The 576716-nt window shown below is 41.9% G+C and overlaps 1 protein-coding gene across 1 annotated transcript; it reads right to left on the bottom strand.

Annotated features, from left to right (window-relative positions):
• Positions 1–279949: 279949 nt before the first annotated feature.
• Bmper (BMP binding endothelial regulator) lies at positions 279950–516438 on the bottom strand. The gene is made up of 15 exons (XM_060371035.1): positions 516133–516438; positions 515049–515134; positions 486034–486133; positions 457194–457276; positions 455159–455249; positions 451409–451491; positions 388430–388529; positions 380385–380494; positions 378628–378768; positions 376610–376714; positions 372805–372850; positions 355666–355995; positions 349409–349745; positions 289230–289360; positions 279950–281327 (listed from the first exon to the last, which is right to left on the bottom strand). Exons 1-15 carry the CDS (start codon positions 516266–516268, stop codon positions 281146–281148), a joined length of 2061 nt encoding a protein of 686 aa, XP_060227018.1. The 5' UTR covers positions 516269–516438; the 3' UTR covers positions 279950–281145.
• Positions 516439–576716: the final 60278 nt, after the last annotated feature.

The raw sequence follows: 576716 nt of genomic DNA, 5'->3' as shown, positions 1-576716 counted from the left end.
CAAGTCACAGCAGTCAAGTGCATCTTATCCCACTGAGGCCAGACAAGGCAGACCAACCAGTGGGAAGAGAGTCAAAGGGAGGCAACAGAGTTAGAGCCCCCAACACTACTCCCATTGTTGCGGACCCACATGAAGACCAAGCTGCACATCGCTACATGTCTAGGGGGTCTAGGTCCAGCCCATGCATGTTCTTTGGTTTGGTGGTTCAGTTTCTGTGAGTCCCCATGGGCTCAGGTTAGTTTACTCTGTAGGTCTTCTTGTGATGTCCTTAACCCCTCCAGCTCCCTCAATCCTTCCTCCCACGCTTCCACAGAATTCCCCTAGCTCTATTGTTTGGCTGTGGTCTCTGCATCTATTTCCATCAGCTTATGATGAAGCCTTTCAGAAGACAGTTATGGTATTCTCTGCAAGCAAAGCAGAGAATCATTAATAGTGTCAGGGGTTGGCGCTCTCCCATGGGGTGGGTCTCAAGTTGGGCCACTCATTGGCTTGCTGTTTCCTCAGTCTCTGCTCCATCTTTATTGCTACACTTCTTGTATGCAAGACTAATTTTGGGTCAAAGTTTTTATGGAACCTTCCTCCACTGGAAATCTCACCTAGCTACAGGAGGTGGCAAATTCAGGCTCTGAGTTCCCTGCTGTTAGGGATCTCAGCTAGGGTCAACCCCCATAGACTCCCAGGGGCCTCCCCTGTCCCAGAAAGACTCTTCCCCTCCACCACTGATTTCTGTTCCCTCTCCATGTTCTCCCTCTCCCACTCCCTCACTGCTCTGTCCACTGCTCTGATCCAAACCCTTGTTTCCCATCCCACCCTCTCTCCCGACAGCTCCCTCCCTCCATCTACCTCAGATCACTGTTTTATTTCCTCTTCCAGGTGATATTCAAGCATGCTCCTGTGGGCCTTCCTCTGCTTCTTTGGGTCTGTGGGTTGTAACACTGTTATCCCATACATTATGACTAAAATCTGCTTATAATTGAGTATATACCATGTGTGTCTTTCTGGGTCTCTGTTACCTCACTCAGGATGATCTTTTCTAGTTCCATCCATTTTTTTGCATGTTGCATGATGTCACTGTTTTTAATAACTAAGTAGTATTCCATTGTATAAATCTACCACATTTTCTCTACCCATTTTTTGGTTGAGGGTAATTTAAGATGTTTCCAGTTTCTGGCTATTACGAATAAGCTGTTATCAACATAATTGAACAAGTGTTCTTGTGGTATGGGGGAGCATGTTTTGGGTGTGCCCAGGAGTGCTATAGCTTGGTCTTTATGTAGCACTATTCTGAATTTTTGGAGAAACCACCAAATTGATTTCCAGGGTGGTTGTATAAATTTGCACTCCCCCCAGCAACGGAGGAGTTTCCTCCTTGCTCCACATCCCTGAAAGAATGTGCTGTCACTTGTTTTTTTTTTTTTTTTTTTTTTTTTATCTTGGCCATTCTGATGGATGTAAGATGGAATCTCAGAATCTTTTTGATTTTGCATTTCCCTGATGACTAAGGGCGATGAATATGAATGATTTTTTAAAGTGCTTCTCAGCCATTAGAGACTCCTATATTGAGAATTCTTTGTTTAGCTCTGTACCCCTTTTTTTCATTTGGGTTATTTGGTTTGTTAGTGTTCAATTTCTTGAGTTCTTCATACATTTTGGATATTAGCCTTCTGTAGAGTGTAATATTGGTGAAGATCTTTCCCATTCGTTAGGCTGCCGTTTTGTCCTATTGACAGTGTCTTTTGCCTTATAGAAGTTTTTCAATTTCATGAGGTCCCATTCATTAATTTTTGATCTTTGAGCCTGAGTTGTTGGTGTTCTGTTCAGGAAGTTGTCTCTTGTGCCAATGAGTTCAAGGCTATTCTCCACTTTCTCTCTTCTATTAGATTTAAGTTTCTGGTTTTATGTTGAGGTCTTTGATCCACTTGGAATTTAGTTTTGGGCAGGGCAATAAATATGGATCTACTTGCATGCAGACATCCAGTTAGACCAACACCGTTTGTTGAGGTTGCCTTTCTTTTTCCATTGTATGGTTTTGGCTTCTTTGTAGAAAATCAGGTGTCTGTATTTGTGTGGGCTTATTTCTCAGTCTTTAATTCAATGCCATTGATCAATCTATCTGTTTTTATGCCAATACCATGCAGTTTTTATGACTATTTCTCTTAACACAGCTTGAAATCTGGGATGGTGATATCGCCAGAAGTTCTTTTATTGTAGGGAATAGTTTTACTTATCCTGGGTCTTTTAGTTTTCCAGATGAAGCTCAGAATTGCTGTTTCAAGGTGTGTAAGGCATTATGTTAGAATTTTGATGGGAATTGCATTGAATCTATAGATTGCTTTTCCTATGAGGGCCATCTTTACTGTTAATCCTACCAATCCATGAGCATGGGGAGATCTTTCTATCTTCTAATATCTTCTTTAATATCTTTCCTCAAAAACTTGAAGTTCTTGTCACAGAAGCATTTCGCTTGCTTGGTTAGAGTTACACCAAGATATTTTATATTATTTGTGGCTATTGTGAAGGGTGTTTTTCCCTATTTCTCTCTCAGGCCTTTAATCACTTGCATCAAGGAGGGTTACTTTTTTTTAAGTAATTTTGTATCCATCCACTTTGCTGAAGGTGTATAATTAACTGAAGGAGTTCTCTTGTAGAATTTTGGGGTTCACTTCTGTATACTGTCCTATCATCTATGAATAGCGATATTTTGACTTCTTCCTTTCCAGTTTGTATCCCATTGATCTTCTTTCATTGTCTTATTGCTCTAGCTAGAAATTCAAGTACAATATTGAACAGATACTGGGGTGGTGGGCAGCACTGTCTTATCCCTGAGTTTAATGGAATTGCTTTAAGTTTCTTTCCATTTAATTTGATGTTGGCTATTGGCTTGCTCAATGTTTTCTTTATTGTGTTTAGGTATGTCCCTTGTATCCCTGAACTTTCCACGCCTTTTTAACATGAAGAGGTGTTGGATTTTCTCAAAGGCTTTGTCAAAATCTAATAATATGATCATGTGGTTTTTTATTTTTAATTTTTAAAAATTTATGTATTTCTTTTTTATAAATTACAGTTAATACACTTTGTATCCCAGCTGTAGCCAGCTCCCTCATCCCCTCCCAATCTCACCCTCCCTTCCTCATCTCCTCCCATGGCTCTCCCCAAGTCCACTGATAGGGAAGGTCCTCCTCCCCTTCCCTCTGACCTTTGCCTATCATGTCTCATCAGGACTGGCTGTATTGCCTTCCTCTGTGGCCTGTTATGGCTACTTTCCCATTAGGGGGAGTTGATCAAAGAGCTAGCCACTGAGTTCATGTCAGAGACAGTCTCTGTTCCCATTACTAGGGAACTCACTTGGACACTGAGCTGCTATGGGCTGCATCTGTGCAGGGGTTCTAGGTTATCTCCATGCATGGTCCTTGGTTGGAGTATCAGTCTCAGAAAAGAGCCCTGGGCCCAGATATTTTGGTTCTGTTGCTCTGTTTCTGGAGCTCCTGTCCCTTCCAGGTCTTTCTCCCCCTTCTTTAATAAGATCCCCCGCACTCTGCCCAAAGTTTGGTTATGAGTCTCAGCATCTACTTTGATACCCTGCTGGACAGAGACTTTCGGAGGCCCTCTGTGGTAGGCTCCTGTCCCGTTGCCTGTTTTCTCCTTCTTCTGATGTCTGTCCCTTTGGCCTTTCTGAGTGAGGATATGATCATCTTACCCAGGGTCCTCCTTCTTGCTTAGCTTCTTTAGGTGTACAGATTTTAGTATGATTATCCTATATTATATGTCTAATATCCACTTATAAGTGAGTATATATCATATATGTCTTTCTGCTTCTGGGATACCTCACTCAGGATGATTTTTTCTATTTCCCACCATTTGCCTGCAAATTTCCTGATTTCCTTGTTTTTAATTGCTAGTAGTATTCCACTGTATAAATGTACCACATTTTCTGTATCCACTCCTCAGTTGAGGGACATCTGGGCTGTTTCCAGATTCTGGTTATTTCCTTTCAGTTTGTTTATATGGTGGATTATATTGATGGGTTTTCATATATTGAACCATCCCTGCTCCCTGGGATGAAGCCTATTTGATCATAGTGGATATTTTTTTGATATGTTCTTTGATTTTATTTGTGAATATTTTATTGAATGTTTTTCCATCAATGTTCATGAGAAAAATTGGCTTGTAATTTTCTTTGTTGTGCATTTGTGTGGTTTGGGTGTCAGGGTGACTGTGGCCTCATAGAATGAGTTTGATACTGTTCCTTCTGTTTCTATTTTGTGAAATTGTTTGAAGATTATTGGTATTAGCTCTTCTTAAAAGTCTGGTAGAATTCTCTGCTAAAACCAGCTGGCCCAGGGGTGTTTCGTTTTGTTTTGTTTTACTTTGTTTGTTTGTTTTGTCTGGGGACTTTTAATGAGTGCTTCTATTTCCTTAGCAGTTGTAGTTTATTTAAATTGTTGTCATGATCTTGATTTAAAGTTGGTAAGTGATATTTATAAAGTAAGTCATCCATTTCATTTAGGTTTTTTAAGTTTGTGGAGTAAAGCTTTTGAAGTAGGAACTAGTGATTTTTTGAATTTTGTCAGTGTCTGTTGTTATGTCCCCCTTTTCATTTCTGATTTGCTAATTTGTATACTGTCTCTCTGACTTTTGGTTAGTTTGGATACAGGTTTGTCTATCTAGTTGATTTTTTCTTAAGAACCAGCTCTTGGGTTTGATGATTCTTCGTATTGTTCTCTTTGTTTCTAATTCATTGATTTCAGCCCTAAGTTTGATTATGTCCTGCTGTGTATTCCTCTTAGATGTGTTGATTTATTTTTTTGTTCTAGAGCTTTCAGGTATTCTTTTAAATTGCTAGCATAAGATCTCTTCAATTTCTTTATGAAGGTACTTAGTGCTACAAACTTTCCTCTTAGCACTGCTTTCATGTGTCCTATAAGTTTGGGTATGTTGTACTTTCATTTTCATTGAATTCTAGAAAGTCTTTAATTTCTTTTTTTATTACCTCCCTGACCCAGTGGTCATTGAGTAGAGAGTTGCTTAGTTTCCGTTAGTTTGTAGGCTTTCTGTTGTTTCTGTTCTTGTTGAAGTCCAGTTTTAATCCATAATGTTTTGATAAAATACAATGTGTTATTTCAATTTTTTATTTTTTTTTTTATTTTTTATCTTTTGAGGGTTACTTTGGTCACCTATGTGGAAACTATGTGGTCAGTTTTGGGTAAGGTTCTGTGAGGTGCTGAGAAGAAGGTATAGTCTTTGTGTATGGCTTGAATTTACATTCTGTAAATGTGTGTTCAGTCCATTTGATTCATAATGTCCTTTTGTCTCAATAATTCTTTGTTTATTTTCTGTCTCAATGATCTATCCACTGGTGTGAAGGGGGTGTTTAAGTATCCTACTATGATTGTGTGGGGTTGGATGTGTGATTTAAGCTTTAATAATGTTTCCTTTATGAATGTGGGTCCCCTTGCATTTGTGGCACATATGTTCAGAATTGAGAAGTCATCTTGGTGGATTGTTTTTGGATTAGTAGAAAGTGTTCTTCCCCACCTCTTTTGATTAATTTTGATTGAAAGTCTATTTTATTAGATATTATAATAGCTACCCCAGCTTGTTTTCTGGGTCCATTTGCTTAAAAAAACATTTTTCCAGCCCTTTAGTCTGAGGTAATGTCTATATTTGTTGCTGAGGTATGTTTCTTGTATGCAGCAGAACGCTGAATCCTGTTTTACCAACCATTCTATTAGCTTGTGTCTTTTCATTGCTAACTTGACGCTTTTGATACTGAAAGATACTAATGACCACAGATTGCTACTTCCTGTTATTCTGATGTTGGTGGTATTAGTGTGCGTGTGTATGTGTGTTCATGTGTGCTTCTCTTCTTCTGTTTTTGATGGTGTAGAATTATTTATTTCCCATGTTTTTCTTGGATGTAGTTAACTTCCTTGGATTGGAGTTTTCCTTCTGATATTTTCTGTAGGGCAGGATTTGTGGACAGATATTGTTTAAATTTGGTTTCATCTTGGAATAGCTTATTTTTTCTCATCTATGGTGATGAATAGTTTTGCTATGTATAGTAGTATGGGTTGGTATCTGCAGTCTCTTTGCGGCTACAAGACATCTGTTCAGGCCCTTCTAGCTTTTAGAGTCTCTGTTGAGAAGTCAGGTGTAATTCTGATAGGTCTGCCTTTGTAAGTTACTTGGACTTTTACCCTTGCGGCTTTTAATATTCTTTCTTTGTTCTGTAGGCTTAGCGTTTTGATTATGTGACATGAGGATTTTCTTTTCTGGTCTAATCAAAATGGTGTTCTGTATGCTTCTTGAATGTTTATAGGCATCTATTTTTTTAGGTTGGGGAAATTTTCTTCTATTATTTTGTTGAAGTCTTTTTTTTTTCTGGTTCTTGGAGCTGGGACTCTTTTACATTCTTCTATTCCTATTATTCTTAGGCTACGTCTTTTCATGGTATCCCAGGTTTCCTGGATGTTTTGTGTCAGGAACGTTTTAGATTTAACACATTCTTTGACTTCATTTCTTCTATTGTATCTTCTACACCTGAGATTCTCTCTTCCATCTGTTGAATTCTGTTGGTGATGGTTGCATCTATTGTTCGTGTTCTCTTTCCTAGGTTCTCCATCTCCAAGATTTCCTCAGTTTGTTTTTTATTTATTGCTTCTACTTCAATTTTCAGGTCTTAGATAGTTTTATTCATTTCTTTCACCTATTTAATAGTGTTTTATTGTATTTCTTTAAAGGATTTATTTGTTTCCTTTTTTAATAAACTTTATAAGGTTGGAGTTAAGGTCATCCTCTTGTGTCTGTGTTACAATATTCAGGGCTTGTTTTAAGATAGCTGGGCTCTGGCGGTGCCATATTGCCTCGGCGGTTGTTGACTGTGTTCTTACACTGGACTTTACCATTTGGTTGTCCTTGGGGTTGGCTCTAGTCTATGTGTCTCAGGTAAACTGGAATGTTCCTGGGGTCCCACAGGACTCTACTGTCTCTGCTTGCTTTGCTCCAGATGAATCAGGCAGAAAAGGTTCTACGCTGAATGTATCTGGGACCTCCCACAGGTCTTCTTAGGATCAAAACCCATGATACAGATATGTCCATTTATTCAGTACGTGGTCAACAAACTTTCTGTAAAAGGCTAGATAATTCATGCCTCAAGTTTAGTGGGTCAAATTTAACCACTACACTCTGTTAACTGACCAAGGAGGCAAATGTGGGTATATGTGAAGGAAGCAACATAGTTTCTACACTTTTCTCCACATGATTCAAAAGGTATGGTAGAATGCCCATACCACAAAAGATGTGACCCCGCCCTTTCCTTTCCAGCCTTCTGTATGCAGATACATCAGTGTTTCTGCTGCTAGGGATACAGTGACAACTGTGTCCGGAAATGCAGAGGCAAACATTAAATCATCGATTTCATTTCTCTTTAATAAATTTCACTTCCATATACGATTCAAAAGAGAGAGACCAGAGCCATTAAACAGTGCCACAGTCCAAGCAGCAGTAAGAAAGGCTTTCTACCAGCAGTACTTACACAAAGAGAGCATTATACTGCGAACCTTGAGTCCATCTGTTCGGCCCCTCTAATTACAATACTCGCAGCTCATTGTACTTCTATACCACTTTTCATTTTACTCAGAATTGAATGAGACTGCCAGAGGGATTTGAACAAGGTAAAGACATTTATGCACACATAATTATAATTCCATAATGTGAATAGAATTGTTCTTGATATTAATTAAAACAATTTCAAACCTCATCAAGCTTTCAGAAATAAACTGTCTTTAGGAGAAATATAGTAATGTCTGGGATGCCTTGAAAATAATTACAAGCCATAATGATAACTCTAACTTAATAAAGGTATCTCTGAGGCCACAGCCCATTGATTCTAAACATTGCACTCTTATTTATCTTTTATTCACGGTAATGACCATTCTAGCTGTAAAGACAAATACACACAACAAACGTTTAGTATTTGATTACCTCAAAATGTGAACTGTACATAGGAGAAAAGTCAAGTCATTTATGATAAACAAGTAGAAAAGATATAAGTGATATATTCATAAAAATGAAATAATGTGAATCTTTACCGTAAATGAGCTAATATATAGCAATAGATGGAGTGGAGTGCCCCAATAAATCATGTGGATGACTACTGTATCTGACACATATTTTCTGCTCTGTAAATATTTTCGGTGAATAAGAGAAAAAATGCAGCTGACTAAAGAATAAATAAGAATGATTAGTAAATCAACCAAAGACCAGGCATGGAGAGGATCTAGATACCCTGCTCATATGTAGCCTATGGGCAGCTCAGTTTCCATGGGGATTCCCTAGGAACGGAGGCAGAGGCAGTCTCTGACATGGACTCAGTGGTGTGCCCCTTGATCACCGCATCCCCACCCCCACCCTAACTAGGCCACAGAGAAAGAAGATCCACATAGTCCTAATGAGACCTGATAAGCCAGGGTTGGATAGTAGGGGAGGAGGACCTCCCCTATCAGTGGACTAGGGGAAGGACATAGGGTGGGAAAGGAAGGGAGGGTGGGACCAGGAAGAGATTAGGGAGGGGGCTACAGTTGTGATACAAAGTGAATAAATTGTAATAAAAAATAATGGTAAATAAAATTTTTAAAAGAAAATAAAAAGAACAAAGGAATAAAATAAAAAAATAAATAAAGCTTCTGAAAAAAAATTAATCAGTAGAATTAACCACAAAATCAAGGCCAGACATTTAAGAAATGCAAAGCAACAAAATGGTATTTTTACTTTGTTGATAAAATCAGAGGCAGTGATAATATCTAACTATAACAAAATACAAAAATGTGAAAGCCACTAAGAAGGATTTTAACTGTGTATCAGCAATTCTAAAACAATGAAAATAATTACTTTTACCCCCCCCCCATTTTACCTTGTATGGATAAGGAGCTCATTTAAAGAGAAAAAAAGATAGATATTTTAAAATATTTTATTTTTTTAAGTGCTTGTAGGTGTATGTGTTTACCCAGGACAGAGAGAATGCCAGATTCCTTAGAACTGGGGTTGCAGGCAATTGTAAGTCACATAATATGAGGGTCGGGAACCAACCCAGGTCCCCTGGAAGAGCAAGAAAGCTTCTGAACCACTGAGCCATCTCTCCAGCCCCCTAAAATGGCATCTTTAAAGTATATTTGTCCTTACTTTTTCATACAGTGTTATTTATAAGTATAAAAAAATTGAAACAGCTTATTTTTATCCAATAAGTTACTGATTAAATAATTCATGGTTCATCTGTACAATTAAATACTATGGACTACCTTGCAATCCATGGGTCATTTATTTTTCAAGGTAGCTATGGAAGCTTCAGTGTATTTGTGGATCATAACACAGCATCAAAAACCAAAATACCATTATACTAAGGAATCATTAGCTCTGAATATGTTTGATAGTTTACTGAATGAAGAAGTTGTTTACAAAGTATTCTGTAGTATGTTCCATACACATTCATTCATTATTATTTTAATTGACACTGTAATTTGACATTATTTGGAGTCACAATGTAACGAATATAAACACACACATACATACAAACATACATTTTATGATGAGAGCCTTTAAAAATCTTTCTTTTGGCTAGTTTGGAATGTATAATAAACTTGTTAAACTATATCTGTTATTCTCAATTGCATCAGCAGCCTCCCAGGCAGGAGGAACACAGGCACTATTTTCTTGCCTCTTAGTAACTAGCATACACTGGCCTTACCCTCTCCCTAATCTCTTGCAACCACTGTACACTCTCTGCTTCTATGCGCTGAGTCCTTGGAGTTGCGCAGACTGAGAACACGTTGCAAATCTCTATGTGTCCACTGTGGCTGAGGAGTATTTACTTATCATTTGTATCACAAAAGGATAGCCTGCAATCAGGCAGCAAAGGGTTTGTGATGAAGCTTGTGCTAAAGCTCTTTGAAAGCAAATCTGATCACAGTGGGAATGGAAATGGGCACACAGCATGTGACCGAGGCGACGCTGAAATGTATCCACCGCAATTTCTCTCACTCCTTTAGGGACCACAAAATACATTGCGCTGAGCAGAAAGAGTCAACAAAGCAACGTGGGATGCTTGAGCAGCTTCCCAGTGGGACACCTCAAGTGTGAGCATAAGAAGCAAGGAAGAAGCCAGACTTTCCAGTAGGATGGGAGGCTTACTATTTTACAGCCGCAGAGGGGTGGAAATGACCACAACGATTTTTTTCTTTAAAAATAATGTTTATTGAGCTTTCACCACAGGTAGGAAGCCAGAGACAGTGACACCAACAGAAACAAGTAGCAGAAACATTTGTAAATGGGTAGCCTCATGCCCCTGATAAAGAGGATTAAAAACAAACATAAGAAAATGTATCAAAGATTTCCAAAATACCTGATGAGGATAATCTTTAAATAAAAGGCAGTGGCAGCTAGAATGATTAAGACTATCATTTTGATGATATTCTTAGGGAACTGAAGCTCATATGGATGCTATATATATCCTCTATCCAGGGTGTACAATGCCATGGAGATCATCCTTGGCACAATTAGTTAATTAATTAACAAGAAGTTATGGATACATGTATTATTTAACCTCAGGCTGATGAAGCAGGACACACTGAATTTATAATTGAGAAATTAAAGGTCCCCAATTTATATTCCTAATTGATATTTACATTTCTCCATCAAATCTCAGTTTTTGTGGTTAAAAGTTACCTCTAGACCATAACTTCAATATTTCCTTCATGTTACAACCAGAAACACACTGGAATAGAGAGTGAATATTTAAAAATAGAGTAAGTGCGATTTGGTTATGATGAAGAAGAGCGGCCAAGAATTAAAGCTCAGCCTAGGTGCATCTTCCTGAAAGTGGGGGTCTCTGTTGTAACTTATTACGTAGGGATGACACGTGGTTCAGCTCAGCATTGTGCAGCTATCTGATGCTACCAAAGCATGAGCTTCGCTCGTTCAGAGCAAGGGCTCTTCCTCGTGTTTAGAGAGAAGGAGCAGCCATGTAAGAACTTTATCTATGCTACAGGAGATACAAAGGGTCTGAAACGACCCAGATAAGGAGAAGGAATTACTAGCTGTCACTCAAGCATGGATTATGTAAGTGAAGTCTTGATATCATCTAAGGTTCTTGGGCCTTTGCCAATCAAAAAAGAAAATTAAAAGGAAGCAAATTGCACTCGCAGAAAACAAACAAATTCTGTTAAAAGCAAATGTGCACACACATACCCACAGCCACAAAGAGACATTTCACACAGGCGAAGGGGATTCAGAAGCCAAAATTCAAGTGCCCTAGGAAAGCTTGTTTTTTTTTTTTTTTTTTTTTTTTTTTTTTTTTTTTGAGGCATGTCTCTGTCCCCTTTGGGGCAGGGGGGGTGGTTGGTCAACATAAACACAGAAAAGGGAGATGACAGCCCACGACATAATGAAAACTGAAAAGTGTCCAGGACCCATTCTATATATACCCTGGCAAGTCAGCTGGAAGTGGGGCCATGTAGGTGAGAAAAGATTTTTTCATTCTGCCAAGCCATTGTCCTGGGTAAAGCCAGAAGTTTGTCATTTCATTGTATCCTTATAGGTCTATTCATCAGCATGCTTATTTGCCTTCAATCTCATGATCCTTCCAAACCAGACCAGCTTTGTAGTTGTAGATGGGAGAGTAGATCATTTTAGATTGAATTGTGACTTTCTAATTGTTTTAATATGGAAATTAAGAATGACACAAACAAACAAACAAAAAAACCAAAACCTTAGAGTAGAAATTATGCATTGAAAGTAATGATCAAAGGGCTACATATAGCCACTGACATTCTTTTTTGTTTTTTTTACACATAAGCCATTTATTAAATATCTTTTGTAAATTTGTATGTTTTTCTCTTTTCCTATATTGACAATGTTTATAAATCTTAGTTCCTTCATCAGGCAAATTCCCAGAGATTAAAACTATTCATTTATGTTTCCCCACAGACCTTCAGCAAATGCAACCTCATAGCAAAAGCCTAATATATATATATATGAAAACAACAGAGCTATAAATATAAATGCTTCATATGATTACATTTGGCATGTTTGATGCATACAGTTAAACAGAACTTCAAGAAATGGGTTATTTCATGATAATCTGATTCAGTTTCCAATTCATCCAAATCCACTAAATTATTGTTGTGACATTTAGTAGATCACATTAAATATTAAAACTTATAAATTAAATTCACTTTTTTTCTTAGTAGTTACAATAGACTTGGTTATATAACTAAATTGCAGCCTGCAAATCTGACCTCAAATCCGATCAAGAAAGCAGTTAGTGACCCCCGTAAACAGTCTTGCCACTATTACACCAGTGGGCATATGTTGTCTGCTAGGTAGGCGTTGTAGCATGCACAATAAAACCACATGACACCTGCTTAGGACCCTGCAGAACTACCTTCATGAACCCCTTTGCCTGAGTCCTAAACTATACAGGAATGAGAAATTATTCTAGTCAATAAAACTTTTTTTTTTTTTTTTTTTTTTTTTTTTTTTTAACGCCACTGACATTCTAGCTCAAGGTACAGGAGCATGTCTGGTAGTGTCAGGAATCCCAACAACTGTAAATACCGTTTGCAATGGCTGCTGTCACTCCTTTCAGCTCATGCCTAGCCCACCTCACAGGTGTTCTTTCTGAAGTCTAAGTTTGCAAACATTGTTTCAACTTGGAGAAATTTTTACTGTTTCTTTAAATCTTCATGGCTGAGATTTAAGTGTTCACTAGTTTCCAGATCCTGGAATTTCTTGTCAGAATTTAGTTCCTGTTTCTGAAGCTGTGCTTTGCTCTAGGTAGGGGAACATAGAACAGAGCAGCCTAAGGCTCTATGCACGTGCTGTAGAAATTCCCAGAGTCCTGACTCTTGCCTTGGGGCTCAGTCATGTCAGGTACTGTATTTACTGTAACTTGAAATAAAGAAATATCACTCTTAAAGAGAACACATGTAAATACTTCTTTTGTATTATGTAAATGTTGTATTATCATTTAAAGTAAATAGAAAAACACTGATAAAACCAGAAGATATCTCCCACAGAGATGTTTCTATTGTAATATTACATCCATCAAGTTGACAATCAAGACAGACAGTTTCAATACTATCCTTATCAACTTGGCACTCAAACACATCACAATTTTCTTTTTAACTTTTAATTAAAATACAATTATATCATTGTCCCATCCCATTTTCTCCCTCCAATCTCTCCTGTGATCCTCCCCTCTACTACTTTGCAAATTCTTGGCATCTTTGGATCATAACAGAATCGTCTAGGTTCCAAAGAGCATGTGTAGTCCCTCCCCTCCAACTTTGTCACTTGAAACCCATATAGACTCTATTCTCCACAACTTTCTTCAATAGACATTGCATGATCCTGGCATCAGCCACCCCCTGAGTTTTCCACAGCCACTTGAGTTTCACCTTTGCATATTTCTACAGTGGCCTTTCAGAGCCTGTAGGAATTCTCTTCTGATTTTGACTCTATTGCTGTGATAAAAATCAAGTGCAAAAGCAACTTGGGGAGGGAAGTGTTTATTTCACCTTACACTTTACAATACAATGTAACCAGAAATCAGGGCAGGGACCTGCAGGTAGAAACTTAACCAGAAGCCACACAGGAGCTCTGCTTTCTGGCTTGCTTCCAGGTGTTGGTGAATTTGTGTCTTCCATGACCATCATGCCTCTACAGACTTACCTACAGGGAATCTAATAGAAGCAATTTTTTTTTCAATTGAGGTTCCTCTTTCAAGATAAGTCAAGTTAACAAGCATAACAATATAAACCTAACCAGGGCATATTGCAACCCTGGCACATACATTGAATGAGCTCACTGGATCACTGGTACCATGACATCAGACTCCATTACCTCTGTCTATCCTGCATCTTTCATAATAAAAAAAAATCAATACCATAAGAACAACAATGCCAAGTTTTCCTGCCATCTGAGGATAGATCTCACTAGTTTTGGGCCATAGTTGCAACAGCATCTATTTCCTGACCCCAGGGAAATACTTTCACAGACAGTTGTTCTTGAGGAGTGGAGAACCCCTTTAACTGTATTCTGGGTTCAGGCTCTCCCCTTTCAAATGAATTTTCACTTCCACAATATAAAACCATTGATAAGAGGGTCTTGCCCTCAAAACAGCTTTTCAGTTGTCTCAGGGCGAAGTGCAAAGTTTCTCTTTAATAACACTAATTTCATTGACAATTACATCAGCTTCTAAACTTGCTTTGTCTATAACGTTAAATTCACACATTCACACAGCTGAATAAGCCAACCAATGAGAAGTGTATAGCAAACAACTGATCCTAGGAAATTCCCTATCCCTGAATCCTGATTGGTGGAAAAATGTTACTATAACTTGTCACAGATGTCCATGGTTTGTGGGCTTAAAAGCTCTATACATTCTGGCTGTATGTGTGGTGGGGGGTTGGGTGCACAGATCAGCTCCCAAGCCTTTTCTGTGTCCCTGGTCAGTCTGTAGTGGCTTGATTACAATAAATCTTTGATTTCTGTATTGACCTGGTGTTTGAGTTATGTTGGATCTAAGTAGACCCCACAACACAGGTACAATGTAGCCAGATTGTTAATCAGCGTATAACCTATATGACATCTAGCCTATTTGCCAATGGAGTACTTGGTCCTTTCTGAAACAAAATAGTAAGTCAGTCCTCCACTGTCCACATTTCTTTTGGCCTTCTGATCTTCCAAACTCTCACCAGCACAGCTCATTAACCTCTGCTTATTCTAGGGCCTTTCTAGCCAAAAGTTACAAAATTCCACAGTCCTCTTGAAATTTGTTTCAAGGGCCTCAAATCAAATTATTAAATCGATGGCCCTGCTACTTGGCATCAACTTTTTGTATTAGTTGTTTTCCTCATTGTTGTGACCAAATCTCCGACAAAAGCAACTCAAGGAAAGAATTTTTTCCTTAATTTTGTTCACTGCTCAGAGTCTAGCCCACCATCTTGAGAAGGTCACTATGGGAGGTGAAGAGAGGATAGTTAAGAAACAGAGAGAGATGAAGCCAGCTGTTCAGATCCTTGTCTCTCTCTCTCTCATTCTGTCTAGTTACCTCAGCCCTCGGAATGCTGCTGCTCACATTTAGGATTAGTCTTCCCACATCAATTAACTTATTCTAGAATATCTCCCATAGGTTTGCTAAGAGATTGGTTTCCATGATTACTTATAAAATTGGTAATTAAGATTACCCATGTTGCCAGATGTGATGGGGTGTCCCTTTAATCCCAGCACAACGGGGGCAGAGGCAGGTGAATCTCAGTGAGTTTCAGGCCAGCCTGGTCTACAAAATGAGTCCAGGAGAGCCAATGCTACACAGAGAAACCCTTCTTTTTTTCTTAAAAAAGAAAAGAAAAACAGATTAAGCATGTCTCACAGCAATAGATAACTATAGGAAGATTACAGATTCTCTGTCAATAGAACTCTTGCTGTAATCCTCATCTCATCTGTTCATTCAACCTACTCAGATTATTTGTACAGTGTCTACCTTGGAGAATATTGGAGTTATTTTCTGGAGAATGCCATAAATTTGTCACTAAGAGGCCCAAGACTATCTCTATCTCAGTCCAAGATTTCTTGGTTCCATGTTTCTGGACCTCTAGTAAAGAAGTAGATGGTGGAGGATAGGAAGCTGAAGAAAAGGGATCACAGAACAAGAGCAATGTTTTAAGTGAACTACTTTCTGCCTCCAAACTTTCTACCACAGCTGGAGACAGGGATGAAAAGCTGAGGCTACAGAGCATACTTCATAATTAAGCTCTAGCAAGCTCCATCAGGAGCAGCAAATGAAGTGTCCTTAACAGGGCTGCTTCGACCACTGATTGCTGGAGAAAATCTCCTGACATCTGTCTTACCCTTCACTCAGCGTTATCATGTGTGTGGTCCTGTCTTGCTTTCTCATCGAGACTCTCCTAGTCTATGTCTCAAATTATTTTCTTGGCTTGTTAAAGAATATGATTCTCTTCAATAAGACTGAACCAAAGATTCCAATGAGCTCCTCACTTCCTCATCATTATTTTGCCTATTCTGCAATTTTTGTTACCTGAAAATAGTCACTATCCATATATATTGCTTGCTTAGCTGTAAAATGTAAAATGAACCTCAGCATCATTGTGAGGCTCAAATGGGACAATGTGGGTGGAAACTCTTTGTAAACTTTAAAATGTTATACACTTACAATCTGTTGCCATTGTCATCACTATTAAGGAATTAGTAAATTGTAGATAGTCCTGAATTATATGCCTAATATCAGGCTGTTTATACCATTAGGTCGTTTCCAGAAGAATCTTGGATTGCCTGTTTCATTAAATATCAGCAGTTTTTTAATACCTAAAACAATATTTTTCTTACTAGATAAAACTTTTATTCTCCCCCATTCTTTAACAACTGACTGTTTTTTAAGAGACTATACTGAAATAGTAAGATAATGAAGGCTCTGGTTCCATTACTGCTGAGTAGAGTTTATAATAGAGCCGTTATTAAAAGGACAAATATTGACTCTAGTCAATATTTTTCTACACACCCGCTGAGATCCGCATCTACCTCAAAGAAAATCTTTGGATATTAGAGATGGGTGTTCCCTATTTGATCAACATGCCCTCACAGTCTTCTCTCTGCCCTAGCAATATTTCCTATTTGAACTTCACCAATGAGCATCTTATTGGAGTCTGCCAGTCCTAGAAAACAATGATGGTAGAGAGAGAGAGAAGGCATGGGGGGAGGAGGGAGAGACAGACACACCAGGGCACAGATACCCTCAGTTCTCTCAGTCAAGTTTCATCTTGCAATGACTTGTTCCTTGACTCATAGACACATTGCCCTTGACAAAACGCTCTCTTCATTTATCCTTCTTGGCCCAATAATAAAAACGGTTCATCTGTAATATATTGTAGAAGAGTTTGTAACTCCCTTTGTGCTAGGGAGCACAAAGTAAATGGACTGAATGCTCACATTCCTCCAATTAATACGTTGTAATCCTAACCTCAATATGATTCTAATAGGATATGGGGCCTTTACATGCTATGGGGTCATGAAAGCAGAGGGCACATGACAGTGATGCCCCCATAAAAACATATCAGAGAATATCTCACTGTTTCTTTCATGTGGGGACACAGCAACCCATAGTCAACAAGCTGATGCTCACAAGATATTAAATCTAACAGTCTTGGATTTCAAACTCTCCCATTTTTAGAACAGTGAGAAATAAGTGTTAGTTGTTAAAGCTGTGCAGGATGTGATGGTCCATCACAGCTATCTAAAATGACTAGAACAGCCTGCAGAATGGCTATGCTCTCATATTCTAGTACCTACACCCTGGGTCTTGTGCTTCTCTGGAATATAGGTTAGATCTCGTAAAGAGCAGCAACAGTTAGTCCTTGTCCTGAGCTGCTCCATTTCTGTTCAGAATATCAGCTTTCTCTCGGTTACTCAACTTTTGGTATTAACATTAAGGTACAATGTCATGATACTTTATTTGTATAAATAATAAAATACCACATACCCAAGACAACAATAAGGAACAACTGATAAGCAATCTGTTTGTGCAGATAAAAATAGAAAAACCAACCATCTGTGGAATTATCAGAGAATATGGTAAAAATATATCATTCAAAACACAAAACAAGAGATAACCCGTAGCGCAACATAACTCATGTGTCACTCAGAGTTCAGCATGGCACAGAGGCATGCCACTATTGAAAACAACATTGTGGAAGCTGTCCAGGGAATAACCAGAAAACTCCCTGCTGTTCCTGGGCTCAGCTTGGCAGGTTTCTGCCTGCTGTAGAGATGCAATCTGCTTCAGTGCCATTTGGTCTCCTTGTGTACACAGATCACAATCAATTGCTTAACCCCATTGCTGAATCCCCTATCCCCACTGTGATGCTTTCCTTTTGATTTGAATCATTGAGTTGGCTCATGGTTCCTTTTTTTTTTTTTTTTTGTCCCTATAGCTTTCTTATCCCTTTTAAAGTTTTTCTGTAACCAATTGTTTCATAGCAATTATGTAAAGAGACGAGTATGTGGTCTGAGTTCTTAGATACTGGTAATTAAAATGGAACAGAATGGGGAACTTGCAATTGTCATGGTAGTGACTTTGAGTGAAACCAGGCTAATGGTGAAGTGAAGCCAACGTAACCGATCTATCTTTGGAGCTTATTGATGTTCGGTATGTTCTTACCTTGTGGAAATATGCAACAAGTCATGCAGTATGACTGGCAAAGCTCACCACGAGATCTGTTGTCTTTCATACAACAGAGAGAATGCAGCATAAAAGATACTCTAATTTTTTACTTAAGGTTATAAAGAGCATAAATTTGGTCTGTTCACTTCTCCTTGGATAATCTGGAAGACTCCTTTTGATAAATTCTCATGGCATGGGTCCAAAATCTCTCTGTCACTAAACAAGTGAATCTGGAGACAGCTTTTCTATCTCTACTAGGTCCTCCCAATGACATCATAGCTCCAGATGCCAGCTCAGCTGCAGGCTCATCAGAGCCTTTGAAAACATAATTAATTCTGTTTTTACCTGAATTCTTAACCCTAAGAAACCACAAGGTAGTAACTGTTTTAAGATGCCAAGCTTTGGGAAATAATGTGATTATTCTGTGAGTGTTTGGAAACAATCATATTGTCTTTTACAAGTTACAATAATTTGAATACACCAGGTTATTCCTGAAAATATCATCAATAAGATGTCCCCCTAAATATCACTAAGCTGAAAGCTTTTTGAAGTTTATTTTCTCAACAAACAAACAAAAATAGATAGTACTTGAATATCAAAATTCCCCTGACTTGTTGAATACCTGAAGTTCTGTAAATAAGCTTAGAGTTATTGTCTTAGTGGCAATAGGAAGATTCATGTTTGTAAGGACTTAAAAGAAACGTAGTCTCTTAGCTTCAAGAGGTGATATAAAGGTTACAGTTTCTTTTCTAAGAAAACCCAAAGGACTTCATTACATCCAGGGTGACAGACATTCAAGTACCCAAGGCCATGAGATGGATGAGCGTGATGGTTGGTGCTTGACAGGATCTAAATCATCTAGAACAGCCTTCAGACATACTTATGATGGATTATCTACACTAGAATAATTGAAAAGGGAAACCCCACATTTTTGGAGACCAGCTTTTCATGGGCTGGGATCCTAAAGTAAATGCAAAGGAAGACCTGAGCTGAGAACCGGTATTCCTTTCTCTCTGATCTCTAACTGTGGATGCAAAGTGAAGCAGTTGTGTCAAAGTGATTCCACTATGACTTTTTCACCATGGTGGTCTATATCCAAACCCCATGCCAAAGTAATCTGATTATTTCTTCAGTTTATTTCCTGTCATATGTTTTGTTACAGCAACAGTACAAGAAACTAATACAATGACTGTGAGGTTGTAAGATGTATTTGATCTACATGATGGTTAATACTAATTGTCAACTTGACAGACTCTGGAATTATCTGGGAGGTGGAGCTCTGGGCACATCTATAGGGGGTTATCTTGATTATACTGATTGATGTTGAAAGACCCATCTTGACTGTGGGTAGAGATGAACTGTTTCATAGCAGGAGATCCTGATCTGCATAAAAAGGAGATGCAGGCTGACCATGAGGAAACACTCATTTCTGTTTGTTCACTGTGAAAGCAATATGGCCAGCTACTTCAAGCTCATGCTCCCTTGGCTTCCCTACCAAGATGGGCTAAAAAAAGAAACTCTCCCTTAAGTAGTTTTTGTCAGGGTGGTTTATCACAGGACCAGGGAAAGATCCTAAGACATTACAAATAACTATTTGCTTTTATACAACTCCTGAGTCAATGGAATCATCAAAGTGGTACTTTTTGTATGTTAATGAGTTGAGTGATACCCAGTAGTTCTTATGTAGATTCAAGATGGATTCTGTCACCAGGAGGTGGGTCTATTTAGAGAAATATATATTTATTTTCATTTCACAGGTGTGAGTGTTGTATGTATGTACACCAAAAGTATGTCTGTTGCCTGCTGACACCAGACAAGGGTGTTGGATCCCCTAGGACTGGAGACAAAGGCAGTTGTAAGCCATATTGTGGGTGCTGTAAACAGAACCCAAGTCCTCTGCAAGTGCAGGAAGCACTCTGAATCGCTGAGCTTTTAATAACCTCTCAGCCTCCAGGGAGAAAAGAAGGGCTGAACATAGGTTAATCACCGATGACAAATGGCTTAGTCAATCATGTATAAACCATGATTGTACCTCCTGTGAAAACACAAAGGAAATTGGGCATGATTACATATACTTGTAACCTCAGGCTCAGGAGTCACAAAAAGGAGGATGGCACTTCAAAGTCTCCATATATATCTCTCCTTCTGCATCCTCTGTCATAGCCTCTGTGGGAAGTTAATAAGCATCAGGGTTTTTTCTCTCTCTCTTTTTATACTAAGTTCTATAGTGTTCTTTTGTGGGATTCAAGAAGTGGTTCTGGAATCCAGATTTATAGGTGGTCAGTTGGGATTACAGGCAAACCACCACATTGGGCCTCATGATTAGCACCAGAGGTTGTGGATAGGTTGAGATAGCAACCCATGTGTGGAATCTGATGGTTTTTCCAGATGGATGACCAGAGGATGAGATTAGAGGACACTCTGCATTTGGTGTAAGGGGTAATACTGCATACACATTGGGTGTCAGAAGCATGTTGTGAAAGTTGGTGGGGAAAAACACTGGGTTTGAGATACTTTTATGTAGTAGGTCTGGGGATGTGTCAAGGATTGGAAATTGTGTCCCTAACTTGGGATCCTAGAAAGGAAAGAGGATCCCACCCCACCAACTTTTTTGAGCCTTGCTATCTGTGTAAATCTGACTACTAACTCCAAGCCCTGCACACGCGCTTGGGACTACAGGCAGACTTTTGTTTCCTTGACAATCCAAGGGAGGGAATGGTGGGGACCAAGTCAGTTCTAAGGCTTTTTTTTTTTACACTTTAAACTGTGGAGCCCTTAATATAATTAAAAGGTGACCTGCTAGTATAGAAAGTTAATGTACACATTAAATATTTACCCCTCACATCGTGTATCCTAAATGTTGCGAGAAGCCTAGAACTCTGGTGGGTGGATGACCTCCGAGAGCAACCACACCTGTTACACCAGCAGGTCACTGAGTGTTCCAAGGCTTCCCAAGAAGAGACTTGGAGCATCCACTCAGTTGAGGAGTGGAATGTCTTACAAAACCAATACACCATATGTTAAATATATAAGGTACACTTCTAATATATATGTTATTCCTGAGATACACACAAATATGCATATATACATTCATGTGATGTGTATATACATTCTACACATGCATAGCTTATATATCACAGGAATGATCATGTATACGTATGAATGATTCACAGAAACAAAATTGAATAGTTATTGAAAGATCGTTCTCTTCTACAGGTATCTGCCAGACGGCAACATTAATAACCGAGTTGTCTCGGAGAACATGGAACACGAATGAACACACTCACTCGAGTTAACTGCCTAAGGCTGCAGGTGGATTACCTCCGGTGGAAGATGGACTAACACTTCTTTTGCTCTTACTTTTTCTTTATTTTTTATTTTTTTGAAGATCCAGTGGCACCTTTAATGGATCCAGACTGCAGGACTGTTTTCACTAAAGCTGATGAGGGCTTTGGCACATGCTGCTCACACATTCCACACTTCACCATTTTCTGTGTTCACCGTTGACTCGTTCCATTACCCGCTGAGGATTCGTACATCTGATTCAGAAATACTCAGAGGCTGGAGCTGGAGCTCCATGAGAGAGCAGCCGCAGATGTGAAGCCTGGATTCAGTCTCCGGTAGAGAGGGAAGAAGGAAGAAAGACGATAGCTATTTATGTTTAAAGATGTTTTTCATAATTCTGAAATCTTTAAAGCTCTAAATAATATAAATTGTGGAAGGGGAATCTGGAATAAAATAACAAGGAGATTTTCATAATCTTTATTTTTACCTTTGGGGATGCCAATCATACCCTCTTTGCACAACTGTTGTTTTTAATTGTGCATTATGATGAGGATAAGAGCAAACATAAAGTATTTCTGTGCATGTGAATTCCAGAAAAAAAAAAAAAAACAACAAACATACAGAACTCCTGTTTTCAGAAGTTTTACCATCCAAGATCAACCCTGAAAATTAATCTGTATCTTTGAGATGATTTTCCTCTTCCTGGATCCATTAACTGTTAGTGATCAAGTTTAAAGAATTGCTTTTACTTTCCCTTCTTTGCAAGGTTAATTCAACTTCTCACTGTAGACCTCAATTATGGATGAGTATAAAAGGGATGGCAGGATGATAATAGAGAAGGAAAAATATGGAAGTGAAGCAAGCAAGCACAGGGGAAATTAGTAACCTGGGAACAGACACACAGAGATAGACAAACACATACACACACACACACACACACACACACACACACACACACACATCTTTCCTAGCTGTGCATTTGCTAACCTGGGACCATCACACGTAATGAGTTTGATATACATCAACGTCAAACAAGGGAATGGATTGCACCTGCTTGAAAACCCTTTGGTAACATCCTTCCATTCAAACATATTCTAGGATGTCTCTGGACATGGGAGGCAAAGGGTCAGTCTGGCCTTAGCTAGGTTGGGTATGTGCAGCCTAAAGCAGATGTGTTTTATGAGTGAACTCTAGGGGAAAATCCTTACTTAACCATCTTATACCTATGCATAACTAGGTGTGCATATGATTAAAATCAGATGTAGTACAGGAAAAGGCAAGCATAGTGAGCACAGGTTTGCATAGTTCAGTTTTGTCAACCAAAACAGATAATAATAACATGCCATGCTTTGCCCCTTAATAACAAACCCCTCCATTTCCTTGACCTCATGTAAGAAAGCCCCAAACAATTACTGATGCCCTTGGGACCCTGCTCTCCTGCTCCTTGTAGTGTGCTCTGTCCTGTCTCTTTATAACGTGCTGCTGTTGTTTGTCTGTGCTCTTTCAATTCCTGTGAAGCCGCCAAGATTTTGAAAACATCAGGTCCAGAAGAGGAGCCCTAGCAATAAAAGAAAGCCTTCGCATGTAGCTAAGCTTCAAGGACAAAGCAAGTTCCTTCTGGCACTAGGGGACAAGAATATTCTAAGAAAAGTCAACTGCAGAGGTATGAAAGACACTGCAGATATTGAAAGGAACTGACTTCTTGTGAGGTTTGTGATCAGGGCCCACAAAAAAACTTTGATCCCGGTAGGTCCAAGAGAATGATTTAAGGGCTTCTCACATTTAGAAAGCCATATACAAATATAAAAGCAAATAAACAAGGAAGAAATGAGATAGAGACAGAAGGCCTGGAAAACCTGGCCTGGTGGTAGTCTCAACAAAGGCAGCAGAGTGGAGAATGAGAACAGAAGTCAAGAAGGCTTCGAGTAGAGAATTAAAGGAGATTACCTGTGGTGAAAGAGGGAGACGCAGTCTAAGGAGCAGACTCAAGATCATTCAACAGGTCAAGTATGAACAAGACAAAAGTTCTCTGGCTTGAAGGTCAACTTTGAACAGTCCTGTTCCCATGCTGCTGTTTGGGTTTTTGTTTAGAGACAGAGGGTTTGTACTTAGTCAGGGTTAGCATGTGCCTTACACTATTCTGAGTGCTGAGGCTGCCAGCACCTGACACCACAGAAAGCTGTGTTTGCTCCCTAGCTGGAGAGCAGAAATGCCTAAAGCTACCCGAGTATGAGAGTCACAATCAGCACTTCATGGTTGTTAGCCATAGGCTCAGAGCGCATCAGCCGGCCTCAGTTCTTTACTGGAAACTTTTACAGAAGAGTGTCCTCCAAACTTCTCCTTCTTCCTCTGAGGACAAGGGACATAAGTGTGGCAGAACTTGTGATGGGTGCAGTCAGTAAGGAGACGAGGCTGTGAGAAAACTTCTGCCGCTTAACAATACATTCGAAATGAATATCAATTTCAACCAAATGCAAAGTTTGCAGAGTGAAAAGACCAGCTCCCCACAGTGGGAGAGTAGCGGCAGGGTCTCTGATAAGGGATCTCTACCACATCTGAGACATCTCCAGAAAGAATGAGGTGTAGAGCCCTAGCCTGAGGCGGCACAGCGAGGACAGGGACAACTTAGAGTCTTGTTCACGAGGCTCTGTTTGCCCTGGATTCACTTGCTGCACAGGGAACAGTGTTCCTGCATTTCCTGGTGTTTAGTGTTGACATGAATTGTAAGTACACAATACATCATCAGCCTGGGAATGTCAAGGATGTTAGAAGGAAAGAAACACTGCAATTAGACGTCTAATTGGCAGGGTAAACAGACACGGCTCTCTGGAGGGTGCTCTCTCTCGTTTGCCTTAGGTAGCTAACTTGTTAGAGGCGCTAAGAGGCAATTATTTGATTCAATAAATTATTCCCACTCCAACTTGTAGATGACTATGCATAAAATTTGTTTATTTTTAAGTTGGCCAGAAAATTCTACCTTATGTTTCTAATTGGGAGCAGCTGTTAGAATTGCCCTGTCAGCCTGCTGGTTCTGAAATAACAAGAACATTTTCCATCGCTACCAGGGCTCAAAGCTCAACAGACTCTGAGTCACTGCAGATGACCACGCACTGAAACTGGCCCTCAAGGTCTGATAGATCGACTGTATAGATGGCTTTTTGATGCTCTCAGGAAAAGGTGGTCAGATGCATCAGTACTGGCTAGTTAATCCCTTAATTACCTTTTGAAAGTTACTACATGTTTTATGAATGCTAGTGTTTTGCTTTAAAAGTAGAAAGTATGGCCTTCGGAGGAAGTTTGCAAATGTCCCAGAATACGGACAACATAGGTACATAATTAAGGTAGTATTTCCTTTCTCACACAGAGAGTGTGTGAAAGCGAACGAATGAACTTGCATCATTTGTCATTCTCTTTCTCATTTCCCAAAGGTATTTGTCTAATCCAACTTCATTCTCAAAGACCAGGGCAGAACTGTTGCTTTTTCTCTGTAGACGAAGAACTTGGTCTGGCCTTGGCTTGCAAATAGTCCTTCTCACCTAGCAACAAGCTGAGAACAGGACATGTCTATCCCTAACTCATGAGACCTGAATGGCTTTACCAAGGTCACCTCTCACACGGAATCACCAAACTCTGATATAAGCGGTACTGGTCCTAAAACCTGCCTTTCGTAACTTTTATAGCTTATGCAATAAATGAACAAAAAATACCCAAATGTAGCCAAGAGAGTAAATATTAAGAACTTTAATAAGGAACTAGAGAAATGGCTTATAGGTTAACATCACTGGTTGCTCTTCCAGAGGTCCTAAGTTCAATTCCCAGCAACTACATGGTGTCTCACAACTATCTATTATGAGATCTGGTTCCCTCTTCAAAGGGGCAGGAGTACATGAAGATAGAACAATTGTATACACAATCAATCAATCAATCTTTTTCAAAAAAAGAACGTCAATAAGGATTGAATGGCTGTTAGCATTCTCTGTTACTCTGCTCACAGTACCCATAGCAAAGTAAACTGCATTCATCATTTCAGACTGTAGTTGTATGGCCACCAAGGCTGGGGAGTCTGGACTCAGACACTCATTATGATTACACTGTCATCTTAAAGAGCATGTGGTAATTGTTCTCTAACCTCGTGACATTCTCTTCTTTGTCATTTGTCAGTATCTACAACTAAGGGAAGTGCTTACTCTTTGTACCCTGGTCGCTAGGCTTCTTTGACCAAGTGACTACCACAGAAGTGGCCTTATCTCATCCTGTGAACTCAGGACAAAGGAGGATTGGCAGCAGCTTTCTGTGTAGGGTGCTCATTCTGGTCTCACTCGCGCTCGGAATCTAGTTCTCCTGGGATGAGTTCCAAATGCATGGATAGGCCAGAATGAGGTGATAAGGTCAACACTACCCACTCTCTCAGACAGGGTCAAGAGTCAGCCACATGAATGATTCATCTCATGTGTTTCAACTCTGTCCATCCTCTCTCTCTCTCTCTCTCTCTGCAGCCAAAAACAATTGCACAGTGAGCAGAAAAGACTCTCCGCTGAAGCTCTCTTGACTAGGCACTTTGAAAGTAAAATGTTGTTTATGAACACTGGCTAAGTTTTAGAGTGGCTTATTACAGAAATGGGTAATTGAAGCACTGATTATACTACCCTGGAGAGCCTCACTCTTATGTTCCTTTGGAACTAAATTTACTGAAAGAGAAATGTGTGATTGCAGCTTTGGTTGAATTTTGTAAGATCTAATTCTAAGCTCCCATAAAAATCATCCTTTAATCATATTCTTTATGCCAAGTTATCCATTTGATTCAATTTTCACTGAGACCGCTTGGACAAAGCTTCTCTTGGCTTGTTTGTTTTGTTTTAAACCTAAAATAGATTTAGACATCTGTTATAGACACTGGGTTTGCATGTTTTGTAGAAAGACAAAGTAAGCAGAGCTTTCGGGCTCTGAGACCCTGAATTAGAGAATCTCAGCCTACCTTTCTTAATTTATATTTTAATTCGCTGTTTTGCTGTATGTGGAGGGATAGGAGTGAGTGGTATATGTGCAGTTCAGAGGACGGTCTGTGAGAGTTGGTTCTGTCCTTTGACCATGGGGTCCCTGGGTTCTGAACATGGTTCTTTAGGCTCGACAGCAGCAGCCTTTAACCCAGTGAACCATCTTGCTTGTTTTCTTCATGACTGTCCTTAGCACAGAGACCAGTGTATGCTTAGTGTACAAAGAAAGACCTTCATTTGACTTACATCGGGTTCTCCTTCAAAGGGAATGAGTTGTCCCTGTGGTCAAGTGTATCCACCCATTGTACCCACCAACAGTCACTTACATGCAGATGGTAGCGTTTTTTTGTTTGTTTGTTTGTTTTGTTTTGTTTTTTCTTCTGCTTAATGGCTCAAGTCCATTTTATAGTATCCCATTTTGACTAAGTAATTCTTAAATTAAATGCTAAAACTGCCTAAATAATTCACATGTTTATCTTAAAATAAAACATATGCTAAGCAAAGTGCTTTAAAATAAACAACAACAAGATAGAAACAAGTGTTTTCTCACCTTAAAAATACACTGGAGATTATTTAATGGTAGGAAATGACTCGAGAAAAAAATAACGCAAGTATTTATGGCCTTTCTTCCCCCAACTTCTCTTCATACACTTTTGGCATGTATGTATACAAATAATAGCAGCCTCCCTTTTCTAAGCAAGCTGTTAGAGCCCGGTACTGTGATTTTCATACTGAGCCTTAAGAGGTGGATGCCAGGATTGTTTCTGTTTGGCTGGTAAAGAAATCAGAACAAGAAAAGTTTAAATAACTTGCAGAGGCTGATTAAAGCTAGTGAGCTGTGGAAACAGGATTTAAACAGAAGTATCTATGTCATCAGTTCCAGCAGCTAAAAGAGACAACAGTGAACTTCTAATCCAAAGAAAACTAGAACCTGCCAATCACCGGAAGGCACTGTGTTCCCCTGAGAAAAGGTGAGGTCTTATACTTCAGTGTCAAATGTTAATTCCATTCAAGTAATGCAAAAAGGAGCACAGCCACTCTTCTTCTACAGTGATAAATTATAAGAGGTGAAAAATTCTATCATCATATCACGTACCATGAATAACACGCTTGTAAGAATTTTTTTCAAATTATACACTTGCAAATTACGTGCATGAATGTGTATGTACGATACATATATGTAAGTGCAAGTTGATAATAAGGAGTTACATATGAGTGTATACCAAATGTGTCAGACATATATATATTCATTATGTGTACTGTGTATGTAAGGGTAATGCACTGGTTTGCTTTTTTGGTGACTTGATACAACATAGAATTATCTGGGAAGAAGAAACTTAACTGAAGGATTATCTTCAGATGGCTTGTAAGTAAGTCTGTGGAGTTTGTTGTTGTTGTTTTGTTTGTTTGTTTATGTCAGAGAACTCAGCCTACAATGGCTAGATCTGTGCCAGAGCAGAAGGTCCTGGGTGGTCTAAGAAAACAGCCGAGCAAGCATAGGAAGCAATACAGCAAGAAGCATTCCTCCATGGCCTTTGCTTCGGTTCCTGTCTCCTGATTCCTGCCCCAAGTTCTACACTCACTTCCCTTTTGTTACGGTCTTTGTAAACCCATTCCTCCCAACGCTGCTCTCAGTCATGCTGTCTGTAACAGCAATAGGAAGCAAACCAGGACGGGTAATATAACTAAGCTTAATCTAAAGGTGTCATTAAAGGATTTTGTTTCAAGTACCCTCTTGCTCACCTCTTCAAGACTACCACAGAGGGCACACATGGCAACCTTCTCCAGAAGCCCTTTCAAGTCTGATCCAGGTGCAACCTAACTTTCTGATTTTGATCCTTATTGCTTCCTATGCTTGGAATCTCTGAGGCCATCGACATCCACAATTAAATTAGGGACACACTTGCTCTGCGCAACAGCCTGACCAGTGAGGGGCTGGCAAATATGAGACACTGAGGATCCAAAGACGTATATCCTGTGGTTTCTCAGAGGATTATGGTTTCTCATATTATGAGGCCAGTCATCCTCTGAGAAAAATAAAGAAACAAAAAAGTCTCATAGTCTTTGTTTCCATTCTGTATCCCTAGTCTGGACTCCTCTCTGCAATCACGTTCTCAAATTAGCTACTGGTAAATATTCACCCCAGGTTCTTGAGAAGCCACTACACTAAATCAGGTAATATTTAACTTATATTTTTATCCAATTATTTGCTTTAGTGATATAGTAAAAAAATGAAAACTTTCACATGTAATGGTACAGGTTTTATTGCTTGTCAGGGGTCATTGTTTAGGTTTATAGCTCTGAAAATAAAAGAACTGTCTGTAGTAAAAACAGGTTTTTAGGCCAGAAAACATTTATTCCTGGCCAGGAATGGTCTACTGATTCAAGTCAATAAAACAGTGATTTATGTTCATATGTCTGGAAAACAAATTGAAATCATTCCAAGACATATCCCATTTTCAAGAAAGAAATCACGTGGTATCATACACAAGTCCTGGTGGAGATATGATGACTTTTAAATGGCATATGCCTTTATTAAATGTCTAGCATATCTCTGAAATATGGATGGAGTAGAATTGACTCACATCAGATAAAAAAAAGTGGTGGATGACTGTGCAGATGATGTGTGCGATCACACTGTCGCCTGGCAGCATCTCTTGCGGATTCAAGTTAAAACTCCCTCTCTCTGCTTAGCAAGCAAGACGTATCATTTCTTAATAGCTGTTTATAACTTGGGGTGAGAGAAGGAAGAGAGAGGTTCAAATGGCCTCATGAGCCACCTTGATCCTAACTGTCATCTTCTACAGCAGTGGTTCTCAACCTTCCACATGCTGCGACCCTTCAGTACAGTTCCTCATCTTCCATAAAATTAAACTATTGCTACTTCATGACATTGCATTACATGTAATTTTCTGCTGTTATGAATCCTAATGTAAATATATGATATGTAGGTTATATGATGTGTGACTCCCAACGGGGTTATAACCCATTGAGAACTGCCACTCTAGTGTAAGGTTGAGATTCACCAGGGTAGCACTGCTATAGATTTCAGGTGGATTACAGTTTGTTGTGAGGAGCCATCACCAGCTTCGACCTTGACCCAGCAGGGTCAGAGGCTGTAGGTTTCAGTCTCCCTCAAGTTATGACAACCAAAAGTGTTCTGGCACAACTGGTAAAAATGATTTCTTTGGATCAAAATTCCCTGAACTTTGAGAACTTCTACCTTCAGAAAATGCAAATGCTTGATGGCATGGTGAGATGAATATACCCAGCCCATAAGGTAGAGAGACATAGAACTCAATTCTAGACAACTCTCTTAAAACTCTAAATTTCTATTTTAAATGGAATAAGATGAATATCTAGAAAATATACTTCAATTAAAACATTTATTGATGGATTGTTAAATGAATGATAAAAGGAAGAGAGGGGCATAATAGAACTATGTAAAGAGGCACAGGTACAGTGGGAAAGGGGAAAAAATGTCTCTATGGTGATGCTATGTGGACCCTTCCTCTTGATCTGGATCTATGTACGGTAGATAAAAAGGGCCACCATACACTCATGTTTAATACTTGGTTCCCAGTTTTTGGAACTGTTTGGGAAACATTTGAAATGTCTCTCTATTAGAGGATGCATATTGTTGGAGCAGCCTTTGAGCTTTCAGATTTTTTATGCCATTCCCACTGTGCTCTCTGCCTCCGGCTTGTGCTTAAAGATGTAAGCTCTAAGATGGCCACGCCCTCAGCCTTTGTTCTAACCATCATGGACTCTAGCCCCCTTGCCACAAGCCAAATTATCTTTCTTTTATTAATTGCCTTGATCAAGTAGTTTTATTACAATAGCAGAAAAGTAATTAAGACACATGACACATTCATCTCCAACACAGCATTTGGCTAAGTAGTTAATTAATTCCAGATGCTCCAGTCAGGAACATAAGAGTACTTTCATATAAAATGGCCACCCAAGGTCCCCTCTGAATAACAGCCCACTCTGAACCTCAGATTCTCTCCACAGCTGTCATAGCTGACTGGACAAAAGGTGGTCCACTTGATAGTAGTTAAGCCAAGCCACGGATGGCCAGCACTGGGGAGAGCAGGTAAGCTGGGGAAAGCAGGCTCTTCCCTTTAAGAGGATGAGTGTAAAACTATGACTGCAGCAAGAGCCATTAGTGCTGGGGCCAAATACAAACATTAACAAAAACTGGGAGTCTACACTTTTACAGAAAAGATATCAGAAAGTAGAAAGTAAGGAGACAGATGTTTATATACATATATACTCACTTTCAGAAACAGAGGTATAAAATCAGTAGTGGGGTCCCATATTTTACATAGGAAGAGCTGACTGCTCTATATAGTCTCTTAAATCTTACCTTAGAGAGGGGAGAGTAACAGCTCATTCTCATTAACTGTGCTTCACTATACTCTATTCTATTGTTTGCAGGGAACTTAACACATCAAGACCATCTTTGACCTTTATGTGTTTGTCCATTCTTTTTCCTCTCTCTTCTTGCTTCACTACAAGAAAAGTCAATGAAAGCACAATCATTTGCATGTTGTTCTTAACCTCACTATATAGAGAGCCAATAATATCTGCCATATAATCACATGTGAAATATGTTCTTTAGATGAATTAACAACATATACTCTGAGAAAAAAAGTATTAATCACAAACATTCTTTGGAAATTGCAACCATTTTTAATTCTTGTGGATCATTGATATGAGCTATGAGTATTGTAACTTATACTGTGAATGTATGCTGTTTATCTTTTATACTCATCAATCCTTCACTCAAAAGCCAAGATAACAGGAAAATAAATTGTAGTTGTGTTGCCATTACAAATTGAAAAAGCAAGCAATCCCATGGGTAGAAGGGAGTTATAAACTAGTACCTGCCAATGGCCTCATTGCCTGGTAGATATTATCACATGCCACACAAAAGGGCTAGTTCAAATCTTTCTCCTTTTACAACCACTAAAGACATTATGCAGATACCCACCCTGTGGCTTCATCTAATCCTATGTCCAAAGGTCCCACTTCTAAATGCCATTAACCCATGAATTGTGGCAACTTCAGGACACATATTTAACACACAGCATCATTAATATGCCGAAGAGGTGTCTTAAAGGGTTTATCTTTATTGATCTCATTTCTGTTAATGGAGTCCATACTTGTGGTTATATATAGAAAAATTGCTGACTTATTGGCAATAGAACCCGATTTCCTGTGGCCTCATTTACTGAAATGTAAATGGACCTGTTTGGTCAGTTGGACAAGTGGGGTTCTGGTTATTAAATCAAATGCTAATCTAGATGGTGCTCTGAAGATCTTTTGTAGATATGATTAATATCACATCTTGTGCCATTTTCAAAAAGCTTATTAAGTTGGTGGTAGGTAAGCCTATTTCAAAGTTCTTTTTCTGGGTAATCCTCTTGAGACCACTTAGTAGGAGTGTCTTATTTCCTAAGGAGAAAAACAACAGGGGTTCATACAAGCAGATTTCAAACCTGAATAAATGCCAATGAGAAGTTTGTGCTTCAATTATTCTTTGTTGCAATACAGCCTTGGCCTCTGTCCTCGTAGTCTTATGGTACATGATCTCTAGCACTATCAGAGATGAGCAAACACAGGGAACATTTCACCCAAGTCACAGCAGACAGTAGCTGTCACCTGACAAGTCCTTTGTAAGAAATGCTTCAGAGAGGAGATCTCAGAGATTGAGGCCCCTTCTTATGAATTAGAGTTTGGGCATTTTTGATTTTGAGGTAGAAATAGAGATAGATAGGAAATCCAACACATAATGTTGACCTGACAGTTCAACAAGTCAAGTGACTTTGTATAAAAGGAAGAACAGATGGAAGAAGAACAAGGGGCCAATTAATAGAAAATCATGAAGAAGCTATACCTTCATGAAGTGCAATGCTACTGAGCTCATGACAAATACAATAGAAAGTCTCTCAGTGCTCATTGAAGCAGAGGAGATGGAAAGAGCATAAGATCCAGAGGAACAGAAGTTTCATATGAAATTGGGTCTCTGAGAAATGTCAGAGAAGCTACACCCATGAAGTCTCATCAACATGGCTGCCTAAACAAGACCTGAATAAGTATGACATGAATGGATGTGCCAACATGGGAGGCGGGGAATCTGACAGGGCCTCAACTCTAGACAAAGAACTACAGGCAACTAAGGAATGCTGAGGGTAGAAAAAGCTAGTCTTAGAAATGGGACACCAGGTTTTCCAATTGCAAGTGGTCAGACCTGAAATCATAGAGATACAGGTAATATTCTATTGGCTGAGCAGGTTATACTTATATATTTAGGATATATATGATATATATAGAAAGTTAGGTAACTTTACTATAATATTGCATATGTATGTAAATATTTATATACAAATATAGCTTTAATATAATATTTTTATTTGTAATTTATTATATAATATATAATATTGTTGTATGTATATTATAAAATGCTAATATATCCTATATGTTGTATATATAAAAGAAATAGAGTCCATAAATTTTAGAGAGAATTGGAGTGCCGAAGAAAAGTTAGAGAACGGCAAGAGAAGGGGAAAACGATGTGATTAGATCTTATTTACAGAAGCAAAATAAAATCAACTTAAACTTTCTTTCACCTGAGTTCCTCCATGATTACCTAGCCTATTTCCCTTACAACAAGTTGCCTAGAACACGCTTGGAACATCTGACAGCACGTAAGGGGACTACATCCCAGAGTGTACATTCTAACTGCCAACCGGCAAGGTTGCCATTGTGCTTGTTCTTACTGAAGTGGAGTCTGGCCTTCAGCTGCTGGGATCAGTCTAAGTAGCTCAGAATATGATACGCAACACCCATCCCAGTAGGTAACGCTTTCGAAGTAGCAAATATGTAGTAAGAATCATGAAGTTGCAAATGTATTTTTAGATCATTTATTAATTCTTATTAGAGACCCCATTTCTTAAATAACTTTTCTCTGTGAGTTCAGAACTGATATTTTAAATAAGCCTAACATCTACATATTATTGTTTAGCCTATATATCTTATCTTTGTCTTTTAGATATATGTGTGTTCTTATGTATTTGTTCATGTTTGCATGTGAGCGGGCATATACATGTGTGCTCATACAAGCTGGGGCCAGCTGTCTTTAGTCACATTCCATATCGCTTTTCTTTTTAATAAGTAAAACTTCTTTTAAATAACATGCAAACGGAAGAACATTATGCTGTTTTATAGACCCAAGGTCTGTACAAGTCAAAGAACTACACAGGTAGAACGGCCAATGTGATGCTGTGGAGATTCATGGTAGATTTTAACTGTTTACTACCTATGTTTTTATACTTATGAACAACTATGTTTCTATATTTATATACAAAAATATAAAAATTCAATGACTGAGTTAAAACTAGACAGCTAGTCTTTTATAATTTGTATTAATTATGCCCATTACCTGGATTTCACCCAGCCTTATGGCCTAACATTTAGCCTTTCTTGTTTTCTTTCTCCATGTTATACTGTACCTACATATACATTTTATACACACACACACACACACATTTACATATACTAAACCAAGAATACTATCTTTCAACATTGATGGAGAAATAAAGACAAACACACAGTAAGGTAATTTATGACAATCAACCCAACCATGAAGAAAGTCCTTAATGGAGTACTTTATAAGGAGGAAGGGGAAAAGATAGCCTCCTTGGCCTAAGTACATGAAAGTGTATACTCCATGAGAAAAAATGGATAAACAAACTAGACATAGGAAATAAATAACCATTTTTTCAAATAGAAATAATTGATTTCTTTCTTTCCTCCCTTATATATCTTTTTTCTCATCTAGTTTCCATAGCCAAAACTTTTAGTACTGTCTCAATGAGAAAGTGATGGGTGGGCATATTTTTCTCAATCCTGATTTAGAGATGTATCAGCTTGCTTGAAGTAGATGGAATCTTGGCTGAAAGTGTGTTGTATATCAACTCTATTATTCTGAGATATGCACAGTCTGGTCTAAACATCTCGAACTTTTATCATGAAGACATGTTTAGAGGGTTTGCTGAATTTCTATCTTGGGCATGGTTATGTATTTCCTGTGTCAAGTTTGTTTATCCATTTTTCGCATAGAATTAGGTCATGTACTTTCATGTACTTAGGCCAAGGAAGCTATCTTTTCCCCTTCCTCCTTATAAAGTACTCCATTAAGGACGTTCTTCAAGGTTGGGTTGATTGTCATAAATTACCTTAATTTGTGTTTGTCTTTATTTCTCCATCAATGTTGAAAGATAGTATTCTTGGTTCACTGTCATTTACTTTCAAAGCTTGAGATATTTCACTCCATGTACTTCTGGCTTTTATGGATGCCAACATAAAGTTTAGGGGTAATTTTGATATTCCTGCCTTTGAACTGAATAGATGTTTTTCTTCTGTGGCTTTTTAGTATTATTTCTTTGCTTTTACTCTTGATATCCTTACTACAAATGTCATGAAGAGTTTCTGCTCTGGTCATGTCTATTCAGATACTTCTTGCGGTTGGATGCCTACTACTTTGTATAAATTTGAGAATTTTCTGCAATAATTTCATTAGACAGTCTGTCTATTCCATTCAGTTTACCTCTTCCTTCTTCTATACTACCACTAATTCTCAGGTTTTAATAATGAATCCTTATCTTTTAATGTATTTCCTTTTGACTGTGGTCCAGACTTCTTGGAAATACCACCTGTGTTCCAATTTTCCCCCACACATGTTTGTATTGTTGTCCCAACTTTGTCCTATATCTTTGAAATTCCTTCTTCTACATCAGCGATTCCTAACCTGAGGGCTACAACCTGTCTTGGGTCACACATCAGATATTTACATGAAGATTAATAACAGTAGCAAAGTTACAGTTATGAAGTAGTAACAATGGTATAGTTAAGAGTCACTGCAACATGAGGTAAATGGTCAGAGCATTAGGAAGATTGAGAACTACTCTTCTACATTATCTTGCCTGCTAATGATCCTGTTGAAGATTTAATTTGATTGGTCATCTCTATTTTATATGTTTCTGCTTTATTGCTATTCAGGGTTTCAATATCCTAGATAAATTCTCAATATTTTGGATATGGGGCTCGAATTTACTGACTGTTGCATTGGCTTTGGAGATTGTTTTGGGTAGATTTCCTTCATTAATACATCTTTTCATTTAAATCTTCTGTATGGTTATTAATTCCCTTTAAAAGTAAAGCCCTAAATTCTTTCTCAGTCATTTAAGCTTTGTTTCTCACTTTGGATTCCTTAGTGAGTTAGCTGGAGCTGGGTGACGCATATGTAGTACTTTTGTGTTTCTTTCTCATTTTTTTATGCATCCTGGAGTGGGTTTTCCTTTCAGTTTTGATATCCCATTTTTTCCTCCATACTGGAATATTTTGTTTTCTGTGATTCTTCTTAGAGGGATATCTGAATGAAGTTCAACTGTAGGTACTAGAGAAAGTCCATCTCCATTGTCAAATGCCTTGCCTCGTCTGTATAAGAGAACCAAAGGTAGGTCTGCACACTAATCACCAAGGAAACCAGATGAAGTCAAGTATCTGGCCACCCCCTTGGAGTCTATGAACCTGCTGAAGGCAGGTTACCAAACAGACTTACTGAAATCATATACTGTCTAGGGACGTTTGATTAGAGTCACAGGTTCAACGTAACCTCTGGGACCACATTATTATATATTCGGGGATGGGCTGCCTCAGAATTTAGAACTTAATGCCACCGCTGACCTTAGAAACCACTGAAACTAAAGCTCCATTTTTTTTTCTGGGGAACCCTGGGAACACTGATGCACAATCTCAGGCCCTATATTGACCTCTGAGGTCACTGGGCTGGAGTTTTTGTCACATGGTGCTCTGTGGTTTTGCAGAAGCCATAGGCTGTATTGCCCATTGGTCTCTGGTCATATTGGAGCTGGAGGCCTCTATTCCTCACACTCTACTGGCAGGCTGGAGCTGAAGAACTGCTTTCTTGTTCCTCTCTGCTCCTTCAGAAGCCAGAGGCCTGAGCATCTCATGCTCTCTTGTCACCCACTTTATTTTTTGTTTTATTGAAAATAGAATTTTTCCATACAATAAATTTTGATTACCCCTCCAGATCCTTCCCCCACCTCCCCATCCATCTAAAAGCATGTCCTTTCGTGCACTTTCTCTTTCATTAGGACAAAAAGACATCTAAAAAGGAATATATATATATATATATATATATATATATATATATATGATAAAACAAACAAACCTGAATAGAGAAACAATAAGAGGGAAAAATAGCCACAGGGAAAATACACACATTCACATACACAGAAATTTCATAAAAGACAAAACCAGAAACCATGATAGATAAAACACTTATATGGAGTGGGGGTGCACAGCCAAAGCCATAGGAGACAAAAATCCTCCAAAATACCACTGAGTCTGTTTTGTGTTGCCATCTAGCATTGGCCATAGGGCCTGCCTGTAAGTGTGGTTTGTGTACCCAGTGAAATTCCATTGGGAAAAAAAAAAACAAAACTTTTCTTTGGTAGTGATTGTCAACTAGAGATATCTTCTGTTATCTAGTGTTAGGGATGGGGGCTCTCAGCACTGGGACCTCATCTGGCTATGAACTATGCGGGCTCTGTGCATGCTGGCATGGTCTCTGTGAGTTCATATGTGCATAAGTTCTATTGTGTCCACAAGGCCTTGTTTCCTTGGTATCTTCCATTCCCACTGGCTCTCACCATCTCTCTGTCTCCTTTCCCTGGGAGTCCCCTGTGCTCCAAGGGGAGGGATTTGATGGAGACATCCTATTTAGGGCTGGGTGTTCCAAAGTCTCTCACTTTCTACACATTGTCCAACTGTGATTCTCTCTTTTTGTTCCCATCTACTGCAGAAAGAAGCTTCTCTGATAATGGTTGAGCAAGACTCTAATCCTTGAGTTTAACAGAATTTTATTAGGAGTCACCATTGCCACATTCCTTTAGCAGAACAGTAGTATTTGGTATTCCCCTAGGCTCCCATGGCCTAACTACTCTGAGGTTCTAGGCCACCTGAGCAGTTTGGGGCATGGGTGTCCATCTCACGGAGTAAGCCTTAAACTCAATTAGATATTGGTTGGTTATTCTACAACTTTTGTGGCACCATTACACCAGTGTATCTTGCAGACAGATCACCACTCTGCATATCAAAGAGTTTATAGCTGGCTTGGTGTTTACGTTTCTCCTTTGATAGCAAGCAGAGTATCTTCCAGTACAATGGACACTATTCAGCAGGGGTGGAGGCTCTAGGCAGCCACCTTGAGCAGATTTGGATGATATTCGGGTTCGGTGAGAGCTCTTGTCTCAAAACAGAAGGTGAATGGTGAACGACATCTTGACGCATTGAGCATGGAAAAGTCAAGCTGGTACCTAACATCCATCTTTTTTTTCTTTTATTTTGAGACAAGTTCTCTCCCTAAATCTGAATCTCATCAATTCTGGTGCGATTTCATTTATAAATTGGCTAGCCAGGGATCTTCTTGGCTTAGGTTACAGAGGTGCATTACCCTGCATGGCTTTCCACTCGTATGCTGAGGGTCAAAACACAGATCCCAACCTTGACAACCAAGCAGTTTGTCGACATAACCATTTCCTGGTGATCTTATAAATATTTTTAAGAAAGATAAAACTCCACAAGGTGTAACTACATTTTTTTGAAAAGACAATAATTAATGTAAGAAAGTAAAAGACAAAGGAAAGTATAACGGAGTCGTACAATAAAGTTTAAAACTGTTGAGACCTACTGGGTTAAAATATGCAAATGCTATAATGGGGTGTCTGGTAATTAGTCCTCTAAATGGAGAACACAAATTATAATGTCATCCCAGAGATGCCATCTGGGAGTAATCAGAGGCCAGCACTAACCTGCACAGCTTGGGAATGGCTTTCTCAACAGGCACTTAATGTCTGACTGTTCGTTTGTGTGAGATGGATGAATGCAGGTGCCATAATAAGGCCCAGTTATTTGGTAATGATAACAGCCCATGACAACAGAAGTGATCCATAAATTATAATTGAGTGCAGTCAGCATGTGACAGAAGTTCAAGCCTGCAGTCCAGAAGGGAAGAGCCAGAGGTCCCAGAGAAGGTTCTGTAAGCAGTCCCAGTCTTCTTTTCAACCCCCTTTGTGATTTTTTTTTGTATCAGATTTGTACAAAATCACCACCATATAATGCTCATTCCTGTAGAAAAATGTCTCTAGAATTTTAATGGTAAGGGTCAAAGGTGGCCATCAAGAGAAGTGACTGAATCACTCGTTCTTATATATCATAAATATTCTTATTTATTATGTGTGTATTGGAGGTTGCTGCATAGAGAGCAGTCTATGCAGGATCCTTCCTTCTCTGCCTTCAGTTTTGCCTCGTCCCCAAGAGATTGTCTAAAACTCCTTCACTCTGAAAGGAACACTTTATTGAGTCCACTGTTTGAAATGCTAATCTTATCCCAAACTACCCTCACACACATAAAACACAGTGTCTATACTAGCAACCAGGCAGCAACATCAAATTTTCCACCACAATCTATTTCAGTAGCCCGTGGGGTCCACTAGTGGGAAGGATGGGTACAGAGTAGCTAGTGGGTTGAAAAGACTAAAATAATTTGTACTAGCTCTTTGTGGTTGTATAACAAATGATTCTATAACTTCACCTTAAAACAACACGAATTTGGCACCTTATTGTTTATGTATACCCAGGAACATCCTGGCACAGGAATTCTGGCTGAATCACTTTCACCTACAATCATCTAAGCTTTGATTTGAACTAGACAGCTGAGCTCCTCCCAAACGTCCTCCTCTCATGTCTAGCAAGGTGTTAGTGGATGCTGATGAGAAAACTTAATTTCTTCTTGTGGCCTCTTCACAGATTCCTCATCCCCTTCATATGGTTACTGACTTCTCTTACAGTGTAATCCATAAGACCAAAGTGAAGAGACAATGTCTGATCTCTGACGAGGCTTGTCAGTAAGCCACCAGTTCTCCTACAGTATTCTATGGGTCACATAAGCTAACCTTGCCTCCCTTTTTAAACATTATTTCATGAACATCACTGAAGATCACCAAGGGCCATAGTAGATGTGCTGGATGCCACAGTTTGAGTGTCTTTCTGGGTTCTATCCCGTATACATTCACAGCTTTGCACACTTTCCTTACTTGGAAACTTTCTCCAACTTTGGTTCCTTTTCAAGAGGCTTCCTGGAAAAGCATGCCCACTGCTTGCTTCTTGAGAGCTTCTGTGCTGTGTATGTATTTCTCAGCAAAGTCAGGACAGCCACACCGGAATAGATTAGGAGCTCATCAATGCTGGGCAAGTGATAAAGGCAGGAATGAATGCTTGTCACATCAAAGGGCACTGGTGGCATATGGCTTTCAGCTGCCTTCCGCAACACCAAGATAACCCTCAGAAGTATGAACACCTTAACTCTCTCATATAAATAGTTGAGAGGATGTAGTGTTTCTTGACACCAGATGAACCTTGCTGGAACTAATATTCTTTGAATTGTAAGTCTTTGAATTGTAATTTCCCACAGAGACAAATTATTAAGAACTTCAAAAGTTACTTGCATACTATTTTTAGGATTTTATTGTTACAATTATCTTAGGTGTGCTGTAATTTCGTCAGATTTTACTTACTCAGACAAATAAATATAGGAGACACAAAAGGAATAAAAAGAAATGGGTAACAGTTTGATATGTTTTATAACTACTGAATTGTAAGCTTATTATTTTGAGTTTCTTATTTTCCTAAATATATGCTTTTACTAATTTATAAGGTGATTATGTTCTATTGTTATATCTGTGACTCATTAAGGCTAGTTTTAGTTTGAATTTCTTAATTCAAAATAAGTGAGAATTTTGGCAGAACCTTGGTTACCATTCCCCCTTTAATTCTCAGTGGAAACTCCTTGCTCCACAAATATTTGATGAAAATTCTTAACCTCTCAAGGGGCTGAGAAATACTGGGAGCACTGGGGAAATGTTTTAAATCAGAGAGAGAAAGAACAGGCATTGAGTTGGGTAGCTAGGGAAGTGAGGAGGGTCTGGGGAGAATCATGAAAAAGCATGATCAGAATATATTATGTGAAAATGTTTTTATAAGAAAAAGCAAAAAGAGAACAAAATCAAGATGTCTAAGTATCAATAAAATAAAGATAGCTTGAGATGCCAACTCAGCTCAGTCTGCATAGTTACCATCAAGAAATCTGAGCCAGGCATGGTGGTACACGCCCTATAATCCCAGCACTTGAGGAGGCAGAGGCAGGCAGATCTCTGTGAGTTGAAGGCCAGCCTGGTCTAAAAGCTAGTCCAGGGCAGCCAAGTCTACAAAGAGCAACCCTGACTCAAAAAAAAAAAAAAAAAAAAAAGAAAGAAAAAGAAAAAAAGAAAAGAAAAGATAGAAAGAAATCTGAAAGTAAATGTTGGAGCAGATGTAAAGAAAGAGGAATCCTTCCTTACTGATGATTTTGGGTGCAAATTAATACCAATAGATATCAGTTTGGAGATGGATACTAATAGCCATCAAATTTTCCTCAAAATATTGAAACTAGAACTACCACCGAGTTATTTCACTCCTGAACATATACCCAAAGAATTCCATATCTTTGTGATATGTCACAAAGATATTTGGACCCCATGTTTCTTGCTGCTTTATTCACTACAGCAAAGAAACAGTATAAACTCCAATGGCCGTGAAAAGATGAATAAATATTGAAAATACTGCATGTATATAAAATGGAATACTATTGGAATTATTATTCAGTTCTTTAAAATATTAAATCATAGAATTTGAAGGAAAATGGATGAATCTAGACTCTGAGATTCCATCTTATACCTGTTATATATAGGTAAGATCGAAAACTCAAGTGACAGCATATGCTGGCAAAGATGAGGAGAAAGAAGAACCCTCCTCCATTGCTGGTGGGAGTGCAAACTTGTACAAGCACTTTGGAAATCAATCTAGAGGTTTCTCAGAAAATTGGGACTAGCTCTACCTTATGTCCCAGCTATAGCACTCCTGGGCATATACCCAAAAGATGCTCCATCATACAACAAGGACATTTGCTCAACTATATTCATAGCAGCTTTATTTGTAATAGCCAGAAACTGGAAACAGAGATCCCTACTAGCAGGGAACATGGAGACTGAAGAGGCCACACTCTACCCAGACTCCAAGTGGAGGGAAAAGAACACCAACCCACCTACAAAAACTTCAACCTAAAATTTACCCTGCATATAAGATGTACAGGAATAAAGATAGAACAGAGACTGGGGGCATGTCCAACCTATGCCTGGCTGCACCGTGGGCGACAGCCCAACCCTACCACTATTAATGACACTCTGCCATTCCTGCAGACAGCCTAGCACAGCTGTCCTCTGAGATGCTTCACCCAGCAAGGGATCAAAACATATGCTGAGACTCATAGTCAAACACTGGGCAGAGTGCAGGGAGCCTTGTGGAAGAGTGGGAGAAAGGATAGAAAGACTTGGAGGGAACAGGCCAACAGCCAACTAACCTGGACCCAGGGAGGCTTTCAGAGACTGAAACACCAACCTAGGACCATGTATGGACTGGACGTAGGCCCCCTACACATATGTACACAGTGGACAGTTTGTCCTTCATGTGGGTCCCCTAGCAAGGGGAGTGGGGACTGTTTATGACAAGGAATCTCTTGCATGCTTTTTGATCACTTCTGGTGGAGCTGCCTGGCCAGGTCACTGTGATAAAGAATGTGCTAAGTCCTGATAAAACTTGGTAGGTGTGTGTAGGGACTCACCTTTTCTGAGGGAGAGAGGGGTGATACAGGGAAGAGGGAAAAGGGTGGGACTGGGAAGAGAGGAGGGAGAGGACTATGATTTGGATGTAAACTGAATAAAAAAAAATTAAAAAAAAAGAACCCCATTTTCTCTTCTTCACTGAGTCACTCTACTTGGGCTACTATTTCTCCTGTACCCTTTACTTTCCCTCTAAACCTCGTACTCTCCATGATTTTTTATAAAGAAAACACCATCACTGTGGTCTATGGCTTTCACTTTTTGTCCTCCCATTATGTAAGGAAGCACAGATCAAAAAGACTGTACAAATTGGCAAAGGGAAAGAAAACCGGATTCAATAACACCAAACACATAGGCAGATCCCTCAAAGGTATTTTTGTTATATGAAGTCCTTGAAGAGCAAAGCTCACAGATCACCACTCTATGGAGATATAGATGGGAAAGAACCCAGATTCCCAATTATTTGACAAACAATCTTCATTAGTCTCAAAAAATGGATTCTAACTTCTGGGTCCTCTGTACAGACACCGTGTATAGCGGGCTGTCTGTTGGAAGTCCTAACTTGTATCCCAAGACTGGACCTATCCAGGGCTCCAGGTAGACTGCAGGAAGCTACATTAACCCAGTGACTAACAGGCACTTTTCTGAAAGGAGCTCCTTGGTGGGAAAATCCATCTCTTATTGCCAGCTGCATCCCTATATTTATGAGTGAGCGATCCTTCCAGCACTTTGAAGATGTACTGTATTTTCAATTTTAGAAATATAGCTATTTGGCATCTACTCTTTACCCAGAACTGATTGAAAGCTTCATTTTCTTTTTACATCAATGTTCTCCATTGCTCTTGATGGGGAAAAAAAAAAGACAGATGTTAATACCATTGCTGTCAGTGTGTGAGCATGTGTGTTAAGCTGGGAAACTGCTAGAAGAACAGGTGCATGATGTATGCATGCACAAACATATTCAAACATGCATCAGCATTTACAGCTTCACAGATAATACAGGCTTGTGATTAACTTTCTTACAAAGTGTTGTTTAAGTGTCTAAAATGCTTTTATGAATTTGTCCTCTGCAAAATGAGTTGCTGTTTTCCGGGACTATTATTTTTCTTTGCTTTATGATGTTCAATTAAAAAAAAAAAAAAAAGAAGTCCAAGATTGAATATTGTATTCCTACCGTGACTGATTGCTCTCATCTGTTTCAAACACATGTATTTCTTTAACCTCAACATCAGCCTCGGAGATAGGCATGGTAGGTGTGTGCTGCCTGACTGTGAGGAAATGTAAACAAATGTCTTATTTGTTATAGAGAAGGGATTGATGGCATTCTAATGAAATAATTACACCAAAGTTCAACTTGGCAAGCCTATGACTTCGCTGGGGTTATAGGAATATGGGTGAGGAATTACTTGCAGGAGCACTGGTGACTCAAAAGCAATGTTCGGAAGATTTGAGTGTCTCCTCTCCTCATCAGTCCTTACAGCTTCTATAGCCGTCAGGAGTGCATGTAGGGCGGCTATGGTAGAAGTAGGCTACTGAATCTTTGCAAGCATCAGGAACTTCATGAGACTTGTAAGCTTTTTATTTCTTGAGCTTATTAAGTTTCATTTATTTCCTAATTCTTTTTTTTTAATGCATGTGTGTGCCATGTCTTGAGTACATGCCACATGTCTGGATGATGGCACAGGCCAGAAAAGGGAGTCAGATGCCCCTAGAGGTGTGCTTATAGGCAGTTGTGAGCTATCTGACATGGAACTCAGTTCCCCTGAAGAACTACAGGTGTTTTTAACCACTGAAACATCTTTGCAGCTCTACTTTTTGTCTTAATGAGCCGCCCTCCAGCACGCAATGTCTTGATTCTGAAACAATACTGCACAACCATACATACACTTACAAGCATTATTACTGGCAGTAGAATTTCCAATCCTACAGACTCCAGTACTGATGTAGTCTCATTTGTTAAACTCGTGTTACTGTGTTTCTTTTTCCTAGAATCTTTGCCCATCCCCCTCTGTCTTGTTTACTTTCATATTGCTTCGTATAGACTCCACGAGCAAGGCAGGTTACAAAAGAAAACATTTGACTTGAGGCTCTGGCTTCAGATGGTTGTAGCTTCTATTTCTGTCACAGCAGGGAACATGGCAGCAGGCAAGCTGACATAGGTCTGAAAGAGGAGCTGAGAGTTTACATGTTTAGACAAAAACCACAAGGAAATGAGAAAGAGGTGGGAGCACTAACTGAGAACACGAATGCTGGGGGCTTTTCAAACCTGACTGCACACCCCATGACACACTTATAACAAGGCAACTGTTCCTAATCCGCTCCCAAACAGCTCCACCAATAGTGGAGCAACCATTTAAATAGAGGCGTCTACGGCAATCACTTTCATTCAAACCGCCGCAGCCTCCATTTCTCCACAGGAAGTTACACAGGAAGCTGCTCTTTCTTGGGGAACTTAAGTGACTTGTTAAAGGACCCCACTGGTGAGCAGAACTCCTGGTATTCTTGTGAAGATTTCCTTCATTCCAGAGGTGAAAAACCACCTAACACCACCACAAAAGTGAATTAGTGGATTTGGGACGAAGGCTAGGAGGATCTACCTTGTTCAGCCTTTCAGTAAAGAAGCCCTTGCCTGTAGGCTTAGATTTTTTTTTCACCAAACGTTACTTTATTTAGGGTTCTTAAACATCTTTACCTCCCTGGGAGCCCCCCCCCCACACACACAGGGACATCTTAGGTAGATTAGTAGAGAAAAGAGATGTAGAACTCTTTTATCTACTTCCTGCTGATTAGAGTATGTGGGTCTTTAGGGGATTAACAAACTCAGTCCTCAGTACACCAGCAGTCCAGTCCAAAGGCAAATACCAAGCAGAAAAACAAATCAGCACAAGTCTGGGAAAGCCACAAGAGTTAGCGGGATACTACCAAGAAGTTCCCTGAAACATTTCTCTCTGCAAAGTCAAGTGGCAAAGCACGAAGATCAGCACAGCGATGTCGATCCTAAAAAGGAAGCCTCACTGTGTGTGGGCCTCTATATATCTCCTCTCCTCAAAGTCCACCCACAGATGTTCTCAACCGGGCAATGTCACGCCCCGCATGTGAGAGGGCTCACAGCAAAACATCACATGACATTGTGAAGTGTACTGCAATTTCTATATCCATTCCTTAAATGAGGGACATCTGGGTTGTTTCCAGATTCTGGCTATTACAAATAAAGCTGCTATGATCAGCAATTAAAGACAAGGAAATCATGAAATTTTCAGGCAAATGGTGGAACTGGAAAAGAACATCTTGAGTGAGGTATCCTAGAAACAGAAAGACACAAATGGCGAATACTCATTTATAAGTAGATATTAGACATATAATATAAGATAATCATACTAAAATCTGTACACCTAAAGAGGTTAAGCAAGAAGGAGGACCTTGGGTAAGATGATTCAGTCTTCATTCAGATAGGTAAACAGCATAGATGGGAAAAAGGTGAAAACAAGGGACAAGACAGGAGCTTACCATGGAGGGACTTCAAAAGACTCTGCTCAGCAGGGTATTAAAGTGGATACTGAGACTCATAGCCAAACTTTGGGCAGAGTTCAGAGAATCTTATGAAAGAAGGAGGAGACAGAAAGACCTGGAAGTGTCTGGAGCTCCACAAGGGGAACAACAAAACCAAAATATCTGGACCCAGGAGTTTTTTCTGAGACTGATACTCCAACCAAGGACCACCCATGGAGATAACCTAGAGTCCTTGCACAGAGGTAGCCTGTGGCAGCTCAGTCTCCAAATGGGCCCCTCAGTAAGGGGAACAGAGGCTGTCTCTGAGATGACCTCAGTGGCTGGCTCTTTGATCAGCTCCCCCTGAGTGGGGCCAGCCTTATCAGGCCACAGAGAAAAACTATGAAAGACAGTCCTGATATGACTTGATAGGCTAGGGTCAGATGGAAGGGGAGGAGGTCCTCCCCTATCCATAGACTGGGAAAGGGGCATGGGAGGAGATGAGGAAGGGAGGAGAGTGGGGTTGGGAAGGGATGAGGGTGGGGGCTACAGCTGGGATACAAAATGAATAAACTGCAATAAATAATAAAATTATATTAAAAAAATCACGTGCCCTCTCTTAAGCCAGCCTCCAGCAAAACATCACATGCCTAGCTAGCAGTAAGACATCACATGACAAAACTGAGTCTTCAACGAAACCAGAAACTTTCATTTCAGATGCCCCAGTCATCAAAGCACTTAATCCTGGGGGTGCCACAAATGTTTATAGGCAAAGCCTGAGTACTGCTAGAATATCTATATGACAGTGGATTCCTCAGTCCAGTTCTTGACTTGCCTTTCCTCTAAGAATGAAGTAAGCAGACAGCAATGCAAACAAAGAGAACTGTTTTGTTTTGTTTTGTTTTGTTTTGTTTTTGTTCCATGCAGAACAATTCTAACAGGAAAAACGCAAAAAAAACAAAAAAAACAAACAAACAAAAAAAAAGGAGACAAAAAGTCACTACTTAGGCATGACAAACCAAACTTGGAACAGAAGATCTGAATTCTGGGTGGTACTGATATGCCAACCGATAGAGGTTGCAAGTGCTATCTCTCTGAACTAGCAAAGCCTTGAGATGCCAAGCCAGGGGCTCTAAGCAAGGTTAGCTTAAGTTACACTCCAACTTCTTCACAGGCATTCAGGATGCCTACTGAGAGCCTTTCTTTGAAACAGGTCACCAAAAGAGAAACTGGGGCAGTGGATCTCAAAGGCAGGGGTTGGAGGGACCAATCTAGTGTGTCATGAAGGTCTAACTCTGGCCAATTTCAAAGCTAAGTCTCTGCAGGTGCTTTCCTCAGGAGTCTTGAAACAAGAGCCACAACCTTTCCTCTCCCACGGTCCGGTCCCATGAGTCTGACTTTGGAATCTTTCATCATGCTGGGGCCCTGAGGGAAGGCAGGAGTTTACTAAGAACAGACTGGTGAAATCTGGGTCTTCAAAAGCTCAGGAGGTATTCTGCTCAGGAAGTTGTCTCCTGTGCCAATGAGTTCAAGGCTCTTCCCCACTTTTTCTTCTAAAAGGCTTAATGTGTCAGTTTTTGTATTGAGGTCTTTGATCCACTTGGATTTTAGTTTTGTGCTGGGTGATAAGTATAGATCTATTTGCATTTTTCTACATGTAGACATCCAGTTAGACCAGCACCATTTATTGAAGATGATATCTTTTTTCTATTGTATGGTTTCTATTGTATGCCATTGTATGGCATCTTTGTCAAAAATCAGGTGTCCATAAGAGTGTGGGTTTATTTCTGAGTCCTCTATTCAATTCCATTGATCTACCATTCTGTTTCTTTGCCAGTACAAAGAAGTTTTTATTAGTGATGCTCTATAGTACAGCTTGAGGTCAGGAATGGAGATGCCTCCAGAAGATCTTTTATTGTAGAGGATTGTTTTAGCAATTCTGGGTTTCTTGTTATTCCATATGAAGTTGAGAATTTTTCTTTCAAGGTCTGTAAAGAATTGTGTTGGTAATTTAATGGGAATTGCATGGAATCTATAGATTGTTTTTGGTAAGATGGCCATTTTTACTATGTTAATCCTCCCATGTTTACTAGCATAGGAGATCTATCTTCTGATATCTTCTTCTATTTCTTTCTTCAGAGACTGAAAGTTTTTTCATACAAGTCTTTGACTTGCTTGGTTAGAATTACACCAAGGTACTTTATGTCCTTTGTGGCTATTGTGAAGGGTGTTGTTTCCCTAATTTCTTTCTCAGCCCATTTGTCTAAGATCAACAATCAATAAATGGGACCTCATGAAACTGAAAAGCTTCTGTAAAGCAAAGGACACTGTCATCTGAACAAAACGACACCCTGCAGATTGGAAAAAGGATCTTTACCAACCCTATAACTGACAGAGGGATAATATCCAGAACATATAAAGAACTTAAGAAGTTAAACAGCAACAAATCAAGTGATCCAATTTAAAAAAAAAAATGGGGTACAGAGCTAAACAGAGAATTCTCAATAGAGGAATATCGAATAGCAGAGAAACACTTAAAGAAATGCTTAACTTCCTTAGTCATTAAGGAAATGCAAATCAAAACAACCTTGAGATTTCACCTTACACCCATCAGAATGGCCAAGATCAAAAACTCAAGTGACAACACATGCTGGAGAGGATTTGGAGAAAGAGGAACCCCACTCCATTGCTGGTGGGAATGTAAACTTGTACAATTACTTTGGAAATCAATCTGGCACTTCTCAGACAATTAGGAACAGTGCTACCTCAAGATCCAGCTATACCACTCCTAGGCATATATCCAAAAGATGCTCAAGTGTACAACAAGGAAATTTCCTCAACCATGTTCATAGCAGCTTTTTTTGTAATAAATAGCCAGAAGCTATAAACAACCCAGGTGTCCCTCAGTTGAGGAATGGATACAGAAACTGTGGTACATTTACACAATGGAATACTACTCAGCAATTAAAAACAAGGAAATCATGAAATTTGCAGACAAATTGTGGGATCTAGAAAAGATCATCCTGAGTGAGGTATCCAAGAAGCAGAAAGACACACATGGTATATACTCACTTATAAGTGGATATTAGACATATAATATAGGATAAACATACTAAAATCTGTACACCTAAGGAAGCTAATAAAGAAGGAGGACCCTGGGTAAAATGCTCAATCTTCATTCAGAAAGGCAAATGGGACAAAGATCAGAAGAGGGAGAAAATAGGGAACAGAACAGGAGCCTACCACAGAGGGCCTCTAAAAGACTCTACCCAGCAGGATATCAAAACATATGCTGAGACTCATAGCCAAACTTTGGGCAGAGTGCAGAGAATCTTTTGAAAGTAGGGTGAGATAGAAAGACCTGGAGGGAACAGGAGCTCCAAAAGGGGGAACAACAGAACTAAAAAATCTGGTCACAGGGGTCTTTTGTGAGACTGATACTCCAAACAAGGACCATGCATGGAGATAACCTAGAACCCTTGCTCAGATGTAGCCATCTCAGTATCCAAGAGAGTTCCCCAGTAATAGGAATAGGGACTGTCTCTGACATGAACTCTGACATGGGCTGGGTCTTTGATCACCTCCACCTGAGAGGGGAACGGCCTTACCAGTCCTTCCTTCATTGAGGAAGTCAATGAAGCCAGTCCTGTTGAGACCTGATAGACTAAGGTCAGAGGGAATGGGAGGAGGATCTCCCCTATTATTGGACAGGGGGAGGGGCATAGGAGAAGAAGAGGGAGGGAAGGTGGGATTGGGAATGGATCGGGGAGGAGGCTACAGCTAGGATACAAAGTGAATAAGCTGTAATTAATAAAAATAAAAAAAAATTAGAAAAATAAAAGCTCAGGAGGGCCCCGACTGGCTGGGTGTGTGTATGCAAATTAAGTGAATAATAAAAGCCAATCAGAAGACAGATTCTCAGACCCAGATGGCCCAAAACTAGAAAAGATTTTCAATCTGGCCTGCTGTTCTGTCTGCTCTCCCCATCTTCCGTTAATGTTGAAGCAGCAGCAAGAAAGGTAAGGGCGGAGGGTAGAGGAAATCCTCCAGTATTCAGTTTTTCTTGTTCTTTCGCAGCCACACAGCAGTCTGGAAATTTTCACGTGAGTCGTGGCTGCTAGGGGTTTCAAGTCTCTGGCTGCAGGTGCAGTCTCTATTAGAGAGTGCTGAATCTGTCAACAACAAATGGGTCCTGCTTCTCTGAGAGAGGGAGGCTCTGCCAAGGTCATGTTACATGTAACGTGTATGGGGTAGAGCGTTAAGTCAAACCTGCGGGAAAAGTTAAAAGCACGGGCAGTTGTAGAGCGCTGTCCTCTTCAGTCAGAATTCCACAGAAGCGGAAGGGAGAGACAACAGGGAAGGCTTCCTGGCAGGTCTGCATATTCAGCTAGATCTAACCAGGGGAGATGCAGCATAATGAGGATTTTGCCTCCACCATAATTCAGAAGTCACTGCTACTTTTTTTTCAGGGTTGAGTCTCACCTAATGACTTTCTTTGTTATTAAGGCCCTGTTAGAAAATCTCTGTCGACCTTGGTCTGGAGTAAAAGCGGAGATCTCTAAGGATTCTTCTGATAATGAGCTTCTTATCCATCCCTCCTACCGGGGAAACAAACAGACAGATCGCGGGCCTGCACACTAGATAGATGCCTTTGAAGTTCCCTCCTGAAAGAAGGTAGCTTCGTTTGATCACATCTCATCTGGAAGAAACCCAAGAAAGAAGGTTTTACAAAATTAACTCTCATTTTTTTGTTGCTATAAATAGCAACATATATGATATTTTTACTTAAACCACAAATGAAGGTCCGGCACGCATCATGACTGCTCGTTTGCTCAAATGGTACCCCGTTCTGCTTTCTTACACGGATGGACATAGTCCAGATGGAAAATGTTGGGTCACCGTGCTGTTGATGCCCTCCCAGGCTTCCTACAGCCCTCTGAATCATGGTAAAATCCCTTGGAAAGACTTGACTCTGGGATGAGCACCCAAGTCCCCGATTCTCCGCTCTGCGAGGTCTGACAGATGTTCTGTACAAATATGGAACCACCAATCAAGAAGGGAGCGTTGGAGGGAGATCTCAAAGCATAGCTCTGCTCTAAGTAAACACATCAAACTGTACACACGAAGCACCTTTTCCTATTTAAGGGGAGTCCTCTGACTCCAGAGCACCTCTGTGTTGCTAAAGAAGATCCGGATGTCACTGTATTTAAAATATTAGTTTTGATAAACAAATGAAAAACCCTGGGCTTGTTCTGTTCAGTATCAGACACTGGCAATGTTGCCAACCCCACGTTCCTGTTCTGTGCAGGGTCCTGAGACCGGCTGGTGTTCACTAATCCAGCTTACTCCATCGGCATGGGGAGTACTACCTTCCCCCTGACCCTCTTACAATTCACTTGTGAGACCCTAGCTGGGTCTCACCAATGCAGCCCAGGTCATCAGGCTTTTTTGTGTAGCCATCTCTTCTCCCTCACCCCATCTAACTGTAACTCTGTAAGACTGAAGGGGCCTAAATACTTAAGTTGCTGCGGATAACTTCCCAACTCTCAAAAACAAAGTGACAAGCAGAGAAAAAGGCATCTTTATCATCCTCGAGATTTGCAAAGCTTTGTTGGCACAGCATAACGCCACATTCCTCTGTTAAAATGATGTCCTGTCTCGCCTGAGCTGACCTGATATACCAACGCTGGACTATGGTTCAAAGAACTGAGGCCACATTGTCCAGTCTGCATCCCTTTCTGAGGAATGGAGTACCCATTCTCTCAGTTTTAAGAGTACTGCCTGGTAAGTAAGTCCTCCGTCCAAAAGCGCCTCCACCACAGGCAGGGTCTTTTCCAAGGTCATCTCCCCTCCAGGGGAATCCTTAGCCTGTGCTTGACTCATCAGCTCCAGAGCTTACAATGGGTGTCTGCTAGAAGGAAGCCCTCTGATCTCGTTTTACTTTGGGTGCTGTGTTCCCTCACAAGAACAATCCTCTCATTGAATGACTCCCCAACAAGCTTCCTGCTTAAACATTTTCCCCATAATCTCTCCCATGTAACACAGACAGTGGTCTCTCCCATTTTCTAATCTAATCTAATCTAGTCTAATCTAATCTGCTTTCCTTTTTCAGACAGGCTCTCACTGTATGGCCTAGACCGGCCTCAACCTTAGGGTGCATCTATCTGAATATCCCTGGGGCTCAGATCACAGGTGTGTGCTAGCATGGCAGCGAGTCTTTTCCGCTTTGACCAGCGGTGCCCTGCCATACCAGCTCTGTTTCACTGCATTGACCACAAACATCATACATATCCACACGTTCTGTCTTCCATCTCTGCAGCTTCCATGACAGATAGTTCTAGGCAGTTCTCTCACTTTGGGAGTCCTCCACTGTCACTTACCTAGGTATTGTCATTGATGGTATGACTGTGTCTTTAACAGAAACAGCCGCACCTTCTTGGGCATATATGAGCAATCATGGGCCAGGAACAAAGGTTCAGGTCTCCTCAAATATATAACTTTCATGAAGTTCTATAGTTTACAGAACAATAAAAGTCACAAATCAGGGTAAATTTAAAATATTTATGAAACACGAGAAAAGTGGTTACAGGATGGTAAAGCTTTCCTATACTCATGAGATGCCACTTGATGATATTAGTTTTTGGATTTAGTAGAAGCTAGTAGTCTACTAAGTTAATAGATTTCAAAAGTTTTGCTTGTTCGTTTGTTTAATCAATTAGTCATGGGATGTTAGTTCTGATACAGACATGGGTAAGGACTAGTTGTTGGTAGAGGGGACTAAAAATAGCCTAAGATAGGGTAATTAGCCTCTGACTTGCAACATTCCAATCTTTCTACAGTACCTCAATACTAGTCAATCAGTCTTTTCAGACACTGCTCTTTTCCAGGATTCTCCTTCGTATCTGCCACCCCTTAGCCAATAGTTCACTGGAGCCCCAGTAGTTAGCAAGATTTCTTTGGGTCTGTATTCCTCAGGTCTTGGAACATTCCCATTCTTTAAGACTTACTTCAACCACAGCAGGAAAGCCTTTAGGAAGCCTGGTATAATGCAGTAATTCTTATTGAAAGTATTGGAGTTTGTCTGTTGAGTATTGAAAGAGATTTTTGCCCTATTTTTCACATTATTTTTGTACCTTAGAGTATATATTTTATTCTTTAGTATTTTTATACATACTTCTATACTGTTTCTGAAGTTACTTCACCACTCTGGCTCATTTAGCAAAACGCTGTCTTTTGTATTTTCTTTTTTATTCTTTTTATTATTAGTATTGTTTTTATTATTATTACTTACAATTTATTCACTTTGTATCCCAGTTGTAGGACCCTCCCTCATATCCTCCAAGTCATACCCTTCCTTTCTCTTCCTCCTTTATTTCTCTTCCCAGTCCACTGATAGGTAAACTGTTCCTGTCCCCTTCAGATCCTTTCATATCCCCCTTCTTCCATAAGACTCCCTGGACTCTGAGCAAAGTTTGGCTGTGAGTCTCTGCATCTACTTTGATCTCCTGCTGGTTGGAGTCTCTTAGAGGACATCTGCAGTAGGCTCCAGTCCTGTTTTCTCTTTTCTACCACTTCCAGTGTCTATCCTGTTTTCCATTCTGAATGAAAATTAAGCATCTTCCTAGGAGCCTTCTTGTTGTTTAGCTTCTTTAGGTCTGTAAGTTTTAGTATGAGTATCCTATATAATATAGCTAGTATCCACTTATAAGTGATTCTATAGCATGTGTGTCTTTCTGCTTCTGTAATACCTCACTCAGCATGATCTTTTCTACTTCCATCCTTTTGCTTGCAATTTCATGTTTTCCTTGTTTTTAATAGCTAAGTAGTATTCCATTGTGTAAATGAAGCACAATTTCTGTATCCATTCTTCAATTGAGGGACACCTAGGTTATTTCCAGATTCTGCCTATTATGATTAAAGCTGCTGTGAACATAGTTGAGCAAATGTCCTTGTAGTATGTTTGAGCATCTTTCAGATTTATGCCCAGGAGTGGTATACCTGGATCTTTAGGTAGCACTATTCCCACTTTTCTGAGAAAGCACCAGCATGATTTCCAAAGTGGCTGTCCATTACATTCTCACCATCAATTGACAGCATGTGCTGTCACTTGACTTTTTGATCTTAGCCACTTTAATGGGTGTGAAATGGAATCTCAGAGTCGTTTTGATTTGCATTTCCCTGATGACTAAGGATATAGAGCATTTCTTTAAGTGTTTCTCTGCCATTTGATATTACTCTGTTGAGAATTCTCTGTTTAGCTCTGTATCCCATTTTTTAAATTGGATTATTTGTTTTTTTGGTGTTTCTTGAGTTCTTTATATATTCTGGAAATTAGCTTTCTGTCAGATATAGGGTTAGTGAAGATCTTTCGCCAATTTTTAGGCTGTTGTTTTGTTTTGTTCACCATGTCTTTTCCTTCACAGAAGTTTTCAGTTTCATGAGGTCCCATTTACTGATGGTTGATCTTTGATCCTGAGCTGTTGGTGTTCTCTCCAGGAAGTTGTCTCCTGTGCCAATGAGTTTGAGGCTCTTCCTTACCTTTTTCTTCTAACAGATTTAGTATATCTGGTTTTATGTTGAGGGTTTCAGGCCACTTGGACTTTACTTTTGTTCAGGGAACTAAATGTGGATTTACTTGCATTTTTCTACATGTAGACATCCAGTTAGATCAACACCATTTGTTGAAGATACTATCTTTTTTCCATTTTATCCTCCTGCTGGATTTTTCCTTTGATGAGAATGAAGTGTCCCTCCCAATATTTGGTTAATTTTGGTTGAACCATTTTATTAGATATTAGGATTTCTACTCCAGTTTGCTTCTTCTGTCCATTTACTTGGAAAACCTTGTTCCAAAACTTTACTCTGAAAGAGTGTCTGTCTTTGTTGCTGAGGTGTGTTTCTTGAATGCAGCAGAATATTAGGTCCTGTTTCCACAACCATTCTGTTAGCCTCTGTCTTTCTATTGGAGAATTGAGTCCATTGATATTGATAGATATTAGTGACCAAAGATTTTTAGTATTTTAAACTGTGGAATTGGTGGTGACAGTGTGTTTGTGTGCTTTATTTATTTTTATTGTTTGTTTGTTTGTTTGTTTGTTTAGTTGGTTGGTTGATTGGTTGTTTTTTGGTTTGGGTTTTGCTGTTTTGAAGTTTTTTATATCCCGTATTTTCTTGGGTATAGTTGACCTCATTGGGTTGGAGTTTTCCTTCTAGTATCTTCTGTAGGGAGTTGGGGCATAAATGTTAAATTTAGGTGTTTTTTTTTTTCATGGAATATCTTGTTTTCTCCATCTGTAGGGATAGAAATATTTGCTGTGGGTTGAAAACTGTGGTCTCTTAGTGTCTGCATGACATCTGTCCAGGCCCTCTGGCTTTCATAGTCTCTTTTGAGAAGTAAGGTGTGATTCTGATAGGCCTACATTTATATGTTATTTGTCCTTTTTTTTCCTGTCACTCATAATATTTTTCTTTGTTCTATAAATTTAGTGTTTTGATTATTATCAGGTGGGAGAAATTTATTTTCTGGTCTAGTCTATTTGGTTTTTTTGTAAGCCTCTTTTATGTTTAAAAGCATTCTTTTCTTAAGATTGGGGAAATTTTCTTCTATAATTTTCTCAAAAATATTTTCTGGGCCTTTCTTCTTCTTTGTCTATTCCTATTATTCTTAGGTTTCCTATTATTCTTTTCATAGTGTCTTTGATTTTGTAGATATTGTTTTTTAAATTTTATTTTATTTTATTAATTACACTTTATTCACTTTGTATCCCCCCATAAGCCCCTCCCTCCTCCCCTCCCAGTCCCACCCTTTCTTCCCTTCTTCACAAATGCTCCTCCCCAAGTCCACTGATAAGGGAGGTCCTCCTCTCCTTCCTTCTGATCTTAGTCTATCAGATCACATCAGGAGTGGCTGCATTGTCATCTTCTGTGGCCTGGTAAGGCTGCTCTCCCATCAGGGGAAGGTGATCAAAGAGCAGGCCAATCAGATTATGTCAGAGGCAGTCCCTCTTCCCATTACTATGGAACCCACTTGGACACTAAAGTACCATAGGGTACATCTGTGCAGGGGTTCTAGGTTATCTCCATGCCTGGTACTTGGTTGGAGTATGAGTCTCAGGGAAGACCTCTGTCTTCAAATTTTCTGGTTCTGTTGCTCTCCTTGTGGGGTTCCTGTCGTCTCCAGATATTACTATTTCCCACTTCTTACATAAGATTCCATGCACTCTGCCCAAAAGTTGGCCATAAGTCTCAGCGTCTGCTTTGATAGTATCCAGGGCAAAGCCTTTCAGAGGCCCTCTGTGGCAGGTTTCTAGGTTGTTTCCTGTTTTCTTCTTCTTCTGATGTGCATCCTCTTTACCTTTCAGGATGGGGATTGAACATTTTAGTAAGGGTCTTCACTCTTAATTAGTTTCCTTAGACGTACAGATTTTAGTAGGTTTATCTTATGTTATATGTCTATATGAGTGATATATACTGTGTGTGTCTTTCTGCTTCTAGGACAGCTCACTTGGGATGATCCTTTCCAGGTCCCACCATTTACCTGCAAATTTCATAATTTTCTTATTTTTTATTGCAGAGAAACACTCCATTATGTAGATGTACCACAATTTCTGCATCCATTCTTCAGTTGAGGGGCATCTGGTCTGTTTCCAGATACTGGCTATTACAAATAAAGCTGCTACAAACATGATTGAGCAAATGTCCTTATTGTGTACTTGAGCCCCTTTTGGATATATGCCTAGGAGCGGTATGGCTGGATCTTGAGGCAGCGCTATTCCTAGTTGTCTGAGAAAGCACCAGATTTGATTTCTAGAGTGGTTGTACAAGTTTACATTCCCACCAGCAGTGGAGGAGGGTTCCTCTTTCTCCAAATCCTCTCCAGCTTGTGTTGTCACTTGAGTTTTTCATCTTGGCCATTCTGATGGGTATAAGGTGAAATCTCAGGGTCATTTTGATTTGCATTTCCCTAATGGCTAATGATGTTGAGCATTTCTTTAAATGTTTCTCTGCCATTCAACATTCCTCTACAGAGAGTTCTCTGTTTAGCTCTGTTCCCCATTTTTTAATTGGATTACTTGGTTTGCTGCTTTTCAGCTTCTTTAGTTCTTTATATATACTGGATATTAGCCCTTTGTCAGAAAAAGGGTTGGTAAAGATTCTTTCCCAATCTTTAAGCAGTCGTTTGATTTTGTAGATGTTTTATGTCAGCAACTTTTCCATCTTAATGTTTTCTTTGAGAGATTTATCAAATTCTTCAATGTTATCTTCAAAACCTGAGATTCTCTCCTCCATCTCTTGTATTCTGTTGGTGATACTTACCTTTGTGGTTCCTGATCTTTTCTCTAAGTTCTCCAACTCCAGGGTTTTCTGCTTGTGTTTTCTTTATTGGTTTAATTCAGTTTTCATGTCTTGAAAGATTTTATTCATTTCCTTCACTTGTTTGATTGTGGATTCCTATCTGTCCATGATGGCCTCTATTTTTTGCTTTTCTCTTGATGTGCCTCGAATAGCTGCATAATCATAGTTTTAAGATCATTTTCCCATGTTTCAGCTGCATTAGAATGTCCATTGATTTTTGGAGATTCTGATGAAGCCATGATGTTCTGATTTTTGTTGTTGTTGTTGATTGCATTCTTATGCTGGTCTCTAGACATCTGGTTGTCTGTAGTCTTGACTGTTTGTTCCTGGAGCCTGTACTGCAGCCTGGATCCACCTGTCTCTGGAGTCTGGAGTAGGCTGCAAGAAGATGAGAGAAGTCCAGGGGTTCAAGAATGGGTGCTGGAGATTCAGACACAGTTAAGGAAGGGAGGGCACCCTGCTGAGTTCACTGTCTCTGAGGGCTCCCTGTTTATGATCCAGGAAGGCCAGGCAGATGGGGTGTAGATGGACAGATCTCCAAGCATAGAGCTGCTCCTGTGCCCAACAGGCTTCCTTGAGATGGCAGACAATGACAGTTGTGTTCTGCATCTAGCTCAGCTCCACTGAGTTCACTGTCACTGCTGGGCTCAGTGTTTCTGACCCAGGGGAGCCAGGCTGCTGGAGAGCAGGCAGAAACATCTCCAAGCCTAGATCTGCTCCAGCACCTCACAGGCCTCCTGGGCATGGCGGACAATGGGCCTTTGGTCCCTCATCCAACTCATCTCTGCTGAATTCACTGTTTCTGGTATCTCACTGTTTTTGACTTAGGTATGCCAGGTAGCTGGGGCACAGGAAGAAAAAGCTCTGGGCCTAGAGCTGCTCCACTGCCCCACAGGCTTCCTTGAGTTGACAGACAATGGAATTTGGGTCTGGTGCCTAGAGCTGCTCCACTGCCCCACAGGCTTCCTGGAGATGGCAGACAGTGGGACTTGGGTCCCGCGCCTAGCTCAGTTCTGCTATGTTCTCTGTCCAGGATGTCCTCACTGATTCTGACCCAGGTGATCCAGGCAGAATGGAGTCCAGCATTCCTCACATTTTGGGAACGTATTCCTTCCACAGGACTATGAAAGCAGCACTATCTGCGGCAACCAGGAAGGTGTCCACAGGACGGTGAGAGAGGGCACCCTGGTTTGGAGCCTCACCCTCAGTAGCGAAAGGTATTCACTCCAAGAATCATGAGAGTGAGCGCCCAAAGAGCCGCCAGTACCGGGAAGGTGTCCACAGAGAGTGGGCATGGGCAGTTGGCCCAAGGCTGTGGCATTACCCAGCAGGAGCCTGGAAATTTTTCCCAGTATTAGCTGAGTAGCCTGAAGATAGGCCCTCAGGTATCCCTGTGGATTCTCCTCTCACCTGAGAAACACAGACATCAGGGTTTTAGGGTCCATAGTACCACCTGTCATCACTCTGCTCTAACTGCTGAGCTGTAGTTCTGATACTCTGAATGGTTGGCGCCACCATCTTGGATTCCTCTGGCTTTTTTAAAGTGCAGCTTCCCCTTACACTTAAGAAAATTGAAACTGAAAGCATTGCAAGACCATTGTCTCTTTCATTCAAAACACATTTATACTCAAAGCTCTCTGTATTCTCTTGTTCCATAGCCCACATGGGCAGGGTACTAACTGTAGGGCCTGACCAGGACTCCGGAAGTAGAACGAATATAAATTCTATTCACCTGGCCTAGGACACAGGAAATTTTATTTATTTCAAATATAATTGTATTGAAAAGATGATGAATCTGTCACTAGTACCATCATCTTAAGCCAGTCACCCATTGGCTGGTGCCTGAGCACCATTTAAGGGCAAGCCAAAGGCATAGATGTGGTTTTTTTTTTTTCTTTTTCCTTTCTTTTTCTTTTTCCGATTCCTTCTGCACTCCAACTGCGAAACCCATGACTCTGAAACCTGCCATTAAGAAGCCAGCCTGCTGCTCTTCCCTCCTGTGTGAGCTTAGATGGCTCATCTGATTTTGGTTTCCATCTTGTGATGTTCTCACCCACATTGCTTATGGTTTTTTAACTTAAAACCTGCTCACCTAGAAGAATCAGGGGTGCAGCATGGACTCCCAAGTCTGTGCTGTGTTCCTATCCTGTCAATTTGCTGTTCAAATCAATACAGCTGCCCTTGTTAAGAAAACTTTGTGTGTCCTAGGTGTCAGATTTTTCTGTGGGCCCCATTTCTCAAACAAGAAAGTCTATTATTGAGAAGTCATCCTTAATTCATTGATATTTAATCCTGACTTGTCTTTCTCTGAGGTGAGGGTTTTTTGTTTGTTTGTTTGTTTGTTTGTTTAGTTTTAAAACTGTCTAATTCTTTTGTTGGGTCCTAGCTAAAAGCTTTGGAGATGAGAGACAGTTTCCAAAAGGCTTAGCAACCCTCTCCCATCCCCTTTGTTCTCCTAGAAAAACACTTCTGTAGTATAAAATAACCTGACTTGTATCCGGCTGATTCCATGCAATCAAAAACAGGCAACTGAACACATTTCTTTTGCAGGTGGTTGATTTACAGCTTGTCTTGTAATTAAAGATGGGCGAGCCTTACTCCCAGCAGCTTGCAGCATGGGGTTTTTGAAGGTTTTGACATGTAAATCCCATATTTAATATTTGAGTGAAAGGAGCAAGTAGATTTACAAAGTTTTAACAAGAATCACCTGAAGACTTACTGCTGGCTTCTAGTCCTTTACACTAACCCTTCTTCTGTGTGGATACCTGGGCCCAAACTTAGCAAACCATGGCATTCATAGGATAGGATCGCTTGCGATGAAGGAGCTCACTCTACTGATATCCTAAATTCACCTCACTAAGGCATGTTCACCAAAGGTGAACATAGTGGACCTCCTAAGACCCCATGAGCTGATTAAGTCTGGACCATTTTTGACCTGTTCTCCTTTACAAAGTCATTCTCCATTATTCTCTGCTTGCTCTGGACACCAAAAGACTGAGCTATGAGGACTACAGGAGAAAGTTCCTGCCCTGCTAAAAAAGGCATTTGCATGGTGAGTGATTGCCAAAAAAAGGGATAGGCAGACCGAGGGCTTGGGGCATGTTTTTAGTGGCTTTAATCCCAGGCTACAGGTTGACTCTAGGCATTCCTCCATGATAGCCACAGTGCCCTTCTGGTCTTCTCCCCCAGCTCTAGCCACAGCTTTCCAGCTCTTGGCAATTGTCAGAACTGTTCTGAGGGCCTTCCATGCCCTGTACACCTTCTTTAATCCTAATCATTCAAGTTTATTACTTCTTCAGGAAAGCCTCTTCAATTACCCCGAAGGTGATATGTCATAGTGTCCTTAGGCACTTTGGGAGCTGTGCCTACAAAAGATAGGGGACACTGGAAATATAGAACCTGGGGGATCTTGGCTTCATAACAAATCTCATCGCAGTGTATAATATCACAGTATTACATTGATATCATTATAATGACCAACTTTAATCATTTTATTATATTAAAATCATTTAATTTTAAAGTATGTGCATCTGTGTTTGTCTGTGTGGTGGCATGTGCACAGCACAAGGGTGTCCACAGAGTCCAGAAGAGGTAGCTAGATTACACATGGGAGTGAGACTCTTGATCTGGGTGCTGGGACTAGAACCTGAGTCCTCTGCAACAGCAGTAAGAACTCTTGCGACTGAGACATTGCTCTGGCACCTGAACTTCACTCTTACACAAGTTTTATATATATTTATTTTCCAACGGTCTATAGATAGATGTTCTTTAGCTCATTTTTAAACTATCAAATCACAAGTATATTTTTTTAACAACAAGCTATGAGTTTGGGCAGTGTTCCAGGCTATTTATTATTCGTCACCCAGGCCCAGCCACCTCCATTACTCAGCATGCCTCTGTGACTCCTTACCTCCCGTACCCTCTCTATCCATTTCTGCTCTGTCACCTCCAGCCTTTCCTTCTGGGGTCATTACCTCTCCTATTAATTCATCTCATCTGACTATCTGCTGAATTCTCTAAATATATGCAAATGCTAGAGCTCTCAATAAAAATGACTTTTAAAGGAAACCTCTCCTAAAATTACAGTGTGCTCAGTGTGTGCCTGAGGCCCTGTGCTTATTCTTCAGGGACCACATTCTACTTCGTGCCGCCCGTCCCCTTGGGTCTGTGCTTATCTTTGTCACCTGAGCTTCATCGAGTCAGAAATACATCTGGGTCTCGACCTCATCTTCCTTAATGATCACATGCCTCCAACATAGATAGAATGAATTTAATAACTAAGCAATCAAAAGAGATCACCATGACAGTCCTCTCTCGGGCATCCAGTGTCCTGAGCACTTTATCTAAAGAGAAAGACTGCTGGGACCTCCTAAGATCTTTGTCAGAAGTTAGCAGGAGGCAGGCAGACGCTGACGAAGCTGAGTAGTTTTGCTTATGCCTCACCTTAAATACACTCCTCAGGGGAGCTAAAATAGAGACGCTGGCCACTCAGAGTTCCCCAGTCACAAACAAGTTCCGTGAGTCCACGTTCTCAGACCCACTCCTATCCGGGTCATAAATAACTAGCCAGGACAGCTGTCACACTGAGAGTCTACCTAACCTACAGAAGAGCCTGGATACCCAGCTTGCACTGTGCTGAGTCAGATGACCAAAGCATGTCTGGCCAGTGAGAAAGTGAGAAAGAAATAGATGATATTTACTGGCTCTGCTTCCTTTTGTCCTAGGGGCAGATTCTAATTTGCTACAGGGGAAAAAAAAATATATATCTATATATATCTATATATATATATATATATATAGTGACTGAAAGGAAAAATGCATGTAATTATCTAATTATCTTACAGGTATATATAAATATATCTTTAAATTGTCACTTTCCATCCTCACCTCATTACTGTGGAATTGCATTGTTAAGTTGGCATTTCCTATACTAGCAGAAATGTGATTAAATGTCACTATGAGAATGAGAGAGAGAATTTATTATTATTATTATTATTATTATTTGAGATATTCTTGCTTTTTCTCTATTAGAAACAAGTGTGAATTGAAACACACCTGATTTTAGAAATAAAATAAAATCTATGTTAGGAATAAAGAAAAATGTGTAACTGACCCCGTTTCTCTTCTGGACTGGACTTGGGAGAGGTTGCAGGCAAAGATCTTTCAGCCTGTTTGCTAGGGCAACACAGATCTGTTTGACTGTCATTTCTGGTTTCTATTCATGTTCATATCCTTTTGTTGGTTTTCTTTATTTCTGTTTTGGCACTTTTTCCTGTGTCTCTTAAGGCTCTTGAAATATTTCATGGGAAAAGCGTGACAGCCAAAATTGAACAATTGTTTAATGTGAGTCCTATGTGTCCATTTCCTTGCAAAGAAGTCATATCATTAAAGTTAGCACATCAGTTTGAGAGTTGGAGCGCATGGAGAGGGTTGAAAGGAGGGCAGCTGAGAGGGGCTGGATAGAGGAAAAGGAGGTAGAAGGTGATGTTGAAGGTCCCATCCAGCTGCTCTGCAGCAGCTGTGCTGCCAAGACAGGCTTCATAAGACAGTATAGGCCTGAGTTTCTGTTTCCTGGTAATGTCCCCTTGCTTAGATCATGTTTCTATTTCTCAGAACATGAAACAGGATACAATGACTCAACACCCTCCCTGGAAATCGGAAACAATAATCTAGTAACCACCTTGAAAAGTCCTCAAGCACTTGACCAATCGAATTAAAGGTTAGTTAAAAAAACTTTGCTTAGCTAGTCAAAATGGTATTGCTACCTGGGCACTTCTTGTTAGCACTCTTTGCTACCTTGTCATTTGGACACTGCATGAAGTTCCTCTGTCCCCTAGGTCAGCACCAACCAATCAGTTTACGGCAAGCTGCCTTCTGTTGAATGCAAACCAGTCATGTAGCTGAAAGTCCCGTTCCCTGTTCAAACAGTAATGAAAGCCCAGCTTGGCAGCTACTCGGTGCTCCCTCCCTAAGCCACTGCGTTGGATGGTGGGAGCCCAAGCTTACGCCCAAAATAAAGGCTCTTCTTTCATACACCAGCCTCCTGGCGGTCTTTGGGGTCTTTTGCGATCTGGGCATAACAATATGACTCTATTTCAGTTAAAGGCATATTCAAATATAATAAAAATGAAAGACTTTTTTTAAAAGTAAAACACCGTGAACTGAGCAGTGCCTACCCTCAAATCTAGGTCAGAGAAGCAGGAGAAACAGATTTTACATCTTCCTGTGCGAAGGCTGGGTAGACAAGGGTGGTAGCCATCCACGGTTCCCTCACAAAGCGAAGCCCGCTTCTGCTCGCTGGAATGACATCGCCTCTATTTCCTCCCAGGCATAACTCAAAACCAGACGTTCTTTCTAGGAAGACCATAGGTGCTCACATCAATGCCTATACCAAAGGACGCTTGAATAGGCCCCTAGGAACACCGGCACCGATTCATGTTTTGTATATTAATTCCCAATTTAAACAAGGAATCTGATGGCTCTGACTTGGCCCTGCATTGATTGGAGCTGAGCTGCTCTGTGCTATCCTCCACAAGCAAAGCGAATAGCAACGCAAAGCCTCTTGGGCGAGAACTTTATGAGCGTGTCCTTAAAACGGACATAATAAGACTACAAGTGTCAACACTAGGCAAATTTTGTTAGTCCCTGAAGCACCGTAAGGAGACATGTTTCCTCTCTAAGTGCAAGGAAAAAAAAATCAATTAGTTGTTGTTGTTATTTTAATGAGAAAGTTGCACTTTTGGAAGCCAAGAAGCTTCTGTGCTGCACACGGAGACAGAACCTGGCGGGCGTGTTGGCGCTCTGCAGTGAGTAGAGCCACTGTATATAAATGTACACAAATATTTTGTAATATTTACCCTCACGGCTGGTTTCCAATGTGTTAAAGTATGTTAATAGTCATAAAAATTAATAAGCCTGGATTAGCACACTCAGCCATGGTCCGTGCCTCGAGTTCATAGAGCGTCCAAATGAGGTGAAAGACATCAGAAAGGCCCTGAGGTTATGACACAGTCACCTGGCTGCATCCCTACAACAGCCTACACTTAGATCCGAGGCATCACTAAGACCTGCAGAGATTTTTATAGCGTCTTTAGGTTAAAATAACGAAGCACTCACAAGTTTCTAAAAGTAGTATTGGCAGTTCCCATGTCCCCTTCGTCCAGTTTCCCCCATGATCATCCTGTCATGACCAGAGCTCATGTCAAAACCAGAACCTTAGCCCTGGTACAACACATTGGTTTAACACATAGTATTTGGGCATACTCATGAGGTAGAGTGTCACATTTTAGTACCTATGTAAAATGTGTAATGATCACATCAGGTCACATGCTCATCTGTCCCACTGAGCACAAAGGTCATTTATTTAAGCGTAGAACATTCAAAATTGATTCCACTAGCTATTTTGAAACCTTCAACCAAATAATTACATCATTCCCAGTTAGCCTACAGTCACATGGAACATGAAAGGTAATTAATTATTCCTTTCAAACTGTACCTCTCTATCCATGAGTGTTTTTTCTCTCCATACCTTCCCCAGCAACCACCCGAAGCTCTGATGACCTACTGTTCCGTTTTCTACTGCTGGAAGATGAACTTTACTTTCCACTCATAGAAAAGTAACACATGGCATTTTGGCTTTCTGTACCTGAAATTTTACCCATAATTGGATGCTTTCTTCAGAAACTTTTATTTATGTATATTTGAGGATGGACAGTAGGAAGAAGTTGAATTTCATGTAAGAACCAGAGATGATAGTCCAGCTCTTTGCCTCATTCAGATACTCTTCCTATGTAACTTGAAGAGATAAAAAGTGGATACGGTGGCCTGTTAATCCAGTTCATTATTTCTTTAAACACTTGTAAGTTTCAAGCATTTGTGTCTTTAAAATTTTTCTTTGTAAAGATAAAGAATGTTCTCACTTTCATAAAGAGATATTCTGTGCTAATCCTAAATGGTATTTTAAAACAAAAACAAAACTGTATGTTCCACAGAGACCAGCTGCATTGGATACCTGTGGAGCTGGAGTTATAGGTGGCTGCCTGCCATGGTTGCTGGGAACCAAAGATCCTCTGCAAGAGTAGCTTATTCTGTAAAACTGTGAGCCATCTAACTAGTCCCATGTAAGCTATATTTTTTATTATGGCAAAAATTAAAAAAAAAGTTTTGGTTTTTTAATGAACCAAACCTAGACATGAAAATTATCTCTATTTGTGCTTCTAACTTAACTTTCAATTTGCTAAACTCTCTAAAATTACTTAATATAGTATTTGCAAGCTTTTAGTAAACCATCAGTATATGTTTACCCATTTTATTAATTCCCTTGAATGTTTAGGCCTTGACTTAAAATGCAATTAACACCTTTTCTAAGATATTCCAATAAAATCAAGTGTCTGGTGTGTTAGCTGGGCATTGTGGAGCCAGCTTTAATCCCAGCATGGAGAAGACAGAGACAGGTGGATCTATGCATTTGAGGCCAAATTGAATCTCTGCCCTGGGTAAGTTCCAGGACAGCCAAGACTATACAGAGAAATCCTGTCTCAAAAACAAACAAACAAACAAAAAACCTCATTGTCAAAGTCTTTGATTTGGTTCAGTTATCTCAAAAGCAGAAGACTCACTTTATTAGCATGATTTCAAAATTAATTTTTATTTCTATTTACTCAATATAAAAATGATATTTTATTTATTTACATGTTTTATATTATTTCATTAACTCCTTGAGTTATCTTGACTGTTACAAAATACAGTGTCACTATAATCAACTAAGGTTATGGGTTTAAATTATTAGTTAACTGATCTTTGATCACTTCATAGTATCTGGTTGTTGGTATTATCCAGGATCTTTCAAAGTCAGACAAGTGCTTACAAAGGCCTCTTTTAACAATACTTTCATTTCAAATGAATTTTTAAAAGAATACCCTTTAAATACAACAAAGAGGAAGGAAAACATTGCTTTTCTTTCCATAACTTATGTGCCCAAACTCATTACTATGTCCATTTTATTCAAAATTTGACAATTTGACTCATAGCCAAACTTTGGGCAGAGTGGAGGGAATCTTATGAAAGAAGGAGGAGATAGAAAGACTTGGAGGGGGCAGGAGCTCTACAAGGAGAGCAACAGAACCAAAAAATCTGAGCACAGGAGTCTTTTGTGAAACTGATACTCCAAACAAGAACCTTGCATGGAGAAAATCTAGAACCCCTGCACAGATGTAGCCCATGGCAACTTAGTGTCCAAGAGGGTTCCCCAGTAATAGGAACAGACACTGTCTCTGACATGAACTCTGATGTAGCTCTTTGAGCACCTCCACCTGAGTGGGGAGCAGCCTTAACCAGTCCACCGAGGAAGACAATGAAGCCACTCCTGATGAGACCTGATGGTCTAGTATCAGATGGAAGGGGTGGAGGACTTCCCCTATCTTTGAACTGGGGGAGGGGCAGAGGAGAAGAAGAGGGAGGGAGGGTGGGATTGAGAGGGGTTGGGGGAGGGGGCTACAGCTGGGATACAAAGTGAATAAACTATAATTAATAAAAATAAAATTAAAGTTAACAAAACAAAAGTTGAAAAATTCTATTAGCGCTATGTTTGAAAATGTTGACATTATTTATTTATATCTTATTAGGAGAGAACTAACTGAAGATTTTGTAACCAAAAGATGGGTCTATGAGGTGTTCTTTTTCTCAACACATTGATTCATCCTCCAGAAGTCTCTTTTTAAATGGTTGTTCCCTCTTCCTTCCTGTTCTTAGTAAGTGCTTTTCCTCCCAGAGACTTTATTTCTTTACATCCCCCTGAATCTGTGGAGCCCTTCCAACACCAAAGGAAAATTCAATATATACGTCATAGGAATAATACTGCCTCACCTGCACCAATTATTCCACAAAGATCATACTAAATAAAATAAGTATGTACTATTACAATTCAATATCTTTATCTTGTTTTTTTCCTGAGAATTCCATACATGACAACTGTATCTCTACCCCTCTCCTTTCCTTTCCCCTCTAACTCTTCTTGTACCCCAAGTTCTTCTCATATATATGAGTGTGAGTGTGTGTGAGCCATTTAGTGTTGCACATGTGTTTAGGACTGACAGCTTGGAATCAGATAACCTGAGACCTGTCAATAGAGAAAACTTATTCTTCCTTTGTAGGCAGCCATTGGCTGCCAGTAGCTATGTAGAGTCAGAGCCTTATGAGAGCTCTCCCATCCACTTTGGCTTGTTAACTAGAGTTTTCATTATGCCGGCACTGTTTAGGTATCTATATTGTTGAGGTTTCATGGGTGGAGCTTACTTGTGTGTGGTTCTCAGAATCTTTCTGCCCCCTCTTCCTCAACTGTACCCTGAGCTAATGCTCAAGTCTATGATATACACTGTAGATGTATCAACTGGAGTTGGACATACCATGGTCATATTTTCTATGCATTTTGACTAGTTGTAGCTTTCTATAACACTCATCATCTTCTGCAAAAAGAACATTGTTTGGTGGGGAATGAGAGCTACATGTATCCAGAATACACTTAGAAATACAATTATATTAGATTAGGGAAATGACACTAATGAGTTATCCCCTAGGATATATGACCTTACCAGCCATGGATATTTGGTTAGGTTTGTGGTCACTCACATGAATGAATGAATGAATGAATGAATGAATGAATGAATAGGGGAGAAAAAGAGTGGTGCATGTATGCAATGAAATTCTCTTCATCTATAATAAAACATGAAATCATGACATTTTCAGGTACATGAATACAATTTGGAAGTAGTATGTCATGCAAGGTAATACAAACCCAGAAAGATAAATGCCAGGTGTTCTTTCATAGTTCTAGATCCTAGTATTAAACTTTTAAATATGACCTGTATTTGCTATTTTTAATATTTTATTTGTATTGTGTGTGCATATATGTAAACAAGTATGTATTATCCATGCATGTGGGTGCATAGCAAACATTTATAGAGATCCAAGGATGAGTGTACGGAGTTGGTTTCATCCTTCTATGTGGGTTCTGGAAATTGAATCAAAGTTACCAGGCTTGTCAGCAGGCTCCTGTACCTGCTGAGACAACTTAATGAATTCCCATAATTTCCTTTGCTGACAAATAACGTTAACTATCAAATCTGAGTTCCAGACCACTCCCCCTGTGCAACAAGAATGGCATGACATCTGTGTATAGGATTTTCAGCAACAGAAGTGAAGAGACATCTCCTCCTGCGGAGAGGGTATTTTCATTGGCACAGCTGCACTGTCTTTCTGTGTAAACAGCACTCTTGGATGTGGGGATAAACAGGAGAGCAATTCTGTACAATAGTTTACTTTGAGAGCTAATACTTTTAATTAAAATCTAAAAATCACTATGTTTTATGTTTCCCAGTGAAAATATTTCTTATTTCTTATCAGCACATATAATACCTCCCCTTATTTGAATTGATGTTATAAAACTTCCTATCCTTGCTTTGTTGGTTATTTAGACTCAGGCCTGCTCTGCTAAAAATTTATCATAAGGCGTATACCCGACTCCACACACCTATGCAAATTCAGTTGTTTTTTGTAATAGAATTCTACTACATTAATTATTGCTTTTATTTTGAAGTATGGTATGGGGTTTATATAGTATCAGACATAGAAGATTTAAAATCTTAAAATTTAAAATAATGGCTACTTTTAATTAACTATGATGATTTTAAAGAATTTTCAAACATAGGAAAACTCATTTCCCCTATATTTTAATTATTTAGAAGAAAAATAGCAGCCAACATGTTCTCTATATGCAAACAGTGGCATAAATTAATCTTGAATGGGATATCAAGGAAAAACAACTGACTCAAATTAAGAACAAAGTCTGTTCACGGACATGAGTGTAAATCTGAAAACTCAGCTACTGGCTAAACCAGAGCAGGATTGCAGTTTTTCATGGCAATGAGCATAGAAACTTATATGACCTAGAGTTGTGGCCTGATTTTACTTCATTTTAATTAGCTGTCATGAAGAGTGTGGTTGCAGGAGAGGGAGACCATTCCAGCGTTTACACCCTTTGCTGGTACATTCTAGCAGCCATCAGGACAGCTGTTTTGTTTTAATTTTCCAGATTTGTCTACACAAGCCTGTGGTTTGTCAAGGATTTGGGGATGAAGAAGAATTAGTAAACTATCAGGGTACATCAAAATAAGAAAAAGTGTCTGTTGCAATCCAATTACTCAATATCAAATTCTATTTTCACCTGAATTTTATAGAATGGGGAATGAGCAAACCAGAATTAATAGATGGGCTTCCCATCAGTGTTCCCTCATAAACTTCTAGAAGTGTGTTCTAGAAGTTTCCTCCTTAGGCTGAAAAAGAAAAATCAGTGATACAAAATGCATAAAAGATAGAAAATCAAAATTTCTCTACTTGTATTTATTTAAGATAATGTTGATTGTTTTCCTGCAACAAACATTCTCATATTTCTCCCACAGCATTCCTACCCTCTGGTGGCTATCTGTTACATCATCACTCCGCATAACTCAGCCAAGTCAATAGGCAAACAGCTTAAATTCCTCCTGCCACTACTTTTTCATAATTTCTAAGTTTCTGTGTTATTATTATCACTATTGTTGAGGGAAAGGATGGCATTGTGGCCTCAGACCTTGCTGGTGGAAGCTTTTCTCATTGCCACAGCTCCTGCCTCCTTTCTTGGCACACTCATCCTCGGCTTGATGAACTTGGCTGCAACCTTGTCTTTGGAGACCCTGAGCAGCTCCACGGCACATGGCCAGGATAATAAGGCTTGAAGCTGCAACTCCCCATTTATATCCTGCAGAACTTGGATGGTTTGGGGAAGAAGGACTTCAGCACTGGCTCTTGCTTGCTTGCCTACTCACCTTCTTTTTTTTTTTTTTTTAAGTTCTAACTTGTTTTTTTTTTTTTTTTTCAATGCAGTTTATTCAGGAACTTTGAACAATCCTCGGACCCTGGGGAAAGCCAGCCCACAAACCTTATGGCCATCATTGATGCCCGTAGCTATGGGGTAGCAGAGAGCTGCGGCTACTGTTCTTTAATGGAAGCCACCTAATATCTGAATTAATTATATCTATAAATCCAGTAATAAAATAAAATGTCTAATCATTTTGAATAAGACATATAAGATAATTTTTGCTTCTGTGTTGTTTACAAAGTGTCATAAAATATGGAGTGTAGGAAGCCATGGATGAGTAAAATCCCGCCTAAGGGATTGTTCATTGTTGACAGGGGCACTGCCATGCTGAGCATTCCAAGGCCTCAGAAGCACGAGAAATTTGTAAAGCCACTACCAATATGGCCCAGGCTCAAGAGAAATACAAAGCTTTCCTCAGGAGTCTGAGTGTGAGAGTTTGTGACAATTAACCTTTGTGTGTGAAGGCTAGCAACTACAACTTTCTCCTTTCTGATGTTCATAGCCTGAGGCTGCTTCTACAGACACCTACTGTGGAGACTAGCCAACGCCCCCCTCCAAGGGACCTAGCAGATAAACCCTTGGAGGTTACAGATCTTGACAGGTTAGAAAATTCACAGCTGTGGCCAACTTTACTATACATGTCTTTAGGTCTGTCCTTTCTCCATTACCTTGATGCTACAAGTCAGGGTTATAGGACCCAAACCATACAGGTCCCAGCAAGACATATTTAATCCTATTACCTAAGACCAATCATAAGTTAGAGCAGTGGTTCTCAACAGGTGGATCTAGACCCCTTTGGTAGTCATCACATATTAGATATTCTGCCTATCAGATATTTTTATTACATGTCATAACAATAGCAAAATTATAGTTATGAAGTAGCAATGAAAGGATTTTGTGGTTGGGGTCACCACATGTGGAACTGTGTTTAATGGTCACAGCATTAAGAAAGTTGAGCTTGATCTTGAACCACAACAGCCAAATAAAACTTTCTAAACATACCTAACTGGAAGAACTTTATGCAATCATGGAAAGATTCTCTATCTATTGCTCTTGAACCCTTAAGGACTTGGCTGGTATGAACATGAAATTTATAAATAGGTATATTTATTTATAAATATATAATATGTTTATTGTATATATTTATTAAATATATATTTGTATATATATATTTTTTTCTCCTGTAAACTGAAAAGAAAGCATAAACTACACAAAATGGGCCAAGTACCTGAGCAAACTCTTGTCTGTGAAAGTTATTCAGCTGTCAAATCATCATATGACAAGATAACAAGGTTCCTTAGGTATCAAGAAAATGGAAACTAAAGACAGCACATTCAAGGGTGTCTAAAGCTAAAAGAAAGGACATGCTAAAGGTTGGTCATGTTGCCAAAGAGCTTGAACCCTGTCACTGTGCTGGGGAAAGTGTAAACTGGTTGAGCACTTGCATATGAGGAGTAAGGCCCTGGGTTCGATCCCCAGCATCCAAGAAGTGTAAGCTGGTCCAAGAACTTCTGCAGGCAGTCCCACCATCTACTAAGGTGGAACAAACATTGTCTACGAGGTCTCATTTCCAGTGCTGGGTGTGAATGGGCAGAGACACTTCCACATATAAACAGAAAGACACAAGCATTTCCACAGTATCACTGTGTGTAACGTCCAACTCTAAAAGTACACTGGATGTTGATGAGTTAGTAAATTGTATTTATGCATTCAGTGAAATTTTCTTCACCAATATATATGATGGAATCATATTTGTATATGATAACAAAGATAGAGATCACAAAACAATATTGACTAACATGAACTCTGTTCTGTGAACCAAAATAAGCCCTTTCTCCCTGAGCTGTCAGGGTGTTCTATCACAACACCAGAGATGTAACTAATAAAACTTCTTCCAGGCTGGGGAAGGACCCAGCTGCCTGCACCATTTCCTCGTGGCAGGTTATGGACTCTCTTCGTGTCCCTGCAGCTTGTGGTTCTCAAGCAAGTCTCACCCATGAGTCTAACAGGCATGTTGAGGCCACATGTGAACTCTAACGCTGGCTCAGACTAGAGCCCTTCTATATATGTTTTACTTTTAATGTACATGCTCTTCAGAGTTTTAGGTTCCGAAAGCAAAAAGGGAAAAACATCTGTAGAACTCTATCATCAACATGAAATGAGCATAAAATAAGAAGCCTGACCATCTTCAACCCCTCCAGGCAGGCCTCCATGTACAATGCAGGAACTTGGCACATTCTGACAGATCTGCATGATAGATTAAATTATCCCATCTGGAAGTTTTGGAGCAAGACCCATACCTTTATCTTAAAACTTTTTTTTTAATCATTTAGAATACTGTGGCAAATCTGTACGAAGAAACCAAACCAAAACAGCAGCAAAAGCAATAGTGAAACATTTCAAATGATCTAAGGGGTCAGCCTTCTGTGCAAGAAGAATGCAATGAAGTCCGTGACAAGTTCAGCAAAAGCTTCAAGCCATTTGCCTTTAAATGTTTTAAAATAGAAAAAATATATATATTTTTTGGTACTTTAAAATACCCAAAGAGAGCTTTGAGACTAGATTCCTTTGAGACAGCATTAGAATTAGAACAATTTAGAAAATAATTACTTGGCAAAGAAATTCTGTAGACAGGTTGAATTATGAACTCAGGATGATTCACAAAGAGTTTGAGAGGATAGTATAAAGAAATGAAGCAATACTTTAAGAACTGTGACACTGGTCTCCCCTGCCCAAATTAATAATAATAGTTCCTTGGAAACCATATGCAGATAAAACAGTACAATTAATACATGATAAAGCTGGCTTCTCCACAGAATATTCTACATGAGGACAAAGCACTAGTTAATATATAATTTTAGAACAACTCAGTGACACTTTTGCCAAAAAAAGAGAAATATTCACACCTTTTTCTAATGTGCAAAAATAAGCCCCGGGGATACACTAGTCCTTCTGTCTGCCACCCACACCCCATGGATGGCCTGGTCCTGATGTCTGCCACCCACACCCCATGGATGGCCTGGTCCTGATGTCTGCTGCCCACACCCCATGGATGGCCTCGTTCTGGGTCTTCCACTCACACCCTCACACCCTGAAGCTCCTTGTTTTCTTCAGCCCCAAGCACTGAACCCAGATCAGTGCTAGACAAATGCGTTGCCAGAGAACTTCATCCCTGCCCCCAGCACATTCTTTAGTTCCTTCCCAACTTCCCTTATCAAACTTAAATGCATGGTTTTATTTTCTTCCTCTAGCACAAGTGGGCAACAGTTGTGTGGCAAATACAGTATTTTACTGTTACTATTTATCCTAAATAGGTAAATGGTTGACTCTTCGATCTTTTTCAACCCCAGTACTTAAACCAGGATTGGCTACAAAGTTAGTATTCAGAAGGGCTTTGATGAATAAAAGGCATGTCAACACATAGGATAACATCTACACATAAGAATTCTAGGCATAATTTACAAAATGATTGTGGGGACCAACTTGACAAAAATAGATTACAAAAGTATATGTATTATTCATTTATAGCTATAAAAGAAGTAAGACTGTACAGACTCAGAAATAAAGCCATAAAAATACATTTTCATGTCAGGGCAACTAAGACATTTTCCACTTTTGTGATTTTTTTCCAATGCACATGGCTCTACTATAACCGAAGAGGATAATAGGATATGCCTCCCTCTGTGGCGAGTTCCAGCTGAAGCACCCTGAAATACATGAGCACCCCAAGTATATTAGCACTCTGCAGTTCCTTAACAAAGGAGGGAGAGAATGGTTTTCCCAGTACTTCTAAATTCAGGGTCACAAAGTAATAGAAGTCATTCAGTTTCTAGATATTTGAGAGAGGTTAAGGAGTCTTAAACTATCACAGAGAAGCTTAGAAAAGGAGGGAAGTGAGGCTACATACAGAGTCTTAATTAAAGATTTTGGCTTTGCCTCACAACGGTAGAAAAGTAAGGTTTTGCACTCAGTAAAACCACTCTATGAACACTGAATTTGGGTGTGTGTGTGTGTGTGTGTGTTTTTTTTCAGGTTAGTGGCATGAAATATAAACCTAGATACATCTCTTTGGGTCAGTCTCTCTCTCTCTTTTTATCTCTGTCTCTCTGTCTCTCCACCTCTGTGTGTGTGTGTGTGTGTGTGTGTGTGTGTGTGTTTTCTCTGTCTGTATCTTCCTCCCTCCACCCTTCTCCCTGTTTTGGAGTCTTGCCATGTAGCTAAAATTGGCCTCAAACACATAGCAATCTTCCTTAAACAACATTTCATGTGCAGGTCTGTGCTATCATATCTGGCAACCCTATTTTCATGTTGAGCATTGATTGATTAATAAAGATATTCAGTAAATTACATATCACATGAGATATTCCGTACTTTAACTTTAAATAGACATTAAGTGAGCTTATTTTGTCCAACTCTGGGCCAATATGTCTTGGCCATGCTAAACTCTGATATTTGGTATGCTGACTATTTTTTATTTAAAATTTTTATCTTTAAGTTAATATGTTAATAGTATGCATACATCATTCCACCCCTCCCTTTTCCCCTCCAACTCTTCCCATTACCCTCTACTCTCAAACTGCTGACTTCTTCTTATTGGTATATACACTCAAACACAATTTATTGAATCCATATAGTACATATTTTTTCTGTGTGTACGTGTGTGTCTGTGCACAAACTACTGAGTTCATTTAGCACTCCCTGTATTTTATGCACACTTAGCACTGACCGCTGACACTGGACAGCCCATCACGGATCTCACCTCTGGAGAAAACTGATTCTCCCTCTCTTGGCAGGCATTAATTGCCTGTAGCTCTTCATCTACGTCTGAGGCTTTGTGAGAGTCCCCTCACCGTGCCAGCTGAGTGTGGTGTTAGCTGTATTCTAAGCATTGGTGTTATTCTTGTCTTTGGATTTATTGCGCTATTGCCATGTCTGAGGGAAGACTTTGTGGGACACAAGGCAAACATGGTGCCCGCATGAAGGTCTGCAGGGCGGTAGGTAGACGCTACGTTGCCCATTCATACAGTGCTGAAATTCTGTTTCCTGATGCCCAGATGCACAGAGACTCATGTTTGACTTACAGTTTAGGAAGGTAAAGACAGCTATGGCTGCCTGACATAACTGTTCAGACGATGCTGTTCCTCCCAGAGGCAAAGGGACATATGGCTTTTCCTGGGATAAGGAGGATTTGGGTACAAAGCTGGAGTAAGGTTACCTAAAATTCTCCACTAGATGCAGATGGAGGGATCTGGAAACCCACTGGGGGACACATAATGTCAGGTTCCTGAGGGCAGAGAATAGGTCTCATTTGACCATTCCATCAAGGAAACTTCAGAGAGAGGGAGTTCCATTAGGGGACCATTCCCAGGGTCCTGTAGGGCATTGTGTGAGAAAAGCAATCAGCTTTTCCCTGCTATAGAACTCACAGAGCCTCAGAGAATTACTCTCAGCTTCTTTGGCCTGCTTTCCCCATGGTATCTGCACACAGAAAAACAAAATGCAAGAGGCAAAATGGGGAAGTCAGCAAGACTTCCTGCTGGGGGAACCAAGTCCCAAATGGAAGATGCAGTAAGGAATTACAGTAAACTAATTGTGTCTTTCCAAAGCTCATGAGGAACTGAGCTGTCATGACTCCTGTTGAGTGTTTGCCTCCTCAAGCCAACGTTGCACCATTTCCTGAGACCAAGGAGAAAGTCATCAGTCTGTAGAAAAAGATCAGCACGAACAAAGGGTACCATCAGAACTATAGTTTTTTTAAAGTGTCTGTTTGGACTATAATTCACACATTCAGATTGTTCCGTATGTCAGCTCTATAAGGAGAGTTTGCCTTAGCACCCCTATAAGTCTAAGGGAAGTAACACAGGTATACTTGTTCAGTTTTACCTTTGTGGTCCAGTATGATTCAAACCGTACTGAACCCTTGATAATCCCGTATTTTTTTTCTTTCTCTTTGGATAAGAAAACTCATATTACTACACATAAATTAAAGAAGGAAATTTGCAAGGACGGTCTCGCCCCCTCTTTTTACAAGTAGGAAAACTGATGACACAGAATTTTAAAAAGTTACCCTCAACACCACTGCTGACTAATAGCAACTCAACTTCTGACACTCTGCATTTCCTTTTTGGATAAGCTCCAACGTTTGCATCCCTGCTAAAACACACCCCCAGTCTGAAAGAAGTCTGAAAATAGCAAAGAAGTGGGCAGGATTTATTTTAACAATGCTAATCAGAAGTTACAGTTTTCTCTACATGAATGTCAGAGAGGTTCTCACAAAGCAGGCTCAAAGGGAGTGTAGGAAGTTAATCACCTCCTCAAGAATTCCTTAGTCATCACCCTTGTAACCTGAGGCACTTTGAAATGCAACTGTATTTAGTAACATGGATTTAGAAGACTATGGATGCATGTGGGAAGGAACCTCATCAGCTCATTTAGGGTCTTTGCTTCTGAAAAGGTTCAACAGTGTTTACAGCCTGTCTTTGTGTTCACTTAAATGGAGCTAAAACTATAGAGAATACTTCAATTGAATTAATAATTAGCATTGTCTGCTTAAAATTAACAATGGATATATAAACTTATGGGTTAAAGTAGATTTCCAAGGTGAAACTAATTAGACTTTCAAAAAATGAAAGGCTCAAATGCCTCCATATACATCCTCCAATAACCCTTGGCAACACACTTAGATGGTCTCTTTGGGTAATGCATGTGTCAACAAAAACTTCTGGGAAAATGCAAGTCTATTAACTTCACAGTGTGATGTCACCTTTTCACAGTATCTTTTATAGAGATGGCTTTTACACACACAAAACTGACTGTATAAAACTTTGACTGGAAATGGGCTGGGGAGAGTAGAGTGCCTCACTTAGGCATTCTAGTAAGACACACTCCGGAGGAGAAAGTGAAGAAGGTGGAAGGCTGATAGAGAAAGGAGGTTCACTTTGCCTCAAAGCCTTGTAAGCCACAGCATCATGCTTGGTTCTTTGGTTCTTCCATTGTAACTGAGAATTGTCATCTTGCCAGAAAGACAGATGTGGGGGCACCGCAACCAGTCACTGCACTCTGAGCATGAACAACCAAAGAGCATTTCTAGCAAGAAGTACCAGTCAGCAAATAGCAACCTGTACCTGTTGTATACCAGGCAGATAGCACAACAAAGCATACTCCGAGGGCCCTCACCCTACCCTCTGACGCCCACTAAAGCAGCTTATTTCCCATACTAGTTACGTAAGGTTGCTGTAATAAAACACTATCATAGACTAGGTAGTTGAAGCAATAAGTATCTCTCTGTGCCTTGTTCAGAAGATGGAAACCTGAAATCAGGATTTTGATGAGACCTTATCCTTTCTTGCAAATGGCATCCCTCTAGCCATGCATTTCTTGGCCTTCTCTCTGTGCATGTTCGTAGGGAGATTGCTGATAGCTTTTACACACGTAGAGCCACCTGTCCGCTTTCTCTTGACTAAACCTGGTTGCTTCCCAGATCTTCCACCTCAGAATGACTTTGCATTGTGGCTTAGGGCTAAATGTGTGAATTTTACAAATACACAAAGGTTCAGCCTATAGTGGTTTGAAGGAGAATGCACCTTATAGGCTCATAGTCCCCAGCCATTGGAAGGAGTAAGAGGTGTGGCATTGTTGGAAAAGATGTGTAACTGGGAATGAGTTTTGAGGTCTTAAAAGCCCATGCAATTCCAGTTGTATCTCTCTGCTTTCTGCTTGTGGATTAGATGTAAGTTTTGAGGGCTGTTCCAGGGCCATGCCAGCCTGCCTGCTGCCATTTTCCCTATCATGATGGTCACGGACTCACACTATGAAACTATAAGCCCTTATAAACCCTTTCTTCTTTGGTTATAGTGTTTCTTTGGAGCAAGAGGAAAGTACCAAAAGAAGTTGGTACCAGGAAGTTGGCTATTGTTGTGACAGGCTTTGGAGGAATGTGGAAATCTCTGGGGCTTTGGCTAGAAAAGTGGCTGAATGCTGTAAGTAGGGCTTAACAAGCCATCCTAGTAAGAACTTGGAAGAAAATAGGGCTGAGAACAGTGTGGACTATGGAGGCTTAGCTCAAGAGGTTTCAGTGGAGAGCAATATGTGTAACTGGGCTAAAAACCATTGTTTTGATATTTTGGCAAAGATTATGGATGTTTTTTGCTCTTGCCCTGAGGATCTCTCTGCAGTTAAATTGAAGAGTTTGGGGCAAATTTCATTGGCAGAGGATATTTCAAGACAGCCTAATATTAACTCTTTTATGTGGTTATTAGTGATCATTATTATGCAGATCTACAATGAGAAAGAGCTAATGGAATAAAAAGAAATATAAAATGTACAGATTTGGGGAAAAAGGAAATTTAATAATAAAGCCAATATTTGTACTGAAAGAGATAAGGAGAAATGGAATCTTTCCCTGTGGCCTCAGGCAAAGATATTATCCAGTTAATCCTACAACTTGTCAAAAGCAAAGGTCTAAGGAATTAGCTGTTCCTAGGGAGCAAGGAAAATCAAAACCTATGTAAATGTAATTAAAGGAAGGGGCCATATTCCATCCCAAAGAGGCAGTAGAACTTGGCAGCATTGGCTGGTGAGTCTGGCTTTCCAGTCAAGGAGGATGCCAAAGTAAAGGGGTCATGGAATCTTCTTCCACAGTTAAGGAAACGCTTCTTGAGGCAATGCATGTGGCTGTGGAGTTCTGTACGGAGAGGTCACTGTATAAAGCTGTGAAAATGACACCTGATCTGTCTAGGAGATTTCAAGATTTTGAAGATATCAGAGTCCTATGATATATGCTAAAGAGAACTACAGACAAGGACTGGAGCCAGCAAAAGAGAGAAGTGTGCTGTAATCAGCAAAGCTGTAAGGAGTGGGAGATCTGAAGAGCTATCTAAGCCCTTGACATTATCAAACGTAGAGCTACAGGATGTGCAGTCTGTTCCTCCATGTTTCTGTCTTGCCTTGGTCCTGTATTTCCTTACTATGCTCTTATTTCTACCTTTTAGAATGGTAATGTATAGTCTGTGCCATTGTATATTAGAAGTATGTAATATTTTTTAATTTTACGTGGAGTTTTTATTAAGGGATGGCACTTCAGACTTCAGACTTTTAAATGTTTTGTGTTCTTTATATATTTTGGACATTAGCCCTCTGTCAGATGTGGAGTTGGTGAAGATCTTTTTCGGTTGTCTGGTCTGACATTTTGTCCTATTGAAGGTGTCCTTTTCGTTACAGAAGCTTTTCAGTTTCATGAGGTCCCATTTATTAATTGTCAATCCTAGTACCTGGTCTATTGGTGTTCTGTGCAGGACTTTGTAACCTCTGACAACTAATTCAAGGTTATTCCTCACTTTCTCCTCTGTCAGGTTTAGTGTTTCTGGTTTCATGTTGAAGTCTTTGATCCACTTGGGCTTGAGTTTTCTGCAGGGTGATAGTTTCAAATCTAGTTGCATTCGTCTACATATTGACATCCAGTTGGACAAGCACCATATTTTAAACATGCTTTCTTTTTTTCATAATATGTTTCTATCTTCTTTATCAAAAAGTGTTCACGGTGTGTGGATTTACGTCTGCCTCTTCAATTTGATTCTGTTGCTCAATGTGTCTGTTTTTATGCCAATACCATGCAGTTTTTATTACAATTGCTCTATTACAGCTTGAAATCAGGGATGGTGATACATCTGGATTTCCCTTATTATATAGGATGTTTGAGCTATCCTGGATTTTTTTGTTCTTCCTGTGAAATTCAATGTTATGAAGATGACACTAGTGAAGACTCCTAGTAATGGGGACCACAGACCCTGAACTGGCCATCCTCTGTAACCAGGCAAGGCTTCAAGTGGACGGGTTGGAATACAAACTCAGCCACAAAACTACCCACCTACAGATAGTCATGGTTTCAGGATGTCCTGGGACTGGAGCCTAGCATAATAGTCATCAGAGAAACCAGAAAGACTTCATGCAGAAACTGATGGGAGCAGAATCAGAGTCCCACAGCCAAATGTTAGGTGGAGCTTCTGGAGCACTGCCAAGAAAGAGCAGGAAGGATTGGAGGAGCAATAAAGGGCAAGGGGCTTGGGGAAGAATGCTATGCTCGCATGTTTAGAGAAGTGCTTATAGTCAGACGCATACCTAACCATCCTCAGCTAAGGTGCAGGTTAGAAGGAAAGAGAACGTACTCATCCAGGGGCCCGCTTAACTCAAGGTCAGGAAGCTTACGCTGGAAAGTTAAAAGGGCAAACAGAAGCAGTTCAGGGTGTGCCTAGATTGTATCATAGAGATTGATGGGCAGGAACAACATTGGGCATTCTCAGACTTTTCTAGAATACTTGGGCTTACAAGAAGATGAATTTGGAAAGACTATAGGGGTTTGCACCCAAAAGTGCCTGCCTCATTTAGCATTTAGTGGATGCTAACAAAAGGACATGGGTACCAAGTGTTACTGCCAATAGCTAGGGCCAACCTGAGGTTTTATTTTTTTTTATTATTATTGCTTTTAACCTTCTTAAAGCCATGGAATCTTTAGGCTCAGAACTGCTTGAAGTTTAAAAGAAGGTTTAAAGAAGCACTTGGCCAGAAAAAAGGAAGAGGGAGAAAGGTTAACATAGCAGCTTTTCAGTCTCAACTGAGGTTAAGGGTTTATTGTAACAGTAAAAAAGAAAGGGGAGGACTTGGGATAATGAATAGGAGGCTTGGTATGAAATTTCCTGTCTCATTGAAAGGAAATAACCTTTCTTTAGCTCTCATAGGGACTGTTTCCAGTTTGTGTCTGAAACAGGCCAAACCAATATGACCCTGATCAGTGTATACTCTACTAAGATGATATACCACAGTGGAGAAGTAGAGTCTAGGGTGAATATTAGGCCAACATGGCATCCTTTGTGGCAGAAACTGGATTTGTCTGGCTTTATCCTAACATATTTTCAGAGTGCTGAAAAAGCTTTCTTATTCATATAGTGCTAGTTGACACAGTTAGGCTCCAAGAATAACCAGAGCCTTTACTCAAGTTTCACCACAGAGTTGATGAGCACAGAAAACTCTTTCAAATGGTTTTGTTGTTAAAAATGTGTGTGAGAGAGAGAAAGAGAGAAAGAGAAACAACAATTTAAGAAAAAGAGGCCATGAAGTTAAAAAAGAGAAGGGGACTGATACATGGGAGAGTTTGAAGAGAAGAAGGGGAAGGGGCAAATTATGTAATTATAATCTCAAAAACTAGTTAAAAAATACTGTTAAAATTGTAGAATGAGGAAAACTCAATTTCTGTTTCTCCTTGGAAATAATAAGAAAATAAGAATGAAGAAAGAAAGAAAGAAAGAAAGAAAGAAAGAAAGAAAGAAAGAAAGAAAGAAAGAAAGAAAGAAAGACCCTATCGAAATCAGCTTTCTCGGTATTCTAGAACTCCTTGCAAATAAAACTAAATACTATTCTAAAAAACAAATAGGTCAGTAAAAATCAGGATCTTTGATATTTCAACTTGTCTTATTCTAATTCTCCTTTCCACTGGTCCATTAAAAGCCATAAAAAATAGAAGCCTAGCAGTTGGTGGGAGAGAACAAGCCAGGAGTCCCTGAAAATGTCTCATTGTCAAATAGTTGTCACAATTTTCACTGTGAGACCGTAGACTTGGAAAACCTCAGTTCACAGCCCTGGTCCACAATCTCAGTCAAAGCTTATTTGATGCTACCAACATTTGCCCTGGGGCATATTTGAGCTCAGTGATAGTAATTTGATACCATAGTTGCCTTGGGTGTCAATGCCAGTAGTGACAAATAAGTCAATCAAATAACTAAAAGGAAGTTTAGCGATATGATCTCAATAGGGAAATTGAGTTTGCCGCATTCTTGATTAAAAGAGTGTGAGCGTTGGTGGAACGTTGGGGTGAAACCTGCTACGTAGGGAATGCTGAGGGGCCTGTAGCTGGGCATGAGGCTCTGAAAAAGACAACAGAGTCAGTCAGTCTTGGCTGCAGCTGCTCCTAGGAAGCCACCTGTGGAAGCATCTTCCAGGGGCTGTTACACTTCACATGTTCTCACATCGAATGACAATTGACAATAGACAAAATTGTCGGGGGCCCTCTGGCACCTTGCTGCCCCCTGAATTTTGGCATCTGGCTTGACCGGACTACTGCCCGGATACAATAGTGCATTCCTGGCTGACCTGGGGCTTTTGATAAGATCATCTTCCTGAGATACCTTAAATCCTCCTCTCCCTCGGGGCTTCCTAAGTAACTCTTCTGAGGGACTTTCCAAATGACCATTATTAGCACATCTTGGTGGGCCATCCTGTGATTTCTAGTCACTTAATAATCCTGCCAAAGGCAATTACATTCCTTCTGCTTCTGCCTATATAGTTGTATGGAAAACTCGAATAAACAGAGACTTTGATCAAAAATACTGTCTTGGTCTTCATCTCTCCCGCCCTTGTCCCCCCTTTTCATTACCACTCCCCCATTCAGGATCTCCATTGACAGACCTGCGGGACAGGTCACAAAATTGTGAAGATGGCTTCTGAAAGTCACCCATATATTGCAAACAGGAGACCACCACCCAGACTGCATCACAGAAAAGGGGCTATATGCTGGATAGTTTTGTTTCTACTTGACATGAACTGGAGTCATTTTGGAAAAGAGAACTACAGCTGAGAAAATGCTCTCTCACTGTATTGGCCTGTACTTCATTTTTTTGATGGAGGACTGTGTAGAAGAGCCCAGTTCACTGTCAGTGCACTATTGGAACCACCCCTGGGATGGAGGCCCCGGGTGCTATAAGAAAGCGGGCTGAGAAAGCCATGAGGAGCAAGCCAGTAAGCAACACTTTTTCATGGACTCTGCAGCAGCTCCTGCCTCCAAGTTCCTCCTTTGGCTTTCCTCAATGGACTGTGACCCAGGATGCTCAAGGGAAATAAACTCTTTCCTCCCTAAAATGCTTTTTGGTCATTTTACTGTTTTATTAAAACAATGGAAATGCTAAACTAAGACCAAATATAAAGATCTGTGCTACATCCTGGTAGCTATGGTAACAACTGGTTCCAAATACACAGTAAAGAAAAGGAACCCTGGTGACATATCCCAGACAAAAACCCAGAGGCTCTCAAGAGAGACTGAAAGACTCACTAGCTTAAAGCCAGTTTTGTTTTGTTTTTTTTTTTTTAATCTGTCTAATCATTACCTAACCATTAAGCTAATGCAACAAAAACTTCAGTGGCATGCCTAACAAAAATACAAATATTTTTAATTTCAAATAATTTTATTTTTTTATTTTCTCTCAATTAGTTTTTAAAGTTATCATATGAAAGTGAAAAGTTTCTTGAGGGCATCCCCATTTGTGTCATTGTAAAAAATTTTAATGAGCTATTTCCAGAGTCACTAAGGGAAAACAACACCATCACAGCAAAGCATACCCTGAGGATAAGATATATAGTTTTACAAAATAACAGATTGTGCTTTTTTTCTTTTTTGAGTGCCCTGTTTCCAAAAAGAAAAGCTATGACAATGTATTCAAAGACATAGAAATATACAAAGAAAATGTCAATAAAAAGCATTCCTGAAAAAATATCCAGGGCTGTGCTCATTGCCTGGACAAGGCAAACCAGAAGAAGGAAGAGAGTCCAAGAAAAGCCACAGCTATAATATATACACAGAGGACCTGGTACAGACCTGTGTAGGTCCTGTGCTTGTTGCTTCAGTCTCTGTTGAGCCTTGCTTACTTGATTTAGAAGACCTCTTTGTCCTGTTCTCCTCCATTCCCTTGACTCTTAACATATTTCTGCCTCAGCTTCTGCAGGGTTCCCTGAACTCAGGGTGAGGTGAGGGGATATTTAATGGAGACATCCCATTTAGAGCTTTGTGTTCCAACTTCTCTGTGTGTGTGTGTAATGTCTGCATATGGTTCTCTGTACTTGTTCCCATCTGCTACAGGAGGAAGCTTCTCTGAGGATGGCTGAACAAGGCACTGATCTATTAGTATAACAGAATAGTGTTCGGAGTCATTTTATCACTACCTTTATTTCAGACCAGAAGCACTTGTCTCTACCCTAGGTCTCTTGGCTGTCTAATCTCTGATTCTTGGTCATGCAAGCCATGTCCGGTATGCTTCCCGCCTTGTGAAGTCCGTCTTACGTCAAATCAGACATTGGTTGGTTACTTCAACGAGTTTTGTGCCATGGCTCTAGCCTGTTCTGACAGGCAGGATAGATTGTAGGTGGAAGGAGTTTGTGCTTGGTTGATTTTTACATATCTCCTTTGTTAGCATACAGAGTGCCTTCCCATATCAAACTACTAGAATGTAGGGGTGGAGGTTCTGTGTAAACACCAGCTCAATATCTCCACGTTTAATGAGTGGTGTGGGTGTTACCTTCAGGAATGGGGTCTTGCTGTACGTTTGTGGAGAGAAAACTATTATCTTGGAAACAGCTTGGGTTGTTTGAGGACTTCCATGGGAACCCTTTGGCCAACAACTCAGTTGATTGTAACTCACTCCTGGTACTGGAATTCTCATTTGGTGACAAGAGATAGCCAGTTCCAAATCTATCTCTTTCATTATTTGGAGACCTCACTAGGTTTCCATACGACCCCTTAATTGTTCTTAAATTCTAGCCATTTCTCCCCAACATTTCCTCTCTCAGCCCCCAACTTGATCCTCCTATTTCCATCTCCGTGTCCCCAGTTCAATCATAAAATCTGTTCTATTTCCTCATCCTACGGAGATTCATGTGCCCCCCCCCTTAGTCTCTTTCTTTATATATAACCTCTCCAGGTCTACAGATTGTAGCTTAGTTAGCTGTTATTTATTTAACAGCTAATACCTGCATATTAGCATATTTATCTATCTGGATCTGTTACCTCATTCAATATTTTTTTTCAGTTCTGCCCATTTGCCTGGAAGTATCTTGGTGTCATATCTATCTATCTATCTATTTATTTATTCACTTTACATTCAATCATAGTCCTCTCTCTTCTCTCCTCCTGAATCCACCTTGCCATCCTCTTTCCCCATTCCCTCCTCCCCTATCCCTCAGATAAGGAGAGCCTCACTCAACCCAGCTCATTAAGTCAAATCAGGACTGAATGCATCTTCTACCCTTGTGACCTGGATAGGCAGCCCTGCCAGGGGCCATTTTTTAACACCTGAGTAATACTCCATTGTGTAAAAGTACCACGTTTTCTTTATTTTTCTGTTAAGGAACATCTAGGTTGTTTTTTAATTTCTGGCTATTATTAATACAGCAGCAATGAACATGGTTAAACAAGTGTTGATGTAATGATTTGGTGTTCTGTATTATTATGTTTTCTTTAGTTATGTTTTGTTACTCTATTACAAACCTGTGTTTTGTTTTGTTTTGTTTTGTTTTCTAATGAAAGACAAAAAGGGAATGGATCTGGATGGAAGGGGAGGTGGGGAGAAACAGAGACGAATAGAGGTAAAGGAATCTATAATCAGGTTATATTGTTGAGAAGTGTTTATCAATTCTAGGAGTTTACTCGTGGTGTCTTTAGGGTATTTTATGTATAGAATTATATCACCTACAATATATTTTGCAAATATATTTTGGTTTCTTTTCTATTTGGATCCCAGTTGTGTCTCTTGTCAAATTTCTCTACGACTCTTTCACTGCTTTGAGTATGACTGGTGCAAGAAGACATTCTTCTCTTGTTCCTGATATTAGTAAAAATGCTTTGCATTTTTTAGCATGATGTTTATTACATGTTTGTCATATGTAGACTTTATAATTAAAACATGTTTACTCAATCACCAGCCCTTTTAGGATTTCTATCATGAAGAAAAACTTGGTTGTTTAAAAGGCTTTTTCTATGCCTACTGAAATGATCATATGGTTTCTGCTCTTAAGCCTATGTGATGACTTGAATTCACTGATTTACATATGATGGACAATCCCTTAGTCTCCAGAGTGAAGACTAATTGATGATGATGCAAATGACCTCTTTATGTATCCTTGAATTTTTCTTGCAAGAATGTTTGCATCTATATTCATCATGGAAATGATTGGTCTATAATATACTTGTATCCTTTTCTGGTTTTGGCATCAGGATAACATTGGCTTTGTAAAGCGTCTGGAAGAGTTGATATTAGCTATTCTGATCGTATTCTTCTATGAATCCTTCTGAACCTTGGCATTTTTCAATTGAGAAATATGTTGTTACTACTTATATTTTATTGTTATAAATTTGTTACATTATTTCTTTCATCCGCATTTAACTTTGATAGGTCGCATTCATCTAGAAATTTGTCCATTTGTTTCATATTGTTCCAGTTTGGCAGAGTATATGAATTTTGTTTCTATTTCATTCATGTATGTTTTGTATCACTTGTGTGTTTAATTGGCCTATTAAAGGTAGATGACACAGTCTTGTTGGAGCTGCAGGGCCTATGCTATGACCCTAAAAACTGATAACATGAAGTTTAAAAGTTTCAGAGTAGAAGACTGATCATCATTATGCAGCATTTCAAGAAAAACTGGAGCAGGATGATTAAGGACGGCCATACCAGCTGTAGCAGTCTAGGAATTACCACAAGAACCTGGCATTCTGGGATCTAACACATTCCAAGGTCATAGGGACACAGCACGGCAGGTGCCCTCCATTGTCTCCTATCAGGCCAAAGCGGTCAAAATAGTCTGGGTGCTCTATGCTCTCAGATGTGGCTTGATCCTTTGAAAATGGTGGCAAGGTCTCTGCCAGTGATTCTTGGGCACCATGGGAAGCAGGAAAATATGTCCAAAGATGGATATTGCTGAGCCAGTAAGGGGTTCAATCAAAAGGCATGTGTAACTTCCCAGTGTCTGCTATATGATTCAACCTTCAGTTACCAATCTGGAGGAGTTTGGAGCTCAGTCATGGACTAGGTGTAGAGTTCAGAGGTATGAGGAGCCCATTAAAATCACTGCATTAAATGTGAAGGATCCTATTGTTCCCGTGAGACTTTATACACTTAAGAACTGGAAACTGAACTGTCAAGAAGTATGATCTGGTCCTTGATGTAAGTTTAGATTGCCCCTGTTGACTGGATGAGGCTTTCCCTGCTTGGTCTGACATATTTTCTTGTGATGGGAGTGGTAGACATTCAGGGAGCCAGTGCCCAAAAGACTCAAATGTAAACAACTGAGTGATTTAGAAGGAGGAACTTTTAAGCTACATTCACTTGAAGTCTGTTTTTAACTTCTCAAAATGACATTTAGGCTGTTAGAAGTCCTGCCCCTATAACATTATAGGTAATCATTACATAGTTTTGTAAGGAAAGCACAAGACAAAACCAAAAAGTTTAGAAATTTACAAACCAGTGCTAAGAATTTTAGTTTGGATAACATTAAGTTGGCAAAAGCTCTACAGAGCTTACATTTATAGAAGATGTGTCCCCACAAGATAACACACATGTGAAGGAGCCAGTGTTAATTAGTATCACTCTTGAAGGAAAGTTTAAATCCTTAAAGTTTATCAGCTGAGAAAACACAATGTCATCAAGCATGAATAGACTTACGGCTTCTGCAAAAATGCCTCTCAGCCATAATTCTTCTTAACCAGAGCCTTAAAGTGGCCATCAAAAGACTCCAATCAGATAAATACTTACACGAGAACTTAATTGTGAAAGCCTGGCAAAATTAACAGAAAACACAGGCAATTACTTTAACATGGAGTCTTTTATTATAGTTGTATCTTTTATAATTTCTCACAAATGTGAAAAACTTTTGTAATTTGTCTAGTTTCTGTGAAATTTCCATTAGATAAAACCACCCTGGAAATCAGAAAGCATATATATATGCTATCAATACTCTATCATGTGTTTCAACTGTGAATTATTTTCTGTCATGCAATGAACTGCACATATATGTATGCAAATATCTAAAACAGAGCATAAAAATAAGGAAACATCTCATCAAATCAGGCTTGAAGTGAGAGCTTAGTCAGTAAAGTGCTTGCACTGCAAGGCTGACAACCTGATTGCAAGCCCAGAATCCCATGTGAAAAAAGAAAAGAAAAGAAAAACAAAAGCAAAAACAAAAACTGGGCAAGGTGGTTGCTGCATGTCACAGTGCTAGACAAGCTGAGGCAGGTGGATCTCTAAGGCTCCCTGGCAGCGAGCTTAGCCTGGCTGGTAATCTCTAGGCCAATTAGAGAAGCCGTCTCTGAAAAACAAAGGGGGCAGCCCTTAAGAAACGATGCCAAAGATTTACCTCTAGCCTTCACAGTCATGAGCACACACATTTAGCACACGTGAACACACAAGTGCGTTGACATGAACACTAACCCATTATGCACCAGACACACACACAAAGAGAGAGAGAGAGAAAGAGAGAGAGAGAGGGAAGAGTCACAAATCTGAAAACCTCAAGCAGTATAAATTAAAACAATAAAGTACCTCATTCTTTGTCAAAAGAGTAAGAGAATTTTGAAAGAAGATAAAAGTGAGTTAACACATACGTAAGATTCTTAACACTAACAGCTATTTCCCATCAGAAACCATAAAAACTAGAAGAGAGTGAAACAATATATTGAATTTGATATACAAGAAGAAGCCAGTGATATTTACTATAATAAAGAAGAAGCAAGAAAAGCTATGTCAATAAAGGCAGAAAAATATTTGACAAAAAGTCATCACACTTACATCATAAAATTCCCAGCAAATCTGTAATAAAAGAGGACATTCTTAGCCTCAGGGTATTCATTAAAAACCCACATATATTACACTTAATGGAGCATTATTGAAATCTGACTTCATAAATTTCAGTCATAAACAAGAATAAAGTGTTATGATAAACCACTTCTCACTCAAGGGCTTTGCTAAAGCAATTATGGAGGAAATTCAACTGTATAGTAAAGAAGAAAGTAAAATGATTTCTAATCACAAACGACATGATCTAGTACGTAGAAGATATTTGTCTATTTCCTGTTACTATGGCAAAAAACCTGAAGCTAGGTACTGTATATATATATATATATATATATATATATATATATATATATATATATATAAAATAGGTTTTTCTCATACTCCTAAAAGAACTTATTATTATTTTTGGTGTATGTCTGCTGAAAGACTCCTTGGCAGCATTATATGGTGTTTAACATTTTTTTGTTTGTTTTTTGTGGGAGGAATTGCAATACGAAGAGAGCATGTGCTGAGACAGAAAGCCAGGGAGGAGCACCGGGGAGGAGCAAAGCAGTTCCTTAACAGTTCTTTCTGAAGGCAGCATCTTCTGTGACCTATTCCTTCCATCAGGTGCTCCTCCTAAAGGTTTTACAACCTCCCAACACGTCTCTAATGAGCTCTGGCTTTCAACACATGAGCACATAGGAGACATAGTGAAACTACATCTGAAACAGAGCACAAGGGACATCAGGGAACACAGAAACACACACACGTGCAAACACACACAGAGTGTATGTGTAATTTGCATATCTAAGTATTTCAGAGACAAGAAACATGATTAGAAAGGCTGAAAGATAAAATGAAATACAAATTGATTGCCTTTGTATTCACAGGCAGCAAACAAGCTAAAAACGAAATAAAACAATTCCAATCATATTAGTATAAAATAATTAGAAACAAAAGTACAGTGAAAAACATGAAGCATTTTTGATGAACAAAGGCCTAAAACTAGAAAGACAATGATTTAAATTTTAATATCATTAAGATAGCAACACTATCCAAACTTACCTGCAGATTTAACAAGCCCCATTAAGACACGTGTCTCCTTCTTCTGTAATTGTAAACCTCATTCATACTCCTTGGCCTTTCCTTTTGAATGGTTATTATGGCTGATTTGATTTCATCCTATCGGACTGCTGAATTATTTCCTATCTCCCTGTGTCACTGTAAACTATTTGTTGTTTTGGAAGTTCCTCAAAAAGTTGAAAACATATTTAGAGCTCACAATCTCGTGACAATATTTAAAACCAAGAAAACTGAGAGCATACATCTACACAAAAATCTATATTTGAGCGTTATGTTGCACTTCATGGGAAGACATCAGCCAAAGTCTATTTCCTCCAGACAGGGCATTGGTTACAGACCAAACCTCCTTCCTCACTCCAGGAGGGAGATAGCTGCGTGAACACGTCACCCTTTTCTTCAGCTATTATATAGTCTTTCAGCCTTCTCTTCTGTAACAGTTCCTCAACCCTTTAGGGGCCAGTGTAGGTATCTAGTTTCTTCCATTGATAGTTGAGCACTGAGCCACCATGCCACAGTAAGGATCATTTACTTGGAGAAGCTTTGAGCAGTATGGTTGTCAACTTGATAGGATTTGAAATCACCATAAAATTTACTTTCTGGTCATGCACAGAAGTTGTTTTCTAGATAAGGTTGGTTGAGGTGGAAAGAAGGGTCTTACACGTAGGCAGTGCCCATTCATGACTTGTGCTCCAAGACTGAATGCAAAAGGAGAGGTTAGTTCAGTGCAAGGTCTGATTAGTCTCTGCCCTCTGGCTGTGGATTTGGTGTGTCAGACCAGCCATCTCCTGTTCTTACCACCATACTTTTGTTTCATTGATGAAATGGATCCCCTTGAATGGTAAGAGAAAATAAACCTTCTCTTCCTTTGGCTGCTTTTGTCATGGATTGCATTACATGTGTTCATTAACACATCAAAGACACCTCAGGGCTGCATGGAAATGTGCTGAAGTCATATTAGGAAGGAGAGATGTTTCCTCTGAAATTAGTTTGACCAAGATTGAACCCAATTTTGAGATCTCCACCTCTCTCTGTCCTCCATCTTTCTGTATTTTGTGACTAGTGGCCAGGCTGTTGTTTGTCTATTGTGTATGTCTGATCTGCCCATCCTTGCTGTCTGTGTCTTGTGACTATGTCTGCCCTGGGTCTGTGCCTGTATATGCCCGATTCTATGCATATTTCTAATAAAAAGCTTTGTTCTGTATTTATTAATGGTAGAAATGGTATGAAAAAGAAATGAGGGATTCCTTACAGAAATCTTGTCTGTTTTCTAGGGAAGAAGTTGGTTAGGTAACACAGGATATCACTCAAAACCATAAACAGGTATTAGCAGCCTACATCCACATAGGGCTTCTAAACTTTACTGGGCAATTATTTTGTTTAAGGGTACTTTCAACTTGTTGGCTGTTTCTAGCAAATGATTATCACAGTACACATGAACATATATATTATTCTAGCTCAGAGGCAAACCTGCAAAGCAAGGTTAAAGCTGTTCATTTAGCTTAGTTGTAAAACAGGTTGCATGGGAAACCAAAACATAACATGGTTGACTACATTGTCCTCCTAAAGGCAGGTTAAAGTTGAATAGGCTGAAAATACAGCAGGACAGCTGGATTAAGTATGTAGTCTTGAATGACCTCAAGTTACATTATTAACATGGCTGTGAGGTCCAATAAAAGTTCAGTCTCTTTGGTGCCAATATTTATTTTCAGAAAAATGTATCACCACAATGCAAAATCAAGACAAATTATCCTCAATAATGACTCTCTTCAGTAAACATCCCCACCACAAAACAGAAGTCTCCATCTTCTAACAAGACTAATAGCAGCAACCATGAGAATAAACACAAATGCGAATGAAGGCAATTTGACAGGCATATGAATTCTATTTATCAAAAATACCGTGGCCCCCCTACTGGTACCTATCATTTCCTTGGATACAGGTGTTTATATTGGCTTTTATTTCCAGCGAAGAGTTTATTACTATGGAGTGAGAAACCAGAAACCGGTTATTTGTCCGCATAACCGTCATGCTGTTACTGAACGGCTAAGTATATCTTGCTTGGCATCTTGGCAATAGAACATGCAGTGAACACATCTCAGCAGCACTGCTGGTGACAATGCTCTCCCAGATGCCATTTTAGTGGGCGCCTGGCCAGCACTGTTTCCATGGAGTTTCCACTCACCATTCCTGACTGCTGAAAATTCATAGAGCTGGATGAATCACCTTAACCCCAGCGCACTCTATTGTAAGAAAGGAGGACACACTTAATGGTTTTGCCCGCACTATTTTGTCAGCACGTCTTCTGTGAACTGCTGCTATTCTAAGCCTTCTAGCAGCTCACTAGGACAGCACTTAGCTTTCATTTGCCTTTAAGTAACCCAGCCCCCTTTCTGTCAAGTCTTCCTGATTGCTTTTGCATGTTACAAACCAATGCATAATCTAGCTAAAGGATTCACTTGCCCCCTGCTGTTAGTTACATTCCTTCTCCTTGTGACAAAACACCTGACAAAGAAAACCTGAGGAAGAGTTTATTTTGGCTCGCAGTTTGAAGGCACACGGCACAGTGGTTCTCTGTGGGTAAGGCACCGTGTAAAAAAGATGAGGCCACTAGTCACATCGCCTCCATAGTCAAGAAACAGAGAAAGGGTTAGTGTGCCAATCTCGTGTTCTAGTTTTTGTTTGGTCCAGAGCCCCAGTCCATGAAGCAGTGCTGTCCAGATTTAGGGTAGGTCTTCCCATTTGAATTAACCCAATATAGAAAGTTCCTCACAGATAGGTTCAGGGGAATTTGGGTTTTCACAAGATGGAGTCTTCGATGGGTGGGGTCTTACCTTCTGGGCCCTTCCCTATTGTCCCAGAACAGCATACAATGTGTCTCTTCAAGGAGCACACTAAATATCGCTAGCAATTGCCTTTGCTTTCCTTATAATGGAAAAATCAATATTTCCATTTATTTTTGGTCTTTTTGTGTGTGTAGGTGTGCTCTATATCACTGTAGATTTTGGTAAAAGCAGTGGCACTGTATGATGATTCTGCCAAATAAGTGAGTCCGTTACTTTTTAATTCTCACTCTAATTCTCAGAATATGGGCAGAGTGGGGCCAGAATCTTTGCCAGAAGGTTGTATAAGTGACCTCTAGCCCAGCCCTTGTCAGAGCCCTTCTTCCTGTATGAAATCTCATGAAATGAGACTATTTTCTGTTTGTCTAGGGCATTTTGGTTTTCCAAGCTTCTAGCAGAATGGCCAGGTAGACCCCACCTTCAGAACTGGAGTAACAAGGTGATACCATCTTTTTCTCACTCCATTTGTGTTTGCTTAGACAGTTCTTAAGCCCTCTGAACCCAGGACAGTCAAATCTTCCTTGGTAACACATATGAGATTTCCATGGCCTTGGTCCAGATACATTAAACAAACTGAATAATGTTTACAGAAACTTAAACTAAAATAACTGAGGAAGAGTCAAAAATAACTGTCATGTCTGGCCCAGTTAACTGGGCATCAAGCACTGCCTTTCCTATGTTCCATTTCCCCAGTAGTACTTGTTCCTCCTCTACTGCCTTGTAGCCTGTGATATTCACAGGCCCTGCCCCCACTGCACTCCCGACAACTGTGTTCCTGATGATCACGTCCATACAGAACTCATTTCCCTCAGATTGCTTCTGCTCACGCAGCCTCTCTCTCAAGGAGGCACAGGTAGTAACATTGCTAATTTTCTCTACTTTCACAGAATAGAAACTGATCCTTTAACGGATTCCCCATGTCAGGCAGCTGGGTTCATGAGGGTTTGAGAGGCCCTTTCTTTTTTGAAATATATGTTTTTAATTTAAATAGATTTACATCAATAGTTCTCCTTCACTTTTATCCTTCCAGTTCCTCCCAGCTACATATAAAGAAAGATAATATAGATGTAGATATATGATATAGATATAGATGTAGATAGATATAGATGATACAGATATAGATGATAGAGATATACATGACCCAGAGAGAGATGATATAGATAGGTAGAGATAGATAGATAGATAGATAGATAGATAGATAGATAGATAGATAGATAGATAGATAGATGATATCGATACAAACACAGACACAGATACAGACACAGACACAGATAGATAAATCTTGCTGAGTCTATTTTGTTGGTGGTGTGTTTATGGTTTCAAGGTTGACCATTATGCTTTAGATAACCAACAAGAGGCCTCATCCTGGGGAGTAGCTAATTCTCCATTCCCTAGCAGTCATCCATTCCCTATAGTTTTTGTACAGGGTTGGGACCTTCTGGAAATTTCTCCTTTCACTTGAACATGTCCATTTTCCCTGCCATTGTTTAGCTCTTGCTTATGCAGCCATTTCTAGTAGAGATTGTTTCACAGCAGACGTCCTGATATTCTGATTCTCAATTTTTTTCTTCCCCTCTTTCATAATGTTCCCTGAGACATGAATGCAGGAGCAATGATTTAGATGTATCCATTAGGCCTGGGATCTCCAGGCTATGCTGAACTTTGCATTGTGTCCAGCTGTGGTTTTCTGTGTTGGTCTTCACTCACTGTGAAGAGAGGTATCTCTGTGAATGGGTGGTAGCTACACATAGCTGTGAGTATAAGGATAAGAGTTACAATATAGTAAGACATTATACTGGTCTACCAAAGTGATAGTAATAGATTATTTTTCTAAGGTCGATGACCTCATTAGCCTGAGAAGCTGGCTAGTTTTTCAGTACCAGGCATAATTTCTCTCCTGTTGAGTAGGCATTAAGTACAACTAGACAGCTGTTGGTTGCCCATGATATGTGTGTGCCACTTACTGTACCTTTATACATATATTACCATGCTTGTAACTGTCATAGGTAGGTGGTGCAGCTGGGTAGGAATGTTTCATTCCCGCCCTTCCTTGGCAGCTTCCATAGTGTTTTTGAAACCATGGAACCTAGACCACAGAAAGGAAACTTTCAAGGCAGATCAAGCTTGAATCATCTATGTCCTATGTTCTAAGTGCAGTATATCTTCAGCAACAGAAGGCTACCTTTGACTCATGATAGGCAACTAAGTGCTACATTATTAATCTATACAGTCTTGGAGGTCACTTGGACTACCCTGACTAACCATCTGAAAAGGAATTCCCCATGCAGAGCAATGCATTGTTTTGTTTTGTCAGTGGTTCTTATGGAGAGCAGAGTTAACCCAATTGGCTTAATTCCCTTTTACACCATACACACACACACACACACACACACACACACACACACACACACACGTACACACAAACACAGGCACATACACACAGTGATGTGTTTAATACACACAGTGTATAATTGTATAATTTTAGATAGATATAAAAGAGTGTAGTTTCTTAAGACTTTATCAAACAATCTTTGGGTAATATGTCCCTCTTTCTGTATCGACTTCCCTTCCCTCTCCCCATTTGGAGTGTTTTCCCTGTTCAGATTCCCACTTCATATCACCTGTGTCCAGCTGTTCCCCTCTTAGCTTTCCCCCACAGTACGGTTGTTTTTTTCCTGCTTTCCTACCCCATGTTGTGTGCTGTCTGTTAGATCAGGATAGACGGATGTGGCAAAAAGAGCAGATGGGCATCTCTAGCAGCAGATTGTCCTTTAGTTAGAGCAATGAATGGCACCAGTCTACGAGAGTGAAGACCATCTACACACAACACTAGAGCAGATACTTTTTCTGGGTACAGTAGTCTAGATTTGCATTCATGGTCTTTTAAAACATGGAGTGCCGTGCTCTGGGTTCTTCTGACTTTCAAAGTTCTCATTTGAGAAATCATGTGTTATTCTGATGAGTTTTCCACTATATGTGACTTCTGTTTTCTCTCTTACAGCTTTCAGTGTTTTTATCTGTGCTTTGTATTTAGTGATTTGAGTGTGATATACCATGGAGGGCTTTTTTTTTTGTCTTGTTTAGTTGAGTTTATTGTGTAATTCTTGCATCTGTATGGTATGTTTGAGGAAGTTTTCTATGATATTGTTAAATATCTGGCTATGCCATTGTTTGGGATTGTTCTCCTTCTTTTATGCCTATAATTCAAGGATTTGATCTTCTGATGGTGTCTCACATTTTCTATGTGTATCTAGCCTATACATTTAACTTTTAAATTGCTTAATTTTTTAGGTCTTTTGCTTTATCTTTGACCCTTGTATTCCATATCCTCATTGACTCATTCTACTTATAGGCATTTTTCCATGGGTTTTCTGACTGGTATACTGAGGTTTTCAATTCTATATTTTAGTTGTGTTCCCTTCAGTGTTTCTATCTCTTTATTAAACTCAGTTTTAGAACCCAAAATTATCTTCATTAATTCAGTTGTATATCTGTAGTTTCGGGGGCATCATTCAAGCATTTATTGTTTTCATCTTGGAGTTCATTGAGGTATTTGTACATGACTTTTAAAAATTATTTGATAAAGTTTGTGATTGCTCTTTTAAATTCTGCCTCCTGGGCTTCATCTAGATATTGATCTTGTCCCATGGATGCGCCACTGTCATATGTATCAGCCTTTGTTGTATGCCTCAGTAGACATTTTAGGGGACATGCAATTAGCTTTCTACAACTCAGTTTGATGCTGTTAGTCCAAGTTCAGGTACCAATTGTGTTGAATGATATTATCTGGTGAAACAAGATAGTGCAGTAACAACAGACCTCGGAGAGAGTCCACTGTGTATACGGTTTAGTGGCCACTGAGTTTGTTGGAGTTAGTTTTAGGAGTATGATTAAGAGATTGCTTACACTTGAGCATGGGTGAGTGAAAGGCAATTGCATCTCTTAAAAGCCCACCACAGCCCGGGTGAGAGGCTACATGCCTGACTTGTTGAGCTCACAGGCTGTTTAGCTGATGGCAGACTTGAGACTATTTTGTTTTTCAGAAATTGCTTATTACCTTGGTGAAGATCTTTGTGGATCTTGTAAGTTTAGGAGTTTCCTGAGCCTCATATTTTTGTTTATTTACTGTATCTTGTAAGTCTCCAACCAGAAGCTAATAACAATACAAGACTGAAGATTCATTTAAGTTATATTTATAATGAAAAGAAAGTAACTGTTGTTCATACTTCCATTAAGTGATAGATGGATAAATAAATATGATTTAACCATATAGTAGAATTCACCGATGAAAAGGGAATAAAATACTAATTCATGCTATAGTATGGATAATGCTTTGCAGCATTTTACTATATCATATATATCAAATCTCAAAAGAGCATGTATTATTTCATCTATATGTAATATAGAAAGTAAAAGTAATTCATAGATACTGAAAAGAGATTAGCATTATCTTAGGGGTTGGAGTGGTAAAGAGAAAAAATGTTGGGTGTTAAAGGCATTCTATGGTGGCAATACTTACAGTTTTATGAAATGGCAAAACAGTTGACTTGTGTACATTGTATGCTTGATGAAATGTGAGTTATCTATTATATGAACAATAACAGAGATAAGCAGAGAGTGGATACCTGCAGAAGCAACTTCCATGTGGGTTGAGAGACAATAAACTCCAGAAAAAAAAAAAAAAACTCCCTTAGAGTCCAGCTACCACACAAGTAATGTGACAACCTTGACATATGAGACTCCTTTTCTGAATTACTCTATTTTCTCTAAAGAATAAAATCCAAGTTATCATCCAGGAGAGGAGCAAAAGGAGAAAGTTAAAGAGTATCCGGAAGAGAAGAGGTAAATAGCACTCTTGAGAAAATGAGTGAAATTTGGCAAGAATCTACTTAAAGTTTCTGGCCATAAATTTAAAGTGAGATGAAGCGTATTGATTTCATGTTTTTTCTTAGTCACATCTGACCAATTGAGTCAAGTGCAGAGTGGGTGGATATTTAACCATGGTTGACAGTTTCAGAGTGAGTGGAATAGACCCTTGAGAGAGCATAAGAAGGCAGTTATTATGATGAAACATGGGATCTTGGTGATATAACTGTAGGAGCAAGGATGTGAGAAGGTTAATGGACAGAAAATGTGGTGAAGTTAATGGGTTGTTGCTGGAAGACTGAAAAATCCCTGGAGTGGGAAGGAAGACTGAGCTGCAAAGGTAGGAGGTGAGAATGGTCTGAAATCTGGATGATGAGTGTGCAACTATTATTAATGACAATGTTTAAGGTTTGTCTCTGAAGATGAATAGCCAATATATGATGGGGAATAAAACCTTATATCCAAGTAACTTCAAAAATTCTTTAAAGTATGGCAGGACTGTTGAGTGATTCTGGTTAACAGCAATGTGTGCTTGAAGCAAAAATGACCACACAGGTGCTATTCCTTCACCAGAATGAGGAGATGTTTGCTAGAAAAATGCAGTAAGTGGCTGAAGGTCCAAAATCAAGGTGTTCAAGGAATGAGAGCAGTTAGACAGGTGAAGTCCATGGAATCCAGATCAGAGCGGCCTTCACATGTAAGATGAAATAGTAACCGTTGAATAAGGGCCCAAGAATCACAGGCAAACCCGGGAATCACTACTCCCTCTAGGAAGAGTATTCCCAGAATTCTCTGGTAATTCCTGCCACTGGGCACCATGGGAAAACTAGACTCAGCAGACAATTCAGGCCAGTGTATGTTGCACTGGAGCACATGTCTTTAGCAACATTTTAGTTTAATAATGAATTTTCAGAGTCAGTGTACTGGTGTCACTGAATGGCTTGATCTCAAAGATTCAGTCAATGGACTTGGAGAACAAAAACAATATTCAGATTAAGAGAATTGCAGACCTAGTGGGACCTGAACATTTCATAGCTAGTTCAACTGCAAAGATACTGGCTACTACCTCAAAAGCTGCAAGGGAAGCTAAGAAATTAATTTATTTCTGCAATGTTGAAATTTTAATGGATTAAAACCAATAACTAGTGAGAAAGGACAGTAAATGAAAATAAATTTTGAAGAATTCTTATGACCAGTAATCCCAGAGTCACAAGTAGGTTTCTCCAGGCTTGCACTCACCTGGTCACGTGAACCTACACCATAATTAATTTTTGTTTTACCAGTCTGCCCCTAAACGCACATTTTCTTATGTCAATAACACTGTTATTGTGTTCAGGAGACAGTACATTGCTAGCCATATGTTCAAAAGTTTAAAATACACTATTGCGTTTTAAATGCTAGGTAGAAAAAGAAGAGTGTTCCATTATTTTGGGTTGTAAATGAGGCATATTATGGCTTTCCTTGCAAACTGAATGTTCTGCTTCTGAAGTGAAGTGCAATTACACTTCCCCTAGCAAAACACTGACTCATCAGATCTTTATTTCTTTAGCCATCTGTCATCTTCTACAGTGGCTAGTTAGGGGCAAGACAGTCTCAGAAGAAAATGGGACGACCTTTGTACTTTAATATACTTCTTGTCTGGACATTTGAGGTAAACACTGGCAAGACTGTGGTAGCCTCACTCTATGGAAGCAAGAAATTCAGTTAGATAGTCATCCAAGTTCTTGACTTTGATCTTTGTGTAATTAGAAGAAACTTCTATTATCATATACTCATTTTGTGAGATGCTGTTTTTAATGGTGCCTGGCATCCCTAGAAAGATTTTATGCTGATAAATTGAACACATTCCACCCTGACACTCCGCTTGGCATTGGTCTGCATGTACAAGGCCAATGTTTAAATGAAGTCTTTATTGTTGCTTTTTCAAGCTTAAGAATGAGGTGGGGAATGGAACTTTTTGCTCAGCAAAATGAACCACTATCTAGTCAAATAGGACTCCCTCTAACAATTATCCAAAGTGATGTCTATTTTCCAAGGTCTGCTCAATAAAGCAAGCAAACCTTTGCTAGAAATTGGCTTCACTGTTTTCCAGTCATTCTTGGAAAGGGTTGGCTTCTAAATATGCATTTGTGTTCAGTTAATAAGGTATTGATCCCCTAAATGAAACCATGTTCCCTAGTCCTCTGCCAAAGAAAGAGGAGACGGTGCCTGCATTAGCAAATGGGGCTGTGCCAATATCTCCCATCCAATAATTGGTCTTTGAAAATGGTCTTCTTTTAAAGAACTGACATTTATACATATATCTCATTTGTTGTCAAGGCCAGTATTTTACCAAGTCCTTGAGTTAACAATAACTTTATGAGGCAATTGATTTAAGACCACCATGCAAAATAATAAAAACAAGCAGTATATGACATAATTTAAGACAGCTTTAGTTAGTCTTTTCTTTCTCTATTTACCTTCCACCCACTTCTTTTTAACCACTTCTCATCCAATTCTTCTATATGGAAGAATCCTTAGGGTTTCCTTGACTGAGAGCTAAAAGCAAAATAAGTCTCCTAAGAAGATAACATCGCATTCCAGAATCCTAGCACAGAAATCTAAAAGTGTGGGTGAAAAAAACAGAAGGGAGAATGTTGATGGCTAAGGAAGAGCAAAGGGCTCTTAACACTTTGGAGATCTATTCCCATGCTGGCCCCACTGAAAATATGCCTGGGTCTCACCCTAGTATTCTCATACATGATGTTGGATCTCAAGGAGTTAAGTGGTTTTTCCAAGATAACCGAGGAACCTGATACCATTCTACACTTACTGTTTGAGTGGAAGAAACGGCAGTTGAACAGTGTCTACAGCTAAATGTAGTAGAAGTTTTGGTTATGTTACATAAATACCTTTTTTTTTGTAAACCAAAGCGTGGGGTGTGGGAAACCACATCTGATAACAGCCTTGTGAGAGGGCATGTGATCTTGGTCAACTGGAAACTGCCTCAGGATGGGGGCGGGGGATGCCAGCTGGAAAACATCCTTGTACGGACTCTGAGAAGGTATAAACAGGAGCCCAGGGAGAAAGCATGCTTTGCTTTGAGACATTCCTAGAGAATTCTTTGGAGAAGGTTTCAAGGAGGTTGTTGATGTTGAGTTTTTCAATCTGTGAAGATATTAGTAGATCCTCTAAGACAGAATTAAGATAAAGCAAAGGTAAATAATGAAACACGTGTTTCTTATGTACCTACATTTGTAGAATACGATTCTTTCCTAGGCCAGAGCACATTGCACAGGGCTTTGTAACTTGCAAAAGTATTTATCTTAATGCATTCCTTATGATAAACATTATATATAAGTAAGCATCAACAGTCTTGTTTCGTAGTTTAGAGAATCAAAATTCAAAGAAGTTAACTAGCATTCCTAAGAAAACACAGCTAAATGCAGGCCAAGGTAAGACAAGAAGTCTGATGCTGCTCCTTACTTTAAATTTCATGCTCATTTCAGTATTCCACTCTGCCTGACAGGCAAGCTAGCTGCATTCTCTAAGAGCTACTGAAAAGGCAGCTAGAATTATAGGACTAATTTTATAATATAACTAATGGTGAGCAATTAGAAATTTAGAACCTGATCACAGTACTCAGGGTCCATGTGGGAGATGATTTCCTGGGGCTTTCCCCAGCTGCCCACGATCTCAGCTCTCCCTGAGGCTCTGAACATTCATTCATTTTTTTTTTCGGATAAGTTGCATGATTCGAGCTGCTGAGGTTCACTACTATGCTGTGGGGCACTGTCCTTGCGTTTCAGCTTCTTTAGGCCTCAAATAAAAATATAGAGTTCCGATTCTTCACCAAATACAGGGCTAATCTACAAGGAATTTATCTGCGGAAGCTTCAAATGGGCATTTATTGTACTATCTTTCAGCTTGGGAACACGTCCTGTTAGCCTAATGTTGCCAGCTTTAATTTTTCTCCAGCACGATGGCAGTCTCAGGAAGACTATTCAAGTGCCATTACCTACAGTCCACTTTCTTTCCATCATCACCCCCTTAGCTTTCCTTCCAACATTGTTCAACCTTGGATCATTTTAACAACCTCACCTATTCCACAGCCCTACTTTTTCTTTTATAATGAACAGTAACCTTGAGGGAACGTCTTATCCCCCTTCCTTTTGTCTACACAAAGACAAATGAAAACAGTTGCTCAAAATCTCACAGCTCAAGACCCAAGCTCCAAGTATGCCTTGCAAACCTTCTCCAAGATGTCATATTTTTAGTCCATTTTTATCCATTAAAAAAGCATTATTTTCACATACAGTTATACTTAAACATCCTCCATCTTGATAAAACTCTCAACCCTTTCTTCCCAAAGGGAACTGCCAAATTCTCATAGCAACAGGAAATCTTTGAAAGCAGCAGTCTGCACACTAGTCCTTCCATTCTCTCTGAATCTACCCTGTTCCCACTGCCCATCATAAGCAAAACCTATTGCTAAGCTATTGCTAACCTTATTGCTAACCTTTTTCTCTATATCAGACCTTGTCAGATCCATAATCATTACAGAGAAGCTCATTTCACCCAAAGCAACACACAGTTGATTCTTTCTAGATTTAGCCCCTTTGGCTCATTCTTCAAGCTCTACACTCCACCACTGTCTCCTGGGTTTCCTGTCAGGTTACTGGCTTCAGTATTCTTTACAGCACCTTTCTTCAAACTATGTAGCAGTCCCATTGCTCCTCTGATAGTTTGACTGAGGTAATGTCTTCAATTCTCAAACTTTTAATTAATTGTTATCACATGTTTGACTCCCACAACCAGCTCTGTTGAACTGAAACAGTCAATCCTGTTGAATTCTGTATCAAAATACTCATCACATATTCAAGCCAGAAACCTGCAAATCATCCTAAACATAACGCCTCTCATTTCCTCTAGATATGGTTTCCACAGAGGGGACCCTCTGTTCTATTTCCAAAGTCTTGATTCTACTTTTGCATCTCTATTTTCACTGTCATCTTTCATCTGGATTTTGTGACCCTATTACTAGTTCTCACTTAGCCTTCTCTACTATTGCCCTGTCTCATGCTATTCCAAAGCAACAAAAATAACCTTACAGCATACATAAAATAATCCAATCCCTATCTTACAAATCTTCCCAAAGATTCCTCTTTCTAAAATAAGTAAAAGATCCTTTCATGTCCCACAAGCTGGTAGTAGTCAAACCCTGGGCTTTGATCCTGTTCTACAACCCTCTCACACTTTTCAAGCCTCTTCCAGTTGCACTGACCTTTGAAATTCTCAGATAAAGTACGTCTTTTTCCCATCATGCCCTCTATACATTCCCTTTCTTCTGCTAGAAACTTTTTCCTTCCAAATTTATCTTTGGTACTCATTTCTCAAAATTCTCAGAAATAATATTTATACCACCTATCACACATTGTCTAAGTCTTAACATTTTTCCATGTCTTAAGGGCTTGGTCTCCAACCTTTGATGCTGGTGGGAAATAGTGTAACCTTTAGGAGGTGGGGTTCAGCAGAAAAACATTAGGCCATTGGGCCATGCCCTTAACAGACCCCTTTCTCTTTCTCATTTTGTTTCCTGGTCTTCAGAAAACATGAGTAACTTCTTTGACAATATGCTCCTGCTGTGATATACCATGTAACCAAAATAAAAGTGACAGGGCAAGGTAAATGTGGCCTAAATACCCTTAAAAGAAGTCTTTCCTCTAGGTAAGCTGATTTTCTCAGGTATTTTGTCACTCTAATGAAAATATGACCAGCACATCATATGAAATTTTCAGAGCACCACCATATTTACTCTTCTTTGAACTTATTAAGGTCTATGACTGCTTCAGTTATTTGTTTAATAACAGTAGGTTGTCTATTTTCTCACAAAAACAGGGACCATAGAATATCTCCAGTACTTAGCACCATGAAGGACACATTGAAATGCTTTGACTAATATGAGTCGACTGAGAGATCACGGCCACCACCCAACACTCGGCACACCAGCTGTCTCTAGTTCGCTTTCTATTGCTGTGATAAAGACCATGACCAGAAACAATTTGAGGAGAAAAGGGTTTGTTTAGTTTACACATCCTGATCTCAGTTCATTACTGAGGAAAGCTAAAGAAAGGAACCCAAACAGGACAGGGACGTAGAGGCAGGAACTGAAACAGAGGCCCTGGAGAAATGGTCCACCTTTTAGATTTTGACCTGCCAGTTCACGCAATCATGTGACCTAGTTACTTGGAATAAATCTGCTTCCAATAATAAACATTCTAGTGTAAATAATAATGAATAATAAATATTATAGTGGTTAAGTTACTTCAAAGAACCTAATTGATAAAATGTATATACTTAATATTCCTGAAAATACACTTCTAAGGCATGTGAGATAGCTCAGTGGGTAAAAGACACTTACTCACAAGCCTGGAATGTGAGTTTAATCTCAGGATTCATCTTCAAGTTGTCCTCTGACCTCTACAATTGGACCCTGGGACGTGGATACCCTTCCCACAAGTAAATTTTTAAAATGTAAAAATGACAGGGCTGGAGAGATAGTTCAGTGTCTACTTGTACACACTGTTCTTTAGACTGGAGTTATAGTCTCAGAACCCATATTAGGCAACTTACACATGCCTGTACAAGTGTCTCTAGAACATCTAATGTCTCTGACCTCTGGCCTATGTGGTCACCTTCATTCATATGCATATAGCCACATGCACACACAAAATGTAATTAAAAAAAAAAGAATGAATGTACTAGTTAGGGTTATTATTGTTGTGATGAAATGCCATGACCAAAAGCAAGCTGAGAAGGAAACGGTTTATTTTGATTACACTTCTACATCACTGTTCATCATCAATGAAAATCAAGAACTCAAGGCAGGAACCTTGATGCAGGAGCTGATGCAGAGGCCATGGAACAATGCTACTTTCTGGCTTGCTCATCAGTGTTTGCTCAGCCTACTTTCTTATAGAACCCCAGACTACCACCTGAGGGCTGACACCACCCACAGTGAATTGGCCCCTCCCACATCAATTGGTAATTAAGAAAATACCCTAAAAGCTTGACTATTGGCCAATCTTATGGAGGCATTTTCTTTAATTAATTAATTAATGTATTTATTCACTTTACATCCTGATTGTAACCTCCTCCCTCCTCTCCTTATAGCCCCTCCCTCCCTCTTTTCCCCTCCCCGCTCTTCTATTCCTCAGAAAAATGGAGCCCTCCACCAACTAACCTACCCCAGCTCACTGAGTCTCATCAGGACTGAGGGCATCCTCTTCCCCTGTGGCATGGTGAGGCAGCCCCAACAGGATGGGGTGATTAAAAGCAGGCAACAGATCCCGTGTCAGAGACAGTCCTCACACCCCTTACTGAGGAACCCACATGAAGCCTGAGCTGCCCTTTGGTTACATCTGTGTGTAGGGAGTCTAGGTCCAGTCCATGCATGGTATTCAGAAAATAAAAATTAAAAAAAAAAAGTTCAGTTTTCCTACCCAAGGTCACTATTATTTTTGTTGAATACTTCTTAGACTCAAAACGTTGTCTCCAATGGTTCAAGAAAATAACAGTGAATGGTCAGGGCCTTAAATATGACCACAAAGTGGTTGGTTACTCCCATGATATTACTGTTGCCTCCCAGGGCATATCCGCTTAGATTGGTTGCTAATCTGTGAGCTACACATTGTTGCTCACAGAGTTACAATGGGTAAGATTGACAATTACTTCTCCCCTCGAATAGCATGCATAGCACCTTCAGGTATCATGAAAAATAGCAATCATGGATGAAACTTCCAGTAAACAGCAGCTTGATCTACAGTCTATGAATCAGTGAAAGGGTCTTATGCTCAACTAGTGAAGAGTAATTTAAAAAACACTAACAGTCTATCATACTTGGGGGCCTTTGCGAACCTCTGGACAATCACTCCAATAATGGTAGCTATTTCTGGTACTGGATTGTTGATTTGTTACTGTGGTGTCTAGTGGTGGTGGTTAATGTGTTGTCTATTGTACCTCTTGTATAATAGCTACATTTAAATGCTTTTTATATGTGTATGCTCATATTTTAGGATACTTATGCAGTATACAGGATTTTTTATTGGTTATTTGAAAAATTCATGCCATGTTTTTTGATCATATTCACCCCTTCTCCCAATTCTTCCTAGATCTACAACCCCTTCCTTATCCACCATATTCCTTGTCTCCTTTGTTGTTTAATGTATCAAGTCTTATTTGTATTGCACATATATTCCTGGATGTGTGCTCTTCTACTGAGTGTGGTCAACTAACCAGGTCTTACACTCTGAAAGAACATCGACTCTTCCTCTCTTGGAAGCTATCCATTTCCAATAGGACCTTAGCTGGGGTTGGGACTTCTTGCTTGCCTACCCTCTCTATGCTGTCATTTTGCCTGGCTTGAGCTCTCACAGGCCTTGTACATGCTGTCATGACCACCTGAGTTCACGTGTTCATCTTCCCTGCTGTACCCAGAAGACACTGTTTATTTGTTCACTACCTCTAGCTCTTACTCTTTCTTCTCCCCCCTTGGCAAAGATCCCTCAGCCTTGGGAAAAAGGGCTATGATATAGGCATTTCATTTAGGGATGAGCATTTTGTATTTTTTTTATAGTCTGGAACTTGGGCAGTTGTGCATCTCCATATTAGTTGATATCTACAACACATAAAAGGTCATCGTTGAGAGTTGAGAGATCCATTAACTTACAGGTATAATGGTAAGTCATTAGAGTGGGTTTAATCCTATGTTCATTCAGCAAAATAATAATTGTAGGTTATCCCAGAGGCATTATTACCTGTCTATCCACAGGTTCTTGACCCAATAATACTACCAAGAGTTCCATTTTGTAGAATGGGTCTTAAATACAATCAGAAAGTGATTGTTTACTCCTGCCATTTTTCCACCACTGGGTATATCTTTCCAGGCCTCTTGTTGTAGCTTATAGAGTTCACATTCTCTAAACGTGAATACACATTAGAAAACAAAACAAGTCTCAACAAATTCAGGAAAATTGAAATAACATCCTAACTTGAATATATGACAGTAAAAAAAAAAAAAAAAAAAAAAAACCTATGAAAAGTACACAGACTCATAAAAGCAAAATAACACACTATTGAATAGTAATTGAGTCAAAGAAGAAATTAAGAAAAAAAAATTAAGTGCTACAATTGGATGAAACTGAAAACACCAAGAGGGGAAAACCAAGATGGCAACCACAAGTACGTACTGTATCTAAGAAGCAGAAGATCACAGGGGGCAAAGCAGGTGAGTAAGCAGGCAGCTGGATCCAAAACACCAACGTTGGTACTTCCAGGACAGAAGGAGACAGCCCGGGAGTTGGGGACAATCAGATCCAGTTCCCCATGACAGTCTTCAAGCTGCCACATTTTTATCATTCATTCCTCAGCTGATTCTGTTTGCTTCTTATGGTGAACAGGGCAACAAGGAACACAGATGAACAGGTCTCTATAGCAGGATTCAAAGCCCTTCGAATACATGCCCAAGAGAGGTTTATCTGGATTATATGGTAGGTCTATTCCTAGCTTTCTGAGGAACCTCCACATTAATTTCCATAGTCACCGCACCAGTTTGCACTCCCACTACCAGTGAATAAATGTTCCCCTTTCTACACACCCTCCTTAGAATTTGCCTTTGTTTTTGTTTTTTTAATTTTGGCTATTTTGACTTAGGTAAGATGAAATATCAAAGTAGTTCTAATTTACATGTCCATGATTTTAAGGGTATTGAACAATTTAAAAAATGTTTGTCCTCCCAACACTCTCCTCTTCTAGTCCCTAGCCCTCTTCCCTGTGGCACACACATTTATGATTGCCTCCCTGAAGTCTCCTCCTCTCTAGCCCCCAGCAGCTGCCTTCCTCACGCATTGATTGATGTCCCCTGCACACATGGCCCTCTGGCTACCTTACCTCCTGCTTATTCAGAGGGAGCAGGGGATGGGTTTAATTTCTCCACTGATACTAATTATACGTCTCCTCAAAGACAAAATACCTACAATTTGTTTTGGCTTAAGCTGCATCTTTATAACTGATTGCTTTAAATGGGTGTTAAATTTAGGACCGTGTTCTCAGTTACAGAGAAAAGTGACATGTGGGCAGAGCTCTCCCCGTATGAATCAAATCTTACATTCCAAAAGAAAATGGAAACACACAGCTCAACTACCTAAGGCTGTCTTCTTAAGGACATAAGCTCCAAGGAAAAAGAGTTGTTTTAAGTGTGTGTGTGTGTGTGTGTGTGTGTGTGTGTATCTGTGTGTGCCTGTGTGCCTCTGTTTCTCTCTCTCTCTCTCTCTCTCTCTCTCTCTCTCTCTCCTCTCTCTCTCTCTCTCTCTGTGTGTGTGTGTGTGTGTGTGTGTGTGTGTGTTTCAGCTCTTAAATGCAAACACTGCAATTCTGGCCAGAATCTGAAGGCACCTCGCTTTTAGGAATCATGGGAGTCACCTTCGGACAAGGTCAGAGTTCTGAGCGTTGCTGGACAGGCCGGCCACTGCTTCAGTGACTGGGTGCCCCACTTGCAGATGCTGGTAGAGAGAGATAACACACACTAGAAGAGAGAACAGGAACAAGCGTGGCCAGCAGCTTTCTGAGTGCTTGGCGGAATCAGATGGCTAGAATTCTTCAGCTCCCAGAGGCTCTGCGGTGAGCTGGGGCGCATCTCTGCAGGGAGGCTGCCTCCCACCCTCACCTGCCCTCTAGGCTCCTGCCGCTCACCTCAGAAGCACTGAAAGCCAGCCTGGTAAGCGGCCAGTTTATTAGCCTAACTGTTATACACCGTCCCCATTGCTTCTTTAAGTGAGAGCTGACGTTTTAAGCAGGGAATTTTGTTAATCAAACCAAACTCCTTGCCTGAGGAAGGAAACCAGATCAAGAGTTGCACCGCAGTCAAGTCACAATTCTTATCTAAGGAGGATCCTGTGAGCCAGTCTCCCCCTGGTGGACGGAGAGCAGCTCCTTTCACTCCCAAGGCTTCATCTTATGCAGAGATGAAGGGGAACAGGAGGAGGGAGCTAAGGAAGCTACGCAGAGAACTGCTTGCGCCCTGCTTTCGCAAAGAACTCAACTGAGTTGCTGCTTTAACATTCACTTGACAGCAACCTTAAAGTGGTTCTTCTTTTTCTCTTTTTGTTTTCTTTTTTCTTTCCTTTCTTTTCATGTTTCTCTTTTTAGGGAATAGACCCTGCTAGGAATTGAACTCACAATCCCAAACCCATGTTAAGAAATCCTTCTTCTATCACCAGCTTAGATACCGTTATATAACAAGCTAGCTAAAGTCCAGCCCAATCACCCGTCCCTGAGTCTAGGACTATGTCTAATGTCTCTTTACTGTGGAGAGTGCCAGGTATTATGTGATTTTATAGGGCTGGTTTTGAAAGTCCGAATCTCTTTTGAGGAGGGAGAGAAGCAGGAGGGACAAATGAGTGATTAGAGAGAGATGACCTTTTCATAGACAAACTACATCCTGAAGTCAACGACCAATGCGTGCACAGTGGCACACCGGGAACCCAGCCAGCAGCCTCAGAACACACGGGATTTTGTGGGATTTTGTATCAGTGTTTCTCTACTGCAAATACTCCTGTCAAGTGTCAGCCATGCCGTCCACCCTCTGAAGTCTGAGCAAGCATCCAAAGGTCCAGGTTACACCAGTCTCCTCCCCAGCATTCCTGGCTTTCAGTAAAATTCAGGTCTGTGGAATAAAGCTCACAAAAAGGATTCGGGGTTGTATGGAAATCGTCAGTACACACGGGCACACAGGTTCACGCCTTTGTGCAAACCTGGAAGCTTGAAAACCGGAATTCATCCAATTGTCAAAGCAACTGTATCTCAAGAAACATAGTATACCCCTGATGAAGGCTTTTACTCCCCTAGTAAAACAGGTGACAACTGGCTGAGCTGTGCAGTTAAAACGCCTAAGCTCAAACATCCTGCATCTTCCAACTTTAGCTTCCTCATCAACAAAATGAGAATAATAACTCAAAATAATAACAGTAGAACTTTACAAATTGAATTAAGTATTAATGCGGTATACAATGTGCTTAGCAACTTGTGTTAACTGCTCAATAAAGTTTGTACATCATTCTAATGAAACACAAAGAAGCTATGGAATGTCTCATCTCCAAAATGTCAGTTTGAGCAGCATGTATATCTTAAGAATGTCTTAATCTTTTTTTTTTACAATGAGATACAGGCTTACTTACATCTTTCCAGTAAGATATGTGATCTCTCTGGAATTTTTTTAGTTGGCTCTGCATGGAGTAAATTAATTATGTTACAGCATTGCATAATTTTAAAATAAATAAAGATTTGAATTATTACACAACTGATTTCACTTCATAGGTAAAATAATGCAAGTAAATTATGAAAACATGGCTCTCTATGTCAGACACACAATCTGTCTGCAATCTAGAACCTTTTGATTCTATGCTGACTTTAACCAAATTTCTTTTTTAGCTTTCTTATTCTTCTCTTTTCTTCATCTTCCTTATTGGTTTTTTCATCTTCTCCCTCCTCCTCTGCTTCATCTGTCCTTATCGTCCTCCATTTCATCAGATTCTCAAAAGTCTATTAAAGAAAAGGCAAAGGGGCTGTCTTTATGAAGAGTATCCTGAATCAGGGTTGCTTGGGGGATTCTTTTCCAGAGCCAGTGTTGTCTGAGACTCAGTGTGGAGGGGTGCTTCATGTTCTATTTCTGTCTGTACTGCTGGATAAAAACTCCTTGAAGACAAGAACACGGCCGTACATCTGACAGACTATGACAAAATAATGTTTTATGAGGAAAGTAAAGAAGACAAAAAGGGAGTGAAGTGTGGTATATTTTATCAGTAAGACCAGGCTTTAAAATCTCCAGAGGTCCTAGAAAGGCCACTGTGTATTCTTAATGCTTCTTGCTCTCCTGGAGTCAGCTACGCAGAGTATGTTTAGGATCAGGGATGGTAGACACGAGTTGTGAGAAAAAAAAACAATTCAGAGTCCTTTCACATCTTGGAGACAGGACTCCAAAACTCCACAGGGGCATAAAACATAATGACACAATCCTAGAAATAGTGTGTGCCAGGAGTTTGTTCATAGAGAAGGACGAAGGCTTGGCTCCTACGTAAGTTCCGAGACCTCCACCTGGACCACAAGTGAAAGCAAAGCAAGAAGTAGCCAGGGTCCATATTCCCGGGAGATGAGGGATGGTGACAGCATGGTTTTAAGACTGGAAAATTGAGAGCAGAAGCCAGGGATGGCGCAATATGCTCTCTTCTCCACATGCCCCCGGTACCCCAGTTCTGGCTTCTAAAGTTATTTTCAACCTTCCCTCCTCGCTGAACCTTCACTGAGCCCATGACAGGTGGGAACATTTTCACCAGTGCAGTAACTGCCCTAACAAGTATTATGATCCTGGCTTCAACAATGCTGCAAGAATAATCAAAAGGGGTCCCTGGGGCATTCCTATGTCTAGACAGAGGATTCATAGATGTGGGGAGATATTTTTAAAGAGTCTCTGACACATAAGAGGTGAATGATGGGTGCTTTAGGGCCTCTAAATTGTACCCCCCTCCCAGATGAATCCGTCCAGGATTCGCTCTTAAAAGAAAGAGTCTTTTGAATGTACTCCTGGACTTGGGGTGTTCACAAAAGAGATCACCCTTCTTTCATAGATATGCAGCCATACACTCCAGTCTCCTAGAGAGTGCTCTCTGAAGTGACTGCAAACTTAAAGCTGTCACCAGATGATGCTGGGTTTCTGAAGAGAGAGAGAGATGCCTGCGAACTCTAAACAGCCTAAATAATTCACTAGGCAGAGAGAGTCCCTGAGGTGCACAGACTCAGCAGAGTTCCCTTCCCATTCCAACCACAGGAGCTTGAGGGGAGAGAGGTGATACAGTGAGGATCATTAGGAACAGGGGCTACTTACTCTCTTCGGATCAGATTTTGATCTTGATAAAGGGCAGAAACAACCTACCTCATTTTTATCTTTTAGCCATCTGGAGACCAGCTTTGCAGTCAGTGCTGAGAATAGGCAAGGAGTTTATCCTTTTAACCAAAGGAACTCACATCCCAGAACAAAGGACTACCACCACCACAATTCTGCCATTCAGCAACAGAGAATTTAGAGAGTGTTGTTCAAGGTTGAGGGGTTAATTAAACACTAAGAGTTCTCTGTGAGCAGCAGTGATTTATTTTCTGTGGAGCTTCGATCTATTCTGGGTTTTTAGTAAATTGCACGTGTTGCAGAAACACACCAGAGCCCAAGAGAAGCAAAAGCAAAGGCAGACTAGATGCTATGGGGACTTTTCTTACTCGCCAAGCAGCCTTTGAAACATGTCAGTACCACCTTTCCATCCCCCCAGTCCCTGCCCAAATAACCATGGAATAACCAAGTTATAACCATGGAATGCTGTGGCCTAATGGAGAGAGAGTAAATGTTGAGACAGAGAGTGTTGGCTGTTGACTAAAGAGAAACCATCCCAGGAGATGCCAGGCAAGCCCCTGGGATAGGCAGTGCTGGTGGTCTGCCTGGCAACCATCCTCTCCTCTCTTTTATCAGAAGACCATGAGATTTGGAAATATTAAGGAAAAAAAAGAAAATTTCCAGCTGTTTTCAGAAGAATAATCACAAGCGCTTGCACACACACACACACACACACACACACACACATCCCTAAAGATGCCAACTCTACAAATCTGTGACCTTGTTTGCTTTTTCCAGTTCTTCCTTCATTCCTTCTGAAGCTGAAATAGGATGCTGCAGGACCAGAACCAGAACACATGTGTGGGAACAAAATCCCATACTAGTACAGGATCAGCAGAATTATAGGAGCTGCTTGAGTGTTAATGGTGTCCTGTGCCCAAAGCCAGAACTTCTCCCCAAGTCTTTTCTCCCCCAAAACATCCCCAAGACTGTGATCCTTTCTCTTACTTTTTTTGATTATAGGGGGCTCCTGAGTCAGGCATAGATTCACATCTACTCTGTGCTGGAGATACTTTAATGTCTCTGTCTTCTCATCAGAGTTCCTTTCCCTGCTAAAGAAGCCAGTCACCACAGACCTCCTGCAGCTTTGTTGAATCCCTGCATTACCTCCCTCTTCCTTCTGCTAGAGGGCATGACAAGACCTCGGCCATAACTGTTGCAGTATTGAAAATTAGTTAAACCATGTGTTTATGGGTTCAAGAAGTTGAGGGCACACCCCAACTTGATACTTTTAGGCCAAGGGATGGAGCCAATTTCTTATCATTTCTGAACCTTAGTTACCTCATACTTAAAAGAAGGTTGATGGTTATCCATACGTAATTTGTAATGGTTGAAAAGTAAATACTAGGGCTGCAATTAAATTCCCTGACAAAAGTAACCTAAAGCAGAAAAGGACTTATTTTGGCTTACAGTTCCAGGGGACACAGTCCATCGTGGTGGGAATGCCATAGTGGGGCCAAGCACGGGGCCAGCTGACTGCATTATATTGCATCAACAGTCCCAAAACAGAAAAAGAGCAGGCAGTGGGGCCAAGCTCTAAAATCTCAAGGCCCACCCCCAGTGAGCCTCAGTTGCAAAATATAAGGTAAAATAAACTATGAATCCACAGGCAAACGGAAGGTTATATTAAGTTTTATAAAAGGTGCACAAAAGAGTATAGAATTCAGATCAGCAAAGGCAACCGCAAAGAACTATGCCTTGAAATGGACTTCGGAAGGCAGGTAAAACTTGAATGCATGAGAAGTGGATGGGGAGGCAGTCCAGCCAGGAGGAGATATGTCAAGAATGTCAGAGGTGGAAACTGCATATCAGTTTTGTGGGATCAAGAGCTAAAATTTATCTAATCTAAATGGAGGTCAGTCTCTGTGTTCAGAGAAGGCTGGGCTTCCATCCTTTCTGTGTCTCATTCTCGATAACTGAAGGTCAGTAAATGGCCAGCCCTTCTGGGAAAATGGAAGGCAGCTGGAGAGAGAAAATAATCCGTGTAGCCTAGAACCTTAAGAATTTGCTGGATTTTCTATGAAAACCATTGATCCATTGTAAATCGCTCCATTGGTAAATGGATCGTGTGTGTGTGTGTGTGTGTGTGTGTGTGTGTGTGTATGTGTGTGTGTATAGGTATGTACATGTATAGTCTATATAATATAGATTTTTAACATATATATTCTGCACATATATAAACACAACTTTATACATGCAATATGAAAACATACACATAGGTACAAACATTTTAAATATATATTTGTATTTCATTAGCAAGGTTAGAGGAAATTTTAAATTTCATTATTTCACTACCATTTTAAATATGTTTTTATAATCAGAAAATAAATAAAATTTTCAGTAAGTAGAAAAGAGAGCTAAAAATTCATAAACTCTGACTTTTCCCCGGTTTTTCTTAATTTTTTAGTATTCAATTGCACAGTCTTTTTACAAGAAGCCCAATCTTAGAATAAGCAGAGCACTGAAAACAAAACTAAAGTGACACTTCGTTCTTGTTGATGTTTAGTTCAGGGAAAATACAGAAATGGAAGTAATGTTAGCTACATAAGAGTTTACCAATCTGAGCCCAGGGGTCTTTTCTGGGACTGATACTCTAACCAAGGACCCTTCCTGGAGATAACCTAGAACCCCTGGTCAGATGTAGCCCAGGGCAGCTCAGTCTTTAAATGGACTCCCTAATAAGGGGAACAGGGGCTGTCTCTGACATGAACTCAGTGGCTGGATCTTTGACCACCTCCCCCTGATGGGGTGGGGAGCAGCCTTATCAGGCCACAGAGGAAAACAATGCAGCTAGTCCTGATGAGACCTGATAAGCTAGAGTCAGTTGGAAGGAGAGAGGGCCCTCGGTGGACAGGGGAAGGGGCATGGGAGGAGAAGAGGGAGAGTGGGCAGGAGGGCGGGTGGCTACAGCTGGAATACAAGGTGAACAAATTGTAATAAATAATTTTTAAAAGTGAAAAAAAAGAAACATACAGAAAAAAAAATTTAAAAGATCATATAATACTAAGAACTCTTTAACTGTATTTTCCAAGCGGATCCACGGAATCTTTTAAATCCCAGTTTAGCAATTCTCAAAGATCCCTGCCACCTCCAGAGTAACAACTCAAGGAGAGACATGGTCAAGTTTTATTTATGCTACTATTTCTTCACCCTCACCCTTACCCCTGTCCACAGTCGGGTCATTTCTGTCTCCTTGGTGATGGAGCGGAGGCGCATGAGCTGACTTCCTCGTTGCCTAGCATCCTTGCCCACCTCTGGCAACACACCTGCACATTGCTTTACCTGCCGCTTGAAACATCGCTGTTTATCAGGGTCATTTTCCAGGGTGTTATTCATTGCTTGTCTTGAAAGAATATCAGTGCATTAGAGACAAACCAGATAAGGAGCCACACCACAAATACTTCCTGAGGAAGAATTTAGCATTATGATAAACGAAGAATGAAGCCCCCGGAGGTCTTCAGCAAGGCAGTAACACCATCTGCTTAAGTAGGACATCGTTTCCGTTCGGTACAGAACTAACTGGAGTGAAACACAGAAAAAGCAGCAGAGCAGCCTGGACACAGTGGTCTAAAGTAAAGCTACAAATGTCACGTGGACACATGAACCATAATTTACATTGAATTCGTTTCTTTCTGGGTCACTGTGACAAAACAACTCACTAAAACAATTTAAAGGAGAGAGACTGGCTTTGATTCATGGTTTCAGAGAAAGGTCAGTCCAGCCTCATGGGGAAGATGGCAGATCTATTCATTGTACTAGGAGGTGGCGGCTTGTCTGCATGACACAGTGAAGGAAGCAGAAAATACAGACGGAATGAAGGGAAGTTATGAAGTACTAAGTCCCTAGTCACAGTAACCAACTTCTATGCTTTAAGACCCTATCTCTCAAGTTCTCAGTAGCCTTCAAAAACATCAAGGCAGTCTGGGGAACCAAACACATCAAACATGAGAACTTGGGAACTTCCAGATTCAATTCATAACACGTGTGAAAAAACTTGATGCTGCTTCTATTTTTAAAGCCCAAAGCAGACCCAGTTCCTCTCTCTCTCTCTCTCTCTCTCTCTCTCTCCCTGCTTCCTGTGGAACATGATGGAAAACTCTCAGCTGCTCCTCCAGCACCATGCCTGTCTGCTTCACACCAAGATGACAATGGACTAACCCTAGCAATTCCCCCCCCCCCATTTATAAGAAGAGTTGCCTTTTCTTCACAGCAATAGACAGTAACCAAGAGAGAAGTCGCATCCTGCTTGGGAAAATAAGGCAACAATGGTCTTACCAATATATGACTCCTGTAAACTACAATACTATCTGGTTAGGCATCATGTTCCTAGTAATGCAACTATTATTAGAGTAACCAACCACTATCAAATTAAATCTGATGCCTAGTCCATGAAAAAGAGTGTGTTCCTGATACTAAATTCACTAAAAAAAACCAAACAAACAAACAAATAAAAAAACATACCTAAGAATTTTATAGACCATAGGTGTAGCCTCAACTACTGTTTTTTTTTAAGCTAAATTGACATTGCACCAAGTTGCAACCTAAATGTTTATGTTTATACCCATATACAAATCCTATTCTCCTTCTCAGTCAAAGAAGCTTCTCTTTGCAATGAACTTTGGTTTGTATAAAAAGTCATGGCTCTTCAAGATGTGTAGAATAAATAATATTTTATTCTTTAACCCTAAATAAGACTCTTCTATGAATCAGGATACATTACAGAAAGAACACAAAAGCAGAAGACATAGCAATGTGAAATGTTACATTCAGCATAATGTTAACATTAAAAATATAATCCCTAAACAGCTGTGGTTGCTGCATTAGGCCTGTCCAAGACGGAGCCTGCCAACAGTGAGTCATGGATGGGAGAAGGGGTCTTAAGATCCCTATCCTTCCCACTGAATAATTCGCAGTTGATAGATCCTAGGGGGAAAGGATAGTCATTGCATTCAATTGTGCCTTCAGCGAGCCCACGAGGCTTTAACAGGTCGTTCCAAACTTGTGGCCACACAGATAGTTCTTGCAGAAATCAGAGGCTCATAAAAGCCAAAGCCAAAAATGCATCAATGTGCAAAAGGTACCTGAAGGGAAGATATGGGGTCACAGGGATAGGAGGGGAATGAAACAAGTGAAGGTTAGAGGGCACAGAATGAAATATATACATGTACTAAATTATCAAACAACAAATACAATAAAACTATACATATGATGGATATACACACTTATACACACTTGTAATTACATAGCAAGTTTCCGCTTACTGTCATCAAATGACCTTTGAACTTTGTTTTATATATTTTTTCCTGTAAAATTATTTTTCTCATATATTCTAAAAGTTGCTTTTGATAGACACATTCTGCTGAATGGATGTACATTACTTCATTTAAGTAACTTCATATTATAGCAATTTCTATATTTTATTGTTGAAGGTAATAGTTTCAAAAATATCTAGCCATGAGATTATTGAGCATGGCTCTAAGTTTTCTTTGAGTTTTTTTTTTTTCTTTAAGTTTGTTTGTTTGTTTGTTTGTTTGAAGAAGTAGAAACCCTACAAAGTTGCAAATCCTTTTGTATATTGTGATTTAAAACATGAACCTGTTTCTAAAACACTTGTCTTAACTTGTACCTACAAAAGTAAGAGGTTTTACTACACTGCTGTTACAGAATACATTTCTCAAGGTAATAACCAAGATATTGTAGACATTTTAGTTAAAACTTATTTGATAATTAGCAAAGATAAATCAGCTGGCTATTCATGTTTGTGGGTTGTGAATCAAGTAGGTCAACTAATAGTGGACACAAAATAATTGGAAAATATGTATTAAACATTTTTTAATTACCTAAATGATGAAGCAACTGCTTCCATAGACTTTTATTGTATTGAGTATTATGAGTAATCGAATGATTATGTAAAACATATAGAAAGAAAAAACACACAAAAAAAAGAGTTTGTTTTGTATTGGTCAACTACTCCTGGGCATGGTGCTTGTCCTGGAGTGTGACCACATGAGACTTCATTGGATAAAAGTTTTTGGCTTTTTGTTTGTTTATTTGTTTGTTTGCCCTTCCCAGAAGCTATCAGTTGAAGATAGTTTCTTGGATAGGGGTGGGATCCTATGTCCATTTCCTCCTCCAATGCTAGGACCTTTCTGGCTTGAACCTGTTCAGGTCTTGTGCACACTGCCATAGTCTCTGTGAGTCCATCTGCACATCCATCCTAGTGTGTCTGGAAGAGTTTCCTTGGAGTCATTCATTGTCTCTGGCTCTTACAATCATTCCATCTCTTCTTCAGCACAGAAAATCTGATCCTTGTTTCAGTTTGCCTTTTTCTTTTATTCGCCTTATTGGTTTTTTTGTTTGTTTTTGTAAGTTCTCTTTTAAATGAGAAAGAGACTATAAAAGTGAGAAGGTGAGGAGGTATGAAGGATCTCAGAGGAAATAGAGGAAAACATGATCAAAATCTATTAAAATTTAATTGTAACATAAAAGCAAAACATAAGGAAGCCTTGTATTTGATAATTAACCAGGCTAACTCAGCTGGCTTTCCATATCTGTGGGTTCTGCATTGATGGGGTCAATTCATACTGTATCAACTATATAATGCTACATCCACTGTGTGAGGCTGTTGGGCGTCTGAGGATCTTGGCATGTAGCCAAGAAGTCTACTTTACATCTACACTAGGACAGAGTGGTAAGGTTGTAATGGTTTCTTACTCCAGGCTTCCCAAGACCATAGATCTGTTGTTTGAGTCATTTCTTAGATCTGTGTGTGAGCTCATCTGCTGCTCTCTAACACACGAGACAACACTTTAAGGGCTGCAAATAAAAGTGAGAGCTCTGAAAGTTGGTCCGTCGTGCCATCTGCTTATGAAACATAGTGTTTAGCAAATGGTTCTGGAACACTGGCCGAGCTCACGCTGCTCCCTCTTTAAAGCTCTTAGCAATCAGAGTTTGTGGTTCTCTAGTGAAAGAAGGAGGCATACACTGCCAGGCAAGCTGTTTTCATGAGAGTGCTACATCTCGAAGAGTCATGCTACAGAAACCACATGCTTTGGGGCATTACCATGAGTCAGGGAAGTCGCCCCAGCTTCGTGTACAGACTCTCTGGGATAAAAACACGCCTTGTTAGCTGAAGGAAGAAAGGCATCATGCTCACCTTTTGTTTGTGGCATCAAAATGCAAGAATTTAGAAAGAGCCTTCTAGGTTACTGGGTGTAAAAGTTGAAAAGCTGTTGCAAAGTAAGTGAACAAATCTTTGATTCTCTTCTCCAAAGTTTAGTCTTCAGCTCTCATTAATTCTACCGGTGAGTGTGGCTTTTAGTTTTATGCTGCACAGCACAGATGAAGGCAGAAATGGGGCTGGTAGCCTGTCTTTTTCTTTTAATGAATAGAAAAAAAGGTGAACCCATCCTTCACAACCATTTTTGCTCATTAGAGTCTATGATCTCACTAAACATGAAGCATCTGAAGCAGTGTAATTGAATTCCTTCATGCAATAAGGAATCGTGAGTCTCGGATCCTAGCTACAGCAGTAAGTTAGAAGTGATGCCAGGCCCCTGGTGTTTATTCCTTATGCCCTTAGCGCTCATTCAACCTCTCCAGAAAGGCAAAATTTAAGCAACATTGCACATCAAGTCACATTATGAGAAACTCACTGTGCTGGAATTATGTGAACCGTTCATTCTCAGGGGGGAATACAATAAAGTCTCGAATGGATGAAGCCTTAAGCAAGGATAAAAAAGAAGAAAGATCCTATTCACAGGGATCCTTCTATGTCTTGCATTCTCTATTTATACACCACACATTTCATAGAGATTAATTCTCATAACAATCGTTCGGCTGGCTTTTCTTTTGTCTTTTTAAAAATTAAGTCTCCACCTTGTACCACAGAGCATCCTAGAACTCTCTGTGTAGCTCAGCCTGGCTTCAGACTCATGGCAATCCTTCTGCCTCAGCTTCTCAAGCACTGAAATTGCAAGCATGAGTCACCACACCCAGCTACATATAAGCTTTTCTTTTTTTCAACCATGCTATCTGTTTTATTTTTTATAAATAAATGCATACATGGAAAGATAAGGATTATTATTACTAAGTTATTTATTTTACTTTTCTTTTCTCTTTATGTTCTTTTCTCCTATATTGCAATATATATTTTCTCCTAGATGCAGTTCCCCCTTGCTTCCCTTCCTCAACTTTCCCCCCTCCCCTCAGAAAAGAGCAGGTCTCCCTAGGATATCGACCAAATATGGTATAACAAGCGACAATGAGACCAGGCACATACATTGAGGCTGGACAAGGTAACCCACAAGTAGGCAAAAGAGTCAGGAATAGCCCCTGCTTCCACTGTTAGGATTTCCACAAGAACACCAAGCTCTTCAGCCATGACATATATGCAGAGGACCTAGGGCAGACCCCTATGGGTTCCCTGATCTCGAAAGTTCCCATGAGTCCTGGTCAAGTGATTCTGTGGGCCATCCTCTCATGTTATGTCCATCACTCCTCTGATTCCTCCAATCCTCCTCCTCTCCCTCCTCCACAGGACTCTCTGAGCTCCCTCCGTTTGTCTGTGGGACTCTGCATCTGCTTCCATCTGTTACTGGATGAAGTCTCTCTGGTCACTCTAATGATGATTCTGCTAGGAACCCACTCCAGCACATTCTGCAGGCAAGACAAACTATAAGGTCAATGGTTTTGTGACTGGTTTAGTATCCCCGTCCCTCTACTTGAAGCCTTGCCTGGTTACTGACGATGGCTAGTTAAGGCCCTGTGTTCCCCATTACTAGGAGTCTTCGCTAGGTTTACTCTCATAGATCCCATGGAGTTTCTATTGCAGTCATTTCTCCCAGTATTTTCTCTACCCTCCCCTGATTCCTCCTGTTTCCAACCCCACAGACCCCCAGTCCACCTGCAAAATCTATTCTATTTTCCCTTCCCTGGGAGATCCTTGTATTCCCTTAAGCTTATCTTGTTATTTATTCTCTCTAGGTCTGTGGGTTGTAACATTATTATTCTTTACCTTACAGTTAGTATCCACTTTTAAGTGAGTGCATACCATGTTTTTGTTTTTTTGTTTGTTTGTTTGTTTGTTTTTTCTAGATCTGTGTAACCTCACTTGTAGGTGATAGCTTTTTAAACTGTACTTTATTGGGGGTTTCTTTTTTAAGTTATTATTTATTTATTGCAATTTACTCACTTTGTATCCCAGCTGTAACCCCCTCCCTTGTCCCCTTCCAACCCTGCCCTCCCTGCCTCTTCTCCTTCCGTTCCCCTCCCCCAGTCCACTGATAGGGGAGGTCCTCCTCTCCTTCTGTCTGACCCTAGCCTATAAGGTCTCATCAAGACTATCTTGTCTTCCTCTGTGGCCTGGTAAGGCTGTGCCCCGCCACCCAGGGGGAAGTGATCAGAGATCCAGCCACTGAGTTCATGTCAGACACAGTCCCTATTCCCCTTACTAGGACACCTTCTTGGAGACTGAGCTGCCATGGGCTACATCTGTGCAGGGGTTCTAGGTTATCTTTATGTATGGTCCTTGGTTGGAGTATCAGTCTCACAAAAGTCCCCTGTTCCCAGATTTTTTGGTTATGTTGCTCTCCTTTGAAGTTCCTGTCCCCTCCAGATCTTTCTATCTCCCCCCCCCTTCTTTCATGAGATTCCCTGCACTCTGCCCAAAGTTTGGCTATGATTCTCAGCATCTCCTTCGATACACCACTGGGAAGAGTTGTTCAGAGACCCTCTGTGGTAGGCTCCTGTCCTGTTGCCTGTCTTCTCCATCTTCCGATGTCTATCCCATTTGCCTTTGTCAATGGGGATTGATCATCTTACTCAGGGTCCTCCTTCTTGCTTAGCTTCTTTAGGTATACAGATTTCAGAATGATTATCCTATATTATATGTCTAATATCCACTTATAAGTGAGTATATACCATGTATGTCTTTCTGCTTCTGGGTCACCTCACTCAGGATGATCTTTTCTAATTCCCACCATTTTTTTGCAAATTTCATGATATCCTTGCTTTTAATTGCTGAGTATTATTCCATTGTGTAAATGTACAATTTCTGTAGCTGTTCCTCAGTTGGGGTTATTTCCAGATTCTGGCTAGTGCTAATAAAGCTGCTACCAACATAGTTGGTCACTGTCATCAAAACAAAATGACAGTCTACTGACTGGAAAAGGGTCTTCACCAACCCTATATCTGACAGAGGGCTAATATCCAGAATATATAAAGAACTCAAGAAGTTAAACAACAACAAATCAAGTATTCCACTTAAAAACTGTTGTACAGAGCTACACAGAGAATTCTCAATAAAGGAATATCGAATGGCAGAGAAACACTTAAAGAAATGTTAGACATTTTTACTCATCAGGGAAATGCAAATTGAAACAACCCTGAGATTTCACCTTACACCCATCAGAATGGCTAAGATCAAAAACTCAAGTGACATCACATGCTGGAGAGGATGTGGAAAAAGGGGAACCCTCCTCAATTACTGGTGGGAATGTAAACTTGTACAACCACTTTGGAAATCAATCTGGTGCTTTCTCAGAAAATTAGGAATAGTGTTACCTCAAGATCCAGCTATACCACTCCTAGGCATATATCCAAAATATGCTCATGTACACAACAAGGACATTTGCTCAACCATGTTTGTAGCAGTTTTATTTGTGGGTTTCTTAAAGCCTCTACCTCCCTTTTAAACTTCCAACCCTAGGTAGGAGAGAAAGAAAGTTAGAAGAAAAGGGGAATGTAGACCTTTTTACTTCTTCCCTCTGGGTAAGGTCATCGGGTTCTTTTGGGGGCAACACCAATCTCAGCCACCAGGATACCAGCAGTCCAAGTAATCAGCATATCAGAAAACAAGCAAATGCAGCAAGCAGTCCTCCATCTGCCTCTTTCAAGCCACCACACATTCTCCCTTGGATCTCGTATTTATATCTGTCAGAGTCCTCAGAATTCAACTAACTCCAGCTGGCAAAGATCATGACCCTGCTTGAGACAGTTATTAGCTGTGGACAAACTAACAGACAAACTAAAATCCCACTCTTGGGATTAAAACAAAGACATCTTTACATAACACAACTGAGTTTTTAAAGAAACCAAAACTTCCATTACTTTTCCCCATTTTATTTAAAAAAAATGTTTTTTTCTCTGACATTAAGAAACTATGTACAAGATGAATAAATATGAGAATCATCAGGTAAGAATTGCAATTCCAGGATCCAGTCCATTTGTATTTGGCAATCTTGGAGAAAATATGCCACTATCTATCCTACCTTGGTGAGGTCTAAGTTCTGTACTTAAACCACTTTCTTATCATATCTGGTATTTATCAACCTAAAAACATCTGTCTAGACCTAGAACATCTTTTTAGGCATAAATAATTGTCTTAAGCTTAATTGTATTAAGACTATGACTATCTAGTCTTTAACCCCATCAGAGACTTGAGAAGGAAATAATATTACCTAAGCGTATAGGAAGGATAAAGTACTAGAGAAATGACTGAGACAGTTGACTGCCTGAACAGTCACCAGAGGTTTCTCTGTGTCATCAGGGCATCCAGTCTTCAGCCTACTGGCCCAGAATATCTGAAAGACTCTTTTATAGAGCAGAAATTTTGAATTTCTGGCCTATCTAGTCTCTGCAAAATTAGACAGTCAATTTCCCACTCCCCTGCTTGTCAACAGTCATGCAGGATGATTTTTTTTCTAGTTCAATCCATTTGCCTGCAGATTTCATGATGCAATTGTCTTTAACAGCTGAGTAATGCTTCACTGTGTAAATGTATCACATTTTTAAAATCCATTCTTCAGTTGAGGGGCATATAGGTTGTTTCTAATTTCTGGATTATGAATGAAGCTGCTATGAACATAGTTGAGCAAGCAGCCTTGTAATCTGCTTGAGTTTCCTTTGGGAATATGCCTAGGAGTAGTATAGCTGGGTCTTGGGGTACATTGGTTTTTAGTTTTCTGAGAAACTGCCATATTGACTTCCAAAGGGGCTATACAAGTTTATACTCCCACCAGCAGTGAAGAAGTGTTCCCTTTGCTTCACATGCATGAAGCAGCATGAGCTGTCATAAACTTTTCTTGATGGAAAAAGTGTTTCCAAGAAATTGTGTTTGTTCTGTTGGAGGTGGTGGTGGTGTTTTGTTTTTTGTTTGGTTGGTTTTGGTTTTGTTGTTGTTGTTGTTGTTTGTGAGACAATGTTTCTCTGTGTAGGCTTTGCTGTCCTTTACTCACTTTATAGACCAGGCTGGCCTTGAACTGGCCTTGAACTGCCTCTGCCTCCCTCAGTGCTGGGATTTTGTTCCACGCAGCTAAACTGGCTCCAAGAAATTTAAAAGCAGCCCTAAGAACCCATAGTCAGAAGTGAGAATAACTTGAAAGGAAGTTAAGACTTAAAAGTTTGTGCTGTTTTATCATCTATTCATATTTTGGGTTTCGGAGTCCTGCAGAAAATTATTTTTTACTTGAAGAAGAAGAGAGAAAAGCTTGAAGAAAAAAAAAAACTCACCTTGAGCCAGCCTCATCTCAAAGTGGGGTGGAGGATGCTTAAAATATTTATTTCAACTCCTCTAAAGACAACAACAGGCACAAAAGCCAAGGGTCTCAACTCAGTCTTTCTTAAATGTGTCTGAGATAAGGCTATGTCTAAGAGAGTGAAGAAGCAGGATAGGGCCGGAAAAGCTAAACATAGATGTGGAATATGATTCCCTGGCTGACACATAACTTCAGCTTCCACACGTGTCTGGAGTCATTTTTGGATGCTTAAGGACTCCCATGAGCCTCTGCAGCAGAGACCATCTGAAGCATGGGTAGGCCATCTTCACTGAGTCACATTAAAATTTATGTCTCAAAGAATCATGAGTTTTTTTTTTCTTCCCTTAGCTTTACAGCCATACTTCTTTAGGCATAAGTTTAAGTGTGGTTGTTCCCTCATTCTCCTTTCCTAAAATTCTAAGGAGACACATTTGATAAGACTTAGCCTACCTTATACCCTGGGATTGTTTCCTCAAATCAGACTTGGAAATGGGATGCTGTCCTTCAAGTTTCATGGCCCAGGAGCTGCTTGTGTCCTGATGGAAACAAAAAGATGAAAGCTTTTTGAAAAAAAAAAAATTAAGAGCCATCACATCTGGTTCCCCCAACCTACAACTTCCCAAGTCCTCTCTTTCTGAAGTTGGATTAGGGAAGGTCTTACATTCCAATCCTGTTTTTCAATATATTCCTCTAGTGCTTAATACCTAGAAAAGCTTTTCACTAACTCCTGAAAGAAAGCATAGAGTTCCAATTCATCACATGAGGAAACTGTGGGCTCAAAAAATTTAATGTAGCTGCTCAGGGCACATAGGCAGACTCTAAGCCAGGACTTCTAACTCTCACTCCAAATGCCTTCCCTCTATCCCCAAGGGAATGTGGGCCCTGGAACTGATTTTTTTTTTCTAGATGGGGATAATAAAGTCAAAAGTCAAAGAAAGACAATGATACGTATCATCCAGAGTCCAGACATCAAGGGCAGGCAGAATGTGCCTCTGTAGTGATGTTTCATCTCTGACTATAGATCTAAACTATTGACTGGGTAAACTGTGGCCTTATAGTTTAAAAACAACAACAAAAATGTATTTGTCCTTTTGTCTTAGTTAGGGTTTTTATTACAATGATAAAGCACCATGACCCAAAGCAACTTAGGGAAGAAAGCATTTATTTCAGCTCACAGTTCCAAAGCACAATGCATGACTGAGGGATTTCAGGGCAGTAATTCAAAACAAGACAGGAACCTGGAGGCAGGGGCTGATGCAGAGGCCATAGAGGAGTGCTATGATCAAGCTTACTGGCTTGATCAGCCTGCTCTCTCATACATCTTCAGAACCTACTGTCCTGGAGTAGTATCACCCACAATGGGTTGGGCTCTCTCACATCATTAATTTTAAAAACGTCCTACAGTCTTTTCTACATCCTGATCTTAGTAAGGCATTTTACCCATCCAAGTTTCCATCTCTCAGATGAAGTTAGCTTGTGTCAAGTTGACATAAAACTAACCAACCCGCACATCCTCTCACTAACTCCATCTCAGTAATGAGTAAGAATCTATTTTAAAAGAAAGTTGTTAAAATGGACATTTATCTGTCCTTTTTAGTAAAAGGTCTCAACAGTAAGACAAAAGCCTTGTGGTACATCCAAGAAACTACAGAATAGAACAATTGGCAATTTTTACATAGCATTATCACTTTAATATTCACGTTGATTTCAGCTTTCATTCTGTCTTAGTTTCAAGGTTACAGAACGTACTTTTTTTACTGAAAGATTGTGTGTTTGTGTGTGTGTGTGTGAGAGAGAGAGAGAGATGTCTGTGGTTTGTCAGGAATGTATGCTATAAACTTAAAGACCCTGTCCTTCACAACATGTTACCATGTTTATCCAGAGTCTCTTTTATTTTTGTAGGTACTTGTTAGGCTACTTTTTAATTTCTGAACTTAGAGCACTTTCCTTTTGGCAGTTAAATAGCGTTTTGTAAATAACCGTTTCCTAACTGTGCTTTCAGATTCAAAACAGCATTGTTGTCGGTAGTTCTAAAGCTCTCTGCTTTGTCTACTCACCTCACAGTTCACAACAGAGGAGCAAAGCAAGTTCTCCCTTTTCCCACTTATTTGTTCCACAAATGATAGTAAAGAAATTCTACAAACTAGGAATTGTGCTAAGTTCCTGCCATTAAGAAAGTATCAAGGAAGACCCCTCTCACCCTCTCAAGTGTCCTGTCCAAACCAACTTGGACATCACAGAGACCCATCATTCATCCTAACCACATACCTTAAGGGGAAAATTCACAGAACGGAGACAATAACAATGGTAATTCTCTGTCCTTGAACAGCATAGAGGACACGGGGTTTGGGCTGGTATCTGGAGGTGTGCACTGGCTATTTTTTGGTTCAACTTGAAATAAGCTAGAGTCATCTGGGAAGAGGAAACTATTGAGAAAATGCTTCTATCAAATTGGCTATAGGGAAGTCTGCAGGGCACTTTCTTCATCAATGATTGATAAGGGATGTTGGGAGATGGTCCTGGGAAGCATAAAACAGCAGGCTGAGAAGCTGTGGAAAACAAGCCATTAAGAATAGTTCCTCCGAGCTCCCTGTTCCAGTCCCTCCCTGTATGCTCCTGCCTTAGCGTCTCATGACGGTGTGCTGTAATATGTGCAGCAAATAAGGTCGCTTTTGTGTGAGTGTTTATCACACAGTAGAAAGAAGACCAGAACATGACCCGAGCTTTAGGTCTGGTTTTGCCAGTTCAGTTTTGTGAAAATTAACTAACTAAGCCACTGGGATCTCTGGTGTGTTGGGGTGGTTCAAGGCATTCAAGCTGGTGTCAGAAGCAAGAGAGCATGTAGGCAAACCTTTAAAGAGAGAAAAGTCCATAGGGACCCTTTATTGATTTGACCAAAAGCGAATCTGAATTTGCCACTTCTCTTCCTGTTTCTTCCATCTGTCCTGAATGAAGGGTTTTGCACAGCACAGAAAGCATCAGATTGGAAAGGAATGAGGAATACTTAAAGAAACTTTTAACAGAGTTTTACAAGGAATTAAGTTACTGCCACCAACTTGCCTGAATCACTTGGAAAAGCAAACATTACTGTAAATATCAAGTTATATTCACACTGTTTTCAACATCCACAGCAGATATTTATTGTACAATATTGCTCGACTGTTTCCAGTAAATTATTACAATAACACACACATACGTGCATAAACACATACAAGCATATATACACACATACATACAGGTATGCATGCATTTATCTGAGTCAGGGGCAAGGACAAATACAAAATTTAAGATTAAAGTTAAGTATTAGCTAAGGTTGTAAGAGTTGATTACATGAGAAATCCAAGGCAAGTAAAGTTGGTTGTTACATTGTTCTCTTAAAAGCAGGATAAACAAGGAGGCCAAGTATACAGTAGAATCTGAGATTTAAATGACCTCTTGGTACATTATTAATCTGGTTAGGAAATCAAGCAATAGTCCAGTCTCTCAGAATGTAAGAGATATTTTCATAACATGTTTCACCACTACGTTTGAAAATGTGGGGAGGTAAATGAGCCAATCTCTACATTTTTCTCCAGGTCTTAAATTCTACAACAAAAAGCAAGGTAGCACTTCCTTCAGTTTCTGACAAGAAAGAAAGGATGAAATTAAAAAAATAAAATTACAGGGAGCTGTAAGATGTAGTTCAATTTGCTGAGAGCGTAATGGAATGTGGAATTGTTCTGAAAGACTAAGGCCAGCCTGCTTTAAGATGTCTCAAAACACACCCTGCCAACACAATGACAATGTCTTGGAAAACAATTAAGAAGGTAAAGGAAGGGAGCAGAGAGATGAAAGAAACTTTTCTTTCTGTATCATGGCCTAGAACTTGAGTAGTGCCCAGAAAATAAACCTCCCCTTTTGCTCCTTAAGCAGAATCATAAAAAAATAAAATAAAATAAAATCCTTGCAGAATAGATTTGCATACTGTTCGGGGTAATAAATTTACAAATAAGCTCACTCCCATGACTACAGCCTTAAGAAATCAAACATGTTTGCTCTTTCTACAGCTCACCTGCATGCTAAGGAGACTCAGGAGTGAGTCATATGTCAACATAAGGAGCAGGCTGAGTGACAAAGCAATCGAATAGAAAGAAAACATTTTTGGAGCAAAGTGGTAACAGCTGCAATAAGGCATGAGATAAATTGTGCAGGATCATTCTGCTCAGGAGACCCATGTGAGGAAGAGAAATGTGCAGCAGGAGTAACATAAGCTTCCACGGTGCTCAAGTCCTTGGACTGAGGGAAAGTCCCTGAGCCATGGAGGAGAGGATGGGAGAAGCTAGGTGGGACCAGGATACCCAAGTGCCTTTGCAGGCACGTGGGGATTTTGATCATCCAGGCAGCACACAAAGAGAACCAGGGAGTCACAGAAGAGTTATAACATAAGATTTCCACGTCATTTTTACTCTTCCCAAACTTCAGTGTTCTTCCTAAAAAAGCTGCACTGTGGACCCCGACTCAGCTGCCGAATAGGTTCACAGGAGACTCGTGAACTGGCTCCAAGAAGCAGAGAGCAGAAATATTAAAGGTAGATGTCCAAAAATATATCCTCAAGTGAAGACAGCTGTGAAATAAAGCAGAGGTCTGGGGGCTCTGACTCTAAGTAAATCTATTCTCCAGTGTGTGAAACGCAGTTAACCTGGAGCACAGCAGCATGACGCTGCGCCTTAATGGGATTGAATTCAAGTTTAAACAAACATCAGGGTGGTTAGAGTTTTAAAGTACACTCAGAGAATTCAGACCTATGACTCCCCTGCTTACAATATCTCAGACACCTTACCCATAAGCTATATTTCATATCTGCTATGTCAACTTCTGGACTTTTCTATTTGCGAAACGGCCAGCACTGAATAGGGATGAAACTCCACTAAACCTTAACAGAGATGTATGAAGCACACTGGGATTTGTGGGTAAAATGAAACCATGTTTAAAAAAAAAAAAAAACACAAACTAGTTTTCAGGAAGCTAGGGTTTTCTTCCTGTCCTCTGCTCAGCCAGGGTATTTTAAAGTAGCATGCATTGAAACAGCATGGAAAGGTGTTGTGGGACCACAAACGGACGACTCAGCCAAGCTTCCATCCTGTCCACAAGCTCCATGGGACTGAATGAAGGGGCCTGCATTAAAGACACCTGGAAACACAGCAAACTGGCAGCTAATGGGAAAATGAGAGCTTGGAAGCCCGTTGCACTGCTATTTACATGTGCTAGGTTTTCCATTTTACAAAGTGTTCTGTGGAAACTTGACGTTTTCCATACAAGGAAAGTTTACAAGGAAAGAGTGTCATTTGACTTAATACCTCACCAGCTACAAAGTGGCTGGATACCCAGGTTTTATGAGCTCAAAGGACACAATCAATTCTGATTCCTTCTTTCTTAACACAGAGGGATCGCTGGCATATGGGGATTGCGTATCACTCAAGAGAGTATGCAAATGTAGCCATGGAACTCTCTATAGACTTGTAATCATAATTGAGCAAGTCCTAGTCTATACATGCTGGACTCTCCTGCAGCAAAGAGAGCACAAAAAAAGAATGATGTGTTCCCCTCAGAGCACATTGTGTGGGGAGGAAAAGAAAAGGAAGTAAATATATTTATTATGTACTGACTGAATGGTAGACACTGGGCCAGTTAGTTCACATATTTTTCATTACACCCCGAGGAGTGAGTTTTATAGTTTCCATTTAATAGATCCCATTTTATAGCAGAGGAAACCAAGGATCAGAGTTGAGAGACATTTCCGTCAGAAGGTAGAAAGCCAAGATTTAAAACAAGTGGGATTAATGTCAAAACCTCTGATTTTCCTCTACATCATGCTGCCTTATCACGTGTGTGTCTGAGTGTAACAGATTAAAAATGTTTTCTCACTTCCAGCATCACCTATCCTGAAGCCCAGGGTCAGTGGCTGGATGTGGGCCTTGACCTAAGGGTTGGAAGCTGTAACTAGCGATAAGAGGAAATCCTGGGTAGAGAAGGAGACAGATATGATCTCCCCCCCACCCATGAGGCCAGAAGTTGGGCCCCTCTGTGAATAAGAAAACCAAACTGCAGTGAGTAGCCCATCTCTCTATCACGCTTCTAGCCGCTAACACTCCTAATTTAAACAGTAACTGCCCACCACAGTTGAGCGTTTATAGTGGAGTACACGTCAAAGAGGAGGGAATCCCTTCCTTTACAGAGCTAAGCATTTTTCTTCAGGCAATGGTGACCGCTTGGTAGACCAACGACGACTCTGGCTACTGGCTGGTAGGAGACTGTTTTCTTCCGAGAAGCAGGAGGGAAAATAATTATATGAAGCTTCAGAACTCAGCGTACAATCACTAGCTGTGCCTGAATAAGTACAAAGGACTGATGTGCTCTCGGTGAGTATTTCCCTATCCAATCCTGTCACTTGTTTTGCCCACACGATATTATATTGATCAATAATGCAAAACGGAAAAGTGAGCCAGTAATCTCCATGGAGTAAATGATTGTTTTTCTGAAAGCCGTCAGCCAGTTAATACTACCTTCTGTTATGCTCTCGAAACATCAAAGGCCCAACCCAAGAGGAAGTTTGTCTCAGGCACAGTCAAATGAAGATGAGATAAGGCTTTCTCCACTTGGGACTCCAGGTTCATTCTACTTTGTGGTTCCTGATTGTGGATTTCTCTGGACCAAATCCATTGAGTTCAGGTGGAGGAAGGAGGCAGAGTATGAGGAGATACACGGGGTGACTAAGCATCTAGTAGCTAAAATGTCCCTTTAGTTTCACATGCCCAATCTACCTGCAAAGCGTGCTAGTTTGGATGTGAAGGAGGGAATTGATATCATACAGTTGTCTTATTCTTGATGTAGGATATATGCACACTCCCTGCCTGGCCAAGGGATTCATCAGGATCTTGCACGCTCATGAAGCCTGGAGTGTCTCACGATGCCCTTTCTGCAGGCCCAGACATCATTCCTCTTGTTCTGGCAAACTATGAGCTAAAATGACAATCTACCCTTATCTCACCTGATGCCTAATGTTGAAGCAGGAAAACGATAAAAAAGAGTCACAGGCTTCATCAAAATACTGAAGGCATGGCAGCAGCTTCCATCACAGCTATGGCAACTCTGGGAAGGTGCTGGGAGAATCCTATTGCAAGCAGGGGAGTAGCTGTTATCATGCCCCGACTCTGCGTTCTGTAGGAAGCCCACTGTCCATCAACCTAAGGGTCCTTCCGGGACAAGCCTTCTTGTCCATTTTCTTCTTTTCAGGTTCTGAAACGGTCTTACGGAGACTCCCTTTGAGGCTGTATAGTTTGAAGACTGCCTAGCTAATAGAAGTTTGGAAGACCGCTATAGATGTAAGACTTTCACTGGCAGGAGCTTTTGTAGCCACTGGCACAGGGAGCCCTCTGTATCTATTTCTGTAAGTTCTACCTTGCTGGGTTCAATCACTGAACCCTATCCCTAAACAACTACTTACATAGAAGTGTCTTTGTGTTAGATGTTGTGAGCAGTCTAGACATGACTCAACTAGACGGGGAGGTGTGTACAGGTTATATGCAACTGCTGCCCTTCTTCCACAAGAGGTATGCGCTTGATTGAAGTTGGATGTTGCCTTCACTGAGATGGTTGAAGACTCTCAAGCAGCACGGTGGTTTCCTCAGTAACTTAGAAACAGTCCCCATCTTCATTTCTGTGCCCATAGACTTCTTTCTTTTAAGCTTTTAGAAGGTAATTGCTTTTTCCAATTTGAGCAGAAATGAGTTCCCTGGAACTCAGGGCTGCCACTGGTAAAACCTCACCCAGAGAAGCTGGAGGAGGCGGCTTCTGGAAAAGGGTGACTTCATACGTCTCTGGGATTCCCTCCCTCAATGCACGGGCACTGCCTCAAGGCCTTCTGTGGGACACCCCTACCCTGAGCAATTGTTGTCTGTATCATTCTTGCTCTTCGGCTTTCTTATTCCAGCACTTTCAGTGTTCCTGGTGTTTTTTCATTATGGCTTTATAGAAAGTTCTTTTTTTTATAGAAAGTTCTTTCCAGAACTCCTATTCCAACCTTGATCATGGCTGCCACTGACAATCAATACTGTCAATCTACATCACCCTGAAGCTTTCTAACCACTTTCTAGAGCCAGCACATGTGGTCCACCCTCTCGCTTCTCACAGGGAGCCCCCCATCACTTCTCACAAGTGGCAACTTTGTACTAATTTGTTGCTGTGTATGACAAGAATCATGGTCTTCCCTGCCTCTGAGTCAATGTTTGTGCCCTTAGCCATCTAATCACTTCTTACGACAAAATTCGTCTTCATCAATTTCCTATTTGTCGGTCACGACAGAGGCAGTAATGAGTTTCTTTCTCAACTCACAGGAGGCTTATCCTAGTCTAACTACTCACTCCCAGTCGCTGGCTGAGAGAGGGCGTTCTGCCATTACATGTCTCCATGATTCTATGTCCTCATGATTGTACTGCCTTCTCACAGTCAGTGTTCAGAAGGAGCTCGTGTGCAAGAGAAACAGTGGGTGCTTTAAAAAGCAATCCTTCCTGCTCTTATCCCATTGATGACAGACATCTCAACAATAGGATGGAGCCCTGAGGATACATGTATATCAGAGCAGCTGGACTCTCTCCTCCTGTAGAAATTCGAGAAGGGCTTGGTTTGTAGCAGGACTGTGTCGAGTCATTTCTATTCCTAGTGTCCAGTCTACCACTCTCTTCCCATGTTCTATGATAAAGAGTACCTTTCCCCTCATCCCACGATTGCCGTCACCATCTCCATCTCTCAGGGAGCATCTTAACCAATTATACGTGGGGAGTAAGTGCATGGGCTTCCTACGTCTCCCCTCAGAGATTAGCTTATAGATCCCTCTTACCTTGGAAGGTTGTTAGCATCATAGGGTCAGGGCAGATAAAAGCAGCATCATGGAGGCAAAGCTCTGGGAACATAAAACATGTTTTATGTTTGACCCTAGTTTGTGGCTCTTAACATTGATTGGAAGCCTCCAGCCTTCTGCCCTGAACTACTTCCTACCAGTACAGAAAAATATTGTCTCCCTACAATAGTGTGTAGCCCAAATGCTGCTTTAACAAATGAAACCAACCTGTCCCTCGTTCAGAACGGAACTCTGACTACCCAGGAAGCATCGTTTTACAAGGTTCACATGAAAAACAAAAATCCTACATAATATTCCCAAAACTCAGCATGTTAGAAGGTATTGTTTCATTTCATAGTTTGCCAGAAAGCAACTTGCCTAATAGCTAGGGATTTGGTGAGGCTGCACATGACTCCTACAGGTCCTAAGCCATTGCCATACAGTAAGTTGCTATGGATGTGAGCTTTAAAATGGGAAGAGTAGCATCCTTTCATTCTTGTTTCTTTGGCCAGGTTTGAAGAAAAGCTGATTATCCAGTATGCCAAGGTGTACTGCTTTGCTCAAATAAATGGCCATGCCCTTTTGCTTGCTTCTATGCTGTCAAAACACGTGTACTTCCCTTGGGTCTTTTAAAAAGAGCATTATGCTTTTGTGTGCTTTTGATTCTAGGCTTGCACCATAGATCACTGCCTCCATTTTGTGTATCCTATAACCATGTGCAAAAGACTCATCAGGGATGCTTTGTAAATTGTGAATTCCTGTCCTCAACTAACTAGATCAGAATCTTTACTATATGAGCTATTGAAATTGCTGTTTAAACAATGTCATAGATGACTGCTAAGTACACTTAAGTCTGGTTGCCATTTCCTTTGAGTAGGGTCCACAAGCCAGCAGAAAAAAAGTAGCAGTTGGAAACTTGTTAGAAACATAAATTCTTAGATCCTGTGCAGCTCTCCCGAACAAGGAACTTAAAGGACAGATCCAGGATTCTGCTTCACCCAGGCTTCAGGTGATGTTGATATATTCAACAAGTGGTGCCCTGAATCACGATGATCCCATGTCGTTTGTTTTGCCTCCATATCACCTGCTCCTCCTGGCTGACTCATCCATCAATAAACAGTAAATATCTGATACATGGAAGATGTGAGCATGCCAGCTGTTTTCTTCACTACAGCACTGAAGTGTGCTTCCAAAGCCTGTTACATGACCCCTCCAGCTTGTTCATGTTGAGGGTGTTCTGGCTGCTTTGAATCCTCTGAGGGCCGTGAAAATTCCAGTATTCTATTTTCATGAAGAATGTTTTTGGTTCTGAGACAAGAAGTGTATTTGAATCTGTAGATTGGGAGGAGGGGTGGTCTTGACATTTCAAGTAGGTTAATTCTTCTAATCCATGAACATAGGACATCTTCCTATTTGCATGTGTCCTCTCCAGTTTTCTTCCTCAACAGTTTGTGGTTTCGCTTTCACTTCCTTGGTTACATTTATTCCCAAGTACTTTACTTTTTGTTTCATTTATTTTTAGAGAGTTTGTTTCTACTGTATAGAAATGCTACTTATGTATATGTGCTTTTTGAATCTGCCACTTTCCAGAATGTTTTCATTCCAGTAATTTTGAGTGAGTCTTTAAAGCTTTACAAATGCTATTATGTTGATTTCAAGCAGAAATAAATTCACTTGTCCAAATCAGTTGCTACTTTTTTTTCTTAATTTCTCTGGTCTTGGTGAGGGTATAAATGAGTCACTACGATAAACAGTATATCAGTTTCTCAAAATTCTAAAACAGAAGCTATATACAGGTGTGCCTATACCTGTAATCCCAGCACTGTGGAGACTGACAGGTAAGAGAATCAATTAATCTTTACAAGGAGTTCCAGGGCAGCAGAAGCTATAATGTGAGGCGCTGTCTCAAATAGAACAGAATTGCAAGTTAAATGATGCAGTAATCCTATTGCTTTGTATACATGAGAGCAACAAATAAGGAGACACTTGAACTCCCATGTTTATTGAAGCATTGTTCACAATATCCATGGTCACAATCAATATATGAGTGGATTAAAAAGAACACAGGGTACAAAAACATAATAGAATAAAGTTCAACCGTAACAGAGAATGAAATCCTGTCATTTGTGACAACACAGATAAACACAACGAAAGGCATTATGTTAAGTGAAACAACCTAGACAGGTGAAGACAAATGTCACATAATGTCAGTCATTTGTGGAATATTAAAACACTGACACAGAAATAGAAAATAGCACAGTATTAGAGAGTAAGGGTGGATGGAGGAGAGAAGAAAATGCAGAGAAAATAGTCAATTCATACAAAGATATCTTTGTATAAGAGAAAGGTTCTTGTGTTTTGTACAGTAGGTTGTAATTACATTGTTTTTACATACTTCAAAATAACGATAAAATGTATCTTATGGTTCTACATACAAACAGAACCATTAAGACTGATATATTTATGAAGTTTTTGGATTTGTAATTGTCATCTGAGGTGACTAGCTCTACAATGGCTATCTGCAGGCTAAAGAGTGGGGACACTGGTAGCTGTTTACTCCAAGAAGCTGTAAGCATCAGAAGAGAGGCCAATTACACAGACCAAGTTTAAAGCCCCAAACTCTAACCTCCTAAAGTGTCACCAGAGCAGCCTGTCTTCAAAGGATGAAGAGTCTGAAGTTTGATGTTTCAGGCAGGAGCAAGAAAATGATCCTCCCCAAGAAGGATCAGGGTTGTGCCCAAATTTCCTCTTCCTTCCGCTTCCATGCCCAGCCTGGGCCTGTTAGGTGTTGCTGCCTGCATTCCGCTCAGTTTGCCAACACAAAGTCCAGTCAGTGTTCCGGGGACCCATCCAGAAGTGTGCTGTACCATCTGTCAACTGTCCCTCAGTCCAATCAAACCAACAATCAAAATTAAGCCTCTCAGAGGAAGTCTGAGCGTTACAACCAAAGAGACAAATATTTGGGATGACAGCTCTGGTAACTCTCTGACTTGATCATCTTACAGTGTATACCTGTCACAAAACATCACATTCATTAATGTGTCAATTAAAATTTCAAAAATTAAAAATATGTGAGTGGGTACGTAAAGTTGGGTACAAGGGAATCAATACCAGTAAGAAAATCTTAAAGACTCTTTGATTCTCTCTCTCTCTCTCTTCTACTTTTGTTAGGAGGTTAATTGGAAGTTAATGGGTTTGTTCAAACCATTAGCCTTAAGTATTAATAAGCTATCGTTTCTGTAATTTAGATCATAAAACACTCAGGTTCCTTTTTTAAATTTTGGTACAGTGAAAGGAAAATGGAAGCTCAGTAGGAAATGCATTTTGGAAGTCATTTGTAATTTAAAGAGCCTGGGGTAGGTCACTGCATGGACAGAAATTCATGTATCACAGTACGACATATAATTTGAGACAGATTATATCTTCACAAGGGGTTAGGTATTAATGAAAAAAAATGAATTTAAAATATAACCTCAGTCCAGAAAGGAATCTTTTAAGATTTTGGTGTATTTCCTCATGTTGAAATACATATACATGCATAAATTTGCATTTCTAAATGTATGTATGTAATTGGACATAAAGATGCAAGAAATGTTTATGAAATCTTGGTTTTATTTTGTTTTTTCTTTTTAGAAAAATAGCAGCCTATTTGAAAGTAAGAACATCTTTCGACTTCAATGGGTGATTATTTTGCTTTTTATAAGAAGAATAAATTTTAAATTTCTCATTGGCTATGTGTGCTTCTTCTGTTAATTAATTATGAATATTTTTACATATTTTAGCTGATATACTTTACATATTTGAATAGGCATTTTGAGATATTTTCTAGTAATTATATTTCCGCTATTAACCCTATGCTAGCAGCCAGTAAACAAAAACATTTGCTATGCTATAGACTAGATTGCTACTTCCTTTTATTTAAGTCTCATTCCACAAAATGCCTTTTTTCCTTTCCCAGTTAGTTCAAGTCTGCCTCAGTCTGTCGTGCTGAAACCTGTACACTTTTTCACCTTCACTTACATAAGCTTCGCCTCTTCCTGATTGTCTCTGACATGTGAGAACTGCCATACACAGGCATACACAGTTAACAAAGCTTACCTGAAGACAGTCTGTAAACAGTATTCAAAGTCTAGATTCCAAGACCTCACAGCTTCATCTATCAACATAGTTCTAACCAAGTAGATCAAGAATTCTCAAAATGGGCCCATGGATCATTTGCAAGGTGGGTCGATTAAGGGAGAATGGCACAGAAGCCTGTAGATTTTCACCTTAGCTGTGTAAGATTGTCTTAAAATGAATTGTTAAAGGTTACTAAACGTGATGTGACTGCTGTAATTGAATGTGCATCATTCATGATAGGTTCGTGTCTGAACACTGAGTCCCCAGCTAGTGGTATTATTTGGGAAGGTTGTTGAGCCTTTAGATGATGGTGGGACAGACCTGGAGACAGTGGGTCACTTTGCTTTGAGCTCAGCTTATACAGTCTGTGTGTGTGTGTGTGTGTGTGTGTGTGTGTGTGTCTTTGTCTTTCTCCCCCTCCCTCTCTCTTACTCTCTTTCTCCTCTCTCTTTTTCTCTTTCTCACTCCCCTCCCCCCACACACGGAGTTCTAGCTGCCATGCTCTCTCCACCTTGATACACAGAATCTCCTAAACCACTCTAAACTCATGGAAACTCTAAACTCTAAACTCATTTTCCCATTATTTGGAAAATACTTTTGACCTGTCAGTCAAACTATGATGTTAGGAAAATGTATATCAGGGCTCACGTTTGAATATTAATTGAATTTTTTCTATTATGCAACAAAGTCAAAATAAACATTGCCTCTGTGGAAACCTTCTGAATGAAAGATTTTTTAAAAATCACAAATAAATGTCATATGAAAAATGTTAACAAGATCATCTGCTTACTATTCTGTTTTAAAAACACAAGTGACATTGTTTTCCCAATGACATTCATTAATGAAATCATGTGTATGCTAAAAAAACAAAACAAAACAAAAAAACCCAAATGTTTGGTTTCACTAGTTTTCAATAGGGATTGGCTCTAACAATTTGGTTAAATATCTTATGAGTTCAATGAAGCCATGTATGAAAGTTTAAAAAGAACACACTTAAAATATGCTTTAAAAAAACTCCATGATGAAAAATGATTTCTTTATATTTTCCCAAGCCATTCCAAAGGTAGTTGGACTTGAAAAGCTTGTCTAAGTGAAAAAAATACAACAGTGATTACTAATATTTGTTAAGCCTTTATAAAAATCTCAAAGTAAATGAGTATAACGATTGGATTTCTTTTGTTATGGTCAAACTATTTTCACTCTTTACAACTTGAGAAAATTTTAATCATGTTTTCATTTAAAGTAATGTTTTATAATAATTCAAAAGGGGAATATAACAGAATTTGGAAATGTTCGAATAAATACGAGGGAGGAAACACATAAACCAGCCATGGCTGCAACCCAGAGTGACACAAAGTTGACCCCAGAGTCCCCGCTGCTTCAGCAGCAATCAGGTGGATACAAACCAAGCACGTACTCAGCAAGCAAAACTAATTTGACTGACTCCCATGCTGGTTACTAAGCAGGCACCGCTCTGCCCCCAGCTTGCTACCAGCTCTCCCCTCCTGGTACAGAATCACTGCTAGTGGATCCTGCCACAGTTAAGAGATTTTAGTATCGTCTGGGCTATGTTTTTCCAAGATTTGAGGGAGGAGTTAGGCACATCTATTTCATTAAAAAGCATATTTTATATGAAACATCAGCAATCTCGAGTTTATAAACCATGATGCAGCAGTTTCTTACTCAGAAAATGGATATGAAAGCAGCACTACCATAATGCTGTTATTTACTACAGAAATGGAAGGTGTAATGTAACCAAAATGGAGGGACCAGGCTAGTATCACTTTTATTCTGTGATCAGCTGAGCTGTCTCAGCTGGGTGAGCCAGAGGCCATGCACTTTCCACTATGATTCACAATAAGTTTTATATCATGCATGATGTGCACCCTATCCAAAAGTTCAAGAAAAGCCACGAAACTTGAAGTTCACAAAGCCGCATGGCATCATCAGGGATCAATCAGAAAAACTCACCCTATGAGCTATCCTAGAGAAAAATTAGCCTGGCTTCTTCACTAAGTTCGTGTTTTCACGCGAGGAATTTGTAGTTTGGTAAAGAAGATTAAGGAAACATAGCCATGAAACTACCTCTGTGGGTGATCATGGTTTCGACAACGCATGGTCCGTGTACGCTTCAGAACACGCTGCACAGACTGGGTTGTTCACAATAGAGAGAACTCTGTCTACATTACTGATGGTGGAGAATGGGTGTTGAAACCTTGCCCACTGGCGTCTGGTGAGGGCTGCTGTGCTGCTGCAGCACATGATGCTAAACGGAAGGGCTGGTGAGCGTGAGAGAAGGGAACAAGGAGAGGCCACCTCTTCAGAGACCCCTCTCTCAGTAACCGCCTCATTCCCACAGTGACAATGTCAATTAATTCACAAAGCCAGAGTCCTCACAACATAATCACCTCTTGTTAAGCCATGTTCCAACACTGTTACATTGAGGGTTACATTTACAGCATATGAATTTGAGGAACAAATTTAAACTGTGGCAAGAATTGACTCAATGAATGTATTACATGGGTATTAAAGGAGTTAAACATTTCCCATAATTAAAAGGTGGAAGTAATTGTCTAGATAAATATTGAAACAATATCCTTACAGTATAAACACATTTGCACACATAATGGTATATATTTAAATTTAATTAATGTTGCCTTAGCCTCCATTTAGACTAAAGACTATGTTCCAAGACCACAATGGGTTCTTGAAATGGTGACTAGTATCTGACCCTACATATACTCTCTTTACTTTTACAGATACATGATGAAACTTATTTAATAAAATAGAGTACAAGATTGCCAATAACCAATAACAAAATAAAATAATTACAGTAAAGTTATGGGGATATGGTTACATCTCAAATTCTTCTTGTGACAATGAGATGACGCAGCTTATGTGATGAAATGTGGAGAGTAGCAGACACACCATGACATATGGGATGACATGTGGAGAGCAGCAGGCTCACCGTGACAAAATGTTAGCTTCTAGATACCGTGATTCCACGAGAGTCGGTATGATCTTTGAGATCTCTACCATGTGACTAACGGGCAGGTAGCATATGTTGCATGGATGTAACAGACAAAAGAATGGTTCATGTCCAGGTAGGGTAGAACAGACAACACGGGGTTTTATTAGACTCTTGTTTAAAAGCACATAATTTAAAATTTATTTGGGGTTTTTTTTTGATATTTCATTTCATTTTTCAGTTCATGGTTGACAACTGGTAACTGAAACCACACACACACACACACAGGCACACACACACAAACACACAAATAAAATAAAATAAAAAACCCACACGCAAGTAAAAACAAACTGTTAACACAAAAATGTGAAAACATGAAGGTTAAATATTTTTCTTATTAAGGTTTTTTTTTTCCAATTCACATTTGAAAACTTAACTGGAAATTTAATGCTCATTCCCTCTTTGGTGTTCTGTTTAGATAAAATAACAGTCTTTACTGGTGGTTAAGCACTCACGTGGTTTACAAAGCAGTTGCTTGTCTCTGCTGGTTTTCACTCTTGATTTGCCTGAGAAAAGGACTATGTTAAACATATTAAGGAGAATGGTGATATATAAATATATTTTGTTGAAAAAGGAAAAAAACTGAAAAATTCCAAGCAATCCATTTACTTTCAGAAATCATTAACTGAGGAACACTCTTCATTGTCATTTAAAAACCCATTAAATCTATTTTAACTTTTCAATTCAGATGAAGTATGTTCTGGATACTTGCACGTTAGTAAACTCTTGTCTGGGTGATTTTATTAATTTTTCTGTTTCTAAAATAGCAGGTGCTTATTGAGGAAACTTAATAGGAGATGCAGAAAAACATAGACCTTAATATCCGTATTACCAAAGCCAAGATGTAAATATTTGTTTATCAAAATTGCAAAATATGTTTTAATGATTCCACTAATAGTATACTTTAAATAACCACAATTGATAACCTATCTGGAAGGATATTTTTAATATTTATTGACCCTTTATAGGAAACTTAGTTTAAATAGTACTTTTGTGGCTACTGCACAGAAATACAACAAAGTGATCAATTAAATAATTTTGAAGCTCATGAAATATATCATGCTAAGTTATAGATACCATAACAATATTAATCTGAAGAAAAAAACTAGATGAAGAAGCAGAAAGACACACATGATATATACTCACTTATAAGTGAATATTAGACATATAATATAGGATAAACATACTAAAATCTGTACATCTAAAGAAGCTAAGCAAGAAGGAGGACCCTGGGTAAGATGCTCACTCATCATTTAGAAAGGCAAACAGGATAGACACCGGAAGTGGGAGAAAACAGGGAATAGGTCAGGAGCCCATCAGAGAGGGATTCTGAAAAATTCTACCCAGCAGGATATCAAAGCAGATGCTGAGACTCATAGCTAAACTTTGAGTAGAGTGCAGGAAATCTTATGAAAGAAGGGAGAGATAGAAAGACCAGAGGGTACAGGAGCTCCACAAGGAGAGCAACAGAACCAAAAACTCTGGGCACAAGGGTCTTTTCTGAGACTGATATTCCAACCAAGGACCATTCATGGAGATAACGTAGAACCCTTGCACAAATGGAGCCCATTGCAGCTCAGTCTCCAAGTGGGTTTCCTAGTAAGGGGAACAGGAGCTGTCTGGGACATGAACTCAGTGGCTGGTTCATTGATCACCTCCCCCTGAGGGGTGGGGGGAGCAGCCTTACCAGGCCACAGAGGAAGACAATGCATCCAGTCTTGATACAACCTGATAGACTAGGGTCAGATGGAAGGAAAGGGGGACTTCCCCTATTAGTGGACTAGGGGAGGGGCATGGGAGGAAAAGATCGAGGGAGGGTAGGGTTGGGAGCAGTTGAGGAAAGGGGCTACAGCTGGGATAGAAGGTGAATAAATTTTAATAAACAAAATAAATAAATATAAAAAATTTGGTGAAATTCCCATTGACATTTTGTTTGCTTTCTTTTTGTTCAGTTATTTATCTGAGACAGAGTTTCTCCGTGTAGCCCTGATTGTCCTGGAACTTGCTCTGTTGATCAGGCTGGCCTCCAACTCAAAGCTCTACCTGCCTCTCCCTTCCCAGTGCTGAGATTAAAGGCATGTGCCACTACACCTGGCTTATTTTATTAGTACGGGTATTTTGCAGCATGTATGTTTATGCACCACTTGCATGCAGTGCTCTGGAACTGGAGTTGCAGACAGCTGTAAGCTTGCCATGTGTGTGCTGGGATTTGAACCCAAGCCCTCTGGAAGAGCAGCTGCTCCTGCTGACGCTGAGCCATCTCTCCAGCCCCTTTTAATATTCTTAAATGAATGATTAAAAAATCAAAGTACTATGATGATTTTATTTGTCTGAGTCTATCAAAATAGTAACACAATAATTGTAGCGGAAAATGTCAATATTCAGAAAATACTAGAGATTATGAAATTGTATGCACTTTTAAATTTTATATTAAAAATGTAGGCTCTTGAGTTAGATTTATGTGAGATGCAGCTCAAGATCTGTAAAGCTTTTTTAGCAAAATTGGAAAACAAAACTGATACATAAAAGCATACAAACCCACAGAGAGAATGAGGAAAGCACACTCTGCAAGACCACATATAACAGTTCTGGATTTCTAGATCCAAGGCATGGATTGAAATACAACTGTGCCTTCATCTTGTTAAAAGTGCTGTCACCTGTTTTTTTTAGTTATGTGACCATGTGGCTAAAAATCCATCTGAGTTTGTTAGATGTTGTACATAGATGAACTAGAACAACATTTGGATATACAATCTCTACAAATCTGCTTGTGGAAATCAGGTCAAGATCATAAAAGAATGGAAGGATATCTGACAACTTGGAGAAAGGGGGAGTTCTTGATAACAGAGCTAAAGCTCCCTTGAATGCTTAAGCCAACTAGCCTGTCTTCTTACTGCGTCCCCATCATAACCAAAGCTAGCGTTCAGCACGGCCCTGGAGATCATCACAAAATCAAATTCAAGCACATAAAAACACAGTTAAGGAGAACTCATTTTCCACATCAGAATGTTGGGTTAGGCTATGCAAGGAACACATATTTGTCAAAACCCGCTAATTAACTGTGCAATCTAGTTTTGTGCATGTTAATATATATAAATATTACTTTAAGGGATCATTAGCAAATATTTAATACTATTCACTGATATGCATGCTAAATTATTTAAAGTATGCGAGGTCTGCAATGCACTTTGAAAAACATTTAAAAATATGTTATCAAAGAGAAAAAAGCTTGAGGAAATAAATGTGTAATGAAACACAATAAATATTAATGATAAACTTAAGGAATTACATTCACCATAAAATTGTTTCATTGTTTCCTTGCAAGTGAAGTACTCCATATTTTAAGATTTTAATAAATGCTAATTTATAGATAAGAATATGAAGTATTTATCTTTTCTAGTAGTGCTTATATAAAGAGGAAGGAAATCAATTTCATACACCAAATTAAAGATGATTTTCATCTACACAATTAAGAACATGAGGCTCAGATTTCAGGAAGGCAATCTGGCAGATCAGAATCTGTCTCTGAATGAGCAATGGCAAGAGTTGGGATGAAACGCAAAAGATGGTATTCATACAAAGATGAAAAGAGAACAGAACTAAGGCCAGGAGAGATTTTCCCTGAGAAGCTGGGCCAGTGCTGACACTCAGCATGACGTGCCGCTCCATAGGGCAGCAGGTACAGCCTGGTCAGCAATGGCCTCCAGCTAAGTGTTCTCGCAGGTTATTAAAGACGTCCGAGGGCAGGGTCGACGCTGGAGAGAGAAACTGCAGAGTGGCTGTGGAGCGTGGTAAAATCACCAGAGAAAAAGGCCTCACTCCCGTGTCTGGAGACCTGCAGAGGGTGGTAGGAAGCATGCCTGGGAATGTAGCTGGAGCGCAGATAAACGTGGGTGGGTGGGCCCTCACACCCTAGGGCACAGAGACCTGCACTAGAAAGCCCCATCCCCTAAACACAGAGACATGTGGCTGCCTAGGACATAGACGGAAGGGCGCGGTCAGGAAAGTGACTTCAGACGGATAGATTCCTTTCATTTGAAAGGCACGCTGACTTAACTAGTTTGAACTACTGACACTGGTAACTCCCCTCCCTCCCAAGAAACCTGAACAAGAAGGCCATACAAGGTGAGGCAAAAACCTCACCGTCACAACAAAAAGAGACAGAAATACTTACTGAGGGCACAATACCTTCAATGCCATGTTATTACTTAGTTTAGTTTATTGTTTTTAAATTTTGCAGTTTACTTTTTTTTTTTTTTTTAGTTAAAAATAGAGCTTTTTTTTTTCATACAGTATATTCTGATTAGGGTTTTTCCTCCCCAAGATCTTTCCACTTCCATCACCTAACCAAATTTACACTCTTTCCTTTTATCATTAGAATACACACAGGCATCTAAAATAATAATAATAAACAAAGAAAGCTGAATAGGACAAAACAAACAAACAGGAAAAACACAGCCAAAAGGGGGAAAAATCCTAAGAAACACATATAGACACTAATACACACACACACAGAAAACCCAACAAAAGTAAAATTAGAAACCATAATTAATTTATATGCAAAAATGTTTAAGGTAAAATAAATTAATTAATTAAAATGCCAGACAAAGCATCATGAGGCAAATAAATAAATAAACAAATACAAACGTCCCCAAACCCCATCGAATTTGTTTTGAACTGCCATCTATTTCTGGACGTGGGACCTGCCCTTAGGTGAGGTTTGTGGACCCAGTGAGACTCCATTGGATGAACCTAATTTTTCTTTTGTGAGTGCTCATCATTTGGAAATAGCCCCGAGCTCCCAGAGGAGGACGGAAGCATCCCACTCAGGACCGAGTGTTCCAAGGTCTCTCACTGTCTGCATCCTCTCCAGCTGCCGGTCCCTGTATTTGTTCTGATTACTGCAGTTGTGTAGATGATGACTGAGCAAGACGTTGATCTGTAAGGACAGCAAAATGTACTTAAAGGTTTAAGCTACCATGTTTTAAGTTGTGTGTAGATGGAAAAGATGTTTATGGCTACCCTTTATTTTTCCGTACCTACTGTGGTGGTTTGAATAAGAATGAACCCCACAGACTCATATTTGGATGCTTATGGAGTAGGATTAGGAGGTACGGCCTTGTTGAAATAGAAAGGATGTCACTGGGGGTAGTGACATTGGGGCTTTGGGGTTTCAAATGCTCAAACCAGGCCCAATGACTCTCTTTCTTCCTGTTGCCAGCCAATCCGGATGTAGAACTCTCACTTCCTTCTCCAGTACCATGTCTGCCTGAGTGCTATGACAATGGACTAGATCTCTGAACTTTAAGTTCATGAACTTTAACTAAATGTTTTCCTTTATAAGAGTTGCCATGGTCATGGTGCCTCTTCACAGCAAAGAAGCCTTAACTAAGACAACTACAAACTTTTTTTCTACACCTACTGTAATTTCTCTACTATCTCTGGTTGACTTTTATAACTCAGATCGCTGTTCTCATCATCACCATTTTGTCCCCCCACTTCTCCAATTCTTTCTTGTTTTATTACTTAGATATTGATACTCTTAGCTGTGGGTGTGGGCTTTGAGATCTTCTAGGCTGGAGCTATGTCCAGTGTGTCACACAGTCTCCTTCAGCTGCCTTCAGATCAAGATGTAGGACTCTCAGTTCCTTCTCCAGCACTGTGTCTGCCTGAATGCTGCCCTGCTTCCCACCATGAAGATAATGGCCTAAACCACCGAAACTGTGAGCCAGCCCGATTAAATGCTTTCCTCTATAAGATTTGCCTTGGTCATGGTGTCTCTTGACAACAATAAAACCCTAAGCAAGATAAGCATATATCCAAAGAACATTGCATCCTACCACTAAGACACTTGCTCAACCATGTTCACGGCAGCTTTATTCATAATAGCTAGAAACTGGAAACAACCTATATGCTCCTCAACTAAAAAACGGGAAAGTAAAATGTAGTGCAGTTACACAATGGAGTATTTCTCAGGTGTTTAAAAAATGACGTTGTAAAACTTGCAGTCAACCCGCCTCTGAGAAAAAGGTATCGGACGGGTCTGATGCTCTTTGGGTGGATGACACCTAAATGAACATCGGTACAAAGTCCCAATTTATTTCTAATATCAGAGATCAGACCTCTACTCTTGCCTGATGTGTCTAAAACAAGAAGAGAAAACTGTAGAGAGCTGCGGAATGCTATGCCTTAAAGATGGAGCTGGTTTCCGCCTTCCACCTTCCCGATGGTGAGTGCTCTCTGTCACGAACAATTCCACATTTGGCTAAGGCTGAGGATCTGGCTTGCTTCCATGTATGTGGACCTATCTGCATTGCCCTCGTGGCACGCCTGGGTTGGCTACCCAGAGGCTATTTAAGCTGTGGGCTGGCTTTCCCCAGGGTCCGAGGATTGTTCAAGGTTCCTGAATAAACTGCATTGAAAAAAAAAAAAAAAAAAACAACTTGCAGTCAAATGGATCATATTAGAAAAGATCATCCTGAGTGAGCTCAGGGAATCTTCTGGAAGAAGAGGCAGGAAGATTGTAAGAGCCAGAGGGAATGGAGCACACCGTGAGAAAAAGACCCTCTGAATCCACAGAGCAAGGACCACATGAGCTCACAGAGACTGAAACAGCAAACAAAGGGCCAACATAGATCTACACCAGGTCCTCTATATACATATACTAAAATAATTCCTTGTATCTTCTTATATCATATGGCAAAAAATTAGAGGTCAACAGCCAATACTCTCTCTCTCTCTCTCTCTCTCTCTCTCTCTCTCTCTCTCTTTCACACACACACAAACACACACACACACACACAGGCACAGAGAGAAAGACCAAAATTAAAAAAAAAAAAAACTCAAACTACACAAATATTGGAATCTGAACAACAGGTTGCAAGCAACAAATGACTGAAGAAATAAGGAAGAAAATAAAGAGATTCTTCAGTCGAATGAAAGAACAATATACTCTATGGCATCTCTAGAATACAGCCAACTCAGATCTAAGATGACATCTGCAGAGAATTATAGCTCCTCACAAGAAAAAGAAGAAATCAGTGGTATTTCAAATAAAGAATCTAGTGGTGCGCCACAATTTTCTGAAACCCAAGTAAGTAAATGTCAGATAAACAAATGATCAGAAATAAACAGATACTAAGAGAGCAATATGTAGAATCAACCAAACAAGGAGTTGGATCTTTGAAATAACCCACTCACCAAACTAAGCAGAAGAGAAAAGACACAAATTAATAAAATCAGAGATGAAGATGAATCGTCCCAACAGACCTCAGGGAAATCAAGAAAAGCATCAGGGAACACTTCTCAAACCTACATTCCATAACAAGAAAATTTAGAAAAAAAAAAGTTAAGTTTCTACCACATATAACTTATAAAAATTAAATGAAGAAGAGGTGAAAGCTTAAGCAGGGGTGTGCAAGGACACTGTAATAGAAATTATAAATTTCTCAGAGGAAAGAAAAAAGTAAGACCAGATGGATTGGCTACTGGATTCTACCAAACCTTTATGTAAGACTTAATGCCAATACTTGTCAAATTGTTCCACAATACAAAAATGAGAGAATTGCTACCAAACTCACTATATGAAGATAGCAACCCACAACCCCCAACCCCCAACCCAGGCAAAACTATGCTTTAGTTTCCATGACATAAACAGATTTAAAAATTCTCAAAACAAAATTCCTGTAAACCAAATTCAAACACACTATGATCATATAGACGGTTAAGCTAATTTCATCCCTGGTGTGAAAGATTTATTCAACATACCCAAATTAGTAAATAAAACACAACCTAAAGACTGAGATCATAAGATCATCTCAGTGGGTGCAAGAAAGGCATCTGACAGCATTCAATTGACTATCATGATAAGGCCATAGGGGAATAGAACTAGAACATATGACAAACATAAGGTTTACCTTAAAATCTGGCCTAACACACGGTGCATGTTCTCTTTCCTCTTATTCAGTATGGTGCTTGAAGCCTTACCTAGAGTAACAAGACAGGAAAAAGAAACATTAGGGGCTACAAATGGGAAAGAAGTAAAATTAACCCTAATTGCGGGTGGCATGATTTCACACTTAAAAGACTTCATTTACTCCACCAGAGAGACTTTCACCTGAGAATTCTCTCAGCAATGTTGCAGAATAATAAAAAAAATATAATTCATTTAAATTTTTTAATAACAACTTGTTGAGAAAAAAAAAAAAAAACAGGACAAATATCCTATTCACAATAGCTTCAAAAGTACCTAGGAATAACCAAGGTTTAAAACCTATAAAATAAAAACAGTAGAACCCTTAAAATCAATTGAAGAAGATAACAGACAGTAGAAAGTATTCCATGCTCATGCATTAGAAATGTCAATATTGGGGGGAAAACTGACTATATTAACAAAAGTGGTCTACAAGGGCAATGCAATCCTCATCAAAATTGTAATGACATAATTCACAAAACCATAAAAACAACCCTATAATTCATCTAGTAATACAAATTATCTTAATTGTCCAAAACAACCACAAGGAGAAAAAAAAATATTGCTCTAGGTGTCATAATACTTGATCTGCAGAGCCATAGTAACAAAGAAAGCACACTACTGGCATAAAAATAAACCGATGGGAGAGAACGGAGAACATGGATATAAATCTAGATATCTACATCCACTTAATTTTTTTATAAAAATGTCAAAAACATCAACTGGAAAAAGATAGCCTCTTCAGCAAATAATGGAACTCTTTAAATGGAGCAAAGCCTTTACACTTAAAAAGGATATTGCAGTAATATCTCTCCTTTCTTTCCCTTTCCCTCTCTCTCTCTCTGTAACCCCCCCACACACACACACGTACTTGCCTGCACATGCATGCTCAATACCAGCAACTTACCTTCTAGCCTTAGACCATTTCCTACTAGATTCATGTATGTATAATTAGGGAGACAACCTTAAAAAGCAAGCAAAATTCCCACATTTAATCAAACCCAGGCATGAAGCTATTATGTAAGAAGGGCACAGCAGTAACCCCAGAGCTGAGCTGTCTTTCATGTCAGAGAAATACATTAAAATAATATTGTGTCTCTGTAAATATTAGCTTTCTGCTACTTTCAGTCTAAAAGCTTGCAAAACTGGTAGTTCTCTTGCCCAGTTTTCCAACTGAATGTACAGAAGTTGAGAAGTTTTTTTTTTTTTTTTTCTACAATAAAGTTCATCTTGCAGAAAGAATTCAATCACAGCTGGGAATTAAAGCAATGCGTATAGTCATGCTTTGTGGTATGCAATTAATAAACTGTCAAATGTTTTAATCACTCCCCACTAAGTAGAAGGAATGAAGACTGGTATGCATTTGCCTGATAGGGACACCAGTATATTTTGCCTCAGGGTTACATCTCTGCAAATGTGCATACAATTTATTCATGAGAGATTTTACTATTCCACCAACTTACAAGTGAATAATTGCATTGATCTCTTCTGGGAATAAAACTAACATTAGAGATGATTTCTGTGAGGATAGTAAGCAATAATTCTGTTAAATGGGTAAATTAGAATTCTCGGTGCTATTGGAGCAAAGAATCATAAAAGGGTTAGAGTGTTAACGGCAATAATTGATTAGAAACACCGAGAAAACATAGGGATGATTTTGATTGCTATGGATGTAGAATATTATGGGTAAGGGCTGAGTCCTCACATTACTCAGTCTAATAGTAAAACCTAGCAGCAGAACTATTGCAGTGTTATAGATACAGAGGCCTAGTATTTACGGTATGTAGTGACAGAAGTTCGCATCACTTTTCAAGGGGCCAAAGGAGATAGCTGTGTGGGTAGAACTCTTTATTGCCCAGTATCCATGATCCCTTGCAATCCATCACCAGCACACATTTAAAAGAAGACGTTTTACCTCTTGATGCTAAGCAATTTTCTCCTTTCCCTGTCTCCTCCGCAGCCAGAGAGATTAATCTGAATAGCACAGCCCATGTAAAGAATCTGGAATATGTGAGAATGATTCACAGTAGAGCTGTTGTTGAAAGTTCAGTTGTCAGTGTTTGGGACAGTGTCCGGGAGCCTATTATTATTATTATTATTATTATTATTATTATTATTATTATTCATGTTGCTCCCTTGTAGCTCTATCGCTCCTCCTCTCCTAGTCCCACCCTCTCTCCCTGCCCCTTCCCCTTTTCCTCAGAAAAGAAAATCTCCCTTTCCCATTTACCCCAGCATTAGGGCTGAGCTTTGTCCTCTTCCCCTGTGGCCTGGCAAGGCAGCAAGTGGCCTTTCTTATGGTGTCTCTTTAGCCTTTGTTTATTTGTGTGTGGTTTTTAAATTTATTTTTATTTTTTATTTATTTTTTATTTTTAGCTTAGCTTCTCTTGCCTCCTGTCTGCCTTCTAATAAGACTTCAGATTTTGAGCAATATGAATCATTCTAACACATATGTTTTCCAAAATTATTCATCTTCGGTGCCACAAACTTAAAACAAGAAATCATTACTTTAGAGGGAAGAGGAGTTCATCGAATATATTCTATTCAAAAGGATAATTCTAGAAAATGTGGGAATATGTAAGGAATCAGGATATTGCCTTTCCAACTCACTTAACAGAACAACATCTCATCTTTTAATGAGATGTTTATAAAGTTCAAGAGGAAAAAAGCAGAATTTGTAATTTCAATTCATATTTACTTACTTGCGAATCAATATTTTCATGTATTTATTAACCCAGTGTATTTTTTTCTATAGCATATTTCTTCATAATTACCTCAGTTTGAGCATCTACATATTAAAAAATCCAAAATCACAAATGTTACAAAATTCAAACCTTTTCAGATAGCAACATGATGTAAAATGCAAAATGCCACCTTGAGTTTATGGGTGGGTCATGGTAGGAACACAGGTGTACTAAATATGTTACATAAAGTTCCTTCACGCTATGTTTTATAGCATACAAGGAAATAAATAAATTCATCTTCACACTTGAGTTCCATTCCCAAGGAACTTCATGTATGTGTAGAGATTACAAAATCAGAAATACAAAATATCTCTGGAACCAAGTATTTCAGATGAAACATACTCAGCTTGCAGGCCTTGGGTTAGATTTTTACATTTTCTTACCAGCCTGTGTGGCAGTCAGGCATACACACATAATTGGTTCCAGCCTATGAAATGCACGCAGGCATGATATAAGTTACCTTCAAGCATGACACTTCTGCCTGTTTGACAGGTTTTTAAAGGTAGCGCTCTGAAGTTTGAAGCAACAAGAATAAAGCCTGGTTGCTGGTTACAAATTACAAGCACTTATTTTTGAACCCCATGTGAATAAGAATCATTTTCTTCCATTGAGGAGGCACACTTCCAGAGCAGTTTTGTGTTGTGTGATTTATTTATTACCACAGTTGGACTTATTATTTTTCACTAAGAAATCTTTTTCATATAAAGTTAAAAAGCTAAAAGATTATCAGTATATGGATAACAGGGAGATTTAGCTCTCATCAATATCTCTGCATAAGCAAGATGCTAGATTCAGGCAGATTTTATTTTCAACTTCATATTCACTATATTGGAGATACATATCACGCATATCACACACACATGAAGGGGAGAAAAAGAGGGAGGACCACTGATCTCAGTACTCGGTGGAGCATTTGCCTCAGATATCACCCTATGTGATGTGAGTTTACACTCATGGAGACAGATGTACAGAGAACAGTCACTAGCATGATGACTCAGAAGAGACAGCAGAGCCAACATTCATCACCATGTTTCCTCCTGAAAGTACCTCTGGATGGTAGGTCCCACATACTGCTCTAGCCTAGTTGTTCTCAACCTCATGCTGGTTCCTCATGCTGTGTTGACCCCCAGCCATAAAATTATTCTCATTTCGACTTCATAACTGCAATTTTACTATCATTATGAATCATAACGGAAATATTTTTGGAGACAGAGCTTTGCTGAAGAGGTCATGACACACAAGTTGAGAACCACTCCTCTATCAGAAAAGACAGTTTAGTCTTTCCTAACACAGTGGAAATCTAGAGGCATTTTTTTTCTCCCCATAATACAAGGCCTCTCTACCTCCATCAGAAAGGGAAGTGCTCTTTCCCAACCAGGTTCGTACTTGTAAGGAGAGCAGAGCCACAGCACAAAACCACATTGAGTCCAAGACACTTTGTGAGCCCTGACTAGAATATTGGAACGTTGGAACTTGCAAGTGAATTGAGTCTTGCTTTTCTCCAGGGACTATGTGATCCATTGAACCAAAATGCCCCACAGGGATCTAAGGATTCAAGCTTCACCTACAAGATATTTGAGTCTAGGCAAGATAGCTGAGTCTTGTTTCTGCTTTAATGAGACACTGATCAAAAGCAGTCCTGTTGCGCCAGGGTCGCCACTAATGGCTTTTTGTCCTCTCTTCTTCCTTCATACCACTCTAGAGCCAACTGAATCATGTACTATTCTGATTCCTTGGGGACAATATTTCAGTTTTTAATTTTGTGTGCCCGCATGCATATATATGAGCATATCTATGCCACATGTGAGGGGCAAAGGACAGCTTGTGGGGATCTCCTTCTACCATGTGGCCCCAGGGATTAAACTCACGTCATCAGTTCTGGAGTTAGTAGACTTCACCCCTGAGCACCCTCAGCAGCCTAAACTTACTTTTTCCCATGTTCCCCTAAGACTGCAGCTTCCTTGGAGCAGTGAGTTCTCTGTAGCCCATCTTTACATGTTTGATGCTTACCTCAGTGCATAGAGGTACTGAGGACTCATATGCCATAAGTACTTTATTAGGTACTCAAATAATTTATAGTGAACAACTAAAGGTGTGATTAGTTATATTGCATGTTTCTATATGGGAAATGGACATATCTAAGACAGTCACCAATGACACAGAACTCAGACATTTTGAACGTGGACCATATCTCATCATCTCCCCTAGGGCTCAAAAAGTGTCATTCAACATAAATGTACAGAAAACACAAACTTTTGACAGTAGAACATGGAAAAAGAGTCAAATAAGGGAATGTGGAGCATGTCTTGGAGTTTCACCGTTGTAAGAGACATCATGACCATGGCAACTGTTATGAAGGAAAACTTAGTTGGGGCTGGCTTACAGCTTTCACAGGTTTAGTCCATTTTCATCATGGCGGGAAGCATGGCAGCATCCAAGCAGATATGGTGCTAGGTAAGGAGTTGAGAGTTCAATGTCTTGATCCACAGGCTGCTCAAAGGGACTCAAGAATTGATGTATTTCACACTGGGAGTAGCTTGAGCATTTAAGACCTCAAAGCCCCACCTCCACAGTAAGACACACTTCCTCTGGCAAGACCACACCTCTCCAACAAGGCCACACCTCCTAATAGTGCCACTCCCTATGGGCCAAACACTCAAACCCATGAGTCTAGGAGTCCTTACCCATTCAAACCACCACAGAACTGTTCATAAGCACGGGGACATTTCGTCATCTTGAAAGCTGCTTAGAGGTGACTCGAGGTAAAACGAAGACAGTGGCTGTCACACTGTCCGAAGCTCTTAAGATCTTTATGAACTGTAAGAACCACACAAAGCTAAAACCTAAATGTGAATAAGACAGTACAGACAAGGCCTTAGGGCAGTGGTTCTCGGACCTTCCTCCTGGTTAAAGGATCTCAACCCTTTAAGTGACTCAAGGGTTAAATGGTTAAAGGGTCTCAACACTTTAATGCAGTTCCTTATTCAGTGGTGACCTCAACTATAAAATTATTCTGTTTATACTTCATGACTGTAACTTTGCTACTATTATGAATTGTAATATAAATATATGATATTCAAAGATGTCTGATATGCAACCTCCAAAAGGGTTGTGACCCACACATTGAGAACCACTGCCTTAGAAATTGATGTTACATCTGAGCCCCAAAGATCTGACCCATTTCTGCACTTCTGTTAAGCCTCTTGCTTAGATATTCATTTGTTCCTCCAAACTCAGAGTCTGGAGTCAATAGGATCAAAAAACATAAATGACAAATTCATAACTTAGTTCACACTAATATTAATTCAAGTTACATAAGAAGGAAAAAGAAAAGGTCTTGTAAGAAAGACAGCATCACTTATCCCCGGAGAAATTAAATAGAATGAAGATGAAAGACCCATAAAGAGCCAATTGTTTCTGCCTCTTCACTGTGGCCTGAGCTGTCAGTCATGTGGGTAAGAGGCATGAGATTCCTAATTGAGTCAATAGTGGCACTCTGAATACAAACCTAGATTTGAAATATATTCTTTCTAAAAGAACTGGCAAGAAGTGTCAATCGTGTGCTAAGGGTCACAAGTGTAAATTAACTTAGACACCTCTCACAAAAAGTAAATGTGTAGAAAGCCAGATGCAGCAAGGTCAGGGCCTGTGAAGAGTAGGATTTGCTTCTGGTTTAAAGACTGCAAATTCAATTTATTATGCTCTATTCTGCTAGTTAAATGCATGTGTGGGTCATTTTCAGCCTGAGGCTGGTAGTATGTGGCCACTGAAACTTACACTCAGTCCAGTTGACCAAAGCTTCCCAGATCAGGTTGGGCTCAGTTCCAGCTCTTATTTCAGGAGCAAGATATGCTTTGCTGGAAATAACATTGAAATTATGTTCAATGATTTTATACATACAAAACAAAGGGAAATGTGTGAGTCTATTGAAAAGAGTCTCTCTCAGGGGAAGTCTCCTATCCCACGACCTCAGTCTAAGCCAACCCTTCTTCATCCCTTACCAACCCACAGACAGAGGCCCTACTATCCTCACGTCTCTTTCATCAATTAGCTAATTACATCAGACTGTGACGTTGAGTTTTAACCAATGGAATAAAATGCCCTTACCACCTCTGTCGGGGATAGAAACCATGAACCACTTCGACAAAAGTCTTCCTTAACCCTTTTGGGGTTCTGCTGCATTCTTTTTTTTTTTTTTTTTTTTTTTTTTTTTGGTATAAAGAGAAATCACCTTGCCAAATTATTTCCACTTTGGTCATGTGTTTCTTTGTGTCACACCGAGATCATTCATTTCCAGCCATGCATGCTAGCTGTGTACCCTGGGACTAGTGTCACATCCTGCCTCACACTCCTAAGTAGCTGACATCGCAGTGCTGCGCTGCCAAACCTGACTTACTTTGCTTTTAGCCTCCTTTCTATGTATTCATAAGAATTATATATAATGTTGATTTTCATAGTTCTGTTAATACAATAAAGAAAACATTTCCAATGGAGTATTTTTTTTCCTTTGAGTGTTACATAAAATAATATCACATTTGACTGCCAATGGTATTTTCAAGATTTGATTGAAGTGACATACTCTATTTCAACTCCTCATTTTCTCCATATCAATTTGTATTGACTACCTCACTATTCTATGCAGTTACCTGCCTTTCTGCCTCTGTTCATTGCATTTACTGAAGTTTTAGCATAGCCCATCTAACTTACGCCTTCCGCAATCCTATGTAAGCACTCTTCAAAATTTCAACTGAACTGTAGATCATTCAATGAAGTCTTCCCATACCATTTACTATTATCTCTATCCTCTTTAATTCTGCATTGCCTAAAAACTGTGGTGGCTTGAATGAAAATGACCCCCTTAGGATGATATAGTTGAATACTTGGTCCCAGCTAATAGAACTGTTTGTGAAGGATTAGGAGGTGTGACCTTGTTGGAGGAGATGAGAGCTGAGTTGAGGTTTCAAAATCCCATGCCCTCCTCCCACATATACCTGTGACCTGTAACTTGCTGATCAGATATAAGCTCTCAGCTACTGCTCCAGCACCATGCTATCTGCTGCTGGCATGATCCCCTCCATGACGGCCATGGGCTCATTCTCTGAAACTTATAAGCAAACCTCCAGTTAAATGTTTTCTTCTACCAGTTGCCTTGGTCATGCTATCTCTTCACAGCAGAAGCCAGTAAATAAGACAAACACCCACTGCACAGGAAGCAATGGACTCTCCCAAAATACCCTCACACCATGAGCACAAATGATCGGCACGTAGATATTTTGGTAGTTGTTGCTGCTATAGGAGCTGATCTCAGCAGCCCTTGGAGAAGGAAATAATTCTCATTCTGCAGATAAGTTGAACCAAAATTTGCAGAGAACAGCTGGCTAGTGTCCTTTCGTGCACTTAGTAGGTTAGAAACATAATCTTTTAACTAAAATTTCATTTTATTATCTAGTACAACCTTTCTTTTCTCCACAGCCTGCCCTTCCCATGTGCATGCCAACTATACCGCATCTGATTAAAATAAATAGAAAATGCATAAAGCATTCCAAGCTAAATATCCTTGAAAATTAAGTTCCCAAGTTTATGACAAAAACAATCTAAAGTATTTCACATTATGCTTTTTCATTATCAAACTGATATTCTGTGTTAAGTCCCATTTGTTTAAGAAAAATTACAATTATAGTTCATTGTATGAAACAAACTACAGAAGCTGAGCTCAGAAATGCCATGATTATTTTCCTTGTTCCTTCTGTTATTTTCCTGAATAATAATTCAGAACAGCTAAAGATTCAACCATGGCAACCAGTTCATATGCAAAGTTATTAAAATAAGAGGAGGAAAATTCTCACTGACCTTGGAGGGGAAAGTCGTGATAAAAATCACATAGGGATTTTATTTTATTTTATTTTAAGAAAATTAAATTGCAGAAAGATTTCCTTCTTCCAACACGTAAAGAGAAAGAAGAGCTAGGGCATGGTTAAAAGTGAACAACCTGAGTCATGGTATAGATGTTCCTTAACTTTTTGACTTTGTGAAACTTATTTAACCTTGATGAATATCAATAGCATCATTTATGAAAACAGAATCAATAAAAATTAGATCATAGTATTATTTTAGGACCAACTGATACTGGTACATAAATTCATGAATATGAGCAACATAGCAGATAATGTATCATTTACCATATCCAGGAAGAGGGCTATGGTATAATTTGACTTATATTTGAAACAAACAAACTGCTGTGCCTGAATCACGATACTCCAAAAGACCACCACCAGGAGTCAAGTCCATTGCAAAACACATGAGGATCTTTTTATTACAAATTATTACAAGCTGCAGCTTGGGCTCATATCCCCCACTGCCGAAGAGGTGAGAGCAGAGAGCTTCATGCTCAGGTTAGCTGGGTGATTTAAAGATTCTGGTCCCTCCCAGCATGCCCAAAGCAGGGCAATTCCTGCCTGGCAAGCATCTACTGGTCAAAACGCAAAAGAGATGTTGCACTTTGAATTGATTGGCTATAGGAAAGTCCCCAAACCATTAATGATCTGGTGTCCCTCCCTAGGGGGATGGGCCAGTTTCCTAGCAACTGTATCTCTAGTGGGTGGGGAAAGAGTGCAGTAAGGTGAGTTCTTCCCCTCAGGGCATTACTGGACTTGTCTCCACCTAGCCAGCCTCGTTCAGGCCTATGTTTTAAACTTTAAAATAATAGCCACTGATTTTTAATCTTTTGGTGTACCAGAACAAAAAACACGTCCAACTGCTGTACAGAGATTACATGATGAAGGATAAAAAAAAATTAAGCTGTGGGTTTCCAGATATGGCATTATGATGGCCTGTGCCTGAATTTTATGTGTTTACAGTTGAAGTGATTTTAGACGCAATCCATATGTGCTGGAAAGGGACTGACTGTGAAAGAATGTGAAAAAATAAGAAATGAGAATCACCTGCAGGTCTGTGGACTGAGTAATTGCAAAAATGTAATCATCATTCCTGAATCTAAGAAGTCTAAGTAGAAAGTGTAAGCAAGGGCACAGTGAGACCAACAAACTTGGGTTGCTCCATAGGTGTTAAGAACGCTTTATTGGGATAAAACTGCGAAGGCCATTTCCTTGGGGAGAGAGAAAAGCAAAATCAAGGAAAAGCAAGCAGATTTGATGGTCAGCAGGGTGATACATATTGTTTGCAATGACTGGGAGCTAACAGCTCCTGCTGGAGGCCTTGGCCTCTGGTTGGATTAAAGGAGGTTCCTGGTAAATAGAAACCTACATTTAGGCCTGTTTATCCAATAACAATTATTCTGTCTACCTGGTCAAACTCCTTCTGTTTAGGACAATGTCACCAACACTGCCATTTGTGGGGGTGGAACAGCTTTAGACCTAACAGAAATGAGGCAATGGTCTCTTGAATAATGTGTGTGAGAGAGAAAGACAAAAATTGCAGTTGGGCTGGTGCTTCTAATAAGAGGAGCAGGCCCTGCAGGTATGTGTGCTGTAGAAAGGATGTGAATCCTAACTAGATACGTGTAGAATGCATAATTGGAGCCACAATGAATTCACATTCACGCAAAATTAATAGTACAGCTTTCAAAACAGAATTTAATTTCACTTGATTTTCAAGGATTTCTTTATATCCAAACTTGCTAAGCCAAGTAAAAGGTGTCTTCTCTTTTCTTCTCCCACCATAGAGAAAACAAGCAACACCCGGGAGATCCTCTTATCAGATGATCCCATCCCAAAAAAACTTGATTGCTCCTTCTCCCCTGTGGTCTTCATTAACAATAAGAGTAGAGCCAAACAATGTGAGGACATCTTGAAGACTTCCTCTCAATTTTTCCTGCAGTAACAATCCTTATCTGGAACTTGGGTCCTGATAGTGGTCTGGCTCCTTTGTCCTTGGAGGCAGTGACTCCAGGGTATAAATTTTCATCTAAGCCAAAAACCACATCTCAGGTTCCTCTCACACTTTTAGAATCACAGTTTCCACAGTTCATCTGTCCTGCTTGGCAAACTCCTTTCAGATTGATTTCGGAACATAGGCTCAACTGTTACCTGTGGAAACCGTAATTACAATTGCAACTCCTCTTATACCTTTGCATTTACAGTATCTCCATTCCAACCTGAATCTGAGGACCCTAAGATTCACCCCCCAGGAACTGCCCAAGCACTTAGTACAGATGGCCATGAGTCAGTGGGAGGTGAGGTAGGGACTAACTCCATGCTAGGGTACAAAAGACGCTGAAAGAACGACCCCAGACTCGAACAGCCTACAAGCAAGAAAGGTCATTTATTTTGCAGAAGTCCAGCATGCTGATGTCACCACCTTCACAACATGGCTTCGGCCCTGAGGACAGTTGAAGGCCACTTTTAAAGCCAGAGAGGGAAATTCCTCCTGTGGCTAAGGAACCTCAATTGGCATTGGCTGTTGCCCATGGAGGCTAGGTGACATAGATCAGGGATTGACCTGTGCCAGTGAGGACTACGTGATTCTGATCAGGGATTAGAATTAGGATTAGGGGCATATCTCAGACCAGTAGCTAGCAACCTTATCTCTCTAGGCCAATTGTCTTGGCCAATACAGTTTCTGTGGTTTTTCCTGCGACTGGTTTCTTTTTTGAGGAATAGAAAACTCAGGCCTGTTCTATCTAGCAAGAAAATGAAGTCCACCATGGAGTTGGTTAGGCTTATTTAGCTAGGCTCTCTCCTCTAAGAAGAGACTTCCTTCTCTCAAATTCTGCATTTAATGTTGTTCAGAAAAACAAGTATTTGGTGCTCACCTGATTGTTTTGATTCCCTAAGTTTTAGAATTCTACCCAGATTGTGTTTGATCTGATTCAACAGAAAAGCTGAATACACAGAAACAGTCTCAGATCTGCTGTGAAAAAAAGCTATTGCTGCCAACTCTTAATTACAAAGAGTTCCCTCTGTGAGGGCACCTGGCATATCCGCGGAATGGCACTTCTGTAGAGGAGGTAAGATGCCACAGTAGAACAGTGCATATACTGGATATTGCTTTGATCCTGACAGTAACTAGCTGTCTAAATTTGAACAGAACATCTCACATCTCTGAGCCTCAAAGTCCTCAGCGATCAGCACTTGTTCTCAGCCTTAGCATTTTGTCATTTTCGGCCAAATAATTCTTTATTCTGAAGGCTGCCTGTATATTACAGGGTGGTGACTGGATTTTTAAAACAAAATAAAAAGGGAAAGAAAGGATATGACCGCTCTTAGGTATGGTGAAGGAGAATGTTTATTATAGATATGTGGGAGAGCATAGCCAGAGGCAGACACATCTGGGAGAGTCCAGAATGGCCATGACCCTGAACCATGTGGGGAGAGCAGGAGGAGAATGGAGACAGGGGAGCCAAGGACAGCAGCCAGGAGGACAAAAGAAGGAACAGAAAGAACAGTTAACCAACATGTCTGGGTCTCTTGGGGAAGGGCGGCCCAGCCCCTGGGCTGGAAACTTCAGAGTAGAAGTTGGGATATGCCAGCCATCCCTGTAACAGGCAGGGCCTGAGGGATGCTGGGAGAACCTGCAGGCCAGGTCTGCTTTGATGTGTTAAATAGGCACCTCAGCCTCTTATCCTGCCTCTGAAATTGAATGGTGACAACCTTAATATGAGATGCCATTAGCACCCTTTCAGATTTTGAAAAGTAAGAATATTTCCAGACATTGTCAAAAAAATCTCTGCTCCAGATGACTTAGAAAAATATTTTTTAAAATTAGCATTTATAAACCAGATAGGGCCCAACTTCTACTGGTGTGTACTCTAAAATTTTGTTTGTTTGTTTGTTTGTTTGTTTAATTTTAAATGTAAAGATAACCACTGTTAGATCAGGACTGATCAAGGAGATGTGAAAATAAAATAAAAAGGAGACAGACCTCCACAAAAGCAGACACTCTTTAATCAGAAAAGCAAAGATCAGAGATCTCTCCCACGAGTACAGACTGTGTGCCCAGGAGCAGGGGCTTGAGGTTGTACAGAGCAGAAAAGGAAGCTTTTGGGGAGCAGAATTCCATCTGCAGATCTGTTTGTCCATGCCCTCCCAGCCCCAAACAGTTTCAAAGTTGTATATACAAATGGGGGTTGGCATATTGATCCTATCAGCGGCTTCTGGGAAACTAACACTTGTAAGGGCTGTTATCAGTGTAGCAACTTTCCTGTTCAGAATTTCTCAGTTCACCTGATGTGATATTCATCCCTGGATGTCAACTTGACTACAATCTGGAATTAGCTAAACCCCAAGAACCTCAGCACACCTGTGAGGCATTTTTCCTGAATGGATCATTTGAGGTGGGAAGACCTATCTTAAATCTGGGTCAGACTTTCTGGTGGCAGACTATTTAAAATTCCTGGAAGAAGGAAGCATTTGCTTTTTGCCTGCTTGCCCTAGATAGTGCTGACAAGCTCATTCCTTTCACTACTGTTAGAGCCTACTTATCCGGAATTCTGAAGTATACCAAAGATCAGCTGAGACAGCATCATGGACTAAACAACGATTACTTTCTTGGACTTTCCAACATGAGACAGCTATTGTTGGAGTAGGTGGACCACAGCCTGTAAGCTATTCTAATAAATCTTCTTTATATATGTAAATATTCATTATATCAGTTCTATTCCTCTACAGATCACTAATACACCCAAAGTTTTGGTATGATTAGACTATTAAAATCATCCATGACCCACTTGGATCTGCTGCCCCTGAGACCAGCAAGGATCAGAGAACAGCAGGTAAAAGCCTCCCACACCCAACCCCATTTACTGGCCTGCCATAGCCTGGCAGCAACAGTGGCCAGGTCTGCCCAGAGCCCTCTGTGCTCCACTTCCCCTGCATTCTCCACATCCCAGTCCCTTGGCCTGTGCCATTCCCTGAGACCCCAGTCTGAGGCACCAGAGATTAGCACAGATCAGGGAACATCAGAAAACCAGAGGACTGTGGCTATCGGGGACCACAAGCTTTACCAACAACCCCAGAGACCTATTACTATCAAAGACTACCAGGCCTACTAATAACAGAGTCAACCAAATGGCTAGAGATCAGTGCAAAAACACCAGTAACAAAAACCCAGGGCCATATGACACCACCAAAACCCAGCATTCCTACCACAGCAAGTCCTTAGAACACTGTCACGCTGGAAGCACAAGAAAATGACCGTAAATCTGAGGTTACGAAAATGATAGAGGCCTTAAAAGAGGACAATAAATCCCTTAAAAAACTGCAGGAAAATACAACCAAACAGGTGAAGGAATTGAATAAATCCCTTTTTTAAAAAAACATGCAGAAAAATACAATCAAACAGATGCTGGAACTGAGTAAATCCCTTAAAGAAATACAAGAAAATAAAACCAAACGGGAGAAGGAAATAAATAAAACTGTCCAGGATTTAAAAAAAAAAATGGAAATAGGAGCAATAAAGAAAACACAATCTGAGGCAATCTTAAAGATGGAAAACCTAGGGAAAAGAACAGGAATTACAGACACAAGCATTAATAACAGAATACAAGAGATAGAAGAGAGAATCTCAGGTGTAGAAGATACGATTGAAGAAATCAATACATCAGTAAAAGAAAATGTTAAATCTAAAAAGTTCCTGTCACAAAACACCCAAGAAATCTGGGACAATATGAAAAAACCAAACCTAAGAATAACAGGAATAGAAGAAGACTCCAAACTCCAAGGCCCAGAAAATATTTTAAACAAAATCATAGGGAAAAAAAAAAAAAAACTTCTCCAACCTAAATAAAGAAATGCCTATGAACATACAAGAAGCCTAGAGAATACCAAATAGATTGGACCAGAAAAGAAAATCCTCCAGTCACATAATAATCAAAACACTAAATGTACAGAACAAAGGAAGAGTATTGAAAGCTGCAAGGAAAAAGAACAAGTTACACATAAAGGCAGACCTATCAGACTTACATCTGACTTCTCAACAGAGACTATGAAAGCCAGAAGAGCCTGGAGAGATGCCATGCAGACACTAAGAGAGCACAGATGTCAATCCAGACTACTATACCCAGCAAAACTTTCAATCATCATAGATGGAGAAAACAAAATATTCCATGACAAAACCAAATTTAAACAGTACCTAACCACAAACCCAGCCCTACAAAAGATACTAGAATGGAAACTCCAACCCAAGGAAGAAAACTATACCCAGAAAAACAGAGGAAACAACCCCACAGCTGCAAAATCAAAAGAAAGGCAGCACACACACACACAAATACTCTACCATCACCAACATCAAAATAACAGGAAGTAACAATTGGTCACTAATAATCTGTCAACATCAGTGGCATCAACTTCCTAATAAGAAGACACAGGCTAACAGAATGGATGTGTAAACAGAACTCATCATTCTGTTGCATACAAGAAACATACCTCAGCAATAATGATAAACATTACCACAGAATAAAGGGTTAGAAAAATGTTTTCCAAGCAAATGGACACAATATCTAATAAATTAGGCTTTCAACTGAAATTAATCAAAAAAAGATAGGAAAGGCACTTTATACTCATCAAAGAAAAAATTGACCAAGATGATGTCTCAGTTCTGAACATATATGCCCCAAGTGCAAGGGCACCCACGTTCATAAAAGAAACATTACTAAAGCTTAAATCACACATCAAACCCCACACCTTAATAGTTGGAGACTTCAACACACCACTCTCACCAATGGAGGATCACTAAGACAGAAACTAAAGAGCAAAACAATGAAAGTAATCAATGTTATGAGTCAATTGAACCTAACAAATATCTAACATTCCATCCAAACACAAAAGAATATACCTTCTTCTCAGCACCTCATGGAACCTTCTCCAAAGAGCATGGGAAATATTTCCATCTTCTAAAATCTTCTTTAATTTTTTTCTTCAAGTACCACATACTCAGACACAAAGCCAGCCTCAACAAAAACAAGAAACTTGAAATAACACCTTGTAGTCTATCAGACTAGCATGGATTAAAGGTAGACTTTAACAACAACAGAATGCCTGAATACAAAATTAACTCAAAAAAGCAAAAAAGTCAGTAGCCCTCCTTTATACAAGTGACAAAAGGGCTGAGAAAGAAATTGGGGAAACAACACCTTTCATAATAGCAACAAAGAATATAAAATATCTTGGTGTAACTCTAACCAAGCAAATGATAGACCTGTATGACAAGAACTTCAAGTCCTTGAAGAAAGAAATTAAAAAAGATTTTAGAAGATGGAAAGATTTTCCATGCTCTTGGATTGGTAGGATTAACATAGTAAAAATAGCCATCCTGCTAAAAGCCATCAACAGATGCAACGCAATTCCCATCAAAAGTCCAACACAATTCTTTTCAGACCTGGAAAGAGCAACCGTTAACTTCATATGAAGAAAACAAAAGACCCAGGATAGCAAAAACACTGCTGTACAATAAAAGAACTTTTGGTGGTATCAACAGCCCTGATTTCAAGCTGTCCTATACAGCAATAGTAATAAAAACCACATGGTATTGGCATAGAAACAGAATGGTGGATCAACGGAACTAAATTGAACACTCAGAAATAAACCCACACTCCAAGAGCACTTGATTTTTGACAAAGAAGCCAAAAACCATACAATGGGGAGAAAGAAAAAGAAAACATCTTCAACAAATGGTGCTAGTCTAATTCGATGTCTGCATCTAGAAAAATGCAGAGACCCATATTTATCACCCTGCACAAAACTCAAGTTCAGGTAGATCTTAACCCTAACCTTGACCTAAAATCAGAGACTCTGAAGTTATCAGAAGGCAAAGTGGGGAAAAGTTTGGAACTCATTGGCACAAGAGACAACTTCCTAAACAGAACACCAACAGAACAGGCTCTGAGGCCAACAATTAATAAACAGGATCTCATGAAACTAAGAAGCTTCTGTAAGTCAAAGGACACTGTCAGTAAAATAGTGTCCTATTCATCAACCTTACATCAGACAGGGGGCTGAAACCTAAAATATATAAAAACCTAAGAAATTAAACATCAACAAATCAAATAATCCAATTTAAAAATGGGGTACAGAGCTAAACTGAGAATTCAAAATAGAGAAATCTCGGATGGCTGAGAATCACTTAAAGAAATGCTCAATGACTTTAGCCATCAGAGAAATGCAAATCAAAATAACTCGAAGATTACATCTTACAGCAGTCACAATGGCTAAAATAAAAAACTCAAGTGACAACACATGCTGGCGAGGATGTAGAGAAAGAGGAACCCTACTCCAATGCTGGTGGAAATGCAAACCTCAGTCTGGCACTTTCTCAGAAAATTGGAAATAGTTCTACCTAAAGACCCAGCTATACTACTTCTGGACATGTACCCAAAAGATGCTCCATCAAACAAGGACATTTCCGCCACTATGTTCATAGTGGCTTTACTTGTAATAGCCCGAAACTGGAAACAACTTAGATATCCCTCAACAGAAGAAATTGGATGCAGAAATTGTGGATAGTTTACACAACAGAATCTTCCTCAGATATTAAAAACAATGAAATCATAAAATTTGTAGACAAATGGATGGAACTAGAAAAGATCATCCTAAGTGAAGTTACCCAGACCTAGATAGGCACTAATGGTATATACTCGCTTATAAGCGGATATTAGACTATAGTACAGGATAACCATACTGCAATCCACAGGCCCAAAGAAGCTAAGTAACAAAGAGGGCCCAAGGGAGGGTGCCAGAATGTCGCTCAGAAGGAGAAATAAAATAGACAGCAGAAGGGGATGAAGAGACCTAAATGGAGGAGGAGATGGAATGAAGAGGGAACAAGGGTAGAAATCAGATATGGGGAGAAAAAGGGTAGGAGGTGCGAGGGATGGGAACAAGAAGAAAACTGATGGGGGCCTGCAACAGGGTAAGCTACTTGGAGGATACAGGTGTGACTCTAGCTCAGACTCCTAATGGGGGAAGGGAGTGCCGAAGACTGAAGGGACCACCTCCTAGCCAGGCAGGACTAGTGGAGGGAGGGGAACAACAACCACAGACAAAACCTTTGATCCAAAAATTACCCTGCCTACAAGAAGTGCATAGATAAAGAGGAAACAAATATTGAAAGTCCAACAATGACTGGCCCAACCTGAGTCACACCCATGATAGAGAGCCAGCCCCTGCCACTAATAACGATACTCTACTTCGCTTTCAGACAGGGGGTTAACTTGACTGTGTTCTGGAAGGCTCGGGCCAGCAGCAGATTGAGACAGATGCTGGGTCTTGCAGCAAAACATGGGGGAAAGGGAGTAACTCCAGGGTCCTGTGGAAATGTTGGGGGAAAGATGGAAGGAGCTGAAGGGGACAGGAACCCGTAAGAAGACCAATAGAGACAACTAACCCAGTCCCCTGGGGGTTTTCAAAGACTGAGACATCAGCTAAGGAGCATGCATGGTCTGGACCTAGGCACCCTGCACACATATAGCCCATGGGTCTTCATATGGGGCACCTCGGGGGAGGGCTGTTTCTAACATGGACTCTACTGCCTGCTTTTGGATCACTTCCCTCTGGCAGGCTGCCTTGCCTGGCCTCAGAGGATGAAGATATGCTCAGTCTTGGTGTGACTTGACACGCTGGAGAAGGTTGATATGGGGGAGGGAGGCTCTCTTTTTCTGGGAGGGAAAGGGGGAATTGGGAGGAGAGGAGGGAGGGGACACCCTTGGGATGTAAAGTAAATAAACTGAAATTTTAAAAAATAATAAAATCATCCATGACATAAAAGTATACACAAACCATTGCTTTTTGAATATAGATAGTGTCAAAAACAAAAATAAGCTACGCAGCATCATGTTGCTTTAAAGAAGAATACCTATCTTAAGAAAACATAAGGACAAACACCAGAAATTACAGAAATCTGTGGTTACATTTAGCCTTTTAAAAAAATGGTGCTCATATTGTTTTCTGCAATAAAACTGAGCTATATTGGAACTGTAATATGTATGAAAAATGGTATAATGCTTTAAATAAAGTAAAGATATGATTTATCTGACAAAATTATTCTAAAATGGGAAACTATCAAAGTAAATTTTAACCAATCTATAAAGCAAAAGTTATTACTCTGAATGAACAGACTTCCTTTTAATAAGAAGGTATAATTTAGAATGTAAATATAAAATAATAGGAAAGTATAAACTCTTTTGGCAGGTAACAGAACTTCAAATTACGTAAAACCAAACTTTAAACACAAAATTCTGTGAATGTCACAATAATAATGAGAAACTCTAAACAACATAGTTTTAGCTTTATCTGACTGATCAATGAGACAAATTCAAGAAAGAATATGGAAAATTTGCATAATATAATTGAAATGTGTTAAATGAATTGACTTTGACTATTTTAAGGATTGTTTAATTACTTCATAGAATGGTGAAGTAATTGTTTTCTTTAAAAAAATAAAAAAGGTCTATTAAGCCAAAAATGTGCCTTGATACATTCCAAAAGTCGAAAGTGTAAAATCAATGGTATTTTATGGTAAAATATATGAGTGTAATACACACAGAAAGAATGCAGAAAAGTCTAACAAGCAGTTTGTTTAAAAGGCGTTAAGAAGGAATCCACACTCCTTGGATGATGGCTTTGGGTGATTTTTGTTGACACAAACCTAGACCTATCTGGGGAAAGGAAATCTTAACTGAGAAAGTGCCTCCTCAAGATTGTGTTGTAGGCAAGCCTGTGGAACATTTTCTTGATTAATTACTGATGCGGGAGGGCCTAACCCTAACCTACTGTGAGTCCCGGCATAACTAGGCATGTAGCCCTACTGTTCATGAGAAGAGAAGCCACAGGGACCATGTCAGGAATCAGCATTCCTCCATGTTTTCTGCTTTAGTTCCTGCCTTCTTGTCCCTACCCTGCTTGAGCTCCTGCCCTGGCTTCCCTCAGTGATGGACTGTTACCAGGAAGTCTAAGAGGAAATAAGCTTTCTTTCTCAAGTTCTTTTTTTGGTCATTGCTTTTTATCACAGCTGCAGAAAACAGATAACCACAGTGATGGAAATAAGAATGGCACATTAAAAATGTGGGGCTCAGGGTTCAACATAAGTATCCATGCCAGAAATGGCAAACATCTATGAAGCTGGGGAAGGATCTGCCATAAGTCCTAAGCATAAGCCTCGTATTTCTCACCAGAATAGCACAGGTTAGCCCCATGTCCTCCACCAGACTCCTTCTGGAGCTTTTCCATGAAGGTAAAGACTCAGCACAAAGCTAGGTCTGGCTAGGAGAAGCCAACAAACATAGGAGTGCCTGGAATGGGCAGTCAGGACACCTGAGGAAAGGGAACCTCTGAGGAAGAGTCCAGATGTAGAAAGATTTCTCCTCTAGGCAGGATTCTAAATTCTGAGCATTATGTTAGAACACAGAGGACATTAGGAATGCTTTATCAAAACTCTTGGAATACACAATAGAATATGCAACAGGCTTCTAAAGGCCACAAGTTAAAATCAGAGCTTGATCTTATGCAAATTTCCTCGGGTGGCAGTAAGGCATGCAAGATCTGACTAGAACCTAACACACAGTGATGCTATGGCAACCAGAAAACCAATTATTAGGAGCCCGTGATTTAAGAATCAGACTTCGAAATTCAGGCTAATTTTTTAAATCTGTTTTCTAGTTATTATTTTTTTAATTATGTGTACATGCATGTGAGCACAAGCACATGAGTGCAGGCGCCCGTGGAAGGCAGAAGAGGGTGGGATCCTGTGGAGCTGGAGTAATGAGTAGTTGTGAAGGATGCTCTGGACGGAGCATGGCTCATCTACACGAGCAGTACATGCTGCTAACCACTGAGCTGACTCCGAGGGCCCCAGAAAAGTTCTTCTTAAGGACAGATTTTGTTCCTTTTTTCCCTTGTATTTTCTAGAATGAAAATGGCTTGATTAACATTTTAGGTAAGCAAACATTCTTCTTTAAAATTTCTTCTGCTCTGAAGTTAGCAAAGAAAGAATTAAATTTCTCTACAAATAATTAATGAGGATGATGATGATGATGATGGTGATGATGATGATGACAGCTGTTTTAGAGCTGTTCACTGCTGAACTAAGATGCGAATGGAGACTCTCTAGTGAGGGACAGAGGAGCAAATTAGGAGCCCAAATAGGTTTTACCTGTTATTTGTTACCTCATAGTTTCTGTATTGCAGACTTGGTCCCAGTATCGCATCATGAAAGGTGGTGGGAACTTTCAGAGAAGGACCCATGGGACGTCCTAAGGCCACTGGGGACACTGTTCTTGGTGGACCATCAGGTCATCCTTATATCTTCAGATCTCATGAAAATTTCGTTCAAAGAGAGCATTCGCTACAAGAGTGAGCACAAACTCTGGGTTCTACTCTGGCTTCCTGTATTGTGTGATTTTTCACTCCCATGCACACCCAGTGCCATTCACTGTGGCCACCTGCCTCCTCCAGAGTTTCACCAACGGTACCGCCTTATTTAAGGCTTTCTACCGCCAAAACTGAACTAAATACAGCTTATAAAGCCCCCTTGTTACAGTTACTTTGTTATAGTAATCAAAATGGACAAATACACATATCAAGTAAACACACACACACAAGTACGCACATGCGCGCACACACACATACACCACACTCACACACGCACACATAATACACACAAGCATGCACAAGCACACACAAACGCACACATGCTCATGTCCACACATGCATTTACAGGTCAGCTTTTGGAAATCCTATGTCCCAGTGAGTTTTTCTGTCACCTGCAATCGGTCCTGTAAAGACGCAGGGAGGTGTCTGTATATTGATTTACTGGGTCTGCCAGAACAAATACTACAGACTGTGTAGCTTACACAGTAGAAACTGAAGGGCAGCCAGCCAAGGCCCAGGAAACAGCTGTGTGGACCCTTCTTGTCTCTCTCCTCAGCCTGTAGGTGGCACCTGTTTGCTGTTCTTCATAGAACCTTCTAGGCACACACACATCCTCCACTATTCTGCAATGTTTAAGTTTCCTTTTGTCTTTTACTTAAAACAAAACAATAATAACATCAATCTTAGTGGCTCAGGGCACACATGATAAACTTTTTAACCTTAATTACCCACTTTGAAGACCTTATATCCAAACATAATCCCATCGTGAGGCAAAGAGAGCAGCTGGGTCTTCAGCGTGCGGATTGTGGGGTTTTATTTTTATTTTTATTAATTACAGTTTATTCACTTTGTATGTCCCCTGTAGCTCCCTCTCTTCTCCGCTCCCAATCCCACCCTCCCTCCCCCTTCTCCACCCATACCCCTTCCCCAGTCCACTGATAGGGGAGGTCCTCCTCCACTTCCATCTGACCCTAGTCTATCAGGTCTCATCAGGAATGGCTGCACTGTCTTCCTGTGTGGACTGGTAAGGCTGCTCCCCCCTCAGGGGGAGGTTATCAAAGAGCAGGCCAATCAGTTCCTGTCAGAGACAATCCCCGTTCCCATTACTATGGAACGCACTTGGACACTGAACTGCCCTGGGCTGCATCTGTGTAGATGTATGATCCTTGGTTGGAGTATCAGTCTCAGAAAAGACCCCTGTGCCCAGATTTCTTGGTTCTGTTGCTCTTCTTATGGAGATCCTGTCCTCTCCATGTCTTACTATCTCCCACTTTTTTCATAAGGTTCCCTGCACTCTGCCCAACAGTTGGCCATAAGTCTCAGCATCTGCTTTGATACCCTGCAGGGTAGAGCCTTTCAGAGGCCCTCTGTGGCAGGCTCCTGTCTTGTTCCCTATTTTCTCCCTCTTCTGATGTCCATGCTCTTTGCCTTTCTGAATGGTATGAGTTATCCAGGGTCCTCCTTCCTGATTAGTTTCTTTAGCTGTTCAGATTTTAGCAACAAATCAAGTAATCCAATTAAAAAATGGGGTAAAAAGAGAATTCTCAATAGAAGACTATCGAATGGCCAAAAAACACTTAAAGAAATGCTCAACATCCTTAACCATCAGAGGGATGCAAATCAAAATGACCCTGAGATTTCACCTTACACCCATCAGAATGGCTAAGATCAAAAACTAAAGTGACAACACATGCTGGAGAGGTTGTGGAGAAAGGGAAACCCTACTCCACTGCTGGTAGGAATGTAAACTGGTACAACCACTCTGGAAAGCTATCTGGTACTTTCTCAGACTATTAGAAATAGTGCTTCCTCAAGATCCAGCCATACCACTCCTAGGCATATATCCAAAAGATGCTCAAGTACACAACAAGGACATTTGCTCAACTATGTTTGTAGCAGCTTTATTTGTAATAGCCAGAAGCCAGAAACACCTAGATGTCCCTCAGTTGAGGAATGAATACAGAAATTGTGGCACATATATACAATGGAATATTACTCAGCAATAAAAAACAAGGAAATCATGAAATTTGCAGGTAAATGGTGGGGACTGAAAAATATCATCCTGAGTGAGGTATCCCAGAGGCAGAAAGATGCACAGGGTATATACTCACTCAAAAGTGGATATTAGACATATAATATAGGATAAACATCCTAAAATCTGTACATCGTGGGGATTGTAGAGAACACAAATTAGTCACAAACACCCTCCTGGGATAGACTTTGATGAAGGAGCTTGTGTGGGGTTAGGAGGGAGTTATTAGAACCGTTATTATTAGGAGTTTTAACCCTGAAGTTGTGGGGTTTCTCAGATTTCTCCACAACCTTCTTCCCCAGGGTCAGGCCAGGTTATTAAAAACAGCAGTTTCTCAGAATTCTCTGCCTACCTCTGTGCTTCAGGCTGAAGCCTTAGTGTATATGTCTGGCTTTCTACCTGTGCTTTTTCATACTTCCAGCATAATGGAACCTCTATTAAGCACTCTTAAAGGCATTAGGAGAGGTTCTAAGTTGGTGTATACATCAATGTGCTGGGAGGGTCTCATCCTCATGCTCAGAGATGACATGACCAGAAGGTTTAACCCAATCCCACCTGGCACCTCAGTGAGAATCTTCCCCATTTGGCCCTTCCTGGTTTATAACCTTACATGTTTTTTTTTTTTATTTACTTTACTTTTAATTGTCAGTATGTATGGAAGTCTGTGTGGGAGTCTGTGTGTGGCTCTGTGCACATGCGTGCAGGTGTCTGCGGAGACCAGAGGCACTGCAACTAGAATTATAGGTAATTGTGGTCATCCTACATGGATTCTGGGAAACAAGGTCAGGTTCCCTGGGAGCCACTGAGCCCTGTCCCCCACCCCTCACCTTTATGCTGGTAATCAAGAGATGCTTTGTTTTCTTTCTACTTTGAATCACATCTACCTCTCCCTTCCTCTCTACAGTTCTCTCCAGTACTCCCAATTACATCTGCCTCTCAATTCCCTGCGCTTCTTTTGGAATCAGTTATTTTTGCAGCCTATTGAGTCCTATTAGCCTTGCCCCTATGCCCCTGGGCCTGGTGTCATCCACTGGGGCACAGGGAACATACCTATGGCTAGCTCTCCCACCCAAAGAAAAGTGACTCTCCCCCTGCCAGCAGCCATCAAGTGGGAGCAGCTCCTCAGCGGGGAGTGGGACCTCAGGAGCCCCTTCATGCTGCAATCTTTAACTCGCTTGATCTTATGTGGGTCTTGTGGAGATAAGCACAGCTGATGTGCATTCCTGTGTATAAGTGAGCACAGTAAAACCACCAAACTAGACCACTTCATAGAGGAAAAGTGTTTATTGGGGAATAAACTGCCAGCCTCTCTCACAGGAATAGCAAACAGCAGCCTGGTGGTAAGGCAAGTGGCTCTTATATGACACTCAGCAGGGTGGGGGAGGGGGTTGAGCTGATGTGAGCTATTCAGGATAATCATGAACTAGATGGATTTTACTTATAGTTGACTGGTAGGGGTGGAAAAGAGAAGTAGTGGCTTTCTTGACAAACAGAAACCTAGGATGGTTAGACTTTATTATTATTATTATTATTATTATTATTATTATTATTATTATTATTTAGGAATGCTGAGTTTAGGCTTCTGTTTATCCAGCAAGAATTTAGCCTGGGTTGAGCCAGGGCCATTATCTTAAGACATGGTCAGCAGCCCTGTCAATTTGGGGCCTGTTTTCTGACCTAACAAAGTATTCAAAAATATGTGTCCTCATATGCAGGGCACAGTGTGTCCCTACAGTCTCCTCATCTTCTCATTCTTCTGAAATGTTCCCTGAGTCCTGGGAGGGAAGCCATATAAATATCTCCTCCATGGCTAAGCATTCACAGTCATGTATTCTTAGCACTTTGAATAGTTAATGTATGTATACATTGGCTACTATCCACTACAAAAAGAAGCTTCTTTGGGAAAGGTTAAGAGCAGTATAAAGATGTGGGTATGAACGTAAACATTTAAGAGGCAGTTTGACAATTAGAAAACTTGAGTAAACCTTACCAGGCCATAGTAGAAGACAATGCAGCCACTTTTGATGTGAACTGATGGACTAAGATCAGAAAGGAGAGGAGAACCTCCCCTCTCAGTGGACTGAGATTGGATTGGGAGGGGAGGAGGGAGGGGCTTATGGGGGGATGCAGAATGAATAAAATGTAATTGATGAAAAATTAAAAAAAAGAAAAAAAAGAAAAGATAATTTAAGAACCTTAAATGACTTTCAAAAGTGGAGGAAAACATGGAATTAGTCAATTTACATGGAGCACGTCTCGCCCCTGGGGGCAATGGTCTCCTGAACCTACTCAGACCTCGGACACCACCACTGCTAGTTCTAGAACTGATGCAGGATGTTCCAACGAGGGTGTTAAGGCTTCTCATAATATTTCCTATAAGCCCACACCTGTTTGTTTATATCGCCCATTTAGAGCCAAGTAATTGTGGTAATGATACTTACTTTTTTGCCCAATGCTGGAATGCTAGTGAATTTAGGTATGCCCTGGTTACTCGCATGCCTCGCTGGGTGCCTGTGCCCGTTGATGCCCCTCACGCTATGACTCTCTTCAGACAGAAAAGGGATCTTGGAATTACAGCCGCCATTGTTACTGCCATCTCATTGGCGGCTGTTGGAGCTACCACCAGGGCATTAGCCATGAGTCATACTGTGCAGACTGCTCAGACCCTGAATAATCTTTTAGCCAATGTAGCTCATGCCTTAGATGTACAAAAAGAAATTAATGATCAACTAAAAGGAGGCTTGATGGTGTTCAATCAGAGGATTGACCTCGTGCAGGAGCAAATTGATACCCTATGGCAAATCGCTCAACTTGGCTGTCAATGGAAGTATGCTGGACTTTGTGTCACTAGCATACAATATGAGAATTTTTCCCATGCTTCAAATCTGTCTAAACAATTGTCTAGCTATATTTTAGGTAATTGGACTGGAGAATTCGATACTACGATGGAGCAACTGAGAGTGGCTATTGTTATGGCAAATTCTACCAGAGTGGACGCAGGACTAGCCACAGGATTATCATCATGGATTGCTGCAGCCATGAATCATCTGAAGGAATGGGCAGGCATGGGAGCGTTAGCAGGCCTTCTGGTGTTGGTCTCCTTGGTTTGCCTGTGGTGTATATGCAAGATTAGAGTCTCACAACAGCATAATGCAGCCATGATCATTCAGGCCTTTACAGCCATTGAAGCAGGACAGTCTCCCCAAGCATGGTTGGCTACCATAAAAAGCTAAAATGTTACGCTCAGGATCGAGGCTAAGCACTGCACTCAGGGCCAGCTGCTTTTGACCCCAGAGAAGAGCATGTCTGATTGCATGCGGGTTGATGCCCCAGGTCCTGCCTCTGAGAAAAAGGTATCAGACAGGTCTGATGTTCTTTGGGTGGATGACACCTAAATGAACATCACTACAAAGTCCCAATTTATTTCTAATATCAGAGATCAGACCTCTACTCTTGCCTGATGCGTCTAAAACAAAAAGGGGGAACTGTAGAGAGCTGCATAATGCCGCGCCTTAAAGATGGAGCTGGTTTCTGCCTTCCACCTTCCCGATGGTGAGTGCTCTCAGTCACAAACAACTCCAATTTGGCTAAGGCTGAGGATCTGGCTTGCTTCCATGTATGTGGACCTATCTGCATTGCCCACGTGGCACGCTGGGGTTGGCTACCCAGAGGCTATTTAAGCTGTGGGCTGGCTTTCCCCAGGGTCAGATGATTGTTCAAGGTTCCTGAATAAACTGCATTGAGAAGAAAGAAAAAAAGAAAGAAAGAAAGAAAACTTGAGTCAATTTAGAAAACACCAATTTGTCCTGCCCTTGGGAGTATCACTTGGCTGTGTATGAGGTACCATCTATGAAATCCCTCTTGTGGAGTAGTCATAAAAACAACTAAAAGAGTGGATAATGCCCCACAAACAATCTTGCTGCTATTGCACAAATGTGCACATCTTGCCTAGCAGGCCAATACTGCAGGGTCCAGTGCCGGGTCTATTGATTTCACTCTGTAGCCTGCATAGTGCCTTCAAGATTATGAAAGACCGCCAAAGACAGGGAGAGTTTCCTGGTCAGTTCAGAGACAGCCAAGAGTGTTGAATCTTCAGCAACAGGATCTAGTTATGGTAGGAAACCAAGAGCGATGGCAATAGTTTGCAGTGTTCTGATGCCTCTGCGTCTTCTGTGCCCAGTCACACACAGGGAGGAAACTTAGGCCTGGCACCGAGGTTTTAATTGAATGTATCATGTCTTAGGAAATGGCATTGCTCACTAATGTATTCTGTCCTAGCTCCTTTGTTAACTAATTACAAACTAGTGGGATTTCATAAGCTTTCCTCATTTATTCTTAAATGAGTTAATCATCTTTCTCTTTCTCATCATCTGGCCCCTTCCCCTCTTTTCTTTCAGATCACATATGCACCACTGTGTCCTCTCACTCTAGTTTTTTACTTGTGTTACAAAATCATGGGTTCCCCAGGAACTTCTGCACACACGGTCATTTTGGTTACATCTTCCTCTGTCCCTTATTTCCCCGTCCCTATCACTTCACTTGACCTCCTTGAACACTTCTTTACTAAGTAACCCCTTTCTCTACTCATTACACTTGAGTTCCACTTCCCCACTCTTTAAATGAAGCTCCCGCTATTTCCAGTTTCCTAACCTTCACATGTACCTCATGTTAAACGCATAAAACAAAAGATTTGAAAGCATGACCCTTACACGAGAGAGAACACCTCTTCGGGGGAAATTGTGAGTTCACTCAGTATAATTTTTCCAGTTCCACTATTTACCTGCACATTTCCACTCTATTTACAGCTGGGCAATGTTCCATTGCGTGTATGTACCACATTTTTATCACTGCCTTCCATGTAGGTTGATTCCATTTGCTGGATAACATGAATAGAAATGCAATGAATATGGATCTGAGAAGATCTCTGTGGTAATGCATAGAGTCATATACCCGACTTGTCTGTTAGATTTGTCTCTAGTTGTTTGAGAACCCTACAGGCTGATTTCCAGAGGGGCTGCTCTATTTCCCATGCTCACTAACAGTGTGTAAGTGGTCAGCTCTCCCCAAGTTCATCCAATCAAATCTTATGATTTGTATTCCCATTCTATCTGTGGTGACATAGTCTTAAAGTACCTTTAATCTGAATCTCCCTGATATTTAAGGACATTGAATACTTTTTAAAAGTAGCTACTAGCCTTTTGTATTTCTTTGGAGAATGTTCTGTTTCCATTCATAGCCAAGTTTTAATTGGCCTGTGTGTTTTCCTGGTGTTAAGGTTTTTGTTTTGTTTTTATGTATTCAAGATACTAATCTTCTCTGTCAAATGCATTGCTAGTAAAGACGTTCATTCTGTGAGCAGCCTAGAAAAGACCACAAAATCAACAAAATAACTACAACTTTTTGAATCATAACTTTTAATATTAACACTACCTGTTCCCCAGTAAAAAGACAGAAATTGGCAGATAGGGTCAGAAAACAGGATCAACCTTTCTGCTGTCTCTGAAAAACATATAGCACCATCAAAGTTAGGCCCTACCTCAGGATAAAAGGCTGTAAGGGGGTATTTCAAACAAACGGTACTAAGACAAAAGCAGCTGTAGCTTTTGATACTTGACAAAATAGGTTGCAACCAAAACTAGTCAGAAGAGGTAAAAGTCATTGAAGAAACAGTACATCAAGAGGATATTACAATTCTCAGCATATATGCACAAGTGCACTCAGTTTCATTAAAGAGGTACTAGCAGATGTAATTCCTCAGATTAACTTCAACAGCGTTCACCAACAGGGCCTCCAGACAAAAACTAAACAGAGAAACGATAGACTTAAAAGATACAATCAATCACATAAAGGACATCACATATCAAATGGACCTAACGTACATTTACAAAACATTCCATGCAAACGCTAAAGAATGCAGGTTTTTTTTTCGTATTGCATGAAATTTTCTCCAAATTGATCGTATCAAGACACTAAGTAGGTCTCCGCAAATACATCCGAGTAGAAATAAGATGATGCAGTCTCTCTGATCACCGTGGGTTGAAGCTGGGTATCAACATCAACAGAAACTATAGAAAGACACAATTCGTGGAAACTAAACAACACACTACTGGATTATAACTGGATCAAGAGAGAATTTAGGAAGAAAGAAATTTCCAGATTTAAATTAAAATAAAAACACAACATACAAAAATCTATAAGAAAAAAATAAAGCAGTCCTAGCAGTAAAGTTTATACCACAGAGTGAACTGCAAACTGAAAATTTAAACATCGAAAATGCGAGATATCTCAAATTAGTAAATCAGTGATGTCCTTCAAGCCTTGGAAAGACTTAACAACCCAAAAACAGTAGGGAGGAAAAGATCATCAAAATGAGGCTGACATTAATGAAACAAAAACAAACAAAAATAATCATTAAAACACAGAGCAGATTTTTTTGAAAATCTAAAAAAAAAAAAACAACTATTGAGAAGATCTTGTCTAAATTAACCAAAAAAAAAAAAAAAAAACCAACCAGAATTAAAAAGGGAAACATTGCATCAGATACCAATGAAGTTTTGAAAATTATAGAGACATGTTTATTTTTTAAAATCATTTTAATTAAAAATATTTTAACTATGTGTTCTTCAAATATGTATTGAACCCTTTATAACAAGCTAATAATTGCAAGTAAAACATTATCTGAGGTTTTTAAGCCATTATGCCAAATTATGAAGCATAAATATTGGGAATTCTTAACATACCAGTTGTTTAGACATACAGATGACTTGTACTATGATTTACAAACTGATCTTTAAGTAGGAGCCATATTGAGTGAGTTAGCCCTTACCAAGCTTAATCTGCACTGACACTGAATGCCAGAATTTATATAAACTAGAAGTATCCAGTTCCTATCCAGAGAGTTGAAGAAATGCTTGTTCACATAGAGGAAAAACACACATTTTCTGTAAACAGTCTTGTGAATACAATGCCCCAGTGACCTTAGCTAGCCCTAGTGTGAGGAAAAAAATGCAGTTATTTTGAAAGCAGCTATTTCATTTTTTAAAAGACACAATCATTTCTATCTTGCTGGAGTTTACCCTCTACATGAATTGTGTCCCAATGAAATTGGATAGTTTGAAGGGAAGTTTGTTTCTTATATATATATAAAAAATATTTTGACAAAAATAAAGAATGGTAGCATATCATCATTTGCTAATTTCTAATCAATTAATTAATTAGGGGAAATGTCAATAGTTTTTTACATCTCAAAAACAAAGGGAGTCTGGCATTATCTTTTATCAGACACAAAAAATGCTGCTAGTCAAAGGTTTTGCACCTATCCAATAGTCAGAAAATTTAGAAAATATATTTCAAATGCTATCACAAGGATTCAATAAACAAAATCAGTATTAAGAAAATGTAATAATATATATTAATGACATTTTAAAAGAAAAGTCAGGAGAGTCAAAGAATCTAAAAGTGTTAGTGTCACAGAAGTGAGATGGGCTGTGGAGATTGGGTCTTAAGAAGAGCTTAGTTAGTGGGTTCTAGGGTACAGTCACAGAAGAAAAATGAATTCTGCTCTTCCGGTGCACAATAGGGTAACAAATGCACAGCAGGGTGACGACAGTTTATTACAGTTCACTGTATGTGTCAAAGAGCTAATAAAAGATTTTGAATGTGCTTACCTGGAGGATGAGGATATACTATATACGGGTGGTGATAAGTATGCTAATTATCTGATTTGCTCATAACACAATTTATTCATGTATTAAGATACCACGCCATGTCTCATACGTAATATAGTTACTGCATGACAACTAAGTTTAAGTTTTGGAACAAGTAGTTCTTCTTACTATTTATGTATGGATTGCATGTAGAATCCAATTAAAATAAACAAAATTTAATCAAGAAAACATTTTCTATGACAAGTGGATGATTAGATAATTTGAAGATATTAAAATTATTTCAAGCATGGTAATGGTCTTATAGCTCTAAATCATTGCCATCTCGACTAATACACTAAAATATTTGCAAATTAGTTAACGTGATTTTAGGATTTGGGTCAATATTAAAATGAGGCTGCTCTGAGATGCTAATTATTACAGCTGGGCAATGGGCACATGTAAAGGATTGAACTCCTTTCTCCAGTTTTACATATTTTTTAATTTTTTACAAGCCTTTTTATGACTGAAATGAGTTTTGTCATCTCCATGCATGGTACCTGGTTGGAGTATGAGTCTCTGGAAAGACCCCTGCGTTCAAATTCTCTGGTTCTGTTGCTCTCCCTGTGGGGTTCCTGTCCTCTCCAGATCTTACTTTTTCCCACTTCTTACATAAGATTCCATGCACTCTGCCCAACAGTTGGCCATAAGTCTCAGCTTCTGCTTTGATAGTCTGCAGGGCAGTATAGTGTCCAAGTGGGTTCCATAGTAATGGGAAGAGGGACTGCCTCTGACATAATCTGATTGGCCTGCTCTTTGATCACCTCCCCCTGAGGGGGGAACAGCCTTACCAGGCCACAGAAGATGACAATGCAGCCACTCCTGATGAGATCTGATAGACTAAGATCAGAAGGAAGGAGAGGAGGACCTCCCCAATCAGTGGACTTGGGGAGGGGCATGCATGAAGAAGAGGAAGGGAGAGTGGGATCAGGAGGGGAGGAGGGAGGGGCTTATGGGGGGATACAAAGTGAATAAAGTGTAATTAATAAAAGTTAAAAAAAATGTAGGACATCTCACACAAGTTGCCAGAGTTCCTGGCATCACTACCTAAAGGCCCTGTATTCTCAGATAAATGCTCTCTATGTGTCAGCAACCATCTCACTTTTTTTTTCCTCTCTTCAAGTTAGCAACTCTGCTTTGAATCTTTCTCATTCTTCAAATCTTTGATTTCCATTTTAGAGACAAGGATAGAGAAAAATATTTTCTTCTTTTAATTTTTAATTAACTTTGAAGTAAAGGTTTTAATTAACTTTAAAAATCATTATTATGCAGTGATCAGCCAGACTGAGAGTCTTTACACCTCAGTGAACTTACATACAGTGAGAAAAGCCATTCTGAGGCTCTGAAACTTCACACTGTATTTTATTTCTCGGTACATTTTTTTTTCACACTTCTTCATTGCAAAATAAAAAGAAAGAAAAATAAAAAAGAAAGAAAATTAAAAGACAGGGCAAGAACTAGAAAAATGGTTAGCTTTAGATGGCCTTTCCTGACTCATGTGTCCATGTATTCAGTCCTTCCTCATCGCCTGATTTTTACCCTTTCTTCTGCTCCTGTTCACATGTTACAGTTTGTCAGCATTTACATTTACACACACACATCACTTATATATCATGTCCACATAATATATATGTATGTACATATTACAGGTTCTTTCTGATATTCTGTGACCTTGTTTAACATTATATACATTCTAAGGCCTTCTCTTTTCCTACACATTTTGTGATTTCAGTTCTCTTCAGGACTAGATAATATTACATTTTATACATGTACCATATTTTCACTATCCATTCATCTCTTGATAAACAGCCAGGTTGGTTCTGTTTCCTTGCTGTAGCGACTAGTGCAGCAATAGACACTGACTGCAAATACCTCTGGGGGGTTGTGGAACTGTCTGGATGTATGCCCAGAACTAAAATAGCTGGATCATGTGGTAGTTCTACTTTTATTTTTGAGGGATATTCAAATTGATTTCCATAAGAGTTATATTAATTTGAATCCCCACACAGTGAATAAGAGAACTGCTTTCTCTATATTTTTCTGTTATATTTTTGATGACAGCCATTCCGACTGGGATGAGGTGATATCTGAAAGTAGTTTTAATTTGCATTTTCCTGCCTGCTAAAGGTATTGAACATATTTAAAATAGCTATTCACAGGATCAAAGACCTCAGCATAAAACCAAATACACTGAACCTGATAGAAGGGAACTCGGGAAATAGCTTTAAACGCATCGGCACAGGAGACTCTCAACAGAACTCCAGCAGCTCAGGCACTAAGACAATTAATAAATACAGTACAACCTCACAAAACCAAGAGCTTCTGTAAGGCAAAGGACACCATATGAAGAAAAAGCAGCAACATACAGAATGGAAAAATATTTTACCAATGCCACATCCAATAAACGACGTTAATATAAGTAACTCGAGAAACTAGGTATCAAAAAATATTCCAGTTAAAAAATGGGGCACATATCTAAACAGAGAATTTCAGTACAGGGATCTCTAAATGGCTGAGAAACAGTTAAATAAATGTTCAATATCCCTAGCCATCAGAAAATGCAAATCAAAACTACTTTGAGATTCCATCTTGCATCTGTCAGGATGGCTGAGATCAATAACTCACATGACAGCTCAGGCTGGTGAGGATGTGGAGCAAAAGGCCACTCCCCATTGCTTGTGAAAGTGCAAACTTGTACAGCCACTATAGAAATCAACATGGCGGTTTCTCAGAAAGTTGGGGATCGATATACCTCAAGACCCAGCTATAACACTCTTGGGCATATGCCCACAAGATAGTTCATCCTACCACAAAAACAGATGCTCAGTCATGCTCATTTCAGCTTTACTCATAATAGTCAGACACTGGAAACAGCATAGATGTCCCTCAACAGAAGAATGGTTAAACAAATGTGGCACCAGGTCCTCTGTGTATATATCACAGCTATTAGTTTAGTATATTGAGGGGAGGTAGACTCCTGAGTGTGAAAATGAGTGTGTTTCTGACTCTTTTCTCTGATCTTGGGACTCTTTTCCTCCTGTTGGGTTGCTATGTCCAACTTTGATATGAAAGTTTTTGCTTTTTCTTACATTTTATTTTGTCATGTTGGTTGTTATCTCTTAGAAGCCTGACCTTTTCTAATGAGAGACATAAAGGCAGTGGATCCAGGAGAGAGGAGAGGAGGGGTGGTGGACTTGGAGGAACAGCAGGAGGGAAAACTCTAATCAAGATATATTGTATGCAGAAGGAATCTATTTACAATAAAAAAATTAGTTATTGACCCCTTTGTTTTTTTTTCTTCTTTCTTTTTTGAAAACCATTGATTCAACTCATTGTCCCAGTTGTTGATGTAAATTGTTATTTCAATTTCAGCAATTCTTTGTAAGTTTTGGGTATCAGCCACCTGTCTGAAGCTGGTTAAGATTTTCTGCTGGTGTTTTCCTTTGCTGTGCACAATGTTTCATTTCATGCAGTCCCATCTGTTGACACTTAGGGCTGGTTGTTGGTCTATTGGTGTTCCATTCAGAAAGCTCTGGCCCACCCCAGTATCTTCAGGAACATTCTCTGTGTTTTCCTCTAACAGTTTCAGCATTTCCGTTTTTAATTTAAGGTCTTTGATGTATTTTGAATTGATTTTAGTACAAGTTGAGAGATAGGAATATAATTTTACCCTTCGACGGGTGGATATCCAGTTCTGACAGCACTGTTTCTTCAATAGTCAATCTTTTTTCCAGCGTATGTTTTTGCTCCTTTGTCAAAAATTAAGAGGATATAGCTTTGTTGCTTTGTTTCTGGGTTCTCTATTTTACTCCATTTGCTCTTTCTGTCTATTTTTTTGCAACAGTACCAGGCTGTCTTTATCATGGAGAGCCTGGGAATTTGGCTCCAGTGGTCTCTAATGTCAATGTGGCATGGGGTTCTGATTCTCATGTTCCACTGGTCACAACAAAGCCTATACTACAGTGATTATTGCAGGTCTGTGGCTCGAACTGCAGTTCCCAGGTAGTTCCCACAGTCCTCAGTGGGTCTGATATTGGGCATCCTACTCTGAACAGGTTCACAGAATCCATAGGGTGACTAAGGTTTTAGCTCCATCTGGTTGCCTTGGTGCTTAGTGTACAGTTTCCTGTTCCCACACAAGCAAGATAGGATCACTCAGTGACAATCAACAGCACATTTCACCAGCCCCCCCTCCCCCCGAGTTCAGCTTCATGCAGATAACCAGAAAAGTCATAGAAAAGTAAAATCTCAATAGTTTCAGAACAAAAGAGGTACTCAGAATGGAGAGGCAAACCCACTTCAGCAGATGTGCAAAACATCACATACACACACACAAAACCCACTAAGAATATAACACGATACTATCCATGACTGGTCCCCAACCAAGTAACTCTTCTATAAGTTTTGGCTTCACCAGAATAATAGAGATAGTTGAAATGTCTCAGTCTAATTTCTTCCTTTTTTTTTTTTCTTAATTGATGATCATGTAGAAAAATCAAACAAACAGATGTGTAAATTAAGGAAACCCAAGACCATGGCAAAACACTTACCAAAGTCAATGTAAGAGCTAATAAATTGGAGCCATGAATCCAAAGCACAGAGAGCTGTTGCTAGTCGAGGGAAGGAAGAACCACACGTAGATGGGTATCGAAATCTACAGATGCTTCATTAGGCACAGGCTCATCATACTTCATGCAGACAACCCAATACCTCTCCTAGTCTGCTGAGGACAGCTGTAGCCTGGTCGATGGCTCGAGATCTCTTCTGGTGCGCTGCGTGGTCCACGATGGGTTTTCTTCTCTAGGTCTGGGCCCTGGTCTGGTCTGGTTTCCTGCAGGTCTTTGCGCTTGGAGTCTCTTGTCCAACTTGATCAGCACAGCAGTATGGTCTTAGCTGGTAAACATCAGAGCCAACCTGAGAGCACTGTTGTATTAAATGATCTATCCCAAAGACTTCACTGATTTGATTGCTTTCCCAAGGATTGTATTTCTAAATAAGGAATCATGTTAATGGAATTTGTCCTACAACATGAAGAGAGGAAGAGGAAGAGGAAGAAGAAGGAGAAGAGAGAATCTTTGTCTGTTTAGCCATCTCTATAGCCCTGACATAAATGTCTTGAAGATAAAGTTCACCTGAAATAAAAGGTAACCTAAAATTAAAGGGAAAATAGAGATGTGGATAAGTGAAAATGTTCCAGGTTGATGGGACAGGATGCTACTAATGGCGTGATAGGTATAATGGTGTCACATCATTATCAAAATTTATAAAGAACTTGGAAGAGGCAGTAAAGATAGCATATGTCATTAAATCATCCTACCTAGTGTTTGCAGAAAATGAATATTCAGTCAACCCTACATGATTGTCTATGTCAGAGGTTCTTATACTTGACTTTATAACCAGATCTTTTGCTTTTTTAAAAACTTAGTTAAACGATTAACATATCATAATCATTAACATATCAATTGTACAAATTAATGTGACTAACTATGGTGTTTAAATACATGTGTGAGCATGCATCAATTATGTCCACTCACCTTTTTCTGTATATTCTTCCTCTCCCTGAGCTCTGTACCCTTTCTAACTCTTTTCAGTCCCATTTATACTTTCAGGTCATGTTAAAGTTTCTTTATTTTTTTTCTTCGTGTTTCTGGATTTGATATAAAAAAAAATTAACATTTGTCTTTCTTCTGCCTTTGGCTTATTTGCTTAATATAATAGCTTATGATTCCATCCATTTGGCCACAAATAACGGAATATTATTTTCTATGATGAATAATGTCCATGTGTGCACATGTTTGTTTTCCTCAGTTTATTCATACATTGATAAGCACCTAGGCTGAGGCTGTTGTGAATAGTATGCCACAGTAAACATGCAGGGACAGGTCTCTCTCTTGTATATTGACTTTATTGCTTTGAAGTATAACCTAGGAGTGTTATAGCAAAATCACACAAAAGTACTACTTTAGCTTTGTGAGCACCTTCCATAGGGAAATAGTTAAAAAAAAATCAGGAGTTAAGTAAAATCCCAGAAATATGAGCAGTGTGCGGAAGCAGGCAGTTGAGAATATGGTAGAATTTTGCTTACGTTTGGTATGTTTGTTTTGCTTTGTTTGTTTTGTTTTTCCCTTTTTTATTTATTTTCCAGTTTTTATTAATCCATTGAGGATCTATCTACTTCATGTCATAGGGCACAAGCAACACACAAAAATAACTCCCCTAACTCCCCTAACAAAAATAACTCACTCTTTGGGTTGCAAGGAACAAGAAAGTTACAGGAATGTCAATGTGAGAACAACTTCAGGGGCCATGACCTTAGAAAATAAAAGACACACACACACAAAAATGAGCTCCAAATGTTTCCTATGACTTTCTCAGGCAGAGCAGGAGTCTGGGGCAGAGTAGGGACAAAAGGGCTTCAAATAATGCCACCAAATGAGTACCAGGTGTTAAAATACCTGAGCCTATAGGAGACATTTCTCACTTCAATTACCACAATGTGTACAATTGTTATCAAAGAAATTAAAGAGATTGCAGGGGGTGAGACACATGGGGAAAATGTTAGAATATTGTCAAATTTACAAAAACCATAAGTCTAGATTCAGGAATGATTTTAAATCCAAGCAGTTATAAATAACACTGCCAAAATCAAGGGTGAAAGTCAAAAAGCAGCCAGAAACAAGCCCACCTGCTGAGGGTAATAGAAAGACTGATGCTCAAGCTATTTTAAATATTTTTCTAAATTCTCTGATAATTTCATGTAATGTATTTTGATCATATTCACACCACACTCCACCTCCTCATTCCTCCTGGTTTTATCCCCATCTTTCCACCCCCTCCCAACCTCATGCCCCTCTTTTTTTGTTTTTACAACCTATCAAACCTAGTTTGGGATTCCGGTGTGCTCCTAGGTGTGAAGACATCCACAGGACCTACTCCAGGCTGCACTGTTAAAGAAAACCAATTCTCCCTCTCCTAGAGACTACCAACTGTTCACAGCTCCTCAGTTAGGAATGGGCTCATGACCCCTACCCTCTCTGTATTATAGTGTAGACTGGGGTTACCGAACATTCAGTCTGATGGTGAATGCCAAGATTGTGTTGTTTACTGGAAAAACCTGTTTCTAGTTCCTGTGTGGCTCAGCCCTAACACACACCTTTAATCCAAGACAGGATTAATGAAGCCAATCATAGGTCAGAGGCAGAGCAAGCAACCAGTTGCCAGGGAGTGAAATATACAGGAAACAACAACAACAGCAACAAAAAACAGAGACAGTAAGAGGAAGTCATAAGGATGGATATAAAGACAAACAGGAAGTAGAAGAGAGATACACTTAATGGGAATGAATTTGGGCATCATGGAGAAGGAGAACTGCCTTTTCCTCCTTTGGGGAAGAAGGTCAGCTGGGTGCTTTCTTTGCCTCTCTGAGCTAGCAGGCTTTCACCCTAGCATCTGGCTCCTGAGTCTTCATTGGTAAAACCAAACTGTTGAGATTTTGTTAAAACCAACAAGCTGGCTTGACCTTATGCAGGCAACCACAGCTGCTATGAAATACTCAGTATTTTTAATAAGAACAATAGATACCGAAGACAACAGAAGAGCAGGTTTACATATGGAAAGAAGATTTTTTAAGATGACAGAATTTCCTTTTTTAAAATTTTTTATTTATTACAATTTATTCACTTTTTATCCCAGCTGTAGTCCCCTCTCTAGTCCCCTCCCAATCCCATCCTCCCTCCCTCCTCTCCTCCCATGCCCCTTCCCCAGTCCACTGATAGAGGAGGTCCTCTTTCCCTTCCATCTGACCCTAGCCTATTAGGTCTCATCTGGACTCTCTGCATTGTCTTCCTCTGTGGTCTGGTAAGGCTGGTCCCCCCGCAGGGGGAGGTGATCAAAGAGCCAGCCACTGAGTTAATGTCAGAGACAGCCCCTGTTCCCCTTACTAGGAAACCCACTTGGAGACTGAGCTGCCATGGGCTACATCTGTGCAGGGGTTCTAGGTTATCTCCATGAATGATCCTTGGTTGGAGTTTCAGTCTCAGAAATGATTCCTGGGCCCAGATTTTTTGGTTCTGTTGCTCTCTTTGTGAAGCTAAAGACCCCTCCAGGTTTTTCTATCTCTCCCTTCTTTCATAAGATACCCTGTACTCTGCCCAAAGTTTGGCTATGAGTCTCAGAATCTGCTTTAATACCCTGCTGGGTAGAGTCTTTCAGAGGTCCTCTATGTAGACCCTGAGATTTCACCTTACACCCATTAGAATAGCTAAGATCAAAAACTCAAGTGATAACACATGCTGGAGAGGAGGTGGAGAAAGGGGAAACCTCCTCCATTGCTGGTGAGAATGTAAACTTGTACAATCACTTTGGAAATCAATCTGGTGCTTTCTCAGGCAATTAGGAATAGTGCTACCTCAAGATCCAGCTATACCACTCCTAGGCATATATCCAAAAGATGCTCAAGTATACAACAAGGACATTTGCTCAACCATGTTCATAGCAGCTTTATTCATAATAGCCAGAATTTAGAAACAACCCAGATGTTCCTCAATTGAGGAATGGATCCAGAAGTTGTGTACATTTACACAATGGAATACTACCCAGCAATTTATTTACTTATTTATTTAAAGATTTATTTATTTATTATGTATACAATAGTCTGTCTGCATGTATACCTGCAATCCAGAAGAGAGCACCAGATCTCATTATAGATGCTTGTGAGCCACCATGTAGTTGCTGGGAATTGAACTCAGGACCTTTGGAAGAGTAGCCAACGCTCTTAACCTCTGAGCCATCTCTCTAACCTACTCAGCAATTTAAAACATGGACATCATGAAATTTGCAGGCAAATGGTAGGAACTAGAAAAGATCATCCTGAGTGAGGTATCCCAGAAGCAGAAAGACACACATGGTATATACTCACTTATAAGTGGATATTAGACACATAATATAGGATAATCATACTAAAATCTGTACACCCAAAGAAGCTAACCAAGAGAGATGACCCTGGGTAAGATGCTCAATCATTCAGAAAAGCAAATGAGATAGACATTGGAAGAGAGTGAAAACAAGGAGCAAGAAAGATTTTTTTTTTAACAACAAAAACCTAAGGAATTTGTTGCTGTACTACTCTAACAAAAGCAGTAGACAAAGAGCTTACCAGGTCCTTCTATGCCTCACTCCCTCTCTCTTGGATCTTTTCAGACCTATATCATCTGTAGGCAAAGCTGCTCTCAAACCTGTGATAATTCTGCCTCAGTCTCCTGAGTTCTGGAATTTTGGGTGTGAGCCACCATGGTTAGCCACATGACCTAAAACCAAAACAAAACAACAACAAAAAAAATGGCAGATTTATGAATTTTCTTTTTGTCATTTGAATTTAGCCACCTTCTTACAAGGTATCTAGATTTGCTTTTATTTTTATACTGATTGGGTATAAAATCAGTCTTGAATCTGTGGGTTTATAATTTTTGTAGATTCAGAGAAAGAGGAGAGAGAGCGCTGAAGTCACTTAATTAGCATTAGACAATATAAGTTTCATGGCAAGAATGTTTACTAGCAATAAAGAACATATTCACAACAATAAAGATTTCAGAAGATTATGATATAAGTTTGCATGCAGCTATTAATATAGCAATATTGTGAACTATAAACAAGGTTAGATTGCAGTTTTATATAACACGAATAAATCTCAGTGATAGGATGTTAATGGAAAAACAGGCACAAAATGCCATATACTGTTTATTCATTTAAGTGGAGTTCAGAAATAGGCATAATAGCCTCACAGTTAGGTGAGATGATTCCCCGTGTGAGACTATGGATAACGGTTGGGAATATTTCCTAGTTACCAGTCACTTTCTCTGTCCTGATATCAGCAGTAAGCAGGGCCGCCTTTTAAATACATATACTTCTGTGCAAGCAAATTTTCTATTCCTGACTGAATATGCAATGTTTCCATGTCTCCAATTCAAAGACAATGAAAACTATGAAGACTCCCTAGCACAGCTCAGGGTGGAACCCACCAAGCTCTGTGATACAGGTGTTTGTGCTCAGCCTCTGGATATCGGTCTTCACTTCCCAACTACACCAACTGCAGCCTTGGCTACTCAAGAAGTTTCAGATCTGCTGCATCAGTGTAGATGGAGATTTCTTTCCTTAACACAGAAATCCACCCCTGCTCTGACCTTTAGGGTTCTACCCTATATCCCACCAATGCAATTTAAACACTATGAAATATAGAAAACATACCTACCATTACATCAGTTGTTTCCATCTGAAGGCTGACAACTAACACTCCCCAATCCCATCCACATCAACTGCTTCTCCTGCTCTGGATCAACCTTGCATGCTAACCACTGCCACTATTTTGCTGATATGCAAATACTATTTAGTTTTGACACAAAGCGAGAGAAGCAGCCCTATTTCTGACTGCATAAACAATGGGATTAATGTGGAAGCAAGATATGCAGAATATCACATGATGAAATCTAAGAAAATGTCTTCAAGGGCAATATGAGAGCCAACATATTTGTTTTCTGAAAGTGGCACACGTTGTCAACCTGATTTGCCTTTGACTGGGGTAGTAACTGGGCAGCTCTGGCCTATCCCCGATGTTGTACTCTTTTAATCACAAGCAAAGAATTCCAGCAGAGCTGGTCCAGTGTATATGATCAGTGCATTTGTTAATGTGTAGGTGCAAAAGCTGCCACAGTCTTTCTTCCTGCCTTTGAGAACAGGGGTGATGCCTGCAAAACAATGTGTTTGGTGTGTCTACTCAAAGGATTTATTTTATTTACATCATGAAAAATTGCATGGTGTGTTAGAAAATTTAAGCGCTACATGTTACAATAAAAGAAGAAAGGAGTGGAGCCAACAGTGTGGAAGCAGATGTAACATCTAAAGATAAGATGGAAAAATAAAAAAAACATAGCAATGATTTCTTTAAGAATTATGTTCCTTTTCATCTTCTAAAAACAACAACGACAACAAAATCAAGAGTATATCTTTAGGATTTGTTGAAGGATAAAGTTTCAACAGTATTTATGTTCAAAGCAATTTGGGGATTGGATGGACCTCTAGGTTCCACCACTGAATAGTCCTGAGGTCCTGAGCGGATTCCCTTGTCTTTATGTGTCACAGCTTCTGAGCTTGCTACAACAATAACCCAAGTAGAAATAACCCACACAGAAGGATTCCACATACCAGGCCATGGACTCTCTTCCCACAAACACCCACCCCACATGCCTTCCTCTTGGAGTCTCTTTCCCCTCAGCTCTGCTCTGTGAGATTTTAGCCTTACTGTAGGCCCTTCACAAGTTTCCTTGACTTCCTAGGCAGTTAGGTCACCCCTTCAAAGTTCATGCAGAACCAAATATGCACCTCTGGAGAGTATTTGCTCCACTCTCTAACAAGGAATCTGTTTCAAAAGGCGCTGGAACACAGAGACTGAGATTCTCCCCTTCTAGCATTGGAGAGTGGTGGTGCTACCCAGAGCTCAGAGTTGAGAAGTATTCTGAGGTTGTACTTTAATGCAACACGAAGCTGTCCAATGCAAAGTTCTGACGCAGGTTTTGCCAGAGCAGGCAATATCATTCTGAATATACAGTAGGTACTCAATATTGGTATGAATGAATGCTGGACTAGTAATGTCAACTGTAGCAAAGAAAGGAAAATCGGTGGCATTGATTTCCTGTATTCGTTGCTCTCTAGTTGTCTTGGAGCTCTTCAAAGGCAGATACCACATCTGATTTGTAATACAATTATAGTTTCTCCAATATCTCACTTAAGATATTGAGAAAATACTATTGCTAAGTAGGGTTGAAGGAAGTGACTTTTAGCTTAAAGACTACGTTGACATTTGGGAATGCGGGAAATGAAGACTAGCATTCAAATCACAGCTCCTTCTAATCTGTAACAAGCTGAATGGAATAGTTGGGAAATTTATGTTTCATGTGGCTGAAGATAGATGGTTTTTTTGGTCCCTGTATTATAACAAAGCAAAACAGGTTTATTAAGAGTTGTAAGGATGGGAATGTGGTAGCTATACAATGGAGCTAGAAGACTATGGACCACAATTTCCTTTTGCTGCCTTTTCACATCTCAAGGAAGGCCTTTGCACTGTCTCCTTTGTTCACATAGTGTCATAGGAAGAAGTCTTATGGATATATGTTAGTCTGGTGATACAGGGATTCAGAATCTGTGCAATCATTCCCTGAAAATTGAAACAGTTCCTAGTGGAGGGAGGAGGAAGACAATTAAGATGAGAAAGTGAAGAAAACTCACAAGTCTCAGAAAGCTCCTGAAACTTACAAAACTCAACACTACTCCCAACCCCCAGGAGGTTATATAAGTAGCAGAAACTTCATGGAGGTAGGAGAATCTCTACACTTGCCTCCTTACTTGTAATTCATGCAGATAACTCTAGTGATGCATGATCACCCACGCCAACGTGGGCTTTTCAGTTATGTAGTTGGTATCTCAATATACTGAGTAGCCCTTCTATACACTCCTGTAAATAATACTAATAAACTCACTGACTGATTGATTCATCAAAGCTAAAGCTAGGCAGAATCTTTATATATATATTTATTTATTTATTTATTTAGGTTTGTCACTAGTATGTCCTGTCTAGGATAGATACACATCTTTTTATGTTTTCCCAGGAAAAGTCAAACACCACCAGGTTTTATCCAGAAAATAAAAGAAGGAATAGTGAGATTACTCTGTGCATAAAAGGACTTGCCACCACTCCTGACAACCTGAGTTTAGTTCCTAGAACCCACAGGGTACAAAAAGAAAACTCACCCTGACAATTTATCCTCTTATCTAATTTGACCTCCACACTCAGTGTTGTGGTATGCAAGAACCCATGTACACTAGATGAATAAATATACAAATAAAATAAAAAATAGACTCTTTGGGTCCTCTTGATTTGAGGAATGATTTGCTTAAATGAACTTCAAAACTCCTTTTTCTACGTTTTTATTTGATTTTTTTTTGAGACAGTGTTTCTGTGTAACCTTGGCTGTCCTAGTAGACAAGGCTGGTCTCGACCTTACAGAGATTCACCTGGAATTACAGACATATGCCACCAAGACTGGCTTTAAGGTTTTATTTGATAAGGAAAGGGGGTTGAGTCCAAAAGAGAATACACAGCTTGGAATATATTTCTGTGTCTTCTCAGAAATTGAGGCTGTTTACCCTCAAGGTGCCAGCCTCTCCATTCTGTGTCTCACCAGCTGATTTTTGCACCCTAGTCCTTAGAAGGTACCAGAAAGACTCAGCAGAAAAGACAGACAGCCCGAAGAGAAAGATGACAAAAGGGTTCTGGTCTTTGTAACAAGTGAAACAACACCTGAGCAATACTAAAGGCAAGAGCTCAGTGTTGGTCCAGGTTTGATGGGATGTGACTGGAGGAGGAAGTGTGAGCTCATGGAAAGGCTCTGTTTCAGACCTGTTGAAAACAAAAGCCTTCAGACATGCAGGCATCACAAGTTTTGCTCTCTATGTTATTAAAGAAAAAATGAAATGTGACTTTTAATTGACCTAAATTATAATGAATTCACATTAAACCGATTCTCTAGCATGCTATGAGATTCTCTGGGTATTTTTAAGTGTTGTAAAACCAAAAATATCTTGTGGAAGGCAAGGGTTTGTTTCGTTCCAATATCACTCTGGAATCTCTAATGAGCTGTATGTAGAATCTAGGGCAGAGCTCACCCCGTGGAAGGTCTCACAAAGGAGGAAGCCTCCCACATTTGTCTATCTAGGGCGGTCACCAATGGCCACATGTGGTAGCTAAGCATTGGAGCAGTAGACAGCGTGGCTTTGCCTGATGTTTCCTTCCAAAACAAGGTTTATAATCTAGCCGGGAACACTTTGTCCTCTCTGTGTAATGTACATCTCTTATTTACCACTCTTGTCAATTTTTCAAGCCAAGTTCAACATATCAGTTTTAGACGTTGATTCTGAAACCTATGTTTGATGAAGAGAAACCACACATCCCCTCTTCTTTTTAAAAAAAATTTCTTGCTTGAAAGCATAAATGGAGACTATTGGAGGGAGGGAAGAAGCCATCAAGAAAGAAGGAAGTTGAGGGAATGAGAACAGGTTTGTGTGTGTGTGTCAGAAAATTATATTCTGCAACATGTTGTTTGGTATGCTAACTAAAATTAATGAAAATTAAATTAAACAAAATAATAAAACATAAATGTTTGTATGCACTGATTGAGCACACAATACCACCTACTTCTTCAAGGTCTTCTAAGGTGCAAGAAGATTCCCTGAGTCCCATCAGTGTCCTCACTTAGAGGTGGTCAGGCTCTTATTTTGTTGTGATCACAATCCTTTATCTTCATGATGATTTGTAAAACTCCCTTTCATATCTTGGGTATCTATAAGTCTCCATAAAAGAGGTCTCATCCAAGTTCCTCATTTGATGGAGGAGAGAGAGACACAGAGATGCATAATGAAATAATTAGAGCCATCATTCGTGGGTAGCGAACACAGCTCTTCTGGGAAGTTATCCCTGATAATTGAAATTCTATCCCCATACTCAAGGTCCATTTGGAAGCTCCCTTTCCTGCAAGCCCATTTTTTATAAATATATATTGCTGTAGCACTGATAACTATCTGTATAATTGCTTAGCAGCTCACAGTGACATTTGTTGGAGCAAAGGGTCATGTCCTGTTAAAAGCTGCTCAGTTCTTTCCTTAAATGCAGAAATCCAGAAAGGAAAGACCATCCTTTTAATTGTCTTCTTACATGGTGCCACATCTCGAAAAATACACCCATAATACTGTTAAAAGATAAAAATGACACAGTTGGGTGCTGGGAGTATACCACAGTGGTGGAACAATTAACTGGTATCTGCAAGGACCTGGCTCAATCCCAGGTACCAAAGAACTAAAAGGCAGAGAACGTCACAGCTCTGAGAAGGGTATTTTGAGTTCAGGAGGTCATCCCATCAATTATCCCCTTTTCAGACAAACTACAGAGGAGAAAACTTTGCTTAAGTTTCCTTGGTTTAAATACAGCATTGCTAGACCATGAAGAAGAGTTTAAAAATTTAAACACTTGGTCTACATTTCCAACATATCACTCAGTAAATCCAATTCAGCAGCATTTATTAAAATCCAAGGACCTCAGTCTGGAGTTTAAAGGACAGTACTTTCACCCACAGAAGAGATTGAGATTAATATGACAGAACGTAATTTAATTCAAATGAGTATTGAATGCTCACCGTGAGCGCAGAGATGTATATCTCAGGGCTATTCAAGGTCTGCATCACCAAGGGTCACTTCTCAGCACGGTGAGGCTCACTCACAGCTGCATTCTTAGTAGAAATTAACAAGGATGTTGGGAGAAAGCAACCTCTCCGGGAGACCGGCAGCAGCGGTGCCGATGTGGACAGCACTGGGTCCCAGGATGCTGCTGGCACAGTGGACAGCTTCCCAGTAAACGGTGGCAAGCTTATTTTTCTGCTCTTAGGACCAACCAACCCTGACCTGGCACACTAGACTGGCACCTGTTGTCCAAGCAAAGGGGACGTAATCTCAATTTTAATATAGCAGAAGGGGGGGATCTGTGGGAGGGAGAGTAGCACGTGGTGGCGGGAGTATTCACACTAGCCCAAGAGGGAACTGATGTCTTCTGCGGTTCTGCAGGTTCGGTGACTGTGGCGAGCAACCCACGCTTTGAGGCGTAAGAGCCAGAATGACTTCAAAAAATGCTGTTTTGTGTACTGCTATAGTTGTCCCTGAAAAGCTTGAGTGGGACCTGCTGAAATAACCTCAGGCTATTGGAGATATACTCTTGGAAGAATTGTGGACCCCAGTTTGTCTCATGCCCTTTGCTTTCATAAGTGATTTATTTCTCTTTGACACTAGCTGTTACCATTGTGAATCCATGTGCAATGAGCTCCTCATTAGAGCTGCTAGCAGGTCTCTAACTTCAAGAACTATGAGGTAATTATACTTATTTTATTTGCAAAGGTAGCTTAACTCGGGAATTTCATTATAGCTATGAAAAGTGGACTAACACTGATATGAAAGAGTTTTAAAATCCTTTTAAAACTAATACTGTAATTGGCATGTATTTATTGTATGTGGTACTTGTTATCATAAAAACAAGTTCATTGAAGTATAGATACTAAACTTTGAGCACACAGTCCCATTCCATGTACATTCCCTTTTCACACCCTCCAAGTAGTCTATTTCCTTAGAGTTCCTCTTCTACCTTCATGTCAAATATATATACATGCTTTTGTATATTTACAAAACTCTAGGACCCATCGCCAGGCATGGTAAATTTCCTTTTGTGTCGTTGGCCTTGGGAGTTCTAGAGACTCCCCAAACAATGACAGTTAATTGTTATTGTCTTCAGTTGTTTCCAGAATATAGCCCCCCAACCCCACCCCCCGCTAAATGAGTACTATCTTCGTAGCCATGGCTGGTGCCTCACTCAGTGTGTCCCAGGACTTTCTGTCATTCCTATTCATGCTGTTGTTACTGGGGAAAGTCTACCTTAGTGCTCCTCACTCCACAATTAAGGACGAGGCATGACTGTGCCAAGTCAGCTCAGGACTCCTTAACCAAGTCTCTTTCCCAGGATCTCACAAGACTTCTGAGGCAAAGGCTCCATTCAAGTGTGAGAACCATGTGTCTGGTGTTCTCTCCTGCCATTGTCCTGCATGAGCTTCTCTCCCAGCTCATGAGCAGTGGCACAGCATAGCTTACAGTAAGTCACAGAGGCTAGGGTGTGTGTGTTAGCAGTTCTTCTCCAGAAGGCTAACCGTCAGCTTAGATGTCCACCATCATCATCTCTACCCAAAGACTCATGAGCTCTGTCACTGAACAGATGATTGGAGGCCCATTTCTCCCCTTACACAATGTGTCAGGATACCAGGCTTACTCCCACAGAACAGAGCCTTTGCTAAGTAACAGTGAGAAAAGTTACAGCAATCACAGACACCACAAGGTGAGTTTTCTTTCTCTCAAAAGGACCATCTAAGAGGGCAACCAGTGCACAGACAGGATTGTTTACATGAAGTTAATTGCTTAATCTTATGTGAAACCTACCCCATTTTCTGTGAAATCTCTGATATGAACTGGAAGTCAGTTTAGGATAATCGGTTTCAAAATAAAAGCAGGACATATTTTGTGTCCTGGTTGAGCCCCATGTTTCCTGCTCAGGACTTGCAGTCATTTCCAGTCATTTGCAGGAGACAAAACCTTGCTGCTTTGATAACCACGCTGATGATTTCAAGCTGTGCTCCATGGGAATGAGCAGGATACTGATTCCAAAAGACTTTCTGATAGATTGATAGGTCCAATTTTTTATGCTGCCAGTAAAATAATAGCTTGGAAGAGAGCAAAGGGAAAATAAATCAAAACTATAAACTGTAAGAATAAGTTGGACTGTATATAAAAGTGTGTCTGATTTGGCTGATAATCCCTCAGGAAGTGAGTCAAAACCCAACTGGGGTGGTTCTGATTTTTCCCGGACACAGTGTGAACTGTAAGAGATGGAAAAATACCCCAAACACCAAGAAACAAAAAGCAAAATTCACATATCATTATTTGAAGCCAGTTGAAAATAGAAAGTTCTATCCTAAATTGTTCTAGCAATTTTCCATTCTCTATGGCATGTCTGGGTAAAAACGGGTGCTTCATGTGCAGAATTTAAATCACAGTGAGACTTCTGAATGCTTATTTTGTTAAAAGGTCACAGCTTTAATCTATTCAGGGAAGCTGCAACAAGAAATGGGAAGACAAGGAACATAGCAATAGAAAAGGGAATTTAAAAAAAAAAATAAATAAAGACCTACACTGCTCCCAAGAGAGCCCCGTGTGAGTTCACACGACTGTCCTTGGAGGAGCTACAGTGTGAAAATTAAGTGAAAATACTCCCGCTGTTGGTGGCATGGGGCGAAGCAGAGAATACGTTCATAGCCCCTTTGAATTGTGACATTTATACCCCTGTAAAGTCATATTTATCCCTGACATCTCTGGAAGATTCATTTTACACCCCACAAAATTTATCAGGAAATATATGTTGTTCCAGTCCAGTCGCCCTCATCCACAGTTTTCCCTGATATATATGCAAGATCAAGTCAAAGCCTCCTTGCACAGTTTTGGAGTCACCATCTGCTACTATTTTTCTAGTCGTATCTTTCTTGGCGTCTCTCTGCACCTATTACATAAGCCCTCTACACTTTATGTAATGAGATTGTAGTTTCCTAACCAAGTAATGCTAATTCCCGTGTGAATATGCTCTCCAGCGTAGCTCTCTCTGCTTGAAAATGCCTTCCACCCTGCAGTCCCTGTGCCAATACCTTGGCACTTTCTCCCAAAAGACCTTGTCAGGATTCCCTTTGCACAATTTAGTCAAGTGGAACTACCTCCCTCTACTGGACTGGCCCCAGTACTGCATGTATAATTACGCTTACAAAGTGGTGCTCTCTGGTGATTGGCCCCTGGGAGGTTGGCTGGGCTCTCCATCTCTATCAAGTCAAAAGGAAAATAAAGAAAACACCTTCATCCTGGCATAGCAGGCTAGAATGGGGAGGAGAATGCATTAAGGTGGAATTCATTAAGAAGGGATTCACACTGATGCCAGAGGCCAAAGTCACAATCTTTAGGACCTGGGGGCAGCAGCAAATATCTGGGGTCAATCAGTAGATTGTAGTGAGACTATCCACTCAGCAGCTATAATTTTATTCAAAGCTACAGTTTTAGCATGTGAGTCAACATGTTGGCGCCCTGTACCAGTTCGCTCTTAGTGATCAATCATAACTCCTATCTGTGGGATTGGTATCCCAAAAGTCCTCAGATGCTGACTCTTTCAAAACGGTGTCAAAAAAGGATACGTTAAAACTGTGATACCTAAACTCCAAACATTTCATTTCCTTACCATTGTTGCATGGCCATCTTTCGTCTTCTGAAATATGAGGAGGGAACTCTGTTGGAAGTAGGGCTGACTGGCCAAGTCCCATAGTAAAACTCTAGAGGAAATGTAAGTCTCCAGAATGCAAGCATGACAGGGATGGGAGCCAAGACCCTCTGCTCACTTCTGGCTCTGCCTCAATTCTCTGAGAAACTAGAGCAGGCTCTGTTTCAACATTATGATGTAATCTGCCCATCAGTAAAAGCAATGATTTGTGGCAGCCCAATACTCTGTGTATGTCACAGTGCTGGAAATGTCCATGTGAGCAAGCTTAAAGGCCACTCTGGGCAACCCCAAAGGCAGGCATAACGGCGCTCTGCTGAATTGCAATGTTTCACCACAGAAGGGAAATTTGGCTTCATTTTAGCACAGCTTTTTCTGAGGGTTGATGTCTTCAATTGGACAGTGGAATGATCTTTGCCAGAATTTAAACTCTCATAGCTGTCCCTGTGTTTTCATAGACTCACAACTGGAATAAGGTTCACTTTGAATATTGACAATTAGACTAGAACAATGGATGATCTAATCATATTAATTGCATAACTATTGATCCAATTATTGTTTTGAAAACTATATTCAGTAAACCAAACAATCAAGGCTAACATAAGGATGTGGCATATAGAGTTCAGGAAGGAATTCAGCAACACTCATCTATAATAGTATTAAAATTAAACCTTACTGCCTTCCCCCCAAATGCTACCTTCTTAAAAACACAGACATAATAGAAAGCAGTTAAGGACATAGCCAGGTATACTGGTCACCAAGGATAAAAGCAAATGGTGGGAATTAGCTGTGGAGCTGATACATAAAAACTCATGGAAAGACACCTTTAATCTGATAGCCCAGGAGACGCATCCTACTCAGTTTCTCCATTCAGGGACAGCTTTGGAATGCTGCAAAGTTCCTTATCCCATTTTGTTTCTAGATGACATTTGCACTTAAGAAATTCAATTTTTAGCACATGCCTGGCAAATACCACACCCTGTTTTCAGGATGTTCATATTCTGCAGCATCCTGTGCTTACTAACTTGTGGATGTAAAATCTGTCTTTCACCTTCAGGGAACATGGTCTATGTCCTCCAAAACCATGAACTGAATAGGCCAATGGTAGTGTTATTTCGCCCAGCCCCTTATGCCAAAGGACAGATTGGCCCTTAATAAAATACTCTGAGCAACAAGAGTATGATTCTAACACCTAAATTGTGGAAAAAATTATCAGGAAATGCACTGCTTAATTCATCTTTCCATTTTTTTATGATTGACCACTGTTCTATTTTTATATCATTGGGAGCAGAACTCATCTTGAAAGTGTTGTAACATCACATTATTCTGTATTGATCTTTCACTAGCCTCTGACTTGGTATAACATGAGTAAGGCTGCATTGATCCGAGTTACGAGTTATGGACATTTTTGCTGCATTTGTTAACAACAGTATGAGAGTCGAGGTTGGTAGAAATAGGCGGGCGGATTCCCTAGTAAGGGGAGCAGGGACTTTCTCTGGCATGAACTCAGTGGCTGGCTCTCTGATCACCTTCCCCTGGGGGGGTGCAGCCTTGCCAGTCCATGGAGGACAGTGCAGCCAGTCCTGCTGAGACCTGATGGGCTGGGGTCAGGTGGAGGGGGAGGAGGACCTCCCCTATTCGTGGACTAGGAGGGAGGGTGGGATTGAGAAGAGACAAGGGATGGGGCCCACAGCCTAGATACAGTTCTAATAAATTGTAATAAACGATAATAATAAAAAAGGAAAAAATGTGTGGTGGTTAAATAAACACTCAGAGTAGTGAGAAGCAGAACTGACTTCTCTCCCTGGCTCCTTTTAACTTATATCTTAGTGACTAAATTCTACTTTTATGACTCTTGTTGAAAAATATGTGTTGTGTTTATACTTTCTTCTCATTAGCTCATTTGTCATGAATGGAGCAGAAATAGACAAAGCACAGAGTTTGCACTGCTATCTGATTCTTGTAAAGAGTCAAAATCACTCAACTTGAAAGATACCTTCTAAGACTTAGTAGATTCACGTATAGGTTAAATTATTCAACTAGATTCAGTACAGTTTTGGAAGTGTTGACCATGGAAAGTTACAAAGTAGTACCCAGAAATTTTTTATTTATTTGTTTGTTGAAATGGGATGTCATGTGGAGTCTAGGATAACCATCCTAGCCTAGGCTAGCCTCCAACTTGCCATCTTTTTGCCACAGACTACTGAGTATGAGGACTGCAAGGCATTCACCTGCACCCATCAAGAAGTAGGTTGCTTATCAATTTTCCATTTTATATACAAACATTCCAGTCTGAGTGTCTAATACTGAATCAATGGCTGATGTCAGCATGAAGGTTATGCTAATAGCAGCGTTGACAAGAGAGACAGTCATGTGAATAGCCTTTGGTGCCCCCATGAACTGGCCTTCAAAGTGGGAAAATACAAAAGGCAGAAAGTATTAAAATTAACCATCCAGCAACAAATTTGCTTTTATATCACATATCACCTTAGGTTCAAGAGCCATCTAACCCTGGTGATGGTTCATTCTTGGAAACCCTGCCAAATTAGTCACATCTGGTCAGGCAGATATGTAGTCATTGCTTGACAGCCACTGATAATGTAGTTCCTTGCACATTCTCTAAGGTGATCTATTTTTTTCTATCTTTGTCAATCAAAACCACAGACTGCCGTGCCCACATCTGGATAGGAATAACAGCAAGAATAAGCTACAAGCAGAGAGAGTCTCAGGGTGCGGAGGGAGGATGTAGGGCCTGGAGCACCCCCCTACAGAGCAGAGAGGAGGCATGGAAACAGAAAAGTTACAGAGAAGGCAACCTTCTGTGTCTTGGGGATCCTACCAGTGTCACTGCGACACCAGAGCTGGAGCAGGTTTATCACTACAGTTTGTTTGTTTGTTTGCTTGTTTGTTTTATTTTTTACAAACAGGGCAATTATCTTCATAAATGATCACTGAGCACACTTCCCCTTTCTTGGAAATGTCTGCATTATATGCAAGTGCCATCATCTTAGTTTGTATTTAAACTGACAAAAATGACTTCACACGCAAACCAAACCTTCCAAGGTCAATTAGGGGCACAAAAACTTCCTAGCTGACTCACACATTTGACTGTTCAGTGGCTTTCTCTAATTATGGATGTTATATGCTGACTTTAATGGTACATAAATTTAAAATGGTAGTAGGCTGAGCTAGGCCTTTGGGAAATATCATCTGATAATGTTAAATTTCAACCCCAGGACAAGTGGCTGAGCTGCCTATTTAACATACCAAAGCAGACCTGGCCTCCAGGTTCTCCCAGCATCCCTCAGTCCCTACCTGTTACAGGGTATGGCTGGCATAATCCGCCCTCCACACTGAACTTACTGGCCTAGGGGCGGGCTTCCCTTCCCTCAGAGGATCTTCCCTATATAATCCAGACATGTTGGTTACCTGTCTCTCAGCCTCGTTGCTCTTTTGTACCTTTGGCCTCCTGGCTGCTGTACTTGGTCACCTTCTCTGCCTCTCTCCACACGGTTCAGGGGCATGACTGTTCTGGACTCTCCCGGATGCGTCTGTCTCTGGCTACGCTCTTCCACATTTCTATAATAAACTTTCTCCTCCCCCATACCCAAGAGCAGTCATGTCCTTTCCTTTCCCTTTTATTTCCTTTTTCATTCAGATAACAGTTCCATGGCATATGTTCTGTCATTATCTATGTATTGAATAATAGTAAGACACAAGGAGGTTCAGTGAACTGTCAAAAAAGCTTAGGTACTGAATGGCCCAGTGGGAACTCCAGTTCAGTGGTCTGGCTTTAATTATTAGTGTGTGTAACCATAGGGTTAGAGGGACGCTGACTTTGGTTGACAAGTGACAGTGTGAGTTTATGATATGACACGATAGAAATATCCCCTCATAGTTCTCCTAGAATGCTCTGCTATGAATGTTTGTCCAAAGCTTCTTCAAAGCTAAAAGCTCTTATGTGTTTAACCCTGGCACATCTACCCTATGACTTAGCCTGGGACAGAAAACTCAGATTCATTCCCTCCTGAGATGATGGTGAGAACGATCATTTCTCACTATCTTCCAGAAAGCCATGAGCAAGCTGGAATCGATGGCTGGCTGGCTTCCCCCATCAGTCTTCAGTTCTGCAATGTTGAGTGCATCTGTCGGGAATGAGCAAGCAACTTTTCTGACAACCATGGCAACCAGACTTGTATCTTCCTCTACGCCTTGGTCACATAGGAGGTGTCCCTGGCCTCCTCCTCTCAGACTGTCTTCCATATCTCTCAAGCAATTCTCTGTACACTTCCGTATATCTAAGTTGTTCGCCTGCAGTGTTTGAACAATAGTTAGATTTCTTAAACAATTTGTACATTCCCCATATAGATTGTTGGGTACTGTTACTTAATAAAGGTAAACAGAATGCCAAGAAACATTATTTTGTGCCAAGAATTCTAAAGGCCACCAATCAATCTGGTAGGGGCAAAATTCAACGGTGTTTGCAATTTTTTTGAGTCCAATAGTTTTGTTGACAGAGACAAAGATATTCAGAGAAGCCAAGCTACTAACACTGTGTATACAAAAATAAATTATGACACAAAGATTGGATCCAAATTCAGCTTCCCTCCCAATCTATGTTCTGGCATTGACAGCATGCTTGCTTCCTGCTAATGAGGACTCATCCTACGGGAGCTTCATTAAGGTGCAGACTCCCATGCAGAGGTGTGTAAACTGGGTCTGAGATTCCGCCTAAGTGACACACTTCCAGGTAAGAAGCAGATGCTCGTCTGTAGATCTTACTCTGAATACAGCACTGTGCTAAATGTTTTTTGCTTTGTTGTTTGTTTGGGTTTTTATTAATCACGGATAGATAATCCTTAGAACATTGTCTCCAAACTTGCCACAAATCTTACGATGAAAGTACTCTGTTTAGACTTGATCAGAACAAGCGTGCTCCTTAGGTCACCTGCAGAACACATACTGGAATGTATCTAAGTGTCATTTCCTGAGCGTCACCCCTGCTCTACTGGACCAGACTAGTAGAGGGATGAGAGGCTTCAGTAATGACCATCTCCCCGGAGCCTTCTAACACACATTCAACTTTGAGACAAGTTACAAGTTACCTTCCCACTGGATGGGTAGAAAGGAAATGATGATGGAAGCAATTTGAGAAAGTCCCACAAACAGGATTCTGGAGGGAAGGCAAAATCTTTCCCTCTGTAGTGTCAAATGTGAAATTAAAGCTGAGCCATAAAATTTTAAAGTTGGAAGGAAACCAGCAGAAAGAGGAAATTGACAAGAGAAATCAAGTCTGAGATCTCAGGCCAGAATGTATATCTTTTTCTTGCAAGGAAAAAGTCACATTCAGCAATAAAATCTGGTCAGACATTACACGTGAGCCCTATGCATGCTCTCTTGGCATGTAAAAAAAGGAAAAGCTCTTACTGTATAGCATGTCCTCCTGTTTTTTAATACTCCTGATGTAATCACTCTCAGGAATTGGCTCAGAAAATATGCAAATACAAAACCCAACTCACTCCTGCCTCTCCAGTAGGCAGGCTCAACTCCAGCAAGTGGTCATTATATCAGACCAACCTCAGATCTCCAACTTCACGGTTACATTTTGAAACAAGCTTCAGAGCTCCCAGATATAGCTTGCATCAATTCACTAAGATGCCCTCAACCCAGGCCACAGTTAGAATATTGAGAATGGGGCTTGGAAATCTGAATCTTGAAAATCAATATTTCAGATGCTTCTTCTACCCCAGTAGGGTACTCTATACCACATCCCCTATCTTCGCCTTCTGCCTTCTAACAAAGCTATCCAAATGGTGTGCATAGACAAAGCTCCTGTAAACTTTCCCTTTTCCTTCTGTCTGGACCCGAGCTCGTTGACAAAAACACAAAAACCCTAAGCGAAACTACCTCATCTTCCTGACCAGAACAAAATTATATAGTGACTCGGTTAATGAGGATGAGACAGTAAATAGAAACTCTCCAGTGCGGCCAAGACTTAGTAGATCTTATAAACTTAGAGGAGACACACATCAAAACTAAACAACACCCTGGGGTAGCCATGAACATGTGCTGCTCAGACCTGCTGGAATGCGTTCCCTGCCCCAAAGCTTCCTTCTGTGGCTCCTAGCCAGGACTATTCCAGACTCACAACACACAGGTCCATTCAAGACCCATGTAGAAATCAGCATGTGGCAGGTAACTCAGGCTAAGGGACTCATTGTCAGCTTCTCTCAAGTGTTTCCATGCCTATGTCACAGTCTGACATTCCTGCACTGTCCTGGACAAACACCAGACCTCCTAGTAAGAGAGATGTGCCCCCTTATTCTCTTCTCGACAGCCATTTTCCTTAAAATCCTACTGCGCCCCTCTGGACTGCTAACCTGAAGTGTATGTAGAGCAGACAACCCCAACTGATGTGTGTAAAATGTGTCAGTTAGCATTCTTATTACTGAGGCAAAATACCCGAGATAAGCAACTTAGGTGGCAAAAGATTCCTTTTGGTTTGATTCTCATAAGATTTCAGCCAACAGTCGCCTGACTCTATTGCTGTGTGCCTGTGGCAAGGCACCACATCTTCCAGACAGTGTGTGAGAGCACAGCCACACACCCTTGACTGCTGGAAAACAGAGCAATGCCAAGAAAGGTCCAGCATTCAAAGACACACCTTTCCTAGCACACCAGTGACCTACTTTTCCCCATCCAGACTCCAGCTTTCACAGGCATTTCACACATGGATTCAACAGACTAATACACTGATAAGGTAAAACAAATAAAAAGCAACCAGGATCCAATTATCTTCCAGAGCAAAGCCCATCAGCTAACAACCAAGTTTTTATCACATGAGCCCTTTAGGAGGCATTTCATATCAAAACCATAACATGAAACAAGACACTAAAAAAATCATCTATAAAACTCAGAAGGGGAAATAAAATAGGCATGGGAAATAGATGAAGAGAAAGAGTGAGGAAGGGGGGTGAGGAGGGGAACGAGAGTGTGAATTAGGTCTGGGGAAAAGGGGTGGGAGGTGAGGTGCCTGGGAAGGAGAAGGGGAGCCTACAGAGGGCATCTCTGGAATAAACTGGAGGCCTGCACAAGGTGGGCTCCTGGGAGAATATGAGACTGACTATTCCTGTGACTCCTAGCAATGGTGGACATGAAGACTGAAGCGGCCACCCACTAGCCAGGCAGGAGTCCCAGCGGAGGGAGGAGGACACCAGCCTAGCCCAAAACCTTCACCCCAAATTTACCCTGCCTACAAGATATGCAGGGATAAAGATGGAACAGAGATTGAGGGAATGGCCAGACAATGACTGGCCCAACCTGGGACCCACCCCATGGAAGAAACCCAACCCTTGACACTATTAATTATACTCTTCTATACTTGCAGGCAGGAGCCTAACATAACTGTCCTCTGAGAGGCTCCACCTAGCAGCAAATCGAAACAGATGCTGAGACCCACAGCTAAATAGTAGGTGGAGCTTGGGGAGTCTTGTGGAAGAGTGAGGGGGGGCAGGGGAAGGATAGAAGGTCCCAGAAAGAACAAGAATTCCACAAGAAGACCAACAGAGTTAACTAACCCAGGCCCATGGGAGCTCACAGAGACTGAAGCACCAACAAAAGAGTATGCATGGACTGGACCTTGGCCCCCTGCACATATGTAGCTGATGGGCAGCTTGGTTTTCATGAGGGTCCCCTAGCAATTGAAGTAGGGGCTGACTCTGACATGGACTCTGTTGCTTGCTTTTGGATCACTTTCCCAGCGCTGGGTGCCTTGTCTGGCCTCAAAGGAAAAGGATGCACTTAGTGCTGATGAGACTTGATGTGCCAAGGTGGGTTGATATGGGGGTGGGAAGACTCCTATCCTGAGGAGAAGGAAAGAGGAGAAAGGGAGAAGAAGGAGAAGGGTGGGAACAGGAGGAGAGGAGGGAAGACACTGCAATCGGGATATAAAGTGAAGAAATAAATTAATGAGGAAAAAAAGTCATAATCCAAGATTTGGGAAGACTACATTCACTGGACAAATACAACAGCTTCAATAGTTTCTGACAGAATCAAAGAAATACACTGAGTAACAGTCACTGTTAAAAGAGTGACTTGCTTTTGGGGGGTTTGAGGGAAGAGTAAGGCTTGAAAGATACAAACAATAGATCCAGACAGCAGTACATACATTGTAAGTAAGCCCCGCCCCTGCACAAAAAAAAAAAAAAAAAACAAGGATGAAAGAGGAGAGAAGTTAGAATTAACCTCTGAAGAGATGAAAAAGACATCTTTCTCAAGTCTCCAAGATCAACAACATCACATTCCTGCTTAAGATTCTACAATCCAAGCAGCAAGAAAAAGAGTGGGAACTGAAAGCCATAGCTCAGTTGCCTAAGGTCTGTGGGAAATAAGCTGCCCTGAGCTTTTTGTTAGCTTAGGTGCAATTAAAAAACATATCTCCAAAAACTATCTATTTAAGTACATAATACACAAATTTTAAGAAATGACATAATAAAGTCATCAAGTATAGCTACCAAGTGATTAAAAAACAAAACAAAACAAAACCTCACATTCGTCATTGTTGTACTACTGATCCAGATCAGTCAAATTAGAGGCTGCACTTTTATACTTTCCTTCAAAACCTGGATTATTATATTTTTAGAACAATATTAAAAGTCAAGTTAGGACTACTAATGAGACCATGTTGCAGAAGAAGGAGAGGAGGAGGAGGGTAAGGACAAGAAAGAATAAAAAACAAAGTCAGGGGGTATTTTCTAAGCAAGTCTTCTGATAAAACTGCTGCTATATTACCAAAATATATGCCTTGAGGAGGGAGAGAGGGCTTAGCAGTCAAAAATGTTTCCTGTTCTTCCAGGGAACCCAAGTTCTGCACTTGGTAATCATATGGGTGATTCACAACTACCTGTGACTCAGGTTCTGGGTTACCTGACATCTTCTTTGGGCTTCCACAGGCACCTACATGCATGTACCTTATAGTCAACCATACCTACACAAAATTTAAAATAAATCTTAAAAAAAAAATAGAATAGGTCTCACCAGAAGTGGCTGCATTGTCTTCCTCTGTGGCCTGGTAAGGCTGCTCCCCCCTCAGGGGGAGGTGATCAGAGAGCAGGCCAATCAGTTCGTGTCAGAGACAGTCCCTGTCCCCATTACTATGGAACCCACTTGGACAATGAACTGCCATGGTCTACGTCTGTGCAGGTCATCTCCATGAATGGTCCTTGATTGGAGTATCAGTCTCAAAAAAGACCCTTGTGCTCAGATTTTTTGGTTCTGTTGCTCTCCTTGTGGAGCTCCTGTCTGCTCCTGGCCACAGAAGAAGACAATTTAGCCACTCCTGATGAGACCTGATAGACTAGGATCAGAAGGAAGGAGAGGAAGACCTCCCCTATCAGTGGACTTGGGAAGGGGCATGAGTGGAGAAGGGGGAGGGAGGGGATGATTGGGAGGGGAGGAGGAAAAGAGTTACAGGGGGGATGCAAAGTGAATAAACTGTAATTAATAAAAATATAAATAAATAGATAACTAAATAGATAGATAGATAGATAGATAAATAGATAGATAGATAAATAAATAAATAGAATATATGTCTGACTGAATGGTGATAAAGTCTTGAGGAGTACCATAACTTACTATCTGTACCTAGACACACATATGCCTCATTTGTAGTTCTTGGTTGAAGTAGAACCCCAGTATCTTGTTCTTTGCAAATAATTGAGATATCACACATTCAGTATCTTATGTCCCAGAAGAGAGAGATATTACTGGTAGTCATTGGTGTCAACATTGTTCATATCCTACACCAGATAAAACTGCATGTGGTCTAGCCATTACCAAGAGCTATTAATTCTGATTATATTGAAATGTGTGTATCTAATTTCATACACCATTGTACACATGATCATTATCTTAAAGGATTTGAATTACGCTTCTAATAAATTAATTTAATCATGCTCTGTAGTCTAATAAAATACATTACAGCCCCATATCATTGGCTTTGAGAGACACTGCAATCAGTTTCTGGTGATGAAGCATCCTGATTAATAAATAGCCATCATCATACACATTTTACAGCAATTACCAATTCTGAAAAAAATAGGATAACATCAATTTATCAGCAAAAAAGTAACCCTAAAAAATGGGACTCTTGCATGAAGTAGAAGTTTCTGGTTTCTTTAGAAACTCAGTTGTTTCATGTGAATATGGTTTTTTTGTTTTGGTCCCAAGTGTAAATGCAGGAATGTTTCCCTCCCACACCCCCCTCTAAACTCCTCAGAAAACAGCCCTGTGAAAAGGCACATGATAATTGTCAGATGGAAACTACCTCGTTCGAGGGGTGAGGATTTTTGCTAGCTGGAAAAAATCCTGTGTGGACTATGAGAAGGGATAAATAGAAGACCACAGACAGTGAGACAGTGCTTTTTGCATGTCTACATTTTGCAATAGTTCCATCACTTTGCTGGTTTTTGCAGAGAGAAATGCTCTAGAGAAATTTTCATGCTGCTTTTGCAGAGTTTTGCCTCTTCTGTAGACTGGTGCCATTTCCGTGGAGTCTGACCACTTGCTGAGTGGTGCCACTACTGTTGCTGTTACTTGCTGTTTGCTGCTGCTGCTGTGGTTTCCTGCTTTGCTGGACTGCTGGTATTCTGATGATGGAGATTGTCGTATCCCCAAAGAGCCCAGTGACCCTAATCAGCAGGAAGTAGCTAAAGAGGTCTACAGCCCCTTTCCCTACTCAGCTACTCCCTAAGGTAGAGGAGGTTGAAAGGGAGGTAGAGGCATTTAAGAACATTAAATAAAGTAGGTGTTTGAAACATCTAAGCCTACAAGTAGTACTCAACATGGGGCACCAAAATGTTCCCATTAATTTTGTAAAACTGTGTTTGTTTCTCTTTGTTTCTTTCTTACCCCAGCTACCACACAAATAATTGAGACTCTTTTGTATTACTTTAACAATAAGCTCCACAGCTCAAGAATTGAGCAGTTTTAACTGTATTCTTAACCCTCTAAGCTAATTTGGTTTCCTCCCACCATACATTCCAGAGAGACTTGCATATTGTAGCTTTCATGTTATAGCTCCTTCTTCTGATGTTACTTAGACCTCTACCCATGGCTGAATTCCTTACTTCCTCCTCTAATTTCTCCTCCTTTGGCTGGCAGGAAGTCCGGCTCTATTCTCTTACCTTCTCAGCAATTGGCTGCAAGCTGCTTTATTGACATATTAGGGAATAATTGGGGAACACAGTTCATACAATACTAAGACAGGAGACTTTCATAACAAGGACTGTAACCATATATTGGTGGTGCAGAAATCAGCATTTGAACTACACAATAACCGGTCTTTATACTTGCATTCATATTGCTCTGGTGATCCTCCTGCCTCTGCCTCTTCAGTATATCTTAGCAGCTTGTGCCACAATAACTATATTGGGTTATATTGGGAGCACGAAGGGAAACAAGGAATATTAAACACACAGAATTGTCATTTCTAATAAAAAGATGTATAATCTATTTTTTTTCACCCAGAAGGCTGTCCATGGAGGTGGTTAATAGCCTGGTGATCTGCCTAGCTGTAGAGCCAGACCACCCCAAGCTCCCACAAGTAGGGCCAGAGGTGGCTAGCAGTCCAAGTAAACTGCATTATCTGGAAGGGCAATGGATCTCCCAAGTGAATTGGGAGTGATTTGATTGTCTAGGTGACTTTTCTGTTATCTGTATGCTCAGAGAAGCCCCTCACAATGCTCCCATAACAAGGACAGGAAACGTCTAATGACCCCTACACTATCTGTATGACTGAGACCATATTAGATACTCACCTGGGCCCTTAAGGTAACACATGTAGCTCATCTCTAGAACACATCTTCTTGGAAGAAGTGGCATGCACTTTAGAAGAGTTTCAGTGTAATCATGTCTTCCTGTGCTTTGGGGATTGTGTTGCAGCAGGATTTTTTCCAAACTGTACTGTATTATGTTTTAAATAAACTACCCAAAGTCAGATTTGAGAAGTTTCAACCAACACCAGCTACCTCATGTTGAAGCTGATTTCCTTCTTGCCTCATGCTGATCATTGCTCTGCCAGCTGGGGCATTTACAGAGACCCCCACAGTATTTTTATAGCAAACTTTTTAAACCTTGGTTTAGTTCATTTAATAAATATTTAAAAACAACTTTATGTATTCAAATGTTCTTCTTTCTGTAAATATTTGATGAAGTTTGAATTTTAAAAAAAGAAGGAAGGAATTATATTTTATGATTTATTAAGACACAAGTAATGTATTTTTCTGAGTGTGTGTGTAAGAGAGAGAGGGGTGCTGAGTCCTATAAAAGTGGGGTTGCAGGTATGTAGTCCTCTTCACACTTCAATAGAAAGCCCCTGGGATCTTATATCAGTGTAGATTCCGGGTTGGAAAGTGGGACCTTGAGTCTGAATTCTGGATTCTGAATTTCTAACAAGCTGCCAGGTAAGACTGATGCAGGCAGACCTCAGGCCACCCACCAGAAATTGTCCTTACACTCTTTTGGGCATTTTCACTAAAAATACTAAAGAATAGCCCTCCTTAGCCCTATATGCAGAATCTTTGTGAAAATAACAACTCTAGACCTTTGGCATACCTGGAAGCAATGGACTAAGGAAAACCCCACACTTGAGAGTTGTATTTGTTGGCACATCCCTGAGTCAGCACCCTCCTGTCTACTCAGCTACTCAGTGCTTGGTGCTTATCAGCAAGACTTCCTACTAAAATGCCAATATATTATTAAGTGAATTTAGTGAAAACCTTTTCGTTTTAATAACATCCTTTTCAATAAGTGCTTCAATCACACTATAGTGAACATTGTAATTTATCACAAAAAAAATTTATGATGTGAGTGATCTTTCTATTCCTAACATGTGAATCCTGAGCTGAAAGGGAAACATGTCAGATAAGATTGAAGTCAATTTCATCACTGTCTGCGGTTTCCCTTTTGTCTATTCTTTGCTCAAATGTTTTATTTAGAAGCCACAGGAGACAGTGGAAATGAATCATCTCCTGTCCTCAATGATGGCTATTAGTCACACTCATGAAAAACAATGGAATCTGAGGCCAGTAGGAGGGCCAATCCAGGTACTCGTGGTGCAATTACAGCATTAAGCCAAACATTCCTGGACCAGGCCAGATGATGGATGACTTTCTTGAAGGCAAACAGATAAGAGTCTTTGGCAGTGATGGGTACGGCTATTTTTCTGAGCATCAAACATCAAGCTGAATTTTCTGATAAATGAGTTAAAGCTAGTCTATGAGGCTACTGAAGCCATATGTCACACGAAGCAATTAAAGAGAGCAGGTTCTGTGCCCTTGAACTTTCTGCAGCTGAACTAGGAATTTTAGGAGCAAGAAAAAAATTGAAACAGAAGTAGATGCTTGTTTATATCAGACATTCAGAAGAACTCACTAAACAGCTTGGCCCACTATCCACCATCTAGAAAAAAGGGAACGGTGAAACAACTAGGGAACTGACCAAAGCCCAGCAAAATGGAAGAGCTTCAAAGATGGCTGCCTTAATGGAACCAAAAGAGAGAGGAGCAGAAGAATAAAGGGAGCAATGCGTGCAGACATCTATAAACAAGACAAAAAGATATGCAGAGCATAATTCTAGGAGTGTACTGTTCAATATGGTAGGGACATGGAGTACATTTGTTGTATAGCTATTTCCTCTTTGTTGAAACATTTTTTACCTGGAGGGAAGAGAGAGGCTCAGTAGGTCCACGAAATGTATAAGAAGCATGTAAGACTCAGGCAGCTCATGAAACATCAAAGATACGTTAGGCTCCTTTTTGAGGTCATGGAAGCATCAAACAATTACTGGGGAGAAGGCAGGAGAATCCATAGTGGGGTAGCTGTTGGCGCATTGCATAGGAAAATACAGTAGTGCAGAATTCTTGAGTTGTCATTCATGCATTTGATTACACAGCTTCCAGAGAGTCTCCCATGCCCCTGTAAGGATCTCTTTAAGCCCCATTATTCACAAAGCTGGGCATATATGGAATTATGTGTGTAGTTTTCCAGTGCCCTCGTTATGCAGCATGTGTAGAAATAGGTTCCTCAGGAAAAGAGATGCAAACATTTTATACCTACATTGATTTGTGTCAACACATTGCTGAGAGAGCTTAATCCCAGTGGGAAAGTTCTTCTTTTTTTGGATAGTGCTTTGGCATAGTTCTGAGAGGAGATGGTTATGGAAGAAAAATAAACATAAGGTGTTTGGAAAAACTTTAATGTTTACTAAGACATGATGTTTTTGAATTATAAGAAAAGGAAAAAAATTCTCATGAGAGAAGAAGCCAGCTCTCCTAAGCAGGGGGCATACTGGTGTAATTTTGTCTGGTTTACTAACTGGCAAATAAATATGAGGAATTAGAGTGCCTACTAAGAACCTGGAAACTGCTCCCTTTCTTGTGCTTTACCACCCTCCCATAATATTTTCCATAGAAGTCTAGAAGACACTACTGCACTGTACTAGTCATGATTTAGGATAATTATGAAAAATATGCTGTATTCACCACTAGGTGAAGTCTGACCCCAACTGCAGACCTGAGTTGTGGACTTCAAAAGAGAAAACTGGAAATGTCCAGTAGGATATTAGTGAATATTTCCAAGACGGTGGCTACACACAACTCATTAGAAGCTTACAACTCTTTCAGTTTTGTTATTTTGCTTTATAGAAAGCAAATAATATTTTCAGCACATAGGAGTGTTCTTTCGATGACTTTTAGTAATGACAAGAGACCTTTAGCTCCAGACCTAGAGAATCTAGTTTGAGTTTAAAAAGTACTCCCCCAGCACTGGCACAGGTGAAGCGATGGCATTGGAACTTGGCCTGGCAGACAGTGTCCTCAAAGAGCTTCAGGGTCATGAAGCAATACTGGGTACTAACCAAACTAACCATCCTTAACTACTACAGCTTAGGAATTAATAGTCACTTGGCAAATGGAAATACTGTATATGGTAATCAAGGGAAAGGTCTCTGGGGGAAAAAGAGGTTGTCAAAGGGACAAGAAAGGAAAGGGAAATGGGGGAGCTCTAGAGGGATCAGAAGAAGGCCAGAGCCTGGCACACCTGACCAGGTGAAGCTTCTCTAACTCCTGGCAGAGGAGCAGAAATCCTTATTAGAAGCTACCTCGCCGTTTATAATTTGTCGTGAAATCTTGTTAAAGTGTCTGCATTGTGGACTGTGTCCAGAGTTACTGTGGCAGTATCAAAATATAGCTTCCCCGGTTTTAACAAGTGAGCTGTGCTCACATCACACATGCTGGACTCCCAGAAGCCTTTCGGGCGCTGACACAGACCGACCTTGGCTTTATCTCACCTCTCCTCCTCCACGCCTGATGGACTAAGAGACTCGCTGGAGACTCCGGGGCTCTGCCTGAGCTTCATTTTACGTTATTTATTCTTAGCCCCAAGCTAAATGTCTAAGATTATCTAAAGACACAGAGACTGATCCACATTTCAAACAAAAGAGGACGAAAATAAAAAGGAAAGGTGTTGGCGCGGGAAATGGTAGCGCTTGGGATTTGGGCTGCTTAAAATGATGGCTTGCCTGTTCTCAGGAGGGGTGGCTGCGTCCGATAAGATGACTTAAAAAACAAAACAACAACAACAAAAAAAAAAAAAACCTGAACCTTCACGTCATAGATAAGCTAGGTAAATTACTGCCGAAAATATTTAGTTAGAAAAATTACTTCAAAACAATGCCCTAGGGAAAAAAAATGAACAAAAACAGGGCATCTGCATCCAAGTGGTGACACGCCTTTCTTTCAGCCATTAATGTCAATCCAATGGGGCAGGTCGGGGACCTGGCTAGGCAACCACCCAGGAAGGAAGGTTCACCTGAAGAAAGCATGTTCTTTTCTAATTCCTGCCTCCTAGGGACGTCCTCAAACGCAGCCTTGAGGCTGAGCTGGGTCTGCCTTTTCGAAGCCTGACTCGGAAAGCCAGAAAACAAACAGTTGTTTTTCTTCTTTGCCTTTGGCTGGCCAGGGCGTCAGTGTGCTTTTAAGCTCCCCAACTAAAGCTTTGGACTCCCTTGCTCCCCTCCCCTCCCCACCTTGCAACACCTGCTGCCAGGTTGCTGACCTTCGCGCCAGCTTGTCGCAAGCTGTTGTCCATTCTTTCCCTGCTTTCCTTGCAGGCAGCTGCAGGATTTCTAGCTTGTCTGACTTGGGGACTTCCTTTTAAACTCTAATAAACTGTCCTTGAGCTTCTCTTTGGGACTGTTCTTAAATTCTTTTATTAATGAAACTAAGGACCCTGAGAGGGAGCCCGGACTTCCTAGGTATTGTATGATGGCTCTACTGGGTCTCCCCAAGATTTCCAGTAACTCTTCTCCCCCATCCCCCCCCCCCCGCCTTTTAATTCTTTACTGGGCAGGGGAATGTATCCACTGCGCACCCCCAGAGGACTTCAATAACAATGTACAACAAGCAAAATGCAAATGGCTAAGAAACATATGGGGGCAAAAAACCCTGCAAGCTCACCACCAAGCAAGAAATGGGAATGGATACAAAATACCATTTTACACATACAAGTTGGCCGAGTTGCTAGCGAAGGAGAAGGAACGCCTTTTGTTGGCAAGGCTGTGGGGAAAGCAGCTTCTTCACTCCTCTGCCATGAGCTGCACCTGCGGGGCCTTCTGAAATTGCCGGCCTTCTCAAACACCACAAAATGAGCATATGCGTTGGCCCACAATTGTGCTTCTAGGAATGCTTCCTAAAAACTGATCAGAAAAGCCACTAAAGTACGTTGCTTATGTTTAATTCCAGAGGGTGATTAAGTTCTTCTAAGTCCCATCAGGAAGGGAAGGAGCCTGCTGTTGAGAAGATATGAGAGATGGGGATGGAGGGCAAGAAGGAACAAATGAATCTTACAGCCATATTAGAACATGTCATAATAAAACCTATTATCCCACAAAATGAGCATATGCTAATAGTGGGAAGGAGACTTTAAGTCACTGCAATGAAAATTGTTTAAATAAATTATGGTGCGTTGATAGAATGGAATGTTAGTTAATTCAGCTACTTACAAGCTGGATTTTGCTGGACGGAAAAGATTTTCCCAATCTATTACTGTCTAGGTAAACAGGTAGTTTCAGAATGGTAAAGCTAGCAGAAGGATGAACTACTAGTGTGTGTGTGTGTGTGTGTGTGTGTGTGCGCGAAGCACACTCATATAATACCTGCATATATACACACAAACAGAAGAAACAGGAGGAATTTGCAGTGAAGTTACCAATGGTCTTCTATCTGGGAGGTGGATTGTCAGTGGATCTTTCTGTCTTATGACTTACCTGAACTGTATTTCCCATAACAAACCTGAATTACTTACATAACCTGAATTTCTGAACTCAAAAGGAAACAGTAATTCTTTCATTTCCATCAAAGAAATGGGATGATTTAGTAACTGAATTAGTACTGCTGCTATTATTTGTAATTTTCTTAGCAACAACAAAACTTTTTACAACCTTATGTGATCTGTATCCATCTGGGCCTGTTAGAGGCTACACCCTTCCCCACTGGCCTTCATAACGAACTTGAGCCAACACTGAGGCCTACTCTGTTGTAGAATGGGGGAAGGGGGCACTGAGATGCATCAGCTTTGTCCCTTGAAGCTGAAGGAGAAATGAAAGCCAGACCTGAGGAAGGCAGTGCAACGCCCCAGACTGAGGCTCCTCTGCAAGCCAGGAGGACTGGGTTTATCTCCAGACAGCGGACATAGTGTGCCTTGTATCTTATCAGTGCACTGGATGTCGCCCTCAGGTTGTTGTCCAAGCCTTCTCTGAACGTGTGATCCTTTTCTAGGATGAAAACTTCCTGAACACGGAGTCTCTACCATGCTAAGGGAGGAACTCAACACACAATCACACGTGACCACATTTGACCTCAACATTCCCCAGTCTTACTGTCCTCTGCAATGGAAAGGGGTGAGCTGGTTTTGAGATGAATTTTACATAATTACTTGAGAAGACTATAGGATGCCTACAAAACTGGCAATCATTGTTTCTCCATATGTCTTTCAAGGTGTTTTCAGGGGATACTAGCCATTTGAATTGCTTCACTTGGTGAAGAGAGTCTGACCAATGTGGGCAGTCCTGCACTGTGCTGAGGATCTAGATACAACAAAAACTAGGAATCAAAAATAAAGGAAAAGTTATCTCTTGTCAAAAGCCAGCACATCGTCCTCCTCTATCTTGGACATCAGAACCCCTGGTTCTTGGGATTCTGTCTTAAGAGACTGTCCTGCACTCTGTTCTCATCCCTTTGGCCTAGGATCAGGAGGGGTGGATTTCTTTGTTTTGTTTTGTTTAAATAGTGTCAGCTTTTGAGCTTCCAGCTTTCAGATAGTATAGTGAGCCTTCTGGATCTCCAAAATCACATGATGCAGTTCCTGTAATGTAATTGCTCATCTATCTATGTATCTGTGTATCTATGTATCTATCTATCTATGTATCTATCTATGTATCTATGTATCTATCTATGTATCTATGTATCTATCTATCTATCTATCTATCTATTTCCTATTGGCTCTGGAGACCCTGAGTTCTGGGGAAGAAGAGAGAAAGTTTCCAGTTGCCAAACCCAATGAAAGACATATAGTAAGTATTCAACAAGAATTAGTTCTCCCACCGTAAGATCCTACATCCTCTGCAATGTGCCTGGCACTCTATGAAAGAGTAGCTCTTCTGTAACTTACTGGTCATTCCCACAATCCCAAATACAGACAGAAGGGAACTCGGTGGAGAAAGTCATATTATGAAGTCATGCAATTTGTGCTTCGGGGTTCTTCCTTTCAGTCCCATTAGATGCAGAGAGCTTTGCTGGGAGTTTCAGAGTGTTCCATATGAAATTGGGAAGATGCCCTCTGAAGGGCTCCACCTAATAGGGGATAGAAGCCGATGCTGAGACTCACAGCCAAAACTTTGGACAGAGCACAGGGAGTGCTATAGAAGAAGGGAGGGTGGGGGTAGAAGGACCTGGAGGGGACAGGAGCTCCATAAGGAGAACAACAGAGCCAAAACATCTGGGCCCAGTTGCCCTGCAGAGACTGATGTACCAAGGACCATGCATGGAGAGGACCTAGATCCCCTGCTCAGATGTAGCTGATTGGCAGCTCAGTCTCCATGTGGGTTCCCAAGTAAGGGGAGCAGGGGCTCTCTCTGTCACGAAATCAGTTGCCTGCTCTTTGATCACTTCGCCCTGGCAATGCAGCCTTACCAGGCCACAGAGGAAGAGGATCCAGGCAGTCCTGATGAGCTAGGGTCAGAGAACAGGAGAGGAGGACTCCTCCTTTCAGCAGAGTAGGGGAAGGGAATAGGAGAGAAAAGTGAGGGAGAGTGGGACTGGGAAAAGATGAGGGAGAGGGTTATAATCAGGATATAAAATAAATAAATTGTAAAAATAATTTTAAAAAAGAGACCTGTCATCACCAGGAAGAAATGCTTTGGTTGCACTGTGTTAACCTAAGGGCTATGGCTAGATCCTTTGTTAGGAGAGAATCTATTGGTCGAAACCAGGCAATTAGCAGCAACCAAGAGAAGGAGAATTCGTTTTCCCCAGGGATTATTCAATACCCAATATTTAACTGTATGAAAATATACATGTGTCAATGAGAACTCCTGGAGAGAGCTGTGTCTGCAAAGACTGTCAACAAGAACTTCACTGAGGTAGAGAGATTGGAATGCTGCGGGTCTAGAGGCTCATTACCATACTCCAGGCCACCTGTAGCACCCTGGAGAGCCATTTCTTGGAAACCTCTGCAGTTGAGCGGATCTCCTACAGCTAACGAATGAAATCATTTTGTAAGGTAGCAACCCAGCGCAGCGCTGGCTTCTGCCAGTCTAAAAGCCAAGGATGCCATCAGACAGCATCTTGGGCTTGTATGATAACTTCCACCACCTTGCTGCAACCTCTTCTCTGACGCTCCCACTGATGTAGAGGGTTTATAGCTTTTTATTTTGTTACCATGAAAACTGCATGACGCTCCCACTGATGTAGAGGGTTTATAGCTTTTTATTTTGTTACCATGAAAACTGCATGATGCTCCCACTGATGTAGAGGGTTTATAGCCTTTTTTATTTTGTTACCATGAAAACTGCATGAAACTGCTTCTACATTGGAACATGGAATTTGGGATAAGCTAAGGTGTGTTCACAGGCCACAGACTCTCAAATTTATTCTAGACTAAATTCCCTCTTTTTCCATTTGTGCTGAGGGCTGATGTTTTTCCAATTACATAAGAGCAATACTGATGACCAAACAATGGGTTCAGTTGGTTATATTCATATACTTTTCACTTATATGTGGGAACTCCAGAAGATTATCAGGGCCAATCAACCAGGGCCGGGGGGGGGGGGCTATGGAGTCTACAGCACCCACCAAAGACAATGTTTTGTCTGGACCTAGGTCCTTTACATATAAGTAGCTGATGGGCAGGTTAGGCTTCACGTGGGCCCACTAGTTAGGGCAGTGGGGGACATCCCTGACATGGACTATGTTTCCTGCTTTTTGATCACTTTCCCCTAATGGGAATGCCCTAACAGACCGCAGAGGAGAAAGACAAACTCAGTTCTCATGTGCCTACAGAAGCTGGGGGGTGTGGTAGGGGGGCTCCCCTATTCTGAGGAATAGGGGAGGGAAATGTGGGAGGGAGAGTGGGATAGAGAGCAGAGGAAGGTAGGGCCTGTGACTGAGATGTAAACCAAATTTATTAATGAAATAATATTCAAGTAGAAAAAAAAGAAAAAAAAAACGGGAGGGTGGCTTACATGGATAAAGTTATTTCTAGATAAATGTCCCTAGAATTTCCAAAAAATATCACAAAAATATGAATTATCAAACCCTAAGAAACTATTGTCATTTGTTTCCTCATTGTAAATAAGTATTCTCTTTCACATCTAGTGTGATATTTGATTTGTTTTTATTTTAAGTGATATTCACAATACTGTATACATTCAGATTATATAAAACCTAAATTACCCCAAAATTTTAGTTTACCTCACTGACTTAAATATTCTCTTACTAGGCTGGGGATATGGCTAAGTGGAAGAGCATTTTCCTCCCATGTACAATGTCATGGGCTTCATCCTTAGTGTCACACACACACACACACTCACTCACAAAACTCTCTTAATCATCCTCCCCCCACCATCCCCCCCGCTTCCAGGCTGGTTATAAGCAGGTTCATACCTCCAACATAGTCCAGTCAACCAGAAGCCATTCTAAATTATTCACCAGTTACACTTGTGTTTGTTGTGCTCCTAAACTCGGTGGGGTCTCATTCCCATTTCTTGGAACAGCACAGAATATCTCGTATTTTCAGTATTGCTTGCCAGGCCATACACCTCAGCCTTTAGCTTCCCCCCAACGGACTGTGTCCCCAGATTGTTTGTGGTTCTTCTTCTGACAAGTATCTGGAGTTAAACCCAAGCCTTAACCGGAACTCACAGCAGTAAAGAACGTGGCTACCTGGAAACACAGTGGCTATCCTAACAATATCTCACCCACCCCCAGTCAAATTCAGCTTTCCCATAAGAAACAATAGTAACAAGCTACAGTGTGCCGTTCTTAGAAGCAAGACTACCACAGTCATTTCACAACACATCACTTGATTTAGGAAGCTGGTAAGGGTCTGACCCTCTTTCCTCTGAGGGAAAGACGACCAGTGAGTTTGAGGCTGGAAAAGGTACCACACTACATGCAAGTGTCAGGAAAGCAGCCCTTCTCTGCTTACTATAAGCAAAATCAGAGAGGAAGAAAGGATAGAGGCAGGCTCCATGTTAGTACTTAGGTTGCAGCCTTCAGACAGAATCCATTTCTCACCATGAGCAGAGGAGGAAAATGGTGCCCTCAACTCTTTTTATGCCTCATGGTCTGGCTTCCACATTGCCTTCCTTGGGTTCATAGTGGTTTTCAAAATTGACATGACAAGAGTCCCACCTCAAACTGCTGAAAACTTTGGGGAAGTTTTGTTTGCTCTAATCCTTCATATCCTCAACTCTTCCTGATGAGAAATGTACCCTCTGGCTGGTGTGCAAGATATGTGTGCTAGAGAGCGGTATCTGAAAAATCAACCAAAGGGAGGCATTGCTTAATTTGAATCATAGTTAAGAATGTTCCCTCATGATCTGGCCTCATGTTTCTAGGGTGTTTGAAGCAGAACATAACAGAGAGAAAGAGAGAGAGCATATATTAGAGGACTCCGTCCACACCAGACAGGATGAACAAGAAAGGAGAAGCCCCAGAGAAGTCCAACGCGAGCTGTAGCCCACAAATTCTCATTTCCTACCTTCCTCCACTTCCCATCATGCTGTGAATCCAACAAGAGATGACTCCATCCTTGTGTGAGATCCATCATGTACTAACTGAGAGGGTGTGGTGAAATCATCAAACTGGACCACTCAGTGGGTGCAAAAGAAGGTTTATTTAAGAAATCAAACTATATATTAGGGGGCAGAGAACATTGGCCAGTGGGGAAGCCTTGTCAGCTATAAGGGGACAGGAAGCCGGAGGAGGAGAGTTGAGAGCCAGAACAGACTGGGGTTGAGTTTAGGGGCTTTGATCAGCTGCTAATCATGAACTAGATGCTCTTGTTCAAGGTAGTTGGGTGGAGAAAGGAAATAGTGATTTTCCTGCTAACCAGAAACCTGCCATCCAAGATTCTTGGGGAATGCTGAACTCATGCTTCTATGTACCCAACAGCAACCTTTCTGTTTACCTGGCTAGAGTCCTTGTGTTTAGGACATTGTCACCAACACTGTGATTTTGGGGAGCCTATTTTGTATCCAACATTCCAGCTTTTTGTTGATGATAGAAGGTGATGTTAGTTCTCTGGCCACTTCTTGATGAGCAGATACTTAAAGAGGTAAGGGTCATCTAGAATGCTGGCCCAAAGCAGGGGCCCAAACCGGCAGGCAATGGAAATTTTATTGGAAGCATTTGGTTTACTGACCACCAGATTATTTCACTAATTCTCTCCTGAAGACCCTGAAGAGACAGGGAGTAATCATTATCTTGAGAAGGATAGAGACCAGTGTGATGAGTACAGAGAGGAGCCAGAGCCCCAGAGAGTACTGTAGCAAGAATTTCACATTGGAGGCCATAGTTTGTGAGTTCATGTGAGTGTTTAAACCTCTCTTCCACTTGGCAGGACTGGTTCCCATAGTAGCAACATTCTCCATTGAGGAAGAGGTAAATGTACCCCTTTTTAGTGGTTAGCAGGTCCAGGGTTCTCCAGTAGTGTAGGACCACCAAGACTAACACTAAGGAGAGCTGATTCTGTATAAGTTGCAGGGCCACGGTTGACTCCTGGATGGTATCAGCTAGCTGAGTCAAATCTGCTGAGCTAGACAGAGACTGTGATCCAATCCACCCTTGACCAAACCCATAAAAGCCACTGAGATTCTCAACTGATCTCAGTCATGAGCAGGAGTGTCACAATTCATCTGTGCTTTTGTGTGACTTGAGAAGAATATAGAACTCTCCTTCAGTGTACAGGGTAAATTGGAGAAGTAACAATGTAAAACAGGCACCATGAGTGGATTTGTCTAAATCCCAGTAGTAGCACTAGAGGATAGTTTTTTCTGAGGCTAGTAAGCATCTCAAGACTGACATGTTAGCACAGGCTGAAGAAGGGCAGGACTGGGAAATGTTGTTGAAGAGGTGTCTCCAAAGAGTGGAGAGGTACCAATGGTGATGAGGGAGAGGACATGGTCTGGGGGTTACAGGGCATGGAGTTTAGAGTTACATGGTTAGGAGGAAAAGCACTGCTAGGGATTGTTGTAAGGGAGTGGAAAGAAAGCACGAGGTTGCATTAGTGGACCCATTGTTTCTGCCTTAGACATGGAGAAGACTCGGGAGTCCTTTATGATAGTCTCCTAGAAGGCCAGGTTAGGAGAGATCTCACACAGCCTGGACTGCGGAGTGGATGGAACAACTTTCTGCCTGGACAGAAAGAGAAGTTAGGAAGCTTTATCTTGTGTGTATATTTGAAACTTCCAGGCCTGTTGGGTGGTCTTACAGGTTGGGGGGGAGGATGGAAAGGACCCTTGAGACCACGGGAAGGAAGGCGCCTACCCTCAGTGATAGGCAGCAGGTAGGCGAGCTTTAGTTTTAGCAGTCCTGTTGACTGACAGGAGGACTGGTAAGACAAGGAACCCAGAGCTTATTTGAATTGTGACAAAATGGATCCAAGTTGTAACTCCCTGAAGCTTACATGAATTTTAAAATTTGACAAAAACATGATAAAAATTTTTAGCTGTATCAGCAGGACTGCTGTCTCTTTTAGTCTGCATTGAAATCCTCATTGTAATAAGTGTTTGTAAACAGCTCATGCCTTTGAGCCATAGCAAAAATAAAGCCTAAAATGTTATCAACATAAACACGAAAAACTTGAAAATGACCAAAGGAAATTTAATTTTTTTGAGGCTGTGACTACAGTTATTTCAATGGTTTTTAAAGTTTTAGTAGCCAATGCTTATATCCATTACCAACAGTAGGTTAATCACTTAGGACAACTCTATTTATTTAAATAGAAGTTTAACACTAATGTGTTAAGTTTTGAACTTTGAAATTTTAATATCATATTATCATCTTTTAAGTCTCATTTTTTAACATACCATAATTCCCTTCCTCAGACCCTCACAACTTGCTTACTATTTTCTTTTCCATTCTGGAAACATCCCATTATTTATCATGAGACACACAGGTGATTGATTATTGAGAGCAGTCATTTAAAAAGTGAGTCTTTTAAAAAAAAATCATCATTGGAGCATAAAGAAAGAGTAAAAAGAACATTTTAGTCAGTAACAACAGTGTGGTAGTTTTAAAGTTGCTTTTTTCACAGATACCTGTTTGTGTGTGTACCTATCTCAGTAGGACGCCTGTTAGCTCTTGGAAAATGTAAGACCTCAGTTTTATACTTGAAGCCAATTTAGGCTGGCAGGTAATTGAGCTTCAGTTCTGAAGATTTTTTTTTTTTTTTTGTACTCACGAGACTCAGGTAATTTAAACTTTTCTTCCTGGTTCTCAAATTTGTATCATCTGGAAGCAACATGCCCACAGTCTGTTAAACTGAAAGCAGACTTTTTTTTTTTTCCCCACTTCGGCCAGATAAAACACCAAAAGATGATTTCTGTCTGGGCACCCCTGTGGTTTCTTTTAAAAGACTGGCATAAGTTATTTACTTAACACACACTAGAAAGATATATTCAAATTTAATTAAAAGAAAACCAAACCAGAGGGGGTTTGGTCCTCAGAGGCCAGGAGAAGAAGGCAGTTTTAGTAAGGAAGTGGATGAAAAGAAAAAGAAAATTTAGCCATGATATTCCTGCCCAGTGACAGTGTGACTGGACACAATGAGGAAGAAGTGACCGAGAGAGGCCACAGAGAGAACGGAGAAGAGGATTGTAGCTCTAGGCTGGTGGAGCTGGCTGCCATCAACCATGCCAGAGATCTGAAGAGGAGAAGTTTTATCAGAGTAAGCAGAAATGTGGACCAAGTGGTCCCTAAACCTATTGAAAATAGCAGAGATAGCCCACTGCCTGGGCAGTTATGCCAGGCTCCTCCATGGTAATCTTGATGATGTTAAATTGGGGGCTATGGTCCCAGAGCAGCACCAATCTTCAGCCACACGGCCCAGAAGAACCAAAAGACTTTCTTGTAGACGAGGAATTTGGGGGGACTGACCTAGCTTGAAGATGCAAAGAGGGACAGTCAACCCTCATGCCCACAGTTCGGGCAGGGTCCTGGTAGCATGATTGGCAATGGGCAGTTATTCACCCAGTGAATGGTGTTGCCGAATTTGAAGCAAGCTCTAGATAGGGCCCGTTGGGGCCCTGTCTTCTTTGGAAGTGGTGTCAGGGCTGCTGCCAGAAGCTGGTATTTATGTCTATCATGGAAATCCTTTGCCATCTTTCCCTGCTCCTCCCTTCCATTGAGCATCTTAAATGCCATAATCAGCAGACCTCTCGGAGGGGTTTGAGGGCCATCATCTAGTCTCTTAAGTTTCCTTCTAATACCAATGGCTGACTGGGAAAAGAGGGCACACATATCTTCTTGAGAGTTAAAGTCTAGCTTGGTGTACTAAAACACAGTCTCTGTATGTTGGGTGAGAAATTTGGCAGGATCTTCTTCTGGACTTTGGGTGATGCCCCCTCGGTTTTCTGAAAATTACCTCCTTATGCAAAGCCTTTTGGAGTCCAGTCAGGAGAGAAGTAGCCATTTTGTCTCAGGCCACCCTGCCAGGGAACTAATTCTAAGCATTAACCTGGTTGTTACAGTGAGAGTCCACATGAGAAACTGCCCTAACCTCCACGGGCTAGAGGCCTTCCTTGTGGCAGACATCATTGTGTGGGCTTTGGTGGCCACCCAAACCATCTCCCTCTCCTCGGCTGTAAGACCAAAGCACAGAATTACATAGAGGTCATGCCATGTGAGGCTACAGACCTTGAGGAGGCACTTCAGTTCTTTGGTGAAGTTAGAGGAGTCATTTCTTGAGAAAACAGAGGCACTTTTCACCTCAGAGAAATCAGCCACTGAGGAAGGTCAGTGTGCATGGATCACACTGCTAGGACCTACCTGAGGGTTGAAAGACAGTCTGGATGGGTGAGGGTGTGAGCTGCTGGAGGTGATGAGGTGAGCTGGGTGAGGCTGAGGCAGGGTAAAGAGGTGTGAAGACCTGAGGGCCACCGGTGGGTGAGACTGGGGTGGTGTCCTCAGAGGGTAAAGCTGAAAAGGTGCCCACAGAAGGGCCACATCCTTGACAGGGACATTGCAGGCAGCTCCAAGGGAACTCCTAGCTGAGGAGACACAAATAGATAGAGCACGTAGAAGAGAGAAGGAGCTGAATAGATGGAATCTAAGTTTGGAGTCAAATATGGCAGATGGAGGAGACCAGCACAGGAAAATGACATGTTCCCAGAAGCCTGAATTGGTAGCTTAGTTGAGTAAGGAGACACCATGCTTTCAATTGGCTCTTTTGCATCTCAGCACCAAATGCAAGCAAAGACACAGTGAACCACCAAACTGGAGCACTCCACAGGTACAAAGAAAAGTTTATTTGGGGAATCAAACTTCCAAGCTATCTCTCAGATGGTAGAGAACAGCAGACAGGTGGGAAATACTTGTAAATTTTAAGAGGATGAGCAGCAGCAGGAGGAGAGGTGCAGGCAGAACAGACTGGGACCTAGCACGTGGGCTGTGATCTGCAGTTAATCAGAAACTAGAACATGGAGTGAAAAAAAAAAACGAAATAAGGACATCAATGGTAAACAGAAACCCACCATCTTAGATTCCTGAGGAATGCTGAATTTGGTTTTCTATTTATCCAGTGACAACCCTTCTGTCTAACTGGTCTAAGTCCTTTAGTTAAGGACATTATCACCAATAATGCCATGTAGGGGGCCTGTTTTGCACCTAACACTAAATGTCTCGGGAACTCTGCTGTAGAACTGGGTTTTGCTAATCTCTTAGGCTTCTCTCAATCCAATCAAGTGGATAGTTGATCAATATATACCACACAAGATCATGCCAACTCTGAGATCTGTAGCAGTCTTGATAGAAAAATCATGACACCAGAGGTAGCCATAGGTCCATGTGACTTAACACTCCTCTACATACAGGAGAAAACATGCAAGCACACACATATACACATATACACACACGAACACAAATGGGTACACGCCCATGCACACTCATGCCCGTGCAGGTGTACTCTGAGTGATGTCTGCCTATAAAAAACCTTTCTCCCTGCATCGGGAGACCTTAATGTAAAGAGAAGTGTTTTCACAGATGTTACTGAGAATTAAATGAAAAGAGCATGTTAATTGAAGCAAGCAGTCATAGGCGGCACAAGCAGTCTCTCTCTCTCTCTCTCTCTCTCTCTCTCTCTCTCTCTCTCTCACACACACACACACACACACACACACACACACACACACACAATGCCCTTATCAAGCAAGAAAACCTTAAACCAGGGAAACTAGTTCTGGCATGTTTACACCCTACATCTCTCAATGGTGAATGTTACTTAACTTTGTTTCATTTCAGCAGCCCTGGGCTAGAGGGGATCCCAAGCCAAGTGCCTTCATAGGCTCACATTTACTCCCAGCTTGTAAATGTTTGTGCTGTGGAATTACACCATTTGTGATCTACAATGACCTGTGAAAATTTAGATTTGACTGCAAGAGGTGTAATAGCTAACAACAGTAAAAGACTAAATTTCACATTTTGGAATTATGCCAGAATCAATTGAATGGACAGATTGGAGTTGACAGCTCCTAGCTCGGATGTCACAAAACAAACAACACTGGCTAATGAGTTCTTTCATGGAAGACCAAGTAGATGATATTTCGTGCTTTTTAGAATGGATTGAATAAGACTCTAAAGCAGCACACTAAAACAAGCATCAAAACATCCACTCCCTCAGCCCACCCCGAGCTAAACCATCACTGCTCTTCTCTTTGGTTCATTATCAACCATCCACATTTCCAGTCACACCCTGAACCCCTGAACCGCACATCCAGGACAAAGGAAGTGTGTGTTTACACTTCCCTCAGAAACAGGAGCAGAGGGGTCTGCTCACTATACCATTTATGTGATCTCCTTGTCCTAGGCATCTTATGATCTACGTATCTGAGACTGTGAGATCCATAGGTGACATCATGCTGCTCTATCAAACGTAGTTTCTCTACCTCTTTCTGTTTTTAGAGTTTCACATTTTATTCTATGTGTTTTGCCTTCATGTGTCTATTGGCACTTCACCAACATTTGATGCCCTCAAAAGTCAGAGGATGGGGTCAGACACCCTAGAGCTTGATAAACAAATGGTTGAGGCCACTATGCCAGTGCTGGAGACTGAACCCAGATACTCTTCAAGAGCAACAAATGCCCTTACCCACAAAGCTGTCCCCCTAGCCCAATCTTAGCTTCTTGGAACTATTCCCAAGTGAAGCATTAGGATCCAGAAGCTGAGTTTGATGGTTACCAAAATTCCAGTCCCCAGGGATGGTCATGTGTAGCATGGGGATTGCCAAGACAATGATATCAGAAGCTGAATTTGGATCAGGCTTAAGCAATGAGCAATAATGTACCAAAGAAGAAAGCCACACACTGGGGTTCGGGGAGGCAAAGTCAGGGGCACAAACTGAGTCTAGAAAAAAGTTTCATTATTGTGCATAATTATTTTGAGACAAGTTCACCTTGGTGCCTCTGGGTCCATTTAAGGTATTTTCTACTTCACCAAGAATAGGAAAAGAAGTCTTGGGAAGCTTTTTAAAAAGTAGACACTATTGTAGCATCTACTTCTAGAGTTGGTTAGCTAGGAAAACTTCCATATTTAAATATTTTTAAACAACATAAAAAAGAGCAAAAGATTTTTTAAGTGTCATTTCAATTTGTTTCATATTATGACTAAACCGAAAACCATTACCATTTCCTGATTTGATACAGTCGCCTCAGACTCTTTAATAGCTTGGTTGGGAGCCAGATGCCTTCAAGTCAGCCTTGCAGGACCTGACATTAATTACTAATGTTGAAGCAAAACCTAAGACCAAAACTAGACAGAGTAATTGGGGTGGTTTTTGGAAGTGTAAAAAGGGAGTGTAGAGGTCTTTCTGTTCTGAATTCAGGAGCTAAATGACAAGACTGGGCTGGACTTCAGCTCTACGTCCTACCGAGTCAAAATCCCAATGGTGGCATCTGTCGGGCGTACGTCAGAGTCTTCACCAAAAGAAGAATTGCCTACACAGCCACAGAGCTATGGAGGAGCACAGGGAAGTCTCTGAGGAAGACTGGGGAGCTTGTGTTGAAGCTACAAACATACCTACTCTTTATGTTCTTTGGAAGAATGTCTGACAGGTACTGTGAGACCATAGTCCATCTAAGCTGTCTCTTTCTTGTTATATGATTCAGTGAGCTTCTGGAAAGCCTGAGGCAAGTCCTGAGCAATGTGGCCTTAGGCCCGTGCTGCTGCTGAGGGACATACTGTTACAAGTGGCCTGAGCTGCCCCCTGAGGTCATGGTAACATCAGAGCCCATGGGCTGGATACCGGAGTGGGCCAACTTAGAGCCCTAGATCTGGGGCTGGGAGGAAGCTGTGTTGGTCAACTCCCCTGCTCTCCTCACCTGCACCAGCAAGGCCAGCTCTCCTGCTTTGCCCCGGTGAGGTCTGCTATCCCTGGTGCTGAGGCAGGTGAAGGGTAAGCTTCCCATGACCTCGGGCCAGTTCACCCATGATCCTGCCCCCAGGGCCAGCTCTACTGTGCTGCCCAAGGGAGGTGTGGGGAGTACTCTCTCGAGTGCTGCCCAGCTCTCCCACTCTCTCATTCCTTCCAGATCAGCTTACCTGCCTGCAGCAGGTGTGGGGAGGGCATCTTTCCAGCTCCCCACACCACCACACATCAGACGAGGGACCAGCTCTCCAGTGCTCATGCCCTCCAGTATGGGGCTCACTCACACCCCTGCCACCAGGGCCAGCTCTCCTGCGCTGGAGTACATGAAGGGGCCAGCCCTGCAAATCCAAAGCTTCAGGACCTACATGGCAAAGAGCAACAACAGGATATCCGAGAGGAGTCCCAGTGAGGATCCAGGATTGCTGGAGTAGCAGAAGCCAGAGCCTCAAAACTAACCAGTGACTTATGGAAGCGAACATTTGCAAGTAAATCTGTTTGGGTAAAATGGTACACTGCATGACACACTGTGACACAGCAGATTCCACAGTGAGTTGGCTTTTTTTTTTTTTTTTTTTTCATTTCAATGTTAAGGTTTTTGTTGTGGTTGTTGTTGCTGGTGATGGTTTTAGGGTTGTGTGTGTGTGTGTGTGTGTGTGTGCATGTGTGTGTGGTTTGTGTTTGTGGGGAATTTTGCAAGGATAGAGGGTAGATATGAAAGGGTGATGAGGTGGGTAGGATTGGAGTGCAGGGTATGAAATTCTCAAAGAATCAATAAAAAATTAAAAATAAAAAGACCCCCATGAAGAGTAGCTCCTTGATAAGTTACTGAGGGACACAGCTCTGTCTAGTGCACCGGCAGTAGGACCCTTCCCTGCCTTTGCAACAGTGTGGCTCACTACTCAGGGCCTAACAAGCACTGATCGAGTGCCCAGTGAGCACAGAGCACGCGTGCACCAACGCCTGCTCTATGTCACCCCCGCTTTGGTCAACCTTACTGTAGAGGGACGCTGGTCTGCCTAGTCCAGGCAGCTGAGGTGGCTTGATGCAACCGAGAGAGAAGGAAAACACATCTGGGGATCACCAACCATGTGTCAGGCTCTGTGATCAGCACTACCTTATCTGTCTAAGGCTCACAGCCACACCACTGCACGGAGTTTGAACTTTCAGTTCATGAGAATGGAAATACTGTCAACGAAAACTATAAAAGCAGAGTCTACACGCTATTTCATATGTCTAAGTAAATATTAATAACAACAACAAAACCAGTCACTGGTAAACTCTCTGGGCTTTTCAAGGACTACAGAGAATGATCGGTTATCAGTTATTAACTAGGACAAGACAAATTGGACAAAAACTCAAATCATATTTCAAATATTTTGGCATCAACCAGTCTCCCCGGATGTTTTGCCAAGTTTGTAAATCTCAGTTCAATAGAAAAGCCACGTGAAATTTATGGGAAATAAGATTCACATGAATCCTGCTTGTTAATTTAAAAATAATTAAAAAAAAAAAACCTATCGTTTAAAGCACACTTGTCTGTGCAAGTCTTTTCAGGATGTGCCATCAATCTCCACCTCCAGCTGGAAAGAGAAAAGAAAGAAATATTTTTGAGGCTAAGATTCTCGAAAACAGGAAATCATGTCTGTCACGTGCCATCTTTCAGAGATTCAAACGGGTGACCCCAAACTGGGAATTTATGTCCTTTTTAATCAGATTCAAAGATGGAAATTTTCCTAAATTAAAAAGAAATGGAAAGTAAGGCAGAGTTGGGGGAGGGAGGAAAGGAGAGGGACAAGTGGGCAGGCCCTCTCTAGACTGCTTTGCCTACACTGGCATTCCTGACACTCTGTAAGGCAACCATTGGCATCCGGCCTCTCCTGAGCCAGAACTTGGACGAGGGAGGTGAACTGGAAAGCGAGATCTTCGGACATCTTTCTAACTCTGCCCTCCCTGGCTCTGTGCCAGCATCTTCAGAGTGCCGACTTCTCCCTCGTCCTGATGGTGTCCTCTCCTTTTGTGTCTCTTATAAATGCTTTCATTGAATCCTTGTGCCAAAGGCCATCACTGGTTCCGTGTATTTCGCCATCCTCACATATTTATTTATTTATTCATCAAATATTTTCAAAACCTGATTGGAACCAGCTGCTTTGTTGGGTGCTGGGGACACGCACAGGACAGCCTGTGACAAAGCTGGAGCCTAAACCAGGCCATCTTTCCTTCACTCTGCTTTCTCTTCCAAAGAAGGTGTTCAGAGGAACTCTACAGCAGGGGTCACTAAGCGGATTCAAAGCCCCCTTTTTTAGTGAAGAGGTTCTATTTCATCTTCCCCATCTCTGACAAGGAGCCATTTGCTCGTGCTTTTACTCCTGCATCCATCCGTGCACCCATTTAGCCAAACATCCTTATGATGCCATGTAGAATATGGAAGCTCCAGAGCCAAGCAGCAGGCCTTCTCCTTTCCCTGGCAGGCAGCTTCTGGGAAGCTCCATCTCCTCTATCACATGGGCTTTATAGGAGAAGCCACCTCCAAGCATCATCAGGAGAATGAATCACCGTGTTTACCCACAAATGTATCTGATAAGATGGTAGTTATTACTAACATTATCAATGTGATGCATTCCACACTGAACAGGACAATCAGAAAAAAATCTGCATATGGACCTTGAGAGGACAAGTACCTCAAACAGAAGAGCATTGTTTCTCTCTTGCAAGTATGACCTGTCAACCCAGACCCATGAGCAAAGACACTATCTAAGCCTAAAGTTTCTTCCCACCTTTGCTTCAATAGCTTTGAGACAGCTCAGCTTGGAGCCACCTTTTTTTTTCTTTCTTTCTTTCTGAGTGAACACTATGCATAATTGACCACTGTGCATAAACGATGCCTTAAAAAGCTGTTATCTCAACAATTAACCTTGTCTCTTTTTGTAAAATGGATGAGTCCCACTGGCTAACTTGAATATTTATTAGTCACTGAGAGACAACATCTGACATCCCCCAAAAAGGATCCAACTGAGGACCTCTCCCCCAGTGAAGACTCAGCTGAGGCAGGAGATAAATATTCCCACTGTTTGGGCTCCCAAGAATAAACTTTGGCAAGTAAGGTTGCCTGGGAAGGTAAACTCTCCCTAATGAGCCATAAGAGAGGGCCAGTGTTCTGTGTAGGACCAATTTATCTGTGTCAGTGGTAAATAATAAAGTAATTCATTTAGTGACATATAGAAAGGTAAGGATGACACAAAAAGTAGTCCAGGTAATGGCTTCACTCCCATCTCTGGTGAGGCCTGTCCCGAGTCTACACGGCTACCCACCGGGAGCACTGCTCTCCTGGTAGGTGGCTTTGCAGCCACCCGTTCATTGATCTATCCATTTATCAGCTACTTTAGGGAACAATGCTCCCCGTGATAACTGTGCACATGTATGTACTTGTACTATAGGCCAAAATGCAGAACAGGCAGAGTAAAGGGTGTTCTTCTAGATAAAGCTCTGAGCTCAGAACCACAGCCAGAGCCTAGATTCCTTCAATAAAAACCAAGCCACCGACATGGAGTCCTGGTTGCATATGAGCAGCCCTGGCCTCCTCAGCCTGCCATTCTGTCTGAAGGCCCCTCCAAAGCTCTGTGTGAAGGGCTCTGGAAGGCTGTCTCCGTTCCTATGGTCGTGTACTCATGCATCTCTATGAACATTTTGTTTGTTTATTTGTTTGTTTGTGTCTGCTTGTACTTTCACAGCACGAGGGTCTTGCATTGAGACTATCCAAGCACAATGCGGTTTCACTTTATTTCATGCTCACCTGGTATGAATTCAGTCCTTATCTAAAATTATTTTCTCTCCTTGGAAAGCCCCCAGGCAGATGCATGGAATTTGCTTGTTCATAGTTCCTACTCCCCTCTTTGCTACTGCAGTGACTATCCTGCAAAGAGAATGTGGATTGGCCATATAACTTGTTTTGCCACTTAGAACACACTTATAAGTGACAGTGTGTTTCAAGTTAAGCTTTCCAGAAGGATGAAAAGTTTCCCACATTCCTTGGGAATACTTGGGTCTTCAGCCTGAGTTTCAAGATGAATGCTCTGAGGAGTATATCTCAGAAACCTGCAGCCTGAAGCCAAGTAGAGGTGAACCTTCAAAGCACCTCAGCTTGGGAGCCCATTCACTGGCTATAGGTGATTGGGAACAGCCTTTCCTTTTGCAAGCCTTTAGCAGAGAATTATCGTGTGAAGACTTGAGTAGCAAAAGTCCCAAGTTAGAGAACTCGTGGTGCTGGAGAAGCAGGGCCACTCAAGTAACTCCTTTCTGCCATGGTGACAATGCCACACATTAACTGAAGTTCAGAAATCAGGATGGAATTCTCATATGGTATTGTCTTAGTCCATTGGACTGTTTTAAAAAAATATCATAGACAGGGTGATTCATAAACAGCAGGATTTGTAGCTCACTTCTAGAGGCTTAGATGTCCAAGGCCAGGGTGACTCAGATTCTTGTCTGGAGAGGGCTGTCTCCTCACAGGTGACGCCTCCTAAGGCACTAATGTGGTAAGAGAGGGTGGCACTTAGAGATTTCTCCCAGGAGCAGATCAGGCACCTGGCCTGCACTTATTCCCTGCTTCATTTGGACTGCTTTCTCCAGTGTGGTGTGTTGACAGAGAAAGACAGCGCTCTGGGTTAAGGACACTAGACTGAATCACTTCCCCAAACACTGCTTTTTAATTCCTTCATGTTGGGGGATCAAAGTGTGAGCTTTGCAGGGATATGAGCATTTAGAAAATAACAGCGATGATGTAGAAAAAGCAGATAAGCATTGATCTGCATTATTCACTTCTTTTGTTGATACTTATGACACTGCTTGTAAAGGGCTCGATGCTGGATGCTGTCTTATATGTATTATCTCATTTAATCGTCACAACTAAAGGAGATACGTCACTATTGTGCTGTTTTATTTTCCCACCCAAACACAGATAGGTTAAGAAAAGCACCCCAAACCACAAAGGCATAAGCAGTAAAGCCAAGATGTAAAGCTAGGCAATCCACCTTTCAAGTGTATGAATAGGTTTCTTTTAGAACTTCTACCCCCAGACCCCAGACCCCAGCGTGGCTTAAAACTGATTAAGCTATATCAGTCACCGATAATTCTCCCTCCTGCCCTTTGCTCTTGTTAATTTTCTCTCTTTAGGGCAGTGATTGAATCTCAGGGGACCCAGGTAACCAAGTCTTACTCAGTGTTCTCACATAAACAGATCCCAGACTGCCCCACACACACACACCAGGTCAGCACAGAGCAGAAGAGGAATTTATGACCATACTTATGTCTATCATGTGGAGATGGGTTGTGATGGACATTTTCTCTACTCTTATGGGTTCTCAGTACAGTCAAAATTCGAACATCCTTTCTTCGCTTGGAAAGCCGTGTTTCTTCGTCTGTGTAGTCTTCCTGTGTAGGATCTTATTTCTCTTTTTCTCTCATTAGCCTTACAAGTTTACATGTTTTCTCTTTTGGCTTCCACTGCCCTCAGAATCCGTCCAGTGCTCCTGGATGCTAGTTCTATCTTCACAGGATACAATGAAAAGTGTAATTTATTTATAGGAATCTAACATGGTAGGTAGAAAGGAAATCTGAGCTTTCTGTGATTGCTTAACTGAAATAATGTAGACAAGTGAAAGTATTCGTTGCAGAAAATATAGGTGAGTGAATTGAGGATAAAACTGTGGGTCTTCACAATTTTCAGAGATCACTGCTTTTAGTTTATATGTTAATATTTTAATCTATATTTTCCAGTCTCTTAAATGTATTTTAATCATGATTTTTATGCTACATAAAATTTTATAGCTTGCTTACTCATTTAATATTATAATATAAACATTTTTTTCCAAATCTATAAAAAGTTATTAGAACCGTAATTGCCAAAGCTTCTCAAGGGTGATTGGTTTTCTAAATTTACCCTATATATAGAGAGAGACCACAGCATAAGACCGGGTCCCATCCTGGAAATTCCTTTTTATCCTTATCATTTTGCATAAGCTTCCTCCAAACGTGCTGCTTGGTGTGGAATGTTTAAATCATCAACTAATTACCCTATCTCACACATTAATATCACTTCACCTAATATACAGAGTTCAGCAAATTTCCTGGGTAGATTAGAAGGTGACAAGAATTCAAAATGTGGCATTTGCTTTAATGAGGGCTATTGGGTTACAGACCTCAGGCTACCTTCCCATTAGAGGAGAAAACTCGGACCTGACTGGCAAACTCAGTGGGCTTTTCAAGGGAAGGAGGAAGAAAAGAAAATTAGAATATTTGAACTATTTCAAGGCAATGCTTGTATGTGTTGCCTCACTTTTGAAAGCTGTGTCTATGGGAGCGCTGAGCATCAGTCTCCAAGCTCTTCCTGACATCAGGAGTTCACACACAGGTCAGGGTATTATAGCCAACCATCACAACCAAAAGCAGTGCCCCAGATACAGCCCTAGCCAAGGGAAGATTACTCCAAATTGGCTGCTAAAAGGTTGGTCATGATAAGAATACAATGCATGCCTAGACAGTATTGGCTTTCTGCTGCTATTATGTAACAATTATGAATAGCTCTCCTTTCACTCTCTAAGCTATCCCAGTTCAGAATGGTAAGTTGTAAAGCGCCCTCAGACTGAATGACAGATCTTTGCCTCAGAAGTAAAAATAATGGCAGAAATCTAGGAGAGTGTGGGTACCATGTCATAAAGGGGTAGGGGAGCTTCTAGAGCCAAGGGCCATAGTTAATTTACAGAACCTCTCTTGCCCAAGTAGAACCAGGTGAGGAACGAAAATGGTAAGTGAGTTTGCCTAGGGGGAGGGATTTCTTTGAAAGCAAAGGAAAAGGTGGAGAAGCAACTGCCTCCCACGTGGAAGAAGGGGGCCTTTTAAATGAGAGGCAAGCAGAAGCTCATAAGAAATAGAGTTGTACCAAGTTCTGGAAGGCACGGGAACCTGAATTATACCACAGGAAGAGCCCCTGCAAGACTGGAGAAAGTCAGGGTAGGTAGCAAGCTCCTTGTTCTGTAAGAATCAGAGTGATGTTAAAAGGGTTAGACTAACTTTGTAACCTATATGTCCTCTAAAGCCTATAGTTTTGAGTTTTAGGTTTAGGTTAAGCTAAAGCCTCTTAGTACCTTTCTAGAGAATGGAAAAATGTGACCTATCTACGAGGACAGATAGAAAAAAAAGGCAAGCAAGCAATGACCTTCACTCAGCAAAAAGAAAAACTCCTGTCTTTGAGATAGCTTTTCTTAGCAATGAACCCAGACTTCTTCTGAGTAGCTTTTGACCTGCAGCCAAAAGTCCGCAGCCCCTAATCTTCAAGGATGAGCTAACCACCCCCACCTTCAATTGCAGCTGCATCCACACTTGGCAGAACTGGCCAAGCTTGAGCACCTAAGACTAACCAATTATCTTACTTTATAGCTTCCTCATCCAATCCTAAATTGCCAAAACTGCAACTTAAAATTTCCCGCAATTTTTCTTTTAAAAATCTAAAGGCCTTTGTCTCCCGGTGCCACTCTTTGCTGACCGGCAGGGGTGACCCCATTGTGCAATGGTTAATAAACCTCTTGCTTTTGCAACGAGTCTTGGTCTGGGGGAGTTTCTGGGAAGGGCGCGATCTTAAACTCCTGAGCTGTGGGACCCCAGGTCTTACAATGTGAAGAGAAGCCATGCAGGAATGCTGTAACGAGGCCTAGAACAGAGCTGTGGGCATAATCAGAAGAACTAGGCACACACATGGGACACTTAAGTGTTAGAATAGAGGTCAGGGTGCTGCTGCTGAGAGGTCCAGGTAAAGGCTGTAAGCTGGAAAAGAAATTAAAGGAGACGGAAAGATGTGGGCATAAATGCAGGTACCTAATGAGGGCCTAAACTCAGCCATCAGATTGGAAGCCCTGGCAGTGGCGCACCATGAGGAAGAGAGACCAGGAGGAACTGGCTTCCAGTTCCTTATTAACTAAATGACTCTGCCAGGATTTTTAAGGAAGTTAGCACTCAGGGTTTCATGTTGTTTGTTTTCACTTGCCTTTAAGTTACTTTTGTTATTGCTTTAATGAAGAAGCACATTCAAGATTTTTGTGTATTAAATTCCTACTTGAAATTTAGTTTAGATTCCTTCCATGCTAGCATCTGTTAACGAATTCAAATTTCAAGACAACCTGTAACAACAATGGAGCAGTAGAAAATCTAACTAGAACACTACCCCTTGGTTCCTGCACCCAGCAGAACAGTGAGAAACAGATTAATGAAGAGAAACGCACTCATAAACTCAGTGTCAGCAAGAGTTATATCATTAATAAAGTTGTCCACCCCCTTCGGTCTCCATGAAGCAGACTCACGTTCTAATGTATTAAGACCAACCACAAGCTCCCAGCCACCCCATATCAATTTCAATGCCACCTCAAACCTAGGAGAGGAGTCTGATGTTTGAAATTTTCATGAGTGTCTCCAGAGGTGGGCCTGGCAAACCAAACCCAGCACAGGCAGTTTCTCACTGTGAAGTCTCCCCTCTGTGCCCAAAACTACATTCTGCTAAGAAATGCAAGCTGCATTTCATGTCAATGCTGAGCTGCAGATCAGCTCAGCCCTCCAGCTTGTAATTGAGGGCTCAGTGAAACCACCCACCCAGACCACCTCATGAGTAGGAAGGAAGGTTTATTTGGGGAAACTCAGAGCACCAAGGCTATCTCTGTGTGGGGCACAGAGAGAACAGAAAAAGGTGGGGAGACTGTTTTAAGGAAGTATGTTGCTGTGGGAAGGACCCTGTAAAGTGGAATACCCTGGGGGTTGGAGTACTGGGTTAGAAGAGCCTAGGAACTAGAACAGGGACTTTGATCTGTTACGGGTTATTTCGAATTAATAGGGAATTAGATGTGTTACCCTCCAGAGGTAGTTGGCTGGAGCAATGGGTAAGTGAAGTAATGGCTTTTCTTTTTTTTTTTTTTTTTTTTTTTTTTGTTGTTGACAAACATAAAATAAACTCACTTTCACAAGGTTTCTGAGGAATGCTAATTTCAGGCTTTTGTTTCTCTACTAGAACTATTTTTCTTCACCTGGTCAGAGTAAAGCCTGAACAGAGCCAACACTGTCATTTACAACATTATCAGGGCGCTGCCATTTTGGGGGTCCACTTTGGAAACAGCACAGCTGACTTCCACTCACTGAAGGTGTTTGGTAGATGGCATTCAACTTATTTTTCTTCTCTGACCTGGCCACTAACTAAGATTCATGTTGCGTGTGCTACCACAGCTGAATAGCTTAACCTGACAGGAGACAAGGAGCTAGTCCAATGTTTAGCAGTCTGAGTAGCAGACGCCATGCCATTGGCCCCATAGCCAATGCCAGGCTAGCTGTGGCTGAACACACCAGCCCCCTTCAGTCTCCAGTCTAGTTCCTGGCTTCAGGTTTCACAGACTGCCATCTTTTCTTCCTGAGGCTTCTAGACACTCTTCCATAGACTGCCCACTGCTTCTGAGGCTTACACATACAATGGGTGTTCTGTTCCTGGTTGGTCTCAACATAGAACAGAGCCCAAGAAGAGCTCCTATTGTGCATGTCAAGATCTGCGAAGAAACAAAGATATAGAAATGCAATAATAACAAGACTTCTGTTTTCAGGGAATCAAGGACTTAGACAACATCTTTTCCTAGTTTGTCTAAGCTCTCCATTTTCTCCTGTGGCATAGTTCCAGATGTTGGGCACCCTTAAGTTTCTTCTTCTTGCTACTCCCAAGTAGCTGCCATCCACTTTCTCTGATGCCTGGCACGGACATGAAGAGAGTGGCCATGACCAATCCCACCTAGAGCTGAAAAGGCTGTCATATGGGTTGTTTCATTGCCCATCACTACCAGGAAACAGCTAGAAAAACAGTAGAGTGGCGTATTTATCCATATTTTTCTATCATCTTGGTCCCTGGTTGGTATTTGCTAATTCCTACCACGGCACTTGATGCCCTCCCTAAATGTCTTCCTTCCAAGTGACTTGGATTTCCCCAGTTTGTCTCTTAAAGCTTCTATGCTCCAGTCCCCCCAGAGTAGTGTGCTCTGGAAAAACACTGTGCTCACCTCACTCCAGAGTGCAACCACCTCAGTCCAAGCTTCTCTCCAGGAATTTATATGCAAAGAGAGGTCAGAGAAGGGAATTTATAGTAAGGTACACAGGATGCACCAACAGCCAAATAACAGACAGTAACAAGGGTCAAGAGAAAGACAGAGATACAAAGAGGGATATAGGTAGGACAGGAGAGAAAATTCAAGGGAAAGGTAACAACTTTTGGGTTTGTTTGTTTGTCTAAGTATTGTATTGTTATGTGGCAATCTTGTGGAGCTTCATTTGCATGTGCCTAGCTTTTTGCTTCTAGTTCCCCCTTCCTGTGAAAGCCCTGAGAAACCCCTCTCCTCTCTCTGCTTTCCTGTGAGACTGAGCTAATAAATAGGGGGTGGGGGGAATGACAGGAGCTGGGGAGAAGAAAGCTGGGAGGGCACAGGCAGTTCATAGCAAGCCTGGAGGATAGAGTGCTTGAGGTAAATTAGGTTCCATCAAGACAGCTCCATTCGGGAAAGATAATGTTTCCTCATCAGAGGTCTTTGTCTATGATAATTAAACTTCCACCTTCAACTGCAGATAACTGCCCCTCGTTTGACATCATTGCTTCAGTTCAGTGGAAATTGGAACGTGGAGGGAAGGAGGAAGGTAGAAGGACTTGACTCAAAAAGCTCTGTGTGTAACTTTAGTCATAGGATACAGAGATCAAGCTGAAACTGAGCTTCCTTGCTAGATAGCTATTGTTTTTTATCAAAATCTCAATCATTCAGTTTTACCAATAAAGACCAGGGGCCAGATTCTGAAGTGAAAGCCTGCTAAATCAGAGAGGCAGAGAAAGCACCCAGCTGACCTCCCTCCTCAGCTGATGTACCAAAAGAAAAAAGAAAGTGCTCTCTCTCTCTCTCTCTCTCTCTCTCTCTCTCTCTCTCTCTCTCTCTCTCCACTTTCTCAAAAAAAAAACCCTTAAACTCAGTCTTCCTCCTTTCTATTTCCTGTGCATCTCTCTATTCATTCTGCCAACTTCCTCTTACTCTCTCTGTTTTTTTTTTCCTATGTTCACTCCCTGTCTGCTGGTTGCTTGCTCCACCTCTTGACCTAGGGTTAACTTTATTTAATCCTATTTACAATACTCAAGCAGAAAACTCTTGGATTAAAGGTGTGTGCTAGGGCTGAGCCATACCACAACAAAAAACAGGTTTTTCCAGTTTAAAAAAAAAAAACATATTGGGGTTTACAGTGTGATCAGATATCCTGAAACAGGTAGCTTTCACAGTGCTAGGAGGGTTAAGGCAGACATTTGAAAAAGAACCAGACTCAACAATGTCATCTAGCTGTGAACCTTATGAGTTACAATAATGGCCAGCTTAGACAGCTGTGCTCATCAGTACAATGAAGGCATGAATGTTTAGGGGTAGACTGTTAACCAGCCACTTTCTGCTTGGATATAAGGTCCACAGCACAGAAGGAACTCATGCCTTGCTATGAGTCCATGGCTGGAGAGGTTCTGGGTTCTAAGGGAGAACCTACAACTATTACTGTGCTAACGAGATATCTATATTACTGTCATATTGTCTAAAACTAATCTGACCTATGTAGCCTTTCGTTTCCTTTACCCAACTCCCTAGGCTCAGGGAGCACCATGGAAAAGGAGGCAGAAAGAGCCAGAGGTTGGGCAAGAGTTATAAAACAGTGCCTTCTGGACATGACAGAGCCAATATCCCCATAGACTTACCCTGCTGTAGCTCCCTACATAAGACAAGCACAAGATGGAGCCCATGAACATTTGCTAAGAAAAGGGGGAAGGGCTCATGTGTCTTTGGAAGGGTTGTCACTTTCTCCATTGTTGTAGCCACTGATAAGTGGTCCATGCTCCAGTAATCTCTCTCCCACTCATGCTCATATCAGGTACCACTATTTAAACTCAGAGGCATGGAAGTAGGCAGAGGACTCACTGTGAAGAAGAGTTTTGGCAAGAGAAAGTAGTGGGGTGAGACAGGGTTATGCGGATGAAAAGAAATAAAATCCATTTATACACATGTGAAAACTGTCAAAGAATAAAAGGTTAACTGATTAATTAAGAAATACTGTGGTTACGAATGACCATAAGCCTAATCATGAACCTGCCGAGGGCTATGAAGGACAGGCACACGTCTATGCACACATTATGAGGTTCACAATTTCTACAGTGAGACGGGAGGGCTTTAATGTAGAAACATAAAAGACTTACAGCCCAGGCACCAAGAGAACATCAATGACACCTGTAGCCCACTGTGTATGCACAAAACGTGAAGGAGAACCTGCGATGTCAGTTACTCGGGAGCCTGAGGCGAGACGATCATAATTTCAATATCCACTGTGCTAGTCAGGGTTCGCTAGAGTGACAGAATTTATAGAATGACTCTCTATATCCAGAAAGGGGATTTATTAGAGTTATAGGCTGCAGTCCAACTAGTCCAGTAATGGCTAGCTGTGAAGCAAAAGTCCAACAATCAACTAGTTGCTCAGTCACAGGCTGGATGTGTCAGCCAGTCTTCTGGCTGGAATCCCAAAGGAGTAAGCTCTAAAGCCAGTGAAGGAATGGACTAGCTAGCAAGGCAAGGCCAAGCAGGCAAAGAGCAAAAGCTGCCTTTTTCCGTGTCCTTATATAGACTTTCAGCAGAAGGTATGACCCAGATCAAAAGCATGCATGTTCCTATCTCAAAGGTCTGGATTAGAAGTGCGTCTACTTACCATACTAAGCAAAAACTCCTCAGAGGTGTGCTCTCCATTTTTGCGTTTTAGTAGCCAAGTGTATAGCTGAGAATAGCCATCACACCCACTTGTAACTAAGAGAGAGCCTAAGTCAAAATAAACAAATTAAAAGAAAAGTGCTAATGATACTGCTCAGTGGTAGATTTGCCCAGCCGTGGATGACCCTGTTCAGACGGAGGCAGGTATATTCATGGGCTCTGAGTTCAGTTCCAAGTGCTAGAATAAAAACTTCAGTAGTTTTCCAGGCCTTCCTTTACTTCTGACCTGCGTCCTGGGAATCCCAGCTCCGGCTGAACCCACCACACCTGTTCTCCTCTCAACCTTGTGCTTGCTCGGCTTCCTCGGGCTGGCTCGGTTCCAAGTGTGCAATGCAGCCTTTCCCCTCACCTGCGCTGGAGCAGTCTGTGTTGTGTGAAAGCTCGTGATACAGCCTAGAATGCAGATCCTGGCTGAAATGCATTTTATGCTACAAAGGTTTTTCTTTCTGGTCACATCCCACCTTGAGTCCTATGCCCTCGTGGTTTTACGGTCCTTCCTTTACTCCAGGTGTGTTTATCTTGAATGTTTAGGTTATGACCCAGAGATTTTTGTATCTCTTTTCACGTAAATAAAAGTCTTTTCTCTCTTTTACTTCCTGTTTTTTTTAAGTATTTAATGTATTTTTAAAATTTATTTATTACAATTTGTTCACTTTGTATCCCAGCTGTAGCCCCCTCCCTTGTCTCCTCCCAGTTCCACCCTCCCTCCCTCTTTTCCCCCTATGTCCCTTCCCTAGTCCACTGATAGGGGAGGTTCCCCTCCCCTTCCATCTGACCCTAGCCTATCAGGCCTTATCAGGACTGTCTGCATTGTCTTCCTCTGTGGCCTGGCAAGGCTGCCCCCCCACCCCGACACACACACACACACACATACACTCAGGGGGAGGTGATCAAAGAGCCAGCCACTGAGCTCATGTCAGAGACAGTCCCTGTTCCCTTTACTAAGTTTTTCTTCCTGTTTAATCAGCCCATTTCATTCTTAGAATGATTTTAAAAGATCTTTTCTACATAAAATCTTAGAAACAAGATCAACTGCCTTAGGGAATAAAAGTGCCTTCATCAGTTCAGGCTACCTGAGATGGAAGTCTAGAATGTGTAGCTCAAACTGCAAACATTTACTGCTCACAGCTATAGCCACTGGCCAGGCCACAGTGAAGTCTCCAGTGTTTGGTGAGGGCCATATCCTGCCTTGTAGACACTATATTCCTACTTCTGTGGCCAAGAAAAACTGTGTCTTTCATGTTACTTCTTACATAGCCACGAGTCCTGGCATTTGACAGTTGTATGAGGCTTCCACCTATGACCTAACTGCCAGTCACAGGCCCAACCTCTAAAAACCTTGGGTTTAGGGCTTAGAGGAAGAGAAGGCATATGCACTCAGTCCACGGCAGCCAAATGCTTTTCCTCTGTGACCGGTCAGTGTTTTCTTCTGTGACTATCTGAGATATTCAAATTTCCATGGATTTACTGACTGTTGTTGTCTTTTTAATTAGTTTATTTATTATGTATACAATGTGTCTGCATGTATACCTGCCTGCCAGCAGAGGGCACCAGATCTCATTCTAGATGGTTGTGAGCCACCATGTGGTTGCTGGGAGTTGAACTCAGGACCTCTGAAAGAGCAGTCAATGCTCTTAATCTCTGAGCCATCTCTCCAGCCCCATTGTTGGTTTTTTTAATTTTAGTTTCTTGATAAACCTTAATTTGACTTTAAGCCTACTAACTTCTTCCCATGGCTTTTCCATATTCCTGTCATCTCACATATTAGATATTGTAAAACGCTATTTTGCACAGACAATATTTCCTTGTCCCGAATTTATATTTATATGAGTTCTCACCCATCTACCGTTTTTCCATTACTTTCTGCATATTTCTCTTTCTGTCCAGCATGAATTTTACTCTCTTCTTGATACACTCATTTCAGATGCATTTTTAGTGAATTTTTCAGGAAATAAAATATCAGATTTATTTTGCTGAAAATATCTTTGCTTATTTATAATAATTCCTGTGCTGTTTATAGGCTCCTGGGCTGGCATTTACTCTCCCAGCAGTGCGAAACTCCTGGTTTCACTATCCGTGTGGAAAAGAAGAATACTCACCTTAGCATTGCTCCTTCCAAGGAGACCTGTCTTCTCTCCCCTGCCTGGTGTTTAGAGAGTTGGCAATGTAGTTCACATGGAGCGTGCTTCCAGAAGCTGCCATGCATCTTAAACGTTTTCTTCAGTTTTAGAAAATTTTCACGATCATGGTCAAATGCTGTTTGGGCTTCATCGTCTCCTCGCTCTGCTCAGCTACACCCTCACAGCTGGTGCGTTTTGGCTGTCCCCTACAACATTTGCTTTCTCCTTCACACCCAGCCCTTTTTGTGCTTGGACTTGTCTACTTTATCATGATAAGTTACTCGAGCTTACTAATCTTCGTTCCTGTCACCTCTGCTTGTTCCCACCTGTGAAGGTAGCCATTTCGGATATTGAATTGTAAGAAGAGGATTAATATATCTCATTTATATTAAGACTTAGGCTATTATTTTGCGTTCGATATTGTTTTATACCAGCGATTTCAAGTTCTCTAGTAAAGTTCTCAAACTTTAATGCAATAAAAAAGAAAAAAAAAAGAATTCAAAAGAAAGTTCACCTTTCCCTTTTCCAGGGAGAAAATGGGGAGGCTGGCTAGCTCGCCCACCAGAAGCTGGGAGGCACTGGCTACTTTGTGTACTTTGCGATGCTTGTTGAACCCTGGTTCACCCTTGTTTGGGGAACAAAGCTTTTTGTGTAGCTTGGATTTTGTCAACCTGACATAAACCTACACCGTCTGACAAGAGAGGGTCTCAGCTGAGGAACCACCTCCATCAGACTGGCCTGTGAGCATGGCTCTGGGGCATTTTCTTGATTGCTGTGGGAGGGCCCAGCTCTCAGGGGCAGTCCTAGACTCCAGGACCGAGTCTTCTTTTCCAGCACAATGTGACTGCAGAAAATGCTGCTTAAATGTCTTATTCTTAGATTTTTTTTAACCCGCTGCTCTATAGATAGAATTTCATAATTTTGCAAATTTCTTGAGGAGAAAACTGAACTGTGTTCTAAGTTTCTAGGTTTCTAAGTTTCCATTGAAGCAGCCCCATATGATCAAATACACACAGGCACGCACACACACACACACACACACACACACACACACACACATACACACGCACACATGCATGCACACCTTTCTAACTGAGCTGGGGTGGACTCTCAGCCTCCCTACCTTGTCAATGATGGTTTAAATGAACCACAGGATGTTGCGGATATTTTGGTTTATGATATGTAAACACGTTTTCATTCAAATTCCAAGTTGGGGGGTTTTAGTTTGTCCACACCTGTTAAGTGTCTCTGCAGAGCGTGGTCTTTGCCAGGTGGAATCAGTTGATCTGAGGACTCTGAGGGGTATAAATATGACAGCTTGAAGGAGGAAGGTGCAGCTGCTTAGAGGAGGATTGCTTGCTGCTGTTTCATCCTGCTGCTGCATTTGCTGTTCACTAATTTGGCAGTTACCTAAACAATTTCTGGATGACCAATATTGGTATCATCCCCAAAAGAATTCTACGGCCCTACCCAGTGGGAAGTAGCAGAGAGACAACCCCCCGTCCTGTTTTTTTTCCTCCTACCCAGTGTTGGAAGGGAGGTTTAATAAGGGAAGATTGGAAGGGAGGTTTAATAAGGGAAGCATTTAATAACCACAAAATGTGTGTTAAAAAATCAAGGTCAACAACAGGACAAGTGCATCAGTCTATTTTTAGTTCTTCTCTCTGACCACTCAACAGTCTCCTCCTGCTCTTTCTTTCTCTTCTTCCTCTCTTTCTCCTCATTCTCCTCACCCTTCCTCTCTCATCTTCCTCCTCCCTTCTTATGATATTGGGTATTAAACCTAGGGCCTCACCTAAGTGGCTGCTTTACCATTGAGCTATGTGTCCATCCTAAACCCTCTAAACTCATCGTTTTTATGTTTTCATCTTGATGTGCTGTATTCTTTTGGAGGAGCATTGCTCTGCCTGCATAATCTTATCCTACTTACTTCAAGGCAAATACTTTTAATAGTGCATTATAGCTCTTCCTGCTATATGGATGTTTTCATATTTTCCCAGGTTATAGCTTTACTGAGTTTTTCCAAATTATCTAGGCTATTGTGGATATTCACCCATTTCTAAAGAATACTATGAAATCTCAACCTGCATACCTACAGAAATCTAGGCCTTTTTTGAACTGGAAATTCTCACATTTAAAAAGAGCTACTAAAAAATCTTCCCCGAGGTCAAGGAAATCCTTACGATATTTCAGGCTTATGTTGTTCCTTTGAAGCTTTAAAAAATTAAGGTCACAGACCTAGCTGAGGATTTGGTTCAGTATATCAAAGCCTCCTTTTCCTTGTACATTTCCAGCTTTCTACTCAACCCTTGCCAGTTCTGAATCCAAATCTTTGCTGAATCATGGAAACAGCCCAGCACTGAGAAGGAAAAAATAAAAGAAGCCTAGGCAGTAGAGTCCATAGCTCCTTTTCCCAGGGAACGCTGAAGTCACACCTCTGCTCCATATACTGTGTCACACATGGGAAACACGGAATTCAGAGTGCTCATTCATCCAAATTACCACAGCCAATCACCAGTCTCCACACACAATCCATACCCTAGAAACCACATGCCAATCCGGATCAAGAACGTACGGTACTCGCCCTGGGTTGTTCTCTGAGAATGTTATGGGAAAGGAGGGAATGAAAGGTTTATTCAGTTCTTTTCTCGAGTTATCTCACATCTCAAAATTTATACACCCAGACTACTCAAAAATGTCAGTTTTAAAGTTATCATTTTCCTCTAAGTATAATATAGTTTCTATGTCACCTGAGAATCCCTTGAGACAGGCAGCACCCAGACAGCTGTCACAGAGACACTTTTGGAATATGAAGTCTATCTAGGCACAAAGTGTTATGAGTCACACCAAGGAGGGACACGTGTACTGGGAAGCCTTTGGTCTCTAACAGAAAGCTCTAGAGGAGCTAAAAATTGTCCCTGGTGTGGAGAGAAGACAGCCGGAGAAGGAAACAGCACTCTGCTCTCCAGTGGCAGAAGCAGGAAAATCCCTGAGAGGATAAAATTCTACCAATTACGGTCTTGAAAAGAGGGTTTTACGTTTTTCATTATTTATTTATTTATTTATTTATTTATTTATTTTTCTAGAAGAGTTCTTTGGAGACACAAATCTACTTCCACAGCTCAGTGTTTAACACTGGGCAAGAGTTTTTTTTTGTTTGTTTTGTTTTGTTTTTTTTGTGGTTAGTTTAAAATGTGAAGACTTAGTTTAAAATGGTAATGATGTGGCTATGGTTTATAATGATAACACTACATTTGCATATATAGTCTATAATAATAAACACTTCTCAACTCTTGAGAGCTAGTATGCTGACTCTTCTCCTAAGTGATTTGCATAATTTTCAAATCTACCATTCCAGTGAAATTTGATGGCATTATTCTCATTATCAGAGAAACACACAAAATTAAGCTACTTGGCCAAACTCACATAGCTACTAAAATCTAAATGAGGTCAGAAAAGCAATGGTACATGCTCTTTTAAATTCTTACATTCCGTTCTCTTGCTTTATCTGTAGATAACCCCCTGCAGAGAGAGAGGATAATAGAAGGCTTATAAACTGTAGCCTGCCATCCTCAGAAATTGTCAAGGCACCAGTGAGAATTTGTTGTGATACTCCTATACACCCTGCATAACTTTTGTCTTTGCTACCTCAGGCGAGTCAAATATCATGTGTTCTTTTGTTAAATTGTTTCATAAACTAATTCATCTGGTCAGATGAATTAACCACGATGAAGCCCTGACTGAGGCTTTTTTGCTTGTTGGCCAGGACTTTCCCATCTGAGAATCTCAATTGCAACAAGATTTTGCAGAGTTCCTTGGGTACTCTCTTGGGTGGAGAGATGCACACACGGTGTCCTCTAGCAAAGATAACCTCAGCAAATGTTGTGGTGTTAGAGAAATGAGCAAAACCTAACACTGCTATTCATGGAGCTTCTGATCTGACAGAGCACCACCAGATGGACTGGGGAATGACTGTATTGGGAAGAGCACTTAGTACAGTTAGAGAAGAAAGGAGAAATGGAAACTCAGAGAATGAAGGAAGCCCTCCCAGATATGGATACTTGAGGGTTGATCTCCCATCCCACCATGAGCATTCGCAATAGTTGATGCAAAACTTTCCCCATGAATTCACAAGGCAAAAGGGTCATTTGGTCCTTTTGAGATGCGATAGAAAAATTTCATAGGCTGACTGGCTTAAAATTATAGAAAGTTTCCTCTCACAAGTCAAGGGAGGTAGTGGTCCTGCCATTTGGATTCATGGGGCAATGGCTCTGTGCACACAGCCTTACTAGTTGCATCCTGCATTAGCCTTTGACAGTAGGTCCACCTCCTTGGTGTCTCTGTGCCTGAATCACATGCCCAAGGTTCATCTCAACCACTCTCCAGATGGATCACACTCAGATAGCCTTGCTGGTGTGGGATTGCAAGGGCTATGCTGCTTCCATGAATTCAGGCTCTGGTATGGATGCTCTACAAAGATTCTATCATCAAAGCAATTCTCTTCTTAGGAAGCAAAGTTCATTGGGACATGCTTTGCTATCTAGATGAAAGTAGTCCACTTCTAGATATTTGCTGAATGCATTTTATATCATACCAGAACTAGATAGCTATACATGAAGATCCAAGAAGCTGGACCATGGGATGAGAAGACCAAGATTAAGTCCATTTCCTGGTTGTTAGATAGGTACATCTTCACTGTGCCCTAACACGTGGTTTTCAGAAGCATCTTTTAAAATGGCACACATTTTGTTGATGATGGTTTGTTCTGATGGCTTAACGACATCTTTGTACCATTGTATGAGAGATCAGATTTCAAAACAAGAATTATGGAGAAATAGAAACATGCAGGCCATAACAGACATGTGGTCTGCCATTTCTATAGATTCAGACTTCAGAAGATTCAGGTTGTTCGTTTACATGCTGTCATATCTAGAGTCCTAGGTGAATGCAAATGAGGACTCGACCCATCCAAGGTATGGTCGAGGAGAACAGCTTTATTGTAGATATGAGGGAGAGAGCAGCCAGAGGCAACTGGAGGAGCCCAGGTTAAAGTGGGCCATGAGAGAAGGGGGACTCGGGAAGAGGGAGGGCACACAGTCAAGAGAGGAGCCAAGAGATTTCATAGTGCAAAGGGCTGGATTAGTTATGAAAGAGAAGCTGGGGGAAGGGAAGGGAAGCCCAGCCCCTGGGCTGGAGAGGTTTAGCATAGGAGGCAGGGTGAGAAGTGCTAGGAGGAACCACACATACTGAGTGAGACTTGTCCCAGGTTTTTCTGTGGGACCTAACATTAGGAAGATATTTATTTTCTTTAATTTATATTAGTATACCATCACCTACTCACCATTTGGACATTATCCCACACTGACATATAAAAAATCTTGAAGACCTAAGCACTGATAATTTTTTTCCCAGAAAATGAAAATCAATATGAAGACTATGAGGAAAAACTATGATGTTAAACACTAAATACTAACCATAGGTTTTCGAGGTCTTGAGTCTCCACTCTGTTTGATAGTAGTGTGATTCTAGGCATGTATTCCCATCTAGGTTCTTTATATTCTTCAGTGTGAATAGCAGAATAGCTAGCCTCCTTGATTCCCGATGAAAACCAGAGGTACAGGGATGTAAAAGATCAGTTGAGGGTAGGTACCATCAAAAGAAAGGGTAGATTGATGTCCCTGGGTACCTAGGGTTAAAACAGAGAAGCCACTGAAACAAGGTTTTACAGAAAGGTGATTTCATACTGAGTGTGGTGGTACATCCCTGTTATCCTGGCCCTTGGGTGGCTAAGGCAGGAGGATGGTGATTAACAAAACAAATTTCAAATTTGCCTTGACTTCAGAGTAAAACCCCATCCCCCAAAAAAATCAAATGAAAACAAAGTGCGGGAGAATTTTAAAGTCCCATTAACAGCTTATAGAGATCATAGTAATGTCTTTTTAACATATACACATTCATGAGGCAACATACTTTCAAGGCACCAGGATCCTCATCTCATGTGCAACCCATAATCACAGTTAAACTAGAGGTGAACTTTGTCCTGAAATTCCTACAAACAAAGAACAATTGTTTCGGAATAACCAAATTCCCTTCTTTAAAAATGACATGGAGGAGGGAATGGTTCAGTTAGGAGCAGAACGTGAGCTGCCTTAAGAAGAAAGCCAGGTGGCAGCCTCATAGCTGAGGTTCTCTGTACAACTCTCTCAAGCACAGAAGGTGCAGAACCATGCGAGCGAGTGAGCTGGAATGTGTCTCCTCTTCACTAAGCCTTGAGAGTGACCACAGCCCTGGGCTGAGACCTTGACCGCAGTGCCTATGAGATCACCATTTGAAGTCATTAAAATGTGGAGGTCAGTTATTGCACAGGAGTAGATAACTGACATACTAGAGAAGATCATTCCTATCTATATGAGAAGTTCTCAGGCCCACAGGAATCTCAGCAACATGGAGATTCTAGTAACATGCCAGCCCACCAGCTATGGGACCATCTCACCTGGGAAAGCCGCCTAGATGGAGGATTGCTTTTTGTCCAGCTGTGAAGTCCCTGTTGGGGGCCTGATACACAGGGCTCTAATCTGTCCCTAGGTCGCCCACGATGTGCTTTTTCTTCTGCCTTTCTTCATGCCTCTACTTTAGCTACACCACTGGCTTTTTGTTAAATCATGTTTGAAAGGTATTGCTACAACTTCTAGGGGGTCCATTTTATGTTTCTCGCCTTTCAAATTGTTCCTGTCCCAGCTCACACAGATGAGATGCATCAAGTAACTTCAAAAGTATTTTTATCCTTTCTTCCTTCCTTTAAAACTTTTTCTTTGCTTAGCCACTATTGTGGGTTCAATTCAGCTATTTCAGAAAGATAATCCTTGAAGTATGGGCAAGTAGGAGCTATGCTTGTGGGAAAAAGACATTTTCTTACTTCTTTGAGATGATCATAATATTTTGTAATAAATGAACACGTTAATGATAACTTGGATATTATTTTAATGCCTCCTTCTGTTTCTGTGATTTTAGTTGTCCATGGTTGCCATTTCTTTTTTTCCGTGGCTAGATGACAAGTTATAACAACAACAAAAACTCACTGCAATAAATATGTAACAAAGAAGATACAGAAAAGCATATTCTGAAAGCATTTCTCTATCCCTAGTTATAAATACAGACCACTGGAGCTCTATTCATCTAATTACAGCATGTTTTGACCTATACTCTTGGGGCACAATTTTTTTTTTCCTGCTGCTCACCACATAAATAAAGAAAAATTGGATGCAAGTCAGAACACTTGCGATATGATTTCAACTCAGGTGCTAATTAGTTTGTAACCAGTCTGGATAATTAATTTTCTTGGTAAAATATAAAAATGTTATTGCACTAGGTTATTGGGGGGGCCTAATGAAATGCTGCTCATAAAGCACTGAACTTAGAGGGTAATACAAAGGTAACAGCCCATTTTCAACCCTAGAGGAGTCATTTGACAGGCATCAGGCACAGTGCAATTTCTGTCCCTCAGTTCATCATTCTCATTTATAAAAATAGAATTCCTGTTCAAACAAATCTACAAAGCTCAGTGCAGTTGTATCTAACAGGCAAAGTATGTCTTATTTCATGACATGCTAATTTGACATTTATCAAAACAGTGGTTCAGCAGTTCCATAAACTAGAACAGATTCCAAATAGATAAATCATTAGAAAAATAGAATTGAACAAGTACTAGAGGAACGGGGTATGATGTAAAAAACAAAGAGAACCATAGAAGCTGAAATAAGAAGGTAGACAGGCTACGGCCGTGGAACCGGAAGAATGATAGAACAGGAACCACCTGGCTTTCTTAGGCTTTCCTTTTGTCTAAGGCATACTATAGTGAGAGCTGGAGAGACTGGGACACCCCCCACACACACAAACACACACACAGGAAGACTGACAGGAACAGGTGGGGAATGAACAAATGCCTTCCCTCTGGAGCCCATGTGATAAAAGGTAAACAGAAAACATCAGTCCTAGTTCCATAAAGTGAGATGAAAACCTGCAGGGTTTGACACCTTCCAGGAATCCAGCAGCCTTTTCCAACAGGAAACCTGGAGTTTAAGGCACCAGGGTCTATATGGTGGTATCACAACTTCCTTGCTGGGATGCTGTCAGAGAAAGCTCAATGAATCCTAGGACTATGCACCTGGTGGTTTTATATTTCTATGTGTAGTTATATAGAGTTGTAGTTATACGTTATATATAATACATATTATATATCTAACACCAATGACTGGATGATAGCTAGTGTCCTGGTCCTGCCCGGTGGACCTCAGCAGAGCCCTGGTGGGAAACCTTAACTTCTCCTGAGCAGCCCCCAGGATATGGAGGCTCCGCCCCAAGGGTGAATGTGTGGAAGGTGGACTTCCGCATCCCGCGGTAATGAGTGGCATCCCACATCCCCTACCAGAGCAGGTTCAGAAAATGCCAGGCGCTGTGAACTGAAGTGTATCTCCAGCCCATAGTTCATTGCTGAAGTCCTAAGGCCACGAGCTTCAGATGGCACCTTTACCACAAGGGGAAAAAAAATAGAACAGTAGGTTTTCAGATGGATTCCAGAAGGAAGGGAACACACATTTTTCAAATGATGAAAGAGAAAACAAAAACTACCCCCCCCCCAAAAAAAAGCTTTGGAGTTAGCAGTAAGAAAATTTGTCATTATTAGACCATGCAGGATAGCTACAGAAAGGCTTGTTAGGGCTGAAAAGCTGGCCCCGCCTTTAAGAACGCTTACTGCTCCCAAGTTCCTCTCCCAGCACCCGCGTAGGAGGTTCACTATCATTTATCACTTCAGCTCCAGGGAGCTGGAGCCTCTGGCCTCCGCAGGCACCTGAACAAACACCCCACACAGATGTGGGCACAAGCACCCACAAACTAAAACTAAAATGAAGGGGCTGGAGAGATGGCTCAGCCGTTGGAAGTTCTGTCTACTCTTCCAGAGGACCTGGGTTCAACCCGCATCACCCACGTGGAGGGTGGGTGTAATTCCAGTTCTAGGGGATCCAGTGTCCTCTCCTGGCCGATACGGGTACTGCATGCACTGCTTCTGTCTTTCCGGTTTATGTCCTTGCTATTCTTTTCTTCTTCTTCTCCTTCTTCTTTCTTTCTTTTTCTTTTTCTTTTTCTTTTATTTTATTTCTCTTTATTAATTACAGTTTACTCACTTTGTATCCCCCCCGTGGTTCCCTCCCTCCTCCCGTCCCAATCCCTCCCTTCCTCCACCCTCTGCCTGCATGCCCCTCCTCAAGTCCACTGACGGGGGAGGACTTCTTTTCCTTCCTTCTGATCCTAGTCAGTTAGGTCTCATCAGGAGTGGCTGCCTTGTCCTCTTCTGTGGCCTGGTAATGCTGCTTCCCTCTCAGGGGGAGGTAATTAAAGAGCAGGCCAATCAGTTCATGTCAGAGACAGTCCCTGTTCCTATGGTCTACATCTGTGCAGGGGTCTTAGGTTATCTCCATGCATAGTCCTTGGTTGGAATAGCAGTCTCAGAAAAGACTCCTGTGCTCAGATTTTTTTGTTGTTGTTGTTCTGTTGCTCTCCTTGTGGAGTTCCTGTCCTCTCCAGATTTGTTTCCCACTTCTTTCCAAAGATTCCCTGCACTCTGCCCAAAGGTTGTCCATAAGTCTCAGTATCTACATTGATAGTCTGCAGGGCAGAGCTTTTCAGAGGTCCTCTGTGTCAGACTTCTGACTTGTTCCCTCTTTTCTCCTTCTTCTGATGTCCAGCCTCTTTGCCTTTCTGGATAGGAATTGAGCATTTTAGCAGGAGTCCTCCCTCTTGATTAGTTTCTTTAGATGTACAGATTTTAGTAGGTTTATCCTATATTATATGTCTATATGAGTGAGTATATACCGTGTGCATCTTTCTGCTTCTGGGACAGCTCACTCAGGATGCTCTTTTCCAGATCCCACCATTTACCTGCAAATTTCATGATTTCCTTGTTTTTTATTGCTGAGTAATATTCTCAGTGGAGGACTGGATGCACAAATTGTGGTATATCTACACAATGGAATATTAATCAGTCCTTGCTATTCTTTCTGTTCTCTAATTGCCCTAGCTTCAACACTCTATTAAGGAAAAATGGAAAAAAATATAGATACTCTTGTCTTATTCCTGATTTTGGTAGAAACGGTTTCAGTTTTTTTCCATGAAGTATGATGCCAGCTTTATGACTATTATATGTAGACTTTAATCATGCTAAGGTACAATCTTTACATTCCTTGTTTCTTCAGGGTAGTTTTTTAAAGAAAGAGATGTTGGATTTTGTCAAAATGTTTTCTTTACATCTATTGAAGTGATCGTTTGATCATTGTATTTTACGTTATCCATTATATTTGTTCATTTGAATATTTGAACCATCCCCACATCTTTGGAATGCAGTTAAACTTGGACATGGCGAATGACCTTTTGATGAGTTTGTTTTGTTAAGATTTTATTGAAAATTTTAAAATCTGTATTCACTGGGGAGATTGGTCTATAACTTTATTTTTGTTGTGTCATTTGGTTTTGTTATCGGGGTAAAACTGGCTTTGCAAAGAGAGTAGTGGGACATTCTTCTCCTTTCTCTTCTGTGGAGTGGCTTGAGAAGCAGCAGTGTTAGCTCCTCTTTAAAGGTCTCATGGAATTCTTTGGTGACTACTTTTGGGAATTTTTTTTATTATGTTTAAACGCTACTTCTTGTTACAAATCTGTTTATTTTTTGTTTAATTTTGATCTAACTTTGACAAGTCATTTGAATCAAGGAACTCATCAATTTCTTTTAGATTTTTTTTCCAAGTTATTGGAATTTAAGGTTTTAAGTCTGTGCTAAGGATTTTCAGAACTACATCGATGTCTGCTGTAATGTCTTTATTTTCATTTCTAATTTTGTGAATTTGGATTCCTCTGTTTTAGTCAGTTTGGCTGTAGGCTTTTCATTTTTTTTTTTTTATCTTTTCAGAAACCAGCAATGATTCTTTGGTTCTTCATACTGTTTTCATCCTTCACAGAAATGGGGCAAGGGGTTGCATTAAAGTACTAAAGACTCCAGGCAGTCAAAGAAACTCTGAGCAAAAAAAAAAAATACATGGAAATATTACCATAGCTGGTTTCAAATTATACTGGAGAGTCATAGTAACAAAAATAGCAGGTAGTGCTATAAAAACAAAAACATAAAAACAGTAGGGTAGTAAAAAGGATCCAGAGAGAACCACAACTACAACCACTTGAGTGTTGACAAAGACATAAAAGGTAGATATTGGAGAAAAGACAGGCTCATGTTGTTTAGCTTTCTGTTGTTGTGATTAAAACACAATAAACAAAGCAATTTGGAAAGAGAGGGTTTTCTCAGTTACAATCTGTCATGAAGGAAACTCAAGGCAGGAACCTAAGAGCAGGAAATAAAGCAGATCTGGGGATGAGCCTGGGGTATTGGATCTGGAGAAACAGAGGAAGAAGAGACACTTTGCAGGCAGTCTACCTGGTTTTTCTATGTAGATTTTTTTCTAAATCAATTTCCTCTGTTGACATACTTGGCTATTGTGATGCAATGAACATTGATGAACAGCTCTCTCTATGACTTAGCTGGACCTTTGAAATGATATAGTTGAGTCATATTCTAGATTGGTTTTTAGTTTTTCAGAGGAAAATGATGGAATGCTGCTTAGCGGCTTGCTCATTCTGCTGTCTTCTTGCCCAAGGAAGGCATCATCTACAGGGGGTGGAGCTCTCTAACATTAATCCTTAATCAAGACAATACCTCCATGGATTTTTCTACAGGCCACTCTGACAGAGGCATTTTCCCAGTTGAGGTTCCCTTTTCCAAGATGGCCTTAGCTTGTATCAAATTGACAGGAAAAAAAAAAAAGTAGTGCACATGTCTGCACATGTCTGATATATAGAAGAATGAAATTGAACTAGTGTGTCTTGTTCTTACCAAAATTAAGCTCAAATTTATCAAAAATTGTAATCTAAGGCAAGAAATATTGAAACTGATAGAGAAGTGGTTCTCAACATGTGGGTCAAGACCACTTTGGGGGTTGAATGATCCTTTCACAGGGGTCATTGGAAAACATAGATATTTACATTTTGATTAATAACAGTAGCAAAATTATAGTAATAAAGTAGCAATAAAATAATTTTATGGTTGGGGATCCCCACAACCTGAGGAACTAAGGGTATTAAAGGGTCATAGCATTAGAAGTTTGAGAACCACTGCAATAGAGGAAAAAGTGTGGAAACTACCTCAATATATAAAAATAGGTAAAGACTTTCTGAATAGGACTTTATTGGACCAATAAATAATGTAAAAAAAATTTACAAATGTGACTTCATAAAATTAAAAGTTTATGTACATCAAAAGAAACAATCAAGTTAAGAGACAACCTATAAAATGGGTGAAATTTTTTGCTAACTAGGCACCTGATGAAAAATTAGTATCTTGATCATAAAAAACTAGCAAGACTTCAAATAACCCAATCAATTTGTGGACTACTGCAATGAATGGAAAGTCCTCAAAAGATATAATAAAAAAGACAGTAAACATACTTAGAAATTCACCATCACCAGTCATTAGAGAAATGCAAATTAAAACTACACAGAGATTATATCTCACCTCTGTCAAAATGGTAACTTCCTAAAAAAGAATTAACAAGTGCTAATGAGGATGTAGATAAAAGGCATCCCTGATAAACTGCCGGTGGGGATGCAAACTAACCAACCACCAGGGAAAAGAGTATGGAGCTTCCTCTGAAAAACTAAAAACAGACCTAGAATAAGACTCAACTATATCATTTCAAAGGTCCAGCGAAGTCATGGAGAGAGCTGTTCGTCAATGTTCATTGCATCACAATAGCCAAGTATGTCAACAGAGGAAATTGACTTAAAAAAAATCTACATAGAAAACCAGGTAGACTGCCTGGTGTCTACCAGGAAGAAAGTGTCTCTTCTTCCTCTCTTTCCCCAGGTCCAATACTCCAGGCTCATCCCCAGATCTGCAGCAGGACACCTGTGACACCCTTGCCTGACCCTTTGACCCCATCTCCTGTGTATCTCACAGATCTTCCCCTTTTAACCTCCATGCTCCCATTTGCTGTTTTGTCCAAGCCCCCAATTCCACCACACACTACTCCTGCCAAGAAAGCCAATAGACTGTAGATGCCCTCTCCCTTGGTTTAGCACTAACCCACAATGTTATAGCCGTGTTATAGCAGACCCACTGCGATGAACTCTCTTCACTGTCTCCCCCAATCACTAGGAGATGAAATGAGCAGACTCTTGTTGAATGCTCTGCTCTCCTGCCTCCTACGGACCCTCTCAGACCCCTGGCATATCCCCATTTCTAAGTATCAGCTTCTAATACCAAGAAACGCATTTTGCCTGGAACTCCCAGTAGCTACAACTATCAGGTACAAAAAAATTTTTCTACTGGGCAACACACAGGCATCAAACTCCCTGAAAAATCCTAAGAGGAAAAAGAAGCCAAGGAACACAGCACCCACCCAATGAACACAAATCCAATAGTCAGAATCTAGGCTTAAAATCAGCCCAATCCCAGATGCCTAGATACCAGTGTAAAAACACAATAAATAACAGCCAAGGCAATATTTCTTTACTAGAACCTAGCTCTACAACCACAGCAGGCTCTGAATATTCCAACATAGCTGAAGCATGAGGTAAAGACCTTAAAACTGCCTGTATGAAGATGACAGATGTCCTTAAACAGGAACTTAATAAATCCCTTAACAAAACCCAGGAAAACACAAACAAATAGTGTTAAGAAATGAATAAAACTGTTTAGGACTTGAAAATGAAAATAGAATCCATAAAGAAAACCCAAACAGATTATTCTGGAAATGGAAAATTTAGGAATCTGAACAGGAACTACAGAGGCAAGCTTCATGAACAGAATACACAAGATGGAAGATAGAATTTCAGGTGTTGAAGATACAATAGAAGAAATAGATATATCGGTCAAAGAAAATGTTAAATCCAAAGCCCATGACATAAAACATCTAGTAAATCCGGGACACTATGAAAATGATAGAAATTAAAGAAGGAGAAGAAATCCAGCTCAAAGGCCCAGAGAATGTTTTCAACAGAATCATTAAAAAAAAAAAAAGTTCCTATCCTAACAAAACTGATGCCTATAAAGGTACAAGAAGCTTATAGAACACCAAATAGATTAGACTAAAAAAGAAAGTCCCCTCACCACAATAATCAAAACATTAAGTATACAGAACAACAACAACAACAAAAGAATATTAAAAGCTTTAAAGGGGAAATATCAAATCACATAGGCAGACCCTGTTAGAATTACACCTGAATTCTCAATGGAGAACATAAATTCCAGAAGGTCATGGACAAATGTGTTCAAAGTTCTAAGAGGCCATAGATGTCAGCCAAGACTCCTATGCCCAGCAAAACTTTCAATCACTACAGATTTAGAAAATAAAATATTCAGTGATAAAGTCAAATTGAAATAATATCTATCTACAAATTCAGCCCTACAGAGTATGCTAGAGGGAAAACTGCACCTAAGGATCTCAGTGACACCCATGAAAACACAGGGAATAAATAATTCTACAAAATCAAAAGAAGTGAATCACATACACACACTCGGCCACCACCACCAACAATAACAACAAAATAACAAAAATCAACAACCATTGGTCATTGATATTTCTCAAATCAATGGTCTCGATTCTGAAATAAAAATATAGGGATTAACAGAATGGATATGAAAACAGGACCCATCCCTCTGCTGCATCCAAGAAATACATCACAGCATAAAGGATAGACCGTACCTTAAGGTAAAGTGTTATTTAAAAAATATTCCAAGAAAATAGGCCTAAGAAGAGGGGTATCATAGTTCTAGCTATTTTATTATCTAACAAAACAGAGTTCAAACCAAAACTGATCAAGGGAGAAAGTAACATCAAAATGACTCCTCATCCTATCCTGCTACACTCATCGATTTTTGCCCTATTGCTCCATCATCTGAAAAGCTTCCTCCTGCAGCAGATAGCAACAAATACAGAGACCCACAGCCAGACATCACACACACACAGGCACATGAACACCCACACACTGTAATTCTTTTCAGGCATAAGCAAGAATAAAGCCATATTATTTGAAGAAAATCAAAGCAAATAGGGAATATTATATTGTATGAATTAAATCAGTGTCAGAAGGCACACAACATTATCTTTCAGATTTGTGGATTCTAGATTTTATATATATATCCATAAATCATGCATGTCTATATGATATGAAGTAGAAGTGAAATTTTCCAGTGGAATGGCGAGACTAACAGGAGTGAATTCAGGGGGGAAAAGATGGTGAAGGGTACCAGGTGTGGGGTGTGCTTAACTTTGAATGTATGCTTGTATGAAAGTATCCTTATGTAGCACAGTATCATAGACAATGAACATATGCCAATGGGATTTTTTTTCCACAAGAAATGAAGGTAGAATTGAACGGAAATAAGAATGATAAAATTTAAAATTGTCATTATTTGTACGCTACTAAAACCATGGGGTGAAATCAGTGTGCAATGTGGGAAAAGGCTCTGTGGAAATAGATATGAGTAGATCTGACCAAACAAATGTTAATATTTACACAAGAGAAATGCTGTGAGCAAACATGTCTTTCATAACCATTCCCATGGTGAAAGAAAAGGAGTTCTTGAAGCAAAACAAAATGGAAACAGCAAAGGGATTCTTAGAGCACAGAAAGGAAGAAAGATCAATAAAAAGAGAAAATATCACACACTATCTCTCACTTGAAGGAAAAAGGTATGTGTGGTAAGTTGATACAAAAAAATGTGACCTGATCTGGTGTAGTTCTCAAGTATTTAGAAATATTTAAAACAATTATATTAGAAATGTGGGAGAGCAAAATAACTTAAATAGAAGATGGATTTGTATGCCTAATGGAAAAACAAGTGCCATATGCATTTTACCTAATCGTCTTAAACGACAAGAGTATAGATTTAAAAAAACCTGGTGATCTTTGGGGGTTAAAGACATGAGGTGACAGTGTGGGCACAGTCGTAAAGGAATTACACAGGGTGGGGAGAGAACCTTGGAGAGATAAATGAGATCTATCTCTTGATTGTTGCACTGTGTAGATCAGAATGAGGCAACCATGATGGTGCGTTCGGTGAGATTCCTCATTTTGACATTATGCCACTTTTGTGAAGTCCAGAGGCGGGGGAGAAAAGGGTATACAGAGTCTCTTTGGTAATATATATATATATATATATATATATATATATATATATATATTTTTTTTTTTTTTTCAATGCAGTTTATTCAGGAACCTTGAACAATCCTCGGACCCTGGGGAAAGCCAGCCCACAGCTTAAATAGCCTCTGGGTAGCCAACCCAGGCGTGCCACGTGGGCAATGCAGATAGGTCCACATACATGGAAGCAAACCAGATCCTCAGCCTTAGCCAAATGGGAATTGTTCGTGACAGAGAGCACTCACCATCGGGAAGGTGGAAGGCGGAAACCAGCTCCATCTTTAAGGCATAGCATTCCGCAGCTCTCTACAGTTCCCCCTTTTTGTTTTAGACGCATCAGGCAAGAGTAGAGGTCTGATCTCTGATATTAGAAATAAATTGGGACTTTGTACCAATGTTCGTTTAGGTGTCATCCACCCAAAGAGCATCAGACCCGTCTGATACCTTTTTCTCAGAGGCGGGACCTGGGGCATCAACCCGCATGCAACCAGACATTCTCTTCTCTGGGTCCAAAGTGGCTGACCCTGAGTGCAGTGCTTAGCCTCGCATCCTGAGTGTAACATTTTAGCTTTTTATGGTATCCAACCATGCTTGGGGAGAATGTCCTGCTTCAATGGCTGTAAAGGCCTGAATGTTCATGGCTGCATCACACTGTTGTGAGACTCTAATCTTGCATATATACCACAGGCAAACCAAGGAGACCGTGAGGGCGATCTGGCTGCGACATCTGTCACCCCATTGATCACCAGGGTTGATTCGGCTGATCTGGCTGGCTAGGCGGGTGTCCCCTTCCTCCCTCACCACTCCATGTGCATCCCTCCCGAAGCTGCGCGCTCGGTCGAAGAGGACGACCTTCCCCGAATAGAGGAGGACCGGTCTTCGGTCAAGGGTATACAGTAGCTGCGCTGCCTTGCTAGAACCTCCAAACAAGCTCAAGGTAATATATTTTTAAAATTCATTTAAACCTTTAATTGTTCTCAAATAAGACTCTTAAAAACTACATAAAAAAAGAGAATACAACTATTTTTTTAAATTTTTTATTTAACTTTCATTAATTACACTTTATTCCTTTTGTATCCCCCCATAAGCCCGTCCCTCCTCCCCTCCTGGTCCCACCTTCCCCCCCTTTCTGTATGCATGCCTCTCCCCAAGTCCACTGATAGGGGAGGTCCTCCTCTCCTTCTTTCTTTTTTCTTTTTTTCAATGCAGTTTATTCAGGAACCTTGAACAATCATCTGACCCTGGGGAAAGCCAGCTCACAGCTTAAATAGCCTCTGGGTAGCCAACCCCAGCGTGCCAGGTGGGCAATGCAGATAGGTCCACATACACGGAAGCAAGCCAGATCCTCAGCCTTAGCCAAATATGGAGTTGTTTGTGACAGAGAGCACTCACCATCGGGAAGGTGGAAGGCAGAAACCAGCTCCATCTTTAAGGCATAGCATTCCGCAGCTTTCTACAGTTCCCCCTTTTTGTTTTAGACGCATCAGGCAAGAGTAGAGGTCTGATCTCTGATATTAGAAATAAATTGGGACTTTGTACTGATGTTCATTTAGGTGTCATCCACCCAAAGAGCATCAGACCCGTCTGATACCTTTTTCTCAGAGGCGGGACCTGGGCATCAACCCACATGCAATCAGCCACCATTGGTACTGCCATCTCATTGGCGGCTGTTGGAGCTACCACCGTGGCATTAGCCATGACTCATACTATGCAGACTGCTCAGACCCTAAATAATCTTTTAGCCAATGTAGCTCATGCTTTAGATGTACAAAAAGGAATTCATGCTCAACTAAAAGGAGACTTGATGGTGTTCAATCAGAGGATTGACCTCGGGCAGGAGCAAATTGATACCCTATGGCAAATCGCTCAACTTGGCTGTCAATGGAAGTATGCTGGACTTTGTGTCACTAGCATACAATATGAGAATTTTTCCCATGCTGCAAATCTGTCTAAACAATTGTCTAGCTATATTTTAGGTAATTGGACTGAAGAATTCGATACTATGATGGAGAAGCTGAGAGTGGCCATTGTTACGGTAAATTCTACCAGAGTGGATGCAGGACTAGCCACAGGATTATCATCATGGATTGCTGCAGCCATGAATCATCTGAAGGAATGGGCGGGCATGGGAGCGTTAGCAGGCCTTCTGGTGTTGGTCTTGTAAGACCTGGGGTCTCACAGCTCAGGAGTTCAATTGCGCCCTTCCTAGAAACTCCCCCAGACCAAGACTCGTTGCAAAAGCAAGAGGTTTATTAACCATTGTACAACAGGGTCACCCCTGCCGGTCAGCAAAGAGTGGCACCGGGAGACAAAGGCCTTTAGGTTTTTAAAAGAAAAATTGCGGGAAATTTGAAGTTGCAGTTTTGGCAATTTAGGATTGGATGAGGAAGTTATAAAGTAAGATAATTGGTTAGTCTTAGGTGCTCAAGCTTGGCCAGTCCTGCCAAGTGTGGATGCAGTTGCAATTGAAGGTGGGGTGGTTAGCTCATCCTTGAAGATTAGGGGCTACAGACTTTTGGCTGGAGGCCAAAAGCTACTCAGAAGAAGTCTAGGTTCATTGCTAAGAAACGCTATCTCAAGGACAAGGGTCTGGTCCTCCTTTTGCTGAGTGAAGGTCATTGCTTGCTTGACCTTTTTTTATATCTGTCCTCACAGATAGGGTCACATTTCTTCACTCTCTGGAAAGGTACTAAGAGGCTTTAGCTTAACCTGGACCTAAAACTCAAAACTATAGGCTTTAGAAGACATATAGGTTACAAAGTTAGTCTAACCCTTTCAGTCTCCTTGGTTTGCCTGTGGTGTATATGCAAGATTAAAGTCTCACAACAGCGTAATGCAGCCATGATCATTCAGGCCTTTACAGCCATTGAAGCAGGACAGTCTCCCCAAGCATGGTTGGCTACCATAAAAAGCTAAAATGTTACGCTCAGGATGCGTGGCTAAGCACTGCACTCAGGGTCAGCTGCTTTCGACCTAGAGGAGAATACAACTATTTAATGAGTTTATTTTACACACACACACACACACACACACACACACACACACACACACGTATATATTTTGAACTCAGGAGGCTAAAATAAGTGAATGACTTTGTATTCTTTCCCAGTGATCCTTAAGCAAGCTCCATGGGCTCTCCACTTGCCCAGTTTTTTGGTTTTTTGGTTGTTTTTTTTTAATATCTTTTTAATTTTTATTTTTTTCTTATTAGTTACATTTTATTAACTCTGTATCTCACTCCCTCATTCCCTCCCAATCCCACCCTTCCTCCCTCCTCTCCGCCCTACCCCTTTGCAAGTCCACTGATGGGGGGACCTCCTCCCCATTCATCTGATCCTGTTTTATCAGGTCTGCAAAGTCCTCCTCTGTGGCCTAACAGGACTGCTCCTCCCTTGGGGGGTGGGGAGGTCAACAAGCCAGCCACTGAGTTCCTGTTAGAAATAGCCCTTGTTCCCCTTACTATGGGAAACCAATTGGTTACTGATCTACCACGGGCTACATCCGAGCAGAGGTTCTAGGTTATATCCATACATGGTCCTTGGTTGAATGTCAGTCTCAGAAAAGACCCTGTGCCCAGATATATTTGGTCCTTGTGGATCTCCTATTCTTTTCCCATCATACTAACTTCCCTTCTATAGATTTCATTATGTTTATCATATCTTATAGGTCTATATAAGCGAGTATATACCGTGTTTGTCTTTCTCCTTCTGGGATATTGCACTCAGAATGATCTTTTCTAGATCCCACCATTTGCCTGCAAATTTCATGATTTCCTCTTTTTTGATTGCTGAGTAGTATTCTATTGTGTAAAAATACCACAATTTCTGTATCCACGCCTCTGTTGATGGACATCTGGGCTGTTTCCAGGTTCTGGCTATTACAAATAAAGCTGCTATAAACATGGTTGAGCAAATATCTCTGTTGTGTACTTGAGCAAATTTTGGGTATATACCTAGCAGTGGTATAGCTAAAAATGATAATCAAGAGAGCGGACACAGGGTAAGATAATCAATCCTCATTTAGAAAGACAGGTGGGTTGTGCATTGAACATATGACAGGAGTCTACCACAGAAGGCATCTGAAAGATTCTACTTAGCAGTGTTTCAAAGCAGACACTAAGACTCATAACCAAACCTTTGGCAGAGTGCAGGGAACCACTTACCCAGTTTGACACCTGTGCTTTAAGGACTTTGGGGAATTTTAAGTCCTATTAAGAAGTCTAATCCACACTAACTTAAAGCTTTAGCTTTTCATTTCCTTGCTCCTCCACCTCCCACTGCCATGTTGGGCCTGGCCAGAATCCTCCAATACCTATGGTTGAGTCAGGGTCAACTGAGGGGGAGGGGATAAGGTAAGGAGACACAGAATGGTTCTCACAGAAGCATCAAACGCCCTTTGTGGCGTAAGCAGTGCTGGTATTAGTATACACTTAGTTATAGAAGACTTTCTCACACAGCAGACATCAGAGTTCTGTACCTTTCTTACGCCAGCACTTTAATTTGGTAGAAAACCAACCCCCAGCCCCATCTTAATAAAGACACCTGCACAGCCCACACTGACCTCTGTGGTATCCTTTTAGCCTCTGCTCTACAGCATGGTATGGCTGCCCTCTCATTCTCTGGGTCCCTCAGCCTAAAAACAAGCCAGGAGGCCTTTGGATGGTTGCTCCACTTTAAGGTATTCCGTCTTTCTCTATGGCAGGAAGAGACAGTGAAGAAGGCGGAACGTGTCTTGATGTTTGGTGGACGCCTGTTTGGCCCCTCCAGCTGCAGCAGCAGCCATTTCCACGCCCCATAGTCCAACACTTCCATGAGGTTGTAAGCTCTACCAGTTAGCTAACTCGGACTCTCTCATGACATTCCGCATCCCTTTTTTTTTTTTTTAATCTAGTTTTGCTTTTTAAGTCCTTTTATTTCATAGCAATTGCAGATTTGTGTGAACTTTTAAAAAATATTGCCAAAGTAATTGTGTCTACCTGGGCTGCTTGTCGGGAGGTTGAACACCAGATACTGTCTTTCTCTTGTGTCAAACTGCTCAGAACACGAGGTGACTAGAGAAGTCTGGGTCAAATGGACTTGGTTCCTGGCTTTGCCGTCCACTGGTCACAGGTGCTTCCAGGTCACCACCTTCCCTTCCTACATTTCTCTTCTCCGGAAGGTACAAGGACAAACACTTTGGTATGAATGATCATGACCCAGAGAATGTTAATTTTCTATATGAGGTTTCTAGGTCTCAGATATTGAGGAGAAAAGGGTTCTCTGGCAAATAAAGAACATGATATATTCCTTTATCTGGTCTTTTTAATTTAGATCACTAGAAATTTCTGTGACCCTTCTGTCACAGAGCAGTCCAAGGAGATGCAAGAGGAAGCTAGATGGCTCCGGATTCTGAGCCATGTCCTCTAATTACACGGTCTTTCTCTGATTTCACATGAGGATTTTATCCTTCTATGATCTTTATATACATTTAAATATGTTTCTGTTTTAAAGAGCTCAGACCTGTGGGAGCTTGTTCTAAAAGAAGTGAATGATAAACGCCTCCATATTTTCTATATATAAATGTCAGCAAAGCTTAAAAAAAAATAGGCACACAGCCTGCCAGGATTCATCTCTTGGAAATGACAACAGAGGCTGCCTCTGACTTCAAAGCATCTAATTTGTAAGTTGTTCAACCACTTTTGTAAAGGGCAAGGGGGGAGGGGTGCTGGAAGGGGTTATCCAGTCTCATTAGCATTTTCACAGTGATTTAATGACGATGGATCCTCTTCATTTTACAGCCCATGAAACAGGGGTTCAAAAAGATGAAGCAACTTTTTCAAGGTCGTACTAGGCATTCATAACGATCCTGGGCTATGAGGCTGCCTCTCCCTGCCTGCCAGTCTTGGGCTCTTAGCTCAAGCTGCAGGAGGCCAGTGACGTCAGCTAGAGGTAGACAGGAGAGTGCAGAGTAGAAATCATGAGAGCAAAATGAAAAGAAAGAATCCGTTATGTTTCGAGTCTAGAAAAGGGAAGAGCAGGGATGAACACTAGCAATAGAAGCAAAGGACAAATGGCATCGTCAGACGGACCCCTCCCCTTCCGCCCCAGCCTGCTTGTATTTTTTTTTTCTCCTCTCTATGATTTGCAGTGATTTAAAATCTACCCTCCTCCCAAGTACAGGAAACACAGGGTGAGCGTTAATATTAACTGTCACTTTGACAGGATCTGGAATCACCTAGGAGGCATGGCTACAAGGGAGCTTCTAGCCTGAGGTGAGGCGAGAAGGTGGCCTGGACTAACGGTGGGCAGCGGCATTCCCTGGGTTAGGATCCAGGACTGCACTACAGGAAAGCGGAACACACCTGTGGGGCTTTGCCAAAGCCAAGTCCATGGTGCTGTGGAGCCTAAGAGCCAGGACCTCGGCCTCTCTCCTTCCTAGTCTCTCTCTCTCCCCGTCCCTCTCTCTCTCTTTCTTGCACACACATACACACACACACACACACACACACACACACACACACACACACATGAGGCCTTCTGGTAGACGTAGACGATGGTCCTCTCTGGTATACTGTGTCTTCGTCCCATTTCCCAGCATGCAAATAGCAAACTCAGTACCAGAGAGGTAGGTCGTAACCAGGAATTGTGACTGTTTCTGTGGTAGTGATACGGAAGAAAGTGCGGTGAACGTCAGTATTCATCTCTCCCTGGTTCTGCAGATCTAATGCGACCATCTGCCTCACATTCTTCTACACTCTCATACAGTGAATCGAAATAACCCTTCTTTCTTAAATTCCTTTTGTCACATATTTTGTCACAAGAATGAGAAAAGTAAGACACATAGTAAGGGCCATTCCAAGTTGCATGTCAGGTTCCCAGATTGGGTGAAGGCTGACGGAGAAGCTGCTGTTCTCTTTGCACTTAGAATACAGCAGTAGACACACTAGAGAGATACAGGCCAAGCTTTATCTGCCAGGACCCGAGCAAGAAAGCATGCCCTCAGGTTGTTCTCATGGTTTGCTTCCTTTGATTGCCTCCATGCCACATATGAATCACAGAACACAAAGCATCCTCTTACCACAATTCAATGTCCTATTTTCGGTTGTTGTTGTTCAACCAATTTGTTTTGTGAGCCTTCCTTTAGGCTAGGAATGTCTAAGTCAACATCAATCTGTGTGAATTAACCCAGATCATATCTTGTTGGAAAAGTTAGAAAGACGTGGCTCTTTGAAGAACGACCGGTTGCTCTGGTAGCTATGTCTTAAGCTACAGAGCAGATGCTAGGTCAGTTAGGTTCCCAGAACACAGCTTTCCCACTGCAATCAGCAAACTTTATCTGTAGAATTCCAAGTGGTAAATATTTTAGGCTTTACAGGTCACACTGTGCAATCACACCTATTCTGCTCTGTCCTTATAGCACAAAGGTCACATCAGACAATTTGCAAATAATAAGCAGGTCGTGGGCCAATGGAACGTTATTTATAAAAACAAGCAGTTGAGCAGATTTGGCTGTCGGCTGTGTTTTATCATCTCTTAGTGGAGCAGGACCCTGATTTCTGCATGTCATTGTCCTTAGCTACTTTTCATACTGCTCTATAATTCCTTCCAAAGCCCAACGCCAATGCGCCTATTTGCTTTTCCTTTTCCTGACCATGCGGCTCTGTGCAAGAATCAGAACTCCAAAATCAGTACTGAATTCTACTGCTGTCTGGCATTATAGTAAGATTTATTATACTCATAGCAAAGCATGCATGCTATCCCCAAAGGAGGAATTACATATGTACTCAGAGAAACTACATGAGGGAGTTCTCTGGAAGGCTCTCATTTGCATTATGGCTCTAACGGTCAGATTCTTGGAGAACAAGAGGACTTGGGGCTTTGTGCCAGGACACCTCAGACTTGCGCTAGCAGAGACTGGCACCTTTTTGGCTGTGCAGCTTCCTGGCCTAACCACTTGAAGCATCTGGAGGACAGAGAACAAGACCCAAAGCATGACACCTTTTAGGATGCCTGCCAAGTTCTGGAGCCTCTTACTTTCCCACTAGTGTCTCCTCTGTGAAGACACAAAATACTGTCCAGCTAGATTAGCCTGCCTCATTCCCTCTGCAGATCCACCCCGAGCAATGGTTTTATCTGCTGTGAGTCAGACACTATTCTGAGCACTGGAGGGCTGTCATGCAATAAAACAAAACCTCCGTTGTCATGAAATAACATTTAGTTAGAGAAAGGGGAGACGAAAGCAAATGAATAGATCTGTTCTGGTTTGCCGCTTTATGGCTTTATGGTAAGAACATGGCCTATGCTTCAAAGATGATGCTCTAAATTGTGTATCCTGAGTGGACAGATGATGTGTGTTCACATAGTAGAAGCAGGAGGAGGGGTGTGTGTGGCAAATTTACCCCCTCCCCCAACAGTCTCTCCAGAAGTCGCTAAGCAATTATGAGAACAAGCTCTCATGACCCAATCACTGCCTAAAAGCTTGATATTTTAATATCAAGTAGTGTTCTTTTTTTTTTAATTTATAAAAGGTTTTTATTTCATGTATGTGACTGTTTTGCCTGCATGTGTGCCTGTGTACCACATGTGTGTCCGGTGCACACATCAGCTAGAAGGACCTCTAGAACTGGAGTCACTGACAGTTGTGAGCTGCCATGTGGGTGAGGTGAATCAAACCCAGGTCCTCTGGAAGAGCAACTGTTTGCCAGTGAGCTGTCTTTCCAGTCCCTGAACATTAGGGGTTTTGTTATTATATACATCTTTTACATTACATCATTTCCCTCTTTCCATTCCCTTCCTCTAGTCTCTCTCATGTACCCCCTTGCTGTCTCTCAAATCTATGGCCTTTTTTGCCTTAATTATTTTTATGTGTATATGAATTTATATATATATATGTATTTATATTTATATTTCTAAATATAAAAATACAGCTTACTCTTTCCATATATTGGTAATTGTATGTGTTTTCAGGGAATACTGAGTTTTAATGTGAATGAATTTTAGAACAAACATAAATGTTCATAGCAGAAAGGGAGAAAAGCACCAAAGCATTCAAGCTTTTCTAGATCTTGGAAAGGATTTAGGGTTTTATTCCAAGTGAATGGAATGGCCCTTGGGTTTTGAGAATGGGAAAGTCATATCTTGAGAGAAGTTTTAAAGGATTAGCCTGACTGAGTTTTGTATTGGGGAAAAGAGAAAGGCATCAAAGACAGAAATGAAACGAAAACTCCATCAGGGAATCATTACCTTAATCCAGACAGGAGATGTGGCTAGTTGGGTGGTGGCTGTGGGGATGGTGAGAGGTGACCTGTTTCAAAGATATTGTCTTAGTTACTTGTGTTATTGTGGTGACAGAATACCCGGCCAATGCAATTAAAAGAGAAAGGCTTTGTACCAGCTTACAGGTCCAGGGCATACAGGGCACCACAGCCAGGAACGTATGTTGTCAGGAGCAGGTGGTCACAGAACGGTGAATGTGTGTATGCCTCCTTCATTCTTTTAGGAATCTCAGCCCACATCTGTTAGTGATGCCGGGGATCTTCTGGCCTCTAGGGGCACCAGACACACATGAGGTATCCATACACTCCTGCACGCAAAACAACCACATACATAAAATAAAAATAAATAAACCTTTTACAAATTAAAAAAAAAAAAAAAAACAGGACTTGATATTGCAATGTTAAGCATTTAGGCAGTGATTAGGTCATGGGAGCTTGCCTTCAGAAACTGGTTAGTGACTTCTGGAGAGACTGAAGTGGGACTTTCCCCCTTAATTTAGACAGTCGCTCACTGATATGTCCAGAGGTTGTTTCTATGAATCTAAATCTCATCAAGTAGATGTTCAAGATTAACCATCGCAGGTATCTTAAAAACTAGACGCCAGATAAGTTATCTGTGGGATGAAAAAGTACAGTCAAGGGAGACTCTTAGATACTGCACTGCTATCTCTTATGTCTTCTCCACAAGGCCGTTTCTTCCAACAGCTGCCGTGGCAACTGACTTCTATGCATATGGGCTGGCATTACCCGGCCTCTACAATGTCCATTTCTTGTCCCCTGCACGGGGGCTTTGAGGCTCCTCTGTAAGATCTTTTTAAGATACGACTTAGCCATTCAAATACCTGTAGATCCCTGTAAGAACAAGAAAGTTAATCCCTCAGAAGTTAATTTGACCAGGCAAAGCTTGGTAATAGATGGATAATACTATCAACTCAGCTCTTTAAAGACTGTGGACTCTCCAGTCCCAATCCCCATATGTGTTTCAGGGAAACTTAGAGTTAACAGCTTAGTCATATTCTTCCAGATAGCATGTGTAGCTTTCCATTTCACTCTTCCTAGGGTTTTTCCACTGTTGCCTGAATTCTCTTCCAAAATGAAACTCAAACTCACAGAATGTCAAGAGTTCAGCCTGTGGTCATAAAAGTCTGAGATGTTCATTAGCTTTCCAAGTGAAGGGCTGGAGTATGGCTCTGTGGGTCAGTACTTGCCTAGTACATGTGGGGCCCTATGTAGGATTTTCAACATGAAAGAAAGAAAGAAAGAAAGAAAGAAAGAAAGAAAGAAAGAAAGAAAGAAAGAAAGAAAGAAAGAAAGGGAAAGCAAAGGAAAGGAAAGAAAAGAAAAGAAAAGAAAAGAAAAAGGGAACAAAAAGTTCTCCAGATGGCAAAGACATTGTCACATACACCTAGGTCTGAGACTCAGAACCAAAGTATGAAACAGACCTGGTTACTTGTCTTCAAAGGTCTCCATTGGTGCATGGTTAGAACCCCACTTTCACTGGCTCCATCACCAAGATGGCATCTCCATCTCCCACTATTCCCTTTCCCAGGTGATTCCTTCCTGCAGTGCAAGAGGAGAAGAAGATAATGCAACAGCAGCAGAGGGGCGATGGGTACTCTCTGCTAAGTGGTGGAGGTATTTCTCTGTCCCTACTGTATTCTAACTCTAATGGCTTCTGTGTTTTCACAGCTGAGCAGAGTCCTACCCTTACAAAAGCTTGTGTAAGGTCAGTACAGCCGCCTTACAGAAGGCCATTATGTGCTGAAAGCCTTTCTCTACTGAGCTTTCAGAGAAGAAGAAAGTGAGCTTAGATGCTGTTTGGAGAAAGGAGGCAGGGAGAATAAGCACCATGGTCCCCTGGAGTTTCACAGCTCCTTCTATAGTCTCCTCCCCACCCCCACACAGTCCTAGCCTGAGCCAGACCTCTCAAGGAACTGCAGAGGCGGGACATAGATTTTTATTTTCATTTCTATTTAATCTACTAGTATGAAACTGCAATCACCAGCAGCAATACATCTCCATGCTTCGGGCATGCTGTCCCTGGCACTTTGCTATCCCCATTTGGAAAATTCACCCATAAAAGCATTAGAATTGCCTGCATTGTATGCAGAAATCTGCAATGTCATCCTTTGTGCAAAGGATAAAAATTCACCCCGCGGTACCAATTTTAATAACGTGTAATTAGACCAATTTGTAGTAAGCCGGGGTTCCCACTCTGCAATTTGACTAGCAGCTTGAGCTGTTTCACTGCATTTTTATGTTCAAGAGTTTCTGTGTCTCAAAGAAAGGTCAAATGAAACATAAAATTCTATCCAAAGGATTCCGAAAGGAAAAGTGAAATTTGCTGTCACCTGTGTCTATGTGTTTTTCATTTTATGTTGTTTTTCAAAATGTCATTATTGATGCTAAAAGGATGGTGATGAGGAAACAGCAAAGCCAGGTCCCACACCCAGCAGAGCATAGAAGGCACACAGGACTCACTCCTTCCTACGCAGGCCTATGCAGGGACTCATGGCCCTCTTCTCTGGGGGGCTGCAAAATGACTTCTCAGCTCCCCCACACACACACACCATAGAACAGTAACAATGGCTAAAACGCTGAAGAATCAGTCTGCAAAACAGGCCATCTTGCCTTAGAATGGCAAGCACATGGTATATACCACTAGATTGTTATGACCATAATTAAATATATCCAATAATCAACTTACAAAGGAAAACCGTTTATTTGGGACCATGGTTTTGGAAGCTGAAGCCTGTGACCAATGGCTCTGATGCTTTGGGCCTGACACAAACTGTTCTCATGGCAGAGGAGGCAGACAGCTCACTTGCCTCTGAAAGGAAAAGAGAAAGAGGAAGGATCTTGGGTCCCACCCTCCCAAATGACATCAGCTCTTCCACTAGTCCCCTACATCTTATGTATTTTGTTACCTCCAATACATAGCATGCTGGGGACTGAGGCCTTTACAGACTGAACCTCTTGAGGCCACTCGAACCCCAAACTCTGGCTTATCTTCATCCTGGCTTGGAAAACTATTTCCTGCAGTTATACCTCAAGATATGTAGCACAGTTGATGTCACCGGCTGCACTTTGATGCCCTATCTCTGAAATCTCTTTTGGGACCATTATCAGGAGAAGCTTTTAAATTTCACACATTTTCCTGCAGGGAAAAGCTGAGGTCACTGGACATAAGAAATGGGATGTGGGTCAGAAGGCAAGAGAAGGCAAAGATGACCAATACTTACTTTCTTCTGTGAATTTCAGACTTTCTACCTAAAGGTGGAAGGAGTGCTTGACTGTCAGATGAGTTGCAAAAGGCCAATGGCAAACAGATCCCGAAATCCGTGTTGGCTCACTGGGTAGTACACATACATCTCTGGGAGCTACAGAGGGTTTGTTGTCCCTCTGAATACCTGCCGTTCTGATTATCTGCATCACCTGAAAGCTTTAGAGTGAAGCCCCGCTTAAAGATGTTAAATGCTGAACACGTGAGGGAGAAAAACAAAAGCCACGATAACTTTTTTCTGATAATGAAGACACCTCCAAAGACCTCAAACAGATCGACCACAAAAGGCTCTTGAAGACGAGGTTGAAGGCCGCCTACATTTTTAAAAATAACGCCAGAAAAGAAATGAAGCCTAATGTGCTGTTAGGCGGGAGATGGGCTTAGAAACGGTGCAGTAGAGGATGGGAAAAAGCTCTCAAAAAGCCACACTGTGACTCTTTCTTTGAGAGGCAGAACTGCAAATGACTCTGGATAGTCTATTTGACACCCTGATCTCTTTTTCTGGAAACGCTAAGATCCTCTTCTCTGTGAAGGAAGCTCCCCTACCTCAGGGACCTCACTCTACTCAGAGCAAGGCCTTCCCAGGGGATTCCTAGACACCAGTGGTAACTCTTCTGCATGCATGTATACAGTCATGAAAATGGTCTGACCACCTGCTTACTGCCCAAGGACTAGACATCTAGTGAAAATCGGCCCACATAATTCCAATAGTCATTCCATCACTTTGGGAAGAAGGCGAGCCGGATCAGCATTTGGATGCTAACTCACCACTCTGATGCAGGGCAGAGACTGCATCTTAGATTTCAGGACCCTGTTCCCATGGTTCATAAACGGCACAGTGTTTATGAAACATGCCTCGGAGTGCATAGGATTAGAGTCTCAGCACTACATTTCCTTTCCTTCCGGTGGTTTTAGGGTGGCATAGATAAGGCCACGCTGGCAACAGCCCCTGCCAAAGCAGCCCATCTCAGGTTGTGGTGCAGAGTATTGATGTGGCTGTGTCAGCAGCATCTCCACAGCATGAGGGCCCGGACTCCTGTCAGGCTTCATTTCATAGTAAAGACATATCATGTGATTCCATGGGAGAGCATAGATGAACGAATGAAGTTGCGTGCATAACAAATAAAAAAATAGCAAGTGTTCTATTACGGGTGACAGGTGACATGCATATATCCTATTTAGACAAACATTTCAATATACTTGTTCTCGTGGGGAAAAGGTAATTCAAACAAGCTAGTCATACAAATGACAAATCATGGATCCTTTTTCTTTTTTCAAAGAAAGTCCTGCTTTGGAAAATTGCACTGAAAATACACGCACTTGAAACAAATTGGAAATAATAAAACTTACATTCAAGAAGTGACATTAAATAGGACTTGAATCTAGTAGAATGTAAAAGTCCCTGAATTTGCAAGTTATTTTCTTTTATTTATTATCATGTTTTGTTAGAACAAAAATTAAAATCGGTTAGACTGTATTATTCCTTGACACTTTTACAGTTTTTCACAAAGTAAAATCAAAGGAAAGAAATATCAGTTTCAGAGAGAGTTATTATGGGGAAAGAAACCAAACCAAACAAATGACAAAAAAAAAAGTTTGTCTTTTGCATGTCTTTCCCATTCTTAAACAAAAGGGAGACACTGCTGGATTCATTATGAGCCTCTGGAGCATATGCCACCAGGACAGGAGCTATGCCACCAGGCTGACCAAGTTTCCCCAGTCTCCGTTCTCTCACATCTTTGTTCTCTAAGAAACCTGGCCATTCACAGCAAAGCCACAGAATGCAAAGGCAAAATCAATCGTTTTGCCTTCAGTTGCTGGGGTTTCAAAGGGCAAGCCAGGTTTGAGCACTGTACTCCCCTGTGAGAATCTCTGCACGGGTTGCCCAGCCGTCCCCAGCCCGCTAGAAAGACTCCCCTCCTGTGGGTTCCCTAGTAAGGGGAGCGGGGACTGTCTCTGACAAGGGTTCTTCTGTCAGTTCCCCATGGTGGGGCGGCCCTGCCAGGCCTCAGTGGAAGAGGATGTGCTCACTCCTGATGTGACTTGTGCTGGGATGGGTTGGTGGTGGTAGTGTGGCTCCGCTTTTCTGAGGGGCAGGGGCGGGGGAACGGGGGAGAGGGAGGGAGAGTGGGACCAGAACGAGAGGAGGGATGTGAAGCGAATAAATAAATTAACTAATTAAAAATATTACAGGGAGATATGTAAGAGACATAATCAATTACCAACTCTGCAGAATATGTTGCTTTATTTAAAAACAGTCTTTCACTGACATGCTGGCTATGTATTCATCTTCTGTCATACACTGAAATAATAATTATCACTGCTTCTGTTGATGAAGTTACTAGTGCTATGGGAAATTCAGAGAACAGAAACATAGGTTAAGGTTTTCAGCAAGTGTAATAGTAAACCCTGGGTCCTGTTGATTCATGGGAAATTGTATTCAGTTTGCATAATGAACAGAGATAGTTGCTACTTAAAGTTCATCAAGAAATAACAGGTTTTAATTATTCTCTTTTAAGTGATTTTCAAGTGTTTACTGATTTCTTTCAGTGAACTTCTGTACTTTTCACGCTGTTTAGCTGAAATATTGTATCCTCTGATGAACATTTCTCCAATGTCGTCACAAAGATAGATATGTTAATTTAAAAGAAAAATAAAGAAAAGAAGAGACTCAGGGCAGCTGTGTGGATTCATTACCAAGATGAGTTGCTAAGACTGAATGGCTCTATTGAAGCAAACGTTCTCAAATATCGTCCCATCAACAGAAGGAGAATGCTTCCCTGTATGATCCAGCACTCCATCCTGTACCTCATCCCTGAAGCTTGGGGTATGTTACAGTGGTGGATGCGCCCAGCTCTCATTTTCTTTTCTCTGCCATCTAGCACTAAGAACAAATGAAGGGAGCAAACAAGGCTCGTACAAAGTCTCCCTGGTTGGACTGTCTTTGAGCTACAGAGTCAGAATACACACTGAGTGAAAAGGCCCCTTTATAAAACTGCATGAGTGACAAGGAGGCCACGTGCCACATCACAGACAGCCTACTGTATGCTACTCTCTCCTCCAAACCCCATCTCAACACCTAGGCCAAGAGGGGCTGTTCAGGATCTGATCCTTAAATTCTATCCTGGAATGTAACGAATAGTATTTATAGTTTTAAGAGTCAGAGTTATTTTTTTCTTCAGTATTGAAAACATTTTCTAAAGCCCCGAACTTTACTGCTCAGTGACCCTTAGGGGAAATATGTAGTAAGCCAAGTTAAAGTTAGAAACAGAGGCAGCTTATACAAGTACTCAAAGCTCAAGTGCTTAGAACAAGACAGATTTGCTCCAACAGAGCTCTGCCTGAGCTGCGAATCCAGGCCCTTTACCCCTAGGTATGAACAGAGATGGTGACACTAGCCAGCAGGCCTAGCTGTGTGGACCATAAGTGCCTTTTATCCCCCATCTTAGTAAACAAATGGAGAGCTAAAATGTTTGTACACTGGCTTCATTCTGTTAAAACAAGCACTGCCCAGGGCGTCAGCACTGCGGCTCCTCGTCATACATAGAATACTGGAGCCTGGAGAGAACTCCCATCTGGAGGCACCTTCCTCTTACTTCCAGTGGTGTTCCGAGACAGGTCAAAGAAATAGAACACATGAAGACAGAGGAGGAAAGATACCTACATAAAATGCCCCAACTCATTCCTGCACTTGTCTCCCAAATGCCTTGCCAAAGCTCAGCTGCAGCTGGCACTCACCAGAAGATCCTGAACCCTGTGCTCCCTCAAGCCCACGATGCCTTCTAGTCTCAATCTTTATTCAGTTAGCTGTGCCTTAAATGCCTGGGATACTTCATCCTTGCCAATATGCAAGTACCCCTACACGGGCAAGTGAATGAACACAGGCTGTTGGAAGACCCTGCTATTATGGTCACTCAGTCCACCATGTCCGGATAGGTCCTCACGCTCAGCACAAAGCGGAGGGCCCTCTTTCTCAGTGGGGCTTCCTCTTCTCTGCCCGACCATATCTGAAGAGGGCTCTAGGCACAGATGCCTGACCATATTCAGAGTATGACCCTGCACAAGAGCTACCTGACTCAACACACAAGTCCCATTCCTTTGCTTGCCCATATGATAATTAGGTACCGTGTTCTGACCAATCAGCCTTTCTTTCCCATATGATAATTAGGTACTATGTTCTGACCAATCAGCCTTTCCTTCCCATATGATAATTAGGTACTGTGTTATGGGCAATCAGTCCCTCCTGCCTGTAACCCTAAGAACCCTTATATACCTCACCCCTGAAACAATGAAATCAGCTATCTCTCTGAAGCTCATCCCAGCTTCTTGTCCATTGTACCCATGGGACATCTGAACCCCATTTGGGTGCTTCTGTTCCCTTTGTCCTCATGGGCCAGTGGCCAATGGACCCCCAGGGGAGGGGAGGATCACAACATACATGTATACACACACACACACACATACACACACCACCTCTTGCACAGTAAAGTCAACTTGTTCTAAAAGTTCTTTCAGTTGTAGCTTCTTTGGCAAGCTTTCTCTCAAAACAAGAAACATCAGCTTCCAAGTTTCCTGAGGGCAGCTGTGAGTTCATTTGGTTTCTGTAGTCATTTGTCCAGGAGTATGTTGCTGGAGGAAAGATGTTGTCTCCCTCTTAATGTGCATGATGACCATTTACACTGGAGATCCCCACTGAGACCTTCTGATTGATAATAGAAACCTTGTCAATCTTCTCCTTCCACTTACATGATGAACTGGCACCACCTAAACTCACTGCCTCAAGCCGGAGACTCTCCTAGTCACCAATCACTTATTCCCCTTTGCCTCCTTCCTAAGCAGTGCTGGGGCCGGGAGAAAGTCCAGACAGAAGACAATTCGTTCTTTTGGACTGAAACCCTACTTCCTCTACACTGTCAACAGTCTCGCTGAGACCAAGGCCTAGTCATACTTCCTGGCTGACAGAGTTCCATCTCAGAGCCGTACTGGGCAAGGCCAAGGAAGAGAATGACAGGGCTTAGACACTCTTGAAAGACCTGAGATGTCGAAAACGTGCTTTGCACCAGCAAGCACAGAAACTGGGATTCTCTGTATCATAACATAGAGAGCTTGGGCAGCTAGTCCTGCCCTTGCGTTTTCCCTAAGGAACTTAGAAGGAGCAGGGTGCTCTTTGAGATCCCAGAAGACTGGTACCTTCTCTGCCCATTCCTCCATACAGCTTAGCTCACTTCTCTTCCTGCCTCTCTGTGCCGCAGCCACCGGTTCAAAGCTGCCTGCTGTCTCAATAATTTTACCCCTCTGCCTCAAACATTCCTCCTATCCTTCAAGGCTCATCTCTTAAAAAAAATTCCTCTCCCTTGTCACACTCTTGCCCCTTTCAAAGTTAGCTTGCTCAAAATAATCTGCAGGGAAACCACAAACAGGATGGATCTCACACATGTTTATGTCATTTAACTGTTTGGTTAAACTCACAGGAATACTTGTCTGGGTATTTAGGTCAGGGTCAGTGTATACACTTGCCATGGTTTCTTCTCCAGGTTCTCTTCTCAGCCAGTTGAATGCTGTCCCTTTTTCAGAATGAAAATCTTAGGTCCCCGAAGGTTTGCTGTAAGGATTTAAAATCAGGGCCTTGCTCTTGTTTGCTCCTGAGAGTTACTTTGGGTGGAAGCTGTTAATTAAAATATCCTGGTGCTTGTGCCCCAAGGCAGTTCTTTCCACACTAAGTGCTTCCCGGAGCACATGCCGGTGCCTGTCAGAGCTGGATAAATGTGAGCGTGGAAGAGTAAGTGGGTAAAGAGGATGGGAACTCCCCAAGGTATAAACTCGACTAATTCCACACAGAGCTGTCACCAGCAAGAGGCTGGCGTTCGTCAGGTTTTATTTATTTATTCAAGAAAATTTTACTGGCCCTGCCAGTTAATTAGGGTAATTCGTTCACAGACCTTTGCAGCCTGATCATTGATCCCTTTTGTATGTCTGAACTATTTCATAAGAGTTTCCTGTCAGAGCAATTTATTCATAGTCCAGGCCAAGGTGGGAGGTGTCTATCAACCACCGTGTCTTTCCTATATGTGGAGCTACTAACATCCTATTTGCAAGTTAGGACAGGGTGACACCTTTGACCTGAAGAGGCAGTGGTTATCAGCATGCCACTGTTTGATTAAAAACAAAAACAAAAAACAAGCAAACAAACAACAAAAAAAACCAAACAAACAAAAAACAAAAAAAGCAGTTAGTGTGGTCAAAGAGCCACTTTTCTTCTTAGTCTAAACGTCTTGGTCAGAGTGTTCAAACATTTTCACACAAATAGGAAGAGAATGTACCAAGCACCAGCTAGAACTGGAATTGTGTTTGAACTTCGGCATGGTGTTTGCTTCTCTTCAGACCCAGTATTCTCAGCTGACAGCAGAAGAAAGGGTTCTGCCCGCCTGGATGAGGCACTCCAGAAGGAAGCAGGACATTTTTATTTCACACCATCTGACTCTGGGAGTTGGGTTTTCAGACTACCCATCTAGATAAAACGGGTCTGCTGCAAGTGAGTACTTAATAAATGACAGTGATGGCCAAACCAGAACATACAGGCAATCACTCTGCTGAGTTCGTCATGGCTTCCCATCAGCTTGGTGTTTGGGCAGAGTGCAAGGACTCTTATGAAAGAAGGGGGAGATAGAAAGACCTGGAAGGGTCTGGAGCTCCACAAGGAGAACAACAGAACCGAAAAATCTGGGCCCAGGGGTCTTTTCCAAGACTGATACTCCAATCCAGGACCATGCATGGAGATAACCTAAACCCCTGCACAGATGTAGCCTGTAGCAGCTCAGTCTCCAAGTGGGTTTCCTAGTAAGGGGAATAGTGGCTGTCTCTGACATGAACTTAGTGGCTGGCTCTTTGATCACCTCCCCCTGAGAGGGGAGCAGCCTGACCAGGCCACAGAGGAAGGCTATGAAAGACAGTCCCAATGAGATCTGATAGGCTAGGGTCAGATGAAAGGGGAGGAGGTCCCCCATCAGTGGACTGGGGAAGGGGCATGGGAGGAGATGAAGGAGGGAGGGCAGGATTGGGAGGGGACGAGGGTGGGGGCAACAGCTGGGATAAAAAGTGAATAAATTGTAATAAATGAAAAATTGTATTAAAAAAAGTTAATGCTGCTATGTTCTGGAGTTTTGAGAATAATTCAATAAAGCATACATTATGCACAAAAAAATAAAACAAAAACAACAACAACAAAAAAAAACCACCAAACCCTTTGCTCTATGAGACACCTCTTTCTTCTTAGATTAATTTTTTTTTAAAATGTATAGATGTTAATTTAATCCCTAGATATTTCATACAGGATAAAATCAAACCACCCAAAATGATGAAGCTGGTACATGTTAAAGAGCTGTTCTCATTCATCTATCATGGCTGGCCATGATTGAAGTGTTGGGAAAGAGGTTGGTTAGCCTTGATGGGTAAAGTTAAGCAGTCCATGAATGAATCATGAGACTAAATAACTGCCCCCAGTTCTTCCTTCTGTATAATTTTTCCTTCTGCAGCCCTCTTTCAGGAAGGAAAAACCTCAGAGTAACCTAGAGAGGGACTTAAAATCAACCAAAAGGAAGCCGCTCAGTTTACATCAGCTAGAAATCGGTCAGGACAGGTGAAATAACTTACCCCATCCCTCCTCTCCGAAGAAAGTAAAGCACACTTTGAAATGTTTGGAAACTCCAGTGCCTCAGATTATCACTTATGGGTGTCTTGAGTCCTTAGTGACAAGCAGGCCATAGGGGAGGGGTGTTCAGGTCCCCTACATAACACAACACAGTTCCTTCTTGTGACAGATAAGCAGGAGTGTGGCCCAGGTGCTTAAATAGTGTTAACCCGGTCACAGACAACTCAGTTCCAGGCATGTGTGAAGTCGTCCATTGCATGAAGTCCTTGGCTGTATCAGGCTGCCCACAGTAGGGACTGTGGGCAGGTTAGTAACAAAGCACAGCAACAAGCAGCGACAGGACCAGATGCTCCAGCGTAAGCAGTTACCATGACACTGTGCGTTAACTGTGTACACATGCAAACACAAGAGGTGTTCCAGGGGAAAATAATCCAAATTAATACCTCAGCTGTTAAGAGTGCACGTAAAATCTGCACATATGCTTTCGATAAGCAAGGGCAATGTTCTAACAGATTTTGAGTGTCTTCTGTTTTCTATTTAAAATGTGGTTTATTTTAAAAGAAAGCTAATGTAAGGCATATAAGCGATCTCTAAGTAAAATTATTAAAACTGAGTTAATATACTTAATTTATAGAAATACGACGCAGGACATCAGGAAGGAAAACTGCATTTGTTTAAATCTTAAGCCCTTTATTTACTACAATGCAGAATATTTTACTTTTCGACATCAGTGGGTGTGGTGGGGTTTTCTGCTATTGTTTTTGGTTTCTGACCTTTTTACTTATTCAACAGAAAACAAGAGCCAATAACTGTTAGTAACACCAGTAAATGATAGTGAATACAGACACAACTCTCTCTTGGAATGATGCTAAAACAATTTGTCAGCAGATCTTTCTCTCAGTCCAATACTGGAAACATATGAATATCCATCAAGCAATGCTCGACAGTAATGATACAGAATTGCCCAAGGCTTTCATTTCACAGTGACACAATGTAGATGGCCTCTATCTACTCAATGGATTTGCCAATTCTAAATTGCTCTGAGATTGAGAAAAAGTAGTATTTCTTTACATGTTGTGGAGTGATTTCTCTAAATATCTTCTCATGCTCAATAAAATGTCATTCAGACACCCCTTGACTTCAGTGCATGACATACAAATGGCCATATCCATTGCACACATAAATAATGAGGGGACTCATGGGATATGCAAAAATGAAAAGAAATAATTTGATTTTTTTTTACAATACCCTAATGAAAAAAAATTCATATTTCTTGGCAGCTATCCAGTTTTGGAAACAATATCCAGCTATGACCCAATGAGGTCTAAGAGCCTCCCTTTGTTTTGCACTCATTAGGGCCCACCCCCAATCTCATGCTATCTTTCTCTGGCATACATTCCGATCTTTGGAAATAAGAAATGCCCTAGACAAAGTGTCCTTCCCCAAAAAAAATCCCACTCGAAAATCCTGACAAACATCTTGAATTAATGCAGGCAGGCACGAGGGCTCTCAGGAAACATCCTCAGAATGACAAACACATGTAACTTTAAAGACACCTGATAGGTCTGCATGCCACCTTATTAAATTAAAAGCACCTGTGAATTTATATGATGCATCCAATGGCTTAGATAGTAGTATTCTAGAAATAATACATGTCTTATAGCAAAAAATATACATATAATAATCCACCTATAGTTTATATAAATGATGAAATGTTTTGAATATATCTATATATCTATATATATACACATATATACTCTGTGTATTTGCAGAATCAGGCACACAAATACTACAGTCCTTCATTGGCTCTTGCATGTCAGTGTCAAAGACACTAGATTTCAAAGTCCCGTGGACTAGAACAAAGGTCATCGCTGAGGACAAAGGACTGGCTTGATGCACCGTCCCTTATGAAGGACCAGATTTGCGGGACAGTGGCAGCCCGCAATGCATGGCTTGTTGCATGGGCCAATCTCATTCCAGTTGTCACAAGTCTTCACACAGCCCGGGCCACAGGTATCGTAAACAGCACCGTGTTTGCACTGGGTAGCTAAGGAAAAGAGAGGGGACAAAGTCGTAAATTAATGGCCATGGTAGCTCCTCTTCAGCATGAGACAAGTCTTGTGGGCTACGTATAGACTCTGCCCCAACCAAAGTTCAGATTTACATTTCAGTGAGGAAATAAGGAACAGGTAACATTTTTTTTTAACACTTTGGGAATTAACAAGCCTAAAGACCTGTTTCCTGGGCTAATAAACCTTAAAACAAAAATAACAGTAATCAAAGCTTTCCATTCCCAGGTAACTCAGGTCATAAATTTGTCAGACTGTTAGAAAATCGGTAAGGTTATTTAGTTGCTGCAAAATACCATGATAATTTAACCATGAACAATCTTTCCTGTAACGAAGTTATTATGAAGAAAAATATCACACACAACTATTTCACTATTCAAAGTATGGAATAACACAAGGAAACAATCAGGCTATTTAAAATATGTGGCACATTTTAAATCAAAGCCATCATGGCTTGAACAAATCAACTTGAGACAAGTTAGAGGAAGAGTAGGATAGTGCCAACTATGGAAGAATCAGATGTGTGACCACAGAAGGGCCACAGCTGGCTGGCTGGGTCAAAGAGTACAAAAGTGGATATGATGACATAGACAAGTCCTAGCAGTTTTATATCTTTGTTAACTTAGAACTGAAGTGATTTCAATATTATTTCTGAGATACTGAAAACTCATGAATAGATTTGTCAGAAAGCAATAATGCAAACATTCTGGAAGTTTTATGTAAACTTGACTTTTCCAATTATCTTAGCTCCAGTGACAAAGAAAGGGGCGGTGGTTCCTTCTCAGCAATGGGAACTTGAGACATGTAGGCAGAGAGCAGGGATTCTCCAGAAATACCAACAACACTCCAAACTTCGCTTGAAATTAATTTTAACAAAACTAATAATGACAGAGAGTCATTTTTCCTTGGTTTAATTTCTGTTTTCGTCTGTGTAGTGAGAGGACAATACCTGCTGAAGGACTGATCTTGAAACTATAAACCTTACAACTGTCTGTTCTTAATAGACCTAACTTTGAGCCTTCGGAGCGATTGAAGTTACCATAAGCACTGGTATTTGCCCATATTTACCTAATAGCAAGTTGATAAAAACCATTAAGTTCTATGATGGCTTCCAGGATTCCGATAGCACTAGTTAAAACCAAACAAGCAAAGAGGTGACCCATCAAGAGTTACCAGTTGTTTCTCTCACACATTATACCTTTTTAAGAGTTCTTTGAAACGGGTTTGAGAATTATTTGAATGTTACCAATTATGAAACATTTTACTCCGGGGCTGCTGAGCTAGTTTCTGTGGGTTGAGTGATGGCTGTTCAAGCATGAGGACTTTAGTTCATGTCCCCAATACCATAAAGCTTGGTGTGGAGGCACATGACTGCAGTCATAGATATAAAGGAGAAATGACAGGCAGCTGGAGCTTTTTTTTTTTTTCACCAGCCACATGTAGCTGATATAGCTAGCCACATAAAAAGACACCCAATATTGACTTCTATCCTTCACACATGCACACACATGGCCATCCATACATGAACATCCAGTTACACGCACAAATATTTGACTTCAAAATTGTTCTTTTATGGGTCCCTATTAAATCATGGCATATTTATTTAGCGTTTATTCTCTTATTGGTCCATATTGAAAACTGGAAAGTATTAAATATAAACTATTCCAACCATCTGTTACCTGACTGATCCATTTCAGAGGGTAAGTCATTAGTGGCTCTCACTGGTCATCATACGGCAACTATAGTGTTATTGATACCTAAGCCTGACTCGGCCTTTTAGCTTTTTAAGGCTTCTTCTCACCTGTAACTTCCTGTCTAAAAATCGTATTCTCTACCCTTTTACACTGTCTCTCACCCCCTTCTTCTTTACACCTACTGTGACCTGAATGGTCTAGTATTTGCCATTTGTCAAACTCGGTGAGAACAGAGATTTCGGCCTGGCCTATCACTACAGCTCGGGAAACTGGTTCATTTGGGGAGGGGGAGGGCATGTTAAGTAAAAGGCCATCCATAAATACTTGCTCAACAAATGAATGAGGCAGGGGAGTAAACATTTATGCTTGTCCTTAGGAATCTTTCCTACCCTTCTTTACTTGTTCTGTGCTGTGCTAAGCTGTCCTCTGCGTGTGGCCAAAGATGCTTTCCATGCGCAGTTACAACCATCACCACACTGAAGAAAATAAAGACAGTGGGGACAGGTAACTCTGCCCCTAGCATCCACCTGCACTTGGCCCCAGTAGGACCTTTCTCCCATCAGAATGTCTTCATTGCTGGATTCCACCATCCCTCGTTCCTAAGACCTAACTCCTCCCTGGCCTGACTGGGCCCAGGAGAGGTAACAGCTCATCTGTAATTAATGCAGGGCACCGACCTCCTCTCCATTATTTCTTTAAGCCTGTCTATAACTTTTAAAATATGTCCTCTCTTACATATAGTTGATCAACTCGAGTGTGCCCAGATGCAAAACCACTATTCTGTCCCTTAGTCTTATACTCCCTGACATGACCTCTATCCACAGTCTAACGTAACATTCCATTGGTTAAACATTTTATCTCTTATCTCTACTCCTCAGGTTGTCAGAAAGCACTTAGAGCCAAATCAGTTGCTCACTGGGACCAAGTACTAATATGAAGCCTGGAAATCATCATCACCACTGTCCATCTACTACCCATAAGGTACAAATTCTAAGCTCTCTCTCTCTTTTCTTACTGTTACTTTTCCCTCTTTTCCCCCTCTTTCCTCAACCCTCCCTCCCTCTCTTCTTTTTCCTCCTTCTCTTCCTGTCTTCTTTCTCTCCTTTTTATCCCCCAGATAGTAAAAGAAAAACCTTTTCTTCTTTATGATATTGGATAGAGGATGACAAGGAGTAAAGACACCAGCATTCCTCTTCCTTCAACATTCTTGATTTGTGCATCTGTGATATCTTTTAGACCCTTCATTTAACATTTCAAAGTTCTCTTTCCTGTGATTAACAGAATATCCTATTTAGACTTAATAGTTTGGGAACCCCCTGGCTGAAAATAAGTCCACATACAGTTTGTCTAAAACAATGGTGGTCACAGTTGGAAATGGCAATTATTGCAGAGCTCATGAACCACTGAAGAGGGGAAGGTGGGACCAGGATGTCAGTCATTTAAAATAAGTCCTTCCTTTCCATCATCAGACAGACTGGTGATTTTAACATGCAGTTGGGATTGAGACATTCCCTGGAAATGGCTTTCACATCCATGTTCCCATCACTACAGAGGTGAGCAACTGATGCTCCCAACGTAGGTACAAAAAAGGAAATGTATCCCCGCCATTGCCTTCCTCAAACTCCACAAGAACACGTGCTGACCCACAGCATGTACCCACTTAGTGTATGGTTTACCTGGGTCATGGGCCTGAGTTCCCTTCACTTACTTCATGACTGCCTCTCATTCACAACCCTGCTGTCTACTTTGTAACTCCCCCTTGCTATCTTTTGGTTTGCACATTCATCTTCTCCCTCTCTGTTAACCAAAGCCACCCCCGTGATAACAGACTTATTTTTCTCCTCCTCTCAAATGCCAAAGTATATGGAAAACTTTACAGTCATTTCACCCTCCTCTGTAATCCATTAACATTGTAAGCCCATCTCCCTCACCCTCTATTTTATTGAAGCTATTCCTTCCAAAGTTTTCACCAGATGTCATATCTGCTGACACCCGGGCAGCTTTCATTCACCAAAGAGCCTACTCAGTCATTTTAAATATTTGGCTTATGTCATTCTATGCCCTCTGCTTCCTCACTAACCCCTTACAGATGCACTCATTTCTTGGATGCCTGTGCTTCATCTTAGCACTAAATATTAAAATCATGTACTAGCCTGTTCCCCTCCCATTCTCTTGGATGCTGCCCTTTCCTTTCCATCTCCAATTCCAGTTTTATCTCTGTTTTTAAATTATAGGCTTCCAAATCTACATGAGCTCGAATTCTTTGACTAATATAATATTTTATCTAAATTCAAATGTCACCTCCTTTAAATAGCTCCTCGAAGCTGCAGATGCCTTTCTTTTCTCTGCATCCCACAGTACTTGGACATAATAGTTGCTTATTTGTTTGAACTGTCCAGTTCAAACAGTGCAGTTATGGGATGTGTGTATGAGAGACACACACAGAGAGAGACAGAGACAGAGAAAGACAGACAGGAAGAGACAGAGAGACACAGAGACAAAGTGTGGGTATGAGTGTGGGTGAGTTTGTGGAAATGTGTACGTGTGTGCATGTGTGTGTGTTTGAGTATGTGTGAGTGTGAGGTTGTATGAATATATGTGAGAGTGTTTCTAAGTGTGTGCATATGTATAAGTGTGTGTGTGTGTGTGTGTTTAGATGTGGGTTCTAGTAGAATTCCTGTCTTTGAGACAGACAAGTCAGGCACTTTACAGGCTGAGCTATCTTTCCAGCCCCACAGAGAAATGCATAGGATTTCCTTGTAACTTTGAAAATATACCAACTTCTAGTCACATCCTTCAAGATTATTTTTCAGTAAAATATGTGTGGTTATAGATTTGACTTATTCCAGAAGTCACTGTGACAAGCTCTTCCCACCCTGGTTGAAACAGGTGGACTGCTGAGGTGTGGGGGCAGCAGAGCTCTGGCCTGTTATAGCCCAGAGTTCTAACACGGGACTGGGTACAGGGGAACACTCTACTGCATGTCTGTTAGATCACTTAGGTTTATTTGTTCCTTTGCTTATCTTTTCCTTAACCTTGGTGGGTTCATTCTAATGGTATCTGACCCTTCACTCCATTTCCAACATGGATTCCTCTTGGCCAGTGTCAAGTTCATTTCTACACTCTTGCTTCCTGGCTATCTTTTAGCTTTTGTCCACTCAGTACTTTGTCCCCTTCAGCTCCTGCTGAATTTCCTTTACAGGGACATTTCTCAGAAGCATTCCCTCTTTCCCATGGTCTCCTTTCCTTATACCTACCCCGTGGATTCTGTGCTATAATCTCAATTCTTTTTTTCTTTTTTCTAGCTCCACTGGATCCCTTATCTTATCAAGTGCAGACATCTTTTAATATGTCATAATAGAAATTAGGCTGCAGAGAATAAGGAAGTACAAGGACCAAACAAGATCTATCATAGACTACCACCTTAATTTCAATTCAAGTTAAATCAATAAACACCTATTGGGTGTCTGATGTTAAGTGTGGGGAAGAAATGTGAGCCAGATATCATCTCTGAAATCCAGTTACAAGCGACGGGGCTCACAAGCAAAGCGGTGACACTGACAGATAAGCAGATCCATAATATAACGTAAGATGCACAGTTCTTGAGAGTGAAAGCAGAACACAGTGGAAGAAAAGTGAGAAAATACTGATCTAACACTGAGAACTGGGTAGGGGATCAAGTGAGACGGTAGAGAAAAAAATTACCATTGAGATAACAAAAAGTAAACCGAGGGCTGGAGATGTAGTTCAGCATCCACTTAGCATGTGCAAGGCCCTGGGTTTGAATGCTAGCAATGTAAAAATAAATAAATAAGAATAATAATTAGCTCTGACATGAACTCAGCGGCTGGCTTTTTGATCACCTCCACCTGAGGGGAAGAGCAGCCTTACCAGGCCACAGAGGAAGACAAAGAAGCCAGTTCTGATGAGACCTGATAAACTAGGGTCAGATGGAAGGCGAAGAGGACCTACCCTATCATTGGACTGGAGGAAGGGCATAGGAGAAGAGGGAGGGAGGATGGGATTGGGAGGGGATGGGGAATGGGCCTACAACTGGGGTACAAAGTAAATAAACTAATTAATAAAAACAAAAAGTTAAAAAAAAGAATAATAATTAGTGGAAACTTGGGAGACCAAAAACATTAGAAAGAGCTTCCCAGGCAGAGAGATACGTGACTCAGAGATTAGTGTGGACAAGACCAGGTAGCACAGGTATGATGGTTGAAGCTCTGTGCAGGCGGTAGGGAATAGTCCTTGGCTTGGTAGGTACTTGCCTACCAAGGTGTGGAGTTTGGGGAGGGAGAATGAAGATCGAGAGGGGCAGATCACTAGCCCGGGGCCAGAGAACGCAGGAGCCCTCACAACATTCTGCAAAGAGAAACCTTAGGCAGCCTTTAGGCTGAAGAATGACACTATCGGATTCATCTTCACTTCAGCACAATGTTTAGGTGATCCTAGAAAACAAGTGTCAACTAGAGCCCTTGCTTGCTCTCCGTGAATCCATTTGTTTTTCCAGCTCATGAAAGAAAAGGCTGTGATCTCTTTCTGAAGATTAAATCACCCGGGAGCTGAGTCACTCACATGCCCATCATCCTATTGCACCAGGACCACCTAAGAAAGTATACGGCAGCTTCACTGGGGCTGCCGTAACAGTTGCCTGCCTGGGCAGTTCTTAGAGGTATGTGGGCCAGCTGTTCAGGTGTGGCTGGTAAATCCTCAGCGATTCCAGCTCTAGCTAGGTTGAGACTTAGATCTGAGCTAAGGCTGTTAGGACTCTCTCTCAATTATTTTTACTTTTTTATTTTCACCTTTTGGCCCTTTATTACTAAAATGTTTCTCAACACTTGAGCTTAGATGACACGTATTCAGCCTTGCCACCTTTAACTCTCAGTAGTAGCACTGGCTGCCACTGACTTGAGCACCTGCTGTGAGCTGGCCACTCCTCAGGATGTTTTGTGTCCACATCACAATATTCACACCTTGATATGATGAAATTCCATAATGTTCCCTTTTCTCCATGGTGGACGTCACCATTATCTTAAACCAAGACACCATCCGTTTTACACCACGACCCCTTCAACAGTCCTTCTCAGCTACCTGTGTTCAGTCTCGCCACCCTCCGATCTATTTCTGGGCACTAAACTTTTGTAAAATAAGTTTTCTGAAGTCTTCGCTGGCCTCCTTCCACATTTCCTAAGATAGAAGCTAGATTCCTTCCCAAGGTCTGGAAAGCTCGTACATTCCAGCTTCCTCTCCACCCGTTCTCATTTGTGCTCCCCTTCCCCTTGATCGGCAGGAGCAAGGCGGAACGGACTCCTTTACGGTGTGATGAATAACTGGGTTTTTGCTTTCTGCGGCTCTTCAGCCAGGTTCTTGTTTGCCCTGACTCCCCTCAGCCCTTTATCGTCGTGCTAAAGCACCACCTCTGCTAAGAAAGTTTCCCTCTTTGCACTGTCCAATAGATTACCCCCTCTTCCATTTGCTTTCTCCCACCCTCACTGTTCTTTCTTCACACCTAACTGTTGTTTGCAAGTGTTTCACATAAGCCATTGTTTTTGTCTTCCTCTCTCACAAGACAACAGCACTTCAATGACAAGGAACTCATCACTTAGCATCATTAAAGTACACACAGCATCTAGCACAATTCCCACTGCCTAGCCACTTTGTAACTGTATTTTTGGATGGAGAGAGGCATCTATTTTACCTATGTCAAACAAACTAGTTAATGAGGACAAAGAGGTAATAAGCAGCGTTGTAGGAATTTGCCTGTCCAAGGGAGAGATGCATCCTGCTGGGTTTTGTTCAAAAACCTATTATAACAGACCATGTTTGTCCAGAAGACCTCAGATGACTGTGATGGTCCTGAATCTCCTTTGTTCCATGCATGTTCTAAGCTAGTTGTGACTGTCCATGTTCTAAGCACATCCAGCTGTTAGCTTGAAGTTGGAGGATTATGCAACAATTTTAAATTGTTAAAATGTGCATGTCACAAGGCATTTGTCTTAAGTGCTCTCTACTCTGCCCCATGGGAAGCTCCTGTGTTTTGTCAAGTTGAACCACCTGTGGGATGTTCCATTGGTCAAGGAGGGGCATGGCTTGTTCACAACAGCATCTGAGTATCTCCCCGCTGTTAACCTGACCATGGCAGTGACCTCCTGTGAGATGGGTCCCCCAGGGCTCTCTTACCTGCACAGCTCTGCTGAGGCTCCCAGTGCACCCTGATGCCCTCTCTCTGGCAGGCGCGGGTATATGCCAGAAAGGACTCACAGTAACAGTTTTTATGGACTGGACACTCGCACATGTCTGTCACACAGGACCTATGGGTCACAACAGAGAGGAAACATCATTTTAATATATCAGATTATGAAAGACCTGAAACGATCTGAGAGAAAAGGAGGCCTGAAAAGAATATAAAAATTCCATCGGCAACCCTAGTCCTCAATGACTCTAAATAGTGTGATGTCTTGTTTTCCTTTTTTGAGGGGACTATCCCAAAGAACTTGTTGCCATGTCAAATTTTTTTCTAATATTTCCACTGTTCAAAGAAGCAGCCACTACCTGAATTTGTCGACTAAAGACTTGGAATGTGGCTGGAGCCGCTGAGTAACCGAATGTCTGATCTGACTCCCTTTTAACTGCCATAGATGTAAACAGTACTGACTGTAAACTCCACCCACAGGGCAGCTCTTGGAGGACAGATGTGCTGCCATTGTGACTGTGACGCACAGAAGTGGTTGGCTTCCCATAGCACAGCCAAGAACACCAAACAGCTTGACAAGCACACAAAAGGCCATGGCTTTGGGATGTGCAAGTAGCACTCACTCTTGCAAGGTCTTGCATCCCAGTCTCACCTTCAGAACCCCAGGTAATGCCGCATTCCAAAGGGAGCAAGCATTTCAGATGCTTAATTAGGCCAAGCAGGGAGAAGGATTGAATGAGTATCTCCAGTTTGAATTTAAATATGAAAATGAATGACCAAGATACCAATTAAGCTGAAATGCGTTTGAAGGCAAACAAGTTCTTAAGCATCTTGACTAGATAGACATAATAATGAACATGGATCATGATAGAATATTACAGTTTACAAAATGCTTTGGCAGACGGTCTGTCACAGAATAATAAACAAGGCCTACTGAGCAGAGTTCCTGTGTCATAAATGACGAGATCATTTTACTCAGATAAATAGATGTACCCAAATTCATGCTCAGAAGTGATGAAAGAGCAAATCAAATCCTGCTTCCTGACTTTGAGCATTCTGCTCTTATCATATCATACTGAAATCCCCACCTCCACAGGCAAATATACAACTCCACAGTTTAGAGTTGCCTTTTACGTAAGAGAACTCCAAGATTAATAAAATTAAGCTAAGCTTACTTTCTTCCAGTCTTTGTTCAACAATTTCCTTCCTTGCTGAACCAATTTCAAGCCTGAATGCATAAAAATAATCAAGATTTTAAGTGACATATATGACCCTGAAAAGTAGCTGGGCCATGGCCGTCCAGCGCCAACACACAGATGTTCTTGTTGGTGTAGGACATGTAATCTACTGGTTGAAGAGAGAGGTCGGTTAGCACGAGGTACTAGTTAGGATACCACTTCACTAAGCAGCAGAAACTGTATTCAAGAATTGATGGCATTGCAGTAGAGATGCATAGTCCAGCACTCAGACATGGTCTTAGGAATCAGGACTAACAGACAGAGGAGACACATGGCTGAAACAGAAGAGCCTTTTGCATGTCACCGATGACTGTTGCCTTAGACACAAATGCCAGGGCCAAAAAACTGATCTCTCTCCTTCCTGTAGTAATCAAAGCTGTATTTCTTCATACTTTGATCCACCTTGGTTAGAGAAATCCTGTGAAATCATATTCCGGCAAATATATCCAGGCATTGAATACACAACGGCATCTTCGCCCTAGATGTGGCCTCTGAATGTCCCAGGAAAAGCCAGATTACTCTCTCCACTCCACGTTGCCAATGGGTCCTCATCCACCCTGTTTCCTTTCGTGTTTTAGTTTTCATTCCGGAAAACCTCACATCTATCATCTTCATGCTTAGACCTCACAAGCAGCACTGTTGACTATGTCAAGCTACACCCTTACTATCGTTCCTTCTCTACATCTCCAGTAGGCTTTTGTCTCACCTCTTGGTGTCTCTGCGGAGGTCTTTCCCCTGTCTACACAGCTCTCACTGGCATGGGGCAGGTAGAATGACATCTAATGGACACTGTAAGTGATGGGGGTATGTGGGAAAGGGTGGTTCAAAGAAAGGTTTTTAATTTTTTAACAGAAAAATTTAACACCAAAATGAGTAGTAACCCATATGAACGGAGCCTCCAGATAAATGGATTTTTCAGAAAAATGAAGTCTAAGAAAAGAGACAATACCCTACACTGCCCACAACAGGGGCCCATTTAAACAAACTTTGGTGATTGTCCAATGTAATATTCTACAGACATTCCACTGATGTTTTGGAATTATTAAAATACTAACCAGTATCAAATTTAATATTTTATAATCACATAAACAAAATAAATTAAAACAGATATGCTCAAGTGTTCCTAATGGCCGTCTTAGGGTCGTGAAATGATAGTCCTCACTTACTTTTTAGCTCTCTACAATTAATGCATCTCACGTCTAAAAAAATATCAAAAGAAACATGAAATATATTCATATTTAAGTCCTAATTTAGTAACTAGAGTTATAAGATAGAGTGAAACAATCAGAAAATTTCACAGTATCTATCTATTGCTCTTAGCTTTTAAATAATTCTACTAAAATATTTACAGTCTCTATTGGAACTTACTGGTACACACTTTGATTCAAGCCACTTCCTGTTGTCCTTGTCCTGCCCTCCTGATCCTGTGAACTTGACATACAGACAGACGGAACAGGTGCCAAAATAATTATACATACTCTTGCAGATCGCAAAGGAATTTTACCACCAGAAAACTAAAAGCATCTCGAAATATACTTCAAACCAACTTCAGGAAGGGGAAGGGACTGTTATTTAACGGTTCCATTCATGTTTATCACACTTAATCATTCAGTATGAGGAAAATGTACTTTATGACATGTGGCACTGAACTGATATGCATTTTGGGGAGATTACTATCATTTCTTCAATTGCTATGCATCAATATTGTATAATATAATATAATATAATATAAATATAATACATAATAAGTAATAAATAATATATAATATACTATAAATCCATGTTATAGCTTAAGTAGCAATATTTTAATGACTTTTAGTGTTGCTGAGATTTATGGCTTTTATAGTTCTGCTTTTACAACATTGCCTTGTCATGATTATGTTCTAATAAATGGGGAGTCTGTCAGAAGACTCAGCTGTCATTGGGCTAGTAGGGAGACAAACCACCCATACTGAGCTCTCCCAGGAAGGCTCTGAAGGCAGAACTACCTGCCTACTCTTTGGGTTTTATCTGTAAAGGACATAACAACAATGGGGGTGTGGAAAAGGACAGGGATGGGGGGAGAATGCCAAAGTTACTAGAAAAGGAGAAAATAAAATTGTGTAGAATTTCTAAACTCCTAGAGGGAGATTTAAGATCTCTAGCTGGCTGCTCTCCCAGAGGAAATAGCCTAAAAAAAATAAATGTTGTGTCTGTCACCAAAGAAGTCAGGGAAGGAGAAACTGGCCAAAGATTAGGCATCCATGGAAAGTCTTTTGCCCTTGGTGTGATAAGCCAGGGTCCTGGAGGGTCACTGCCCTGAGACTGAAAGCACCCCAGACCAGAACTCCAGATGTTGTTCCTGGAATGAGGAAGCCTCCAGTGCCAGTTGGCTTCCAACTCAAACATCATCATCAACGGGGGTGGATCCTTGTCTTAATCTTGAAGATGCAATTGTCAAGGTCTCAGAAACTGCCAGATGGATTCATCCGTCCTAAGTGAAACTTTGTGGAGGAAACCTTCCAGATGAAGTGTCTCCCATAGATCCTTGGGAAATTCAGTATCTAACTGACCTCAAAACTTGTTCAAATGAGCAGATGAATAAGGGTTTTATTGTTTGTCCATTTTTCACTAACTAATAGCCATGCCTTGCTGTCTGCCTTTTGTTCAGAGACATTTGTATCCTGTTTGTTGCTGGCTTCCTGTATTAGAGATAAAAGCTAATTCCTTGTATAGTCCCAAGACAGTAAAAAAGATAACTTTGTGTCAGTAGACTCCTCACTTTCAAAACTTCCTGATTTCCATGATGACCAGCTCTTCCTTAAGGAGATGCTATGAAATAATTACAATAGTACATTCATCTCGCCAAAGCTACTTTCTGCATCTTTACCTAGGTTTCTAAATGGGATCTTTTTCATGACCTGGCTAAAAAATATAATTCGAGCCATGTCACATACTACCATCCTTTCTAGAAAGCTGTTTTTCATAATGAAGGGGCTACACCCATCACAATCTCAGTAGTGGTTGCTGGAGTCTCTGCACCTTGTGTGCCTAACTGATGTCTTATTTTATCTGTTCTCAAGTACAATCAACTCATTTTCAGAAGATTCTTCAGCAGTCCAATTCCATGGTTGTCCTCCAAGGCCTGCAAACTGCCAAGAGTGGAGAGTGGAGATCATAAACCTTTCCATGCCCATCTCAGCCAGAAGTAGTCAGATTAACTTGATGCCCAACTTCTAAATGATTCTGGGTTTCAATTCTTCAGGGGATTTGCTAGATACTGAGTTTTATATTAGCCGGATTCAAAGCCGCTAGGGCTGGACCCTCTTTCATAGTTAACAACTTGTAAAAGTCAGAGACTCCAATTGTAGGACTTGGAGCACTTGTCAAAATTAGTGGGATCTGAGTCATATATCCTTCCCAGAAGTTCACTAATAGATAACCATTGAAATCTTATTAGATTATTATTTAGCTGGAGGCTCTTTCTTATAAAGGACAAAGATTCGCCTGTAACACTCATTTCAAGTGGGCCTGTCAATCACAAGGAAACCCCTCAGCAAAGTTGTCTGTTTTAAATGTGGATAAGCATGGTGGTCCCTTTGGCCATTGTTTACTCTCGCTCCTAGAGGAGTGTTCCTCTTTACTCTGCAATAAACTATCTTCTATACTTCTATACATATATGCACATTTATGTTGTCCTGTTTCTGCTTCTCCCCTCAGGGTAATCCAGGATCCTTGTGCACCAAGGTGGGCTGAAGAGAGGGAAGCTTAGCAAGAGCAGGTGGGCGCACCACAGAATCTGTTAGCAGTGGGTATGTGAGAAACAGCCTTCTTGGGAGACAACTTCAGAGAGACTGCTCACTTAATTGAGGAGAGAAGGGAGGTATTAATGCCCCTGGGGAGGTGCCAGGGTCTCTGGAGCAAGGTTTGTGTAGCCGTGTACAGCTGGCCTGGGCTGGGGTATTGGAAGATACTTCATCTGCATACTTGGCGGCTGTAGGGGCCAGGGAGTAGGTAGGAGAGTGGGGACCTTATGAGGTCAAACAAGGAGTGAAGTCTGATAACTGTCAAGGTAATCAATTCCTACTAGGGCTGATGATGGGGCAGCCGACTTTATGGTGCCAGGTTGGGAGGGGGAGCCAACTCCTGCTGTTCTCATCTGAGGTATCTGGGATTGAGGCCTCCTTTGTAATCCTGGGCCCTCATAGTCCCACACACTTACATATATATAACATGAATAATACAAATAAAAACAACAAAAGAATTGGGCCGAAGCCAGGAATGGTGGCACACACTTCTTCCAGCACTCATGGAGGCAGAGGTGGGTGGACTGATGTGAGGTAGAGGCCAGCCTGGTCTACAAAGTGAGTCTAGGACAGCCAAGGCTACACAGAAAAATCTTGTCAAAGATTTTTCTAAACAAAGAATTGGACCTCAAACATTCTTTTAATCTATTACATCTTTTCATCCATTACATCTATCTTTTCTATAGAAATGTGTTTTTTTTTTTTCTATAGAAATGGTTTTTTGATTCATCCATCTGGCTCCTGATACTATTCTGCAGGCTCTGTATGTATGGCTCACATAGCCAATCAGCAGCAAAATGGCAAGGAGGGCACCATGAGTAACAGCCTATCAACGCAGGCCATCTCTTCTGTCTCTGTCTGTCTGTCTGTCTCTCTCTCTCTCTGTGTCTTTGTGTGTGTGTGTGAATGGTGGTAGTTCGATGTCTCCTTGAAAACATGCTCATTTCCTCTCATAGTACCCAATTCATTATCAACACCAGAGTGAACATCAGTGGTCAGATTCTCTCTGAAGTTTAATTTATCCCATTTTTTTCAGGGAAGCCAACAACATCAGCACTCCATCCAACAAACGCTCTAAGGCAGGGACCACAGGCCCCAAGTGGCTGTCTAAAAAGCATAAGTAAATCATAAGGAAATAAAGTTTCAGATCCTTTGTATAGTCATGCTAGACACACTTGTCTGGTGACCACCACTGGACAATTCAGAATCGTCTGAAAAGCAGAGAGTTCTCTTGGGTGGTGCTATGTAATGGAACCTAGCTCCATCAGAACACTAAGTCACCCTGTATTCACAGAGGGACTCTTAAATGTAGTCAGATTAGTATCGAGGTCACTCCTGCCTTCTGACTGGTACCTTAGAAGAAAGCTCACCCAAATGAACAGAGAGCAGAAAGAGAAGGGCACAGGTTCAAGACTAGCCTGGGCTACATAGGGGGGATTCTCTCTTAAAAAATAACAAAAAGGAAAGTTCACATTTCTTGGCATTAAGTCAAGATGCTTAGAATTCTAGAGCTCCACCTACTTCTCCTACCCATTTACATTCATCAGATCATAGAGAATGTCTCATCGACCCTGGACCTTCTTCCCACCTTGCTAGTCTTGCTCTAAATATGCTTTATCGTGTTTGTTTGTCTGCCGACATCTGTACTTTCGAGTTCAGTTCACATTCCTCACATGTTCTCCTTGACTAATGAAAGGATAGCCATGCCCTCCTGAGACCCACGCCCATGGCGCCTGCAGTGTCTGAACTTTCATAACTTCTTTCTCTCTTGGGGATGAGGAACGTGTCCAGGTCTTCCACATCCAGGCAATGTCTTAAACATACAGATTTGTAAGTATCCAGAAAAGCATAAAGGGCAAATGAAGGAAGTGTGACCACCTAGCACAGATCACAGGGTTGAGCACTTGACTCCCAGGCCGTGACTACACATGGGGAGTGGGGTGTGCTCCCAAGGTAGAACACTTGTCTCGTGGGATATGGCTACACAAGACCCCATTTGGACCCCTTTTTTCATTTGGAGCTTCTTACACTCCTGTGCTGTCTCCTAGTGATTTTCTTTTTCTTAATGTAATGATTGTGGGAAAGCAGGACCTGATGAGATAATTCTGCTTTAGTAAGCTGTTTCCAGAAAAGCACATGTTCCTTACAGTAAGGATAACCTATAGCTTTTTGTGTTATTAAAAAAATCTTCCAGTACTATTAAAATAAACATGGCTGGGCTTCCTAGCAATGACAAAGCCACATGGGTCTTCCCCTGCTTTCTCTGGTATAAAAGGCCATTTGTCATGCACAGAGGTGAGTCCCTCTGCTTCCAGACAAAGTGCTGACAGGGTAGAAGGATTAACCTTTGGGATACTCTACTCTGTTTCCAGGGATCAGGAATAAAGACAACAGCCAAACATGGAGGAGCTCTTTCTCCTCTGCCACCGAAAGGAAACTTTGCCTGGACTGTATCTGTGTGTCAACTTTTCTGAGACTAAGGACTAACAGAGAAAAACTTAGCAGCAGAAAAAAATTAGAGAACTGTATCACAGCCATGGCAGTCCCTGTTATGAATGTCTGGGAAGTTCTTAGAAGCGGGGTAAACTATCTTGGGCTCCTTGGTGTCCGGGAAATGAGTAGAAGAGGTTAAAGAGAAGTGATGCGAGATAGCTCTGGTCAAGTGGGTCAGCTACCACAAGTCAACTAAAAGCTTCACTTAAACTTTAACCCTTAAAATTCTGCCCTTGTTGCTGAACGTGAGTTTCAAAGAAGCACATAGACTTGGTAAAAACGGCGAGAAGGCCTATTCATAAGCACATTATGCATTAAAAAAAATACCTCATCCAGGTAGAAAGCAAGACATATAGACTAAGGTAGCCAGACTTCACCAAAAGGGAGAAAGAGAGTAAGGAGACTAAATATCAAACTCTAAGTCAAACAGAAAGCTGATGCAATTAAGAAGCTGTGAACCAATTCCATGGGCTGTGGCATGGGCAGCCGAAAGGTCTTCCTCTTGCAAGATACATGAGATAGACCTTGAGCATCTGTGGAATTTGCTTGGTCACAGAACAAGGGTAGGGACATTTTTTAAAAATAAATAAATAAAAAGGCGGGCCGTTGGTAGGGTTTTCAGATCATTACATCCTGAACTGGGCAGTCACGTGCTCAACTTCTCAACAAACACACAGATACAAATACAAAACGCAAAGGAGTCTCACTGGACAGTGTGCAGACTCAAGGGACAGCCTAGCACACCATCTGGCTATGACATTTCTTTCTTCTAGGGATCAGGCCTGCCTCCTAGAGGGGCACAGAATAAGCCACTGTGTACCAGGCTGCAACAACCCTTCTTTTGCCTCCGAGGTAACCACAAGCTTCAGTGGTTACCTTCCCGCCCTCGGTGCCGCTTCTTCCCTGAGTCCTGCACCATTCCTGCTTTGGGAAAGGCAAAGGTGCAACGAGTAAGTTAACAAAAGGCCTACCAAACCATCTAGCTAGAGAGTTACTTACAGCGAATCCCTGCTGTAATTGCCTGACTCTCAAACACGTTACACTATGCTGCTCACAGGAGACTTTTTAAAAACCCTACCTAAGACGACAGATACTCAGGAATCCTGGCTCATTTTCTACTTTGTGACACAGGGTCTCACTAGGTAGCTCACGTTGCTGGAGAACTCTCAGTCCTCCTGCCCCTGTCTATTGTGTGCTGGGAATTCAAGGCGTGCACTGCAGCACTTCGCACGAATTGATTTTCTAATCATTATAACATTGCCTGAGAGATAAATGGCATTGCCAGAGTAGCAGAAGCCAGCAGAGCATGCGAAACACAACACCGGCCATCACCCTCGCAGCTGCTTTGGAAGCTAATATTTTTGTGGACCAATGTAGGTTTCTGTGATTACAGAGACTTACTTTAAAGGTGACAGTGCTTATTCTTGTTTCAGATTTTTATCATTAATCTGCGTAAGCATACGCAGATAAAACATAATAAATAATGTTTTATCATACTGTCATAGATGTGTAGCATTGTCCTTTGGTCTTGAGCATTCATACCCATTACCTTCCCTCATTCCCCATCCCCACTCTGCATGTAAGAGCACATGTCTCTCTTTCAACTCCCACTACCTTCTCTTGTTCCCTCTTCCCTTTGGATAGCTTCTTTCCTCCTATTGCACTTTCGATTTTCATACAAGGATGTGAGTGCTAAAAGAAGCCCTGCGTACATCTGTCCATCAGAGTTGAGATTTTTAATAGCCCTTGCATTTATTCTGAAACCTGAAAGGTACTGCTGCCTTATAGGGTTTATGTCAGACCACATGTGCCTGTCAAGACACTAGTCCCCCAAATCAATGCTGGCACGATATTCTATTTATCATATTCTTAGGCTGCAACCTCAAAGATGCCCAGACCAGAGACTCTATTCCAACATTCTTGAGGCAAGAAGTGTTTGAGATTTCAGAGTTTTCCAGACAATTTTTTATATATGTATATACGTATATATACATAAGAAGATACGCTTAGTACATGAAATCCAAGTCTAAAATCCAAATCAGTTTTGTTTTACCTCTACCTTGCACACCCAGCTCCAGGTGGCTTTAGTGCACTTGCAGGCTAACCGAAACCTGCCCCGTGTACTGAGGTGTGGAGCTTGCGGAACTTTCCACTCCCTGGGGCATCACACTGGTCCTCAGACAGTTCAAATCTGAAAGCACGCTCACCCTGTGTAAGCTATAATGTGGCGAGGCATGCCCTCTAAACTATGGACTGCAAATGGTTGCTGCAGCTGGAGGTGTTTTCTTCAATGACACCCGGGGACTAGTTGGGAAGAATGTTGGGTCCAGAAGGAAAGGAGGGAGATATCAGGGGGTAAAAGGGTGTGATATAATTACAATATTGTGTATATGTGTGCAACTATCAAACAAATATTTAAAAAGAAATACCTCTTAGAAAATGAGCTGTCCTTGCTCAACTATGAAGTACAGCCGTACCAGGAAGAAGCTGACCACGATTACAGACATTTGCTGCACTGTCTTTCCTGTGGAGATAACTCAGCGTGTCTCTTTGGGCTGCTCTTGGCAGGGCCTGGCAGAACTTTCTAAAAGAGGGTCTCATGCACTAGCGAGGGAGAGGGAAACCTGGTCACTACCCCCCTCTAGTGGCCACGAGTTAGAGTGCCTGGTAGCAGTAAATTTTTATTCCAACATTTGCTTCTAAATCAGAAGTCTCACTTTTTTTTGGGGGGGGGGAGCTTGAACGATAAGGGACCGCATAAAAATGGCTGTCTGGCAGAAAATCAATCACTTTTCTCTTAAATTCATGTTCAATCCATCACTGTCACGCTCACCGTAGAACAATTGGAGAGCCAGTAATCTAAGCGGCTGCCCCTGGCGCCTGCCAAGAAGGCTGGGAGCTGGGAATCTCTGAGGCTCACTCCTCCTTCTCACAGAGCAAGTGCAGTATGTGTGGGAGAAGCCTACACTCTTAACTTTTAAACAAAAACCTCATTTTGCCAAGGCAGTGGATTGAGCTTTATGTGCTTTTGCCTGAAAACAAAACAAGTCCTTAAGTACAAGCCCCCTCACCTGAGAGAAACATTCTTCATTGTAGAAAAAAAGAAAGCCAAAGTGTGCACTTAGCACAGCGCTTCTGGCCGCTGTGTGGGAATGTCTCCCCCCCCCTGTTTCACAGCACTGTCCTCTAGTGTCATTCAGTTCAGGCCGTACCTATTATCATGGCTATTAAGAGGCATCCAGATGGACAACCAAAGGGAAGAGAGCCACAGCCCCAAATACAGCTTGGGGGAAGGGATCAGGGGGGGTGCAGAAATCTTGCCCTGTCTATCAGGGCCACCTTCCAGGGAGAGATACACAGCTCTCCTGCTCTCCCACTGGGATGCCTTCTCCTCATACCCGCAATCCGGAAGCACTCAGGTCCTGACCTATGGAGGTTTTGCAGAAACTTTGTTACATAGATGTGAATGAATCATTGCAAACTTTGCCATGGATGCTCAACTCACAGTCTCTCTCATCTCACTTTCTGACAGAGTGGGGAGAGAGACAGGGCTAGGAGACAAGTAAGAGTCCTAGGTTCACAATGTAAAGAAAATCTTGCTCTTCGACTCCAGAGGGTGCCAGGCAGGCTTCTGAGAGAGAGCAAGTGCCTTCTTGGTCTTGTGGATGGGGAGAGAGCAGCAGCACTTGCAGATACAAATCTCTAAGCTGTTCATTTGTGCATTTGTGGGAGTAAAAGGGAGGGGGGTCACATGACCATGAAACTAGACAGCAGGCCATGAGCTGGGGGAAAGTAGCTTAGATTACATAATAGAACACATGTGACACAAACATAGAAAGGAAATACTGAGGGTGCAGAGATTCAGTCAGGGAGATGAGGGCAGGATCAACCAAAGCAAATACAGATGGAAATTCCATAAGGAGGGGCTGGCCAGGGAGGTGGCCCAGTCTGTGAGGAGCTTGCCTGACAAGCACAATGGCCCAAGCTCTGCCCCCAGAATGCACATAAAACTCCAGCCAAGGACCATTCGTGGAGATGGACTGGAACCCCTGCACAGAGGTGGCCTATGGCAGTTCAGTATCCAAGTGGCCTCCATAGTAATGGGGACAGGGACTGTCTCTGACATGAACTGATTGTCCTGCTCTTTGATCACCTCTCCCGGAGGGGGGAGCAGCTTTACCAGGCCACAGAAGAAGACAATGCAGCTACTTCTGATGAGACCTGATAGACTAGGGTCAGAGGGAAGGGGAGGAGGACCTTCCTTTTCAGTGGACTGGGAGAGGGACACAGGTGGGGAAGAGGGAGGGTGAGGTTGGGAGGGGAGAAGGGAGGAAGGTACAGGGGGATACAAAGTGAATAAACTGTAATTAATAAAAGTAAAAATAATTTTAAAAAATACTATCAGCATGGTAGCAAGTAATTATAGTCTCAGCGCCGAGGAAGTGGAGACAAGAAGGATCCCTGAGGTTCGCTGGCCAGTTAGTTTAAACCAATCAGGGGGCTCCAGGCCAATGAGGGGTGGATGGCATTCCTGAAAATGATAAGTAAAGTCGTCCTCTGGCCTTAGCATGTATCACAGTCACCTGTACACAAACATGTACCAGCACACACATGAAGCTGCACACACATACATGCACACATAAATTTTTTAAATGTCATTGGGAAGCCTGTTATTTTATATGCTAATTAAGAATAAGATAAATAAACATTAAAAACAAAGATGCTACCTTTGTGAGAAGTGGGGTGAAAGTCACACTGGTTCCTCTCTATTTTTTTCTTAACAACTGCGTATGGATCCGCAATCGTCTCAAACAAAAGTGAAGAAAGAAGAAAGGAGACGGGAGTGTGACCCAAAGAAACACTGGTTTAAGTGTCTGCTGGTTTAAGCTACATACTTAAAAGCGCAATCTGTGATTTTCAGCACACAAAAGAATAATGTAAAGGCATTTATGTGGCCATTGCTTAACAACTCCATTTCTGAGTCTGTACCTAACATAAATACATGCAAAGTTCAGTAACATGCAGGTTTGTTGATGAGGCTGTAGGTCAGAAGTGAGAGATAGAGAGGTAGACAGATGATAGAGAGATGATAGATAAATATATAGATAGATAACAGACAGGCCAACTGACACAGTTGTGTGCTCTTGGGCACATTATCTTCCCCACTGTGGAATCACTTCCTTTTAGTTCCAGACAAGTACATAACAAGATACATTGGTCCCTGCTGCTAATCTCTAATGAAGAGAGAAAAAGGGAGCCATAGCTGTTACTAGAGAGGTACAGGAGAGGGACACGACAAGACAGAAATCACTCGCCATTGCCCCAGCTGAATCTGAGTCAAGGGCAGGCAAGGCGGGACACGGTGCTGTCTTTTCTGTGGTCCCAGGATGTTGTTCCCCTGCCCCAGTCTCTGGGGCTTCGTGACATTAGCCTATTGAATCAGCAGAGCTCTCACAAGCTCACAAGTCTGGCAGCAGTAGGGGTGTGCTCAAGAGCTAAGGGAGGGAGGGAGAGAGAGAGAGAGAGAGAGAGAGCATGCAGTGTCCCAGGCCACACCCCAGCCACATGCAGTAGCTGCCGCCCGCCTGGCCGCCCCTGCTTCAAAGGGCTAGTCCTCCCATAGGCCTTTCTCACATTAGGCAGTGGCTGGCTGCCAACCCCCACAACCCGCAGAGGCACCAACCCTCCACCATGTGCCTTAATAAAAGGGCGGCAGTGGCGGCTGTTCCCAGAGGATGTGGTGCAAGGAAGAGCTTTTTCAGATGTTGGGGGCCTTTCATCGAGACTTCTGTGCATTCTGCCTCCAAAATAAACCAGTATTCACATCCATTCACGGCACAAGAAAAGGCCTTTCACATCCCATGCTTTGGACAGCTACGGACATTCAGAGATTGGTCAGCTGCACCCACAGGGATCTATCTGCTCACTCCAGAGCCTATCCTTACCCCGTTCACAGGGCTCAGGCAGCCATGCTGAATTCGCAGTGAAGGAGTTCAGCCACCAGAAGCACCAAATCACAGACTTTACAACCCACTGTCCTGAGGGCCAGCCCTGTGGATAGAGCCCCGGAAAGGTAGAAAGAAAAACCCGTTTCTAGAGGCAACTAGGAGAGTCCTGAAACTCCCCACACCTCTTGTCCAAAAACACATTGTTGTCTATACTGCTAGTAAGTGGCAAAGTGTGCATTCAGAGCCTAGTCCAGCTCTCCCTTCTCTGGCTGTGATACCACACGCTATTCCTAGATTCTTCTTCTACTGCCTCTGATTAAAATCCACCCCCTCTTCAGCAGTGGCACAACAGCTTTCTCAGAGAAGGCTTCTGGAACAGCCTTAACAAGAGGAGGTGATCCCCAACACTTCCCCTGACATCCCTTCATGTTTTTTATTATACCTGTGACTGGTGTCACTTGAGCCCTAGGTCAGACAAGCCTTGCTCATCAATTTCTCCAGCCCTGTGTAGTTCCCAGTACAGAGGAGATACTCACAGCCTATTTCCTGAATGCATGTTGATGCTAAAGAGGTGGGGAGACTGAGTAACTGGGTGAGGAATGGCCATGGGGGCAGAAGAGGAAGAGGGAAAAGGTCATAATGAAGACACAATGTCCTTCTATTCTGCTAGTGGCTAGTGTCAAATTCAAAAGAAAAGGAAAAAGAAAGAGAAAACAGAAAGAAAAACATAAAAACATAAAGCTGCCTATGCAAGGGATATGAATATTTGCTTGGCTGCAGGGGACAGTGTAACAGGCAAGACCAACATCTAGATTAGCAGTTAAAGAAGAAAGAACAAAATCCCAGTGCAAATTTCCAGCAGAGAGAGTAGAAGTGAATGAGATTTACAGATGTCTTCAGCTGAGGAAAGATTAAAGACATGATTCCTCTAAAGAATGATAATGCACCACTCCCAACCTCCCTCTCACCTCCTTAGGAACCCAAGGAAAACAAACTAAAGTACAACTAAGCGAGAGTTTTGGTCAAGTGAAGGTCAGTGGAGTTTTCCCTAACTCCTATGTAAGATGACAACATGTCAGGTCTTTCGGTCCTTAGCTTTAGGCTCCAAAAACCCATGATGGTTACATTTCTGTGCAAAGCATAAGATCTGAAATTTAGGAGGGGTTTTTGAGTGAGGTTAGCATTGGCCTTCATAGAGGTTTTCTTCCTCAGTTTTCTTAAGACTTCTTCTAAAGAGTGAAGGTATTAATGATATTGATTTTGGAAGCACACCGTGGTTCAGAACAGCAAGTGCTCAGACCCCACCACAGGCTGGATGGTACAGTTATAGAATCAGCCTCAGCAGAGCTACGGAACCCGGGCTCCTGCAGCAGCTCCTGCTACCACACTCCTGACAGATGGCCCCCCTCTGTAGCATCTGCCTAAGATGGGAGCTCAGTGTCTTTTTAGGAATCTCAGACAGATAATTACCACATCCAGCCAGCACTCAGGAAGTCGTCTCATATTTTCACATCTTAAATGCAAACGTGTTTGGTAGCTCCCACCCATTTGTTCCGAATCTACCTTATGTCACACTATCCAATTATCCTATTCTAGTTCAGGTTCCATATGACATCTCCCCAAATACATGACATAAAATAAAGGTGTTCCACTTATAGGTGAAACTTTCATGATAACTTTCAGAAATAGCTCATCTTTTTTTAAATTCCTGTACTTTAATTTCTTTCACATCTAGCAGCTAAGAGATGTCTCACCTGAGTACAACCTTTTCCCCTTTTTATTTATTCCTTCAATAAATCTATTGAGCTGAGCATTGTGCTCGCCCCAAATGAGAGGAACACAGGTGAACACATGAGGGCTCAGACTCCAAGCTAACAATGCACTAATAAACTGCAAAGTAAGGAGAAAGATTCTTTCTTTCTCCTTGTATAAAAGTACAACATTGCCACAGGAGTTCAAGAAAATCATAGGTTACTCTAGAATGGTGTCAGAGAGTAGGAAACTTTAGGAAAAATTTCAAGGGCAGAGTTTTGGTTATTTGCTTTTTGTTTGTTTGTTTGTTTTGAGAGAGAGAGAGACCAAAAAGAAAGAAGGTTTATGCAGAGAAAAGAAAGGAAGGGGTTCCCCCTAGCCAGTGTATGTTTTAGTCCTCATGTACCATTTTGTGAGCATCAGGAAAGGAAAGCAAGAAATGGAGAGTGGGCCAGAAGATGAGCCACACAATGGGCTCCTCACAGGCAGGGCTATGGAGCATGGATGATGCATGGAAGATCATGAGCTAGTCTTGGTTTGAAGAGAAAAGTGACAGAACAACAAATGGACCTCAGGACAGTGAGATGGAGGAGATACGGGGCAGGAGATGGAGATTAGGCGGCTAAAGACCCAAGGAAAGGCTTTAAGAGGCAGAGGATGTGCCATCAGGCAGCCCAGCTCCAACTGAGAAATTAAGGAAACAAGATGAGGGGAAACCTATGAAAAAGCTGTAATAGGGGGTGCTGTGTTGGAGGGGTGTCTCTGAGGATTTGAGGCTGCTTTCTGTCTTCCCACAGATCACAAGCATGTAGTGGAAAAGCTGATCTTAGAAACTGAGAGGGTAAGCCATATTTAAACATGCCCAGTGTTTGGCAAGAGACCCAAGCATGCATGCTGTGAAATGTTCAATACCAGGCTCTTGTGTGCAAACAAAGACAGAAACCCCCCGACTTTAACCCATATCAATTTCAGTGCTACAAATACTCACTGTGGCAAGTTTTGCTCTACCAGTGTGATACCACGGGTCCCTGAAAACAGAGTCAAGGAAAGATTTTCCCCCTTGGTGGTAGAAACCCAGCAGAAGCCTGCTCAGGCACACCAGTGCACCCAGATAAAATGTTAACAGTCACTGGGGGGCTGAAGGGTTGGGTGGGTCTCTTTCTTCCTCACTGCTCAGGAAATGTAATGTCATTCTCTGCAACACAAAGTTAGGACCATGACAGTGGGGCAGAGCAGACCTCCCCACTTGATGTGGTTTTAACCAGCTCAAAGCATACCCTGGTTCTCATTCTCTGTATAAACAATCATATAAAAGCCATAAAAATAAGTGCTGACAGCAACCAATGAGTTCACGGCAGTTTTATTTCTCATAAGGTCCTGGGATGATTCTCTTTTAAGATTTATTGTTGTTTTCCCTACCATGAAATAGTAGCTAAGTGTTTTTGCTAAATCAATTTAAAGGTTGCTTTGTTTCCTTGCTACTTTTGCAAGTACCTGGGGCTGCCTACTGCTTGATAATGGCTCAAAATAATGTTGTTCAGTCAATCATAGGACGCAGTTCCTCTGTTCTTTTTTAAGAAACTCAGAGAGAGCTTTTAAAAACAAACAAACAAAAAATCTCTTTCCAGGCATATAAAAACCAAACAATGTGATTAGACTGTATAGGGGTGGTTGATGGCGCCGTGAGGTTGATGAGAAATCTAAAGAATAAAGCATGTAAGGCGGCAAGAAAAGTAGAGTTTACATTAAAAATGGCTGAAGGTCCTGCACTGGGGAAGAGCAAGGGAGAAATGAGGAAGGAACAGAATTAGAAGAGCTGTAATTTCTCAGATGTACATGTCTGCTTTCAGCAGACCTCGTCCTATGCTTTCCAGAAATGTTCTTTCACGTGTACTAAACGATGTGTAATGCCTGCCTAAGCAAGACTTCCAAAATACTTTATCACATTTCAAACACAATTTTACGAAGCTGTCAGGTGGGCCGTGTGGGTCCTGCCCTTTTAGCTTCCTGTCTTTAGAAGCCCCAACTTACTCTTCTCCAACCAGCCTTGACCATTGCCCTAAACACGCCAAGCTCACTGTTGTCTGTGCCTGTGCAATTCCCTAAGTTAACAGAGGCATGGTTCGATCACTCCTTCTCAACTCTCAAGCTTCTGTGGCTCCCCCTTGGCTACTGGAACCTCAAGGAATCCCCTCACTCCTGCTCCATCATCCTCTCCAGAGTTAGACATAAGTGTATTTAGTTTCACATCAGTTCATTGGTCACGTTGTTCAACCTTAACATGACCACCATGAATAACCTGCGGCAGTGGCTCAGCTGTGACCACACAGAAGGCGTTCCGTGAATATCAACTACAAATATGTATGTTTTATGAAAAAAAAAGCATGAGAGAATGGTCCTATGCCCACCATTTCGGCAGTCATCGCGTCTAAATAAAGCATCCTGTGACCAGGATGCCACAATACAAAATACAAAAGATGGAGTACTTTGCATACATGTTGGGGGTCCTGCGGAGAGCAGGCAGGTGGGTCATTCTGAAGAAGCACTAACAGAACTGGCTGACCTCTCCCTGTGATTCCACAGCTACGCGCAGGACCTCGCAGCCTTGCAGCTGGGTGGGGTCAACTTAGAAGTTTTCTTTAGCTGCTCCCTGATCAACGAGCATTTCCTGAGCTCATAATACGTAGTGGTACTATGCTCAGACATGATGACATGATTATGGGAATGCAAAATCTCCTTAAAAGATTAAACTGGAGAAACAGTTACAAAGAGAATGTCACTGCCATTTGATTAGTGTCAAAGCAGAGATATGCACAGTATTGAGAGAACAGTGAGGGGAAGAATGGTCAACAGAAGTGGCAAAATAGACAGTTGATCAACAATGAGCATTCTTGAAAGAATCTGAAAAGAAAACAAGGAGAGGAAGCATTTCAGAGGGACCACCCTATAGCAAGCTGCTAAGCCCTGAAGATAGAAATAATAGAAAGCTCCTACCCTTTCCCCATCAGACTAACTCCCCTTCTTTCTTATGATTCCCTGGGAGCTCCACAAGGACCAAATATATCTGGGCACAGGGTCTTTTCTGAGACTGACATTCAACCAAGGACCATGTATGGATATAACCTAGAACCACCACTCAGATGTAGCCTGTGGTAGCTCAGTAACCAATTGGTTTCCCAAAGTGAGGGGAACAAGGACTATTTCTAACAGGAACTCAATGACTGGCTCTTTGGTCTCCCCACCCCCGAAGGGAGGAGCAGTCCTGTTAGGCCACAGAGGAGGGCTTTGCAGCCAGTCCTGAAGATAACTGATAAAACAGGATCAGATGAATGGGGAGGAGGTCCCCCCTATCAGTGGACTTGGAAAGGGGCACGGTGGAGATGAGGGAGGGAGGGAGGGACTGGGAGGGAATGAGGGATGGGGACACGGCTGGGATACAGAGTTAATAAAATGTAACTGATAAAAAAATAATAATAATAAAAAGAAAGAAAATACCTGACAAAAGGGAGTCATATGAAAGGGGAGGAGGTCCTCCCCTATTAGTGGACTTGGAAAGGGGCAGGGAGGAGATGAGGGAGGGAGGGTGGGATTGGGGAGGGAATGAGGGATACAGCTGGGATACAGAATTAACAAAATGTAACTAATGAGAAAAATAAAATTATGGAAAAAAAACAAAAAATAAAACAGCAAAAAAAAAAAGAAATAATAGAAAGCTATTAACTCCTTATTAATCTAGGGAGTTATAATTCATCTTACATGGCATGAATGGTTGCATAAAAGTGAGGAGGAACTGAGGTCCTAACAAAATATAACCAAGGCAGAAAAGACAAGAGGAATAAATGCTAGCTATTCATAAGCACGAGATTAAAAACACTACATAAGATAGAATTAAATAGAATCCAAAACCACATTGCAGAAATAATAGGATGGCCAAGCAGTGTTTCTTTTAGGACTGCAAGTCTGGGTTCACAAAAAAATATTTAAAGATAAAAATTTTAATATTAATAGGTAGAAATTCTATGACACACTCATGTAAATTCTATAGTAAATTCTATAGTTAATATTCTATAGTAAATTTAATTTTAATCTCAGACTTAAGGCTTTTCAAACATAGTGGGACTGAAACAAAAATGCTTATTTAGTACTGTGAATATCTTTCCTCAGCATAAGAGTCTAGAAGGTTCAGTAATGAAATTAATAAAGGCATGCCAGTAAGTCCAAAGCCACTAGCACCAGCATTGTAAAAGTTATAACTTTTAAAATTAAGCCCCTCAAGACCCTCATAAATAATTGTCATAAATTTTGAAAATTAAAGCTCATAATTTTACTTGTTTACAAATTATGTGTGTTCATGACTGAGGGACACCCTGGGGGAGGAAAGCAGTTTTGAAAATGGTTTTCCCAAAAGCCGGCAACACCGGACCAAGAGACAAAGTGGACAGAAAAGTCACAAAGCAGACCACTCAATGCAATAAGAAACACTCTTTAGAAATACAGAACTCGAATAAAGCAGATGATAAAGTATGCTTCTGTAGGTGGAAGATTTTTTTTTCTGGATAAAATACAGAATTTTTGTTTTTGTATTTTAAAAAGTTCCATATTATGGAAGTATTACTAATGTAATAAGAATAAGAACTAGACAATGAGGAGAATATTGTCTTTAATACATATATTTATATTTTGTAATTAAAATGTCATTACACCGTTTCTCTTTTTTGTTTCCTCTTTCCCACTGCTTTCACACATACAAGCCCTTCGATGGCTCCCTTTTGAATTCACGGTCTCTTTTCTCTAACTGTTAAAATTCTTAATTCATTTATGTATAAATAAAGAGGTTTAAAAGATATGCTTTTAAAGATCCATTGGCCGTATAGGGAAGTGGGGGAGGGAGTCACAAGTCTGTCAAGGGGGATGACACACCTGGGGAAAAGGTGCAATCAATGCTGGGTAGCAAGGAAAAGATACTGAGGTCTACATCAAGGCAATGATGATTGCTGAGGAACCAAGGAAAGGAATCTTAGGTACGTTGGAGAGCTTATGTAGAAACTGATGGAATATTTGAATATGAGAGTTATGGGAAGGGATAAAGCATTTACTCAGAAAAAAAAAATCTTGCTGAGTTCTTTCTATGTGCTAGCACTAAATTAGATGCTAGGCACCACAGATAATTAAATGAGAAGATGCATTAATTTAGCAGCCTCCTAGGAAACAGGAAAGATTAAAAGATGTGGTTTCAAATGCAAGAAGTGATTTTAAGTACAAACAAACCAAAACATCAACATGAATTCTAATTAGCTGGAAATGGCTAAGAAATGTTTTCTAGTAAAAGAATAAGACACGGGAGAATCCAAATGCCTTTAATTAATGAAGACGGGTATAGAACTGCAGAGAAAGGAGGAGGAGGTAAAGCCAACTTTGAATCTGGCTCAAGCTAAACAAACATGTTGGAGCCAGAATATGAGAAAGGAGTACGGGAGACATGCGAGAAGGACCGGGAGGTCACCTGCACTGCGCTAAACTGAATATATAATCATCAGGGGACTTTAAACAGTGTTGATGCACAGGCTGCGGCCGCAGAGATTCCTGTCTCCTCTGGCTGCTGTGGCTAGGGAATTCCCAAGGCACTCTTGTGGAAGTTCTAGCCAGGACCATCTTGGGACACTGAACCCCAGCGCAGGGGCCTTTGGCCCCAATATGGACTCTTTTTTCAGCCAAACCCAGATAATGAGGCCCTAATCCGTATTTCCAGATTAAACCTGAAGATGCTGATTCCCTATTGGAATCCTCAGTCATAGTCAACTCACTCCTTCAGAATGAAGGAACAAGTTCTTAGGGTCATCTACAACTAAATCTGAAATTATCTTCTTCTACTTCTGAATAAATTAAAATCTAGCCGGTCACATTGTAAGCCCGTTGCCTCTAAATTTAGATTAAAATAATTTACCTCATAATTACTCTGCAATTTTATACCTCCATAATATTCTTTGAAAACAATATATGATACTAAAGGATGGAATAGACCACTCTGAGGAGTTTCTGTAACATAGAAGCAGAACATTATGTGCTCCTACCAGCTTTTGAAAATGATCGGATAAATGCTGAGGTAGAATTTTCTTTCAGACCTTAGATGAAAACCATCCCTATGTAAATATCATAAATTTAAGAGGGGAAATGAACAATTCAGCCATTATCAAAACCATTCAGAAAAAAAAAAAAAAGAAAAGAAGTGTACTAGTTTTTCTCAAAGCTTTTTACTTGTAATTATGCTACAATTGAAGTTCATAGGAGATGCCAAATTCTTGAATGGGGAAGTTACAACTAAGGGCTGCTAACAGGCCACAGGAGGTTTCGTGTTAGTGATAATTTCTGTCTAACAAAAGCATTCTCCATTTCTCCTGGCTTTACTCAGAAGGACTGGCTCATGTACAGGAAATTTTCCTAAGGGCTAAAGGCCCAGCTAGAAGCTGACTTTGGGGCTTTTCTTCCTCTACTCAAAACCCACAGCCTTGGCCTCACCTGGAACTACCAAATCACGCTGTGCTTTGACAGGATCTCAAAAGAATTTGAATGTACATAGAAATTTGGGGGGGAGGCACTGCTACATCTGAGTTATTTAAGTGTGGCCCATGAAACTGCAGCAATTGACCACACCCAGACCTAAAAGAAAATGCAAATCGCTGGGCATAATTGCAGCTACTAGAATAGACTCTTAAGAGGCAGAGCTTGGACCCAGGGATCAGCATCTTACCTAAATTTCCATGGAACTCTGAGTGCAGCCATGTTTAAGAGGCAGTAGTGTTCACAGATTCCACTGCACCTCTAGAACCCTGGCTTAAGAAATCATAAAATATGACTCCAGGGCACAAAACAGAAGGAAAGAGAGCAGGTCTCTATTCCTGTTTATTGCTGTCTTACCTGTTTTTAAACTTTTGTATTTTATAATGTACTAGTATCAAAATACATTTATAGCTATATGTACATGTATATGTATACTATGATATACATGTAGAGTAGATATAATTAATTAAATGTAAATAATTTTTCACATTGAAGAGTGATCTATTAAAGACATTCAGAGATTGACTAGTAACCCCAAAACACACATTGAATCCCAGCTTTATATTTTCAATATTTTAAGTCAAAAGATTATGTCACAATGCAGCCGGTCCTGATGAGATCTGATAAGCTAGGGTCAGATGGAAGGGGAGGAGGACCTCCCCTATCAGTGGACTGGGGAAGGGGCATGGGAGGAGAAGAGGGAGGGAGGGTAGGACTGGGAGAGGACGAGGGAGGGGGCTACAGTTGGGATAAAAAGTGAATAAATTGTAATAAACAAAAAAATTTTAAAAATTTAAAGAGATTATGTCCTGACTAGCTTTTCTATCTGTGTTCCCCATGAGATACCTACAGAGAATTTACAAAGTAATGAGAAGCATCTCTTGATGTCCATCTCTACAACTGGCCAATGACGCTGTTCTGTTCAGTTTTTCATTGTAGTTTTATGGAAGATGTATTTGCATTCCCCAGAATCTCGGATATAGCTCATGGACTCCTTTGCAACTCAACATTTGTTGTGTAAGGACAAAAGGTGTTGAGCAGGTAAATGGAGCCCCATCTCATGGAGCTAAGGGGAGACCAGAGAAGAGCCATCAAGCAAAGAGCATGTGCACGGCCAAGGAGAATGGCAGGATGAACAATTTTGAGTCTCTGTCCTTAAAGTACACTGAGAAGAGGACCAAATCTGCTAGGAGACAGGGACCTGGGTGGAGAAATTGCTGTATTCTTCCAGCTCTGCTCTTCGGTCCTGTGGGAAGATATCCAGCTTATCACAGGCTGTACAGACAATCAAAAACATTTTGTCGACTTTAAAAAAAATTCTTTCGTGTATTTACAGTTTTAGAACTTCATACATAAATACAATATATTTTGATCATATTCAAACCATTTCCTTCTCTAACTTTCTTTAAATTCCCTCTGAAATTCATGTCTTCTGATTCCCTCTCTTTTGCTTTTTCTGAGTATACCAAGTCCGACCAGTGCTGCCAGTCCTTTCGTCTCCCATAGTGCTCTAGACGCAAAGTTCTGCACAGGGGACCTCAGAGACACTCAGGAAGCATGCCTGTTACTTGATTAGAAAGCAAAAGACGGGTGAGACAATTTTCTTAAACAGCAGGCCACTCAGTCAACTCGGTGGATGGCAAGAGGAAATTTGCACTGCAAACTTAGAGTAAAGTGCTCCTCCCACCCCACATAAAAGCAAAAGCTTACCCTATAATTCTTACTTGTTTAACATGATCAGAATTTTGGGAGGTCAGCATAAAAGAGAGTAAGAATGCAAACACATGCCAGGCACGGTGGTACACACCTTTGATACCAGCAGAGCCAGGCAGATCTCTTGAATTTGAGGCCAGCCTGCTCTACAGAGTGAGTTCCAGGACAACCAGAACTACACAGAGAAACACTGACTCAAAAACCAAACAAACAAACAAACAAAAAAGAAACAAAGAAAACATGTAAACACAGATTAACCCTTAACTGTGCGATATTTAAAACCAAATCACATTTTAAGCATAAATAAACTATGAAAAAAATGAGAGGAATTTTTGTTGACAATTTGTAATATGAAAAAGGTTTATACAACAAAAAGACTAAAATATTGAAACTAAAATATTACTGGTGAGGCAATTCAAAGTTTGATTTATAATGAAATAAAGTAGTATAGTATATGCCTATGTACCCAGCCCTCAGAATGAGCAGAATTAACAACTGGCTGTATTTGATTTAGATTTTCAAAAGGATCAAAAATATCAGAAGCATAACAAGTATCTTTGGCCTTTCTTGCCCTATTTTTAGTCTCTCCTTTCTTCTGCAAAGACAAATGCGTATCCTTGATTTATAATAAACTTAATTTACTGAAAAGCATAATAAAATTTATATTATAGAATTATACATTTATATACATATGTTAAATAAATAGAAACATAATTTAGACAATGGCAATGTATTAAAGTATTTCAGCTTGTCTACCAATAGGTAATCACTGATAGAGTAACATTATTATGTAATTTTACTACATGCAATTGTTATAGCTAGAAATTATATGATATTTATTTATTCATGTGAATGATATTATACTGTATATATCCTTTAGAAATCCATCATTTGTTTCGAAATTAGTTTTTTAGGTTAGCATACAAGGTAAGTGTTTCATCATGGAATTTTCTGATACTCTTTGTACTCACGCCCTTGTCCTCCTCTCCTTCTGTGTCCCCTGCCAAGCTCTTGCTGTCCTTTCCCCTCACACATTCTTCTTTTTGCCTTCCTGTCTTATGTATTCATTACCCTTCCTTTTCCTTATACAATATTAGATCTTCAGAATTTATAAATGGCCATAAAATACAGCTAGTTCTTTCACTTTGAACTGCATCTGTATCTTTTTAGGTTCTTAATCACAGACAATACAACACTTCTACCTAACTCATAGCTACTATTTAGAATATTTCAAACACTCACTCTTGCTTCTGGAGATTATTTAGTTATCTCTTGTGGTCCCCATGTAATTTAGACGATGTTTGAAATAAATGTGAAATAAAAATCATTACAGTAGGAGTTGAATGCTGTGGTATTTTATTATCTACTGTGTCTAATAGAACTTTTTGCACCTTGAATTTTATTTTTTCTTTTAGCAGTGCCATAATTTTATTGGTTATTTATTTCATATCTTTATTTTCAAATTCTCTATGCAATTTGTGTTAGGTGTTCCTCTGGCAAACCTCATCTGCAGTTTTAAAAGCTGCACTTGAGACTCTGATTTGAGAAATCTTCTGAAAGCAATCTCTGTCCACTTAGGACTTTTTTGAGGGATCGCTGCATTGGATTTTTGTCTTCCATCCTTTTGCATTTTCTATAAAGAGTTCTATCTTTTCTTACTCCACTTCACACCTTCTATTTTTCATAGAAAACAAAATGTTCCTGCTGTCTGATCTCCAGGCCCTATTACCAAGGGTCAGATATGTACGCACATGAAGGTTAATCTACAATAGAGCATTATCTACCATGCTTTAAAGTGGTTTGATGAAATTCTTGGAATCAGTAAGGCTGGGTAGCACAGTAGCAAAATCCTGCTAAGGGAAAAAGGGGAAACAGGAAATTCTACAGACTAAACAGAATATAATTACTATATAACACCCAATGGTGTTTGAAAGCTGTTCACCTCTCTGTTTCCTGTGCCCTCCTCTGCTGTGGGCATTCTGGGACTAACCTGACACACACCATACAACTTCAGACCCAGTCGGTGTAACACACCCCTCACTGATTTCAGCCTGAGCCATCCTGTCCATCACCATTGCATCACCCGTTAATTCTTCCTGAACTCGGTGCTCTACTCAGTGTTCTCTCGGGAATGACAGCCAGCGGGGTACATGCTCATCTTCTACTGTGTTGTAAGTACATATGGGATAGTGAATTGTTTTTATGGAGTTTGCAACAGCATTCTAGAGGCTGGCAGTTCTCACATTTGCAAGGTGGCCAAGCAGGCTGGAGATCCAGGGAAGAGACGAACAAAGAGGCAGGCTGATGTCAGGATCCCTGTTTTGAAAGAGGTCCATCTTCTTATAAAATCGTTTGAGTAACTAAGTGATACAGAGGCTAACTCTTTCCTAAAAGTCTACTAATTTTCATGCTAATTTAATTTTCATACTAATCTAACTTAAAATATGTTTGCACAGACACGCCCAGGAGGACATTTATATAATATCTGGGTTTGTTGCTTAGCTGAAACTGGCAGTCGTCATGAACTATCACTCTTACCTTGTTCAGGATAATCATTCAGCTACCTGTCTAAGCAGTGGGTTTTTATTGAATATCAAACGTGCCATTTTCCCACTCACCCAAGATAATGTTTTCCTCTCAAAGCAATAAATCTTAGGTCAACTGGCCTCCTCTTTATGGAACCTGCTCTGGATATGGAGAGCAGGGAAGGCCCTAGTGGAAAATAGTTTAGTGGAAAAGGTATGAAGCTGCAGATTGGGAGGTGATTTCTTTTAAATTAGCTTCCGAGTCTCTAAGTTTTACTTTTTAATGAAATGGAATAAATGAATGCAAGGATTACTAAGAAAATGGAAACAGGAAATCCATCACAAAGAGCTGAATGCAAGGTAGAAACTCAGTTCTTAGGGATTTTCAGAGGTTTATGCTTAAGTCTTTAACACAAGAAATAAACACTATGGAAAATGCTGTCTGGTCCCCAGGAGGCCTGCACTTATTGCATTAGCAGAGTGTCTTTTGCTGGCCTTGGGGCCTTCTCCTTCCTGCCAAATTGGCAGACTCTTTTCTATCCCAACCTTCTGTTTCTGGGTGAAAAATGATTTTTGAAGTAAGTTTGGCTTATGCTATGCAAAGGCTTCTCAGAGACTTACAGCTTCCAGGATATTAAATAACAGCTGGCAAAAATGAAAATACTGGTAGTAAACAAAGCAATAAGAGTGCATACTTCAGAACGTCTCCATGCAGTTATCATAAAGGTTGCGGGGCTGGGAGGATAAACGCATTACTGTCTCTTTAGAGAAACTGTCTGCAGAGAGTAATTAGCAACCTAACAGCTCACTTGTTTGTTTCTTATTGCATGTGACCTTTTGATCTAGAAGGGTCCTGGGGTAAGATAAGGCCTCTTGATCCATCCTTCTGGGGAACCTAGGGCAGTGCTTCTGGCTGCTCTGGCCACCCTGATGCAAATATCAGCTTAGCTTGTGTGACTCGGGTAGTCTCAGAGTCCAACGGCTTGGACAAATGGAGAGAGAAAGGCCTGACATTCAGGGTTGTGCAAGTTTATGATCTGACCGCCCATTGATGAGTGGAGCAATTGGCCTGCTCGTATAACTGAGGACCGGATGGACATCTCACTGAGTTATAAGCAGCTCCCCAAGACCCACGACTAGACGAGAGTTGAAGTGTCTCTTTAGTAATCAATAATTGCTATTGAAAAGTAGTGGCTTAAGTATTCCAACTCACTTTTGAGAGGTCATTAAAGATAACCAGACCAAGATGGGCTCTGTTATTATGGATCTTGCTCTATATTTTTTCTTTGGAAATTCTTTCATAACTTGCCTAATTCTGTAAATCTAAACTGTGAGGCTTTCAGGGATCTGAGGGCCATGAGCACCCTGAGCTCTGAAGCCTGGATCCCTTCCCAGGTCCATCTGACAAGGTTGCGGGTTGTCTTCTCCATAAACACGCGATTCGTTAAGTACAGTACATGAGAAAAGGAAAAAAGAAAAAAAGCAGATTTAAAAAAAAATCGTATTACATTTTTGAAATCATTATCCTGCTACCACTACCATTACTACCATTCTAGAAAGAAGAAAGCCACAGTCAGCCAGCCGCCACTGTCCCCACGCCCAGAGCAGAGCAGCCATCCGGTGCCAGACTGCATGCTACCACCGCGTGCCACTAGGTTGTAGGATTCTGGCTGGGAGTAAGATGAGAAAGGCCCTGTCCTGATGGTGCTCACGTGTTATTTATTCAGTCCACCCTTGTAGCAGCACTAAAGAGCACTCGCCACCTTTAAATACCACAACATTAAAAGACGCTTGGCATCACTATTCCCAATGCAAATATAACCATCCCATACTCACGAGGGAGGCCAGTTACCAAAAAGTCAGATAATGGCAAGTGTTGGCAAAGCCAGGTAGGGAGAAATCAGAACCCTCCTACACTGGTAGTGGGAATGCAAATGGGGAGCCACCTTGGAAAACCTTTTAAAAGTTCCCTGAATGACTAAACATGGAGTAAGCATGTAACCCACTATAAAGCTTGAGAATTGAAAACAGATGTTCAGACAAATGCATGTGCCTAGCCATTCACATCATAGATACTTATAATAGCCAGAAGGTGGAAACAGTCTAGCCAATAAACAAAGAACGGTGGCTATAATTAGATGGTAGAATTCTATTTGACTGTTAAAAGAAAGGAAACGGCAACACTTGCTGTAAACGCGGATGAACTTTGAAAATATTATGCTACATACAAAAAAGCCAGTCCCGAAGAGAATGTCTGGGTCCGTTCAAGTGAAATGCTTAGAATTATGAAGTGTATATAGGGATGAAGTAGTTGTGTAGGGTTGGAGGAGGGCGTGGCTAAGGCATATAAATTTTCTTATTGAGGACATGCATGTGTTCTAAAGCGGATGGTGCTTCTTGCCATATCTGTGAACACAGGAAGGGTTGTTGAACTCTAATTCGAAAAGGGTAACTATGCAAATGAACTAGATCTCAATGGCACTGTTCACAAAAAGGCAATGGCCTGACTCCTCTCTCGCTATGAGCATCCACAACCTCCTAAGACATTCAGCTGTCAATGTCCCTTAGCATTTGTTCTGCTTTCTCCGGGCATTCTTGTGATGTATCATTTGTGTGAATGCTTATAGCCCTAAGCTAAACATGAACACCTTAAAGATGGATATATCCCCTTCATCTTTGCTCTCCTCGAAGCTCCTGATACATGACCATTTATATCGAAAGTGTCTAATAAGCTTCTGAGTGACTGGATCATGCTTTGGTTGAAGAAGTTTATCACATGGTAACTACTATTCATTGGATAATTTTTTTTTAAAGATAGTGAGTGATCACCTTTGCCATGTGACACACTGAGTTGTGACTAATTAGCCTCATCTCACCAACTATCCTCAGCTCCTACTTTGTCTCATTTAAGTTCTGAAATGCGCTCTGCTCCTTTCTGCACTGGGGCTTCTGCATGGGCATTCTCCTGCACTGCACTCCTGGCTTGCCTTCCCGGCTCAGGGCACTTCCCTGTGGCCCAGGATAATACAGAGCTTGCACTAAGGGACTTCACAACTACTCCCACCTTTTCTCCTGACTGTCATAATTTGCAATGGCAAATTATACATAATTACCAGTGTAATTAAAGTATTTCCCCTCTACACCATAAACTCAGTGAAGGCGACCAGCTGGTTTGTTTTTGTTTTATTTTGTTTTTGTTTTGGCTTGGACATGCCCAACTTATAATGTGGGTCTTAGTACTTACTAAGCACATAGTGAATGCTTTGGATGGATTAATGAATTGAGTTATTAATAGCTAATAAGTAAAACAAAATGTACAAGAAGCACATTCACAGCCCATGCACTGACAGTGTATGTGTCAAATTCGGTTTGAAGAGCAGAGGCAGAAAGGCAATGAGAATACCTAATGTGCATCTGTAGGCCAGAGAGTGGCACTCCACCATGCCTTGGCTGACTGGACTCCAGCATAGTCTGAGAGCTGGATTCCTGGAGCCTGCAGCAGGCCAAGCTGGAGGTAAGCTCTGGGATCCTGGGAAGCACATGCAGACAGGGCTGCCTGCAGTGGAGAGTCTAAGAGGACGGGATGAAAACCAGCCACGTGAAGGCAGCTGCCTGAAAATGGAAGCCCAGCTTATTGTACAGGATTGTCAAGATTAAAAGCAGAAAGCCAGTAAAATGCCCAGTCGTGTCAATAAACACTATCAAAAAGAGAAATGCTGGTACATGCACACAGTCACCAAAAGAGCCTCACTACAACAAAACAAAACGGAACAACAAACAAACAAACAAAAACACTGTAGAAAGGACCTGGAGGATAGAAAAAAGAAACGGTGTAAAAGAAGGGACAGTGGTGTAAGGACAGTCACAGAAGAGCCCATCCCAGAAGCCATGTTTACGGTTAGGTGGCTATGCCTCACACTCGGGTATGCCCCACAACACACTTGGATTAGCACAGGACCCTTTAAATCAATCTTATTATTTGGTCTGTAAAATAACATATGCAAAGCTGTTGGTACACATGCCTGGAGAGCGAGAACTTAATATATGTTGATTTTAAAATTATCATTATTGCTATTAAGCCCACAGTTTTATGCTTCAGCATACTGTTTACTCCAAAACCACACAGTCAACATGTGCTTGTATTTACTTGAGAGTATTCTGAGATTGAGTAAAATAAAGGTGCTGATTGAAATAAGTCCCAGATAGATTAAAAACATGAAATAAAGTAAATGAAGCCATAAAAATACTTAAAAAGTATGTATATTTTTATATACATAATGCATGTAAGCCCCTTATAAGCATAAACACAAAAGAAAAGCCATAAACCACCAAGAGAAAAATAGATATATATTTGACAACCCAAAAAAGTAACACTTTGTATGTGGTAATAACTACTATCACCAGAGTGGGGGAAATGGCAGGAAAAAGATGACAGCATCTGTAAAAGGGAAATGGTTTCCATTTCCAAAACTCTTACAAACATTAAAAAATAAAAGGTATGTGCCATCAACAGAAAGTTCCTTTTAGAGCTGAGCATGACATCTTGGACCTTTAAAGTCCAGTCCTAGGGTGCTGAGGCAGGAGAATTACAGGAATCCAATAATGGCCTGCCTTACACAGTGAGTGTAAGTTCTCCCGGCCTGCAGAGAGAGGTCCCGCCTCAAAAAAGCTAAACAAAAACTTTAAAAATGACTTCTGATTATTTAAAAAAAATTCTTTTAGATATCCATTGCCTGTTTAATGAAAATATTCTAAGTGAGACTGCTTGCTCACATGTCGCTGTTTAAAAGTATAATATTGGCAACTAGTCTTCGCTTTCTGGAGACAGTTAATATTACAAATGTGTGAGCATGCACACACTGCATAAATTTCTTTAGGATAATTTTTCATAACCGAAGTTGTTAGATCAAATGGTATGCAGATTTTAAACTTGTATTTTTAAAGTAGGGATATTTACATATTTCACTGTATGTGTGTACATATATGTATACATACGTATAGAACATGTATTTAAATGGCATGCACATTTTAAATGTTTTTAAAGATGTATTTTTCTATATTGTACTTTAGATCTATCAAGCATTAAGGTGCTCACATGCTTTGTGTGAGCTAGTAAGTCATCTTCTGAAAAATTACCCTACATTAATAAGAATTGGCTTCTCCGAAAGGGTCATTCCATTAATACTTAAATTGCTACTGAATACCTGAAAGTTAAATGTTAGTAAAATGCTAAAAATATATCATCTGTGCTCATATCAACAATTAATATTTGTAAATCATGTTGGACACATAACATACCTTATGTAGGCTAAATAACAATAAAATATAGTCATCTAAATGCTTCGAAGACACGACTGTGGGTAATGCCTACAATCCAGTCTGACTGATGTAAAACAAGAGCATATGTATAACCCCATACATGCACATTTCCAAACAGTAACAGCAGTTTTCACGGTAAGATGGTGTTTATTTTTCCATGGTCCATATTTTCTAAATTTCTTACAGCATTTGAAACCCATTTTTAAACATATTGAGCTTGCATTTTAATTTTCTAAAAGGAAAGAAAATATTAATTCTATAACTCTCCTAAAAATGTAAACATGGGACAAACACAGAGATTTCCATATATTCTACAATAGCTATGTACACTCTTGAATCATTGCTTATATAACTAAAGATTTTTTTTCTTTTTTGCTCATTTCAAAACTGACAGCAGTTCCCACGGACCATAATTTTATCATAACTTATTTTTTCTTCAGGGGTTTGAAAGGCTTTTAGCACATAAGAGTCACACAGATCACCAAGGAAATATTTATCAGCTTCCTTTGCTAGCTGAGATCCAAACCAAACTCTTGAGTCCAGACTCACTCCACTGTGTTATCCTCCAACGAAACTTATTTTCCACAGACCACCCAACACTCTCCAAATGACTGTAACATTCAGGTCGTGGTCAGTCAACAAGGGCTTTACAACTGAACTGGATTAGAGCAAAACACATCTGATTGATTGTACAGACAAACCATATCCGTAGAGGGGGAACTGGGGACACATTAGCTGTGAACAAAGATTGTTGGTGTTGAGCCACAAGAAGGGCAGTCCTGGATAAGACTCACCCGGAGAGAACCTCCACTAACAGCCCATGACAGAAAAACAGTCTCTGAGTTCCCATTTGAAATTCTATGAAACAGCGGGAGATTCCATAAAAGCTTTAAGGAAATAATAGAACGTTGTGTCTCTTCGGTGATTTTTCCCAACAGGTTGTTAATAGACTAAGTCCTGAAACTGATTTCAGCATCAGTCTTCCTTGAGGAAATCCAAGAACCCACTCTCATTGCTCTCCTTACAAAGACCAGAACACTTAAAAGACAGCCTTGTAAGCAGTGGTCCAAAGTCTCTTTCCACAGGGTCTGTAAAGTTTCCTCCACCCCCTAACCTGGAGGTCTACACATTTCTCAGCATCCTGTTAGATAGCAGTTATTCCAGATCGGATTCTTTACGCTTTTGCCACCTTATTCAACCTGGTTGCATTTCCCACTCAAAGTATAACTTTCTAAATTGTTAAGCAATCCCACCGGAGTCAAAAGACCCATTTGGGGATTTGGAGTCAGCAGCTTCAGTCTCCATAGGAAACATTCCCCGACATAGCTCTACCCGGATCTCAAAGAGACACAACTAAACTTGACAGCAAAATCCATTTGTACAGATCTCCAAACATCACAGGAACACACAGTATGTGAAGTCGGAAGGCACCCAGAGCAGTGATGAGGAAAGTGACAAGCGTTGCCGCTTCTGTGTTTCCAGACCAGCTGGCCAGATGTTGTTCTCATCATTGTGTCCCTTCCTGAAACCTCTGGAGCTTTTGCAATCTGGCACTGGCCCTAGGTGCTCCACTAACCGACCAAACAGGAAGCTAACACTAACCTTCATGTACACAGTCCTTCTCTCTCTCCTGCCTGGTACCCTCATTTCCAACACAGACCCTGAACAGGTGGGGAAGCAGGGAGGGAAGGAAAACAACAGAGTGATTACTGTTCCGTGTGGCCCAGGGATGGACGATCTTAAGTAATATGTCCTTTGCACTTAAAAAGCCAGGTGTCTTCTGACTATGAAAGGACCAAAGAGAATGAAAATGCAAACTACAGTGCAGAACCAATGGGTGCACAGCCAGTGAGTCCACTGCCCACGCAAGCCAGTAGTGGCCCAGGGCCGGGGTTCTGATTCAGGCCAAGCTTCAAAGCATCAGAAGTATGACGTCATCTGAAAATCTCTGGGGTGGCCAAAGGTTTTCCACGGATGGCATTTGCCACTACCTGTCTTCACGGAGGAGTAACTTTCAGCAAGAGTCTTCAGTGTGGTAAGGAGGCAGGGGGAAAGCAGAGCCTTTCCAGGGGAAAGGCATTTGCGAGGACGAAAATTAAATTGAGCTGACTAGAAAAGAATGAACCCAGTTGTACTGGCTAAAGCCAAGTGAGTGAAATTCAAAGAAATCTTTTAAGTACTGACATGCTTGGGATCATTAGATTAAGGAAAATGAAATTGTAAAACTAGGTTGGCAGTAGACATCTGGTATTTAAGAAAAAGGACAGATGGGAACCATGGAAGTCAGAGAACTCTTCTAATCAAGACTCCAGCTAAAGGTTACAGACAAGATGAAGGGAAATTTAAAATCATGCCACAGTCCCTCTTCTTGGACGGTCAGTAGCAGTGAAGACAGGATGCGATGCAGTAAGGGAGTCAATACAAGCACATTTCGTGTTAAGGTTTCTCTCAACATATGAGGCTTTCGAACACTCCTTCAGACGGACACTTCCCTGCAGAATTAGTGACCAAGAGACAAAAGAACAGCAACATAAAAAACAGAACTCTGAGGAAAAGCCACGAGTCAGCTCAGGAACCCCTGGGATCAGGTGACTTCCTTTTTGGGAACATTCATGACAGTGTCTCCCACTCCTTCTACGACGTGTTTCTTGGACTTAACTCTGCTCGTACACAAAGCCACGCCTGCTGAGCCAGGGGTGGCTCCTTGCAGGAGGAAGTGTGCGCTTCCACTGAGGATGGGAATAATGAAGATGAACCGTCTCCGCTTACCCGGCAACCTCACTGTTAGTCAGTCCAGGCCTCTCCGATGTGCTTTTAAATCTCTGTAAAATCTTGCAAATCCAGCTTTTAACCTGAACTCCTGTTTATGTTCTTTTGGGTTATTCCAGGCCTCTCACACTGGCCATGAGCTATACCACATTTTAAAGAGTCAGACACGTTTGTTGCACATCTCCCCTGTGAAGATGTTTAGTTTGTACTAAGCATTTCAAACGCGGTGTTCCACGTAGCCACTACAAGCATCTTATTGAAGATAGTGTCGGTACCGTGTGCACTGCACAGATAAACTTGAGGCCAGCTAGTCAGTCTTCTGTTGTCTATAGCAATGACAAAGGCAGAATCTGAGTCTCACTTTTAGCTGTGATACCAAACATCAACACATCAGAAACTCAAATGTGTACAAGCTAAGCTGAGCACCAAACATATGTCACAAAACTTCCAGCGGACAAGGCCCATGGTGAGATGAAATGCAAAGGATTCCCACAGGAAAACAATCTGGAGCAGAGCTGCCCTGGATTTAGGGCTTAATGACCAGAACATGGGGGAGGGGGGGAACACCTGGGGTTGAGCTGGTGTTGTATTTCTATTTTATTTCCGAAAGGAAAAAAAAAAAAACACGAAAACTAAATCTAAGTCCAAATTACATAACACTCGGAATGGCTTGCTTAGCCAGTTGCCTCTCTGTTCCAGTTTGGTCTCCGGAGGATGTCAGGCTGAACTAGACTCTGGGGTTTGGCAGAAATCAGAAAGTCTGAAGGAATCAGCATTGCAGTGTCCAGAGGACATGGTGACAAATTAGTTTGCAGATGTAGCTCAGTTAATAATTGACCCAATTAGCTTCTTCCAATTGAGATGAAAATTCTGTGCGTCGCCTTGCCACACTGACTGCCCGTGTATGCTAAAAACTCAGAACTCTAAAGGGAAGATTGATTCTGCTTATGATTCATCTCTCATACCTCAAACCAATGACTGAAGTCTCTGAGGCAAGAAATCTTATGCCTGGGATATGAACATCAACGTTTATCATCTTCGGCTTTATGGTACTCACATCTTCCAGTTAGGGAATGGGAATAAGACAAAGACAAATAAACTCAGATTAAAGACCACAAAAGAAGCTAGTTAGTTGGGATAGGAACCAAATCAACTGTGCGATAGTTTGCATGCCTGCTGACAAAGATTGACTGTAGTTGCTGTTCTCTCCCTCCCTGCCTCACCTCTGTGTGTGTGTGTGTGTGTGTGTGTGTCCCTCTTTCTTAACGTTTCTTTTTTTTTCCTTTCTAGTAGTCATGATGTAAATAATACCTTCAGCTATATGCTCCCTTCATGATGCGTTGACCCCACCACAGGCCCCAAAACAACAGAGCCAAGAGATGATGCACTATAAGCTCTAAAACTATGAGACCCTATCAGCCTTTCTGTGTAAGCTGATTATGTGAAGTACATCTTCTCCACCCTGTGAGTGTGTGTGTGTGTGTGTGTGTGTGTGTGTGTGTGTGTGTGTGTGGGTATGAACATGTCTGTACACTTGTGGGTTGTTTGAGTATATATGTTCATGTGCACATGAACAAATGCGTAAGTGTGTGCGCGGAGGTCTGCTGGGTAGCAGTATTAAGAAATAGTATTAATAGTATTAAGAAATAAAATACTTCAATCTGGATGAGGCTTACTAAGACTTGGAAAGTAAACCAAACTTAACAGGCTTAGAAAGTAAACAATTCACAAGTCTCAGAGATATCCTAAAACTTGTAAGATATACAGAGCCTCTCCCTAAAGGTTATATAAACAGTAAGAACCCCTGGAAAGAAGAATCACTGAGTTGTCAAGCTGTCTGCAAGTTACACAGATGGCTCTAGGGTTCCAGCTTTCATGAGTCACCTCTGCTAGGGTGAGCTTTTTGGTGATGCAACTGTCTTTGAGTCACCCATACTCCTATAAGAAACCCCAACAAACTCAGTGGCTTACCAACTTGGAGTTTGGTGGAATCATTACGTTGGTCTTTTGTCAGTGGTGAGTGATGTTTGCACACATCTTCCTCGGAAATGGCATGCAAGGCCAGGAGTCAACTTTGGGTGTCTTCCTTAAACACTACACATCTTATTTTTTGAGTCCTGTTTTTTTCATCGAAGCTGGAACTCTCCAGTTCAACCACGGTGGCTGATGAGTGAGCTCCAAGGACCTGCCTATCTCTGTCTTCCCTATACTGGGATTTCAGATACACACACGCTACTGTGGGTGGTGGCTCTTTATGTGCGTGCTGGGAATTCAAACTCAGATCCTCAACCTTGCATGGCAAACACTTTTGCCCCAACTATGGGGTGTTTATTTTATTTACTCACAGAACATTTAAAAACAAAACTTTACAGGGAAGAGAAATATTGTCTCTGGTGAACAGAAAGAAAAAAAAAATTAAGTGATGAAATTCAAGCTGAACCTGGAAAGATCAACAAAATCTGTAAAGACAAGAAACAAGAGTCTATGAGTTTAAGGCTCAATAGAGCCTGCCCCACACCCACTGCCGTGAGCCTGTCAGTATTTCTGAACCAGGGGTTTGAGAAATAAACTGTTTATAAATAAAATTAGGGTGGGTGGATTTGAAAACAAACCTTGGATGCCACATTCAAGAGTTAGGAATTTGTGCTGTAGGTAAAGAAGACATTTAAAGCTTTTGATGAGAGGACCCAACAGATCACCAGGCACAGAGGTTTGGTGGAGAAAACACGCTAAGGTTTGACTGTCTGCACATCTCCCTTCCCTCCCCCAACCCCTGCTTCCTATGCTGGAAATTGACTCACCAGTGACATAAGTGTTGGGACTAATGTGGACATGAGTCAAGGGGGCTCTGGTGAAATGAATGAATTGATGATGTTATCACGGGATTCGGTAGTTACTGAAGCAAAGGCCTTGTTCTAGAAACCTCGTGTATGTCTTCCTGCCCATCTGTCCTGCTTTCTACCACGGAGTAGAAAGGCCACGTGGCCTTTGCCCGGTGCTCTGCTCTCAGGATGATCAATTTCCCGTCCCGTGAGCCAGACAAGCTTCTCTACCAATTCCTCCTCTTATATTCTGTTTTATTTAATTGTTTTTTAAGAATTGTGGTGCAGGTACTCAGCTCAGAGCATCCTAATGAAAGCCTCAAGAAGCTGATGGTTGCTCCATGCCTTCTTGCCTACTCGTTTTTTCTTTTTCACTTCTCCTCTGTGTGACAAGCCTCTACCCCTATAATTCTCCCCCAGGTCATCTCCAGGAATCCTTAACCCTTCCAGAATGGCTGAGCTACTGTAGCCTTCATCATTCTCTCTACCTGCTGTAAAGTTAGCCACAATCCAGAAAATGCATTGGTGCAGGAGTGACTCCAGTTGCAAATGCCCACTCCATCCCCAGATCTAAGCAGTCAAGTGTGTGTGTGGGTGGCCATGGAGTGAGAACAGCAAAGAAAAAATAGGGCAAATAACATTCAAATTCTAACAGTTTGAAGATTGGGATAAAGATAAAAAAAGAACTGTATCTATAAAGCAGACTTAAAAAGTTAGATGATTGAAAACATCCCAAAGTAAATATTGTTGAGAGTGGGCCAGCTCTTGCCCTCCTCCCCACCCCCACCTACTCCCAATCCTGCTCTCTGAAATCCTATGAAGTCACAACACTATATACTACACAATCTGGATACAATAGCCATGAGACCTGACCCAAATAATGAAAGTAGGCAATAATAGCCACTGCATGAGGTTCCCAAATAAATAACATCTGCTTATAGACGACCAGGGCTTGGGTATCTGGTATAACAATGCAAAAGCAACTAAGGCAGAGATTCCGTTACATCCTCTACAATGTGATGGCATGGTACAGTTCAGGCTCAGGGAGCTAGTGGCTGGAGTGAGTGAGGGTTTCAGCTCTGGACTGTGGCAGAAAATAAGAATGGCCAGAAAAGAACCGTTGAAAGAACTTTGATGCTGAGACCTATTATCACACGATTTTCAGCTACTGTCTTGCTGGGTCCCATAGCATCTCCAAGAATAGTTCTTATATGTTCCACTTTTGCAGACATGGGAAGCTCAGGCAGGTCACCTAACCACATGGCCAGTCAGTGCAGAGAAGTCACCTGTGGAAAGTTGCTTAGACTTTGTAACTTGTTGAAGAAGTCCTCAAAAGGCAGGTGAAAACAATTATGTCTATAAGATTCCAATAAAAAGCCCTGGTGTAGAGAGAGGCAAATTCTGGAGGCTTGTTGGCTCAGCAGTCTAGCCAAAATAGTGAGTTCTAGGTTCAGTAAGAGACAATGCCTCCAAAAAAAAAGAAAAAAAAAAAGGAAAAAACTTGACTGGAGATCTATATTAACTTACATGTGCTCTTATAAGCAAGTACACAGCACACACACACACACACACACACACACACACACACAGCAGACAGAGAGATATGGGTGCCCACTGAGAGCGAAGAGGAATCTTCAGCTACCTTATTATAGGAGGATGGGGTTTGTCCATCCCCAAAGCAGAGCGACAGGCTCCCCATTCTGTTTCTCCCCAGACCTGAGCCAAGCCCCTCACTTGGCAAAATAAGCATTGCACACCTCCTGTTGTGGCACCTGTGTCCACACCTACTTGGCAATCGTCTTGCTAAGAAGAACCATGTGGAAGGCAAGTTTTGATGGCTGTGGCACTCAAGGCTCACATAGAAGTCCTGTGCTTATTTCCTCTTTATAGACTGGATTCCCCAGGGAAAATAGTCTGTAATACTCTACTGTTCTAGTCCCCAAGTCCATTACAGGGCAGCAGTGACAATGAGCTCAGTGCCCCTCCTGCTCAAAGGCAATGTTGGTTTGAATGAAAGTGTCCCCATACATATGGAAGAGAGTTTACTCCAAGGTTAAATGAACCCTTGAAAAATACACAGTCACTTTCTTAACTGGGATTGAAAAGTCATATGCACTTGAACATTCAATCATTTGTCTCAGTCTCTGCTAAAAAAAAAAAAAAGAAAAAGAAAAAAGAAATAAAAAAAAAAGATTGGCTTCACTCAGTGAGGAGTCTACATGTCAAAAATTATTACATTTTCCATTGGAAAAATAACTAGATTTCTGAGTCAAAGATCAAACTGTTCTCATCCCCGGTGGGTCCAGACATTCCCAGCTGGCCCTGTGGCAAACCTGGATTCCACGAATGAATGTGATTGCCTGTGGCAGCTTTTCAGGTGCTTTTAGTTTCCTTCTAATATCACCCAGAGGGAGAAGGGACACAACTTAAATTGAACCTGTCTTCTCGTGGCTTTCTTAAGAAAGTCCAGAGCAGGGCAGCAGACGGCGTTATTCCAATGGCATGGTCACAGCGCGCTGCCAGCTCCGCCGAAGCACAAAAGCGTGTCCAAAGTTTACGCGGCGAAATGGCCCTGACAGCTACCATTGTACACAACATGCCACAGATTAAAAAACTGCAAGATGAGATTCACAAAGAACAGCAGCTGAGTCTACCTAACATGCTATAGAGAACTGAGAACACAGAAGGCACGTGTCGTCCCTTGCCTCTCTTCTCCGCCAACGACTCGCTGCCTCCAGCCCTCACACGCAATCCACATTGCATCTACTTGCTCCTCCACGGGAGGCAAATGCGCACCACTGAAAGAAAGAAAGCAGGCAACTCTACAAGTGCCTAGGTGAGGACATCTCTGGGAATCTCCTGCCCTGAAAATCGACCCTACCTGATCCACTTCTTAAATGGAAGTGTGTTTCTGGACTCACCCCACAAGGATCTGTCAGGCTGCTGACAGTCGTACCCAGACAGTGGACAGGAGGAAAATGGTTCGTCATGGGAGGCCAGGGAGAGGCAGTAAATGCTATGTGGAAGCAGAAAGTGCCTGAGCTTGCTTAGGGACTTTTCACTCACCAGGATGTGAACACTGCACCCCTAGAGGCGGACTGTGTGATTAATTTGGTTTCTGAATCACATTTGTATTTCTCAGAAGTTCTAGAAATTTCTGAAGGAAAAAAATAACAGAGGAAAGTGATCCTGAGTCAGAAGTGACAAAACGCCATACATTGTCTTGAAGCCAAAGCTGGAGGTCCACACAGCAGTGTGCTGGCTGCCTCCCTGCTGAGCATGTCCTAAGCACATGCTAGATGTGCTAGGAGAGGACGGACAGGACATGAATGACAAATGGTCTCTTCCCCCCAGAGCTTATCTCTCTGGAGGGAAGCTGTCACATAGAGGAATTGTGGTAGCCTGTCTAGTGCTAAACAGGATTAGGGCATTAATCATATTAACTAAAGTGCTGGCGGAAAAGAAAAGAGAAGTGAACTCACACGTATCTGAGGCGGAGGAGTAAAGGCTTCTAGAGCAAGTGAGATGGCTCAGTGAGCAGAGGGGCTTGCTGTTGAAGCCTGGCGATCTCAGTTCAATCCCTGGGACCCACATAAAGTGGGAAAGAAGTGACTATGAAGCTATCCCCTGACTTCTGCAAGCATGCATGTGTACACACACACACACACACACACACACACACACACACACACACTAAATAAAATTAGAGGGTTTTGTTTCATTTTGTCTTGTTAAGGTTTAGAAAGAAATGACCCTTAGACTAAGGCAGAAGAGGGAGAAGCATGGAAGGGCACTTCCAGCAAATGCCATAAGCAAGGCATGCTCCTCGTTCCTCTCTCACCAGAAAGCGCTCAAAGGCAGGGAGGGAATCAGGTGGATGAGGGTAGAACACCAACAAAAAGGACAGAGTCCCTGCTGATCTGGGATATGACCCCAGCACCATAGTTCATGGTGTGTGTAGAGCATGGGGTGAGTGTGTGGCTGTGGAGACTGTGCATGCCCACACTCACTGTGAATTGGCCTCCTGAGTCAGTCTCTTCAAGGCCTCAAGGGGAGTCCCCTCCTTTCTCTCAGTCCTGCAGGCCTACCTATCTGCACAAATCCCTTTTGCCATGTTTGTATTGTGTTTTAATCAGGCTTACTTTTTCTGTTTCTTCCTATTTTTTTCAAGGCAAGTTTTAAAACTGTGGCTTCCAAACACTTTTTTCCTGGCAAAATCCAAAGGCAATTTCATTTTTCCTTCAAAAGGGAGGACTGTCAGGAATGGCTTCTCTAAAACTTGTGATGCTGAGTGTGAACTGAGGAAAATCATCTTCTGTTAGCCATAAGGATGAGGAACACAGCCTGGGGATCCAGAGACACTGAAGACACAGGGGAAAATGAACTACTGTTCACAAACATGCAATGTCAGAACACACAGTCACAGGAAGTCTTTGGGGTGAGTGGCAAAGATGCCAGGTCCACTCGGAGTCAGCACCTGTTTTCTCAGTACTTGGATGCTAACCGGAGGTAAGCGCCCAGCTCCCTCCCTACACAACACACTTGCTACATTTCCCTTCAGCTCTTTACTTCCATATGTGCTGCTTTCATGTCTCTCGTCTTTCCTGCAATAAAACCCAATGCCCTTTTAATGGCTCTGGAGTATTCCATTGTGTAGATGTACCAGTTTCTTTATCCACTCAGAAGACAAACAAAGCCAATAAATATGGGCCCCGGGGCCTGTGGAGACTGATGTACCAACTGATGACCATGCACGGAGAGGACCTAGGACCCAAGCTCGGATGTAGCCAATAGACAGCTCAGTCTCCATGTGGATCACCTAGTAAGGGAGCAAGGGCTGTCTCTGACATGGATTCTGTTGCCTGCTCTTTGATCACTTCTCCCTGGCCAGGTGGCCTTGGCAGGCCACAGAGAAAGAGAATGCAGGCAATCCTGAAGAGATGTGATAGTCTAGGGTCAGTTGGTAAGGGAGGAGGGCTCTCCTTTTCTGAGGACCAGGGGAGGGAGATGGAGGGAGAGAAGGAAAGAGGGTGGGACTTGCAGGAAGTGAGGGGGGGGATTATGATCAGGATTTAAAGTGAATAAATTAATAATAATTTTAAAAAATGGAACCACACATGCAAAAAAAGTCAAGGGCCAGAACAGAAGAAGCACCAACTCACATATGAAAGCCCAAGTCAAGCCATATAGGCTGTGACATCCACCTCACCTCTTATGGCTACGAGTGTCCCAACACCGGTAACTTTGCTTTGGGCTTTTATTCTAGATAATGGAAATGATAACAAGTTAATGTAAGCAAGCAAAAGCACATGGTGGTGTGGTTTTGGAATGTGAGGCACATCATCAAGCTGTGAAGCGGGGCTCCTGCTGCACGCGGTCCTGAGTGGGAGTCTCCAACACCTCAGGTACCTTGACCCAAGACTGATGCCGCAGGCACCTAGGTTTTATCTAAGTCTGCGATGCAAAGCCAAGAGATAGAAAAATGAGCAGCAGTAAGAGTGACCAGGTGGACAAGCAAAGCAGAAAGTAGGTCACAGCCACAAGGAACCAAGGGCAGAGCTCAGGAATTAGAGGGCAGGACCAACGGGGGCAGGAGGGCAGTAAAGGGCGGGGCCTGAGTAGCCTGGCATCCAGGGCTGCCTTTCACTGTAATCTTGAAGCTCACATCTGTAAAGACCCTTTCGGAGACATGGCACCAAGCAAATACAGGCGACCTTACACTCCCAGAGCTGGGCAATGCCAGCGATGCTGCAAAATTGCTTTGCTCAATTTGTGTATCATCAACCACTTCTCTAAAAATGTTTTGCTGCTGGGCAGTGGTGGTGCATGCCTTTAATCCCAGCCCTTGGGAGGCAGAGGCAGGAGGATCTCTGTGAGTTTGAGGCCAGCCTGGTCTATGGAATGAGTTCCAGGACAGGCAGGGATAGCCAGAGAAACCATCTTCGAAAAAAAAAAAAATTAAAGAAAAAGTTTTGTTTTGTTGAGAGGCTTTCCATCTGAAGTAAATAATGAGGGCTACCACTGACAGACAGGTGACCAGGCCGTACACTGTAAATGTGCTAGTGGAGTTGTGTTGTTGTGCTTTGGGCCCCTGTCACACTCGAGTTTGGTTCCAACTATTTCACTGAACATCACCTGGGATCCTTGCCTATGCCTGGAGAAGACAATGATGATTGTATTAAATGTGGGTAATTAAAAATGTTAGTGTAGTCTCAAGCCCTCAGTGGAGTTTTGGGACAACTCCATTCTGCAGCTGATGTCCTTTGTAAAAGGGCATTGTCCCTGACTCAGCATGTCACAGCCAGTGAAACAAACAAGGGGCTGGCAAATGGCTCACAAGGAAGAGTACAGGCTGCCACGCCTGACCACCTGGGTGTGATCCCTGGCACCCACATGGTCGGGGGAGTGAGCCAACTCGCACAGTTGTACTTTGATCTCTCCACATATGCTGTGGCACACACACACACACACACACACACACACACACGTACGCATGCACACACCAAATAACTTAGAATAAAATAGAATAAAGTAAAATAAAATAGAACAGTTAATAGAACTTGAACTCAAGACATCTGTTCCAAAGGATGTGCAATACTCAGCCTCACCCATAGTGTCACTCTGTGTGGTTTCCCATTTGTCCTGGGTTTTGCTGTGGCCAAACTTATGTTTGGTATTCCAGAAATCAACAACCGGTAAGTTTTAGGTTGTTCCTCTTCAGACTAGAGCAATAGCACTTCACGGTGTCCCCTTGCATTTCCCCTCAGATACAGCCCCATACTGCTTGATTATTTTGTTATTTAGTGTTGATCTGGGTTATCAGATGGACTGTACAGTGCTGAGATACAAGAGAAGTGACGTGTGGAAGCTCAGGGAACACGTGCCAGGTCACGGCCGCCACATGCAACATGGCAGTGCATGCGGGAAACAGGCAATAGATTCAGAGTCTAATGCAATCCGTGGCTTTGGGCACTCACTGGGCGTCATGGAATGCACACCCTTCAGATAAGCAGGGGCTGAGCAAATTTTGGAATCCTTTGGAGAGCAAAGACATTCCTCTCCTTAAAGCTCCGGCATAAAGGTCTATCTGTGGAGGAGATATGATTGGGCCCACATCATGAATGACTCACTAGCAGACAAGAGTCTCCCCTGGGACTGAGAAACTGAAAGTGTGTGAGGTAGGGATGTCCTAGAGCATAGAGGGATGGGCACGCAGGTAGCACAGGCTGAGCCAACCTTTTCGGTATGCATGAGCACAGAGTAACCGACCCTGCTGAGCTCCTCTCTTCCTTCCCCTTACACTGATTTACTCCTATGCAATGAAGATTCGATCTCCACCAAACTACCATTTCTTTGGGAGTGGGCAGGTACGGCATAGTTTACACCTGATAACCCTGTTCTACATGATCTTACATATTAGCCTTCCTATGGAACACACATACTCCACATACTCTTTTTTTTTTTTTTTTTTTTTTGAGACAGGATTTTTCTGTGTAGCCTTGGCTGTCCTGGACTCACTTTATAGACCAGGCTGGCCTCAAACTCACCATAATTTGCCTGCCTCTGCTTCCCTGGGCGCTGGGATTAAAGGTGTGCACCACAGCACCCGGGTGGAAAACACCACCAATTCTGTGGCATGGACACAGGTCTATTCCTGAAGACTGGTGAAAACACGAACCAGGTCTACTCCAGCCACCACGAATGCAGAACACGGTAACAGCGCCTCACAGTACTTGTAAAGTATTGAGGAGTAGAAGAGAGAAGGCCAGGAAAGGGAGACACGGCTCTCTTAACCCATGCGAGGTCAGAAGCACGTTTTCAGTAGGAGCCATGACCATGGTCAAAGGCACAGGCTCTGCACCAATTACACGTGGCTCAGACCCTGGATTCACCCGGTTCTTGTCTGGTGATGTTGGCAAAATTGTTAGCTTCTTCGGGTTCAGTTTCCTTAATCACACAAAGCGAAGCCTGTGTTCAGGTAATGCCTTTGTACTCACCCCGGCCCATAGCACTCAAAATCTGAGCTCTCCATTACAGTATCACCGTTATTAACAGTGTAAAGCATTTTATGCTTCTACAAGTTCCAAAGAATATTGATTCACTCAACAGTTGCTCTTATCTCCATCCAATTCTGAGGCAGGGGCCCATTATCTGGAATGACAGCCTTCCATTGTCAGTCAACGCTGGCGGCGATGTCAGACTCGCCCCAGCCCCAACTTCTGAAATAAACACAGACCCAAGCCTCCCTTTGTCCCTGCTTGCCATTCGGGTCGATAAATTCTCTCAGTGGCCATGAAACTTTGGGTCAGTATCTGCTTAATGTCTTTTCTCCCTGGCTTTGATCAGACAGACAAAAATGAAGCCTCTAATTTCCCGGTTTCCTTTTCACATGGAAAAGCGTTCAGGATTCCGGCAAGGTCTTCTTGCCCATGTGCTCCGAGCCTCTGGAGCACATCCGACCTTCCTGTACACATGGCCTTTGCTGGGGAGGCAGTGCGGGAGCCAGTCCCCCCCCACTTCAACTCCAAAGCTAGGTAAGTCAGTCAAGGCCGTCCACAACAGCCAGCCCTTTCATGTTAAAAGGAATGATTCTGCTATCGACACCAGATTTCCCGGTTTCCTTGCAAAGCATTTATTTCTCTAGTCTCTGTGCTCACTGACCAGACTCTAAAAGCTTGACACCTTTAAAGAGGAAGTGGGCTGTTAAGCGCACATCCTGTAGGCTGCTCTAGGTGCACAGGCCTGGGCTTCCTGTGTCTAACAGGACAGCTGGGCCCCAGATACAAAGTGCATTCCTCCTCTTCTCTTACAGGTCCTGGGCAGTTACCAGGGGCTCCTTGCACTGGCCTCACTGTGGGAAGCAGTTTAATAAACAGGAGAACTTTGACTCTGGGTTCTGATGTTTGTATCATTCTAACACTTGCTTTGGTGTTAACGGCAGAAGCGTAACCACTTTGTTTAATTAATTAACTAATTGGCTAGCAAAATAACACGAAAGGGTTTACTTGGGGGACCTTGACTGTAAACTTTATACCAAGTAACTGCCACGTTAAGTGGCAAAGTTTAGCTCCTGGCCTACTACTTAGGAATTTCATCACAGGGGGACAAAGGAAGCCTATCCTTCCTCAGTCAAAAAAAATAAATAAAAATTTAAAGCCGCAAAACAAAACAAAAAAATCTTCACGAAGACAGGGAACTAAGACCCCACGTGAAACCAAATAGATTGTCTCATTGTTCCTATGCCAGGAACTCATTAGAAATGCAAATTCTATGTGTAAGCTTCACTCAGCGCAGAGCGGTCTTCACTCATCATTCAGGTTTGAACTGCTGAACTAACACCCAGAATGGAACTGATACTCAGACCAGCCATTTGGCAGGTGAGTTGTCCATCAGTGAGGTGACACAATGTGCTCCCAGCCAATGCTGATGAGTGCCCGTCATGCCTGCTGTGCTCCCAGCCGATGCTGACAGACACACGAGTGCCCGTCATGCCTGCTGGAGCCGGGGCACAGAACTAATGACTCATTCTCTGCCCTTGCCTTCTGACCTACAAAACCTGGAAGCTGATGGCAAGCCACCCGTCTTTCCACGGCAGTTCCCAACCGGCTCTGCAGAGCCTCCGGACTTTGACCGCGCAGGCCCATCTACGGTGGATGGAATAATTCCCACGGCTTTTTCCCAACCACACTCTCGTCTTTGCTAGCTAACTTAGCATATGCTCTTGATTTTGAGTTAGGCTACCTCCTCTGGGAAGCTATCGCTCTGGGGCTGGAGATTCTCACAGCATTCATGTCCTCCGTCAGAAACCACACCCTGCCCGTGAACGCTCCGGGCCTTACCCACCCTCCAGCCAGCACTGCGAGGTGTGAGCATGAGGACTGGACCAGTTTATCTCATTTACTGACCCATGCATGCCCAGCACTTCCAGCAATTCCTTATTTACTCAATCAGTCTTGACTACACAGTATTGTAGGCCCTTTTGACTTTTAAAAAGGAATATAGAACTACTTATTCATTATTAACTAATTATTAGACATCGATAATTAAACACTTAACCTAGAAAATAAGTATATGAACACAATAATATCATTTTCTCAGTAAAACTGCTGGTTGGTCCCCAGCTACACAAGAGCCCCGTCCGTGTCCAAATGGCAGGAACAAATGGCATCCCTGGTACTCTTCTGATAGGCTAAGTCCGAGGGAAAATGAGACTCGGTCTCAGAAAAGCCTCCCACCTTCTTTCACTTTTGCATATACCCTATGTGTTTAACTTTTGTCAGCTTGATTGGGAAACAGAGTCCTGGATGGCTGTCACAGACAGCCAATCCCAAGCTATTCCCAAACCCTGACACACAGGCCTAGAGCAGCAGGGGGCCAGCGTGCCTTCTTTGAGAGGCTCACAGTGCTGCCAGGATGCCAGTTGATTTCACAAGAAGCTGTGCCTGTCCATGTGGTTTCACTGAGTCACAATGCTGGGCTCAAAGCATAAGCAAGTTCCAGCCAGGCTGTCTGTGGTCTCATGGAAGCCGGCCCGTGCATGCCAACTCTAAGAACACCCATCTCCAGGTGCCGTCCATCCCGAAGGGTGTTTGCATCCTGCTGGCCATCTCAATTTTTCCAAAGGGTTGGCTGAAACCACAGGCGCAGGCCTGTCTTCATGAGAGACCTCAGTGGCACCATGGCCAGTACAAGTGACCTTTTCAGTCATTCTGTCTGGGATTCACAAAAGAAACCTCATGTAGCCTCATGAGAACCAACTGGGTCAAGATAATATCTCTTCTTCACAATGAAAAGTATGTAGATTCAGAGGAGCTAGAGCCCTAACCCATGACCACTGTCACTTATTCCCTAACTCGTTCCAGGAAGGATTTAAATCGACTTACAGGGTGACACGCACAGTGAAATGAAATGTAACTTAGCGAATGAGAAAAACAGGAAAGATAAAAATAAAACCAGGTTTGAGATTAATTTTAAAAATAAAAGCCATGCCCTAAAGTTGTGCATAGTCAACAGAAATGGGTCACAGACGTGGCCCTGTGTTGTCTGATAAACACTGGGAAAATAGGAAAAGTGTTGTCTGTGGTTTAAAGTCCCATCCATCCCTTGGCTCAGAAGGGAGAAACTTGGATCCCCTTTGAGAACTTATTAATACTTACATTACACACACTATCCCATCACAATACATCCTCCGTCGAGTGAGTAGCAGAATTTGGGCAAGAGAAAGCAAAGGCAATAAAACAGATGCTAATGCAAAGAATCAAGGTACCAAACAGAACTTTCTTCTCCACCAAAAGGCCCTTAGGCAAGGCCTGCCTAACAGCACTTGGCCCTCCAACTTTGACCTCAATTTATATAAAGGTATAATGACACTCACGTTATTATTGAAGAAACACAAGATAGTGGAACCAAAAATGTATCAAAAATCTGTTCTTTTTCCACACCCTGAATTGTACTCCAAAAATAAAAAATAAAAAAATAAGAGTAAATCAAGATGTGTGATTTCTCTGCTTGGCCCCTGGCCCGTAGAGCCTGTTAGGGCCAGGTCCAATATTCTTTACATTTAGATCTATCTATTCCATCTTATAGAATTAGTTTTCCCTTCTGCACCTTCCCATCAGCTCAGTCCCATCTCTAGAAGTAATTTATGAAGAACACATTGCAGAAATTCTAACCCATTCCAAAGTCATGTCTGTTTTTATTTTATTTTGTTTTAGGACAAGGATCAATTTCTGCACAAGATAGGAAGTTCTTCCAGACGGTCTAGAGATGACTGTGTATAATAAAAGAAAAACACTTCTCTGAGTGTGAGCACTAGAAGGCCTAGGTCATTCAGAAGGCAAGTTACACACCAACCAGTTTTATATTTCAGTGAGTGAAACATTCACGATAAACTAGCTTGACATGTGCACATGCTGTGTCAGGATGGGCGAGGACCCAACACACAGTGCCAAACACAACTGTCACCACCAGCCGCATGTCATTGTGATGGCCCCTCTCACTGTCTCTGCTTTAACCCAGGCGTCCACCCAAGACTCCCTGAATTCACCGGCCCTTCATACTTACTTGCAGATAGAGGAGATCAGAAGGTAACTAGCCAGTTTGGTTACAAGAGGTATTTGTCAGCTCTGCCATACCACATTCCCCCTTATTTTCTACAAACATCAGCTCTAGCAAGTTTCCCTGGGGATTTGCCGTCTTTACCATGGGGGGTGGGGGGAAATTTTGATCGCATTCTCGCCAGGTCTCCCCAAGCTGACAATGCCCATTGAGAATCTTATTTGCTGAATTCGAAGTCAACTGCCTTCATTCTTACTTTTCACCTATCCCCGTCATCTCCGTTGTGCTTATTTGTGCTTATTGGAGCTAAGGATAACCTCATTTCCCATTTTAAACTAGGATTTCTTTAAAGAACTTTGCATCTCTTCTCCAGCCCCCAGCAGTCATGCCTCCCGCAGTACATGGTCTATAGTAGATACTCATCTGAAAGTTGTGTGTGTGGGGGCATGAATTAAATCACAAGTTTTTCTGAAGCACATAGCAAAAGTGAGGTATCTGAAACCTGTGTAGCTGCGGGCTGAATCTGGAGTAGCCCTGATAGCCCCTGATAACCCTGACTATACTCTCCCACAGGAAATCAGATCAGATTTCCTAGCCATTCCAGATGTTACCGCCCCTGAGCCCCTCCCCCTCTTGGTGCCCCAAATTAACTCTACAGTGAAATGAGGAAAACACTACTTAGGCAGGCCCTGTTTTTATAGATTTGCAGGGATTCCCACCTGTAAACAATATAAATAATGAAAATAGATGCAGTGGTACCACATTGCTGCTGGCTTACCAAGAAGTGATCGCGCTGTTCCCTAAGCAGCCAAGAGAGATACTGCAAAGTAATTAGTGTATTGCATGCCACAATGACACTCATTCAAAGATGTGTTCAAAAGCCTCTTCTAGTTGCATCTCAAAGTAATTTTCTGAGGAGAAGGATGGTAAGGTTCTGGAATGTTTACACTTAAACTCAAAACTAAAACTATAAAACCAGACTGAAATCATACTTCCTCTTGAGATAGGAAGGTTGGATAATGAAGGATTAACCTTGCCCAAAGAATCTAGCCTCTCGAATATCTTGTGTGATAATCACATTTTCTAGCCAAGGCCGTGCATCACCAGATAGCTTAATAATGGAATTTAGAATAGGAGAGGGAAGCCATGGAGTAAGAGGAATAAGAGACAAAGGGCAACATGTTAGACTTCCAGGGGGTAACTTTTGATGGAACCAACAAGGGAGAGTCTTCCTATGGCTGAAGTGCTAAAGAATGAATGAAAGGCTGAAGAGAAACCACCCTAAGATTTGAAGTAAAACTTAAGAAAAAAAAAGGCTCAAAGACCCTATTAAGGCAGAAGCAATGTGACTTCATGTAAAGAAGGCTGAGGGGTCTCCCAACGTAGAGGCCCAATGAGTACATCCAGGGGCACACTGTGGTGCTACTAAAATAGGGGGCAAATTTGAAGCCCTAAAACCAACTGAGAAAGGCTAGGACAGAAGCATCCATGGATGAAATCGTTGCATAAATTGTGAGGTCAGACTAGAGGAGAGATGGAGTTGAAGGTCCGGGTGACATAAGAGTAAATCAGAAGTAGCTCTGAGATTCAGAGACACTGTGATGGAGAGTTTTATGTCACCTTGAGTCAAGATAAAATTAATGGAAGGGAAGAAACCTCAATTGAGAAAATACCTCCCCAAGATCTCAGTGTTGGGCATTTTCTTAATTAGTGATTGATGGAAGAGGGCCCAGCCCATTGTTGTTGGTGCCATCCCTGGAATGGTCATTCTGGATTCTATAAGAAGGCAAGCTGAGCAATCATGGGAGCTTACCAGAAAGTAGTACTCCTTCCATGGCCCCTGAATCAGCTCCTGCCTCCAGGTTCCTGCCTTGTTTGAAAGTTCCTATCCTGAAGTTCTTTGATAATGGACTACAGTGCAGGAGTGTAAACCAAATAAATCCTTTCCTTCTCAACTTGATTTTGGTCATGATGATACATGATAGCAATAGTAACCCTGAGACAGGTGGTATGGGACATTTCACCAGCTGTTATAGTGGGAGATCCACAGAGTAAAGAGCACTCACAGTTCTAGGAGCACCAAATGGACTTAGAGGCCATGCCAGCCAGTTTTTATTGTTAACGTGACACAATGGAGAGGCACCTGGGTAGAGGAACCTCAAGAAAGAACCGCTTCAATCAGACTGGCCTGCAGCCATGTCTGAGGGATTGTGTGGATTAATGATTGACATGGGAGTATCAGCCCAAATGTAGGCAGAAGCATTCCTTGAGCATGTAGGCCTGATCTGGATAAAAAGGATAGCTGAGCATAAGTGTGAGAGTGAGCCAGTAAGAGTGTGCTTCCGTGGTTTCTACTCCAGGTTTCTGCCTTTACTTACTGCCTGACTCCCCTTAGTGCTGGAATATTACCTGGAAATGTAAGCTGAAATAAACCAGAATCTCCTTCTCCAGTTGCTTTTGGTCATGGTTTTTATCCATGCCCAGAAAGCAGACTAGAATAGAGGCACAGGCTGTGCTCACTCAGGGCACCACAGTCCCTCAAAAAATAGGAAGTATATCCTTAGTCTGAGTGTGATCAATGAACCTGAAGTCCAAGAATGAAGGCAATAGTAGTCTCAGCAGAAAAGACCATGATGCAGAAGGAGGACATGCTGAGAGAAAAGCCCTTCTAAGGGTGGTCCTGGTTCTCAGCTACATTTCTAAACATTAATGCACTAAACACAAGAAAAAAGAAGCACTACTACAGCTAAAATCACATGTGGAGACTCAAACAGTGATAGTGGGTGCCTTAAATACTCCACACTCAACAACAGTTTATCTAGACAAAAATCAAAGAGGTGCTGGAGTTAAGTGACATCATAAAATAACTGGACTTAATGGACCTCTGAAGAACATTCTACTTTAAAACTAAAGAATATAGTTTCTTCTCAGGACCTCACTGAACCTTTTCCAAAACTGACCACATAATAGGACACAAAGCAAGTTTCAACAGATAAAATAAAATTAAAAAAATGTGCAATGTCCTATTTAACCACTATAGATAAAAGCTGGATATAAACAACAAAAAGGCAAAAAAGCATACAAACTCATGCAAACTGAAAAATTCACTACCAAATGTGTCAAGATAGAACTCAAGATGGAAATTTAAACCTTTTTAGAATTGAAAGAAAACAAAACACAGAATACCCAAATTTATGAGACACAGTGAAGGTAGTTCTGTTTGTTTGTAGGTTTGTTTCTTGAAACAGGGTTTCCCTTTGTAGCCTTGGCTGTCCTGAACTCTGTTGACCAAGATGACCTTGAACTCACAGAGATCTTCCTGCTTCTGCCTCCGAGTCCTAGGATTAAAGGCATGTGCTACCACACTTGGCTGTGAAGGCAGTTCTAAAAGGCAACTTTACAAAAATAAGTCCCTATATTAAAAGAATCCAAATAGCTCTCAGATGAATACCTTAAAGGCACACCAGAAAGTTCTAGAAAAACATGAGGAAATAATGCTCAAAGGACGTAGATGGGAAGAAACAATCAAACTCAGGGCTGAAATCAATGGAATAGAAATAAAACCAACAATACATAAAATCAATGAAATGAAGACTTGGTTCTTAAAAAAAGTCAACAAGATTGAAAAACTCTTATAACCAAAGATGGAGATAGAAGATCCAAATTAAGAACAATAGAGATGAAAAGGAAGGATTACAACAGACACAGAGGAAATCCAGAGAATTTTAAGGACATATTTTCAAAATCTCTATTACACCAAACTGAAAAAAACAAAAAGAGACGGGTTTCTTGATACATACAACCTACCAAAATTAATGAAATGAAATTAGCAATTTAAATGTACCAATAATCCCCAGAAAAATAGAAATACAAACAATAACTGAAAGTTCCACAAACCAGAAAAAGCCCAGGACCAAAAAGAGTCAGCACAGAACTGTATTCAGAAGAATTAACGCCAATACTCCTCAAATTACTGTAGAAAATAGGAACTGAAGGAATGCTGCCCAAGTTTTTCTTTTTGTGAAAATGCAATTACGCTGATACCTACACCACAGGAAGGTCTAACAAATAAAAAATATTACAATTTTCCTTATGAATATAGATGCAAAAATTATTAATAAAATACTTGCAAAGTGAATCCAAGAAGACATCAGAAAGATTATTCAGCATGATCTAGTAGGTTTCATCCCAGAGATGAAGGGCTGTTCCAACATATGTAAATTAATATATGCAATCTCTTTCCCAAACAGACTAAAGGACAAAAATCACACGATCATCTCATTAGATACAGAAAAGGCCTTTAACAAAATTTTATGTATCTTTATGACAAAAGTTTTGGAAAAACTGGGGAAACAAGAGGCATACATCAACATAATAAAGTAATTCACAACAAAGCCACAGTCAACAGCAATCTAAACAGAAACTCAAAGCATTCCCACTAAAATCAGAAACAAGACAAAGATATCTACTCTTTCCATATGTGTTCAATATAATACTTAAAATTTTAGCAACTGAAGACCATCAAGTGGATACAAATGGAAAAAAATAAGTCAAAGCATCTTTATTTACAGATGATATGATTTTATATACAAAAGACTCCAGAAAGCTTATGCAGCTGGCATTTTTATATAAGTAGCAAGATAAAAAAAATAATAGATAAAAATCAGTAGCCTTTATATATATAAATGAAGAAATCAGAAAAAACAGTACCTTTTAGCATAGCCTCTAAAAATATGCTCCAACCAAGCAAGTAAAGACTTAATAAGTTAAAAAAAAATAGAAGATTTATGACTTTGGAGAAAAAAAATTTAAAAAGATACCAGAAGATGGAAAGATACTCAAAGATCAGTAGGATTAATATTATAGAAATGGCCATCATGTCAAAAGCAATCTACAGATTTAATGCAGTCCCTATCAAAAGTCCAACAGAATTTCACATAAATTGCAATGTTTAACTGCATATGGAAACAAACACACACACACGGTAGCTAAAACAATTGTGAATAATAAAAGAATTACTGAAAGTATCACATCCCAGATTTGAAGATGTACTACACAGTTATAGTAATTAAAACAGTAAGATACTGGCATAAAAACACATTGATCAATTGAATAATATTGAATAATTACACATTAAGTGCGCACACTTACACATGCCTGTGTTTCAACAAGTCAGCATCTTCCATGAATAATGCTGTTCAAATTATTCTAGAATAATGAAAATAGAACCAAATCTATTATGCTGCACAAAACTCAATTGCAAATGAATCAAGAACCTGAACATAAGAACAGATAGGAGCTGAGAATGTGACTGAAGAAGCAGAGTGCAGGCTTTAACTCATTGGTAGAGAAAAGGACTTTCTGAACATTCTAGGCATTAAGATTAATAATTAATAAACATAGCCTAACGAAAAGCTCTTGTCTGGCAAAGAATACCATCATTCCAAGTAAAGTATGAGTCTGCAGAATGGGAAAAATATTTACCAGTTATACATCGGTTATAGGGCTAGTATCTAGAATGTATAAAGCACTAAAAAGAAACTAGACATTAAGAAAACAAATAAAACAAATAACAGGGTACAGGACTAAACAGAGAGTCTCAAGAGATGAAACACATATGGTTGAGAAACACTTAAAGAAATGTTCCACGTCTTTAGCCACCAGGAAAATGCAAAGTAAAACTCCTTGGAGAGCTCATCTTACTCCCAGACAGAATGGCCAATATCAATAAAAGAGACGACAGCACATGCTGGCGAGGATGCATGGAAAGGGCACACTTACTTGAGGCTGGCAGGAGTGCAAAGCGGTACAGGCACTATGGAAAGCAGTGTGTGATTCCTCAGAAAGTTAACAATGAGTCTGCCTCAGTGACCATCTAGTCCATCCTGGGCATGCCCTCAGTACATCCTACTACAAAGACACCTGCTCATTCACATCCGTCGTTGCTTTATTCGTTATAGCCAGAAGTCAGAAGCAGCCTATATGTCCATCACCTTATGGATGGAGAGACAGATGAAAAATGAAAACGTGGTACATTTATGCAATGGAATATTATCTAGCTGTTAGGAAAACTTAAATTCAGAGATAAATGGATGGAGCCAGAAACAGTTATCCTGAGTGAGGTAACCTAGAACCCAAAAGACAACTATGATATGTATTCTCTTATATCTGGATGATAGCTTTTAGCTTTTGATGTGTGCTACAACTGAAATAATCACAGAAGTTGGGTACATAGTAAGGGACCAGCAGGATGAAGGGTATCTCTGCACAGGACATAGAAAATAGTGCTATGGAAAGATAAAGGGTAAAGTATAATCACAGGATTAAATGGGGTTGGTGGAGCTGGTGAGGTAGAGAATATGGGTAGAGGAAATGAACATTTACGACCTTTTGAAAAACTACAGGGAAACTTACTACAATAGAAGCTTTCTCTCTCTCTCTCAAATTATATATATATATATATATATATATATATATATATATATATATATATATATATAATTGGGAGTTGGGGATGTCCCAATTAGACACCTTATGCCCTGAAATAAAACCTCTAGTGTCAGGAATGGTTTACATATTGTTGAATCATTGGCCGAAGCTGTCCTGTGGAACCACCCAAACATCACAGGCTATTGCCCAGGCTATTGGTTCGCCCTTCCCATTCTGCTAGCGAGCCCCATTAGCCTTAGTACTGAGGACAGCACCTACTATGCCACTGAACATGTAGAAGAAGCCCAGCTCGTGTCTAACTGGTAGCTCCATCCCAGCTGATGAGCGTAGATAGTGCTGAAGGAATTCTGTACACTATCAGAAAGGAAAGGCAATCATCAACACCACCCAGCTACAAACCAGCTTACAACAGCAACCTGTCTGTGTGATAGCCTACGCCAATACTGCACAAATTTATGGGAATAACTGTCTCTTTTAAAAATCGGATTTAGAGGTCAGGAAGCAGTCTTGGAATTCAAAACAGCAGACCCATGTGAACTGCAATGAACATTGTGACTCTCACAGTTTATCTGATATTTGTAAAGTCCTTTTTGTTTCTAAATAAAAGCTATGCTTGGAAACAAAAAAAAAAAAAAATCGGATTTAGAGACCGTTCCATTGAGATGGAACCCATACCTGACACTTCTAAAATACCAAAGAACCTGAGATGAGAAAGGTCATGGGACTAGGGGAAAATCTAACACTACTCTTCTGCTGAAGGAGCATAGCAGCACGATGACTCCTAATGACGGACTGCCATCTGATGGCTTGAACGAGACTGGCCCTTATAGGCTCCTATACTTGCATGATAGGTCGGTCACCAGTTGGTAAACTGTTTGAGAAGTATTAAAAGGATTAGGAGGTGTCCTCTTGTTGGAAGAAATGTGTTGCTGGGGGCGGACTTTGAGGTTTAAACAGCCCATGACAGGCCCAGTGTCACTCTTCCTGCCTGCTGTCTGAGGATCCAGATGTAGCTCTCAACTTCTGCTCTGGCACCATGACTGTAAGTATGCCATCATGGTCTTTACCATGATGATAATGGGCACAAAATGATTAGTACCAAATCATGTAAAATGCCCAGCATGTTGATATGGTGTCATAAGACTTAACTTTGCTACTTGCATTTTCCTTAAATTAAAAAGTCAGTTAATTGGCCGTTTAAAGAAACTTACTGTCATTATAAAAGATTTTATTTATCTAAAAATTCTGTATCAGTTTAGCCCAGGGGTCAAAGTAATGTGAATTAAAAAAAAAATTTAAAAAAGCAAAATCTTAAAAAAGTTTCCCAAAGGATAAAAAGGTAAGCATTGACTGGTACATATTTATCTTTTATTCTCCTATAATGTAATTTTCAAATGTTTAGACAATAGACAGTTCATTAGCAAAGATACTGAATTAGGTAATAGACCAAAATAAAATAGTATGTGAATCCTAGACTTTTCAAAAGTAAATAATTCAGAGAAATCAAATTTGTTTTGAATTAATAGAAAATATTATCATATATAGAATTTGCCTTGTGGAAAGTGTCATGAACATGAGGACACTCAGAAGAGAAAACACTGTAATAAATACACTTCATTCTGTCACAAACACATAGGTGTGTGTGTGCATGTATATGTGTGTATGTTTATATGTGTGTATTTGTGTGTATGTGTGTATATTTATTCATGTGTGAAAGAAAGAGGAAACTTCCTTCTTCATCAGTAAAGTACAGATACTTCTTTGAAGGATGAGAAAACAATTATTTATAAAATAATATCACAACACCATTTATACCTCGTGGTGGTGTCTTCCAGTATTAATGTGCCTTCCTCATCCTACAAGAACTCTTTTTTTTTTCTGTTTCAAGTTTATTTTTAATTTATATATTTACTTCACATCACAATCATAGTTCTCTCCCTCATCCTTTCTCCACCCCTCCTTTCTGCCCTCTTATCGGCCATAATTCTGACCACATACTCCGGCTGATTCCAGAAATTCCACGTGTGCTTTCAAACACACTTGGCAGATGTGGGATGCCATGTGATTTCTGGTTTTGTCTCGCTCCTGCAACAAAGCCATTGTATAGCGATGGCCATATGCAGTCTTAGCACTTATTTCAGCGTCGTGAAAGAGAAGCAGTTCACTTTCAAAGCGTTCACAGTTTTGCCAGCAAGAACCTGAAAAATCATGTCTCTGTGATTAGAACTGGAACTGCCAACAATTGGCAACTTAAAGAGCTGGCTAGGGGCTTGAAGGGTCCCCATCAAGCATCAGGGACATGGATGAGGGCACAAAATGGGCTTGAGCAGTCCATGCTCCGTGCTCCAGGACCACAGTGTCCAGTGCCTTGATACCTCAGAATGGCCATCTTACCAATGCTAGGTTGACCATGTGGCGCTCTTGGTTACGTAGTGGTTATCAGCTGGACAGTGACAGCCTTCAGACTGGCTCCAGCTTGTTCTCACCATGTAAGTCTCTCATCTTCAGTCCCCAGATTCAGAAAGTCTACCCCCAAATCTGTAATGGGGCCTCTCTTGAGCACCACAAAACAGTTGCCTTTCTGCATGAGGCTTCATTTTTCTTCTTCTTCTAAGAAAGGAGAAGAACATACCCAATGCTGTCCCTCCCACTTCAGTGTGAGGAAGGACGCACACTCACACTGTGGAGTAAGGGTGGCAGTAGGTTTTGTGGCTGGCAGAATTGTGTAGATGGTGCCTCCAAACTGTTCCTGTCATTTCCAGAGAAGAGACGAAGACGCACAGCCACCCTGCAGCAGTCTGTGGCACTGACAGGCAGAACAGAAGCCCAATTCCCCACCACATCCCACCTTGTTCTACATGCACAAAAAACTCAAGGGCATGCCTGAACTTGCTCAGGCTTGCCACAACCAGCCAAGGATACAAATACCCTCTACCATGCTGCTGTAGCTGCTGCAGACCCTTTCAGGCACAGAAGGGGGCAACCACCTGGCCACTGAAGGAGTCAACACTTTCTGGCTTTGTGCATTGAATTAGTTTCTTGGGATATCTGCCAAGGCCACTCTATTCTCCTAATGAACTCAAAGGAGCTTGGCATGAATTACATCACCAGAGGCAAAGGACATGGGGATTTGGTAAGAAAATAAAAAGGCCTATCTCCATTTCCCTACTCCCCAATCTTTGCTCTCAGTGAAATCAGTTGAAAAGATAGGCAGATGAGGCCAAGGAAAGGTATGGCCTCCCCATCCTGTTTTCAGCTAAGAGAAGAGTCCAATCCAAGCCCTCAGCTAAAGTGGGAGAGCTTCCAAAGGAAGCCCTTTCATGTTCATCTTCTAATCCATAGTAGACAAAATAGTGGCAGCCAACAGTTCCAGCACCTCCGGTTCTTTGGTTCCAAACCTCATTGAGTGTGAAGAGCAGTTCTTTTTTGTCCCAACTACACAGATAGATGAAGCAAAGCTTGCAGGGGACAGTTGAACAGCCTGGTGGTCCTGAAAGCTGCGAGTCCTGCTGTGCCTTCCCAAGTCCCACTAGACATTAAGATTCCAAATAAAATATGGGTGATCCAGGTGGTTAACTCATCCACAGTCTCCAATTAGGTCTCAGTAGGAAAGGGGTGGAGCCAATCTCAGGGGCAGAACAAAGGGGGAAAATAAGGGAACCCAGAGGATTTGCATAACAACAGGAAAAGTTGAAGGCGCTGAGCATATGAGTAAAGCCAATTGGCTTGGCAGAAGCAGCCATGCTTGCTGATGACAGGGACAGTCTTTTTCCATCCCACTCTGAGCTGCCTTTATAGAAAGCTATCTTTTATGTCCAAAGATCAAATTAAAATAAAAAGATCACATTTAATGAGCGCTGAGGGAAATAAAGTGGTGGCAATTAAGAGTAAAAATAACCTCTCTGTGGTTGCAGACCACAGGCAAATCATTTAAACAAGGCCTTTCGGGCTGCATTCCTTTCACGGTTCCTCCCACACCCATGGTGGTTAAAGCTCTAGGCAGCCATGGCTCTTGAACTCCTGGAATTGTGTAGTGACCAACAGGGCAAACCTCACCAACTTCCAAAGCGACTTTGTTACGAGAAGGGCAAACGCAAGCCCCTCTGCCGTGAGTCACTGGGTGTGAAACTGAGTTCACAGAGGAGAAAAGACAGAATTCCTAACCTTCACCAGATCCCTTCCTTCCTCCAACCTCAACCCCGGTTTCTACTGTCCTCTGCCTCTGGATATGTACGGTCACAGTTGATCAACATCCAGGGGATTCTCACTCAGCTCCTTGTTTTCCCACGTGAGGACTGGATCTGGACGAGACCCCCGAAACACATGTGAACTGTTTCTCAGACCTGGGATAACCGAGTGAGCTCCCTCAACCACAAAACAGAGGCCAGGCTCATCTGAGATTCCATTTCAGTCAGTGCCTGTACTCAGCTGGCTTGCTGTCAGGCATGCCCCAATCTTGAGATCAGGCTAACTACTGAAAAATGCCCTCAGTGCAGAGATAGCATGGCAGGGCACCTGTGGACATACTGAATTGCCTAAAGAAATCAAACCTGAATACGTCATAAAGTTTAGCAATTCCAGACAAGATGAGTTACCGAACTGAAAGAAGTGGGCGTGATTACCCTACTCCTTAAGGCCTGACTTGCCATATACAAAAAGATACGATACAACTGGTTCCCAGGTCAAGCGTGCTCTAACTCTATAATCCAAACCTGTCCGTCAGCACATGGTTCTTACCGGTAGAAAGTGGTATAGTCCACTGTTGAGTGGCAGGTCTGAAACTCCCAGGACTTGAGTTTCTGGCATTCTCGATGGGCTCGGAGCTTCACCTTCACTGTGCCTTGACAGAGCTCAGGCACTGGTTTTCTCTGTGGTCTGTTGCAGAACTCATTGGACTCCACCCTCCACGACTCAGCAAAGTCATCCACATCAAACTTGAAGTTTCCATCTCCACCAATCAGGTCATCACGCTTATGTCCATTGTAGTTGCCACAAAGACCACAGAGCTTGCCCTTGAGATAAGGGGCAGCTGTGACCTCCACAAAACTGTCTCCATCCCAGGATATCTCCAAACCTAGAGGACGAGAGGAAAGGAGGATCAGGCACTTCTGAACATCCTACCAGTTCCCAAACGTATGCGTCTTTTTGCACAGTTCATAGGCCATCACCCTTCAACCTTACCCACTGTTCAAACTTTTAATTACCTTTTAATCTCAACACATTCAATTTTGCATAAATTAAATAAATCATTCATTTGGACAGTTTAGAACTTACTAATTGTATAAAGGTTCCCTTCATATCTTCTGTACTTACAGTCTGACCTTCATACTCTCACTACAGTGTGCAAGTGGATATTATTTTTAATTTTTCCAAAAACAGTTGTTTGTCCAAATTGTGTCTTTGCTTATGCAATGATATAATCTAGAATCTCATACTAGTATATTATTATCTAATCTATAATCTAATACTATAATCTCTGAATGCAAAAAGCATTGTACTCTTAACGTCATTTTCATCTCTTTATCCAAATTCTCTCCTACATAATTAAATGTTACTTTAAATATCAAGAAAAGTTTCCTAAACTGTTCACTATAATGAGAATATTAAAGAAATACATATATAAGCTGTGACGATGTATTTTTCAGAATGCGACACTCAGATCCATGAAAGCATTCACTTCTAGTGAACTCCTGAGGCTCAGGTCACTGACAGACATTTCCTGGAGGCGAATGGCTGGGAGCCTATTTACTTTTGTGCCTCCGTCCCTAGGATGCACATAGGCCTCAGTATCTGAAGAGGTACAGACAGGGAGACCGCAAGAATGGGGATAAAATTTCCTCTTGGAAATTCTGACCAGTGTGTTCTTGCTTACCAAAAACAAGCAAGCAAGCAAAGAACAACAACAAAGCAAACAGTCTTAGCTCCGGAGGGAAGAGAACACATCTTGTTTTGATGAGCTGAGTGAAGTGTTGGAAGGTTTGTACAACAGCACGGAATTTTTATCAGCAATGATAGGCTAGGTGTTGAGGAACATCTTTAGCCAGCCACGGCTCTGACTGGTGAACTTCGTGATGCATTATAGCGGCATGGCACAGGTAAGTCTTCACAGGCAGCTGAGAACAGACCCCCCTCAGATCCACCCTGATAGTGCACCTGAGGCTCCTGCCCTCAAGAGAAAGGAGCATCCTATGTGAAAACCCTATGAAGGTTCGACCTAAAGGAAATGACTGTTTTCTAGTTTTCTGTTTTAAGTGCATGTTGGCACCGTTTCACCCGACTAATCTCTGGCAGAACCGAAGCTCCAAGGGCACTGCTTAAGAACCACAACGGCATGAACTCCAGGAGCCTCTACAACACAGCTATGTGGACATCTGCCCTAGCGTCTTCATCACGTCACTGTCCGCTGTGGGCAGCGAGCTCAGAGGAAGCCTTCTAAACGGGAGTCTCTGCTCCTTCCCCATTCTCTCACTCATGGATTCCTGGGATTCCTAATAACAGTAATCTGTCATTTTTCTCTGTTCTGAGTCTCTGAAAAGAGGAAAAGCGACTTTCCCCCTACAATCCATTGGCTTCATTCCTGAAATGCCAACTGGGCAAATGAGCAAATGTCCATTCAGAGTTCAGAGATTCTCAAAAAATAAACATAAAAACCCATAAGGAAACCACTCAATGAAAGGAATAAGGCATTCTAAATCCAAGGCAAATGGTTGAAAAGGGTTTTTGGTTGAGAAAAGATGGGCTCAAAGAAGCAATTTAATCAATTTGGAAAAGGAAAGATAAAAGAACATCATAAAAAAAGAGTCTTGGAAGAAATTTGGTGAAGAGGGGACAGTGATGGCACTAGGTAAGGAGAGAAGGGACACAGAACTGGGACACCCACACCACAGCTTGCATGTGGTCCTGTGTGAGACACGGTGTGAACTGTGAGAGCTTTCCTGTAACACCATGTCACATTTCTGTTTACGCCACCATCCAGCAGAGGACCTGGCTCAAGGTATAGAGTCAGTAAATGAAGGGATCACCCCTGTGAGGCTGACACACTGAAGCTGTAAAGCCAACCAAATTCTAAGTTTCACGCTAGTTAAGACTCTGAAATAACTGTTTGGAAGGAAGGAAAACACTATAAAATGATTTGTAGTATGTTCTCCAAGGTGCAGAAGAAACCTGACCTCTCAAGCTTGCAGCCGGGCAGTTACTCAGCAAGAAAAACGAGGGGAGAAAATCAGTTCCATACCGAGTCCAACTTTTCGAGCTCAAGTCCAAAGATTTTCCATGTTGCAAAATTTTCCAAACTGCAAATCTCTTTCTTAGACAGCAGGCAAACACTGTTCTTCCAAGGACCACAGCTAGTGAAGAATTTACACCGAGGGGGTCTAATGTCATCCCCAACAGTGATAAAATGACTCTGAACCTTTGGGCAACTTAGAACTGTGAATTCGGTGCTGGAGAACAAGCACATCACTGTGTTCTCTCTCTGCACGGGGACTGGTGGTCCGCACAGGCCTGGAGACACGCAGACCCACTGTGTTTGTGATAAACTCTGCTCAGAACTCATGGCATCTCATTCATAAAATGGGGTCCCCAAAGTGTCCATCCTTCTTTGTTATTAGCCCATTGAAATCTTCACAGACCAACGCCAGGCTTCATACTACAGATGGCTTTGTCCATTGTGCTCTCATTGTTTCTATCTTGTGTGCGTTCGTTTACCCTTTACTAGAGTAAAATCCCTACGAGGCAGAGTTAGGACAGGCCAAAAGCTACTAAGCCTTATCGAAGGAATGGCTCTTCTAAGTAGGCATTTTTAAGAGAAAAAAAAACATTATTAAAGGGCTTAAGAGGCAGGAGAGAGTCCTTTCTGCAGCTGGGATGACTTTTCCAATTCTGTGCATGAGAAATGGGGTAGGAATAGCTCCCCATCAGCCAGCTAAAGCTGAAGCCATGTCCTGTCTAGGCCTGTGAGCACCAGCCACATTCCTTCCACTGTAAGAAGGACCTTCCAGTTTCCCCTTCTCACCAATAAGTGTTTTCCAAACTGCTTTCTGTATTGTTTTGGTTTCTGGTTACTGATGCTTTCACTACAGTCCACTCAAAGAGGACATGAGATGTAAAGTCTGTACATATTCCATTGGGGGGTATAAAACTAGGTGAATTTTCTGTTCAGGCTTTACACCGGGATACATTCTGAGTTCAACAAGTGTACAGCTGTACCGAAATATAGTTAAAAGCACATTCCTCGTGTCTGGACACTTTCGGGTAGACCTATGTAACTCAGGTAGTGCTGATGAAGTAAACTGATGGCAGAAAGAAAGTTTACATTTACAATACTGGCTAAGAACTCCAAGTTGGGATGGGGTGTGTTGTAAGGGTGAGTAAAGCTAAGATGCTACTAAGGCCAGTTAGTACCAGGAAAGCAGGGGCAGCCAGACTCTGCCACACTGCCACCACCTGGGCGGCTCAGCCAGGTTCCATCATCAAGTGCTAAGTCCACAAATCACAAAGACAAAAGGGGCCTGCCTCTCCCCCTCCCTGTCCTCCAGCTGCAGGCCTGGGGTAGGATAAGCCACTATTTTGAAGACCGTCTCCTTTGATCGCTCCAGCTTATGAAAGAAAACAAGGAAGATGAACAATCAAAGGAAATGCTGTGCTGTTTGAAACAGACAATCAATAGGTGATAAAACGAAAATATCCTTAAGGGGTAGTTCAGACTGAGATGGCTAGACCAGACTGGAAATGCTATTGTCTGGAAAGCCGGCCATTTTGCACAAAGCAAGGTGCAAAGTAAGTTCAGCGCTCAGGAGAAGAGGAAAATACCTCTTCTCCAGGAAGCCTGCTTGTGTGCTGTCTGCACTAGAGAAAATTGTTCAGCCGGGTGTCTGGAGTGCCATAGAAATGGCTTGCGCTATGGAAAGAGAGACGGAAAAAGAAAAGAAATTGTAAGATTGAGCTCAAGGTCCAGAGTAGTAAAATTCACTAATCTGATTATGGTATTTATGAGCTATCATTATTTGCTTAGCAGCGCTGTCCTTTTGCTCATTTTTACAACATGGAATCGTACAAAGAACATACTTATTCCATAAGGTTTTGCCAGCTGTGCATGGAACAGCGTTGAACCTCCGAGGCTGTTAGTAATCTTCCAGTCCTTCTTTGAGAGCTGGGCCACGACTGACTAATAATTTCCATATCAGCATGATCCATTGTGCCTCGCTGGCTTGCAAACAGATAGGCAGGATGCTTCTAATTACTTCTGTGTAATAACAGCCCATTTTGGACATACTTTCCCGGGAGCCAGGATGTCGGCTCCTTTAAAGGAAAGAGCTGGGGTCTCAGTTTTAGAGCGAGCGGAATGTTATGTGTAGATAGGAACAGTTGTCTGAATTTTCTGAGTAGGCCTGAGACCTTCGGTTGAATGACTGGACTTCACACCTGAGAGGTATTGGGAATTTTCCTAATGGCCCTATACATTAACACTTAGCACCACTGTCACACTGAAATAATGTCTTCGTACCTAAAAACTCCCAGGCTCCACCCTGGCCATCTTGCCCTGCTTAATTGAACTGGTACACTCTAGGTCTAAGCCAATTTATCAATTTATCGGGCCTGAACTTTAACAGTTGTGAAGGGGTCTGAAGCCATGGCGGAGGGGGGACACTGAATAAACTAGAATCCAATTGATGAACCTACATTATTAAATTCTCATCAGTGAAAGAGCAAAAAGAAAGCGCACTGATTCTTTTCAAGTATTATGCTGAAAGAATTGGAGTATACTGGGCGAACTCACAGGGCAATATCCAACTACTGTCTTGCACCAAACAAAGGTGGTGTGCCGGGGACCACACAGTGGGGACAGTAGTCCAAATGAGCTGAACTACTTCTCTGAGGATGATAAAGAGGAACTAGATACTGCTTCTAAAATGCTTTCCTGAGGTAATGCCTAACATGCCAGGATGTGACCATGCAGAGCACTGGCAGCTGAGAACGCTTTGATCATGGAGTGGAAATGTACAACACGGTGGACCTAAGGCTATTGCAGGGAAAGGGCCTCGGGCACCATTTCTATCCTTTCAAAATCCAGGTGGAGGAAACCCCTTCAAAGCTAGCCTCCCACATGTCCTATAGCAGAAATAATGTCCCTGGCTATCAGCTAGGAGACCATCCGCCACCAGGGTTGGGGTACACAGGCCTGCCTATCACACACGCGGCTCCTGGCATCATACTCTTATCTGCATGCCCGCATAAGCTGCTGCATTCTTCCCAGTGTGAGGTGCCCAAAGGATACCAGGCTCCCCCGAGGACAACCTTTTCAGCAGAGCGCTGATGTGGCCCTTCTGTTGTTCATTTTTGTTTTTGAGGTGCCAGGAACTGAACTGAGGGCCTCACACAGGCTAGGCAAGCATGCCCTCATAAAACGGTGTCTCTATCTCTCCTTTTACTATTTTTCTCGACTTCATGATTGTCTTTCATCAGACACCCCCCCCCCCCCCACTGTAGCAGGCCTGTGCCTTCAGGCTGGCCTCCGTCTCTCTTTTGAACGGCAGCTGGTACTAAGCTGTTTACTTTGGAGGTTCCACTCATCCCCTGTTTGAACAGTTACTACCAAGAAAATCCTCCTTCTCCCAGATGTGAAACTGCACATGGCTGGCTGATCTAAGAGACACTTGACAGTTCCAAGCTGGACATTAGCACCCTAAAATAGCAACAAAGCTGGAGAGAGGTTACATGGAGGGTACTGCGGTTATTTTTAGAACGAGAGTGGAAAGGTTCTGCATGTCCAAGAACTCGCAAGACTGGTGTGGCTGGTGTCCAGGTGCGAGGCTCTGCATGGTACAGATGTTCATGGTTATTTCACAGCCTCTTCGGGAAGTGCCTCTCCCCAAGACGGGCAGAAGACAAGGCTGGTTCCCCTGTTCAGAAAGGAGGCGCACTCCGAGGAAATGCTGCCGCGGGCACTGGGGAGCAGAATAAAGGTCAGGGAGAGGCCACGGAAGACACCCCACCTGCTCTGGTGGTCACTTTCAAGAGGTAGCCATCCAGGTCTATGTGGAAGTGGGGCGTATGGCAGGGCAGTGCAATGCGGGAGCCGTTCCAGCGCACAGTGAGGTGCTGCTGCAGGCTGACTGTGCTCTCACCCAGCACCAGCTCCACAGACTTGGTCCAGGAGAAGGAGCGGGTCCGCCGGGCGTCATTCTTCACCAGCACCTGAAAAGGTGAGGCAGGGGAGGAGCAGTCTTTTGTCAGAACGTACTGACACGTCCCCTGAAAGTTAAACGTCCGTCCATCGAAAGTGTTGTAGTGGGGATCTCCGAATACTGTGCACACGCCGGGCTCTGCAGATGAGAGAGACCAGAGGAGGGTCACGACCAAGGCAAAGGTGCAAGGAAATCAGAAATCCCTGAAGTTAAGCTGGGACCCAGCAGGTAAGGGGCTTGGGGAGGATTTGCACAACTAATCAAGATTTGAAACCGGCTGAGCGTTATAAAGTTTTAATTGTTCTGCTTACAATTCCTTAGTGAGGTCACACTTAGGGATGGTTTCTAACATCTTGGAATTCTGAGAGCATCTCTATTCCGTAGCCTAGCACGCTTCCATGAGTAAAGGAGTTGTAATATGACCTTACTCTGTAACGCACGCAAACAGAAATTAAGCATAAAAATAAAGAGCAGCAGAAAAACTCTAGCACATGAAAATATTCTTGTCACCGTTCTTAATTTTAGATTTTATTTGTGTGTGTGCGGTGTGTCTAAAGAGGCCGGAAGAGGATACTGGATCCCCTCCAGCTGGAATAATAGAGTGTTGTATGGGTCACCTAGTGCGAGGTACGAAGAACCGGTCTTGGTTCCTCTAAAAGAACAGTGCATGCTCTTAACTGCTGGGCCACTCCTCCAGCTCCAAGGATGTTTCCTATATGTTGGAGCACATGCCAAAATTTAATGTTAAATAAAAAAAAATAATTGGAAAATTCTTTAGTACCTTTAGTCCAATAGACTCACTACTCTGAAACACCAAAAGACTCACTACTCTGAAAAAAATGTGTGTGTGTGTGTGTGTGTGTGTGCATACATGTGTACACATATATACAGGAGCAAAGTAAAGTTTAGCATTCAGAAGCACCTAAGATGTTTTATAGAAAATTAAGTATTTTTAAAAATAAAAGTTGGTATTGGTTTGTTTTCAGAGGAACGATTGATTTGTTATCTGTTTCTCACTAGAAATTTATTTAGGGAAACTAGCCCAAATTATGAGCGGCAGCTATGGCCCAGTACCCAGGAGGCTGAGGTTAAAGGGTGACAACTTAGAGGCCAGCCTCAGCTGCATAATGAGATCTCATCCTAGATTCCCCTACCCTCCACCCCCACCAAATCAACATGAGCAATGGCAGAGAAATTTCCAGTCAACACCAGAACAATAGCCAGGTCAAGAATAAGCAGGACAAAAGACCTGGTCAAGGATGTAAAACTGACACGGTTAGAATAGGACCAGCCGTAGCTCTTCAACCTTCAGGGCTGAACAAGATGGCCCAGACTGTGTGAGATCAGAACTGCATCCAGAGGACGGGTAAGCTGGACGGAGCGCTGACATAAGGGGCGATGTTCACTCTGTGCTCCCACAACGTGTGGAGAATGGTTCAGGGTCTGACTCATAGGTAGCTAGTCTCATGGTAAGCCATACAAGTCAAGCATATTTGGAATTTGCTAAATTGATTGCTGCTTTTTGTCCAGCTTTGTCAGAGACAAAATGGAGGTTCTTTTGAAATATAGAAGCACTCCAATGAACAGTTCTGTTCAAGCGGAAGGCACCATACATAATGTGGGTTTAATAAAAAATTAATTGGAAAATTAATTGAATTCAGTGTGAACTTGTAATCCTTCCTTGCGTCTCTCTTGTCCATGTTTTCTCTTGACCCCAGTTTTAGCGCTATTATGTATTCCCCCTGCTATCCTAGCTCCCCCAGCTAGTCCTCCCACCTTCTCCACAGTGCATTTTCCCAGTCCTTGCTGCATGGGACAGAGTCCAAACCTTCCTTCTCACACTGTTCCTCACTCTCTGACTAATGGAATCTATGGCCAGTGTGGAAGTGTTGCATTTTAATTGACAAGGTGAAGGCAGTGTGCACCCCAGGAGTTAGTACCCCCACGTTACATTGAGCACCAATTCAAGTTTGTTTCTTTGTTTTTAAGATTCTTGATCCCTCCTGCTCAGCACGTTAGCACAGAGCCAACAGTCACTCTTGAACCTTCAAGGCTGGAAGAGATGGCCTCAGCTTAGAAAATCCAAAACCCACTACCAAAAAAGGCTGGCATTCTGCTCCTGTGGGTGTCCGCTTAGCTGTGAACCCGCCTGGGGCTTTCCACATCTGGCACTACCTTCTCTTGTGACCTTTTAGCTGCCCCAGTAAGAATTTTGGCTTCTCTTGATGCCCTGACCATAACTGCAATAATTAACAAAGAACATTAATAGCTAACATTTGCCACAAGTTCACTCCCTATGGTAGCCCCCTTCTGCACGCCTGCTGATGGTGGATGCGTCAGCTGGAAAGCGACAGGCTGTAAGCAGCTAAGTGCTACACAGTAGACCGTAACACGGACTGTCATCTAACCAGTGAAAAAATAGTGACTGATCCTCATGGCTAAGGAAATGCTTTTCTTGTATAAGTGAAATTACATCAACTGGATTCTGTTCTTTGTTTCTAAGGTACTCTTAGCTACACATACACACACACACACACACACACACTCACACACAGATATACATATATAATAACACACATACATTCACATACTCCTACATATATATACGCTCACACATACATGCACACACTCACAAACTCACACAAAAACACACACATACTCTCTCTCTCACACACACACTCTAAACAATCTTTACCTCTTACTAGAACCACAAATCTTTTTTCCGTATGTTTTTCTAGTTTTGCTTTGTTTCTGTTTTGCTCTGCCTCTAATAACGAAGTGTAGGTCCTTGCAGATAGGCCAGGTATGTAACAAAGCAAGTCCTGAAAGAAGCAACAGAAACTGGACTATCCTGAACTGGCCTCAGGAAGCCTGATCTGCTCTTGGCCAGACGAGAAGCAGTGAGGGATGTCCAGAAAAGACCCGGAAGATGGAAATTGTGTGTGAACAGGGCTGTCAGGAGAGATATTTTTCAAGAGACTTTAATTTGTGGGAGACGAGAGTTTGGAAGCTGGTATGATTTTTCTGTGTGACTGACCACAACATAGAAGCAGCCAACGAAATCTCAGGACTATGAGGAGGCTGGAGAGTTATGTGTTACGCTTGGGGACATAAGCATCATGAGCTGAAATTATCTTGAAACTCTGGCCCCCTTTTCTGACACCCAGAGGTCCTCATGCCAGGTCCTGAAGGAACGAGAGCACACGTGTGCTGTTCAGTGCTGAAGAGTAAGGCTGTCCGTGTTACGGAAACTTGCCCGCCTAGGAAGGAAGGCGTCCAGATAATGCTTTGGGAACCAAACTGAGCAGTGCATCCCCACAGCTCTTTTCGGGAGAGCCAGTGACATGAGCTGCAGTCCAAGATATCCAGATGTCTGGTCACTCCATTCTGGAAAGCTTGGCTGGATGGTTAGGGGGATGAGGAGAGAATGTGGAAAGTACTGTTTGAATGTGCCTCGGGCCAGAGGATGGAGAAGGACATGCCAGTTTCCCTCCATGGCACGTTGTTTCGCAGTCTTAAAGTCAAACCTCTAGATCTCAGTTTTCTTTTCTTTCTGATATGTAAGTAAATGAATGGTTCTAGAGAAAAATAGATGAGAAGTTTAGAAACTCAAATATTAGAACTTTTTTTTTTTTTTTTGCTTAGACAACAGGATTATATGTGGCATTTCCCTTTCTTTTTCTTATTTATGATAACAGTGTTCATACTTTCATTTCATGTGTACTTTCTGACTTAACCTCTATGATTCCTAAATTTAAACATGTCACATTAGTGTTACACACTTATTAAGATTGCTGCCTCTGAACATGCAGTTCTGATGCTTTTCTCTTAACGGGCTCTGATTTTTTATTTTGCCCCGGGTGTACCTATTTTAATGAAATGCCTTTTCTCTAGGAGCAGTGATCATTCTCAAAACATCTGTCAAAGACTATTAATTGATAATTCTAGAGTCCCACAGGCTACAGAGACGAAACCAAGAGAAACTGGGGAGACTTGAGGCTAGTGCTCCCCACCCACAAACAACAAAACAAACCAGAAAAAAAAGTACAAGGGAGAAACAAAGGCCCCTTCATATTTCTATCGCTACGAAATAAACACTGTCTACAGTTCTGGGTGTGTGTGTGTGTGTATGTTTATTTTAACAGAGTTAAGACAATCCTGTACATGAAATTTTATTTCCTATATTTCACTTAACATGTCATAAGATTTCCGCAGTCATTCAAGTGTGTTTTCCTTTGAAAACCCAGAAGGGAATTTTCAGCCTCGGCCCATTACTGCGGCAGAGAGGGAGGTCTCTCCAGCACCTTGCGTGGGGGCCACTACATGGATCAACACATTTCCGGAGCGGCGTTCTAACCGCAGGGCACAACACACATAAACATGGCTTTAAACCTTTCCCGGCACAAACTTCAGGGAAACAGGTCCTGCGGGGCTCTGGGTCACTGAGTCATGCTGAGCTTTTGGGACCTTAGCAGGGTGAGAGTCATTGCGATGCCAAATCTTAGGTAAGACGCAGGAAGGGCTGGGATTAGAAATACTGCCTGAGACACGAGCCAGCTGCTCTTTGCTGAGCTGACTTCTGACAGTGGCAGAGTCTGTAAAAAGCAGGCCCTGAGTGTCTTCTACACGCAGGGGCTCTGGCGGTTCACAAGGTGTCAGTGACAGCTGCTAGCCCACAAGCCACTTGAAAGCCTGAAAGCTGACAGATGCTCCACCAGGTGGCACCTGGACGCCCGTCAGCACGTCCATTTCCTCTAACTTTACCATAAGGAGTCGCAAAGAGGAAAAAGTGGCGGTGGCTCTATCCCTGCCAGTGTATAACCCATCAGAGACAGAGCTCCACTAAAAAAACAGATCCCCAAGTTTAAAGACAAAAACCACATAGGAATTTTGCCTCATGGAAATTTGCTTTCCTCTATTTCCATAATTGCACATACTCACCAGTTTGATCCCTAACTTCAACTGATTTCAGATAACAAGAACAGCCTAATGCTTCCTACTTGCTACTCGGGCCTCACAGATCACACACATGTTCAGGCATGACTGTATACACGCACACACAAACCTGTGAAAGCACATGCACCTACATAAATATAAATCCACACAGGCATACTTGCACACACATACACATACAAAGACACATGGGTATGTATACAACACATACCATGCACTCTCTCTTCCTCTCTCTCTATCTCTCTATCTCTCTCCAGCTCTCTGCCTTGAATTCCATCTCTCTCAGCAACATCCCCAATGCTTCAGCCAATGCCATTCTTTCTTCTAAATTCAAAGAACAGAACTGATCTGTCCCTTCCAGAGTCCCTGTCTGAACACAGATGGAGACTTACAGGCAGACAGAGCTTGCTAGCTAGCTAAGATGTGCCTGTTGTCTTCCTGCCTGCTTCCTCACTGCTTGGACACAGGGACTACTTTGACACATGTTCTGCAGATCCAAACTCAGGTCCTTAGGGTTATGGGGCACCAACTAATCTGTCTCCCTGACAATGTTAAGTCAAGCTGCTTTTACCCAACCCAATGCTTTTAATGTATTCATAACTCCTAAGTTTGGCTTTGAACTTCTTACATATATATTTCATGAATACATCTCAGTGTCCAGAAAGCCCACTGTCACACTGGAGGCTCTAAATGCATGCACACATATACATTAATTGTATTGCGGCAAGAAATGGTACACTACCTATCAAACATCAACAAATATTTCTTGAAAATTGGCTAATTAATTAAACAATATATCTGGCTAAAAAAAATTGCCTATACCACCGAGTTTACTAAAATGAATACAACTGATGACATATGGCAGGCAGCCAGCAGAAGTTTGTTTAATTAATTAATTGAATTGTTTATGAATATTAAGAACAGATACACTAATAAGGAAAACAGAAAAGTGGAGTATATTAAAGGGGGATTGTATCTGGTGCTGAGAGGATCATTGGGAATCCCAGTCTGTGAGTGCTGGGTTAGGCGGGCAGAAATTACCAGCCATTTGTAAAACCAATTTTTTCAGCTGAATTGATGTGTGCTGCTGGAAAGCATACTCAGAACCACAGAACTGGTTCAGAATCACAAGAGAGAGAGAGAGAGAGAGAGAGAGAGAGAGAGAGAGAGAGAGAGAGAAGAGCTTAATTCTAATCCTACATTGACCAAGTGTGACAGGCCGATCATGGTTCCTCAAAGAAAGCCATGCCCTGATACCCAGAACTTATGCATGTGGTATTGGATGGCAAAGAGAGGCTTGTTCATTAGATGATCTGCAACGGGGGAATCTAACCTTTTCGGACTGAAGAAAATGAATGCAGTTCCATTGTTGAATAGTAAGGCAGGAACTTGGTATAGCACATTTGCATAAGAGCGGAAACAGCCATGGCTTTTAAGATGGAGGAAGAGGCCAAGAGTCAAATACTGCAGGCAGAAGCTGGGAAATGCAAGAATGCCTTTGCTTGAGACTTTACAAGAAACACAGCCTAGGTAGTGCCTTGTTTTTAGCCCAGTGAAACCTATTTCTAACTTCAACTTCTAGAGTGTGCATGAGAGTCAGTGATATTAACCATGATTTTTGTGGGATTTTTCAGCAGCATCCATTGAAAACTAATAACTTAGCACAATCCAAAGTATCTAGCATAGACTGCTTATGTTAGGTGCCAGGCCAGGCATTCTGTGTTCTGTATTTTAAAGTCTCTTTTCTTCCTTACTATGTTGCCATACATCATGCGTTATTATATTAATTCCTTAGCAGTGAGTTTGTAGAAGGTGCCTGTGACCCATGGTCACTCAGCCAGTAGCACCACAGGGAGACTCTAATCTCTGTGGTCCAAGGCCGGCATCTTCTTCACTTGTGGTCCTCCTTACAGCATACACGGCAACATTTCGGCAGATGTGCTGATGACGCTTTGGGAATGTGAAGAAATGTGTAGATGTCTTTCCAGGAAAACAGCCTCTGGGATGTACAGGCTCTTAAGGATGATCAATGACCTCCCAAGACTGTCTGAATTTCAGCTTAAGAATATCTATCTAGAAGTCAGTTATAAAATTCAGTGTATGGCTCTCTTGTTTAATGTATTACAAACTTCAAGGTCCATTTAAGGTCTATTTCAGCATTTTATCTCTATCTTTCAGACTACAGAAAACTCTCCAAGTTTTTCCTTTCTGTCTTTTATTCTTTTTATTTATTCTGAAGGGGATTGTTTTTCTTTTTGTTTTACTATGTAACTGTTTCTTTTGCATCATATATTTGGGAAAGTGTGCTACCTAACTAAGTCACTGCACCCATGAATAAAAAATAAAGATAAATCATCAAACAACGAGAAAATGTACTAACCCTCAAACGTTTGGGTCACCCCACCCCCTTCCAGACAAGGTCTTACTGTGTAGCCCTGGCTGCCCTGAGACTCATGCTACCCTTGAACTCACTGAGATCAGCCTGCCTCTGTCTCCCACGTGCTGGGATTAGAGGCTACACTTACTGTAAACGATATACTTGCTGCTCCTACCAGCCACAAGTTGACCTGACAATACCTTTTCTCTTTATAGGGGAGCTATGCACCTGAACTGAGGATATAAACATCCCATGTTTAAATAATTTATTGCCCACAATTAAAGCACTAAGAACCTTTGAAGAGAGCCCCTTATTTGAAACCCCGTCTTACCTTGCTACTCGGTGGCTAGCAAAGCAGACACAAACTCCCTATGCAACAAAGATCTGTTTACCAATGCTATTGCACTGCAGGTTTACTGAAGAGATGCCAAGGTTAGAGCTCCTCACATAGAGTGACCATCACTTTTTTTTTAATTATTATTATGAGCAAGACTCTAAGAGGCACATAAAGTACAGAGCTGGTGAAAGTATAATGAGTTAAGTCCATCCATAAAAGACACAAAATGTAAATTAGGGGCCAGAATGGAGTTAGCCTTCTGGGCCACAGGAAGAATGCCAATAAAACACAAACACAGGAAGGAGGCAGCTTGTACAAAAAGAGTAGGAGACAGATCTGTCTGGAGCAAGCACTTGCTTCAGGGGACATGAGACACTCACACTGTGTAAATAAATTGGCCTGAGATTCATTGCCAGTCTGGGAAGTTTAAATATATTCCAAAGAACCAGTTTCTTAATGTGTTTCCTACAAAACATCAATCCCTCCTGTAGGATTGCCACAATGAGTGGAACTTTAAAAGCCCTGGAAAGGCAGTTGGGGGTGCTCTGTACTCCCTCCCTCTCCCGGAAGCTTACAGTGCCCACTGCTGCAGCAAAGGCACCGAGTTCTGCAGGGAGGAAACATGTCTAGGTCTCTCCCACCCAGCACTCCTTAGCATGCACTCAGAGGGCCTGTCCTGAAGGTATTACTCAGGGCTATCCCACAGCTCCAGGGGTCTGTAACACAAACCCTGGAAGCTACTCAGCAGTGAACGAAGGTAGTCTAGTTTTCATGAAGGATGAATTTTGGTTCTGAAGTGGCGTACATAAAGGACTGAAGGGAAGGAGATGGGAGTTACTAGAAAACAACAGGATGGGGGTACAGCTGCCATGGGAATAAAAAGGAAATTATTTATTAGGAAAACAGCATAAAGAGGCAATCAACTGGACTTGATGACTGATTAGCAACAGGGGAGAGAAATGCCAGAAATATGAGAAACAACATTCAGTCTCCAAACCTGCACAGCTGGGAGAATGTGGAGGCCAGAATCCAGTCAATAAGTAGGACTTGGAAACAGCCACTAGCCCCTCCAAAGCAACTCCTCACTCAGATGATCTGGTGAACCAAAGGTAGTAACTGTTAATGAAATTCAAAGGCAGTCATTACAAGGAGAATTATTCCCTTGGAAGGCTAGAGGCTAAGGTTCACTATTTGACTCACAGAAAAGGGAGAAACCAAGCTGGTATTCACCTAGTGACTAGCTTTCATGGCACTGTTGAGTACTATACATATTAGAAAAGGAGAAAAGCAATCATCAGTTTCACCCATCTGTGAACTCTGAAAACTACAACAGCAGCTAACCTGACAAGACACGCCCACAGGTACAACAGTGGCACCTATGTTATGGGGGTAACCATGTTTCATGAGAGAAAACCCAAACTTGTCATTGTTAAAGGGACCAAAAACCTATGTGGCTAGATAAGTCATAGGCACTAGGGGAGGACCCAATACTTTTATTCCATTAAATGGACAGAGCATTAAAATGGTTCTTAATGTCATTCTATACCCACAGACCAGACCATCTCTCAACCCTCATAAGAGAGTTTCCCCTTGCAGGAGGTGGCGACTGACACAGAGACCCACACTGGTCAATGTGTGGAGAATAAGGAACTGAGGAGTGCTCAGTCCTGCATGGGACAAGCATGTCAGTCTTTTCCACACGAGACTCTGGGAGCTACATGGTGGTGAAGACTGTAAGAGGCAGGGGTAGTAGATGAGAAACAGTGTTTCCCAGACACAACAGGGAAGTTGCATGTATGATCTCAGAGCAGTTGTGATTCTAAACTCAAGACTACACAACAAGTTCAAGCTAGATATTATCTCAAGATAAAGTGGGGAAGGTGGGTATGAGATTCTACCACCAGGTGAGGGGCTGTTGGCGTTTGATAGCTGCTGAAAGAAGGGTCTTTAAGGATATGACCCCCAGAAGATCCACCACACTCCAGAGAATGTGCTACTCCAAAGACTAGTTGGGAAACACAAACTGGGCTTAACGGAGAAGAAAAAAAAATAGAAAGAAAAAGAAGATGAAGCTCAGATTTGGTTAGGAAGGGATAGGAATGCGAAGGGTTGTTATGGAAGGAGCAGGGGGAAGAATATGTTCAAAATAGACTGGATGAAATTCTCAAGTAATTAATTAAAAAAATGTTGTTTAAAAAATTAAAAGATTGGACTATACTGAAACCAGAATTAGAAAGGAGGCCCGGGAGGAGTGTGGAGGCGGCTGTGAGTGTAAGCAAGAGGAAGCAAGATGTCAGACAGACAGCTCCATGCCCTATGGACTGCTGCCCTGGCCAAGCAGAGGAAGAGACAATGGCTGGGGTGGAAACCACGCATAATGAGAATTACATATCAACAAGAAACACTGAGCACATAGTGAGTCCCTTCCTCAGATCTCTGTACAGGTGAGAGCTCAACTAATCAAACCCAAGAGGTCACAGAAGGTAAGGTAACTTCACAAACACGATGCTTCTAAAGGTGAGTGGACGCAAACTGCTTACAAATAGAATTTGCTGCCATGTACAAAAGAAGGAAACCGGTAAATCTCATGTACTTGGAGGCATGCCTCCAAGAGGAATCAGCATGGAGTCAAGAGAGAGCACATAAGAATGCCTAAAGTTCGGGTTCCTGAGCTTCCCTCTGTTTAACTTCTCCGACCTCAGAGCCTTTAGCTGACAGATGGAGCTGATAGCAGCTTCTGCTTGGCAGAATCACCCTGAGAGTTAAATATTAGAAAATGTGAGGACAGCGTGTACTGTAACCCCGCTCCACTCAGCACCAGCAACCGCATCAGCGGGAGGTGAGTCTCGCTCATCTCGTTCTGCTCACAGGGGATGTGAGCTCAGGGAGGTGGAAAGCTGCCTCAGCTTGGCAGGCACACAGAGACTTACAACAAGTGTGTTTTTTCAGGGACGGCCTGGGGTTTGACTTTCTAACGTATCTTACCCTTTGGCTGTAGTTTGGGGTGCCTGCACTAAGTCTACGTCTCCAGATACTCAGCCACAACTGGATGCTTGCATCTTTCTGGAGATTCAGGATGGCAGTGTGGCCACTGCATGTCAGATGTAGAATTAACTTATATGTCTCTCCACAGAAAACTATTCATGTATATGTAGATAAGGATGAACTTTTTAATGAAATGATTTAATAATGCTGTATTTCTTAAAAACAAACAAACAAAAACCCCACCTTTCCAAAGCAAACTCCACAGTGGCTTCTAGACTTAGTACTATGTTAAAATGTTTGAAAATAAATAAAGAAAGAAGGAAAGAAAGAAAGAAAGAAAGAAAGATGGAAAGAAAGATGGAAAGAAAGAAAGAAAGAAAGAAAGAAAGAAAGAAAGAAAGAAAGAAAAAAAGAAAGAAAGAAAGAAAGAAAGATAAAAATTTAAAACTATGTTTGAAAAGTGTATGGTTTTATCTTAGTTCTCCTGCTTGGTATTCTTGTGAGCCTAAGTTTCCTTGACTGAGGACTGGAAAAGAAGATCCCAGAGGGAAGGTCCCCAGATGTATATAATTTTATGGCACTGAATTGGAAATTAATTAAAATGCAACTTTGAGAGCAACATTATTCTTTTTAGCGCATTATAAATTATGCAGAGTCCTTTCGAGTTTAAAAGTATATAGAACAGTTATGCATGTGTGTATACATCTTTATTTGGAATAAACGCATTTAGCAAGACTTTCACTTGACTATATAAACACTCCCATCTGAGTTACACATGGGAAGCCAGTTCAGGGTACAGCCACCCCTACTCTGCCTTAAGCAGATCGGGGAAACAGCCATGGACAGAAGAAAGCCTGGGGCTGGAATATCCTTTTCTCCCGAAGTAGGGGAAGAAGAGAGAAAAGCTATTAACTTGAAGAACTTTCTTATGATTTCTCTTCTAATCTATACTTGTTGGGACTATAAAATACTCAGACATTCCCTTTCCCTTCTTAGCTGTAACTATTTATCAAACTTGAAATGACAAGAAAGCCAAGAACAGCAACTACAGCCCAGTCTCTGGGGCCAGCCAGGCAGCACAGAGGAAACTCAGGCTCCATCTCTGACCTCCAAACCACTAAGCCTCAGTTCCCTGGCTGTAAACTGTAGCTAATAGCATTACTTGGTCAAAAGATAGCTGTGAGATTCGTATGAAATCAAATGGGACAACCATGACAGTGTTTGGATATACAGCAGATGATGATAAATACATGTTGGCTACTGCTACTGCTGTCGGTGGTCCCGTTGGCCAGCGATGCTGGTGACACTGATGATGGTGGTGGCCACAGTTAACTAAAGAGCGACTAAGTTACTGAGTCAAGCACTCACCCTTCGACCTAGCAGCACTATCCCAGCCCTTGTCTGCTTCCTCAGTATGTCAGAACTCGAGAAGTTTTACTACCTAGTTCACCCTGAAGAAATTGACAAGAGATGCAGCTAAAAGATTATCCAGTTTTTAGACGACTTCAGTCTCAACCCATTTGTGGCAAGACAACTTAAAGTGATACACATCCCTTAGAACGGCAAAGAGAAGAACTCGTTTTCCCACAGCTTCTCCTGGGCGGGCTCTCCACTGGACCACTGTTGGCATGTGTGGCTTCACTTCCCACCAGCTTGCCAACCAAGTTTCAGAAAGGGTCAAAAGCCAGTTCCACATGCACTAGCAGAAACTCAGCGGCCTCTAAGCTTAACACCTCCCCTCCAGGACTAAAAGCAACACCACAGATTCTTATTCTGCGAACATCCTGAGCCTCATGTAAAATTTCCATGCTTGCCTGAGGTCAGGACAAACTCCCAAGGCTAAGAGAACTTAAGTCCCAGAGGCCAGAAACCTTGCTCAAATGCAGAATTATGGATTTGTAGAGGCTCCCGCAGGGGAGATTTTTTTCATATGCTGGGCTCCAAGGTCACTCTGCCATCATGTATCACTTTGTTTACTGGGACACATAAAAAGGCATCACACATCCCGATGGGCTTAGGGTAGAGAGACTTGCCAACAAAACTAGCTAGGGCAAATTCTGCAGGTAGCTGTAGTAGGTACAGGCAGCAGGCCCGGAGCCCACTGTGAGTAAGTGAAGACACACAGCCAGAACCTCTTGGGGTGGGATTAAATAGTCACTTGGAAACTGTGTACCCCCTGGCACCCTAACTTGCTGAAATTCAGCATTTACTGTAACTTACGGGATGCGTGGCTGATGTTATTTCAATCATACGTACTTATGTGCTCAGTAGAACCTATCAGCCTCAATGTTACATAATCACAAGCTTGCATTTCGGGTTGGGGGTGCCTTGGGCTGAGTACGAGGTAAGGGAGGTTTGAGTTTAAGTAATGTGTGAGACTTGGGGGTGGGTGACCGTGTCTTAACGCTTTTGGATGCCTCTGATCTGATTAAGAGATTAACTTCTTTCATAACCAACCTCTCAGTCTCCCCCGCTCCCCACCTTCCTCCACACAAACCCCACCTCGCTTATCAGTGAAAACTTTGACACTGAAGTATTATTTCCAAATTTAAAAACATATCTTCAGCCAGCACAGAATTTATCTGATTTTGGTCTCTGAGTTGGTGAGGTCAAGATTCCACCAACTATTTGCCAGAACACTATAAAAGAGCATTTCACACAAAATGCTACAGGAATAGCGAAGTAGCCCTCCTGAGTTCTGAGGCTTCTTGGCACCTAACTCATGGTCACATGACACCCAGCCAAGCCTGCCTTCCAGCTACAACCTCATACCTTGGCAAGAAAGAGCCTTTGCCAAAAGTTTTATGAAGTTTGTTTAGCTCACTTCAAATATTTTACTTTAAGTAAATCATCCAAACCAAATTCAATTCTTTCTGTTGGAAAGGAAAATGGTAGGTCTCAAGTTATTAAGAGGCAGCTATGCTTTTAAGACTTTGCTAGGTCCTAACTCTAAGAGGACTCCCATGTCAATAGAAAACCCATTAACCCTTCACATCAACCTTACCCATTGTTTTGCTATGGAGAGCATAGTGGCTTCCCACCCTGTGACTGCTTCCTACCTACGTAACAATAAACTTTCATTGTGACGCACACATGCAAAGAGGGACCTGAAAAACATTTGTTTCCTCTTTGCTGGGAAAAAAAAAGATCTAAAACTCTAAGACAAACCCAGGCAGAAAGCAATTCTGGTGTTTTGTTTGTTTTTAGTGAGAGTCAATGCAGAGCCACTACTGCTAGAACAACCCACCATTCATTTACTATCTACAATTAAAATGCATCTACAAGGATCTGAGAGTCCTCACCAATTTTCACTTATGTATGTATACATATAGGTAGGTAGGTAGATAGGTATAGTTTTGAGTCCTTATAGAATACATTAAAAGGATTGTACATATAGATGCACATATAGATAACATATATATGTTGAATAGTTCAAAATATAAATGTGATCATACACAGTGAAGGCAGAAGTAAATTTATGTATGATGTTAAGTGTAGCCTGAATTGATTTCCCACTTCTGAGCCATCAAAAGCAATAACAGCAATTTTTAAGCCATCAGGTCTTCATAACTTTTTATAAGCAGATTCAATAAACTTAAGGACACTAGCCTTTTACTTTTAGGCTAGCAGAATACAACCTAATTTTACTCTCCTACTGTGCTGAATCAGCAGGTACTGACAGTAAGTCATGGCTGCCTGTCCCATGGGTATTTATCTCTGCATTCACATGGGCAGCTTTCCCTTGTTTGGAATATCACTGGTTGACCTTAAGGAGACATTTGGCAATGTCTAGAGACATTATTGGTTGTCACTTTGAGGAAAGGGTTGCTGCTAAATATTCTGCAACACACAGGACATTCCTAAAGCTAAGCTGACCAGGGAGAGTGTCAATAAAACAAAGGGTGAGAACCCTGGAGTCTTCTAGAGTTAGAAAACGCCAGCCTTAGTTTGAAGTTTTGGCCTTGCTTTCTCACTCTAAAAACTTGTATGCCAGAAGAGGTTTTATAACTAATAAGCAGAGGAAAGAATGAGCCCAAAGGTTTATTCCAGATCTTGGATATAATAACAAAGGAATTTCAAAGTAGGAGGTCTTTAGTCCATGGCTAAGGGACATCAGGAGGAGTCTACCTGGGTGCATTACGGAAAGCCGGGCATTGCTTAAAAAACTGGAAGCTATCCCATCTCTTCACTGAATCTGAACAAATGAGCCTCGCCAAGGAGGAATGTGTTTTACAGCAGTGATGGAAGAACTGCTGGAGAGCAAGCGAGGGTAAACAGATGGAAAGAACACCAGGGGAAATTGAGAAATAGCCATCTGATGATATAATTCAGACTTGGGCCGGGAACCGCATGCCTGCACGCTTCCAGCTCTGACCTGCAGGTGCAGGTGCAGCCCATGGCCTCCCAGTGCCCCTCCAGCTGGGTGGCTTTCTCCCTGGGTGACGGAAGAGATGGCTCCTTCCTACGCTTCATACAACACGGCACTTGATAGAACTGATTACAGACTGTCTTCCTTTGTCTTCTTTCCCCTGTTTCATTTCTTTATAAGTCACCATATCCCTAGATATAGAACAGCCAGATTGTAATAGATGAACTAATAAGATCTAGTTTTACTTGCAAAAAAAAAAAAAAAATAATGTCGCTAAGCACCATTTTGACTCGTAGAAATTCGGGTAATTCAAGGTTTGGGTTGTTTCTGTGAAAAGTGCATGTTCTTCTGAGGCTGATAGCCAGAGAATCAGAAGATGTAATACATCTGTGTCAGGCAAATGGAAGAGGCAAACTGCACAACATCAGGAGTTCCTGGGAGGTCTGTCTATCCTTCATCTAGTCTCCCTCTGCTTCATTATCTACACTCTATAGAGAAATGCAAACATGTCCACTGATGTGGCTACAGGGAAAAATGTTATCAGGACAGGTGGAGACTGTTCATACAGAAGGGAATGAAACTGAGGGCAGCCTCTGAACCAGCCATGAACAATGAGGTTCTGGAAGATGGCTAAGGGGAATAGTTCAAGCACGTGCTTCTGAATCACCGGTGTGTTAATCATAGCTGCTGCTTCTTCCTGCATTAATTTCTGAATCTACTGTCATGCATCATTGGTCTCCTTTGAGTTAGTTTATGACTTCATTATCTTCAAAGGAAAGTTCTTTTATTAAGCCTATAACTTATTTTTTGCTAATTCAATAAGCAGTTTCATCCACTGTGAAGTTTCATGGCTCCCTATCTTTAAAAATAATATATATTAGATGAGAGTAATATATATATATATACACACACACACATATATTATACATTAACATACAACAGTTTTCATGTATAGTTTCATATACATATAAAATGGCATATAGTTATGTATCTGTCATCTGAGGATATTAAACAATCAAGGGGGGAAAACCCAGATTCCTTGGAGCAATATAAACTCTGATTTCAGATAAATGAAAGAAACAAACCTGTTTCTATTCGAAAGCTGTTTCCAACAAAAGTCCACTTCTCTAGGCCTGATGGGCTCATAAAACACTTTTAATCAGTTCCCTGACTCTCCTAATACTGCCACCATGCATCAGAAAGACCTGGACAATGCATTTCTAACACCATTCTTTCAATTGCAAACTTCAGAGAGTTGTCTCAAAGCCAGTTGAAGTTGGGGACTAACATGGTGATTCTCTAATAGATGTAGGTAAAAGACCCCCATACAGGGCTGGGGCGAAGGCTAGCACAGTGCTCTGTCCCTGAGATGAACAGAGCACCCTGAGACAGCTCTCAAACAACTCGACAATTAAATAGAACCTCCAAGAACTCAGTTTAAAGTATCAGGATGCAAACCCATTGTCATCAGCAATGTCAGATGTGCCCAGGACAAAGGGGGAGAAGGTGGGAGAGGTGGGAGAGGTGGGGAGGAAGTGCAGCTGTTTGGTGGTAAAAGGAGAGGAAGTAAAACCCCAAGAGAGCATGGATGTCTGGCTTTCCCAGGCATTATTACCTTAGCCCCAAAGGACTGAAAACGCCATTAGCAGTTTCAAATGTGCATTAAGTTATCTGTTCTTCTTTAAAACTCCATCTAACCATCTATCTTCCTGAGTCCTCCTAACAGCAGATCCTGGTGGAAATGTCTAGGCTGGGCTCAAGCTTTCTGGGAGAGGATGTCAGCTGAGCTCAGCTGCCTGTGGCAAACTGATACCTACATCATACCTACAGAAGCAACTCTATAGAAAACGTACACCAGATTTTCCCTGCTCATCATAAGACGTTAAACAAACATGAAGAACACATTTTCCCAAACATTGAACTTACTTTCGGTGCACATGGGGCAGCATCCTTTTCTGTTGAGAATTTTACCCTGGTCAGGAGGGGAAAAAAGAAACACCACAAATTTAATGTGAAGAATGGACTGACAAGGAGAAATCTTTTTTTAAAGTCTAATGCCAGATAAACCAACAAAATCAGCCCAGATTGTGCTTGAACTTGATGGTGACGATGGCGGCAAAAATGAAGTTTCAAGCACCAGTTTTTCAAGCCAGGCAAAGCCATTCCAAAAAGAAAAGGAAGAAAAAAAAGCTTTCCTGTTTTTATCCTTTAAGAAACAAGATACCTCTCAAAGCGTGGTGTGATTTTTCTCACATGGGTAGGAAGATGGAGACAGCTTGGACACAGCTTTCTCATTGGTAGCCAAACCAAGCCGTGTAGAGGCTGAGTGCATACACACACTAATGGGAACCACAGCCACTCTGTACGTACAAGCGCGACTTTCTTCCTGCTGTCGTCTGAGAAGCTCTCTGGTGCCCTGTAATCCACCGCGAGGATGCTTTGCATCCTGTGGATCTATGTGGTCCACCACAGACCATCTCAGTGGGTCTTCTCCCTCAGCAACATCGCCCATGCCAACCCGCTGCTGTGTAATCAAAAGCAAGGGAGCAGAGAGTTCTGCAAGATGGAGTAATTAACTTTACATCACTGCTCAGGAAATGCAATGCAGTTTCCTAGTCAAGTGTCTTTTTTGCATTTTTTTTTTAATGGCTTACATTTAAAGAAGAATGCGTGTTCTCCAAACCTATATTGTAGAATGGCCTTTTCTTAATCTCTGACTCAGGGATTAATCACAGGGAAAAAAAATTGTGGAAGCAGATTAATATTTAAGGAACAACAGTCGCTGCATGACCTAACACTGGGTTGTTTATGCGGATTTAATGAGCTGATACCTTAAGGCTTAATGATATGAGAAGTCATTGTTACCAAGAAGCACAAAATTCTTCTGGACTGAGTAAATACAGCCCAGAAATCACCTTCCACGAGTAAAAAGGCTGGTGTCACGTGACACAGGGTGATAGAAACAAAAAGGTAATTCCATGTGCCACCACAGGCCATGTTCTTTTACTACAGACTTTTATGCCATGGCTCTTCAAGACCTTCATCGTCTACCGCCTACAGTACCAACTGCTGTGTCTGCCTCCTGCTTCATCTCATTTGAAATTCGCAAGGACACTCTGAGTACAGGTGACCTCATCCCCCTTTTACAGAGAACTAAGAAAGCAAAGTGCACTGAAAGGTGCCGGGATTCGGCAAAGGCCCAGAGCCCAGACTCTGCTCATTCAGTGCTTTGCAAAGCAGGCTTGAATATTTTCAAAATAAACGATCACATTAGCTTTACAATTAACTACTTTTCTACTGAGGAACTAAAGCCGTGTCTCTTTCACGTCTTGCATCAACGAGGCCTACAATGCCATAGGGCAGTGGTTCTCAACCTTCCTAACGCTGTGACCCCTTGAATACAGTTCCTCACCTTTGGTGAACCTCAACCATAGGAATTACTCTCTTTGCTACTTCATAACTGTAATTTTGCTACTGTCATGGGTCACAATGTGAATATCTGATATGCAGGATATTTGGTGACCCCTGTGCAAAGGTCATTCTACCCCCTCCCCCCAAAAGGTGTCATGCCCCACACGTTGAGAACTGCTGCTATAGGGGATCTCATTTAATCTCTCAAGGATGGAGCCAAAGAAGCCCAGGTCCCTAGTATGACTTCCATAGAGGCTGGGACTGGGCACTGTGCCCCATCGGGGTGGAGCATGTTGAAGTTGAGTTTCTAACCAGTTGTGACTGGGTGGTTCCCTGCATCCGTATCTCTGCACTGATTTCCCTCGTTCTGTGGAGCTGGTCCTGGTACTACATTAGGTGGGGGACAAATGAAACACAGACTGTAAGCTCCAGGAGCCTGGGCTGTGTGTAACGAGCCGGAAGCTGGACGCACTGTCCCCTCATCAGGAAGAAGAGTCTATTCAGCACCCACCTCAGGGGCAGGGGGAGTGAGGTTATTTCAGCGATCACAGAATGGCCTCAATGTACACTGAGGATACTGAGGAGACAGTGGGCTGGAGGTCTCACCCCCAGAGCCTTGGGAATTACCTAGGAAGATGAACAACAGTGGCTGCAACCACAGCCAGGAAAACAGGAGGGTGGGTAGCTGGAAAGGGTGTGAAGGGGGTGGGGAAGGATAGGAGATGGGGACGAGGACAGTGTCCTTCTATTTCTTTCTAATTTTAGCAATTTGTTTAAAAAAAAATTTCCTCAGCCAATGCAGGAAAGGAGACATAAACTACTATCTTTTCATTTCTTTTTAAAGTATTGCATGGTAGAGCTAAAACTATCTTCCAAAGACCTCGTGCTGGCCTCTGAGAAGGGGAAGTGTGAAAGGGAGCACAGGTTGGAAGGATGCCTAGAAACAGAAAGGTGGTCCAGCATCCAAGTCAGGGCATTCCCCAGAGGGGGAGGGGCTAGGCAAAGGCCTTCCTGGGAGGGGTGGACATGCCTGGCCTGAGTGAGGCAGGAGCGGTGAGATCACCAGGGAGACGCAGGCGACATAAAGAGCTGTGACCTCCTAGCAGAAACCACCGACCCAGCTACAAGTGGCAGAGCTGCAGTGAAGTTGGAAACTCCTTAGTGGCCTGCTGAGGCGAGTTACTCCAGCCACCAGGTTGGCACCGCCTCCCGGTTTTGTCTTGTAGAATAAGGAAGCCCATTATTGCTAACATGTGCTGGGAGAGTTCATTAGCAGCGAGGGTTCCCCGAGGACTGGCAGAAATGATGTGATTCCATTTTTCCCAATGAATATTTATAAGCAGCCCACGTTCAAGTCTGCTTATTGTACCTACTTTTTTTTTTCCTTTTCTTTTATGGGAAGTTTTCAGTTTTATGTCTGAGGCTTTTTAAAGCAAGACTAATTAGGGGATTTTTCCCCCTTTCTACGCCCCCCCCCATTCAGTTGTGCAATGGCAACAGCTGTTGTTTTTTTGTGCCTCATTTGGCACTCAAGTAAAAACAGCAACTTTTTGTTTATAATAATAACAGATGTGAATAAAATTAAAAGCTTTCTATAACTGAGAATGGCAGACATGCTCTGAATATATGGATATGTTTCTTCATTCACTGGAAGGTACTGAATAGGTTTGACATTTTCTCAGAACGTACAAAGCCTTGAAAGGTTTCATGTTGCTGGTTGCTGAGGTGAATTCAGTGTGAAGCTCATGCCTGGGAAGATAATGGAGGCTTTATTCAAGGCTCTGGGCTGTGGGGTTCTGAAAAGAGGTATTTCCATAAGGATGCTATTTCCATGTGGGGCTACAGTGGAGGACTACAGGGGACTTCTCTGCAGAGGAGTTGCGGCTTCTGCTAGGCAAGGAAATCCTCCTGGGGAATTTGCCATTAAACAACCACATTTTACCATGGCTATGAGAAGAAAGCTGAGATTTGAGAGGGGAGAAAAAAAAGAAATAAGAAGAGGAAGCAAAACACAGTTATCTTGTTAAACTGAAAACCTAACAACAAAAAAATAAGGTCCAGGCAAGGCAATTGGAAAAGTGTTTGCGAGAAGTCTATAAAAAGCAGGGTGATTGCAGCAAGGACTGGACAAGAGTTTTGTCACACAAGGTTGGACTCCAGGTAGGGATGGCAAGAAGGAATCAGCAAGCTGCATAAGGGGCTTCAGCTCCTGGGCGGTATCTGTCAGCTTTGGGAGTTCCAGCTTGTCTTTTCAGGAAACTGGAGTGTACCATGTGTCTCCCAAGGTAACAGAAAAAACAAAGCCAAATTCCCAACATACCTGCGGGCAGCTGCTGAGAGGAATGCACTGCTTCTTGCGACACTCTGTCTTCCCCTTCACACAAGCACAGATGCTGCAGTTGACTGAGGACCAGATCTCTCCATCCTGCAGGACACGGCACAGAGTTCCACTGTCAGGCAGAAGCTACAGGAGCCGAGCCAGTGGGCTTCGCCTATATGTAATCAACTTAACAGAGTGGCCAGGGAGGGTATCTGACACTGTTTATTTAAAAGACGGGAAGATCTCGGCCATAAAACATGAAGGAGTCTTCTGGGTCTAACCAAGCCATACTTAACGTCTTACCCAACCCTCATGTATTTTTTACTTTCACCCTGAAGGAGAAGAAAGTATGAATTTTCCTATACGATGCATGGGCGAAAATTTAACTTTCCTCTGTTTAATGGGATCGAAATGTTTGCTCTCTCAGGCAGGCATCACAGTTCATTGAGATGCTCGGGCATGATGATGCAAGCTCAGCGGTGCCATGCCCCTGATCCACCCAGGACATGAAGAGGACGGAAGTTACTCAAGTAATTCTCAGTGGCCAGGCAGACACCTGGTAAGCACCCATCTGAACACACAGAGCCCAGACAGACTAGTCCTAGAGAGGTTATTGGCTTGCACGCTGCCTGGCACGCACTCTCTTTCCAAAATGTAGGAGAGCAGTTTGAGACACGTTTCTGAGACTAGACTCTTGCTTGGATAGAAAGGTACTGGGCTCATTGGACTTATAATATGCAGCTGTCGGTAATGAGCCAGGAAGCGCCAGGCAGGGGCATATCTGTACTGAAGCTGAAAAGATCAGATGGCAGAGTCAGATACAAAGACAAAAAGAGGAATCCTTCCATGGATCCAAGATCTTTGGTGCCTCCTTTCATTTCTCAGTTTTTGAAGGTATTTTAAGGACTACCCACTCTCCACTGCCTTTCAGGGGACAGAGAACTAACCGAACTTGTCTTTAAAGGGCATCGGACTTATCAATGGTCTATGAGCAAATATTCCCAGGGCTCACAATCACTGCAGAGTACTTGAAGCTCCAGTTACTAAAGGAAGTCTTTTTAATAAAAGAACGTATTTTGTCTACAGCCCTATGTTGAGAGGAGTTTATTTTATCTTGGCGCTCTGGGGACAAATGGCTTTGAATAAGGAGGATTTTTACATGAATGTCTGAACACTTGCTGTACCCCACCCCCGCCCCATGAGCTTAATGCATTGTTGTCTTTCTTACGGGAGACCATGAGAATCCAGACCTCTCTCCAATCAGGTCAGTGGGTAGGAACCCTGAAGGAGCTTCTGCATCTGACATGATGTTCAGGGTCCAGATGCGAATGGGTTTCCCCAAACATGTCTTTGGTAGAGTCTCTCCCTCATCTTCAAGGAAAATGTAATAGATAAGGGAGAGGAGACAGTTTGAAGAAAGCCAACATCTGTTCTCTGAAGTTAAATGGTTACTACTACACAGCACCCACTTAAGATGGCTGCAGGCAGTTTTGGATGAGCAGCAGGCAAGCCTTCGAGTACCTTAGAGCTGGACTCTCAGTCACTCACATGGCAAATATCCTCATCGGAACACCTTCCTAATGAGTCTGTGAAATGCTGCTGAAAACCCCAAATTTTAGAGCCATAAGGATCTTGCCATGGTCATGATCTTGACAAGGCACGCTGAGCATCCCCAAGTAAATGAGATGCTCTCAGCTATGTGGCATGCTCAGCTGAGCCTCAGGCACTGGGTGATCACATGTGGAAAGAGCAGTAATTCTGACATATTCAAAATCTTCCATGTCCTTAATTTTCACATCTACAGATACACATATTTATACACACATACATATATACACACATATGTGTATATGTACACATGAATGCAAAGACTAATATATCAAATAAACATATGTGTTTTTAACTGTATAGATTATGTAAAACTCTAATTTCCATTATGTCTGGAGCTTTTTAATGGCTAATACAGTGTAATGGCTCCCATAGTGTGGGATCCTTGTGGTGGCTTGTCTCATACATACCCTGAAAATCTTGCTCCCAAACTTGCATACTTTGATATCTTCTGGGGGCACCCGTAGGAGACACTCTTCACAGCAGGCATCCTCATTGTTGTTACAAACACCGGGGTGGGAACACTTCTTCTTACACACCATTGTGGAGTCCTGGAGGCCCAAAGGCAGACCGGACATTAAGAATGACTTCCCCGCTCCGAAGCATTCCTCACAGCTCTCCTTTAACAACCCACAGTGGCCCCAAGTTGTACTCTCCTAGCACCATGCTTTAGTGCAATGCAATCATCCACTTCAAAACATGTTTCCTGGCTATTATCTGTAGCAGGTGAGGGTGTGGCACACTCCCAGGCTTGCTTCCACTGGCCCTCAACTTTATGCTCAAGAACCCAGCATACTTCTTTGATATGACATGAAATTCCAAATCACTATGGGCCAATGCATTTCTTTCCTCCTGCCCTTCTTTCACTTTTTACATAATCAAAGCTTGTTCTGGTTTCCTAGAAGTCAGGAAGGATGCTGGATGAGGCTGTTGGAGAGGGGAGCGCTACACAAACAGAGCTATTAGTTATCACAATGAATCCCACCTGAGGAGGTTTAAATTCGCATGCCCCCACACACACCTGCCAAGACTTGCACAGGTTGGTAAATTGCTTTGAAAAATTAGAAATATTAAGGGGTGTGGTCTTTTTGAAAGAAGTGTGTGACTGGGGGTAGGCTTTGAGGTTTAAAAAGCCCTTCCATGCCTAGTCTCTCTGTGTGTATTTGTGTGTGTGTGTGTGTATGTGTGTATGTGTGTATGTGTGTATGTGTGTGTGTGTCTATGTCCCTGTCTGTCTCCCCCTCACTCTCTCTACCTACAGATCAGGAGGCTGGAAAGCCCTCAGCTACTGTTCCAGCTCCTTGCCTGTATGCTTCCCATCATGATGATGGTAGAGGAACCTTCTAAAACTGTAAGGAAGTCTGCCTTGGTCATGGTGTGTCTTCACAACAACAGAACAGTAATTAAGACATGCCTGATTCTTCAAGTATACACTTTCCCAAACTGTGAACTCATATTGTGATAAGCCTGCCAATTTCAGAAAAAAATATTCATTCCAGTTCTGAATAGCAGCCATGCTGGCACACATTGCCTGGTCATGTCTCAAAGATTCCTTAAGACCCAAAGTGGTGTAAATGTATAGTAATAGCCTAACTGGCTCCCCTTTGTGGACTGACGGGCTGCAAGAGAATTGGGATGGTGACATGTTTAAGCAAAGCCTCAGCTTCCAAGAGAAAGCTGTTGCCTGTGAGATTTCAGTGTGGATGTGGAATGATGGGCATGGAGACCGAGTTCACAGGGAGATGTTCTGTGTGCTTATATAAAGCAGTGTGTATAGAGGGAGGTTTAACACAGGATCATGCAAACCATGGAAGGGAGACATCACTACATGAGAGTATTCATGGGCTCTAAACTGATCAGGTTTATGTCTGTAGCGAATTGTAAAAACACGCCGCCTTTTTCTTCTCTCGAATACAATTCAAGTTTAATTTCACCGCCAGGTGTGCTGCAGAATTCATTGATGATACATAAAGCCCCAGAACACAGCCATCTGCATTTGTCTGGCTGTAAAGAACCCTTAGGACAGCCTCCGGGTGGTCTCTGTGACTGTGAGTATGATTATGTTCTTCAGATGGCATCAGCAGTGGTTCCTCCTGCTGAAGAGAATGCGGTCACACGTGCCTGCAGTTCTACCGTGGGCAGTGCGCGGGCTCTCAGAGCCCCTTACCGTGCAAGTGCACGCTGTGCAGTTGTCATAGACAAAGGAGGATCCATTGTCATAAACATCACTGCGGAACAGGCAGCTCCCGAAAGGAAGGTCAAATACTTTCCTCTGACCTATAGGGAAGCAAGTGGAACCATAATGAAAGCAAGGCAGAAGCCAGACATATCTTATTTTACCATCTTATCATTGATAATTACAACACAGGGCTTTGGGACAGTCTCACAAGACCAGGCAAATGTGATGTACAAAAACAGTTTTGGGTCAGGTGTACCAGGAGGTCCCTAGGAATTAAAAACCTGAAAAGTCATTGTATAAAAGTTTGATTCCACAATGAACTTTGCAGATTCACCAAACTGTTGCTATCTATCTGCCATAGTAAACATAAGCTGCCTTGTGGCGCTTACATGGCGGTAAGATCACTTCAGCACAACACGGTACATTCTAGACATTCGGTCTAATCCTGCTGTGTCTTAAAAAAAAAAAGTGACATCATCTCCCAATGTGGCATTAGTGAGGAGGAGGATGCACGTAGAAAGAACCAAGATATTCTAAGGATTGGCATCAAGTGGCATCCTCTATGGTCTGAATGACCATGTTCCCACAAAACTCAGACACTGAAAGCTAACCACCAAGCAACAGTATTAGCAGGTGACAGCTTGAGGTTCTGGGGGGTATGATTAGCTCACAGTGTAGAACTCCCACTAAAATGCCTTTATGTAACTAGCCCCAGAAACAGCCCTTGTTCCTCCCATGATGTGAAGAATAGCAACTGAAACATCAGTGAACTATGAAGGAAACATGGAAAGAATCTGTAGGAACCTTCTCCTTGTGCTTCCCAGGCTCTAGAAAAGCATTTCTGTTGTGCAAAAGCTGCCCAGTCAATATTTTATTATAGTAGTCTAAAGATCAGTACAGGTACAGGTTATTTACTGATCTAAGGTGAGTACATAAATGACACAGAGGATAAAAGGGGAACTTAATTCAAGGGGCACACAGGGAGACTCCAAACCCAAATGCCATGTCCAGCTTTGGTGGGGACCAGACTGATGAGTGAGGAGCCAACACACACTATCCCAGAAAAAAAAGAATATAATCTGATTTATTCCTTTCAGCACTTGAGTTTCCAGGACAACATGGAACCATCTCTGAAATGTTACTTTAATTAAAGACTAATTGAAAAAAAAAAAAAATAACAACTCATGTTTACTGAACAAATTTGTAGCTGCATCCCTTTCTTTTTAAGAAAGATTAACGTTGGCGTTAGTAGACCTGCTGAATTGTTCTCAGTAGGCCCAAAATAGCTCTGCACAGACTAGGTACTGTTCTTACAATTACAGTTCTTGGAAATACTAAGAGGAGTTAAGAAAACCTGTTTTAGGCTATGACAGGTCAATGATACAGAGCAGACCCAGCACTAAATCTGCTGGGTCTCATCATGAGGAAGAACTTGGCCAGACATCAGAAGACAGCAGAGAGCTATGCTTTAGACCCCATATGTAGAGGCCTTCACCTTGGGTGTGATCCTTCTGACTGCACTCATTGAGTGGCATCCACAGTGCCACCGCCCCATCTCATCACCTCTATCTATAATGATAACAGTAAAGTATACAAGCAAAAACTATCCCATGATTAAACAAAATTTAATAGAATTGTAATGTTTTCTTGCTTGTGTATAACAGGCATGTGTGTGCTGTAGATGTGTATAGCAGGACTCTGTACGTGTGTGTGTGTGTGTGTGTGTGTGTGTGTGTGTGTGTGTGTGTGCGCGCACCCACACGCTCACGCATGGGCATGCATAGGTGCCATAGGTTGACATCAGGTATCTTTCTTGATTTCCCTCCATTTTATATGTTAAGGCATGTTCTCTCACTTGTATCCAGGACTGAATGACTGGGCTACTGTAGAAAGCCACTTCCAACAGTCCCTTGTCTCAACTCACACAGGTGGGATTGTGAAGAAGCCACATTATCAGTCTCTTTAGCACCTGGGGGCTGAAGCTCTGCATGTCAATCCTCATACCTGCATGACAGTCACTGATGCCCAATGGGGTATTCCCATAGCCCATAGCCACTATTAATATCCCAACCAACACAGGTAGTTCTTATGTGCCCAACCACATTCTGAGACTCTTTAACTTCCAGCAAAGCATAAAATTCATCCACATTGCAAGTATTCTGCTAAGAAACCCCTCTGATGTCATTCTGAAGCATCAGGAAACTGTTAGCTGGGCTGAGAGGTGCGGCGCATGGCTTTAATGCAAGCTCTCAGGAGGCAGAGGCAGGCAGATCTCTGAGTTTGAGACCAGCCTAGTTTGAGTGAGTTTCAGAACATCCAGGGCTACATAGAAACCCTGTCTCAGAAAAAAACAAACAAACAAACAAACAACAAAAAAAACTAAAAAAGAAAGAAAAACTATTAGCTGAATCACATGGATTGGCCCACACCCACACTGTTATAATTACTTCTGCCAAAACACATCTTAGTTTTAGAACATTATAGTATAAGAAACATATCTAACAAGTTTTAGATATATTTAGTAGCAAGGACGTTACCAATTTTTCATGAAATGAACACTATTCTATCAATCCATCAGAGCTATGCTTCTGCCCTTGAGAAGAAATGTACAGTGCATTGGTGAGGTAATTTTATAATTATGACTTGGCTGTCTTTCCCCATACTTTATATGCACCTCAATGATTTTACAACTGACCACAAATGTGAATAAAGGCAGACAACTGTAAAAACAAACAAGCAAGCAAATAAAAATAATAAATGCATTGTGTCATATAGACTTCAGTATGTTGTTTTTGTATTTCCACTCAATTCTAGGAAATTTTAACCTTCCCTTTTGATTTTTTTTTCTTCACCCGATTTTGGTTGTTTAACTTTCATGAGTTTGTATACTTTCTGTCATTTCTATTGTTGTTGACATTCAGGAAATACCATCACTTGTGGGAAGAGGCAGTCCAAAGAATGGGAAGAAATCTTTCCTAGCTATACATCTGAAAAAGGGTTAGTATGTACAATATGCAAATAACTCAAAAAATTAACATGAAGAAACCAAACAATTCAATTTTAAAAATGGGGCATGGAACTCAACAGAAAGTTCTCAAATGATGATAAGCAAACAGTCAATAAATATTTTTCAGTGTTCAACATCTTTATCCACTAGAAAAATGCAAATTAAAAACTACTTTTATATTTTATCTTATGGCAGTCAGAATGGCTTAGATCAAAGAAACAACAGCAGAAACAAAGAAATAAAGAAACGGTGACAAAAACTGACTTTGATGTAAGTAAAAAGGAAGTAGTCACTGCTAGTGAGAGTGCAAACTGCTGTAGCTATTATGCAAATAAATTTAGAGGTTCCTCAAAAGCTGGAAATAGATCTACCATATGAGCAACTATACTACACTTGGGTATATTCCCAAAGGAATTCATATCCTACTGTAGAGATACCTACTCATTCATGCTCATTACCGATCTACTCATAACAGCCATAAAATGGAGACAGGCTAGCCATTTATTAGTGCATCAACTAATAAATGAATAAGAAATACGTGGCATATTTACACAATGGAATATTATTTGGCTGTCAATAAAAACAAAATTTTTAAGTAAATGGATGAAGCTAGAAACTATTATTCTCAGTGATAACCCAGACCCAGAAAGACAAAGACTTTTATTTTCTCTCACATGTGAATGCTAGTTTTGAGTCCTCAGATACTTATATTTCATTTGGAATGGCCATAGAGTTCAGAAAATTATTAAGGGGCCATGAGGTGGGACTTTCAAGTGGGTAGAGACAGAACACATTGGTACACATTTGTACCGAGCATTAAAAATAAATAATTAAAAGGGACAGGAAGGGTTAAATTGAAGTAGTGGAGGGGAAGGCAGTTAATGTGGAGGAAGAGTAAATGGCACTAAAGTCTTTTTTTAAAAGTCATATGGAAATCTACGTCTGTACACTCACACATCAGAGAGAGAGAGAGAGAGAGAGAGAGAGAGAGAGAGAGAGAGAGAGAGACTTAGAAAGGATTTGTCCAATAAGAAAACAAGAATACCTCTATTAGATACCAAAGACTAACAACACAAGAAGACCATTGCCAGGAATAGGCCACTTATTGTGGAGCTATTGTTGGCTGCTGAGGTCTCAAACTACACCCACAACCCAAGCAGTACAGACTATTGCCAGTGTTCTTGGTTACCCTCTAGAACTTGAGGACTATTGTTGAAGACACCACATTCTTGAGTCATGGAACATGAAAACCTAAGCTAGTAAGCTTCATTTCTACTTGCTAGCTTTCATGGTGCTGGAAGATGCCATACACACTACCAGAGGAGAATCATCAGTCTATGAAGCTGGCAAGCTACATTAATGACTGCCCTGGCAAGACACTGGTGCAAGTGTCGTGAACATCATGGAATTGACCAGCCACTCTCTCTTTCGATTTTAGTTACACTCCACAAGATGAGCTTCATAACTACCACCATCATCAAACCAAAACCCCATGGCTAGACAGGTCATAGGTCATGGAGGAGAGGCTACTTATTATTACTTTGCTAAATGGCCACCGGTTAAGTAGACTTCTAGGGACTGATCATAGATTAATGCATCTGTCAACCCTCATCCGAGAAGCTTCTGTCTGCAGTAGCGGTGATTAACTAAGACCCACAACAGGCCAAGGTACAAGAAATAGGAGACTTTGGGGTGCTCAGCTCAGAGGCATGTATACTATACCTCTCCTCCCAAGGCTAGGGACTCATTTCAAAAAAGCTGGCAGAAAAAGTCTACGAACCAGAGACAATGGATGACTATAGAGAAAAAGTATCTCTTGGTATATCAAGAAGCAGCCATGTGAGTTCACAGTAGTTCTGACAGAATTCACAAGGCCTGTGCAAGCCCAAGCCGTACCAAATCCCAGCACAGAGAGGGAAGTTGAGCATGAAATCTTATCCGAAGTGGAGGAGTTATTACGAATTGTTAGCTGCTGGAAGGAGAATCCGTTTTCTCTAATAGTGTAACTCCTGTTAACACACACACACAAATATGTGCACAGTATGAATGTGAGTCCTAGGCTTTTGTTTTGTTTTGTTTTGGTTTGGTTTGGTTTTGAGATAAGTTGAGTGGATTGGGAAGGTGGGAGTTGATCTGGGAAGAGTTGTGGAAGGTGGGTGAATACGATCAAAACAATGGCCAAAATTCTCAAAGAACTAATACAATTTTTAAAAAATAGATACAAAGCTCTACGAAGAGCTGGGCGTGGTGATACATGCTTAGAGTATATATACTATACATGTATATGGGCTTATAGTATGTAAAGGAAGAGACCAGAAGAATACAATTTCAGTGCCAACCTGGACTGCATGCCAAGAATCTGTCTCAAAAATAAATAACATTATAATGCCTTTACGTGGAATCTTGCTTATAAACAAATTAAAATACCTCAAGGCTGGAGTCTACATTTCCTCACCAGAGGTTCTTCCATATCTTAGATACATGGCCCTTTTCAATCACTGAACAGGCTTTCGCTTGTACTATTATTACTCTACTCAATACTAGTGCATAAATAGATAGATTACTGAGTGAGTAGAGGACAGACAGATGATGGATGGATCTATGAATTGACTAATCTATTGATTTATTCCTGAACAAAAAGACACTACAACAGTTATTTCCTGAATTAGATGTGACCACTGGCTTAAATTATCCATCACAAAAATGTAAATTGTATCTAGAATTATGGATATAAATCTTAGCAAAGTGCCTGGTTCATATCAAAACTCCCAGCAAATGGCAGATGATAACTATTAGCCTTGTTAGCGTGATGTCATTTCAGTGTTATCCTGGGCTATGCCATATGGAGAGGTGTTTCGGGTACTGTTCTGTGTATCCTGAACTTTGATGAGATGCTCCAATGAAAATGAGAAGTGTGGAAGGAAATTCTGCAATCCAAATGGCAGAGGTGTTCCACGTGCAGCATTCCAGTCAAGAGAAAATCTAAGAGCAGATCAAGTATCCAATCAGCCAAAAGCCGAATTACACTTAGTTTTCAGCAACCAGAAAGTTTCCGGGTGTTTGCCTTTATCTGCTTTGTTGCTTTAATTGTTGTGTGGATATGTTTCTTTTCACCACAAAAGAACACAAAATCTCACTTTAATCCCAAAGCCGGCATGGCTCAACACAAAACATTCTAGGGAGTGGTTCAGAGGCTGGCTGGACAGCTTGATGTAAGCCATTTCTACATCATTCCAGTGTGGGTTAGCACAAAGAAGAAAAAGGTCTCATTTGTCAGAATCATAATCTTTAAGTTTCCCAAAACTTACTGTCCTTTTGGTAGTCTATCTTATAAACACAAATGATGAGTAAAATGTGTACTAAATACAACAGTCATTGCTCACATGAGAAACTTCTAGACGGACTCAGCACACCAACAGCACTTGCTTCAAAGCTTTAATCAAGATTATTTATCTGCACGGCCATGTCCAATCGCTCTTTTCTCTTTGAAGGACACCCATTTGGATGGCACACGATCCACCATGCCTTCAGCTTGGCTGCACTGCTCTGCTGGTTTCAGCTCAGGGCAGCACATGTGGACGGGTAACAAATGAAGCACAAGTACACAAACCGTCTTTAGCCCAGTGGACCTAACAATTCTCTCTTGTTCTTCTAATTATTCTATGGTTGCTTTAAAGTATGAGTTTGGGGCTGGAGAGATGGCTCAGTGGTTAAGAGCGCTGAGTGCTCTTCCAAAGGATCTGGGGTTCAATTCCCAGCACCCACATGGCACCTCACAACTGTCTGTAATGCCAATTCCAAGGGATCTGACACCTTCACACTAATGCACATAAAATAAAATTAAATATTTTTTTTTAAAAAGTATGAGTTTGTGCATGAAATAGAAAGGCAAGCATTGCTAGGTGGAATTGCAGTAGAATTCCTTCAAAGAAGAGAAAACAGCTTAACTCAAATGCCTTTATTTGGCAGTTTGGTTTCATAAAGAAGCTAAGTTGAAGGTGTGATAATCTGTAAAGGGGGAAAATAAGTCAACAGAATGACTTGGAGTGAGAGAAAGCAAACTACGAATGAAAGGGGAGAGCTCCAAAAAGGGTTAGGACTGGACTGACAGGAGCTAAAGCCAAATCAAAGAGGCATTCAGTGAAAACCTTCCAAAGACAAAACAATTACGACCTTCTACGAAGTAGGAGGCTTAATATTTCATGATATTCATTCTACATCTCTGTAAAACAATCCCGCTTGCTGGCTGCAAACATTCAATGAAATGTTCTACATAAGCCTTGATTCAATTGTACCATAGGATACGAAGATTGCTGAAGATGATGATAGGAGAAAATAATGCCTAAGACCATAACAAAATAATATAGAAATCCAAGAAACAATTGGTAAAATTCAAGCCAGAGGTGCTATCAGCCTTCCCTATGGATCTCTGCAGATTAGAAGAATACCCCTTCCTCAGAGGATTAAAACTAATAATTGCCTGTGTGCCATACAGGAATTCTGGCTTTAGTAGCTATATCTCACAGCTTCTTGAAAAGAGTCAATGAGAAAAAAAATCGTGTGCCCTATGTACAGTGCCTGGATTGTGGTAAAGGCTCAATGTGATAACAGACACTCCTTTCCTATCAAGGGTCAATGGTGGTTCATTCCAAGCTTGTCACCTCATGGCACCCTATCTTCCTTTGTGCTTTGTCTCTCAGGTAACGTTAGTCTACAGTTCCATACACTTACTACAACATGCCTTCACTACATGCTCCTAATAGCCATGTGCCCAGCTAGAGACTCTTTCTGCAGAACTATTCTCACCCAACCAGGAATTAGCTAACATGGAGCTCCAGGCTCCAGAGAAAGTGGAAGCCAAGAGAAGAGTAGCCCCTCTGAGCAGGTCTCAAGTTAGAACGAAAGCCCATTGACGCAGTCAGAGGGGCAGCTGTCTCTAGCAGGCCATGAAGCAGCATGAATATACACTCAGCAGAAACATTGAGAAGAAATTACATTGTTCTTTGATCTAGAAATTGTCACTCACCCAAACATTTGGGGCAGCATTGTCCTGGGGGGGTGTGACTAAGGTGCTGGGGACAAGAGAGAATGGGACAGACTTCTCTCACACACCGTGTTCTGCCTCCCTAAGAAAAAAAGAGAGAGAAAAAGCATATTTAGAAAAGTCGGTGCACATAGGTCATACAACTATGATGTTTCGAGCAAACTGGAAGCCTTTCTTTTTTATCTGGTCCCTGCACTGACTGTTCAGTGTGAGTGTTAGCCTGAGATTTCCCCCAAGCATTTCTTCAATCTCTCCTGCAGGCCCTGAAGTGTCCAGCTGCAAAAAGATCACCTTCAGCTATATGGTTACAGATAGCATCCCCTCCAACCAACCATCCCTGATCCCCCCTCCCCCACCTTTCTTTATCATTTCCTTTCTCAAACCTAGCTTTGGTGTAGGCTTAGGCTAACTGACCATCTCAGTTTTCCTAGGATACAAAACTTCAGTTTAAATTAAAGAAACCTAAAGGCAACAACAAAAACAGGCTACTCATGCAAGGGACTCCAGGATATGGGGACCGCTCTATGGGTCACAACCTCTTGTCAACCATCTCCCTACCCCACTTCAGAGAGATTTCCCCTACTCCGGCCTGCATGTGCCAGTTCATATAGTCCTGCACACACACACACACACACACACACACACACACACACACACACCTTTGCCTACACCAGAGGAGCTCACATATGCAGCCAGGTTAAACTTCCTCTCTCCTTATAAGGTCTTGTCCAGAAAGCACCTGAAATTCCCCTTCATGCCAATAAGGCATTCCCAGCACCATGGCCCAGGCCAGTGATGTATACTCACCCCCCCCAAAAGCCTCTACCCACTCCACAAGGTTTAAATAGCCTTTCTTCCCTCCAACTGAACGAGCTGCTCAGTGAAGCCTGCCTCCTCTGCTGTCGTTGTGCTCACACACAGCCTGAGGTCTCCCTCTCTCCCTGTTGTTCCTGCCTCACTTTCTCTCTCAGGCCACCAGTTTCCCTCTCCGGCCACGATGTTAAAAGAACGAGACTCCACAACCCAATGTGCAGCAGGGTCATTTCACTGCCTGCTGAACACTGACAAAATCTGGTTCCATGGACTAGTTCTAAGGTTGCAATGGCTGATATTTGAAAGAGCTGGCAGAGCCTCTGAGGCCTACGGCGGAGGTTTTAAAGATTTTGGAGGTTTTGTGCAATCCCTCTTTCAAACACCAAGAACCCCTTATCCCTACCAGTCCTTCTCTTCCTCTTAGCCCAGAAGTCCTCCCCATTTCTCTGCCTATCAGTCTCTGTGTTCCCTCTGGAAGGCAGAGCTGTAGACCCCTCCCAACACTCTGGACCATGGTGTCTCAGTAGAGTTGTAACTGTAAATTCAGAAAGCTGCAAGAAGAAAAAAAAAATGTTTCCCAGTTGGTTCATGTCTAACAAACCCACAAGGCTAGCATTAGGACTGTCCCAATGCAACACAAATCCCTAAATTAACTTTAGGAATAAAGTCCTATTTTTCGGAAGTTAAGTACAGTTGCTAAATAGATCAAGTGGTGCCAAGTCCTTGCTTGGCCTCCAGAGACAGATCTGAGAGGGGTGGTGAGTAAGTGAAAAAGAAATAGACAGATGAACACACTGACACACACACAAAAAAAGCTGGAATCAGGTGGTCTAGGCTCTCAATGCCCTGTATGTTTATTATATATAGCTGAATAGGGAAGCAGGGTTACACCTTCTAGCTGAACAGGGAGATGAAGTTAGCACAGATAAACAAGAAGGCACGGGTTGTGGTTTATACCTGGATCAAGGAGACAGATTTAACTAATCTAAGTAGGAACAGTCTCTGTAGAGGAACAGTCTTCAGGTAATAAATATTCCAGGGCAGAAAGCTATAATATGTTTTGTTTGTTTGTTTGTTTTTATTTTCTTTTGTTTTGTTTTTGCACATACTACCCATACCCACACACAAATCAGAAGGAAAAGTTCTGCTATTTCCTTATGAGCCTCAACCCTATCCCATCCCCCATGAGAAGGGTTAGAGGTGGCACTTTGTCATTCCTCAGTGGCTCTGAGGGTCTGGGGTCCATGGTCATGCCCTAGATATTTACCCAGGACTTCATTCAGTCAGTTTCCTCTGCTCCCTAAAACTGGGTTCTCTAGGGTTTTAGCTATAGAACTAACTAATAGACTTACGGCTCCCTGTTGCTTACCAAGAAGCCTTGGTAAGAGAGAAACTTAGGCCTCCAAGAGCCCTGGCCCTTGGAAGAAAAATCCAAGCTGTAGCCACTGCCTTTCATCCTGCCCAGGCTCATTTGTATGAGCAACAGACATTGTAGTCACCTCTCTCTGCCCTGTCCTGTCCTGTCCTTTGTTTCTGCATTTCCTAATTGTTCTAGAGGGTTTTTTTTTATTATTGCAGTCTATTTATTAATTTGGTGGGGAAAATTAAAGAGGTCATGTTAAGGTTTCTTAAAAATTAGTTATTATTTTTAAGCCTCTTTAATGTTGGATTGCTCCCTAAACTAATACAAAACATGCAAAAAATACCTCAAAATAATCTTTTATTTTTATATTATTTCCAGATCAAGAATCACTAAAAAAAAAAAAATCTCCCAAGAACTGTGGCTTGTTCTGAGAATTCTCACTCAACTCTGCATAATCCTACAGTTGGAGATCTGTCATCAGACCTCGAGGTGGGTAACATGATTCTGCACAAGCCCCTGACATGGCCCCAGCTTGTGCATAACACACAGAGGTTATGTCCAGGGGGAGGACAGGACGATGGTGACCCTTGCTTTTGATTTCTAAGGGAGAATTCATCTGTGGTCAATTTTTTAAACTCTAAATCTCTGGCCTCACAAGGCTGTCTTGTGTGCTGGCCTCTTTTAGGTGTGCAAGACAGCACAGTCTTTTCATTGATATTCTCTGTTCTTGTTGGATCAGCATCTATTTTTAAAGTATATTTTAAAATTAAAAGTTTTAAAATATTGCATAATTGCTAAAAAGCTAACGTGTCCAACACTTTGCAATTCTGGCAGAAGGTTATGTGTGCGCCCGGTAACTTTCCTTGCTGTAAGGTCAAAGAGCAAACTTTGCATAGCTAATACAACTGCACTTTGTGTTTCCCCAGAGTCTGTTAAAGTAACTTGAACTCCAGTCTGGGTTTTCTGGCTTAGTCAAGTTTTATTTTGTTTGGGTTGCAGTCCTATGGCACAGCCCAGGTCCCCAGGCTGTTAATGCCTCCAAAGAAAGTGCAGGCCCTTCCCAGGAACACAGTTGCAGCTCACAACCTGCTTCTGAAGTTTCAGCTCAGAGGGGATCCTAGTTGAATTACAACCTGTGGCTGAGCTATATGCTAACTGCGTTAGAATAGCAGAAGCCAACATTTCTAAAACTGAACATGATCTGTGGTAGCTCTAGCAGATCTTCACAAGCACTTTGTGTTTGTTTGTTTATCATATAATACATCCTGACTTCAGTTTCTCCTCACCCCTCTCCACCCAGTTCCCCCTTACACACCTCTCCAGATCCACTCTTCCACTCCATTTCCCATCAGAAAAGAACAGGCCTCCCAGAGATATCAACTGAACATAGCATAACAAGATACAATAAGACTAGGCATAAACCTTCAAATCAGGGCTGGGTGAGGTAAACCAGAAGGAGGGAAAGGATCCCAAGAGCAAGTAAAATAGTTACCCCCAACTCTCACTTTTAGGGAGTTCCTCAAAAACATCAACCTAACCACCATAACATATATACAGAGGACCTAGCACAGACCCATGCCGGCTCCATGATTGTAGCTTCAGTCTCTGTGAGCCCCTATGAGCCCTGCTTAGCTGATTCTATGGGCAGTGTTATCACGGTGTCCTCAAATCCTCTAGCTCCTACAGTCCTTTCTCCCCTTCTTTCTCCAGGGTTTCCCAAGCTCGAAGGGGAGAAACTCTAAGGAGATCTCAAATTTGGGCTCTCTCTCTCCACCTAATGTTTGGTTCAAATTGGCTTTCTTGACTTTGACTCACTTCTACTCATCCATCCTAGATATATCCATACTAAAAGACTCCTCTTCAGTACCTGTCCACCATTCCATTGTTTTCTCACACACTTGTTTAAGGCTACCATGTACATGCTTAGGATGTAGTTATGAAAATAACAAAAGACTCGGTATCTTTACGGAACTTTCATTACCAGTTAGCACACCATCATCCTTGCTAAGCCTGATGGCTCCCTACTGCACAGAGTACAAAGTTCAACCTGTTCCAACTAAAAGGCAACATAGAAGCCACACAGTCACCCAAACCTGCTTCTTTTGTCTCTCAACATTCCAGACCTCCTTGTAGACAGGCATGGTCAAATGGCTAATCTGTTCTTTTGGTTTGCTTTATTTTTGTTTTAACAAGATTTCTCTGTGTTGCCTTGGCTGTCCTGGAACTCACTCTGTAGAGCAGGCTGACCTCGAACTCAGAGATCTGCCTGGCTCTGCCTCCCAAGTGCCGGGATTAAAGGCATGCACCACCACCACCCAGCTACATGGTTGATTTCTAATCAATGAAAATAATATAAAACATCCATAGGCCTGCTCAATAAAGATTCCTTTCATAATCTTCCATCTTTCACTTTTTCCTCTACTGGGTGGATGGCCAGTGGGATAGAGCTTAGAACTAGTTTGAGTACATGGTCACTTATAGAAATCTACTTCCAGATACTAGTAATAAATTAAGAAGAGCAGTAAATAATTTGATTGCATTATTGCGATTACTGAGACACATCAATTCTATACTCCAACATCAGTTTACCTTGCAAGATTACCTCACAATCTTTTGCCAGTCTCTTCATTCAACTCCAACACATAGGTAGAGCTTCAGTGCATCTTCATTCTTTATTATCCCAAGCACAAGTCACGCCTTTTATCTTCTTGGTGCATACATCCTTCCCTCCACTCACCCCCTCCCCCCACTTCAACAATCTTTGTTGGAATACTACCTCAGCCAACGTCAAAAATTGAGCCCCCTTTTCCCTGTGAAAGCCTTCTGGAACCCTCCTTTCTCGGGAACCTCCCCACTTCCCTGTACCTTCCGTTTTTATCATTTATTCTTCTCTCTTTGTGGCACACATACATTTTGGCGCAAAGGTAAAGGCTTCATCTCACAAGGTAACACAATTTTGAATCCGTCCGTGCAAGACTGTCTCGAGGGCAGGTGGCAGGACTAAAGACCTATGTAGGATGACACCTGTACCTGATGTCCTACACAGGAGTGAAAGTTTGAGGAAAATCCTATTAAAAATTGTCCAGTGAGAGGAAGAGCCTTCGCATGCAATGAGCTCTAGCGTCCATCTATGTCCTTCTAGAAACGGTTAACTGTGAGAAGCTGAAGAACAAAGTGACAGAGTCAGAGTGGTCCGTGTCCATTTGCCTTTGAACCTCCCTGGGTTTGTGTAGTCTCAGTTTTACTGACTGCACATATTAGCTATTAAATGCCATGGATCTGAGATAGCCAAGACCTGTAGTAAGCCTCAAGATGCAGAGCTGCTGACCCAATTCCTTCCAAATTGAAAGTCTCGTGTTGTAATCTAGCCAGAAGGACAGGAGTCCCTCTGCATTCTGACTCTTAGCTCTCCACCTTTCCTTGAGCATGTTTCCTACAGATGGCCATGTTGCAGCTGCATAGCCAAGTACTTCTCTGACAGAAGACACTTTCAAGCAAGGACCTGAAATTTATCTCAGGTCTACTTTCTTAGGCTTTTATACCTGGATTGACTGGGTCAAGAACCCAATTGCTTTATTGGGTTCCCGCAGCAGAAACTTTGCTACATAATGAAAATCTGTCTTCCAGAAAGGGGTGATGAATGCAAGATGATAAAACCACAGCCATGTGTATGTGGGTTCCCTCTGCAACCCCCCAAAGATCCACAGGGAATTGGGGGCTGGAAGCTATCCTGTAGCGTATGATGTGGCATTGCTCCCTGGATCAGGATACAGAGCCTGGCTGCCTGACTGGAGGCTGGAAGCAGAGTCGCTAAACAGCTTTTTAGAATTCTCTCCAGAATGTGGTAGATTGTCGATGATGATTCGATGTCGAGTAGTTGCAATGAATCAGCTGCACCCTACCACTTTCTGGAGAGATTGTTCTCTATACCCAGTTGTTTGAAAAGAATACAGTTGATGCTGAGAGGTTGGGAAGAGGGAAGAGGGCACATGAGGGGTCAGTAAAGAAATAGATCTTGAGTGGTAAAGGTTCATGTGTGGTCTCCAATTCTTACATCATCATGGCCAGTGGCTCAAAGCCGACTACCGAGCAAATCAATTATCCTAAGTTATAAACTAAATCAAAATACTGCGCAGAAAGAAATGGATCTTCTTGCCACGCTTCACATTGTTCTAGAAGCTAATTTCAGAAAACTTTCAGAGCACAACCCTTCCCATGGTCTAAGGCCTTGGTGTTCGGTTTGTTGTATTTCATTTCCCACATGAGCAACAACAACAAACAGGCCAGTCAAAGAAGGAGCAAACAGCAGTACAGGCCATTGGGCTTCTGGGCTGAGAGATCAGTAACACAGTACAGGAAAGAGACACCCCCTCCTCCAGCCCCGCGAGTGCCAACACACACAATAGGTAGTGGTGACAAGCCCAAGCTGTGCAAGGCCCAGTGACTGGTACTATTACTACCCTAACAAATCTGTCTGGGTAAGCAGCCACCACTCCACAGTAAAACACTGAGCAGCTAAATTTAATGCGCTTGGGGAAGCTTGCCACCCAACAAACACAAGGCAGGGATGAGATGTGAATTCCATTCTCACATCCGGTTTGAGTTGTTTCCGTCTGATCCTAAGAGTTGCAGCCCAGTTTCTCAGCTGGGAGATATAGTCCAATCAGATTGAATGGTCAAGGCTTCTTCTGCCTTCAGCAGAATATCCCCAGTCACAGCTGTGTGTCTATTAGAAATGACTAAGACGAAATGTTCTGTTACTTAAATAAAAATTCAAATATATATATATGGGCTTTTCTAATCATGTTTTCCCCCCCCTCCCCTTACTTTGCTCTTTTACATCTGAAATAAAATGTGACTAGTGTAGAAGTCTGAAATTTGGGGGTTCTATCTTCTTCTTCTTCTCGGAGGAGACTCCCCCATGCCTGCTGCACAACCCCTAAAGCAGGCCCTGTATCTGCCTCTTCCTTTTCACACACTTTGTTTTGGATCCACTCATGAGGATGCACCATGGTCTTATCTAAAGGCGTATGATGGCTCCTCCTTGCAACACAGGATTCTAGTTTAGGATGTAGGTCAGAACCACCCTTGCAACTCCTACAAAGAGAAGACTGAAGTGCTCACTTTCAAAATGGTGCTGTAGTGTCCAAACACTTCTACTTTACTAAAGTTCCAATTATCTCCCAGGCACTAGAGTGTTGCTCTAAGTACTCTGCCCAGTAATGTTGCCTCAGTGGGTAGATACAGTGACACCCACACCGGCATCTGAATGAATGTTTCAGGGTCCCATCCAACCCGACAGCACCTTCTCTTCAAACTTCAGCTCCCACGACCTTCTTCAAACTCTTTAAGATTTACTAATTCTACTCTCTTTCCACTATCACCCAGACTTGAAAAGCTACCTTCATAATACCTTAGAATTTGATTTTTACCCTTTTTATTACCAACCTAACAACATCATGTTTACTAATAGCTCTTTACAGCTAAGAGAATAACTAGAGCAACCATGATGGTCCAGGCCTCTTGACAGAACCTGAAGGGACACGTCACATGAAGTTTCAGATGTGGCAGCCAAGAAATTCTCAGACAAAGCCTGCCAGCCAGCACATTCACACTGTCTGCAGAAAAAGCACACACCTGTTTCATGCATACATACGCGTGCGCGCACACACATACACACAAACTTATATTTACACGTGTTCTTATAAACAACTGTGTATCTGTAGAAAAAAAATAAGCACCAGAGAGGCTTATATGCACATAAACATACATACTTGCATGCATACAGTCACAGGCCACTTAATGAGACTGATGTACTACAGAGTTAGGCAATGGTGTCATTGTGTGACCCTGCTGGAGTGATAAAATCTCAAGGATGACTATCATAAATGCACCTCACTATTGACTGAAACACCCTTATGTAGTATGAAAATATATGTACACTGAAATGGGATATGTGTGTGCTTGTCGCTGTGGTATTATTTGTGTGTATATGTCAGACTTAGCCAGCGGATAACAGTGTCACAAACTTGGGCCTACTGACGCTTGAAGTGAGGTAACGCCTTGCCATGGGATGTCTTCTATTAAGGCAGGACAACCAAAAGGGCCTCCAGGCATCACCACATACATCCTGGATGCTTGTAATCATGCCCTGACGGGGACAGCAGGATCAGATCAATATTTCCTCACATCCAGAACCAGGGATTCCTCATACTATTGAGGCTGCAGCCCGAGGCACTAGCTTATGCATAGTGCCCCTCCAACAAGCACTTACATAAATTAGCACCATCATAGCCTCTAACGTTTGTTCTAGATGGTGGAGCTTTTACCCAGGTAGAGTAGTACTCTCTGAGAGAAGACCCAGGTCCAGATTACTTCCACACTTGGGAAGGAAGACGTCAGGACACAGGGGAGGTCCTGAGATGAGCATGACAGAAGGAAGAGGTCAGGAGACAATGTTGAGATGAGAACGATGTAGCCTTCATAGAGCTGTGTCTTACTGAGGAATCCGTGCTGAGACCAGAAGGCTTTCTTCCTGTCTCTTACGCAGGCATGGACCCTTTCACCTCAACATTGTGACTGCGTGTGAGTCTCTCTTCAAAGGTGATAAAATAAAACTCAACTTTGATTTTACACACAGATAGTCAAGGACATGTCAGTAACACTCCACCAAGATACCATAAAAACCTTTGGCAGCAATGAGCCCTGAGGGAGGCCTGCTGGACCGACACTAATCAAAGCTGCTTTTGTGCTCACTGACATTCACAGAGCCATGTGCCAAAGCTCTGCAGAGAGGGACATCCGGAAATAAACTCTTTCTGTCTTTCCCATGGGTGCTTCTAAGTCTTATATAAATGCTGTTTGTATTATTATTTTAGCTTCCAATTGTTTTTCTAACAAATGACCACACAAACCCAGCGGCTTAAAGCAGCACAATTATCTTACAACGCTGAAGGTGAGAGGTCAGGCATTAGGTTTGCAGAGCTAACGTGGAGGCTACATTAGCTTTTAAGGCTCTTGGAGAGAATGTTTCCTTTGTCTTTCCCAGCTTCTAGAGGTGGCCCCATTTCCTTGTCTCATGGCCCCTTCCACCATTCTCAAAGCCATTAGTGTAGCATCTTTAAATTTTCTACCACTGGCCCCTCTGTGTCCATCCTCACACCCTCACATTGACCCCACTCTTCCTCAGAACAGACCCTTGGAAGAAGCTGAGAGGGTCAGTCTCCAGCTTCAGCTTGATGAGGTTCACAATAACCATTAAAAATGTATATATAGCCATGCATGTGAGAGGTTTTCTAGATAGGGTCAGTAAAGGTGGGACTCACCCTTAACTGTGGAGAGCACCACTCCATGAGCTAGAGGGTCCTCAACCGAAGAAAGAAAAGTTTGCTGAGTGCCAGCATTCTTCACTTTTGGACCTCCTGACTATAGATACAACATGACCAGTCACTTCAAGTTCCTGCAACAGGACTTTGCCACAGTGATGGACTGTGCACCCAAACTGTAAGCCCAAATAAACCTGCTTTCCTTTAGCTGGGTTTTGTCAATCTGTTCATTATAGTAACAGGAAAAGTAACTAATAGGCAAGCCCAGGCAATACAGGCCAACCATCCAAGGCAGATCCATAACTTAAGACATCCCCACAATCCCTTTCACCACTGTGTGGTTGCATTCATTGTCTTATGGTTGGGACCTGGGCATCTTGCTGTCAAAGGATGTCTACTGCAACTATAACTAGAGAAATGGTCTTTAATTTCTTTGTGCAGGCCCAGATGAGACATTTCATCTGGTGAAATCATATCATTCTAAATATTCTAAGCTTTCTCATCACCGAAGAAGTTCCAGTTTCTAGTGTTTAAGAGAAGGAGAAGCATTAGCCAAGACTTTCAGTGCCAATCTTACAGTAAGGCTGTGAATGGAATAAACCCAGGTCCTCTTCTATATTTGTGTATCTTCCTGTTGGAAGGTTAAGCAAAACATCTGGCTTTCTCGCCTTATTCCTTCTGTCCTTTCTATTCCAAGATGGCAACCTTTTCACAGACATCATCAGGAGTGACTTCCCAAATTAAAAAGGATGCCCTTGTTGCCTTGGTGACACCATGGCTTTCCTGCTGATGCCATGGCAGCTAGCCTTGCTGGCCAGCAGTGACTCCTTAAGTTGAAGTTTACAATGTAGGCTTGTGCCAGTTACCTTCTGGCCATGTCAACAAGCTCTGAAGAGACATCGGTGTTTTCAAGTAACTCCTAAAGAGTTTGAGTTCGTTCACTATACTCCAAGATTTCTGCAAAAAGTATAGACAACTGTCTGTTCTGGTCTCAGTGAGGGGATCACCCATCATGTGCCTTGAGGCCTGTGCTTGTTGATAGCACAACTAGATATCATCTTTCAGTACCTGCAGAGATGAGCAGCCCAGACAGTAGAGTTGGTATTGGACGTTATATGCAGTGAGAGGCAGAGCCAGGACATTTTCATGAAATAGCCATCAAATTAATTATAAAGTAAGCAATGGAAATAGTCAATGTTCAACTAATCTTATCTTTCAGGAATAAAGTTCCAACATTGTTAAGTATTTGTCTCTTCTTCATCTTCAAACTCTTGATTATAGCACTTCCTTGTCAATTAGCTGAAGGGCAGACATTTCGGGTTTTTGTTTTGTGCTTTTGTGTTATGCATTTGCTGTAAGGAAGAAAATTTAGAAATTCCTGCTCTACTCCAAACTCAAACTTTGTTTCCAGAAGACACAGGAATTATGAATATGTCTGGCGTGTCATTTGAGGGGAAGTTCAAGCAATTATGGACATTCACAGTTGACTCCCCTCTTTATCTGCCTTAGAATTGGGAAGACCACCCCATGGGATCAAGGTCAGATGATATTTCTAACCAAATACCAGAGAAGCAAAAGGAAGAAGGCCATTTCAGAGGGTTCAGACATCTTTTCTGGCCCTGGCTTGTTCCTCACACAGATGCAGGTTGTGAGGGAAAACTGAAATGTAAGTGCTCTGTCCAAGATGACACTGGGCTCATGGGTGGGACTGGATTACAAGGGGTCTGAGAGTCTTCCCTCTATACCAGCAAGCACGGGTCTGTCTTTCTCAACCATTAATACATAAACAATAGAACCACCAAAGAAACCCTGCAGACCACCCTGGTAGAGCATTTCTTAACTGTCACCTAGGAAAAAAGGGAGGGAGAAAATGGGAGAATATGATCCCATTCCCCTATTTTTCCATTTTTTATCAAAGTTTAGCCTTTCATCATCACATAAGGAGTCAGAGCTGTCACAGACCCGCTGCTGACACATCAAACGTTCTCCTCACAGCCTGGCCTGCTTCCAGGAAGATGAAAAGAACAATCATTCAGAAGTCACATCTCCTATGACTTACAGCCATCCCTAAGAGGAAGGAAAGGACACACCATTGTGCAGCAGGAGGGATGTCTTACAGGTTCCCCCAGCCTGTCCACACATAACAAAGCTGAAAGTCTCCTGTGCACCTCTGATAGGTCAGAAGGGTCTAGAGATGCCAGATAGCAGAAACACGCACCATTTATCACTGGTGAATCAGTTCCCTAAAGTCCTTGACCTCAAGTCTGACCACCTAAAACAGTTGATCATTGCTGAAAACTTCATGCAGTTATTCATGTGGACTCAGTTTGTCCAAAACAGGGTTGAGAGTTCAAGGAGGACAGAAGGACACTGTTTCTTCTGTCTTCCACAGCGGCTTGTCCAACAATGAGACCATAGTTACGACAGTTTGGATAAATATCTACCCACCGAGCTGTCAATTAAGGCTAAAAATAACTCAAAGATATTTGTGTTCTAGTGAATTTCTTAATGTTATAAAAATATTGGTTGTACTGAAATGAATTACTGTTAACTGAGATGTATTTGGTGGATGAAACCCACCACACACACACACACACACACACACACACACACACACACAGGAATGTACATACATGCTAATACACTCACTATTTTAACAAATTATATTGGAAGTCTTTGAAGATTTCCTAGGAACACACCACTGAAAAATATGATTACATCTCAACTTCAAATTAATTACTGAAAGACAATTCATCGAACAGGATAGTCCAGGGAGAGGGTATCACTCCCTCACTGGGACCCCACAAAGTGCCGGACACCTAACACTGTAATAGCAACAGCCCCACCCTGACCTGCCACCTATCTGATAACCAGTGTGTGAGTCCTGACTGTCCCTGGGCTCTAAAGCAGTTTACTTGATGCCTGGACTATCTGTCTGTCTGTCTCCCTGCTCACCCTCTTCTGGGCCTGGATCTGCTGGTCTTGCTCAGGATCAGTCTCTGCGCCTGAGAATGTCTTCTCTTTCCACTCTGACTCTCCTGCTGTCTGAACAAGATAGCTTCTCTGCAGCTGTCTGGGCTCATTATCACACAAACATCCACACTGTGTGCACCTCTATCAGCCCACTTCGGAAACCCCTGAACTCAGCTGTAATCTCTTTAATTTGCATACATCTTTAATTTGTATACATTATGTGAATCACATACATGAATAAGTAGATTTTCAGTGTGCTATGTGATATGAAAGTCAATATTAGTAATTAAGATTGGAACAAAAATCAAAAACACCCTAACACCCCTGCATTCATTTTGACCAGATTACCAAAGTAGGCCATATATAAAAATACCTACCACATTGTTAAACAAGCTAATTTAATAATGGTGGCGTGAGAATAATATTAAAGTACATTTATATGAAAATTTGCAAAAAAGTTAATAAAATATTTTATATGTAGTTTATGAACAAACAGTTTTAGTAAGAATTTGTTTGAACGACTGCTGATTAAGAACTTTTGAAACTAGTTGCACAGCGGTTGCACACTCCTTTAGTCCCAGCACTTGGGAGGTAGAGGCAGGTAGATCTCTTAGTTCAGGACTAGTCTGATCTACAGAATGAGTTAAAGGATATCCAGGGCTACACAGAGAAACTGTCTTAAAAAAAAAAAAAAAAAACAACAACAATTAACCTTTGAGAAGCCAGTAAGGAAATGGATCAGAGGATGTTATGTAGTTGCTAAGTTCAGAGAACTGATGTAAGGGAGAAAGGAGTAGCTCCTCCATGTGTGCAGAATCATGAGTCAAAGCCATTTTGAACTCTCTTGAAATAGCCAACACTTAGGTTTTATGCACACCAAGACCTGGGTTAGTGTCCCTAACAACACTCTCCTGTTCTTTGTGTGAGCTCTTGCTACAGGATTTGTTTATTGCAATTTATAGGTGAAGACAGTAAAGCTTGGAGAGTGCTTCTAAGTGGTATGGGATCTAGGGTCTGAAGAAGCAAGCTGTCATCAGCTCCATGAGCCTCTTCCTTTGAGCCATGTTAGCTTTTAGTTTTCCTTAACATAGAACCTGAAAATTTTGTCCTGGTTTCTATTAAATTTGGGGCATGAGTCTGTTCTTGTTATAGAGAAACAGGATTTCACAGACATTTTTAAGTCATAACTTCCCTTGGAGTATTGTATTCATTTCCCTATATCTGTAGTTTGAAATATAAGTTCCATATCCACAGATTCTTTTCCTTGTACAAATTTCAAAACAGAGCTCAAAATATTTTGGAATATTTTAGAGAACTTTCATGCAAATATTTTACACCTAACTGTTGGATTAATGTAATGACCCTTAAACAAAGTTTTTATCTTTTTTTTTTAAATCCACAACACTGGACTACACATATAACTGTGATTCTTAACAGTAAGAATCAATTGTGTGTGTTTTAAAGTTTCTCTGAAGATTTCTGAGGCACATACTGCTTCTTCCATTTCTAAAGTTTCAAGTTTCTGGTTTTGTAAGTAAAATGCTATAGACTCTGTGGAATGCTGGTTTTTAGACCCATCCTCCTTGGATTGCTTAAGTTTCCCCAACATGGCATGCTTTATTACTGACACAGTAATTTTCAAAACAGAAACTTTCATTACACATTGATTCAGAAGATTGTTCCACTTAGGATTTCAGAAACACAGGCTGTCTCGGAGCCTGAAAAAACTGAGGGGCATAAGTCTACAAGTCCCTCCAATCATAAAAGCTATAGATTACAACCTGCCTCAGAACACCAGAAACAGCTCACAACCTGGAAACACAAAAGAGCCACGACACACCAGTGTCCAGACATGGTGCCTTCTACCTTGTCAACTTTTAGGGGTGAGATGGGAGCTTCTGCTTGGAGTTTCACTCAGAGTTCACCAACAGCATGTATAAGAGAGCTACCGACACAACAATGCAGCCTACTATCTGAACAAGGAGAGTACTGGGGCCCATGCCTGGTATTGAAAGCCACAGAGACGCCAGAGACACCAGGAAGCATACTAAGCTGATGCACTATCAGCTGCCTTATACATTCTCATCCTTATGCCGGGAAGAGAATCACTCAGTCATCATCAAAGAGGATTCTTTTAAAAGTAGATGGCGTCTATTTCAGAGGAAAATGGCTAATATCCAGAGCCCATAAGTTTGTCAATTATGTTGGCCCTTCTTCCCTGCACAGATAATCAGAAGTAGCCAAGCTGATCACTAACTGATCGGAATGTGTTGGTTCCTGGGTTTACTTAGGAAATCCATTTTAACATGAGACTTGTTTATTTTATATCTAAATGACAGCGTTTTCCTCATACAGCTGTCATGAAATTCATAAGCACAATGCGCTTGACGTGCCCCCAGCACAGAGCCTGGGTTACTACACGAAAATGGAAAGAAATGAACTTTTGGCCTCCTCACTTCCATTGCTGCCTTTGGGTTTAGTCGGTTAAAGCGTGTTCCACTGGTGGAGAGAACACAGCTAAGAAAGGTGCAGGGCCTCAGTGACTTTTTCTCCAAACAAGTTGGAGAATGTTCGTGTTTTCCTTGGCACAAAGAACACATGGGGCAGTCTCCGGCAAGCACGGTAGTATACACAGCCCCCGCACATTTGCATAAAGCTTCAAAGCACTTTCTTAATATATGTAGTATGACAGCCGCTGTCACAATATATTTATGCAAGTTTTGCAAAGGTTCTCTAAAATAAACTTACAAGTGTTTGTTTTCCTAAGGAGGGGTTTGTTTCGGGGGCGGGGACAATCATTTCATCTCGCCACAGCAAGTCACACATGCTGACACGCTCCCCTTGCCCACGCAACAAACAGGCTGGTGTTCTTCAGAGCTCCGTGGGGCAACACCAGGAACACAGGAAGCCACTGTACCGCCTTTTCCTTTAAAATATGCTCTATGCTGAAACCCGGCACCAAGGGGTGCGGCAGCCCCCATCTGTCTGAGGAGGTGGGATGAAACTCGACGGGGACCCTTCCGCCTAGCTGTCCTTTCCCCGGTGTGGTTGACCCATGTTTCCACGGGAAGGCTTAGCCAGAGACGGAAGGCAATGACAGTTCCTCAGCAGCGTAAGCCAACTTCTTCCTCATTCTTTCAAAGACGGCAGGAGCTCTTCCGGTTGACATGAATTCAGTTGACATGAGTAAGCTATAGCATTTTCTAACCTAACAGGTTAAGGGGGCTCTCGAATATAAATACGCCTGTGGAGTAGGATTTAAAAAGTGAAGCGGGTGCTCTTCCTGCAGGACTTTCATTGTCCTTTCATGCAGATAGACTGCCAGTTCAGAGATTTATGGGATGAACTCGAACATATTAAGGTAAATGCTGACCAGCTACAACTTAATTCTGTAAGCCAGTCCCATACATGGCTATATTCAGCCACAGATAGCTATGAATGCAGCCCAACACAGAAAACACACAATGGTGTAAAACATTATGGGGACTTTTAATGTGTTTTTTGGCCTCAAATCATGAACTTTGTAGATGAGAGTGTCATTTCACAATGTCAGAAGGGTCTATACGCCTACTCCACCTACCACGTCCTTCCTATTTGAGGGATACACAGCGAGAATTTTGCTTATAAAGTCCTCATGAAGAGGTTTATGTTTCTAATGTCAGGATTAGGGGAAGCTCAGATAGAACCACTGTGAGTCTCAGGACACCCTGGTCTCTATAGTGACACCTTATTTCAAAAGCAAATAAATAGTCTTTATATTGAGCAACCAACTAATTGAGAAACCCCTGCTCCTCTTTGTTTTTTTTTTCCCTCTCAGCCCATTTGTTTTTTTTATATATTATATTATATTATATTATATATTATAATATCATGAGATATTCTTTAAATTCAATGAAAAATTATGAAACTCATTCCAAAAATGACTCAATAATGTTTGGTTTGACTGCTTGCTCGCTCACCTGAAGGGAACTGTCAATTCAAACTACCTCCGGATTCTGATTATCTTGTTTTTCCTTTAGGATTAACTTGATTTTTTTCTTCAGAATCTCTAGTGTATTTACTGTAAATGAAAAACACTCTCAAGCTTCAATACAGTGTTTAGTGACTGTGCAAGCCAGGCTGCCCAACCTATCCCTGACATTTTTCGAACATTTAGAAATACTGTAGTAATGAAAACTCCACCTCCCACACCCTCTGAAAATACTGCCATGCACAAATTCCCCGGGGCAGATGATGTGGGATGTGTGGTTTCCACGCCTTTAAAGGGGTATTTGTTAGGAGATGCAGAGAGACTTCACCTTCTGCTTCTCAGTCTAGCAACGCTGCCTTGAATCCCTGCCTCTGTGAGGCCTATAAAAATGACACGTTGTAAATGGGAAGCTCCCTTGTAGACTTCTCAGTGGGTGGGAAGGCAGAAGCAAAGGTGAGGGGTGGCTTCTTATTCTGAGCCCTTCCAAGTGTGTGGGCTGCCTCAAGGCCACAGTGAGTTAGAGACAAGGTTGTATAGGTCAAGGGAGCTAAGTAAACAGTAGAACCAAGGTAAGAGGTGTGGAGATCCCACAAGGACACCAGTATTGGAACAGGCCTTACCTCCATTGCTGTGGTGGGTAAAGAGGCAGGGAGAACAACACAGATTCCATACCCATGTCTCTGAGTTAGCCACTTGCTCCTTGATACTCTAGTCAAAATTGCTTTTTTTTATCTTTGCATTTAAATTTGATCTAAATTCAGTACATCAATTATTATAGCAAAAAGTTTAATTAATGTTTTTAATTTACTTTTTAATTTATTACAATTTATTCACTTTGTATCCCCCTCCCAATCCCGCCCTCTGACCCTCTTCTCCTCTCATGCCCCGCCCCCAGTCCAATGATAGGGGAGGTCCTCTTCCCCTTCTATCTGACCCTGGCCTATAAGGTCTCATCAGGACTGGCTTTCTTTTCAATGTGAGAGATTTGAAGGAGCTTCTCCACTAGGCTTTATTTATTTTATTTATGACCTTCTAACTTGGCTCAACATACTCAAATAATTCAGACAAGAGCTGTGTCTCTCACTCAACAAGATAGCCCAGGTTGGAATACAGTATGATTTTGTGTTTTCCTTAGTTGGATCACAACAGGCACTTTTCACAACTCTCCATAATTAACATTTTACTGCCCATTTGATAGTTCATTATGATAATAAAATTTTTAGTGATGAACTCCAAGCCACTAAGAAAGGCCTCATCGTTCTGATGAACTCCAATAAACTATGAAAGGCTTCAAGAGCAATTTAGCCAGGAATCAGCCTAATTGCTCAGGCCAATTGCTGTCTCTTTGGCCTGGCTGTCTACCTCACCACATGGAGCTAGCCAGAAGAAAACAGAAAGACACGTGTTTACAACTCCTCTTCCACATCAAGTAAGTGGAGTTCATGGCCCATGACTCCTACTAGAGAAATCTACAGTATTTCAACACAGCAGATCTGTCTGGCAAACATTCTTTGTCAAAGGGACAAATGGTTAAGGATAAGAGTAACAAAAGCTAACCACTGTTGGTTTCATCAAGCAAGTTGTTCTTTCTTACTCTTTTGCTACTGAGAAAACACAGCAGTGAGTATACAGTGGCTACTGGTGCATGCAAGCATCATTGGCCTGGTCCACGTTACAGCTCTAACACTCTTATTCACCATCTAAGCAAACTTAACACAGTGAAAAAGACCAATACAATAATGTAACTTTAGTCCCACAACTGTCCTGGAATGGTCTACGGACTCCCAGGGGCCCAAGCACCGCACTTACACAATCGCTGGTTTAAATGCTTTGACGTTCATATTCTTGAGGTCAACCGACATGAAGTGGATCTCACAACCATGACAAACAAATCAAAGCACAGCGGCACATTTGGGTCACGGAAGTGAACTCTATGATCGCTGGGAAATAGTGTACATCATCACTTACATCAGGAAGTTCACTTAGAGGACCATGATGCCACACAGGCTACAAGGCAAAAGGAGTGAATGAGGCCAATCAACAGCCACCCACAGCGTTGGCCAGATATGGGCAATCAGAGCCAGTAAAACTGTCAAGAATCCACATTAGTCATTTACACTCATATTTTCAGGTATTTATTAGAAAAAAATAAGAGAGAGCCCGTTGTGTGGGGTAAAGAATGAAGTAAGTATGAGAGTGAGAAAGAACAGATGCGTATAACTCTAGAGTTTGGGCTTTTTCCTCTAAAAGCACATCTGTCATCGACTTCAACTGAGAAGACCAACAAAGTACTTTTATAAATAAACACAGTGGTCATTTTCATTTTACTAACTCTGCATTCCTGCAATCAGCCCAATGGCCCTGGAAAGCCTGATAACCATTCTCCAATGCTTTAGGCAGGATGCCCTCTTGAGATGTGAGTGGTAAATGAAGAGCTGAAAGAGCCAGAACTGGTGTGCTAAAGTCAACAGTGTTGCTATGTCAGCTGGCCTAGGTTTTGTCCAAAGAAGCAAAGGAGAAATTCCCACAGCCTCCTTATAAGTTATTCTGATCCACAAAGAAGAAAAAGCCCAGTGGAGATCCCATGGCTCCCAACAGCATGTGTTGCCCAATAGAAACCATAATTTTGCCTCCATATCCTGAGCCTCAGTCCCAACCCAATTTCCACTTGGTAAGGAGAAAAAAAAATCCTTTAAAAAAAAAAGATCTAAAATGTTATCCCCTTCTCTCTTCTCCACACTCCCCAGCGGCACCATATGCTGAGCTGGGTTGAGGAGCAATGTTTGCCTACTGCTGTGCTTCAGTAAATTTCTGCTTCTCAAATCTAAACCAACTACTTCCACACCCACCACTATTGACTCCAGACAAATATAAAAACATACTTAGAAATCTAAGGAAGCAATTCAGAACACTATTACAAAAATTATAAATCAACCAATTAAAAGATCAATTTCCCTGGCAACGTGTCTTCAGGGAGCCATGTTTCTTATGATGGAGGAGCAAACCATCCCAAAGCTTATTATGAAGAGCAATTACATAATTGAATACACATAATTTGTATGGAGCCCACACATTCGGTTGTCTGTTTATTAAGGTGGAACTTCCAAATTGTTGCTTACCAGGTGCTCTATCTATGTATCCTCTGCTGTTCTGGATTACTATAGGCCGAGAAAATAATCAAGAGCAAACCAGAGGTCAGAGAGGCTCGAGCTTGGAGATACTGTCTTCCTCTGGCTGCTTACATCAAAAGTGTCCAAGTCACATCCAAAGAATGTTTACAGCAGAAAGGCAAGCCACTCCTGCCATGTAGAAGAAAATGAGTGAAGAGCGAAAGCTTTGATAAGCTCTGAAATATTCAGGATGTGGAGTACTAGTATTTGTGTCAGAATGTGACATATCAAGATATGAGTGTCAATAAAGAAAGCAAAAACAATATGCATCTAGGGCAGGCAATACCTAAAATGAATTTGCACAGTGCAGCACAGCAGGGCTGCAGGATTACCAAGTGAAAGGGAAAAGGTGCCAGAAGCAGCAGGTGTTGGAACAGGTCACTCATGGAGGAGGACACGGGATGGGGACAGCATGAGGACATTCTTCAAGTGTTTGTTATTTGTCTTTTAGCTCTTTCTATAAAGCTGGACTTCTAAGCCAGGTGGTGGTGGTGCATGCTTTTAATCCCACTTCTTGGGAGGCAGAGGCAGGTGGATCCCTGTGAGTTCAAAGCCAGCCCAGTCTACAGAGTGATTTCCAGAGAGACAGGGCTACACAGGGAACCCTGTCCTGAAAACAAACAAACAAACAAACAAACAAACAAAAAACAAAGCTTCAGGAACCAGGAGTAACCTTATTTTTTTTTAATGTTCCCCCCCTCATTCTGGTTTACATTAACAAAAGACAAAGTATATAGCATATTAAATTAATCCTCAACTCTTGAGTATATGCTTCATTGACTGAGCAAAAATATTACACAGAAACTTTCCTCTCCATAACATGAGCAAAACACCAGTGAACAAATTAATTCCAAACATAGTTGCAGACCATAGTAAATGGTTGTTGTATATGGGGAGGAGCAAAGTGTTTTCAAAGTTTTTTATGAACAGCAATTGCATATCACATTCAAATGGTGTCCCACAATTGTGACAGCCATTCAACTTCCACAAAGGTCTCACAGCATACAGTATTATAATTCAATATGCTCCAGAAGCTTCTGTAATTTCCTCTTAACCAATGTTTATGGTAAGTGTCTTTAACAGGAACTGAAGATCATGTGGCAAGGTCCTCATAAGTCTAATGATGATTTCGGAGTTTGGAAAATGATGTTGGAAGTTGGGAGGAACAAACTCAAGACAGCAAAGACAGAAACATGGAGAGAGACAGAGAAAAGGAGAAACGGTGGGGAAAGACACCACAAAGTGTGGGCTTCTGAAATATGTCCCTCAGTCACTGCAACCAGCTGCCTCTCTTCCAGAAAGAAAAGTCACACAATCCAGTCACACCAGCTTTACATACACTGAATATATTAGTCCATGCCATGACATGAAATAACTGGCACAGGCTATTTATGTAAAGACAGTTTTATTTTCGTTCCTAGCTCTGGAGATTCAAACTCAAAGGGGAGTGTCTCCATCCCTCCAGGCTTCTGACGAGAGCAGTTCATTATGGCAGAAACACATCATTAGAGAGCATGTTCATTTAGTTCAGAGAGATAAGGGACATGCGGGATACCACAATCCCCTTTGAGATGTGTCCCCAGTGGCATAAGTACATCTATAAGGCCTGCACTCTTAAATGTCCGCACACATCTGCCACCCTGGAGTCAGGTTTTAAGATACAAACCATAGCACTGAGAAGCTGGTGTTCAATGGATAATTAGAGTAAGAACATGCTGTACTTGAATAATGTGGCTTCCCAAACACATATGAAGACAATGATTAAAAAAACAGACTTACGTGATGAGCTGCAACAGGTGTGGATGTTGAGACAAAAAATGTTAAGCTATAATTTCAAATGGGAAAATCTAAAGGCATGCAATATGGATCAATAAACTGGGTACTTCCAAAATAAGACAATTTGTATGAGACCGTATCTCTTGTATCTCTTGTGTAAAGCGAAGCTTGTTCTTCTATAGTATGACTTTCCCCTGGGAATACTTTGAAAACAGTTTGAATCTTACTCTACTGCTAGTTTCAATAAGGGTTCCTAACTGGCCCTGATCCCTCTCATCACACATCTCACTCCATGACAAGAAATGCACCACTGTTCACTTTGGACCCCCAAGGAAAATCCCAGGAAGATGATCTGTCATGTTGTCATAACAGGGAGCATGAGGCAGATGCTGGTCATTGCAGGAGAGAGAGGGAGCTACTTGATTATTTTTGCCAATGTCTTTTCCACCCCATCTCTTGCAATTAGTTAGTTAGTTAGTTCATATTTGGCATATAATCAAATGGATTGGTTCCCCCATCATAGTGTGACTATTTGATGCTGAATCTAAGTTATCCTTTAAGGATATTCTAGGCTGAGCAGTAGGAACTCAGAAAGTTGCCTTTAGCAAGGTTCCTTTCTGTGCTCTAGCAAACCTAGAGAAGGCTTCAATTAAATGCTGAGTTCCCCAACTCAGAGAGAGCTTACATGACATAGTTCGGGTTCTTTCCTGACACTATGGAAGTGGGAGAAAGAGTATCCAGACTTTTCTCCTCATTCTGAATTCCCCAAAACCAAACTCAAGGCAAGGGAAGGCAAAATGCAGTATAAATACAAGAAAACCATAGAATGTATTATGAAATAGATTGTTTTTTCAGTTTGAATAATTTTAGGTCTTCTAAAAATTAAAGCAGATTCTGCAGTTCAAAAAGAATTTCTGAAAGGTTCCTTGAGTTGACAGGGCTCTGGGGTTCTATGTGGGTTGGACTTTTTTTTTTTTTATCAAGCCAACATGCTTCTAGAAGTCATGATGAATAATCCCCAAGGAGTGCAATTGCAAAACAGCTTGACAAAGCTTATTGTCATGAACTCCTGTGCTTCCTGTGGCTCATCAGGACTTTGTCTTTGTCATCCCACTCCACCAGCAAAGAGAGGATTCTCAGCTTCTCAGCATTCCTGGTACAAATGTTCATTTTCAGATACTTCACGACTGTAGCTAACGAACATTGCAGTGGGACAAGAAGAAAAAAAGCAAGCCCCACAATGGAGTATTATTCAACTTTTTTTTAATGACATCATGAAATTTGCAGGCAAATGAATAAAACTAGAAAAAAATCATCCTGAGTGAGGTAACCCAGACCCAGAAAGACAAACATGGTATGTATCACTTTTAAGTGGATATTGGCTGTTAAGTAAAGGATAATCATGCTACAATCCACAGACCTAGAGAGGCCAAGTAACATGAAGGGCTCTAGGGAGGTCACATGGATCTCACTGGGAAGGGAAATAGAATAGATTTTGCAGACTGACTGGAGTAGGTGAGAATGGGAACAAGAGGAATCAGGTGGGGGAGGGAGAAATGGAGAGAGAGAGAGAGTACTGGCATCAAAGACTGGAATTGAGGGCATTTTGGAGGTGATATGAAAAACTAGTGCAGTGGAAATTTCTTGGAACCTATGAGCAACCCTAGCAAGAACTCTGAGTAAATGAGGATATGGAGCCTGAACCATCCATCTTCTATAACAAGGCAAGGCTTCCCGTGGTGGGACTGGGACACCAACCCAACTACAAAACCTTCATCTACAACCTGGCCTGCCAGCAAGATGGGCTGGAGCAATAGTGGCTCAGAGCTTATGGGAGTGAGGCCAACCAATGACTGGTCCAAACTGAGGTCCATGCCACAAAAGGGAGACCATGCCTGACCTTGCCTGGATGGCCAGGATCGGACACAGGTTGGCTCGGAAGCCTAGGGTAGAGCCAAACTTTACTGGCAAAAACAAACAAACAAGCAAACAGACTTTTTAAGTAAATGAAATGATTCCTAATGATATTCTGCTATAGTCATAGGCCGATCCATAACCCAATCATCACCAGAGAAGCTTCCTGGAGCAGCTAGTGGGAGCAGATGGGGAGACCCACAACCAAACATTAAGTGGAGTTAGGGGAACCCTGCAGAAGAGAGGGAGGAAGGATTGTAGGAGCCAGAGGGATGAGGACACCTTGAGAATGAGAATATGAGCAACAGAATCAACTAAGTAGGGCTCATAGAGTCTCATGGAGACTGATGGGACAATCACAAAGCCTGTATGGGTCTGAGCTAGGGCCTCTGCATATATGCTATTGTTGTGTATATGCTTGGTGTTCCGGGACTCCTAACAGTGGTAGCTTGTGTGTGTGTGTGTGTGTGTGTGTGTGTGTGTGTGTGTGTATGTGTGTGTGTGTGAGAGAGCGGGGAGGTGTCTCTGACTCTTGTGCTTGTTCTTTGAACCCCTTTTTTTCTACTCAGTTGCCTTATCCACCCTTGACATGAGGGTTTGTGCCTAGTCTTATTGCATCTTGTTATGCCGTGTTCAGTTCATATCCCTAGGAAGCTGCTCTTTTTCTGAAGGGAAACAGAGGAGTAGTGGATCTGGGGAAGAGGGAAGGTGCAGGGAATGGGTGGGAGGAGTGGGGGGAGGAAGGGCTGTGGTTGGCATGTATTGTATATAATCTTTAGAAAAACTAAATATTAAAAAAAATCAAGCTCTTTCATGGCAGGGCTCACCTTTCTGTTCACCACTGCATCTCAAGCCTCTGCAGTATTTGGCTCTTGGCGACTAGTCAGTCGTTGTGGAGTAGGTATAGGGAGGCATGTATGCATGGGTGGACCAAATTTGAAGTGTTGACCAGAGTTTTTGCAACTTGGCATTTTTAGGATAATAATGTCGGCAGGAGTGAAGTATTATCAAGAGACCTGATAAGCATATTTTGCGTTTCCACTACATGGAGAGAGGTCAATAGGAATGCTGCTGACCGAGCAGCTTCTGCAAAAAGAACAGGTGGCATAGCTCTCCTACAAGTCTCTGAAGATTCAGTGTGGAGACAAACTTTGCTCCTAGGCCTAGACTGGCCATTAAACTGCTGTGTGAGCACAAATGTGACTGCTTCATTTGATAGTATGGTACTAACCTCCAATGGCTGCTGTTAAGAGTAGCAAAATCACTTATGTCACATTGTCATATATGCAATATGTGTTTGACATATTTCAAGCTTAATAAACACAACTTTTCAATGTCGTAATTGTGCAAAGATTAGTCATTTTAATCATATGTTAATTTACTGTCACATTAAAATCTGTTAGCTGAAGACTTACATCACAAACCAAGTAATTAGACAAAGAAACCTTCAGTACAATCTAGCAACAATGTTGCCAAGGAGTAAACAAATGATAAATATCAGCGGATAAAACTCAGTGAAATGACAGCCTGGTCTACAAAGTAAGTCCAGGACATCCAGGAAATCCTGTCTCAAAAAACTAAAAGAACTAAAAACAAAGCAACAATAACAACAAAACTCAGTGAAAGAACTGGCAGTCTAAAGTATTTTTCTGAAAATTTATAATGTTTAAAAAATCTTCTTTTCATATTGCAGTAGCTTTGTCCAAACAAAGAGATGAGATACTCCTTAGACAAGACTATGACCCTACTACATCATGTCTGAAACCCTATTACATAACATGGTCATCCTATGACATCATTACTGAGAAACTGTTACCTCATAGTAGTAAGTCTATTACATTAAGAAGGCGCCTCTGTTCCCTAAAGGTAACAGGACGGCCTCTTCCACATCAAGTGTGTGTACAGATCTAGCAATCTGTTCCCTAAAGGTAACAGGACGGCCTCTTCCACATCAAGTGTGTGTACAGATCTAGCAAACCCACATTTATTTTTCAGGTTCCAGATTATCTATTCTTTACTCCTAGAAAATCTCACGGTATTTGTGCCTCTACCTTCAGTTAAAGTCCGTGTTTTTCTTATGTAGTTTCAAGGCCACTTTCCACCAGTTTCTGGACTATGTAGATGTTCTAACATACTTGGCTCCATTTTAAGTCTATTTTATTTAAATTATTTTTCATTAACCAATTGGTCAAATTATTGTTTACTTTCACTCTTTACTATAGCTCTGTAAGGCAGGAACCATGTTTATCCCACCCACAATGGCACCACGTGTGCCATCTAAGGTGTATAAACAGCAGACGGCCACATGCATTTGTAAACTGAGTAAGCAAATCAATTAATGGTCCCTCCTGCAAGAGGTCTCTCAAACATAAGAGAGATTCTTATGTATCTATGACATTGCTCCAAAGAAACTGAACTTCACACTGTCAGGAAGTTTCATGAGGACTGGACAAGTTCATCCTCTATGCAGCTTAATGAACTTGAGAGTTCAAATGACAGATCAAAGAAAAAGAATGAGTCAGGTTCTCCCTGAACATCAGTCCCTCTGTCTCTTGCAGGAAGTAAATAAGTGGCCAAAGCCAAGAGTTAGAGAATACATTTAAAATCCCAGGGCTGAAGAGACTGTACAGTAAGGGAAATTGCTGAGAAAATGAGGCCTGTCTGAGCTGTATAATGAATTCAGACCAGCCAGGGCTGCAGAGGAGGAAGAGCAGGAGGAGGGGGTAGAAGAAGGAGAAGAGAAGGGAGTTGCCAACCAAACCATGTATGTTTGCTATTGTTGCTCACTGCTCTTCTGAGAACCTGCAGTTTTCTCTTCCCATCCTGATGACAGATAAAGATTCTACCTGAAGACTAGGGACTGATGTCTTGGTTGCCACAATGCCACAGAAAAGCCCGTATTTTATGCCCCAGCCCATTTTCTGATTGGAGCAAAGCAGTTTATGCCAATGCTAAGGTCAACAATGGAACAGGAGACACAAAACATTCTCACTAATTCATTATCTCTCTCCTAGTGTGTGTGTGTGTGTGTGTGTGTGTGTGTGTGTGTGTGTGTCTGTGTCTGTGTCTGTGTCTGTCTGTCTGTCTGTCTGTCTGTTTTTCCCCTTGCTTCTACTTCCTTCTCTTCACTTCTTTTGTTCATGCTTTTTCTTTCTTCTTTCAGTTTTTTTTTTTTTAATTGCGCCTTTCAGGAATTTGTCTTTGGTGCTTTTTACCTTGCAGGAATTTGTCTTTCATCTTCCAGATTTATAGGGGAAAGGTGAGACATCTTCCAAGGAGAAATCAATCCCCCTGTACCCTGGCTATTCTCCAACATGAACCAGCTCAGGAAGTATCTGTGATAGAGTCAAGGCAGGCCTGCATCAAAAGGATCAGAAACTCGAAGGCCTGAACAAGTGTGAGCCACATTTGGGCCCCGTCATGAAAACGCACTCAGGCAGACTTGTCTCCTTGTCTACTTTCATCTCCAAACTTTGTGAGGTGTACAAAGCCTCTGGAAGGTAACAATAAGATTCATACCCAGGTTTTCTCAATGAGACTCTCGAGGTTGTAAAACTACATCCACCTTTAATACTAGACTCTGCCTGCTCATTCTAACTGTAAAAGACTAAAGACTTCTCAATGTGTGCGAAGGCGAGATTTCCGGCCATAGATTACAGCAGTGGGGATGGAGAGCAGGGCAGGGAGCAGGTTTCCATTTGGTTGCTAAGGGAGGAAATATTCTCTTACAAGCTGGAGCTCTTCACTGCACCAACCTATTTTCCCGCAGCCTGTAATTAAAGCCCCAAGACTGTTGCTCCCTCTCTTTTCTTGTAGCAAGGAAAGCTGGAGGCAGAAGGGCTGTGCTTGCTGGTGACTTCAAACTAGGTCAATTAGCTCGAGCTCGTCTGGAAATGCAGCACCTACAGGACTCGGGATGGAATTTCAAACAGACTGAAGCAAACAAGCTCTTGCCCAATCTTCATTCAAAATCCAGTTACTCATCTTGGTTGACATGTTGAAGGATGTTTGAAGAGGGCCCCAAAGAGGAACCTACATGCTGTAGAGGAAGCCATATACATCTTGAGAAGTTAAAACTTAGGCCTCTTTAAGTCGGGGACGCAGGCAGACCAGCAGTAGGTCAGCCCTCCACCTCTGTGGCTCCCATGGCAGGGTCACCATCTCATCAGCCTGTGACATCACGATGAAATAAGCACCCTCAGCCTCACCCACGCCTTCAAACTGGAGTCTTTCGGTGAGACCCAGGAATTTGGGATTTAGTAAGCATGCCATGTAGTTAAATTTGGGGAGCCTGGGCTTGAGATAATGAGGACTGAAGCTACCCAGATGCATTCATCATAAGAAGTTTGAAACTTTTTGATTCTGAGTCTCACCTCAAACTTACTGGCCTGACATCCCCCCCAACCCCCCGGTCAAATGATCAGTCTTCCACGAAGACCACTGATGGGGAAGCTTCCCCACTCAGCACTCAACATGCAAAGCAAGTAGACAGTACTTCTGGGGTGAAGTCATAGTCGTCATAGCAGTTATTTTCCCGGTCACTGTGACTAAAAGCCTGACCGAGCAACTCGAGGAAGAATTTTCTTTAAGGATTCAGAAGCTCACCATCCGTCATGGCAGAAAAAGGCAAGCACTGTGGCTCATCCTGCCTGGGTACGAAAAGTAAAATGGCAGGGGCTTGTGTAGCAGGAATTTTGGAAATTTTAAACATACAACAATATTGTAAGAATATGTTTTTGCTTCGATCCCAGGTGCGGGGATATGGGGCTGCTTTGCAGCAGCTGAGTATGATTTGCCTCCTGCTGTGGAAAGGGAGTGATTTTGCCAGCTGCAGATAGTTTTTGCGGTTGTGGGAGATCTGGGATTCTGGGTAATTTTCAGAAGGTGTATAAATGCTAGAGCCTCTCGAGAGTGTGTTGGTTGTTGGTTGGTTGCAGTTTGTTAAGTAGTTGTGTACAAAGAAAAAAACAGCAACAAGAAGAAATTAGCTATCCTGACAGTGAAGATCAAACTTGCTCATGGAACTTGAAGCCCCTAACCAACAGGAAGTAGTCTAACAAGAATACTGTCCCCTGATTTTATTCTTGGATCTCTTTGTTTCCTGTCCTATTTTCTCTCCTAGTGTTAGGGCATTGAAAGGGGAGAAAAATGAGAGTAGAGAAAATTGGAAGAAAGAATGACCTACAAAGTAGCAAACAGCAGTTACAGGCTTGTTTATATTGTGGTGGACAAGAGACAGAGGGCACAGCTTGGAACCAGAAGCAGATATAACCTCCAAAACCCTTCCTCCACATCGCCAAGTTCCACAGAATCACAAAACAATGACACAAACTGGGATCAAGTTTTCAAAAAATGGGAGACCTTTCAGGACCAAATCTTAACAGCCTGGAGTTATATGGTAAGGCTGCAACTTTCCTGCTGTCTTTAGAAAGTAGATCCCTGTTAATTCAGATAATTTTGGTAACGTCTTCCAAGTTCCTTTGGATTAAGAGCAAAATCAATTTCTGTTTCTTAGACTAAAACAACACCAATGAATAGACACCAATGGTTTACCTGAAAATTCTGAATTTGGTATGTGTATGTGACAAATATTACCATTTCCATTACTCCCTCTTCCCAGAAACTATTTTTCTGAAAGCTTCAGAAAGAGGAGTTGGGCAGTAATGTTGTAAAAGCATTCAGGTGCTACCAAGAGAGGACTGGTTCCTCAGACACAGCTGTAAAGCAGAGAAGTGCCGAAGACAATATATTATGAATTACTACACAGACAGTGTGAATAACAATAACACAACATGATCACTTAAATAAACCGAAGCCTTGGTTCAGATTAATTCCACTCCAGGAACTCAGATCAATTGTAAATATGATCTTAAAATGTACCTAGTAACTAGAGAAACCACAGAGGGCTGCAGACGTTTCAGAGATAGAGAAAGGGAGTATGCAGCCCTGACTTAGAAAGAGGAGTGAATGATGAATTTTGGAATTTTCAGAACATTGAGCTTAACAGTATACTTGAGAGAGTTTTAAAGCATTGAAGTAAGGAGGAAGGTTTGGGTGCCCAGGAAAGGAAGAAAATAGTAACACGGGGCACTTTTAATAGGTATTCAAGAGTCAAGCACACCAATTTTCCCCTCGGGTCTGTTATACAATGACTAGGGATCAAAGGATATTTCAGCCATGCTACCATCTCTTCATTTCATTGAGGTAACTGGCACACATCCACTTCCACTCTCCCACCGTGAGAGGACTTAAAAATACATGCTAGGGCTCCTTAAGTGTGTCTCAGCCCATCCAAGTATTTACCATGGAAACCTGAGTTTGCTCCCCAGAACCCACATTAAGGTAGAAGGAAAGAACTAATTCCACAATTTGTCCTCTGACCTCCCCATGTGCTTTATTGCACACACTCCTCCACAAAAGCATCCTCCAGGCACACACACATACACACAGTAATCAATTTTTGAATGTGGTATGAACCATAACACCCCCAAAATGCTTTACCAGCATAGTAAGTGTGATCAGGGGATACAGTGTGAGCCTGATTGATATTTCTCTTAAATATTAAAACTTGAAAATGTGCCCTTTTCTTTCCCTTTCTTTACTCCTCTCTCTCTCTCTCTTTCTCTCTCTCTCTCTCTCTCTCTCTCTCTCTCTCTCTCTCTCTTCCTTTCTGTTTTGTCTGACTTCCTAAAAACTACCAATGCTACAGCTCTAAGACAGGCAACTGGGCCAGCCCCAAGTGGCTGTTGCTTCTCATACACCAAGCCCCAGCTGGGGAACACAGAGCAAGCACCACCTTAGTCTCACTGCTAAGTTCCACAGGTTTGGGTCAGGGCGGGGGGGGGGGGGAGAGGTGCATCTTCCACAGATACAGATGTCTTTTCCAGCTAATATCGGTAGACAGTGGAAAAAATATTCTGATGGATCAGATTTTCCATGTGCAAAGGGAATGTGCACTTCTGCCTTTATAACAAACAATCGCTTTTAGACTCTGCTCCTTGCATCTGGATCATGGAAAGCTTGGAGCTCTCCCACCAGCAGGGCTGTCAGGTGGCTTGTATCTACAAGCACATGCAGTCTGCCAGGCACGGCAACCGGTCCTCACTAGTCCAACTCCCTAGAGATATTCTCCTCTCTGGCTGAACCAATCCTTTCCTTCCCTGCATCTTCCCACAGATGGGTCTTTAGTGGTTCTTTGTTTGTCTTTCAATAAACCATTTGATCTGTGTGTGCAGTTCAATGAATGTTATTATTTTTCTGTTTTGCAGATAAGGGGCAAAGCCACAGAACAGTTTAAGTAACTTCTCCCAGGCCATACAGCTGATTGTCATGTCACACAGCTAATTGTCATGCAACTTGATATGCCAGCTCCTTGAAGCCAGTTTCCTAAGGTCTATATTGCATTCAAGTTGTGTTTATTTGTGCATATTCATGGCTTCATCTAGAATTTCAGTCCATATTTGGATGAATCTTCATAATGCAATTAGCTCTGCCACGGGGAGTGTAGAATGAGACACTTATGGAATGAGATTCTTATGGAATCGCAAGGGGATTCAACATCCAGTCATTCTCTTAGTGAAAGGGGGACCACAAAGGAAAGAAATACATTAGTATACAAATTAAGAAACAGAGAAAGAAAAAAAACTTATATGCATCTGTTAAAAAAAATACTGAAAACATACCAGCATGTTCAAAATAATATTCTAAAATAAAACATCAGTCTTTTGATACCTGTTCTCAATATTAGGTGTGTAAAATATATAGATTCTCTACAGAGCCAATTGACTAATTTGGTTGATGAACATAAAATATAAAGGGGTAAGCTGACTCACAACCACAATGCCTCAATATGATTTTGCTGTGAGACATCAAGTTTCCCAACCAGTTTGTTGTGCTATAGGTGTGTTCAGGGCCTGAGTCTCTCCAGATGGGGAGGAAATTCCACATTCCACACTGCTGCTCTGGAATAGTACCACACAGTTCACAAAAGGGACTCTGCAGATCAACAGAGATGAATGGGCTGCTTTGACTGGCTAGAATTCAGCACATTGAAAGGATGTCTTCGGTGGCCATCAGAATGAGAGACAGCACTGCTATGCGCGCGCGCGCACACACACACACACACACACACACACACAGCTCAGGGTATCTTATTTGAATGATGGCTTTCTTCTCCACCCCTTAACTTTGGTGTGCATGCATGCATGCATGCGTGAGTATGTGTGATGCGTGTCTGTGTGTGTGTGTGTGTACAGGTTCACTAATCACGTGGGCAAACATTCAACAGTTGAAATCTCATTATCATCTTTAATTGCTTCTCCAACTTGCTTTTTTGAGAGGGTATCTCAGCGAGCCTGGAGTCCACTAGTCCAGCTGGACTGGCTGCCCACTCAGCGGCCCTGTCTCTGTCCCACCTGAAATTGCAGGTTTGTAGCACCATGTTGGCTGTTTTATATGAGTGCAGAGAACCCCAACTCAGATTGTCACGCCTGTGCAGTAAGCACTTTACCCACTGATCACCTCTTCAGCTAATGCCTTCCTGTGCCTTCTGGGAAGCTTCTGAGATGATGTATCTCCTCTGGGAACAGTGCATGACCACAGCGCCTAATCACCAAATCTTCCCAAACCATCCCTCCTTGACCTGTGCTCCTCCCCCCCCCTTTTTTTCAGTCTCAACTTGCCTTTTCTCCATGTCCCACATTCAAGGAAAATAGCCACCATCACAGCCACACACACACACACACACACACACACACACTCACCACAGTCCTCCTCTGCTGACCTTGATCTTTCATTTCTGTGTACAAGAGAGCATGATCTTAAAGCAGCAGTTGACTGGTGCTGCCTGAGTCCTTCACTGATGAACAACCAGGCAGCATCCTTTTTCTGACGGGGCTTGCAAGCCAAGGACAACACCGGGAAGAATGCACACCCACAGAATAGCCCACGGTGAACCAAGGAGAGAGGGAGGTATAAAAAATCCTTCGTAAGGTTTAAGCAAAACATGATCAGAAACTCATTTCTTGAAGGTCAGTGTGTAAATGGCCCAAGAGCATGAGAAGATAAAGAGATGGAACTCTTTGTATGTGTGTATGTGTGTGAGATGTACAGGTACCTGGGAACTCTGCAGTTGCTCTTCAGTTTCTTTATAAATATAAAATTTCACTAAAAATAAAGTCTTTTGATAAAAGATTACTATATAAAAAGGAAAAATAGAACATAGCACCTGCAGTTTGGCCATAGGCAATAGCTAGTATAATTCTATGTGCAAAGCCCATGAAAACCTGGTAAGCCAGGGTAATAGCACCTGAACTCACAGAAGAGGCACAACCTCATAAAACAGACCTTTGGTGCTCCCAGAAACCCTCCCTAGAACAAAGAAATACCAGAAAGGCACACCTCTGCCTGACCAGCCCTTTAGGTGTACATCAATTTCTGAATGACATACCAAGCTGAAAAGCACTCTGGGAATGCTATGAGGAAAGCCTCGAACCTACAAACGGTCACATTCTTTCAAAAGGTAAATTATAAAATCAAGAGAGAAGAAAAAAAGGGTAGATCTGGGGAGCAGACTCATTCAGTAAAGGATGTGCTTTGCAAGTACAAAGACCTGAGTGTGAATCTCAGAACCCATGTAAACGTATCAGCCATTGTGCTGTTCATGAAATCTCAATGCTGGCGAGGCAGAGGCAGGAAGATCACTGAGGCTTTCTGATGGCAGTCTAGCCTGATTGGTGAGTTCCAAGCCTGTGTCTATGTAAATGTTGTTCTTTATCACGGTACCTAATGTTATCCTTCAATATGTGCATGTACGCTCACACACATACACATGCATACACAGGCACATGTCTGCATTCAGAAAAGAAAAGCGGGAAGGAAAGAGACAGGGGCTGGGGGGTTGGCTAAGAGGGCAAAGGCTTGCTATGCAGTCATTGAGGCCTGAGTATAGCTCCCCAGCACCCATGTGTCAGTGGGGCATGGTGAAGCATTTCTAACCCCAGTGCCTGGAATTGAGAGATGCAAATTCTAGACTCACTGGCCATCTGGTCCAGCCAAAACAATGAGCTGAAGTTTCCGTGAGAGACCCTGTCTTAAACAGCAAGGTGGAAAGAAATAGAAAAAGGTAACTAGTATTGACTTCTGGTTTGACAAATGCACACACATGTGTGTGCACAGACAGACAGACAGACACACACACACACACACACATACACACACAAAGGGGGCAGATTAAAAATGAACTGAAGAAAATTATAAATGTAGCAGATATACTGTATCTGGCTCTAAGCAATGCAGTTATGTAAAAAAAAAAAAGGTAATAAACTTAGATGTTGATTACATAGTAATATTAAGGAATTGGTAATTTTGAAACAATGCCAAGGGGGTTGAGGGTTACATTTTTACAAATAAGTATTTTTCTTTCAAAATTCCATGCCGAAATATTTACAGGTAAGATAATCATGTCTCTGAAATGGGTTTCAAGTATTCCAGGTATGGATGAAGCAAGACAGGACACGGGGGGTGGGGGAGGCTGCCCAGGCACACAGCTCCTTCCTGCTCATCAGGGTAGCCAGATTTCATTACACAGCACTCTTCAGCCATGGGCACATGAGGGTTCCCATAACCGAGGCAGAGGGAAAGGACTGAGAATTTTGGTTATAGGTGTACCACTCACTGATACAGGTAAATGGTTGTTACAGCATGTTGATTACTGTTAAGGACAGCTAAATTATCTAAAGAATACAACAGAGGCCTACCTGGTAAGAGTAAGAAACTGGCTGGGAAGCCTTCACCGGGAAACAGCTGGGTGCTGCTGGTAGCCTGGAGTAAGGTGAAATCGGACTGAGGAGGAGGAATAAGTTGAAGAAAGATGGCAATGCACATGCCCCGTAGCGATCAGAGAGGGGGAAACGGGAAAAGAGTGAGGCAAGGACGACGAAGCAGTGTCTGTCCTCTGGGGACAGGGGGCTTGAGGGAACTTAAAGACTGGCTGTGGAGAACCAAAAGGCCAGTACAGGGCTGTGAGAAACATCAGAGAGAGAGAGGAGCTCTGGCTCCTCCCACCCAGGAGAGAGTGAATCTGTGAACACACATGTATGCCTGTGTGTGACTGTGAGTGATTGTCTGAGCATGTAAGCATGTATGTATTTATGTGTGTGGACACATGAGTGTGACTGTGCATTAGTGAGTCTGTGTAGTGTATGTGAACCTAAGGGTGAGTGCATGTTTGTGAATGTCTGTTTTTGAGTGTGCGTATGTTAATGTGTGTGTTTTGAGTGTATTGGTGTGCATGTTTAGGTGTGTGAGTGTGCTTGAGTGCTTGAGCATGTGCAAATTATGTTTCTGAGTGATTGTGTGAGGATGTGTAAGAGTACGTGTATGTGTCTGAATGGACTTGAGTATGTCTATGAGCGTGCGTGTGAATGTGTGTATGACTGTGAATAGATGTAAGTGTGGAATGTGTGTGTGAGTGTGGGGATGGGTGCATGTGTGTGTGAGTGTGTGACTGTGCTTGAGTGTGTTTGAGTTTGTGAGCATGTATTATGAGTGTGAGTACGTTTATGGTTCCGTATGGTAATAGAACGGAGAACAACTATGGACAGATTTTACTGTCTCTGATATACTGTATAAGTATGTAGTCAAACAAAATTGAGGATGCTTTCTTAGACAGGCCTGATTTCCTTCTTGATGGGTGCTAATTCCTTCTGTATCCAAGTATTTGGCTTCACCCTAACTCAAGTCCCAGAATTCTTAAGACTACATTTCTGGAGGCTTGGTGGCCTTATTTTAAGAAGAAGTCCTAAGGGGCTACACTGAGGGCTATTTGTTAAATGAGATTTTGAATCTGAAACTTTGTAGAGAAATGGAAAACTAGAATGAGAGTCACCCAGTCTCTGCTGAACCTTCCGCCTCTGGCATCTTTTCAGCATCTACAAGTTTCCTGCCTGAAGCTCTCTTTGTTCAGCATCGCCTGTGGATACTTGTGGTGCTGGAAACCAATTCCCCGTCTTCTCTCTCACTAGATTTCTGCGCCCCTTACCAACTTCACCCTAATAACCTGCAGATTCCGTTTGGCTTCATTTAGTTCTCATGGCTGCTATTTCGAGGCCCTCCCAGCTGCTGCTTGACATTCACCTCTGGGTGCATTCTTAGGGTTTTTCCTTTCAATTAAATGCTTCCAGAAACAAAATTTTGGATAATGGATTCACCCGAGCTGACTCGGATCTCAAAGTCTTTCCAACCAGCATTCACAGGGAAAGTATTACTGGCTTAAAATCCAGTGCTCGGTTCAATTTAAATTTGGCTTTCAATTTTTTATATCTTTAGCAATGTAAAAATACTAGTAAAGTAATGGTCTCCCCTAAAATGGGTCCAATCCATTTGGAATGTGCTTGCGTTTACCCAAAGGCATTTCAAGGTATACTGTAAACTTGCTTCTTTGGCCCTGACCAACTCAATACAACAAAGCCTTTATTTAGATTTTAGCTTAAAAGCTTTTCCTTTAATGGAAATTTTCACTCTTCCTCTAAACAAATTGGTGCTGAGGATGAGTGAGCCCAGTAAAGGTCTGTGAAACTTTGCATATGCAAACCATGCTTTTTATTTCCTTCCAGTGATAGTCAGATTCAAAAATGTTCTTAAAGGAACAATAGCACTCCAACATCAATAGAATCTACAGAGTTCTGAGCCTCACTCCTGACCTACTGAACTTGAACACAGGTGTACGAGATTCTCAGACAATTAACACGCCTATTAAAGTCTGAGGACCACTGTACAGGTCCACTGGGGAGGTCCATGGATCACTGTGAGAGTCCAGAGCCCAAGGAACAGAAGAAAAGGTGGTATCCATTGTAGAAGAGAGCTGGCCAGGTTATGTGCTCAAGAGCAAGGACAACTCTATACAACTCTATACAACACGCAGGAAGACTTAGAGAAAGGTGCAAACAACAGCAATAGAGTAAAAAAGAAATTCTGGAGGGCAAGAAAAATAACAAGTGAGTTGGTATATGAGTACCTATGCACAATTTCTGTATGTCATAACTACCTCGTAAACTTCAAATTTTATGGAGGAGAAAACTGAGGTTCACTGAGTTTAAGCACTTTAACTGCAGATAACTCATAACAGTCACATTTTGCATGATTCAAAGCTGGATTAGCCAATTCCAAAGCAAATTTGTGGGGGAAAAAAAAGAGCTGTTCTCCATTTACTATCTGTGCATGAGCTAAGACATTCATATTAACAATAGCTAAATCTTCACTTTTGTTTTCTAACAAGTCAGCATGCTAAACTCAGTATGCATCTAAAAAGATTATATGACAAAAATCCCGTTTTTAAATTAACCCTCTTCTATGATCGATAAGATGAAAAAGGTTTTATAAAGCAAAACAGCCTTTAACAAAAACTAAAAATGATTCTTCTTAAAACATGCACTAATATCTCAAAGTTATTTTCTAAATTACTTTCCTCTGAGCACCAGATTACTATGTAAAGTTCACTAAGTCAAACGCATTCTAATTAATATCTGGGAGATGTCACCTAATGAAATCAGTGTAAATGAAAAGAAGCAACAGAGATAGGATAGTCATCCCTCAGCCAAAGGGATGACTAATTCTTTGAAAAGAAATTCAGTATATAATTACTTTATGAAGGTCATAAATAGTTCTTTAGGAAGGTCATAAATAAAAATAATACTCTACATGTTATCAGTGGATTCTGTGACAACATTATGGGTCTTTGAACTCTCTCTTCTGTACTTCTAAAGTATGTTTATTTAAATTGGTCAAAAACTTCAGTGAATTTTCCGTGGGGAAAAAAGGAGCTTTTCTAATACATAGGCATGTGGGAGCATTCCTACTATCTAAGAAATTAACACATAATTATATAAACATGTGATAAGAAGAAACCAGGATACGCTTCCCAGAAGACAGCACCGCAGGTAAAGTTCAAAGGTGACTAATAATAGCAAGGAAAGGCCGGAGACAAGAATTGGCTCATGTTCTGAGTCATGGAAGTGAGAAGAAAGACATAAATCAGGAAGAATCTGTTTTACAAGATGTGTAAGAGGGGCCTGGAGAGGTGGCTCAGAGGTTAAGAGCTCTGGTTGCTTTTCCCAAGGTTCTGAGTTCAATTCCCAGCAACTACATGGTGGCTCCCAACCACCTATAATGCCCTTTTCTAGTGCCCTTTTCTGGCATACTGGTACACATGCAGGCAGAACATTGTATATATGATAATAAATAAAAATAAATCTTAAAAAAAAAAGATGTGTAAGAGGGATGGATGCATACAAAGTTTTGGAGTTAAGGGTGCTCATGCAATGAGGGGAAAGAGGAAGGTGAACAAACAGAGCAGGTACCTCACTAGAGCTGTCTAGAAGGCCATCTTTTCTTACACAAATATTGTGCAATTACTTACTTGCTTTCCTATACAATCAACCATTCATCAAACCACAGTCTAAAATTACAAGAAAATGATGCTTTTAAAGTATGTTTGGAGAATTTCTAATTTTCTGGAAATGAAGTCTTAAACTGTATGAACAAACAGGCCAAGAGCAGTGACCACAGAAGCTAGCCTTAGATTAGACTTGCTTTCTTGATGACATCTCTCTCGTCTTGTCTCAGAAGATCAATCACTGCAAACCTCCCTCTCATTTATAAACTCTGAGTGTGCCTTTCTCCAGTCACCCTTTCTCATTATTATACCTGGTTTTTTATAGCCCACGATATCTAGCATTACTTTTTATTATACCTATAATAGTTACATCACACTGCCAAGTATGCTAGTCACATCTAGAGGCAGACAATAAAGGCCACACTTGTCTTCTATGCAAGAACCAGGTGGTCCTTACTAGGAAAAACTGACGCTCCTCTCCAAAAGAAATGCCCTTTCCACTAAAGCTTTCCACTGAAGCTCAGTCAGGGGTGACTGGAGCTGTTGCATCCCCTTTTTCCTTAAGAGTCTAGAAAAGGGCAGAATCTCCCCCTTAAGCACACTAACATGCAAAGGTATGTGTTAAAGACATAATCAAGAGTTCAGCTCCAATGTGCTAACTTTACTTTTCCCGACATAGGGATGGATGGACATGGGGTTGATGTATCTTTAAAGGGATACACCATCAACTGAAACCAGTGTGCTGGGTGGCAGAGAAACACCAGTCTCCTCCAGTCAGCTTGGCAGCGCTGTCACAGACATGTGCTGCCAGGTGCTGCCATCTCAGCCATTTCTTGTGGTGCTCGCTAGCAATTGACAGCAGAAGAGTTGGCGTACACGAACTCTTCAAAGAAAGCAGTTATTTTTGCTGTAGTAAGTTATATTGGTTTCTATGGAACCAAATCTATTTTGAACCAGAGAGGTTGTTTTTTTTTTTTTTTTTTTACAGTATTGATTTAATAATAATGATATTCTGGAAAATTATTTTTAAAATAAGAGATTTATTATTATTAAGATGCCCTGGGGAAATTTAAGCATTTTTTAATCTTAGAGGTGGAGAGGCCTAAAAGCAACACAGTCAGGAAGGTCATTAGGAGAAGCTGGGTACACTTGACCCCATGGAAACAAAAAGTGGCCATTAAGAGACACCATAGAATTGGTTAATGAGAAATGTGGTGCAAACATAGACAATCCATCAAAGGGAAGAACAAAATAAAATTTGAAATTTGAAAAGTTCTACATATTGCTGAGAATATCAAAAGACTACAACTGTGTAAGATGCTCTCCATGCCCAGAAAACGTCCAAGAAAGCCCAAACCTCTCATCTCTGGACAACGTAGAGGCGCTGCATGACCAGAAAGGAAAGAGTCAATCCAGGTTGTAGGCTTCCTGCTGGGGTATTTAAAACACGGCCACCACTGCCCCTGGGAGAGCCTCTGAGCAGAGACATTGGGCAATATTATGAAGAAAGCCAAGATAAAAAAAATTGGTGCTTGTGCATAGACAAGGGCATTTTACAATGATAAATGTCAAACGGGAGGAAGTGTAATAAATAGATGGATGCCTAATTTGAAAAGCCACAGTACATGAAACAAAAGCTTTAAGAAGTACATAAATAGCCAACTCAAAAAATAATAATTAATTTGAGATTACAAAATCCCAGTTCAGTAACAGGCGGGAAAACTGAGCAGATGAGTTGAGCTACAAATCAACTAGACATGACAGGCACACAGCACATAAACTCCACCTGCTAAAAGAGGAGTACAGGTTCTCCTAAAGTGCACAGTGAGCTCTTTCCAGGATGTTTCACTATTCAGTAAGGTAAAAAAAAAAATCAGTAAGGTAAAATATATATATATATATACATATATATATATATATATAAAGCTTAAAATATAGAATAAAATTGGAACTCTGCAACACAAGAAAAAAATGTGAGAAATTCAAAAGTACCTGAAAATTAAGTATTTTCCTAAAACCAAGTAACTCAAAGAATGAGAAAACTGGAAACGAATTGCACAAAACAGCAAAAGTTTGGGCAGTAGCCAGAGCAGGGCTTATAAAGACACCACACGTTTTGGACAGAGAACATGGAGCAATCTAGCTGGAACTGTCCTGGAAGCCTCCTTCTTGGTGCCTAGCTCTCATCAAAAGGAGAGGAGCTATGTAGCTGCCAGGGGAGGAAAGCAATCAATATCCCTACAACCAATATTCCTAAAGCCTGTGAACCACCGGCAGTGACCAGAACAGCAAGATACCACAAAGGGTTCAACAGTGGCCCTTATGTCTTGATGATAACCAACAGCTGTCTAATTGGACTTGATGCCAGCTCAATAGGAGGAAATTCAAGTCTGGCATTGTAAACCTAGCCCACTGTCTGTGGCTAATGAAGCCATCGACCCTAGAGGAGCACTTACTACCGCCACCTCATTAAAACAGTATTATATAGCTGCATTCTAAATACTAACCCTTATGCCTGCAGGAAAGTCCTCAGTCCTTGTTTTAGATAGGTTTTCTGTTGACACAGCTAAAACACATAACCAAACTGAACTTGAGGAGGAAAGAGTTTATTTCACCCTACAGTTTCTGGTCCATCTTCCAGGGAACTTGAGAGAAAAACTGTTGCGGAGGCCTCAGGGCAGTGCTGCTTACTGGCTGGCTCCTTCCAGCTTGCTCCATCTGTTATAGCACTCAGGACCTCCAGAGGGGGTGCCACCCACAGCGAACTCGGCCCTTTCACGTCAGCCATCAACCACGAAGGTGCACCGCAGGCTTTCCCACAGGCAAATCTGGTGGGGCCATTTTCTCAAATTATGACTCCTACTTCCAAAATGACTATCTCATGTCAAGTTGACATCAAACAAACAAATCATAGAAGTTTAAAAGCCAAACCAGCTCACTACTCATCAAAGCAACTTTTTCATTCTTTGTAGCAGAAATCTTCAACTTGTCAAATTTCGGAGAACGATTGCAGGTGGTTGTCCAACCCCAACTGATAGATCTATGACACAAATTCTACACCCAAGGTTTCTCAGGAAATTCCTGGGAGGGAAGGCAGAAAGACTGTATGAGTCAGAGAGATCTGCAATGAAATGTTGTCTTCTGTATATGACAGGAATCTATATCTATGGAATCACAACAATGTGCTGCCCAAGCAAGACCTGAAAGAGGACACCACCACTTAACATACCAAAATGGAGGAGGGAAACCTCACAATGCCCCACCCCTAAATGAAGAACAATTAACATGGATGACAGGGAAACCAGTGTTCTCCCTGAACAAGCTCTGCAGTAGGCTCCCCAATTCCAAGTGATCACCCCTAAACAAACACACACAACAGCAACTCGGAAGGGACCTAGCAGAATGTATTTTTATATGTGCATGTATGTATATAACTAAAGAAGTAGTGAATTTGAGAGGGAGTCAATAGTCCAGGGAGAAATTGCTCAGGGAAGCATTGTGAATATTATTTGTATGTAAAATTCTCTAAATAAATAAGCAAGCCCTTCTATAGACCTAACAGGAAAAGCTGCAAGCAGACTCAGCGTACTAGAATCAGAATGAGTGGGGACATCACTAGCCTCCTTACAAAAATGAAAACTTCACAAAGAATACTACGAAAAATTGTATGTCGACAATTTAAATAGCTCCATGGAACAGCAAATTTCTAGAAACAAGGTGGTGACTCTGACACAGGAAGATATAAAATAAACTCCCAAGACATACAGAAATTTCATTCTTGAATACAAACTTCACATGAAGACAGAGTTTACTAGGTGGCTGAAGAAGGACTGACGTCAGCTGGCCAACCGGTACAAGCCTGTGATGGCAGCTGTCCAGGAGGCTGAGCAGGAGAAGAGCAGGTTCCAGGTTTACCTGGATTACGAATGAGTGCAAGGCCAGCCTGGACAGTTGGACAAGCTGTAAGCCCTTGTCTCAAAACAAGAAGTAAATCAAGGTCTGGAGAGGAAGGTAAGCAGTGTGGTGCTGTTGCAGCATGTGTGAGGCCCTGGGTTCCATCCCGATGGGGGTGGGGATATCAACATTGTACAAAATTTTACATTAAAAAACAAAAAACAAGGAAGAAACTTGTCCACACTTGTTTCATGAAGTCAGGATTATCCTGATACAGAAACCAAATCAAAGGCCTCTCAAGAAAGGAAATCACAGTGCAATCTCTCTTGTGTAAACAAATACGAAATTCTTCAACAACAACAACAACAAAACAGCTAATTGACTCTAGTAACAAATAAGACTTATGATGACCAACTAGAACATATCCCCAACATGCAAGGAAGGCTTTAACATGAATATTACTCAGTATGTCATGCTAATACAACAGAAGGCAAAATCAACATCATGATATCAGTAGATGCAGAAATTACAACTGACAAAAACCCAGCATCTCTTAATGGTAAAAATACTCAGAAAACTGGAAATAAAAAAAAAAAAAAGAACATTCCTCAGTCTGGAAAAACATCTACAGAAAACCCGTAGCTAACGTCATTGTCCACAGGGTCACACCCATCAGCTGGGTTACACTTACCAGCTGATAAGATCACAGCCAATACCTGAGCACCCACGTTCCTATTCTTTCACCAACATTTACTTTTGAAAGCTTCTTAATCCTTCCAAAAAGCCACAAGAACAGTCGAATGTGTACCTGGCTATTTCCCAGAGCCTCGCCAATTTTAATATTTTGCAGTACTTTATTTTCTCCATCGGTTTTTAGTGGTTCTGTTCTTGTTTTTTTAATTTGTTTCTTTTTAATCACCATGCGACGCATTAGGTTTCACTGTAGCACTTTCAAATAAAACACGAGTTTGCTGGTTCTTCGTCCCACTTCTGCCCCATTTCCCTGCCCTCCCCACCACTTGTCCCTGGCCAGCTCCGATGACCTCTCTTTGCTTTCATGTCACATGCCTGCTCATTAACTTTATGGGAAAGGACTTATTTCTAGACACTTTAATCCTATTTTGAAATGTCCTCCCAAAGCTATTTTTTTTATGATAACAAGATTTTTATGCCACTCAAGAAGCAATATTAAGTAGGCTTTCTTCAAGTTTATCCAACTGTCTTGATGATATCATTTTATGGTGTTTTAAGTATATTACCTGCCTTTGTTTTTATACAATTCAAACACAAAGAATTTAGACATCTATTCATTTTAGTTAACAAAATCAAAGACTAATATAAAATGAGAAATAGAAAATGTTGTACATTTATCTACATAAATTCCAACATTACAATCTCTGTATATGGGACGTATTTAGTTATTTTGAATATCAAATCATAGAAGCTTGAAGCCAAACATATGTATATACAATACTTACCTCATCCCAAGGCACTGGTTTTGCGCATACGACACTACCAAAGTTCTTAAAATAGAAATCATGTAGTACAGTAAAAAATGGGAGTGCAAAGAATGCAAGAGCCGAAGGAGGGGCAGGGTGTTGTAAATGCTGTCTTCTGGACCTGACATGGCCATTGCTTACATCAGCTCATAGCAGCTGTGGTTGCCTGTACCGGACCAAGGCAGCCAAAATTCTAGCACGGGGGTTGGGGGAGCAGGACTCTGAGGCCCCATCCATGGTGGAAAAGCTATTGGCAGCTAATGGCTCCTGAGGGACAAAGAGTCACTTTGAGGGCTGCAGACACAATGATAAAGGTTTGCATGGTGTGGATGAACATACAGATTCAAGCTCCAAGACCTCAAACACAAAAATCAAAACCCTTAAAAAAAAAAAAAGTTGAAAATTGAAGTAAAAATAGCAGGAAGAAAGGAAACTAAAAGTCAATTTTATAGTATTTTTTTTTTAAATCCACGATCCAGCCCGAGATCATAAATTGCCCTGTCTCTTTCATCTGTGTTAATCTAAAACAGTTGCCCAGTTTTTTTGTTTCTTTCCTATCATTAACTGAATGAATGAGCAAATGGATTTACCTCCCTACTAAAATGTGCCAGAGTTCCAGGGCTCAAGGGTCTTTGGCCCTCTGAGCCACATAGCTCCTTTTGGAACACAACATAGTCAGGCTGTCCCTGAGCCTCCTTTCTGCATTCTCTTCTCCCACCAGGGCCCTTGACTTTATCTTGCCAAAGAACTACAGTAATTTGGTAGGTCAAGAAAACAAACATATTTATTAACCAATTTGTCGCTGATGCAAAAACTCCTACTGGTCTGGATGCAACCTCCCTACAGGGTTTTCTGTGGTCTGTAATCACTTCGGATCATGGCTATCTGTGAAATTCTGAAGAAGGGGGAGCCATCAGAGAACAGGGAAAGAAAGGAGAGGCCTGGAAGGAGCCAGACAACCCACCTGTGAGTCTGGCTTCAGGACAGCAGTTCTCAACCTGTGGGTCAAATGACCCTTTCACAGGCGTAACATATCAGATGCCCTGCATATGAGATATTTACATCGTGATTCATAATAGCGGCAAAATTAGAGTTGTGAAGCAGCAACAGGAATAATTGTATGGTTGGAGGTCATCACTGCCCCAGGGAATCTGATCCCCTCTTTCCCCTCTTCTGATCTTTGCTGGCACCTGTACACACATAACATTCGTGCGCCTGCATGCCTACACATAAATAAAAATCTTATTTAAAAGACAGGCAAGTTTTAAAGGCCAGTGAGGAAGACGAAGTTTCAATGACTTCCCGCCCCATGAAGTCTTTACCTCACTCCAAGCCCAGGCTTTACACATCTTCATTATCAGCCTTCCCAGCTCAGTTGGCCTCCTTCAAACAGGATTATGGGAAGGTCAGAAAATGAGCAGCCAACAGGCTGTGTATAATGGCCTCTTCCCATCCCGATTATAAGGCAAAATGATGGTCCCCAAAGGAGAAAAATGAGAAACTGACTAGGCAAAAACTGTATCCATCCTCTGAATGAACTCAATAGTTCTGGTCAAACCCCAGCTTTTATAAGTGCTGTAACTGCATAAACCAGTCTGTAAAGTCTTTTCCACTTAGTGAAAACTTAAAGATACAAAAAAAATTATACGAATACAGAGTATCAAACAGCCCTTTAAATTTATGTATCTATTCCCATGGATTAATACATTACTGTCTCACAGAAGTTTCTTTATGCAGTTCAAAGCAATTAACACAGAAACTTTTACCTTATCACAGTGAATAGTGTCAGTGGAGTACTTAGTCATAAACAGGACATCTATATTTCAGGCATACACACACACACACACACACACACTCTCTCTCTCTCTCTCTTTCTCTCTCTCATTACCTCCTTAACACTCAGGAACCCCACAGAAGAGGGAGCAGAAAGACTGTACGTGCCAGGTGTGGGGAAGTTGGGAACAGAACAGTGTCTTCTGGACAAGACCAGACAGCTGCATTCATAAACTCACAGCAGCTGCAGTCGCCAGCCTAAGACCTCCGCAAGAGCAAGCCAGGCAACATTCTGGCATGGAGAGGAGGGCAGGGATCAGCACTCCCACCCCTAACGGAGGAACTGTGAACAGTGGATGGCTTTGGGGAGAGGGAGAGTCCGTTTTCTTTAAGAGTGTGGCTCCTGGTACTTGAAACATGCTCCTGCCCACACCTAGCAGTATATGGACAATACAGACTGGACCTGGTGGGTTATTTAAAAAGCAAAAATAAGCAGAGGATGCTAAGCTGAGAGAGAGAGTAGGGAGGTGGTGTAGATCTGGGATGAGTTAGAGTGAAGAGTAGACAGTGACTATAATAAAAAAAAAACATTGCATGAAAGTCTCAAAAATTAATTAAAACACTCTTTTCTAAAACTACTAAATAAAACATATGACAAAAAAAAACAGTATTCGAGAACCAAACTGTTTATATTGGATTCATTTTAGAGGGACAAGATGTCTTTTTTTTAAATTTGAGATTGTCGATTTTAATCCAATGCATTCGTACCAGATTTTTCAACTAGCAGCAAAATCTCTGACTTAGAAGTCTGGGTTTTCATTCACAGCTCTGCAGGTTCTCAGGGCAGGATGCCCGTCCTTGACAGTGTCTGGCACAGAAAAACAAGTCAAGGGAGCCATGGCCTGGAAACCGCCATTTTGCTTTTGGCCTCTAAAGCTATTGACAAAGGTTTGATTTCCTCTCTGGGAGTGTGTAGAGTGATAGGAGGCACGCCACTGCTAGGAAGAATGACTTAGTGTGAAATGAATGCAGAGTAGGGGCCAATTTTACACCCCTGATCCCAGAGCGAGGTGGGAGGGGAGAGCTGTGGACAGCCCCTCATATTCACCAGCATGCTTGCAAGTCCCAAGTCCTGAGTGCCCAACAGCCATGACTTCCCTCTTGTTGCAGCCTCTGGAACATTGGCTTCTTGAAGGAAAAACAAGTAAGGCAAAAGAAAGTTGTTTAGCTTCTAACCTAGCCTGGCCTCCCCTGGGTGCCAGACTCTGCCTTCTGCCAGGGCCTCAGCAACTGGGGACCGCATCACACTCTTTGGCCCTCCTTGTCCCCATAGCCAGAGCTGCTTCCATAGATCCAGCCAACAACAACAGCCCCCTTCCCCTCTGCCTTGACCCTATATGCAGGGTCATCCATTCCCATGGAGTCTGCCAAAACTGAGCGTGAGCATAGGGTCTATGGATGTATACAGAGGACTTAATCCAATCTACCTCCAGTACATCTTCAATTCTTGGGTTCCTGAGCTCTATGAATTTCAAGGCTCTACTTCCAAAGAAGGTGAAGCATCCATAAACTTGAGTTTAAATATGATGTTCTAACAATTCACCCCTTAAAAGCAGTTGTTTGAAGGCACAGACCAGATTCCTCCCAGGGTCCAGCTGACCAAGACAGCTGAGGTATATTGTTGCACCCTCTCAAGCAGAACAAAGCTAATGCAGAGACAATTTAATTGTATTTCTAATGCTAGGCAAGGTAACTGAGTTTCTCTTCAGTAGAATGTTATCAGGGCTTTCATTAGCGCTAATCAACTGTGGACAACACTGGGAATGGAACTGGGTGTGTTTAGAACTTCCCTATGCTTGGTATACTCTATCCATTCATCCAATGTCTGTACCTATTGTATGTGAAACCTTTAAACAGAGCTTTTGTTGTACCAAGGCTTATGTTCTACAGAGATGCCAAAATAAAAAAAACAAGCATCAGATGTTGATTAAAAAAAAAATAGAAAAAAAATCAAACAAGTTGAGTTTTACTAAGGAGTAACTAATGACAGTTTGTGCCATAGTAATGCTTTCACAGAGCACTAAGCAGGTGACATTCAAGTAGAGCCTTCATGGAGGCAAAGGAACAAGACATGTGGACATCTGGAGAAGAATATTCCAGACAGAGTGTTCTACAAATACAAAACCCTATGGTGTGAACCTGTGGCAAGCTCAAAGCTAGCAAGGAGCCCAGTGTGGTTGGGGATACCATTGGCAAAGTTGGGCAGGAAGGCTCACTGGCTTTAATTGTGAACGAAGGATGTCATTGGAGGACTGAGAACAAGGAAGGGGTGCCCTGAGACTGGATTCATCATTCAGAGCAATGTGTAAACATGAGTCAAGCAGTGAAATACCACTGTAACATATGATAGTATTGGCTGAGGGGATTCCTGTTTCTCTTTTAGGATTGGATGTGCCTGTGCTATGAACGTGGTAGACACTGGCCACATATATGACTACTGAATTATTGAATATGGCTTAGACTAAACCAAGAAGTATCATTACAAACACCAGCATCTGATGCACTATCATAAAAATTAAACAGGTATAACATCTTTTCATGGTTACATGTTGAAGTTAGGGCTTGCATATACTATGCTAACTATAGTATATTATTGAAATCCTCCCAGTCCTGTTTTACTTCTTTCAATGTGCCTACTAGAAAACTAACAATTCCAAATGTGACCTGCCATATATTTCTACTGGACAGTGCAGGAGAAGAGTATTGCTGCAATAGTTTAACCTTCTCCATCCTAACAGGCAATAGGCAAACACTGTAAGCCCTTACGTGAGGAAAAAGAATGACCAAGACGACAAAATACCATCTCCTGAGCAGAACTAAGACAGCACTAGCACTGGGTGAAAAGAGGGGGCTTCTAAAAGAAGCCATCTGAGAGGAAAGAGAATCACAAAGAGCAAGTTGCCATTGTCACATCAGACAACAGGTAAGTCCAATATAAAATGTTTACATCTAACACACAGTGAGTATTTTAAATAAGCACACTGTAGGGACCCATCGAAAGGACTACAGAGACAAGGTGTGGTGATTCATACCTGGAATCATGAGGCTGAGGCAGGAGGATGTTTGCAACACTGAGGTCACCCTTGGCTACACAGTGAGCTTCAGGCCAACTTGGGCTATGAATGGAGACCCTGACAAACAAACAAAAGCAAACCTAAAAACATAAGGTAGACATTCACGAAAGGGCCGACATGTGCTGCTATGCTGGCCACTAGACAGAGCCTGTGTTATGATAAAATCCTTTCAACCATCTGGAACTTCCCTACTTGAACATAAGGGAGTAAAGAGGAGTATGCTGGGCTTCCAAAATCTAAAGTTTCACTGCAATGTCTCATTCACTTCCACAGTGAGAAGCTACAGATCTTTCTGCTTTACATCTGGCTCTTTCAGCATGAAATGGCTTTGAGAATCTTGCTAGTGGCTCCCAATTTTACAAACCAGAATGTGAGACTCAGAGTTACATCTATTTGCTTGAAGTGCAGAACTGAACTAAATCCCTATATGAACCTAGAGACCTGTCTCTCCAGCAGAGCACAGTGGCCTCAGAGGGTCAGACTCCAGACGGAATATATAGACTCCTGCATTGGCACCTGGCTCTGTTAAGATTCCAGTCATGGCTACCTCACCTATGAAAAGCTCGGTTTCCTTCTGTATTAGCATTTGGACAACATCTAGAATGAGGAGCACTGGGGATTATCACAGAGACACCTTAACATCTGCACAGGCTTCATGGAGCCAAGGCTCCCACAAAGGCCAGGGGACACCCTCTCCTCAGAGAACCTCAAAACTCTTCCAGAAAACCATCAGTCTCATACTGCGTGGTTTTATGTGACTGCAGAGGCATGTCAAGCTACTGGAATGCTTTTCCATTTCTGAGCTCTGGACACAATAATCAGGAAACCCTCCAGCCCCACTGAGCTTTGCCTGTTCAGCAGCAGCTGTGATAGAGCCCAGCACCCGGAGTCCTCATCCCGGCCAGCATTCCCATCATATTGGATGGTCTAGGCCCTGCCCTGGGGAGAAAAAAAAGATACTTCTCCCTCAGGTGCTGTTCTGCAAACAGAACCCACCAATTCATTTCAGAGCTAATGAGGACAAGCCTCCCTCCTCATCCTAGGCACACCAAAGGAAGGCCAGGGGTCTTGATAGTTCAGAAAAATCAGAATTTTAGAGTCCAAAAAATTTTTCTTTTTTCTGTTAATAGCTAGGTTCACCTCTTTTAATATAGTCTGTGATACAACCTGTTTAAAATTATGCATCATGTATTTGTCAAAACTCACAGACATATATGTCCCTCGAAGAGGGAATTTTACTGGACATAAATTTTAAAACAGAATTTAACAATGGCTTTGTTATCCTAGCAAAAGATAACTTCCACTGCAATTTTGGACTCTGCCTAATAACTGGCTTCCTGAGAAACAAAAGTTTTGTCTGAGTTGAAAAAATTAGGAACAGAAGAATGTAACAAAGCCTCATTTTGCTGGTTAGTCCCAGAGAGGTGAAGGAGGAAATGTCAGGTCCCATGGTTCTCTGGTTGTGAAGGGCAAGACTGACCTCCAAACCTCTTTGCTCCTAAGCAGTCACCCCCAGAACGCCCAAAGCCATCAGAACGACACAGAAGCACAGGCAATGCACATCCAAGCACTAAGGATGCCCAGCACTCTCCCTGGTGTTTGGTCAAACGATTCTCCAAACGAGAGGAGTTTAAGGCACACATCCATGTTGGGTATAAAAGAAACACAGCTCCAATCTATGACAACTCTTGTGTTGGAAAACAAAGTCATTTTAGAGCCTGGTGTTCTGATGGCACGTGCTCTGCTTCTTCAGTCAGTGGGTTAGGTCATTAAACACAGCCGTGTTCATCGTTTATGAATATTATGGATGCTGGGAACCTAAGAACAAATCCCTGATTCTCAAAGATCCCCCCTCTCTCTGTCTCTGTCTCTCTGTATCCCTGTCTCTGTCTCTGTCTTTCTCTATCTTTCTATCTCTAGCCCTCTCCCTCTCTCTCTCAGACTTGAAGCTGGAAAGAAATTCCCAGGAACATGGGGAAAGTTGTTCCTGGCATCTGCCAGTCACATCAGTAAAGTCAGGCTGATAGCGAAAGAGCCATAAAAGCTACACAGCTTTATAATGTGGAGCGTGGAAGGATATTAAAAGTTTGTTCCATCAAATAAAAATATGAAAAAATAAGGTATAGATCAGTATAAATAATGTGGTTTCAGTCATTTTTCATATTCACTTTGAAATTTAAAGGCAATTTTTCTATTTTTGAATTTTAATGTTTAAATTATGACCAAGGAACCACAGCACATGCTGATATTGGACTCAATTACACATTTGCATTAAGTCACCGAAATGGAACAAGCGCTTCCACACCCCATCAACAGAGAACAGTCTGGAAAATGGCAGCCTTTCTTTTTCTTTCCCCCTTTTTATGGATATCAACTTTTCTTTTGCTTAAGTCCAGTAATACCAACAAATATCAAAGTTCTCACATGGCTTTATAGTTTAGCATCCAGAGCACGCTGCCTTTAGTCATGATCACAGTCATGTTGTCTGACTCTGGGTGTCTCAGAGAACAGGGAGAAAGACTGGGCAAAGGTGAGGTCGTCCGGAGTCTCTGGCAGCACTGTCTGACCCCAGAGGCAGCTCCTCACCCTTGCTCATTTCATAGTGTCAGGCCACCCATGAGGACAGTTTCCTTTGCAGTTTGCATGTTTTTTTTGTTTGTTTATTTGTTTTGTTTTGTTTTGTTTTGTTTTAAGATCACATCTTCTAGGACACAGGAGAACAGGCAGGCAGGTCATGCCTTACACCTCAGTGCAGCCTGGAGGGATGGGATGCAAAGAAGCAAGCTAGGTGTATGCAATGAACTGCTCGTGTCGCTGCATGTCTTGCTATGGTACTCCCCGGTCTTTGGGGAGAACTGTGGCTCCTTGAGATCCAAACACATTGCTGCCTCCACACCAAACAAGTGGTACCATTTAAAATTCCACTCAGAGGGAATGGTCGTAATTGAAGCCATTCACGGGACCACAAAAGCACTGCCACCCTCCAAATCGAACATTTGAGTGACATTTAAAAGGTGCCAAAATGTGTAATCAATTCATCCAAAAGATATTTCCTGAGTATCTAGTGTTTGCAGAACTCTGGGATGGTGATTCAAGGCAAGATCAAGACTATAGTGAGATCAATTCGCGGTACTTTCAGAACACAGGGCCCTTTCGCAGAGGGACCGCTAGAAGGGGGCACTGGAAATCACTGAAAAGGTGAAGGCATCAGAAAAAGAGGTGCACCACCATAAAATGGAAAGCATTAAATTCTCTGGAGAAACAGACCTGTAAACATCCTGATCAGGGACCAGAGCGCTAATATTTAATGCTACTTTACATGAGAAATACTTAACTAACTTTGTGGGACATTCAGCTTCTCTTTCTCCCTGTATCCCAGAATGCAACCTTCCTGCCCCTGCTGTCCCAGAAACTGTTTCTACATTGCAGAACTCAGAATGACTTCATGTCAGCGTGAACTCAGGCACAGATGGCGGCTACCTCACAGTGATGTCGCCAACGAGTCGAAATGAAGAAAACCACTGGACTCATTACTGTGGGAGCCGAAAACACAGCATTGTTTCTCTCCTTGTTAATACGTTTGGATCAAGATGAAAAGCAAAAGATTAGAAAAGGACCCCAGAAAATTGTGGCATTATGCACTTTGCAGTTAACACGCCAAGGACATTAACATGAGGCGTTTGTTCAGTGTTCTTAAAAACACTTCAGTGTGAAAGGGCTCCATTCACACATAACCTCCATCACACTCACTCCCCCTCCCTCTCTCCCTTCCTTCATTCCTTCCTTCTTTCCTCTCCTTTTCTCTCTCCCTGCTCTTCTCTCTGCTCCCTCTGCCTTTCATTCTTTCTACAAAGCACTGAACTTAGGGCTTTGTACATGTTAGGTTAAGTACTCTACCATTGAGCTACCAGTGGGCCACATCCCCAGCTTGTAATACAGTTTTAAATACCCAGCAAAAACTTAGACATAAAAATGCACAACTTACAAAAGAAACATAGACGATTAAGTAAACACAGAAAATTAAAACACAAATAACATATATAAGACACTATGTGGAAAAACTGATTCCCACGTAGAAAACACTTAAGCACAAGAAGACAGAAACTAGCCAAGTATACGTCTGGCTGGAGTGGAAATTCAGATAGCATTTACTTGAAGTAACTCGGCAATCCCACAAATATACATTAAAGTGTTTGAATTCTTGCTCTATTTCCATGAATGCAGCCCAAAGAAGTAATAAAAGATTAAATGATCAAAGGAAAGTTTTTAAAGATGCCTGTCATATTATTCATAATAGTAGAAATTTAAATATCGGAACTTAACTATCGGAAAAATGACAAAAATCACAGGGTGCTTTACCACACAGCTGTAAAACTTATGCTCAGCAATCTCTGACGCTGAGCTACATTCACAGCATACACTCTCTAGCATGCTTAGGAACAAAACTGTATTGGATTTTGGATTTTTGTTTTTGTTCTATTGCATACTATTTTCGTCTAGCTGGTCCTAGAGTTCAGTGATAAAGTTCTTGCCCTCCACGTCAAAAGCCATGAACTCAGTCTCTAGTTCGTGCACACGTGTGTGCGCCAACCTCACTGGTTGATCGTTCCGAATGAAACTCTCTGAGCACTGAATTAAAACTTTGTCTATTGGAGCAGTTGCATTTTTAATCTCAGACGTTCAGGCTCACAGATTTCGATGTTAAATGAAGATAACAACCACGGTGACCTACACGAAACTCAGTATCATCTAGTTACAGGACTGTATTAAATCTGGAGGGAAAGGTTGGAAAGAATTATGTAAAATTTTGTTACAGTGGATTTTTTTAAAGTTGTGCAATTTTTTCTCCTTTCCAATACATGTATGCCTTTCCTGATCATCATAAACGTAACACATGTGGAACAAAACATGTTGCGTGTGGTTTGATTTTGGCTCTACTTTTAATAGTTGCACCCAAGAGAAAGAGTCAAGCCTCTTTCGCTGATGATTCTTAGCACCTAACACAGTATCTAACATCAACAGGCACACAAGCATTCTTAAACTAATGCATGACTGCCTAAAGGCAGAGGAAAATGAAAAGATAGAAATGGGTGGGTGTGGCCTCCCCTGGGGTGGGGTGGAGAACGGACAGGTAGCTGAACAGTTCTTCAACTGTTTAGTAAAAAGGACCCTTCCTGGAACTTTCAGGAGACAAAAGAGGCTCATCTCATGACAGATTCTGAAGCCACCTCTTCACAACACTGTCCAGGAAGGACGCTGAGCTTCTTAGATGCCTGAGCTCCCTGGACACCCACAGGCATAGATGAACCCCACCAGATACGCATTTGTTTCTATCCCTCTCTGGAAGCAGAGGAAGTGAGGGTAACTCTGTCCCAGAAACCACTACATTTTTCCTGAATACTCATCACATTTTGGCAGGAGACGCGCTATAGATCATAGTGCCTCGCTCCCCAACCGATGCGAGGGTAGGAGATGTGTTCTTCATGCTCTCCAGCGCCATTGTGACATATTCTCAGGCTGAATGCCTGAGAATGAAATCTGGTATGAGTTTAAACTTGCTTAGTCTTGTGGACTTAGAGGGAGGAGGTGTAATTCACTTTCATTGTGTTGATGCCTCTTGCATCAGATTTGCGGTTCTTTGGTGGGTGCTTGCAATACTGTTATCCCCTCCCCCTTAAATTGCTGGCTGTGTTCACCCCATAGATTCAAACGGCATTTCTCAGCTTCACGTGTCTACAAGTGGCCATAGGCAGCATCTCCAAACCACACTGGCTGCTTGCAAAGGTGGGTGGCTTTAGAGTCAAGCTTTAGACTCAGCCTCTTTTCTAATCTCCGAGCTCTGTGACTTCAGACAAGCTACTGAGTTCCTCAGAACTTCAATTTCTTCCTCAAAAGAAGAGCTGCTATTTCTTGGGTTGTAGGATAATTGAGAAAATAAACAATCAATTGCCATGTGGTCCTTGAACACAGCACCTATGTATTAAGGGACGCTGTGAGCAGCAACAGTTTTGTTTGTTTTGTTTTGTTTTGTTTTGTTTTTCAGAGAAATCACTTTCTGTTCTCTTTTCAAACTTTTTTTCTCTCTTCATATACATTTTCAAATGCTGTGCAAGAAATTTCTGGTTTTGATGTTAGGATTATTGTTGGCATGGTAACTCCCTATGTAGAAAAATAACTTCACAGGACACTCTAAATTGTATAAGACAGCAACCATAAGAAATGTTCTAAGCTATAAAAATAAGATACCTATGAAAATACTTCTTGAAAATTCATGAGACAGGATTTAAAATATGGGCTAGATATTCTCAAGCTTTTCACATTGAAAAGATAAAGGTGTAAGTCTCTGCTGATGAACTCTTAAATGCATGCAGGGCAAACCTTCCCTTAAGCTTTATGCCAATCTTTACCTAATACTCGATGAAATTTACTCAATCAAATGCAAGTCCTCACATTGAAAGACCCACCTTAAGCCAGACCCTGCCTTTGCTCTCTTTCTTCTAAGATACAAATAAGTCTATATCAAACTAATTATCAATAATCATGGTAGACAGTTAACCCAGTGTTACCTCAAAACAGCGCATTTTTGTAACTTTTCTAACATCAAATATATGAGAGTTATACTCTCATGGCTCAAACTAAGAATTCTGATAAACTATTAGAACACTCTTTAGTGAACAGGTACCATTATACCTGCTCACATTCAATGTAACACACATTGTCAACATACAACTTCAAGCCTAAAACAAGACAGTTCCAGTCACTTCTCTAAGCATGTTGGAGCCCCCTTCCTTGTAGCTGTATGTTTTCAAGCCCTGTAAGGAAAAGAACTTGTCTTGTTATTGCTTAGTTGACCGTTAAAGGCCAAGACCACTCTTGTCTTCAGAGTAATGGTAGACCTATAAGAAAATTGAAACACTGAAAGAAAAGTGTTTTAGACTAGTTTTTAAAACCTCTCTGAGCATTTTGGCCTCAGTAAGTCAGATAAACTGCCCACATTGATCTAATTCTCTCAATAATTGCTCAATTCTCCAATTTATTGCTCAAATGTAGCCAAATTTCTCCCCATGGACAGGGAAGACATAATGAGAGCCTGTGACTAAAATTGTACTTATTATCACAAGTAAGGCAAAGGACACGAGATAGGGTCCAGGCCTGGAAGATCGTGAGTCTGCAGAACTGCAGGGTTGAAAATGTGCACCTCAGACTCCTGTGGCCTCATGTGGCCATTGAAATGATAAGGTCTCACTCTGTTCTCTGTTTTGAGGTTGTGCAATCCCAGCTACAGCAACTTCACTCCCACATCACTCCTAGGTCAAATCCGAGGCTACAGATTTAGCCTCGTTTTTAAAAGCTCTGCCACTGTGTGCAGCCCTCATCACTGGTGGCCACTTCCTGTCACAACTTCTGCCAGGAGTCATGAAAACCTTTTTTTGGCTTACAGAGCACTTCTCAAGTAAGGCAGGCCCTGGGAACTTGCGTCCCTGCCATCCAAAGCCATTTTAGTAAATGCTGAGGCAGCCGACACAAATCTGCCTTCCTTCCCACTCTCCTCCTCCTCCACAGCAGTCCACATCTCTCACTCTTCCCTGGTGAAGTAGTGAAGCAGAGAGAGGGCAGAGGGCAGCTAGGGGGAGAGAAGAGTCTAGGCAGCTGCGAAGCAAGGCAATGCAGACAGAATGGAAAGCAAGGTCAGCATCATTTGCACTTGAATGTGGTCATTATTATCAATACCCAGTATGCCCTAAAGCACTGAAAAGTCAACATATTCCCCTGATGAATAGAGTTAAATGAAATCATCAAAAAAAATAAAATAAAATAAAAAGGGGGTTGAATATTTGCAACCCAAAAAAGTGATTAATGCCTGAGATGATCAATATGCCCGCTGCCTTGATCAGGTCATCACATATTTCGTATGCATACAGAGTGACCACATAGTACCTTCCTATTTCAGCAACTAGTTTCAACTAAAAAGAAAAAAAAAATGTATTATGTAGACATAATCAAAATTATCTAATAACTTAGCATTTTGATGTTTCGGGAATGAAGCATGGGATTTTTATAAGGAATCCAAACAAGTTTCCTTCAAGATAAATTGTTCCAGATTCTAACACAAAATAAGTGGGTACCCACTAAAGATGGGGGTGATGGTGAGGAAAAGAAAGGGAGAAAGAGAAAGGCAGCATATCAGAAGGCGATGAGGCTGTAGACTGGTGTGTGTCAATCCTCATTAGTCTAATGGCTCCTCTGGTGATCCTTGAAGACTGTGGCTTTGGCTTCCATGGACCACAAAGAGGAACGGAGAAGCTGCCCTTCTAACAAACATGCAGAAGAGGCCCAGTGTCAGGGTGACCAGTCCAAACGCAGGAAAGTGCAGGGAAGAGAGAATTTGGGAAGGGGCCGAGTGGACAAAACAGCATATCTTATGGAATGCCGAGTAGGAGAGGGAAGCCACAGGAACTCCATCTTCTTTGTTCTCGACAAATAACCTTCTTCCGAATTTCATTCTCCCTGGGAGACACGTTTTGTAATACGTCAAGTGCAAGTGAGAGCAAAGGTGTTTATGGACTTGAGGGCTGCTAGTGCCAATAAAGCAGAGCTCCTCCATCACAGACAGCCCATTAACAACCCATGTTTATTGGTAAAAATGTTCTGAATTTAGCACGCCTTTGTCAGCAAAAGCAATTGATCTTGGCCAGTTAATTTGGCTGGCTTTATAGCCTGGGGCCTTACCACATTATGAAGAGGGTCCTACAACACTGTGGGCCCACCTCTTCTTGTCAGCAGTTTCCAAGGACCCTGAGCCTATAGAGCACCCGAAGACTGTTTAAAAAATAAACATAAAATAAAAACATAAACATTTTCCATTGGTACCTTCACCTTCAGTCTTACAATCTTCTTAAGATGGGTTTTAGAGAGAGATGCCTGGGCCAGCTGCCACAACATTCCAGACATTTGACTAAGCAATTATGTGTTAGATAGGCAGGATAAACAGACCGATAGAGATACACAGATACATGAGCAGAAACATAAATACATGAATGAGATGTAGATGCATAGATAAATAGGCACACAGATGATAGATGATTGGAAAATAATAGCTAATAGATAAGAATGATAAATAAAAGATAGATAGATAGATGATAGATAGATAGATAGATAGATAGATAGATAGATAGATAGATAGATAGACAGGCAAGTAATAGAACCTCAATCTCAAACCAAAGGAAGTATATGCTTTAACAAATGTTCAACATGCTTCAGACTCAGGAAACAATCAGTGCTGTGTTTTAAAACTAACACAGTACTTATATCAAACACATCTTATAAGAAACATGCTCTAATATGACCCAGACAAATGTATGAAACAGCTAAGGGAATGCAAATCATCACTCCCCTGATTAGCATCAGGACTCTAAATGCGATACTTTTAGCTCTTATTTATAAAGTGTAAATGGGGCTGATATAGTTTAATGGGTGGTGATAAAGCCCTGAATTTCCTAAGTGAGTCATGATGATATTCACACCTAAAAATGTTGGACTCTTTGCTTCTGGAATGGGTAGGAGTAAAGGGTTGTGGAGTCCTCTGCAGATATCATCAAAGGCTAGCATGTTCTCAGCTGTCTGGAATGCCATGCATACTGTCCTGACTAAACCAGGATATAAAGTCATATGCAAAGCATTTGTTTCATTAGCTAAGGCATCCATCTCAGGCAGATAAAGTGCTGTTCTGGTGGTCTGCCTCTGTCACCACATCACAAAATCACAGCTACACAGATTTTTTTAAAACTGAAGAATGTAAAGAGGGGAACTGGATTTAACATGCAAGCCACACAGCAATGACAACATTTTACTTGAAAGAAGAGGCAATCCCATCACCCATCAGCCAGAAAATATATAAGGGGTATCTCCCACACACTCAATTCCAGAGCAAGCAGCAAGCAAAGGGTAATGGGACAATGAACTACGGTGATTATCTCAGGCAAAAGTGGGTTGGATAGCCTGAAAGAGCTGGCTTGTCACAGTACGAAAGAGAAAACATTGCTTTCTCTTAGCATACTACATGAAAACAGACCAGAAAAGGAAGAGAAGAATACACACGGCATTCTTGAATACACACGTACATTGATGGCATGCCTTCTGCTACAACTAACACAGAGAGCAAGAAAATAACACAATAACTGAGATACCCTGAGCCAAGGACCTTACTGGACATACTAGGAGGTTGGGGGCATAGAAAGGAGAAACCGGGAGAAACAGACAGACAAAGTGAGGCAAAGGGAAGGAAGGAGGACAGATAATACTAGCAAGTTAGAGCCATAGCATCTCAGGAATATAAATGAGGAAACCCTGTCACTTCTTGGGAAACATCAGGTGCACGGAAGAGTGGACTAATGTAGTTATGACCAAAGTGGAAAGCTTAAACACTCTCCAAAGGAACAAAGGGAATTGTGGACAAGAATAGCAGATGGGTAAGGAACTAGAGACATGAAAGAGAATGACTCTTCTGAACATGTATGTATGTATGTATGTGTGTGTGTATATATATATGTGTGTATGTATGTATATGTCTGGTATGTGTAGACACATATGTACATATATGCAAAGTAGTACGAGTTTTGGTTTATTTTAAAAACTCAGTTGTGTTACGTAAACATGGTTTTGTTTTAATCCCAGGTGTGGAATATGGAGTTGCTTCAGGTTTTCCACAGCAGCAGACTATTTGCCTCATGCAGGCTCTGAGAGGAGCATGATCTTTGCCAGCTGCCGACAGTTTAATTCTGGCGACTCTGAGAGGAAATAGATGCCAAAATCCAGAAGGATGGGGGCGCTTGAAGGAAAAAGGTGGCTGCTGCTTCACCCCTGCTGCTCCTGGTTGCTGTTGTTGTGGTTTGATGAGAAGAAGTTGGAGATATCCTGACAAGAGGAAGATTGGACTTGGCCCCCCATGGAACCCCATGACCCTAACCAGCAGAAAGCAGCCTAAAAAGAAATACATACCTTCTCCCCACTAACCTTCTTTTTCTCTTACCTGGTATTGGAGTGTTTGAAGGGTGGTAGATGTAAGAACCAAATAAAACAGGTTAAAAAATAAATGCCTACAGACACAAGCATGCTAGCATGTCCATGTTGGTAAACATAGGATCACATATATGCATACACATCTCTGTTGTTGATAACTCTGGATGCCTCGCTATCCTCATCCACTTAAACTTGTCACCTAAGCTCAGTCAGTCTCCTAACATTAACACCTGTGTTTCTTCCTCTTTGCCTAAAGGCACTTGACCATCTCGCTGGCAGCTAGAAATATTAGCCAACTGATACCCTTCCAGAGACAATTCTCAATCAGTCACTGATGGGACAGCTCAACCCCCAGCCCTCAGGGAGAAAAATTCTGAGGCATGAAATTTACACAGGCTCCGAGAGGTTCCTAGGCAAGACTAATATCTACCTTCAGTGGTGGTTCATTGAGGTCTTGGTTCATTTGAGTTCCTGTAAAAAATAATTCCTCAGATTCGGTCATTTATAAAGAACAGAAACTTAGTTCTCACAGTTCTGAATGTTAGAAACTTTCAGAACAAGGCACCCAGCTTGGGTGGTAGGAGACACGAGACACTCTCTGTTCCCACGATAGTACCTATAGCTGCATCCCCCGGAGGAGGGGAATGTTGTGAGCCTACACAGCACAAGAGTGGGAAGTTGGTAAAGGAAGTCGGATCCTCCCCTCCTTAACACTAGGAGCAGATCTCTCTTCACCTAACTAACTCAAGTCCCAAAATGTAACACTACCACAATGGAGACTAATTTTAGACACATATTCAGTGGGGTGGGGAGAAGTTTTCAGGTTCTAGCACTTGGCCTTGAACCCTCAACTGGATACCACTCTTCCCTACCTCATCTCCCACATAAACTCACAAACTCCCCACATTAAGTTGTTTGCCTCAGGGTCTGTTTCCAGGGGAATCCAAATTTAGATATGTAAATGTGTTTGCATATTAGGGTTTATAGTCATGTTTATATACATTTGCATAGCTATTTGTATAGCCGTGTATGTATATATAAACCAACAGACTCATAAATACAGACTGTGTGGGCAGAACTACGTATTTACATCGATACAGTTGTCCCTCCTCATCCATACACAACCGTGGATCCAAACACTCACAGAAAATTCAAGGATGTTTGGGAAACTGTCTATACTAACTATATGATGTTTTTGTCATTATTCCCAAAATAAAAGCAAATAATATTTATTTACACTATTACGACATAATATAATAAAATTTACGTATTATTTACATTGTTATAGGCCTTCTAAGTAACCTAATGATAACCTCAAGTGTACGGAAGGATGTGCATGTTACATGTGATCGCCATTCGATTTCACAGATTTACATAAAGGACTTAAACATCTGATTTGGGTATTCACACGAGATCTGAAACCAATCTCTAACAGATTCTGAAATGAAAATAATAGATACATGATCGAATACGTAAGTATGCTTGCATAGGTCAATATGCAGCATTCGCACTTTGCTTTTTGTTAAACACGGGATCCTCCTCCGTGGTAGACGCCTGCAGACCGATGCTCTGGATGCTCCGCTTTCACCCCTTCCCCAGCTTCTACCCCTCCCTGCCCCTTGAACCTCTTCAGTCACATGTTCGGTCTCTCGGTGGTGCTGGTTAAAATCCGTCTGTTTCTACCCTCTCATTCAGGAAGAGTTCACCTCCCTACTTTTGCACACCTTACACATCAGCATTCCCAAACCAGGGCAAGCAACAGAGACAGACCACAGGTTCAGAACATTATACTCACAAGCACATATCTCCATGACCACCCTACTCGAGACAGGGCCACTAGCCCCCCAGACATCACTTTGTCTTTCATTTTTAAAAGTAAACTACATCCAAAAGTAGCAGAAGAGAATGGTTTAAAGCCATGCCATTTTAATAATGAGCTACGAGAACTAAAGCTCATACCTCAAACTTTTATATTCATGAAAAAAATAAAAAATAAACTGTGCTATGAGCATCCCCCCGTAACCACGACACACCCTGTCCCCATGTGTGGGTCTGTCCTCTCTCCCATTTATTTTAATAGCCTAAAGACTAGCAAAGAGTAACATAACCTAAGCCATTAGCTGCCCTTTAAGTGATTAGGGCAGCAACAAGGAGAAGTAGAAAATAGTGAGGACTACCTGAGCACAGGAAACTGGCTTAACATGGAGGAAGGGATATCAGATTACAGGTCTGGGGAAAAACATCTAAGCAACAAAGCTTGGGAAATGTCTTTAAATTTTAGCTTTTCTCAACTGGAAATGAAAACAGGACATCCAGAGGCCTGAACTTGGCCTTGAGTGTGTTTCATTCTGCACACACTGAACTTAAAAACACATGAAATCCACATGTTTTGATATATTTCAATCTGTAACCCCTGTGCACATAAACTCATTTCCAGTCCCAGTTCTGGAAACTCCTGACTGACATCGTTGGTAAAATGACAGGGATTTCTCATCCTTCTTGGCACCTGCCAAGTTTCTTCCCTATGGAGTGTTTGGCTGTCTGACTTTGGCACACCTTTTGCAGAAGGACAGTTTGTTGATGCACACATTTTTAATTTCCTATTGAAATCTGCCTTGCTTTTTTTTTTAACTCAACCTACTCCCAAAAGATTGACATTGGAAAAAAAAGAAAGAAAGAAAATATTACATACTCCAAAATGGAAGAAAAAAAAACTGAAATGGGCAATTTTTAACAAAAAAAAGTAGAAATCACTAACATAAAAAAAGTAAAATAAAGCTATTTACCAATAGTAAGACAGAAGCAGTATGAAAATGTACAAGCTCGTGTTTGTTTTCCTTAGTAACTTGCTCTTGTGTTTGCAGTGTGCTGCACAAACCCTGTGTTGTTTTATATCTGGATATATGCTTCCCTCTTCTTCCCTGGCTCCCTCCTCGCTCTCTTTCTTTCTTCTGCCTTCAGACAAACACCATCACGTGATCCTGGTCATGCTGACTCTAATCTAAACCTGAGTTTGAATGAGTGTGTGTTGCAGAAGGAAGCTAATAGGAAAATCGTATGGAGAGCTATAAGTTCTGGGGCTCCGCGCACCTCTGCTTAGTAAGATGAGGGTGACAGAGTCCCTTGTGGATTTCTTTTTACTATCCCAAGATGCATCTATGTCACACGTGACTCGGGAAGTATACGCTCTTTATCACTCAGTATATGTCTTACTAACTCCTACTGTAAATAATAGAGCAACTGCTGAACATCGCTCCCCCCATCACCACAATCACCACTGGTTTTAATTCTGATTCAAAATACCTTCATTTTAAAACTCCCCATAAAATCACAGTGCAGGCCAAGCTCTTTTTCTCATTCTTAAGCATGCTTGGATGCCTCACTAATTTCTACTCTGCTCCCGAATCTGTTACTTATGAGCAATTTCCACATGCCAATTCCTTACAACCATAGGTGACCAGCCCTCACCTCACCCCACAGAGCACTTTGAGACTAGCTGTTGTTCTCATCTTCCAGTCTCCACCTGGCTGCACACAGCAAGAAGGCCCTCTGCTCCATGAAATGGAAGACCCAGGATCTTCCCCAAAGGGGTTAGGAGGAGAACTCCTCCACTTGAGGGGACCATGGGTCTTAATGAAAAGCCAGTTTGCTCTCTGGAAGACACAGGGTAAGTGACCGGTTACACAGTTGAGGATCTAGTAGGTCAAGACCAGGCTCCTGAACATTCTGGAACGGTTGCCTGAAAACGTGTTCGTTGCACTGAACCCTATCCCAGAAGGTCGACATCACCAAAGCTGTGAAGCTTGCCTGACATGGAATTGGTTTCCCCGTGGTTCTGCTTCATGAGGGCCTAATGGGGAAAGAGTAGGAGCAAGGAGGCTTCTCTCAGTGAATAAGAGAAGCGCTAACCCTAAGGATCACTTGAGTGACCTCTAGCTGTACTTACAACACAAGAACACTTGATACATTTGTTTCCTTCTGGCTGAAATTCTTCTCCTTCTCGGTACTGCACGCCTTCAAACACACAGCCTGTAAAACAAAGAGCTGGAATTAGGACAAAGACTTAGTTCAGTTTGGCATGGTCCTTTCACCCTCTGATTACCATCTCCCACCTGTACCTCTACCTCTTCCCAGTACAAATCCTCTTTGATTACAATATTATGCATAATTAGATAGGGTAAAATGCTACAATACAGATGATTGGCATGTTGGCACAGGTCCAGAACCCCTGAAGATGATAGAAAACAAATGACAGTGGAACTCCAGTCCGTCCACGGGCAGCAGATGTACTACGATGAGTCACGCGGTGAGATTCCGGAGCTGCAGACGCATTGCGCTGGCCGTAGCCAGGAGGACCAAGTCCAGAGAGGTCAGAAGAGGCCAAAGCAAGGCCAAGGGAGGGAAGCTTGAGATGACAAAGAGCAGATGCCTCTGTGGGCAGCCACTTGAGTACCAGGAATTACACGGCCTATCCCTGGCCCAGTACTCCCTTCATGTTCCCACATCCCCTTCCAGTAATGCAGAAAAGAAGCTCTGTCTCTCGTCTGTCCCACCGATAAGACAACACAGCAGGTACCTGAGTTCTGACACACCTGATGCCCTATACAAAGAGTCATGGGCAAAGGCAATAACAGGCAGGGACAAGACTGAATGCACCTCATGGTTTTCTGTCCCACTCTGCGTGTGCTAACGGGCTGTAGCCACTGCCAGGTTTATCTCCTAAAGTTCTCACACCTCCGGGAAGTGTTTCCCATTCAACAAGATGCTCAGGGAAGCACGTGCTATAAATGACCTGAGACACAGGCTGCCAAACAACTTTGTCACGCCAACCGTAGAAGAACTGTCAATGAATGTCAAAACCACTTCCCTCGGGACTGTCCTCACAAAGCCGGGGCAGCTGAGGTTACACTACACAGTACACAATGTTAGAAGTATACCCCTGTGGGTAGGCTTTTGTGAAGGACAGAGAAGTCCACAAGACAATGTCAGGAGAAATCACCAAATGCCTAAAGCAACCGGTTCCTGACGAAGGAGAATGAACATTCCCCTGGCTGACCTGGCTCCTGGTCCTATCCACCTTCAAGTAAATTGTGACTCTTTGCTCAACAGAGAGATGTGAAGACAAGTGCTGAATCTAAAATACAATCACCAAGTAAATACAAATTAAAATGGCCACCCAAGCGTGAGATCTTTTCTATCGCTATACCCATAACTGGCAACTCTCTGCCTCCTCACTCTTCCGGATGATGCTGAAAATCTTGGTAGCACGGCCTTCCCAGTTGCTGCGTCTCCGCACTGTTTGTAATGACAGATGTTTAATAGCCTATTTCCAAAGGACGCTTTCAACAGTGTCTTCTTCACTCTTTTCCCATGTTTACACCCCTGACTGTCATATGTCTTGCCACAACAACCTATTTTTGACAACTTAGACAACAGAATTTAAAATGAAAATTTGATTTCCATCACGACCACCACCCTTGAGCAATACGCAGACTACAGTGAAAGAGCAGACAACCAAAAAATGCCCTGAAATTCATTTCTGGAGGAAACTGCTCACTTGTTTGTCGTTACACAGAATGCCAGTCTGATCAATGGCAGATGCCAGTCCTTCTGAATTACCAGGGTAAATACCCCAAGGCTTTCCTTGACTGTCCATATCTACACTCGGCTAGGGCTTCCCTCCAAGGCAAGGGGTGAGACATTCTGGAGAGAGCTTCTTCTGAATCTTCCAATTTGCATCTCAACTGTGGCTGTTGGAATTCAGGGGAGGGAGCTGAGCTGAGAGCCAATCTCATCCTTGGGTCTCACAGCCTGTTCAGTTCTCAGGGCTGGTGTGTGGTACTAGCACGCTCATTTTCACATTTTTGCCTTCCAGAGCATCAGAAGCTAAATAGAACACTTTTCCTGGTATTGACAGATATGTAGTGTGATCTGATGGCGAGGAAGGAGAAGGAATCTGATTCCAGGTCCATGCATGGGCCTTGGTAAGCACTCGTTGTCACGGGGTCTGATTTCCGGCTGTCCTGTAGACAACACATTGTACATGCTTGGATGGCTGAGAGGAGTTAACTCTGCAATGTGCACAGGGTGGAGCTCAGCTCTCTCCTTCCTGAGAACTCAGCCAGTCAGCCCAGTGACAGCAGCAAATGCTCCAACAGGAAAACCTCAGCTCTGAAATAAGTTCACCCTGCTGTCTACATGCCTCTGTTTCAAAGGCAGCCTAAAACCAGAACTATCTCTCAAGCAACAGGGCTTTATGTATAGTGAAAGGTGTTACTATTTCAAGGGTCTCTTTATACTACCCTTACAGCACATTGCTTTTAGAGGACTCCTGTGGCTGAGAGGGGGGACTCTGAATTGATCCTGCACTGATAAGTCAACTGTCTACTCAAAAGAAGTGACTATTAATTTAGAAGCCATTGTAAGGTTTAAATCTACACAGTGAAAAATACTTGTTCTGTTATCAGTCTTGAGCTTTACTGCATAAAGAAACTACGTGGGCCCAACCACTAGCCTACCCCTGCGACTGCCTGGAAGATTCAAATAAAATTGGTGAGGATGCAGCCAAGGCAATAACATTTAGTTTTCCATGTCCAGTCTGAAGAACTGACAAAAATTAAGCTCCTGTGGGTGTCAGGGGACATCCTACCACTGTTTAAATTATCTAGCACACCTAGAAAGAAAAGTATTCAAACAAACCACTGATTGTTACAAAGCACTCGGCGTATGAAACTGATTTGCTTTTAACCAGTTTTTTTTTCCACCTATGTAAACTGAGAAAATACCAGTTTCACAGAAATCCTGGAGTGAAAGCTGAATAAAGGTCTCTCAGGGCACGAAGAAAGCTAGAAGCAAGGGGAAATGCCTGTAGGTTTCAATGGGACTGATGTGTAGAAGAAGGACCCTCTCTACAGAACACCCCACAAGGGGCTGTGCCTGTCCTTTGCATACTACCCCATAAAGCAAAGAGCGGTAGTTGTTGAGTATCATCACCAGTGAGAAACGGGCTCAGAGAAAACACAAAACACCTGTCTGAGACTATCGGCCACAGGCTTAAGAGATCAGGAGAAACATCTCTCACCTCAAAATCCCCAGGCTCTCATGAGGAAGCAAGAGAAGACCCGGGAAACCCCCCCTCCCCACCACCACCACCACAGGCTTCTCTGCTGTCAGCTCAGCAGAAGGACAGCAGGCCCAGCTTGTTAAACCATACTGAAAACTGAAACCAACAAAACTCCAAACTGCAGTCATGTGGGACACAGTGCTACACTTTCAGAAAACATCTGGTCACCTCATCATCATGACACACTCCGGCCCAGGTATTGCAATAGGAAGAAGGAAAAAAATAAAAAAGGGAAGAAAGAAAAAAAAAAGAAAGAAAAGAAAAACTGCTGAATGCAAGGAAAGCCATCGTCCTTCCTTCCAAAATAAGCACTACCTGTGGCCTTGGTGAAAAGCAGGCCTCTGAGTGTGGGGGTTCCACAAGCCAAGACCTACAGCACATAATTCCATTCATGCTGGGCACACAAGAGCCCAACAGATATTGCTACTCAAAGGAGCTCCCTCTCCAAGCTCATTTCGTGCATGAATGTATGCGGGGGGGGGGGGGGATGATGTAGTCTTGACAGAACACAGCGATTTCGACAGCTTTGTGCTGTACCAGGAAGCCAAGTGGCTTCCCTTCCTGGAGCATTACCTGGACAAGTAGGGCAGCAGGCTCCTGGATGCTCGGAGGGATTTTTACAATGAACAACACAGCGTATCGCTGACTCTGTGACAACACCCTCCTGAAAAACAGAATTCCAGAAGCAGGTCAGCCCAGAATTACCACTTGTTTTACACCTTTAAGGAAGTCGTCAAGACATGGGACAAATCCAAGCTCCCAAAGTACAAAGTTGGCTGTTGGGCTTGGAAGGCACTGACATAATGAGGCGAGTTTCAGCTCAACAGAACGGAGGCTTTGGAGCTCGATTTACGTGTTCTGTTACCTGTTACTTGCCCTATCCTTAGACTTTGGCTTTGGTCCTGTGCTTTTTCCTTTAAATCTATTTATGAAGACCTCCTTGCTGACGGTGAACATCAGACAGCCTGGCTGGACATTCAGAACAGTTTTAAGTTGTCAGTAATAGCTGTGTTTCCTAACACCGCTACTATGCTGCCAGCCGCTAACTACAAACACAGAGGAGGCTCAGAATGCCTAGACTTGCGTTCAGAAAAAGAACAAGTCCAGGAAAATTCTTACCACCTTCTAGGGAAACAGCCCCCAGCTCTACAATCTTGTAAGTGCCACTTGGACTCAGGTAGAAACTGAGACTCGGTTTTCTCCAGCAGATAATGAAAAGATTAGAGGAAATTATTTCTAAGTTCATATCAAGTATGTCAAAACAAGGTGTAAGTTCGAATGATAAAGTCAGAAGAGACAATAGTAAATTGATCTGGGCACTACGGTGCATCTAACTGACAATTAAAGCTTTTGGGTTTTGATCATATAGTTTTTTTTTGAAATGGGGTCTCAAGTATCCCAAGCTGGTCTTGAAATGACAGAGGATAACCTTGAACTTCTGATCCTCCTGCCTCCACCTCCTAGGAGCTCGCGTCACAGGTACACACAAGTTTCAGGGGAAACAGTTTTTTAAAATTAATTCTCAAGGTCAGTGTTTGTTGAGTTGCTTCTATATTCTCCAGGCACTGTATCTAAGGGAATTAATTCATCTTCTTATCAGTGTGATTTGGGTTTGAGAGTAGCACAGATGGAAGGTAGATGCTGACAGTCTCACAACAGCCTTATAGCATCCAACTTAACAAGGGACATTGTATTCTAATTGTTCTCATATCGTGCCTGGCTTGAGAGTGCCACTACTGTAATCTATTGCAGCATTTATCACATTTGGAGGAGGGATCTCCAAATACCAGCCATAGACATTAAAACGTACTCTTCAAGCTCTATAGCTGAAGCAATGCTGTGAGCTAGGGTTAATCTTCTTCAGGAGCTGCCACCCAAACGGAGACCTCGCGGTAATTCTCAGCATGAGTTTCTCCTATGTGAGCTCCAGATTTTTCTCTTCTAGTTAAGAAATTTGAAGTGTGTGAAAATGTAAATTTTTCATCATCAGAAGGTTTTGGCACAGAATATAAGAAAATACGTAGAATTCTACGCAAATGGAAACAGACCAGATCATTAGGCCTGTTGTCACCTGTCTGGTACCTACCTGTACCTACTGCATGCCAGCATCTGCTAGAAGCATTTTAATGACTCTCTCTCTCTCTCTCTCTCTCTCTCTCTCTCTCTCTCTCTCTCTCTCTCTCTCTGCTTAGCACCTCCCAGATAGCTCCAGTCCCTTTGTACTGAGGTGAGGACAGCATACTGACTCCTGTCACTGACTTTGTCCCCTGGAGAGAGTCTGTGATTTGGCTTACTCCGCAGCAACAGGCAGTGACTAAAGGGTGCAGGGAAGGTCCTTGTCTTCATCCTTCCAAGAGGTCTCATTCCCAAGGAAGGAAGTGGGACGCAGGAGCAGGAAGATATCTGCTGCAGGCGCATCCCAGACGTGTGCTTTCCTGCTTGCTGAATGAAGGACGTCATGGGGTGGAAGTGCAGAGAAGGCTAATGTCACAGCAAGGACATAAAAGCATAGAGTTGTCCCCTGCATCTCTCTTGCTGGTATTTTAGGGACTCACTCTGTTTTGTCTGAAAGCGGCAGTTGAGGAGGAGTAAAGCAGTTGGATTTTACCTGGCACTGTCGCAAGACACATGGCTCAGCCGGGCTTTGCCATTTGAAGGAGCTGTTATAGGTTCTTCCTTCATGGGTACAGCCTAGACAGGAAGAGATAAGACCAAGAATGAATGTGGCTACTTTCTCTTTGGAGCAGAAGTCATACATTTCATGTAAGCCAAGGCTAGCTCCTTGGCAATGTTTTCTCTCCAACAACACACGTATCTGCTAGGTACACATTCACATTAAATTTTTCACTACTGAATCCATTTACCTCACAGATTGTATTTTCAGATAGAAAACCATATTTAACTTACTTGACCCAAATATATAAAATTATGTTGTTTGTGTTTAATCAAATAGAATACCGTATCTAAAAAATACTGCAATGAAAGAGGATTTGGCATGAGATTATAAGAATTCAAAAGTTGCTGAATGTCAAGAGAGAAGTATAAAACATGGTGAAAAGTAAGGGTGATAATTAAAATATAGAGATTGATTACAAAATTCTAGTAGCTATAACCTTTACTAGATCAAACCTTTCAAGGCTTACTTCCCACCTCAAGCAAAGAGCTATGCTTTTCTATTTCACTTTTGTTTCACTCTTAGGTAATAAATTTTAAAAAAATCTGAAATTACTACTGCCTGGGGTTATTACATGTTGAGATAATAGGCAAAACAAAATTTGAACTAATTCAATGGTTAGAGGCTAGAGATCCTCAAAAATGGAATAAACAGTTTGGCTTGAGTCCTTTGGAAAAAAAGCCAGGGAAGTAACTGAAGAACATAATTTGTTCAATCTGGATTCAATGTTTACTGTCCTCTGTACTATGGCCTATACTTTCTGGTGAGAAGCTCCTGGATCCATCTATTGTCACTGCCACATTAGAAGCTCACCAGACAGACAGATTCACCCGAAGTGCATAGAAGGGAGAACATGTAACAAGAGATGCTTGTTATGAAGTAAAAGGCCTGCCCCTCTGTTACAGAGCTGAACTCTGAATGCCCAGTCACCCACAACTACACCAGTTGATCTTGCTCAAGACAGAAAGGACTCACCTTCTTCCACGAGTCTTTTCAGACAGCACCATGGCAAAATGTCCTTAATTCATAGTAACAGAATAATAAAGGGATGGTGGAATTTCCAACAGATGTTTTCATAAACTCAGAATCCTGATCCGAATTTCCAAGGCATTAGGAATGACTGAGAAAGCTTAGTAATTCTTTGCTCTCTGGTGCCTACACATCAAATGACTAAAGTGCACAGCTGATTGGAAACATATCTGGGAAATGCTTTCACTATATATTTTTTAATTTCCTTTGCATGAAGTGTTACAGAGATAAAGTGTTCAACCACAAGAACCTTTAGCACACTACAAATACTTATGCCAAACCAAGGATGAATACAGTAAATTTTCAACAGTGAAAAGCAATATAAAATGATTTGGGCTAGCATAAATCTAACTGAGCAAATGCACTTATGAGCGACATGCCATGTGCCTGTCTGATCTACTAACACAGGCTTGTTTGGATAATAAATAACTTGTTCCAAGTGATGGAGGCAGGGGAAACAGAGAACCAAATCCCATTCATGCTAAATCCAAGCAAATCCAAAACGCCTGCCAAGTCGGCCAGTTCAGTGGAGTTTCTGGGTGTGTTATATATTTTCATCATCTGGATTAAAAAACGTAAAGACAGGGTGATTGTTTGCTATGAACAGGCGAGCGATGATCTTGCCTTTTTACATGGAGGGAGGAAACCTGGTAGAAAGGTTGCACACCCGGGCTTAGGAGGTACAGGCTAGGCAACCCCCTAGCAATGCGGGCCATGTGCAGAGAGCTCCCAGGAGGAGCACAGGGCTGTACAGAGCATTCTACTCTGAACGGGATGGAGGCATCAGAACAAGCTGTCCAGAGTACAGGGAGCACAGCAGTGTCTTTGGCTGCAAATAACTCTGCTGGGAGACTGGTTTCTCCACTGTTTTTGGATGTGCAAAGGAAAACTGGGCAATAACATTAGGAAATCAGACCAAAGTCAAATTGTTAAGTTCATTGCTTAACTTCTCTGTTAACATGTCACTCGACAGGGCCTGAGTCCACACAATTGATTTCTCTGGGTGATGGATGAAGCCAGAGAATTGAGTAGGCTCAAAAAAACATCTGAAAAGTCCCTGTAGAAAATGTAACCCATACCTTTTCCTTCTTTACATGCTCTCACTAGCGTCAACTGGCCTCAGAGACTTTGGCCTGTGGGCATCGGAGTATGCCAATTCACAGGCAAGACAGTCTTGAGAATACAATAAAGACAAGACATTCTTATTGTTCCAGTTATAAAACTAATGTGTTTTCTCAGAGCAAAATATCAATGATCTGTGTGAGAACTCCAAGGGAACCTTAATACTACCCAGAAACAAATGATCTCCTCTCGAAAAAGTTTCTATAACAAATTGTATCTGGCACAAAATTTGTGCTAGTAAGAGTAGGCAAGCATTCTCTTGCCTGCCACCAAGTTTAAAGCCTCATGAGCCAGATTGTACTACCTCTTACTCTACAGAGAAGAATGGCAGTGAAAACTTCCCATCCCATTACTGGGCAAGACGTATCCATTACAATTTAGAAAAAGAACACTTTGTTTTATGTACAATCCAATCCAATACTTTTATAAAAAAAATAGAGTAACAATGACTTCTCAGAAAAAATTACATTTAAAAGATTACACAATACATGGGCTTGCTTTTGAAACTGTTCCTTATAGAAGACACAGAATCCCCCTTGAGTTACAGTCGCTATTTCTAATTGCTGGCTACCTTTATGGTATCGTAGACCGGCATTGTTGTCTATGGAGCACCGGGGGCCTGCATGGCACGTTCTGAGTATTATCGGAAAATATGTCATGAGTAAAGGGAGCAAGCAAAAGAAACCATACAAACTGCTGAGGTGCTGTTATTTAGAACTAGATATAAACCTACAGATAATACAACTTAACTTTTTCCTCTTTCAAATGAGAAAATTTATACAGAAAGCCTAAAGTGCCTGTCCTGAATTCGAGGGAGTTTACTGTGAAATGAGCTAGAATAATCCAGGTTCCAGGTGAAATCCACATTTTCCACATCCAGGGTTACATTTCTTATAATATTCCAAAATTGAGGAATTAATTGCCCAGGAAGAGAGAAAGTAAATGTTCTTCCTATAAAATTAACTGGTACTTGGTGATTGATAAAGAAACTCAATGAAAGAGTGAGCAAAGTGGGTAGAAGAATGTGGGGAAATACACAGAACTCAGTGAAGCAGCTTTCCTCAAATGCATTTATAAGAATTTTCTAGAAAGAAATTTGTAAGTATCCACTAGTTTTCTGCAGACAATGAGCAGTTTTTGAGGGACCACCAACTTAAAGGAAAACGTCAAGACTGCAGTGGTAGAACATGGTTATTCTCTGCTGGACTCACTATGAGACATTTACATCAAAAGTACTTCCTCTTCGCCACCCCTATCCAGGGTAATTCTGGCAACATTAGGAGACACTGCTGACCATCACAACGGGGAATGAAAGAGGCTGCAGGTGTCTTATGGACACAGACCTCAGAGACAGCCAGACACCCACAGGGTGCAACACAGAATTAACCAAGACAAACATCAGCTATACCAAGGTTAGAAAACCTCAGTTTAAACCGTCATGCAGAGAGCCTTTGTCCTTTATGTCTAACATGATGTAAAATGAGCCTAACTCAGCATTCCTAACCTGTGCAGGGTGATTCCCAAAAGACCACTGGGAAACACAGATATTTACGTTATGCTTCACGACAGTAGCAAGATTACAGCTGTGAAGTAGCAACAAGAATAATTTTTGGTTGGGGGTCATCACAACGTGAGGGCATTAAAGGGTCACAGCACTAGGAAGGTGGGGAACCACTGGCCTAGCTGCTCACTCTCCTTCTGCATGTGTTTTAGCTCTTTTAATATGAAGTATTTTCAGAGTGAGGAAAAACTTCATAGTACTTTTCCTCCTCACACAGACTCTTGCAAGGAAGCTCTGCCTAATCATCCAGTCAACTCGGAGTGCACATGGCAATGGAAACAGGAAGAACATAAATTAATCAAACCCGCAGTGAAGCAATAAAACTCATTTTTCGTATTGCAACCTTTTTCAGCCGCCACAATGTTTCAAGGGAGAGAGAATACCTCACATTTTCATCGTAGTTATTAAAATAGCTGTTAAAAATCACTGAGACTGTAAAAAACAGCACTGGCCTTGTGAGGAGCCAGATGCTGTCAACTGCTTTCTCCTTCTTTGTCTAAAACCCTCCTGCTTTTCATGTCAATTGTGAGCAGAAAACCAGGCCTTCCTGTTGCTAACTGTCCCCTGGCACCCTGAGCACTTGCCTGTTCCGGTCTCTTTCTCTAACTCCTAAAACTCTGGAGAGGCTCCCAGTGTCACATTCACAATGAACTTGACCAGTACTGACTGCAAGTCCCTTTGCCTCACCCAAGGCTGTCCGGCTTTCCTGCCCTTCTCCTCGGACAGATATCCCTGTGCGATGCTGACTGTGTTTTCCTTTTCCACTGCCCCCAGCTACCTTTACAGCCTCTTCTCTCCCTCCCATACCTGCTAGATGCCCTCACAACTTACTTTTACGGCCCCTTTACTTCTCCTACCTGCTAGATGCTCCAGTTACTTCAAAGCCCCTCTCCCTTGCCTGTGCTCAGGTGCTGCGTCCCCTGACCAACACTGCCCTGACAGGCTCGGCCTGACTGAGGTTTAGAGGGGAATCTGCTCCACAAGTTCCTCCAAGTGTGGCCAGAAGATCTCAGTCTGTGATTTGCACATGGTCTTCTCGTCCTGGGAAACCCAAGTCTCAGCTGTTCCTTTGCCCACCCTTCAGGGGACACACAGACTGTTCAAGGATTGAGCTCACTGCATCCAGGGAGCCATTCTTGAAAGTCACATGCATAAAGTACGCATCTGTGCTCTCTCTACATGCTCAGTGTGTAATCCCAGGTCCTCTGTAACACTATATGTAGCATGTACTCACCAAGCGTTCTACTTACGTGATACGAAACAGCAAGCACCTATATACAGCTATCCCTACAAGCCACAACATAGCAAAGGTGACGTTCTTCAGACTCCTATCTCCCGGGGCTCTTAGGCATATGGACCCCATTACATTTACCTCCAGGAAAGCAAAGTTTTTCTGGATTAATTCAGATGACTTAATTTTCAACAATGTGCCTTTTCTTTCTCAAATCTACTTTGGTCCCATAAATTATTGGTTTATTCTTAGGGTGTTTTATCATTGTTGATGTTTATTTGTTTACCTGATTTTGTTTGTTTGTTAGGCATTTTGTCAGATTTAAATGAAACCAGACTCGGGGTGTCTGAAGTCACTTCTTCCTAGGTGGCAGAAGGAAAGAGTACAGACAGACCTGCCATTCTTTGCTGTTCCTGGTCTCCAACAGGGCACCCCCACCCTTGGCCTTGGTCAATAAGCCCCAAATTACCCCAGTCCAATACAATTTTTTTTTAATGAGCCACTTTTCAGAACTTCTCCAGAAACATATGGAAGTATAGTCAGAGGGATAAGCATAAAGTCTAACTGGCCATTCAAAGGCTTAAATTGTGTCCTTAAGAGTTCATTTCGCCCAGGTTTTATTACTCTTCATGACTCTACCTGCATGAATCCTGCAGGCAATTCTGCTTATTTTTGTGGCTAATGGGAATTTTATGGCCAAACCATTTCCTTCATCCCAAGAGAAGAAGTCAGACTCACAAACTGAGTTCCTAAAGAATGTTGTGTGCCCCTCACATAACATTCTTCTTGTAGCATTTCTGTTTTGTTTCCCCACCAGGAATTCAATATATGATCTAAATTAAACAATAAGCAATAGAATAAAAATGGTAGGGAGCTATTTTACGTAACTCTTGATAGCTGTGTGAATAAAAATCTCAAATACACAGCAATATCCGATGAATAGTAAGTCAGATCCAAATTCGGCAACCTTGCACTCTTGCATAGTCTGCATATATTTCTGACCTATGTATTTATTAAAGACTTTCGCATGAAGAAATCTGACCAACATTCTCATGACTTCATAGTATTATAACAATATAATATCTGGCCTTGATGGTCTCTGAACAACAAATGAATTGGGCTTCTACTCAATAGAACGTACCTTTGAGCTCAGTAATGATTACAACAAGAAACAAGATATGTGGTGTGTTAGGGGAAGGGAACGCTTGATGAGGCATACTACCTCTCCTTGCCTTTGGTGTGTTCTGAGCGTCAGCGTGCCTGTCTGTGGGCCAGTATGTGTCTCTTGAGCTCGGTGGCATTGTAGCAGCCTTCTCAGCATGAGCACCCCACTACCAAGCAGTGGGAGGAGGGGAAGAAGTTCTGCTTTGCCTGAGCAGAGACCGAGAAACGCAGTCATGCCCAAGAGTCTGTCCTGTAAAGCCATCAGACTGGCTTGCCAAACGTGGGTAGGAAATTGTCATTAGAGGCCATTCCCAAGAAGAAGGGTTTGTCTGTTTGCCTAATTTAAAGATGTATAGAAAGCTCTTCCAAGAGGAAAAATGAAAAGTGGAAATTAATCCCTTTATGTAATTATGACAGGCGTGGTATTGAGCCTCAAGTTTTTATCTGGGAATAACTTTTAGTTCATAGAAAGCGCTCCTGGATAGACAGCATTTTAGTTCATTTTTAAACAGAAAGAAACAGAGCTGAGGAAAGTGAAGGACTCCTTGCCAGCCACACAGCCACTTTTTATCTCACCCTAAAAGTAGGATCCATGACCTAACCGGGCTGCTGTGGGCTCTGGAGGTCAGAAAGTGGTACCTTGTCCTGACCAGGGAAAGCAGCCTCTGGAGAAGACCACACACAATGCTGCTCAATGACATTCTAATGACATGCTCTCGTGGTAACTGAAAGCTAGCATGGTAAAGCAAAATGCAGAGTTCATGGCTGGGATGTCCAGAGGGTACTTTTGTGGATTTGTGTTTAAACTCTCTTCTAAATACCTTTATGTCTGGCCACCAACCATGCCACACTGGGGGTCTTTTGACACCAGTAAGAAACAAATACTAAGAGTTCGGAGCACCAAATTCAAACAGCTGTGGTTTGATTCAAGAGATTTTCAAGAAGATAAGTGTTTTACAATCGAGGGTATATGGTTTCAGTGTAAGAAAATGAGTTAAATTTGGGGACAGAAAAATGTTGGCAGGCTCTTAGGTTGATTTACAGTGAACATAGTCAAAAAGTGGGAACAGAAATCCTCAGTTTCCCAAATTAATTCCAATGAAATCAATAAATACCATCTTTTGGAGGGGTGTAAAGAAGAAACAACTCACATCCACACATGGCACATGTGTGACTGATGTGCTCACATACACACATATCACATGGCACATGTGAAACTGATGCACTGCCGTGCTTGAATTTTATATCATGCACTTTTATGATTCATTAAACAGGCTTTTCGGGACCAAATGAGGGGGGAGAAAAGTTGTCTAAAAATAATCCAATACTCCCTATAGGATTTTATATATTTCATTTTTAACTAATCAGTGGATTCACCAGAAGGCATAGACATACAGGGAGGTTTAAATACCGTTTGTAACTATAGTAAAATATTAAAACCAGGACAGAAACGTAGTGTGTGTGTGTGTGTGTGTGTGTGTGTGTGTGTGTGTGTGTGTAGATCCCTGTAACCATCAACTTACAGAACTGTGCTAACACCACCAGCACTCTTAGGCTGTTAATTTACAGCCACAACCACTCTGCCTCTTGTTGCATTCTGAACCCCTGGCAACTACGAATCAACTCTCTATGTCTATATTCTTGTTATTCTATATATGGGATCACAGTTTGTGTGTGTGTGTGCAGTGTGTGTAGTATAGTGTAGAAAGAAGCCTTTGAGACTGGATGTGCTCGTGGAAATTTCTTTTATCTCTATACAAGCTGCTGGATCAAGAGATTGCTCCTTTTCACGGCTGAGCAGTGTACCCGAGCATAGACACACCAATGTCTGCATGAACATTCGTCCACAGAAGGACATCTGCTTCATTCATTTGTTAACTTGCTTGATTGCTTTTGTTTTTCTTTTTGCTTATAGCAAATAAGGCTACTGTGCACATTTGTGCTCAGGGTTTTGCTGGAGCTGAGGACTCCGCTTTCAAGAGAAGTGTCCAAGAAGGTATTAGCGAATGGCAGGTGTATGCCCAGTTTTAGGAGGAGCTGCGGCACTGACACTCAGTATGACTGAACCACTTGCTTTCTCCCCGCCCCCAGCAATCATAGGAGATTTTTCCACCTCTCGACCGTCACTTGGCATTTACATTTTTAATCTACTGTTGCATGTGAATAGCAATATCTCATTGTGACTTAGATTTTCCTTTTTCTGATAGCTGATAATGTTGACCGTCTTTTCGTGTGACCAAATGCCACTAAATACACACTCTCTACCCAAATGTCTCACAGCTTTCATTTATTTTCTAATTGTGTTGTGTTGCTGTTGTTGTGTTCAGAAGTTCTCCCACAGAGCCCATGAGCATTCTATTGATGAGACCCTTGCCTCCTGGTTTCCTTTAGTGATGGGGCTTTTGATGACAGGTCTCAAAACTTTTTGAACAGCACTATATACCAAATATTGTTTTTCCTACACGCCTTTTCTATGCGTTTTCCTTTGTAAAATTTTATTGATGGAATTTTCCCATGATTTAACATGGTAGTTAGACTGTAATAAAGATGGCTTTAATATTAATTTTTCCTTACCATCCAAAGGCACCAAGATTTACTGCAGTAAATACAAAATATATATGCTTAATATTTTGCAAAATACTTGCTCGTGCTGTTTTTTTTTTTTTTTGCATTCCATATGAAAGCCAGTGATAAATGTTGACTTGATTTTTTTTGCATAATTTATAAGGCATACTGGTTGATAGATTTAACTTATTACCTGTGGCTACCAAACTGCCTCAGCACAAGTGTTGAAAAGGCTACGTTTCTTCCACCAACTTGTGTTGCTTAGATAAGTTGGGTATATTTATGTGAGCTTGTCTCTGGATTCTAGCTTGTGTTTCACTGATCTGTGTGTCTAGTCCTTACATGAGCTCTCACTGTGTTTCTGTAGCTACCTTAAAAGAAGACCGATTCCTCCTACTTCCTTTTTGCTTTTAAGAATTGTTTCAGCAATTCTAGGTCTTTGGCATTTTCACTTAAATTTAGGAATAATCTCACGTATAACACATACCTATAGAATCCACGCATTTAAATATTATTTTAGAAATTATTTAGATAGGGACGTTAGGCTTGGTCCACCCAGAGGTCTCCTACAGTGGGTTAAGCTCACTTATGCTTTCCCAGCATCTCTCAATATCAGGCAACATTTATAAGAAGCAAAGGATTTAGGATAAACCTTGAAGGCCTGTAAAGATGCAGATTTCTGCAAAATTGGCTTTCTCTTGTCTGCTACCTCCTTAGCCTGGCCTTCCTTCTGGTAAGTTTAAACTGAGCTTCACTGCCCAAGATGACTTCAGTACTGTGTGGTCAGCAGAGGAGGCTCATCTGATAAAACCTCAGAGCACAGCAGCAGAATCCTCTTGAAGGTTACACAGCCCTCTGGCCCTGTGTTATGATGCCAGAGAGGGCAATTCTTGGCATATTTGAAATACACATAGGCAAGAACATTAAGGGGAAAAGTTACCCATTCTAGAATCTAAACAAAATTGACGAAGACCTTAGACAGTGGGCAGGAGCTATAGAAGAAACTGCCTATTATTTGGCAGGAAAATAATTTCTGGGTATGTGATCATACATCCCACAGGAGACATGGGGAGAAATCTCCACATGCAGAGAAACTTTGAGTATAAACTGGTATAGAAGGAGGTGGTACCTTAGCCAAGAAGAGGCATTAGTGGCAGCTTAGCCAAGCATCTCAATGGATCCGGAGTCAGGAGAATATGGGTTTTAGCTTGTCAACAATGGCTAACCTCTGGACCAAGCATTTGGGGTAAGGAGTACTACCCCTGTTATCTTTTTAATAATAGTTACTATTTGCTCTGTAAAAATCTGCTATCTTTCTAACAACAGACCATAAACACTCAACAATAGCTCAGAATGCTTACTTTGCACCCTGCTCTTGAGCCTACATAACAGATAGAACTAAAAGATTATTGTCGGACTTATCTTTTCAGTAATAACATTCTATCTGGTCCTCCTTCACCTGGACCTGTGATATAAAAACACATCATTTAACCAAGATTACAGCTCTCCAGAGGTTCCCAAGCCCAAGCACACTGAACACCAGAATGTCTAGAGATAACAAATATGGATGCCCCCAGGGAAACTGATATTCATTGGTAGGTGCAGGATAAACAAATGTTACTTACATGTGCAGTAAACTGCTATAAAGCCTGTTGGACAATGAAACAGTGAAGGAAAGAGGGAGGAAGGGAAGGAAGGAAGGAAGGAAGGAAGGAAGGAAGGAAGGAAGGAAGGAAGGAAGGAAGGAAGGAAGGAAGGAAGGGACTACACTTCACTGGGTAGTTTTCAACATGGGAAGAGAAGGGTGCATTTGAAGCAGGTGGACCTGATGCCTGGGCAGTAGTTTGAGTATGTGCTGCTGGGCTCTTCCACTGAGATGGATTAAATAGCTTTAAGTTATCTGTAACTGTTGTGATACAACAGTGTGGACCCACTCGTTGAAGGTGAGAATCGTAGCTCAGTCACTTGGCTATTTCACAAGCTGCATTCAGCAAGGCTTAGGAGGAAGTAGTCTGCCCAAAAGCCAAGTAACCTGAAGTGACAGTCAGGAACCGATTCTGCCTTCATTTCCAAGCTTAGACCCTTTTTCATTTCATTCTCCAAATAAATGAGCCTTTATGATTTTTCTGCAATCCCTAAACGACAGACACAGAAGAGCCTTGTCTTAATTCCTAACAATATAAAATATTAGTCTATTGCATTTAGCACCTCGGGTGGCCTTGCATGTAGAGGTTTGAAGTTGAGTTCTTGTTCTCATTCACAACCTCATCAAAGCATCAGAGCAGCCCTTCCACAGGTCCCCAAACCCAGCAGAGGAAAACTCAAAGATCTGTTCTACAAATGCTCAGACATTCCAGAGCATCCAGAGAGCTGCCTTCTGTGTTCAGCATTAGCAAGCCACTGCCCGGGCATGTCTTCAGACAAAAACTCCAGTCCTTTAACCACCACAGGATGGGAAACACGATGAGCTGCTTGTGGCATGAGTAGCCTCACAGTGAATGAAGAAGACACTCAAGTTCACGAGCATACCAATGCATCTTGTTTCCCTCCATTGGCCTATCAGTCCTGTTACACGTCAGCCTCTCTCAAAGGGAGGTCTCTAGAGCAAATGCACATCTACAAACATGAGGTTCGGACTCAAATGGTAATTTGGAATATGTGATTACGAAAAAAAAATAAGATGTGCCAACTTCCAAAGAGACTGAAAGGGCATAGTCTCTCATTGGAGCCCAGAGAGAATGGCTGCCATCACAATCTGAGGCTTGTATTTAAGCTTCTATAACACAGACACCTGCTTGGGTTTGTCCACAGTCGGATACACATCTCATACACAGGCACACTCTCAATGTCCCAATTGCCAAATCTAGGTAGAAAAAAAAAAATGTTAAATATAGAAAGAGATGGTGGGGACTCCTGTATCCTTTCCTGTACTTCCTGTATTATGCACCCCAAGTTTATATCCAACATACCATGCTGAACTCTTTTCAGAATGCTACTCTCACAAAAAAAAGGGGGGGGGCATTAAAAGCTTCATGGGAAACAACATTTTGATTTCAACACTTTTTGATAGTATAAGCAGCCCCACTCTAAGATTGAAAGGAAAACCACTTTTACGATGCTGAGCACTTGCCTCTCCCCAGTGTGTACATGGCCAGCACTCACAGAACTGTTTCAAAGACACCTACAGAGAACGTCAAGCTAAATGACAAGTGCATATTATACATGACATTGTGAAGAGAAAGCAGGTAATCTGAAGTATGAAGGAAATACTTCTGAATGAACGAAGTATGAAGGAAATCCAAAGTTATGATCCTAGGATAGTACCTAGTTACCTTTTCTGTATAATGCAAAACATATTAAAAGTCAGATTTAGGTTATAATTGAGTGGGCTAGTACTAAAACGGAGCACACACACTACCATAAAAATACATTCAGGTTGTATGGAATCCAATGAAGAAAGCTTAAAGATTCAATGACATGCAACCGGCCATCGCCCTTTAACCGTTTTTTTTTTCATCCTGAGTTGTCTATTCTTACTCTCTACCATTTTAACTCAGGCTTTGGGTGTGTCGGGTGACACACTAATGCAAGGAGGTGGATCAGGTCATACATAGATCTCATAACATGAGATGGTGAGTCACTTAGTACACCAACATGGGTGGTGTTACCAGAGTTACACACACTGAGCTGGAAGGCCTGCAGTCGATTCCCATCACCACTCTCTCCACAATTTCCCTTCTTCCTACGTCTAGTCACTCGACAGCCACTGTCTGGCAGGCACACTGGGCAGAGCTGAGAAAACCAGGAGAGAGAGTGGGAGGAGGAGTTCTTGGCAGCTTAGTGGGAGCTCCAGAACATAGAGAAGTTACAGTGAGAAAGGAGAGATATCCGGCTCTACACCATGGATAGCCATGGTAGCCATGGATGCCAGGAAACACGGTGCCTGGAGTGAGAGCTGCAGACAAACATCACACTAGTCAGACGACACGTGTGCAAAGTAGTCTCAGCAAAGAGAATAGAGTGTGTAAAATGTCACGGTGTGACCCAAGAACAGAACACAGAGGAAAACTGGTGAACATCTCCTGAGAGGAGCAAAATGGAACTAAAGTCGTTCTGAGGAGTGAGCAGGGTCAGACCAAACCAGCCCGACCTGTGGGCAGGCTCACTCACCTGCACAGAGGAGAGAAGGGGACCAAGAGTAAGCATTTGCCAGGACGGAATCAGTGATCTGTGGACCGCCTTCTAGCTTGATGTGCCACTCTGCCTACGTCTCTATACACACTTGGGCTCGTAATTGCTCTGGGTGTGGGTGGCAGAATGCTAAGATGGGAATCAAGATTCCTGCCCCTGGATATGCATACACCTTGTGACATCCCTTCCTTCGGAATGTGGGCAAACATTGGAATACAAAGGCCATCACCCGAGCTATTATTTTATGTAACCAGACAGGAGGCAGAAGGGAGGGGGAAGGAGTTCCCTGATCATGCGTGCATATCATGAGTGCATATGTTTGTGTGTGTGTGTGTGTCTGTCTGTCTGTCTATCTGTCTTGCCTTGCACTTGGGACTGGACCCAGGACCTCGTGCACACTAGGCAAGCAATCTACCACTGAGATGTATCCATAGCTCTTCACTTAGTTTTTACTTTGAGAGAAGGTCTCACTAGATGGCCCAGGCTAACTTTAAACTTACCATATAACCAAGGTAGATGTGAACTTTCAATCCTCCTGCCTCAGCCTCCAAGTACCTGCAGCTTCAGGCCTGAGCTACCAGCCCTAGTTTTCTAATCGGTTTTTATTTAACCCACTTGACATTACCTTGAGCAAACTGGGCTTGACAGGCTATCTGTGTCAGTGAGCCTACAAGCCACAGAGGCATTCTGCTGCTGGCACTGAAGAAGGAAACCATCCCATAATTGCAAATAAATTTTGCTGACAAAATTCATGAGTACAGAAAAGGACTCTGAGCCTCAGACAGGACCCCGGCCCTGGCTCTCACCTAGACCACAGCAACCCAAGGCCCAGAAATCCTAGAATGTTAACCACACAACAATGAGTGTGACTTTTGGATGCTAAGATTGCCATAACCAGATATGCAGTGATAGAAAATGAATCCTTTGGGCACTCGCAGGAGAAGTCATCTTTGTCAGGCTGCAAGTGGCTAGAGCAGACTCTGTGCTCTGATAAGACTCTGCCCAGAAGAGAGTAGGGGGATACAGACATCTTATTCCCTGAGAAATGTCCTCAGCCTGTTCCACGCTAGAAAGGTGAGAGTGAATGCCCCTGCAGTCATACAAGCTTTAGAAATCTAAGCTCCTAACTTAAACGCAACCCCAATCCCTCTGAGCAATCAATCACCCCAAATCATCCAAAAAACCTGAAAAACAAAGTTCCCGGGAAAATGGATTGAGACAAATGTAACAGGGAAAACTGATCTGTCTTAAGTTTCCTTACTAATCTTAACAGCAAAAGCAGATTTCCATAAAGTATGATTTTAATGTTAACAAGGTCCTTTTAAACAAATAAGGTCATGTTTACTTAAATGCCAAAATATCCTGGTTTATATTAGAGACAAAAAAAATATATGAATTACAACATCTTTTTACAGTTAGGGAGAAACAAATAAAAAAGAAACCCTTAAATTATTTGCTTTGTTTGTTTGTTTGTTTGTTTTAATTTTCATTTTCCATTTTTTTGTTTGTTTTCTGTGTACATTTTTTTGTTCTTGTCTTTAAAAATACACAGCAAACCCTGCTCACATTCCTGAAGCTTCATAGATAAACTGACTTCTATCAAATATTAAAATCTATATGGCTGTCTAGAAAGCACACCACAAGTACCCTGCAGCTCCATCATAGTGAAGATAATAGCATTGAAAACTGAGTAGCTCAGTGGTGGAAAGATGACGCAGTGTTCCAAGATGTTTTAAGTAACAGGTAGAATGTAAACTGTAATATCCAGAAATAAAGCTAGTGGACAATTCTCCATGGCTAGACATCACACACACATGAACACACACATACACACACACACACACACACACACACCCCACAAAGAAGCTAGCTGCCAAGAATCTGATAACAGAGATCATTTCCAGGAAAAGATACAGAATACCGGAGTCAGAATGGGCACGAAATTTGCTTTATTATACACAAGCTTATAGATTTTTACTTGTTTAAATGCATTTCTATTAAAATAATTTTGAGCTAGGCCTATTAGTATATGTCTATAGTCTCTCTCCCAGAGAAGTAGGAGATCGGCCTGAATCTATGAGTTCAGAACCTGCCCAAGGAACATAGAAAGATGCCACCATAGGAAAACAACAACTATGAAACCAGACACACACATACAAAACACATCTAAATTGTTTTCCTAGAAGATCACAATAATAATAAACAATTATGGCTATAATTTTTTTAATTATTAAGGGTTGCCAAAACATGCCAGTTAGTAACAGAAATTCACTGCTTCTTAAGCCACAAATTATTTTCAGTCACTTCCACAAAGCTGCTCTGCCACGGACTCCTTTTAAAATTGTCAGTCCACTTCAGCCATAAAAGGACATGATGGGAGAGGCCATCAGAAAAACAAAGAGCTGCCAACTATCCATGACTATCATCTTGCAGAAAAGGAGCCTCCAAGAAGGAAGGATGCAACACTTGACATCTGGATCCCCTTAATAAGTGCTGTCAGATCCCCATCCATTCATTTAGAATACTTGTAACCTGTACCTCAGGCCCAGTACTGCAGCATCTACAAAAACCCAAAATTGAGGTTTTTTTTTTTTTTTTTCCAAAATCCTTTCTCAATTTCATCTGTAATAGAGTCTGAATAAATGAGAGACAGAACTTTGAACCAAAAGTAGGCCCTTCCTTTTTGGTGCATAAAACCTGGAGCAAGCAGCCTAGATGGATCACACACCTTACTACCTGGCAAATTGGTTAGGTCAAGGTGGAAGGAAAACACAAAGGTGGGTGAAGGAATGCTATTTGTTTAGGGAACAGTCAATACATGGCTATGACTGCCAAGAGAAGTTTGGCTGGAAGGAAACCACCTTTTACATAACCTGCACTATTTGAACAGCAGCCCGTAATCAACAGTGTTCAAGGCATTGCTATTAGTCGTGACCTTCTTTGACTCTTATCTGTCTATACAAGTGAACCCGATTCCCTTCTCATTCCCGGGAATATCGCATTCTTATTTATCAGAACTAGGGAAGGCTGGTTTGAGGAGCGACTCTCTAGTTCATCCCTTCAGTCTTAGTTACAGTTACTGTTGCTATGAGGAAACACCATGACCAGAAGCAAGCTGGGGAGAAAAAGGTTTGTTCAGCTTACACTTCCACATCGCTGTACATCATCAGTGGAAGTCAGGACAGGAACTCAAACAGGGCTAGAACCTGGAGGCAGCAGTTGATGCAGCGGCCACGGAGCGGTGCTGCTTACCGGCTTGGCTATCGTAACTTGCTCAGCCAGCTTTCTTATAGAACTTGGGACCACCAGCCCAGGAATGGCACCACCCATGTTGGGATGGGCCAACCCCTGTCAATCACCAATTAAGAATATGCCTGCAGGCTTACCCAAGGCCCAATTCTCAACGGAGGGTCCCTCCACCCAAACGACTTTAGCTTGTGTCAAGTTTAAATAAAAATTTCCCGCAAACCTTCCTTTTCCTTTTATGAGACATCATAAGACATGTTTCAATCAAATATGAAAGTTAAAAAATGGAATCCATGGCCTACAAACCCACCAAAAACAAGACAAAGCACAAAGGAATCAAAGGCTGGATGGTGGAAAATAAACACTATTTGACAAACGATCCACTATTTTTTTTTCTATCTTTCATCAAAGCGTTGTGGACAATTAATATTTCATGTGTTCTATGAAAAAAGAGGATGGAGTTTGACCTATAAAGTTGGAAACACACCTTATTCATTTATGATTCCCTAACATATATTCAGATAACAGATACTTTATTGTTCTTGAAAGAACCCCAAATTAATGGGTGATTTCAGTCCAAGTAAATATGGAAAAGCTGCCAAAACCATCTGCCTGACTCCCAGTGATCTCATCTGTTTTCATCAAAAAATACTGAGCTTCCTCAAATTAGGTTAATCTTTTGCCTAGTTATTAGGCTATTTGGATACAAATTTATAAACCTTATTAATAAGAAGAAAAACAATCTTGAGAGTATGCTAAAAGAATTAGCTACAATTTACTTACTTTTACTATTCTGGGTTCATAAAGTTAGGAACAAGCAGTTAAAAGCACAGTTCATAACTAGCTGGCATGTGGCTTGGTAACACCATTGAGTTCAAGAATAAGTGGAAGATCTGATCAATATCATCAGGATAAGTAGGGCTGTGAGTGCAGAAAGTCACAGATGCATAGTGACAGAGCCTTTCTGAGGAGACTTTTGGAAGAAGGAATGGCCACAGTTCTGCCCTCCAGCAGACCTACTCACCCACATCCTCTTCCATCTCAACATCCTTTTCAGAGGAAAAATGACTACAAGTTAAGATAAGACTAAGTTACACCTACATGTATGTGTATGTACCATGTATGTGCCTGGTGCCCATAGGGCCAGAAGAAATGAACTCCAGTTCATATCTGCTGGAGCTGGAGTTACAGATGGTTATAATCCACCATGTGGGTGCTGGGAAATTATCCTCTGAAAGAGCAACAAGTACCCTCAAACACTGAGCCTTCTCTCTAGCCCCATCCCAGAAGCAGAAAGACAAACATAGTATATACTCACTAATAAGTAGATATCAGACATATAAGATAAAAATACTAAAATCTGTAGACCTAAAGAAGCTAAACAATAAGGAGGACCCGGGGTGAAATGATAAATCCCCACTCAGAAAGACAAACAGGACAGACATCGGAAGAGGAAGAAAACAGGGAACAGGACAGGAGCCTACCACAGAGGGACTCTGAAAGAATTTACCCAGCAAGGTGTCAAAGCGGATGCTGAGACTCAGAGCCAAACTTTGGGCAGAGTGCAGGGAATCTTATGAAAGAAGGGGGAGATAGAAAGACCAGGAAGGACAGGAGCTCCACAAGGAGAGCAACAGAACCAAAAAATCTGTTTCCAGGAGTCTTTTCTGAGACTGATACTCCAACCAAGGAGCTTTTATGGAGATAACCTAGAACCCCTACACAGATGTAGCCCATGGCAGCTCAGTGTCCAAGTGGGTTCCCGAGTAAGGGGAACAGGGACTGTCTCTGACATGAACTCGGTGGCTGGCTCTTTGATCACCTCCCCCTGAGGGGGGAACAGCCTTACCAGGCCACAGAGGAAGAAAATGCAGCCAGTCCCGATGAGACCTGATAGGCTAGGGTCAGAGGGAAGGGGAGGACGACCTCCCCTATCAGTGGACTTGGGGAGGGCATGGGAAGAGATGAGGGAGGGTGGTATTGGGAAGGGTTGGAGAAGGGCTACAGCTGGGATACAAAGTGAATAAACTGTAATTAATAAATAAATAATTTTTTTAAAAAAAGGAAAAAAAAGAAAAGACTGAGTTACATTATTGTCTGGCCCTTCTCTTCCCTAGCTAATCAACAAACAAGAACCTATTTTAAATTAGTAGTGATTCAGCAGGCCTGAAGGGAAGCCTGGGAACTGGTGTTTTAACACAGTCAGTTCTTGGGTGATCTGGCACGAGAATAATTTCGAGGAACTATTCCATGCCTTGGTGTAGACCTGAACCCTCATGAGGGAGCCTTCCACAGACTAGCCCCTGTGGTTGTGACTACTTCCTGTGACTAATTCCTTCTTGCTTCCAATGATGCATTGCCTATTCTACAATAGCTCCTCAGCCATCTGTCCTGGTCACTGGTCCAGCACACCTCCTGATCCTGTCCAGCAGATGTCCCTTTCCTTTCCTGCTCACTTTAGCCTGCCATTCCAGGTTACTCTCCCCACCAGCTAGCATTGGAGACATGAACACTCTTTGCTTTATCTTTATAACACCATGGCAACTGAAAGATTTAACTTGACCAGGTTCTAAGAGAAATCACCTCACTCTTGTAGAGATTACTGGACAAGCAACAATATCCTACACTAGTCTCCAGTAAGGAGGGAAGACAGGTGCCACTGGCACTTCCTGGAAGATAACAAATGGGGGAAGTTCTTAAAATTCACCAGATATGTCTATATGAGTGAGTATAATACAGGATAAACCTACTAAAATCTGTACATCTAAAGAAACTAACCAAGAGGGAGGACTCTGACTAAAATGCTCAATCCCCATCCCGAAAGGAAAAGAGGATGGACATCAGAAGAAGAAGAAAACAGGAAACAAGTTAGGAACCTGCTACAGAAGGCCTCTGAAAGGCTCTGCCCTGCAGACTATCAAAGCAGATGCTGAGACTTATGGCCAATTGTTGGGCAGAGTACATGGAATCTTATGAAAGAAGTGGGAAATAGTAAGATCTGGAGAAGACAGGAGTTCTACAAGGAGAGCAACAAAACCAGAAAATTTGAACACAGGGGTCTTTCCAGAGACTCATACTCCAACCAAGTACCATGCATAGTGATAACCTAGAACCCCTGCACAGATGTAGGCCATGGCAGTTCAGTGTCCAAGTGGGTTCTATAGTAATGGGAACAGAGACTGCCTCTGACATAACCTGATTGGCCTGCTCTTTTATCACCTCCCCCTGAGGGAGGAGCAGCCTTACCAGGCCAAAAAAGATGACAATGCAGCCACTCCTGATGAGATATGATAGACTAAGATCAGAAGGAAGGAGAGGGGGACCTCCCCTACCAGTGGACTTGGGGAGGGGCATGCATGAAGAAGGAGGAGGGAAGGTGGGATTAAGAGGTGAGGAGGGTGGGGTTTATGGGGGTATACAAAGTGAATAAAGGTAATTAATAAAAGTTTAAAAATCCAGTAAGAAAATATATAATCAATAAAAAGGCAAAGCTTAAAAAAATTCACCAGATAACCACACCTCAAATCCCACAGGGATATTACAGTAAGATGTCTACAATGTTCATGGGCCTTAGGGCAAAAGCTCTTAGAAGGTGCAAGCAGGAAAGTTTTCAGAACAAAATGATCAACATTTCTAAAATGAATTCTTCTTGTGAGAATGTCATTACTGGAGAGTTGAGTACCTGATCGTCCCCTGGTCTCTAGCAAGGAACAGCAATCACTCTTAAAGTTACCCATAGAGAAGGGTCAAGGCCATACAGCCCAACACACAAACATCAAAGCCTGTAATCACTCATAAAGGAGTAAAACTAAGCTTTGCATAATTACATATGAACTACACATCTTAATAATAGAAGTAACCCAAACACATGACAAGCTCATAAAACAAAATATAAGCATAAGCCTAAAGATATATGAAGCTCTTTGGTGGTTTGAATGATAACAGTCCCTATAAAGCTCATATATTTGAATGTTTCATCCCCAATTTATGGAACAGTTTAAGAAGGTTCAAGAGCTACAGACAGCCACAGGAATAACAGCAGGCAGGATTCCCCCTCTTTCAAAAGCCTGTCTCCTAATTTTATCTAATTCTAGAACCGCACTTCTGTATCCATGGAAAGAGCATATCCCAACCGTGCTTCCTCATCATTTAGGGAAAAACAGCTCACAAATTCTGAAGAAAATGCCATTAGTGCCATCCACTGTAGTGGACCGCACGCACACCTCCCCAGGCCCGGATTCCTAGGTCACCGTCTTCTAACGAACTAAAACACACGCACACAGCAGAACTCACAGGTTGATTCCTTGACTGCTTGGTAAAAGCTGACTATCTAAACATTTATCAAATGAGAGATGGTAAGTGAACTATTGCACATCACTTCCATAGAACTTCCATACAACTGAGAAAGCATGGCCTGGACTGGAAAAATTCCTTGCTATTCGTATTACTGAGGTTTTGAAAGCAAACTGCAATGGAGTATGTATGTACTCCATTCCATTTCTGTACAAGAAAAGTGCACATGCAGAATTACATCATAAAAACCTGCAAAAGTGCTGGGATGGTCATAAAAAATTGATAACAGTTGCTTCAGAGCGGGGTGGGTTTTGGTCAGATCAGAAACACTTGCTTTCCTTTCCTGTTTCAACGCTTAGTGTGTTGGCGTATGAATGTGCTGTTATCTAACTAAGGTTAAAAATTAAACATAACTAAGCTAAGGAACAAGTGAAGAAACAGCCAAGAAAGAAAATGTAAAAAACAAAAATGCCCCGAGAAATGATGGGAGGTGGTTAGTCTGTTTGGGAATCCAAGTCTCCCCTCATCCACTTATTCACAACTTGAGTAACGGAGAAAGACCTTTGACATGCATTCACCAGCATGCCAACATCTGAGTTAGATTTTCTTGGTCGTTAGGGGCTGTTTGGCTTTGGTTCCCATGTCATCATCCTAAAATTTTCAAAGTAGAAAGGGAGCAAAGGGTCAGAGAAAAACTATGGCCTCCCAGCCACACAGCACAAGTTTCTACTCCAGCAGTGCGTGACTGGGACCTATATTCACTCTCAGCTCCGAAGACTGAGGCTGCCACGTCCCAGTAGAAGGTGTCCTTCTACTCATCTCCTTCTTCTGGGATCAGGAGTTGTCCCGCCTCAACCTGTGTGGAGCACCGATGGGGACGGAGGATGTGAGAGCTTGAGAACATAGACACCTAGGCCCATAGTTACAGACGCAGCTTCTACGAGTTAGAGGGTCGGACCCACCTATGTCTGTCCCCACCTCTGTCATCTACCATGTGATGCTATGCGCATCAAGAAAACCCCTCAGTGTTACGATATTTTCATAACGCAAAATGTGGCTCTGCCAATGCCTCTCTCATTTACAGAGTGAAGAGTCAATACCTGGCCGAAAGTACATGCTTCTTTAATACTTTGTGCTTTCGATTTTGATAAAGAGGACAGTCTTTGTAATTCATCGTCACTGCTGGCAAGGCATTTTAACCAATTTTTCCTGTGGTTCATTGGCTCTTGAGGAAAACTCACTATGTTTGTGATTCCCTAAGGACAAAGGATGTCAACAAGAGACTTACTCTTGGGTAACTCAAAGAAACCAGGCTATTTTCATAGATTGTTCATCCAGTTAGGAACACCAGGTTTCAGATTCCTGGATATTCTGCTAATAGTAGAGAGGACCTTTGGAAATCTTGACTTTTCCTGAAGGGCCTCACTCTCAGAACTCAAGATGCTGAATCCATTGGTTTATTCTTGGGTCTATTGGAGTTAATTCAATTCCAACAGAATGTTCTAGAATTATATGTAACTTAGGTATCTTTTTCTCTTAGAAAAGTAGGATAATTGAAAGATAGAGTAAAGACAAAGTAGATGAACAAGAAGAAAAGTTTGCACACTTCAGATATTGCAAAAGTCCTTGGAATTCTTAGGAATTCCTTTTGTGGCCACAGGTTGCTGTATGTATAAACAGCACCACTCCCTTGCTACCATGAATATCGATGAAAACATGGGAGCTTACAATAGTGGAAACAGAAATAGAAAGTAGATTCCCAGAGGCTGGACACAAAAAGGGAAGGAAAATAAAAAAAAGTTGGTTATTGGATGTAATAATATACTTATGAGAAAAGAATGTTTTGGTACTCAACAGCACAGTGGGATGACTTCAAGTAACCATAGTTTATTGTCTAGTTCAAAACAACTAAAGTCAAGGATTTTTTAACATTTCCAATATTAATAAATAATAAATGTATCTACTCCTAACTCTCATGACCCCAAACCACAGACATCTGAGGATGTCTGTACCTGAGTTACTAGTGTACTCTTAAAAGAGCAATCCTCTACCCCATAGAATTCTAACTCTGCCAGTTAAAATCATTTGCTGAGCGTTTGTGAACCCCAATGATTATTCTCATCTTTGGCCCTTGCTGGTACTCCAACTTCAACTTCTGAGGAACTAGAGCAAGAACCTGCTGTGGGTGGTTCCTTTTTGTGTTCAGAAGCCATATCTACGACAGCTGATCTAGGACTGCATCTGATATTCAGCTGCAGAACAGCAGTGAGTGGCTCCAAGACTAAATCTCAAGCACTGATCAAAAACTTCCATATGAAAATGAAAACACAATATACCAAAATCTAAGGGTCACAATTCAGGCAGTCCTACAAATAAGACAAGTTTGTAGCTAGAGTGCCTACATCAGAAAATCAGAGAGAACCCATGTAAAAATCTTACTGATGCACCTGAAGTGCCTTAGAAAAATAAGAACAGATACCTCTCAAAGCCAGATGGGGAGAAATAAATAAGATCAAAGAATAAATTAATAAAATAGAAATGAAAGAATCAATGAAATGAAGGGCTAGTTCTTTGAAAATATTAATAAGATTGACAAACCTTTAGCCAAACAAACCAAAAGAAAGAAAAAAAACAAAAACAAAACAAAAAACACCCAAACTGATAAAACTAGATCTGAAAAAGGAGACAGTACAACAGACAGTAATGAAACCCAGAAAAACAGTAAGAGCATGCCTCAAAGCCATGGTCCACAAAATTGAAAAACATTAAACATGAACTTCTTTTTAAAGCTTTTTAAAAAGATGTATTTCTTTACCTATGTATTTGGATGTTGTGATTTCGTGCATGTATGTGCACCATGTGTGTGCAATGCCTAAGAAGGTCAGAAAATGACACTGGAATCCAAGCAACTAGGGTTACAGATGTTTGTGAGCCACGTATGGGTGCTGGAGAGAGAACCCAGGTCCTCTCCAAGAGCAAAAATGGATGTCTTAAAGCATATGACTTACCAAAGTTAAACAAACAAAAAATAAATAAAAATGTAAACATATCTATCACAAGGACTGAGATTTAAAAAACAACAACAAATAAATAAATAAATCTCCCAATCAGAATACCCAAGGCTCTGAATTTACCAGACCTTTAGAATAAGTAAAATTATTCTATAGATAGACTAGAAAAAGCAAAGAATACTTCCAAATTCCTTTCACAAACCCAGATTTATACTAATATGTAAGCCAAATAAAGGCACAACAAAAGAAAGGAAAATTATAGACAAATCTCTGTGATGAACATAGACATAAAAACCATACATTGCAAATGGAATTCAAGAGCACATTGGAAAGATTATCCAGCACAATCAAGACAGCTTTATCCGAGTAGTAGAGGGACAGTTCAACATATGCAAATCAATAAATGTAACTCGCTGCATAAATAAACCCAAGGACAGAAACCGCATGCCCCTCTCAGTAGATGCAGAAAATGTTTTTGACAAAATCCAGAATCTTTTCATGATAAAAGTCCGAGAGAATCTTGACATTGAGGGGCGATATCTCAACATAGTAAAGGTAATGTCCAACAAGCTGCCCAGGCATCATCATACTAAGAAAAACCCTGATGCATTTCTCCTCAAATGTCAGGGACAAGAATCGACATCCTTCCTCCTGGCTGATATGCTGGCTGAAGTCTTTGCTAGACAAATAAAACAAGAAAAGGAGATAAAGGGCTTGCAAATAAGAAAGGATTCAGTAGTTAAAGTAGCCTTATTTACATATGATATGATTATATCCATAAAAGACCCTATCCCTCTTCCAGAAAATACAGCCGGTAGACACTTCCAGTAAGATGGCAGGAGAGAAAATTAGCACAAAGAAGTCACTATTGTTCTTGTGTATCAATGACAGGTAGACCAAGAAAGAAATCAGGAAAACAGTCACAATAGCCTCAAAAGAAAAAAAAAATCTTGGAATCAATCTAAGAAAGCGAAAGACTTGTATGATGAAAATATTGAAACCTTTCTAAGGAAAACTGAAAAAGAAACCAGATGTTCCTATACTTACGGATCAGTAAGATTAGTTTATCAAAAATGGCTAAAATGCAAAGGTAATATACAGATTCGGTGCAATTCCTGTCAAAATTGTAATGCAATTCTTCTCAGAAATTGGAGTGTTGGATATAGAAAAACACACAGAGAGAGAGAGAGAGAGAGAAAGAGAGACAGAGAGAGAGAGAGAATAGTCAAAACTATCATAAACCATGAAAGAACTACTGAAAATATGACAGAATCTGATTTTAAGTTATACTGGTATAGCTGCTAAAACATCATAGCACTGGCCTAAAAACAGACTCACTAATGAATGGAATGGAAATGAGGGGTCAGATACAAGGCCATGAAACCTATATCTATCTAATTTCTGACTAAGATGTCCAAAATGCTCACCGGAGAAAAGACAGACTTTTCCACAAATAATGCTGAATAAATTAGATAGCTACATGGAAAAAGATAAAACTAGATACTTATTTCTCACCCTGCACAAAATACACCCCAAATGGATGGAGGACCTCAGCGTAAGAGCTGATACTCTAAATCTACAAAAAGAAAAAGTAGAAAGTATACTTCAACTTCTAGGCTCAGGTAAGGATTTCTGAATAGGGCTGTACTAACACATGAATTAGAACAACAACTGACCAATATAAAACTAAAAAGCTCTGTACACCACAGAAACACCAATCAACAGAGTGAAGTGGAGCCCATGGAGTGCTATCTATCTATCTATCTATCTATCTATGACAGAATTAGTGCCTAGAATATACAAAGAACTCAAGACACTAAATACCAGGAAAACAACCCAATTTAAAAATAGGCTATGAAACTGAACAAAAGTACTAAAAAACTAAAAGTACTAAAAGTACTAAAACTAAAGTACTAAAATTACTAAAAAACAAAGAGAGATTCAAATGTCTAAGAAATATTTTTGAAAATATTCAGCACCTTAACCATCACGGAAATGTAAGGTAAAACTATTTCAAGATTTCATCATAACTATGACAGACAGAATGGCTACCATTAAAACAAAAAAACAACAACAACAAAACAAATACCGGTATATGATGTGAGGAAAGAAAAACAATTATTTACTGTTGGTGAGGACGCAAACTGGTTCAGCTAGAATGTTATTCAGTTGTAAAGCAAAATAGAATTTACAGGTGAATGAAAGAAGCCGGGAACAATCATTGTGAGTGAGGAACCAGGCTCACACAAATACCACACAGTAGCTCTCCTGTGTGGATCTTTGAATGTGTGTGTTTAAATTGGAGTGCCTGTAGAAGTCAGAAAGCCAGAAAGGACGTGGAAGGAGAGAGATTTGAAGGCAAGGGAAACAGTAGGACAAAAGGGAATACATAGGGGGAAAAGGGACAATGGGAGAGGAAGGGATAAGTAGATGGGAATGGAAGGCAGAGTGGAAGAGAAGGTAAGTAACCGCAGACCTTTTAAAAAGTCATATGGAAACCTGTTTTAGAAGCTTCTTTATACAGAGAGAGTAGTTCAATATTGCATTCATTTAGCACTGTTGCTAGAATGCACACTGGTTCAATCACTATGGAAATCAGTGTGGAAGTTCCGTAAAAAGTTAAAAATAGACCTATCGTATGATCCAACTCTACCATTCTTGGGTATATACCCAAAAAATTCCATAAACTACTACAAAGATTTTTATCTATATCTCTATATGATATTATATTATACCATATCATATTATATGTAAACATATATACATATATATAATCTCTACAACAGTATGCAGAATATATACTATCACATATATAAGTGTCTGTGTGTGAGAGTTTAAATGAAGTTGCCCAATATAGGGGGATAATACCTATGCAAGATACAATAAACTATCAAACAAAAGGCCCAAACCCTAGCATGAACTACTTCCCTTGACACTGTTGGTGAGTGGGAGCCTAAACCCTGAAAACAATTTAGCCTACTAACATTGGTCTTGATTACTCTCTAAAGCTTGATACTAAGACCTTATTGTTGAAGACACCACATACATAAGTCATAGAATGTGGAAGAATCATGCTGGCACTGATCTGGAAATGTCATCCCCACTGGCTAGTTTTCATGGTGTCAGAGGAAAAGAAGAAAAGTAATCAATGGTTTTACTCAACTATAAATTCCGAAAGGACAATAATGATCAGCCTGGCAAGATATGCCCTTTGGTGCAATAGTGGCACAAATGTTATGGAAGTAATCGACCACCTTATGGTTATATTTAAGATCTGCTCCACAAGACTGAACTCATGCAGGATATCATTACCAGCCCAAGAAGCCAAGGTTGACTAAGTTACAAGCCCTGGGGTAGAAACTACTACTGTTATTCTACAAAAAGAACAGGTCATCAATGTATAAACATCAGATCTTTATACCCAAACTTTGGTATAGCTCTCTGCTCGTGTTGAAACAGCTTTTTTCTTCTTAATGGTGATTAATACAAACATTCACAGCTGGTCAAAGCACAGAGACTGTTGAGCGCTCAACCCTAAGTGGGACGTCTGTATCACACCACCCCCTGCCAGGGCCCAAGGATCATCGGAGAAGAGGGAACAAAAAGATTTTAAGGGCCCGGGGTTGTGGAGAATGTCTACAGTGTTTTCTGGACAGGATGGGTTGTTGCCCATGAGCTCTCAGTGACTGAGACTATGCAAACAAGGCTGCCAAGGTCAAGCCTGTCAAAACTCCATCATGGATAGAGGAAGGGCCCACAGAGCTCCTCTCCTGGCCAGGGACCTCTCGGCAGTTGATGGATATGGGGGTGGAGGAGAGTCGAGGCCTCTAGCAGCTTTCCCACTGTCCAGTGGCTGGCCCTATACATACTAGCAGCACTAGGTGAACTTAGTAAGTTCATTCGTGCATTCATAAAGTACATGAAGTTGGGAGAGAAAATCTGTGGTGTGAGGGATATGGGAAAAGTTGGAGAGAAAGGAATTTGGGGCCAGGTTTGATCAAAACATGTGAATGAAATACGGTTTTTAAGAAGAAAAAATAAAAAGATATTAAATGTAACTAAATGTTTGAGGCGCCAGACACACTAACTGCCCTAATCTGCTTAATCCTAGATGCACATCACTGCATCATGCTTACACTATACAAAGATATTATGTGTCAATTAAAATCAATAGTTTTAAAATGATAGTAGAAATTTGGTCTCTCCCAGCGGTGGACCAGGAGTCAACAATTAAGGTGGTGACCTGCATCTCCACATGGAAAGCTTCCGGGGACTGTACACCCCTGCCTCTTCCAGCTCAGATTACTCCGGCCTCTGTTTCCTTGGGCCATGACCCTGGTCTCTGTGTCCATCTCTTCTTCTCGAAACGATACAGGTCACATTGGATTTGGGGCCACCTTAACTCAGTATCACCTCTTCTTGATAGATCAATATCTGCAAAGACTATTTACAAATAGCCTAGCATTTTCTGAGGTCCTGAGGAACCTTTGGGGAGCCTCCACTCCTACACGTACTGCTGTGTTGTGACTCAACAGCGTGATTCTGGAGCATACACCCTGAAGCCCTGGCTTGAGTTTCAGGTGTCCTTACAGGTCCGAATTCCCACACCATACAGCGTCAGGCCTCACTTCTGACTTCTAGGGACAGGCTCCTGCGCTAAAACAGAATAACAAAAAATGGGAACCACGGAACTAAGCCATCTGCGTGGATTACGTGCCGCAGAAAGCAGCTGGGGCAAGTGTCAGGCGAGAGCCGGGAGCCTCGGGTGCTGCCTGCAGCCTCTGGCCAGGCTGGTAGGAAAGACCTGGGCTAGAGCCAGCAGCAGGCGCCGCTAGACAGCATTCCAGACAAGCGTGAGGGCACCAGGGTTGGGGCAGGATACTTCAGGACCGCTTCAAAGACGAGCGGGGTTGGGGTGGAACAGAGATTTAATTTGGGAAGAAAAAAAAAAAAAGATTTAATAGGAACCAAAATGATAAAAGTTTGGGTTTAAAGACTCCTCTGGCAGAAGAGGGCTAGGAGAGCGTGCAGCCTGGAAAAACCAAGTGTTGAAACTTCTCGACAAAAACACGCCCGTGCGCATGTGTGCAGATGTGCATAGGCGTCGTGTTTGCATCTTCGCTGTCACGGCGTTTCAACAACTTGCCTCAGAAAACATACCAAATGTGCGGATCAGCTTGTCTCCTCCACCCTCCACATCCCCCTTCACATCCTGGCAGCTCCCGTGCCAGTCCTGTGTACCCGGGCTTCAGTTTCCCTCCTGACGCCCACCTGCGTGCCAGCCAAGAGCCGGATGGAAAGAGGGGTGAAATAAAGAGAAACAGAGGTGCCGTGAGATGAAGCGGCCAGGGATAAACTCACCTTTGCAGCGCTCGCAGCATGCACCCCTCTGCTTAATGGCCAGCGCGCAATCCCGCGACAGCACCGGGCACTTCTCTCTCTTGCAAGTCACCTCTTTGTTCTGGACAAAAACAGACAAGGGACATTCGGGATCAGCTTCACTCAGAATCCAAACCCACAGCTGCGGTTTCCTCTCCCTATCTTGCCTTCTACTTGCCAAGAGAACTCGGGAGATAGCTGATGGAATTTTTCTTTCCCTGGAAAAGAACTAGCCCCCGGGAATAGGGGACTTCAGGAAAGTGGTGTGTTTTCAGAGAGGAGGGGAGTTGAAAAGGTCCATCCTTAAATGCCAGCCTTGCCCAGATAACCCCACGCTGAGGAAGAAATTTTCTCCAGATCCACCTCAGGGTTTCTTTTTAGTACACGCTCCAGAAATGATAATATTTGTGTAAATCATATTTTGCCCAGTGGCTACCTGGGCCAAGATTGCATCGTGAGAACAAAAATATTTTCTCACTGCTGTCCAACAAGCCTTAATAGTAGAGTGCATTAAAATGCACCAATCTAAAATTCCAACTCAAATAACGACAAAGTTGAGCACTGAATCAAGTAAGAGAAAAAATAATATTCCACGTGCCAAGCAGAGACACAGTCGTCAGTGTTTTATAGCCTTGGGACAGCTGCATTACATTAGCACTTATGCTAATGAAAGTGTGGTAAGCATTTGCATCTTTGGTTTATCCCAAAAGGTTAGCTGTTAAAATGTCTTAGAGGAGATCCGAGTGCAATTGCGTGCCTGGCTCCACAGAGAGCAGGGAGGTGTTCTCCCGATCACGCAACCTGACCAACGCCACAGAGGCCGTGTGCTGTGACTTCCGGGGAGATTAAACTCCGATGTGATAAACGTTACAGATAAGAAAACCAAAACTCAGTAAAGGTAGCTGGCCTTCCAGATCTGAAGCGGCCCCAGTGGCCTCTGGAGTCACAAATGTGCCCTAGCCTGAGCTGAGGCTGTAGCTACTTATAACCTTCATTTCCCGATGTGGAGAAGAAAGTTGGGGAACCACAATACCGGCTCTGCTCAGCTTGGACGGCACCCTCAGCTCTTCTCGGCAGAGCACAGGAAAACGCACTGGGGTGGCCTCAAGAGGACCCACGCGTCCTCAGAGTACAGCTCGAGAGTGCAAAGAACTCACTCACCGCGGAGCTGTGTGGCTGAGTGCCCGAGGAGCAAAGTGAGGTGCGTGGAGGAGCTGGGAGGTGTGTGCTCGTGTGCACAGTAGAGTCTGAGAGGCCAGACCCCAGGCAGCCGTAAGAGGAAAAGGCAGCCCCTTTGTGTGGCTCCCAGATCTCTTTCATGCTCTAGAGTTTACAAGACACTTCCTGTATCTAAGTCTGAAATAGCCTAGACTGGACTCCTCCTGCAAATGATTGGACCATCCAAGCTCCCTTCAAATCACCATCATGGTCCTCCTACAGCAGATGAGAGGGAGCAGAGAGGACTGGGCCTATCTTTCAGCAGCTCTACTTCTATATAAGCCATGCTATCTCCCTGCCCTGTTGCTTTGCTAGACCACCTAAGGCCTGCCAAGGACAGTGTTACTATCCCCAAGGTTGTCAAGCCTGGTGAATGTACAAAGAGAAAGAGCAGCATCCATAGAGGCTTCAGCTCAGTCCTGAGGGCTGTGGTTGCTGGGTCTTGTTTTGTTTTGTTTTTGTTTTTATTTATTGATTGCCAGTGAAGAATGAGAGGGTGTGGCTGATCTTTACAATGCAATGTCTATTCTTGTTCTCTCTCCTTGTTTTCTTCTCTCTCTCCCTTTCTTCTTCCCACCTCCATTCCTTCCCCCCCACTTAGTTTTTCCAGTGTCTTCGGTATGGTAATTATACACACAGAGCTAACCTCATCCATTCATTCAGATCCTAAGATGCAGTAGTCTTCCTCCTTCATGGTACAGTACAGCACCCTAGCACTGCTGAGAAGTTCTTAACAAAAAAAAAATGGCTCTGCCTCCACCCACGGCAGCGCGAATTTGAATAATTTAAGACCGCTAAGGTGACGAAGCACAGCTGTAAAAGTGTCCTTGTCCCCAATGAAGATAAGGCGGATGAAGGAGCCGTCCTGGGCCTGGGAAGACAGCAGACCAGGTGTCTGGCTCCCAGCCCTCCAGCCCTCCAGCTTCATTCTTTTCTTCCCAGTGATGATGGTTTAAAAAAAAAAAAAAAAAGAAAACGTATCACAGCTCACATTTTCCTTTAATAATTTTCTTAAAATTTTTCTTAAATTTTTCTTACAACATAGTTAGAATCACAATGCAAATTAGAGATATGTTTTTAAAATTTTAGGTATTGTTGACCATATTCCTGCTGAAGGCAGCAAGAGTACCTGTCAGGCGTGTGCGTGTGTGTGTGTGTGTGTGTGTGTGTGTGTTTGGACACTGCCTGACTTGACCACCTGTGATTTCACTTGCAAAGCATGGACTCTACAACTCCCATTCAACACAGACGAGCTCAGCCAAGGAAGACTGTGACAGACATGAATATGGCAAGCTGATCTTCAGTGCTTGTGTGTATAACAGTGCAGCAAACCTGGACATAGCCTGGAGAAGGGTCCTCGTAAGACCATTGTGTCTTCTCTGAAAGGAGTCCTCACACAGAGTTCAAACCTTCAGGACAGTCAAAGAGATGAGCAGAAGCAACGTGAGGTCTGGTAAGGAGGAAGGCACACTCACACTTAAAACCTAGCTCAGATAGAAACCTTTGAGACAGTCAAAACCCATAACAAGATCCCAAGATTCATAATAAATAGCTTGTAAGTGTAATCCGCCATGCGTGATATCCCAGGTGAATGGGCTGTACAGTCACTTCTGTACTTTTTTTTAAATATGTGGACAGACAGACAGGCACACACGCCTAAACTTTACGTATATATTTAGGGGGATAAAATTTCCTTTCTGTTTACCCTGAGGATTTTTTTTTTATATATATCCTATTGGGGTCATGTCGAAGCTGCCAGATCAGATCATTTCTCGGAGTCTGTTTAGAGTCTGGTTGGTGGGGATGTGAAGATGTACTTACACTACCAGGCCCTCGAGGAAAGAAATGATACAGCTGTGGGAACATCATTGAGACACTGCTTCCTTGTCCCCTTAATTGATCCTAACAGCTACACGGGAAACTCAGACACAGGTAATTAACACCACTTGCCTGGCTTCCTGGACTTGGACAAGATACAAAAACCCATATCCTGGAGCCAATGGCTCTGGTGAGGAGTGGCATATACAAGGCCCTGCTTTCAGGAGGCCCCCATCCCCGCAGCCCTACACATCACAGCTGAGGGTAGAGCTTACGACTCATCCGGTTCAGGCTTTAACTCAGCAAACGCTTCCTGATGGTGATTCACACGTTCTGGGCACTTTCTCTGACGCACTTCGACGCTGAGCTAAGTGCGAGCTCACAAAACCTCACCTCAGCATGATTTTGCAGATAGAGAAATAAGGAAACATGTGCCTGGGATTAGCAAACACAAGTGAGAGATCCTGAGCACTAGCAGATCTCTGTCATGTAAATACCACAGTTCCGTACTTCCGTACATAACGGACATCCAGGATACAGAGTGGAAGAGAATAGGATCCCTTCCCGGGGTCCTCCTCATAGTTTCCCACATGTGGAATGAGCGCCTACCTCCAGCAGAATCTCTCTAAGGACCTGCCTCAGTCCAGTCGTGGGACATCTGCACCTGCTTTGACGAGGCAACAGGGCCAGACCTATCACACCCCCGAAAGACAAACTGAAACCCTCAGTTTTCCACAGATTCCAGGTTAGGTTTGGAGAATCACCCGTTATTATACATCAGCACACAGAAACAGTCCTCAAAACGCCACGTTCACACCAGAAAAGTCAAAACGCAATAACCTAAGCAACGTGTAAAAGCGTCACCTCACAGCCCTCCGCTTTCTCATCGTGTCTCTGTGTTCACCCTCTAGAGGGTCAGCCAGCTGGAGAGTTAGGTCTATATTGCTGTCTCCTTCCAGAAAGAACGGACCACGAATACCTTAACATGGACAAATGCATCAAAAAAAAAAAAAAATGTAGCCTTGAGATGCACCCTCAACAACTTGTCAACATGCAAAAAGAAAGAGGGGGCAGTATAGAGAGTAAAAAAAGAAAAAAAAATTACATGTCTGGCAAGAAAACTCCATAAGGACGCCAGCCAAACCACAGTGGCAGCCACAGCCAAGTTCAGTCAGGATGACAGCAGGCAGTTTGCTGAGTCTGACACTTGCCACCAGATGGCAGCACAGAGCTCCCTGGCCGTGGGAGTTACAGCCTTGAGCCTGATTCCTGCCTGCAGAACTGTCTCCTGTGTGGAGACAGCAAAGCATCAGTGTGAAATGTTTCTAGTTGCTTCCACACACTGGAAAAGAGAGACATCATGCAGATGTCCTTGAACGTTTCCATAAATGTCTTGAAGACTTTTTTTCTCAGAACCAATCCCATTATAGAATGCAGAAAGTACTACCTGACCCTTTATCTATGTAATAATAACTAATAATAACTAATAATAATAAATATAGAGACAGAAACTCAGAAGCCAATACAGTGACAGCGGTGAGAGCAAAACCATCTGCTGACAGACACCATCATTAAATCATGAAACAGTACCACAAGTGTCCCACACTATGGCTGATATGCCACTTGGCCGCCATGATAGAGATGTGGCAGGCTGCAGAAGTCTCTTCTCCTGGAAGAAACCTCAGTTTCCTCCTGTTCTTCCCCCCCCCCACCTTGAAAGCAAGATCTGCCCCAGAGGCAAACAGCTGACTATCAACAAAGATGCAAATTCAAACAGCTAGCTCCTTTTTTTTCAGAAGTCCAGGAAGGCCGTGAGTTGACTCCATCCCCCGCCACCAAATGAGCACCATTCCATTTGTCAACAGGGCACGGGGTCAAGGAGAACTGCTTGAGAAGGTAAACAGGCACAGGTGGCTTTCTCCTTCCTTCATCCCACCTCTCCCTCCAACACATACACATGCTCCCCTCTGTCATTTCATCATGATGATGTAACTTGGGAAAGGGACCTATAGAAAGACCTTCACAAGCCCCTCCCCCCCACAACCAGATGCAAATATCCATGGGAGCAGACACACATCCACCCCCAATGGGCCACTCCCACTCTTATTAGCTGCCAGAGGGAAGATGTCTCCTGGCATCTCTGAGAGATGAAGAGCTTCATATACGTCCCAATCCACTTCGTTCTGTGGAACAAGCCTCCTACCTCCAGAAACAGGATATTGGAAAGAATTCCCCCTGTAGTCAGAAACCATGGAAATGGATAAGGATCGTGAGACATTCTGACCCTTCGTCATACTGCTAAAGGCCTCATCTAAAGCACACACAGTGGCGTTTCATATAGACGGTCTCAAAACTGCTCAGACAGGAATCGGTTCTTAGCAATATGGATGTTTTCTGTCGACTTTTCCGAGGAAGGGAGAAACCGATCCAACATCAACGAGTTTATTCTCATTGGAATTTCTAGTCTCCCCATGCATGATGTTAAATGGCTCAACTTCTCCTTGAAGTACCCCATTCTAACTCAATTCAGTCCTCCTAAACTGCCAAAGGGGATGTTATGGTCCTTTTAAACCTAAGTCCCAGTTTCTTGGAGGCAATATTATACTACTTCTCATAAACAGAAGAATAATACTTTGTGTTTACATAGCACCTTCCTTCTAAAGAACTCTGCAGACATTATTTCATTAATCCTTATAGGTTTCTTAAGTTTTTCAGAGGAAGGAATGATCCACAGTGAACGGAAGTGTCTCGGGCCCTGGAAGAACTGGCAGGCAGTTTAGTTGGGAACTCAATATGGTTCCCAGGCCTGGATTAGAAGTCCAGGCAAGAAGGTTAGTTGCTAAGACACAGCATTAAAATTTATAGGTATGTCGTATTAGAATTAGGTTAGCTCCAACACAACCTTGAGATTTTAGAAATAGATTAACATGTATTGAGCTACTCTGGGAATTTTCCAGGAAAACTAACCACATGGGTCAGATTGGGGAGATCCTAAGCCTGTGCTGGTGTAAGGAAACCACGGGAAGGTCTGGCCAGGACTTGGAAGGGAAGGAGACCTCACACCTCACGTCAAGCCTTAGAAGTACTTGAATGCAGAGATACAAGCAAATATTGAAGAAAGAGGAGTAAGTGGTACTGAAGACCTGAAAGAAGTGGGCTGTTTGAATTGTTGGAAATAATGACTGCCTGTGTGGAGACTGTGATTTCCAGGGGTAGGAGAAGTGTGCTGAGATAGCCCACTGCTTGCCAATGGCAACACTAAACTTAATTCATGACTTACTACTTTAATTACTTGCTTGTTCCTCATTATTGATAAATACAATTGACTTCCCCATAACTCTTAGATGGAAAGAGCTGGAAGCAAAAACAAAAAAGGAAAGGGTAGATTGCCTGCCAAAAGCCTAAGGGCACACCAATTTAAGACTCTGGATCAAGTCTCAGTTCAATGGAACTCGGAAGAAAAAGAAGAGACGAGCAAAACCATTTCTAACATGAGGAAAGTGGGGCTGAGAAGTCCTCAGTACGGTCCCCAAGACATCCCTGCTCCTGAGCTGAGCTGAACTCAGTCAGGAAATAGAGGGGAGGGTTCAGGGCAGGGAGGGGTGTGTGGCCCTTGCACTGTGGACCTCCAGCTGGTTTCAGAAAGTAGCATTTCCAGATTTTTCTCCACCCTTAACCTGCACTGCTTTTGCAAATTCCTTCAGCGGCCAAGGTCACAAACTGTCCCAGCCTGTCTGTAGTCAAATAGTGAGTAGCACAGAGCGTCTAGGAGACGCTGACCTGTGATTTATCACAGGCCCCTTACATTTCTAGAAAATCTAGAATCCTGTCCGAACTGAAAACCTGACCTTTCTTCACCCTTGCAACAAGCCTTGGGAAGGCGTTGGTGCTCCTTCAGTTCTGTGAAGAAGAAAACTCAGGGACAGGGAAGTGAAGTACCCACCAAGCTTGCATGACTTGTGCAGACAGAGACTCAAGCCCAGGGTTCTCTTGCACAGCTGGCCAGGGCAGAGACTCACACCTGGGGTTCCCTGCTAGGGAAGTGTGACTTAATTGCTACAATTCACAGCTTGGTCCTAGAGGCTTAGATGAGCCATCTTTCCCGGCAGCTAAGAATTTAAACATTTGCCTTCACCTAGCAGTCCCACTTTCAGACCATTATAAACCTTGGTGTTTTATTGTTCTATTTTGAACACAGAAGTTAGAAAAAAAAATACTGCATTTTAGGAAAGGCAGGTTATATCTCTGGCTTAAAAACGAGTTGCAGCTTCTAAGTACCCAGTCATGATCACTGGTAAGATGGACCAGAAGCTGGACTCAACTCTTTCAAATCCTTTCATTTCTTTCTCAATTTGTACTTGAGGGTGTACTTTCCCAGGAGCCTTGCAGCATCCCGGAGCCATAATTCTGGAGACTTTGTGTTAACATGCCTTGTAAGAACATCATGCAATCCATTGTACTACATGTGGGAGTGTTGTTCTTTCTCCCCCGTCTAGGCTCAGTGAGTTTACCCCAGAGACCTAGGCCCTGGCAAACACGGCCTCCTCCAGCCCCGCTCACAGTACAAACTCAGGACAAAGCTGCCCTTGAAACTCAACCATTTAAAAGACTTTATGAAGCCCACTGGGGCCCCCGATTATTTTGCAACAAGTCATATCCCATGAAGAAATTCACTTCTCTGCAACACAAAAACAGAAGGAGATTAAAGAAAAAGGCAAGGGGGTGAGAGAAAGGAGTGAGGACCCCGCTGTTCCGTCTGGCTAGAATCGTGTCATTTAGTACCCACATCCTCTACAAAGACGGTGTGCTGTTGATATATGGCCCTCATACATCATGGGATGACAGTATTCTCCCAATACTGTACCTTGAAAATATGACACGTGCCAGCAGAAGCCGCGGGGGATTAATAAGGAGGCTCCTTTTACATACGAGTTCTCTAACATTTCGATTTTTTTAACAGTCTCTAGTTTGCTGGAGCGATTATTTGGGGTCCTTGTCTAGTTTAAGGGTTCAGGTCTAGCATTTTAGTTTCTCCTTTTCAAGGGAGCCTTAGAACAAAGGAACATGGGATGTTACAACGGCCCGGCTGCTCCAGTGCAGCTGTGATCTAAAACAGGGCAGTGTCAAACAGCTCCTCGTTCTGTTTAATCATATTTTGAAATAGAACCAAAACATTAGAGATGGCAGAGCACAAAAGAAATAACCACCAAATAAAAATAGTAGCCGAAAGAAAGTAACACAGCCTGTTTTTTATTACGGCGCACATCGTATAAGCAAAGGTCTCCCTGCAGCCCCACACTTACGGAACTAGAATAGACCGGCTAGAAAGCAGCCAGGGACCGCCACCACGGGCCCCATCACAGACACTGCTCTGCCACCACCCTCAGAGCAGACTGCAAAATCGAAAGGTGCACAGTGCCCTCCTCCACCAGAGCACAGCAACCAGGCATGTGAAGACAGGGAGAAAGCATTGGCACCCTTCGTTTATTTGAGCCGAATGTTCAAATCTCCCCATCCCAAGAGGTCTCCAACAACTGGGGTATAGAAGGAAGTGGTGATGCACAGCTAACTTCCAAAAGACTCCTATCTTGTGAAGAATTGCAAACTTGGAGTGAAGGGAGTGGGCCCTGAAAAGGAATGGGGCTCCACGCACAAGGTGTCCTGGGGCCTCTCCTAACACCTCTGATTATTTTACACTACTGCATGGCCTTCAGCACATGGTGGATAATGAGTTGGCTTCTTCCCCTGCCCCAAAAGAAAACAGGAGAGAAGGGGACTATGAAATCCTAGGTGAAGGTCCTATGCCTTTCTCAACATCTCTCACTGAACAGATGATGGCTGTTTTGGGTGATCCAGCCCCAGCTTTCAGCGGGATCTAGAACTCAGAGAATTGTCCTGCCTTAATCTTTGGGAGACACAACAGTCTGCTAGAAGGGATAAAAAGGGTATGAGGCAAGTGGGCAATGAGGGTAAGGACTTTGGGGTGCAGAAAGATTGCAAGAGCCAGAGGATCAGGGAGTTTGCTGTGAGGTTGTGTCTCCTAGAAATGTCAGAAGCTACCATAAAGTCTCACCAGCATGGCTACCTAAACAAGGACAATAACAATAGAGGCGTTAAAATGGACAGGGGAAAGACTATGAAGCCCCCACCCTACATAAAGAACAACAGGCAACTGAAGAATGTTGAGAGCAGGAGAAATAGTCTTCCCCAGGGAGGAGCTCACCAATTGGCTATCCAGTACCTAATGCTCAGCCCTGAAAACATACATATAAGTAACATTATACAGCCTGAGCAGATTGTAATTATATATTTTTGAATATGTAATATATGTACATAACAACAATTAATGAAAAAAGAGACCATGAATTTGAAGGAAGACTAAGGGGGTATGAGTGAGGCTTTGAAAGAAAGAAATGACATATTTAATTATAACTTCAAAATAACAAAGTAATAATAAAAAAAGCAACTTTGGGGGAAAGCTGGAAATGTGACAATAAGGAAGACAGTGAGCCCTGTATTTTAAGGGCCCCTTTCCTAATTTATTCAATATCAGAAGCTGGGTTCTCTGGTGTAAAAGGACAATGAATTCAGTGGAACAATGTAAGTTGTTCTTAAAGAAGAAAAATGTGTTTAAAACATGGAAACCAAACGTCTTAGATATGGTTGGTAAAGCCATCCCTGGAGAATCGATTCCCTACATCAGCACCTATTTCCTTCCCAGATCTACAACAATTCATATTGAACCTAAGTCCTCAACGGTACTCATCCCTATGGGTCCATAACCAGCCACAGAGCAGAAGAAACACAGGACTTTTCAAGGATTGCCCAGGAAAAGCCTGGGTGCTGTAGCCGTTGCAAAAATACCTGATCTTGACAAGTAAACAGTGCTGACATCCAGGGGAAATGGCAGGGCTGAGGGGCTGCTGCAGCCCATCTGTCATTTTGACAAAGTAACTTTCTGGTCACCACTGAGACACTTTTAAAGACATCTGCACAATTGACCCCGACCACCAGTAATCACTGAGCCTTTCAAAGGTCCCTGTGGGACAGGAGGCCTAGTTGGCTGTGGCCTGGACTCTCAAGCCGTGCCTCTATGCCACAGTTATGGCGTTGTGGTACCTCAGACGTTAAAAATATACCTAGCTCCAGGCTACACGAGTTAGCACTGACGCAGAGGGTACGCGGTCAGTTTGAACAACACTAGGCAGAGGAGCAACCGGCACAAGTAGCTAAAAATCCAGAAAGCCCTTGCCTCAGACAGACTCCCCATATGCTGGCCATTCTGAGCTGGAGTTGCTCTGACTCATCCACTAGGGCCATTAGCAGCGTGCTCTCGCCACTAAAGCTTTCCCAAGGGCACATGCAGATGTCAGGAAGAACTAGAGAAACCACAGACGTATTTTATGGGCTTAGGGCGTAATTTTAATCTACTAGTTTCCATTTCTAAACTCTTTAAACCATCAATAAGAGCCAAATTAGCACATAATCCTTTTCTGAGATTAAAGGTGCTATGAAGAAATGGAAGTGGCTGGATACCCGTAAAACATTCTTAAATGTGAACTTATCACTAAGGGGATTCTTGTGTACCTCACTTAAAAAAAATCAAACCTGGTTATTATTTCTGACCATTAGTCTTAACAACACCTTCCTCTTAAGGCAACGTCTCAGCACTGACATATCTAAAGACAAACGTGTCAACAGAAAAACAAACAGCCTTTAAAAATATGATGTTTTGGCTACAAGCATATTTTCCTGTGGGTTAACACTCCTACTGCATAATTCAGTCTATCTGACTAAAGGAAAAAAAAAAAAACATGAATCTATTTGACAAATATTTTTGAGGACCTGCTGTGAACCAGGCATTTTGCCAGGTTTTGCTGGGAACAGAAAACATGAATCAGATACATCTTCTGCCCTAGAAGAGCTTACAGTCCAAGAGAGACAGGCTTGAGCATGAAAACAGTTAAAGTGTCTCCCGTGATGCAACAGGAGTGGTCAGCAGTGCTGCTCACCCATCATGGATGGAAGAGACACGGCAACTGAATTCTACAGCCAAAACCTCTGAGGTCAGTCCAGGCATCCTGGGTCTTCAGACAGTTCGATGCCATTGAACGAGCTTTTAAAATGCTCTATTGTATAATCATATCACTGGTACAGAATGTGACCTACACATGTCAGAGCCCACAAATGAGTCTTCTTCCAGGCCAGCACTATAGCCCACTCCAAAGATGCAGCAACATGGCTCATGGCACCTGTGGCATAACAATTGGCTTTACAGCTACATGGAGAAGGAAGGAGGACTCAATCTAGGCAATTGCTGTCTTGTTGAGACTGCAATAGTTAACATACATTAGTAGAATCACATCTATAATGTGTTTTAAGTAAAATACCAAATACAACGTGGATTTTAATTAACATTTCAAAATCAATAATTATCGGCCTACCAAGTCTGATGTGAGCAGTAACATGTGCTTTTAAAATAGGTTTTTATAGGATGTTTCTTGGTTTGTCATGGAATTTTGCCTCAATAAATACTTTAAATAGAAAATGCATTTACTACATCATTACATTTTTAGATACAGTACAGTGTAGAGCGTTGGCTGTTTCTCTCTAACTATCCTGAAGCTGAATGAAAGCTGCACATCATTGCCATTGACCTGAATAATTATCTATCATATATCACTAGCTCAGGAAAACATCCAAATTCAAGCTAGGAAATGTGGTTTCTATTGGATGTATACTACTTTGTAAAGTCAAAAAATTATAAATGAAAAAAAAATTACTAGTGAACCATCTTAAGCTGGAATCATCTTCAGTTTTTCTTGTTATATAGTTTGTTGTGACTACAGGACTGTTTGTTAGAATTAACATCTCACCTTTTAGTGCATTTCTACCACTTCCTGCCATCATGCATGATCACAACGTAATGTGATCTGTGAGGAAAACTAGCAATCATGATGTAAGAGCAGCAGAGTTTACAGTAGGAAGGCAAGCTCCTAAACTAGTTTTGAGAAGAGAATTAATCAGATCAAATTACTGACTCACAAATATTAAATATAAATGGCATAAACTCACTTATCAAATTGATATGGACTGATTAAACTTATCACTGAGCTAGGCACTATGGGTGTGTCATGAACATGAGAGACATTATATCCTCATAGAGGTGATATTTTAGCAGGGACGACTTAAGGGAACAAATATTTGCATGACATAGCAGGTAGTGGAAAGGGCTCTGAAAAATGTAAATCAGGACACAGGAAAAGAATAATATTTGGTGTCATTATGGGGAAGAGTAATTTTTAAGTGACCTTCTAATACAGGAATATCAGAGACTTCAGCAAAGAAATGAGATTGAGAAAGTATGCTAGATAAATGTGTTACAGACACAAAACAGTACCTGGAGAGGCTATCATGCAGCCTGAATGAGGAACCAAGGAGGCAGATGGACTAGTAAAGAAAATGGGTGCTTTGAGAGGTAAGGGGAGAAATGAGTTAAAAGATGGCATCCTGACCCAGATGGAATAAGACTATTGGCTGATTATTTTTCAAATCCGACTCATAGTGATATGAGATGCTACCAGTGTGTTTTGCTCATACATATATGCAAATGTATACACACACAGTTTTTAGATTTTTTTTTAATGTTTGTGTTTTACATGCATGTGCCTGAACCACTTGCTTGCCTGATACCTGCTGAGGCCATAAGAGGGTGTCAGATCTCTTACTACAAGAGTTACAGATGGTTGTAAGCCATCATGTAGGTGCTGGGAACCAAATCGATTTCTCTGCAAAAGCAGCACGTGCTCTTAATAACTGAGCCATCTCTCTGGTCACATTTTGTTACAGTGGCATACCTATTTGTGTGTGTTCAGGCACGCCCAAGCAGGTGTACAAGTGTGTTCTGAACATACGTGGAGGCCAGAGGAGAACTTTTTGGAGTTCTCTCTTCCCACCATGTGGGTTCCAGAGATCAAATTCAGGTTGTCAACTTTGCCAGCACAGTGCCTTTCCTCACTGAGTCATCTTGCCAGCCCCTAAATATATTTTTAAGGTTTGGCTTGGACATTAATGCCTGGGTGAGCTGGGCTTTGGGAAGAGATGTAAACATGACCTCTCTATGCACCATTTCAACTTGAGATGTTGCTAGCCATCCATATGGAAATGTTACGTAGATATGTAGGAACATGACTCAGGATTTGGGGGGTGAAAGGACTGGGAACATAAGTGGATGAACTCTCAGCATTTTCAAGCATAGGTATGTATAAAGTAACATGGAGAATTAATAAACCATCTTGGCTGAATCTTGCAGCCATCAAATATTTAAGGTTTAAGGAGGTAAAGATCCATTAAAAAAAAAGACAAGTCAGCTAAACAGCTCTTATCAACCTCCCCAGTGCTAAGAAAGTTCAGTGCCTGTGGGTCCTTATGCACACAGTCATGCAAGCACGCACACACACATTTTACAACTACATGCAACCTTTGGTTGGGGAATAGTGTTAATTCAGTGATCACCCCAAACCACCTCTCAGCACCTACCACCACCTCAGATACCTAGATAGCAAGACAGCTCAGGACTGGATTGCAGCCACTCATCAGAGAGGCTGTCTTGACAACAGCTCCCTGTAATCACCACACCCCCAGCTGTTGTCTATAAGGGATCAGATTTGAATTTAGGGATATTCTGATGGGCCAGAAAAACTGAAATACCAAGGAAAAGGCTTAGAGTTAATGTGCCCAAACAAAAGAGCTCACACTCACTAGAGCTTACTGAACAAAGGCCAAGTGAGTATTAAAAACAATACTGGCTGTGAGAGAGCGTTGGGCATGTAGGAATAATGGAAAGTGTTGAGAGAAAAAAATTTCTCAGCATAAATTTCTTCTCAACTTTCCAGATCCCTCAAGCCAAACCCCTGCAGCTTTCAGAGCCCACAGTCAAACCCTGCTTTCAATTTCTGATCCTAAGATAGATGACTCAAAACTAGGACGGTGATACTCATCTGCAACAGGGCCAGTAGGATCCAAAGCTCCAAGGCAAAGCCTGCACTCTCAGTCAGCCTCAGCCAGGAGGCAGGGGAGCCAAGACCCCACAAGCAACTTGGGACTCATTCTAGAAGCCAGTGAGAGGCAGGGCCCTGAGGAGAAGCTGAACTAGGCATGTGTTGCAACTTTGGGATCAGTTCTCCTCTGTCCTTTCAACATGATCTTCCCCTCCCACATGCTGGAAGGCTGTTAAAATTTCTCTGGGCTAGGCTAAATCATTTCAGCACACTATGGTTGGTGAAAAATGTTTACCGAGCCCCCACATGGCCGACTGACATTGTTCTGAGCAGAGCCGTTAGCTCTACCCAGCCATTCCTCTTGACAACGCAGTAGGGATTATAAGTGGCCCCTGCTCTGGCCCTTCCCCAGATCATCCATGGCCAAGGTCAGTGACTCCACACAGCACACCCTGTCCACACCAGTGTCTCACCGCCACGTTGTGAGCTGAGAGAACCACCATCTCCAGTGCCTGTGTGTACATTTCAGTTTGCTGGCAGCAACTAAGAATTAAAAACTGAGACTTGAAAAAACATGATATAAAAAGTAGAGGAGTGGGGACATGATAGAAATGGCTGGGCTAATAGCAGAGAATGGAAATAGCATCATGAAGAATAATAAAGATGGGGAAAATAAAGGTGAAACTCTGCAAAAGAATGTCAGAATGATTGAAGTATCTTTTAAATTACCATTAAATGTATTGTGTCCATCAAGGAGATGGTGACTTGAATCAGAACTGGTCAAGTTGATTTCATATTCAACCCGAGCAGAGAAAGGGAAGCATGGACAGGAGGCAGAAAGCCAGGAGAGAAGAAAAAAAAAAAAAAAAAGAACAAAAATTGGCCAGAAGTATCTGCTCTAATCAGAGAAGGTCTTTGCTGCATCCAGAAAGAGCTGTCAGCAAAGGGGGTGGCTTCTCGTGACTTTTCTGAGGGTCTCAGGGGTTGGTGTGGAGGTGGCCGCTAAGCCCTGCGTCACCTGGCCTTTGTCTCTCTGTCCTCCAGGTGCAGCTGAATCCCACCGGACAGTCATAAAAGCTTCGACGTTTGGTCAAGTTGCTACATCTAGCTGCCTCATGCTGAAGAAGCAACAAACAGCCATCTCCTCAGCTTCATCGCGCAGCTGCTGACCATCATGGAAAGACCACAGGAAACAGAGCAACCCCGTGGGAACCCAGCACATGAAAAGGCTGGCGTCCGCCCAGGGGGCCAGTCTGCCCCACCCAAAGACGCCAGTTAGGGTTCTACCTAACTCACACACAAGACTGCTAAACATGTAGTCTCTCGAGAATCAATGTGGTGGGCCCTGTCACTGAGCCTTGGGGCATCCTCTCAGCCTCTGCGGTTAGGGAACTGTCTCTGAGATCTCCTCGTGGGGTCAGCCCAGGATTGGAGCAGGATTCCAGTGCTTGAGCTGTAGTCCCAGCTTTTGCTGGCTGCAGCGAGATTTGCTTCCCTGTGTCTTGTGATCTCAACTATGAAAACTTGTAGAGAAACCCTGCCCTAGTTCACAAAGCGGCTCTGAGGAAAATTCAGTTCAGGCTGTCCCCAGATCGCAAACACAGGGTTGCCTCACAGACTTTCAAGTTTGCAAGGGATTATTCTTCAGGCTTTGGGGGCTTGTGAGCAATAGCAAGCATACTGTCCAGTAAAAGAGACAGCTAGCTATGTAACGCAAAATTTCAGGGCAAACAGGAGTGAGAGTTACGACAAAAGCTTCCTACACAGAGGCTTTGAAGAAGAAATGATTAATTCCAAGTGGAAAACCAGAGATTTGATAGAGACAACATGAAAAAGAAAAGAAACTCTTCAATAACAATGATTAATGTGTAAGATAAATGTGGGAAAGTTTTGCAGAAGTGATGCGATATAAACGATGGTCTGTTTTGAAGCTGTTTAACAAAAACCATCTCAGTTGTACCTGAACATGACTTAAGCATGAACACAAAAGCTTATGTTTATGTTTTACATCTCTTTTATTCAGCTTCCACTCAAAAGGTACCAGAAGTGTTTATTAGAACGGCATAGCCTCTGGTGCCTTGAATAGGATTGGAACGTGTCTTTTTAAGAGGCTCCTCAGTGGTGCCTACGCACATTGAAATGAGAGGGTTCCCCACTGCAAGGGCCTGGTGGGAGAACTGAGAGATAAAGGCAAAGATCTTACTGTGGACTTGTTAATGACCTACAAGCATAAGGGAAGACAAGGAGTCAAAACTGACGAGTATGATGGAGGAAAAGGCAGGGGCTACCAGTGACACAGCCAAGTGTCTCTGGTGTTCAAAATATGTTTCTCAAGACCCCAAATACATACATGATTACTGGTCACATCACACAGTCACATGTTTGTCTAATCGCTCGAATAATAGTTTGCATACTAAAATACTACATTAACTGCACCCATACATACACACATTTAATACATAACATCATCAGACAAGAAGGCATGCTTAGCTCTTGACAATTAAATATGACAGCCAGACTTAGTATCTCTAGCATTGTACATGTTAATCAATTTTCAAAGAACTCAAAAGCAATAAAAGATAACTACGTTCAAAACTTTCTCAAACATAACTTAATCTCTTTTTGTTCATGTGAAAACTGTTTCTTCAGTCTTGCAGAGCCTTGGGGCATTATTAACATAAATGCTCAATAAATATGCAGTGGCCTTAATGAGCAGCCATCGATCATTCTCCTACTTCAGTCTTGCAATGCAATTCCCATATGCCCTGCAGAGGCTGGAGCATGTACTGGACCACAGAGCTGAGAATGCTTCCTCCTACCTCCCCTCCTGCCCTGCAGCCCTCAGAGGGGTCTGGAGCATGTAAAGAGCCCATTAATTTAGAGCAGGGAGTTCAGTGACTGAGAGATGCTTTACTCTGTCACAGACTGAGAAATATTCATATCTTCACATTGGATTTTAGTTTATAAATCCAGCCAAAAGTCTATCTGAGCTCGAGCGCATTGCAATAACCTGTCAGAATAACTATCATAATTTTAAAAGTTCCAGGGTTGGCGCTAGAGAGATGACTTAGTGGTTAGGAACACCGACTGCTCTTATAGAGGACCAGAGTTCTACCTAGAGCAACAATGTGCAGCCACCTGTAAGTCCAGCCCAGTGGGATCAGAGGCTTCTAGCCTGTGAAAGACACTTGCACTCACAGGCACATATTCTCCCCTTCCAAACCCCATACACACATGATTAAAAGAATAAAAGTAAATCTTTCTTCCAATGTTAAAAGAGCTTCAAAATATATATTAGGTTGAATCACATGAAATTGCTGTTTCTAACAGCCAATAAAAGACAAATACCAAAATCTCCTAGCTTCATTTCTAGACCAAACAAATGAGCACCCAAAGACAAATTTTCTTAATATGTCTTTGCTCTCTTGCTCAGTATGAAACAGGGAGATGCTACTGTTTTTAATGAATCCCAAATTATACCCTGTGCCCAGGAAGGAAAAGGAAGCCAGCTGCTGTTGGGTGGACTCAGTTAGTCCATGTGATATACAACAGAGAAGATCCCAGTAATGGAAAGGGACAGTCCCTCCAGACCTGCCCAAGAGCAGGAAGACACACAAGGAAGGCAGGGCCACCCCTTTCCTGCAGCCAGAGATTCCGTACATTAACATCTCACCGGAGTCACCACGGGGAGCCCACACTAGAGATCATGTGTGCTGATGGGCTTGGAGCTGACTCTGCTGTCTCCCAGTAGGCACCAGAACCACCATTTCACATGTGCCTAGAAACAGGAAGTGGCCACAACTGAAGCCTAAGAGGCCTAATTCTCCACAGGAACATAAACACAGATCCCAACTGTCCTGCCATAGCAGCTCCCGAGTGGGAGAATGTCTGCTTAATCTTTCATGTCCTCTCACTCATATAATCAATGTCGCTTGAGACCACAATGCACTGTTTCTATGAACGTCTCCATGCTTCTGCTTTTACACTCTGAGTGCAGAAAGCAGGAAAGACCAAGTGGGCTCCACGCTGGAGCCTTTAGTGAAACAGGAGGGTGTACCAGGCAGTGGGCCGTAGCATGTGCAAAAGCCCTGAGCCCCATGCAGGTTGATGATGGCCTACATGCTAAGCCAGGGCAGACTGATTCTCACATCTTGGTACAAACAGTGGTCAAACTGCACCTAAAATAGAAAGTAAATTCCCCAGTATTCTTTACTAGGATGTTTTAAGAGAAAACACGGGGAAGCATGAAGATACCGAGAAGGGTTTATGAAGTTGTGATGTTAGTTCTGTAATTCACAGGCTAAACCCAAAGAGACCCTCAGAAGACAGGCTTCAAATGCTTTCCAGGAAATAGTTTAAGAAAATGACAAGTTACAGACGCTAACGGCCTCTCATCGAGGCCCAAAGAACTAGAAGAGCATTTGCGGGTTTTCTGGTTTATGTGACTCCTTCCCATGGCCCAGCTGGTTTCTCCTGGCAACAGCCCTCCTGGTGTCACCCACAGCTCCCAAAGGCCAGCAGCTGGATCAGAGAGGCCAAGCCATTACCACTTTCCTGTTCCCAATCTGTGCTTGGAACACAAGCAGCCACAAGGAACCATCTAACCAAATCTACTTATCTGACCAAGAGTGCGAGTTATTTTGGAAATGGGCATTTGTGTAGGTTCCAACGTGATGCTCACGATGAGCTTGAGTCCCTATGGGCTACAGCAGTGGTTCTCAACCTGTTGGTTGCGACCCCTTGAGCAACCTATTCACTGTCTGCATATCAGATATTTACATTACAATTCATAACAGTAGCAAAACTACAGTTATGGAGTAGCAACAAAGGTAATTTTAAGGTTGGGGGGGTCATCACAGCATGAAGGACTGTATGAAGGGTCACAGCATTAGAAGAGTTGAGAGCCACTGGGTTAGAACGTGATGGTCACAATAGTCCTAAGTTCCTATAGAATAGACTACGGTGCTCGCAAGAGTCCTGAGCCCCTGTATGTCAGACAGTGATGCTCTCAATGGTCCTGGGACCCTGCAGTTAGACCGCCATGCTCACAAGAGTCCTGAGTCCCTGTAAGTTAAACCATGAAGCTCACAACAGTCCTGATTTCCAGGATTACCCTCCTTGCTGAAGCATCTCCAGTGTAAATGCCACGCATGGAGCAAGTCCACTCGGAGGTCTTTCATGGCTGATTCCATCAAAGCAGTGCGTTTGGGAGACATGCTGTGGCCAGTCAAGGTGGTACTCTTCCCCCTTCTCATTTTCTCTTATTAAGCTGCCTACATGAAACTTTAAAATTGCCATTTGTTTTACAGATCTGTGAACTTCTTATTTCAAAGATCTGGGTTAGTCCCACCCGTTACCTCACATTCGAAAAAACTTAAAAGCTCATTACACTACAGGACATGTACATACAATAAGGCCTTTGTCCTTCAAAGAAAAACATAATTTTCAACAGTCAGCTTCCAGAAGCCAAGGGAACTGACATCCAAAAGCTAATATAAACACCAAGGCCTGCGTCAAGATTTCAAAGTTAGCTTCACTGATGGGGCTGGAGGTGACTGGGCTTCGAAGGCCAGCCACTGGGGCATTTTTTTTTTAACTGTGACTTTTGGAAGTGGAAGAAACTTTGTGCCCTGCCTCTCCTGCCTTGTCAGCAACCTCTTTGCTTCTGCTCCTGACAGCAGGATATTCCTACAAGAGGGGTCATTTCTTTCATCACAATAAAAAAATTAAAAAAAAATTAAAAAAATAACAGCTCTTAATGTCTGAGAGAGTCAAACACGACTACGTTGCTTTTTAAGAGGGGGAAATGTGCTGTTCTAATGATTATTTAGGATGTTGTGAATAGAGGAGGGTGACCTTTTGTGACAAACTTTCTGGGAGAGTCATCTTTTGGAACATGGAGTTCCATTCTGGGGTGAGCCATCCCAAGTGTTAACCTAAAGTATAAACAGGAAACTCCAGCTCTACTCCCACTCAAGTCTCAAGGTCGTGGACCTCTCACTGACGCTATAGGGCAGTCGGAAAGATCATGACAAGTTCTTACACTTAAGAACCTCATCCCTGAAGGCAGGAATTCACTCAGGCTCTGCATAGAGGCAGCACTCATCATAGAAGAAAGAAAGAGTTGCTCTCCAAGAGCGAGCAAGGCCAAAGCAGCACGCTACCTTACATGCTGTCACGCAGCTGAGTCCATCCGGCCCAAACTGTGTAAGCAAAGACCCTGTGCTACTGGGGAGCAGTCAACTGGACCATATCACACTCTCTCCGAGGCCTGTTAGTGCTGAGGTTCACTTTGTGCCTGCCGCTTCCAGACACAGTGACAGATATCACCCAAGGACAGGGGGATCTCACTGACGGGCACCACACTCACTGGTTGTGCGAAGCTAGAGACAGAACACCACCTGGCCAACCTCCAAATATGCTGGGGCTCTCCCTGCCCCCGGGACCCACTGTCCACCCTGAGCAAAGACAGAGGGAACACAGTTCACAGGCATCGGCAGTAAGTTATTACCAGCCCAAGCACTTATTAGGAGAATCCAAGACAGCGATTCAACGCAGTCCCAGATGGAGCCTTTCCCACAGTTCAGAACATGGACAGAGAATTTACATGGGTTAACTCACACTCTGATGTGAATGATCATCACCACAAAGAGGGGGTTGTCACGGTACAGAGATAGTCCTCAACTTACCCAAAGCCACACATTCAGGGTCAGAGCTTAGAACTATATTATGATTCCTCAGGAATGTACTTAATAAATTTTGTGTCAAAACCTGGTTTATGGCATAATACAGTTGACCCTCCATGTCCACGGGGCATTAAGTAATCAAGATATAATTTACAATATACAGGAGGCTGCGGATAATTATTGGCAAATGCTCTCCAGCCACATATATATATATATACATATTAATATATACATATTTATATATATATAATAAGCATTTGAGAGCATCCTGGAGGCTTTCCTTTTAAAAAGTCTTTGTCTTTAACAATAATTCCCCTGACATTGTTTGTAAAGGGCTTTCTCGAACATCAACACATTTAACCATTCATCACCTCAGCTGATACCCACCCCCAGCAACTGAAATGAGCTGCAGGCATGCAGCCTTGATGACTTGCCCAGGACCCACAACTAAGGCTCAGAGAGACCTTGCATGACAGATAACTACTACCCAGGGTAAAACTTGAGCCCACACCCTCAGTCACAAAACCACCCTCCAAGGCTGTAGACCACTGGCAAAAATGGGCATTAAAAAAGTTTTGTGAGAAAGGCGCATATTTTTACTTAAAGACAGATCTTAAGATATTAAATCATATCATAATATTTTTAAAGCACCATTAACAGTTTAATAGAGTAAACTTAAATGTTTATAATAGTGAGTTTTAATATTACTCAGACTCTTTTATATTGTTGTTCTTGTTCCTAATAAAAGAAATATGCCTCCGTGTGGCCTGATCCATTCTGCACTAACCATAAAAACATTCCAAAAACACGCTTAAAAGGTATATTACTTCTGCCCATGAAATTAGTTTTGTCTTGGTACCTTTTAAATTTTCATGTGGTATTTATGTATTCACTTTTGCTAAGATCTTTTAAAATCAAAGGTGGAAAACTTTGTGATCCTTGCATTAATTTCTCAAAATCCCTATGGCAATTTTAGCTTTGGATTATTGACAAGAGGGTTCCATGCCAATCCCATGTATGTTTAATTCAATCTCGTGCAAATGCACAGCAGTTCTCAAACAGGTTAGGACCATTTCTGGTTTCGGACAGTCCAAGGAGATGATGAGAATGTTTCTGCTTCGTAATTCTCCTTAAATCTTTTCGTATTTTGCAACACGGGTCTTTGTCTGCCTTCCATGTTCTCTTCTTGCACTCATAAATACACTCTGTTTCATTGGGATCCCCTTACGTACCTTTCTGTCAAGATGCCCTCTTACTTAAAATTGCAGACTCAGGTTTTAAAAATCTTCATTCAGATCCCAAGTATATCAATCAATCAATCCTAAAGTTGATTTCTATGAAGCTGTTTAAACAGATTGCTCTTCTCCGCCCAGTCTGATCTCTTTACAGATCCAGATGCACATTTTAAGAGCCTACAGGGCATTCTCAAAATGCCTCTTTCCAGGAGACAGTTCCCAGTATCTTAGCACATCAAAGAAACCTTTTAGAGGTGAGCCACCCCTGGGCTGGAGAAATGGCTCCGTGGTTACCTGTACTTGCTGCTCTTCCAGAGGACCAGAGCTTAATTCCCAGCACCCACACAATGTCTCCCATCTGTTTATTACTCCAGCTCCAAGGGATTCAACATCTCTGGCCTCTGATGGCACCTGCACACGTACACTTTACTAGGGCAAACAATTTGATCAATTACTGACACAGCAAAGTAGAGAATTGCATCTCTGTAAGTGTGAGGCACCCAAATGGGGGTCTCAAGGGGACATTCTGAGAGTAAAGCATTTTCCCTTTTAACAGCAGTGCTAAACACTAAGCAAGTGGCTGTGTGGTAGTGACGCCCTGCATGTCGTTCTGTCATTCGTTTTATTTGTTGCCTTGCGGGGCATCTTTGGGAGCATTCTTCCCATCCCTACTAACCTTTTCACCACACCTCCTTCCCACCCCGGCCACACACCCCACCCACCTGACCACAGCACATGTCTGCAGTCTGTTTCCCAGACTCTGGCCTCTCCACTCTAAGCATCTGCCCCTGGAGCTCCTAGAGGTACTTAAGTAACACATCTTATTGTCTCATGTGGCTTCAAAGAATGTGAAATGACTCCTCTTGACCCCAATAATGTGCACGGGATGTTTTCTTCCTTATTGTGACACTCAAGGGCTCCCAGGCTGCCTCTTTTAGAGCACTTACCTCCCATTCCATCAGAGCCTAGGGAGCCTCAGACTAGCTCTTCACGAGGTCTTCGTCTAGACCCCGTTTCCCAGCCCCTGCCTCCACCAAGGTCTCACCTCACTAACACAATGTTGTCTACAAGCTAAGTGAGTTGAGTCTGTCCTGAAGTTTTTCTGCATTCTTGCAAACCTTTCTGGTGTTGTTGTTTCTTCTTTATGTTTTTATTGTTTTCTGTTTATGATTTTATTGACCCAGGTATTGAACTTAGAACCCCGCACGTCCTAGGCATGCACGCGAACGCTGAACTATATATGCCAAACCCTTTTTAAAAAAGTGTTTTTCATTTTGAAGGTCTCATACCACAAGGTCACCCATTTTAACCTTAGACTTTCGTTTCTCCTGCCTCAGTCTTCCAGGTAGGTGGGATCATAGATCTAACAGGCCAGATCCCAGGTTATAAATGGTTATGATGCATCTATGCCCTACAAGGTCATGGGTAAAAACTCTCTCCCACTGGGTTTGGTCTCCTCAAGGCTTCCAACCAGCACAATGACTTAAACATGGATCCTACCAAAACTAATGAAACAAAATGGAGGCAGGGAGAGGTATAGAATGAAGAAAATACCGTGGGACTGAGTTTATAGCCTGCTCCTGCTGGCAGTGCCCTGAGCAATATTCTATAAAGTTAGAACCAGGAATCAACAGGTCTCTAACCACACACCCGGGTCACTTGAGAGCTGCACTAAGTCCACGGGTACGCCTGGTCTCCCTACGGGAGAGGCGGAGAGGCAGCGGCACTTCCTCGCCGTAGTCACAAAGGGTCTGTAGCCCACGCACTGCACAGAGTGCCACAGAGGCTGTGTGAGAAGCCAAGACCCTCTGCTTACCCAAGGGATGTTTACTAACTGGTTTTATTTTTCCTGTCCCCTGGCTGCCCAGCTCCCCACTGTCTTCCCCACTGTCTCCCCCAGCCTCATTCAGTGTAGACTGAGGCGCACTCTGTCCTCGGCGTTACTGTCTTTACTTGAACCGTGGGCTGCTATCGATGCACAAGGTGAAAGCAGAGCTGCATTCAAGGGGCCTGGGGCTGGGGAAGGGGAGCAATGAGTAAGTGAGCAGCAAAGGCGGGTGCGCTTAGGTCTGGAGCTGGGTTGAGACTTCCACAAGGCGGGCCAGGAAAATCCCCATGATGCCAGAGCACTAGGCAGTTTTTCCAGAAGCGCAGAGCGCCACAGCTCAACCCTATCTCTGCCAATGAAAGTACAAGTGGAGGTGACCCCACAGGCATGGAGATGTAAATATCCCACAAGAAAGGAGGCCCCACTCCCGTGGAAAGTTTTTCTTAATATTTAATAGACAGCAAGGGGGAAACTCACACCAGGGCCCACAGAACCCAGGACCAATGAGGAACAGCCATGACCAGCCAAGTAGGAGGGACAGAAACATCCCTAAGCTTTACTGATGTAATCGACTTGGTGCACAGAGAAGGGTGGATTCAATGTCACCTCTATGTCTCTTCTCCATCACCTTTTCTTTCTTCGGGATTCTAGTCTGACAAATGTGCATTGACTATTTTTCATATGAGGAAATAATAATTTAAAGACTAACCCCAACACAGTAAGAGCAGTTAAAAAGAAAAAAAAATTCAGCCCAGGGGCCTTCCCACAGGCTTAGCCCTAAGGTAAACTTCCTATGTTTTCACACCGCTGAATTCTCTCAATAACCCCATGGGCTAGACGCTGACACCCATTCCACTTTTCGTGTGAGGAAACAAGGCTTATTGGGATGACATAACCATCTCATGTTCATCATCGGTTAGATTGGTAACCAGGCTCCTTGGATTCCTAAACAAGCCCCCTTCCCCAAAATGAACGGATGCCGACCAACAAAGAGTTGGATCTATCCTCAAAAGGCTCGCCAAAGTCCAAGACTGGTTTGTGCTACCATGTCAAAATCCATTCTCACTCCTCCCCACACAAAGCCCTGAGCTGGCTGGCTGGATGGGACTCCGATAGCTCTCAGAGGTGGTCACCAGCAGAAGCCGGTGGCTTAAGTAGACAGCAAATTGATTTCACATCCCAGTCCTGCCTCACAGTCTGTGTGGCCTGGGGTTTGCCCCGTTGAACCTGTGGAGGAGTAACTGCCTCAAAACTGGCATTTGAGAATTTGCCAGCACAGCCTTCTAGGTAACCTCTCCCCAAAACTGTCCTATGGAAGGGCAGTCAGCCACAATTACCTAAAAAGCAACAAAAACAGATATAAATAAATAAATCGGATCACTCCTGAAATGACACTAGACATTTCTGAGAACAGTTTACAGATCTACGTCTGTGAGCCCATAGTTAAGCCCAAGGTCTCTGACTCAACAGCACATCAACGGCCTGATAGGAGCTCTGATAGTCGCTGTCCATACCCCAGGTATGAACCATAGGAAACAAGAATTCCGCAGGGCTAAAACCCCCGCAGGCAAAGGCAGGTGAGAGGCTGGAGCTGCTCCTTGGGCGATAGAGGATTTTTTGTGATTACGAAAGTGGAGGAGAAGCAGACAAGGTCCGCTCTGTTAAGCTGTTTAGTCAGCTCCAAGATAGGTGGGGCCTGCTTCTTGTAACAGGGAATTCGCATGGCTTTTTATGAGCGAGGGCCCATTTCTGCATTGCACCTCTGGATTTAAAAGAGGAAATTTCAACCTCAGGAATAATGTTTTTTGCTGAACAAAATGTACGCCAAACTAAGCTCTGACTTCTGGTTTTCGAAGTCCCAGCCTCCAAAGTTATCTCAGGTTTCCAGTCCTGGGCGGAACTCACTGGCTCCCACCACTTCCTCAGCTGCAGGGAGGTGGGAAAAGACGGAGAAACACAGGCACCCCTCCTCCTGTACTTGGTGGGTTTGGAGGTGGCCATGGGGCAGAGAAATTGCTGTGGGCTCCTGTATCTGAGTGTGACCGGCTCCTATCATCGAGACTTCTGGACAGGCACCCACAAGTTGTCCTGGCCATTACTGGAGAACTAACTCTAGCAGGAGGAAATCCTGAAACAAAACAGTACAAAGTTCCTCAGTCCTATTAAAGATCATAAGGTCCGCTTTGCTTTGTCCCTGGACAGTAAAGCACACACTTCTTTAAAGGAAATTGCCTACCTGGATCCCCAGGCCCAGAACCTGCCCTCACTTCTCTCCTCTCCCCTGAAGACTTAACAGCCCACCCACTTTTAGAAGAGATCCCTTCATCACCTATCAGACAGATTGTTCTTGGACCACTGCAGGTCCTGGCAAAATGCTCTGGCCTATGCAACTGGGAAGTGGGGGTGAAATGATGCATTTCTGCTCACTGTGGCCACTGCACCCACTGCTGTCCTCAGAGGCTCTGCAGAAGGCTCTGTCTTCATTCTGTCTCTTAACAACTCCAAATCTCAAAAGTTAAATCAGGCTGACTAGATTCTCGGGGGTGTTTCACATTCTGACACTGTAATTACACTCAGGACTCTAGACCACTGATTTCCTCCAACTGTGACTTCTTTTAAGCATATATGGAAGGTTAGGTTTTTGTTGTTGTTGTTGTTGTTTCTTCTTTTTTAATACATGTTCCGAAATAAGATCTGAGCTTATGCTCAGCCTTAGCTGCTTTATTCCAAAAAGGCCAAACCAACCCAAACTAAATATTCCTGTGTCCCTAATCCAGAATTGAGTTAAACTACTGCATGTCTTCCAATATTCACATGTAAACCCTGCAGGTTAGCTGAATTCATGGAGACTTTTCGTTTCATACAGTTTGACAAATGGCTACTAACTAACTGTGCTCTGAAAGGGCTCAAAGGAACAAAACAAAATCATTCAAGGAAGGCCTGAAGGTAAAGAAATTTCAACAGACTTTCTCTTTTCTCCATTTTCTCAGTCTTTAGCCCATTTCTCCTAGTTATGAGAATGTGCGCCAGAGACAGATGGCCATGACCCTGAGTGTCAGTCAGCTCAGTAACTTTCATAAATAAAATACTAACTAGTGTACAGATAAAGTATGACCTTCACAGTGACTTAATTTCATAAACTTCAACCTCCTGATGGTCAAAAAGAGCTGAAAACCTCCAAAGGATTTTTACAAAGACTGACTTAAATAATGCAGGCTTAGAAAACTGCCTGGCAAATAAATAATGTTTTGGAAATGTTTGCTTGCAAGTACTATCAATTTACTAAATATATCTCTTTTCCCACCGAAATACAAAATTACCAAGCAGCCTCCTGACCATCCAACAAGAAATCCACAGGATACAGCAGGTCCCCCAGAAACTTACAAGAGTGGATGCAGAAGGAAATGCTCATTCTTACTCAGTTTTACTAAGCCCTCAGGATAACACTGAGAACTTGGGATCATCATTCTAAACCCCCACCAAGGTCATGGTCAGCTATCGCTGGGTGGTTCAGCCAAGGAAGAAGTTTGAAGGAGTAATAAGTGAGACCCACAGTCAGGATCCCAAGAAAAGACTGACAGGCTTGTCCAGATGCCTCTAAATGTTCTTTCCATCCTTTGGAACTTAACTGATACTTTTATACAGAACATAACAAATAACTCTGGTGTCAACTTTCATATTACTAAGTCTCCACACTGAAAGAAAGGCTCTATCTATTGCAGGGATAGGAATACAAGCAAGGGAGAATGCTGTGTAGGGAATGTTTCACTAAAATTTGTCAATAATAGTTTGCAAAACTCAAAATGTGCTTTTAAATTTCACAAATAGCAATATCACCAAAGAGAAAAAAATAATATGTTCACATGCAAAGCTCTAAGCATATTTATATATTACTTGGGATAATTTCCGCTGAAATGTTAAGAACGAAATAAAATAATTAATTCACCTTACATAGATAATTGAAAGGAACGAGGACATTCACACACTGCACTTGTAAATCTATAACTAAGTCAGCTTTAAACTCAGAACTTATCTCCAACAAATTCTTTAGTGAAGATGGCTAACATAGCAGCTCACAAACACAAAAGAGCACTTTTCACTAGACTGCAATGCTCATTGTCTCGGCCAGTGGACAGCATTAGCAATTTTTACTTGCTTCTGTTGATTTCTTGAGTCCAGAGCCTGACAATCATTTGATGTGAGCATGGACTAATTTATCATCTCTTAACATTGACCTCATCTCTTGTCACAAAGGAGTCTGTACCCATTAGACACAGATAGTGCAGCTTTTGTCTGAACAGAGATGGATACTCTGTAGTCCTTATGCTGATTGGGAGAACAAGCTATCATGGTCCATCCATCGCTTTAGGAATCTGCCCTTGAATGCCTTAAGGTATCTCCAACAGGATTTTATGGTGCATGATTTTAACCAAGGTTTGCCAGTAGTTCAGGGAAAAAACAAAACAAAACAAAACAAAAAAAAAAAAAAAAACAAAACAAAAAAACTCTTGCTAGAGCTACATGTCTCTCAGAAAGTCTTTTTAGCATAACTTAATCTTCTCCAAGTGGCTGTTTGTCAGAATCATCAGTAGCTTAAGCTAAAATAACTTGAAACAATCTGTTTGAATCTACTAGCCACTGGCATCTCTCAGCCAAGTGTCACTCTCCATTAAGAATGGGTCCTTCTTTCTGATCTGTGCTTCCAAAGCAGAAAGGAACCGCGTATTACAGGGCTCAGGCCACAGCAGGCAAAGAAACGTGAGAAGCCAGCCCAAGACAGTATCTCGTCCTAGGTCTGTCCTTTATGGCAGTCCCTTCTCACATATCTTATCCTTGACCTCTGCACCTAAATGCTATTTTATTCAGCATTTCCCTGCTGAGATGGGAAGCTAGAAGCAATGCGGAAAGCAAGGCGGTGATACCTATGACGTCTTTGGAGTAGCAGGCATTCCAAACTGTAGCTTTCCCAAAACAATGTTGTTACAAAGTCCACCTGGGCTTTACTTGTGCAGCAGTGATGCCAAAGATAAGAATTCTCAGCCTGATGAGGCAGAAATGGCCAGAACGGGTACAGCTAGGAGATTCAACTAGATTCAGTGCACAAGCTGTGTGCAGTTTGGCAATGATCAAAACCAATCTTAAGATGGCCATCCTGACATGTGCCTTGCTGACCACAGCGGTCACGCTCATCTTACCCGCCTGGCACACTTACCGAGCACGCACACACTATGCAAGGGTTGTCTGTGATAAACGGGATTTGGAGGACCTCCCCTTCGTTTTCACATTTTGCAACAGACCCTAAAAAATGAAGAGGGAGATGCTTTTAAATTTAAATCTTGCTTAACGACATCACTATAAAATCTTGCCTTCTTATGCTAGTAATCAGAAAAGTACAGTGCTTTAAATGATCCAACTCACCACAAATCTCCCCCAAATCTACTTTTAAGTTTCACTTAACACAGTTCTTTTAAGTCAATACCACAGTATAGAGAGAGGCTTTCGGCTTTCGGTTGGTTCGAGCACACATTTAATAACGCTAGTGATCTGGAAGGCATTTCAGCTGCACACAGACTCTCACACCTCAAGTGGTCATTATGGAAGATTTTAAATTTGAACGAAATTCAGGACAGTGTCAAAGAACGGGCCCTTCAGGTGGGTCTGCCTGTTGTGGGTTGAAATGCAATCACTTTTTGAAATGCAATCTTTTTCCCCCTTTTGGAAATATTCTCCTTTCTGCACCAGGTGTCAGTAAAGCATATCCTTCAAAATAGAAGCCGTGGTCTTCACCTGCCTGGAAACGTATAATTATTATATCCTGCCATTAATAAACTTAAAAAAAAAATAAGATCGTTTCTTTAAATTCAAGCTCTGGAAAGCCATGCTTTAAAAATGCTGCCTAGCATAGTGGATTTATTGGAATCCTGTGGGGTGAGAAAAGAGGATGTGCGGGAAACGGCGCGGTCTTTTCCTTAATTGCATAGGAGGGGTTACGATTCACACAAGAATCGAGGAGAAGATTCAACGTACATCAAGGAATTTCCCAACTTCCTAGAGCAAGGTGCCTATCATCACTCTGTGGAAGGCAGCAGTCTCTCGGCGACCCCCCGCCCCCCATCTCTCTACCTCTTCACACCCTTCTTCATCCCTTTTCTCTAGGCTTCTCTGCATCCCCGTCGCCCGCGAGGGGCAGGCAAGGTGCGAGCGCTCCTCACCCTCTCATCCCCGGGCCAGCCAGTGCCACCCCAGCGTCCCGGAGGACCGGTGCCTCCCGCTCCCACCCCACCCCACCCCCCTACCTGTCAGGAAGGAGGAAGCCAGGGACATGGGGACCCCGGAGCAATTGAGCAGCAGCAGGACGCAGCAGGTAATCCCAGGCGAGCATCGGCAAGGACGCTCAGCCAGAGCCCTGACACCGCCGGAGAACCAGAGCATCGTCACCTGGAGGGAATCCCGGGCGGCTGCAGGTCCCGCGTCGCCGCCTCTCGCTCGGGCGGCCGCCGCTCGCAGTCAGTCCAAAGGGCTTGTGGGCCGGCGTGCCGGGAGACAGTCGGCGGAGGGAGGCGGGCGCCCGGAGCGGCGGGGGAGGAGTGGGGGCGCCCCGGGAGGAGGGGTCCTGCGGCCAGCCTCGGCCAATGCGGCGGCTTTTTTTTTTTTTTTTTTTTTTGCTTTTGCTTTTTTTTTTTTTTTTCTCTAAGGGAGTTGCTCGCAGCGGCTTAGCCTCCGCGCCGGAGCAGGGCTGGGAGGAGGGGTGGCGGCTGCCGAGTGCGCTCGCCGCTCCCCGGCACGCGCAGCTCCGGCCGGCGCGCTTGCTCCGCGCTGGGCGCGGGGGGCGCACGGGGCGCTCCGGGGAAGCCGCGGGGTCGCACGAGGGGACCACGCTCCCGGCGACCGAGCTCTCCCGGCTCAGGAGCGACCGTCGCGCCCCGCGAACGCCCTGCCAGGCGGTCTAGCCCAGCCTGGGCCACCGGCCCCGGGGCGCTGCCGGAGCCTGGAAGGCGCGTCTCCGGCGCCCGGCGCACCGCCTCCTCCCGCGCAGAGGAGCCGCCCCCAGCCGGGATGCCACCTCCCGCTCGCGCCGGGGGCAGAAGATCGGGAGCCTCCCGCTGCCTCCCCGCTGCCGAAGGAGCCGCGGACCGAGGGCGGGAGGGCCTCCTCGACTTCTCACACTCCTTTGGTGCCCTCGGGGAAAGGCAGGGGACCCTGGAAGCCGAGGGGACGGAGGGGCGAGTGGCCTTGGAGCTCAGGCTCGGTGCTTGTGCCTCTGCGGGCCTGACACTGGGGAGGACAGAAGTTGGAGCGCCAGAAAGGGTCGGCTGATGCACGCACAGCGGCCAGCGCCTTCCTCCCTTAAAGCCAGGATGGGTCGCTGGTTCAGACTCCGCCCTTCCCAGCCGGAGCTGCCCGGGACAGGGAGGTGCGTTAGACTAATCATTCATTCAGTCGCGGGCCAGGGAGGGACCGCCGCCGCTAATCTCCGCCCGGCCGCCTCCTCGGCGGCCGCCCAGCTGGGCGTGCGGTGGCAGCCGCTACCCCGCAGCGCTTCTCGCCTGCGCCGCCCCGGTGTCCCCCAGGCTCAGCCTTTGATCGCCTCGGCCCCCCGCCACCCGGTCCCCGCTGAGTCCCAGTCCCCTACTCCACCTCCCCCGCCCCGACAAGCAGTGGCTGGCTCTATTCAAAACGGTGCTAATCTAGGAACAAGAATTTTTTTATAACCTCGCTATGAAGGCGCCCAGTGAGGGTGAAGGGTGCTTGGCCGTTGGTCAGCTAGCTGTGTTTGGAGCCTGTTGTGGGCACACGCTCCAATCCGAGGAACAGCCGGCAGGTGCCCTCCCGCACGCTAGCCCCTGCAGCGCCTTGCAGATCCGAACTAATCGCTGACAAGCCTAGCCTTTCCCCAGCCACTGACCAGGGAGTTAGGCAGTGTTCGTAGCTGTTGTGAGAACTCCTTTGACAACTGGTCAGTTCTCTGACACACTCCTCGAGCTTCGCCACCACCCAAATCTGTCGTTTCCCCCCACCCCCGTGCTCATTTGTTTTCATTTTCCAGGGATTTGGAGGGATTTCTCTCAGTGAGTGGTGCATCGTGGCCAACATCCCAACACAGCGAGGACCACATCCCTGTGACGTGGACAAGTGGGAGAAAGGAAAGCTGTCATTAGCTTAGCATGCTCCATTTCCCTCTCAAAACAGATTTTGTGTAAAATTTAAATTAAAAGAGACAAGAGACAGTGTGGTTATTTGTTTTCCCCCAAATAACACCCGTGGTTAGGCGCCTTGAAAGTCAAATGTTTCCCTGATTCCCTGAGTCTACAGAAATGTTAAACTGCACACACACACACACACACACACACACACACAGACACACACACGCACACACAGAGTCAGTCTTACTTCCCACGAGAACTAATTAGAATTTAAAAACTAAAAGTTAGAGAATGGTTGCCACCGAAAAGCACAACCAGATATCCAAAATGATTCTTTCCAAGTGAGGTCTCTAGATAAATTTATTTTGAGTCAGTTAAGGAAAAATGAATGGTGGAGACCCTAGGAGACCTAGTATTGTCCCCAGATGTGTGGAGATTTGGTTACACATAACACCACAAAATTGCACGACACCTGAAGAGCATGCCTGTGTTCCTCTGACTTGGCTTTCCCGACACCAGCCTATCTCCTCAGGGTGCATGACTAATTTTAGGAGGGAATCTGGATGTGTGTGGCATTTCTGTCATGAGAGGCCAGACCCTCCCCTTAGGGACAAACCGGAAACCCACCTCGAAAGCCTTTTCACCAGCCTAGAAGTGGTGAATGGACAGGTGGACAGAAGCCTCTGGGAGCTCCACTCTTCCTGTGTGCCACCTCAGAATGGCCTCCAGTTCAGAAAGAGCAGGCCCCCCCAAAGGCTTATCAGGACACCCCCTCCCCAGGCAGCTGTGGATATTGTCACTAGTCCTGAGTAGCACACTATATCAGCCACCGACTGGTCGATATCTAGGCAAAGCTGAGATATTCCAGGATCAAACAAGAAGGGAACAAGAGAGAGGGAGATGAAGAAGAGAAAGAAAGGCAAGGGGAACAGCCTGCACCAAAAGGCATATAGTTTTGCTCCCATATTTAAAGTAAATGGCATGGTGGTACCCCATCTAGGTTCCCAAATAATCTTGGCTAGAATCCAAAGGAGGAAGAAAAGGGGGTGGGGTGAGTGTTTAGCTTGGCTTATGACACTGATCATGAATGAGGAGGCATTGGGGCCCAAAGATTAGGCTTTAATTCAGGGCCTGTCCTAGGCCCAGATCTACAAAGTCTCATTTTAAAGCGGGGGAGATCTCAGAGAGCATATGGATGGACCCCTCCCCCCTTACCTTAAAAGTGGGAAATCTAGGCTGTGAGAATAGCTTAGTGGCAGAGCGCTTGTCTGACACACGTGAGGCCCTGTGGTCCAAGAGCGAGAAGACAGTTAAGAGAGGCATGGCTTGCCAGGGCCACATGGCTCGATAGTGGCAGAGCCCATTAGCAGACTTCTGCTGGCTGGTGAGCCTTGGCACTTTCCATTACAGAGGCTCTGCCTTCTTAGATTATGAGTCATAGGAATTACAGGAAAAGGCCAGGGGATATTTCAGATATGAAATATCTGATGCAAATTAAAGTTACGGAGCTGGCACAATAGTTGCTCAAATATTTATGGAACTGAACTGGACCCAAATATATGAGTTGTATGACACCATAAAAACCGCGGGCACTCCCAGGGATTGAGGTCCCTAATGGAGCAATGTCTTTATTCTTAGGTCACTAGACTACAGTGTTAGGTAACCACTTTGTCTTTCCAGATGGGCTCTGGACTGCAGGGTTTATCATCTTTCAGGGTGGCTAAGGTCCACTGAAGCCATGAGCTGTCCTATAGATCATAGCAGTAGGATTTCCTGTTATTCCCAAATGTCAGAGACTTTGAAATTACTTTTTTTTTTAAGGTGCAGGCAGTGGCGACTATGGCAAGAACATCATTAACCTGAATTACCTGATCATTAGCCTGATCCTTTTGCCCAGAATCATTTCCCCCATGTCTTCTAACCCTAAGGACGGCACCCATCACAGCATGTCCATTTACAAAGCCGTGCTTTCAAATGAGACTGCTAACATAATGTCTTTTTAAAACACCATTTGCCCTGAAATAACAAAACCATCATTTTGTTTACTTAGTTTTTTTTTTTTTTTTTTTTCAGTTTGAATCAATACTGTAATAAATACTATCCCTCCCCCACCTGGCCCTGACCCATTTCAACCCCATCTTCCCCTTTGCCTCCAGGATAACGGCGCCTCATTCCAAATGACGTAGAAAGATGTGCTGGGCCACATAGTGCCTGTTCACTGAAATGCCTGTGAGCTAAATCAAGGAGGTTAAAGGTCACACATTCACATTTGGCAAACAAAATAAAGTCAATGTTGTTAGAAGATTATATTTTTTTAAGCCCCTAAAATAGTTCCATGTACGGATACGCAGACGGGTGCTTGCTTTGAGAAACAGTCTTCTACTCTACTCTTTACCTGGAAGCTACTTCGCAAAATGAATGTAGCTAACTCCAGCTTCATTGACACCATCTTGAAGAAATAAGGAGTTAACTAGGGACTGAGGCCCAATGTAGGGAATCAGGATACCAAGCTACTACCTTGCTCCTATCGGTCTAGGCTTCACTAACTACAACTTGTGTGTCTTACTTGCAGTAAACATCAACAGAAGAGAGAAAACCACTTACTATAGCCACTGCTGGCTACAGAGCCTGAGAGACCCAATCCAACACTGCCTGTTGGCGATGCAGGCCACCAGATTGCTACTTGGTGTATGCAAGCTCAGGCCAACACTCCCGATCGTCTTTCAGCTTCTGCTCTTCTTCCTCAACATGGAACCCATAATTTGCAGTGCTTCTGAATGAAGATCACTTTTTAAGTCTTCCTCACAGTCGTGCTAATCATCCTCATTCATCCTGCTCCCATGGCTAACCTCTAAACAATGACACAGCAATATAAAGTGTCATTAAAGTTCACTCTTCTGTCCTTCCTCACTCCTTGCTGATGGCTGCAAGTGTCTGGGACTTCAGTAGCCATCTTCTGTCATGGGGGAAAAAGCCCAACGGGGCATAGTGTCAGCAAGAAGGAAGATTAGGCGCTGGTGCCACAAAGTGTAATCTAGGCTTGGCCTCTGGCTCCCCTGAATGAGAGGAAATGCTTACTTGTCTTGTTCTGTTCCTTGTTAGATAGTTGGGAATTGTTTTCCCTTGTTAAATGTACTGAAGCCTGGAATCTTCTGAAAATGCTGGTATATGCCAAAGACAAAGAATAAGATCTTGTTATCTCATATAATATTTATTCACTTATTTTTAAGCCCTTAAAGAGCCAAAGAACAAACACAGACCCACTCACCAGCCATACCTGTCCATAAGTGTTTTGTACGACGTACCCATACTTCATGTAATTTTAGGGACCTCAAGGTGCATTTTATTTGCTTTTGTGTGTGCATTGAAGCATATGCACGTGTGTGGAGGCCAGACACACTAGGTGTCCTTCCCACTAAGGCCACAGGTACACAAGGCCAACCCTGGCTGTTTATTTGAATGCTGGAAATTGACATCAGGTCATCATCCTTGTTCAGCAAGCTTTCTTACCCACCGAGCTACCCCTCCCCAGACTGATGCTCTTTATGTTACATAAATAGTCTTGATGTTTGTAAGCTGTGTTGGTAACAGCATTATATATAGTTGCTAACGGGTGATAGAAACCCATGCCCAGCACGGGGTGAATGATAGAGCATAGTGTGCATATGACAGCATGTTCATGACACTGAGTGTGTACAACCTCAGCGGGTGCATAACACTGTGTATGCCTACCATGGGGTGCTACGCAACTCTTAAACGGAAATGAAATTCCGTTTTGTGCTTCACCGTGGATGAAACATTGAAACATTATGCTGAATAGAAGAAAGCAATTTCAAATAACATAAACTGTTTGACTCTTCCCGTGAGGTACCTGCCTGTTTGAGCAAATTCATAGAATTGGGCATAGAATGGAGGCTGCGGAGTTTGCAGCAGGGAGCAGCAGGAAACTATCAATGGGTAGAGAATTCCAGCTTTGTGGGGCTGGAGAGATGGTTCAGCAGGTAAGAGCACTAGCTGTTCTTCAGAGGACTAGGGTTCAACTAACATCACCCACGCTGTGGCTCACACCCATCTGTAACTCCAGTTCCAGGGGATCCAGCGCCCTTTTCTGAGCTCCATGGACACCAGGCATGCTCAAGGTACACATACAGACAGAGGGGCAAACCACTCCTATACATAAAATAAACAACTGCAAAAATCATATTTCTATCTTTGCAACATGAAATATCTAAAAGTCCTATTTCTGTTTCTGCAACATGAAAAGCATTCTGGGTCTGGGGAGACAGCTCAGTACAAGTCATAAGTACAAGTCATAAGCACCTGAGTTCGGATCCTCAGCATCCACATTAAGAACTGGGCCTGGCAGCACTCATCTATAAGCCAGCTCTGCGAGAGCTAACCAAGCAGTTCCTGGAGACGTGCTGACCAGCTGTCTAGGTAAAATGACAAGACCCCTGTTCAGCAAGAGACCTTGCCTCAAAAAATAAATAAATAAATAGAGAGAGAGACAGTGATAGAAGCTATTCAGTATCAGCCTCTGGCCTTTACATGCACACAAGTGGGCATGGACATTTACATACATATTGCATGTGCACACACCTATATCATGTGTGTGTACATACATGAAAAAGGGATTGTAGGGAGTGTTTTCACAGCAGTGCAATAACTAATGTACCTAACACCATTAACATGAATATGAATGTCAAACTGTGCATTTTTACCACAAATATAGAATTTTTAAAGTTTTGTTTTGTTTTCTGGGTGTTTTTGTTGTTAGTTGTGGTGGTTTTTGTTTTAATTTGTTTTTAAGACAGTTTTTCTCTGTGTAACCCCGGCTGTCCTGGAACTCGGAGATCCCCCTGCCTCTGCCTCCAGAGTGCTGGGATTAAAACTGTGCAGCACCACTGCCCAGCTGAAATTTTAAACTTTTCAATAAAAAGCTTTATGAGATGGAGAATACCAAGGAAATATTTATATTCATAATTTGGTGCCTGGCTCTGTGTGTGTGTGTGTGTGTATGTGTGTGTGTGTGTGTGTACATCTCTTCATTAAATCCATTTAACAAGCATAGCGTATAGGACAGATATCATAATCACACCATTTTTTTATCTGAGTCAGACTTAAGACATAAAAACATTGTCCAAGATCACACAAGAATTCAGAAACCAGGCAGGCTGCCTCCGGAGCACAGGCAAACGTGGATGTTTTGCTCTTTTTTACTTGTTACAGTGTTACTGCTTAGTAATCAGGAGTTGTTACTGATGTTGACATAGCTCTCCTTAGCACTCTGTAGCGAGTTCCAGCTCTGCACTGCCTTAAGAGTTTCTTCAGCATTATTAATATTAAAATGTTAATATTCATATTTAAAGATATTCATAAATAAATCTATTGGCTTGTTCATAAAGACTTCTGAATTATGCAGCTTTTATTTCTTAAGCAAAGGCTGGTTTCCCCTTTGGTCCTCAATTGTTCTGTGCTACCCTAATAGAGTTACTCAAGTGAGACCTTGGAGATGTGTGCAGATGCCAGGAATCTACAATTAATGTAAGTCTTATTAAAAATAAAACATCTCTCGTTGGCTTTCTAGGCTTCATTGATTGTGTGGTGTAAATATGTATTTAGAGAAATCTTAAAAAGTGGCATACTTGACCACTGTCTCCGCTGGGGTAGCAAATCAAGTGTCTGTGAAGGTAAGAAACTGGGTTTTATCTCCTGATAATCTCTGCCAAAAAGCAGTCTTCTTCAACATGATTTTTTCCCTTCCCCAAGCTGCACTTCCCCGTAATCTCTCATTATGAAGACAATAACCGTATTCATCAACATTCCCACCACCAATCAGAAGGCAGTAAAAGAATAAATCTCAAATCAACATTTAAGCCATCATAGCTCTTCCATCAGCCCCAGCCTAATTGATGGTAGCTTGTACCAACTGGGTTGGTCAGTGCTGACTACCGAATGAATGAAACTGATTACACTACTGTGAAAAGCACCAAGGGGGTTTCTGAACTTGCCATTGATGTACCAGCTCATCCTAAGTTTTTCCCTCAATGGTCTAAAGGCTTAAGACAAGTTGATTTGCTTTATGAGCCTATTTCCCCATCAAATATGAGGGGGAAAATGGTTTCACTTGTTCTTGCTTGAACTGAAATTGATCTCTAAAATTATATATATATATACATATAAATTTATGAAATTATAAATACACCAACAACAAAACTAGAGACTTTGGGGCATGAAAGGACTCTCATAAAGCATCTAACTCAACTCTTTCATTATTCAAGCCATCTAAAGGTCAGATAAATTAGACAACTTGCCCAGAGCTGTGGTGGACATCTTGCAGAAGACAAACATCGTCTTTGGGAAACATCACTCAAAATGTGGTTTCACTGAGGACTGCCAGTCACAAAACTCCCTGCTCTGTCTGCTTTCTCCCCTCTTTCTGAAGTCAGCTTCACGGAGGCAGCTGAACAACTGGTGGCCAGCCAGACATCATTGGCAACGTAAGTCTTCAAAATCAATATAGCATTAAATAGGACCTATGTTAATAATTGTGCAATATATTAGCATTATATGATTAATAAGTTGTTTGACTCTATTACGGTAAGACCCTGATATAAGCAATACCCCAATCTAAATGATAGAGGCTAAGTGTGGAAACCTTTAGGTATTAAAACAGGAGCTTCAAGGGTGGACAGAGAACAGAGAGAGCTGGCCTTGTTGATCTCTCAGATCACAGGATGTAGATGTCAGCAGCCTTTTCCTCAACCTGGAGCCTACATTCATCGTCACAACCCATGGAACGCTTTGCCAGGCAAACCTAGCAATCAATCTTGAGGCCACTCAAGGAAGTAACCCCCTCACACAGGAAAGCTATCATATGTGTATAGGTACTGCATCCCCATTGTCGCCATTCTTGTTCATTTGATTCTCATCAGATTTCATAATTTCGACTATTCTCCTTTGAAACACTATATATTATAAAACTTTTAAATATATAAATATATATGTATTTCATTTGTAGAGATAGGTAGGACTTGGAGAGAACCCAACACCTTTGCTGAACATTGTAATTGATGTGGGAGGGAAAAAAAAAATCAATTCCAAGGGAAGAATCCAGTTCTATTGCATTTCTCATCCCCAGAGAGGTTTGTGATGGACATAATGGCTGGACATTAGCCCTTGCCTACTCACAGATGCAATTAAATGGACCCCAGACGAAACAAACAAGTAAATGGCAGTCTATTTATAGGTCACTTTGTTCTTTCCTGCTAGAAATAGCGTGCCCCTTGGGCATGGGACAGGCACTTGTATCACCTGAGAAAGTGTTACTCTTTGCTTTTTAACATTGGGAGCCTCTGATAAGTGTTAGCATTAATGGGAGCCCCTACTGCACCCCACCCTCACTCCTCTTGAGTGTTAATGTGGTTATTGGTTTTAAAGTGGGTCACTCACTGGGCCTCTGCTCTGTTCCTGTTTCCCCAGAGGGCAAATGAGTGAGTTTGAAAATCAAAACCTGGAATTGCTCCTTTCCAAACTTTTCTTAGTTAGGATAAGTCATGTGTTTGGAGCATGGTTTTAATGGTGCCTGAATCATTCTCTGAAGTTGGTATCCCGATAGCTCAGAGTCCCATAAAGATGATACCTTCCTGTCCAGCCTTTGCGAAACAACACAATGGTCTGTTCAGTTCAACACTTTAACAGGTAAGGTTGTTTGTTTTGTTTTGTTTTTCCTAATAGATTTATAGCTTTCTGATTCTCAACAGATTAGGAAAAAAACAAAATAATAATTATGCAAATAATTAAAACTTCTTTTGATGAGTCAAAGTAACCCACAGGTTTTCCAGTTCCTTGAAACTCAGAGGCTTCCACTGGAAATTGTCCCAGTACAGTCCCAGCCTTTATCCGGATGCACGGAGTCAGAAACGGCTTGTTAGAACCCACTGTGTTCTAAACAAGGTTCCTAAAAACGCCTCAGCCCACAAAAGGGCATAGAGTCCCACCTTGGCAGAGGAAGAACCTGGTACACTAGGAAGCTGAAGTTCTCTGCTGTAAGCGTTTATCTGAGGTGGCTGGGCTTTAAAGCTACCGTGGGCCACCTCAGCCCCCTGCAGGCCAGAACTCTCTGTCCCTCCTGCGTGGCGCTCTCTCACACACATACAGGTGGAGAAATAATTTGAGTCAGTTCACGTGTAGTAACACAATGGATGTCAGAATTGGAGTGACCCGATTCTGAACGACTGTGTTTGGGTCTCTTTAGCCTGCTTTGACGTGAAGAGAGTAATCCTGATGATGTCTTTTACGTGGTTTAAACACAGCAATTTAAACACCACTCTCATAGCGCGGTGGTGGCCTGTAAGGCGCGCTTTCTGCTGTGTGTTCTTTGACTTCTTTACTTTTTAATTCCCACCCACCCCACCCCACCCTTTAGAAATAATGGTTAGGAGTGACTTAGTTCCTCACTGTGGCTCCTAGGGACACTGTATAGAACGCTTTAAAAAGCAGGTGCAATCACGGCTGGGACAGGCAGGCTGCCGCCCCGCAGGGGCCCAGGAGCGCGCGCAATGCCTCTCACGCCCTGTAGGTGGCAGCACCGGGACCTCCTGAGCGGGGAGCCAGGGTCTCAGTAACCGGCTGCTCCTGCGGAACCAAGGATGGAAGATGCTGCTGGTACAAATGCTTTAAAGTGCAGTTTGCCACCACGCACACGAAAACCGCACCTTCCAGCACTCTCTCAGGCTTCCTTTCCCGGGCTGGAGAGACGCTGAGCCCCTAGCACCCAGCAGCCATGCCAGGCAGTCTCAGCCCGTAACCCCAGCCACCACGAGGGGAATCCAACACCTCTGGTCTCGGAGAGCACTCTCTTTCATATACCAAAATACAAAACAAAACAAACAAACAAACAAAAGACAAAACCGAACTTTTCTTTCTTCCATTTCGGCTTGTCTGTGTTTTGGTTGGGTTTTGTTTTACACTTGTATGGTTTCTTTCTGGCCGTGGGGTCGATTTTAGCTAAAAAACGTCTCCGACAAAGTCCTTCTGATCCAACATTCGCGGATTGAAGGAAGTCTTCTGAGAGAGCTGCTGCCTCTCTCTGACACTCTACCCCTACCCCAGGTGGGCCGCCAGCCCAGTCTGGTAGGTGAAGACAGTACACAAAGAATGTGGGAAAGCCGAAGGCCCACTCTGGATGCCTTCTCTTATGAACGCCTTTAAGCTAGGCCAGGATGTAGGCAATAGAGGCACCAGTCAGAGAGCAACCGGGGTTCGAATCCAGGCAACCTGGTTCTTGAATTGCTGTTTCCTCGTTATGGAAGACAAAAAAAGCAAGTAAGGAGGAGAGCAAGGAGGGCTTGGGAGGAGGGGGATGGTTAGCAAAGGGAAGGCTGAAATGGTGTAATTATATTACAATCTCAAAAATAAAAGAAAATAAAAGAAGAAGTAAGAAACAAGGTGAGCAAGGGCCAGCGGGCAAGTACCTGGCTTGTAGGCGGAGCTTCCTAGTAGTGTCTGTAGCGACATTTCTCAGTATTTACCTTTTCAGCCTCGATCTGGTCAAACCAGAACCTCTGCTCCCCCATACACTGCTGGACTAAGGACTCTGCAGCCAAGCAATGGTGTGATTGGCCCAGCCTTAAAAGTTGTCTGCACTCTGTCCCTTCACTCAATTCTGGGCCCAGTGTTGTGAAAACGTGTGCTGCTGTCTGGGTCTGCCTGGTGATTCCTTACTGCTGGGACATCTGGTTTTCTGGTTTCCTCTCCCAGTCCTATGCTGCCTGGTACCCACAACCGATAGCCAGCCACACATGGCTATTGAGCTTAATCAGACCTTGAAAATTCTCTTCTCTCTCTCTCTCTCTCTCTGTGTGTGTGTGTGTGTGTGTGTGTGTGTGTGTTCCAAGTCTTTAGTAACCATACATTTTGGACAATGCCGATTAAAGAACATTTTCATCACATCAGGAATGAGACTGGGCTTGCCTAAAGGGTGTATCTAAACCCTTACTATCTGTAGGACCAGACCTAACACCTAGGTAACAGAGCTGCTTCTGGGCCTTCCCAGCTGCAAGTTAGTTATACTAACTCACCAGTGACCACTGAAGCACCCAAGGTCCCAGGCCCCATGCTACTTCAGAGACAGCAGCTCTTTGACCTCAGCACATGATAGATAAGTATGTATGGGGCCTAGGAACCCTAGGAGGCAGGAAATCTCCTCTTATTCTAATGTAAATAAGTGTGAGAATGCTCTTCTGTCCCAGACACATTAGCTGCTCTGTACATATCTTGCTCCCAACCCCAACACTCTCAGAGCATCATGAAAATGGAACTTCTCTGAAAAAGCAGCCTGCCCCTGATTATCTACCAAGATACTGTCAGAGAAAATGCAGAATTCAGATCTTTATAACCCAGAAGCACAGCCTATTCATTGCACACGTAGAGCCCATCTCCTGGGCCAAGAGAAGACCCTTTCATTTGTTCAGAGCTGAGGAGTGAGGCTGGGGCTATAGAAACAGGGACAGGCTCCATACTGGTAAGAGTGTCATGAGTAAAACTGTTTGGGCCTCTTATGGAGACATATGCATTACCTCATTGCCATCTTATTTCATGACTGTTTGTGTACTTATGTGTGCATACATGCAAGCATGTACACTCATATATGTAGTTTTGCTACAGACATCTAGCATGTAGGAAAAGAATTTACTCGTCATGAGGTATGGAGTAAAAATACAGAAGTCTAAGTTGTTTGTTTTGTTTTGTTTTGTTTTGTTTTGTTTTAAACTGTAACCCTACATACACATCCTATGGGTATGCCATATTTGTAAATCCAAATTGCTGGATATTGTCAGTGTCCTAATTCAACCTAATTAATTTTCATTGTATTATCTGAATATATTTGTATTAGCCTGAAAGTATATTTATTGTTTCACTATTTTATACATACATAAAGGTCTTTGATCATAATTCTCCTATTATCCTCTCATCCTTCCACTGAAACCCTTCTCTTCCCAAGTCCCCCTCCTAGTTTCATGTTCTTTTAACTTTTTTCTATTATAAAAGCAATGGATTTTTAAGCCTATCCATAAACTTGGCATGGTTCAAATACAAGGGATTTAAAGAATTTGTCAAACATATGTCAGGCATAAACATGCTACCTTCTGCCTGTTACCATAAACTGAACTGGAAAATGTGACAGCCAGGTGACTTTCTGAGTTGCAGAATCCCCACCAAAGAGACGTAAATGCTGTCCAGGTAACTCCAAGCAAGAAGAAGGCATTACAGATGTAGGGAAGGAACAGGTGTATCAGAAAGGAAGCAGACGCTCGGGAGATCCTGGGGTTGGAAAAGGAGGGTCAAGTTGGGCTCGAACAGGACAGAGCTCAGCTTGCTCTCTGACTGCAGCACACGTCATGGAGGGGAGATTGAGGGACCAGCAAGCACAAAGGCCATGATGATAAAGGAGCACCCTTGCTGGATTCAGGAGCACAGACTGCTCCCGTCAAAAGTTCTGCTACATTGTGGCAAGGTCCTCACACTCTCCCATCTTTTGAGCATTTTTATGAGTGTGCACATCATGGCAGTCCAGACCCCTGCCCATTGTAGACTAGGCTGCCTCCTCCCCCAGACAAAGTTGGTCTTGCTCTTGTGAGAACATGCATAGACCCAGAGACAAAGCTGACTCCCCAGGATGTCCTATAAAAAGGAATAAAAAAAAGTGAACATCTATGATTCCAGATACATTTGGCTCCATATAGAATTCTTCTGTCAATTTCAGGATAGAGTACTTTGTGAGATTTTGCCTCCCATTAAACAGATGCCTGCAGCTTAGTGAACACTGATGTCATCACTACAAGCCAAGGCCGTCTTGAAATAGGAACGCTCCCTGTCAAAGACAAAGACTGGTGTAAGGAAAGTTACCGACAGTCACATGTTCTCTTGTGCAAGTCTGCTGCTTCTGGCTTACAGAAAAACAAACATTCTCACTTTAAGATTTAAGAGTAACCAGATATTTTTCAGTAATGTATGATATTTATTTTAGTTATCTTTGCAAAAACACTTCGAAATCTTGTAGGAAAGATGCTTGAATCCATTTGCCCAGTGATAAATTGCCAATGGAACGTTGAGCTGTTATTCCTGCTAGTATCATTTAACACTCAGCTTGTGAAGTCAAATCATATCTTCTTTGGAATTTTGTAGAAAACGGGAGATAAATTTCATGTTTAAGCAATGCATTTTTATTACATATTTCTTCAACCTACTGTGACTATAGCAATTTGATTTTTAAAAGAATATTCATGGGAGAAGCTAGGTTTGGCCTCAGTTACCCAAACCATATTCAGAGCAGGAGACCAAATCATCTTAAAAGTTGATGTGAACACAGACCTATTATGAAAAATACACAAAAGTTTTCTCTTTGTTTTTCTGGGGGAGGGGAATAAATAAAACAGAAGCTTGCTTCTCATGACGCCCAACCCCAGCAAAACTCAAAGGACAAGAGGGTTTTAAAGTCTGCTTAATATTCAAAGCAATGTTTGAACAGTATGGTCTTTCTTCTGAAGATGAAGTAAATCCTCAAAAGAGGAACTAACTAGCCCAGCAATTCTTTAGAGTCTAGCCCTGGTTATCATCATTAACTGAATCACCTGGTGACATCTGGGCTCGGCCTGTATTTGAAGGCTGTAAACAGAAGGTCATTGATTATGGTCAGACATGGGTCTCAGCAAAGATGGACCAACAGTGACTTCATCACTCTCATAAACAGGGACAAAGTTACTCCCACACTCCTCTCTGGGTGCTTCTGGCCTCACCACTTAGTGCTCTGTTCAGGGGAATCTGTGGCCTATTCACAAGAAAGGAACAATAATTTAAGTGATTTGTAAATCTAGACTGTTATATAATCCAGTACAAAGTCAAAATCGATTGTTTTGAAGCCCTGAATAACATTGATCCTAGAAGAGTGTCCATAACTTCTTTAGCCCCCCATTAACTTCAAGAGGTGGTGCAAACAAAAACCAAGAGTCCGCAAACCTCCTAAGATTGGTTTTTATGGCATTTGGGAAATAAGTAGAGTTTGAACATGATCAGGACAGCCCTGTGCTTGGGTATCCACACAGGGTCCTTGGTTCAGACAATCCACCTCATTCTTGGTTTTCTGTTGTTCTGTTGCATCTTGGTAATTTGAATGAATTTTACCAAAGGCTCCACCCCATAATTTAATTTTGGACTAGACAGCTATCCCATGACTACTGATGAGGTCATCTCTTGTTTAAACCCATCATAAACTGAAAACAATAAACTGAATATACTGAAACACAAAACTTGTTTTATAACAGAGTTTTAAACACCTTTTGACACTGGCTGAACTGTGTGCTGCAGGAGCTCCTGCCGTTGTGTCCTCCGTGACCACAGGGTTGACTGGGAGCTACTGCCTAGTGTCAGAAGGAAGAGCTTACCATAATCAGCTAGCCTGGGAGAGGATCAAAGTTTTGTGCACAGAGTGTGCTTTCTACTTGAATGTGCACTGTTTCTGCACCATCACGGTTGTTGAACGTGTTCTATCAGAAGCGAAGGTATTCTCAGGAGAGACACGTGTGAGCCCCCTTTCAGCTATTGGTCAGTTGAGACAGTAGACCCCAATTAACTGGATTTCCCCCAGACTCTCCCCGTGATTGAAGCTTGGTGCCAGCCAGAGGAGGAATGCTTCCCAGGAAGATAGCTCACAGCTCTGACCATTCGTTAGACCACCTTGCAGAAGTAATAGGAGCCAAGCTAATGATGGGTCAGTGAGAGGTAGGCCCGTGAACAACACTTCTTGGTTATACACATGTCTCTCCCTTCACTTAAATATGAACATGAATTTGAGGGTCACTAGAAGTTTTTACTTATTCATCTTCCCTGTGTGGCTACATGAAATTAATTTTCTCCCTCTGTCTCTCACTATTGCTTATATCTTTAATTGGCTTATTAAGGATAAATGGCCAAACGTAATTTGTTAGAGATGAGTGCCCAAGCTCTGAGTCTCAAAATTCGTGTGTGTGTGGGTGTGTGTGTGTGTGTGTATACCTTCATAAATCAAAGGCTGTCTATATACTGTTTCCTGAAACTGATGGTCTACCCATGGTTCTTGGAAGCCCTCTGGCTCAACAAGACCTAGAAAAGACACGATAACATGTAATGAATATGGTTATTCCACTGCGGGGAGGGACAAGAGGCAACCTGAATGAAGCCAGGAGACCCAGATTAGAGAACAGCAGCCATTCTAGTTTACTTTCTGTTGCTGTGATAAACACCACTACGGAAGGCAACTCCCAAGTGGCTTCATTTTGTCTTAGACTTCTGGGTAACATCCCATCACAGGCGGAAGTCGGGGCAGGAGCTCGGGGAAACCATAAAGGAACTCTGTTTGCTGGTTTGCATCTCATGACTCACTCAGCCTGCTTTCTTATACAACCCAGGACCATCTGCCCAGGGCTGGCACCACCCACGAAGGCTGGGCCTTCCCACGTTGATAATCAATGAGGGAAATGCCCCAACAGACATGCCCACAGGCCACTGTAATGGAGGCAATTTTTCAGTTGTGATTTTCTTCTCCCGGGTGACCCTAATTTATGTCAAATTGATAAAAACAACAGGGACACCAGGTTATTGGCCACAGAGGTGGTAAGGACTGGGTGGATTGGAGCGTTACTTGGAAGGTGGAGTCAGAAGGGTTTGCTGAAAGATAAACACAAATAGTAACAGAATAGAAATCATAAGGTCTTAGACCCTAACTTCCCACTAGCCAGCCCAGCTTGGCTACCAATGTTATCTTACTCTGTCTTGACATTAATCCTGGGTAGGAATTATGATCTGCATCCTGCAGATAGGGAGAACGGAATTCAGAGGGTTACAATGAAGACACTAATTAGTAAAGTAGAGAAGACATTGAGAAAGTTGGGCTAAAATCTCACTCTCACACCATGCTGTGGAGATGCCAAATTTCAGAGTCAGTTCAAATGAGACAAAGTGAAAGAGCAAGTGGAGCCTAATTTGGGCTCTTACCTTTAATCTTTACTTGTGGGCTACTTGGTTGCTAAATGTGAATTAGCACTGGGCTACTATAATGGACTCACCCCATGAAGGAAAGACTTCCTACCAGGCAGCAATGCAGGAGAAATGAGTTCACTTCCCTCTTTGAAGCATTTTAACAACCCGAAATTGCATCCGTAGGTATCTGCTAAGGTTGTTTCATACTCGGCCACTTTCACAAAAGGCCAGACTGCAGGAGCCCAGAGCTGCTCCCAGGGGTCTGGCTAACTACAGAAATGGCTCCGGAGTTCACAGGGAACTTGTGCCCTGGAGGCTAAGAGGACTGAAAGGCATTTGCCATCCAAATGAGAAATGGGGGGGGAGCAGGGTAGGGCTGTCAGCTACAAATGAAGGATGGAAGGGGGACAGATTAGAACCTAGGAGCTGAGTTAGGGTATGTATTGATAAGGTAGCTGGTTCATAGGTGACCAGAAGTACCTGTCTCAAAGGATACCACTGAGATCAACCCAAGTAGTCTTTGGAGGACTGCAGCCCTGTGTTTCCAATTCAAGTTATTAAAGAGTAAGAATTTAGCCTGGGTTCTGGTACCCACTGAAGTAGAGCCACCCACAACAACCAATTTATTGTGATCCTGGAATCTGCACCGTAGGGATTTCTGATAATATACAATAGCTTAGCCTGCAGATCCTCCAAGATGTCTAGAGTTGGCCCCTGTGAAGGCACAAAGACAGGCATGCACATCCACAGTTACAGCACTGTGGTCTAGAATCATTTGGAAATGTCTTCTCCCCTACCTCATAGTTTCTGGTGGCTCTGGGTTCGGAGCTCATTTGGGGGTGTTGAATAGAATGCATGGCCTTTGCGCCTGACCTGGGCTTCCTCACTGCAGTATTTGGAAGTCTTGCCTGGAAGCTCAGAGTTTAGAGGGCAAGAGTCCCAGGAACCAGGAACAAGGCTGACAGCTGAATTCACTTTCTGAAGAGGTCTCAGAAGCCTGCTGTCAGTTCTGCATGATATTGGTTACAGGCAACAGATAAACCCACGTGATTTTAAACAATCTTCTTCGAGATGAGCAGTGTCAAAGAATGCTTTTACTACACAGCCGAGAAGCCTAAAATCTTCTGACGTCTGGGAGCCTGCACTGACCTCAGCATCTGGGAAGAAAGTGGAAATGGGAGGTTGAGCATGCCAAGCGCCGACAGGAAGTGCTTTCATCTGTGCCCAGGCCTGCCCTCCCACTTTCTCAGCTTTTCCTTATCCTGGGAAGCCCTGTGGTTTCTGTCTTACCTAACTTGGCATCTCTGCGATGGCTTGATTGCACTAATAATACACTTGCCAGAGAAGACACTCTCATTCTTCGTTTTCTCTTGAAGCTCTGTGGCCAGCAGAAGCTCATTTCTGCCGTTGCTCACTTTTAAATCCCCCATCTAGCTGAAGGGCTTTCAGGACCAACAGTAGCTACAATTCCAGTCACCTCAGATTTGAGTCTTAACCCCACGGATTCTCAGCTTTTAACTCTGGACACACAGTATGACTTTGTTAAGTCTCAGTTTCCCCCCAAGAAGCCTCCTATGCAAAAATAAATAAATAAATAAATAAATAAAGATAAAAAATTCAAAGATTAAATAAAATGCTGCCTGGCAGAAAACCACACAGGAAACATGAGCCGCTTTGATTTCAAACTGTTCTAATAAAACTGTATGTTGTGTTTTTAACTACCTTCAGACTCTACAGGCAGACCATATTGGGCTCCTGGTCCTATACCTGCCTCGTGGGGCAGGCAATCTCTTTATCCTCAGTTCTTTGTCATTCTTTTTTTTTTTTTTTTTTTTTTTTTTTTACTTCTGTTCAAGCTTGTGGTAGTTAACACCGGTATCAGGGGTTAAATGAGGTTGAATGTACAAAGCTATACTACAGAGTGGACCAGGCTTTTGTAAAGATGAATTCTGTTCCCATTCCCATTTCACCTCTACCTCAGCCCATCTTTTCTTCATTGATACCACACGTGCTGTGATGAAGAGAAAAAAGTGCAAATATAATAATGTCTCACCGGTTCCATCTTATAAAGCTCCCCCACCAATGAGCATTCTCAACTTCCAACTCTCCTGACACCAAAGAACCCCCCCCCCAATACCCGAGCCTTTTGTGTGGCGTTGGTGCTTAGCGATAGCACATCCACCTAATCCGAAGAAAGCCAGCAGGGCAGCCCCTGAGGCTGGGAGCAGCCCCTTTTCACAGAGGCCCGAGTAGATAAGTCAAGATGGCTAGGCTCCGGCCCCCCGGTGGGGAGGCTGACACCTGCCTGGCCAGAGGACAGAGCTTCAGTTCCCAGCCTTTGTCCTGAAGCACTGAGGGGCAATGCCGTGGAAGCCTGGGTTTTCTCATTCAGGACAAAGCTGGGAGTGATGGGGCAGTGATTGCTGGGTGTTATTCTTCCTCCCAGGGTGAGAAAAGGCTTAAAAATTTCTCCTCCCAAATGAGATAGGCTCTAAGTGATCCCAGCCCTCTGGGTAGAGCCTTTGCCCAAATACTCATGACAGCCACAAACATGTTCCCTGGCAGTATAGCACAAATCACTTTCCCAGAGTGACTGTCAGTTCTCCTTCCTCCTGGTTTTAATGGAAGGAGAAGTTATTTATCATTGAAAGGAATCTGAACTATAGTTCCAGTGTTTACATTCCTTAGGCCTGGATATGGCCCCTGGGAAACACTGGCCGGAAAGCTGAATGGGCCTCTCTTCCTTCTGTTCCTTCCTTCAGCTTCCTGCAGAGAGCAAAAGGAGTTCAAGGCCTCATCATTGTTTTGTTTTTATTTTTCTCTCACATTGCTCCAGGTCTGCACTGTTTTATCCACGTATCCCTTCAAAAAGCATTTAATGAGCATTTATTCTGCACCAGGCAATGTGCTACATCCGGGGAAACTGAAGATAAATTAAACAGGACCCAGCTTTCAAAATGTTCTCTGTGTTTTGTTTTGGTGGGAGACGAGGAGCTGGCCTGATCCATGAATACCAATGACACATAAATGTCTAGATTTTAAAGTGCTACAGGAGGGCCTGAGCATGCAGCCGGGAAGGAGCTGTGTCGGGCTGTGGTGATGAGTGAGCAATGGATGAATGGGCCGTTGGTGTGTGGGAAAGGAGCTGGCCAGTGTGCCAGTGAGAAGGAACTCGTGTACAAAGGTATGCAACACCAACACCGTGACCTTCTAGAGGACCACAGGTCCTCAGGGACAAGAAAGACCAGCTGGAAACAGAGCTGGATGTGTGGGCAAGCTGGAACTTGCCACGCTCCAGGCTCTGGGCTTTGCTCCAATCCTCCAGAGAGCTGCTTTACCACATGAAAATAGCTAGCAGGTACCGCTGCACAGCCACATAGGGACACAGAGTGGGTGCTTCCTCAGTTGCCCCCATCAGAAATACATACAATCATTTATTCCCCAAGTCTTTCAGACAGCCTGGATGAGCTACACAGAAAACATTAGGTGGCTTCCAGTTTTCATTTGTTTTATTGGTTCAAGAGGAAAAACATTCATTTATTTTTATGGAACACATGGGCTTAGTGATTTTTTTTATATTATTAAAAAATGAAATTCTTGGGGAAAAATCAAAAATTTGGTTTCATGGCTTCTGACAATATTACACTTAGATTCTAGGTCTCACTGTCAAGGCCAGAGAAATGAGGGTGACAGTGAACCATGCTGACTTCCCTTGGAGTAAAAATAATATGTGCCCCATTTCTCTCATCCTTCCATGCATGTTCCCAAAAGCAAAAGCTCATGACCCTCATTTTGCAGTTTTACAGACATTTGACATCCTGGTAATGAGCTGGTCCATTGGCTAAGCAAATAAAGCTGGTTGTTTAACCACCCAAGATGCCCATTTTTTTGGCAAATCAAACAATATTGCTCAAGAGAGGAAAAGAGGCTACGGCATTCCCCACACCCTTGCCTGGTGTCCTTACTTTTCAAAGTCTGACCCCAAGAATTAGGGTCCTTTTGCTCTTGCACAGGGATGCCATGCGTTTGAATTCATTGGACACTAGGATGAGGTGTAAGAGTTGATGCTGGGACGCCACCAGCCCAAAGTGGAGGGAAAAAGAGTAGATTTTGGATAGAACTGAGCTTGACTGGGGATAAGAGGACACTAAGACTTCTGGGATCTCAGCCGAAGTTCCTGGGTGGAATCTTGAGATGCAAAGAACAGGAATCTCTATTTTCATAGGGCCCCCTATAAGGTTAGAAAATTACCATGAAAGAGATGAAGGGTTTGGGCTTGTTTGTTGGAGATACGTGAGTCAAAATGAGATATTGCCAGTCAACCAGCTTTTACCCGTCACTTTTGCAGTAGAGAGAGCAATAGCACCAGTAACTGATCAGCTGCAATCTCAGAATCCCCAGTATTAGGAAGTAAATCTTCTCATGTAACCAGAAGCCTTTAGGGTAGTTCCAAAAGGGTGGATTCAACCTTCAGAGGCAGCAGGGGTCTAGGTCCACATGTACTTGTCTTTGGCATCTCATGTTAAGATGGCTCAACTCTGTTTTATGCAGAGAGTGTGGATAAAGAGAAACTATATGAGGAAGTGGGGAACTAAAGACTTGGCCTGTTCTGCTGGAAGCAGGCAGTGAATCCCCTCAAGTTTGAGTGAGCGCTTGGCAGCCCTCATTCTGAAGCTTCTCCAGTTGGAGAGAAGAGCAAAAATCAGAATAGGCTCAAAAAAAAGATACACCACAGCTAGTGCCTACTCAGAGAAAGATAAGAGCCAGCCAGGAAGGGGGAAGAGGTCAAGGCAATGAATGGGTCACTGCATGGACCAGTAAAGGAGTTGTGGGCTCCCTAGGAGCCATAGGGTTAGCACTGAGATATATCCAGTGTAGACCAGCTTCTGATGGCAGGAGATAGGCTCTGCCCAGCAAGCCCTTTGCCCAGGCTTCCCAGCCTCCGCCACTGTGGAGCTGTCAGGAAATATGTGATCATTCTTTTTATCGATCATCTCCATTGATTTTTGTCTATGGTGAAAATATACTGTAGACACATTAAGTAGCTACCATGGCAAACTGCCTTTTAATGAATTGTACCGGCAGACCAGATTTTACATTTACCCTTAAGTGGGACTTAGACTGGTGCCCAATACTGATGGGAGAGTGAAAGACAGAGTTTAGAAACCAAGCTGACAACTGATCTCTGAGTTTTTCCTGTATACTGCTAGAACATACCAGAGCTCGGCTTGAACGGCCATGCCAGGTCAGAGCGGGTCTACAAGTCTCCCTGGGGATGAAATATATTGCCATTAAAAAACATACAGTTGTCTGTCCCGTGACTTCATAAGGCATAAATTGTTGCCACTTCTTCACACTTTAAATATTTGCGAGTTAGTCTCTCTGTTTACAAAACCCCAGAATAAATACGGGGCATCAGTTTGGATGAACTTCTTTGTTTGGTCTCATGTCTTAAAATCCAGTTGTTGTTTTAAAGAGTTGAGTGTGTGCCCTTCTCCTTCTGTAAGTTTGCGTTTTTGTGTTCTCAAAAAAATAAAAAAAATCTCAAGTGAACATGTATGTGAATGCTCACATGTGTATGTATGTGTGTGTGTAGATATGTGTGTGATATGTGTATGTGTGTGTACCTGTTGTTCTCATCTTAGTAAAATTGTGCTCAGAAGAATGCTCAGAAGCTTAAATCTAATTTGCCAAGTGCTGGGCGGTGTTTTGTAAAAATTGGGATAAACTGGAATCATTTGGGAAGAGGGAGCCTCAAGTAAGGAAGTGCCTCTCTCAGGGAGGCCTCTAGGAATGTCTTTGGGGGCATTTTCTTAGTTAAATCCTGACGGAGGAAGGCTCAGTCCACTGTGGGCGGTGTCATCCCTGGGAAGGTTGTCCTTTGTTATATAAGAAAGCAGGCCTAGTGAGGCATGGCGAGAAAGCCGGTAAGTAGTACTCCCCCATGGCCTCTGCTTCAGCTCCTCCCTCCAAGTTTCTGCCTTAACTTCCTGCCCTGGTGAGATGATGGGCTACAAGCTGTAACACGAAATAAACTCTTTCCTCCCCAGATGGCATTTGGTCATGGTGTTTATCACAGCAATAGAAACCCTACTGAAACACCAAATTTTAGCCAGCAATAAAAAGATCGCAACTCTCCTATTACACCCCAAAAAGGTGGCCTGAGTTACAAACATTTGTTTGTAGTGGTCAGAGCAGATATTTAAAGACTACACTGTAATCAGAAGCAAGACTTTGACTATTGTTTTTATTCCCTTTTTTTTTAACATAATGGGCAGAAATCACAGTTAAAAAATGTTATCTCTAATGGGAAAAGACTTCCTTGCCAAACTCTTGAAACTTATGATTTCAACAGTTTGGCAGGGAAAAAAAAAAAACTGATTTTGACAGGAATGAATTATGGCTACAGGCAATGAATGCTAAAGCCAACGTCCCAATCACACTTGAGTTTTGGTTTTCAGGGGAATAATCATCTAATCTGGTCACATGGTAAAGCTGCACTTTCCTTTCATGATGTACGGGAAATAGACTGGCCCTTCCAGTTCCCTCTGGCCAGCACTCAAAGCCCTCCGTACGGACTCAGAGGAGAGTGTCTCCTCACTCAACAGAACCCAGAGCACAAGGGCTCAACACCAGGGGTTGGCCCTGTGCATGTAGCTTTGCTCCTTCTGCAATTCTGTCTCTCTCCCCACAGCAGGCTCTGTCCCAAGGCTGTTTTGCTTCTTGTTCTCAAGATGGCTACCTGCAGCAATTGGCACCCATGCGCCTCTTTATTTACCCAATGAGAGAGAAAGATAATAATAATAATTAAGAAATGTGAAAAGAGACCACTTTATCCCAACGTGGAATGGAAATCAACAGCACGCCCTGTCCTAAACAGTCTATTTATCCACACAGTGCTGCATGCTGCTTCTGACCCCGCTTTGGAGCTGGAAACAATGTGGATCCCTATATTAACCCAAGACTCTGTCTGGGGCTGATGAAGTGATGTCAGCTGGGCAAACAAAGGCATCTACTACGTAATATTATTCAGTGCTAACTATAGTCTTACGCATGGGTTCATAAAAAAATGAGGCTTGCAACGTTTAGAAAAAAAATGCAAGTTTCCACAGCTTGTGCAGAGTAACATCTAGCTGTACACAAGCAAAGGGGTGAGCAAACTGGTACCCTCATCCCCATCACAGTGACATTCCTATTGGGCAGAATGCTACAGGGGTGTGCATCCACTGCTTCCTTACAAATACATGTCTACATAGCAAGAAGTGGCAATGTCTATTAATATGGGTAGAAAATAATATAGACCAGTAGGATGTGAGTGATGGATTTAGCTGTTCTCCCCTCATTCGTCAACAGGCTTTCAGTAAGTATTGTAGTTAGCCGTGGTGGCACAGGGTGGTGTCTTGGTTACTCAGGACCCTGAGCAGCAGTATGATAAGCCCTAAGCCTTTGGACCACAGAATGATTTTGCACCCATTAAGTGTAGACAACTTAATGAGACCCTTTCTCAAAATAAAAAGTAAAAAGAATCCAAAACCAGCATGGGTAACTAACTTAGAGTGATCCTGTTTCAAAATTTAAAAAAAAAATTAAAAAGGCAAACACTGAGCTCAGGACTAGAATGATTGCTTGGTGTGAAAGAGGCCCTGGTTTTAACTTCTGGTACAAAAAGAAAGAGGGGAAAGAAAACAGAAAAACAACAAAAGTGTAGGAGGCTTGAGATATAGTGGTAGAGTACATATGGAAGACCTGAGATTTGACTCCTAAAAAAAAAAAAAAAAAAAAGCAGAACTTTAAAACCCCGTTGAGATAATTTTCAGGATACAGTAAAACTATAACTAATATAATAATGAGTGCATGTTAAAGACTTAGTTTAATGAACAAACAAGTAGATGTTGTAACTAATTCAAAGGAGATGTCAAAGAAGCATCAAGTCATATAAAGCAAAGAAATGTTGAAATGAAGGTGAAAATGGAGACAATTTCTTTGTAGAAAGAGAAATTGTGACCTTTCATTGAACAAAATTCATTTCTATCTCTAAACACGAGACAGGAATGATTCAGGGTTGAGGCAGTCATCTCCAAACTAGAGTTGTGACAGCTCTTCTTGAGTCAGAGTCTGATAACCTGGAGGGGTGTGCTCTGGGAAACTCAGTTTTCCAGGGAAGCACAGTTCTGTGCCTATAAAACAGACATCCATTTTTCTCATGACTTCATAACTGAGGTTGGACTCAGCCAGGAAGTGCTGCCAGCCTTTCTGAGCTCATTCATGTAGCTGAAATCATCTGAAGGCTTGCCTGAAGCTCAAGAACCAACTAGTTGATGCTTGTTCTGAAACATGTCTTCATGGGAGGCAACTGAAGGACAACATAGAAAGGCTAATTACCATGGAAGATTGTCAGTTCTGCAGAGAAGGAAACACACAGCATGCGAAGCAGAGCATATGAGTAAAGGTTAGGTTTTAATCAAGGGGAAGAAATAAGAGCGGAAGAAAGGCTTATGCCAAAGTCTTTATTGGGACTTTCATGAAGACCTAACAAGACAGAGTAGACAATTTAGGACTGGTTGGTTTGAATACTTGAAGGGGATGAGGGAACTGTACAAAGACAGCCCCTAATTACCTAGCTCATAGGTTGGATTAGTTTAAGAAGGGAGTAACACTTGCTGTGAGCTAAGAGGCTCTTGCTGGCTGGGTGATCACCAAGTCATCTTCACTTCTAGGAGTTAGTCCTAGGGGCAGTCTCTCCCCAGGTCTGAAAGACCCCCAAGCTGTTATATACCACATTGAACAGAGGAGAGAAACATGGCTGCCACTGGATTGCCATCAACTGAGGCTCTCAGGTCTCATCTCCGTGATATCTTGTCAGTTAATCACTTGAGCTTTCGTGCATAGAGCTCAGTTCTAAGACATCATACTCAGGTCACTGCTCTCAGAAATGGCAGAGTGTCATTTCCAATGCATGCCACAGGGCATGTGAGATAGGGTAAGAGGTGAAGGGAGAAAAGGACCGAGGTTTAATAGGTCATACTTAATGTACATGAAACCAGTCACATCTTTCAGCTATCAAAGCACAATGAAATTGTTGATATTGCCAACTCACATACTAAATGAGAACCTTCTTATAATGGGAAGCCATACTTCATTTGTTTTTGTAGCCAAAGACTTCAGATATGCGAAACAGTGCCAAAACTATGCATGAGAAGATCATTCAGATGGTTGGGATTTAATGATCATATGGAGGGAAGCAAGAAAGTTCAGAAAGTGACATTTTTTAGAAGTTTTCCAATTTGATTAACAGTGGTCAGTAGAAAACGAAGTTGTTGGAGCCCTGTATGCGGGCCTGGGAAGCGAGCCTTAGTTCTTGAGAAGTAGAAGACCATGAAAGGTTTATGGTTAAGAGAATAGCCAGTATCACTGTATCTCTGAGGCTGTTTAGATTAACTAACAGCTCAGCTGAAGGACCAGTTTGAATATTTGTCATAATAAAGACAAAAGCCAGAGGTGTTACTCAAGGGCCTTCTTTTCCTATAGGAGATCCATTTCGTTCTCTGATGGATTAACCTCCTGGCTCATCAGCCCTGCAGCAAAATGGCTCAAGTTAACTCGATTATTCACACTGTCCAGTTCTTTTAGGTTGTTATCTTTAGCTTCTCTTAGAAGGTGGCAGAGAGATAGAAGAGCCTCATTCCCTCAACAGCAAAGTGGGATGCCTCCATGGAAACAAGTCTTTGGCCAAAACCTGCCTCCCAGACAAGCAATTAATCACACGTAAACACACATACATACATACACACACAAAAAAAATATCGCAGAATCCACTTGTGTGACATTCTGGAATTGTCATCTCACAATTGTCCAGGCTTCTCAACAAGTAACTTGTGTGACGTTTTTACCTTCACGAAGATCACAGTGTCCCATCAGTAAATCATAGTTAGCCAGAGTCAGCCATAAGCCTTGTAGGCTGGCGTCAGTCTAAGCACAGGGGACCATTTGGTAGAATACTGACCCTGCACTTGTGTCTTAGGCTTCTCGTGTTCCAAAGCAGAGGTTCTCCATAGCCAATTATCTCTAGCTATGTGTTTCTGTTGTCACTTATTCCTCTCAACAAATGATCTCATACATATGTTTAAAGTAACTTTACAGAGAGATGATTTTCAAATGGTCTCCTTTGTAAGTTGTAAGCTGGCTAAGTCAATGGCTGTCAGTTACAACTGATCCCTGTACCCGGGTATATTAATCAGCTACTATTGCACAACAGATTATCCCCAAAACATAATAACTTAAAACAACCTTTATATCCCAGCTTCAGGGGACCAGGAATCCAAACATGACTAGCATGTGTCTTCTTGCTTCAAAAGTCTTTTACAAATTGCAAACCAGGGGCCACTGGGTTTGTAATCATCACAGCTCAACTCAGGCAGCATGAGATTTCTTTCCCCTTACTCGGGTGGTTCTTGGCCAGGTCCAGTTCTTTGTAGGTTGTTGGACTGAAGGTCTTAGTCTTGTTCTGGCTTCTGGCTGCCTTCAGCTCCTTGCTGTGTGAGCTCCCCAAGGTGGGGCTTGGTTCATCAAAGTCAGCCAGCCTAAAGGTTAAGAGCCAGTTTGCTAGCAAATCAGAAGTCATGGTCTTTTATATGCTGCTCTTGGTAATGACATTCCTATATTTTGTTCATAAATCAAAGTACTTCTTCTTCCCTACTCTCAGGTAAGAGGGTTGTAGAACGTGTGAGTCCCCCTCCAACATCTTGAATGATATCCCATAGACCCTTGATTAGAGTTGCTCCTATATTGGCAATTACTCCCAACGGGGTGGCTTCGATTAATAAGCAGCCCACCTTAGGGTATAGAAGTGGATGAATAGAAGGACTCATCACTTAGAAGTCCACCTTCAAACATTTTAAAGTCAATTACAAATAATAAAATTACTCAAATTACTCTTTTTGATGAAGATATAAGATCATATGTTGTGTGTGCAGTGGGGGGGGATATGCCTGTGTGTGTGTGTGTGTGTGTGTGTGTGTGAGTGTTTCGTGTGGGTGCTAGCATACCACAGCGCGGGTGCGGAGGTCAAAGGATACCAGGAATCAGTCTTCCTCCACCATGTGGGTTCCTGGGATTAAAATCCAGTCATCAGGTTTGGTGGCAAGCACCCTTCCTCAGTGAGCCACCGTGCCAGATCTCACCTTATATTTTGAGACAAGCTGTCTTCATGAACCTGGCACTTGCTGTTTCAGCTAGAGTGGCTAGCCAATGAGCCTTGAGATTTGCCTTTCTCAGCCACTCCACCTCACCCCTACCACAGAGGTCACAGACAGCTTTTATGTTGGTTCCGGGGATTTGCATTCAGTTCTCCGTCCCTATCTAGTAAGCGCTTCACCAAGTAAGCCATTGTCTGTCCTTCAGCAGCACGTTATTAGAAGACTCTGATTGAAGAGAGCTTGGTTGCTGTTATGTAGTTCTGCATGATCACTGTTCTTTTTATGTAGCTCATCTGTTTTACAGGCCTTAGTTCCAAGGAGGGCTGGTAGAAGAGGCAGGCCAAATTACTCTGCAAGAATTCATGAACCTTGGACTTGACAAGCTGAGATTTTAGGCTTATGAACATTCAAGTCAGGAGTGAGGAGTCTGTGTGGAAAGTAGGACAAAATCGCCTCTTCTGGAAGTAATCTATTAGGAAACAGACTGAATTTTGACACAAGAGAAACTACACTTATTTGGGGTATAATTTTTAAAACCTAGCTTAAAATTAAGGATGACTGCTGGGGTGTGATGGGCGAACACAATGAAAGCGTCATGGGTGTGGACACTCATGCTCCTACCAGTCTCTGTTGTGAAGAGGGAGGAAGAGAACAGCTTGGGCTCTCAACTCTGAGCACAAGAGATTTCTTGGAAACACAGAAATGTTGTTATCCATGGCTTTATTCAAATATGAGTCGGAGAAGGAAAAAAAATCTTTCTTGGGGTGCACAGATTACAGACGTTTTTAGAACACAGTTTCCAAAAAGTAAATAATCCAAATTTACAGCATCTCAGCTGGGCTCATGTCCTTATAAAAGTCTTTTTTTTTTATTCCTTCAGTTTGACAGTTTTGAGGTCAAACCGATGAGGACAGAGCACAAATTTCTCAAGGGTGTCATTAAGGAGCAAGCCTACAAAATGTCCCAGTTATGACTAGGGATTGTTCAGACACTGGTACTAATAAAGCCAGTTGAGTCTAGTGATAAGAACACATTCATGAAATGGTTCAAAGGAAGAAAAAAATCAAAGAACTAATTTTATCAGTGTTTGGAAGATGATGCCCCTTTACTAGTGACAGGATGAAGTCTTCGGCCTTGTGTGTTTGAACTGATGGCGTTAAGATCCACGTCAGATTGGCTATTGACGAAAATCCACATTGGTCTAGCACATGAAAAGAAAAAGTTTTCTTTGGATAACTTTAGACAGCTAAAGAATTCCCTGGGTTTAAAACTGGCTTGAATATGAAACAACATAATCTTTCTTTATGCAGGTACGCGTTTTGAAGTATGAGTTCCAGATAAGAGAATTATATTTACAATCTGACTTAATTGCTTTAATACTGTTTTTCTCCCTGTTTGGCTTAGCTGACTTTGGATTGCTGGAAATCCCTGCACATTTTATCACGCCTGGGTCAGCAGTATACTCTTGGCTCCACAACACTGATGTTGAAAACTGAACATCTGGTCTTCCTTTGCCCGCACCTCCACCATTTCTCCCCCAAATAGTCAGCATTTCCTCCTTTTGCATCTTTGGCTTGAATAATATCTAACACTTGCATTTTGAGTGTATACAATGCTTACTTGGGAGTTGAGGATCCAGTTTAATACGATTTCTAATTCTGAAAAGCTCCCGGCAGAGCCATTTCCTGTTGCTCCTTCTCACAAACCACTTAAAAGCAAAGATCACCCTGAAGTGTTGGATTGATCGATCGCTAATAAAAGAAGGAATCGGATCCGGCACAGACGCTTTTGCTCTTTTGCTCAGGTGTCTGTAAGTACACCTCGGCGGAAACCACACTGATGATGGTCTGGACCGGGAGTGTCTGTAACTCTGGCAACGAAAGCAAAAGGCAACATGCACAAGATGCTATTGTTTCCCTCTTTGTTGACTTAGCTTCTCCAGAGTAATATATGTGCCTGCCCGGCGTAAAAACCACCTTTCTAAGAACGGTCATCTTCTCTCTGTGCTCACAATGGGCCTGTTTGAACGGCTGCTGAATTTTCCCGTACAAGGCCAAGCCCCTAGTAGAGTCAGGTCCAGAGGGAGCCACAGCATTCCCACATACAACCAAAACATGGGATGCAGACCCCAGGAGGGCCGCTTGGACAGCCTCTGTGGCCCTCTGATTCCATTCTTTTGGAAAACAAACCCGTGTTTTCTCTATGATAAAGAAGCATTCTTTGATAATTCCACCTACTCTGGTTAAAGATTCCTTTTTGAATAGGTCTAGAAAATTTTGTCACGTGCCTCTTCTATTTCATAAAGATATATTTCCATTTATCTTTTAACTATATTAACAGATATCTTCATATTAAGAACCTTTTTTTTAACAACATGGTGTAAATCCAAGTTGGTGGTGTTTATTTTAAAGTATTTTAATATAAACATGCTAATGTAAAATAAATTGCTTGGTTTTGTTTTTGAAAGAAAAAAAAATGAAAGAAGGCTTAAGTTCTAGATCACTTTTCTAATTCTCTCACTATAGATTATGCTGCAGTTACTGAAAAATGCCAGACACTATCTGGGGTGTCTGCACTGGACAGTAAGGAAGTGTTTGATGACAAGTGTATTTTTCTGCAGACTTTTTAAAGAGTTACCAGAATGTGAGCAGAGCCCAGGAGAATTCCATACTTTTAATTTATACATCGTGGGGAATGGAAATGATACTGCTGTAGTGGAACTGCACACCGTCTTTTAAGAGATTCTTTAGCTATCTGGGGAACAGGGCCTGTGCCTGCATCCCAGCATCCCCATGTGGTACCCAGACCTTGAAACTTATCTCCTCTGTTTAAAGTGTCCGCTGTAAATTTAGGGGACATCACATTTCTACCCAATGTGTTAACACTTAGACTAAGACCACACATACACACCTTTTTCTTATTTATGAGCAATTAAGTGACTCACTAACAAGAAAGGAACTTTATTTATAGTTCCCACAAAAAAAAATTGGCAATGTGATAACTCTTCCTATAAAAATATGACTTTTTTTTAACGTTTCTGAACTAACTTTTTTTTTAAAGTGTGTCTTTGTCAAGCAAAGGCCCCTGGAACAACTTGATGAGGATGTATTGAATGTTTTACTTTCTTTTTGTGAGACAGCGAGAAGTTCATCCAAATAGAACCATTGCTCTACCACATAAATCATTTGGAAAATCTGGTAACTTTCCATGTGACTCAGTTAAATCCTTTAAACCCACAGGAGAATTTACTTGCTTTTGGCATATTTCACCATATTAGGAGGAAAACCAGTCTCCAGGGACATGGTGGTTAATGAGAATAGGCCAAGAGCAGATGTCCTAAACTCAGTTTTGTTAGCTTAAGCACTTTCAAATGGTGTTTCTCTTGGTAAAAACTCCTCAAAAAATTTCCCTTCTCTGTCTTCAGTCCTCCTGGAGGCCCCCAATATCTTTGAAAGAGCAGAGTCTTTTCTCTTGTAATTAAACCTAGAAGCAGATCTAAACATAGGAAGACTATAATGTGTTGTATTAAATGTAATATTGGCTGCATCATAACTGATGAGCTGGAGAGCAGAAGAAGAAACTCAGTCACACAAGAGGAAGGCAGAGAAAGACAAGAGCTTCTCTGGAAAGTAAGAGGGCCACAAGAGGAAGAGCAAGCTTGCCCACCTTGCAGTTCGGCCAGGCTCGCCAACCTGGCCAACCCCACCTTCACCATCACTGTAATCCCTGGCAGAGACAGAGCTCGGCCTCTGGAGGCCACAGGTGTTTTATGGGCAATACAAACTCTGAACCGATCTTGAACCTGCAAGGTCCCCATCTTCTACCCCCCCCCCCCCCCGCTTAATAAAATTCTACTTTTCCAAATGTAGAGCTAATGGGAACTGTTCAAATGTCCTTATCAGCCAAAATCCTCTCTGAGTTCCTGGGGTAAATTACTTGAGTGCTGTGCCTGAGAGCAAATTTGCAGATTTCTTTATAAGACAAGGGACCCTGAGTCTTCAGTTTCCAGGAGACAACAGCATGGCAATGATCTTGAAGCTGGGACCCTCCTTGCAGTTTTGTTCACAAGGAATTTCACCAACCAAGGGTAGCTTATTAATATTGTCACAAGCATTGCCTTTGGGTCCTTTCTATTTGCCCTGGTCCCAATATTTGTTTACTCAGTGACTGTTTTGTTGTTATTGTTGTTTTTGTGAGAATTTGGGGGCCAGCTTTCTGGTGCCCTTCTTCTTATTGTCTTGGGTTTTCTTATGAACAGGAGAGTGGTGTAGCCACTTTCAGGCTTTGTGAGATGTGAGACAAAAACACATATCTTATTCTCTTGAGTTATATTTATATAAATATTAATACACAGTGCCCAGAAAGTAGATGTCCTAAAAAGACTTTACAGTTTGTTCATGGGTGTTCAGGACATAACTGTCATGACCTGGATTTGAAGTGTCTGTGTGCAAAGTGTCATGGGTTGAAGGTTGGACTCAGACTGCTGGATCAAATCCTAAAGAGGTGAAATGAGTCTGAAGTTTCTGACCTAAACAACAGCTAGCCCTTTGTGGATTCAGCATGATGGTATGGTTTTGCTGGAAGAAAAGAGCTTTCAGGGCATAATCTTGGGGTTATATCTTATCTCATGCCCCCCTTCCTTATACTTATCCTCTCTCTGTTCCATTACTCCAACCCACTTCCTTCACCTTCTCTTTGTCCTTCCTGGCAGCCATGATGTAAGACATTATACTCTGTCCTGCCTTTTCTTCATGAGGTTCTGCCCACAACTCACAACAGTAGAGCTTACTTACCATGAACTGAAACAGTGAACCAAAATATTCTTCTTCCCTTAAATTGTTTCCCAAAGGCATTTGTCATGGCAATGGAAAGTCTAACATAATACCATACTCTCGTCCAGATAAATGTGAATGAAATGGAGGAAGGGAGAGAAGAAAGGAACAGAATGGACTGTGTTTGAAATTGCATCAATGCCTTAATTAAAACTAGTACTGACTCTAAAAAACATCACATGCTCAAATCAACAAACAGATGAACAGTACCAGTATTTTCCAGTTCCAAATTTGAGGGCAAACGTTAAAGAACTCTTTTTCTACCAAAGTAGCATAGATATCCAGCTTCTCCAAACACCTAGCTGATCACTGGTTCCTCTACTTCCTGGGGATTTTAACAATCTGTATTCTAGATAAGAGCAAGCATGATAAGGAAGGAAAGCAAAGGAAATCTCTAACCTATGACTTCCTAGTCTACTGCGTTGTAATCTATCTCCCAATGAGTTCTAGTCCTCTCTTTTTCCCTTTTCTGCCTTAGAGAGTTCACAGGGTGGAGCTACAGGATTTATAGACTTTCTACATATATGTTGTTCTCTTTGGAATTATAATAGACCTGCTAGTAGGGAAAATAAGAGAAATATTGTTCACAGCCTAACCTAAGGCAGTCTAGGGTATAAATCACCCAATCCAGATTTCCCAGCCCTGGTACTGAAGACTCTTTCTTCCTAAATCAAAACCTGGACTGGATCCTGAAGTCTCTGTGTGAAGGATTAAGACAATAAGGTACCTTTGTTGCAGAGCAGAGAAAATAAAACAAAATAAAGGGATAAGGACGGGTACAAAGGCATTTTAAGAGCACATTGTACCTGCCAGCTCGGCATGCCTGGATGAGTTATTTAAAGCCCATATCCTGATACAAAATGGCTCCTTCCAAAGGCAGCAATGGATTGACTGCCCTGTCCCCACCAAGGCTGCACATGCTCCAAGAATTGAACAATCTATGATCTTTTTAAGTCCCCACTTGTCATACATATTTAAACTCCAGGGTTTCAAGCCAGAATTTCCCTGTGGACTACCTTATCCTTTGTTAATTGAAAAAATAAACAGTTCCGTGGTAATGGAGATGGTCCATTTCACAGCAAATTCTTTGACACCAAAGCTGTCTGGGGACATGTGTTCCTGTTCCTCCCCTGAATTTGACACAACAAAAACTCGAGACCTAAAAAAACCTGCATGACTGCAAACAGCAGTTGAGACCTGTGGTTACATTCATCCATGAGGCTTAGGGGAACCAAATCAGAGGGTGGCTAGGGGATTAGGGAATATCAACTTGTACATTCAACACTGTGCCCAGAAGCAGAGCCAAGCATGATGGGATGTGACCACCACATGATAGCATGCTACTATTTCTCCTCTCCAGAGGTGAGGACAGCTTAGGAAACTCTATCTAATGTCGCCGGTCCAATGGAAGCAGTCCATGAAAGGCTGTTTCCAGCCTACCATTTCTCCATCAACCAGTCCACTGTTGCCATAGCTAATAGAAAAGATGGATTTACTAATATTTCATTTCTTACTCGGTGTGAATGCAAGCAAGAAACTGACATATGCCTACACACAAACACACACACACACACACACACACACACACACACTCATGTTTAGTAGACTGGATTTAGAGATGCATAATATTTACCTTCTCCCTTGCACAAGACTCCTACCAGCAGAGTGAAGAATAATTGTTTTCAAAATGAAAGGAGATGCTTTGACATACATCAAAATAAAATATGTGGTTACGTCAAACCTCTACCCTCCACCTGGTGTGGATCTGCCAACCAGCTTACACCAATCAAGAGGGACTATGGAGAAGTGTACTGGCTAAGAGAGTGTGTGGTACTTCCTACCTTCTGACAAGCATAAAGACGGCCATTTTCAAGGTCTTCCGAAAGACACCATGAGCCAAAGACTGAAGTTAGCGACCCATCAGCAAAGCCTGAACATACTATATAGCCAAAGCTGGCCTTGAGCTACTGATCCTTCTACCTCCACCCAAGTGTTAGATTGCAGCTGTGTGTGCCACCAGACCCAGCTCAGTCTGGTTCATTAATAGCTCTCATGTGTGACTATACCCCAGGGTTTATGTAGAAGCAAAGAAGGCTGAGTTGTTCATAAGTTAGTCATCAGCTAATAAGGGGCAGTCCAGGGGTAAAATACTAGGGCATTCTGTGGCTCACAGCATGCCTCTGTGTTTAGACACATGAGGTAGCCTGTGCTCACAGGCAGGCACAGCACTGGTGAAGGCCACTAGAGGGGATCTTTAGAAGACACATAAAGCATCCGACATAGTGAGTACAGTCACACTTTTTTTTTTAACTTCTTTGGGTCTACCCTTCTTTCCACAGTGAACCAGGATCTTCTGATTAACTTCAAAGTATGGCTGAGATAAAAAAAAAAAAAAAGAGACACCACGTATGAAACGTTCAACTCCCGGCATGAAGCAAATATTGGCCATAGGTTTCTCTTGGCAGACTCTGCAGAGCAGAGATAAGACAACCTTTACTATCATCAGATCCTCATCTTCTACAAAGACGTCATACCCACAGGACTCTCTGTAAATGTCCGAACAGATGCTTGCTAAGAGCAACATCACAGAGATGCAAAGGTTCTCACCAAAGAAGATGGAGGTCAGCTGGGATGGGATAGTGGCCATGGTGAGTCAAACACTCTGCATTTGACAATGTGCAGAGGCAGTTTCCCTAAGGAGGAGGGAACGTAAGTGAATATGGCCAGTGGAGCTCCCTCAAGAACTTATTAGTAAAACCCCAAATCACTCCACTGTAAGCTTTTAGCCTAGTGTGGTGTTGTGGGGACCCTTTCACATTTGTAAAAATTGTCAAGAACTTAAAGCCTGGTTTGTACAGAATGCAAGTATCACATTACCATGCTTGACCAGGAACTGAGAAATTTCTAAGGTAGTATTCTCTTAATTTTAGATTTGGATACTATATTAAAATAAATAATGTATTTTATTTAAAAATAAACTGTATTTTCCCAAAGAAAAAAGGAAAAACAGTGGAATTGCTTTATGTAGCTTCAAATTTAATGTCTGGATTAATAAATACAGCTGGAGTCTGCTCTCTGTTTCGGTATTCAATACACTTTGGTTTGCTATTTTGGGTGTGTTAAGTATATAAATCAAATCCATCCGGTCTCATACACTTTAGTAGCTGAAAATGCAAGAAGATTTTATGATCATATCAGATAATTTTCATTGACAACATGCAAATGTTCTGCACATAGACATGTCTTAGATGTAAGCTGCAGGGTGGATGTTGAAGCCATGTAATTGAACATTCCATGTTCTGCTACATTAACTCCATCCTCTGACTTGCATTTTGAGTTTATCTTTTATCTATGCATGATCTTGTAGCAGGATGCGTTGGCAAACATTACATTGAGTTATGTAAGTCTTCATAATGCTGACATTATTCCTGATACAGATTTCTTTTATATATAATACCCTTAATTTGTTAAGGAATCAGAAGCAGCTCTTAAGAACTGGCAAATTTTAAAGCAGAGCAGGAAACCTAAGCTTTCCAAAGTAGTGTTGAATTAAAGGCTCAATTTAAAATTGTGCCTTTAGCTTCTCTTGAACTTGACATGTTACCACTCCTGACTTCCCGGGCTGGGGCAGAGACACTCTTAGTCCCCAGCAGAAGATGTGGTAGCTTCTGTTGAGACATCTGCCCTCCTTACCAGGTCTCTCACTGGCCCAGGAGCTCCTCCAGAGAAGAGCTACGTCTTCTACCTCCCTAGCCTTAGCACCTTCCACACACACCGTGGCTTATTGGGGGAATGGCCAGGATGAAGTCAGTGATCAAAGAAGCCTACTACTTCCTAAGCAAAAGTTTTTGTGATAAGCCAGGCATGGTGACATATGCCTGCAACTCATCACTAAGGTGGGTAAGGCAAGTAGGAAGACCAATATGGCCTATAGAGTGAGACCTTACTGCTTTAGCCACATGCTTATGGTACCTGTCATGAGAATAATGGACTAAATCTCAAAGTGTAAGCAAGCCCCTAATGAAATGTTTTCTTATATAAGAACTTTCATGGTCACGGTGTCTCTCCACAGCAATAGAATGGTGACTATGACAAGGGACTGTGTAACAGTCAGAAAAGGAAACCGGCGGAAGGAGGAAGGAGAATCACACGAGAACCCGCTTGGCAGGTGCAACTTCCTAGATTTCCTGTGTGGAATCATCATGCTGCCTAACTTCCTGCAGTATTATCGCAGCTGTTCATCAAATTTTCCCTCACTCCTGGGTTTACTTGACTAATAAAAATTTGTCTCTGCATTGATCTATACTGAAGAGAGGTCTTACCTTCCTGGAACACTTTCCTGTTCAAGAAGCCCTGACCAGCCTTTTTTCCAGGGTCTGGATCAAGTCAGCAAGGTCATTGAGCCACCATGATCTGTGCTGCGTGCAAGACCCTTGGTTGTGAAAGACTCAGCATTATAGGAGAGTGCAGGAAAATGTCCAGAGAGCCTGTGAGGAGTGTGGGAAACTATCACGGACCAGCATGCTCTGCCAAGCAGCTGAATCATTAGTGATCACTAGCTATAGCATGAAAAGTTAGAGAAAAGCGATGTTAGACAAAATTCAATAGCTTTCATATATATATGAAATATATATATTTAATATAATATTTAATATATGAAATATATATATTTAATTTGGTTGGTTGGTTGGTTGGTTGGTTTTTGAAGACAGGGTTTCTCTGTGTATCCCAGGCTGCCCTGGAACTTGCTCCAGAGACCAGGTTGGCCTCAAGATCAGAGATTCTCCTGCCTCTGCCTCCCAAGTGCTTGGATTAAAGGTGTGTGCCATTGCCACCTGGCTCAATAGTTTTCTTTACTGTGAGGCTTTCTGGCTGGGTATGGTGGCACATGCCTGTAAGCTAAGCACTTGGAGGCTGAAGCAGAGGGATTCTACTTCAAGGTCATCCTGGAACTACTGACTGAGTGTGAGGTAGTCATGGGATATGTAGGAAGATCTTATTTAGGAAGGGGGTTGAAGAGAGAACTCTCAGTTAAGAGTATTGGCTGTTCTTCTAGAGGACCTGGGTTCAATTCACAGAGGCCACATGGTGCTTCATAACTGGATTTAACTCTAGTTCCAGAGGGTCTGATGCTCTCTTCTGGCCTCCACCAATAGCAGGCAAGAAAATGATACATAAACATACAAACATGCAGGACACCCATACATATTTTAAAATTGTATCAAGTAGTAAAAAAATAAATAAAAGAAAGGATGTCTGAGTTAGAAGCTAGCACATACTATTGACCATATTTGTTTAATAATAAGAATCCTTCATAGTTGAGATTCAGTATTTGTTTCTTCATAAATACTTTGATTTGATTATTGTATCTCTATATATGTATAAACAGATGTGTAATGATCAGACCAAAGTAATTGGTATATCTGTCTCTTCGGGTATTTACTCTTTCTTTTGCTGGGAATACTCACAGCCTTCCCTACCAGCTATTTTGATATATTCAATTGTCAGCCATTGTCATCTATTGTACTGTGGAACACTCCTCTTTCTCTTGTTCAGCTTATAGCTTAGTGGCCAAGCTCTCATCTAGCATGTGCAAGACCCCTGGGTTCAATCCCCAGTACACACACACACACACACACACACACACACACACGGAGTTGGGGGGCACAGGGTAGGAATGAACTTTCAGCATCTAAAACAATATTTGGGGCACAGTGGCTACTCAACAAATATTTGAAATATTTGTTGACTGAATGAACATAAGAAAGACAGAGAGTTCAGTGTTTTCCTGAGGTTGTGCATACTTTTCCAGCCTCCTTTTCTCATCCTGTGACCTCCAGCCTTGAGCTCTCAGCACATCAAGCTGTCACCAAAGCACATTTTGATCCTGCCTCTTGCTCTGACCTGGGCCTTTGACCAGCCTCTGGCATCTGGTAACCTAGAGGTGAAGTAGCAGTGGGAGGAGACTGTATTTCCAAGGCTCCAGTGCTTAAGGCAACATCTCAGAGATACAAACAGTGTGCCAACTTCTGCCACTGCTAGGCGGAACACGGAAATGTTCATACATGTGAACACAAATGATGAGACTGAACCCAGGGATCAGTTCTGGAAAATAACTAGTGGCCATCAATAGGATGTGACATAGTTACACACTCTCTAATACTCTGTATTTAGGGGTGTTTGGTAAATTTTCCCTGTTATAGGTTACTTTAAGGACCATTTTAAAGATAGGGCTCTTTAATGTTCATCCATGTCTTTATAACTCCTATTTTTAAGTTTTAATACCAAATCAAAAAATTTAAACGTTTTTAAGGCTTATGATACTTAGGTCTGGCTCCACTCCCCCAACACCTCCCCCCAAACATAGAAAGATATGATTTTGACCCACTGGGTATGTGCACCATACAAATGAATACTTGGGCAGGGAATAATTTCATCCAGAATTTGATATCCTTCAGGGAGGGTTGGATCCTGTTCCCTGAACATTCTCTACAGATTGAGACGCAATCGATGCCTGACAAATACGCACTGGATGAATGGGACCACATGCACGATTTTTTGTTAAGAAAGAGCTTTAGGGATCATATTATAAACAAGGCAGTTAAAACTTTTCTAGTGTTCTTTCATTTTTTGTCTTGAGCTGATTATCTTTTTCAGAGCCAGTTCTTCAGAACATACTTTCTAGAATGACTCTTGAATGAATCAGTCAAGAGTCTTGCTCTTACGAAGTAATATAAAGTACAGATATTGTAACTGTAAATTTTGTTGTACGACTTAAATGAAATTCTCTGTGAAGTCCAATTTCCATAGTTCATCTCTCAGAACTAAGTTCTAAAAGAAGTTTGAAATTTTTGCCTCAACTTTAACCAAGACTAATACTATCATATGGTTTGACTATGAACAATTTTACTTTATAGTAAGTATTTCTTACCTAAAATTTTTGGGTTTTTTATTAAAGTTTTTAATGATAAACATAAAAGACAACTTTCTGCTTGGAGTTTTAGAGGACATACTGTTCTTGCAGAGGACCAGAGTTCAGTTCCCAGCACCCAGGTTGGACAATTCACAACTGCCTGTGACTCCAGCTCCAAGACGGACACACATACATGCGCGCGCGCACACACACACACACACACACACACACACACACACACTTACTTAAAAATAGGAATAGCAACTTAAAGCAATATGGAAGGCAGATGAGACAATACTAATCCATGACTTTTTTAAAGACAAGTTTCCTTGCAATTGATGATGTAATATGTATTTTATATATTATCTTTAATAATGTATATTGCCGGTTGAGTAAAGGGCCTGATAACTTGGGTTTTTTCCTAGTTATATTGTAATGAAATCATCACATGTTCCCACGGATGTTGGAAAGTTTCTCCAGGATGATCAGAAGACTTTTGGCTTTGATGACTTTCAATAGACTAGGCAATAGAGACAACACGTGCCTGAGTTAAAGATAATAAGAGTGTAAAAGATCCTGCTTTGGACCAGATAATGCCCAATTCAAGATGTTAAATTTCACCTCAGCGTGGAGGAATATTATGACTTCCTGCCGGAACAGGGAACAATATTGTTTTTAGCAATTACTTTGACTTGACTCTTGATGAGGCAGACAGCGTGCTCCTTCCATCTTAGCCGGAATGGACTCACATTTATGAACTTCCATCTCAATCCACTCACCCAGACTGTTGTCTCAGATAGCTTTCCTTGGAGGTAAGGAAAGCTTATGGATCAAAGCCTATTAAATCATTTTCCTTTTTCAAAATCTGTTACACATACGGAAACTTCTTCAAAATTTTTTCCATTTTCATTTTGCTTCTAATTTTCAATATCAGACTATCTCCTCTGTAAAGATTAAGATCTTGTGCAACACAATTTTATCGAAACTGCCATTGCATTCCAGAAGGCAGTGCTCTAGAGGCTGGGGATAGAGCAGTGGCTGAGTGGGAAAACCAGTCCCTGCCCTCACATGGCTTCTGTCCTGGTCCTTATGCTAGTTAGTCTAGAGATAGCTTCTGGGTAACCACTGCTCTGTGACCATCTCTTTGAAGGACACTATTCCTAATAAGTTCTCTGTTTCCAAATCCAGTTTTGCTGGGGTTTTAGTTAATAAGCCTTGAGTCTTCAGTCTTTTTTTTTTTTTTGTGTGTGTGTGTGTGTGTGTGTGTGTGAAATTTGCCATGTGCAATTTTAACTGTTGACAGTTTTATTTTATGTTGATTATTTCTAGCAAGCCTAATGTTTTCTTGAGCCAATTCTTGCAGGATCCAGTATGACCTCTGGGACATGATACTCTATTTCATCTATGACAAGTTTTAACACTTGCAGTTTTAGTCACTGTCAGTTTTATTTTGTGTTGGTTGTTTCTGCTCAGCCAAAACTTTTCCTGGCAACCTAGTAAAAGTGCGCTTAGGGTCAGACTTTTAGGGTCAAGACTTCAGAATATTATAAAAAGGAAAACAATCCGTGAAGGGAATAACATGATTAAAAAAATGTGATTCAAGACTTCCTACTCGGAAATACTGGCTTGTGAAAACATGGAGTTGCAGTGTTTTTGAGTGGTGGTTTACATTTTCATGAACACATGGATTACCCAAGATTTCTATAAATGTAGATTCTGATTCTGTGAGCTCCAGCAGGGCCTGAGACTGAATTGTTATTGTGTTCCCATATGTTTCTAATCCTGTCATTACCCCTGCTTCATGGCCAGAAGTTGGGGTGCTTCAGTACTCGGCTCATGGCAGTCATCTAGTCATAAGAATATTATTTACCCCTGAGTCTGGTTTTATTCATTCATAAAAAGGAATGATGATATTCCTTACCGAAGGGCTTGTTGCTAGGTACAAGAGCTACCTAGCAAAGGGCCTGATACTAATAAATGTGGCAAACACTCAGCAGCTTCAGAGAGCGGATGGTATGACCTGAAACTGGCTATTCAGTGAAGTCCTCTGGACAGCAGCTTCATGAGGCTTGGTCAATGTGGGGTTTTAGACCTCCCTTTTGACTACTACATAAAGCCTGTGGAAGTTCCTATGTTCATTACAGTGGGGACATGCTGGCACTGAGGGCCAGGTGAGGGTGCAGAAGGCTAGGAAACACGTGGAAAGCTAGGCTGAGAGAGCCCCACTGACTCAGATGATTCAGAACCTTTTCTACAGAGAGAGCTTGTCAGCAGGCAAAATCCATCCTCACCACCCACCACCTCCCAGCTTTCAATCCCATTCAGGCATTGCTGTTAATCACAGATAGATGCTCTTTCCAGTTGAGCCTTCCTTGATGCTCAGTATCTTTATCCATAAAAGTTCTAAGCAAGCCACTATAGTTGGGTCTAAGTTGATAGAAATGATAGTTTGTCCTTGTTGCAATAGGTTAATGGGAGCAGGATAAAGACTTAAATAGAAGGAATGTGAGACAAGCCCAGTGAAATGAAGAGCACTGGATGCCCAGTAAATACTCAACAAATGGTCATAGTTGTCTCTAGTAATCTGAGCCACACTTTTCCCAGACAATGAGTAAATGATGACACTTACAATAATGAATTAACAGGAAGGTGATTAAATGTCCATCTTATTTATTTATTCAGCTAGTTAGTTAGTTGTGTATATGTGTATGAAAAGGAGAGTAGGATACATTTTTAGAAAATTTCACATGGCAAAATGAAAAGGTTTGCAATGCCATGTCAACTCTCACCCTCTTGCTTTAAGGAGTAAAGGGCACCATGAACTCTGAAGACGACTGTGATATGAACAGATGGGATGTGGGCCCCTGGGTGGCTTGATGCCAGCTACAAACCCAGAGCAGAGTGGATGTGCAGGTCTTCTTCAGGTCTCCTTCTCAAACGAGAGAATAGGAAAGTTTCTTTCTGAGATGGTGTCCTGCCATCCCACCTGTTCTTCACCCACCCTGATAAAGGGCTCAAGGGCTAAACTAGAACCCTCAGGCACAGAATAAAATCAGTGAGATCAGCCAAATCCAAAGGGTTCAGAGCCGAGAAGGCCTGCTTTGAACTAGATGGCCCGAGAGAACTTCCAACATGAGCATTAGACTTTTGGGCACCAGTGGCCTGCTTGGCCTTGTTTTCTGGCCCCTGGGCTGCACTAGGATACCCTGAGCTCCAAGGGAGCCAGCACTGGCTTTGAAAGCATGCACTCTGCTTCCAAGAGCTCTCTCACTCAGTGATTCCGACTAGGCTGATGCAGCGAGCCCCGGATCCAGGGCCTATTGAGGCTTAGAGCGCCTCCAGATTAAGAACATTCTGTATTCATTGCTTTGTTGTTGTTGTTGTTGTAGGTCAAATGCAGACTCTATGTTCATTCGAGCCACCTGCTGTAGTCCTGAGTGTTAGGCAAGTAGTTCTCAGTCCCTGTAGAGAATCAACCTGAAGACAGGCCTGGCCACAATGACTTGTAACAAGCCGGTGGGACGGTCCAGTGAGAAGACTCCTGAGCTGGAGCCCCAAACCCCACATGGAAGGAGAAGAGAGAACTCATTCCCACAAGTTGTCCTCTGACCTCTATGTTTTAGCATGCTACACACACACAAGCATAACTAAATAAACAAACTACAATTAAAAAAATGCCATACCATGAAACTTAGTGCTATGGGTAATTCTGTTTCTTCTTGGCAGGACAACCCAAGAGATGAAGGGGGAAGCAGAGATTAGAGCTGCCCCAGGGGGGGTTGAGACAGGAATTCCATTTAATACCACTCTGCACACCATTTTCCAGTGGGGGCCCGGAGGGGGTGTCCTTGACATCCCTTTATTTGTCTGGCTTATGTAATCCCATCATTAATTCACTTTCAACATGTGCTACCAACAGTTTTGGCATAAAGACATCTCTTAAATAATAAAGGCTTTGGTTCCGCTGGGTTACTTTGAAATGGCAGCTCTTTAAAACATGATTAAAAGTCTCCATTTGGGTTTATTATTAATGAATAAGGTTTTGTACTTATGCATATGAGCCCTTCTCTAGACAAAGATTTTCCATTCTGTTCCAAGTGGGGCATGGGGTACACATATGAACTTCCTGTATGAGGAGAGTCACAATTACACTAGGCCAGTCTAAGTGCTCATTCCAGGCTACAATTTAAAATGCAAAATTTTTTCATCTTTTATTTTTTTAAAAAAATTGAATTAAAAAATATCAAGAAAATAGTCCTGCCTACTACTCAGCTGTGTTACTGTGCTAACATGGTCTTTTATTTTCTGTTTTCTGTGCTTTGATGTCAGCGCCTTGCTGAGGCTGCCTCTCCAGACCCTCAGGCACAGTGGGCAGCTCATAGCATTGTCTTTCCAATGTGAAATAATCCACCAGAACCCACACCCCAGTCTCTCCTCTAGGGCTTTCACTGCTGGGGATACTATCTACTAACCCTCTTGCACACTCGGAGCCACATACCAGAAAACTAGGGACAGACTCTGTGCCGCAGACCCTCGGTCAGTTGTAAGCCTGGGGACTCCTCTGTTGGTCTCTATGGAAACAGTGCAGGTCGTCCTGGTTAGTATTTACTGTTAAATTGACACCACCTAAAACCACCTGGGAAGACTCGAACCTTCGAGGATTTCTTTGATCAGATTACTCTGTGGTCACCTCAGGAAAATATTGCTTTGCTTGATGATTGACATAGGAGGACCCAGCCCACTGTGGGGCCACCCTATTCCAACGTGGGTGGTTCTGGGGTTGCGTAAGGAGCTGAGCCAGAGAGGGAGGCGTAAGCCGCGTTCCTCGTGGTTTGTCCTTGAGTTCCTTCTTGACCTCCAATCTCTCAAAGTAGATTATAATCTGGAAGGATAAACCAAATAAACATTCCCCTCCCCCCCCCCGCCCAGGTTGCTTTTGGTCCGAGTATTTTCTCACAGCAACAGATGATGGCCTAAGGCTTTCCCACACGGACCTTCTATCCCTCCAGCTCCAGGCTGACGGCCACCTTCCCACCCTGTCCCTGAAACTTGGCGCATCCTCTTCTCTCAAGATCCCTCTTCTTCTCAGCTGCAATTCTTTCCCTAATAAATTCACGTTTTCTCCGAACTCACTTCATACTATTTTTTTAATGCTATTTGGTCCTAACACCTTCTCACCAGGTGAGAGCAGCGCCTCTCCATTGGGTTCATTCTCGTTATCCCAGGGAGCTCCCCTTACCCTGTTTCTACACAGCCTCTAATGAACTTGTGAGTGTGGCATGCTCCCCAGTGCAGCAGTTTGTCTCAGACCTGCCAAGGCCACCCGACGGTATTTTGACATCTGACAGTTCTGGCATTTGACATAGCGCGGGGACCTCTGGCCTTCGGTTTGAGAACCAACTTCTGAAGTGGCTTATGACTGTTGCTGCTTCTAAAGAAGCAGGGGTTTGTTCCGTTTCATCCCCAGGGAGGATGGCAGACACGATGTTATTTCTCACTCTCTGGACATTCCTCAGCAACTACTGAAAAGGACCCCCTTTCCAGGACGGTGGGTTGGCAAAGAAAATATTTCCCTTCCTCCTTCCCCAAACAATTAATTTGGCTGGGGCTTTGTTTTCTTCTGTGCCACTGTGTGAGGGTAACGGGATCCATTTCCCTCCACTGTGGTCTTTCCACCTCCCTTTCTCCATTGGGAGGATTTGGTCACCATCCTGACACAAAGAAGACTCAACATCCTGTGTGGGTTTTTTGAGGGCTAAGGTGACTTCTCCCATGGGTTCTTATCACAGGTGAAACGGCCTGGAAGATGCTGGCTTTGGCTTCCCCAAAGAAAGATCTGGCACGATTTCCTAATGCCTAATCTGTGCCACCAAATTTGCAAGTGTTTGTGATGACTTCTACACCAAGAACCCCTCTCCTTATCCTATCTGTTCACCCACTCACCTCCATCCTGGTCTTTGCTCTTGCTTTCTTTGTAATATCTCAGCTGAAATAGAAGCAAGTTCAAGCCATAACCAACTCAATCGTATAATGTGAAAGAGAAGGAAGAAATGGGAGAGGGTAGTTCAGTCAGTCACTGATACACAACTTTTGACCGATTTTTTATTTGAGTAGGAGATTCGGTCATTTTGTATTACAGTGCATCCAGTTTGGAAGCATGGGGTTTCTAAGAAAATTCCCAAGCCTCTTTCTCCACATGCTGCTGCAGAACTGGGGGCTTAACTGATAGATCATCATAATCGCCCATAGAAAGAGTCCTGTGCCTGTTCGAATCAATTTCTGCAGCCAAACTACAAACTCTTGAGGAAATATGTCCACACATCTCTGCCAGAGGCCTTCACCATTATTGCTCAGGTCAAAGCATGAGGGAATGATGATCACCATGAACATCACTCAACGCTGTACTCACGGGTATTGGTGTAGAAATGTACCCCTAAGGCTGAATACATTCCACTCCAGATGAGCCCTACTCTAACTCCCGCACCTGCTCAGCAGCTCTCCTGTACATATTGGTAGATTTCTTAACTATGAACCTTTAACCCGGATGGCCTCCATGCCTTGTGTTATCTTTCTACGTCTTACCAGTGTTTCCTGGGATCATCTCTCCTAGCACACTTGTCTCAGTGTCAGCGTCAGAAAAAAAAACAAAAAACAACCCCACATGAAGACTTGGTTTATAAAAGACATCAATTGTTTTGGTTATGAGCTCTCCTTTTGCAAAATGAAATGAGAAATTTGAGAGGGACAACTAACACTAAAGACCTTTTGGACAACTAGATGGAAACCTGCCACTGTGGAAGCATTCTGTATACAATACATATACATATGTCATAGTGTATATAATGAGGGAGACAGGGCCATAACTAGAATCTTACGCCACCCAGTAAGACCTCCAGTGCTAAAAAAAAAAAAAAATGGGTTGTGTCTTGTTGAGGGACTGGCCAACTACAAATCACCCCTAAACACAACAGGCTATTGCCACGGTTATTTGCTGTTTTCTACAACCTGATGGTAAAAGTAAGGCTCTATAGCTGAAGATAACACTTTCTTGTGTCATCAAACATGGAGAAGTCAGACGGGATGCAATTGGAAGCTTCACCCCCACTGGCTAGTGTTCATAGAGCTGGAAGGTAGTTTGCATGTTACAGGGTAAGAAAGGCAATTTTCAATGTCACACAACCACAAACCCCGTGACCTACAACAGTGACCTGCCTACAGGATATACTGGTACAATAGCGACCCAGATGTTATGGGAGTAGCCAATAAGTTTTTGATTGAATTTAAGGCCTATTATATGAGATGGAAGCCACACAAGACATTGCTAAATTGGCCAAGAACCTGTGACTAAATAGGTCATGGAGTCTAGGAGGAAATTCTAGCAATATTATTTTGCCAAAAATATAGCAATAAAATGACTCCTAATGACATATTCTTATACCTATATATTAGAGCCTTACTCAACCCTTATCAGAAAAGCTTCTTTCTTGCAGTAGATGGGAGTAACACAGGACCCATAACTGGACAATGTGTAGAAGATGACGCAGAAAGGTTGTAAGAGGTGGCAGATGACTTCAAGGAAACAGTGTCTTCCATGCACAATGGGACTGAGGCACATGCGAATTCAGAGTGTGGCAACACACTCAAGATTTTCATGGGTTCAAGTCAGACAGGGTCCCAGCACTGATGCAAAATCACTAACCAATAATCTTCTTGCAATTGACACCTGCAAATCAGTTTTATTCAATGGAGTGTCATTGAGCATATCAACCATTCTTTAGGAGAGACCCTAATCCCCGAAATAATTCCCAACACAAAACAAATTCCATGTTTTTTCCATATGTTTTGTTTTGTTTCTGGGCTTTTTATTTCATTTTGTTTTGTTCGACATTTTTTTTAACCTTATTGGGTGTTTTGCTTGCTTTGTTATTTGTGTATTTGAAAGTGCAATAGAAAGTGAAGTTGGATAGGTAGGGAATTGGGGAGGAACAGGGAGGAGTTGAGAGAGGAGAAAAACATGGTCAAAATATGAAAAAAAGAAAGTGTGGAAAAGGTTAACTTCAATGGAGCCTTTCTTCTAAGATAAGGTTACTATACACATCACACGTGCCAAGCCCCAGGATAAGCATCTCTACTCAGAAAACCAAGCTCTGTGCTGCTCCTTGACATCCCACAGCCTAAGGAAGGGGAGATACAGATGTAAGGAGTGGCGTTTCAGAATCAGCTCATGACTGGCTCTGGCCCTAACACATGCTAGGCTGAAGCTTGGACTAATCTATTCACCAAGCCTAAAATACCTCCTTCCCCCTGCCCTCCCCCCCCCCCCACTGTTGCAGTGTGGTACATGGGGTCTGTCCTCCCTAGTGAATCTTGTGTTCCATATGATTAGGCACATTCCTGTCTGCCTTGCATGCTGACGTATCTGTATCTCATAGGAAGCTACATACATGTAGCTAAGTATGTGTGCTTTAGATTCCTGTCATAACAAACCACCATAGGTTAAGTGGCTTAAAAATGCACAAATACACTCACGCTCTTTTTTGAAGCAAAGCTTCTAAATCCAAAGTGTGAGCAGGACCACTGTCACTTGGGAGGTTCTAGAGCAGAAGTCGTTGCTTGTCTTTTCCAGCCGCTGGTGGCCACAGCATTCTTTGCCCTGTCCTGTGGTCATGTCTCTCCAATCTGCCTCCGAGGCCATACCGTCTTCTCTTCTGTTCCTCATGGACATAACTCATACAAAGATCTTGGCCACTGAATTTATAGGAATCCAAACTATTATTCTCCTCACAAGAAGCTGCCTATGAAGACATTTTTTTAAATAAGGTCACATGTGAAGGTTCTAGGACAGATCTTTGACAGCCACCACTCAGTCTTCTAGTCCATGAAATGAGCATACGTGAAGTATGTTTCTATGTCTCCTCCCGCTCAGTAGTTGCTGAAGGAGCAAGCACTGCAGGGGCTCTTCTAAGAGTTACAAACTCTACAGGCAAAGGCAGACAAATGAGAACAGATTTAAGCTTCCACAGACTATACCATCCATCCCTTCCGATGGCTCTCCAACATCAACTTAGGAGGGGATCCATGTCTGTAAGCTGGGAACCTTCTAGAAATACTATTCTTTTCAGGTCACCACCTGCCTCCAAAATTCCCCTGGAGAGAACACAATAGCTCTTTGACTTTCTAATTAGCAGGTCTCCTCCAGTGTATTCTCACACTTGAAAGCAGCTTTCATTCATCATGTTTTCCTATAAAGAAATCCTAGCTCTCTACTGTTCATACTTTTCATTATGAATTGGGGGGCGGGGGGAGGCAGTGGAAACACTCCTATTTCCTTTTCCTCAACATATAGTATTTCACCCATGTGCTTTTGCCAAAAATGGCACTTCAGAAGATAGAAGAAAAAGAGCAGAGCTTTTTGCCAAGAAAACCACGGAGCGTGCCACCCATCTTGGCCACATACTCTTCAGCACACAGACACGGGACATGCCTGCCTTTGGCTTCTGTGCTGCTGGACAAAGGCAGAGCTGCGAAGATGGGGGTGTGCTTCTGCAGGCCACTCTGTAATTTGTTACAGTCACCCTTCCAGTCCATGGATTTTTCTGGAGGTCCCAGACGTGTTCTTTCTCCTGAACCCAAGATTCCGAGGCAAGGGCACTAGAGCCATGGGTGCTCAGGTTACAGAGCCCTCCCATCTCCGAAGGGCTCCATCTGGTAATCATTTCCATGATCCCCAGTTAGGCCTGGAACTGAACCAGTGTTATCACCCCTTCCCCATGCCCCCTGTCTGTAACTGGATCACTCAGGGTCGCCTCCTGCCATTTGTTTCTGTAGTCTCTGGGGCCCCAACCTTGGTGCCCTTGTTTTTGTATGGGAAACCCTCCAGGCTCTCCCTTGCTGAAGCAGAACACACGTCTGCTTCAAGTGAGTGCTGCAAGAGGAAGACAAGTCACCTTTTCATTGTTGCAAATAGTTGTTATGTTTATAAGAGGTGAGAGTGTAAAATGAAAGTGTCCAAAATCTATAAACTAAAACCACACATCATCCTAGTACTCAGGAACAGCTACTATAAGAACTGAGTGTCAATCTTCCAAACTCATTTTAATGTGACATAAACGTTTTCTTTTATTCTCTCTATACACGTTCAAAACTGGAATTGATGAATCTCTTAATAGTCCTCCCGCCTCTGGGTAATTAAGTAGCATTGAGATCTAAGGCAGAAGTGAAGTGTTATAGGAAGAAGTAAAGAAAAGCTTTCTGATGGGACTAGTTGATACAGAGGGCAGAGCTAACGCATGTGGTTCTTGAGCCCAGCAGACGTAGCGTATCAATATGCCTGGTGTGTGTCTGCTTTCCACTTCCTGGATTCTTGGCCTTGAATGAGTGTCCTAGGTACCCACAGATGCCTGAGGTACATATTTGTCTCAATAAATAATTTGGAAATTGACTAAGAAGACACTGACAATAACCTCTGGCTTCCATACACATGAATATGCATGTCCACATACATAAACATATAGTCACACTGTGTTCGTTAGTTTTTTATTGCTGTGATAAAACTCCATGACAAAGACGAGGTATAGAAGGAAGGCGTGGTGGCTTGAATGAGAATGATCCCATAGGCTCAGATGTTTGAATCTTTGGTTCCCAGTTGGTGGAACTGTTCTGGGGAAGGATTAAAAGGTGTGGTCTTGTTAGAGGAAGCGTGCCACTGGGGATGGTCTTTGAAGTTTCAAAAGTCCAACCCATTCTTTCTTAGCTATCTCTGACTTGTTGTTGGAGGATTTACCTTCTAGCTCACCCAAACTCCCAGAATAATGATTCATGAGACCAAAATTATTATATACAAATAACTAGGCTACATAGCTAGGCTCTTCTCTAACTAATTCATAACTTAATAACCCATTTATATTCACCCACATTCTGCCACATGGCTAGTTACCTGTGCTTAGGCACCATGATACATTCTCCTCATATCTTGCCAGTTGAATCTCCCTCGCCTCCCTCTCTCCCAGAATCCTCTCTGCCTGACAGATATCCCACCTTCTATTTCTTGCCTCAACCATAGGACATGGGTTTTGTTTTTTTAGTTGTTTGTTTGTTTTAAGAGATTTCTTCTACATATGGTTGTTGCTTCAAGATACAAACTCTCACCTACTGCCCCAGAGTCATGCCTACCTGCCTGCCTGCCTGCCTGGTGCCACATTTTCCCCTGATGGCCAAGGATTCTACTACCCATTAGAATGGTGAGCTCCAAATCAAATGCTCTCTTTTATAAGTTGTCTTGATCCTGTTGTCTCTTCACAGCAATAGAAAAGTAATTAAGAAAGAAGTGCTTATTTGGGCTTATGGTTCTAGATGAGATAACTAGTCATGATGGTGCAGCAAAGGCAATGCAACAAGAGCAGGAAGCAGAGAGCTCACATCTTGAACAGTAGGTCCCAAGCAAAGAGGGAACTGGAATTGGCCCAGTAATTACATTCTCAAAGCCCATGCCGAGGGACACACAGCCTCCAGCAAGGTCACATCTTCTGAACTTCCTTAAACAGAGCTGCCAGCTGGAGACCAACAAGTCAAACAGCTGAGTCTATACTGAATATTTTCCCTCAAAGTGCCACACACAAAGAAAGGGTTTTTATGTTAATTACTGTTAGCTTCTACAATGAAATGCTAAGGACTGGGTAGCTTTAGCTATCTTTGTAGTTTAACTATAAAATTCTGTTGCTCATAGCTTTGAGGGTTGGAAAATTTTAGATCCAGGTACCAGCTGATCAGTTTCTGCTGAAGACTGTTGCTGGTTTATAAAGAGCCATTTTCTTTCTGTCTTCACATGGAGATTGCTGGGGAGGGAAGGAGAGCTCTCTTCAGTCATGTTTCTTCTTACAGGGATACTTTTAAGGACACCGTGGAATCTACACTTATGACTTTTATGACTTCAGTCACCTCTTCACAACCCCTGACCCCATACTGATTCGTGCTGGGGGTGGCACTTTAAGATATGGACGGTGGCTTGAAGGGGCGTTGTTTAGTCCCTAGTCGTGGTGATAAGGCAGCACTAGAAGACACACCGCCCCTGGGCAACCGGGTGCCATAGTCACGATGAAGTTAGAAGAGGGCTTTGAAAAGCCACTCTACAGTCTCAGCAAATAACACAGTGGCTGCCTTCTCCCACTCCCCCCAGAGACCAGTGCTTCCCTTGGGCTTCTGTCAGGTCACCAAAGAGAGGGCGCTTGACCTCTTCAGCCTCCAAAAGCAGTGATCACTGTTTTGGACCTTTGTACTGTCAGGGTGCGTTTCTAGACTTGGCAAATTCTTAGAGAAGAATTAATACTTATTTCTTTTTACAAACTGAAGGTGATTTCTTCTTAGTCAATGGGGGAACCATTTTCTGAGTTGCTTACTATCTGGTTGGTGAATGATGTTGATGACAAAGACAAGAATTGTTTTTCACTCCAATGGGAGAGTATGACTCACTCATGCTTTCTCCTCTCCTTCCATTTAGCTGCCTAAACACAAGTTTGGCTCTCTCTTCTCAGACTTCCTTAACTCAAATTCCTGAATGTGTTACATATAGAAAGTGCAAGGGATGCTTTAGTTTTAGACTCTTCTGTTGTTTCTTCTTCATAGCCCACACAAAGAACATGGAATTAGTTAGCTTCCTTCTGCCAAATGCCTCAGTGTGCAACAGGCGAGAGTACCACAGAAAGGAACAGTGTGACTAATTTCTTACTCCATCAGTCACTCAGTAGCTCTTGGTTTCTAGGCTCTCCAGATGAGGCTGAGGCATCCTAGGAGACTTGGTTTTCAATTCTGTGTTTTGTCAATTGTATTTGTGCTGTCAAAAAGGAAGATTTTAAATCAAGAAGATAGTTCTAAAATAAATAATTTTGTCATAAAAAGGTTTTGAAACTTTAAACAGACATGCAATAAAAGCTTCATCATCTTTATTCTTCTTATTTTTCTCTAGAGTCATCTAGGGCTTAGATGATGATTCAAAGAAAAAAAGCCACCCAGATTTCCCCAGTCCATACACTGTGCTTTTCTAAATCTCTGGCCTTTCATTCTGCATTTTCCTTCCCCTTTATTTTGCTCTTGTCTTCTCACATCTGCCACTCCTGCCTTCTTCTCTCTTTGACTCACAATTTTATTGGCTAACCTCCAAGATCAATGGGTGACAGGCTGCAGTTATACCCAGAGTTAAAGAGTATACCATGCCTAGGACGACACAACTATTTTATGTCACCTACTTCAAGCCACATACCACCCCTAGTGTGAAGTGATTTATCAAATAAATTTCTTACACCCACACTTGGAAGTTATAGCAGACTCCAGAGTTCTTGAGAACAGAAACTGCTCATCTTTCATCTGCATGTCCCAAGCACCTGGTCCAGCGACTGGCCCAGAACAGTGTCTCCACATTTTCTAATTAAATTTGTTTATGCTAAATGAAAAAGTCCTTCACTTTGGTTATTATATTTCCTTGTCTGATCCCAGAACTAATTCACCCAGAGAGACTTCAAAAGAACGGCCCTTGGATCCCATCCCATCCTCATCTCCTTCTACACATTGCTACATTTAATTCTCAGAAACGATATCATCCAAGAGTGATAGGGCTTGGAGTAGGACAAAGCCAAGAGCCATTAAACAAGCAAGAGTTGACCAACACTTTCTCCTCTGTGGTACTTCCTCCCACTCTCTTCTGCAGGACACTGATTCATTCAATACAGATGCAAGTGCATGATACACTCCATCTGGGGGCCAGCTCTGGTCACATGAGTACTGGTCACTTTGTAATCCTCAATAACTCAGCACTTTGCGCACACTTTCAAATATTAACTTAAATAGCCTCTATGGAGAGTTTGTTCAGAAAAGGGAGACACACTTAAACAGAAGTAAACCCAATGAATAGAGCCATCCTGATGGCTTGAAGTTTTTATCTCTTCGGAGGTGGAACATTTCAGAGACAGATGAAGCATTAAAAAGTCTGTAGAGTTCCTTCTAATCAATGCCCTCTCTAGCTTTCACCCTTTAATGGATTCAGTTTCTTCACCACCTCTCTCAAATCCCTGGTTTGGTGTAATCCAAGAATGTGTAGAAATGCTGTGAGAGATTTGAAAGAAAAGGTGACTCACCATCTTCTTCTGGATCTCCTTTGCAACGATGTCAGAGGAGACAGTGATGACAAGCAGAGCAACTTTTATTACTGACATGAGCAAAGGGTAGATATGAGGACAGAAGCAGGCGTGCTGGTGCAGAGGGATCTCGAAGCACCCAGATTAAGTCAATGGCAGGACAAAAGGCCCTCTGATGGCCAGCTGATAAGAACGTGGATGGTACCTATAGATATCAGGCACTTTGTGTCAGCAGCAATGAGCCTGACTCTGAAATCTCCCTCATTTCTATCTGATCTGTCTAAATTTTTAAAAAAGGGAAAATTATCCTGTAAGTTATTTCAGATCAACTGAACTTAGTCACTGCAGGGTCCTCAGATCACTCACATGACTCTTGGGTACATGCTTGGCCTTGAACTCGATAATGAGCCCTAGAGAGAAGGAATCTGAGCATCTACGTGCCATAATCTAAGAGATAATCTTGGAATTGACCCCTTGTTGACCCATGCACAAAGGGTTTTCTGCTAAGACAAAGTGTAGAATGCCAATAGGAAGGTCAGGGCAGATTGGTATTAGAAATCCAGATATAGGACATGTTTCTGGAAGGTTTTAGGGCACCAGGAAATGCTCCTCTCCACTCAGAATCTAGTATGAAGAAAACAGTGTTTGATATAGCCAAAATCATATTTTAAAAATATTCTTTAAACCTTTCACACTTTCAATATGAGCCACCTCTTTCAATTCCTCTAATGAAGGCAATGAATGAAGATTGTTAGATTCAAGTATGTGATCAAAGTGTGTTAGATTCAAGCATTTGCAACCTTCCCAAAATGAATTTTAGAAAAATCAAGTTCAGCTTTCATATTCATATTATCAAAAGTGTGTCCCAAAGTGGATCCCACAATTTCTCCCTTACTTCCTGTTTTCTCTTTGCCCTGATTTCATACACAAAAGAATGAGAGATATGTGTCACAGAGCGATGTGTCAGGATTTCAGAAATAGCCTTCGGGAACAACAAAAGGAAATCTCTCTTGATAAGTGAGAGAATATAGAAGGAGAACTGCAAGAAAATACTTGGAGTAAAATGAGCTGAAACAGCAACAGCAGCAATGCCTCAGAATAAATGCTACTGCTGCTCACCGGGTCCTCGGTGAAGGCACAGACAAGCTTGCTAGAGGTCTCATCCTCTCCAGCTCTCAGATGGGTGACAGATATTCAAAGAATAGATGTGAGTCATGTGATGTGATACGCCCTGGGCCCACACACCTGGACCGATCCTGTCAGCAGGACCTTGCTAAAGCTACAGAATTCTGTGTGTCACAGTTGTCATGACTCTGCTGCCTATTGGAGCCTGGAGCTCTTGTCCAAAGCTCAGAGCAATTGACTCTACACTGGATGGGGCTTAACCCTAGATTCAGGCCCACTATTCAGAACCACATTACCCTGGCTGCCCTGAGTGACATCATCTCAGGACTTAAGGCCACACCCAACAGGTTTGTCTCTACTTCCCTGACAGAATGCCAGTTGGCAAGTCTTGCCTCTGCTGGAAAATACCAAGTTATCTAATTTACAAGGAAAAATGTATTGAGTTATTTTTAATTGTTTTAAATTGTGTATGTATGTGATGTGTGTGTTTGTAGATAAGGAGTGTGTGTGTGTGTGTGTGTGTGTGTGTGTGGTGTGTACAGCTTCATGCATGCTGACTTTCAAGAGTCAGTTCTCTTTTTTTTTAACTTTTTATTGGCTCTTTGTGATATTCGCATCACGCACTCCCATCCCATTCATCTCCCCATCTCCTCACACCTGCTCTCTACCCTTGAAAGCTCCCTCACAGAAGAAAACAAAACAAAACAAAAAAACAAACATCTCATCGAAGCTGTGGTGGGTCAGAGTGTCCCACAGTGTGTCCTTTTGTCCACACTTCTTTGCTTACAAATGTTTATTGCAATGATTCATTGGTCTCTTTTGAGGCCTCTGGCTTCTGCTACACTATCAATACTAGATACTTACTGGAACTCCTTTTGGATATCCTGTTTATACACGGTGTCATGGGGATCCTGTAGCTGTAAATCTGTAGGATTGGTCCCTTCATGTGCTCCAGCAGTTTGTCAATAGGGTGATTGTTGGGATGGGCCAACTCAAAGCCCTGGATCTGGACCTGAGAGAGGTATCTGAGCTGGTCAGCCTGCTGGCTCTCCCACACCCACACCACCAGGCTGAGCTCTCCAGCCCCGACTAGCTCATCCAATGTCTCAGCCAGCCAGCAAGGGACAGAACCAGCTCTCCCACCCTCATGTCCTTGGGGCTGGCTCACTCGTGTCCACATCATCAGGGCCAGCTCCACTGTGCTGCCCAGGCAAGGTGCGGGGCCTACTCTCCCTAGTGCTGAAGCTGGTGAGGGGCAGGGCCAGCTCTCCCAGGATGGCCAGGCTAGGGTTGGGGCCAGTTCTGCACAACCCTCAGACATCACTGCGGCTCTACTCAGCAGCCCAGGCCAAGGATATTTGCATGGCCTTTGGTGGTAACAGACCCCCACTGCTACAGAGTCATAGACCCAAGCACGGCCCTCAATAGCAGCACAGGCCAGGACCTCACCATGACCTGAGGTGAGTATTCACATCAAGCTATTCCTCACTACCCTCGTATCTCCAGTTCTGCCTCTCTTCACACATCCTTGTGGTCCTGTTTCTCTCCCATTTCTCCACCACCTACTTTCCTTTCTTAGTGGCACCCAGGATCTCTGGGTTTCTGGGATCATCTCAGGAGTGGTCTCAGGAGTGCTGTGCCCTGACTGTGCAGTGTGGCACTGGGCAGGGGTCATCTTAGGCATGGTCTGCCCACCTGGGCCTGCACAGTGCCAGACTGGTGCCAGACTGGTGCCAGACTGGTGCCAGACTGGTGCCAAACTGGTGGTCATCTTGGGCTTGTTCCCTGGCTGGATAGTGTAGCCCCAGGTTTGGGTCATCTCGTCCCCGTCAGTTTTCTTCTTATCCCATGGGTTTTGGAGATTGAATTCTGGTTTTGGGGGGTTGCTCATCAAATGCTTTTGCTCACTGAGCCATCTGCCAGCCTAATAAAGGTGGACTTAACTCACACTTTTAGAAGCAGAAAATCCAACCTTGGACAGCAGCATCAATTGGCCTTTGGTGACAACTAATTTGGTTTCATTATATCATGGATGATGAGATCACGGAGGGGTCACACATGAGAGAGGCAGATCACAAGGCCAGAGGGGGTTCCAAAGAGTGTGGCAGGGACAGTCTTGTTCTTGTATAATAATCCACTCTAGTAACATTTCACTGGGATCCCACAAGAATGGCATTTGTCTCATCTGAAGGACACATTCTCAGGGACCCAACCAACCATGCCTCAACCCTGCCATTCCCGAAGATCAAGATTCCACCGCATGAAACTCTAGGGACATAGTCAAACCATGTCTGAACCATAGCACTGAATGAAAAACAAAACAACAGGGATGCTTTAGGAGTCTGAATATGGGGCTGACCTGATATTGCATAAAAGCTACTTCTGCCTTTTTCTGTACTACTCCATGCTCTCTGTTTTTAATAGATGCACTAACTGTACCCAAGCCTCCCCACAGCATGACAAGCATATCTAACTATCCTGCAGTTAGTGACTTTCATGGATACTGAAGGCATGGTGATGAGAAGAAAGACCATGTTGTACATCAATGGGATGCCCTGATGTTTGCTGTTCTAGGTAAACACAGTAGAGATTGGTTGTGAATGGATACATGGGACTTCCTGTTTATATCCTTAACTGAAATTCGGTTATCTAGAACATCTTACTCTCTGAGCTTGCAGGCTCATCAAGGATTTATCGTCCTAATCAAGGATTTATTGTCCTGATCTCAGACACGTTTTTTTCTCCCATCTGACATTTGTTGCATGTTTTATGGTCTTCCTAGAGCAGTATGCATCTTTCCCAGGGCAAATCTAATTACAGTAACTTATATTGATTGGTACAGATTCAAAAGCACTCACTGACAATCATCTGTAATGAAGACGCGGTAGGAATTTACGTCACTATTTGATCTGCAATAAAAATAAATCTTACTTACATAAAAACGTGTAGGTTTACAGCTTGGATAAAGGGCTCCCACCCGTTTATCCATCAGGTATGTACTAAGTACCTAGTATGCGCTAAGAACTGTGGTAGGTGTTGAGATGCAATTTAAAACCAAATGAACTGAATCTCCTCTCCCATGACACACACGCGCGCACACACACACACACACACATATATATATATGATTATGTATACAATTCTATATTTTATAAATGTGTGTGTGTTTCTAACTCCTGCCATTTTCCTATCACTAGAAATAGGTTCCCCACTTCCTTAATCCCCCAAGGAAGTTTCCCAACCACACAGTAAAGCTTAAGCCAGATCTGTGGGGCAAGCAGGCCAGACATGCCCATATAGGTGGTTAAAGTTGACATGCTTAAAGATTTTTCATTTGAGATGAGACTCCTTCCAAATGAGAAATTTGCATTTGACCACAGGTATATGGGCAGATTAAATATATCCACAAATAAAATATATACTCATAGCTATCACAAAGATTTTATTTTAAAACAATTCCTTGGTGTACATATAATCTTATCATTTATTAAAGATGAAATATAAATTTCATACCAACAAGATGGATGTATTTGTTTACTTTATACATGACTCTTGACTACGTACTTTACCGTGCAGGACACAGAGCATCTTCAATACTTTTCAGTATTGATTGACATTTTGATTTTTAACAATATCAGTGATGAAAATGACTCTGTGTGTGTGTGTGTGTGTGTGTGTGTGTGTGTGTGTGTGTGTGTGTTTAGGGCTATTTCAGAAATTGTTGGTGGTTCTGATCTAATCCCAAACAAAAATTCACTGAGTAATTTTTAAATTATACTCAAGTCCCCAATTCAACAACATTTTTTAAACGTTTTTGAAGATAGGGTTTCTCTGTGTAGCCTTGGCTGTCTTGTACTCACTTTGAAGACCAGACTGTAAAAGGAACTTTCATTCACCTGATTTGGTTGTTGTTTTGGGAGATTACTGTCTCTATCTGCTAACCTAGGCTTAGTCCTGGAAGCCTCAAGCCTCCATACAATCTAAGCCTAGAATGTTTTCAGCCTCTGAGACTTACTGCTTAATAGCTTACCCTTTCTTTTTCTTTCTGAGCTCCGGGGTGGCTGGCTCAACTCAGCTGTTTTGGTTCAAACTCCTCTCCCAGCTGGCTCATTCAACCTGGCTTTTCTCTTGGACCCTGAATTGCTCTGCTTGGTCTCAAATTAACTCCAGAAATCTTCTCTAATCTACTGGTCCTTCTCTTTATCTGGCTTATTTGGTTTTTAGCTGAGTTCTCTCTTTGCAACCAGTCTCTTTATTGCTGTCCAAGTAAAACTGTCTTTTCTCCTCTCTGAATGGCCCTTAAGTAGCTTCCCTTTTCTCTCTCTTCTCATGAGAGTTGGGAGTATCCTATTCTCTCAATTCTTTTTCTGATTCGTCACCTTTTCTTCCACTCAATTAGACATCACTTTCAAACATGGGTGCTTCCTTCTACAAACTAACTTTACCTTTACTGTTTTAGATTAAAGGCGTGTACCACTACTCCTGGACCTAAGATTTTCTTTACCCGAAAATTGCTCTATACCAGGATAGTCTTGAACTCAGATCTGCTTGGCTCTGTCTTTTGGATTAAAGGCATGTTTGTATTCCAATTCTATAACAAACCTAGAAAATCTTTGGATGTGATCTTTTGCCAGCTGGATCACATAGACCTAGAAGGCCTTTGGATGTGATCTCTTTGCAGACAGCCATGTTCTGAATTAATATCCCTCTATGCTAGACTGGCCTCGAACTCACAATGATATGCCTGCCTCCATCTCCCTAAGTGCTGGGATTAAAGGCATGTGCCACCATGCTCAGCTCAACAAGACTTTTAAAATCAATTATTCTAACCCAATACAGTCCAAATATATACACTAATTAGATACTTAGATGCTGAGGAGTGAGAATAGCAAGATACTGAGAGTCTTTGTTCTCCATAATTAAAACATGTGTTCATAGAAGAGTGGAGAGCTTTGGATGCAGAGTAAAACACGATCTGGTTCATAAAATGCAACAGTCTTGGGTCTCAGCCAGGGTGTCTGAGGCAGCATTCATCAAAGGTGCATGGTAAAATGGCATGTTCATGGCAAAGTGCATATGTTCAGACCTGAGTTCAGACTGCAATTAACTCACATGACGCAAGGCGGGCTATCGCTAACAGGAACACCCTTGGTTCATCTTGCTTCTGATTTGGGATTAATTTTTCATGGCAGACAGTTCAGAAAGCTTTTCCTGTGGCCAAGTGTTTCTGTGGCCCTCATATTCAGTTACACAAAGACATGTGAGGTATTAACTATTGGTTAAGGCTACAGGCTTCTTTTCTGAGTTTGGGTACCCAGTCCACCTTGTCCAGCTCTGAAACTCATGTAAATGAGTTGCTGACATCAGTTGGCATGAGCAAAAGTGCTGAGAGTCATTCATTCTGATGCTCAAATATGGTGCTTAGAACTTATATTGTTCCATATGTATCTATTAGGACTAATACAAAATACTGGTACACAAGTAAAACAAGGTTCTTTTTGGAGGGACGAGGTATGGTTCTTGATCT

Source organism: Meriones unguiculatus, chromosome 1, assembly GCF_030254825.1.
Source record: "Meriones unguiculatus strain TT.TT164.6M chromosome 1, Bangor_MerUng_6.1, whole genome shotgun sequence".
Classification (NCBI taxonomy): Eukaryota; Metazoa; Chordata; class Mammalia; order Rodentia; family Muridae; genus Meriones; species Meriones unguiculatus.
This window is presented reverse-complemented; position numbering and strand designations above follow the sequence as displayed.

Excerpts from the sequence above, each read along its gene's own strand:
- Bmper (XM_060371035.1), bottom strand. The coding sequence starts at position 516,268 with ATGCTCTGGTTCTCCGGCGGTGTCAGGGCTCTGGCTGAGCGTCCTTGC. Across the intron at positions 515,135-516,132 it reads GGCTTCCTCCTTCCTGACAG|GGTCTGTTGCAAAATGTGAA; the intron begins GTAGGGGGGTGG and ends TTCATTTTTTAG. Across the intron at positions 486,134-515,048 it reads GCATAGTGTGTGCGTGCTCG|AACAAAGAGGTGACTTGCAA; the intron begins GTAAGTGTGCCA and ends GTTTTTGTCCAG.